This window comes from Rutilus rutilus, assembly GCF_951802725.1.
Source record: "Rutilus rutilus genome assembly, chromosome: 5".
NCBI classification, from domain to species: Eukaryota; Metazoa; Chordata; class Actinopteri; order Cypriniformes; family Leuciscidae; genus Rutilus; species Rutilus rutilus.
Genome location: NC_140213.1, coordinates 7,721,066 through 8,269,421, shown reverse-complemented (window position 1 = coordinate 8,269,421; position 548,356 = coordinate 7,721,066). Strand labels below are relative to the sequence as shown.

At 38.0% G+C, this 548,356-nt stretch overlaps 1 protein-coding gene and 3 long non-coding RNA genes across 6 annotated transcripts; 2 read left to right on the top strand and 2 right to left on the bottom strand.

The window, feature by feature from the left end:
• Positions 1 to 72,425: 72,425 nt before the first annotated feature.
• cntn5 (contactin 5) lies at positions 72,426 to 384,727 on the bottom strand. Of its 3 annotated transcripts, XM_084408899.1 has the most exons (25): positions 384,415 to 384,440; positions 316,486 to 316,516; positions 291,068 to 291,186; positions 220,136 to 220,339; positions 201,369 to 201,492; positions 200,474 to 200,649; positions 182,672 to 182,767; positions 171,998 to 172,201; positions 157,537 to 157,639; positions 151,670 to 151,851; positions 145,121 to 145,257; positions 143,742 to 143,871; positions 133,544 to 133,688; positions 119,640 to 119,767; positions 118,041 to 118,216; positions 111,395 to 111,515; positions 107,060 to 107,218; positions 98,233 to 98,382; positions 95,682 to 95,752; positions 84,366 to 84,600; positions 80,042 to 80,151; positions 77,944 to 78,130; positions 74,736 to 74,848; positions 74,484 to 74,652; positions 72,433 to 73,405 (listed from the first exon to the last, which is right to left on the bottom strand). In XM_084408899.1, the coding sequence occupies exons 3-25, from the start codon at positions 291,120 to 291,122 to the stop codon at positions 73,302 to 73,304; spliced, it is 3,279 nt and encodes a 1,092-aa protein (XP_084265025.1). In that variant the 5' UTR covers positions 291,123 to 291,186; positions 316,486 to 316,516; positions 384,415 to 384,440; the 3' UTR covers positions 72,433 to 73,301. The 3 variants fall into 3 exon arrangements, with proteins under 3 accessions (XP_084265023.1, XP_084265025.1, XP_084265024.1); XM_084408897.1 differs by lacking the exon at positions 316,486 to 316,516 and having other exon boundaries at positions 72,426 to 73,405; positions 384,415 to 384,627; XM_084408898.1 differs by lacking the exon at positions 316,486 to 316,516 and having other exon boundaries at positions 111,395 to 111,512; positions 384,415 to 384,727.
• Positions 384,728 to 452,869: 68,142 nt separating this feature from the next.
• On the top strand, positions 452,870 to 454,351 carry LOC311291074. Its single transcript, XR_014627505.1, has 2 exons — positions 452,870 to 453,014; positions 453,098 to 454,351. It is a non-coding gene; the product is annotated as an uncharacterized lncRNA (long non-coding RNA).
• A 5,747-nt stretch (positions 454,352 to 460,098) lies between these two features.
• LOC311290893 lies at positions 460,099 to 461,626 on the top strand. The gene is made up of 2 exons (XR_014627468.1): positions 460,099 to 460,289; positions 460,373 to 461,626. It is a non-coding gene; the product is annotated as an uncharacterized lncRNA (long non-coding RNA).
• Positions 461,627 to 501,118: 39,492 nt separating this feature from the next.
• Positions 501,119 to 502,445, bottom strand: LOC311290410. The gene is made up of 3 exons (XR_014627375.1): positions 501,874 to 502,445; positions 501,663 to 501,739; positions 501,119 to 501,216 (listed from the first exon to the last, which is right to left on the bottom strand). It is a non-coding gene; the product is annotated as an uncharacterized lncRNA (long non-coding RNA).
• Between the last annotated feature and the right edge of the window lie 45,911 nt (positions 502,446 to 548,356).

The window sequence follows — 548,356 nt, the reverse complement described above, 5'->3', positions numbered from 1 at the left end:
ATTTTAGACGAATATGCTTGCACTCTTTCACTGACTAGATATATTTTAAATAATGTAGGCCACTTTGTACTGGTAACATAAGAAATTTGGCATTATCAGAACCCACAAATACCCCCCCCCCATGGCATTATTATACATTATATTCAACTTTATATATAGTAGTTTAATGTAGTACTGACACTAAAACTCTAAGAAACTTGATTTTTTTCTCACACAGAAATTTGCATTTTGAGTGAATTATACACAATATTGTCTCTATCCACAATACATATTGATGCATTTTTGTATTGCGATAATTTGTGACACAATATATTGTTACACCCCTAACGTTTAGCATGTGCAGGATTGAGGATGCATTAGTCAATTTGGTATAGTAGCCTATGGGAAATAAATAGACTGTACACACATTTGCTAATTTAGTTGTCATAGCACAAAACTAAGTATAAATGAAAATTTAGTTGAATAATTTATAACTGTTGACAAACAAAGCAGAATCCCAGAAAAAAAAAAAAATTATCTGAAAGGTTATTCTATAACTCATATAAAGGCATAAACAATTATTTCACTCAATTAATAAATAGCGATGTCTGAAATGTACATCTAACTCATGAAATTATTCAATAATAATCTCATGAATGAAAAATAAAGTATTACAATAAGGAGTATTAATAGGAACACCATGTCACTCAGGCTTTACCTTTTTATGGTAAAATAAAGATAATATGTCCACAAATAAAAACTAAAAAACTAAACATTAATGTGTCCACAAATCCATTATTAACAAACAGACACAAAAACCTTTGATAATCAACATTATACAAAGACACAGATCACTATTTTCTAGAGACACAAAAGAAAAGGCCGTTTACACAGTTTTTAACTAAAAATGGAAAATTTGTATGCTTTTGGCTGTTCGCTTTGATAACAGTGTAACACAAAAAATTCAAAGGAAAAACTTTTCCGTTTTTAGTACATCATTGCGGTGTAAATGTACCCTCAATCTCAAAAACGTTGATATTCAGATGAAATGACAAAATTAAAGACACCATGAAATCAAAATGGGCAAATAAATGATTGTATTTATAAGGAACTTTTCTCTTTCTCCGCCATTTACAGAAATTTCCTGATTTCTGTGTTTTAACTGTTATGATAGGGGGCGCTATGACACAACTTCTGAAAGATTACTAAATCTCCTGATCAAAAGACATGTGAAGAAGAAGCAGAAACGAGGGACACTTAACGACTAGCTGAAACATTCCAATACTGAACTGAACACACTTATGGCTAGTTCACACTACAGGATTTTAAGCCTGATTTAAGCCCAATTTGCCAGTTATGGCTAGTTCACACTACAGGATTTTAAGCCCGTTTTAAGCCCGATTTGCAAGTTAACGAGCTCGCCGACAGGTTGGGCTGTAATCGCGTGCAAATCTGCGGGTGATCCGCGCTCGCCAATCTTTAAGTGTGAAATACTTCAAAACGCATCAAAAACGCTCACTGACACATCGCCGACGCCTGACAAATATCTAGCATGCCAAATATCTGGAGCTGTCGGCCGACTCGATAGCCTGTGGTGTCACGTGTCGCGACAAGCAACAGCCAATGATCAGCTTGTTATGACATTACAAAAGCCTTTTGTATTTGTAACCATCGTTGCCAAACCACAACAGGCAGCTGCTTTTTCATTATAATGTTTTACTCACCTCCAACTCTCTCTGACAGACAATCCCTGCTGCCCGCGTGTGCTTATCCATCCTTTCACCCATATTCGTTTTTTTTGGGGTTCTAAACAGATCATTGCGCAAACAAAATATATATATATATATATATATATATATATATATTTTTTTTTTGTTGTTTTAGTTTTTTTTTTTGCCAATTTTGTCCCGCCGTCCATTTTCAAATAGACAATGCGCCATTTGTAACCCCCTGTTGCAGATCATTTACGTAGTGTCACATAGTGTGAACACCACAACGACTTCAAGACTCCAGAGCAAGTCATGTAGTCTAAACAGCACAGCGATCTGCCGACGTTTAAAGTTGTGTAGTGTGAACTAGGCATTACAGACTGTTTCCAACGACTGGAGCAGATTGTAACACTGACTGTGAACACAGTCTGAACGCAACGGTCTTTGACTCGACACGTTTGGGCATGATCAGCCTTAAGTATCAAATTACATTCATAATCGGCCTTACAGTCGTCAAGTGTGTCCCCCGCTTAAGAACGCGAACATCAGCATATAGGCTACATCATGAATGAAACCAGCATAGATCTGCCTAATGTTGAATGAAATGTCGACCCAGGACTCAATCTACTCCATCTATGGTGTGATTATCAGTCTGGATTTGTTAGTTTATTTATTTATTTATTTATTTATTTTTTAAAGCAGAGGCTCTGTTCTTTCTTTTTTTGAGGTACTATACGGTTATCCGGACCACACCTGACCACACGTAACCACAACCGCTCTTGGTTGGTCTTAACCCCAGTGACGGGTAGGTTTAGGGGCGGGGTTGGGGTAGGTCATCACATGTGGTCCGGATAACTGTATAGTACCTGATCAAAAATGCTGTAGGGGAAAGAGTTAATTGCATAGTAAAAAAAAAAAAAAAGACCTGAAAATGCACAACTGAACATATTCGACTCATTTAATCCTCAGAGAGAGATGGAGAAACATATCAGAAAGATGGCTTTGACAATAGCTTGTACAGCCTGAAGGGCCATACACCAGTGTACATCTATCTGTGTGTGACATCAGTAAGGCTGCTGGATGTCTGATGACCTCCAGCGTTTCTCAAGGTCTGAAGAAATGGGCCAGACATATGTGGCTACAATAAACCAAACCCTTAAACAACTCCCTCACCACCTTTAACCCAGATGTAAAACTGCCAAATTCACATAAATATCAACCAAGGAAATAAAACAACCGAAATGAACTATAAAGTAACAGAAATCACATTTAGGCCTATATATCAGTCTCATGTCATATGGGCAGGTTTCTTTCTTGTATTCCCCTTTTCTATTCCAAACAGGCAACTGTAATTATACTCTCTGATAGATCGTGCCAGAACTAATGAGAGTTGGGAGAGAGTGAATTCTGAATTAATACCTTACTAAATGAAAGTAATGAGACTTCAGCCTAATTGGAGCCGGTAGAATTGGCCAAAAATACAGGGCACGCTGGAACGATAATGATGTCAAATTCCAAATGAGCATTCAGTCGACGCAAAGCAGGAGGAAGAATTTAAAACACTTTAGCCATCTCATTTGCATACGCCATGCTACATTTTCCATTACCCCAAAACTGAAAGACACAGCAGCAAACAAAACAATTGTGCAACATAATAGACAGCCTATAAAGAGGCGTTCACACTGACAACCATTTGTAGCGAGACTAAAGGTCATCTATTTTCAATTAGATTTGGTGATTTAAGTTGACAAGACTATAGCGCAACAGTGACCACCTGCTTTTTCAGTGATGTTTTGCTGTTTTTTTTTTTCCACATTTATTTTCTTCATTTCAAAACATTTTTCAATAAGAGTTCTAAGCCATTAATCAAAATATTACAAACTGTTGTTTCAAGCAAAAGGTCATTTCGCATAGGCTATGTACAACACTTTATTCTTCAGACGCATCTATTTTTTCTTAACGATCTATCTTGTTAATGTTTCTACATTATTGCATCACAATTCTTCTAAAGAGAAAATAAATGGGATTTTTGTTACATATTTCTTACGCAAAACTCAAATCGTAGAGCAACACTTGGTGTGCAGGCTGTAAATTCCCACACATGGCATTTTCAGAAATTCAGTATTCAACCAATTCAATTTGATTCAGCAAAAGTCAGTTCTGGTGACAGGGAGAATTGGAGACCAGAGACCTCCTCACAGCCTGAGACTCAGAAATGCTCCTATGATGGGATAATGACTGAGAGATTGCTCTGTGAATGTGGGGCTTAATGTAATTGTGTTGCCTAGAGGAGAATTCAGTGGGGAAAAAAAAGTTTTTTTTGTACGCAATCGTACAATAGCAGGCTGCGTGAGGCTAGGCTAATTGCAGTGTAGCACGGCCGCCTGTGGTGTCTTTCAAAGCAGTTTTCTTTAATTAGGATGATACCAAGCGAGAAAACAGCTACTGTATAGTCTAATACACACTCAATCAAACCTTACGACCACACTGCGATAGCACTGACATCACACTAACTGTACTCCCACATTATGCATCAAATCCCACCCACTTAAACACACGCAGGCAAAAATGGAGCACCAGTGCAGTCAGTAATGTCTATGTCTGGTAGTTGCACACACAATAGACATCAATACGCATGCAACCTCATTGATTAGCTTCCCTGCGCGGGTTCGTTATTTGCAAGCTCCTGATTAGATTTCAGCTGACGTCAATGAATTATTTAGCATCTTGGCTGAGGTGTGTGTTTGGAGGCCTTGGCTTCACCAGCCACGGGAGTCTCCCGTGTGAACACACTAATAGGGTGTCCCAGGAGTCCTGTTTGACTCATCATTGTAATGAGCGGTGAAATTATGAATCAGTCAAGACACTTTGCTACAGATTTAACTGCTCAATGAGAGCGTGAAGAATCAGATTGGGGGAATATCAGGGGCCAGATTTAATATGGCAAATTAGCATGAAAGCGCAGTTTTAAAAAAAAGCGCAGATGGGAGTGGAAAGCTCTGCGCGTGATCTACTGACGATGAACACAGACGCAATGACCAACACAATCTACCAAGAGCAGCGCAAATTAGCATCTAGTTTAAGACATGTTTTTTGGGGGGCATATATGGCACAAATACCAGTAAATTGACTAGTGCAAACCGTAGTAAATCACATTGCATGATTCATTTAAATACTCTCCTCCCATAAATTTTGCGTCTGAAAGGGAAACTCCTACAAATGCATATCCAATAAAGTCAGCCGCAAAAATATGTCTATGCCTTTTCAGTGCTAGTTTTTCACTGCGTGTCTTTGGTAAATACTGACAGTATAGTTTTTTTAACACCAAAAGAGGGTTTGACTTTGTACTGCCGCAAGCTGTTAGTAAACCTGGCCCTTAAAGTTAACGTTTCTTGAAACTGCTTTGGAAGTTGGAACAATTATGTTGTGAAAAGTGGCAAACAAATAACTACTGTATAGGACTTTGAAGAATCTGGTTATGGGTGAGGGACATAGAGGCATGGTGAAGTATTAGTGATGTTCAGTCACCAGACCAAATGGAATTCAGTTACAGACAGAGACGTTTCTGTCTTTACTCAATTTTTAAACATTTTAACCTTTATTTGATTTAAAAAAAATAATAATCATATCATATCATATAGACCTCACAATTTGTAATTTATCTTGAATACAGATCGTAATATAAACTTGCCCAATCATTCCACTTAAACCAGTGGTTTCTGAATCGTCAGAATCTTTTGAAAGAAGAATGATTTAATTTGGTCAATGTAACATTTCATGAAGGAATACAAAGGACATGAGATCAATGCTAACATTATTATGGCTTACTTTGTACAATCTTTCCTCAATGTACCAATATTTATGCCCATGTCTTGTTTCAATGTTGTTTATGATGCTGCATGCTAGGGCTGGATGATTAATCGAAAAGTAATCGAAACCGTAATTCAGAGCCTATAACTGTTACAGTGAAATACCATATGGTACGTATCCTGTTGTGACATTGTTGGTCCCGGTTTGCGGGCAGTTGTAATGATGTATGCTAAATAAAGAGGCATATGGACTCCTGGGCTCCTGGTTGTTTATTACGTACAGCAAACATGGTGTCAGAAGTGAACACTAGATCCTGAACATGGCTTTAAACAGCATTCCTGCCCCTGAGGGCATGCGGATGTCAGGGGACATATCCAAAAATTGGGACAATTTCAGAGCGGAATTCAAGGACTATGAACTAGCTACAGGGCTTATCGAGAAGCCCAAAAAGGTGAGAGTGGCCGCGCTGCGGCGATTAATGGGTAATGAATGTCGGCATATCTACAGTCATAATATTGTGTTGAGCGAGGAACAAACGAAGGAGCCGAAAGCCATACTGGATGTGTTGGGGGACTACTTTAAGCCTACGAAAAATGTGATCTACGAAAGGTATATGTTCGGTTGTTGCAAGCAAGAGGTGGACGAGCCTATAGACAGTTTTCTCACGAGGCTGCGGGAACGAGCATCAACCTGTGAATACAGGGAGCTCAAAGATTTAATGATTCGTGATAGACTTGTCTTGGGCATTGACAATGAGAACACTAGGCGGCGCTTGTTGCGTGAACGTCAGCTGACTTTGTCACAGTCTGTCGAAATATGCCGACTGGCAGAAGCGACGGAACAACGTGTAAAATCTATCGACAACACAGTCAGTGACACAGTGAATATGGCACAAGCACAAAGGCTGAAACGTAGGGATGGTGAAGTGATTAACGAGCAAATGCTCAGAACGGTGAACTGCAAGTGTTGTGGGGGTGGTCACAAGAAAGGCAGAGATCAGTGTCCCGCATATGGAAAGACTTGTCGATCATGTGGTGTATTGAATCATTTCGCTAAGGTTTGTAGAGCCCGTCAGAGAGCCGACAGGTCAGACAGAGTGAATGTAATGATGGATGATGGTCAGGATGAGCAAGGGCCCTACAGCGAGGGTCGACTGTTTGCGGCTGAGGAATGCATTGACACAGTAAAGTCCCCAGGTCCAAGATGGTTCGTTAACCTGATGCTTAATAAAAGAAAGCAGGCCTGTCAGCTAGATACGGGAGCAACTTGTAACGTTATGAGCCGTATAACCAAAGAGAAACTGGATCCAGAAAGCCCCCTGCATCCGAGCACAACAAGACTCAAATTGTATTCTGGTGCCACAATGCTTTCCCTGGGGCGATTTCACACAGAATGCACTGTAAAGAGCGCCAAACACAAGCTAGTTTTTTAAGTGGTCGAAGCCGATCAAGAGCCATTACTCTTGGGTGACACATGTGAGCGGCTGGCACTCATGAAATTTACCATCCCAGAAGAGCTTCATAGACTGATTGCATACTCCGACATACCTCTCACAAAGCAACAGTTAACTGACAATTTCAAAGACGTGTTTAATGACCCAGTCGAGTCAGTCCCAGGAGAGGTCCGCTTTGTGCTCGACAGCAGCGTGTCGCCTGTGCAATGCGAACCACGGAACGTGCCAGTGGCCTTGAAAGCCAGAGTAAAAGAACAGCTGGATAAGTACATGAGAGACGGACACATCACAAATGTCACGGAACCCACACCATGGATCAGTAACATGGTAGTCATAGCCAAGCCAGACAAAGTAAGAATATGCATAGACCCAAAACACCTTAATCAAGCACTGCAAAGATCGCACTACCACATGCCAACACTGGAAGACGTTCTGTATAAGCTACCCAAAGCATGTCTGTTCACGCTGGTGGACGTTCGCGATGCCTTTCTACACTGCAAACTGGATAATGAAAGCAGGTTAATGACAACTTTCTGGACACCATGCGGGCAGATGAGATGGTGTAAACTGACCTTCGGCGTCTCCATAGCACAAGAAATCTATCAGCGTAAACAACACGAGCTGTTGATGGGACTCCGAGGCATGGGGCCCATAGCAGATGACATACTGGTTGTTGGCTGCGGTGACTCGGACGCAGAGGCCGAGTTAGATCACGACAGAAATCTCCGTTCTCCGTTCTCAGAGGCCGAGTTAGATCACGACAGAAATCTCCGTTCTCTGATGGAGCGATGCAGAGCTGTGAAACTCCGGCTGAGCAAAAAAAGGTGCAATTCAAACTCAAAGCGGTACATTTTCATGGGCACATACTATCAGCGGAAGGATTACGAATTGACCCAGAAAAGACGAAAGCAGTCCTGGCAATGAAGACACCGCAGGATGTAAAAGCAGTTCAGCGTTTCAGTGGATTTGTGACTTATCTGTCCAAGTTTCTCCCACGGCTTTCAGAGGTATGCGAGCCGCTTCGCAGGCTTCTGGACAAAGAAGTAGCGTGGCATTGGCTCCCTAAACACGACGAGGCGGTTCAAGAAATAAAACGTATGATTACGAACATGCCCGTTTTGAAATATTTTGACATAAACAAGGACAACCTGTCATGACAAATCACTGGAAGCAATAGCAGGTGAACAAGTGTTTATTAGGACTCAACACTCAATACAATGAATATCACTCAAAGTCAATGAGGAAGATCCTTCTCAGGTTGAACTCGCGAAGACGCTTCTCTGGCCACAGGGCTGACGGAATACTCAGGGGGAATGACGCTCAGGCTCGGTCACACAGGGACTTCGATGGTCTGGTGCTCGGTGCTCGGTGCTCGGTGATCGGTGCTCGGGTGCGGTGAAACAACAGGAAAACATCCACGGCAGAAGACGATAACAACCCGGAAGACGGCACGAACAACACGAGGGACTGCAAGCAACGGATGGACACTGGAATGGAGAGATGAGTGAGTATATGTAGAGAATGGTAATGGGAAACAGCTGAGGAGGGGAAATGAGATGATTGCAGACAGCTGGAGCACTGAACAAACACGCGAGCGGGACAACGCCCACTCACGCAAACTCACAGACATGTAAACAAACAGTGACACGCGACACAGAGGAAACAATGAATTATCAACCGTGACACAACCTGTGGCTTTCGCCTCTCGGGCGCTTACGAGAACTGAACAAAATTATGCCCAAATTGAGAAGGAATGCTTGAGTATTGTGTTCGCATGTCAGAGGTTCCATCACTACCTGTACGGCAGAGAGACAATAACTGCTGAAACCGACCATAAACCCCTCGTGACAATTTTTAAGAAGCCACTTTTGAGTGCTCCCAAACGCCTCCAAAGTATGTTGTTACAGCTTCAAAACTACAACCTCAATGTGGTGTACAAGCCTGGTCCAGAGATGTATATAAGTGATACGCTGAGCAGGGCAGCGCTCGACAAACATGCGTCCAACGAGCCCGGACCACAACAACATACTGTGAGTACCATGGACAGCACAGAGGCCGTGCTCTCTTTCATAGACCAAGCCCTACACCTCAACGTGACAGACGTCAGTCTCCGCCAAATCGTAACTGAGACCGGAGCTGACAACGCATTGCAAGAGCTGGCAAAGATCGTGTTAGCTGGCTGGCCTGAGCTTAAAGAAAACGTGTCACTCTCGGTGCGCGAGTATTGGCCATTCAGAGATGAACTGAACATTCAGAATGGTGTGCTTTATAGAGGTCAGTGTGCCATTATACCAAAGGTATTGAGAGCAGCAATGATCAATCGCATTCACGCCACTCATATTGGAGGAGAAGCCTGTTACAGACAGGCGAGGGAAACGCTGTTCTGGCCCAACATGAGAGGAGAGATAAATGATTATGTGGCTAACTGTCCTGCGTGTAATGAGTATGCGTACAATCAGCAAAAGGAAACAATGATGTCCCATGAAATCCCTGTGCGCCCCTGGCAAATGGTTAGTATGGACTTGTATGTGTACGGTGGCAGAGAATTTCTGATCATAGTGGACCACTACTCAGATTACTGGGAAATTGATCAGTTGGCAGATCTGACGGTGGACACAGTCATTACACGCTGCAAAGTGCAGTTTGCGCGTTACGGCCAGCCAGATCAAGTGATCACTGACAACGGGCTGCAATTCGCTTGTGAACAGTTCCGAAAATTTGCGGCCCAGTGGGGGTTCATACATGTTACATCCTCACCCCAGCACCCATAATCTAACGGAAAGGCCGAATCTGCAGTGAAGATTGTTAAATCACTCTGTAAGAAGGCAAAACTCGACGGAACAGATCCATGGCTAGCAGTGCTACACTGGCGAAACACGCCCACGGAGGGATTGGACAGCAGTCCGGCACAGCAACTCATGTCACGCAGACTTAGGACGGGACTTCCCATGACAAACAGCTTGCTTTACCCCAAGGTGGTCGAAGGAGTTCCGGAGAAACTCAGGTGGCAACGGCGGATGGCAAAATACCATTACGATGCGAGAGCGAGAGACCTCCCAGAGCTTAATGTCGGCGAACACATCAGAATGAAACCACTGCCTGGAGACCGCACGGGACGGTGGCGGAGAGGCCAGTGTCTGGGGAAAGTGAATCCGCGGTCTTATGTGGTGGATGTGGATGGCACATTATACAGGCGCAACCGTGTGGATTTGCGTAGGGCTGAGCGCTCCGCCCAGTTTAATCACCAAGAGGCAGGGATGAAGGAGAGCAGTCAGGGCTCGGTGGCCAGCGACGGTGAAACAGCAGTCAGAGAGGGCGACAAATCGGACAGCACAGAATGTGTGCCAGAGCAAGTTCAAGAACGGAGGCTGTCAGTGCCTAACAGACCTACCCAGCTTGAAACCCAGATCATTACGCGCAGCGGCCGTCAGTCGCGTCCACCACAGAGACTGAACTTGTGAATTTTCCTTAGTGGCGTATACAGACTAACGCATCAGTTCAGTTTTGGAAATGCACAGCAAGTTGTTCTAGTAAACTTTGAGTTCATATTCGGGGTTGGGATTGTTAATAAATGGAGGGGTTCTAAGGGAAGTGCGACAACACTAAAGAAAGGGAGATGTTACAGTGAAATACCATATATGATATGTATCCTGTTGTGACGTTGTTGGTACCGGTTTGCGGGCAGTTGTAATGAGGCATATGGACTCTGCTCCTGGTTGTTTATTATGTACAGCAAACAATAACTGACGTAATTTTACCAAGTCGGTTATTTCGTTTTTTTAATCCTATTAATATTTCCGCCCACTGTGTGTTAATGCACTTTCCCCTTAAAACATATTACCGCGTGTGTAGTCACGTGACTCCGCCACATCCAGTCTGCGACATTGAAGCAACATGGAGGAGAACTCAAACGCAGAGTCAACTCAGCAACAGCCGCTTGTACCAAAGAAGCACGCAGTGTCCGTCGTTTGGACACATTTTGGCTTCAATAAAGACGACACAGAACAAACTCAAGTCAAATGCAAACACTGCAGAAAAACTGTTATAGCGACCAAAGGTAATACCACCAATCTGTTTCAACACTTGGAGCACAATCACATTACCGAATATGAACCGTGCAAACAGTGCATTTGATTCAATTGTTTGAAATATTTAATAAATAAGCATTAACAGCTATCTCTGTGTTTCCTTATTTTAGAATCTCAAAGATAGGATTATGCACTCTTTCATTAGAAAAAATAACCGTGAACATATTGCCAGTGACATATGAGAAAGATTTTTTTTTTTTAATAATCGTTCAATAATCGTAATCGAGGTAACTTGTTCGATTAATTGGGATTATGATTTTAGCCAAAATCGTCCAGCCCTACTGCATGCATTATTGTTTGTATTGTAATGTTGCATTTCTGGCAAAAAACAAAACAAATGGCAAAAAAGAAAGAAAGAAAAAAAAACAGCCAGACACAGTGAATTGCTGCTTACATGTTTCCCCCTGATACTGGAAAATACATGCCTTCATCCAGCTGAATGACACAAAGCCATTTATGGTCAACTCTGGGAAATCATTGGAAACTGGGGTACTAGACCTGTTTAGATGAACTCTTTGTGATAAATGATACATTACAAATCACTTATGTTTACTGCTGTTGATAAAATCTAAAGCAATATTTTTTATTTTATTCTACTACTAAAGCCTTGTGATAAAGGTCTATTCTGTGTAAATTTGCAGCCTTCAGCAGAATTGACTCTTATAATGTCTGTGGTGTGGATTATGATGAGCTAGGATATGATTGAGAAGAGGATGATTGATTTCAGAGGATGCAGTTCATGGAGATACAACTGGGAATGTCACACACAGCCAACTTACTAACTATGTTGTTATAGTACTCTGTTATGGGAGAATACTGTGCAGTGCTCATCAATTGTTTATGGATGTTTTTTTTATAAACCAGGCCAGATAGTAATGGCCAGGCATAACATTAGTCCTTATACTATACTGTAAAATCCTACAGTTGTTCTGACTAACACGTTTTAGTTAACTTTATTTAATGTCTTAATTGTAAAAAAAAAGAAAAGTTTTTGAGGCGGATCAATTCTTAATAGACTTTTCACTCATTTCTTCCACTTCTGCAGTTATCTTTCTAGTTGCATTCACTCGTTTCCCAAAGTCATCTTGAATGTTGAATTGTCAATACAACTGAAATATTTGAGAACATCACATACGCTGACTTCATAAATTGATGTTGATTTTCCTAAAATGTTTTTGTTTGAACTCGCCATTATGGTGATTAGTGTTCCCTTTGGTTGGGCACTTGGAACTTCATTTATATTATTGTAATTCTCTTCCTATTGATGCAGCAATGCAACAAGAATTCACAGTTATTTTGTTTTCAAAGAAGTAAAATGTGACCTAACCTCTAACTAAATCATTAACTAGTCTTTTTTTCATATCGAATAATGATCTTTTACAATTTTATGGCTAACACTTATGTCATAAACAACTTGTGAAACTTTGGTTTCACTTTATTTGATGGTCCTTTTAATACATTCTGTTGACTGTAAGTAACGTTGCACTTACATGTCAACTTACTCTCATTAGAGTGTTAGTAGAGTATTAGAGGGTTAGAATAAGATGACATGTAGTTGCAAAGTTACTTATAGTCAGTAGAATGTCTGTTGGAGGACCATCACGAGTTAGCAGATGCAGACAGTCTACTAATACTCTAATGAGAGTTAGTTGACATGTAGTTGCAGAATTACTTATAGTCAACATAGTGGTCAAAAGGGATCCTCAAAATAAATTGTTACCGAAACTTTTTATTGGGTTGATATAAGCCCTCTATATTTGTGACAATATCTTGCAATTTACCATGCTTGCGAGTCACACAGACTTCAACATTCAGAATGCAAAACACAACAATGGTAGCTATACTAGGACAAAATTATCAAGTAGGCCTACTCTCTACAGTACTTTCTAGTTATTAGAACTCTCCTATACTAACTAAGCATCTGTCAGTACAACATACTATTTGTTTTACTTGTTTACTTGTTACTTATTTTACTACGTTTTTTAAGTGTTCCAAATGTGCCGTCCACGGTACATTGCATATTTTTGCACGATAACTTTGCGACATACAACATTTGCGAAATGTCACATATCTTTGGAAAGCTGAGACTCTTGTGATTCGTCATTTTAATATACACTTAACACAGCAGGTGCAATCATAGTTTTTGTCAGACCATCAACAACCAAATAATCTACTGCAAATATGAAGGAAGTCACCTATAAAGCCTCCTGTTAGTCCACTGGTCCATAACATTACAACAAAAATGGTTTAGTTACACTGTAAAGGGTCCAGACAATCCAATTCAGTGAAATATTTAGTCAATAACACAATTATATATGAATGTAGTAGTAGCATTTCAAGTTAGCCGAAGTGCTAGCGCAAAGTTTTATGGTGCTCTGTCCGTCGTGCGTTAAGTGTTCATACATGGCATATGTGACTCTTGGAGAGATGTTTTTGGATGGGGAGACATCACTCTCGACAAGTGTTTTATTATATTATATAACATATTTTACTTTGTATACTGAGGTATGCGTTTGTGTTTTAAGATTTTCGTGCTAACTTCTGTTGTGTTTTTGCTGCACGAGTGTATGTGTGTTTGGTGTTAGGCGCTCATGCACAGGTGTAAATGTATGTTTGTGTCCGTGTGTGTGTTTATGCACGGGTTTTTATATGTGTGTGTGTGTTCATGCATGGGTTTGTGTATGTGTGTGTATGTGTGTGTGCTCACGCACTGGTGTATATATGCATGGTTGTTCGTGTGCATGCATTTCTGTTTACGTGCGTGTGAGCATGTATAAAATAGTAGAATGCATAAAAGATGTAAATGTTTTGTAAATTATTTCTTTCTTTGTTTTTTTTTATATTGCAGACAATCATCTGACATTGAACTGGATGAAGACTGGGAGTTAGTCAGCAGAAAGCCATATACTGAGGGACATGATGACAGCACCTCATCAAGAGAGGAGCCACATCCGTCACCTTCCCAGAGAGGTTCAATAACCAAAGAAAAACATAATCATAAAATTTGTAAATAGTTTGATATATATATATATATATATATATATATATATATATATATATATATATATATATATATATATATATATATATACACTCCAAATAGTTCAAGAACAGCATGCAATTTATTTTGGGTATGCCTTTTTAAAGTCTAACTAATTAGATTTTACAGTGTAGTGGTCGGACACTGAACGGTTAAAACTGTAAAGAAAACTATATGCAAATTAGTGCCCACAATGTCGCTTTAGTTGTAGCACATTGTTCTTTGAGCGCTGCACAAATACATGTACATGTACGTCAAAGGCCCTGATGATTAACAAACAAACAACTCATGGGCGGAACTCGACAATCCCTGCAGATTTGTTGTAACGTTGCGTGATCACACAGCTAGGATGTATTGTCTCAGTGCCTGACATTGACTGCGATGCATTTTCTTCCACAGTTTGACGTTTCAGGTAATTTCATAATTTCCGCCGCTTGGCTCGTCTGCAGGCGGCAGCCTGTGGAGCTCTCAGCCTGTCACAGATTCCCTCTCCTCATGATTAATGACCTTAATTGAGATTCATTTCTTATCAATTAGAGTGTGGCATTTACTGCCGGACAAGTCCCCCTCCCGCATTTATTTGTGTCTTGACACAAAGCAAGGTCTTTTTACCCCCAGAAACAGAGTCTATTGTTGGTGACACCCTTGCCCACGTGTTAGCAAAAAGGTTAGGCCTGATGACTTTTTCATGAGACAAAGTGGTAAGCACAGAGATAAAGAGAGAACAATGGGTTAGGGTGGGCAGACAGAGCGGGAGGACGACAGACAAGGAAGTGAGAGGGAATATAATTGGAAAAGAGAAGAGGAAGAGAAGATATTTAAAAGAGGAGGAGTTCATGGGTGAATTCAGTGTCTTTGAAAACCTAGTGAACTGCCTTGCTGTCTGATGCATATAGCTAACAAAAATATGTTCTAAGAATGTTTTGCTAATGTTCCCATTAAATTATAAAAAAAAATATTTTGAATGTTCTCTGAACATTTAAAATGTCCCGTTTTTTTTAAACGTTTTTTTCTTGGTAATGCAAACGTTCCCATAATAATGTTTGTAAAATGATAATGTGGAAATTTTGCAAAAATGTCACAATGTTCAGAGAACATTCAAAACTAACAATTATAACTATTAAAAAATCTTTAGATGAAACTACATAAAAAAATAAAAAAAAAATTCCATGAATGATGTATAAATGTTTTTGTTCTAAGGTTTTGAGAACATTATTAAAAGACCAGGGCTGCGTTTCCCGATAACGTTGTCTCTTAGCGCGCTACGAAGACTCTTAAGGTATAACTTAACTGAAGGTATACCATTTCTAGGCGTGTTCCCCGAACCATACCTTAGGAAGCTGCTTAAGATATACCCAGAGCCATAGAGAGAAAGAGTTGCGACACTCTTTGATGTCGCCGCTATGGCTGTCACGTGGTTCATGTAAGCCCCAGTAGTTCTAAAACATACGCTGGCTGTCATGCTCTTCTATGGGACAGACAGCAGCGATTGCATTATTGAACGGTAAATATAAAATAAAACACACACCCAAGTACTTTTTCAGCTGTTATTGCATTATTGCATTTTGTTAATGTCAGTTTTGCATTTGGAGATAAGTTTTAGGCTATATTTTTGGAGGGAAAAGCTAGTGTTCATGTTCGCATGGGTAGTAGCACTGGCTTTAGCGGCTCTAACTTAACTTTTCCATATCATTCATCTGATGATGGACGTCTCATGATATTTATTTTAGCACAACTGGGCTGTATTAGGCTATTGATTCCCGTGATTTTGCTTATAAATTTTGATTCAGCCATTAGCCTACCTTCGTGATCACGCAAAGAGGTCTGCCGTGGCGGTCCGTTCAGAGTTCGCTTAAATATTTTTTATTAAACAATGACAGACAACAAAAATGTGTGCTTGTGTGGGTGTGTGTGAACAAGAAAAACAAAAACCAGGGGCAGGTGATCCATGAAACAGACAGGACTGGTGATCCCATAACAATCCTAGAGGTCCAGCATTGTTCTCACAAGCCGCTTCACTCAAGACAATAAAACATAATGAAAAGTTAGTATATCCCAAAAAATTTAATCAAATAAAAGTTGCTATAAAGGTGGTAGTGATTCATTACCGAACTCTTACTGTCACAGCTGACGAAGTCGCACTAGCTAGCAGGCAGTGCTTGAAAATTGGTTGAAACAACCAACATAAAATATAAATAATTACGCTGTGCATATACAAATGAAGACCAGTATAAGCATCGCAAAGGGCCTCTGATACAACATAGACAGTTGACAAATCAAAAGAGGTCGATATTTCAGCAACTTAACTCTAGAACAACTCGACGCGCAGCAATGTTAGTGAATGGTGTCCAACGCCAAAATGACGGTGTTTAGAACTATTCCGCTCTTCAAATCCCGGAAGTAGGCGGTTAAAAGCACCGCCATTATTTACAACGGAGGTCTATGGGAGTGTCGCAACTCTTTCTCTCTATGGCTCTGAATATACCTTCTTACGTGCGACGTTACCCGGTGCTGTCCGTGGCGATGGTGCTGAATTGGTTGATATCGATGGCTCAAGAATCAGTTATTCTCTCGTGCAGGGGCTGCTTCACTGCGTTATGTGAGAAAGCGGTGTACTTTATAAAAGAAGCACTTCAGAAATAGTTGAAATTGCATTTATTAGGACTCATGGGATATTATAAAACATAATCCAAACTATAATAGCCTAGCCTACATATTTTAAAATTGTGTCATATATTGCTGCCATAATGACCATTTCAAATTTTTACGTGCTTTCTTCTCTTTCCCATTTTTGTTCGCTGAGGTGGAGCTGCGATGAAATATTGTTCTTGTAAATACTTTGCAGCATTTCAGTAATAAGTGTACATCTTACGTACAGTGCTCGGCAGTGATCTAAAAGATTTTGAATCTCTTCTTGTAAACTCAGATATGTGGATTCAGACGGCAATTAAATTCCCACACGACCTGTTTGTCAAAAAACAGTAGGTAATTTGGCGAGGGATTTTTATGCAGGTTGGCTGAGAAAAAACACTGACATCATGGATTCGGACGGCAATAAAATCACCGACTTACCCCTGTAAATGTTTAAAATACCGTACGAGCCCATGAGAAACAATTAGCGTCCGAATAGGACTTAACTGACTGTAGCCTATGCTTTCACTGGCCTTTGAAAGCGCTCTGCGGACGGCGCCGTCTTTTAGAACAGCTATTCGCTGTATCGCTGCCATAGTTTGAGCAAACTCCCCACCACAATCATTCCCTTTAAGTAGACTATTAAGCCTTTAATGGTTTGCCAGCTGATGTACCTTTGGATAATATAATAAAAAATCTAACAACAATCAGTGTAGTGGCAATTTTATTCTTTGCATGAAAACACTTGAATTAGCCTAATTGAACACTGTCTCGGTGTATTAAAACTTCAGAATTATATTCGTATAGACCTGCAACAGTGATAAGGTAAAGCTAAGAGTGGTCCAGACCAACCTTCCGAACGTATGACTTACAGAAGGTATACTTAACTAAGGACGTTTTAAACATGTATTAACGATAAGGTACAGCTTAATGTGTAACTTAAGAACGACGTAGCGTTTAGAAGGTTTCGGGAAACGCAGCCCAGAGAACTTCTGTTAATGTTACTGGAAGAATGCTTGTTCATAACTTTGAGAGAACTTTGCCAGAATGCTACCCAACATTATGAGAACATTCCCTGTTAGCATCCTATATAGGCAGCTTCCTTCTAAGGGTATGTTTACATGACAACAATGTACAACAACGTTGTCAAAACAACGTTGTTCACCTGGATCCGCGAAAATGACTAAAACCGCTGAATTATTCATGCCAGGCCAGTAGCTGGTGATGTCACTTTGTAAAGAAACACTACGCGTGTTCAGACGTCAACGTTTTCACATGTGCATTTTTGTAACTTGCACTTTGAAACCTGTTTACATTTTCAGCCAGGCCCCCAAAATGCCATTGTCATGTAAATGAACGGCCAAAACGCATAAAATGTTTCCCATTTTTAGTTGAAAACGGAGTCGTGTAAATGCCCCCTAAGGCAGGGCTTCTAGACCTGGGGTTTGTGAGGGAACTGCAGGGGGATTGTGACTTATATATGAAGAGTTCAGATGCAAAAGCCTCTAAGTGCCATCTGAAATTTTCTTCTAGAATGATCATTTTCATCAAGCTCGTATATTTAAGTTCAGTAATTTCACTTAAATAGCAATGAAAATTACCTATTAATTGTCATTTAAGTGAAATTATTTTTTTTAAAGTGTACATGTAATCCTGTCTTAGAATTAGACCAATGATTTTCTTATAAGGCAGGATAATGTTACTACTTCTGGAAAACACTGTATCGGAGGTGTAGCTCTGAAGCCTTAAAATGTCGGTGGCTCACAAGGTTTTTGGTACTGAGTTAATGGTTTTATTGCTTTTCACTTTGAAAGAGCGGCCAGTGAAATACATTATATGCTGCTTGCCTTCCTTTCAACAGTAAACTTTCTCAGTCTGATCTATCACCTAAAAGGACATTAAGAAGAGAGGAAATTACTCTAAGACTACTTTCTTCCTTGCTCTCTTTTCCCCATTGGCTTTTAAAGCAAATGCATTGTTCTCTACGCAAAGCTTCCCAGGCTATAAAGATTGCAATTAGATGCCTTTAGATGCTGCTCAAGTAGAGGTTTGCCTATAAGTATATACTTTTTTTATATACCTTTCGATGACTCACATGGAGGGGCTTGTCTGGTTAGGGCCCCCAGAGCAAATCTGAGGCTGGGATGATAAATAGCTAAGTTCCCCTTTCACATGATTTGTGAGTCTGTGTAGCATGTCTGCACATGCATTTTTGTTCCACTTTTAAGTGGCGAGCAGTCGTGGGGTTTTCTCCTCCTCCGCTCGCTCTTCCTCAGCCCGATAAATGGCTTCACTGCACCCAGCCATGCCACCCGGGTAATGTCTCCTCTGCGGGCAGGCATTTGAGCACATTAGAAATCATTACATAGAAATCCAGTGTTACGTTGCAGTGCAGACACACAATAGAGGCTTTTAGGATGAAAAAACAAGGAAAATTAGATTTTATATTAGGGTATTTGATATTAATTTCAAAGTGGTGTGGATTTTACACTCTCTGGAGAGAAGACATTTTAAGCTTGCCATGCTGAGACATTTATGCTACTTATAATGCTAATGCTTGTTAATCACCGCTTGCTTATGAACCTCTAGGGGGCAATGTTTCCTCTTTTCAACTGACTTTCACAGACGCTGTGAAAAGACCTTTGCAACATAAGCTCAGGTTTTCTTGCTACATTCCTTCGAAGTCAAAAAGGCCATCTAGATATTTCCAATTATCAGAGAGCAAACAGATTTCAGATTTTTAATATCCTTCTGACCAATACCGAATCTCTGCATAATCACACTTTAAATAATGGAGGTATCTGAGACATGTTCATCTATTCAAATGCAAACAAATCTCTCTTTTGAAACTGTCCTTTCACCCTTCAATATAGGCAATATGAGCAAAATATGCAATAGATTCAAAAGCTCCTGAGATTAGAGATATTAAGCCACATCAAGGTAGATAGCCTAGATTGAATATTCACAATATACAGGTATTTGCAATTATTTTGCTGGAAATATAATTTTTTTATTTTATAAATTTTGTGAATGCAATAGCTTATTTCAGTTTTTTAAATGCGCATCAATAGAAAATACATGACAATGGTTTTATTAAATTGTATTTATATATGCGAAAAATGTTAACACAGAAATAGACCAATTGCCAAAATAGCAATCCTTATAGAAAACGAACAGAAATGAAAACGGCTAAACATACAATATACAATACAACAACGTTATATTTAGTTTGACCTCCTGAGGTGGATAATCAATTTCTGAAGGTTAACTCTGCAAAGCCTGATTGCATACATATATCGCTCGCCGTGAGTGTCACGTCATATCCGTAAATAGCGAAAAATTGCTCCGTTGTCATGACACCCCACCGGCTACTTTGGCACTGTCCCAAATGGCACACTTCTGCCCTGTCCAAATAGCCACACTTGCGGTCTTTGCACTTGACCACTTGTCTACCTGCATAATGCATTTCCTCTATTTGGAAAGTATACTGCAAGAGGACACATCGCCCCCTAGAGGTTTCTATACTGCAAGTGTGTATAGAACTTCTGATTACCCGATGGGACACATTTGTAGTCTTGCAAAAAATGCAAGTGTTTAAAGAGCTTTTATTTATTTTATTTTCAATACTTTGCATTTTTAAATAAACTTCTAAATGTCTGTTCAGTAGTTGCTATGTAACAGAGGACACAATTTAAAAATCGTGGTGCATCTATTTAAGTGATAAAAAAACAGTTGCAATTGTTTTACAAAATACATATACCCTACTCATCTTTGCACCAATAAAATGAGCAACACTTTGTTTTACTACCAAATTATAAGTATCTAATTCATTTAAATTACAGTGGAAGGTTTTCCTCGACATCTCACGATTTCGGGGCATGTGAGTTCCCGAACATAATGCATGATGACGTTTAATGACTAGAGAAACCCCGACACGCTTCTGCAAAGGGACGGATGGCCTGACGAAACATTGTGTCGTCGTAGGAGAGGAATGTGGACAAACGTTGACCCAACTAAAATTTCGGACCCACTGCTTCTCGTTAAAGCCCGCCACAATATGCTCCCACCAGTCCTGAGATCTCTCACACACAATAACTGGAGCATATGCACAGGCTGCAGTGATGGCACTTTTCGTCCTCCTCCGCCTCATAATCATGGTGATATTTGGCGAACTTTGCATATATCGCAGAGCTAGCATCAATCATATTTTGCGTTTGTCCATCTGTGCAAGATAATTTAACCCTTTAAGTCTGCGCGATGTTTCAGATAGTATGGCAATCTGAATCGAATATGGGTCACAATTGAAAGAACGTGTAAACGGACAGTAAAAAAAAAAAAAAAAACAGATATAGACAACAAATCCGAATTGGGCATCAAGACCTGCAGTGTAAACGAGGCCTTAGAGGAAGACCGTGAGTATTTAGGGTGCCATTTGGAGGGGGCATGTTCGGTTCACCTAGTTTTGTTGTGGCCACGAGATATGTTATATTATTAACGTCATATTATTAACATATTAACGTCCTCCTAGCTACAAACTGAACACAATGAACAATGAGGAAGTCCAAACACAAACAGAAACGTGACACTCACAGAGTTCATTGTAAAAAGTTTCTATTGTGAAGGGTCATTTCATTATCTATTGTTGTAGCGCTGTGCTGGAATTATTTTCAAAAGTAAATTATGTGTCTATCAATGGGAATAGCTACATTAACAATTTCAGATCGTTTCCAAATAATCTGGTTATATTTATTAAGCCTAGTACTAAATGACAATGTTTTATGAGCAGTAGGTAATTTTATTCAGAGGCCCAAACTAAGCAATTTGATGCATTTGGTGCAGGCCAAAAATAAAATGAAATTCTGATAGCTTGCAATGTAAATTTTAATGAGATCAATATAACAGTAAAGCAGACTACTTACCAGTTGTTACTCTATATCTCCCAATGACGTGTGTTTTAAAGATTATATTTAAATGCTTAGTTTGATCAAAGCTCTGTAGTTTTTATTGTGGGGGACAAAATAAATAATGCAGTACAAAACGATGATTGAGAGATGAACAAATAAATATTTCTCAAAAGCCTGATGTATCATATTTGATACTCGCAGTTTAACATGGTATTTGTAAAAAGTATTAAGTAAACTCCTGAAGTCAACCTAAGTTGCTTAAATCCAGTAAGTGTTCATCTTGAAATTTTTGATTTTAATATTTCAATATCAATATTTCTTAAAGTTGAAGTCTAAAGTCTAAATGTTGACTGATTTAGAACTGTACTAAATGGTCTTTTACTTGCTAAAAAAAAATATGAACTATCAATCAGAAGACAAATGGCATGTCATAGATTGTGTACAACATCTTTCAGCAAAGTTTTAATCATGCTGATAATTTAGAGGCCTCAGAAATGTGCATATCAAATATGATATAGTAGGCTTAGGGTTAAGCAGCTTATTTACAGATCGTTTGCTGAATAATAATAAAAAAAAACTTTTTAACAGGCCCTATTTTGAACCCCATTCATGGAAAGTGCCCTCTAAATATATTTTTTACTGTATTTTACTTGCATTTCAGAGCAAATCAAATAAATATGGATATTGATGTAAGACTGAAAAATATCGACCCCAATACCACCCATTGACAACAGCAGATGCTGCATTTCAAATGTCCTTCCTTCTATTTCTTTTCTCCTCCATCTGGAGATCCGTTGAGATCTGGACCCTCCGCTGTGCCGCGGGCTCAGGGTGTTACAGCTTCACTCCAACATCCCTTAGCGCCTGTTACACCACACAAATGTTGTGTTTAAGCCATTTAGCAGCCTAAGTAGCTGCCTTGATCTGACTTTCAAAGCGAGCATCTGAATTCTTGAATCGCTCTTCCTCCTCACTTTCTTGATTTTCATCCCGTTTTAAATTCAGTGTGATTGATTTTTTTTTTTTTTTGAGAGATGGGAAAGTTTGCTGAAGACACCATGCAGTTATAATTTCATATTCTACACCCGAAACATGTTTACTGGGTGAGCTACATCGATGTTCGTAGTTCAAAGCCATCTTGACCTCATAGTCTGCGCTCTGATGTTGACTGGTCGAGGCTTTATATTTAATAGTGTATAATCTAGAGAAAAGAGCAGCATGTAGCACCAGGCAGCTATTTCTTCACATGCAGTCAGATGTAAGGCAAGATTTGAAAGGCACAGAAGTTATTATGCCTTGCTATGTTTTTGTAAGAATTATCATTACTAATGTAACAGAGGCTAGTACAGGGTGAACATCTTCCCCTGGCATCAAGAGGCGCGCCAATGACTGATTTATGCATATTTTCCACATCACAGATGTCAATGTCACTGACCATATCAAATATTAAAGCTGATGTGTGTAACTTCTGTTTGTTAAAATACTTTCTGCTATTGCAAAGACAGCAATAAATAAGCCATTTTGACTTCCCTAAAAAGTGTGGCGTTATAGAAAAAAAATATATATATATATTGTTTTTCACAGCAGGTGTGTACGCATGTGAGTTTGTTCTTAAAGGGATGGTTCGGAGTAAAATCAACCTAGGGTCCTTTGCACCATGACCTCAAGCCAAACACCCCCCCAGACGCTTTTTTTCCCTTGGTTGAACATTATTTAATTTAGAACTTATTTAGAGATATCAGCCGGATGGCTTAGTGCAGGCGCTAACGTATCCAAGGATGTATCTCGTAAATTACCCCACTGATAATGTCCAAAATGGTACTAAACTTATACAGTAGTACAAATAGGTTCTGTACTCATAAAACGAGGCATTGGAAAGTTTGTAAGTACATCAGGAGTTTATTTAAATAACACTTGCCTGACGGCTCATGCTACTGCTAATCCGGACGTCGACGGCACTTCAGTGGTTTGGGAAAAGCATGTAAAAGTCCTGGCAGAAAGTGATGCATAAGGATAGTGTAACGACACCCAGTTCCAGGAATGCACTAGTATTTTGTTGGTAGTACCAGTTTGCAACTATTATGAAAATTGTATCCAGGTTGTGAGATCCAGACGATCACCGGGCGCTCGGCGCTCATGTACCCCGCCTGGAACAGTCTTTCCTCGGCTAGTCGTTCTGACATTTGCCGCTGACTCTGGCGTCTCTGTAGTGGTTAAACATGAGATATAATTCGTCTTGTGTAGATCTAACGGGCGATTTTTGGTCTCGTGAATCTATAATTTGTTCCCTGGCCAATCGTTTTGGCTGAGGGGAAGTTTCATAACTTTATAAGGTATTTAACTTTACCGTTGTATGGTTAGAGAGCGCTGACTTTGTATGTTTGACTGAATTGTTTGCTTTATTTGTATAGCTTCTTGGTACCATTTACTTATACTTTTATAATAGCTAATATTGATTAAACTGAAATTTAACAAAAAGAGACTGGGTTGAGTTTTGTAATTTTAAATTAATTCAACGAAGATGATCTGTATAATGTTGTTTACTGCAACATCTGTTGTTTAGTACAAATGCACATATTGCCTGGACCATATTAAAATGTTTAATATTTTTATATTATATTTAAACGAAAAGAGGCAGGATTGTTTTATATTTCGTTTTGTTAGGCAAACGTTTTATGCAGTGAATATAATCAATACGCGTTGCCTGAACCACATTTGTGTGGCTATAATGTTTAAGATTTCTTTAAATGAAAACGAAAAGAGTTAGTATGGTGTTTTATAACATATTTTGTTGCCTTAAAATATACATACAAAGATAACCGGAGTAGCAGAGCGAGCTGAGTGACGCGCACTGTTCTGTACTTGGAATAACCGGACTCGCGTCCTTTACCCATATATGGATTGGCCAGAAGGTGGGCGGGGTTAGGGTTTTCCAAGATGGCGCCGCCCATACCCCCCATAAACGGCTTCAAAACCGTTCTTCAGAAAGTCTATGGGTGACGTCACAGACGCTTTGTCCATATTTTTTACAGTCTATGCAAAAAACTCAAAAAGGCATTGATTATGAAAATTAAATGTGACCTAAAAATGTAAGACTGCACAATCTATTGTTGATGTACATATATATATCCCTCACCAACTTAAGTATTGCATCTACTCTAACAGAATCCATACCCTGTTTTACTTGGAAATGCATATCGGCTGTGACAAATACTGTATAGAGTTGTATATGATTGCATATAAAGAAGACCTTGACAACACTGACACTGCTAAATGTTTTTACATTATCTCATATCTCTTTCTTTGCGGTCACACACTCAATTTAATGTAAATCTCTCAGCCTACAAGTAAGAAAAAAAAATTAAGAGAGTTTGGCTATTCAGAGCTGTAATTGATGAGGAGTTTGCCTCAGCTCAGGTGTGAGATGAATTTTTTTCTTCTCTTTAATGGAGCTCTAGCGTGCCCTTACTGACGCATTAGTATTCAGATGATGGCTCTATTGCCGGGGCTGAGGAGGGGACCTTGATAAGATAGAAATGGCATTAAGAGTTTTCATCAGCGGCAGAATTACACAAGGCGCCTTTAGCCCCTTCCCCTCGCTCCCCGTAGGCCACTTTCTTGGAATTCTGAAGCGTTGAGGCTTCTGCAAACTTTTTTAATCATGACTTTTCCTCATGGTCAGATTTATAAGTCATTAGTTTACTGTCCTGTCTAGCACCCTGTCAGTAAAGTGTTTTTAATCTCAAGCACACTGAGGTGAGATGGAGAAATTAAACCCTCAGTGGCGACATCGCGCAAACAGTTCCTGAGAATAAATGAAAGATATTCTGATGTCACAGACCCCTTGCTGATAGTGCATGCTGTCTGCGTTGTTTTAGCACTTGATTTACTAAAGGAATAATGCAAATCAGGTAGTGTCCTGGGTTAGGGTTAGGTTAAACACTCCCACTAAAGTTGCCATGTCTGTAAAAATTGTAATCATCTTTTTGAAATAAAAATCTGTTTACGTCAAAAATATATAGTACCTCACGCACCCAAATCTGTAACAGCCGTGTCGACTAAACATACAATGTTAACCATTATAAGAAAATATTTTTGTGAACCTTTTTTGTTGTTGTTATTGACTGATTAATTGGAGGTGTGTTCTTCAATTCTTTTCAGCTGTTGGTTATCTCTATTGTCTACTTTTTTTTTTTTTTATGCATCATGCCCGAGCAAGGTCTTTTGACTGAAACATTTGCGTATTAAAGCTATTAAGTGATTCAGCAAGTTCGAGTGCTGTACAAGGTTTGTTCATTACAGGTTTTTGTACTGAAAAACAACATGCAAATGTACCGTTTTGCAAATTTCGCCCCTCAGAGTAAGTGACAGTCCACAAGCAGAATGAGAAAACTTCAAGGTGAAAAAATTATCTACTTCCTGTCATGTGTTAAAGCTTCACTACAGTATGTAACTTTTGGCCCTCTAGCAGTTAAAAAATAAAACTGAATGCATCTTGCCGAAGAACATTATTTGGACAAATAAATAACATTTTTTATTTTATTTCGATAGTCTATTTTAGACATTCTGCTAACTATAATTAACTTTTCAACTACATGTTGCAACTCATTAATTTGCGACAACTAACTCTTATTAGAATATTAGTAGGTTGTTAGGTTATGGGGTTTATAGAATAAGTTGCCATGTACTTGGTCAGTATAATGTGCAGACGTTCTACTAACATTCTGGTCCCACTTTATATTAAGTGGCTTTAAGTACTATGTACTTGCGTCTACAAATAAGTACAATGTACTTATTGTATTCATGTTGTTTTGTAAAACACATTGCTGCTATTGAGGTGTGACACAGGTAAGGTTAGAGACAGGTGTGGTGGTATGGGTAGGTTTAAGGGTGGGTTAAGGTGTAAAGGAAGGGTCAACAGTGTAATTACAAATGTAATTACATAAATTAATTACAGCTGTAATTACATGTCGGTATTTTTAAAATATAAGTACAATGTAAAAACATGCATGTACACAATAAGTCCATTGTTTCAAATTATTAATTTCAATGTTAGTACATAGTAGTTAAAGCCACTTAATATAAAGTGGGACCAATATTCTAAAGATTGGTAGTTGACATGTAGTTGCAAAAATACTTATAGTTAGTAGAATGTATAAAGTTGACTATCAAAATAAAGTGTTACCATGGTTTCTTTGTTTTTACAAAAGGTGATTCCCCAGAGGTTTGGCATTTTGAATAGTCTATGGTTAATTTTTCCCATTCAATGTGTAGTCAGACCTACTTTTCTCTGTGTATGGAAATGGCATGAAGCACTGGCGAACAGCACATGTTTGCAATTTCCTGCAAAATCTATCCTGCCAGCTCTAAAATGTAAGTTAATATTAAGTTTCTCAAAGTGTATTTTTGTAAAGACAAGGTTTGAAAAATTTTTTTTGCACTCTTCCATTAATACAATTTTGATACATGTTGTAGCTTTAGTGTAGCTTTTTCTTTTGCCACATTGTTCATTTGTTTGGTTAAAATGCATATTTCAACGCAAGGTTATATATAGGAACAAAAAATGGGGTAATGTTTTGCATTACAAGAACCCTAAATAAGTGCTCTTGAATATATTCAAATATTTAAGTGTTTCAAAAACATTGCTCTTTCTAAAGTTGTAAATGTGACATTTGCCTTTTCATTGAGCTTAACCTCAAGTTTTCCATATACATCATCTCATAATGATTTAACAACCCATTTAACACACACATTCAATTGAAGTGGTATGTTTGGAAAAAGAAACCTAATGGTTAGACTGAGGGGCCACTTAAATGACACCGGTTTCAACTAAAAACGGAATACTTTATGCGTTTTGGCCGTTCATTTACACGACAATGGCGTTCTGGTGGCCTGAAAATGCAAACTTTTGAAAATGACGCCCTTATCATCTCCGTGTAAACTATAAAAACGCAAATCTGTGAAATTTGTCTTACGTGCTTAATCTATAGTTTAGTGTCTTTTTTTTGCAAATGAAAGAATATAGATATTAACAGTAAGAAACATACAGGGGCATACAGACATCATTAAAAGTGGTTATAAGAATTACACAAATCAACACAATAGAACATTTTGTCATCATGAAAAATTAAAGGTTCCTTACAACAGACTCAAGGAAAGTAAAAAGTGACTTTATATCAGAGGAGAACATTCTAAACTTGGGATTACAGTGAATGTTTCTGGCTTTGTGAAGATGAAATTTACCTAGAAGACAAAGTGATAATACAGTATTATTAATATTAACATCCTTAGAATGAAAATCAGAAAAAAGAAAGAAAAAAAAGATTAGGCCCTATGTCATTTGTGTCTATAGGCATGTGCTTTCGGCTCAAGTGCACTCTAGCAAAAGAATGCGTCTTTCTTTACAAAGTGACATCGCCAACTACTTGTCTGGTATGCATAATACAGTGTTAATACTTAATAGTCGTTTTCGCAAATCCGTGTGAACGGGGATCGTTCTGATAATGTTGCCATCTGTACAAAGAAAAAGAAAATAAAATTGCATGTTGTCTTGACAGATGGAGTCTTTGTTAGCTTACCAAATTTGAATATACTGAAAGTGAATAACAGACAGCTTTTCTTTCATCACACTGGACAAAAAAATTATTAATTGCTTCTGTTTTCAAAAAGCAAAAATTACCCTTATCAAATGGGTACAGGCTATACTTGGCACTTACAACAGACTTGGAAGTATTTGCTGTGAGTGAACTCATTCTACAGACGCCAAAAGTACCAGCAGATGATACAAAACAATAAAAACAACAAAACCAGTCTTTGTCCACTATTAATAGTACCAAGTACTGACTCAACCCAGTTGTTGTCTAACTGACCATGACCATTTGCACAAAACCGCAGCACATGTGTGAGTATTGCGCTCATAGAACAGTTCAATAAACAAGTTATTATTGAGTAAATGCACAATTTTGACAGGTGCTTTGCGTATTTTGTTTCACCAACAAAATTAGTTCCTAGATAGCCACAGCAGAACGAACGATTCCCTTGTGAAATTATTTTGATAAAAAGTACTTGGCATAAAAGTAAGGCAAAGTGTACTTCTTTTTCAGAAGGGATATTGCCCTCAGAGCAACACAACCATGCTGTTTTGTTGCTGAATGATTCATTGGCTGCTGAATCGCATAATCTCTTGAGTAGAATGAGTCATTACTTTGCAGCCCCTAAAAATGTATGTTCTATATAGTATGAATGTGTGTAGCATGAATGAAATTTGGACGTACTACATTTGCCATGTTGTCATTATCATGTGACCTACCAGCGCCAGTTGCGTCGCTTCACTGTCATTCATAAATTCTCTCCTGTGGCCTCATGGGATAGTAAAGTGTCCATTATATGCACACTTCAGAATCTCACTGCAAGTATTAATTAATCTGGGTACTTTTTGCTTAAGGCGAGACACGGCAGGCAAAAACATTGTTTTTTTTTTACTGGTCACTTTTGAGATTTTTGGATATTTGTCTTCAATAACATGACTTCTTTCTGACTTGTGGTGAAAAAAAGTCCAAAATACACATTTAGGTCTTTATTTTATTACTTAAGGCGAGACACTACAGGTGAATAGGGTAAAAATTTTAACTAGCAGATACTGTATCACCATGAAACTTTCCCAGTTGATTACCTACATTAAGATGAGAAAAAAAGAAAGATTTTCGACATGTTTTTTGAAATAAAATGTTATATAAATCAGGCTAGGAATAATATATTTACAAATCCCTCTGTAAATGTCTTCATAATATAACTAGGTACAAGACTGGAAAGTTTGGTGTATATAGGTGCTACTGAAGTGGAGATTTCAGACTTGGAGAATGAGAGAAAGGTCATTTTGAGAAAACGGGCTTTGAAGATTTATCATCAGCCAATGAGATAGCGTCTTGACGTAGAACGAACGTAGAGTTTTGTTTTGCTCTGCTCTCTGGCTGCGCTATCACGTTCGTTCTACGTCACGACGCTTCCTACACTACGTCCTGCGTCATACGCCAGCATCCATCTCCGTGAACGCGCGTCGACCGCTACCGGAAGCCAGTTATTTTCATTTATAAAGTTTTAAATATGTATATTTTTACGACAAAACCGCATGGATTACCCTCAGAAGGCCTTCGTTTATCCCCCTGGAGCCGGATGGATTACTTTTGTTAAGGATGCATGCACATTTTGGGACTTGGAGTAGGTGGACCCCATAGCTTCACACTATAACCACTGAAAGATCTAAGACATTTTCTAAAATAACTAAAAATGTGTTCGTCTGAAAAAAGATTGACATATGCATCTCGAACGGCTTGAGGGTGAGTAAATCATGGGTTAAATATCATTTTTGGCCGAACTATCCCTTTAATCTTTTAGTACTGTGAATTTGGGCATACTACTCTTATCTCATAGTGTTTTTTGACTATGTAGTAGGGAAGTACACAAAGTCAGTGAATCAGTTGAATGAATGATTTAATGACTCGCTCTGAAAGTCTGGTACTACTGGTAGGGTTAGAAATCGAAAATCGATTCCATTTCTGGAATCGGATACTTAAGGTTAGGAATCGGACACTTATCGATTTCAAACCATTTTCAAGCACAGTTGAGAAAGGAAACGCGTCTAACAAACAGTATATTGGATCCTGCGTAAGGTCTTAAAGTGAGAGCAGCCTAATAAACCTGATGCAGTCTCATTAACGTTAATCAAAGAACAAGAGAAAAATAATCACTTACTGATCTTCACTGGATAACTTTTGTAACTTTAAGGATTAATCTATATTCTATTTATAAAGAGAAATCTATGCAGTGTTATATTATATTACAATTTCTGCACCTGAACGTTGTTCAGTTTTACATTTGTGCTATTGCTAATTTGTTTATTTGTTCTTATTTTACTACTGTTTACTTGTCTTTAATAATGTTTGAAATTTGTATTTGTTAGTCCAGTTGCTTTTGTTGTGGTATTTTTATTAAAACCATAGGAAAATGTTAGGGTTATTTAGGCTGCTGTTTTTTTGTAGGCTGCTGATTTTTGTTCATGCACAAAAGTTTTGCCAAAAGAGACAGAATAAATATTCAATTCAATTCAATTCAATTCAATTCAATTCAATTCAATTCAATTCAATTCAAATTTATTTATATAGCGCTTTTCACAATACATATTGTTTCAAAGCAGCTTTACAGAAGCAAGTGCATTTCAGAAATGTACATAGAAAAATACAGTTAGTTAATCATGTATTAATTTAGGGCATAAACATATTGCCAGCGTCGAGTCGCCTCTTCACAGGCGTCGAGTCGTCTCTTCACAGGCTTCGAGTCGTCTCTTCACAGGCTTCGAATCGTCTCTTCACAGGCGTCGAGTCGTCTCTTCACAGGCGTCGAGTCGTCTCTTCACAGGCGTCGAGTCGTCTCTTCACAGGCGTCGAGTCGTCTCTTCACAGGCGTCGAGTCGTCTCTTCACAGGCTTCGAGTCGTCTCTTCACAGGCGTCGAGTCGTCTCTTCACAGGCGTCGAGTCGTCTCTTCACAGGCGTCGAGTCGTCTCTTCACAGGCGTCGAGTCGTCTCTTCACAGGCGTCGAGTCGTCTCTTCACAGGCGTCGAGTCGTCTCTTCACAGGCTTCGAGTCGTCTCTTCACAGGTGTCGAGTCGTCTCTTCACAGGCGTCGAGTCGTCTCTTCACAGGCGTCGAGTCGTCTCTTCACAGGCGTCGAGTCGTCTCTTCACAGGCGTCGAGTCGTCTCTTCACAGGCGTCGAGTCGTCTCTTCACAGGCTTCGAGTCGTCTCTTCACAGGCTTCGAGTCGTCTCTTCACAGGCTTCGAGTCGTCTCTTCACAGGCGTCGAGTCGTCTCTTCACAGGCTTCGAGTCGTCTCTGCACGGGTGTTGGGGCATCTGTAGTTTCCATGGGAGGCTGGATACAAACTGGAGCTGACGATCTGTATTTACCTCGGGATAACAACAGAAAAGCAGATGGGAAAAAATTAGCGTAGCTGCTGTTCATAATATTAATGCATTTAATCTGATTCAACTGTAGTATAAAAGGTAAGTATTATGTGAATGCTTGGCTAAAGAGATGCGTCTTTAATCTAGTTTTAAACTGGGACAGCGAGTCTGAGCCTCGAACAATATCAGGAAGGCCATTCCAGAGTTTAGGAGCTAAATGTGAAAACGCCCTCCCTCCTTTAGTGGACTTAGATATCCTAGGAATGACCAGAAGCCTTGAAATATGTTTGATATACATGTTTGACTAAATGTTTTTACATTACTGGAATCACTGAACATTCTGAAAGTTCTTTGTTCCTCCAAAGCTGTGGTTTGGATTAAAAGATTAACTTTATTGTAATTGCATTGATTTATTTGCCAAGCTTTCTAACTGGTTTTAAATGCTAGGCTAAACAGGAAAGGAGTGCTAAATACCTCACGCTGCGCCATACGAAAAGCGCAAGTGTGGATTAGGGCTGCACGATATTGGAAAAAAATTACATTGCGATATTTTTTTTGGCAACGATATATATCGCGATATTGCGAGCCATCAATCCAGGCTAAAGTCAATAATTACCATTCCATGTTATTAATAATTTCACTATAAGCAAGCTTCATTAGAAGTAACAAAAAGGCCACTTAATATTTTATTCCAGAAACATATTTCTCTCAGAATTCGGTGAACGTTGTACACAGGACCTAACATTCTTCAGGTTCTAGGACCCGAAAAATTGTTTTCTGTGCTGATTCAGTGACGCGTTCATGTAAACGGCACAACCAGCAAAAGTAATGATTAATATGTAAAATATTACAATGAGACATTTTAATTGTTTATTAATAAAAAAAGTTTTCTGTTGACAATACTGACTCGCGATCTTCGCAGCAGTGATCGGGAGAAATGCACTTTTCATACAGATTTTTTTATTTAATGGTTCTGTTTAAAAGGAGATATTTCTGTACATAATAGTTATATTTCTAAATGTTTTACTATTATTATTATTATTTTTAGGTGTGTGAGGCGAGTAGGCTACCTTTTTATGCTTAGTTTCGGTTCATGGATGATAGCTTAATCTCCAGTTCAGGCGCTGGCTGCTATATTTAATTTTTATTTATTAGGCTAAATCCAGGAAATTGTATAATGAAATACTGATTAAAATGAAGATACAATTAATACAAAACGAAATTCGTTTTAAAGAAAGGCTTTGTGATTTCTGTTTGAGGTCTCTGTTAAAGTTTTAAAGCAGTCTTTTAGTGCGGCTTTCATAACGGTCTCGTCCGTAATGTCACGTAACATTGTTTTTTCCTCATAAACGCGAACACGAAAAAAAAACGACTTTTTTTAAAAAAGACAACCATCCACAACTTTATAATACTTCAGCAAAGTAGCCTACCTCTTTTTGGTCAACATCCTCATTTTTGTAGACGAAATAGGCTAGTAGTAGTCCTAAATAGCTGATTTTGACTTTTTTGCGGCGGATCCTCTTCGTCGCGCATTTAGCTATAGGATTGCCAGTGAATGTTGGCTCTGAGCGGTGAGCGCGGCACAGCGAACCAATCACTGTGCAGGCACGCGGAACGCGTATGTCACCCCAGCAAAAAGCCATACAACAAACTCGTGTTTACTGTGTGCTACCCTGGTGCTACCGTTCTCTTACACTATGGTACTAACGTTACCCTTCACATCGCATGTTCCGGCGATGTGACTATCGCTCATTCGCACATCGCGATGTCGATGTTAAAACAGAATATCGTTCAGCCCTAGTGTGGATTATGTTTGTCACTTTGCCATTAAAAGTCCCTTAGCCATTTCACTGGCCATTTATCTTCAAAACGATATGTCCTCAGAGACCTAGTAAAGACCTCAGTAGGGGATGCACCACATGGAGAGCAGTTTGAAGTAGTCATTGGACACTCAAGTCCACAGAGTGCATATGGTTGTTTTCTGACACAGAGCTTTTCATGGAGGGCCAAACCAGATTGATTATGGTGTTAGTAACTAAATTGCAGACACCCCCACCTAATGTTCTTTACATCAATCAATTGACGCCATAGTAAACTCTGACTTAACTGCTTTCAGTGTTCTTCAGAGATATAGTACTATCATTCTTTGGACATGTATGAAAGTAAATCACATGCATTTGTCATTTTATATTTTCTCTCTCTTTCTCAACTCTAGTTGAGCACCCGTTGGTTGTATGCAACCAGACCTAGAAGTGACGACAAGATGACTGTGTATCAAGGTCAGGGGTCTCATTTATAAAACTGTGCGTAGGAACCTTACTAAAAGTGTACGTGCGCCCGAAAGCCAAAAATGGCGTACACAAAAAAATATTCAGACTTATAAAACCGGTCGTACGCCAGAACCTGTGCAGAATTCACTTTAGAAATCCCAGACAGCGGAAGATTGTGCGCACATGCGTCTCCACCCCGAAATAACCATATATGGAGCTTACAACGCCTAGTTTTACTATGCAGATCCTCATCTGCATATCATTTGCATATGATTATTCATCCACGTGAGAACGTTTAACGGTACAAGACACATTACATTAATAAAAATCAAGTAGTTGCCTATATCTTGCCTTGTTTTTGAATACATAAATCAAATAGTGTAAAAAAACATTTCAGAGAAAGTTTTTCTCAATCTTTTCCACTGGCCGAATTGTATTTTTAATTGATTTATATTTTTAATGGAAACAGATAGGCCTTTGGCATTATTTGCACGAAATTATTTGCACATTATTTGCATTATTTGCTCAGACAATCTGGTATTATCATGATAAGCAATTATCTCTGTGGTTAAAACATTAAAACAGCACGCCACAGGAAAAGTGTTCAAAAACAATCGCATCCACAACAAATATTTCTATTGATTGAATATAATTTTTTTTTTGTAACTTCTTAGTAATGATTTCATGTTTAAGTGTTAAACTCCATTAATTTGAATGGCATATTTAATCTAAATGTTTATATCAGAAGTAAAACATAGTTTAAATCATTATTTTATTTATTTAAACTGTTATTTGCGTCAGTTTCACTAAACGGCCCAACGCGCTCGCTGGCGTGGACATTTAAGAAGGGATGGATATTTGCTTCAAGTGATAGGCTTGGTGAGTGAAATTATATTTTGTATCATCTTTCTGTATGTCTTTAGATTTTCTGTCTAAAAGTGACCAAAAAGACATTTAACTCCAGCTCACCATCGGTGTCACCAAACTGCTCCATCTCCAAAACGTTTGTACGCATGGGTAAGAGTTTGCGTGCAGGTGCGCAAATTTTTCCGTCAAGTTTGTTTTTATAAATCACAACTTATGCGTCGGAAGTGGCGTACGCCTCTTTCAGGGCCTGTTTTGTGCGTACGCAACGGTTATAAATGAGGCCCCAGGTGTTTAACAGAGGGACAGAAAACTTAGCTAAGGCCTTTATTTATTATTGACATGAGAAGTCACACTAGACAAAGGCAGTGGCTCAAAAGGGCAAATAAAGATTTATGCAAATGCAAAGTCATTGTAGCTCATCGTCTGCTGCAGTTCAAACAGAATGATACTGTCTTTAAAGGGTTAGTTCACCCAAAAATGAAAATTCTGTCAGTAATTACTCACCCTCATGTTGTTCCAACCATGTAAGTCTTTCGTTCATCTTCGGAACACAAATTAAGATATTTTTGATGAAATCTGACAGAATTTTGACTCCTCCATAGGCTTCCAGTGTGACCGAAACTCACCGGCCCAGAATAGTTATTAAAACATCGTTAAAATAGTCCAAGTAACTACAGTGGCACTACATTAAGTTTATCATGCGACGAGAATACTTTTTGTGCGCAAAAACAAACAAAAATAACGACTTTATTCCACTTTTCATTTCCTTCTCTCTGGGCCTCGTAGTGTGTTTGCGCTGCGCGTCTGTGTTGCACGTCATCACGCAACACACACATGACCGGCGTCGGCCAATAGTGAGCCTACGTGGTGACGTGTAACACAGACGCGCTGCGCAAAAACACTACGCAAACCAACTAGACATCCAGAGAGAAGGAAATGAATAGTGGAATAAAGTCGTTATTTTTGTTTGTTTTTGCGCACAAAAAGTATTCTCGTCGCTTGATATACTTAAGATTGAGCCACTGGAGTCACTTGGACTATTTTAACGATCTCTTTAATAACTTTTCTGGGCCAGCAAGTTTCGGTCACACTGGAAGCCGATGGAGGAGTGAAACATGGCTCAGATTTCATCAAAAATATCTTAATTTGTGTTCCGAAGATGAACGAAGGTCTTACGCGGTTGGAACAACATGAGGGTGAGTAATTACTGACAGAATTTTAATTTTTGGGTGAACTAACCCTTTAAGAACATCCACACGCAGGTCTGCATGAAAACATGCTGGGTCTTGACCCAAAATGGAGTTGCAGCTTTGTTTTGATAAGGTCACAGACAGAATACTATAAAAAACTAAAACAAATTAATACATGTATTAAATGTTCAAATTGATTATCATAAGTGTGTGTGTGTGTGTGTGTATTAAGGTGAATATGTTTTTTATTATTTTTTATTAAGAATGTTCTCTTTGAAGAGTCCTGAGTAGACAACCTCAAGGCGTCCACATTGCTTTATTGGACACGTCAGGTGATTCGCTCAGCGGGTTATGATAGCTTCATCGATAAGCTCATATCTGATTGGCCAAAGAGTGTGACAAAATCATATGTGAATAAAAAGCCTGCCAGGAAAGTTTCAAAATACAAAGACGATTCACACAATACGATTTGCAAAAGCAAATGTATTTGAGATATTAAACCATTCAAAACATTGTCTGAACTTATTTGTGAAGTGTTTTGCATTTGAAAGTCAGTTCAGTTCAATTCACATTTATTTATTTAGCGCTTTTCACTATACATATCGTTTCAAAGGAGCTTTACTGAAAATTAATGTCTACATTACAATTTATAGTAGTATGTTCTCAGAGGTGACTGTGTCCAAGTATTATCTGACTCTATATGTCAGAAATGTACAGTTCTATGATAAAACAAATCATGCAGTTACCTAACATCATGTATTTATTTAAGCAGAAACAATGATCTCACTAAAGCAGTTATTACAAGTTCTGATCCTAATGATTACAATATAGTAAATTTGGCAAAGGTGCATGTTGATTCAGAGTTTGCGTTCACAGAAATTTATTTTGTGAATGTATTTTATGCATGCGAGTTAGCTTTTGTGAATGTGAATTTCTTAAGGGATGCTTGCAATTTATGTTGTGCATGTATTCATTTAAATACTTCTCAGACTCCAAAAAAAGAAAAGAAAAGCATATTGTCTTGAAAATAGTCTTGCAAACATGATTAAAGGTTGTGTGTTAATCAAACAAGTAATATGGCTAATAGTAATACTAATACAATGTTTGGCATACTGTTTGTTTCATAATGCAAAAGCAGTTGGGAACCACTGGTCTAGGTTTGATTAATGTGGACTACTGTAAGAGTGCTTTCATTCTTGCGATCTACTATAGTTTACTAATGTTTTGCGAAGTTACAAACCAAACCGTGCCGCAAAAGCATAATGTGTTAACAGTTTACACATTACACACGTTTACAAAAGTGCCAGTATGAAAGCACCTTAATTGGTAAAAAAAAAAAACTGAACCGAACCACTACTGATCTTGCCAAAGTTGCCTGATTTCATGGTATCCACAGCAGACTGGCCCAAGTGCTATGTGTTAGGTTTAGTTGTAAAACCAAACAAGATAAAAACATGAATAAAACAGTGAAGTTGGCACCTTCTGGGTGAAGGATGGAATCAATAAGCCCCATATAGCACTCCGTTTTCATGAAACAAGTTGCTAATTTGTTGCCATATATTTTCAATATGATCAATTCACAGAAGCTGCACTTCTAAACAGATTGGTTTACCACATTTGTCTTTGCACTTTGAATAAGTTAGCATGTTTTACACTGTTGTTACCCCAGTTGTGATAGTCTCAGTTATGCTAATGGCCGCAACTTATCACTGACAATAATGCGGCTGATCTTTGCCAAGGCTTGTAAAACCTCTTGGCTGATGTTGCTGAATGTTGCTGAATGTTGAGCCCATGAAAGCATTACTGAATGCAGCTGCCCAATTTCACAATATATCCTCTTGTCCGTTATCTCTGCTGACAGCTTTACGCTGACAATTACGTCAAATGTGTTTAGAAACCTTTATCACTGCTGCTACAGAAAAATCAGTTACTCTACCACACAGAAACCTCAAAAGTTTTCGTTTCCCACAGAAATTTGTTTTTAGAATAACAAAGCCTTCCCCAGAGACTCGGCTCGCCACCGTACGCCGAACAATTCAACTCACAAGCTTTACAAATTTCAAAGAGAGATGTGCTGTGTTGTTGTACTAAAGATGAATGTTTGCCTTGCCTTTTGCTGATACTTCCTCTGCCTCCTATTTATGGAGACATTTATTCATCCATTTCTCTGAAATCTTTTTTTGGCTTTTATTTTAAAATATATAATAAAAATCTGTTGATGGTGGAACCATACATTTCCTTTGCTTTCTACAAACATTGTGCATCTCCTAAAAAGGAAGAATTTCAGTATAACATGCTTTCTTAGGGAGAAACACAAAAACATGTCCATGCCACATTTCATCCCAAAATCAAAATAAAGAAATTGAAAAATAAAGAAAATTGAAAATTGCCAAACACCCTTCCACCCCCCACATTGTCATTAATGTAGTATAGAATGTTCTATTAGTATAAATCAGTAAAACATTAATATAGAATATAGGCTTTTAGAGAATGTTCTTAAAGGGGTAATTCACCGCTGGCAAAATGCTTAAAAAAAAACTTTGCTCCCAGTGATTTCGTGAAATTCCATTTAAAAAAAAAAAAAAAAAAAAAAACAGTGATAAGGGTACCTGACTAGAGAAACCAAGGCCAATGGCTATTGTCTTCCCAGAAACGAGTTAGCATTTAAAGTGTAAGTTGCAGGTTAACCACCACAGCCAATTAATGTGTAAATTAAAGTGCTCTATATATATATATATTTAATTATTTCTGTCTTAAAATGCGTTAAAATAACATTTATTGGGGTTTCTTCAAAGGTAGCGTGTTTTTTCAGTTACTGGGTGATGACGTCACAAGAGGAACTCGCAACCCATACTCTGCTAGATTCTTACTGTATTATGGCTATTTGGAGAACGACTGAGGATGTGGGAAACCATCAAATTCTTTATGGACCACAGCTCTACAATTTTTAACCGGTCAGGCGTGAGAGAGGGGAGCCATGGCACTCAAAGAGTTATTAATGCTTGGTGTGAGGAGAATTAGTGGAGGGCTGGCCAGGTATCCTGGTGAGTAACGTTAGCTACGTTAGAGCTAGTCTAGCCTGGTGCAAACTTAACCCGGATAATATAACGGAACAAGCAAGTCTTTTCAAAATATTGCCGTCATGTAGAATAGCAAGGAGGGACAACGACTGAAGACATTATATACTTACAGTAAGTCAGTCCAAATCAGAGCTGTAACGTTAGAGATGCACACACTGCACAGGCATCAATCGCTAGTCTCATCGACGCCTCAAACGTCATGTAATACCCTTCCTCAATCCACGCGTTATCAATTTCTCACGATTTAATTAGCGATGTTTATTGTCAGAAAAGAAAAAGAGAGATCGATGTCCCCATCACTGTGTTTGTGTGGGCTATGCCACCCAGTTGAATCAGCAGTGGAGAGTGTGTGCTGCCGTGAGGTGAACGCGTTTTGGAGTTTAGTGGAACAGCTCGACCTGCGACCGGCTGATCTGACGTGCCTGAACCCGTTTGTTTTGCGAATAGCGTATTCTCATTTCAGGCAGGATCACGGTCCCCTTGAAGTCAGCACACACGAGTATGTTTACAATGGAGTTATTTTATCCATAATTTTGTTTATCAAATAAAACATACAACCAACTTTTCTGAAGTTATGTAAGGCGAATATAGCTGCTAGCGTACGGTAACTCTACTAGTGAGTTCCTCTTATGACGTCACGCCCCATCTAGTGGAAGGGAGCGGGAGCGGTTAAAACCACTGTTAAAAGTACCAACTTTTCATATTATATCAGCATTTTGGTATAAAAAACAATGGTGGGCGGTTTTTATCTTTATGTTTAATAAACACATTGCATTACTTCGTGAAAATTTTTACCTGAATTTAACCTGCAACTTACACTTTAAGCACTTCTGGTTCCATCGTCCTGAAGTCAGTGGTTCTTTTCAATGGGTTTTTGGTTAAATGCTTGAAATATGGTCTGTGGGTAACACAAGCTCAATAATTTTTCAGGTTTTATTCCACAGTATAAAATACATCAGTTATACCCTCTTGTGATCTTTTTAGGGTGTGTTCACACTTGTAGTAAAAAAAATTAAATAAAATTAGTCCTGGTCCGATTAGCATTCACATTGGAATTTTATCACCAAACCTAAAGGCATAGGGATCCTTATTGGTCGGCTTTTATTACGTAAATTTCGTGACAGAACTTGCCTACATATGATGGTATTTTGACCAGCTGAGAACTAGTTCTGATGCCTGTACCGAACTGTGATGGGCAGAACATCCTTTATCCTTTTTAAGGTCGCATCTTGTGACACCATTTTTGTTTCGTTTACATGTCTTTGGTCTGTGTTGCATTCAAATTTCATTTGAACCGCACCAGAGGTTGATTGGTGCACACTTCTGACTTCTGCCGACTGTTTTTAAACTTCAAAATTCATAAAAATTGTGTTCATTTTTAAAGATTATCATGATGAACAAATGGTGCAAGAATCAAACTTTTGTTGATCATAGACCTGATTTTATCCAATAAGCAAAAGGAAAAATACTACTGCGTTTTTGCCGAGGGAACCAGGGTGAAGCTAACATGCAACACTCACAACTCGTCATATATTGACACTGTGTCAATTTCATCACATTTTAACCCACAAGGGTACCCCTTTAGCATAATTTTTTGATGTGCAGGGTACTCCCTTGCCTTTTTGTGTCAGATCAAGACACATTTAGAAATGATTTTATAAATGTTTATACTTTAATAGATATATTGGAGCACCTAGCCTCACTTCTACCCTAAACCTTTCCAATTCTCAACAATATAAAATACTTAACAGGCAAATAAAAGAACAGTCACAAGTTTTATTGCAAAAAATTGACCAAAAAACAATATAAAAGCATTAAAAACAACTCGTGGTGCATTCCAAGTCTTCTGAAGCCATATCATATCTTTATATAAAGAACAAAGTAATTCAAAGATGTAATAGCTGAAAATGATCCCGCCTCATGAACACGCACACACACATACAAAGCATTCAAAAGATACATTCGAACTTTAGCATGATGCAATCGGTCACAAGATGAGAGCCAATGCCATTTTACAATCTAAGGTTGGCTACACACTTGAGAATTTTAACCGACTTTTTGTCCAAAAACTCAATTGTGCTTGTCATTACGATTATTTTTTTACTTCAGGGGAGCCAGCTGACGATGTAGATTTTTCTCCATTTGGTTTTCTTCTCGAGTCACATTTGATCTTGCTGGTCTCTGTGAAATCGTTCCTACAATCAACAAGTGTGTGGTCTCACGGTCTGGCTGAATCATCTAGTAAATAAATAATAAGTGTGCCGGACATCATGATGTATGTCAGGGATCCACCAGATCTGCACACTCCGCCCATTCGTTCACTCTCTCCGGAATACTGATTCATCATCACCTCGTCATTCACTCCCTTTATATACAACCCTTCACCTTCTGTTCAGTGTCTGGTCTTGTTTTTACATGCACAAGACTCACAACCTGTTACTTACCTGATCTACCAACCTGAGATACTCATCCTCATTCTTCATTCCGATCTGCCATCTGCCTTCTCCGTTGATCATTTTCATCATCCGTTCTCCTCTCTGGTTTCCATTCCACCTGCAAAGACATTCAAATTACTATTCAGCTAAGTTCTATCTTCATCTCAAGTTTGCATGACCTACTCACCATTACATCTGCTGGTTCCGTGCTTCTGTTCTCAATAAACATTGTTTTATTTACTTACCTGTTTGAGTCTTCACTAAACCTGACAATGTATTGGCTTTAAATAATAAAGGTTTATTTTTAAGTATATTAGTGACTGTAGGCCTACCATAATTCTACGGTATATGTGTACATGTACATAGCCACTGTAGGCCTACCATAATTCTACGGTGTATATATATATATTATTAACAATGTTAACAAATAATAAACCGTTACAAATTTACAAACATTAACATTATCATTATAACCAACGCAACATAATGCCTTAAAATGCAAAAGTAAGCCTACAAAGATCCTTTAGAACCCTCTCTGTTAACTATAATGTAGTTTATGTAACAATTAGGGTTGGGCATCGTTTTGATTGTAACAATTCTGATTCCAATTCAGATTCTTCCTTTTGATTCCGGTTCTTATCGATTACGATTCTTTGAGTGGTGGAGTTGGAACGGGTCACATGCTTATTTCACAGATAAAAGTAAAATTGTATTTTGATTCAATGGTTATTTAAAATTTTAACGGGCTTTTTCAGCCACACTTTAGAGCGCTAATGTGTGTTAACATGAATATTTGCAAGCCTCCAAGCACAAATGTCACACTTTAAATCCTACCTGTTTCCTTTCACCATCCACTTATTTAGCTGCTGTCGCATCCCTTGACATGCCATCTCCTTTTCCCTCTTTCTTTTTCCATTTTTAGCCCCCGACAGCTTTTTTGCTTTATCCATCTTTTTGACAACAGCTCACTACTCGGACCTGCTCGCTTCTCTAGCCTGTTAGTCCTCTAAAATATTATATAATTTTTATATGATTTAGAAACGCACAACAGCAGCCACATTATTTTTTACCATCGCTTTGGCGCCCCCATGGTGCTCCGCCCCTAAGCGTCGCATATAGCGCATACCCACTTTTTGCGCCACTGCCCCAAACAGAGGCGTTCATACCGCTCGCCGTTGTACTATTCTTTGAAATGACATGGTGCAACCCGCAGTAATTGTCCTCAGTCTAAACCATTAGGAAGCAGTGGTGAGAAGGAAGGGTACTCAACTTGTACCTTTGCAGGACTCTTTTATTAGAAGGGAAGTTGTTTTCTTGTGTGTCTATTTTTTGCGCATTAAAATATTTTTTTATGTATGTAAAATTCATTATAACGACATTTGTGGTAATACAAAGCTTAAACCTATGTTTTGTATTTACTCTTGTTACATATAAGGTACCAAAATGCAATCCCTGATTCGTATTATAGTCCTTTTTAAGCTGTTCATCTCTGGGATTCCGGGATGCCAATATTTCTTTTACGTATAAACTAAGTTATCAGTCAATTTGGAGGACATACGTTACACATTTTGTTTTTAGTACACTTCACCAAACCCACACTGAATCAAAGAATTGTGTAAAACCCAGGAAACCTTGAGATTATAACTTGTGACAAAATATACGTATATGAGAACATATACAGACGTACCTGCTCGACCAGAGTTGCCTCAAAGTTGTGCGTCTTTGGAAGCAGAGCCTCCTGCAAAGTTAATAGTACTAAAATACTGTGCACACCGCCAAGCAAAATGGGGTCTCACGCATGATCAGCCACACCGTGATGACGTCATTTTTGATGCGCTCACATTCACGCTCATGTGGACGCGGTGAGTATAAACCAGGATTTAGGGTACCTTTGTGTACCTTTCAGAACGCCCCTACTTTTTGGCACCCCCATTACTTCTGCATCTATCCCTGTCTTGGCTGCAGCGAGGACATCTTGAAGGTAAGGATGCAAAAATGTGCAATCTGTATTTTTCACAAAAGCCCTAAAGCTGTCAATCTGGCCATTTTGCATTGTCCAATGGACTTTTGCTGACAAAAATAAATAAATAAAAGGCATTTCTCTGTCCAGGTAACCCAGAGAAAGAGTAATTGTTCATTTGCATATACTACTGACATTGTAACAATGCAAAATGGGTTGAAAGTCAGTAACTTACTCTTTAATTGTCGTAGTCCAACTTTTACAAAAAACGAAATATGCTTTATTTTAACTTTGAGGTGAATACCTTAAAAAAAAAAGTTCTAAACAACTTTCATAAGATTCAGCCAAAGCCATAGTTCCAGCAACTGAGTGAAATCTACCATTAAAACATCCCATTCTGGAGGGTGCTGAAGATACACCAAGTCAGTCGGACGGGGATAACTTACCTTTCATCCACCCTACACACCCTTCTCTCACTCAGCGGACCTCCAGTACAGTCAGCACTTTGAGCCCCTTGCTGAGCTGTAGTTCAGAGAGACAGAGAGAGACAGACTCCACTGCCACAAACCACATACTGTGAGCAAACCTAGGAGAGAAAGCCAGCTAAGCTTGCGCTTTCAGAGGTGCTGGTAAAGAGTGCTGACGCGCTGCTGCTCATTAATTGAGTTTGCACTGTGATGTATAAGACATGGCAGCGTGTTTCAGCAGGGGCTTAACGCTGAACACACAGGGCTTCTGAACTGAGTTGGTTAAGGATGGAGACAGAGGCTTGTGAATGGTGTTATGCAGTGGTATTCACTTTAAGGTCATTAGGTTTGTTCGGTTCTTCAAAGAGGGTTGCTAACAGGGCAGGCATGAGATAAGCTAAGGTGTGAGATAAGCTAAGCACTTGGATTTCAAACTCAAGCTTTTTCGAGTTTAAAATGAATGTAAAACCTTTTTCAAAGAGATTAAAGACATAGATGACATAGCCTTCATTTATGTCAATTTACACAATTTCTCTTCTATTTATTAATTATAATGTTACTTGTTTTCATTTTTGTGCTACTAGTGACACCAATTGGAGTTGGAAAAATTAGAAACTGTTTCCACATTTCAAACACTGCCTAGTACTGGTCAAAATAACATGGTCACACCTAGTGGCATTGCCAGACCCTTTTTACCAATTAAATCCCACTGTACCCCAGTAAAATATTACTGATAAATACTTTGTCATTGGAGGAGATTGCTATACTGTGTACTGACCCGAAGATCCCCAACACAATATTTCAGCAATCAAGTCGTACGTTTTCGATTAGCTGTTTAGAAACAAAACTAGACAGATTTGCGAATAAATCACTCTTTTGATCTAATCAGTCAAACGGCAAACATGGTTTGAATTTTTTTGCTATTCAGTTGATTCATTCAGACAGTATAATCACACACTGAATCGTTTGGTTTTCTCACATCAAAAATCGGGGGATCTGATGGAGGCCTGTACCCCAGTACTTATGAAATGCTAGAAATGCCCCTGGTCCCTCCCAAGACTCACACACTGGTTTAGCCAGTATGTTTTTAATGGTATGTGGCATATTTGGGCTCAAGATTCAGTGTGCTAACAGATGATTTCTCAAGGTATTATGGACCTTACATTATAAACATTGTCACTCAAACAAACATATTGCAATTCTGTTTGGTGCCACTAATGATGCCAAAACTACACATTTCACCTTTAACTTCAACACTTCAGCATTAGCAGAACCAAACAGATTTGCCAAAATAATGGGTAACCCTTTATAATACTGTTCAGTTATAAGTCATGTATAAGTTATTAGTTAATAATGAACTAATCATTTAGAAAAAATGACTATACGTTCATAAATGATTAATAAGTGTTAACTTTAACACGATTTTAAGTCCTTAGCATATCTAAAAACAAATCATTAGTAGATGGTACACAAGTTATTAGTTGATTATATTATGAATCACTTATAAATCACTGAAATATCTGTCAAATTGTTTAAGTATCTAACATATTTTATATCTTACAAGTCTAATGATGCTTTCTGCAGTGAAAATAGTCTCAAGTAAAAACAAGTAAAAGAACATCTGTTTATAAACTATGTGACACGCATATATATCAAGACCCAATTTTCCCAGTTATCACTTGTGTGGCTTAACCTAATTTAATTATTTTTAGGGAGTCATTGGGAGCAATTATCTAATATTGCTCAGTTTTTGCTTAATTAACCCAATTCCATTTGGGCTTCTGTGAAAATGAAAGAGCTGGAAATAACTTTTTGTTAATTGCCTTATGATTGTTTTTTTTTTTTTCCAAAACCAAACAACATTGTGATAATCATTTAACAATTATCTAGCGTGATGCACAGGTTACGGTACAACAGTGGCTCAGATAAGGTCAATCTCAAATGCCAAGATTAACAGCAACACTTATAAAATATTAAATTATGGCACTAGTCTTTTCAACAAAAAACGGTAATTAACCCCGACTGCACAGTTTGAAAGATAACAGGTCAACACTGAAAACCATTTTATTGGAGTAAAATCATACTTAACAGAATTGCTGGCTTCAGTTCTTTTGGTGAAACTTGAAGTCTTTGTCTGCAGTGACATGCTGTGCTGTAGTTAGTGCTAAAGCAAGTATCACTATTAGCTACTACTGCACATACTTATCTTAATATTTTCAAATCGATGATATTTGCAGCTAGTTGTAAAAAGTAAGTTATTGTAATTAATAAGTCACAGATATTACAATGCATAAAGTTAAGTCTTGTATGATTATATAATTGTCATTTACTGGCCATTTTACAGTTATTTACCTTAAAGTCGGCATGAAACAAGTTGCAATTGTCTTTTCTTCCCTATTGTGACTATTCCCTATCAAATATCCGAGTGAAACGGCTTCTCGCACTAGAAAAAAAATGTAGGACGGGACTTTATTTTGTCCATTGGAAATTGATTGGATAGTTGGATCGTTGTGGTTTGCTACAGGTTGTCCCACCCTCATGCCAGTAAACGCATCATCAGAGAAGAGAAGATATGTCACAGCAAGAGGGAGGGGAAGTTTTGATTAAAGATTACGACGGCACATACTGTAAGTTCAAAAAATAAAATAAAATAAATAAATTGGGCATGGATAAATAATGTATAATAAATACTGAAATATTCCTTATAAAAAACAAGATTTGTTCATTTGGATTTCATGGTGACTTTAGAAACTACAGGAAGGATTAACAGTGTAGCATCCTGCACTGTTTGTGGTATTGACAAATCATGTGATCTGTTGAGGAGAAGTATGCTGTTTTCAAAGTTAGCACCCACATAGAAACCAGGGCAACCGCTCATATCATTCTAGCATTGTGTTAGTGAGTTGTCATAGACGATCACATTTTCTTCATGAAATGTAAAAATAGCTCTAAATATAATCAAGCTTATTAGCACCATCAAAATGAAACCCAATTAAAAATTCTCTTCACAACACATTTCTCAATGCTTGTCTTAACATGATGTTACTGCAAGTAAAAGCTTATTTCCTTATAAAATAATGAGGGTCCTTGAATTGTTTTTAATGTCAGCGGAGGCCTCTTCTACTACATGGCAGAATACACATCATCACATTGTTCATCTACGTTAACTGTTTCATACAAGTGTGAGCTGTTGTCTGGTCCTCCACTGGCGGGAGCTTTGATGGTAATTTGCCATTGGGCAAAACAAGAGAACCACTGTATCGACCGATTACTACTTTAGTCATGTAAACAAGACTGTCAATGCCATGCCGCCATTGAAATCTCTAAATCCATGCTTTGAGCCGTAAACCATGGGGCCTGGAGCAGAAAGCCAGAGCAGATGATACAGAGAAAGGCTTTGACTGGAGACTTGTAGGGCATGTTTCTGCCTGAATATCTAAAGTCTGACTTTTGTTTGCCAATGCTAAACCCAGATTAGGGGCTGCAATTGGCTAGCCTCCATGTTAGCCTTTCAAGAAACCCTCAAAATAACAATTTATCTCTTGGGCTGCGAAGACCTTCTTCTGAACCAGATGATGTGGTTTCTGCTTGAAAAAAGAGAAATTACTAACAGCTTCAAGCTTGGTTTACCATGCCTTTGTGAGGGGCAATGAAGGCCAATTGGATGAGCTTTTTAATCCCCAGAATTGGATCATAAATCAATCTCCTTATGACATAGAAAAGCAGACAATATTATAGATAAATCTAGGGATTATTTTATTATCATACAGATGAAACTTTGCATAGAGTTTGTTTCACAGTAAACTCTTGAGAATCCATGGAAATATGAAGGCAGTAATATAAAATATAATGGCTAATAATACCTGGCTAATATGCTGTTAGTCCTTGTGCGCTGCCAAAACAGTGCTGACTCGCCAAGGCATGGACTCTACAGGACCCCTAAAGTTGTCCTGTGGTATCTGGCACCAAGACGTTAGCAGCAGATCCTTGAAGTCTTGTAGGTTGTGAGGTGGAGCCACCGTGGATCGAACTTGTTGGTCCAACACATCCCACAGATGCTCAATTGGATTGAGATTCTGAGAATTTGGAGGCCAAAGCAACACCTTGAACTGTTCATCATGTTTCTCAAACCATTCCTGAACAATGTGTGCAGTGTGGCAGGGTGCATTATCTTGCTGAAAGAGGCCACTTCCACCAGGGAACACCATTGTCATGAAAGGGTGCATCACGTGTTGCATCACGTGTTTGGGTTTACAGCACGCTGAGGCAGCTTTTGTGGACTGTTCATGTTCCCATTGCGGCAATATGACTGTCTCGCTGTTGAGATCGAGACTCGCCTTTGTCCGCGAAGGTGGAGTCCCCATTACCACGCCCCACCCCAGGGTGCCGTGTGGGATGGGTGATCGGAGAACAGTGGAGTTTCCGCCCGGTAACCATTCCCTGTGGGCTCCTCACTCCTCCATCACACTGATACCGTTGGAGCCCCCCCGTTGAGATCACTGGTCCCTCTGTAATGGACCGACCAGATGTTTCACTCGGGGTTCCCCCAGGGGACAGGATGCCGATCGCAACATCGGAGGGTGTGCTGACCTTTGGAGATGATGACTCGGCTGCGTTATCCCCTTCGGGGAGTGTAACGTTGCCCGAGCCAGATCCTCAGTTGTCAGCTATGCTCAAATGGGCCGCAGAGGCTGTCGGGCTCAAGTGGAACCCTCCACCGTGTCCCGCTCAGTTTCGGTTGGATGATTGGTTTCTCGGGACAGGCCGCGCTGGTTCTCAGCCCGCCGCCCCACTACCTTTCTTTCCCGAGGTGCATGGAGAGCTTACTAGGGCGTGGATGGCACCTTTTACTGCCAGAAGCTGCCTGCAGAGCTCTTCCCCCCTTACTACTCTTGACGGAGGAGAGGTGAAGGGCTACGAGGCTATCCCTCCAGTGGAGCGGTCTGTCGCGGCACACCTGTGTCCAGAGGCCGCTGCATCCTGGATGGGGGTTCCTCGTTCCCCCTCTCAGGCCTGTGAGCGCTCGTCTGTTCTTACGTATAGAGCGTACAGAGCCTGTGGGCAAGCCACCTCCTCTTTGCATGCTTTGGCGTTGCTCAGGTCTACCAGGCCAAAGCACTCATGGACAGGCACGAGGGTAGCCTAGACCGTGTGCTTTCCAGTGAGCTCCGCACCGCAACCGACTTTGCTCTCCAGAGCACGAGCGTTTCAGCCTGTGCAATCGGCCTAGCGATGTCCACCCTGGTGGTCCAGGAGCGCCATCGTTGGCTCAACCTGGTGGATTTAACGGATGCGGACAAGGTTCGGTTCCTGGACTCCACGATCTGCTCTTACACGATCACGTTCAAGAGCAGGGAAGTGGTTCCACTGAAACTTTTTCAGAGGCTCCTGGGGCATATGGCAGCCGCAGTAACGGCGCTCGGCTTGCTTCATATGAGACCGCTTCAGCACTGGCTTCGCGACCGAGTCCCAAGGTGGCCCAAGAAGACCCCCGAAGTTGCTCGATCGGTGCCATGCTTTCTTTCCTGCAAGATGGGTTGGAGCGAGGGCTGTCTCCTTCCACCCTCAAAGTGTATGTTGCCTCTATTGCCGCACATCACAATGCAGTGGATGGGAGATCCGTGGGAAAGCACAACCTGATCGTCAGGTTCCTGAGGTGGGCGAGGAGACTGAATCCGTCTCGCGCCCCCTCTATACCCTCTTGGGACTAATCTCTGGTGCTAACTGCACTGCAGAGACCTCCCTTTGAGTCGCTGCAGGCAGCTGAGTTAAAAGTCCTGTCTTTAAAAAGAGTTATTCTGCTTGCTTTGGCCTCCATCAAGAGGGTAGGGGACCTGCACGCATTTTCGGTCAACGAATCGTGCCTGGAATTCGGGCCGTCTAACTCTTACGTTGTCCTGAGACCCCGGCCTGGATATGTGCCCAAGGTTCCCACCACTCCCTTTCGGGACCAGGTGGTGATCCTGCAAGCGCTGCCCCCGGAGGAGGCAGACCCAGCCCTGGCTTTTCTCTGTCCCGTCCGTTCCTTGCGGTTATGTGGACAGAACGCAAAGCCTCAGGACCTCAGATCAGCTTTTCATCTGTTACGGAGGCCAGGAGAAGTGAAAGGCTGTCTCCAAGCTGAGGTTAGCCCACTGGATAGTGGATGTCATCATTTTGACGTGTGAATCCCAGGGTGTACCTTGTCCCCCGGGACTGCGAGCTCACTTCACTCGGAGTGTATCCGCTTCCTGGGCGTTGGTGCAACGTGCCTCGCTTACAGATGTTTGTAGAGCTGCAGGCTGGGCGACACCTAACACGTTCGCTAGATTCTATAGCCTACGCGTTGAGCCGGTTGTTTCTCGTGTGCTCTCTTCACATAGAAGCCAGTTAACACCGTAAGCCTGCTCTGTGTCTGTGTCGGCTTGCTGCGCCATTCCCCTCCTATGGACTGGATACGTCCGCCATTCTGCTCCAGTTGAGTTCCCCTTCGGCCGAACCCTGTTGAGCTCCTTCATACCCCTTGCGGCATTGGACGTGGCAGAGCGTACAATGCTAGGCCAACCACTCGTATGCACTGGTGGAACTTGTGCTAGGCTGGGTCCATATGTTGTGATCCCTATGGCGATCCCATATGTGTATCAGGGAATACACATCCCCTTCTTCAGGGAACGAGGGTTGCATACGCAACCAAGACGTTTCCCAGTAGAACATTACCCAGAGCATCACACTCCCTCCACTGGCTTGTCATCCTACAGTGCATCCTGGTGCCATCACTTGTAAATGGTGGCTGTCCACGTGATATAAGTGAAAACTGGAATCATCGGATCAGGCAACCTTTTTCCACTGCCATTTTGTCGAGTTATGATGGTTTCATGCCCATTGTAGGCACTTTTGATCGTGGCAGGCCCGGATTGGCCATCGGGAACACCGGGAGAATTCCCGGTGGCCTGGCGACTAATTTGGCCTGCTGCCAGCCAGCGTTTTTTTTTTATTTTTTTTATTTTTTATTATTATTATTATTATTTTATACTACTACCTTTACCAGTGATCATTTTCAAATTTGTCATTCAATAAAATTATTATTATAAAATAAAATCATGAATCTGTTAGTCTTGACTGGCAAGGCTACGATTCCACTTAAAGCCTCAGCCAAACGGTTAAACAGAAAATGCGACACCCGATGATGGAGAGAAAACGGCCAGGTGGAGCAGAGAGGTAAAGGACAACGAAAAAGAAAGCACTCAGAGAACAAGCATCAAAATGTTGCAAAATGAATGACCTGTTCAGGGCTTCAAGTGCAGGTCAGTTTCATCTAATACTGTACTTTTTTACTTTAACTTAGTATTGAAATGCTAGCAAATGTAAGCGGTAGCGCTCCTATTACTATCGTCACTCAAAATACTGTATGCTAAAGGAGATAATATTACACTAATATTATTTAGTGTAAAGTTACATTAGTAATTTAGCAGACAAATATTAACATTTATGTGGTACTGGGAGCAGGGAGACAGGAGTGATAGTGCAGACATCAATAAAAAATAATACAATAACATTTTATTAGACAATTTAGAAAATTATGTCTGCCCATTTGTGAGGTTTAAAACTTTTTTCCTTTCCTTTTTTTTATTTTATCAAATGAAGGTGGAGACAGTCAACCTAGCACTAGCTGTGGTGCAATGATCACACATTCAGACAGGGAGTGAGATGACATGTAGAAGCAAAATAAGACTTTTTTTTTTTTTTTACATATTGTATGAAATATAGTGTTGCTAAATGTTGGATATTTAAGTAATTTTAAGATGAAAACAACAACATTTTGTCATATATATAATACTTTGATGCGGAATAGCCTTAGTTGCCCTTGTGCTTCAATGAACCTTGGCCGCCCAACACAGGTTGCAGGTTTGTGGTTTGTCCCTCGTCAGACCTCTGTTGGTAAATTCTCAGCACTTCTGACCAGCAGCAACCCACAAGCCTTGCTATTTCAGAGACACTGTCTTGCAGCTGATCTTTATTCCTGCTCATTTCTCCTGCATCCAACATATTAATTACCATCTAATCTACCCAGACCATAATATGTGGGCCTGTTAGGAGATAAACAACAATATTTGCATCACCTGTAACTGGTCATAATGTTTTGGCTCATCAATGTACAGTCGCATATCCTTTAAGCAGCAATATCTAAATGAATTCTAAATACGTAGAATAGGAGGATGAAGAAAATGAGATTGAAATTCAACAAAAATAACTGAAACCCTTCTTTCCCATGGCTGGTGAAATAATACAGTCTGCCTCATCTACAAGGGATTTCACATGCTGGGATGTTTGTTGAATGGGGTCCAGATTTCACCTGCTGTTAATTCATTATTTATGATACGTTTTTAATGTCTTGGCATTTGCTTTGTGTTGGAATCTTCAACATCTTAATCCCCTGTGTTCTTTTTATTTCTCAGTTCTGCACATTTCCATATTCACATCTCTTCTTTTCTCACTGCTGTCTTGTCTCATGTGCAAAGATGATGCCAGAGTCTTGATTTGTATCTATGGAACCTCTAGCCAGTGGTGCTGGTCAACATGAATGCCATCTCGTGCTATTGTCCATGTCATTGAATAAAACTACAGCATCGTATCAGATTAGTTAATTGTGCTTATCTGCATTGTGTGGATTATTTTCCGAATTTGACAGACCAAGAGAGCCTTCCAAATGAAAACTGCAAATTAAATCAAAATTGAGATGTGTCAGTCACTGTGAGGTAATCTACATAGGATATAATTGAATATAAAAAGTCTACACACTCCTGTGCAGGTTTTTGTGATGTAAAAATGAAATAAAGTTAAATCATATCAGAAATTTTGCACATGCAATTTAAAAAATGACAAGTTTTGCAATGCCACTGAAAACCAAAGTGACACATTTCAGAAAAAAGAAAGAAAAAAAGATACAAATAAAAACTTAACATAACTGCATAAGTGTCCGCACCCTTTTATAATGTGTCTGTGTTCAGAATTAACTAATCATCAAGCTCAGGTGAAATATTACACACCAGTCTTCACCTGAAGTTACTGATTAGTCTCTGACATCTTGGTTGCATGCTTCTACAAGAGTCATTGGCAACAAAGAGCATCAGTGGCATTGCCTAGGTTGTAATTTTTACAATAACTAAAGGTGCAAAAGTTCTGATATGATTTATCATTGTTTCAGTTTGTATATCACAACTTCTTTAACAGGTGTGTAGACTTTTTATAAGCACTGTATAATGTTAATAGTCAATAGTCTAGATAATATAAAGTTGAAAAAAGTAACCTTAAGTAGATATGCACATTTAAAAATTATCTTCTTGGAAAAAGGAACACAAGTATTGATGACTCATCTCGTACTCAGGGCTGTTTAAAAATGTTTGTCCAATCAAATGCTCTCTAGAATGAGAATTATGGTTCCGGACTGAGACTTCTGACTATAGTCTATTGGCTATTTAAAAGAAAGAGATGAGCTTATCTAATATCCTTCCCAAAGTTCTTGTTTAAATAGCAAGAAAGAAAATCACAATTGTCTAGCAATTTTATGTGTCTTTTAAAGATTTTTTGTGCAAAATATACTGCAACTGCACCATATAATTTTACAGTCCAAACAATGGAAATTGCAACCTTCTGAAATATCCTGTGTGAAGCTGCTCTATCTAATATTACTGCAGTAATCAAAGTCTCAGTCAGGGATCTTTGCCTATTAACATTGTAATTTTATGTAAATGTGGTCAGTATCATTACATAGAGAGTTTTCAGTTTATTAATGAGATTATTTTCTGCACTTCTGATCTTTTATTAGTAGCAAAGAAAGTTCAAGAAAGATAAGACGTTAAAAATAACATACAATATTACTGATTCCAGGAGGGTAATTCAGGAAACATAAAGAATCTATAATAATATATCCAATATCTTTCCCTCACACACAACTAATATCCGGCGGCAATCTTCTGAGGCCAATTTTCACTCCTTTAGAGGATGTTTGTATTTTCCAGCTCCCATTAAATGTAACCACAAAACTCTAAATGACTGAGAGGAAGCATTTTTATTTTTTTTGCATGGGTGAGGTGTGAATGCAAAAATGCAAAAACTGTGTGTATGCTTCTGAATGCGTCAGTGACTGTTTACCCATTACTTTTTTCCTTTTAGAGATGTTGAATGTCTCGAACAAAGCAAAGAGAAAAAAATCAAGTCTCACTTCAACGTTTAATCAAATCAAAGGCGTTCGCACTCTAGCATGAAAACAAATGTAATGCTGAAAACCTGTATACTTTCTTTTGTGAGGTAAAAAACAAAACAAAACCCAGACATTTTTCAAAATATCTTTTGTGTTTCACAGAAGAAAGTAAGTCACAAAGGTCTGGATGACATTGTCACAAATGGGTTGCAGTAATGCTCGCACGATGAGGAAGAATATAACTTTTTAATAACTTTAATAATATCCAACACTGAACACTCAGAAGAACACAGGGAAAAATAAATGAATAACAACCATGTAAAACATCGACAACACTGAACAATGCAAAGTGAAAGTGAGGGCCTAAATAAACACAGAGTAATCAATTGAACTAAGAATGTGTGAAACTAATGAGTAGCGATGGAAACTAACTAGCAAACAGAACTCGGGCAAACCGGAACAGGGAACAGAATGAAAACAAAACCAAAACACAAAATAACATACTTCTGGCATAACACCCTCCTCCTGGACTCCCAGCAAAGGCATGTCTTTGCGCTGTAACTGACTAACCAAGTCCAACAGAGAAGGGAGTATGGGGGCTTTGGAAGAGGATGTGGAGCTGGAGAGGGCTGTGACCAAGACGGGTCTGGCAGATGGAAACACCACGGCGGAGATGAAGGAGGGAGGAGCTGATGGAGGGAGGATACAGATGATGACCCGGAGCACAGCCAGAATGAACGAACCCATGCTGGTAGAAGCCAGGGTGGAGTCAGAATTCCAACCACCAGCGGTGGAGCTAGGAGAGCTGGAGCTGATGAGACACAGAGACTGGGCGAGACCGTAGGTCCTGGAGGCCAAGACGGAGCCGTGGAGCCAGGGTGCCGGAGGACTGAAGAGCAGCCGGTGGGGCCGAGGAGCCTGAGGGAAGGTGGAGCTCGACAGAGCCGTAGGCAAAGGAAGAGCGTTGACTGACAAAGGCAGAGCCGGACGAATGAGGGAGCCCGGTGTAGCCATAAGGACAATGGTCCCAAGGTTGAGCCGACGGGCCAAGGTGGATTAATGGCCTCCCCGGCTGAGACTGAGAGCGGGGATCCACATGCCAAAGCAGAGCTATAGAATGGAAGACCCGAGGTGCATCCTTGCAGCAGAGTGGAGGAGGGGCCGAAAGATTTTCTTGCTTAGGTAGAGGAGGTGGGAGAGGGAGGCTTGGTGGTACCATGGAGACGAAGGAGACTTAAAGCTAGGCAGGACTTAAAGCTAGGTACAGCTCACCCTCAGCGGCGGGAGTGTGAATGCGACTTCCCTCCATGCCCTCGTACTCCATGAGCACACCCACTGGGATTGACGATGTTGCCAGTTCACGCACCTGGTCAGACTATTCGTCAGACTATGCTCTGTGACATGGTGGAACCTGGCATTTCGTCCGTGAAGGGTTATGGGAAGCGGCTGGCTGGATCCTGGGTCCAGAGTGGGGCTGGCGACGATGAACGTCAATCCACAATTCATTTAGACTTTTGGCAACAAGCGTTGATTCCTTCAGACTGTTGAAAGTCATCTAGTGCATTCTAAGTCTCAGTACTTTTTTGGCATAATTCCTCAGAACATTTTTCAGAAGTTTTCATCAATCAGTCTGTTTTCAGCCAGCAGGAACAGGCCATGTTCCTTCCAAGCTCACACAGCATTAAATCTGAATTAGATTTCCTTTAGTTTGCCTTTGGAGTTGATTCACATTCACACCAGGTGATAAACCTCTACACTCCCTCATTTAACTGACTACATTTGCTAACCACACACATTTGCCCTAAAGTAACAGGTTACATGCACTCACATGCACTTTAACCAGAAGAGAAAATCTGTGCTTTAGTGAGTGCTGGAGCCATTAGGGACAGAGATGATTCCGAAAGAAAGACTGTCCACAGCAGTCCATGTTAAATGTACTGAGCAGACATAGTGGTAACACATCTTGGTAACACTTTATTTTACAGTGTCCTTGTTACATGTACTTGCCATCGTAATAACAGTAAATTATGCATAATTACATGCAAGTAACTCTCAACCAAACCCTAATCCTACCTTAACTCTATAGTAAGTACATGTTGTTAATTAATATTACTCAGTACTTAAATATTTAATTACACTGTAACAATGACACCTTAAAATAAAGTCTAACCAAAGTCTTTCATTCAAAGTTGCTTCATTTGATATGTTCATTTGGTCCAAGGAGAGAACAAGCATTTTCTGTTTCAGTTTTGCAGGAGAAGATTGTGATGTTTATTTTATCATTGTCTAACTAAGGGAGGCCAGTAATGGTAATTTCCATAAGCAAAACTCATTTAAAACTCACTAATAATAATAATAATTATTATTATTAATTTTATTATTATTATTATTATTATTATAATTCAGTTATAAAAACAAAAGTTTGGTAAAATTAATGTTTTTTGAAAAAAGTATTTTATGCTCACCAAGGCTGCATTTATTTAAGCAAAAATACAATAAAAAGAAAAATACAATAAAAACAGTAATATTGTGAAATATTATTCTATTTTAATATAGTTTAAAATATTCTATTTTAATATAGTTTAAAATATTCTATTTTTAATATATTTTAAAATGCAGTTTATTCCTGTAATGGCAAAGCTGAATTTTCAGCATCATTACTTGTCACATGTCTTCAGTGTCACATGATCCTTCAGAAATCTTTCTGATGTGTATTTGAAAATTCAGCTTTGCAACCACAGGAATAAATTAGATAGATAGATAGATAGATAGATAGATAGATAGATAGATAGATAGATAGATAGATAGATAGATAGATAGATAGATAGATAGATAGATAGATAGATAGACCAATGTAAGATAAAATAAGCTTTTAGTTTACAGAGACATTGTATAAAGCTACAGTATGGCCTCTGTGAGAAATTGCCCAGTTATCCCCAACCTATTCAATAAAAAGTACTTCTACAACAATTAAACAACATGCACACATGGGAGCGCATGCACATGTAACACATTAAACACTATGACCTCTTACACACAGATACACAAAATGACTTTTTTTTTCTTTTTTCAAATGGCCTGTTGAGCAGATAAAGTCATTCATCACATCCGGATAGAGACAAGCTTCAACTTGAAGGCACTGTGGAGACAGACAGGACTCGGATTGATAGCACAAAATAATTTCCAGGTTCTTTTCAGGCTCACTCTAGTGTGAAACTAGCACTAAGCCCTGCGACCTGACCCAGAGCAGTGCAAAGAGGCAAGAAACAAAACACAACAAAACAGTTCCCTTTCGTGGTCACTACGAGTTACGTCAGTGACGACGAATGGGGTTTCACTTAGAAAGCCTCTCACCTTCGAGTATACAAAATGAGCCAATGGCAAGAAAATGCCATGCTTCTGCGGAATTTGCATAGCGTAAGTCCACCCCACCTCGTGGGTATATAAGGAAGTACGCTGGCAACATGCAGATATGTTTTCTTCACTCCTACAAGCCATTCTGAATCATCTTCACTCTACGAGACGAGCGGCTCTTCAGTGTGTTGGTGTGACGGCGCGTTCCAGCGAGATCGCTTTGCTTGCTGCTGATCTGTGCAGTGATCTGCCGACAGTGTGTGTGTTTCTCCCTGGGTGCTTCAGCACTCTGCTAAGCTTTTTCCTCTCTCTAAAAGAGCTGCACGCGGCACGTCTTTTTCAAGACGGCTCGCCCTTGTATTTACTGGATGTGGGCGCGTGATTCATCTGCCTAACGGTCACGAGCGCTGTTTCGCGTGTTGGGCTTAATCACGCTCGGCAGCGCTCGTGGATGAGTCATGTTTTCATTGTGGGAACATGACCATTGCGATGTTTATAAATCGAGACTCAATGATCTCCGTGTGAGAGTCCCCTATGCCACACCCCAATCTATCTCTTCCTCGAGAGGGGATATTTTGGCTGGTGGCCAGGGTGATCTGAGGGTTATGGTGTGGCATAATTCCGACGAGCTTTCCTCGGGCCACGCCCCCCTCCACATCGCAAACCGTGGGGCTTCCGTGTGTGCCTGGTTCCTCTCGGGGACCCAGTGTTTTTTTATTAGGGGCTCCAGCAGATGGTGTCATGTCACTCACAGCATCATAAGACGGGCTTGATTCCTCTGGAAATGATGATTCGACTGCGTTGCCTCCCTTGGGAGTGTCAGCGTTAGTCGAGTCAGATCCAGAGCTGATGGCCATGCTTTCCCGGGCAGCTGAAAGCATAGGTTGGAGTGGCGCCGCCCTCCCCCCGAGCGCTGTAGGCTTGATGATTGGTTCCTGGGCACGTGTTGCTCTACAGCACTCGCCCCCAGTGCCTTTCTCCCGGACGTGCATCAGGACGCCTTCGGCTCGCGAGAGTCCCTGTGACGTAGGCCGCCTTCGCTGCACTCGATCGCGTGGCGATCATGGGCTGTATGTTCTCTGTCACTATCGCGGCACAGGCATGCAGTGCTGTGTGTCGCCTTCGAGGCAGTGCTGACCCGGGAGTTCTGTCAGACCAAGCCACTGTGGAACGCTGTCCCATTGCGACCTCTTTTATTCCCTGACCGAGGGCGCGCTCGGCACGGATGCTCTGGCGCACAGCTGGCCGCAGGGTCTCCGCAAGAATGCGTTTCCCCCAGTGAACCTTCTTGCAACAGACCCTGTGCAAGATCAGGGAGGACGAGGAGCAGGTCATTTTGGTTGCCCCTTATTGGCACAACCGGACCTGGTTCTCCAAACTAGTACTCCTCGCGACAGCACCTCCCTGGCCAATTCCTCTGAGGAAGGACCTCCTTTCTCAGAGATGGGGCACCCTATGGTAACCTCGTCCCGATCTTGGAACCTCCACGTGTGGCTCCGGGACGAGGCAGGTTTGAGTACCCTACCACCAGCGGTCACCACTGCCCAATCAGTGTTGTGCTTTCCTTCCTGCAAGAAGGGTTGGAGCGAAGGCTGTCTCCCTCCACCCTGAAAGTGTATGTTGCCACTATTGCCGCACATCACGATGCAGTTGAAGGTAAGTCTCTGGGAAAGCACGACCTGATCATCAGGTTCCTGAGAGGAGCGAGGAGACTGAATCCTCCTCGCCCTCCTCTCGTTCCCTCTTGGGACCTCTCAGTGGTGCTAACTGCCCTGCAGAGTGCTCCCTTTGAGCCTCTGCAATCAGTGGAGCTTAAGTTCCTGTCAATGATGACAGCGCTCCTGGTTGCAGTGGCCTCCATTAAGAGGGTAGGGGACCTGCAGGCATTTTCGGTTGACGAAGCGTGCCTGGAATTCGGGCCGGCCTACTCTCACGCCTCGCTAACAGACATCTGCAGAGTTGCAGGCTGGGCGACACCTAACACATTCGCGAGATTCCACAATCTCCGAGTGGAGCCAGTTTCTTCTCATGTACTCGCTTCAACCAGCCGGTACTAGATTCTGCTCAGGTGTCTTCGCTTGCTCGCCATTCCTCTCCACGGACGGGATATGTGCGATTATTCTCCTCAGGTGAGCCTCCCCGCAGGCCCTGAGTTCCTCCAGCGCTGTTGAGTTATGCCACCGGCAGCTTTCGCGCTTGGTTAGGTGCCTCCATGTGCATGGCTCCCCCTCTGGGCAACCCCCACATGTGTATTTCCACTGTAAGCCTCTCTGAGCATGTGTCTTTCCCTCTGCAAGCCACCTTGCCACCCCTGGGGTTGAAATATTCCACCTGAGGCTGGACACCCCAGTGATACTCCATGTGCAGCCCCTCCGGGTCATATGTGTATTCTTAAGTCCCCCCCTTCGGGCTGGCACTGATTGCATATTTCCACTGAGATATGCTTCCCAGTGTACCTTGGTATTCCTGTGTTAAGTAGGAGTCCTTCGTCCGTGCTAGTCTCACGACAGGGATCTCAGACTTACGCAGGGCACTGGAAGACAGTCGAGGTGGCGTGATTAGACTGGGAACCCCATTCGTCGTCACTGATGTAACTCGTAGTGACCACGAAAGGGAACGTCTCGGTTACGTACAGTGGGTACGGAAAGTATTCAGACCCCCTTAAATTTTTCACTCTTTGTTACTGTATATTGCAGCCATTTGCTAAAATCATTTAAGTTCATTTTTTTTCCTCATTATTGTACACACAGCACCCCATATTGACAGAAAAACACAGAATTGTTGACATTTTTGCACATTTATTAAAAAAGAAAAACTGAAATATCACATGGTCCTAAGTATTCAGACCCTTTGCTCAGTATTTAGTAGAAGCACCCTTTTGATCTAATACAGCCATGAGTCTTTTTGGGAAAGATGCAACAAGTTTTTCACACCTGGATTTGGGCATCCTCTGCCATTCCTCCTTGCAGATCCTCTCCAGTTCTGTCAGGTTGGATGGTAAACGTTGGTTGGACAGCCATTTGCAGGTCTCTCCAGAGATGCTCAATTGGGTTTAAGTCAGGGCTCTGGCTGGGCCATTCAAGAACAGTCACGGTGTTGTTGTGAAGCCACTCCTTCATTATTTTAGCTGTGTGCTTAGGGTCATTGTCTTGTTGGAAGGTGAACCTTCGGCCCAGTCTGAGGTCCAGAGCACTCTGGAGAAGGTTTTCGTCCAGGATATCCCTGTACTTGGCCACATTCATCTTTCCCTCGATTGCAACCAGTCGTCCTGTCCCTGCAGCTGAAAAACACCCCCACAGCATGATGCTGCCACCACCATGCTTTACTGTTGAGACTGTATTGGACAGGTGATGAGCAGTGCCTGGTTTTCTCCACACATACCGCTTAGAATTAAGGCCAAAAAGTTATATCTTGGTCTCATCAGACCAGAGAATCTTATTTATCACCATCTTGGAGTCCTTCAGGTGTGCTTTCATGTGTCTTGCACTGAGGAGAGGCTTCCGTCGGGCCACTCTGCCATAAAGCCCCGACTGGTGGATAGCTGCAGTGATGGTTGACTTACTACAACTTTCTCCCATCTCCCGACTGCATCTCTGGAGCTCAGCCACAGTGATCTTTGGGTTCTTCTTTACCTCTCTCACCAAGGCCCTTCTCCCCCGATAGCTCAGTTTGGCCGGACGGCCAGCTCTAGGAAGGGTTCTGGTCGTCCCAAACGTCTTCCATTTAAGGATTATGGAGGCCACTGTGCTCTTAGGAACCTTAAGTGCAGCAGAATTTTTTTTGTAACCTTGGCCAGATCTGTGCCTTGCCACAATTCTGTCTCTGAGCTCTTCAGGCAGTTCCTTTGACCTCATGATTCTCATTTGCTCTGACATGCACTGTGAGCTGTAAGGTCTTATATAGATAGGTGTGTGGCTTTCCTAATCAAGTCCAATCAGTATAATCAAACACAGCTGGACTCAAATGAAGGTGTAGAACTAGAGCTGCACGATAAATCGCATGAGATTGTTATGCGCATCTCGTCAGTAAAGCCGGTTCCTTGATTAGTAGTAAATCGCCATCACCTGCTTTCAGATGGAGCGGCATTTACTACAAAGAGCCGTAGTTAACTGACAAGCTGAGCCATATCGCATTAATTATCGCTGGTGATACGTCCGCGATATTAATGCGATATGGCTCAGCTTGTCAGTTAACTACGGCTCTTTGTAGTAAATGCCGCTCCATCTGAAAGCAGGTGATGGCGATTTACTACTAATCAAGGAACCGGCTTTACTGACGAGATGCGCATAACAATCTCATGCGATTTATCGTGCAGCCCTATGTAGAACCATCTCAAGGATGATCAGAAGAAATGGACAGCACCTGAGTTAAATATATGAGTGTCACAGCAAAGGGTCTGAATACTTAGGACCATGTGATATTTCAATTTTTTTATTTTTTATAAATGTGCAAAAATGTCAACAATTCTGTGTTTTTCTGTCAATGTGGGGTGCTGTGTGTACAATAATGAGAAAAAAAAAGAACTTAAATGATTTTAGCAAATGGCTGCAATATAACAAAGAGTGAAAAATTTAAGGGGGTCTGAATACTTTCCGTACCCACTGTATGTAACCCTCGTTCCCTGAGTAGGGAACGGAGACGTTACGTCTCCCTGCCACTTCAGTCGGAGTTCAGTCTCGGCTCCTCAGCGAAGAAACATATCTGCATGTTGCCAGCGTACTTCCTTAATAAACCCACGAGGTGGGGTGGACTTACGCTATGCAAATTCCGCAGACCCATGGCATTTTCTTGCCATTGGCTCGTTTTGTATACTCGAAGGTGAGAGGCTTTCTTAGCGAAACCCCATTCGTCATCACTGACGTAACGTCTCCGTTCCCTACTCAGGGAACGAGGGTTACATATGTAACCGAGACGATTTCTAGCCTGCTGTAGTTCACAAACACAGATTTCTTATCAAGGAACCTAACGAAGACACCACGCTCTGTTCCAAAATCTAGTGAGCTTTCTATCTAGACAACATGTTCCATACGGTTGATAGAAACATTATGCTGCCTTTTAAGATACATTCTTTTGGTTTCACTTTATTTTGATGGTCCCTATAACACATTCTGTTGACTATAAGTATAGTTGCACCTACATGTCTACTAACTCGTGTTAGTAAAGTATTAGTAGACTGGTAGGGTTAGAATAAGTTGACGTACTTGAAAAGTTACTTATAGTCAGTAGAAAGACTGTTGTGGGAGCATCACAATAAAGAGATGGCAGATATTAAGCATACAGTCTACTAATTCTCTATTGAGAGTTTTCAAAGAATACTCAGTTACTTAGAGTCAACAGAATGTTCAAAAGGGACCATCAAAATAAAGTGTTATCATTTTTTTCCCCCATATAAGACAATCTCAGAATGCACTGTGACAGGCTTAGGGATCTGTGTGTGTGTGTGTGTGTGTGTGTGTGTGTGTGTGTGTTGTTCATTTTAGTATAAGAATTAAAAAAAAAACCTTTTAGGCAATATTTGTGTGCCACGTATCTTTTATATCACGATTTTAGCTTGACATGCTAACACCAAAATCAATTGTTGGTCATGTCTCTCCTGCTCATCACATAAGTAGCTCTACTTTAGTTAAAGTTGCCTGTTGACGGTTCCAAATTAGTCAATTTTGAGGTTTCATTTCACTTAGGATGCTTCCTTAAAAGGCAGCTATGTGTGCAGTAGAAAAAATTATTTTGGTTTTGAAACAGAGCTCGACTCAATCAAATAAATGAATTAATAATGCATTTCAGGTGTTAATACTGATTCCTCCTTAGGCAGTAGAGAAATTATTTATTATCAAGGAAGATATTTTATCAGGGATATAGAATGGACCATTGTGAAATCCTGCATGCTGCTCCTTTATAGCCCTATAAATATCCCTGAACTTTCAACGTATACGACAAAGATTTCAACATTGTGAAAACCTTCAATTCCGCAGCCTCATTAGCAGCAGCCTGCTGGACGATCTCCAATCAAAGTCAGGTTAGATCTATGCAGCATAATGCCTGTAATCCATCCAATTTGTTCTGGAGCGTAACAGGAGAAAGAATGCATGGAGGATACCACCGAGTGGCGGGAGCTGCCGCACATCGTTTACAACTGGCTTTCATATTGTCCTGATGCTGATAAGGAGCTTAAACTGTCTCCATCGCCACCCCAGAGGATCACTTAAATCAGACAACACGAGCACACAAAGACTAGACTGTGTCTGTCTTCACTTTAGAGAAAACAATGATGATGTAAAACGAAAAAGAGATGTACTGCAAAGCCTCGTGCACATTCTGAAGCCATAGGGGATAGTTGTTCGCTTCTTCTTCATCGTCTTCCAGAGATCACAGAAAATACACTTTCCGCCTCCCCCCCAAATCATTCTAGAAACTCACAAATGGTGAATTAATGAAGCTGGTATCTGCGGGCAAAAAAAAGGTTCAATCTCCCTATCTTTCTAAGTTTAACAAGAGAATGCAGAAAAGGCCTGACAAAAGTGCAAATTCAAAATGACCTTGAAAAAGGGTAGCATGCCTTAAATGTGATGGTGTTAAAATACTCTAAGGAACACAAACATTTTGCGAGCGTATGCAAAGTTTCTCAGGAGGAACGCAAAAGCATTCAAATATAATTTCAATGATTACCTGTCTTTAGGGTCTCTGTAAATTCCAACTCGATCTCACGGCAATTCGTATATATGAGGTGGCTTGTTCGTACGAATTCATACGTCCTCACTCGTACGAATTCATACGTTTTTTGCTAAATCGTACATATTTTACGAGTTGCCCAATTCGTATAAATTCGTACGAATGACCTACCCATCACTGGGGTTTAGATCGTACGAATTAGCCTCCTCATACTCACTCGTATGAATTCGTATGAATTGGTCGTGAGATAGCGTTGGTAAATTCCTAGAAGAGAGAGACTGTAAATTCAAATGCATATAGCTTTTTAAAGCAATTTTTTATACTACACTCTAAAAAACGTTGGGTTATTTTGTGTACCCAATAACTGGGTTAAAAATATTAATATTATATTACTAGTATAATATACTAGTATTGGGTAAAACTAGTTACCTAATTTATTGGGTTAAAATAACCCAACGATAGGTCGGTGCTATATCAACCCACCATTGGGTTAGCTGTTGGGTCGTTTTTAACCCAACTTTTTTTATGTGAGTAGTATATAAATTATGCTGATAGACATGGTCTAAATGTTTTAATCTACTTCGATTCTGCACAAGAGCATTTTGTTCTGTGGAATAACATTAACATTAGTCACTTATTTTTGGACAGGGCTTTTGAGAAAATCACTCAACCTAGCACAAACACATAAGAATGTTAATGTCGTCCCATTCGCCAAGAATGCAGAAACAGGCCAGTGGAGTCTCCTGAACTCTAGACTGCATTAAAAAGACTTTATCAAGCCATCCAAGAAGGACTAATGGAGATGCTTCCAGAAAGTTGCTATTCGCACAAAGAATGGCAGAACAGAACTTTAGCACCAGGCAGATGGGCACATGTTATTTGGCGCCTGAAATCGCTCCCTAAAACCCAGCAGACATTACACACGTTAAATTGTTCCCATGTATTTACATATTCAGTGTGGACTTCCCTGCTGATAATTCTCATTAGAAGGGTCTAATTCAAATATAAATCTTTCATGACAAAGACAGATTGGACATGTTACCCCATGTGGATTTTAAAGGGGATTTATTAAGCTAAACTTTGCTTATTACATTCAAGACATAATGGTGAACAGCTGGAATGATGACCAAATACCTGAAAATATCGGCAACTTGTTGTTTGACTATTACAATGGCTGTGTCTTAACTAACTCACTGTTTACCTACGCTGACTTTTTTTCAGCACAAACGACATCTTCACTAATGGAATCTCATGTATAAGTGATCTGAGATACTCTTCATTAGCAATTTTGTTAACAATCACTCACATGTGCCATATGAAACATTAGCATTTAACTAATGGAAAATTAGTGTGTATTCTTGCCAGAGAAAATAATATTGCTCAGAGAACAAAGATGTTTATTGGAAAAATCTTTATGTAATCAAAAATAATAGAAATAGCCTATACCTATACAATTGCTGATACAGTAAACGTTTAGAGCTTTAAAATGGAATGCAGCGCTTATAATTTCATACTGGAAGATTTTGTATAGAATTTGAGCTTGAAATTTTGGTAACTTCAAATATGAACACTCATATGATACTTTGATACTCTTGAGATACCTTCTGAAACATTAGAGAGATGAGGTCTTTTTATAAGGAAATTGTCTAAAAAAACATTTCAGTATTCTCTTTTGCATGCATATGCACAAAAATACATATCACTCAAAAGTATTGTTTGATTGAAATGTTTCCTAATGATACTTGTAAGTATTGAATTTTATGCAAATGTTATGCCATATATAGGCAAACATTTACATGCAATTCATGTCAATCTAGATTTTTTTTTTTTTTTATGGTACTTTCATGATCTTTAGGACCAATATATATATAATTCTTTTTTTTTTTTTTGTTGTTGTATCATGGTATCACCATGGTATTCTGTGTAGTATATTGAAGTTCATGTGAATATGGAGTATGGTCAGTACCATAGAATTACCATCGCTGTAACATAGTACTTTTTAGTAAGGGACATCTTCAATGAAATTGTGTGTAGCCTACTATGCAAATATATGTGCATTTAATATGTGATCTGTGTTGTTTTGCCCAAAAAGATGAATCTTATAATATAGAAGGTGCCATACCTCTGTGGTTCCCCTAAGAAAGGTAGCTTGGTAGGTAGAGAGCCTTCTAGGTTTTGAGACACATTATGTCATGTGTTTGAGCATCAGTACACTGCTAATGCAGTAAGCACATCATTCAACATCTCCCTACCTCTCTAAAGCTCACAGGCCTGGCCACCTGCTGCCCTGCCTGATGACTGGATAATTAGATTGCTTTGCATCAGTGCCTCTTTTCTCCCGTAAAACGCATCAGTATTATCCAAACCCCATGCTGACCGAGGATTGGAGCACAGCGGATGCCCGCTCATGGAAGGAGGTCACAAACAGAAAAGTCACTGTAGTTGCCTGAAAAAAAAAAAAAAAAAAACTTGATTGCCATACCCTGATTGAATTTGCATATTCAAATGGAAGATTAATTCACAGCACAAGCACTGCACCATCCTCTGCCTGCAATTAGCTTGTTGCTCAAATTCTCTAGTTTGATTTACAGAAACCTCATCAGAAGAGACACATTTCTGTTGACATTATTTTGGAACTTGAGTTGCAAATATTATAGTTGTCAACAGGAAATTAAAATTGAGCCCATTTTCTTTGCTAATAGAGGTTTGTAGGTTTTTTAAGTAATGCGCATAAATGTGCATAAATATGCACAAAGTACAGAAGTTCTCATACCTGCACTGGTTGTGAGCAGTATGTTAGCGTATGTTAGTTAGTGGCTTGCCTTAGCAAATTTTAGTCAGATTGGCCTAATTCTGTTCAATCAATACAGTGAAGCCCCACTCTAAATACTCTCTCATTAAATTTGACATTTCAATCAGAATAACATCACATGGTTTGAGAGTAATGTTTCATGTTGACTAACAATACCTCAGTAGTAACCCTGTTGTATGTACCACCTGAGCTTTTAAATGATACAATCACTGGACATACCAATTAATTACCAACAATTAGTTAACGCTAAACGAGAAATATTGAAAGTTCAATTACATTAGAGGCACAATTTAAATTAGATTCCATAAAGTTGTTCAGTAGGAGTGAGGTCACTGAATAACACACATTTACATTTACTTTTCATTGAGACTTAACACTATTAATGAAGCATTCAATTGAAACCATTAGTTGCTTAAAGAAAAAGTTCACCCCCAAAATAATGAGAAATTAATATTAAATGCATTATTATATTTTGTTGTTCAGTTTAGAAGTGTTGAATTCTCTCGTATTTGCATGCCATACTACTTCCATCTTCATCATCATCATCACACAGTCAGATGTATTTAGTTATAAGTTGTAGAAGCCAAATGCTTCAGCTGACAATTGGACAAGGAAAATGTCAAGCAAGTAAACCACCTATCCAGTGGGTCGAGCACCAACCCTCATGCACACAAAACATTAACATTAAATAATAATATAACAATAATATTTATTCCCTTTTAAACCACTAGATAAAAAAAAAAAAGATAAAAAAAATCAGCTCAGCACTTTTTTACTTTTGATGATGCACGTGAATGTCTATAAAATCAATGTCTATATTTGATGTCAATGTATATAAAGGTCTTGTTGATGATTTTCAGTTTTGTTCAAGGTAAAGCAACAGTTTTTCAATAACGGAAGAATATGTAAAAATATGTTAATTGGGGTAAAAATTGCACAATAATTAACACGATAATAAACAGCTGGCTGACTTTTCCATTTGTTGATATGAAATGGTTAGATTCAGATGGTAAATATCATATATCAAATTGGGTCTTACACCTTAGAGATAATCACCATATTTATAATGAAACCATCACATTTAAACATATTATGTTTATCATATTATATAATAAAATACTAAATTTATTTGTCACTATACTGTAAAGCTTTATTAAATTATTATGGGATCTCATTCAATGCTTTTCTAATCTTTACTTTTTAAATAATTTTGTTTCTGTATTTTTAAAATAAACATTTTAATGATATTTAATTAAAAAAAAAAAAATCTTTTATTTATCAAAATAAACCGAAAATAGTGCTAAAGTGATTGTAAAGTGACAAGTATTAACTTAGACATTATTAAAAACATTATTTTAGCTTAAGTATTTTTCCCCATGCTGGTGAGCCTTTTACCCCGTGTGTGGGGTAAAAGGTCATCCTTGCCACCTCAAACATTTATAAGCTTTTTCACCAAACAAACCACTTTTAGGATTTATTTTCACACAAAATCTGTTGCTCCATCAATGTTCAACAAAAAACATGTATATATTTTTTCTGCAGTCATACACTGGGAGTGGTGAAAAGCAGGTTTTTCTTAGGGTGTACCTTTAGCCCCATTGTACCCTAAATATGGCGTCTATAAAAAGTTGTGTTTGGTGGTTAGTTTGTGAATAAAAGTATGTTTTAATCTAGGCTACTTTTATGTTATTTCTAGCGATAAATTACTACTGTAGTAATTAAATGCTCGTTAGTTATCTCCAACGCTCAATTTGATCAATAAATCAATTTTGTGAGGTACCTTCATGCACACGCATTGCATGCAAAATCACAGAACCTGATTTCACCAAGTACAACATGCTCCTAGATCAACATCTTTGTTGATCCTGGAACAACATTCCAATCAACCTATCAAATTTGAAGGACAAGTTTACAGTTTATGTCAAGTTTAGGCTTACAACCAGTGTTAGGTGCTTCCACATCAGTGTTATTCACTGATCATTTCCCTCTGATTTTAGGGATAAGTTATGGGTAGGGATAGGTTTAAGGAAGGGATATGGTTATGATTACATTTCCGGACAGGAATGTTGTTCCAGGATCAACAAAATATGTTGACTCTGGAACACGTCTAACTCGGCAAAATCCGGATGTGCTGTCATTGGCTGATAAGGCAGTGAGACAACAAGTCAGCTGTCTAAGCTTTCCTGCACATACAGTATGAGGCCTTTAGACTCGTCACACCAGGTATTAATTGACACCAAACGGCATTGATTGTTGAGTCATGAGTCACGTGATGCATCAAGTTTGAATATACTTGGCGGCATATTATTCAAGATACTGTATATGGTGAAAGGGATTGATGAATTCACTTTTGTCTGTTCCTTACATAAAGTTATTGTACAACTTCTGATGGTTTGTAATATAAGGCATGGGTTGTTTTTGCAGTGATTTTTTTTGTGTGTGTGTCCTTTTAGAGCTTGGCAGTATAAATCACCATTCCTTCCATTGTATGGAAAAAAGCAGCTTGGACATTCTGAAAAGCATCTCCTCTTGTGTTCAGAAACATGAGAGAATGTTGATAAGACGTTATAAAGGTACCTTTGGTAAAAAAGGCCAAATTTAAGAAGACTTTTATTCCAACTGCTATTGGTATTTTAAATGGGATCTTAAGATGAATCTCATGTTCTTTAAAAGAATTGTGTAGGTTTTGAAAGTTGATGCTATGTGTTGTTGTATTGTTTGTTGAGCCTTTGTCTAAAGACACTTTTCTACCCCTGTGGGGATAGACAACAAAGTTTTGAATTGAACTGAATAATGAATTTTCAAAAACCATTTGAGCACCCCAAAGTCCATCCCAACACACAAAAAGCATTGAAAACCTCCTGACTGTTAAAAGCTCTTTGAGAGCATTAGTCCCATTCATATAACATCTGCTTCAGATGCCAGGCACTGATGAGTGGCTGAAGAGCATCCCGCCATGGCTTAGCTCGACTTTCCTCTCACTCCCAGACTATCCATGCTTCACATGCCTGCTGGGAGAGTGTGTTCTAATTGCTGACACCACATCTCTGGGCTCTCGGAAGCATGCGGCCCTCTTTGCGGGGTAGATAATCCATTACCATAAATCAGATGCACTGACATAGACAGGTGTTGCATGAATAATTAAAGGTTGCCACATTAGCGTCCATGTAGAAGCACCCGGTGTTGTTCAGCAAGAGATAAAAACACTGCAAAATTCATGGTTCAAAACAGGCCCACTCACAAACACGGATAAATCACGTTTATGCATAGAAATATCCAAATTAGCAGCTAATGCATGCATAAATGGCATTGTTCTGTCTTGCGTTGACCGGTTGGATTGCATCGTGTGTATGTATAGTGGCACTTTTTGAGCTCTTTACTATTTATAGGTGGTGCTGTTTTGCACCTTAATTTCACCTTTGGGATCAGTAAAGCCTGTCATGCGATATGGGTATGAGGACATGTCCCGCAGGCTTCATCCAGCATTTTTTCTCTAATTAAAGGAGAGTGGAACATCACAAGGGCAAGTAAATTATGGCAGAATTATTCCTTCAAGTTGATCTTTGGAAAATGCATTATGACAGACAACCCCAAGAGATGAACATGTTTTAGAAGCTTCAAGAAAAAAACAGGCAGGACCTGAAGACAATCCGCACTGATTCGGCAACCTCCAGGGATCCCAGCGGTGACATTGTTGAACCCTTCTCAATGTGCCAGGAATCCAATAAGATTCAATGCGTGGGGCGCATGAGAGGGACCACCAAGTGCTCCACAACGCTGAATGATCAGAAAACAAATCAGTGTTTTTTTTTTTTGTTAGAATGAAGCAGTTGGGTATCAAATAATTTGAGAGCATAATAAAACAGAAGCTCAACCAATTTTCTGAATAGACGACGGTTTAAGCTTTCAGCAAACTGTTTATGTTCTTGTGCAAATGAAGCGTTCACTGCTCCGAGGTCACTTCACTCAATTTGTTTGTTTGGAAAATCCTGCAACCTCAGTCACACTTGTGTTATGCAGGGGTTTCTAGCATATTATACTTGTGTAACAGCCAAACTCTGAGTAGTACTGATTTGGTCCACAATGACTGATGGATAAATGTCACAGTTCAAATCCTGTGATGTTTCAATTTGTACAGTATACTTGTTCCGGTGCCGTTTGCAGTGCCCTTTGGACTGAGAATACACATTTTTATTTGGAATCTCACTTCAGGAGGTTAAATAACCCATCAAGATATTGAAGGGCACTACAGGCCAATTGCCTGTTTTATACCTGGCATTTACATGTATTTTGTATTCAGATTGTCTCTGAATATTCCTTAGATGGGTCAACCCTTGTGAAAAAGAAGTGTGCTTATCTGTAATGAGTGTGCACTTGTAGTATAAAACTGTATTTGCAGATAACAATATTATTGAAATAAAAGGCCAATTAAAGGGATAGTTCACCCCAAAATGAAAATGCTGTCATCATTTACCTACCCTCAAGTTGCTCCAAACCTGTATGAATTTCTTTCTTCTGCTGAACACAAAATAATACATTTTGAAGAATCTCCATAACCAAACAGTTGATGGGCCCCGTTGACTTCCATAGTATTTTTATTTTCCATCAACTGTTTGGTTACCCATATTCATCATAATACTAAGAGTCTCAAAATTCAGTTCGCACTGCATGCTACTTCCGTAATAAGTACTTTATACTAAAGTTGACTTTTTCACAAATAATACTTTCATTCCAAAGCATTTCCATTGTTACAGGATAGAGAGTTGATCATATTTAAAAGCAAAATGCAAGACAGCACTTGTTACATCAGAGGTTGTGTGAACTCTATATTCTCTCATTTACAGAACTCTAAAAACATTAATGAATAATTCAAACTGCTCCCGTCATTTTGGCATCTAGTCTATTGTGTTTCCCTGCTATAGAAACATTCAGTAAAATATGCTAATAGAAAATGTTGAAAAAATTCAGTTTTAAAGTTCCTCCATGAAAACAGACTAGGAAAGAGTGAGGGAGTATTTGGGGGTGAGATTCCACTGGGCGCCCAGTGGAATAATTCATGGGATATCGATCATTAACTCGGGTGACCAGATCGAAAGAGCGTGGCGTCTTGTCTCTTCTTAGCATTTAAAGAGCAGAATAAAAATAAAGAGCCAAGAACCCGCAACACAGCACTTGGTGACTAAAAGAGAAGTTCTGGTGATATTAATGTCACCTTAAAAATGGCAAATGGTACAATATTCCAAAAACAGATCATGATGGAAAATCTGTAGTACATATTACTAGTCAGAATCTATCCCCGTTTCAGTGATCGCATCCAGGGTACATTTAGATCTTACTTGAATGTGGTCAAGTGCTTATTGTGATCCAATTACTACAGCAGGTGTGAAGAGGCCCCTTGAGTCACTTATCTAAACACTTAACATTGAATCCTGGGAGGACAGAATCATTCTTAAGCAAAATAATCCTGTCGAAACTCAATTTCTGTGCCCAACAAACTTTGTTGATACAGCGAATCGATCATAATCAATTCAACCGGCACCTTCTCCCAGAAACACACACACCAGAAGCCTTTTAAAAATATACATCACATTTATTTCAACTGTTACAGATCAGCCTTTTTCTTTGTCTACAGAAGTGTTTGGGCGCTAGAAGTTGAGTCCAAACCCTTTATCTCTGGTTCGTCCGTCAGTCCCCCTGTTGCCCAGCAACCTTGCTAGTTCTCAAAACCCACCAAACGTAACAAAAATGAAAACAGAAGGTCAAAAACTTGGACGCAGCCGACCGAAACACACCACTGTTCCACATTTTCTGTTTCTCTAAAGGTAACACAATGTACAAAAAGCAAGTCTGGAAATAGTAAGATTTTCAGCACTATAAAAATGTTTTTGTTTTTTTCTTCGTTGTCTCCACACTCTCCACTTGTGAATAAGAAAACAATGCACTTATTTCTACTGAGCTTACTCTGCATTTGCTTGTCAGGCAGCCAAAGGGTCAAATGGATGCAGTAATGTAACAAGGGAAGCCACAGTGGCACAGAGCAGTGGGCGGCCTCAGTGACTGTTGAGAGCTGTTCTGGGCGGCAGTCCCTAACAAAAAAAAAAAAGTCCCTTACAGCTTCGTGGAGATTTTAAACAAAATGTCTCCGCACTTTGTACAGCACAATACTACAATGATATCCCCAACAAAGATCTGAAAAGGAAACAAATACGCCCAGAAAACAAAAACAAAAAATATAGAGTTGGAATTGGTGTCATTTCTTGATCCTTGGAAAAGAAGCTCTTCCCTTTGGCTGGCCCTTAGGTCCTGATGATGGTACAGGCCAAAGCAGGCAGTCTGTGTGGAGGAGGGAGAGCCCATCCCCTTCACACAGAGGTGGTTGGGAGTGGTCGTTCGGTGGAAGGCGGAAGGAAGGTTTAAAGGAACAGTACATGACTTAGTAGCCTCACAAGGGAAAAGAAGGCACCATTAATGACAGGAAAAGAGCAGTCCATGCCAAGCCTGGAGCAAGATTACGACCAGAGAGCTGCCCGCTCTTTGCACGCACTCCTGGAAGTGAAATAAAAAAGAGGGAAATTAGATATGTATAATTTATAATGCTGGGTTGTTTCAACCCAACTTTGGGTCAAATATGGACAAACCCAGCCACTGGGATCATTTTTTTAATTACATTTTTAACCCAATGTTTGGGTTGGTCCTTATTTGACCAACTGAAAAGTTGAAGTAAAAAGAAAACCAGCTTACACTAAGAGTAAAATTTGCACTAGCTGTGCGTAAGTTACAACTTAGCCTAGTTTTGATGTAAATGGGCACTAAGATAGAACTTGCGCACTACTAAATATTTTTGCGTTACACCATTAAACTTAGTTGAAGCGTAACTCTATGTATAAACTAAATATTTACAGAAGACTCCGATCAGGAGTAACGGTTGGAATAAAATAGCAGACTGCATCAATAAGCTCTTCTTTTACCTGACAGACTTCAATTATTTAGACATAATTGATAATGCTGACATTTACACTCGCTTACATTTTAAGAGAGAGAACATTATGTATTCACATAATGTTAGCTGCGCATGAACACAAAACCGTCCTACAGCACGCCGCTGTGTGCATCTGTCCCATCGGTCCGTGTTGTGCATGTCAAATAAAATCTGTCGTAATCAATAAATGTGTTTTTTTTGTATCGTTACTTATTCATCCTTGAAATTAATTTGGCTGCTTTTGGATCATCGAGGCTAAACGTCATATTATGCGACTACACATAACTTTATTGAGAGTTTACGACCTGCCAGCTATGTTCTGCCTTACGAACAAATGGTGCAACGGAATAAAGTTAGAGTTAGTTACAAACTAGCTAGTAGTTACTAAGCCTCTAGTGTGGACTTTACGTTCCAATTTAAGAAAGAACTTATGAACAGCTGGTACAACCCTACCAGGGCATGCAAATATTCCAAAGCTTTATAGTGCCGATATCTAGATGGAGGAAAACTTATTTGGCTGTGTAGGTGTGCGTGGGGAAGTTAATTAAAGAGGAATTAAGCGAAATCAGTTGAGCCTACTGCCATCTGTACACATGCTCAAATCTGAAAAACCACAATGGGAATGTGACCCGAGCTATTGCTTACCTGAGGAGGTGAGCACTCTGACCTGAGCGCTGGCGGCTCCTTCACCTCCTTCACTGACTGCGCGCACCTCGATGATGTATGTTCCCCCCTCGGGTAGCGTCAGGACAACGGCTGAATTTGGCGTCCTCATGACTTGGCTGTGACCCCGTCCCTCCTGACGCAATAATACCTGCATTGAAGAAAAACAACCTTCAAATACGTGCAGTGGCATTGAGTTTCACTTTAGATTCACAGTATTTGTGCGATACCAACCTTGTACCCAATGACTTCTGACTCATTGTCCCTTGCTTTCACTGGATCCCAGGATAGAGAAACATTGTTCCCCTCTTGAATCCACATCAAGTTGCCTGGGGGTAGACTTGGGGCTGAAAAGAGAGAGAGATAACAAAAGAGTAAGATAAAAAGCTCATTTAAAAAATGAAGGTCTGAAATGAGCAATGATCACATATTAATTGGAATATACAAATGATAATCCTCCTCGCAGGGTCCATTTCTATTCATACATCCTTCTAGACAGCACTATGTTGATAAAGTGTGCGAACCCGTTTCAAGTTTCAAAACCCAGAAACGAGTTAGCATTTTAGCACTTCCCGTTCCATCATCCTGAAATCAATAGGTTTTTGGTTAGATGCCTGAAATAAGGTCTGTGGTTAACAAAAGCTCTAGATATTTTCGTTTTATTTTACAACATAAAATACATCAGTAATACCACCTTATGATTTAATAAAAGCATTTACTTGTCTTGAAAAAGGCCGTTGCTATAAAGTGGCTAAATAGGACTAAAGAGGACATTGGTCAACTCAGTAGTCCGCTTTCACAGCCTCTATATGTGTTTATAATTATGCTCTTGCAAACTATTCCAACGTTTCTAATGTTTTAAATAAATTAAAATGTGTGGTGGCGTTTAAATCATGCATGTTTGTTAATAGCCTCAATTTAGCTTCTTACTTCTGGCTAGGGCTGGGCGATTTAAATCGTGAGATTGTTATGCGCATCTCGTCAGTAAAGCCGGTTCCTTGATTAGTAGTAAATCGCCATCACCTGCTTTCAGATGGAGCGGCATTTACTACAAAGAGCCGTAGTTAACTGACAAGCTGAGCCATATCGCATTAATAATCGCTGGCGATACGTCCGCGATTTTAATGCGATATGGCTCAGCTTGTATATACACTCACCTAAAGGATTATTAGGAACACCTGTTCAATTTCTCATTAATGCAATTATCTAATCAACCAATCACATGGCAGTTGCTTCAATGCATTTAGGGGTGTGGTCCTGGTCAAGACAATCTCCTGAACTCCAAACTGAATGTCAGAATGGGAAAGAAAGGTGATTTAAGCTATTTTGAGCGTGGCATGGTTGTTGGTGCCAGACGGGCCGGTCTGAGTATTTCACAATCTGCTCAGTTACTGGGATTTTCCCGCACAACCATTTCTAGGGTTTACAAAGAATGGTGTGAAAAGGGAAAAACATCCAGTATGCGGCAGTCCTGTGGGCGAAAATGCCTTGTTGATGCTAGAGGTCAGAGGAGAATGGGCCGACTGATTCAAGCTGATAGAAGAGCAACTTTGACTGAAATAACCACTCGTTACAACCGAGGTATGCAGCAAAGCATTTGTGAAGCCACAACACGCACAACCTTGAGGCGGATGGGCTACAACAGCAGAAGACCCCACCGGGTACCACTCATCTCCACTACAAATAGGAAAAAGAGGCTACAATTTGCACGAGCTCACCAAAATTGGACAGTTGAAGACTGGAAAAATGTTGCCTGGTCTGATGAGTCTCGATTTCTGTTGAGACATTCAGATGGTAGAGTCAGAATTTGGCGTAAACAGAATGAGAACATGGATCCATCATGCCTTGTTACCACTGTGCAGGCTGGTGGTGGTGGTGTAATGGTGTGGGGGATGTTTTCTTGGCACACTTTAGGTCCCTTAGTGCCAATTGGGCATCGTTTAAATGCCACGGCCTACCTGAGCATTGTTTCTGACCATGTCCATCCCTTTATGACCACCATGTACCCATCCTCTGATGGCTACTTCCAGCAGGATAATGCACCATGTCACAAAGCTCGAATCATTTCAAATTGGTTTCTTGAACATGACAATGAGTTTACTGTACTAAAATGGCCCCCACAGTCACCAGATCTCAACCCAATAGAGCATCTTTGGGATGTGGTGGAACGGGAGCTTCGTTCCCTGGATGTGCATCCCACAAATCTCCATCAACTGCAAGATGCTATCCTATCAATATGGGCCAACATTTCTAAAGAATGCCTTCAGCTCCTTGTTGAATCAATGCCACGTAGAATTAAGGCAGTTCTGAAGGCGAAAGGGTGTCAAACACAGTATTAGTATGGTGTTCCTAATAATCCTTTAGGTGAGTGTATATATATATAGCCATGGCTTGACATTAACTTTTTTGCTCACCAGCCATTGTGGCTAGTGGTTTTCCAAAGTTACTAGCCACTCCGCATTTTCACTGGCCACAATTTTGACATCTAGACCATGGGGAAAAACAGCCATAAAGAAGTTTTTTGGATTATCTCTCAATTTGGCTGCAGGTATATTAGGCTGCTGTCACTTTAAGACCTGACACACGGATCCATTATACTGTTACACATACATTTTCTTCATTTCAAACAGAACATACTTTGTTTACGTGAATACTCGCCAAGAACGGCATTTTGACATTATTTTGTTTTTATTTGCCTGTTTAAGTGCAATAAGCAGGGGGAAAAAACTTCAATTTAGCACTGAGAGGCGACTTTATGTGCGCACTTTGGGTATGAGCACAAAATCTGTGAGAATGAGTAAAATTATGCGCAATCATGTCGAAATTCAAGTTCTGTAACCAACAATATTTATCTAGAGCAAATGAAATGAATGAGTGAGGGGAGGAGAGTTTGTGTGCCAACTCCATAACTCGCTGTCAGAGAGATGAGAAAGCACAGCTGGTATCGTGTATCTGCGGAAAATGAGTATTGGAAGCATTTCAGATATTTCAGTATCGATATGTATTGAATAATCTTTATTTTTGGACATAAATCATAAATATAATACGATTTGATAGAGAGAATCCTTTCAGACCCTCATTACTGTGTGCCTAGGTTTAGTAAGGCACACTTAAAATAAGGTAACTCTTAAAATATCACAAAATTTTACATTATATTTTATAGGTTAGTTCTGTAAAATGTCCTGTTGTTGTGCAATTCTTTACATACTACATGCTATTTATGAATTATTCATGATATTTGTAAATAAATAAAAAATATATATTTAAATTATGTATAAAAAAATACTTCACAGTTACTTCACAGAAAATGCAGCTGGCAGGAATACAAAGTGTACATTCCTAGCTTGCATTTTAATTTATAAACAATCTTATTTGTCATTAAGCATTTTATTCATTGTAAAGTTTATTATGCTCACATAGGTATTGCTTGGAAAGGACTCACCATTTTTCTTAGTGTTGATCTTGATGGCTGAGCTGGCTGGTCCTTGGCCAACGCTGTTGAATCCCTTCACAGAGACCAGATACTGTGTGTTTCCCTCCAGCCCCGACAGTAGCATGGTCGTCTCATTCCCCGCAGTCCTCTTTTTCTTACCCGTCTCCTCCTGCTCAATGTCTTTCCAGAAGCTCACCTGTTCCCAAAAAGGCAATTTGCCATTCATTCATTCAAGATTTTTTGAAGTGATAAAGAAAATGAGACTGAGTTGCCTCAATAAATGAGAGAATGAGAGTCGCCAATTTTATGTAATATTGTGTCGTTTGATTTAAATAACTGTCATACATTTTGCATGAATAGCATAATAGGCAAGCATGTGCTATCTCCCGGCGATAAAATACGATAATCTTTCTCAACTGTGTAATTTCACTGCATAGAATCATTTCCTTCATTCAGAAGGCACAACTGTTGTCTGTTGAGAAGACAATGATGAAGAAAAGTTAAGGGTGAATGATCATGTATGTGGCTCTGTTCCAAAACCTAGTGAGCTGCCAACAAATCGTTGCTGTCGGGGCAGAAACCTTGTATCTCCATATTTCGTGATTTTTCATAAATCATTACTATTGGTCACCTTTTACTGCACATCTGTCTGTGTATGTGCCCAGCAAGCAATAGCCTCCATTTCACCGTCTAGGTTAACTATAGACCTGATATAGTCCAGCTATGAGTAACCCACTTCTAGCCAAAATAACATTGAACATTGGTTACATGTAGTTTTTGACAACATTGCGTACGTGATGGAATATCATACATCTCGCAAGCTAAGTAAACAGTGATTACAAGGTGTTTGGTTTCATTTCTTCACTGATTTCATTTCTTTTGTTATCTAATTGATGACTAGTCTATTCTTGGGCTTTGGTTTAAACGTCTATTCAATTTTCAGTGACAGCCCAAATTTTGCCTTGTTTTAGCCTAGACGTCTGGGCTGTGTTTGGACGGCTATCTTTTAAACACAAAATTGCTTGCTGGGAATATTTAACAAATTAAATGTATTAAAAAGGAGCTTGTGACTAAACCTTGTAACTCCATTGGATCTTCAAACTGTCGGTCAAACCTCATAACTCCACCCCGCCTCTATTGTGAATGAAGTGCCATACACACGTTGGATAGTCTCTGCATGTTTGCAATGCAAGGGTAAATAAAGAACTGGTTCTTTGAATAAGTACAACATTTTCTTTGTTATCTAGACATAGCCAATACGGTCTTAAATAGCCATGTGTAGCACTTGTCTCAGCAAAAAACGGAGAACTCACATTTAGTTTACAATAACTTTATAACGTGCAAGTTGATGAAAATGTAATAAGATGCACTTACTGCCTCAGATGTGGCCGTTCTAGTGATGGACAAAACCTGTAACTCCAGCTGAACTTGTTTTCTGGTAAAACGTTCCCAAATGTTTCCCCATTTCCTGAAAAGTAGTGGTTTTGGACATACAAGGTTTCCGCCCGACAGCAACGATATGCATCTGCCTTCTAAGACAGCATCCTAACCATCATGGAACCTCATATGTGTATGTTCTGGAACACTCTACATTGATTGCGATTTCCATAAGTGCTAAGCTAACAACATGATACTTTAATGACCATAAAAACACATGGCACACACATTTACTGTAATGAGCAACAAGGTCTGTATTTAATTAGATTGTTCTACACAGCCATTTGGGGTCAGTAAGATTTATTTCTGAAATATATTAATACTTTTAGTAAGCAAGGATGCTCAAAAGTTACAGTAAATGATTTCCAGTTCAAATAAATGCTGTTCTTTTGAACTTTCTATTCATCAAAGAATCCTAAAACTGTTTTCAACATTGAAAATAATAAGAAATGTTTCTTTAGGACTAAATCAGAATATTGGAATGATTTCTGAATGATCTTGTGACACTAAAGACTGGAGTAATGATGCTGAAAATTCAATATATATATATATATAATAAAACATTATTATTGAATAGATTTTAAAATATATTAAAATAGAAAAACCAAACTATGTTTTGGCACAAAACCATTTATTCATTCATCTCTCTTTCTCTCTCTTTCTCTCTAACCTCGTAGCCTTGGGGTCTTCCAGGACCAGGAATGGGCGGCTTCCACGTCACTTTAATTTCGGAGGATGAGATGGCGAACGCCTGCACTTCTGAAGGAGGCTCCCTGGGTTCTGCATTTAAAACCAGTACACTTCAGATTCCTCAGCAAATAACACATAATGAATCACTCGATACGCTATCTGCTTCACAAAGTCACATTTCATCAGTATCTCTTATGTGTTAAGAACAGTCAGAGCGAAGAGTTTAAGCGGATGTAAATGGTAAGTTGTGAAGCCCTGTGATCGTGAGGGAGAATCCTGCTGTGAGACTGAGAGGTGACAGAGACACAGAACATCCATCATATTAGCAGAAGTCACGGGAAACAGCGCTTGCATGGTTACCGTTAAAACAGCCTGACGAAGTGTGATTTTTTTAAAGGTCAAACACATTCTCAAAAGTTAATTTTAGGTCATAAAGCCACAACTGAAATTAAGTAAATTAAAGGGATAGTTCCAAATTCTCTCATTATTTGCTCAATGTCAAGTCCAACTTCAAAAAGGGTGCAAAAGCATCATAAAAATCCCCCCAATTCCACAGACAAGGTTTATGTCAGGCTTTGTCACAGCAGTCTTATGGAGAATGAGGACCCAGATGCAGAATGACCAAGGGATTGGATATTATTGACAAGGCACAATAGGGATGGTTAGGTGTGAGGATGATTCAAACAGTAGGACAGGGCAGTCAACAGGAGATAGGGAAGACTGATGAGATCCGACCCGGTTAAAGCTAGGCAGGAGAACCGAGGAGATGGAGTAGCACCAGATAATGACAACACTGGAAATCAGGCAGTAGTTTGAGAAAGAGGCTAAAAACTTTGAGCAAAACAGAAATAAACTGACTCAGCACAGCAACTAGAGAAAAGAAGTGTCATTGTTGCATAATTAACAATTACAGTGTAATTATATATTTAGGTACTGAGTAATATTAAGCAACTACATGTACTTACTATAGGGTTAGGGTAGGATTTGGATTTGGTTGAGGGTTAGTTACATGTAATTATGCATAATTTACTGTTATTACTATGGTAAGTACATGTAACATATGTACAACAAATTAAATTAAATGTATTAAGGACACCAAGGACACTGTAAAATAAAGTGTTACTGGAAAATACTAGGAATAAATAACTGGAACTACAAAAAGAGAAAAAAACACATCAAAATAGAAACCAAAAATAAGCCTTGAGAAACCTAGGGCAAAAGACTGGAACTAGACTACAGCAAACTCAAAAGAATAAAATGCAAAACCTAGAACTGGCAGGGAACACTGTCTAAAAAGATTAGTAGCCAAGCAACATCTCACACACTACATACACACACAACAAACCAGCAAAGACATGAAGGAAAGGAGCACAATATAAAGGGATCAGAGCACACAAGGATCAGGTGAACACAATTAGTGAAACAAGGACCAGACAAGGACTAAACAAGGGGGCGTGGTAATGGGAAACAAGGAGGCGGTACAAGAGGAGCAAATGGCCAACACAAACAAAGACAAAGCCATGTGCTCAGGCACAAGACAAACAAAGAAACATTGAACAGAGACAAGACTGTCAGGGCAGAACCCTGACAGTTTAAGCCTAGTCTCAGACTAAAATGCATGTTTGAGCTGTTTCAACTGAATGCAACTTGCACTGGCATATCTTAAAATATGTCAGTGCCATTGTTTTATCTCAAGATGCAAGGAATGTTTAAACACATAAACATTTCTAAGGAATGTTTATATAAGCTACTTAAATGTCCTATTTAAACTAAGGCCTGATCCTGGCTTAATCTAAGATCAGTCTGTGAAACCAGGACTCATGGAGCATTTTCTAAGTCTTCTGAGGCCCCATCCACACTACTGCGTTTTAGGCCCTGTTTACACGAGAACGCTCGCGGGTGAAAACGTAAAAATATTTGATCAGATGTGCCTTTCATTTAGACGGCGACGGCGTTTTTGGGGCTTAAAAACGCAAAAAAGTGAAACCACCCTCCAGAGTGGAAATCTTAAAAACGCTCCACCGTTGCGTTCCCGTCTAAAGGGTAAAAACGCAAAAGTCTACTAGGGAGAGAAGTAGAAGGAAGGTTGTACGCAGGCGCGCGGACTTGGTGTTGCTGTGTGGTAGTGTTTCACATTGCCACCTAGCCGCCTGGAGTGCATACTACATCGAATTTCACACACTTTTGCGTCACCAAATGCACGCAGATTTCCCCCCCATAACGCTTGTCTAAACGCAGAATAAAAAGTGATAACGCAACGCCACTTTTGCGTTTTCTCTTCAGATCGTTTCCGTGTAAACATAGCCTTAGAAACGTAGAACTAAAACGAATACGATCTCCGTCCACACCAGCGTTTTAGCTGCGTATTAGAATTGATCTCCGTCCACATTAAAACGACTAAAGCGCGGATCACGTGACCATTCACCAACACTGGGCATGCGCACACGCGAATTGTCACAGATCGCTTGAATAATAGCAGAATTGACTTGCACAACAGCTGCTAGCAAGGACATCAAAGTCAGTAACGCTTGTAATTCGTTATCCATGTTGCAGTCATTACGTAGTCCAGGCTGTTTTTGTATGTTTTCTTCCGGGGACGGGTCACGTGATGGATGGCTGACGAATCAGGGAAGGATACGCCATGACTGATGACACCCAATCATAGAGCCGAGCGTGAGCCTCTGCGTCATCGTTTCTAAAGTCCTTCGTTTTGACCCGTCTTCACTAAAACGCCCTCCGGAGATTCAAAACGCAAAACGGGGTCGGCAGCGTTTCTAAACTTCTCCGTTTTAGGTCTTCGTTTTTGCCGTTTTAGTCTGGACGGGAGGTGCAAACGTAGCAAAAGGTCTCCGTTTCTAAACGAAAACGCAGTAGTGTGGATGGGGCCTGAAACTCTTGATATCCCCTCTAGCACTTCTTGACCAATTTGAATTATTCTTTTGAATCAGATCTCTTCAATGAATCAGTTGATCCCGTTCATCTTGACTCATCTGGTTCTCAAGTTCAACTCCAGTTGAAATGGTTGACCAGCTTAAAAAAAAAAAGTCTTACTTTTATGATCTTTGTTGGAGCTTGAAAGCTGGTCACCATTTGTACTTTCATTTTATGAAAAAGTGCAGCGTGAACACACTTTAATATATCTTTTTGTGTGCTTCAGTGTACCAAATGTGCACTTGTAGTTTACTTCAAATCTTAAAAGTATATAAAAAACTGTAACATACAATAAGGTTTCATTTGTTAACATTAATGTACTAACTAACTAACATGAACTAACCATTAGCAATACATTTGTTACTGTACTTGTTAATCTTTGTTAATGTTAGTTATTGTTCGTTCATGTTACTTCATAGTGCATTAACTAATGTTAACAAATACAACTTTTGATTTTAATAATGTATTAGTAAATGTTGAAATTAACCTCAACAAACATTAATAAATGCTGTAGAAGTGCAGTTCGTTCTTAGTTCATGTTAACTAATTTTAACTAATGAACTTTATTGTAAAGTGTTACCAAAAAGATACTTGCAGATAATATAATATTAATTAAATAAAAGGCACTTTAATTAATGTTTTTTAACACAGTTAAGTACACTTTTAGTGTAAAAGTGCTCTTTGTAAAAATGTCAAATGAAAGGTTTTGCTTTAAAGTACATTTTAAATCATTGCTTTAATCTTTTGTCATGCTTGATTATCATTTTAACAGCTTTCAAGTATGTTATTTGATATTACATTTAAAGTTAATATATTTTAAATGTAGTAAATTGCAACTCCATTAAAAAATTTGCAGTTTCAAATATATTAAAATATTTCAAAGACAACATCAATAATTATGAAATTGTATATAGAGATGTACTTAAGTCCTACTTGACTGGGTCAGAAAAGCACTGTAAACCAATTGCATTTAGTATATATATTTAAACTATAATGCAATTCCATTTTAATAGTAAGTAACATGCAAACAAGTGTCCAAAAACATTACATTCAGTTTGCACGTAAGTATATTCTTTTAAAATGTATTCTTTAATACTTATTTTAAAAAGTATAATAAAGTATACTTTTTCACAAGGGTATAATTTCTGCTCTTATTGTGTGTACTGTATTTTGGATTACGGTGGTAGCCTGTGCCTCAAAATTTGGACGCAATATCGAACTGTACATCCGTCCACAGCCCTGGATTAGCCGTCGTGTGATGTACTTCAAAGTTCAAGAAACTCGGCCTGTACTGTTGAGCCGCACATTACTGAAGTTATATAAGACAGCAATAAATCCCATCAATCGGAGCCCTGCACACATCTGACCCTCACCTCCTTCTGCAGAGAACACAGTAACCACCCCGCTGAAGGGCCCGTCTCCTTTGTTGTTATACACCCCCACGCGCACCTCAAACGGGGTGAGAGGGGGGAAGGTCTCGTCTCTGTATTTATAGGTGGTGGAGTCTGCTGAGGTCACCATTTTCTCTTTCCATCCACGCGTGCCGTTGGCCCGGAACGCAACAATGTAGCCGAAACCTTCTCCGTTTTGGAATTCTTCTGAGACAGGCTGAGGACAAAAAAAAAAGAAAAAAAGAAACATTCATATGAGCCCTGGAATATATATATATATTTATTTTTTTTACAGGGTGATAATGTTGAAAAATTACATTTTTTGCACTCATTCTGAAAATATCGCTCAAAGAGTTTGCTTAGGTAAAAAAAATTATCTGCAATAGGATCGGAAATTGGAAGAGCATCCTAATAATACACAGCCAGCTGAGCTCTGTGAAATGAGGGGAAGGTAAACAGTTGTGCAGCAGGTAATTTATGAAGACTTTTGGCTGGGAATTATCAGTCCTGAAGATGTACAGTAGTATGGCTAATTATCCAGCACAATTTACTTCCTGTGTAATGTGTAAAAAATGGCTTCTTCCAGGTCAGCTTAGATGCTGACATCTTTGGTAAGTTTTACATCATTTTCTTAGCTCTGCAGGTGGTAGTTAAAAATAAGCAAAATTCAAGTTTAAAATTCAGTCATGTTATGTACCCAATGAACTGAATGTTAAATGCCTGTTATCTTAAAGAGTCAACATAAAATCAAAATTGAGCCTATATCTACAATCTTAAAAGCACGGTTCACCCAAAAAATTCTGTTATTTTCTCATCGTTCCTAATTCATATGACTTTCATTCATTTTAGAAACATAAATGTAGATATTTTAATGAAAATTGACACCTCAAAAAGTTAATAAAGAGAAGAAGTAATCCATATGAATTGAGCAGCTTAAGTTTTCTGAAGAAACACAATCGCTTTATGTGATGAACATATTTAAAGGTGCAGTAAGTGATTAATAAGAATCATTGTTAAACATTGTTGATATTTGAAATCAACCCAAACAAACACACCCCTCTCTTCATTGCTCCACCCCCAAAATACACAAACACGCAGTGCAAGAGTGGGTGTCTCTTTATCATAGTAGAAGTGAAGCAAAATAAAGCTTTAAGTGAAGAGGACGAATGAACAAGGAAAAACAAAAAATGTACACAGTACACAAGAGTATATACAAGCAAGAGTTCATTGCTAGTTGCCAGCAACACACGCAAAACCAATGTTACTCACGTATGGAGCAGAAACAACACAACCTCAGCGTCTGTTTTCAGGCCTTCCCGCTTAGGTCTCTCCAGCGCTGGAAAGCTTTTCTAATATTAATGCAGTTCCTAAAGCTCTTGCTTGATCATGACCCTTTTTTCCAGTGATATTCCACTGACCATTTCTCTTTTGTAATGTTTCTCAGCCATCTCTCTTTTGTACAGTCTTTCTTCAAATCTCCCTCTTGCTCACTCTCTCTCCTCCCCCATCATGAGTGGACACGCCCCCTACTGCTGATTGGCTACTAGTTTGTTGTGGTGCTCGGCCCGATACACTTTCAACAACGTTTTTCAGAAATGGCTTACTGCACCTTTAATTTAAGCATTTATTCATAACATTGATCAATGCACATATATGGAGCTCATCAAACTTGGTAAAAGGATAAACCATACTTGCTTGACGCAAAAGAACAAACCTATTTGGTTCTCAAACATCAAGTTTGAGCTTTAATAACTTTTTAAACCGTCATAGTTTTGAGTGAACTTTCAATGGAAGGGTTTCTCATGTTTCAATAAAATATCACTTGTCCCAAAGAAATTTCTTCTACTTGTGTTTCATGAATGAACTAAATAGACTATGGGCCTATTTTAACGATCTAAGCACATGGTCTAAAGTGCACTTAGGGCGTGTCCGAATCCACTTTTGCTAGTTTAACGATGGGAAAAATGGTCGGCGCGCCAGGCACATGGTATAAAAGGGGTTGTCCCTATTCTCTTAATGAGTAATGGGAGTGTTTTGGGCGTAACGTGCAATAAACCAATCAGAGTCTCATCTCTCATTCCCTTTAAATGCCAGTTGCGCTCGCGCCATGGCAGATTCGCTATTTACATGACGGAATTTGATAGTGGAAAGACTGAACGCGTCTCTAGAGCGCAAATGGAACTGCTTGTGCGCGAGGTAAAAGTGCGCAAGCAGACCATCTGCGGGACAAGCCGGATTCCACTATATCTTTATGCACACAATAATAATCTTTTCAATATTTGGCATGTTTGTGTGCTGCTGTGCATCCCTGTGTGTTTAATAAGCAGAGTGTACGTGCGTTGTGCACCCGCCTATAGGCGCACATTACTAACGCGCTCATTAAATTAAAAAAAATATCGCGCCATTGACTTTAGACCAGGTTTCAGTTGGTCAATGGCGCAGTCTATTTCTGTTGCCTCAAAATAGCAACGCGCCAACAATGCGCCTGAACACACCTCGTTTTCAGACCAGCACGCCCATGGGCTCACAAATGGGCGCAAATGCATTTGTTATTTAAACAACGTGGAGCAGGACGTGAAAATGATAACTGCGTCAGGCTGAAACTAGCAAAAAACACTTGCGTCGCGCCTGGCACTGCATTGCGTCGGGTGTAAGATAGGGCCCCATATATACATAGCTATACATTTCTTGCCCCTAGATTGTAAATTTGTGTTCACCACAAGTCCATATTCATTTCATACACTGTTTTTAAAAAATAAAATCCAGATTAGGCTTAAGATAATTATTATTCATAGCTAGTTCAGTTAATTATATATTATTGGATATGTTCCCTTTGAAAGAGGCTAACAACTCACCTTTTATGTGACGGTTTACAACACAGGCTAATTTTACAACCTGATCAATGTTTAGCTGAGCAAAAAAGCAAGGTAACACTTTAAAATACGGATCCTTCGTTAATGAATAACTACACAGGAACAAATGAGTAACACAATGTTAACAATCTAGTAACTACAGTTAACTAACAAGTAACTCTGATTAACGAATTAGTAAGTAATAGCACACAGATTTAAGTGGTAGTTCACTATTAACTAATCAATAACTACTATTTTTTAATACTTCCCAGAGAACTACTGAATTTTTTACAGATTTAAGTGGTAGTTCACTAATAACTAATCAATAACTACAATTTTTTAATACTTCCCAGAGAAATAATGAAAAAAATTCACAATTCATGCAAAACTTAATAACTAATGCAGGAAAAATTACTAGCACTAGATTAACATTACTGCTAGATACTGTACACTAATTATCAATATGTAATAGCGTAGCAGACTTATGATTTGGGAAAGCTGTCAATAATTAGCCTATGCACTGCTGTCTTTTAGAGAACTATTCATAAACTAAATAATTTTTAAGAATTGTTTTTATAAATGCACTTGTCTGGAACACTTACCCTGTGGCCGATTTTCCGGCATTCCTCTGGACTGGCTTTGAATAACTAGACTCATCATGGTGAGTACTGGAACATACTGAGTCATCAGCCATCCAAATACCAGTTATTTTATTATTTAACCTACCTCTCAAAATTGTTTTTATGTATGTCTCTTTGTTCATATATATATATATATATATATATATATATATATATATATATATATATATATATAAATATGTGTGTGTATATATATCCTGTGAATGATTAGATGATTCTACCCTTTCGGGTTGGCTCTTCATTAGTAACTACAGCATGGAATCATGATAACTAGTAATGACTCAAGTGTTAATGCATACTTTTATAGGACTTACAAATTATTTGGATCCGTATTCTAAAGTGAAGATCATGTTAACTAACTAGTAATGACTCAAGTGTTACTACATACCTCTATAGGAACTACTAATTATTTGGATCCGTATTCTAAAGTGAAGATCATGTTAACTAACTAGTAATGACTCAAGTGTTACTACATACCCCTATTTGGATCCGTATTCTAAAGTGAAGATCATGTTAACTAACTAGTAATGACTCAAGTGTTACTACATACCTCTATAGGAACTACTAATTATTTGGATCCGTATTCTAAAGTGAAGATCATGTTAACTAACTAGTAATGACTCAAGTGTTACTACATACCTCTATAGGAACTACTAATTATTTGGATCCGTATTCTAAAGTGAAGATCATGTTAACTAACTAGTAATGACTCAAGTGTTACTACATACCCCTATTTGGATCCGTATTCTAAAGTGAAGATCATGTTAACTAACTAGTAATGACTCAAGTGTCTCAAATGACTCAAGCTATAATAAAATAACTGGTATTTGGATGGCTGATGACTCAGTATGTTCCAGTACTCACCATGATGAGTCTAGTTATTCAAAGCCAGTCCAGAGGAATGCCGGAAAATCGGCCACAGGGTAAGTGTTCCAGACAAGTGCATTTATAAAAACAATTCTTAAAAATTATTTAGTTCTCTAAAAGACAGCAGTGCATAAGCTAATTATTGACAGCTTTCCCAAATCATAAGTCTGCTACGCTATTACATATTTATAATTAGTGTACAGTATCTAGCAGTAATGTTAATCTAGTGCTAGTAATTTGTCCTGCATTAGTCATTAATTAGTTTTGCATGAATTGTGAATTTTTTTCATTATTTCTCTGGGAAGTATTGAAAAATAGTAGTTATTGATTAGTTATTAGTGAACTACCACTTAAATCTGTAAAAAAATTCAGTAGTTCTCTGTGAAGTATTAAAAAATAGTAGTTATTGATTAGTTAATAGTGAACTACCACTTAAATCTGTGTGCTATTACTTACTAATTCGTTAATCAGAGTTACTTGTTAGTTAACTGTAGTTACTAGATTGTTAATATTGTGTTACTCATTTGTTCCTGTGTAGTTATTCATTAACGAAGGATCCGTATTTTGAAGTGTTACCAAAAGCAATTTTTTCACCAAACAGCTTCAAAAACACACAGAAGCTTTAAATATGCATCCAATAAATAGTTTAAATTTCCATATTTTTCCAGTTAAATTACATCTTTTGTTATGTCTGTTCCGAAAAAGAAGCAACACTAAATGGCGCAGAATTACATCAAAATGTCAGAGAGTCCCAAATGAATCCTGGAGATTTTCAGTTGTAATGAAACAGATCACTTGTGAATGTCAAGCGCTTGATGATGAGCCTGAACACATCAATTAAAGATGCGCTAATCCAACATATTCAAGACCCGGCACACAGCGAGAGCTCACCATTATTCTGTGAACCATATCAATGTCTTTTCAATGGGCTTGGTTCAGGCTCTTGAGTAAATAAACTGTGCGGGTGACGACATTTTGCCAATAACGAGTCAAATATCAATTAATGCAGAGCAATGGATGTAAATCCGGAAATCACCTGTGATATTGAATGGTTTCTTCAATAGTATTTCACATATAACACCATCACCAACAAGCTTTTTACCATTATTCAACAATGTTTTTATGTACAATAAAAGTAGTCCACACAACCATTCTAAAGTCACACGGCAACATAATGTGAGGAAAAGACTGAAATTTAAGTTGCTCTTGGCCAAAAATCTTCCCCCTCCACTACAACTCTAAAGTTTTGAATTTGAATTATACATATTGGAAATAGAGTTCAGGATTCTCTAGAAATAAAGTCAGAATTGTTGGATATAACAAGCAACTGCGAGGGTGAGAAAAAAATGAATTTTGAGACAAAGTAGCAATAACCTTTTTTTTTTTTTTTTTTTTGTCAGAAACAAGCTTCCATATAAAAATGAATTCTTCAAGATTGCACTTACACACAGTGGGCATTACTAACATGTCATAAAGACTGAAAGCATGAAAGCACTTTCCCTGAAATTACTTTTATTTTCTAGCTGACCTTTTGCTCATTGCGTTGAGTATTCGCAATGTGGTTTCGCATTCTGTTATCTATGCTAAAACACCCGAATTATTCTTGTTCTGGAAGGTTGTTTACAGTCTGCTGGTCACACGAGTTGATTTTGCCTGTCCAGCTGCTGACAATTTCCTCGCTGCTTTTTTCAAAACAGATTTGACACTTGCTTGATGTTTTTCTAAGGACGAGATATCAGAGTCTGTCTGCGACACCTGCTAGGCATTTAATAGAATGGAATGCAATCTATTAAGGGAGATAGAAATTTAATTAAAATGTAAGCCGGCGGAATTAAATCTTGGGCAATTTTAATAATTGACAAACACCTGTACTCTCCTCTCTTTTTGGCAGCGAATCTGTCCGTCATGCCAAATTTTGACTGATTTCCAGCCGCTTCTGAAATTATCACATCCCTTGGCGGCACCTAAAATAAGATGCAGACGGATGATGGGAGAAAAAAGGCTGTACCTTCAAATTGAATACTTAAGCACACGCTTTTAGTGCTATGACTGTAATTAACTCACTCTACTGTTTCTAGGAATTGAATTAACAACCCTTGAACCAACATTATTAGTGCTGGCTGAGCTTTTCTGCATGGGGCGACCAATAAAAAAAGGAAAAATCAGTTCTGCTACAAAATGAAGTGGAACGTGCATCTAAAAAGGCTGTTGGAAGGAGTGGCACCCATGGTGAAAATGAAATCTGCTGGCGGTCTGATATCGGCACGCTTGGCGTGCTGCGGCAGGCGTCGGATAGGAAGTAGGGCAACTGTAATGGTCCAGTCCATTGCTCCTGGTGCCCATAATACTTTTTCTCTCTCTGCAGACACTAATGAGTGGACGGGGCGAGCTGTTTAGTCATTCATCCTGTTTAATAAGCAGTGCTCGGCCCAGCCGCTGTCTTCCACAACCACCCAGAGATGATTGGAGAGGCAGCACAGAAGCCGGTTCACGTGCCACGAATGCCAAAGCAGCACAGCATCTTCTCAAATACACTAATATCGATTGGAGATGCAGAGCCAATTCAGTGGCTCTAAAGTGGTTAATCGGGACGCAGATAAACAGGGTGGAGCTAATACGGCTATATGGGACAGTGCCAGAGAGGACGGCACAGACGTATACAATGAGGAGGAGGCTATGTACACACAATCTGTTTTCTGGGATTGACAATAGTATTAACGAACTCTTCTTGACTTGTTCTGCATATAGGTCATTTCACGACTGCTTCCATGCAGGAATAATCAAAGTCAAGCCTTTTCTGTTCTCCCAGTAGTCGAGAAAAACATCTGTAACAATAGCAACGGTGACTAACGGTGACATTCTAACCTAACTTACTCTCAAAATGCGGGTGTATCCTGAAAATTTAAATCAGTTTTATAAAATGCAGATCATCATATTTTTATGTGCGTACAGTTTTATAGCAGAGTAATCTGAGACAATAATAAATCTCATATGTCGCGGTGAGAAGTCTGATTCAATTTAGGGAGTTGTTTTGCAAATAAATAATTCACACATTTTTTTAACCCATTTTTATATTTAGTTAATTGCTGCTGTTCGTCACTATGTTAAGAATATAAAAGAATGCTTTCTAGTTGCATTTATTGTAATGTTGTGGTCAATTTAAATCATTTACTCTACTGTGTTTTTGTGCCAGAGAAACTAATTGACTATTTTAACAACTCTGAAGGTAGCGTGCCAAGCCACCTGCTACTCAAAATTAAAAGCCCAAAACCTAAAAGTCAGATAGCAATTATGTCATGTTTTTTGTCATATAGGATATATGTAGGGTTGGGTACTGCAACCGGTACCTAAGTAACCTAACCGAATCAAAACGCAGATTTCAGTGCCACTTAAATGCCTCAGCTGTCTGTTGAAATATTTGCCCTCCGGTTCTCCGAAACGGACGTAAGAAGCATCATCACCACATGTGATCGCTAGTTAACCTTTTGAAGCGTACAATCGTTCACACTAGTGTGCTTAGAATGTTCAGATCGCGTGATCATCAAATTTGCATTCGCGCGTTGGCTAGCGCTGAGCCAGAGACAGACGCTCTCAGCACTGTCATATTATATCACAAACTATTCAGTGTTTTCAACCACATATGGTTTATTTTAGGTTTCAGACATTTGAATACACATAAGTACTAGCAAAACAACATGTATAGCTTGTAAAATACACACTGATGTCTATGGAAGCGGCAATAACAATCCTTTCAATTATAAATTGATGATGTGTTTAGATATGTTCTTCTCACACTTCACCAGCCACTTACTTTAATGTATTTCGGGAGAAGTGGATGAATTGACGTGTTTTAGGCCTAAATCTGATACAATTCTCTGAACTGCAGTGCGTACTAACATGGCGCCCATTGTGCATTATAGATCAACTAACATGGCCAATTCTATTCCGCAGCTCACTGTCACAGAACGTGTCACAGATTAATAATGTAAAACTACAGATGAGTCTTCATGCGTGTGTCCGTTTAAAGACAACTGAGATTGTGACATGGCTTACAGCAGGGATCATGTTCGTACAGTCTGACAAGCAACAGTCGTAAAGGGCTATTATAAATCGTACAGTATGCACCCGGCTTTAATTTCTCTTTCAAACCATAGAGCTTTTATTTTGGCGGAAAAACCGCAGAAAGACCTTAAGGCTTTCCTTTTATTGACAATAGATTTAAAAATGATTCTCATTACAATTTTGGGAAGATGATTGGCACATGTTCAAATGCATGTTATATAACCCACCCAAACTCACAGCACTTAGATAGAGTTCATGTGCAGGAACATTTACAACAAACCGAGCCACTCCGAGATACTGAACACACAGGATCATGAACTGCCTGCTTTTAATAAAATACATTGCAGCCTTTGCGATTTTATAACTGCATTATGCCATATTGTGTTCTCACAACCTTGCATTGTTTTCGACCAATAAACGTAAATTTGAAAATTGAACTGAACTGGCAAGTAACATTTACTCGCCAACGCACATTTTTACTTGCATTGGGTGCTTGGCGAGTGTTAATGTCGGAACGTGTGGTCATTTTGAAAAGCAATAACAGCTTGTCAACAGGCATAGGGTTTTAACCACTAATGAGGGAATAAGCAACGGTTAATGTAAAGGGCCTGTGCTAGGAAAGGTTAAATTCCAGGTATGGGAGACAGACCTGAGAACTGAAGTATTACTAATTTCATAAAGCTGCTCAGTCACCATTATGTCCTTGAGTAAGGCACTTGGGTTCTGGGGGGGCAATCCAATTAATGCGCTGCAAATCGTTTTGGTTTAAAAGCGTCTGCTAAATGATATGTAATTTAATATGATGTACTATGTGCCTCAAAATAGCACCTGAAGCCCCTGTCAAGATACCTGTTAATATGCTGCTTAATATGATACAGCACTAAAGAATTAATGCTCGAGAATTCTCCTGTGCATTTAAAATAGTCCCCCTGTAAAGCAAACATTAAATTTAAAATGTGTTTAGAGCTCTAAGTAACGTTTCTAGTGTATAGACATATTTTGCATGTTGTGAACTTGGTGGAGGCATATAATTGAACTGCATGTCATCGCCGAAGCAAAATTAAAACTACAATTATTCTGTAGTTACAGTAATAACTTTCTCAAGGGGTTATAAACTCAGGAAGTCATCATGGTAAACATATTCCATTGCATTTGGAATGAGCCTTATCATCTTTAATTTCTCACTAAGGTACAGTTCTCCTACTATGAAAGTTATTTGCCTGGTGACAGTTGGGGCCTGAGTATTTAATAACTGCAAGAATAATCGTCAGTTCAGAGTACATCTGTTCCACAATTCCCCAGTTAATCTCACTTTTAAATGGCCTCATTTGGAAGCCTTTTTTTTATTTTTAAAACATGTTTATGCGCAAAATACTCCCAGCAGTGCACAGAACCAAAGGTGACACTCCATGCTAGTATCCTCTTTACATGGTACGTATAACTGACTGAATGTTGTAAAATCTCAGACAACAAACAGATGTTCCAAAAACATCAGTTTCAGGGGAATAGCGTTTTGAATATTCAAGGTTAATGATCCTTTTAATCTCCCTTGTGTGTCTAAACTTAACATTATTAATCCACATGGCAACGACATCAACTGTAAAGCTTCCAAAAGGACAAAACATCATATTCAACAGTATATTCATATGATTTTTTGCGCTATATTCCATGTCTTCTGAATCCATTGGATATGCTGTAGCTTTTCAATATCATCCTCCATTCCTCATATTGGAAAATGACTGGCGTGTCATATTAGGTTACGACACATGCGAGATCCGATGGTGTTTTTGGTGTCAATGACGTCAAATCTGGAATGTGTCAAACGCATGGATGTGTCATTTTCAATTTGCACCTGCATGACTGAAGCGCGAATCCAAAAGTTTGGCAGTTGGGAAGATTATCAGTGAATAATTCTACAAGTTACAGACAACTTCATATCAATATCATCATTCACTTACTTGCTAATCCCTTGAAAAAATAGTAGTACACTTTAGCCTACCGTTTTTTAACATTAAAATAATTTACTTAAATGCAAACTGAATTTAATGTTTTCGGGCACTTAATGGCATGTTATTTACATTTACATTTAAATTTACATTAAAGGATAAAACTATAACATACTGTATATATTGCTGTATTTCAAGAGCTGCTAACACAAAATGCTTAAAGGGGTGAATTTCTTTCTTCTGTTGAACACAAACGAAGATATTTTAAAGAATGTTGGTAACCAGACAGTTGGCCATTGCCTTCCATAGTATTTTTTTTTCCTACTGTGGAAGTGTCAATGGCTACCATCAACTGTTTACATTCTTTAAAATATCTTCTTTGTGTTCAACAGAAGAAAGAAACTCATTCAGGTTTGGAAAAACATCAATTCATCAATTGGCCAAAACAAATGACAAATGATGCCAACATGAACAGGCTGTGTGATGTGCCCTCCATCTACAAACCAACACAAATATGCATAAATAGATATGGATTTACAAATACTCAGTTTTACTATTCAGTTTATGTCATGTTAATGCTTTGAAGAAAAGTACAGTAAAGCTTGCAAAGAATTAAACATGTCTAGCAGAACTGGACTAAACCTGCACCACTTCTCAATCCTTTCCCCCCCCAGCAGCATTGCCACAAAGCATATAATTTCATTTAGAATCAAGTTATTCATCTGTTCTTATAGGGGACTGTAAGTGTAGCAATCCTTCAACAGGCAATTGCAATGGTGGCAATTATGGCCGGATATAATTACCAACGCTCAAGTCAATTAGCTGCGTGAATCTATTTGGCCAGGAACTGCAAGTCTTTTATGCCATATTCATTAGCATAGCAATAGTTCACAGTAGGGAGTCCATTGTGCATGCTGAGTGCAAACCTACCTCCCAGGATATGACCAGCTCATGCCTGCGGCCGTTCCCACCTCTCACGTTGGCAGGGGCTACTGACGGAACTGCAGATACAGAAATACTGCAATGTAATAATGCAATTAGTTTTTACTTTCTATTAGCTAAAAGGTGTAAAAATGTGAGTGAATCATTGCATGACTGCTACTGATTAATTAAGGCTTGGCTGCTTTGACACATAAGGAAGATTCACTTAATAGGTGTGACTCTCAAAACAACAACCATTAAGCCAAGAAACAGTGTAGCACTCACAAAACACATATAACAGCTTGATTCACATGAACAAACAAAAGGATAAATAAAGAGGGGGAAAAACAGAGCAGGAATAGTTATATTTATTTTTATGTATTTCTCATTTACTCTCATGTAAACGGATACATAATTCTACAGGTGTTCCTTTGTAGGACAACATATTAGACAACATAGGCACATTGGAAAAACACACCTAGGGGCAGATTTACTAAACAAGGCAAATTAGCATGAGAGCGCAATTCCAAAACAGCGCCGATGGGAGTGGAAAGTGAATTAAAGTAAATACAACACGTAAATTAAAGAACACAGATGCAGTCAGATCTTGCTCATAATGACCAACGCAATCTACCAGTTAGCGTCTGGTCTAAGACGTTCTTTTTTTGGGCGGTAAATAATGGCGCAAACACCAGTACATTGACGAGCGCAAACCTTAGTAAATCACCTTGCGAGATTCATTTAAGTACTCCTCCCATACATTTTTTGTCTGAAAGGGAAACTTTTTTGATTTAGTAAAATTGCTTGGTAGCTCACCTGGTACAGTAGTGCACGATGTGGAGGACAGTCCCGTGAAAAGTGAGTCACAATACATAGGCTCAAACACTTGTAGAAGCGAGGTAAAATTAGATGGTTGCTTCAGCAAATGCCTTTTTATTTCACTTTCACTTTTGTTAACACTATCGTTTAGGTTCAGGGTAGGATTTAGTTACTTTCTTGGTACTAACTTAATTACTAACTTGGTACGTTTCATTAACCTTTCGGCGCCACTCACCAGACATTTCATTTCCGAACTGCCGCAATACGTACAACAACCAGCGTAATAAAACGTTGCCAGATTCACGTTCATCTGTTTTGGACAAAATTCGACACTTTTTTTTAGCACAACTCATTGGACATTTCACTTTGAAAGTGTCACAAAATGCGCAAGAAGCAACATAATATCAATTTACAGAAATGTTGTCACAGGCACTTTATTTGGAGCCTAGATTGAAATAATTTAGATAATTTGAATAATCTTTACATGGCCCTTTTTTCCATACAACAACAACTCAAAGTTTAGGTCAGACCCAGTGTTGCCAAGTCCACGGTTTTCCTGTGGAATTGGGCTACTTTTCAGTTGTTCCCACGGGTAAAAAAAATTCTCGGGTTTATTTCAACCCTCGTACATACGATTTCGCCACTCCAACAGCCCCAGCGCTAACCTGGATGCCAGCCGAACTTAGCCCCGCCCACAACATTTGAGGTCGGGAAGTTCGGTCTGGACTTGATCCGTTGTGGAGCAACTATGCTCGAACCAGAGCTGTTCGGACCAATCAAATTGTCAGGGCGGGCTTTATACGATGATGGACAGATGATCAACAGTAACGTAATCATCCACGTCACCAAAGAGCGCTTGGGTTGCGATAAGATTTGTTTGCTGTATTGTCGAGTTCTAATCCTAAACGGAGAACTTGTTTGTATATGCATTCACCTTTACTATTTCTCTCAAAAATGATGATCGTGCTGGTAAGTACTCCGTGTATCCTTAAATTCTTTTTACAACACCGGCAAAGATCGTTTACACTCATCTTCTTCTTCTACTTCTTCTAGCGTATGTGCAGTTGAGTCACTTATTCCGTTGCTCTGATTGGTTGTAGGTCTATCCAATTGAGAGTAGAGGCATTTTCTTTCCTGGTTCTGTTGAAACTGTTATTGTATGGAAAAGTGCTACATGAAGATTCTTCAAAATTCTTGTTTTAGGCTTAGCATATGGGTTTGGGATGACATAAGTGAGAGTAAATAATGACAGAACTATTCCTTTAAGAAAAAAACAGTGCAATAATTCAACTGGCTTTAAACAATACAAAAAAATTGCATCATGTTTGTATATTGGGATTTTTTTTTTTTTGCTGCGTAATCGAACAGGCCTGCTGAATGTTTTTGAACCAAAGAATGTTGAAGAGAGGGTTTTGTTCTCCGTAAATAGAGAATTCTGCAGCCTCTTTGCCTGAGGGCACAAGTGACTTTCTGCTTCAGCTCAAACACAAAAACTTGTTTAAATTCATGTAAGCGGCTTATTTTCCACTTCTCCTCCAATTAAAATAGAACCAGGGTCACCCTGTATATTCAGACGGGTGACGGCAGTCGTAAAAATGTGTCACAACAAGCAGCTACACGATCCCTCGAGTGGAGGATAAACGAGGCTTGAGAGAAAACTGTTTGTTTATTTAGATTTCTGTTCTGTTGGAGGACATTTAGCTTAGTGACATTCACGGGTGAGTGAACCAATGACAAATACCTGCTTCCTTAGTGCGGACCGCTCTGGATGGGGCGCTCGGGTCGCCTGTGCCGATGCCGTTCGTGGCCACCACCCGAAACTCGTACTCCACCCAGGGGTTGAGCTCCACTGCCATGGCGGACTCCATGCTTCCTGTCACTGGGTCTGGATCTGAGTAGAGCAAAGCGGAGAGGCACCAAAACACGTGAGGAGTCAATACAGCTTAAAACACAAGCATCTACTGTGACTAAATCCTTGTAGACTGTAGGCTTTTCAAAGCAGTATGGACTGATAGATACAGTATGCACATACAAAGTGTGAAATACATGTGACAGTGCAATAATTTCACCACAATTAAGCAGTGATTAAGTGATTTTGGGGTGAAAGTTCCTTGAGTTTTCTCAACAGTTTTCAGTGAGATGAACTAAAATACTTGTACCATGTTAACCATGCAGAGCAACAACTCTGTTCCAAAACGTAGTAAATGCTTTGTTTTCTACTTTCTACGTACACAGCCGACTTCTACACAACAATGATGTACTAAAAAAAAAAAAAATCGTTTGCGTTTTTGGAAAGTTTTGTATGCAGACAATAATGTTGTCAAATGATCCCTGTTCACACGGATCCCCAAAAATGACTGAAAAAAAAAAACGCTGTATTCTGCTGCCAGGCCAGTAGTTGGCGATATCACTTTGTAAAGAAACACTACGCACATATAGACTGAACGCGTAATACGCATGTGCATGATTCTTGTTTTTGTAGTTTACACAGAGACAATAGCGGTATCGTTTTCAAAAACTTGCATTTTGAAACCTGTTTTCAAAAATGTGTTTTCAGGCACCCAAACCACCGTTGTCGTGTTAATGAACGGCCCAAGCTCATAAAACATTTTCCGTTTATAGATGAAAACGGTGTTGTGTAAATGCCCCCCTAAGACAGCAACCAAAATGCAGCCTTACAAGTGATTTATTTGGAACATTGTACATTAGCACATTACTAGAATATCACTGCAATGCTCTAATAAGCATAACCACACACACACACACACACACACACGTGAAAATGACTGATCCCCGTTCACATGAATCCACGAAAACGACTAAAAGCGCTTTATTATGCAAAAGACTTTATGCGCACATACGCATTCAAACATGCATGCCTAGAATACACACGTAATACACATGTGCATGTCGTCACCGTTTTCACAGATTCACGTTTTTGAAGTTTACACGGAGATGATAACGGTATCTTTTTCAAAAACTTGCACTTTGAAACCTGCATAAACTGCATAAAACGTTTTCTGCTTTCAGTTGAAAATGGTGTTGTGTAAATTAATAACTAATGTCTTTTACAATGGAAATGAATCAAAGCTGAACTTAAACTGCACAATGACTTTCTTCAAGAGCTGCTGTACAGCCAAAACAATCTTTGTTGCATTAATTTCCTGTTATCACTGTAAAGCTGCTTTGAAACTATGTGATGTAAAAAGTGCTCTATAAATAAAGGTGACATGACACACACACACACACACGCACACACACACACATTAATGGAAAGTACATTTATAAGGAATATTTCACTCCTTTTGGAACATTCTATCCATCTGTTTTCTGTGTGTCTGTCACAATGCAATGCATTCTGGGATTGCCTGCTCTAAGAACACATGTCATGCTCATTATTTAGACAGAATAAACAATTATGCTGCCTGTGTTTTGGAACAGCCTTTGCAACGGGAGAGCATCTATGACGCTTTAAATGCTGCTTGTGTAGGCAGCTCACTAAGAAGTGGAATGGAGCCAACATCTAGTTTTGTAACATCATTGATCGATTTTTGAACAACCTAACAATCAAAGCACCGAAGCATAAATCTTTACACTTCTACAACAAAGCGGAATACTTCTAATATAGAGAACAATTTCAACAGCAGAACCTGTCACAGATGCATAAACTGTCCCTCTAAACACTCAAATTTAAGATTGATGGTCATGCCCTTGTAAAAAAAAGAAGTGTGCTTAATTATATTGATTCTCCACTTGTAGTGTACTTCAAATAATGACCTGCAGATAATATAATATTATACACTCATAGTGCTCTTTGTAGTAATTCAAATTAAATGTTTTACTTCAAAGTATAAATCATTATTTAATAATATTTTGTCATGCTTAACATAAGTACACTTTGATGCATTGACTAACAAGTGTATTATTGGATATTACATTTAAAGTTAATATATTTAAAAAATTTCAATTTTTGTAATTAAAGATATATTTAAATAAGTTTAATTACAAAAGGCATGGTGTATTTTAGTTTAACAAATGCTTGTCAGTACTTTTTGGCAGTATTACATATAATTATGTACTTAACTGGATCAATACAAGCACTCTAAAGGTCAGCTAATTGCATTTGAAATGTTTCCGTCGCTTCTAGTAAAGTAAGTTTCGCTCATGATTTCGCTCGTGAAAATGATTTCACTCATGGTTTGCTCTAGTTAATACATAAGAGACAACAGACACAAGATTGTGTTTGCCCAGAGGACACTCCTCATTCTACACACCTCATTTCAGTGCAGACACACACTTGGCTGAGGACCAAACCTCGGGGCTTACTTCTGTCTACAGTTAACGGCTGTACATAACCTGTGGGACCAGAGCCATGCTCCAGGCGTGAGGTAGCGAAATGAAAAACTCCCAGATGCTCTCCGCAAAATTTCTCTCTTCCCCCCCTCCGGCTTACCCTTCCTTATCTCACTGTTTCTCTTCTTCACCCTCTCTATACTTTCTTTCCTTCAGTATTTTATTTTTTCTCTCCCTCGTTGACCACACATGCCTTGATTTACCTTGAATTCTCTGAGTTTTTCATTTTCGGTTTTCATGTGCTTTACTGGCATGTCAAAAAAAAAAAAAAAGTACATTCGTATTGCCACTGGCTCCTGGGCTTTTAAAAAAATCATTGTTGTATGAGAATCCCGACAGGTGCAAAAGAGCAACATTGGCGCGACCAATGGTGTAACTTTGGGGTGGGTCTATATGTTTGTCTAACCAATGACAGGAAACCTGTTTAAAAAAGGTTGCCTTTCTGTTTTATATCCTATTATTTACATACTGTTTTTCTACTTAAGCTATCATTCCATCCATCCATCCATCCATCTTAGTGGTTAAAAAACAACACACTAACTCTCATTAACAATGACAGTGTTTATATAATCCTTGTTGATTATATAAACGCTGGCAATGTTAATTTAACACTGGGGGTTAGTGTGTTGTTTTATTTCATTGGATGCATACAGCACGATGAGGTCATGTGACAACAGTAGCATACTACTGTTGAAATGTTTATCACTGCATAATGTCTACTTACTAATTTTGTGTACTAAACAGTGTATGTATAGTATTCTAATCTGAGTATATTTTAAAAAAGTACTTTTAGATATTAATGAAATAAAAGGCCAGCGCACTTAGAGTACACTTTCATTACTGTTTCATAACACTCTTAAAGGTACAATATGCAAGATTTTTTTTGCCGCTAGAGGGCGCTACATTCCAAACAACAACAACGGCGTAGCTTGATGACGATGTGAAGGAGCGTGGAATGATGGGAACTGTCGTTTTAAATTCCACCGTGGATGTAAATCAGTCAGACGGGAATCGAAAAATCATGTTCATGGATGAGGTAAAGTTCTATTTTTATAAATGTTGCGTTTAATGACATGCTTTTTGTGGCGAGGGGGGCGTGGTTCAGCGCGGTCTGTAACGGGAGAGAGAGAAACGAGACGAGCGGGACGCAAGTAGGTCAAGTGCAAATAACGAACACCTGTATCTTATTGCAGTGATCGGCGTGGAGAGACCGCTTATAATCCGCGCTGGAACGAGAGAGAGACTGAAGAGAAAATTGGACGCAGAGAAAGAAAACCGGTGGATCCGAGCTCTAATTTTTTGAACTGTTTTGTGCCGTCGCAGTTGCCACGGTGAATGCGCGTTGTGCACGACTTTTGTTTGTTTTGCTTTATTTTAATAAAGTACGAGTCCCAGTCACGCCGACCCATCTTCTTCCTTCCTGACTCTTGAACCTCATCACACTTTTATTTCATTAAAATGAATTAACCGCAAGAAAAGTAAGGTTTAATACTACATTGGTTATCATAGATGTTACTGTATGTCGAATTCATTGTTGTGATAACGCGGCGCAGTTTTACGTGTCCTAAACAACTGTTGTAAAAGTACATTCGAACACCAGATAAACAATGTCAATAAACTAAACACAAATCTAAAGCAATAATACTTTCCTTACATAAACATAACTATTACCGAATGCTACAGAACCAGCTGCAATCGGTAAAGAATAATTGTGTTCCATAACGACTGCACGAAACAAGCTAACGTTTGTTGCTTGATAGACGCTACAACTACAACTTCCGCATTTGTCCAGGACTCCACGCAGTACGAGCGGAAACCGAGGGTAACGCGGATATGACGCAATTGACTGGCGACTCCCAGCTCCCCCCTGCTCTAACGCCCCGTGTCCTTGGTTAAAATCGCAATTTTCTCACGATTTAAAAATAGTTGGAAAAATTTGGGATATTGTAAGTAATCAACTTAACAAAATATATAACACTGGCCTTGAGATTGTGGGATATTTTAATGCAAAAATCTTACATATTGTACCTTTAAGTAAAAAGTGGACTTTGTAAATGTCAAATAATTTAAAGTACATTTTAAACATGAAACACAAGTTTCAATAGAAATTACACAATTATAGTAGTTTACCACAAATGCTTGTCAGTAAATTTGTCAGTACACCTTAACCAAAGACAACACAAGCAATTATGAAATGACATATACAGATGTACTAAAGTCTTACTTAAGAGGGTCAAAAATGCACTTTAAAGTTCATCTTATTGGGTTTAATATAAATTTCAACATAATACATTTTAATTTAGTAATCTGAAAACATTAAAAGAATATACTTAAATGTGAACTGAATGTGAACTGAATGATTTAGTATGCTAGTCTGAAACACCACATCTGTGCACATCTGTGCAGTTGCAAAAGTCAAACTCTTCTAGTTTGTTTCATCCCCAACGGTCTTTGCTGCTCATGTTGCCTCAAATCTCTATTGGAAATGAATGACAATATTTTGAATGAACGCACCATTTGGCCTACTACTTTTCTAGGGGAAGGCACAGTAAAGAACATTAAGTGGTAACAGTGTTTAAACACTATAAAGTAAACATTTTCATCTCTACCTCTTTGTTCTAATCTGAATAGGTTCAACACAAAGCATTGTGTGCACACTACTTGTGCCTTATCTCTTTTACTCTCATCCGTGTGGAATGTTCAAACTGAAAAGAACAATTATCAAGACTACAAAAGTGCATAAAACTTAGCTATTATCCAAAGTTGACTGCTAATGTTTGAACAGATGACACAAAAAGCTGTTGTCTTTGGATAATGGCAGATAATTACAAGCGGTATTATTGTCAGGGTACCCAAAATAAAGCCTTTTAACTCCTGATAATGATGGAAAAATATAGTGAGAGTCTTATTTATCTGACAAATTACTTAAAAAAAAAAAAAAGAGCTGGATAATTGGGTGAATTTAAAAAGGCATGTCACGTACAGTATATCTCTAGATGTTATAAAATATTTTGTAGAACGATGTTGTTATTCCTGTTCGTTGTGTACATTTTTTTGGGGGGATAAATTATGAACCAATTCAAGCTGATGGGAAAGTTAGGTTATGCTTTATAACTATTAGTTTATAGTTAATTCATATATCATGAATTTAGTCTCTACATTGTTAAAGTGCCCCTATTGTGCTATTTTAAAAGTTCCTAATTTTGTTTTGAAGGTCTCCTACAACAGGTTTATAAGCAAGGTATACAGTGCTATGCATAAGTTTAGGCAACCATGCTAAAGTTGACTAAAAAGAGGAATAAAAAATCATATTTTGCAAATTTAACTTAATGCCTTATTTTAAAAAATTAGGAAAAATCCAACCTTTAAGGACACCAATTTTCTTTGTGAATGAATAATGTATCGTAAATAAATAAATGTTCTTCCTTAAAAAACAGGGTGCATAAGTTTGGGCACCACTATGTTAAATTCCCATAGAGGCAGGCAGATTTTTATTTTTAAGTATTTTTTTTTTTTTTTTTTTTAGGATACTATGCATCCTGATAAAGTTCCCTTGGCCTTTGGAATTAAAATAGCCCCACATCATCACATAGCCTTCACCATACCTAGAGATTGGCATGGAGTACTTTCCATAAGATCATCTCTCAATGCAAATCAAACTAGCTATTAGGCTAACTGAAATAAAATCATGCCAATCTCTAGGTATGGTGAAGGCTATGTGATGATGTGGGGCTATTTTAATTCCAAAGGCCAAGGGAACTTTATCAGGATGCATAGTATCCTAAAAAAAAAAAAAAAAAAAATACTTAAAAATAAAAATCTGCCTGCCTCTATGGGAATTTAACATAGTGGTGCCCAAACTTATGCACCCTGTTTTTTAAGGAAGAACATTTATTTATTTACGATACATTATTCATTCACAAAGAAAATTGGTGTCCTTAAAGGTTGGATTTTTCCTCATTTTTTAAAATAAGGCATTAAGTTAAATTTGCAAAATATGATTTTTTATTCCTCTTTTTAGTCAACTTTAGCATGGTTGCCTAAACTTATGCATAGCACTGTATATATATAAAAAAAACTTTTCTCATAATATACATTGCACATCACCAAATGTTTCAATGATTCTCAAATGACTCGTCGGATGAATCAGTCTGTCAAAATTCCTCCTTTTGCGAGGGCCAGATGATCTAGTCTGTTGTGATTGGTCTACCGCTACAGTGCTCGTCAGAAGCTAAACGCTCATTACCATAACTGAACGTCAGCTGAGGCTTCCTCAGTCCGACTCGTTCAGGCGGTTCAGAGTCGATTCTTTCTTTAGGGAGACAGTAACTTCAGCTACAGTCATGTAACCGTGACGTCTATTGAAATAAAGTGTAGCCCCTTTTAGCCATTATTTATTACTTTAGATGTTTTTTTTTGTTGTTTTTGTTTTTGTAGTAGTGATTTAGATACTGTTATATTTCTGTGATTTACCATCTATCAAGTCGACTGAACAATATTAATCATTATGTTTAATTAGTGTTGGTTTACAGCTTTGTTTGAGCAATACATTGCTAAAATTGTAGCTCAGATTCTAGTCAGAATATGAGTCTGATACTGGTCCATTGGGCTGTGATTATGGGGTGTGTTTCAACCGAACCAGGAAAGAAAATGCCTCTGCACTCAATTGGATAGACCTACAACCAATCAGAGCAACGGAGTAAGTGACGTATGTTTTTCATTCATGTTTCCGATCGACAAATGCCTTGATCGCGGTTGTCTGTTCCTCTTTTAAAATTAATGCGCTGTCGATATCTTCTATAACAGACGCGATGGCGGAATCTACACATGATGCTTCATAAACAAAGTTCGGGAGGAGCACGTTCAAAAAATCAATCCAATAAACTTGTCAACAAACAATTACCAGGTCTACCCTATCAGCATGAGAGGAAGCATATATTTATTCACTCTGTCAACTCACCTAACATTCCTTGACAGTTTTCAGCATCCCTCCACTCACTCTTGGCTTGTTCTTCCACAGCCTGGAATACGGGGGGAGTACTTTGGGTCCGGGCCGAATACCGAGCCCGGAGCCCTCTCCTCGGACACGCCAAATATGCTTTGAGCATTTTGAGAACTTTGAGCACGCCAATCTGACTTATTTGTAAGTGTGAACTCGTGAAATCTCAATTCTCCAGCGGCAGTCATCTTTGTTGTAAACAAATTCAACCCAAGCGCTCTTTGGTGACGTGGATGATTACGTTATTGTTGATCATCTGTCCATCATCGTATAAAGCCCGTCCTGACAATTTGATTGGGCATAATAGCTCCACAACGGATCAAGTCCAGACCGAACTTCCCGACCTAAATATTTTGTGGGCGGGGCTAAGTTCGGCTGGCATCCAGGCTACTAAAATTGTGTAATAAAGACAATTTGACCCCCTGTTCTAAAGTGAAAAGTAAATTCACATTAATTATTTATTTGAATGGCACTCATTGAGTGATGTTCAAGTTTATTCACTAGAATAAGCCAATAATTATGGCTAAGTTGCCAGTAATACAGTACTACTAAAGACCATTTCTGGTATGTTCATGCTTAACTACCGCATAAATAATGCCTAATATTGCTTTACTACATATATATTCAGTTAATCATTAACTACTGGTGTGGTAATGCTTAACTACCACATGATTATGGACCCTTAAAATAACTACCAAACTCACTATTTGTACACAATGTATTAACAATGTAGAGACTTCAATTTAAACTAATAGTTTATAAATGATTTATAATACTTATTATAAAGTGTTTCCAAAAAAAGGTAACCTACTACTGACCTTCAAATTAATTTGCCATTAGATTTCAGCCGGTGACATTTACAAAAGCACAACAGACATTTAATACAGCCCCACTGTGCTCTTGCCACACATCCTTACAAACAGATGGGAGGAAAAGTCAACTCCCAGAGCTTGAGTCTGCATTCAGAGACACTGTTAGCAGTCATATGCTGAACGCTTTGGAGTGAGATCTTATAGAACAAGAAATATACAAGTACTTGAGTCACTGACCATTAAAACTTAAACTTGTATATGCAACCTAATGAGCTATATCATTGTCAGTTGTAATATATAGATATACTTGTACATTACAATACCATTTGATTATGATTCGAATTGCATCACATCATTTGCATCACTTAAACACACACAGCATAAACATGTATGGAAGTGATTACCGGTTTTCACTGTTTGCCAGCCCAGAGAGACCGGGCTACGTGCCTGTACATTGTAGGTGGTGATTGGACTGTGGTTGTCAACGCCGTGGCTCCATGACAACGTTGCAGTGGTATCCGTGATCTCCTCTACAATCACCACTCCAGGAGGTCCAGGAGGGCCTGAAAGAAAGAACAAAAACCTACTGACTGACTACACTACAATAAAAGATACGTTTGACAGACTTTCCCACATTTTATGATTAGTTCTTCAAGTGTTTGACAATAGTATCTAGCCTTCTACCTCTTGATTATCCACTGATTGGCACAATATTGTTTTTTTGTTATTTAAAGAGCGCGTTCGTAATTTGCGCCTATAGGCGGGCCCACAACGTGCGTTCAATTTGTCCTGTAGATGGTCTGCTTGCGTGCGTTAATCTCACGCACGAGCTGATCCATTTCCTCGCTAGAGAAGCTTGCAAATTCCGCCGTGTAAACAGCGAATCTGCCATGGCGCGAGCGCAACTGGCGGGTTAAAGGGGTGGTATAACGCCCATTTTAACAAGATGTAAAATAAGTCTCTGATGTCCCCAGAGTGTGTATGTGAAATTTTAGCAAAAAATAACCCACAGATAATTTTGTATAGCATGTTAAAATTGTCCTTTTTTGAGGGTGAGCAAAAATGCATCATTTTGTGTGTGGGCTCTATGCAAATGAGCTGCTGCTCCCGGCACAGAGGGCGGAGCTTCAACAGCTCATTCTTAGCGAAACCATATAGAGCCTTTTGTTGCGAGGCGGGGTTTATGTAAATTTGGGGGTCTGTGATGTCACTAACCCTGGAGGAAGCTCGTGTAGTACCTACCAGTCTTTTGTTGTAGTCCTTAAAAAGTGATTTTTGTAAAAGAAAATATCTCCCTTTGCTTTGAACTTTGTTTATGCTCAAACAGCAACATTACACACTAACTAAAGTTAGAAAAGTGAAATCATAGAGAGAACAGGGACAACTGTCGTTAAAATAGCAAAAGTGGATTCAGACACGCCCTAAATGCACTTGCGCCGTGCGCTTTAGACCATGCGCTTAGATCGTTAAAATAAGGCCCTTAATAGTTAACATTCTGTAACTGAGACTATGTTTTAATCTGAATGCAGTTATATACACATCTTTTTCTCTATGTTTTGGTCTTCCGTCCACATTGAGACAGCGTTTTTTTCATAAGAGCTTTTTGAAGATGCTCTCCAAAGTGGATTAATCACCATTTTCATGTTGTAGTGTGGACTGTTAAAACGGAGGTATTCAAAACTAAAGACTTATGTTTGGACATGTGATGGATATTGTACCTATATAGATATCTATGACTCCGCTTGTTTAGTGCGCACCAAGGTTCAGATGGCAGCGTTCAATTTATTCAAATAAACTGCACTGACAGAGCAGTTCATTTTAATCAAACCAAACCTACCTAAATGTAAACGTTAGTCTCGGTGTAATTAGCATTCGCAGATTTCGAGAAACTCTGTACATGTGTACACATGTAGAATTCAAACTTCACTCAATCTCTAATCAAACGAACAAGTGAACGTGCAAAGACCATAGAAGGATTTTGTATGACAGATCTCTCTGCAAGGATTTCACGCTGATTAAAGAACCTGCTCTCGTTCCTCTTTTTGTCTATTATGGTAGTGCACCAGTCCTCTTAGGCATGGTAGAATGGTGAAATGTTTTTATTTCTGTTTTTATACGTGCTCCTGCAGCCTCCTCAGTAAATGTAATCTGTGTGAGCAGAAACCGCAACTGGCTCAAGAGGAAAGAGTTGTAACAGAGAGGCTGACAGCTGCTTCGGCCAATGAAAGTCAATGTTCTGTGCGGTTTGAAAGGGGATGTGTTAAAAGGATGGACTGAAAGGAGCCTTTGCATTCGAGGATATTAATATGCACAGTGAGACACCATGGCAGCAGTATTATGGGTTTCTGTTTCAAGTCTGGATGTAGACCACATAAGGGTTTTCTTGTCTGAGAGTAAGCAGTGCACATGTGGAAGAGAAGTGGCCAACATCATGAACACACACGTGGCTGATGGTCCGGTAGGGCAGACAATACGTTTCTTTGTAGGCCAACAGTGTTTAATGCATGGATAGGCTAATGACTGTTTGTTTACGAAGGACTCGTACACATCAAGCTGTGGGGAGAGAAGTAATATATTCCACGAAAAATGTATTCAGTAGGAAATAATGAGCGAGATTTTATTTTATGCATTATGATTTGTTTGGATAGTGAAAGCAGGTCATGCTATGATTGGTTAATATTGATATGCAACTCTGGTTACCTCAGCAGGAAAGAAAAGTATTTTTCTCAACCTTTGTCCAACACAATATTTTCAAGGCTAAAATATTTCCTTTGGTATTTCTGCTGTAATAATGACAGTGCTGTTTGTTTTCAAATAGTTTTGATATCATTTTAGTAATCAAACATATTTATTTTGTATGATTCTGCAATATTCAAGATTTTGATTCTGTATGATTTTCAATAAAAATAATAGTTAATGGAGGATTTTTTACATTTTAGCATTTTAATAAAGTTTTAATTATTTGAAGTCATCCTGTGGCCCCCTACAACCAGTTGTAAACCATATTTTACTGAAAGATCATGAAAGCTCTTCATTTTTATAATAATCAAGTGGTTTTCAGGTTTAACATCCTTTAATCCTTTAAAATCTAACCAATTATAGAGTATAGAGTAATATTATATCTTTTATATACACTCTCCAGGCACTTTATTAGTTGCATTAACAAGCAGTTGAACAGGTGTACCTATCTAATCAGCCAATCCCATAGCAGCAACTCAAGGCATTTAGGTATGTCAATCAAGACAATCTGCTGAAGTTCAAATTGAGCACCAGAATGGAGAAGTAATCTGATTTAAGTGACTTTGAATGTGGCATGGTTGTTGATGGGCTGGTTTGAGTATTTCAGAAACTGCTGATTTATTGGGATTTTCACACACAACCATCTCTAGGGTTTACAGAGAATGGTCTGAAAAAGAGAAAATATCCAGTGCAGCAGTTCTGTGGATAAAGATGCAAGAGGTCAGAGGAGAATGGTCAGACTGGTTTGAGCTGAAAGTCAACAGTAACTCAAATAAACCAATCGAGGTCTGCAGAAGAGCATCTTTGAAAGCATCTTGAAGTCGAACCTTGAAGCAGAAGAGCTACAGCAGCAGAAGACCACACAGGGTGTCACTCCTGTCAGCTAAGAACAGCAAACTGAGGCTACAATTTGCCGGGCTCACCAATATTGCTCAATAGAAGATTGGAAAAACGTTGCCTGGTGTGATAAGTCCTGATTTCTGTTGCGAAATTCAGATGGTAGGGTCAGAATTTGGTATAAACAACATAAAAGCAAAGATCCATCCTGCCTTGTATCAACGGTTCAAGCGGTGGTGGTGGTTTAATGGTGTGGGGGATATTTTCTTGCCAAATTTGGGTCCCTTAGTAGTAAATGAGCATTGTTTAAACACCACAGCCTACCTGAGTGTTGTTGCTGAACATGTCCATCTCTTTATGACTAAAGTGTACCATCTTCTGATAGCCACTTCCAACAGGATAATGTGCCATGTCACTAAGTTCAAAGCATCTCACAATTGTTTTTTGATCATAAAGTAAGTTCACTATACTCAAATGGCCTCCACAGTAAACCAAATATCAATCCCATAGAGCACCATTAGGATGTGGTGGAACAGGAGATTCACATCATGGATGCAAATCTGCAGTATCTGCGTGATGCTATCATGTCAATATGGACCAAAATCTCTGCGGAATGTTTCCAGCACCTTGTTGAATCTATGCCACAAAGAATTAAGGCAGTTCTGGAGGCAAAAGGGGGTCCAACCTGGTACTAGCAAAGTATACCTAATAAAATGGCTGGTGAGTGTGTATTATTTTCCCCCACCCATATAATCTTGATTATATGGGTGCATATGTCAATAACAGTTGTCCTTAACATCATTTTGACATGCTAATTCATTGATAGGAAATAATGAAGGGTGGGACTTTTTTATCTATACTGATTTGATTGAACTGTTTAATAGTTTATGTATATAAAAAAAGTTCTGTACAATATTCACACAACCTTGGCTCATTTAGCGAAAAAGAAAATATTTCAGAATTGTAGTATGGAATATTCCGAAAACAAACATCTGTTTCTTTTGAAAAAATGCAGAGCGATAAATCATGAATCATGCACAATAAAAATGGGAAATTTAATCAGAAAGTCAACAGGGTCAATTTGATTTCGTGTTGTTTGTAAAGATGTTGTAATCACAGTTTTTGATTATGAACTGCAATTTATACTTTGCGATTCTCCTCACCTCTTACTAGCAGCTCAGCTTCTGCAAGTACACTGTCCGCACTCGTCTGAGCACGGCAGCCATATTTCCCAGCATGCTTCAGGAGGATGCTTCTGATCATCAGGTCTGCTGTGGAGGTCTGCTAAATGGAGGGGAAAAAAATAGAAAGTACAAAGGGAAACAGAGAAGTGAGATAAAGAGAGAAATAGACCTCCATGCAGTGTTTGACACCTGAGCAATGGGCTGCTGCTAGCCGCTATTGGCCTGTGTGGATTAAGAGATTCCTGTTCGGTTTAAGAGCACGCCATTACTTTCCTCAATCTGCTCTTCTCTGGAAATGAGAAACGCCCCAGGCAAGACTGCAAATAATTCAAGGTCTATATGCAGCTCTTTAGTACTGGGGCTGATTAAAATTACAGCACATGAATCAGACAGCTGGGTGCTGCGCCACTGTCTGCCATGTACTGTCTCGATGAATATGTGTTGCCTTTGAGGAATATTCTGGATACCTCACATCAAAAATTTAATAGAAAAAAAGACACTGTAGTTATATTTGACATACAAAAAACTAGGGATGCACTAGGGAAAATTTTGGCCGATACGATAATTCTATATATTTGAAAGCCGATGACTGATATATAATCTAAATCCAAACTTTTACATTAAAAGCCATGTCCCAAGCACACAATTATAATGTTCTCATTATAATTTTATGTAGCCTATATCCTTTTCAAAGTGATTCCAATCATATTTCAAGCAATTCAAAACCATCATGGCAAACTGAAGTGTCTCAGCTGAAGGAAATAATACATTATTTATCTGCTTTAATATATTGGCCAAACTTTCTTATTGGGCCGATAATGGTAACATTAAAAATGAACATATATCGGCCGATACTAATATAGTGGCCGATATATCGTGCATCCCAACAGAAAACAAAAACTATTTTTGGTTTTGGCAGGACAAATGAGAAGTAATATATTATCACTTCAGATACTACTATAAACTAATATGGAAACAAGTTTTACTAATCAGTCGGTAATAGCAAATTTAGGTTTGAGACTGTCCCATGTTAGGTAATCAGTAGTGCCCTCATTAAGAACTAATAACTAACTATGACAAATTATAAAGAATTACCAATTAATTACTTATCACATCATTAACCTCTGTCTGAAATTTGAGCGAATGTCTTTTTTTACTCTGAACGTAGTCATAAAATGCATCCCTAAATACTCAAGTGTTACCTAGTCGCTCTTCAAGAACTAGTAGTGATTGGACCATAAGTCCATTAGACCATGAGTGACTAGATACTACTTGAGTAATTGTGATGCATTTTAAGACCACATTTTTTACCCCTTGTTACCCTACTACTCATTTGTCCTACATTACTTCCTGCATTACCTATTAATGACTGGAGTTGCAAAGTTAATTATAGTTAGTAGAATGTCTAGAGTAGATTTTTGAAATAAAGTGCAACCAAAAATGAATAAATAGTTATTTTCATAGTAAAGTTTATATTTTTTAGTTGACATCTAGGTGCAATATTATTTATAGTCAACAAAATGTCTAAAGTGCACCATCCAAATGTCTAACTAAATGCCATTATACACAACGGATGGACAGAATTTACCCCAAAATATGGGTAAATAAAATATAATTGCAAATTAAAAGCGGATTTGTGTGATTGATATTTTCCGCGAAACACTTTAAACACCGGAATTAGTACTTCTCGGTATAAAAGTCTATCATGTCTAAAAGTTTCTATGACAAAATAACATGAGATTCAAGCCTCTAAGTCTTTAAAAATTAAATAATGGGACATTAAAATGTACCATATTACTGCAAAATGCCTACTGCATTAAAAGAAAATACATATCTCTTTATTTCTGGTTCTGTCTAATGATAAAAAAAAAAAAAAGAAGCTATAGTAGACAATAACCTCCACAATCCACAAACTCTCTCTTTCTCTCTTTAACTTTTACTCTCTTTTCCATTGAAATGAAAATGTGCTATGAATATTCTAGTAAACTCTGCCTACTCTGGGTGTTTTTGCTGAACAGGCATTTCCTGGGGTTCATGAGAAAATCCTTTGGTTCAAGTGTCTCATAAAGTATTCATTAACACTAAAAAGCTAGCGACAACATGAGAACAACACGCAAAAAATAAATAATTCAGGTGACTGTCATGCAAATAGGTCTGTTAATGCACCTCGATAGTGGAATGAACATCAGTTGAGTCCCTCTATACAGCTCATTCATACGGAAGCTTATTTCCGTCACAGAATAAAAAATAATCGCACAATTCTGAGTTTACATCTCACAATTCTGACTTTTTTTTTCTCACCATTGCGAGTTTACATTGCTGTGATATAAAGTTGCAAATGCGAATTATAACGTCAAAATTACAGGATATAAAGTCGCAATTGCGTCTTATTGTCAGAATTGTGAGATATAAACTCGCAATTGCGAGAAATAAACTCCAATTCTAAGGAAAAGAACTAACTTTTTTCCTTTAGAATTGCATGTTTATTTCTCATAATTTTGACTTTATAGCACGCAATTGGGAGATAAAGTCAGAATTGCATGATATAAAGTCACAATTGCGTGTTATAAAGTCAGAATTACACGTTTATTTCTCGCAATTGTGACATTATAACACGCAATTCTGACTTTATATCTTGCAATTATGAGAAATAAAGTCAGACCTGCGAGATGTAAACTCGCAATTATGAGATAAAAAGTTGCAATTACCTTTTAAAATGTTTTCTTATGTGGCGGAAACAAGCTTCAATACATTCATGCACTTGACTAACTCTAACCTATTAAAAAAATCAATTTTATCAGCGAAGGTTGTGTGCCATTCAGAATTGAACAGAGTTTATTTTCTGTACAATTCCTGAATTTAAACAGGATCAAGATTTATCATTTGAATGTGAAAATTAGGAAGTAGAATTAAATATGAATGTCATTTGCATGTTGATTTGGATGAAAGCATCGGCTAATTTAGAGCAAAAAGGAACAATAAATGGACGATTTAATCAGCTAATTTTACATGAATTACTCACTAAACAACCCAAACACCCAGTTACTGTAGCTGCTGTGCCAATTAGAAATTAAAGCCATTGTGGGATAATCAAATATAACACCTCTAAAATGCAGGCTAACATGGCACATGTACTGTATCTTCCCACATCAGGTCACAGTGCATTTTTTTTAACAGTGACAGTTTCATGGCAGATTGGTGCTCAGTGATGCTGTGAAGGGAACCAAATGATATTGTCAACCAAAAGGAAGACTTAAATATGCCTATAATATGATACAGAGAGGACACACGATGGCTTGAACTTAATTGTGTCAGCTGGAGCTGTGGAGTGATCAGTACCTATTGGGTGTTACAAGAATGCATGCGTGAGATGAGGTGACTTCATGACTTTATGTAGTTTATGTTGTTATCCAAGCCAGACAATCAAATTGCTGAATGTTCTCAAGGAACGGTTGACTAGTTGTCCAGAATCCTATTAGTGAGTTTGACAACCCAATGAACACCATTAGAAAATATGGAGTTTGTGTTATGAAGTGTGGAAGCGACGAACCCATCTGCAGACCGTTTATTGTAGACGAAAAGGGAAAACAAAACCCACAAGGGGGCAAAACATAGACAGGACAAAGAGTGACTAAACTAGACTATGACTTGACAGATAACTAGACGATAAACAAACAGCAAATACAGAATCAGAACTTTCTTTAGACAATACTCTTGACAGGATACTCACAGAGAAGATTACAAACACAAGGTTTCACAATGTATGATGAACCGGCACAGGACAGCAAACACAGCAGGTGACACAGATGAAACAATAATGACTAAGGAGGAGAACAAGGGGGCGGGGTTAAGTAACGAGACAACACAAGCACATGGCCCAAACAAAAGGCCGTGTGCTTGCACAAAACATGGGTCTGTCATGATCCTGCCTCAAGACTAGAGAAAATCAAGGACAAGAAGGCAGAATCATGACAGTTTGCTCCAATGTTGAAAATGTTGCTGCTTAACTTTTTTGTGGAAACAGTGAAATTATACCATTTAAAAGTCTGGTTCTAAGATGTACTCCAAAAAATAAAAATCAATACTTTTATTCAGCAAGGGCACATTAAATTGATCAAAAGTGACAGTTAATCCATTTATAATGTTACAAAAGATTTCTATTACAAACAAATGCTGGTATTTTGAACTTTCTATTTATTTAGAAAAAAAAAGAAAGAAAAAAAATCTGCTTTGCCATCACAGGAATACATTTTAAAATATATAAAAAAAATGTTTATTTTATTTATTTATTTTATTTATTGTAATACAATTTTATGATATTGCTGTTTTTACTGTATTTTTGTTCAAATAAATGTGCCCTGTGAGCATGAGACTTCTTTCAAAAACATAAAAACATCTTAATTATATATATATATATATATATATATATATTTTTTTTTTTTTACATTTACTGCATTTATATAATAAATAAATAAATAAATAAATACTTACTGTATAATTGTGACCCTGGACCACAAAACCAGTCATAAGTCGCAATAGTGGCAATAGCCAAAAATACATTGTATGGGTCAAAATGATCGATTTTTATTTTATGGCAAAAATCATTAGGATATTAAGTAAAGATCATGTTCCATGAAGATATTTTGTAAATTTCATACCGTAAATATATAAAACATTTATTTTTGTGAGTGAACGCAGCACAATCGCGAACATAAATGGACAACTTTAAAGGCGATTTTCTCAATGTTTCGATTTTTTGGCACTCTCAGATTCCAGATTTTCAAATAATAGTATCTCGGTAGTAGTATGTCCTATCCTAACAAACCATACATCAATGGAAAGCTTATTTATTCAGTTTTAAGGTGATGTATAAATCTCAATTTCATAAAATTGACCCATGTGACTGGTTTTGTGGTCCAGGGTCACATTATACAAAACACAAAAATGTTGTCTATTCAAAAGTAAAAAAAAAACACATAAAAAAACATTAAAAAAAAACTTTATCAGTTGCTTCTCTCACAGATGTGGTAAAAAAAAAAAAAAAAAAAAAATTTGTACTACTAAATTCAAAGCAATCCAAAGCACAACAGACGCCTGTGCATGTGAAATCACTTCATTCGGTGATTTTGTGGTCGGCAGAAAGCCTGTTGATGCGCTGTAATCAGGGAGTTTTCTCGAGAGTGTGTGGAGCTGCTGCTCCTCTGAGACTCTGATAAACATGATGGTGTGATTCACAGCGGGTCTTTCATCATGATGACATACGGTCCTAGCTGACCTTTCACTGGATTGATTCTCACTCCAGTTAAAGCAGGATTTGGTGCAATGTGGCATCTCTAAAATAAGTAACTGAGACTCCATCTGTTCAGGAGCAACAGATTGAAGATAGAGTTATGATACTGGTTTCAAAAACCATGTTAGCAGTTAAATACTTGAAAATTCATTTTTAACTGTTTTCCTCTTTTTTGGCTAATTAATGACATTCAAAATACGAGCGTAGGGAAGCGGACAGAGAGTTTATCACCATGTTGGTGTGTCAACCAGATTGGATTATTTACAATATTATCATATTTGTAGTATTAAAAAATCATTAATTGCTAGTGATATACTATACATATTGATGATTTATGAAAAAGAGTTCACTGTTTGAATTAAATCTGATATTTTTAGCTGCCAATATCAACTAAACTAAGTTCAAATCAAAATGCTGATATTGAGAGGTGATAGAAAAAAATGTTAGTTTCAATTGAAAAAAAGCTCTAATATTTACTACTTCCAATATTAGCCAAAGGAGGTATATGCCAATAATGGACAAAATACTAATACTGACAGCTAATATACAACCAAAATATACATAAGCTAATTAGAAAAATGTCTCTTTACCTACACTTGTACAAAAACATACCTATACATACAATTTACTGCCATTTCCAGCTAAAATGACCAATAGTGGCAGTAAAACTACATCAACTTTAATTCATTTTCACACAAATTATGATTACAAGGGCAGATTATCAATTAATAAAGACTTATGTATGCGTTTTTCCTTGCACAATACTACAAAATGACCTCAAAACACTTTTACCATAGTACATGATTTGTAAACTAAACTAAAGCCTGTAGTTTCACTTGCCATCACGTTTAAATATTATCTTCTTATAAAATCAGCCAGATATATCTAAAAACATATATTTGCGTATAAATAAATAAAGCCATTATTGACCAACACGCCACTGAAATATCAGAAGAAAAAAATTTGATTTTTGCATCTTTTTAATATTAGCTGCTTTGACCAAATCGCGCCCATGCCATCAATTTACAAAATATGAATACTGACTGATACCAATAGACCACGCACCAATAATAACTGATATATTGTATAATCTTGCAACAATAACACAGTGTAAGTAATATTACTATCCACAAAACACCAAACAGGTGTTAGTCAGTCACATTCGACGTTACGTCGATACTGACGTAATGGGATCCAAGATTGGCCAACACGTCAGTATCGACATAACGTCTCAGTTCCCTCCTTCAGGGAACAAGGGTTACATCAGTAACCGAGACGGTCACCTACAGCATCAGCACAAGTACGCAGTGACACATCTGTGGTGAATCCGCTTACTGTTTGAATGTACTCAAAGTGACTGCCCTCCTGCTGGGTGTTGAGCGGTTGGGTGTTGAGCAGCCAGAGGAAGGACACGTCCAGCGAGGGGTCGTGAGTGACTTTACAGCTGAGCACCACACTCTCTCCCACCGTCACCTCCACCCGGATGGGGCTCAACTCCACCCGCATGGGCTCTGAAACATCAACGTCATTCTGTCATCAGAACAAAAGAACCATATGACACTGAAGAACATCTGCAGCTATGATAGAAACTCTGAACACAGTCACTAACACTAACACAGCTGGATCTCTACCTGTTGAGATAACATAAAAGTCTCCTGATATTAGAGTAACAATTACAGAAGAATACAATAAAGCATATTTTGTTACATTTTGGAGTTTGGAGCAGATGTTTTATACCATCTTTAATTTTCTCGTCAGAGCAAATTTTTCCAGAACATTCAGCATCTGGCTCATATTCACGATCTCAAACATATTCTCAAAAATATCATTTTAAATATCTTCAAAATCAATATTTTGATCACTCACAGCTTCTTTTCATATCCACCATCAAGTGACAGTGACACTATAATATTTGATTGCATTCAGTACTTGATCCGCAGTAAATCGCTGAGCCATTTCAAGTTTTGCTGATGATACTTCCTAATCTTTTGTTTTCTATCTGCAGTAAATATGAGTGAAACGTCACTTCATCATTGTGTACCGATCACTGCCACCTTGTGGAATAAAAGTGAATTGCACTTATTCAGTCATCAAAAGATTCATTATTGTTGTGCAGAAAAAAATTATAATTACACTTACAAACCTCGGGTCGTTAGCAACCCTACACACATTTTTGAAAAAAAAATGTTTTCTTGTTATATTGTTTATAATGAATTAATTAAATAATTCTAAGAAGGTTGATGTCTAACTTAAAAAAAAATGAATGAGGAGGAGGGTAGTGAATGACGTCCCTGGTCACTAAAGACCTGAGGTATGCGTTTTAAGGGTTAAGAGAGCGAGAATTTAAACAGAAGACAACCATAACTGCAGCGTGTGCTTAGAATAAACAGAATGATATCGTACGCTGGTGTGGACACTAATATAGTTATCGTTATAATTATCATTCTTGGTGTGAGCAGGCCCTTACACCATTTACCATGGACAATGGGACTTTTTAGTCTGCAGAATTTCGCTAATGTGATCGCACCTTATACCTTTTACATTGTCTGTTATTTTTGAGAGCGATCTACCTCAGACTCACTGAACAGCCTTATAATAGGTTATGAAATAATGATTCTGACCATGACATAACATTGTATCTTTAGGGTTTCCTTCAACAAATACTTCCATACGCCAACAGTGATAAAATCAAGACAATCTGTCCCATGCCTCCCAGTTATTATCTGTTTTCTTGGTAAAGAACAACCACCTCAATAATAGCTGTCCTAGGAGACAGTAGATGCTCTTGTGAGTAGATTCTTGAGCGAACAAAACAAACATCTTCACGCCTGATAAGCTGAACTATTCTTCCATCCGGCTCAGTCAGACGGTCTGTTTGCTCTTGTGGTTAACCATGGGCTGAGGCTAGGCTGGGGGTTGATGAGGGTCTCTTACCTTTCACCAGAAGCACGGTCGTCAACTCTGCTGATCCAAACTGGTTTTCCGCACGGCACACGTAGCTTCCCTCATCCGAGCGGCTGGAGTTAATGATGCGGAGGGTGTTGTTCCGAAGCAGCATGATCCTGTTAAAAATGGAGAATTAATTTGCCAGAGGAAATATTTACCCACGTCTTTAAGGTGAAATAAACAAATAAGCCTAAAATAAGTGTAATGGTTACAAAAACTAATCAGCATGTATCTGAAGTATATAACAATATAACATTTATTTAAAAATATCTAATGAAATATACCAAAAGTACCACTGTATTACCAAATTTTTAGCACCATTGTATTCTCTAAAATACCTCACAGTACCATGTAAATATGGTAACTATTCAGTACCATAGTAGAGAGTGGCCCCAAAATGAAATCCACACACACACACACACGATATATATATTTATATTAAATCCACTTGTTTTGTTTTTATATATTTTTTATATTTGTGCCTTAAGTATCATACTATACTTTTTTTGGGCCATTGTATATCAACAAACCAAGGTAGCCTATTACCATACATCATTGTACCATAGTACCATCATTAAGGCACTAGGCAACAATTTGAGATTTTAGTATTCTGAAGTTCTGAATGTAATTGTAAACATGTCACAAGAAAAACAAACACATATAATACATAAAGATTATAAACAAATAAAGTCTACAAAATGCTCAAGATTTTTTAAAAAGCAGACTCTTTGGCTGAACTAAAAATGAACTGATAAAACGTCATCCTACTTACACTTTATGAGCAAGTCTTGTCCTTCATTGTTATTTTAACATCTAGATTTAAAGATGGTGTTGTCAATAGAGTCATTTAAAATGTTAATTGCCTGATATTATCTGAGGATTAGTACGTTGATGGCTATCAAAAGACATTAGCCAATTAACTGTTCAAAGCAATGAAAGGGCCATTAATTATAACAATTAGATGTAAAAGTTGGTGTTGGTAAGGACAGAATGCCCTGATGATTAATATGCTTGCCCAAGTATATGGCACGTCAAACGGTCTTAATCGGAATACTGTTAATTTGAGTGGAAGTCAAGATGAGATATACTCCTAATGACATTTCATTCTTTCAGAAACCAAGAGAGAGCAAGAAGGCAAATTCAATTTAACAGAGATAACGAGAGTCTTGCTTTTATCTTATCGCTTGCTCTCATTCACTGTTCTGAGAGAAGTTTCAGAGAGCACCTCTGTGCTGCCCTCATATAATGAATTAACTACAGACAAAGAGAGAAGTCATTTCTTGTCTGGGGTCCAGGGAAACACAATGGAGAGATTTTTTTGTAAAAAAAAAAAAAAGACTAAAAAGTCTCCCTCTAAAGAAACTACTTGAGAACTTCAGCACATGAGCAACAGGGTCTCGGCTTTATTATAGCCCCCAGAAAGCCATCACCTGAAGAGTCACAAAGTGAATGATCAAAAAAAAACAAAAAAAGTTGTTATCTTTTTCCATCATCAAACTTTTACTGCAGGCCTTTTCATAAGAATCAACAACCTTTTTAACTCTTTCCCCGCTATACAGAATTTTCCGTCATTTATGAGACAAAGCTTCCCTACCATTTCCGTGTTTTCACTGTTATGCGGTAGGGGGCGCTACTACGCATCTTCTGAAAGAGTACTGAATCTCCTGATCAAAACACAGGCGAAGAAGAAGTAGAAACAAGCAATAACATATGTAAGCAGATGCATATAGTATACACAATAACGCGATCATCACCATTAAACAGCATATATATCAAAACTGCCAAATGTTACCAAACCCAGGATGAGCTATAGGACTGTGCAAGCTTTGGGGGTGTTGATGGACTCGATCAGCGTGCCTCCTTCACTTGTTCCGCCATGCTGCTCAAGCATGTTGGGCTTGTTTCCATCAGAGTGTGCATGTCTCTTTTACTCAGCATACAGCGGTGTTGTGCATTTTAACCGACTGATGTGGGAAAAGGATTCTTGAAATGCATTCTAAAAATCTGAATAATTCATAATAAATAGTGGTAACACTTTATTATAAAGTATCCTTGTTACATATGTTACATGTACTTACCATAGTAATAACAGTTAATTATGCATAATTAGATGCAACTAACCCTCAACCAAACCCTAAAACTACCTAACTCTATAGTAAGTACGTGTAGTTGCTTAATATTACTCAGTAATTAAATATATAATTACACTAATTATTCACTGCATTTTGAAGGGCCCACATTAACAATATTGTGCATGTTTGTTATCGTCATATATTCTATTACCGTATATCTGCGCATGTCTAAAATGTAAATGTCGGTGCATTGTAATTACATTAAAAGTACTTGCATTTAATTAACATCTGTAGTTACATTGTTAACTTAACCCCTAACCCCTATGTAATTCAAACCATGACCACAAAACAAACTCTAACCCCTAATCCTGACCCTAACCCTACCCTTACTCCTAAACCCAACCATACCTCAAAATCATTAGCAATAATGTGGGAATTTTCCTGAATAACATGCAGTTACACAGTAAATACAAAGTCTTGAGGGTATTTAATATTACTAAATAGTAGTTATGTAACATTCAGTTCAGTTTTAGTTTTGTTTCATTCTGTTACCTGTTCTGCTTTGCCTGAGTTATGTTTGCTAGTTAGTTTCTTTAGTGAATGATTATGTTCACCTGTGTTCCGTTTAGTTACTTTGTTAACTGTATTAATAAAGCCCTTCGTTTCCTCAGTCCTAAATCCGGTCGTTTGCATTTGTATGGTAATGTTATATGAGTTTGATTCTTGTATTCTCTTGTGTGTTTCGAAGTAAAGACTTTGTTACTGAATTTCCTGCGTCATGCAATCATTGCCTTGAACGTGACAAATCAAGGCCACCTTAAAGGTCCCATTGCATGAATTATTTTATTATTTTATAATGTTTCCTGGGGGTGCCCTTATAATGTTAGTATGTTTTTTTAGATCAAAAGTTGTTATAATTTAGAAATAAAAGGCATATTTCCTAGCCTGATTTTAGCCTCTGATTTGAACGCTCTGTTTGAAGGGGCGTGTCTGCTGTGAGACTTCAGTGTAAACGCCCACTGCTGTGATTGGCTGACATGCTTGCATATGAAATATCTAGCATTAATGTGGAACTCTCTCGAAAACTTTTACTATTACAGCTATTATACGTTTTTACTATTACAGCTATCGGGATTAACGAATCGTGAGAAGTTTTTTAAGTATTTAGATCTATTCCCATCACATAAAAGGTTGCAGTGATGAGCATTGATCGCGTGAATAAAGATCTTATCATTGCAACGCAGTTTCTGCACTCTCACTAATGATTTCACCAATGCAGACATGAAGTAAGTACAGTAAGAGCTTCCTTGTGCAGTGTAACAGCGTCATTGATTTCATAACGAGTTTTGGCAAGTGTCCAGATAAACTCGCGCTGTGTGATTGACAGCATGGGCGATTGGAAAGGGATTGTTCTTTGATTGCTTTCTATATATATATATTAATCACAGTTTAAGTAAGATTATTTTCATCTTACTAAGAGAAATGACGTGAAGTTGATCGTTTAGTCACTGGCTTGATTTACTGATGCATAAAAAGTATTGAACGACTTTGTTCAAGTTCAGACAGATAATCTTTCTCTCAATTACACATCAGAAATTCACGTAACCCACTGGTTCTTCAGAGGCTCAGATGAAGGAACTAAAAAAATACCTTTGTGTTCATTTGTACATCCAGACAATGAGCAACTGCCATGCTTCGCTCGTTTGCAAGCCAAACGTCTAGCCACTGGGGGATCATAGGCAGGCTAGGGAAACTCATATTAAGGCGAGACACTACAGGTGAATAGGGTAACATTTTTAACTACTGTAGCAGATATCACCATGAAACTTTCCCAGTTGATTACCTACATTAAGATGAGAAAAAAATGTATTACAAGTTTTCTGTAATTTAATGTTTAAATTTGCAAATTAGGCAATATCTAATTAAATATGCGCTAATTTGCATATATATATAAAAAAAAACGAAATCTGAGTATTGGATAAAGCCAGGTTAAAAAAAATTTTTTCATTGTGTTCACATATTAGATGTGGGAAAATTACAGAGGGATTTATGGATATCTACTTTTGTTATCCTGTAAATCAGAAAATACTGTCAATAGTCTTAAAAAAATGATTTTCGCCATGTTTTTTGGAATAAAATGTTATATAAATCAGGCTAGGAATAATATATTTACAAATCCCTCTGTAAATGTCTTCATAATATAACTACGTACAAGACTGGAAAGTTTGGTGCATATAGGTGCTACTGAAGTGGAGATTTCGGACTTGGAGTATGAGAGAAAAGTCATTTTGATCATGATCATGATTTTGATTTATCATCAGCCAATGAGATTGCGCATTCAGCCCTTTTACTTTCATGATTGGTTGCTGATAAAAAGGAAATGACCATATTTGGATCCGACAGGATTGTACAGGAGAGAGAGAGCTTCCTAACGGTGCTTGTGATGACAGGGAGCAGACCGCGATCGCGGAGCAGCATGTTGATTAAGAACAGCAACTTTTGTTGAATTTATGAGAAATCTACAGACGCAAACAGACAAAGTGTAATAAAATAAAGACCTAAATGTGTATTTCGGACTTTTTTTCACCACAAGTCTGAAAGAAGACAAATATCCAAAAATCTCTAAATTGATTAAAAAAAAAAAAAAAACGATGTTTTTGCCTGCTGTGTCTCGCCTTAAGGTTAAAAAACCTCATAAAGTGAAATTTTCATGCAATGGGACCTTTAATTTAAAGTGTGACCACTTCCGATAGCCAAGTGATTCGGAGAACAATAGTTTCCCCATCTATATTCTAGTATATTTTTTTCCTCTGCTTTGATTGACAGATGTGTGACAATGAATATACAAAGCAATCATATTATTAAAATTCAAAGTGTCTAGACAAAAGAGAGTCATTTTTTTCCCTATTAATTTGTCTCATGATGTTTGGCTTTCATATTTACAGCATTAAGCACTCTGATCCAGCAGACGCTGATGAGAATTGGCAGGCAGAAACTCACAAAGGCGTGACAAAGTGTAACCTGTACATGGAAAATTCATAAGGAGACATTGGCTAATAGACATTCCTTCAAGTAGGAGAAATCGAGAACACGCATTCGACAAGGACGCCAGAAAGGACACAGAGTGGAGACCGGTGGGTATAAGCATGTAAATGAGCCTTTGTGACGAAGGTATAAAAATGAAACGTCCCCTTAGAGCCACCTAAAATATATTTTAGGCCACTCAATACAAAGATCTCACTCTCCTCAGGAGAAACATCTTTTAAAAATGCAGCAAGTGAGAAACATCCGTATGCTGTACGGAAACGGCTGGATAAACACAGAGGAAAATATCACGGAACATAATCACAGGCTTGTTTACAATGGACCGATTTTCCATTTCCCTGACTATGGCTTCTTTGCCGATATTAATGAAGGATTGGCCGCGGGGTTTTGAGAGTGGCTGCCCATACTTTCGAACTAATGGGATTAATACTTTTCATTTGGAATACAAAACCCTTGAACATTAGCGGAAATCCATGTTAATTACAAACCTTCATTAACTCCACACAGCTGTCAATGTAAGATAAACGCAGGGCAGCTTCGATCCCACCCCTGCTCCTCTCACGATTGAGCTTCTCTTCATTTAGAGACGTCTTCCTTGGATACAGCTAATGTCAGAAAATCCTTTTGCTAAAGTCACCCGTGTCCAGTCAAATTCATTTCGCTCATTTCAACGACCATCTGACTGAAAATCCATTTGAACTACTGTTATAGTTGAAGTGGGAAAAGAATGTCTTCTTTATCATTCAACAATGCAGTGTGCTGGCAGAGTAATCCAAACAAGTAATACGATTCTCTCTTGAATCTTCTACGGTAAACTGTAGCTCATCCACCATTTCATTACATATCTTTTCATAACCTTGGTAGTGCTGATCTGATTATTTTAAATCTTATTACTTGTGGAGCTTCCCAAGCCAGAATCACTACTGTTTATTCTTTAAGGACTTGAAGAGACTATACACTTCAGCGCATAACTTATCGCACACAGTTTGTGCTGTAGACGTGAATGATATCTCAAACCGTGCAGCTTGTTGAGGTATGTTATTACTTTTATAAGCAACCTGACTTATTTCAGTCTAGAAGGATGAAAACAAGGGAGAAAATTGAAAGCAACTGAACTGAGCTGGACGATGACATCACTTTTTTTTTTTTTTTTTTTTTTTTTTTTTGAGCGGCTACATGTATAAATGAACTAAATTAATAACTTTTTTACAACAAAAATGAAACAGCACTGAACTTCCTTAAGCTGGACTGTGATGCTATTTTCTTCTGGAAACAAACTTTGTTGCATTATTTTCCAATTATCTCTGTCAATCTCTTTATTGTAAAAAAGCGCTATATAAATAAAGGTGACTTGACTTGACTTAAAGGTCTGTTCACGCCAACGACAATAAAGTTTCAATAATCAGTCTAATTCTATTAGAATAGGGACATTCACACCACAACTATAATGCTAATGACACAAAAGTATATCGTATGAATCACTTTCAGAAGGCTTTTTCCCAGCTGATGAGTGATCAGAATATATATAAAAAAAACGTCACTATAGTGGACGTTTTTTTTATATATAATGGAATTAGTACTATTAACTTTATTTACCCAAGTTATCTTAACAATAAGTTATTGAGTTACTTGGACACAAATCAAATATTTTGTTTTATGCTTAATTTGTTTGAGTTAATAAACTTAAATGATTTAAGGCAATCGGTTTCCTCAAACGGTTTGAGTTGAACTAACTCATCAGGTTTTACAGTGATGAGTTAGTTCAACTCAAACCGTTTGAGGAAACCGATTGCCTTAAATCATTTAAGTTTATTAACTCAAACAAATTAAGCATAAAACAAAATATTTGATTTGTGTCCAAGTAACTCAATAACTTATTGTTAAGATAACTTGGGTAAATAAAGTTAATAGTACTAATTCCATTCAGTTAATATAACTTAAATCTATGAGGTACACTGTAAACCCGAATAAGTTGGCAGAACTCCAAAATTTTTTAAGTTCTGAAATTCAAAGTTTAAGTAAGCAGAACTAGCAGATTTTTATTTTGTACTTAAACATTTCAAGTTAGGAACAATTAAAATGTATGAGTACATTAATTCATACAATTAACTTTCAAGTAATCTCAATGTGAACACTTTTATTAGTATAAACTTAGTTAGCTTTAAAAAGCTTATCTGCTAACATACTAATTTGCTAACATATTATTAATAGTAATAGTATGTTATACAGAAGCACTTGCTTTATTAGTGCAACAATATAAAGAGATTATTTGCTCTCAAATCAAGCTCATGCACCACTTGTCACCATGATGGTAACATATCCTAAAGCCAACATTAAACAGAAATTCTTCTAAATTAGCATAACAAAACATTAATCACTACTAAATCTCACACTTAACATTAATCTTACACAAAAAAAAAAACACACATTATATTACACTTAATTTTAGCATTTACTCTCCCTTTCGAGTGCCATCGGCAAAGCATGCTGGGAAATAGACATCCCAGCCGTTTCAGTTAAACTTAAGTTCGTCTAAATTAAAATAAATAATTCCATAAAACTCAAACCAATGAAACAGTTCAGTTTACTTAAAATATATCAGTTCTGTGAACTTGAAAGAAAAAGAAAGTGCTGAATACTCATAAAAGTTAATTCGACTAAACTAATTAGTTTAATTTAAGTTTGTCCTACTTAAACCAGTTAATTATTTTGAGCGTTAGGGTTTACAGTGTAATATTCAAAATGTTCATTACTCCATTAAGGTTCTATATAACATTCCTGGTTCTGTTATTTTTACAAGCCAAATAACCTTAATCTGGTACTAATTAGAAGTATTTTTTAGCTATTAGCTATTTTTTTTTTTTTAAATGAGAAGGCATCACTCAACATTTTCATTCTGTTGTTTTTATTTGGTTTTGAAAAATCAAAAAAATAAATAAAATAAATAAATAAAAAGCTGTTTAAGTTATAATTTTATGTCATGTATTGTAACCATCAAGTTAAAAGTTGCTTGATGGTTTTTACAGTTTGAATACATATTATAAATATAATACATACTGTACATATCATTATTATAAAAAAAAGAAAGATAAAAAACAGTTTTTGAATGATTCATTCATAAATATCAGTAATTATTTTTTATTTTTTTTTGACATTTTACAAGCTTAACTAATAATGTCATGCCACAAATACTGCTTCACTGCTTATGTTTTTCTAAAACATAATTATGCCAAACTGCATAATAAGGTTATCTTTTTATGAGTTTCATCCTCTTGTTTTCCCATCATTTAGTTTCAAGCAGACATTTTTCACTTCATATCGAAATAAATGTTTATTACACAAGAGGTGTATTCAACTTCTTGTATTTATGAATTGCATTTTTAATGTAGTTATGCATAAATGAATAGATTTAAACAAAAACATTGGAATAATTACAACAGTCTCTCTTTCTGTAAAAAGGCTTTCCAAAAAAGCAAAAAAGAAAGAACTATATCTGCCCTTGCTATGTCACAAAAAAGAAAATACAATAAATTGCTCGACTCTGACAAATTTGCCACAATATATATCAGATCACGCAAGCTCAAAGTCCATTCATCACCTTGTTACGTGAAGAACGGAGCATTCTTGGGCTGTTCACTTCTCCCATCTATCAGTAGTCACTGTGTATAAACAAACATCTATCACACGGCAGACAACATCATTTCAAATGTGATGTGCACCACTTTATGAACGATTCCAAACACACAGCGTCTGACAAACCACACAGCTGACCTGAAGAACACTTTGTTCTGACTCTACATCTTTTACTGCGTCATGTGGCTGCTGAAAGGGCTAACGGCATCTGAATGCTGGTTACACCATTACTTGTGAATTATTGATTTGAGAGAATGGAACTGTGGCTTGATAAGCAGCAGGAAGTGAGGAAGGGTGTCAAGGTGAGAGCTGGCTTTGTGCTGCGCGTGGACATTTTTAGCGTCGCTCTGAGGTCTGAGCCGAGGACCGTACGCACGTGCGGTTGTGCGTTATGACTGGTCTGGGGCTGTTGGGCTGGCGAAGCCATTTTGCAGGACAATTTGAAAAGAGCGCAAATCCCAGTGGCTATTTCTCAGAATAAATTGCCTGCTTTGCAACAGCACCACTGTCAGCAGAAAAGCCCGTAAATAATTGTGCAACGTCCACTTGCTCACCGAGCAAGGCCTGTGATAAATATGTGGTGAATTGGGGACTCGAGGTCTCGAATACCTGTTAGTAGAGGTGTGTTAAAAATGTATTTGTATGCGTGTAGGGCATCGGTTTTATTATTATGTAAGGTTGTATATTACTGTTTCTCGTCAAATGCTTTGCAGCTTGTTAGGTCTCTGTGACCTTGTTTTAAATGGAATGAATTGCTTAATGAAAGACAAAACAACGGATTAACCTGTAAAGCCTGATGTCTTTATTTATTTGAAATTGAACAGTTTATTTAACCTTTAGACAAAAACTTTTAAAAAGTTTGCATCTTAATTTCTTTTTGTTGAGTGCCATATTTGAATCGGGCTTACTATGGCTCATATAGTGTGATTTAAGATTATATGGAGTAAAAAAAAAAAAAAAAAAAACACACCTCGATTTTATCCAGAGGCCAAAACTGAGCCAAAAAATAAATAATTAAATAAATAAATAGATAAATAAATGCAATTAGGGGCAGTTGCTGATATTTATATGGCCAACAAAAAATGTTTAATAAAAAATACCAAAATCCTATAAGCTTCATTCCAGTAAATGTTCATCTTCAAATTTTACTAAATAAAATACATTCTTACATTTACTTTAGATTTCACAGCAAAAATACACCATAAGACCTGAAGTTGACAGTTTTACAATTATAAGAAAATGCCCTTTCCTTGCTAAAACAGTATAAGCATATCAATCAGACAAAAAAAAAGCATGCTGATCATTTCGTGGCCGTATAAACGTGTGTATCAAATATTATACTGTAGGCTTCATAGGGTTAAGATCATTTGTGAATTTGCATCTTATTATGAAAATCAGAGTGATCATGTAAAGGTTACGAATTAGCACAAAATTATGCAATGCGAATGTCAGCAGTGACTTTGAACATGCATATCCTTTAGAAAGAGAACCTGGGGAAACTATAATAGGAATATGTTAAAACACTGAAATCTCTTCAGAGACACATGCTAAATAACTGTTTCGGGTTTCATTACAGTCTTGGCAGGAGTAAATTAGCACAAGTTCGGTGCCGGAGGCACATGGCATTCAAAGCAAGCAAGGTGACAACACTCTAAAGTATGTTAAGAGATAGACTATCAAATTTAAACATAGGGTCATGGACTTAAGAGTAATAAGACACAAATTTAAAATAATAAAATGCAACTAACCATATAATGCATAGCTGAATGAAGAGTCTGTATAGGGTCATCATTTACATCATGTTTCAACCATTTTTTGTTCATACAATGAATGTCAATGGGTCTAAAACAACTTTTGACTTTGTACAGCTAAAAATTTGTGTTTAGTCATACAGGTTTGGAACGACATGAGGGTGAGTAAATGATGACAAAATGTTCATTTTTGGGTGAAGTATCCCTTTTAACATAGCAAAATAAATGTAGGATTTGTAAATATTTCTAAAGGTTTATCAACCTTTAAAAGGGAGGACGTGTTTAATATCCAGCGTTTGTTATTCTTCTGATGCATGTACAAAGTTTCCTATTCAGCTCATTTCATAAACCATCACAACACAACCAGAGACACCATGAAAATTATATTCATATTATTAATTCTTTCAAATGAATAGGCCCTTGCGTCTAGACGTGACTATGGCAGAGACTCTCTGTTATTAAACATCAGCCCTTTCACAGACTTGTAGCCGACAGCGCTCAACGGGGGCTGATAATTTCAGATCTGTCACTCATGATGAGTGACACGTCTCCTCCATCAAGAGCTTGTACACATAGGCTTGCACTCATTTTCCTCATGCTGATTTAAGATTATGCATAAATGAACCACTACAGCGGATGAGCTATCAGCCAACAGGGTGGGTCTACAATATAATGGCTAAAACAAGCTATATTTTAATTCTAATGAGGTTACATGTACAAGACCTGAACAGACGAATAAAGCAGTATGTCATAAATTAACTGACTCCGAGTGGTTACTTTTAACCCTGCAGTCTGTTCTAATGTGTGTTTTAAAATATCTCCCTTTCACGTCCACAGCATCTTATACTATAAAAATGGACAAAACACTCGAATCTCTTTAATGAGATAAGTGCCATAAAATTCAGCAAACAATTAAATACACAGAATGTAAGATGGTAAATATTTAATTGACGAGTTGTCAATTCAATGTATAACCTAGGGTATGACTTCACCACAATATTCAACACGTCGGACACAAATCGGTAACTGCAAATCTACGTCCGCTGTATTCCAGATGTTTCTGCGAAATGAAGCGAAGTTTTCGGAAGTATGTTAAAAGATAGTTTAGGTTTCGTGTTGAATCTATATAGTCAATCTCAAAGCTCTTTCCAATTTTAGATGTGTTTTTGTGTGACTAAACACCAATGCTGCCACTCAGTGTTTTTGCCACTCACTGACTTTCGCCTACTGTGATGTCACGTGCATACCCTCTATACATAGTTCCCACATGACGTCACAACATACGGGCATTTGCCGACCCGGCGCCATTTCTGTGGGCATGCTGTGGGCAGAACATTAGACGAAGAAGCTGAAACGAGTTAATTTCGGGATTAAAAAGTGAAAAGGTCATCTCCTGCTGGGTCAATGGATGTTCAAATTGTGCCGGAGGTTCAGTTAAATTTGGATTTTACAGTATACCCGTCATTAGACTTCATGAATGTGACAAGACAAAGCTTTTGTCAGAACAACGATGGAGGTTATGGCTGGCGAGGATAAACAGGAAAGAAACTCCCTCAAAACACGCAAGAATTTGTTGTTTTTTATTGCGAGTGTACACAAATATAAGTTAACACTTTGCAGTTTGAATGATGTCCTGTATGTACAAAATGATGAGGTATTAAAAACATACAAAAACAACATTGTTTCCACTGTTCGATCGCGCCTGCGACTCTCTCTCTCACTCACACACACAGACACAGACTGACGCACACACACACATTCCAGCCTTGCAATCTCAGATTATGTCCCTAAAGAACCCGCGTATAAAGTAGTTCCGCATTAACTGTTACATTAATTTGCACGCGAGTTTTATTTATTTTCATACCGTGTATATTCATATTCATGCACATATTTCCAGGCTCGGAATTGCTTACATGTGTTAAAACTCCTAGCCAATACCAGATAATGGTACACACATAGACTGTAAAAAAAGATGGACGACGCCCCTTCGCTCTCTTCCATTGATGAGAACTGAAGCCGCCAGAGTCCTGATCTGGCGCTGACATATTGGAACTTGAGTCTGCGCAGTAGCGATCTCGGGACCAGACCTGCGCAGTAGTGAGCAGGAAGTAAAGCCGCGAAATCAACGCTCCGCCCTCACTCTCGCAGTTCTGCACACTTTTAAAAAAATTGATTGCAGTACGACAAGAGGCTTGTTAAAATAAAGTAAATACAATCTCCTCAGTCCTCCGAAGATCCCGAAAAAAATGTCCGTTGGTGCTTCAGTGACTACTTCGCTCGAGAACCTGTCAATCACAGCTGTCAATCATGACGTTACACCACCGCATCACGTAACTACCTAAAAACCAACTTATTTTTGAAACAGACACTTGAACTTACATCAGCGTGATAAAAACGACAGCAAATGAAAGAAACCACCTTTGGAAAAAAGATATTTGAAGTGTAATTTTAATTGTTTAGTTGGTCTCACGTCCCGTTGAATAACATGGGGAGGCGGGGCTTATGACCTATACTAGGACCAGTCACCGGGGGGCGATCGAGACGTTTTGGCTTCACTTTTCAGGGCTTGTGCGGCACGCTTGGGTACACATGGATAATACAGTATCTGAGCCAAAGCTGCAAAATCAGTGCTCAGTTTAGCGCATACGGATCAACACCATTTATGACTGAAATTTTCGCATTGTACCTCTCTCTGTCTTGTGTTAATAGAGTGTCTTTATAATCTCTGTCACTTTGTCTCTTCATGATTTTCGTAACATTATAAATAGGAAGAAATCTTCGAAATTTGCTTGTAAAACCTTGTAAACACAGCAGCTTATGCCCTCAAAGATGGCGTCTCCGGGGAGGTCACGTGACATTAATTGGCCTGTGGGAACTATGTAGCCTATAGTAAGTTCAGAATTCGATTTTTTATTTTTTGTAAAGAATTGAAATGTCTTTATTGATACTATTGATTAATTTAATGCATCCTTGATAAATATCAGTATTAATTTCTTTAAAATAAATAAATAAGACTGATCCCAAACTTTTGATATACACGACTAATAATAAGAAATCAACACGACATCAATCACAATGCAACCTTGCATAGAAAACTAGCCTAATAGCTCTGAGAGTGCAAACAAACCTGTCATCAAATCGCACCTCAGCAGAGCTGAACCCAGCGTGAGACCGGTAATCATTGGACAAGAACATTGATTAAAGCCCCTGTGCACACAGATTCATGTAAATGTATGCGTGTTTATGGGCATATTTAATTGGAATCAATTAAAAAACACAGACCCTTAGGAGTGGACTGCCACTGCTTCATCCCAGATCCTGATAATTATCTCACTTTCATGCAAAACATGAACAGTCACAGAAATGCGCTTCAGCTGGGAATCAGACTCACCTTCGGCTGGGCTGGACTCTCCTATCGTTCTTCTTCCAAGAGATTCTGGGTTTGGGTGAGGCACGTGGCCGGCACTCCAGGGAAACGTCTTTCCCAACGGTCGCGATGAGCCGGACAGGGTTGGTGCTGAACACGGGAGCTGATGCTGTTTAAAAACACACACATATCCACTTTAAAGGATTGCCATCGACTCTTATGACTTTCTTTCTTCCATCTAACACAAAAAGATAAAAAAAAATTATAATTCTATACAACATGAGGTGTATTGACCACTTTTAGGAGGCGTTTATACGACACAGTTTTCATCTAAGATCAGAAAACTTGTTATGCTTTTTGGTCATTCAATTACGCGACAATGGCGTTTTGGGGGCTTTAAAATGCAAACTTTGAAAAATCAGGTTTCAAAGTGCAAGTTATTGTCGTGAATTTGTGAAAATGGTGACCGCATGCACATACGTATTATGTGCTTCTTTACAAAGTGACATCGCCACCTACTGGCGATTTTTTGTCATTTCCATGGATCCAAGTGAAAGGGGATCATTTTGACAACAGTGACATATGTAGGCCTACATGAAAACCGCTTACGTTTTTAGTACATTGTTGTTGTGTAAACATAAACTTATTTTGCTATTCAGTTATCATTCATTTTCATTATATTTAAAAAAAAAAAATCTGTTATGTTCCACAGAGGAAGAAATTCATAATGCTTTCAAAGAAAGATGATGTTGACTTTAATTACTTTAAGAAACCAAATAAAGCTTATAAACTACAATCTAATTTGTTCACACACTTGCTCAACAATGTAATTACGCTGGCACTGTTGAATTGCTAACTAATGACGTGCATACTTTTGTAAATATTCATATGTAACATCATTTATCTTGTCTCTTTGTACAATTCGTGGAAGCACTGAGCCAACGATAGCAGTAAGAGATGAATAAATGAGTCCCTTTTTTTAATAAAATAAAATGTCTGTTTTAAGAGACTTTTGAGACTCTAAAGGGAGATACATGTTTCTGGAATGATTATAATGATGGCACTGCTGTCATTGTGTATGATGGGTTTATAATTAGTAGCTTTATTATAATGCGTGTCGTCTACCAGAAGTAAAACATTTCCAGGCTAAACGATAAAAAATAATTCAGCCCTCGACAAGCGCATTTGAAGATAATTACTGTTAAATGTTTAATCTGTCTGCGGGGAGTTTCTCGCCAAGCTGACACAAACGAGTAGAATTAGTAGATTAGTAGATAAAAAGTGCACTTTTTCTTTTTTTTTATAAGACAAAACAAGTACAATTTTAAACACTTTAAAATAAAAAAGAAAAATACTCTCAAGCTTCTTTTTAACCTATGGACACTCCTAATTTGTGTAAAAAGAAAAGGTGCTTGAAATGTTGTAATTTGGAGTGATGTGCACATGAATGACTAAGAAACGTCATTGTTTTGTCAGGAAGTAAAACCGGACACATTATTTATTTATCTAATGACATTTCTGACATGACTTTTCTTGTTTGCGGGGGCACAACCAAGTCTGTGGAGGGGAAAAAAATAATTTCCTGCTAATTAAGCAGTTTCATTCTGAAATATGTTACTTTACGTTACATTGTGTCTTTGTAGAGTCCTGCAGTGATTATGTATTTTTGTAGGCCAACCTGGAAGTTAACATCAACTGGATCTCTCTGTAAAAAACACTTACGATTTCCCATTGGCTTTTGGATTCTTGCAGAAAATAAGCTTGTGACCAACAAAAGTTTATGATTTGTTCCTCATGATAGTCTTCACTATAAATGTTGATGACTAAACACAATCAGCAGATGTAAAAAGCTAACAACACCACAGTTGCATGTCTTTAACATAAGCAACATTAAGCTCTTTCAGTCTTTATTTAAAAAAAAAAAAAAAAAAAAAAAAAATCACACAAGTTAGAGTTGGCAACAGTGCAATTTTTAAACACTGAGGCTGTAAAGGCGGAATATTGAGTAGATGAGTTTAACCGTTCGGTGTGATGACATTTCAAAGAGGCCATATTATGCCCTTTTACAAAGTTTTGATTTTGTTTTCGGGCTCTATAGTTTTTCATGCTTGAATGTTTAAAAAACACATTATTTTTCACATATTTTACAATGTTGCAGCTCCCAGTCTGTCTGTAACGCTCTGTTTATTTCCAGTCTCTATGAAGCCCCTCCTTCTGTGCTCTGATTGGTCAGCTGGACCATTGTGCTGTGATTGGTCAACCGCTTTAATCATGTTTCGGAAATGTCACAGCGAAGAGGGAAGAGGAGGAGAAAGGAAGAAGAAAAAAAAAGGAGAAAAAATTCTCCTTCATTCAGAGGGTAAGGGTGACGTGGGCATGGCAACCTGGGCATTGCACTGGACTGATCCATGCTGAACGTCATACCTTTTTAATGCATCACAAAGCAACTGACACACACTATGCACTTCAAGGCTGATCATATAACTTCCACCTCCTCATATAATTATTAATGTTGTTATTTTATTATTATTATCAATATGAGTATATTATAATTATCACTATTTACCTCTTTCAATCTTATTATTACTACTACTATTATTATTATTATTATTGTAATATATATATTCCTTGTTTTTTTTTTTTTTGCTCTTTCCTTTTCCTCTTATTATTATTATTATTATTATTATTTGTCCTCTCCCTGATTTCCCAACCTCCCCTCACCTCTTCATTACTATTACTATCATTAATATCATTACTATCATTAATATCATTACTATCATTAATATTATTACTTATACTTTTGTTTTCATTACTATTATTACTGTTCTGATTTGTCCTTCTGTTATCTTAGTATCATTACTATCAAGTATTTATACCATTGTCATTTTTTAAGTTGCTGATGTAGTAGTAGTAGCAGTTATGTAGTAGTAGAGATTGTAGTAGTAGTTGTGGTTGTAGTTGTAGCAGTTATTGTAGTAGTAGAGATTGTAGTAGTAGTTGTGGTTGTAGTTGTAGCAGTTATTGTAGAAGTAGAGATTGTAGTAGTAGTTGTGGTTGTTGAAGTAGTAGTTGTAGTAGTAGACGTTATAGTATTTTTAGTAGTCACTCCTTACCACTGATTGATTTCTTTATATTTGTTTTATTTATATCTGTTATTTGGTTTCATATACTGACTTATACATGTTTATGTATGTATGTTTATTTGCATATATATATATATATATATATATATATATATATATATATATATTTTTTTTTTTTCATCTATCTCTTGTTCTTCAAAGTATGTACTGTGACACGTCCACCCAGTTACCTTTACATGCACAAATGCACACACGCACACACACAAACGCACGCATCTGTCAGTTCCTGACTGTATTGGTTTTGTTTTGCTTGTTTGTTTGTTTGTTTATTTGTTTTCCCTGTTTGTGATCCCAACTTATGTACGTCTTGCATATTCTAATAAAAAAAAATAAAAAAAAAATAAAAGGAAATGTCACAGCCCTTACCATAACCGCGAGTTTCAGCTTCTGAACTGTGTAACACCCGCACGTCAGTTTTGGCCCATAAATTCCAGCCCGAGTCAGATGTAGAATGTAGAAATGTAAAAGAACAAGCAGATCGACCAGAACCACCTTTGCAAGCACGACTTGCACAATGTTTCATTTTTTCAATTCATTTCAGGTGTGATGTGTGTGCAGTGCACAGAAAAACTTTGGGGTTAAACTTTTCAGGAACTGTGTTAAAAATAGGGATAGTTTACCCAAAAATGAAAATTATCCAAGGATTTACTCACTTTCAAGCCATCCTAGGTGTATATGACTTTCTCCTTTCAGACTAACTCAATCGGAGTTAAATGTCCTTGCTCTTCCAAGCTTTATAATGGCAGTGAATGGCACTCCTGAAGTCCATCAAAGTGCACCCATCCATCATAAAAGATATCCACACGGCTCCAGGGGGTTAATAAAGGCCTTCTGAAGCGAAGCATTTGGTTTTTTTTTAAGAAAAATATCCATATTTAAATCTTTATAAACTAAAATAACTAGCTTCCGGCAGACTGCCTACGCAAATCGGCTTACGCCAAAAGAGAAACTTCTGACATGGCACATGATGCATTGACCAACGTGGAAGCGCAGAGGGAGCTCGATGGTGTTTTTAGCCCCCAATGGCTCCTTCCAGGCAGCTAACCCTAACCTCAACCTTAAACCTACCCATCCCCTCGCTGCCTGGAAGGCGCCGTTGGGGGCTAAAAACACCAAACACCGCAGAGCCTACATCGCGTTAGAAGTTACTCTTTTGGCGCAAGTCGACTTGTGTAGGCCGGAAGCTAGTTATTTTAGTTTAAATTTTAAATGTGGCTATTTTTCTAACAAAAACCTATTGCTTTGCTTCAGAAGACCTTTATTAACCCCCTGGAGTCATATGGTTACTTTTATGACAGATGGATGCACTTTTTTGGACTTCAGGAGCACCATTAACTACCATTACAGAGCAAGGATATATATATTTTTTTATATAACTCTGATTGTGTTTGGCTCAAAGAAGAATGTCATATACACCTAGGATGGCCTGTGGGTGAGTAAATCATACGTTTTTGTGTGAACTATCCCTTTAACCACTGTTTCCTAAGTTCGTCTGACTTAGGAAGGCCGAAAAAAAAAAGAGTTTTGGGGTTTAAATTCAGTGAGGAAAAAACGCTGTCTCTTAGACATGATGACAACACACTTACTAATGTAACTCAACCAAGCCTCAATCTTTTTTTTTTCTTTTTCGAATGCCTTGGGTGGGAATTATTTAAATGAGGAATATAGTGACGTGTACACTCCCTTAAGAAAACTCAAGACTATAATCAAGGTGTTTCTGGGAGTTCAGGCTTACCGATATAACTTCCTTTGGAGTGGACTTTGTGCTTTGTATCTTTGTGCAAAACATTTTCATGCTCAAACAGCAATATTACACACAAATGAAAGTTAAAAATGTACTGTAAAAGAGTCTAAGTCTTCTTTAATGTCCCCAACATAGTAGTTCCATTTAGCCACTTGTTAACAACCACATTTTACAAGACAACTAAAAGTAAAAAAAAAAAAAAAAAAAACACAAGGGGGTTTTACTGATGTATTTTATGAAAATATATCGTGCTTGTGTTAAAACAGACCTTATTTAAGGCATTTAACTAAAAACCCATTCAAAAAACCCATTGACTTCAGGATAATGGAGCCGAAAGTGGTACAGTGCTAACTAATTTCTGGGTTTTGTCCAACAAATCACTTCATATCTGCAGCACTATATTCCATGCCCAATCTTAGAGACGTTCATTCCTGTAGACTGATGTTCATGTTTGAAGAGACTGCATTAGAGGCCTGAGCTTTTCAAGGACATGTACTCCAGTAGCTGGGGAGGACATTGTGTGATGGTATAGTGAGCAGAGCTAAACACATATGGGCTAAAAGTGATGATGTCTGCAGTGCTGCTGGAGCCTTCTGGGGCCTGTAGCTACATGCTGACAGGCCTCGTCAGGAGTGTTTAGTCAAAGGTTGCACCATGTTTTTTACGGGTGACATTAGAAAATATGACATTTTTAATCTCTGGAATTGCCAAAGGGCCCCACAATCCACCACCCTCCTAACATGCTGAGAGAGTCAGGATCAATGAACGACTTTTTTAAGCTTGGAGTGGGGGACGTACACGTCTTTGTGGAAACAAATATGTGTGTGCTTACTTTGTGTGTGACATACAACATTTAAGGGAGTATTAGGGCCCTATTATACACTCGGTGCAATGCGGCACCAGGCGCGACAAGTGTTTTTTGCTAGTTTCAGCCTGACGCATTTATAATTTTCACGTCCTGCGCCATGTTGTTTAAATAGCAAATGCATTTGCGCCCATTTGTGTGTCCATGGGCGTGCTGGTCTGAAAACGAGGTGTGTTCAGGAACATTGAATTGCTATTTTGAGGCAACTGACATAGACTGCGCCATTGACCAACAAAAACCTGGTCTAAAGTCAATGGCGCAGTCTATTTCAGTTGCCTCAAAATAGCAACGCGCCAACAATAATAATAATAAAAATAATAATAATAATAATAATTTGTTACATTTATATTGCGCTTTTCTGGGTCCTCAAAGCGCTTCACATTTGGAAGGGGGGAATCTCCTCAACCACCACCAATGTGCAACATCCACTTGGATGATGCGACGGCAGCCATATTGCGCTAGAACGCCCACCACACACCAGCTTGCTGGTGAACAATGCTCCTGAACACACCTCGTTTTCAGACCAGCACGCCCATGGACACAAATGCATTTGCTATTTAAACAACATGGCGCAGGACGTGAAAATGATAACTGCGTCAGGCTGAAACTAGCAAAAAACACTTGTGTCGCGCCTGTATGTGTATGATAGGGCTCTAAGATTCCCTTAAATGTAATGCATTAGCAAACGCAGTATTTTTTTTAATTAAAGGGCGCATTAGTAATATGCGCCTATATTCGAGTGCAGTCTTTTCCGCTTGCAAATTCCGCCATGTAAATAGCGAATCGGCCATGGTGTGAGCACAACTGGCTTTTAAATGGAATGGGAGATGAGACTCTGATTGGTTTATTGCACATTACGCCCACAACACCCCCATTACTCATTAAGAGAATAGGGGCAACCCTTTTAGACCATGCATCTGGCGCACCGACCATTTTTTCCCGTCGTTAAAGGGATAGTTCGCCCAAAAATGATATTTAAGCCATGATTTACTCACCCTCAAGCCGTTCGAGATGCATATGTCAATCTTTTTTCAGACGAACACATTTTCAGTTATTTTAGAAAATGTCTTAGATCTTTCAGTGGTTATAATGTGAAGCAATGGGGTCCAGCTGCTCCAAGTCGCAAAATGTGCATGCATCCTTCACAAAAGTAATCCATCCGGCTCCAGGGGGATAAACGAAGGCCTTCCGAGGGTAATCCGTGCGGTTTTGTCGTAAAAATATACATATTTAAAACTTTATAAATGAAAATAACTGGCTTCCGGTGGCGGTCGGCGCGCGTTCACGGAGATGGATGCTGGCATATGACGTATGACGTAGCGTAGGAAGCGTCGTGACGTAGAACGAACGCAGAGTTTTGTTTTGCTCTGCTCTCTGGCTGCGCTGTCACGCTCGTTATACGTCACGACGCTTCCATCTCCGTGAACGCGCGTCGACTACGACCGGAAGCCAGTTATTTTCGTTTATAAAGTTTTAAATATGTATATTTTTACGACAAAACCGCACGGATTACCCTCGGAAGGCCTTCGTTTATCCCCCTGGAGCCGGATGGATTATTTTTGTGAAGGATGCATGCTCAATTTGCGACTTGGAGCAGCTGGACCCCATTGCCTCACATTATAACCACTGAAAGATCTAAGACATTTTCTAAAATAACTGAAAATGTGTTCGTCTGAAAAAAGATTGACATATGCATCTCGAACGGCTTGAGGGTGAGTAAATCATGGCTTAAATATCATTTTTGGGCGAACTATCCCTTTAAACTAGCAAAAGAGGATTTGTCGTGCGCTTTAGACCATGCGCTTGGATCGTTAAAATAGGGCCCTTTAGTGTATGATTTTTAAGTAGGAGTTTTGACATGCGTCTCTCACTGTGAATACTAAGAGATCTTTTGTACTCAATGACCCACTGCCGGTTCACTCTGGGCCCACTCCACTGACCTCAAGGGTACGAGCAGCATGGCAACGGCACACATGCGCATATGCCGGCACCCGAGGCAGCTCAGCTCAGAATGAAGGCTGCTGTTAGCCATGTAATATGTCACTGCAATATGTGCTCACATTTATAACAGAGAATAGACTAAGTCATGGACGACAGCTCTCCCCATAGGCACTGAGTAACTGGAGGATTTGTCACAAATACATCCAAAAAAAGCATTCCTTCTGACTGTCACTTCAGAGAACTAAACAAGCACATTGCAGCTGGAGGGAAATGGACCAGTGAGGGGGAATATTCAGAGAGTCACAGTCTCTCTGAAAATGGTATGTTATGAGTCTAGCATTTAATATTGTTCATTCTTTTCTTTTACCAATTGTGCCCATGTGGCAATGATATCAGATATGTCTTTGGCAATGATCGAAATATAGTGTGTGCTTATATACATGTTTCTCCTACATTCATCGGGATTCAACAATGAATTGAACATTAATATGTTTAGATTTTTCTCCTACATTGAGTCATTAGGCTTCAACAATGAATTGAACATGAATGCTGTCAAAAATAAAAATAAAAATTCTTTGTGTTCGACTTGAATTAGAATGATGAGAGCTCCATGGACAAACAAAAGTGCATAATGAGGAACATAAATGAAAATGACCCCCAGGAAAGTGACGAAAAGACGACCACACACATCTTGGAGTGTGTGGGACAATCAAAGCTGACAAGGAGAAAATGAGGGTGTCTCCAGTAAACACGCAATCCCAGTTTGCATCTCTCCTTTGTTTCGTCCCGGCCATCCAGACACCGAGAGTGCTGGCATTTTCATAAATGACTCTAACATTTCTTGTTCTGATTACACCGACACTGACAAACAAGCTAAAACCGATCCAACATAACTTTTTTTCCTCTTCAACCCCATTCTTTTTCTCTCTTTTCATCTTGCCTGTCTTCTTCTGCCAGACTGCGAGGCTGTTTGTGACAGCTTTGTCTGTGTAGTCTTCAGTTTAGCCAATCCTTGAGGACACCTAACTCAATATCACCGGTTTCTTTCTTCCTCAAATGTGCTGCTAGCAGACTTTTCAATCCCTGAAACAGACTTTTTCAGTTCAAAGAAAGGAGCAATTGATTGCTTCCTGGCCTTGTTTTGTCTTCGATATCATTCTGCAATGACTTCAGGATTATTCATTGTGTGTGATTGAAAGCAGCCTGTCAAAAGCTGGCCTGCTCAACGCTCACAGAGAGCAAGAGAGAGACAAGCTTTACCTGTGGGGTTAAATGGCCTTTTCAACATTGTTCACCCAGACTAAATTCTCTTCATTATATCCATTACTTTTCCTGCATCTATTTTTATCTGCCTTCACCGTGTGAATTTTCATAATTAGGAGACAAGTAATAAAATAGTACAATGGTACTAGCCTTAATATCTTGAAGGTGTCAGAGTTATGTTTAGTTCTTGTGATTCTGTTTCTTGTGTTTCCTTCCTGTGTAGTTCTTGATTAACCCATGGTAGTTGCCATGTATATATAGCCCTGAGTTTCAGTTGTCCCTTGTCAGTTCACGTCTTTGTTTAATGTGTGGATTAGCGTTCACACTCCTGTGATTCTCTTGCGCGTTTGTTTATTAAAGACTGTTTATATAGATTGCCTTCTTCACGCATGTTGCTTACCACTACTATATGTGACAGAAGGAATAATCAAAAGGGATGCAAATGCATCAGGGGTGAAAAAAAGCAACGAAGACTGGAACCCCAAGGGGGTTTGAGAGTATATATATGTAACCAAGGCCTTGTTGGTGGGAAAATAGTAATAATAATAATAAACAATCATATAATTTCTCATTTTTTACTCAGTTAAATACTATGCACTTGTACTATGCACTCGACCGTCTAGTGTTTGAATTTTATATGGTTATTTGTCATCGGACATGGGAGTCTAATACTGTGGAAGCTTACAGAATAATAATAAATAAAAAAATACAGACTTTTTCTCTCACAATTCTGACTTACTTTTCCCACAATTGCGAGTTTACATCTCGCAATTCTGACTTTTTATCTCAGAATTGCCTGATATAAAGTCGCAATTGCGTATAATTTAAAGTCAGAATTGCGAGATATAATCTCACAATTGCGAGAAATCGTCAGAATTGTGAGTTTATATCTCGCAATTCTGACTTAACACGCAATTCTGACTTTATATCTCGCAATTGTGAGAAATAAAGTCAGAATTGCAAGATGTAAGATAAAAAGTCGCAATTATCTCTTAAAATGTTTTATTCTGTGGCAGAAACAAGCTTCCATATAATACCTCTCCCCCTTCGCTGCGTAATTAATGTGTAAGGGAAGCCGCGAGAGCATGATATATACAACATTCCACATGTTTTGTCAGTTAATTAAGTGCATTGCGTATTTTTTTCTTTTTGGAATTTTCAGCGTAAATACCACTCACACTAAAAATGGCATAGAATAGTGCGTAAGTACACAACTCAGTTTTAAGCTGAAATAGTGAAATGCTAGAAACAGTTATAAACAATTACCCAGTATTTTGAGCTCTGCGCTGGAGTAGATGCCTCCATACTTGTTCTCGGCGATGCACTGGTACATTCCTGAATCAGCCTGCTGTAGTCTGTGAATGATAAGCTCCCCATTCACCATTTCCACTCTGCTCTGTGGGGAGACGAGAATCGCTTTAGAACCATGTGTTCACCTGCCAGGCTACTCCTCAAAGCACACTTAATGTCAATTACACATCTGCCAAAGTGACTCCAGCATGAGACCTTTATAAGTCACTAGTGATTTGTCATTATAGTACCACTTATTGATATAATGCATTAAACAACAGTTAGTTCTGGTTCTCAAATCTGATCGAGCTGCATTGCAAGAGCTATTATAACAGTCCAAAAGCTCTGGGATATTTCACAGTTTGTATTACTTGTCTGTGTTCACAACATTCCAGATTGGAGTATGTGAGCAGTGCGGAGTGGATACAGAGCTAAGTTGTGTGATTTTGAGCAAGGACCATTTAAAAATATATATATATAATAATATTTGAGCGTTTTTGAAAACTGAAAACCGTTAATATTGTTAAATGTTATTACATTTTAAAATAACTGTTTTCTATTTTAATATATCTTAAAATGTAATTTATTCCTGTGATGGCAAAGCTGAATTTTCAGCAGCCGTAACTTCAATCTTCAGTGTCACACGATATTTCAGAAATCATTCTAATGTACCGATTTAGTGCTCAGTTATTATCAGCTTTTATTGGTGCTAAATTATTAATAATGGGTCTTATTATTAATGTTGAAAATAATTTTATTGTGGAAACTGATACATATTTTTCAGGATTCTTTGATGAATAGAAATGTTTTTTTTTATATAACATTATAAATGTCTTTACTGTCACTTTTTGTTAATGCATTCTTGTTGAATACAAAATATAATAATAAAAAAATAAAAATTACTTACCCCAAACTTTTGAATGGTAGTCTATTATGGTTTCCTCAAAAATATTAATCAGCACAACTGTTTTTAACATTGATAATAATCAGAAATGTTTCTTGAGCACCAAATCAGCATATTATAATGTTTTCTGAAAGATCATGTAACACTGAAGACTGGATCAAACACAGGAATACATTTAAATATATTCAAATAGATTTAGATTTTTTTTGATCAAATAAATGCAGTGTTGGTGAGCAGAAGACACTTCTTTCTAAAACATTAAAAAATCTTTTTCAAAACTTTTGACCAGTAGTCCATGTAAAGCAAGAGTGTATGTAAATATGTTCAAGCCTTGAGCAAAAGTTTCCATTTGAGAAACAATTGAAAAATTAAACAGTTCTCAGAGATTTCTCTTTCCTATGAGCTCTCTCGCTCTCTCTCTCTCTCTCTGTGTGTGTGTGTGTGTGTATACCTGCGTGCTGAGTGGTTCTCCGTTGCGCAGCCAGCGATACGTGGGCCTGGGCTTTCCTGTGGCTCGACACTCCCAGTGGAGCTGCTCTCCGCTGTCCAGTTGAGTGTCATTTATCATGCTGATCCACTGCGGCTGAGCTGTGCCAGGAACATGGAGAAGACGAGGAACATTTGCAAGATCAGGGCTTAACAATAAGCATTTTTTCCCCTTCAGATTTTACATGCCATGTTGAAATTTTCAACACTGATGTTTAAAAAAAAAAAGAAGAAAAAAATCAATATTAACTTGATTTTCCTGGCATGGACAATTATAGACAGTCGCCTAAGTTGGCTACATTTTATTGGCGCACGCACACCCTTTCTTGGCTCATATTATGTTGATCCTGGAACAACATTCCTGTCTGAAAATGTAGTTCTATATAAATGATAGGTGATGTTGAAGCACCTGGATGTAAAGCTAAACTTGACATAAACTGTTAACTTGTCCTTTAAATCTGACTGGTTGATTTGAATGCTGTTCCAGGATCAACAAATGTGTTGATCCAGGAACATGCTGTGTGTGATATCAAGGTCACCATACAACACAATGTGCATTTTACCGTTTTACGGCACCATTGTACCGTTTTCATGGCAACGTACCCATTTTCTGTTCCACCCGCCCTTCTCATTGAAGCTTTTCTTTTTTCTGAGCTTTTCTCTGTACTTTAGAACTAAAGAACTCTGCCTAAACAAAACATCTCTTTACCTGCTAGAAACCAATACAGATACCTCACAAAATACAATGCTCCCAGACTGCTAAAATGCAATGATTGATAATACAGTTGTGAATTGACTTTTATGTTTAATAAAAAAATAATAATAAAAAAAAACAGTCCTGACATCAAACTGTTGCTCCAACTGTTCCTACACTATAACACTTTGTTAACATAAAGCCCAGCTGCAGTTTGTAGATAGCCTGGGTCGCATTGTCCTTTTGAAAATGAATATGTATGAAAGGAACAGTGGGGAGTGTTTTCATTAGGAATGATGAGCAGCAAAGTTCTGAGAGCAGTGGACCTTTAGTACCCAGCATGCACAGGAAAGGCTTTACATTTCATCTGAGCAAAAGTTTGACCACACTTTACTCATTCCTTAACATGATTATTTTCAGTGATTTAGAATAATAATAGTCATTAAAACTATGAAACCACACACATGGAAGTATATTAATTATTTATTGAACAAATCCCTAATTCTAAGTGATTATTTTTAGAGCAAAACGTAACAATATTTTGGGTTATACTATTAACATGAATGATACTGTACCTCATATCAAGTTGCTTTTTAAAGAGATATGCATTATTACTTTTGGAAGCAATCAGACTTAAAGGTAGGGTAGGCAATTTAAATTTTAAAAGTTACATGTATTTTCTTTTGTTATTGGATTAGTTTATTAATTCTCTCCTCTTTTCTTTTTTTTATATTGTTTTGTTTGTTATTTTGGCCTTTGGGACACCCTGAAGAGATGCTCTTTATTTCACTTGTTATTCTTTAATAAATGTATTACTTTTCTGCTTAGATTTTGTGTATGTGTTTGATTATCGACCGGAGTGATTCGTTGCTGGGATTCCGTTACCACAACCCAACATTATTTATTACGCCTCTTTAGAGTTTTCTATATTCCCCTAGATAATAATTTCAAAATTCTATTATTTGTATTTAAATCCCCTCAGAATCAGGCACCACAATACCTGTCTGACTTATTGCAATCGTACACACAGTCAAGATCACTTAGATCAGGTGATTCTGAATTACTTTATGTTCCCATCAGAGTACACTCAAAAATAGAGGTGATCGTGCTTTTTCGGTTGTTGGACCTAAATTATGGAACTGTCTCCCGTCTTACATTAGAACTGCCCCAACTGCATCAATTTTTTAATTTTCTCTTAAACATATTTGTTTTCTTTGACGTTTAATATTCCTTGATTCTCTGCTTCTATGAATTTTTATCTAGAACCTTCCCCATGTTTGTAGCTGGTGATTGTTGTTTTACTGTATATATGTGATTATTGCAAGTTTTGTTTTATTTTTATTCTTTGTGCATTTTGGTCAACTTCATTTGTTTTTAAATGTGCAATATAAATAAACACTGTATAGTATTGTATGTAAAAAAAAAAAAAAAAAAAAAAAAAACACTCAGAAGACCCTATAACAGCTGCATAGCATTATGTTAAAAATACTCAGAACAATGTACAATCCAAATAGCAACATGTTAAAACCATTTAGAAGCCCCTAGCACTGGGATGTCCAAACTCGGTCCTGGAGGGTCACTGTTCTGAAGAGTTTAGCTCAATACAAGTGCCTGGACGTTTCTAGTATGCCTTGTAAGACCTTGATTAGCTGGTTCAGGTGTGTTTAATTGGGGTTAGAGCTAAACTTTGCAGGACAATGGCCCTCCAGGAGCAGTATTGGACACCCCTGTCCTCGCAGCTGCATATCAACATTCTAAAAACACTCAGAACACCCTGCAAACCAAATAGCACAATGCTAAAAAACAAACAAACCTGAGAACACCCAAGCAAACACATAATAGCATGACCCCCCCAGCATAAAATGGCAGTAGGCCTATAGTAAAACACTAGTGATTGCATTGGAACATACTAAACACCCCCAGAACACACAAGCAGCCACGTAGCAACATAAAAGCTAAAAACCTGTGACACTCTAATTTTAAGATTTATTTGGCTTAGCAATACAAAGATAATTGGAGGAAAGTAAAGAGCAATGTAATAGCATATTTTTGTAGAACAAATCAGTTAGCCTATGCAGGTCATCTCTCTGTTGAAATATCAATCTTAGTGAGGTATCTATCTGATTTGTCTACTTTACAGAGCATGTTGTGTCCTTTTCGAGAGGTTGAGCGAAAGGAAGAAAGAAAAGGTGCAGGTAACCTCTGGCAAAGACATGGGCTCCTTGAGTTACAGCTCTTGGACATGGTGATAAAACCTACTGCCTCCTTCCATCCACACCACATTTCTCACTCCAGACCCACAGCTGGGACAATAACGACAGGCCACAGCCTCGAGGAGGATGTACACCCCTGCCCGTTGACGGGTTCTGATTCGTTGCTCACCCAGGACATGCATCTGCGGCTGCTGCATGTGACATATTCACACGAGCTGCGACAGACGGCTTACCCGCTCTGAGAGAAAACCTCGCTGAAGGCAAGCCTTCAATCATATCTGTCAAGAAAAAAAGGGATTGCAGACTGAATTGGGTGTATGTAAATTGTAAGAGTAGACAAGTGTCTGGAATACAGTTTGCAGGTAAGGCAGGCAGTATCTGTGCACCTTCACCCAAGAGCATTTTGAAGTTTGATAGTGGATTGAAGTTTAGGCCAAAAAAAAAAAAAAAAAAAAAACATGCTGATTTAAATAGCAAACATTGTATACTGAAATATACTGAACTTTTGTAACTTTTTTTTCACATTCATAGTCAAAGTTTCTTGCACTTTTCTTAGAGATTTTCTAGGACTTTTCTTGCTGACCCCCACATACCAGTATTTCAGAATGTCATTCATCATGATAGACCAATTTCCTCAATAGTTAAGAGGTGTTAATGTGGGGGGTCATATGTTAATTCTATTCATGGTTATGTCATGATTTCTGAATGGCCCAATCACATTTTAGTTTCCATTAACAGTCTAGGTGGACTGGGAAGAGAGTTCTCCTTTACAAACACGAGAGAGTGACTACATAGTTGATCAAATTCTTGTATTTTGATTGATTTATATATAATATATATATATATATCGAGAAATTATTTTGCAAGTGAAAAGTGGGTGTTATATGGGCCAGACCTGAACAGTGATTGCACACATACCTTCATGAAAGACTGCTTGTACTCCCATTTTTGTGGGCCTTTGTAAAAGGGACGTTGAGGATCACTTTTCAGAGCATCTCAACACACCCAGAACCAATGCCAAAAGGAGCCTAAATTGATGCCTGATTAGCTATTTGGCTACTGGTTAGCACTATTTTACAGCCCAGGTGATGTCAGATGAAAGGAACGTTGTTTCAGAGGCAGAGCCAAGTCATTACATTTTTACAAAATTTATGAAATAATTTTTTTTTAAAGTGGAAAAAAAATCTACTAATGATTTATTCACGACAGGATCATGAACATGTATGCCAGTTAATAGGGTTAAACAGCCAAACAGACTTTTAAAATCTTAAAAGGCATACACTTGCTGACTTTCAAGTCATTCTGAACTCAACAAACTCACGCAGAGAGATGTTTCCAGGAGACATATGACAAATGAAACCAATACAGTATGTGTTCTTTTGAAAATATTTAAAAATCAATTGAAAATATCAAACATGTTTGATATCGACTGGATGCAATCATAATCTGAAGCTAAAGTCTGTGGCCATCATACACTATTTAAACAACCCAAATTCTCCAGATTCGCTTTGACTTTCTAGCATTGACTCTTCCAGACTGTAATTCCGGAATTCATATATTATGTTTATTATAAACATGTCACCTGCTGCTTTAAATGCTCAAGCTCTTTAAAGTCAGGTGGATTCTAAATGGCTGTCAATGATTTTATCGTTCCTCAACTGGAAAAATCATTCAAAGAGCCAACATTCAAGTCTTTATCATATGCTGGTCTTCAGACATGGCTAAGGTCAACCCGATCTCACAGGAAAATGTAAAAAAGTGTCCATTTTGTATGAATTTGTACAATGTAACATACATAAACATATGATTTTTAGCAAAAAGTTAGCATGAAGCTCCACCCCCAAACACCTGGCACTGGGGCATAAGCAGTTTGTATGAGATTGTACGAATTCATACAAATTTGCAAAAATCATTAGTGCAATCATAATCAGAAAGCATTAGCACATCTCTCCTAAACAAGCCACGTGATTTGAGGAATCATTCATGTCTAAAAAATCGTTCCGAAATTCTTACGATATTGTTCCTCTGCGTCGTTATCGTTATATGTGTGGTGTGGATTCGCTATTTTCATAGAATTAGAACGACTATTATAGTTATCATTTTAGTTATTGTTCTCAGTGGAAACGGGCCTTAGCAGTTCTCCTTTGAACTACTTTAAGATTCACGAAGAGTGGCAGAACTGTTCATCACACACTGGCTACTGAACTACTGACAACGGGGAGAACACAATAAAAGTATATTTGGACATTGTTGTGACGGATAAGACAAACAGCTGTTGTTTTGTCAAGCTTTGTTCATCCAGACCGTGTGATGAATCATAGATCCCAGTGACAGTCATAAACCTCTTAAAACCAGGTTTTCATAAAATCACTAGGACACTGCATTCATCTTGTGGCCCGCTGATACACTTACTTTTATGACATAACGCACTTCATCTAAGTCACAAACCTTATTGAACGGATAAGGAGAGAGGAGTCTGGGAAAGATGAATGGAGGTCCCAGATCCCCGTATTAGGCCCCTATCAAAGCTACAGTGGGTTAAGGGAAATATGGAAGTCAAGAAATATAGCATTTTCATCTACACAAGCAAAAATAATGATAAAATAGCCTCTGAAATTTAATTGGACAAAAGTCTTCTGAGGACAGGGCCATCTTGTCCTTGCAAAGCTTGACAAAAATGTAAGCTGGCCAACTTTGCTTAAATTTATACCTTCTGTCATAAAGGCCAGTCAGAATTATGAGAGAGAGAGAGAGAGAGAGAGAGAGAGAGAGAGAGAGAGAGCATGCCAAGTGGAATAATTTATGAAGGAACCTAATCAGAGAAGGACCCAACGGATTCTGTTCCCACACTACTTCGGCACATTACTTCAAAACCTTTTTGACAAATAACTCACATTTTGTAACTCGCATACATTTTCTGAAGACAATGCGAGTAGTGCTTATCCACACAAAACTAGGCTGCTCTGGACAGCTGCGAGATCATAGCTAAAGGGTTCTGGGATGTGGACAGAAGTTACAATAGAAGTAACACCCTCAAGTCTCTATCATTTTCTGGTCTCTAGATATGGCTAAGGTCCAACCCAATCTCATGGCAAAATGTAACTATGTAACAAAGTGGTGATTTCACATGAATTTGTACGATGCAAATTATACAAAAACATCAAAATAAAAAATAAAATAAAGAGTTAGCATGAAGGTCCACCCCTAAACATACCCGGCACTGGGGCGTAAGCAAATTAGCCAACAATTCGACAAAAGGTAAAATAGTTACGCATTCCCATGAGATTGTGTTATTAAGGTCCATCCTTCAACATAAGTCCTTCCAGTTTTTCATTAGTCCAATCACAACCAGAAAGCATTAGCACATCTCTCCTAAACAAGCCAGATGATTTGAGGTAACTTTCATAACGGTAGGACAAACTCACCTCGGCTTTCACCACCATCCCCTTCTTGCTCATTTAAATATATTCATTTAGCAGACGCTTTTACAAATGAGCAGTACAACAAAGTGCTCATTCTCTTTGTCTTATTATATATAATGCAATAAACCATACAGAACTTTTAATGATCTCCTTGCATTGTTTTTCAGAAGAAGAGCTGTACTCACTGTAGACCTGGAGATGTCCTCTGAAGGCGGTGCCTCCTCTGGTGTTCTCAGCTTTACATTCATAACTCCCAGAATCCTCTAGCTGGATGTTGGGAATCTCGAGAACAGCCTGTGATTTGCGCAGACGGGCTTTTTTGGGGATGTTCCCACTCATCTTTCTCCAGGTGATAGTGGGGACAGGACTGAGAACATAAAAAATAGTAAAAATATTTAGAGAATTTTTTTTTTTTTTTAATGAAATATAGTGTAACAGTGGAAGCCTTTTTTGTGGCATTGTTTCTGGAAGTGTTTGTAGAATTAGTTTCTCTACTAAAAAAAAAAAAAAAGCCAATAGATCTAAGCCTCTAAGCCAATAAGCGCCAAAGAGTTCTAAGGTTTAAGATGAATCACAACATTATAACCTTTGATTTAAAGTTAAAAAAAAATCAGAAAAAAAAAGGTATAATTTACAACCTGATCTCACCAGAAAATGACTACGTTACAAGGTGGCGATTTCACATGAATTTGTACCAAAATGTATGATTATTAGAAAAAAGTAAGCATGAAGGTCCACTCCTGACCCCACCACTGAACATACCCATCACTGGGCATAAGTGGATTGTACAAAAACGTATGAATGAGATTGCACGCATTTATATGAATTAGCCAACAAATCACCGAAACGTAAAATAGTTACGAATTGCCATGAGATTGTGTTGGTTTAAAGTCTTTTATGAGCGATTGAATCCCATGAAGCATTGCAAATGACGTAATTAAATCAAAAAGTATAAAACTATATATTTTTTAATTGATCATGATAAGTATTAAAATAGTATAATTTACATTGTAGAATAGCAAGAATGATTTGATTCATTTACAGCACTTCATGGTAGTGGTCATCACTGCTGAGTCTCAGTGAATTCCAATATATTGGCAAGGTTTGTAAGGTAATAGCAACATTTCTGATTGGTTGATGAGCTCTTCAGGAAGTAGAGCATTTCCTTGGCTTTTACACAACAAAAAAAAAAAAGAAAAAAAAGTTGAAATCTCTGTGGCATTTAAAGAAGCATAAATCATCACTTGAGCTAACGGAATCCAACTCTTGCTTTCCAATCTATCTGGCAATGCTATAGCAGTGCAAAAAGAATATACTTCATCTTAAAAAAAAAGCACTTTCTAAAAGCAATTCTTTTATCTCTGCCCAAAACGTGCATCTGCGCTAATTTGTAAAGCTGATAACACGGTCTTTTTGAAAGTACGAACAGGACAATCTGATATGGCAGCACTCTGTAAGTGGCTGTGTACTGGGTAACACAATAAACGTCTAGATAGCTGTGCAGATAAGCAGTATTTGTACACTGCCATCCATCCCTATTTGCGGCTGCAGCGGGCGTGTGATATGACCTCCTATGTGCGCCGCCCGTGCGTAGATAACCCGCTCTATCAGACACCATCAGCACTGCTACATAGTGACAGCTCCATTTCACAGCTTTCCAACGACCGAAATGTGACGCCGAGGAAAACCCCAGCGTCGCCATCAATCATCCGCAGGCCCAATGATAAAAACATCACATTTCTGAGTCCTTCTGTCCCACTACATCCGCTTAAATTCTACAAGGACATTTATCCACACAGGATGAAGTTTCTGACCTGTCAGTTTAAATCATGATGGGGCTATGATAAAATTTGCAGGGTTGTGTAAGTTTTAGAACAAACATTTTGTCTGCCGTGATTTAATCTTAAAGTGTCACATTAGAGATCAAGTGCATTGGTAGGTGTGGATAATATTTGTATGATCAAAGCACATCACATCAAACAGTAATAATTGAGAAATGTACAAATAAACATTCCTCGAAAGCCTGATGTATCATATTTGTAACTCACATTAACAGTATTAATCATGTAGTAAATCTAGGCAAGTGTTCATCGTGAAATATCACTTACATTATAAAAATCAGTAAAGATTTCACAGCAAAAAGATACCCGCACCTCGACCTGAAGGGGGATGTTTTTAGAATTATACTAAAAGGCTTTTTACTAGTTAAAAATGTATAAACTATCAATCAGACGACAGAAGGCATGTAAAAGGTTGTGTATAATTTAGAGGCCTTAGAAATTTGTGTATCAAAAATGATACAGTATGCTTTATATGGTTAATAATTATTATCTTCACAATGTAGTATGGCCTTAAAGGAGAACTCCGGTCAATTTTAACATTGAGCTCATTTTTTTGTACATTTGGAGTGCTGTCAATACAGAGAACAACGACAAAAATCGGTGTTGCCTACACCGAGTTATTCTATTTTTAAAATTTGCACCCTATTGACTTCAATGGGGCAAGTAGTAAGCCTGCTTTTTAGCCTCTTAACATCCTTTAAGTGTATCATAGTAATCGATTGTCGAGTTCACGCGCATAGGTTTAGTACCTATGATCAACGCGCGTGAACTCGACAATTGATTACTATGGCCTTCCACCGAAAACAGGATGTAAACAAAGGTATGAGCGCTGGCTGAATTAACTTCATTTTTATTAATATCTCTAACATCTACTGCAGTCAGATACACCCGTGTTCACTCGGAAGGAATCACTCACATTTTCTGTGCACTTGTAATGACACTTAAAGGATGTTAAGAGGCTAAAAAGCAGGCTTACTACTTGCCCCATTGAAGTCAATAGGGTGCAAATTTTAAAAATAGAATAACTCGGTGTAGGCAACACCGATTTTTGTCGTTGTTCTCTGTATTGACAGCACTCCAAATGTACAAAAAAATGAGCTCAATGTTAAAATTGACCGGAGTTCTCCTTTAAGTGCCTATTCTACTTTAATATAATTAAAATGTTACAAATATTTTTCTTTAACGTCACTTTTGATCACTTTAATGTATCCTTGCTGACCGGAAGTATACATTTCTTCATAAAACTTACTGACCCCAATGGTAGTGTATACAGAAATCTAACCTTAAAATAAATTCAATAATCATCCTCTAAAACGTACCACAGTTACACTCCAATAAATTACTAGGTGTAAAACATTAAATTATATTACTAATCATATTTTTTGTCTAACCCTGAAAATGTTCGAGAGCAAATCATTTGAATAGAAAATTTCACAACAAAATACCTGACCATTATTTCTTAAGTGGTGTGAGAACTATCCAGAAAGGTTATACCTTCAACAAAATGCCAGCATGCATGAAAGCGGCCTCTCTTGTAGCCCCGGTAACATTTTCGGCAACAGACCCATTCACCATTATAAGCTGGCAGTTTGCCTTTGAAAGTGTACGGTACAATGCAGCCTCTGAAAAGCATCCCTGCAGACATTTCGGGCTGACCGCCCGCGCTATTGACAATATACGTTCTAGCCTTTTCCCTGCACACAATGCCAAGCCCTTAGTCGCCCGACTGCTTGGTTGTCACACATACTGAGTGACATGTTTAGGTCATTATAAAGAATGCCATTTTCTTTCATTTTCTTTCATTTTCATGCACTGATAAATATTTTATTTGTGGGTAAGGCGGACGATGCCTAAAGTTCACTGGAGGATTCGCTATCAGCCCTAAATGAGCTGCGAACGAAGGGAAAGGCCATTGGTGAGATCTCATTGATTCCTTCATTCGCTGAGCAGCGAGTTAAGAGTCTGTAAAGTTTAATTGAACTAAGAGAGAGAAGCCAACAGGAATACATAGATTAATGTCTACGTTTAAGTAATGACTTATTATTCTAATGCGGATAATTAATTGTAAACGACATTTCCTCACAAAGGGGTCCTTGAAGGCACTGTAAACAATTACTGGGCCCTTAGAGCAGTTTGGCTTAGAAGGTGTTTGCGCTTGACAGGCTTTACATTTGAATTATTCATTGCAAATAACAAACACAAACAGAATTACAGCACGATGACACTGGATTATGTATTTAAAATGCAGAAATGCATTCCCTTTATGCAAAGCGCCATATCAGTTCTGTTAAGCTACAATCTGAGGATCCCAAAGGAAGTTCTACAGAATGTAATCTGACAATGATGAATAAAAATAAAGCAGAAGATAAACACACAACTAAAATGAATGAAATATGTTTTAAACGTGCTAATGAAACATTTATCTTGATATAATAATTTATTTTTCTGGTGCTCTTCGTGTGTCAGTCAAAAATTACAGATTTTTTTTCAATGAAATGAGTGTAATATATTTTAGTTCAATAATGTTTTTTATTAAATATTTTATATTTTTAGGGGATTTTATGGTACTAAATGAAATGTACGCTGTATTTATAATACTATATTCACTTTTTGAGCATAGAGCTTAAACTAAATTATTCAAGATTTACCACAGTTTAAGAGCACAGACTTAAGTTTGATCTCTTTTCAAAGACGACACTTGGCAAATTATTGCTGAAGTGAAAACAGTTTAAAAAAGTGAACTTTTTTACAGAAAAAGTTACAGAATTTGAATATGAAATATATATTTTCAAAAAAACACGTTTTACTCTAAAACTACAAGAAATTCAAAACCCTAAACCTAAACAAGTTGTGTTCCAAATTTGAGGTTGATATCTCAAAAAATGAGCTTTCAGTAAGATTCTGTTTGGCTGCAGTACCAAAAGTTTTCACTAGATGAAATTCGTCTCCCATTCATTTCCAATGCGGTCATTTTTGACCGTGAGGAACACAAGTGTGACTGTTTTTTTCAGGACCATTTAACCTTTTCAATGCCCATGATTTGTTTTGTGTGTGTTCACATAGCAAGTGCCAAAACTTGAGCCAACTCGAAACAAGTTTCGTACCATTCTGATGAAGTAATAAATTCTAAAAAAAACAAAACGTAACATTTTCAGTCAAAAATGACGAATAGCACCAGTCAAAATAGACCAGTAAATAATTTGGGAAGAGACTAAAGTGACACATCAAGACACGAAAACATCAAAACCCTATTGTTTTATCATTTTAAATCTGAAGAAACTGACTTCCTTATGTGAAATGTTTTGCTTGATAAGTATGCCTAGTACTATATTTTTTTTCAAATGAATAACTCTTGGGTTGATATGTTGCTGGCTTGATCTATCTCTACAGTACAGTATCCCAATATCTGTTTTATTTTATTATTTAATTGCAGGCAAAAAGAACATTTAGGTTAGCATGCCTTCATATAGTCCTCATATATTTACTTTTAACTAAAAACAAACCCTGAGTTATGCCAGATATTTTTGCTCAAAAAAAAAAAAAAAAGGCCACAGCAAGGTACATTTTAAACATGTATGGGAAAAGCCTCCTCGGTCCATCATTTAGAGGCAATGTGCTGCGCTGAATGAATGTCAGAGTGCTTTTCTGCCTTCCGGCTGTGGGCCGGTACTAGCCACTTTCATTTCTCACTGTGCTATATCCTTGACCATATGGGAACATAACAGATATTAAAAGCATCCTCCAAACAATGGCATGTACAGACTCTCAAATCGCTCTCCTCCCTCATGACCCCTGGCCCTCACCTTCAGCCGCCCGTTCAACTATTACGAGAATATACAGCTCCCAGGGGCCGAAGCCTGGCGCCGTTTCTACACCAATCACAGTGAAATTGCCACTATATCAGTTATGGTGCAGAGTTCAATACTTGTGGAGAGCTCATTTAACAGCAAAGCGGAGTTAGGAATAAAAATAGCTATCCTCCTGGTCCCATCTCTTCTCTGGAGGATGCATTCTGCTCTCTACTATGAAAAGAAAGTGGTTTGACTGGTTAAATTGGTTGTAATTATGATTATTAATGATTCCAACAGCAAAAGAGGTGTTTCAAAGGAGCGACGGTGAATGTTCTGTCTTTGAGCAGTAGAAAGGCACCTTCAGGTGGTGCAATGGGAAGAGGTATGGGTGAGGGTGGGGGATTATGCCAGCGTACTTACTTCCCAAGGGCAAAGCACTCCAGCCTCACTGTGACACCTTTGGCTGCCAGCACCGTCTGGGGAAAATGCGCTTCAATTTTGGGCTCATACTCCCCCATCACACCTAAAAAACAAAAAAAGAAGACACACATATGTAAATCTATTTAGACTACACCATATATGATGGGAGCTAAGCATTCAAGTGTACGCCTTTAGAAGTCTCAATGCACATAATTATACGGCACACTACAAAAAGTGTGCATTTTTATGCCGATGGAAAATTGCATACTTTTGTTATAAACCCCAATGGGAAAACTCTAACATTCCAAGTTCAGGGTGTATCAGTCATGACGGAAGCTAATTGGCATTCATTATCTGGAATTCATTGTCAGTGTTTAATCAAAAATTTAGCTTGTAGACATTTTGTTTACTGCTGACGAAGAATAGCAATAAAGTTTGCCAGAAAAGATGACTCATTTAGCTGGTTCATTAGTGGCAGTGATTCTCTGTGGCAGCATAATGTTTTGAATACACCTGTTTGTGTTTGCATGTAAGCATTAGCATCTAGCTAAAATCATTACCTTAAAATTCAATAACCTATACAGCTGATATAAACAATTCTAGCCATCTTGCTAACTTACGTCAGACTTTCACTGCATCTAAATATGCCTACTTCCTTGCTAAGTAGTATGTGAAAAAGAGTAGTAGGCCTATCCTGAATACCAACAACTGGGTGCTTTTACACCTGGCTAAGTGCAAATAGAGTCTATTTACACTAACTCTACTCACCATTGTCTTATTGAGCCAGACAAAATTACAAAAGAAACCCATCTGATAACTAGAGCAGTGGTGTGAAGAGTAAGGCCACTTTAGACATTCTACTAACTATAAGTAACTTTTGCAACTGCATGTCAACTAACTCTCATTAGAGTATTAGTAGACTGTTAGGGTTCAGGTTAGTCGAATAAGTTGCCATCTACTAGCAAAGTTACTTATAGTCAGTAGAATGTCTGCTGGGGGACCATCAAAATAAATTGTTAGAAGACATACATCAGAAAGTCTACTAGTACTCTAATTACTCATAGTTGACACGTAGTAGCAAAGTTACTCAGCAGAATGTCTAAAGTGGACTAACAAAATAAAGTGTTAGCAAGTGATCTAATACTGCAATCGGTTAGCTCTGCTACATCTGCTTCTATGGGGCAGCACACCTCTAAATATCTCAGTTTGTAGGTGTTGGATCAGCACATTACTCACACCTTTTGCCCCTCTCACATGAAATTCCACCTTGGCATCTTCCCGGCTGCTTTTTGGAAGCCCAACTCATTAATTAAAGCTTGTGACAGAAAGCTTGCGCTTCCTGTGCACTGGGCTCATGTTTTATTTTTTTCTTTCGGTTCATGTAGGTGCTTTGTAGATTTAGCAGAGGCCTGAGGTACTATTATATGATGGATTACATCGCTCATGTGGACTCTATCGCCTGAAATATCCAAAGCAGCTGCTCTAGAACATTGACCTCACAATCAATAGTGCAACAGCCCAAGACATGTTATAAATGTGACAATTGCACATACACCAGCACCAAAAGGTTCTTGGACACTTTAGCCAGACTTATATGGATGTCTTTGCATTAGTTTACAATTATATAAAATCAAGTGTAATAATATAATATAATATAATATAATATAATATAATATAATATAATATAATATAATATAATATAATATAATATAATATAATTGTAACTGTTGTGTTCCTGTTTAGTCTTATTAGGCACATCTTTTGTTTTCCCACCACTTATACGTTGCCATGTCTACCATCATTAGTTCATCTTCATCACCTTTGTCTTGTCAATCACCTTAATCTGTGTCACCTGGTTTATGTTCATCAGTGTCTGTATTTAGTTCCCTCTGTTCAGTCAGTCTTTGTCTGTTCTTATCTATGTAACATAGTTCCTGGAGATCTCGGACGGGGTAAGCTGGGCAGATGATGTCCAAAAGACTGTGTTTTGGTACGGGTTGGATGATCATCTGCACCAGCAAGCTCCAGCAGCAGCGATCCCAGGGATGTTCGTTATCTGGATTACATGATTTTGTTGAGTGGCTCAGCCTACACTGTGGGTGAGGCTGATTTTTTAACATCGCTGCCCAACCACCATCACCAGCCACCATCACCACCCGTCCTGAATCTCATTCTGCCGAGACCGCTCGTCCAGTGTCTCCTGTTCCTGTCCTCGTCCAGAGTCTGGATGAGAAGGACTTAATTTACCTTTTTGCTGAGCCTGCACATCACGTCTTGCCCGCCGAGCCGGCGCATCACGTCAGTCCCGCTGAGCCTGCACTTCACGTCAGTCCTGCCGAGCCTGCTCATGACATAATGCCCGCCGAGCCAGAGACTGTACACGTATTGCCCGCCGAACCAGAGATTGTAAGCGTAATGCCCGCCGAGCCAGAAACTGTAAATGTCATGCCCGCCGAGCCTGAGACAGTTGATGTCATGCCCACTGAGCCCTCTTCACCGATGGTCCAGCCCAGAGCCTTTTTCACCGCTGGTCCCGTCCAGCCCAGAGCCCTCTTCACCGCTGGTCCCGTCCAGTCCAGTCCCGCCCAGCCCAGAGCCCTTTTTCGCCGCTGGTCCCGTCCAGCCCAGAGACTTTTTCACCACTAGTCCCGTCCAGCCCAGAGCCCGTCTTGACACCAGAGCCCGAATCCCCTCCCTATCCCACCTCCTCCCATCTACCACTTCTCTACCCTTCCTCCACCACTGCCAGTCAGCCCCTCTGCTCCTCCTACAACCTTTGGGGAGGCAGAGTCTCCGTGGGTAGGCCTGTAGCCCACTCCATCAGGGTCGGTGGATCCCCGGTCTCTGCCTCCGACCTCCGTGACCAGAACTCCGCCTCAGCCCAACAGTCCATTAACGTCCCCTTGGCTCTTACCTCCTTCAGCTCCACCGTGGCCCATCAGTGCACCAGTTCCGCCAGGCTCCCTCGTCCCTCCGGATCCACCTTGGTCGCTCGTCCACCTTCCCTCACCTCTGGACTGCACTCCTGTCTTTACTGTGCCCTTCTGTGTCCCTGCCTGCACCTCAGTCGCCTGAGCCGGCGGCCCCGCCATGTCCCGCTGGATCTTCAGCGTCACCTGGGCTCGTCGGCTCTCCGGCTCCACCCTGGTCTCCTCTCCCACCTGCTCCACACCCGTCAGTTGGCCCCCTGGTGTCGTCATCCCTACCTCCACCATGGCTCCTCCCTCTGTCTGCTCCGCCCTGGCCACCTGCACTGCCTGCTCCGCCCTGGTCCCTTTTGCCCTCTGTCTGCCCTCACCTACTCTTTATCCTCCTAAGTTCCCTCTCTCTGCAGTTGGTCCCTCCATGGCGTGAGGACGTGCCTACCGGGAGGGGGAGTACTATAACCATTGTTCCTGTTTAGTCTTATTAGTAACATGTCTTTTGTTTTCCTGCCACTTATCCTTTGCCATGTCTACCATCATCAGTTCATCTTCATCACCTGTGTCTTGTCAATCACCTTCATCTGTGTCACCTGGTTTGTTCAGTGTCTGTATTTAGTTCCCTCTATTCAGTCAGTCTTTGTCCATTCTCGTCTATGTAACATTGTTACCAGTGTGTATCCTGCCTATTTGTATCGCTTGAGTTTGTAAGTAAACACTTTGTATTGAAGCCTTCTGCCTTCCTCTTCTTCTGCCTGCACACACTCTGACTATATATACTTTTTTTTTTCCTGGGAAAAAAGATCCCAATAACCTCACATGCATCTTCTAAATTTGATATTTAAGTTCAGTTTTCATTTTCCTTTAGGGTCTGCAACTCAGTAAAGTATGTTTTAAGCATCCTGATATATATTTTTAAGGGCCACTGTAAATGTTAAAAGAAACTCATACACGATTCATAACTATTGACATACAAGGGCTACGATCATGCAAATGTGCAGCAGAAATAATGCATTCTAAACCCTATAAAGTGTATTTTATCATATTTGATATGATAAAAAGGGTCTCTAAATTATCGACATGATCAAAACTGCTGAAAAACCTGTTGTACACTATTTTATATGACTTCTGCCCATTGCTTGATAGGTCATACTTTTTTTTTTTTTTTTTAAGCAAGTGTAAGCTCGCGCTCGATTGGCCCAAAACTGGTATCCGACCAGCGCGGAAGGTCTTTACGTGTTACTGTCCTTTTCTCGAGGCAAAGTATATTTTTTATTAAATGTAATACATTTGAATATGTATTCTCTCGTTATTTCATCTGACTCCATAAATGAAAAGGTTTTAATGATATCTGTGGATCATTAATTGTGAGCGAATGTTTGACTGTTCCTTTTAACTCTTTAATGAAAATAATGTCAAAGTCAGTTAGAATAATCAAATGTAACAATTTATTATGTCAGGTAAATGTATCATGCCAATTTTCATAATCAATTCAAAGATAATCGATACAAAACATCAAATGCTCTGGAATAAAAAGAAAAGATGCATCCTAACATTAAGAAATACATGAGGCTGAGAGGTCTCACTCTCATCCTCACGGGCTAATCTGAAGTACAGAAAGGCCCCGAATTCCCTGCTGCATTTCATTATATAGACAAACCTTTCACATGGAAACATGTACTAACAAAAGAAATTTGCATTCAGAGGTTGCACCTTTTGGGGGTGTGTGACCATTTGTCAGGAGATCACCTTTCTTTGTCTCTCAGTTATCTTTAAACTCTTAAAAAAACCTTATTACCTCTTGTTTTACTTATTTGGAAATGAGACATTTGTACCAGTCGCACTGTGACATTTTAAATGATACCAAACATGAAAAATACTCTGTAGTAATCATTCACATTAAACTATACATTGTCTTGGGTGAATTCAGGTGATCATCTGAGCATGAGAGAGAGGGGGTGAGGGAAGCGGGAAAGAGATGTAGATTAAGATGACTCGGAGGTGAGACTCGATGGTGCACGAGGGTTAGTTCAAATGGTAATTTCCATAGAGGTCCTTTGTCCTCGCGGGGTCTGGGTGCTCTTCAACCAGACTGTCCGGCATTTCCTAATTTCTCAATTCTTACACAAGTAAAAGGCCGTTTAGTATAATTCTAAAAACACATCCTTTCTGGTCATGGTGTATGTGTCTTTACAGTGAAAGTAAATGTGAGAATACGTTTATATTGTTTCAAGATGAACACTAATTGGACTGAAAAAACAACAACCTTATCCATACTAGGGATGGGAACGACACGGGATTTGGGAAATCGACTGTCGAGGCCCATGTGTCGACTTTTTGTCGGATTGTCGGCCTTTTTTTTCTTTCTTTTTTAAAGAGCAGCAGCAATGCGGAGGGTGGAAAATATTCTACATCAGGGTCCGAAATTAACACCCGCCAAGCGCCAAATGCGGGTAGATTTTCTGTTTGGCGAGTAAATCTCAACAGGCTATCCGCCACACTGGCGGGTGAATGTTCATAACAAAATATGAAATTTTAAGCGCGCACGCACGAGCAGAGAGAGAGAGCGAGTCCCGGCCGCGCGCGCGCGCACTCACCATTCAGAGCGGTCAAGCTTCCCCGTACTTTTTGACAAGCGTCCTTGACAGGGCGGCCAGAGCTTCTTTGCAGCTCAAGTCGGCGGCGGTGTGTACGTACCTACAGTTAACGCTCTTTCTGTTGACGGCGCTGAGGAAAAAGCTCCCGCCGCCCATTTGTGTCCTCCTGCGCACCCATCAAAGCCGTGCAGAACGTCTTCAGCACTCGCGGATCGTGCATATTTCCGCTGCTGCTTCTGTTTACACACCATGGTCGTTCTTTTCTCGAGAAAAGGAGTTTTCTCATAGCGTTTGCAACGCAATACTCGTTCCCTTATCTCTCAGGGAACCGAGGTTAAAGTAACCGAGGAAATGTAATAAATTAAAAGCCAAAAAAAAAAAAAATGCAATTTGGAAATCCCACAAGCCCCGCCCCCTCGACATGTCGACACTCTATTTTTTTTGTCGAGTGGAGCATGTGTCGAATGTCGGTTGTTTTGTCGAGAAAAAGTCCCATCCCTAATCCATACATGATTTTTTTTTAGAATGTTAAATTGTGAGTACCAAATATGATACATAAGGCTTTTGAGGAACGTTTATTTGTTCATCTCTCAATCCCCATTGTATTGAATTATATATTTTGTCTCTCACATTAAAAACTACAGAGCATTGGTCATAAAACTAAGCATTTAAATATCATCTTGCAAAGACATATTATTGGGAGATATAGTTTTGACAACTGATATTTATTTTATGTAAGGAGTCTACTATACTGTTATAGAGATCTCATTGATTTACATGATTACAACATTGTGTATTTTTCGGCATATACATATCAGCAACGGTACCAAAAATATTTAGCAAATAATAACAATATTTTGCTCAGTTTGGACCTCTGAATGTTTTTTTGTTCTCCTCAAGTATGAGCTCCACATTCTCCTGTATCATATATGAGCCAAAGCCTGATGTATCAAATATTGATATGATATATCAAATATTGTCAAAAGGTTCAATAATAAAATAGATACATTTAAAAGATAGATTGTTCACACTATTATTTTATATGTCAGGCTTTACATGGTTAAAGGATAAGTATGATTCAGAATGCATTAATAAATTCCATCTACTGTACAACAGTAAACAGACTGCTGGATTTACAATTCAGCACAACAAAGCTCGAGAGATCACAGCAAACAGGTATGGCAAACCCAGTAGCTGCCAGTGACACAGAGAGGGAATTCTCCACAGTAGCTCGCATGACAAGCTGCTAAACTAAATTATTTTGCAAGTACACTACAGAGGCCGCTGGGAAACGGGGCGAGAGAATTTGTCCTCAAAACAGAGCACCACGCTGGAGTCTAATTGATGTGCAGAATTCGGTGGAACGTAGAGGAATCTTGAATAGCTGCGTTTCACTTCTGCAGTTATAGCCAGAGGGCATAGATCCTTTGTTTATTCATGCGGATGTTGTGAGGGCTCATCTATATCCATTTGCTGAGAGATATGTCAGCTGGCATTGAGTAAGTCTGCAATTACGAAGGGAAACACTCCCATTCAGAGGCCTAATTATCATTATCAGTCTTATTAAATGGGAAACTGGTGTATGAATGTTGCATAAGAAAGTATTTCTTTCCTATTTGCACTTTGAAGAATATAACAAATATTGCAATTGTGCCATAATCTTGAACATGTCTCGACCACCTTCAGTGGAAGCCAAAGATTATATTTAAAAAAGGATCCTTCCGCTATATAATAAAAACTGCAACAGTTGAGTCCCTGAAGTGTCCAACAATCAACAAATTTATACTCACATTATTTATACAAAAATGGCATAGAATGCATAAATACACAAATTGGGACACACCTGTTGCAAACCTGAATTTATCAGAATTTTTGAATGAATTGGTTGAATGAATGAGAGTCTTTCAAATATCCCCATGACTAATGCACAGACTGAAAAAGATTTAAGCAATAGCGAAGGCAGCTTTTGAATGATCATCCATGGAGAAAGATGCTTTTTGCCCGCAGAATGCTGTGGGCACGGCATCTACGAGGCCATCAGGGACCAACTGCTGAAACTAACCAGCCAAACTCTGACCCCTTGCCTACAGCTGTAATCTATACAGCACATTTATAGCCTATTTTATGATAGCAGTGCGTTTTTTCCCCAGACAACTTTTCAATTTCAATCTCAATCTCCTTACTTGTTACACATTTATGATTCCAAAGCAATCCCATGTGTATAATGAATTTGCAACATTTCACTGGTTTATGCTGTAATGCATTTTCTGCGTATCCTATTTAGCGTCTAGAAGGGCTGAAATTGATAGGAATGAATTCTAGGCCAGCTGTGCCGAAACAAACACACGAGACCTTTTCTGTGTTGTGTTGCCTATTTTCAAATCACAATTTAATCAATTTATTAACATGGAATGAGGTAGTTTTGTGCAATGCAATTTTCCCTTTCTTTTGTTGTGCCATAGAGAACAATCACCTGATGAAAGTCTGGGCATCCATCAGATATCCAAGCTTTTACATACAACTGCTAATGAAAAAATCCATTATCCCAATGCTGGGCTTGACATCTATTTTCTAATGACTAAACCAAATCAAAAGTGCATTTTGAAAGCAGAATGAGAGAGAAAACCTACATGGTAGTGTAAAAACTGTTATAGGGATAGTTTGCCAAAAATTTTACATTTTCATAATTTACTTACTCAAAACAAAATAACAAATCAGAAAACACAACGACAAGTCAGACAAAACAGAAAAGGTAGTTATGTGGCGAATGGAATACTGACTGCTGGTTGGATAAGACATGCAGAAAGTACAGCGGACTGTGGCAGAAGAAGGTCGATTCGCATGTGCATGTGTAAATATTCGAGCTGTCTATTTAACCGGCTAATTTAGTGCGATTATTATGAAAAACCCCCAGAAAAAAACCCTTTTTCATATTAAAATCTTCCTACCACTATCTGGTGTGTTCAGACAAAATTATAAAAGAACTCGATCTGGTAAAGTGGGAGATGTTCTAATAGTGTTTATGTTTGTTTTTTTGCAAAATCAGTGAAATACTCGATAATGTCAGCTCGCAGCCTCGCACATAATTAAAAAAAAGATATTATTGTAGACGATACAGCTAATATTTAGACATGCACACGCGAATCGACCTTCTTCTGCCGCAGTCTGCTGTACTTTCTGCATGTCTTGATTGACAGATGTCTCGTCCAATCAGTGATCAGTATTCCATTCGCTATATATACCTACCTTTTCGTTTTGTCTGACTTGTCGTCGTGTTTTCTGACTTGTTAATTTGTTTTCAGATTTGTCGTTGTGTTTTCTGATTTGTTATTTTGTTTTCGGAATTGTTATTGTGTTTTCTAACTTGTTCATTTGTTTTTAGTCTTTCCATTGCGTTTATACATTTGTTGTATTGTTTTCAGAATTGTGTTTTGTTTTGCACTTCTCAAATTGGCTAATTTTATGATGCGTTTATGTATTTTTGACAGCCCCTGGCCACCATTTGCTTTTATCTTATGGAAAAGAGCAGTGTGAACATTCTGATAAACTTTTATGTTCCACAAACGAAAGAAATAATTTGGGTTTGCAACAACATGAGAGTGAGCAAATGATGGCCAAAAGTTATTTTTTGGTGAACAACTCCTTAAAGATAGAAAGAATTAGATAGTCTGTTGGGAAAACACAATAGACTGTCAAGGTCCTTGTAATCCGAAACTAAAGAAAGCCTACCATTCAATTGTCAGAATCTTTAATGTGTGATCATGCACTCAGTGCATCATCACATAATCATTTCACTTCAGATTAAAATCACAATTATGAGATGTGTCATGTTACGATTCATTCTGTAGTCCACAGTGCACCTATTGAAGCATTTATATACAGGCGTAGCACATGTCCACTCAGTGTCTGAACACATCACTGAGGCATAACTCACAAGGCCTTTTTAAAAAGGTATTCCTAAAGGGCCAATACATGTTTACCGTCACATCATGATGTGAACTGAAATGGCATTCTAAGGGAAATGCCTGTCATGAAAGGTCATACTGATTTCTTGCTTAATCTGGCTAGAGCTTCTAGAAAATGTATATTTTGTACTGGTAAATGATCTAATGCTGGGGTTTTCTAAATCCAATTTGAGCAGCAGAAGTGTCAAGACTGAGATCTTTCAAATCAGCTCCAAATGTGGTTTGAATCGGATTTGAAATAAATCTGATTTCATGTTTTTTTGCTTTCCAGACTTTCAAAACCCCTTTTGGATCAAATCTGGGCATGCAAAAAAATCAGATTTTTGCTTGCAGTCTAAACATAGCCTAAGTGCAACATCTGTGACTTGTGACTATACTATGCCTCATTTGCATAGAAAAGAGATGTGTTTGAAAAGAATGACACCGGCTTTATTTAAATATGACTGCCACAGTGCTACACCAGTCACTCTTCTGATCGCTCAATCACATCATGTGGGGTTATTTACAAGAGTGACAACTGAATTCTACAACTAAATCAACTCATGGAAAATATCAGTTAGTGACAACACCATTTCTATAAAATCCTCAGAATATGTAACTAAACAACTAAGATGTTTGTGTTACCCTCAGTTGGACACTGACAGCTTGTCTGAGGTGCTAGAGAAATCACAGAAACAGAGGTACTTGTCTTGACTCATTCACAAAAAAAACTAGCATAAAGGACTATATTTGTTAAATGCACATTATTGTATTATTATGTCTTATTACATGGCTTGGTTGAATTCTAATGTAGAATGCGGGCTGCTAAGTATAACACACCGTTGCTGTGGACGCAGGATTCTAACCATAGAGACGGAACGGACTATTTTCTTTAGTGGAAGCAATACAATCGTTTTTAAATCAATAAACTCCTTTTTAAATCATTATTTTGTGTCAAATTATTGATTGATTTGGTAGGCAGCCATGTAATAAGCGGGATAATGTAGAGCGAGGCGGTTGTTTAAAGCGAATACAACCCCTTCAGGCTGATTCAAGTCCTGATCAGCCTGTCGGGGTTGTATTCGCTATAACAACCGCCTCGCTCTACATTATCCCTTACATATCTACTTTATATAATAACAATTTCAAATAGAGGGTACAAGCATAAACAAAACTAAACAATCTTTCTTACTCATAGCCAAAAATTCAGTCTACAGTCTTCATTGTCACAAGATCCTTCAGAAATCATTCTAATATGCGGAACTTTTGATCAATTGAATTCATCCTTGATTGAAAGTACTGATTTCTTTTATTTCTTTCCCCCCAAAAATAAAATAAAAATTCTTACTGACTCCAAACTTTTGAACTGCTTGAAGTCAAAAAGGTTGAGATCCACTGACACACTACACATGGTAGTCATATTTGAAGAGAAGATGTGACTCTCATTTTGTGATAAGAAAAGCATGAACACAGTGATACTATTAGAGAATAAGACATCAACGCTATCAGTATGCATTTTGTATGACCCTTAGTGACATTTAAAATCTTATTTGAAACACTGACCCAAAATACGTAGCTCAGTAATTGAAGTCACTGCACTTTTGCTCTTCGAATCCAAGGACACAGATATGTTCTCTCCTATAAATTAATGACAATGATGAAGGCCTCAGAAATGCTTGACCCTCTACTTAAAAATGCTGCCCCTTTAAGATCCAAGGCCAAGCGGGAAGGACGAGTAATCCCAGCATCATTGAGTGTTTTGTGAGCGCCCAGGCTCTGTGAGAGTTATTGTTCCTTCTGAGTCACATCTATTAAGGTGCGATTCATCACGTAAGTACAGAAGGCCTCCGCTGCCTTTGCTGTTTCTCCAAGAGAGAGCGGGTGGGGAAGATGCATGACTTGCCCTGAAGGTGTAGTCGAGCGCAGATGTAGTTGGGCAGCTTTGATTAAGAGTGTCTTAGCCAAGGGAAGGACATAGGTGAATCGCTTCACCTGCGCATTCCGGCACGGAGCGTCTCGTGCAGTTAATTATCGCCCTGTCTCAGCAGAGAGCACAAATCGTGGGCCGTGGATTGGTGAGCTTTAAGAGAACTAGGAGAACGGTTGAGAGCGCGGCAGTTCGAGCTTGGCCGGGGGTGTCAAAATCATTTTCAGGCTTTTAGGCGCAGTCGTTTAGCTGCCGAGCACGTGATGCTTCCCACACAACGCCTGCCAAACGAACGCTGCGTACGTCAGCCGTTGAATGAATAAAGATTGCCATCATGCGTGCTTGTGTTACGGGTGACTAACCTCTCACTGAACCGGCTCTCGTTCCACACAGCCTTCTGCGGCACCCTGACTGTACGGTAATTTTCAAATGCAGCTGCCACAAAGCAATTCATCCTGACTCTACCACCTGTGGCTCTGAGACGTCCCTCGAGCCTTTTCTTTTCCTCTCTAGCCTTCAGCTACCCGTCTCTGCTCTTTTCTTTAACTTCCGAGCGCGACCGGAGAACGCGACGCTACTTGCATTTGCAATCTGTGCTAACGAGGGGCGCAAATCCAATTTAGTATGCTAATGCGCTTAGATGCGCTATACCCCCGAGGAGCGTTTCTCAACAACAAGGTTATGCCGAAGGGGACGTGGTGCCCTCACAAAGGACAGGCAACATTAAACATCGTAGGCAAAAACAAGCTTTCAGGGCACTGTAGTCCTTTTAGCCCGGCTGTTCTGGGATTGCGTTCCAGGACGGCTGACATTGACGTGTACCAGCGGCAGGTGATGCGTGCGTGTCTGTGAGTTACGGAAAAATGCCTGAAGAGACAGCCGGGTGTTTAGCTCCCTCGCTTGGCCCACGGGAATCTGCTATTAAAGAAACTACGACCCATTCTGGAAGAGGACCATTGATTCGTCTAATTTTATGCTGGAAAATGATTTCCCCGATGGCCAGTTTCACCAAAGCGCATTGTCTGTGGAAAAAAAAAATGCTCTAAAGCAAAAGATGAAGCATCTCATGCTCTCTGTTTAATGCGGATGTTTGGAATTCATGACACTTTCGGTTTGGCCCTAAAGGCCTCTCGTGCGATGAGAATGAAGAAGAGAGAATGAGGCATATAAACTACATATATAAGTCAGACGTCTCATTAAATCGGCTTCACATGGCATAAAAGCATTAATGTAGACAACTGACCCGCTTGTCACACAGCTGAAAAACTGCCACATTTCCTTTCAAGCCTGATTTGCAGGCACATTCATTATTTGTAGCCTTCTGAGATATTGATGGACTTTTTCCTGGGTTGTGATCCAGAGCTTAAAAAAAATCTAACAAGTCCAGCTGTCATGTACCTCAGCACATTTAGCATCTTTACTATGCTGCCTGTCGGTACACTGAAAATCATTTGGTGTAGAATTTGCTTTGAAACAATTTTCATAAATTTCACAAATAATTACAAAGAAAAGTCACGTAACACGTAAGGGATAATGTAGAGTGAGGCGGTTGTTATAGTGAATACAACCCCGACAGGCTGATCAAGACCCCGACGCGAAGCGGAGGGGATATGTATATATGTGTGTGTGTGTGTATATATCCCGCTTATTACATGGCTACCTACAAAATAAATCAATAATTTGACACAAAATATTGATTTAAAAAGGAGTTTATTGATTTAAAAACGATTGTATTGCTTCCGCTAAAGAAAATAGTCCCTTCCGTCTCTACGGTTAGAATCCTGCGTCCATAGCAACGCTCTGTTTTTCATGGCAACGGTGTGTGATACTTAGCAGCTGTCTGTTATCAAGAAATAACAGACCGCATTCTACATTAGAATTCAACCAAGCCATGTAATAAACTGAATTAACATGTTGAAGTAGAAAGTACATAAACAGTAACTTTTTCATCTAAATTTGGCTTTAAAGGCACACTATGTAATTTTTCGCCGCTAGAGGTCGCTTATTCAAAACAAAGGCATAGCTTGATGACGTCGTGATTTCGGCTCAAGAGCAGTGGAGCTTTTATTATGCCACAGCGACCTCTTCCGCTTCTTCCGGTCATATATGTGGAGTTACAGTTTAGATTTGAGTGTGTTGAAAGTTATGTTATAATGCTACTCTGTGCGTTTGCTACTATGCGGCTACTATGAGACACTTGTTACACACTGCAGTAAGCTAGATCGAGGTATGGTAAAACATTGTACTCGCTGTAAATCTACAGGATAAAACCAAAATTCGAGGGTAACATGGGTATGATGTCATTGATAGGTGACGCACAGAAACGGTCTGTGTCCTGGTTAAAATTGCTTATTTCTCCAGATTTAAACATTCTTGGAAACATTTGGGATAATGTAAATATACTGAATAACATTGTTCTAGTGGTTTTGGGATATTTTAATCCAAAAATCTTACATAGTGTGTGCCTTTAATTGAAGTTATTTAAATAAAGTCAAAAGTAATTAAGTTAAAATATATTTATGGACTTTTAGCCAGCACATTGCTGTGTAGTTGCAACAGTGTAGTAGGCGGTTATAATCAAAACAACCCAGCTCAAGTTTCTCTGATAGTCTGTACTTGGGTCCCACCTTCAACATAAGTCCATGGGTTTTATCGCCTATTTTATTATGCACCATGCCAAAACCATACACCTGATCGCTTAGAAAAGTAACAGCACATCTCACCTAAATACATCGCTGGGTTACTTGTCAAAGGTAAAATGTGTATGTTATAATATATAGTGCTATCTCACAAAATGTATAAAACATTCTGACATTTTTATTTATATCGCCCCATGTACCATCTGAAGCTGTATAGTCATTTTTTTTTTTCAAGGCATGTGCTAAAATGGTAAAATAGTGTCTCAATTTAATTTATTAGCAAAGAGACTTCATGTCATGGTATTGATTCATCAACTTAGTTCACCTAGAGAGATGCTTGGCATCCAGCCGAGTTCTGCTGTGCAGGTGAAGGGGGTTTAGGGAGCAGGGATGTATGTGTGTGTGTGTGTGTGAAGCGCGTGTAATATCTCACCATCTGTTTTGAGAGTCAGGGGCGTTGGTGGGCTCAGGACCCTGGCGTTGGTCACAGTGTTCTTTACTTGGCACACATAGCTGCCCACATCCGAGGGCTGCACCTTGGAGATATACAGATTTCCCATTTCTTGCGAGATGAATCGCCGGCTGTCCTCTGCAACGAACGAGGGGAGCTCATTGAACACCCAGCTGTAGATGATCTCTGTTGGGGCAAGAAGGAGAGCAAGCAGATGAGCTGCAAGAACAACGCACATGTCCCTAAGGAAATCCCTGTCTAAATCTGCATTGTAGAGCGCTGACCTTGTCAGAGCGAGGGCTCATAGGAGAAGGGAGTCAGGGAGCTGGATGTGTAGGTGATATGGATTAATTAAGTGCTCTCTACTACAGGGTTCAAGGCAATCATAACTTGCATGTTAAATGCACAGAGAAACGTTTTTGTGTTTGCATAATATACCGAACTGCATTGGAATGAGGGAAGTAACCCTGTGTCCAGACTCGGCCCCACACAATAAAGCGGAAAACACATCTCTTCCATGCTAAACTTTTAACCTGACCAGAAGTGTTAGTGGTACTCAAGTCTCTTATTTGATAAAAAAATACAGTAAATATTGTGAAATATTACAATTTAAAAGAAGCATTTTCTATATTTATATATAATTTAAATTAATTTATTCCTTTGATGGCAAAGCTGAATTTACAACAGCCATTACTCCACTCTTTAGTATGATCTATCATTCTAAAATACAAATGCATAAAAAAAAATCATATAAGTTTTATTTATATGTATATATATATATATATATGTATATGTATTAGGGCTGTCAATCGATTAAAATTTTTTATCTAATTAATTACATACTCTGTGATTAATTAATCTAAATTAATCGCATACATATTTTTTGCTGTGAAAGTGTTAAATATTTCAATTCAAATGAATCAATGAATAATCAGCATTAGTGACATTAAAGTTCAAAAACTCTTTTATCATTATTAAATAAAAGGTTTGAAGATGACGTTGACTGCTAGAGTTGGTATCACGGGACGTGCTAGGTCGTACATCGGATTAACGTTAACTCCTGGATGCTTTGCATTGATGTGGTACGTTCGAGTGGACGAACTCCGGTGATATGCAAATTCCTTGCTGCAGACATTGCAGACGACTTTATTTTTATCAACACTTCCATCAGTGAGGTGTTGCATTCACTTGTTGCAATTGCATCACTTCCATCCAATCAATGATCCAGGCAGCGCCAGCGCGTTCTCGTCTCCTTCCTTCATGTTACAGTCGAATGGTGGCTAGAACGGCTCCAAGTTCAAAGGTCAATACGGAATGGATTAATCTGCGTTATTTTGACAGCCCTAGTATGTGTATATATCTATATGTATATGTGTGTGTGTGTGTGTGTGTGTGTATGTATATATATATATTAGTATATTACCTAGTTGACATAATGAATTAAAAAAGTATTGAAGTTGTGCCCACATGCTATGTCAACCCTGTTACCACCATAATTTTAAAAGTTAAAATTTAAAAGTACTTAAAGCTGCAGTCCGAAGTTTTTCCTCTTTGTCACCATCTCTGTACGAAATCTGCAATTGCAGTAATTCGCGGAATTATCAACTTTACGTGCGTTGTGCCTCGGCACAGCGCGGATGAATCCAATGTTTTGAGGAGAATGTGCTGCTGTCAATCACCGCGCTGGTGGTGTGGATACTGTCATTCGCAATCACAGATTCTACTTTTTGGAAGTATGACCAAGATAAGAATTTTCACCGGAAAATGTCGTCTGAACAAGTAAGTAACATCCACTTTTGTTCTGACCAACTAACGTTAAGGGTAAAAAAGCATTGCAGTAAATCGCGCCATTTAAATCTAACGATCGCTTATCATATCATGTCAAACCGTGCAAATTATACTTTGTTCTCAAATTGTTAATGCTAACAACATCGGCATTGCGTAGTACATGAATAATCATGTACTAATACCTGAATTGATAATTACTTTACTATGAACTAATGATGAGTTAAGACATGTACTAAAAAATGAGGAACTAACCTTAACTACGACATGAGTCATATGAATTCCTGCATGAATATACCATCTTAACTACACGTTAGTACATGCTTGTTAATTAATGTATTAGTTAACATTTCGGGTTTAAACTAAATCAAACATGTTCCAGATCAGAAGAAAGATGTACTAAAAGGGCACAATGTAAAACTGTTCATAAATTTGACACCAGCAACTGTCACAAACATCAGTGAATGACACTAGATGTCTTGCAATGTTTACATTTAACCTTACTCATTGAACACACAATGATGCATTCATCATTAAAAATGCTGTTTTAAGTGATTCCACTGCTGCCATCAAGAGTGAAATACCTACACTAACATGCAGATGCAATTTTCAAAATTAAAATCAGTGTTAGCACAGATGATGGTTATTTATGTGGTTATTTTATGGATTGGTTTACTGTCTTTATATCATAATGCAGTCGGATGTTAGTCAGTTAGGGTTCTTGCTCTTCTTTTGGGACACTAAATGTGTCCATTTTCTAGAGAAAGTTTGATTTAGTTTACCCCGAAATGTTAATTAATACATTAATTAACAAGCATGTACTAACGTGTAGTTAAGATGGTATATTCATGCAGGAATTCATATGACTCATGTCGTAGTTAAGGTTAGTTCCTCATTAGTACATGTCTTAACTCATCATTAGTTCATAGTAAAGTAATTATTAATTCAGGTATTAGTACATGATAATTCATGTACTATTATTGTAAAGTGTTAGTGTTACCACTACATTTAATGCCCTTCCGATATTTGTCCTTGTTTTCGCATGGGCCGTTGCAGTCTCTTCAAAAGTCCGAAGTCTTTTGCGTTTTACACTGGTGATTGTCGTTTGAACCTTTCTGGATCCGCCATCAAATTGATAAGTTTAATCATATCAAGTGCTGTGAGAAAAGGCTATAAATCTCCAGCATTCTCACACTCATTGCCTACTAGCCGAGACTCCTTCTTTATGTGTACAGATGTGACGTAATGACGCAAAGACATGGTTGAATTTCCCGCGGAAATCCACCAGTACCACTGGAATTAAAAACATTATTACAAGCTTACCAACGAGCTAAGGCAAGCAGATAGTGTTGAACACTGGCTGGTTATGTACTTGCTCACAAATTTATTTTGGATAATTTTTAACCCAAAAAAGCTACTGTCTGCAGCTTTAACTATTCCATAAATAAAAATAATAATAAATGCTATCATATCGACGCTAATATCATAATCCACAAAGCAAACTCTTTATCGTATTATTTTGTTATGACTGTCAGTAGGGGATGATTTAAAAACGTCAACTTTCCATGATTTTGTATGAATAACTGATTATTGAAAAGAGTTTTTATTTTATTTATTTAAATAAAAAATTCAACATATAATTTTCTTTTTAGGTAGCACTTTGTGGTTTCAAAGACTGCAACACTAAAAGGAAAAAGCCTAAAGTCCCTGCTTTCTTTTCCATTACATTACATCACTTGAAGGTGACACCTACATGTCTCCGTATCCAATCACTATATTAAAGATTATTGTTCTGAAGTTGGGAAACAAAAGTCAAGACACGCAATCATTGCGTTTTCGTGATCAATCATTACTGTCACTTCCGAGTACTCGGGCACATTTCTTATTCCGCACAGATATGCAGGGGAATGAAGTATTCTTTATCATGTCATATTGAGCTAGAATCCAAATGACAAAAGACAGGCTGTCAACAGAACAAAATTATGTGTGTTTTTCTGTAACTCTGAAGCAGTCATATTATGCCATATAAATCCAGGAGATATGAGAGAGCGGATTACTTCTCTGATCTCATGCTGTTTGCCTTATGTCGACTATATCGCAGTCACACAGACTTTCTCGCAGAGGAAAAGGAAAAAAAAGAAAGAAAGAGACAAACTTCCTCATGGTCCAAATGAATTTCCCCAAGACCAATTTATTCACCAAATAATTAAAGAATGAATTTCATAGACCATTGATTTCTTTTGCATAGTAAATACAGGTGCCGTGCTCCCGCTGATTAATCACTGAAGGATTGCCACTCTTTATAGTGATTCCAGTTCAATTTTTCATACACAAGGGCTAATGTCACCTGAGTAAACAATGAATATTATCTCATAAATAAAATTCAAAAGGACTCTCATGAAAGGCGTCCTCATAAAGCGTCAAACAATATAAATCACGTTATTTCTAGCTGACGGCATCAGTGCCTGAGGCTTCTGATACTGTTTTTTGAGCTCATGTCCTAGGTTTACACAACTGGGGAAAGATGAAGTTATTGTCAAAGAGTCACTGAACTGGAATAGAATGAAAGTTCACGATGCCTATGATCAGAAGTACAGCAGTGCTCTATTTCTGAAATATGCAGTATGGTTACATGCTCTACTGAGTTGGTCACCTATACTTTTGCTGCAAAGTCATAATGGAATGATAGTAAGTAAGCTTTAGTTCACCTAATAATGAAAATTCTCTCATCATTTACTCAGCCTCATGCCATCCCTATGACTTTCTTTCTTTAGATAAACACATTGGTATAATAATCAATCCATATAATGCAAGTAAATGAGTGCCGCTCGGTTGACGCTTGAAAAAGCACACACAGTGATTGTGATGGTAATCCATACAACCCCAGTGGATGAATCAATGTCTTCTAAAGCGCTCATATGATAGTAGACCGGAAGCATTGAAAGAAGTATTGAAAGAGTTTATTTTTCTTACACACAGTTATTGTTTGACATTGATTTGTCCACTGGGGCCATATGGATTACCGGCTTGATCGCTATGTGTGGTCTTGCAAGCTGCAACCATTCGCATGCATTATTTGGACTCACAAGCCCTGTTTACACCTGATATTAAGATTTTGGTCGACCGGATCACTTGTGTACAATGCTAAATACAGGTGTATATGGGGTCTAAAACATTTTGAGCTTATCCACTTTCAACCCTCCAGTGGTAGACAAAAACGCATTTGACAGGATTGTTCTCACCATTCCTGATTTCTAACACGCGCTCACCGTGCAAATGTAAATGTATCTCCCTCGTCTACTTATGATCCGATCAACCAAAACGCAGGTGTAAACAGGGCCACAGAGATGGATTATTTTCCTAAACAAATCTTTATTTGTGTTTATCTGAAGAAAATAAGTCAAATCTCTGGGATGCCATGAGTGTGAGTACATGATGAGAGAATTGTCATATTTGGGTGAACTTTCCCTTTAAGCTTCGACTTTCCAAGGGTGTGACAATTAAAGAATCATTGAGAATGTGTACTCGCATTGATCATAAATAATTAAAAGTGCAATAGGTGATTCCTACAGAAACACTTTTTGTTATGCTGGTTGAAAGTCTCCTTATATCCTGAAAGCAATCACTATGTTAAGTGGTCTAAATGTAATTTATGTTACAACAAGTGGCAAGTATCTACATTTCAGGTTTAACAGTACAGTTCTATGTAACACTGAATTTGCCCTATGCTGATTATTCAGTTAGATTCGACTGTATTGCCACTATGTCCTGAAATCACACATGGATAAAGCTGAAATACAGTGCATTCTTTCCTTTATGTCAACAGGTCAACTTCAGAAATGGAGTCATTTCACCGGTGAATGACACATGATGTAATTCAAAGTTAGCATTTCCAAGATCACCTATTGCACCTTTAAGGTTTCATTGTCAATGTTGACTATAAAATTCACTTTGTGAACATACTGTTAGTGTATTGAAGAACAATGATGAAGCTTACCAGAAAATTCCATTAATTTTTGCCTGTTTTTGAGGCAACAGGCATGCAACAAAACTACATTTCCCATCAGTCTTTTTTCCACTTACACAGATAAAGCAGTTACACACATAATGAGCTTCATTTGCACTTCTTTTTGTTTTTACTAGCAGTACAAATGCTTGCTGTCTTTGTCAGAATGCGAAAAAGTAATTGCTCAGTGTGTTTATTTTATGTAGATACATATCACATCATTATATGCTTTCCGATACTGTTCGAAATTCCCAGAAGAACTTGAAAGCGGCATTACATTGAGCAAAGATATGAGTATACAGTCAATTTTATTTTTAGTGTAACGTCAGCACTCCACGCATTCATCAAGGTCAGGAACCAACAACGCCTCCTCTACACTTTGAGTGGTAAAGTAAAAGCGATCATATTGTGAGTAATATCCTGTTTACATCTCAGTGATCTCAAATTATTTTCAATTACTTTCAGTTTTAATGTCATCTACCCATATTAATGTGGATGAAACCTCCTACGAGCAATTCAGACAAATGAAAGACAAATTAACCTCAAAGCCGTCCTACGAGTCCTAAAATAAATTCCCTGCAGTTCTTCCCATTTCACACATATCATATTCAAAGAACTGTTAATCATCCAAGCAAACATTTAATAGTTCCAGGTTATTACCACATGATGTTCTCACAGGTCTTACAGTCTTATGTTGTGGTCTTGCAGAGACAATTATAATATATTATATAGCAGTGAACATATGGACATATTTCTTACACTAATTTTTGTTTACTATTCGATAATATGGAAAATAATAATAAAGTTATCAAAATGCAAATGGGTGTATGGAGATTATGCAGTGGACAAAAAATGATAAGCAAGTAAAAAAGTTAAAATAAATCAGACAAATAAAGCTGGCTGCTTTAGCTCACTGTAAGCTCAAATCTTACACTAGTTTGTTTATTTATGTAAATGCTAGTTTTATAAAGAAATTCATATATATGCACAATTTACATTTACACAACTAATGTCAAGCATTTAAGTAGGACCCTTCAGTTCAGAGGAACATCTATTCAGTCCAAACTTTTGATCACAGTATATAACATTTACATTAGCAATAGCAAGCAATTTATTGTGAGCTATGAATGATTGCTTATTATGTTGATTTCATCAGATTCCTAAATCCCAGTGCCGCTCAGAAGGTTTGCAGTTCTATGCCTAATGGAAAATTATTATTGACATTTAAAGACAAATCATTCTGTGACCTGGTAGCCATTGAATGATGTTAATTTTCTTCATATCAGCTTTCTGTGCTAGCCAAACAATTACAGGAAATCGATAGACTAAAAACAGCCTTGTCTCATATAAATTGGTTGCTCGGTTTCTTTTTTCTTTCCTTGAGTTTGCAAATGGTATAATGCTATGGCTCCGGCTCTATATGCACTCTTGAAGGGCATGAAATCATTGACCTATGTATATATTGTAGCAGTAAAAAGTTTGGACATACTGGACTGAAATTATATTAGCTTTAAAAAGGCTTAATACATACTAATTTGACTAAAATTATATATATATATATATATATATATATATATATATATATATATATATATATATATAAATTATTCAAAATAAATTACAATTAAATATAAATAAATACATATAAATACATACATATATATATAATTTTATTCAGCTAGAATGCATCACATTAACCAAAAGTGACAGTAGCTAAAAGACCTTTAAATTATTACAAAAAAATTACATTTCAAATAAATTCTGTTCTCTTTAACTTTCTGTTCATGAAAGAATCTGCGATGTATCAGTGTATAACATGTATCAGTTGATTTATTGGATGGATGTCTGTCAGTCTGTCTGTCTATCTATCTATCTATATATATTCATTTAAAATCGCTCACACACAATCTGGTCCCTTTTAATCCCTGTAAGTAAAGCTGTCTGATGTAACTTCAAATGTGTTTGGCAACTGGACTATCGCATCTTGCCAAACCACGTTGGACCGTGTCCAGATGTACGATTGCAAACAGACAGAGGTCATTACTGCACCATACAGGCATGAGCATGACCATTACTGTATACAGCACGATAAGGAGCCGAGAGAGAGAGCTTTAGCGGTATTAGCGCAGGTGTAAATTCACCAAACACTCCACTCTGAGCGAAATAAATCCCGGCCTGTGCTGACACAGATTCGGCTTAGTCCTTATCAGCTCCAACCCCTTTCCTTATTGGATAGAATACGTTTGGTGGATATCATCTGCAGTTCTGTTTCACTTAGTTCAGCCCGGCTCTACTTAGCATGTGCCACCAGATAATCATAAGCCATTCTTTTATAACTCTGCAACTCTCAAATGTAAAGTGTGATTGATTTTGTGAAGGAACACTTTTGATGCATCCGTCCAAACACAGTACCACAATGCTGTTTGTTCTATTCAGGACAGTAACAGTGAATAACATCAAGCGACTTTGCCAGACCGATTTGTATCATAACTGACCGGGCTTCCTGTTCCATATCGGTCCTTTTGTGTCAACCTATCCGTCTCTAACTGGTCGATGTAGTGTTTCCAGACAAGCATCAGCATCAAGGCTCAAATTTACCGGATCATTAGAAATGAAAAGAAATCGCACTCAGACAATTATTTCACGCAGACACAGGCAGCATGGGGGAGCGTTTTAGTGGCCTGTCTCAATGCTATCTCGCTGCTCAGTTGTCCTCTAATGGAAAAAGAGGATGAGATCTCTGTTTCCCTGCCTCTTTTATGAAATGGTTATGAAAAGTCATATTTTATGGTCTTTTTATAGTGCAGTTTCCACTATAATTTCCACTATAATTTATTTCAAGTTGTATTTGTATTGTATAAAATATATTTTTTGAAGCTGTAAATAAACAAAGATTATTTGAGTATGTTTTACAAGAAAAAAACAATTTCTGGTTACACTTTATTTCATACAGTCTTTCTACTTCAAAATGCAAGTTTAATTACTTGTTACTTGCGGTTTCTTTATTCATGAAATTTACTAGCAATTTCTGAGAAATTGTTTCAAAGTAAATCCTTCAGTGCATGAAAAAAAAAAAAAAAAAAAAAAAAAAAACGCATCCAGATTTAAACCAAGCAAAGATTTCCATTTATGGGTGAAATAGCTCCTTTAAAACCGGTCTGCTTTGTTGAGAATTGGGCAGACAGGAAGAGAGGAAGCTGGATGAGGTTACTCTGAGTCTCTCTGAACTCTAAATGTTCTAAAAATGGCCATCTCACCGCAAGCCTTTCATCTGATAGTGCTAGTTCAACTGCCCTGTCTGTATCATTCTCTTCCCATTCTCTTTGTCTTCCTGCATTCAAATTCATTTAACATGCAATTACAGGGACTGGAACAAGACAAACAAAGATTGAAAAAAGATTGAAGAGAGAAAGGCCCTGTTTACTCCTGGTATTAAGATGCGTTTTGGTTGATTGGATCACAAGTAGACGAGGGAGACACATACCCGTTTACACCTGTCAGAATCTATTGTCCACTTTCAACCATTTCTGTCCTGGTTTCTTCGAGGGGAGGGTCTATGAGCAGGGAAATCTATGGGTTTTTCAGATCTTTGATCTAATGGACAAAATAAGCTCATGCGATTTACAAATGAACACGCCCGGGGATGATGGAAAAACATACGGAGAGCAGCAGCTCTAATAGCTGTAAGACCACGGCGAGTGTGTGATAGAAATCAGGAATGGTGAGAGAACATTGTGCTTGGTATGTTTTTCATCTTCCAAACAAACTTGGGTCTCCAGCCAACAAAGTTTAAATCCCCTCATAATTTTTACGCATTCCACTTGCAATCCGATCGACCAAATGCGCATCTTAATACCAGGTGTAAACAGGGCCAAAGATGAGATTAACCTATTGAAAAGACTAGTTTAGATCGGCAAGAGTCCAGGGTGGTTTATGCTGGCCTAGCTTGAACTTAACTCATAACATGTATTTTGTCTTTCCACTGTGTATGCTGTGGAGCAGGATTTTGGACCAATAAGATTTCATTGAACAGCACAATGCAACAAACGCAGAAGCCAAGTGAATGACATGATGTCTTGTTGTGGATTTTTATAAATTTGTAAACTTTATGTGCCATGTCGATGCATTAACACATAACAGGCTTTCCATGTAACAAAATGCTGTATATTATTTTTCCTATCAACTTCCTAACAGAACTGCCTTAGTTCACCCAAAAATGGAAATTCTGTCACTGATTACTCGTTCTAAATCTCCATATTTAGAACACAAGTGAAGATATTTTGAATGAAATCTGAGAGATTTCTGTCCCTCCATTGAAAGTCCACGCAACTACCACTTTGACGCTTGAAAATGTTCATAAAGAGATCGTAGAACTAATCCATATGAAGCGAGTGGTTTAGTCTAAATAGTAAAAAATTTCTGAAGAGACCCGATTGCTTTATATGACAAACAGAATGAATTTAGGCTTTTATTCACATATGAACATTCATCAACGCTCATCAGTTATGGTAAATGGAAGCTCAAGCATGCTTGCTTGACGTGCAAGAACCAATGAAGTTCATTCTCGTGTGTTACGCAGCACGTTTAAGCTTCTCGCACGTCAAGCAAGTATGGTTGAGCTTCGGTTTATGTTCTCTCCAATGTTACAGAGCTGAGCTGTGAAATATGGCAGAACAAATCTACTACTGGCACAGAAGATAAATCTATATGACTTGTAATATCCACCTTATAAGATTCGTGTATATAATATTGTTTTTCATAGGCAGCCAGAATAAAAAAAACAAAAAAACAAAAAACTCATGCTGGTGACCTTTATGTTGCTCTTTTCAGCAGGGAGGGGGACAGAACAAAAAGAGAGTACCCACCTGGTGAATGAGGAGGGGGGGCACACATTAGCACAACCCCCTGGCCTTCCCTCACCGAAACAGCTCCTCTAGTCCGGCCGCTGAACGCCCCAAGATCTGCAAACACACACACACACACACATGCAGGCATGGTTTTAGCCAGTGACAGAGTGACACACGGTGGCACAGAGGCAGCTGTTAACCTCCAGATTAAGGGTCAGAGATTGCATATGAGTGCCTGAATATCGGATACGTGCTCGCGGCTCGGCTAGATTTAGTATCTGTCACCTGAGGTGTGACCTCTGTGTGAGCTTTCACTTTAACCTGCTCTAACGCCCAAAACCTGCCGCTTAAATCTCACTTCCCGTTTCCCTCAGGACACGATGACCAAGTGGTAATTAAAACAGGTAACCTTGCTTGAAGCCTTCAATCTTGTGAGTACTTTTAAAATACCAAAGAGACATGGCAAATCATTTTAGTTCACAAAAAGCCGAGAATTGTGGGCAATCATTACCGTTTCAAGCCATGTCTGAGGACAGACGTCGGATGGTATTTTTAAAATGCAATTTTGAGTTTGAATGTAGAGGTGAAGGTTTCCACATGTAGCAGCGCTCTGGACAGGTGGAGCTACTACAGTTAATCTGTTGAAACAAATTGCATTTGCATAAATTACCATAATTAATCTGCCATCTCTCAGCACAACACCATGCCATTGGCTGACTGCCCTTTGCAGAGAGAATAGGTGTGGGGGATGTAGTGCTATCAGAGCATCGCAAAGTAATTACACATTTTGATGTTAAGAACAACATAATCATTGTTCAGATGTTGCTCTAAATCTCAGTTAAATTACCTTAAGTACCCAGCTTACACAAATATGTTCTGAGAACGTTTTGTTAACATTTCCATTAATTTAATATTATTTCTGAATGTGCTCTAAACATTCGAAAGGTTCAGACTGAAACAAGTAACGTTTAAATAAATGTTAGATGAACAATGCATAAATGAATAGTTCAGCCATGAAAGTCAATTCGGATTGGTTCACCAAACGTAATGTTCCCAGCCAATCGATTTCACATATCCATTAACGTCCCTACATAACCCCGTCGCATAAAACGAATGCACTATCGCTGCGCGCTATGCTACTTCTTTTCCTAGCCCTCCACCTTCCCAGCACCACCTGCTTAGATCTGCTTGGGAGGGTTTTCTCAAACCTCAAAACTCTCATACTGGCAACCAGCGTGAGTGTCGAGTCAAGTCTGAACTTTAAACAAACAGTCTATTAGTGTTACTAAAATAACGTTCATAACGTTAAGAGGAACGATAGCCAATGTTAGTCAAAGTTCTGAGAACGTTCCCTGTTAGCTATGTATCAGCTTTGTTTCAGATATTTCTCCTAAAATTAAAATAAATATGAATACAGACGGCATAGCTTATCATTTGTAGTGGTCGACCGATATATCGCCAAGGCCGATATATCGGCCGATATTTGGCATTTGTGAAATATCGGCATCGGCCGATAAGCTTTTCTGATTGGCCGATGTGTTGGAAGCGGGACTTTTATTTTGACGGGCGGCGTTGAGAACACCAGCGCCAGAAGAGAACGGCAACGGCAGCTCCTCAGATCACACAGCGCTCACTCACATTCTCCTTCTTCATTAATTTATGATCTCTGTCAATCATATCTAATACTTTGTTAGACAGAACTGGTAAACAAAGAAAGTAAATGGTATGCGAAGTAAGTAAAGCGTTTGCTTTTATATTATTTGTAACAGAAAAGGCAAACAATCAGGCGAGAAACTTTAAATCCTTCATTTTAAAATATGCTGATATATAACCAGTTGCCAACTGTGTCATATTCATATCGTTTTCACTGTGCTGTATGTAAAATTAGCGTTACCTTGTCTTCATTTGAAAAAATATGATTACCAGCACGAAATTACCAGATTACTGAGTGCCCTGTTACAGTGTTACCTTCTTTTTATTCACATATTCATATATTTCTAAACAATTACTTTGTGAAAAATACTGTAATAGGATTGCAGATTCAAGAAGTTGCCATCTAAAATATAAAAGCATGTTTCTTTTAAAGATTTGTTTTCTAATTTATTTCTAATTTATTACATACTGATTAAAATAAATATATATATATATATATATATATATAAATATCGGCTTTATATCGGCCATCGGCCACCCTGCTCTTTAATATATCGGCATCGGCCATCAAAAAAACAATATCGGTCGACCACTAATCATTTGGTCTCAAAAGATACTGATGCGCAATATTTGAGTTTATTTTTAGATCTTTCACTTTGGATTGCACTTTGTTTTTTTGGACAAGCACAGTTTGAGACATTGTTGAGATCTCTTCTGAAATTCTGAAACTAGATGAGAAATGTGAAAAAACTGGGTCTTTTATCTGGAGAAAGTCTCCATTTAATCTCAAAGCCATCTAGTAGAAAGTATTGGGACATTAAAGAGATCTCACTTCTATTTGTTTCTTTCTTATGTGAAAAATGTTGTACTTCAGAGGCAAAAATAATAAAGTGCGTCTTTTAGGGTACAGTCAGAGCATCAACTATACCAGCCTATATGTACGCTTCAATGGAAACAAGATTCATTTATAAGCACATAGTTCAGAGAACTTATGAAAAAAATAATAATCTTCCTTAGCTTCAGATTTACATACAGTACGAGCATTCAATGACACATTTTCAGCCTCTGGGCTCTTAGGTCTGCTGAAATTCAACTCTTAATTTTTAGATTGCACTGTTTTAAAGGTCATTTTGGCTCAGTTTGAGCTTGCACATATGAACTTCCACTTCTCAAGGCTCTCAGTAACAAGGTGCAAATGGAACATTAGCAGCATTTACGAAGGTCAGCAAATCAATAAGTGTCCCAGTTAAGCATTGCTGTGCTGACATATCAACAAATATAATGGCACAACCAGAGTCTGACTGGAATGACACTTCATTTGCCTTAAAAGCCACATTCGTGCAAGTAATAACTAAATAATAACAACATTTGTTTTGCAGGCTCTTGAGAACAAAAGCAAGTGATAAGCAGCTTTTTCTAATTGAAACAAGCTAGATTCCAGTGAAGAGGAGATCTAAAGAGAACAACAATTGATGTACACTACTGCACATTCAATACAATCAGAGAAAATGTATTACAATTTAAAGTTGTATTAAATGCAATTAGTTGAACTCAAAAGCACTTTTTTGCCCCAAATAAGTAGAACTTAAGTACATATTCATGTGTATTTAAACTCTTTTTCACATAAAAACAGGTCAGTTTTGATCCTATGTTGACAGGCAAAAGTAATCTTCCCCATTTTGTCCATGAGAACCAACTTACAGTAGATAATACTGAGATCTCGTTTGTTTTGTGTTGAAGGGAGTGGATTGGAATCCACTGCTGCTTCAATGTATATGTAATGAGTGATTATAATCAAGGTATTAATCAATATTTTTCGTTCTAAATATCAAATGAGTTGAATAACTTCTCTGGAGATTTTACTTTGTTATAGAAGTTACCAGTGTGATTACTGAAATGTTCTTTTCATGTATTCTTTAATGTCAGTATTTGATATCTGAATGCAGTAACAGTGCTTTCTCATTTAACCCGGCTTCAAGAAATAAAATAGGGAAATGTTTTGTGTTTGAGAAAGGTCTTCAACATGTTAAAACACATAGGGGTCGTTGAAGCCAATAGTTTAAGGGACCATTTCTCAGTTAAAGCCTTACTTTCCAGTTAGACTAAAATGTAGCTCTTCTTGAGAAAGAACGCATTATCTTGATGTTTTGAGATGAGACTCCTGTTTATAGTTAGAGCCTGGCCAAATCCAACCTTGGAAAAGCTATGTGTCGGTGTGTGTGTGTTAGTCTTCTTGCTTACAGGTTAAGGAACCACTGGCATTGTTGGAGATTGACTGAGTTGTTGTTCAATACATGCTGGCACCCAGCAACCCAAATATGCGACCTGGAAGGTCACGACGTGCCTAACTTCAGGGTCCGAGTGTCAGCTGCATAATCTATGGAGATATGCTTTAGTTTATCTGTATATGTGTGGAAAATGAATATGTTTATGAATTTCTTAGCCAATCAGAATCATTCAACCTGTAAGCAATGACGTAGCTTAGACCTTGGAAATGGTATAACTGCTGTGATCTTTGTAACTGTAAGCGGGGCGGCCTACGAACTCCTGTGTGAGTCTTGAAGCTGACTTCTGCTGATGAAACTGCAAACTATCTTCAGTAAAACTTTTCTTCAATTTTTCAAACATCTGGTCCTTGGGTCCTAAACTGTTAACCCCTAACAGTGTCCTTTCTAAGAGCAGTGGCAAATTTGGCTAAGAATGGCTGCTCATTTATTTCTCCATTTTAGTTTATGCACTATGTGAAAGAGTTCCAGCAGGCTTAGACATGAGGGTAATTAATCTTTTTTTTTCTTTTTTTTCTCTCTCTCTCGATCTCTCATTGTGGGTTGAGACAGAACAGAAGACATAAGCTTGTGGGACAGGAGGCAAGATGTTTCATCGGCCCCGGTCGTGGGTGGTGTTGATTAGCCCCTTTCAGCCTGAAATGAGGCGGTTTTAGATTTACAGAGCAGCAGTGTCAGACGCTGGTGGCCCGTACGGAACTACAAAGCGAGGTTGGTTTCTGCATACCAAACAACATCATTTACACAAACATGAAACAACATTCACAACCTTCTCGTCTACCCTTTACTAGTCAGCTCTGAAAAGAAAAGTTATAGTGAACATTTGAGTATAAAGGTGGGGAAAGTGCCAAACGCTGCAGGTCTGTCCTCACCGAAGGCCTTAAAATGGGTTAACAATACTGTTTTTGACACAACAGTGCGGTAAATCACTTTCACTGAACAATAGCTGACCTTTGCCCCTGTCTGTTATAACATCTGACAGACCGCTACATTCTCTGGTGGAACGTCTGATTTGAAAAGCGCAACCTTGACATGTGCCCTGACTTAATATATAGATGTGTACAGCATTGCAGAATGAAGCTCACAGTTCGACAAGAAACACATTGACAATGAGAGAGTGAAAGAAATGCATTGATGGAAAGAAAAGATTTATTTCACAAATATTGTAACAAATACTACACCATATAAGTGCTTTACATGGCAGACATAGCAAAGTGGACAAGGTGTCAAATGAAGGTCATTATTTCAAAATAAAAGTCCAACTGAAACTGCTGATTTCACGACCAAGATTTTTCCCGTGGGCAGATGATAAAATGGACAAATAACCTTAGATAGTAAAACATTTGGAAATTGTTAGAAGCCCAGTGTTCTTCAACAAAAGGCAGCCGATCAAAAGGTCACTAATTTTTCCACCCACGGAATATGCAAAAAAGGGGACGAGGCCAGGCTGAGCTGCGCTAGAGAAGATGAAGAGTGTTGTCACCAGCTACGTTTACATGGACACCTTTTGGTTCAATCGGAATGAAATCAATACGAACACGGTGTTTACATGAACGATAAAGTAATCGGGTTAATGTGCAAGTTTATATGTCACAAGTTTCAAATCGGAATAGATTTTTTGACATGCGCACACTGCACAAATATACAGAGTTTCCCGCTGTTCGCGCATAACTATTCTCCTATATTGGTTCTTTATTTGTTTTAAACAGCAGACGTAATATTAATCCGTCTCTGGCCATGATTTACATTAATTAACATTACATGTAATTGCACTGTTGACCCTTCTTTTACCCCCTAACCCACCCTTAAACCTACACACTACCACCAAACATGTCCCTAACATTACTCATATTACACCTCAATAGCAGCATTTTGCAATATAATATGAACAACAGTACCTAACATTTTTATTTTTTGACATAAGTACACAGTAGTTAAACTGGGACCAAAAACTAACAACTGCTCAGTCTTCTGAATTTCTGCCCGAATAAGAAACTTAAATGTTTGAAGACATTGTGTTTGAATCTAATTTGATTTAATTTTCAGTCTTTAAATATTAAATTAACATTTGATCCCATTCATTTTCCCCTAGATTTAAATTTTACTGTGTATGATTCAACCATGCATGTTATTTCATGTAATTTATTCATTTCCAGATTGAAGTTTCTTGTGTGAAGTATGAAAAAAAGAGAAAAATAAATGATTTAACAATGCTGCTAACACATATACTGGCTCAGAAATTATTGTGAAGCTTCTGCATTAATTTTTATTCATCATTACAATGTGTAACCATGACAATTGACATCAATAGACATGCACAGACATGCATAATCACAGACATTCAACACTGTGCCAGCATCGCAAGGAAGCGCAGCATACTTTGTTGAATGCAAGCTGGATTTCCCTTTCAGTCTGATTTAGCCATTCAAGGCGAACAGCTTGTGTTTGGCCACTGTGTTCCATCACTTGGTCACATAGCGTCTTTGGACATTAACTCATAGTCTGCCAATCTTTTGATTGGCCAAAACACTTTTGCTTTCTGTTTTCATCTGTGCACAGTCAGATGCTCCTGCGTAAATATAGCAGTCAACCTGCAGAAGATAATCTTGTCAACCGTTCAACTGCCACAACGGCAGCACAAGTCACCAATCAATGGAGGCTTGTTCCCATCACGGAATAAAACAATATAATTCCGATTTTTAACTGACAGTTCTTTCTTTTTTTTTTTCTTTTTTTTCTTTTGAGTTTATATTTTGGACTTTATAACTTGCAATTACGAGTTCCCAAATTTGACTTTATCAGAATTGTGAGATATCAACTCAAAATACTTTATTTCTCGCAATTCCAAGTTTGTAACCCACAATTAATATATATATATATATATATACTGTATATATATATATATATATATATATATATATATATATATATATATAATTTTTTTTGTATATATATATATTTTTTTCATAATCACAAGTTTATATCTCGCAGTTCTGATTTTAGTCCTCTGAATTGCATGTTTATAACTTACAATTCGGACTTTTCCCCTCACAATTGTGAGTTGATATCTCACAATTATGATACAAAATGTAAGTACTATTATAAACTTGCAATTGTGAGAAATAAAGTCAGAACTGCAAGATAAAAACTCACTATTGCGAGAAATTTTTTCGAATTTGAGAAAAAAAAGTCGCAATTACCTTTTTGAGTTTCCGTATCAATCAAATTATCAATCCCTAACTGCAAAAATATCTAAACTAAATAAATAAATTAACTTTTCTGTTCTCACAAACTAAACTGTATAGTTATGTGCAAAAGAAACGCAATAGCAAAGTAAAATAAAAACACATCTAAAATATGAACATGGCATAATGTTCAAATGAGGGCACATCTATATATAATATAGCTTATTCATGTTATTTGAAACTACAAGACTTCACTGTAAAAAAAAAAAGAAAAAAGAAAAAAAAAAGATGTAGGATTTACTTGGAAACAATTTTCACTAAAAAAATAGCTAGTTAATTGCTAGCAAACAAATAAAAAGTAGAAAGACTGAATTAGTATTTTCTTGTGAAATGTACTCAATCAAAAAAAAAAAAAAAAAACATTATCATGGTTAAGTCATTCAATTCAGCACTAGGGCTGGGTAAAAAATATTGATTTCTCGATTTTAATCGATTCTCATTTTTACCAACCGATATCGATTCTTAAATCCCAATAATCGATTAGTCATCCTGTTCTCAGTTGACGAATGAATGGAACATTGTAGCGCGCATCCCATCCAATAAATCGCAATAATCTTTGTTCTTTGTTACTTTTGATATGAAACAAAGTTTCAGATTTCAAATTACGTCCATTTTCTTACGAAATTCAACAACATATACCGTTTTGGCGCTGTGGCGTGAGATCGCTCTGGCGCAGCTCAGCTCAAGAGCAGCAGCAGCGCGGAGCCAAGCGGCAACATTCTAATCTGAAAAATGAAGCCTACCCGGAAGTGCGAAAAACTGCAATACATTGAAAATCCGCTAGGGGCAGGTCCCAAAAGGGAGCAAATGTCCATAGACCCCATGTTAAAATGTCTGTTTTCACAGCATAAATTCATGTTTTTACAGGTTGGTCCCATGGACTTTTATTGTATTTTTCGATAGGTTCTGAGTGCCTGACAACTGTGAGCGGGGTGAATTTTTTTCTAACTCGTTAGTAGTATTAGATCGTATTTAGATATAAAATGTATGACAAATAAGGGCGTGGTTAACTTTGATTGACAGCTTGATTGACAGCTGATAACGAGCATAGGCTGCCGAGTAGAATTCCTGAAATTTGACATCTCGGCCATGATCTGACAACACATCATACCACCTCTGTATCCTTTCTGAACATTTGTATTGAAATATCATACATAAAATGGGTTGCTCTGCTATAAACTGCACTACCCAGCTGGATGTCAACCAATCTGGCTTCAAGAAAGGGCATTCAACTGAGACTGCATTACTGTCGGTCACAGAAGCCCTATGGATTGCAAAAGCTGCTTCCAAATCTTCACTCCTCATTCTCCTGGATCTGTCTGCTGCCTTCGACACAGTGAACCATCAGATCCTTATGTCCAGCCTCTCATCACTGGGCATCACAGGAACTTCACTCGACTGGTTTGAGTCCTATCTCACAGGTAGGTCCTTCAAGGTCGCATGGAGAGGCGAGGTATCCAGAGCACATCAACTGACCACAGGGGTTCCCCAGGGTTCAGTTCTTGGTCCCCTCCTCTTCTCCATCTACACTACATCACTGGGACACATCATACAGGCACATGGTTTTTCCTACCACTGCTATGCTGATGACACACAACTCTTCCTCTCATTTCAACCAGATGATCCCACAGTAGCTGCACGGGTCTCAAGCTGTCTGGCAGACATCTCCACATGGATGAAGGAACATCACCTGCAGCTCAATCTGGCAAAGACTGAGCTTCTCGTCCTCCCTGCCAATCCATCTCTACAGCACGACTTCACCATCCAGCTTGATTCATCATCAATCCCCCCATCAAGGTCGGTCAGAAATCTGGGAGTAACGTTTGAAGACCAGCTGACCTTCACAGATCACATTTCAAAGACAGCTCGATCATGCAGGTTTGCGCTGCACAACATCAGGAAGATCAGGCCTTTCCTAACTGAGCACGCAACACAACTCCTCATCCAGGCCCTGGTCATTTCTAGGCTTGACTACTGCAATGCTCTTCTGGCCGGACTTCCAGCATGTGCAACCAAACCTCTACAGATGATCCAGAATGCTGCAGCTCGTCTTGTCTTCAACGAGCCCAAGAGGGCCCACGTCACCCCTCTGTTAATCTCTCTGCACTGGCTACCTATCGCTGCTCGCATCAAGTTCAAGGCATTGACGCTTGCTTACAGATCTATCACAGGCTCAGCTCCCTCCTACTTTCACTCACTCCTACGAGCCTACATCCCTACCAGACACCTACGATCGATCAACGAGCGACGTCTCGTGGTTCCATCACAGAAAGCCACAAAATCACTTTCCAGAACATTCTCATTCACAGTTCCATGCTGGTGGAACACTCTCCCCACCCTCATCCGGAATGCAGAATCCCGACCAACATTCAAAAAACAGCTGAAAACCCATCTCTTCCGTGAGCACTTAACTTCATAAAATAAAATAAAAAAAAAAACTTTCCCTTTAAAACCTCACTTATCGTGCTTATGCTACTCTGAATAATGCCTGAACTTCGTATTTTGAGCACTTCTTGCGTTGTTGTTGTTTTTTGCCTCTTCATGATGACTTCATTAATTTTAGTCCTAATTTGTAAGTCGCTTTGGATAAAAGCGTCGGCTAAATGACTAAATGTAAATGTAAATGTACCCGACACTGTAGGTGTGACAGTTTGAGGGTTTTGAGTTCTGTTTTGGAATCTTTTTCAGTGTTTTCAGTTTTTGTGATTCATTTCCCCGTCTTTGTGATTTTGGTTTTGTCCTGTTAGTTTTTCCCTGTCTGTTTGATTAGAAATTCCCATCACCTGTGTTCTGTTAATTATCCCATTAGACCCAGTTCATTTAAGCCCTGTGTTTTCCCTCAGTGTTTGTTGGTCGTCGTCATTTCATGGTTGTGTGTTTTTAAGTCCTGGAGTTTCTTTTCCCTTGTTCCTGTATGTTCATAGAAGTTAAGTTTGTAAATAAATTACCTAAACCGCAGTTCCTGTGTCCTCATCCTCGGCTCCCTACACAAACCTGACAGTAGGAGGACTTCGCTCCATTTTTTTCCGGTAAGTGACATTCCACTACTAAGGCCGCAAAATTTTAAAATACTACTGTTAGTATGCTGTATGTTTGACTGAATCGTTTACTTTATTTCTTGACTTGTATAGCTTCTTATACCTTTTAAAAACTGAAATTTAACAAAAAGAGACAGGGTTGCGTCATTTTATTTTATATAGCCTATGTAAGAATATTTTAAAATATATAAATTTACATTATTTATTATTGTTATTATAATAATATACCACTGCTTGGCTGAAGAGGCGGGTCCACCGGCCGGCTCAGTCTCACACAAAGCCCTTTTACCCATATATGGATTGGCCAGAAGGTGGGCGGGGTTAGGATTTCCCAAGATTTTCCATACCCCCCATAAACGGCCTCAAAACCGTTCTTCAGAAAGTCTATGGGTGACGTCACAGACGCTTTGTCCATATTTTTTACAGTCTATGCACGGAGTTCACGTGATCTTCTCTTCCGCCTTAATAATTACCAGTTACCGCGCGAGATAAACATGAATGAGCATCTGAAAGTGTGTTAAAAGGTAGAGTACAACTTATCAAAATCCGTATCATGTCACATGGAATCGCTCAATCAGTGTTTCAACCGTGGAAAGACGTCAGTAAAACAGCTTTTGAACAATGTCATGTAACATCACATTTACCTCAGAAAAAACATATCCGTGAACAAACACTTTAGTCAGCTAGAAAAATTAACTCTAGAGAGGAGCATTTTGCTAAATATATGCACCATATTACATATTCATTGTAATTTTTAATGTTCTTCAATATTTAATGCATGTTTAAATAAATCTGGCAAGTTTTTATGACAGCCACCATTTAAATGTTTATATTTCATAACTTAATTAAATAAATAAGTGTAATTTAAGTGTTTGTATACAAATCAGTTAATTTTTACCTTCAATAATAGTAGGCTAATGAAGCCTATAGGCTACAACTGACTCCCATAGTTTACAGCATTAGTTAGATTTGTTTTCATTGTGAAAATGTGCCATGTATTGTACCTGATATCCAAAATAATCAATATTGAATCGAATCGAAATTGAATCGAATTGTGAAATTTGTGTCAATACCCAGCCCTATTCAGCTCTAGCACTAATTTTCATTGAGTCGAGATTCATATCAATGATTTTAGAATCTATCAGCCAATTAATTAGTTGTCGGCTAGATTTTCAACCTTAGTTGTCGATATCAAAATCCATTATCGGTTGAACTCCATTCTATTCAAAAAAAAAAAAAAAAAAACGCAAGCATTTGGTGCAAAAAGACAAGACACCTCTCTGGGACTGTAGAAAGACAGAAAGAAAGTTTAAGAGAGAGCAATTCAATAGTGTATGTCTTATTTATGTGAAGCGGGCGGCTGACAGGCCGTGCTGTTGGAATGCAGAATACGTCTGTTGGTTCTCCCCGGCGCCATGGCAGGAAAGAAGGATCGGTATGAGCTGTGTAATATATGGCCTTGGAAAAGTGATCTCTTCCAACAAACTGTCACCAGAGAACTGGGATGGAGAGGCTGGGAATCCCATTGTAACAGAGCAGATTATTGATTTATCAGGCGCTGTCACTGCCACCTTCTTGTTCTCCATATCAGCGTGTTATCCCTTCCCCTCGTCAATTTACTCTAGACATGAATTATAACTAATCAATGCTCTCCACTGTAGTCTAAATGGGAAAATAGATTTTCTTTTGTTGTTCCTACATGGTCAAAGGAAAAGATGTGACAAATGACATATCTTTAGACATCTAGGGTCAAGAAACATGAGAGTGGGGCGACACATGTGATTTTTTTTTTTCTCTCGTTTGTATTTCTTTCTTTGCTCGCAAATGTAACGGGTGGTAAATTATGAGGGCAGCCGGTACTGCTAAAATTGGCATCATTTACAGGAAACCTACGCAATGGATTCTCGTGATGAGCGTCATAAAAAAAAAGGGCCACATAAAGATAATGGACCCCTTTGATAGAAGTTGGGATAGAACAGATAAAAATCTGTTGACTGGGTTTCTTTCTTCTTTTCCATCTCGTATTTTCCTGACCCTTCATCTTGCATGGTAAAATGAGACCTTTGTAGGGAAAAATCGATATTCATCTGTTCTCAACTATAAGGGAGGATGGGAGATAAGATAAGAATCTGCAAGAACCGATGCACTCATTTCAATAATTGTGTGGCAGTCTAAGACAATACATGACCTTTTTAAGGGGTATTTAAGCTTCATGCATCTTTATTGATCGGACTGCCATTCGATTGGGTGTGTAATTTTTACACAAGGCAACATAAAGTCTAGTATTCACGTGCGATATGGAAATATAAAAACTGGGTAACACTTTATTTTAATGGTCCCCTTTGAACATTCTTTTGACTGTAAGTAACTCTCACTGAAGTATTAGTAGGCTGCTAAATATCTGCTAACTGTTTATTGTGATGATCCTCAAACAGACATTCTACTGACTATAAGTAACTTTGCAACTACATGTCAACTAACTCTCATTAGAGTTTTAGTAAACTGTCTGCTAAATATCTGCTAACTCTTTATTGTGATGGTCCTCAAACAGACATACTATAAGTAACATTGCAAGTATGTGGTAATGAACATACACTGTTTTGTTATTGTGAATAATTCTAGAAACTTTATTATATGAATGGTTTCAATTTTTAGAACAGATGCTGTTTATCAAATAACACTAAATGCCAAAAATGTTATACAAACATTTGTTTACACATACACCTTTTCACATTTGTATTTGGATTGAAACATAACAGCCTTGCAAAAAAAAATCTAGATGTTGGTTGAAAATGTTCTGATTCTTTATGATTGTTCTGTATACTTGTCTTCTTTAGTACTTAAACAATTGTATATTGTTTAATGAGTTCTTTTTGTTATTCAACAAAAAAAAAAGAAGTTATTAATTAATTAATTAATTATTTTTATAACGTAACTCAATATTGTAATAATGTATGTACTGTATACTGTGATTAAAGCTTCAGCAAAGTCTAGTGTATCTTGGACGATATGTACACTTGGGATTTCCATGACCAAATAGGTATAACCTCAGTAAAAGTACATACAGTTTAAATCTGGCCATATTACCGTACCAGACTCAGAATAAGTAAATGGTTAGGGTTAGAATTTTTGTGATTTTTTTTTTGTTTGTTATATAAATAAACTCAAGGTCCCATTCTATTCTATTATCTGTTCCATTCCATATATATTTATGAAGAGCATTCTCTCCATTTACTGTCCTGAGCACTCCCCTTTTCCTCTTTATCCAACTTACCAATTTGCAGTCCATTAGTGATTCAAAACTAATCCATCAGTGATTCATTTTCCGTCAGAAATGTCAAAACATGCGCAACTGTGCCACACACAGTGAATCATTTAATGAATGGGACTGAATGTATTTTTAGGTAAAGTTAACAGCAGTGATTAGGTTTACAGGAAATGTTCAAGTTCATTTCTGCTCAGAGGACAAGTTACTCAAGTCAACTAAAATCAAAACAAATGACATCATCACATGTTAATAAATTTATGGACATGAAATTTTCAATTTCATTCAGCCTGTCTGCAATTTTTGTTGAGACCAATATGAAAATCGGACTGCATTTTTATGTACTGTTGTACATTTGAACAGGATGCTCTAAAATAAATTCTAAAAATAAGGTATCTAGAATTATTCACAGACCAGACAAAATACTTAAAATCAATAATGATTTTTAATCAGCCCTTCTCTTAAAAATGGTTTAAATATGAGGTTTATTTATAAAACTTTTCTGGTAAAAACTTTATTTGAAGATGTAGTACTGTACATATTAATACATGCTGGCAAATAACACTTTATGCTGTAAGTCATCTGTTAAAATTATTATTTTAATGTTTACCCCAACATCTGAACGTGATTTCAGCTGAGAGGGACCCGACCACCAACCTAAGTGGAACATAATTTCATTTCAGATGCTGGCTCCCCTAAGAAATATAAATGCACCCCCGGACCAAGTAGAGTGTCCTAGTGCCGTGCCTGATAGTGCTGATCATTTTCTTTGTTGTTTGTTGGTTTTCGGTGTGTGTTTCAGTACTTTATGAACATTTTCAGTACATTTTAATAATACTGTGATAATATCGATAACCGCAATCATTTTGATCACTCTAATCGTGAAATAACATTTTCATACATTTTCATCTCTGGTCAGTTGTATCATAATCAAATATAACTTTGTCCCAAATGGCTTTGTGTTCTTGCAATTTTGTGGGCTTTGAGGCTACCCCGTCAGGTCTACAGGTCTGCGATACCTAGTGTGATCCAATTGTGAAGGGTGCTCCGGAGCTACTGTGGCGCCAGGGCCTTTAAATAGAAAGCACAGGCCTAACTCCCTCAAATTTAGACTCTTTCTAGTTCAAGAGAATCCAGTTCCTGATGGCCCTGCTTTCTGTGGTCAAACAGAGTGGAGCTCTGAACAGACCCGCCCTATGTACATATCCACAGGCTTACTCTTTCAAGCCATGATACCTAAGTCACATTCTTCCACTTTGGAGGGGTCTGCTGAGAGAAGGCTGGATCTCAGAAGGGAGTGAGATCAGAGACACTCCCTCTGCCTGCAGCCTTCAAAGCGTGGTCTGATAACTAACTTGAACCAGGGAGTTCTGCTTCTCAAAACAAAGAGACAGAAAAAAAGGCCCAACAGGGAATGCTTTGGGGGTACAACTGTGAGAGGAATACAGACTAGTGTTTTTCTGTCTTTCTCTCCCTCTTTCTTTAATAAAAATACATTTCTGAATCTCCAGGGGAGATGTGGATACTCTGTGCACACCAACCGGTTTCCCTGGCAAGAGTTGTGAGAGGTCTCTTACCAAGAGAGGGCTGTGACATCCATGGTCAGGCTCAAAGACAAGGCTCCTCTCCAAACGGCCCAGTTGACCATCTCTGGGAAACTCATGCCTGGCTTCCAATCCAATCAAAGACAGCAAACAAAACGATCCGAGCTAAATGTTCCCCTACCGCTGGCTGGCCAATAAAGCTGTTTGCATTTCATGAACTGAGACCTCAACCGGTGCACTCCACACAGGGAATCATTTCCTTTAATCATTTTGAAATTGCACAGCAGTAGCTGCCAGCAGAAATCAGCTCTTGCGGCTTTTAAGTGCACTTCAGATTGCTCTGTTCTTAAATGTCTAAGAGAAAGTCTAAAAGATTCAGAGTGAATCCTGATATGGGGTGTGTTTCCCAAATAAGGACGCAATATGCTACTTAACTACAATGGTATGACGCATTGCTGGAGAAACTAACTAGCTAACATGGCTGTTTTCCGAAAGTGTAGGAACTTTGTCGCACATCCGTCATTCGTACCACATTGGTTAGAACCCTTGACGTCATGCAGCCGGTGAGTGATGACTTTTGCTAATTTATTGATTCAACCCAGATAATTGCTGTAAATAATGAGCACAATATCAGAGGAATACTTGAATCATTTTGATCTCTGTTGTTTTTCTTCACTTCCAGATGGTTCATGTGTACTGCTTATATTACTTTTTAAGTCTACATGTCATACTAAGAAGAAATTATGCTTCTAACAACAGATCAAATATGATTTCGGGAAACACCAAATCGTTTAGCTATGTTAATATTGACAGAACTTTAAACTGTAGTTAACTAACAATGCTTTTGGGAAATGCACTCCATTACTTTTGGCAGTACTGAGACTATCTGATAACAAAGTAAATACAAACTTTTAACAAACTACATACAAACTGATAACTGACTATAATATCGCTATACATGAAAAACAAATCTTTTTAATACTCAACAAAGAGTGAGAAAATCAGCTTAGTCATCATGAATAAAAGTGACTTGTTTGCATTTTCTTAGTGTTACTATGCATGATTCATCAGTTATTCCAAAATATGCCTTTTTATTTTTGACGATCCAATCAATTCTCATTGAAGAAAATCAAGTCACACCCTACATTTTTCTCATTGAATGTACTGTTTCACTCGCTAATACATAAGCGAGTGGAAGTAAAATAGATTGTGAACAGCGTTTCACGTTGGCTTTGGTGGCAAGGTGCAATAAAGGTTAATTCATTTTATCGTAACCTCATTGCGCATGGACGCAGCACCATGACAGACTCATGAGATCGCCCCCTGCCAATAAGAGTGAAAGATCCTTGGGTGTCCAACAGGGTGATGAATGGTGGCCATTTGTTATGTTGAGGCCTGGGAAAAGCTCTGCATCCCAATGTCTGCTGCCAGGAGCTTTCCTTTGTCTCTCCGACAGGCCTTCAGAATGGGCACACAATGAGTGGAGCAAGGTTATAGCCAAGCGACGGACAAGGACGACAGAAAAAAAACAAAACAAAAAAACAAAACGAACAGAACAGTGTGTTCATGTGAGCTGGCAGCTAATATGGAGACTCTAAGAAAAGACCGGATGACTTTAGGATCTTGTTTGCAGTGTTCTTTTTGATGGAAAGAGAGCAGAAAATGCAAGGCGGAATCCATTCTTCATGTAGGAGAGAGAACAGGAGCGAACACCTCTTCAATGTTACTGTTTGTGAAGCGAAAAACAGGCTTCCTAACCACAACTATAATACATTTACTGCCCGTAAGAATGTTACATCACACATACACTAAGTGTTCGTTTTTCTACAAAAAAACACCATGGGCAGTGAATAGTGAAGTACACAATCCCATCGGGTACGCCAATAAGGCTATTATGGCCATCGCTCGTGGGGAAACTGTAAGCAAAACTAACAATGTGTTTTCCAGCAAGCAATTGCGCCTCTAGCTCCACACTTCATGCTTCCGTGGCTTGTGATGATATTTTGGAGGGAAGCCAAGGGATTACTAGGGAAAGAAATGCGTTTTTTGCTCTTGTTTCATGAAGCAAAGCGTTAAGGGCACTTTCCCATGTAATGGAGACAACTTTGGGGCTACATTTTAAGGGAAGGAGCAAAACATCATGGGAATACCTTTAACTGCATTTACTTTTAATCAGTAACATTAGAAGGAAGCAATCTTAGGGTGGGCATTTGGGTATGCCGGTTGGGCATAATATCGATATGAAATATAGAAATACAAATAAACTTTTCACTCTAATGCCTAATGTTTCCACAACGCTGCTTTGTACTTTGATGGTTAAGAATTGAGTTACAGTACATCTTTGTACGGGAAACGCACACCAGATCAATGCTGAATCAAATAGATGGAAAGAGTTGGCTCTATTAAAATCAGCCCAAATAATTATAGTTAACTAAAACTAGAACCATAAAAAACCCCATAAATAATTTGCAATTACTTGAATCAAAGTTAACAGAAACTAAATATAATATCAAATATCAAATACAATTATTTTCAAAATGTACATTTTAGCTAGTTGCCAAAGCAACATCTAATTTTCATTTGACATGATGTACTAAAAAGTCTAACACTGCAATAAAAATTCATAAAATTCATATGAAAAAGAAAAACACAACAAAATGATTAAAACTTTAAATAAAATTAAAATGAAAACATAAAAAAAAAAAAGATTAATATCAATAAAAACTATAAAAGTACCTCCATGCTAAAATAACACTGAATACCAGCATTTAAATGTATTCAATTACTCACAGGCAAACTGCAGGAGGGCATCTCGACTCAGGACGATGCCAATGCTGTTTTCAACTCTGCACTGGTATCTTCCAAAATCAATAGCCTCACTCGCATTGTGTATTATTAAGTTCCCATCAATCAAACTGTAGCGGAAATCTGCTTCAGCGTCCACATTTGTTCCGTTGATCAGCCAACTGCAAAAGCAATGACTTAATTAGAAAAACAGAATCAATTATTAGATTCTGAGGGATAAACAAATAAATAAAGATTTATACACTGAGGTAACTAATTCATGACCACTATGCAGAAAATGCTTCTACTTTCGCACTTTTACTGATTGTGTAATGTATGCAACATTTTCCTCGAAAAATGATATGTATATTTGGGACTCTTTCTGTTGATGGAATATAGACATCACATTATAGCTGAAGGAGGAGCTGATCAGGTAGCATACAACCTGATGTGTCTTTATATCTTAGGCATGAATATCGATCTAAATTACGACCCAGCACTTCAGAGTCTGAGAACTCAGTAAAGAGTGGAGCATACAACCTCACTAACACCTGTATTTATTTATTTATGCATAGGCCTATAGACTTTCAGCAAACCTTCCAGGCGGTAAACAGATACATTGATGAATTGCTGTCCGTTTCCTAAAGGTTAGAACTTCTGTGAGACTGTAGCACATGCTTGGAGAGTACTGAGTAATATGATGACTCTAGCACATTATATCAATTCTGACTAGGAATCCACATGAGGAAAGTCCAATATTTGCATCATTAGCATTAGTCTAACAGAAATGCCACTTAGACAGGATAATAAGGATTCACAGTAAAGCTCCAGAGAAATTAAATGTCATTTATTATCCATTTAATAAAACCTTATCCATGATAATGAAATTAGTAAACCGTACCTGTAGGTCGGAACAGGGTTTCCTCTGGCTTCACAATTCATTATCACTTTCTTATCATCTGAATCCAGGGAGAAGATTGCATCATCTGGCTCTTGAATGAACACTGGACCAAACTCCTCGCTCTCTGGGGTAAGATGGAAGAAGAAAGGCAAAAATGCAGTTTTATTGCATGCATAAACAAAATTAATCCAACATAATAATAATATTAATACATGACCTGTATGACACACATCATTTTTTTTCCAAAATCTTTATTTTATTTTAAGTCTCATAAGCAATTTTTTTTTATTGTGTTCGATCAAGCACAATAAGACACACAAGAGAAGTCAATTCAGTATTGTCATACAGCGCACCAGTACCGAATTGAGTTCTCTTTTGAGTCTTATTGCACTTGAATGGTTTGAAAGCACTTGAATGACTGATTGGCTGATCATAGGATAGGCCTACATGTGGACCATCTTCGGTCGGCCACTCTCTCTTGCTTCGCGGAGCTGGGGAGCGGAACCCAGAACCCAGAACCCAGAACATACATAATACAAGGACAAAATATGCGAGTAGTCTGTGGGCTCAAACCCTGCAAGGTTTTGCTCTACTGTTTCCTTGAGAAAGACACTTCTGCTACCTTCAAGTCCTCCTGGGAAGTTCCAACTTATGAGTTCGGAAATCTTATCAACTCAATATAAAATCGCAGCTGTATAATCATAACTTGCTGGGCAAGTTCATATTTCTTTCTTTTTATCTTCCCGACAAAGACTAGCCAGTACAACAACAACAACAACAACAACAAAAAAAGAAAGAAAAAAAAAAAGAAAAGAAAAAAAAGTGAGTATTTAAGGGTGTAAATGATGCTTTAATCTATGTGTTTTATTATGATTGGGCTACCACAGAGAATGATGGGAAACGTAGTCTTGTCACACAAGCCTGCTGTCTCATAAACCAGCTAAATGAGTCACATATTTGGCAAACTTTATTGCTATTCCTCAACAAAAAAATGTATAAAAATGCATACAAACTAAAATATGCCATCAACACTCTTACAATAATAAATCAATTTGCTTACGCCATGGATTTTTAATTGACATGCCCTGAATTGAAGAAAATAAAAACCATGCTTCCCTATGGAAATAATGCCATAGTGTTGATGTGTACTACATACAGTATTTACACGACAACCATGTAGGGTAATGAATTTGGAAATGTAGTCTATATATAGGCTATGTATGTCGGACACAAAATGATGTTTTAACAATGCAAAAGAGTTTTAGCTCATTCTACCAGTTGGATCTACACGGCAGACGGTCCACATTAGAAATCCTGTTAACCGTCTCATATATTCAGCCCCCAGGGTGAACTCGATAACATATCTCAGTAGAATAACTGAGAGTCCTTCCAATTAGTAACACTCAGGAGATCTGCTCCGTCAGTGCTCAGTGAGTTTATGCTGAACACTGGGACCAATATTAAATCTCAAATTGTATAACAAACAAATGGGACATGTACAATGCATGCTTTGATATAGTATATGCTTTGCTTGGATATTTATTATGCTAATACCATTTTTTTTTAAATATAAATATATGTTCCATGGTAAAAACTTTTTTTGGGGGGGGTTTGCATGTTCTGCATTAGTACGATTTTTTTCATGCCAATACCATGTTTTTTGGACATACAGTATACCATGCTAATACAATATTTTTGGACATGAACAATTAAACATTTTTGGGGTGTGTGTGTGTGTTTGTTTGCTTGTTTGTTTGAGTATGTGTCAAACCAATGCTATCTCACGACCAATTCGTACAAATTCTTATGATTTGTCTAAACCCCAGTGATGGGTATGTGTAGGGGCAGGGTCAGGGGTAGGTCAATCATACGAATTCGAATTAGGCAACTCGTAATATATGTACGTTTTAGCAAAAAACGGTTTGGTCGTATAAGGAGCGTAGTGAGTTCGTATGAATTCATACGAATTAGCCACCTCATAAAATAGTTTTGGTCATACTGATACTTTTTTAAAAAAGTATCATGCTAATACATGCACTAACTAATGTTGGTTTGGACATGTACTATTTTTTTTTTTTTTTTTTTTTTTTTTACATGAACCATATTAACAATTGTTTTTTGGACATATACCATACCATGTTTCTTACACATATCTTGGCTGTACCATATTTTTTGCACACATCATCATCACAAGACTATGTTTTTGGGACATTTACCAATACTGAGGTTTGCTAGGTCTGTGGTATTGTTCTAAGTAACATGTAAATGCTAAGCTACATGCATATGAATATCATTCAGTATCATGGTATATAACATAGTATCATGGTAGTACAATCAGTGTACCACAGTACCGCCACAGTACTTTTTTTGTAAGGATAAAGCTGTTCATGAAATTATCAGGGCTGCATGAACGGCTCTCCGCCCCCTGTTCAACATCCACTATGCAATGGTTAAATCTGGCAAATGTTTTTGAGCAGGAACAGAATTAGACAACAGAGATAGAGAAGAGATAAAGGACCTGTGGGCACAGAGTTCACACATAACCTAGTCATTTGCAGTGGCTTGGGAGTGAGCGATCTAAGCTCTGGCTCTATTATTTATGCTCTGTGCTGCATGCATAATAAATCCCAGTGTGTACAGGCTGCAACATCGCCACTGTCTCGAGCTGCTCTCTGCCCAGGTGTCAGCACACCAGCCTCATAGCTGCGGTTTGTGTAGCCAGGCGCTTTACACAACCGTTGAAGGTCTCCAGTACAACCTGCATCATTGCCAGGACAAAAAACACATTTCTTATACATCATAGTCTGTTGGCATATTGACCAGAAAAAGTGTCACATCCCCACAAGAGAGAAGATATCAGATCCGAAGGGAGGGAATACATTTGCTATGAGCTAGCATTGAATTCAGTGCAAACAACATACAATACAGGTAAAAGGCCAAGTGACTTTAATCAAGTAAATATATTATTTAATATAGCTGAATCAACTTAAATACATTAATTAATATATACCACCAGAACTACATTATATGAACTAAGTTAGGTAGAAATAACTATTAAAGTAACAAATTCCAGGTTACCATTTTTTTGCAATGTGTTGTGTGGTGTTTGTCATGCTGTTGCTATAGTTGCTAGGGTGTTCTGGGTTGTTTCTAAGTGGTTACGAACTGGCCCAGGTGAAACAAATCCATCCCCAAGTCTCTATGATAGTCTCTGCACCAGAGTCCTGCACGGGTCCGATTTTGTAAATCCGTACCCGCATTACGACCCACGAAAGCCGCATCCGACCCATTTTCCGACAGCAGCACTAATTAAAATCCGCTCCCGACCCGACCCGCTTAAAATAGAACCGACCACCCGACCCGCAACCGAAATAAAATCAGTTTAGACTATCACATTATAGACACACTTACAAAAATGTTTATTGCCAGGTCATACAGAAGTTATTACACGACCATTAACACAAGGACAACTTCAGCCGAAGCCGTCAAAGGGCCAGTACATGAAGAACATGGCTAACGTTACCACAAAACTTACCAATCGAACGGACGCGGCTACAACACTATATCTGCCAGACTGCCACGCAATTTCGTCTAGCCTACATCTGACAATTTTGGGTTCAAACACGCCCTGCTCACCACACATACTTAACAGTGTTAAAAATAGAAAAATACTGTTCGATAGAACGGCTTGGTTTGTTACCACAGTTATCTGCGTACTTCCTCAGCGATGAAGTTCCACATTTGCGGCTATCCAACACGAAAATGCATGCAGCAAAGCCTTTCACAATATTGTTTTCTTCAGATAACTCCAAATTTCTTGATGACGTATTGTCGACAACTTTACCATGTCCACTAGCTATTCTTTTCTTCAACTCCATCTCGACTACTGCAAGCAGATCGCGCGCGCGGTTATGATGATTTTTTTTTAAGTGATCGTAGGTATTGAGAATGAGGAGATGTCGTCACGCCACAGCGCCCCCGCCCTCAGAGACCGCGTCATCCTCCCCTTTCCGCCATTTTGGGAGGATACCCGCCAGAGGAGGTTGTCGCACTATTTTAGAATGCCTGGAAAACACTGCTGTGTAAAAAACTGCTCCAGTGTCTCACACGATCGTCATGGAAACCGTATGAACCATGTGTTACAGTTTTTTCATATTTTAAAATTTAAGTAAAAAAAAAAAAAAAAAAAATTGTTTGGCATTGGTAGTAAGTTTCTCCCTGTAAGGACCCTTCTCTTTTGCCGCATTCTTCTCCATTTCTTCTTAATTTTCTCGTAATTTCTATTATAATTCCTCGAGCCGTCTTTCCTGCTCCGTCTCTGTATTGCTCTTGCACTGTTGCCCCTGGCAACCGATAGCGTATCCTCCCAAAATGGTGGACGGGCTCAATTCGTCACGTGACAGCAAGCTACCTATGAGCAGAGAATGTCTAATATGGCGAGAAGTTTCACTCTCACTACATTTCCGGCTTCTGAACTGGTTGCAGTTCCACTCTGATTCCATATGAGGGCGCTCACAGGACGAGTGCAGAATGAATGGAGGTCAATGGCGGTATACCCCTCAAAATCCACTTTTCTCAGGATATAATTTTTTGTCTAGTAATTTGAATGTTGTATTCGAAAGGAGATGCAAAGAAATTACACATTGCTGGGTGTTAGATTTTTTAGAGTCACTTATTTGCTTTAAAAAAGTCTTTCAAAATGTCAATTACGTCAGAATGCTGACGTCATTAGCAGAATGCTAGCGTGTTATGGGCAACAACAACTCAACCTGTAAGAAATCAAAACGACATAAGTACTCATTCATTCAACTTTCGACCTAAAACCCATGTTGAACTTGCAAAATCTACAATCACATCTGAGATTTCTCAACGGCAATCGGGTGAAAGAGACTAATTTAGCCGTCTAGCCCCATTGACTCCCATTCATTTTGCACTCATGGCGAGCGCCCCCAGTGGAACTCTGGTGGTACTACAACCAAAATTCGGTACAAAAGGGCTTAATAGGGAGTGGACAGGCTCTCCGTAGACGGGCTCTGCTATGAGTATGTCCTCATTCTCAATAGAGACTCCTGGGAGGGCGTGGGCACAAATAAACTGATGTGGATTTTAAATAGTTTTTTATCAACTTGAAATACAGGCATATTTTTGTAGATGTGTTCCTAAAATAATGCATAAATTTTGTTGTGTGGTGTGGCTAAAAATATGCATATATTTTTTACGTTTGCACGTGATTGTTTTAAACCCGTGTTTAGACCCGTGTTTACCCCGTGTCTGACCCGACCCGCACCCGTATCCGAGATTAATTGGATATTTTTCACCCATTTGAGCAAAATTTGCGGGTACCCGAACCCGTGCAGGACTCTGCTCTGTACTCAATTAAAGCACTAAATTATAGGTGCTTTATAGGCATCTATGACTCCATGAAGAATAGACGGTGGGCAGAGGGTCCGTATCTGCTTTACTTTTCGAAATGTGGAGGGAGAACCTGGATTTGTAAAGTTGGGACGGTTGTTTTATTCTCAACGATATGAAAAGTGTTGCCACTCCCATTTATTGCACATTTTCCCTCGAAATCATATTCATAATCATATTCCACAGATCGTCTGAAAACACGAAATCTCCCCTCGGCCCACCGTCTAGAACCTTTAACATTCATGGAACCTTTCCATTGCACAATAGTCTATATAGTGGAAAATATTCAGATTATTACAATGTTACAATGTTCACACTAAGAAAATGATGGTTCTTTTATGAACTGTTCACTAAAAAACTGAACTGAAATCAAAAATGTAGGTAGGTTTTACTTTTTTAAACAATTTTCACTCAGAAATTGCCAGTAAATGTCACAAGTAATTATAAAGAAACTGCAAGCAACTGAACTAAATCTGACATTTTGAAGTTTTAGAAAGACTGAAATAGTATTTTCTTGTAAAACGCTCTCCAGTAATGTTTGTTATAATCTGACTTAGAAAAGTAAGACTAGTTTCTTTCTTTATAAATTGTTTTCTTTCTTACTATTTTTCAAAGTCTGATCGCTTAGAAAGTAACACACCTATCGATTTCAGACATGATTTTATGTATTGTGTCCACGGCACATAAATGATGCCTCAGTTATGATGTCTTCAGTTACACACACACACGCACACACACGGGTGTTGATATAAAATTATACAAGAGTTATATTACAGTGTACAGGACACACAATTTTTTTGGGTAAAAAGTTTTTTTTTTTTTTGGAAGTATGCTGTATATTATATGTATTTGAACACAAATAAACCGGAGAAGACGAGAATGAAAGTTGTGTGAGTGATTATTTCTATTAAAAATAACGATCGTTACAGATGAATTATTTTGCACTCCTGGCATAAATTAAGAAATTAATGTCACTGCAAACCACTTAAATCATAAACAGTGGTCAAATATCGAAGCTGGAGTCGTAAATCTTTCTTATAATGCTGAGTTTGTCTAGATCAAGTAAGAGTGTGATGTTTTAAAGAGTAATGAATTTTGAACAACGTTAATTTGGGATCACCAGTGATCCCTGACGGGCAAGGGGTTAAAAACATCCAACATGTAAGTGACTTTAAACAATACAATATGATTTCACATCTACCTTCAAAACGAACCCTAAAAATTGTGAGAGAAGAGACCCTCATTTAGTCCATGCTGCTAAGTGCAAAACTGAATTCGACCAATTTGGTAGTCAGCTGTGTTTTCAGTGCATCTGTGCAGACAACAATAGAGTGTCTTTATATAAAGCAGTACTTGATTCACTAACACTCGGTCCTCTGGTTGCCTCTCGGCTGACTGTGGGCCTTTGAGATTAAAGAGCGCTCCCCCGCACAAACACTCCCACTCGGCCCATATGTTCCCTGGCTCGCTTCCGTCTCCTCAACACCTCTAGTCACCAGTCATTCTCTGTGAATTATTTACAGATCTGTGTAGCTTGGACAAGCTTTGTGTAATTGGGGATCATTCTCTGACAGAGAAACACAAATGTCTCAGTCACCACAGTAATAAGGGATTTTTGCATGCATACAATGTGACATGTTTTTGTAGCTAGATGAAGTTCATTCAAAAGTTTGGTATATGTATGTTTTTTTTTAATGATTTTGAAATAAGTCAAGTTAAAAAGGAGTTATATTTCTATTCACATGAGGAATGTGTCACAACACACAGTGCATCACACTCTGCTACATTGCCACAGACCAATCAGACTCCCTATCATGACCCCTGTCCACCACCAAAAGTGTCCGAACTGGACCTTGGAGCAGTGGAAGAAGGTCGGCTGGTTCGATGAGTCCTGTTTTCTTTTACATCTCATGGATGTATGAGTGCGCTGTTTTACTGGGGAAGTGATGGCACCAGGATGCACTGTGGGATGACGACAAGGGGAAACACTGGGTACGGTCATTCATGTGGATGTACATTTTACACGTGCCAACTACCTAAACATTGTTACAGATCAGGTACATCCCTTCAGTGGTCTTCCCTGGTGGAAGTGGCCTCTTTCAGCAAGATAATGTACCCTGCCACGGTTTAAGGAACATGATGAAGAGTTCAAGGTGTTGCCCTGACCTCCAAATTCTCCAGATCTCAATCCAATTAAGCATCTGTGGGATGTGCTGTACCAACAAGTTCGATCCATGGTGGCTCCACCTCACAACCTACAGGACTTAAAGAGCCTTACTTACTTACTTACAGAGCCTTGCATGGTCAAGCGCCCTCTTACATCCAGGATCTATTACATGCACACACCCCTGGTCGGTCTCTAAGGTCTTCAGACCAAGACCTTTTAACTATTACCAGAATACATCTTAAGACAGAGGTGACTGTGCTTTCTGTGTTGTGGCTCCAAGGCTCTGGAACTCTCTCCCTTTAGCACTGAGAACTATGGTTTCTGTGGAATCTTTTGAAAAACACTTGAAGACACATCTTTTTGGACAAGCTTTTAATTAACAATATGGTTTAGCGTTTTATTAAATTTTGATGGTAGTTGATGGTATTTGTACAGTTGTTATTTTATTTGTTTTGTTTTGATTTGATGTTTTACTGTAAAGCACTTTGTGACCCTTCCTTGTCTGTGAAAGGTGCTATATAAATAAACTTTACTATTAATATTGAAGGATCTGCTGCTAATGCCAGATACTATACACTTATAGGGGACTTGTAAAGTCCATGCCTCTGAGGGTTGGAACTGTTTTGGAAGCACTCAGAGGACAACAACCTCCCATCACCGATTACTGGTAGAACATACACAAAGCGACATATAAATGTCATGTTTTGGGATGTTATGTGGTTATATCAGTATTTGCAATTCTAGCAAAATATTGTACCTCACTGCTGCATTACCACCTCACCATCTGTGTTCATATATATCTTGCCCTTTCTCTGACGATACAAGCCAACACCCAGCACAATGAATTCAGTCTCTCTGTGTATGTGCCAGCCCTCAGGCACAATGCTTTTTACTGCTACACAATGCTTTTTACTGCTAGTGTAACTACATTTCATAACTGCTTCAGACATTTAACAATCGCAGGAAACTTTAAAGACATTTGGTGATCCAATTACAAGGTTACAATTACAAGAAGATAAATCTTTCCTTCAGATCACAAAAGCAGTTGACCTGGTAAACGCTCAGACTACATTGGCTTTGTCATGACAATCAGCATGTGAGTTGTTTGTGAATCAACATTCATGTCTGATCCACTGATTCCTGATGTTTTGAATCCGTGTCAATACATTTATGGGTTACACTTTATTTTACAGAACAAGTACTTACAGTACTTACCCAAGGAAGTACTGGTAATATACGGCAACTACATGGGTAAAGGTTAGGTTTAGGGTTACTCAAAAAAATGAACAAGGAAGGTTGTGCACTTGACATAATATATTTATATTCAGTTTACTTATAATAATTGTGTTTGGTGAGTTTAAATGTTTTTTTTCTATTAAGGTCCACGTAATTATGTCTCAACTTAACTCTACAAAATCCTAACGCGTTGTCTAAACACAAACCATTTATGTTAAGTAAAAAATTCTTACATCCAGAGGGTGGCAGTATAGTGCGACGCCAACTGCCATTTTGCCCTAACTTAATTTGATTGTGTTCAATCTGCTTAAATATATATAAAATTTAAGTTTACTTAATCCGTTTGTGTTGGATTACATGAATGATTTGTGTTGCATTAACTGAAACTGGATGGTGCTTGTTAGTTCCCAGCATGCTTTGTAAATGGTTGAATTAAGAGAGAATAAATGTTAAAATTAAGTTGTTATTTTATGTTTTTTTGAGAAAATAAGAAAAGGGGAAGACTTGATAGTGTGTAATTGTGTTTAATGGTCAATTACATTGGAATTATTAGAACCATTTAAATTACAGTGTGTTACCATTGTGGAGAAGAGTGGAGCATTTTGTTTGGCTGTGGACTGATTTTGTTACTTACAACTGCTTTGGTTGAAAGAGCATGTAAATCTTAGCATTTAAGATGATAACACGTGCTACTGCTAGCAAATAGCTAGCTGTAATCTATCAATTTAATAATGTGTCACAAAAATAAATTAAATATTAATGGATACACCTGAAACACCTGAATCATGTCAGGAAGCCTTTAAAAATTCTCTTTGAGACTACTTAAATTGGGTCGCTTAAAATGACTTAATTCCATGATGTTGAAGTTACATGAACAAATTATGTTAGTTTAACGTAACCCAGTTATGTGGAACCTGTTGACATAAAAAAAATAATTAAAGCCAACATATAATTTTTTTGAGTGTTTATAATTGTAACGGAGGACAGCTAGTAGACGTTGTGCGAGTAAACCTCACTCCTCTGATCTAGCGACAGACGCTAGAGGCTGCAGTATTTAGCCTCCTTGTTAGAGCGCCTAACTCTCACACCAGAGACCCGGGTTCGAGGCCCGCACAGAGCGGGGCGAGTAGGACCCGGGTGGAGGGGTTACATTGGTGCCGTGACCCGGATGGGAGTGAGGTTTAGGGGGGTGAGTGTAACGGAGGCCAGCTAGTAGACGCTATGCGAGTAAACCTCACTCCTCTGATCTCAACAGACAGTAGAGGCTACAGTCTTTAGCCTCCTTGTTAGAGCGCCTGACTCTCACGCCGGAGACCGGGGTTCAAGGCCCGCACAGAGCGGGGCGAGTAGGACCTGTGTGGAGGGGTTACATAACCCAGTTATTGTAATTGCAATAATAAGTTCATAGTATTTACATGTGCAACATGACTATAAAATAAAGTGCAACCCATTTATGCCTCATCTGTATGTCTATGTAAACATTCAGTATATTTACAGCTCAGATGAAGTGTCTGTGCAGTGTAAAACAGCTCCACTAAATTTAACTACATCTCTTACGGTCAGTGTCATGTACTCTGGTCAGTCGTATTGAATAATTATCATAAACATATAAAAAGAAATAAAAAGCCATTTACAGTCTATTTTACCTAATTCAACTTAAAGGGATACTCCACTTTTTTCGGAAATATGCTCATTTTACATCTCCCCCAGAGTTAAACAGTTGAGTTTTACCGTTTTAGAATCCATTCAGCCGAACTCCGGGTCTGACGGTACCACTTTTAGCATAGCTTAGCACAGATCATTGATTCTGATGAGTCCAGTAGCATTTCTTTCAAAATGACCAAAGAGTTTCAATATTTTTCCTATTTAAAACTTGACTCTTCTGTAGTTAAACCGTGTACTAAGATCGACGGAAAATGAAAAGTTGCGATTTTCTAAGCCTATATGACTAGGAACTACTCTCATTCCGGCGTAATAATCAAGGAACTGTGCGGCTGTTCCATGAGTGCAGCAGGCGTAATGATATGACGCAGCGCCTGAAAATAGGTCTAATAGGTTAGACAAACTTAGTCCCGGTCACGTTGGAAGAAGTTACCGGGCTGGGGACTATTTTCAGGCGCTGCGTCATATCATTACGCCTGCTGCACTCATGGTACAGCCACATAGTTCCTTGATTATTACGCTGGAATGAGAGTAGTTCCTAGCCATATAGGCTTAGAAAATCACAACTTTTCATTTTCCGTCGATCTTAGTACACGGTTTAACTACAGAAGAGTCAAGTTTTAAATAGGAAAAATATTGAAACTCTTTGGTCATTTTGAAAGAAATGCTACTGGACTCATCAGAATCAATGATCTGTGCTAAGCTATGCTAAAAGTGGTACCGTCAGACCCGGAGTTCGGCTGAATGGATTCTAAAACGGTAAAACTCAACTGTTTAACTCTGGGGGAGTTGTAAAATGAGCTTATTTCCGAAAAAAGTGGAGTATCCCTTTAAACGTTAAGTTTAGTTGCTGCCTCACTTTTTAAAGTATAATCAAATTGGCTGTAGAAGTCAATTCAACTCTTTTTTTAAAATCCTGTATAACTTTAAACCGATAAAAGCAATGGAAAACATGTTGCCATGACTTATTGATCATATCATTATTTACAGTATATCATATTATAATACCATTGGGCACATTGATATATACAATAATACAGAAATTCATTCATGTACTTCAAATAATACCACAATACTACCATGTCTAAAAAAAAACTTTTTTGTTACTAGCGCAACTCCACAATCTAACAGACATACAGGCCTTTAACCTAGTTTTGGAAGCTGAGACAGCATGATATTTCTCACAATTTAGAAATTATCAAGTGGCTGGAAAAGGCCTTTGTTCCTTGGGAAGAGAGGAAACAGTAATCTGCGCAGTCTCCTGTCAGCAGACTGGGTCTCCAGTGGGAAATAAAACACTCTTTGGAAATACACATTAATCAGAGGTATGGCAGAGCTGGAGGACAGGACTGGTGATCTCTCTCCTGAAATGTTTTGGAAAAATGATGAAGTAATTTGTTGTTGGAAAAAAGCATCAAATAACTTCCTACTGTAGTTTCACCCCTCAAAGTTAACAGACTCGTTCTTTAACAATAAAAATACAGTCATCATTTAAAGAGGCCATGTAATCCCCTTTTACAAAGTCATGATTTTGTTTTTATGGTGTATTAGAATAGCTTTTCATGCTTGAATGTTTTAAAAAAAACACATTATTTTGCACATATTTTACATTATTGCAGCACCTCTCTTCCCACTCTGTCTGTAACTTGCTTTCCTTCTGAAAAGCTCAATGTGCCCTGATTGGTCAAATGGACCAGTGTGTTGTGATTGGTCAACCGAGTGGAGCGTGTTTCAGAAACGTGCCCTTACCATAATCACAAGTCTCAGAAAAAAAAAAAAACAATGTAAAAAAAAAAAAACACAAGAGGTCTTCTTTAATCAACATCATGCCATTCCAAACCTGTATGACCTTAAAAAAAAAAAAAAAAAAAAAAAAAACATGGCTTCAGAACACTTGTAATATATCTTATGTAGTCGTATGGTTCCCTAGTTCCAGTTTGATTGCTACATTTTTCCTTTTCTTTTCCACAGAAGAAAGAACATCATACAGATTTGGCACAATGATGACTGAGCATTAATTTTTGGTTGAACTATTTATTTAAAACAAATAGGCATGGAAGACTTTTCTTTCTATTAATCAAAAATTAGTGTGTTTGGGAGGGGACAAGACCATAGGATGCAGGAAACCATTGTAGTTTAACTTTCTTATCTTTCACTTCTGGCTGTGTGACACAGAGATGACCAACCATCAAAAGCATCCTTTCAAATTAAACAAAATCCTCAATAACAAGGGCCATTTCTTCAAGCGAGAAAAACCTCGCCAGAGGCGTCAGATTTCCTGCCTAGTGAATGCCTTTGAGAGTTTAATCAACCGTTCGTTCTCTCACTATTAAACAGGGAGTGCTCATGGCAGTACACAATTTCACAGATAGGCTATGACATGTTTGAGTGCACATCATGGAGCCTTTGTATATGTCTAGCAATTATAGTAAAGTGCCTCGGTCTACTCTCTTCTATTGTACAGCTCGGTTTGAGCAGGTACAGACTGTTCAGGTATCACCTCAAACAAGGTCTCTCCACTGGCCCACAGTGTAATTATAATGAGCAAACTGTGGTGTGTTATCTTAGAACAGAAAGAAAACCAAGTCCTGACAGTTTATGCGAGGACAGTAACAGGGGTTTAGCAAATAAGCACTTCGAACACAACGGCGATGGGCAGAGCTGTACCAAAGAACCCAATGTTCATACCAACGTGAATGTCAGATAGAGTTATGGAGAGTGATTTCATGCCTAAATGGCTTGACAGTTCTGACAAAACAGCAGGTTTGGTTCACCATCATGTCAACTGTATTTGAGCTAAATGTTGTGTTGATAGCTCAATACAATCAAACATTATGGCGTTTGGAATCATGGTAGCCAACAAAAAGTCCAAAAACTTCTTTAAACAAGTGTTTTACTGGACATAAGAAATAACTGCATGTATAAATGCTACGATTAACCAGAAACAAAAATCGTATATTACATAAAATAAGTAAAAGGAAGTACAATTCTGGTGGATGAGCAATGATCCTCCCTTTGGCATATTGTAAATGCAAGACCTGTCAATTAGAGCAATCAGTGCAATCCAATCATGCCCTAACTGTAAAAAAGTGGCTGATTGTTCGCTACACACCATCCCTACTCACCATACCTGAGATTAATTCTTAAATGCACCAATTAATCCAATGAGTGTGTTGAGTAAGTTTTTCAAACAATTTAGGGCCAGATTACTGCATATGCATTCGTAGGAGTTTTCCTTTCAGACGCAACATTTATGGGAGGAGTATATTTAAATGAATCATGCATTATTTTATTCACGCCATTATTTACGGCCCCAAAAAAAGCATTTTGTAAACCAGACGCTAATCTACGCTTCTCTTGGTAGATTGTGTTGGTTATGTAAATGATCCAGCTGCGTATGAGTTATAGAATTTGCAAGTTGTCAGTGGATCACGCGCAGAACTTTACACTCCCATTGGTGTTTTTTGGAATTGAGCTCTCACACTAATTTGCCCTGTGTGTTGGTTACTTCAGAATCGTTTTGACTAATTCAGTAAGTAGTTGACTCACTTTTACCAATTCAATAAGTTACTCATGTTTACACAAAAATAATTTTGACTAACTCAAAATCCAATGCTCCAATGCTAACTCAAGCGCTAAACACCCTTATGCATCGCTTTCTGCCAGGACTTTTACGTGCTTTTCCCAAACCACTGAAGTGACGTCGACATCCGGGTTAGCAGTAGCATGAGCCGTCAGGCAAGTGTTATTTAAATAAACTCCTGATGTACTTACAAACTTTCCAATGCCTCGTTTTATGAGTACAGAACCTATTTGTACTACTGTATAAGTTTGGTACCATTCTGGGCATTATTAGAGGGGTAATTTACGAGATACATCCTTGGATCCGTTAGCGCCTGCACTAAGCCATTCGGCTGATATCTCTAAATAAGCTCTAACTTTAATAATGTTCGACCAAGGGAAAAAAAGGCTTCTGGGGGGTGTTTGGCTCAATGTCATGGTCAGAGCCGGACAGTAACGGAGTACATTTACTTGAGTACAGTACTTAAGTACAATTTTGAGGGATCTGTACTTTACTCGAGTATCATTTTTGGGGAGTACTCATGACTTTACTCAAGTACATTTGAGAGGCAAATATTGTACTCTTTACTCCACTACATAACTGTGAGTACCCGTTACTTCTAAAAAAAAAAAAAAAGGAAAAAAAGAAACATCTCGTAAACCCTCAATTTGTTGTTTCCCTCTCAAATGTGATTGGATTGTGCAGGCGCCACTGATTGGGACAGCCTATCAGCAATCACCTTCAGCTTTCCGCCAAAGTCAACTCCATGGTCAGATTTAGATAAGAGACGAAACCATGGACGAAACAATGGATGAAGACGCAGCAGGTCCATCCCGGGAGCGATATTTTTTTTCCCAGGATGGTAGGGGAAGACTCATGAATATTCATTAGGGAAGTCATCCCTGATTGGTCTTAACCCAGTGACGGGTAGGTTTAGGGGCGGGGTTAGGGAGGTCATAAGACCCCCAGTGACGGGTAGGTTTAGGGGTGGGGTTAGGAGTAGGTAATCAGACCAATCAGGGATGACTTCCCTAATGAATATTCATGAGTCTTCTCTTACCATCCTGGGAAAAAAAATATCGCATCCCAGGAATGTGCCAACCCGTGGCCCCACCTCGCCAGACTATTTCAATTTTCTGAACAAGTTAATGATAGTTTTTGCTTCAAGTGTTTGCTGTGTTTACCAATGTAAGCACTGTGGCAGTAGTAATGCAATATTTAGAAAATGTACTCTTGTACTCTTGATACTCAAGTACTTTTAAAAACAAGTACTTTAGTACTTTTACTTAAGTAGACATCTGACTGTAGTACTTTTACTTGTACTTGAGTAAAATTTAGCAAGGGGTATCTGTACTTTTACTCAAGTAATGTAGCTGTGTACTCTGTCCGCCTCTGGTCATGGTGCAAAGGACCCTAGGTTGATTTTACTCCGAACCATCCCTTTAACTCAAGAACCACTTGATCGAATCAAAGAGAGATTTGTTGATTCGAGAACTGTTTTCAGTGATTTAAGAGCTAAAGTTCAAGAACTGCTTTGCCCAATTCAGTGAGTGAATTTTTAACCGATCTTTTTAAGTTGATAAGTCAAGACTTGCTTTTATCGATTCAGTCAATGAAGAGTTGTTGGCTCTGGAATCACTTCGACTGATTCAATGAGTTATTTTTGAGAAAATTATCTGACTGCCAACTTCTCAATTCTATTCATGCAAATTTGCAATCAGATTTGCAAACCCACTTGACTGAATAATCACAATTTATCATTATCACAAGCCATTTATGCATTTTTCAACAGTGTTATATTCTGCTGTCTGGGCTCACAAATGTAGTGCAGGGGTCTAATAAAAAACATCTAAAGCACAATGTATGTCTACTTTTTTTTCTATACAAGAAAAAATTACACATACAGGTATATTCAGTCATATACTGTAGGCTGTTATTTATTCTTCACGCCATACATGAGAAAATAAAAGTGTTTTAGATGTAGGAAGGAATAATTACTGCTGCCCACACACTTTCATATGCTTTCATAATATTCATCTCTAAAACTTTTGTGAGGTCGCTTTTGTATCAGCTGCGAGATCACACTGAGCTGTGTATCAGCAACTGCAAATTTACGCAGTGAACAAAAGTTGTGAGTTTTAAATAGTACCAGCTGAGAGGTACTGTAGATTATGTGAAGAGGACGTTGTATCTATCTATCTGCGGTGCTGTGCAGCTTGTCTAAGGCAGCTTGTAGTCTCAGTATGGGGTGACGGTGAGTGTTTTATGATTTAGCAGCTTGATAATGTCAGAGAAATCAGTCATCTGAGAGGCACTCTGTGATCCGTCAGCCTCACCGGGAAAACAGCAGCCCTATGTACCCCCCATGAGCTTTTCAGCACTACAATTCAACGACAACCTGAAGAGTGCAGGTTACACGGAGAGGAGACATCTCGCTGACAATTGCTGCATCCTCACAGTGTGCAAAGGAAGTGGCGCATACCTCATTTATGTGACGGCTCTGTTCCGGCTCCCCCATTGTCTCCTGGGTGACCCCTAAACCATTGGAGTGTGGTGATCCGGAGAAGATGGCGGTACTGACTGCATCATCTCGAATGAGACAGTTCCTGTGACCCCGATCTGACCCAATCAGACTTCTTCATCTGTTCCTACTGAACCACGAACGCACTCTTAAACACTTCTCTGTAGCCAAGGACAACACAAACTCAATAACGTCTTCTTGTTTGGTGACAGTGGTACAACCGTTCATGTACTGTATGTTGCTGTGCTGTACGTTGAATGCACCCCTTTTTGTTCCAGTCTATCATGTATTTTAAATATTCCCCTTTCTAAACAACATGAAACCAACACAGACTGTGGTCGCTTTACTCATCTGTCAGACAGTCTCGTCCTGTCTAAGTGGGCAAAATAAGTTGCAAATTGGACTTCGGGTCAGAACTCTGGCCATGTGAGAATAGCTAATGATCAGCTTTAACCAACCACAAACCATGTAAAACTAGCCAGCCTAGCAAGCACCTTAATATGGTTTTAGCTGAATTTCCCGCAGCGGTTAATGTGTTCAGTGCCAACAAATATCCTTCAAATAACCCAAAATATTTATTTTAATTGGCGGATCTTTTTGATTTGTAAAGGTCTCTTTCATAACACAGCTTTCTCGTTCTCTTGTGAATATATATTTCTCCCAGTGACAACAGCATCCATCAGTTGTCAGGCTGACAGAAGGCTGGGAGTTTGGGAAGTGTTGAGATGTTTCAATGATCACTGTTCAATTTCCGTCTGGCCAGGGTCTCCGTCAACTCTAACTGAACAGAGACATGATTCATTGATGAGATGTCTAGGTCACTTTCAATGTTAAACAAGACTCCAAAACACAGCCCTTGTCTGTTAGGCTCTGACAACTCAAATCAGGTCCAAAATGCCTTGCTGGTTAGTGATGGTCTGGGACAGGTCTAGCTGTTGTACAAGCTAAACCCAGCTGGTAAAGCTGGTTGACCAAGGTAGTCTTGCAGGTGTCGACATTAGCATCCAAAAACACAACATATTGTGTTGACTAGCAATGGTTTTTACTACAAGAATAATGACTGTTAAGTGTCATCAGAGCTCAATTGGTCAAGCACATTTACCTGTCAAGTTAAAGAGGACCTATTATGCTTTTTACATTTTCAACTTTTCTTTAGTGTGTAATGTTGCTGTTTGAGCATGAACTCTGCAAAGTTACAAAAGGACAAGGTCCACTCCAAAGGGAGCAATTCTTTAAATCAGTAAGCCTGAACTCCCAGAAATGCCTAGATGGTAGTCTTGAGTTTTCCTCCAGGAACATACATGTCACGATAACATGGAGAGGGCAAGGAAGGTAGGCAGAGGTGTGGAACTAAGTGCAGGCATATTTAATAATAAAAGCAAAACAAGAACAGGGAATACAAAAGGCAGGAGAACAAGAAAACAAGAAACCACATGAATACTGAAATATGAGAAACAACTGTAAACTAGATAACAAGACTTAGGTGCAAATGAGGAGGGAGTAATGTGGGGAACCAAAATGACTACAAACTAGAAACAGGAAATAAACCAAATTCAATCTGAAAAGTCCAAATGAGAGACAATACAGTCACAATATTCTGCATTTAAATAATAATCACAACAAAGACATACGCAAAAAAAGGGGCGAGGCTTGATTGAGTTGCGTTAATAGTGTGTTGAAGCTTGTGGTTAGGGTGAGGGGCGCGACATTTCCGAAACGCATTCAAAGTGGTTGACCAATCACAACCAACTGATCCAGCCGACCGATTCAGAGCACATAGCGCTTTTTATAAAGATAGGAAATAAAAGTTACGGACAGACTGGGAAGAGAGGTGCTGCAACAATGTAACATATGTGAAAAATGTGTTTTTTGAACATTCAAGCATGAAAACCTATTCTAGCAGACTCTTAAAAAAAATTACAAATAAAATAAAAGGACATAACATGGCCTCTTTAAGTCTGGCCTTTTAGATTGAAACGTGGTCCAAAGCGCTAAACAGAAAAGGCATATTCAAGTCATTGCCCAACTCCTATTAGTATTTGAACCACTCTCTATGAGGTCAAACTTCTAAAGTCAGTAAGAAGTAAAAGCAGAACTCATTCGCCCCAGTGTGACGAGAACACAGATCAGAGAGAGTGAGTTTGTAAGTGCTCAGCGTGAGAGTGGGTGAATTGGCATGGGATTGTGTGATTCAGCCTCATTCGCACCTTCACTCCTGTAGTCCTCCTGTGAGCTGAGGGCTGAGTATCTGTATCTGGAGAACGGAGGCCAGTCTTGGCTAGGCGATCCCACTCCGTAGTTGTTCCTTAACCTCATCCTGGAGCTCACTGAGGATGATGATGAACTGTCTGCCTTCATCCTCAGCACCGCAGCGTATGAGATGGGTCTCGCGGCAACGGCTCTAGCAAAATCTGAAAATAAAACGGAGAGAGCTGTTACGCCTAACAATTTTGATTCATAATGCCAGGCTCTAAGATAGATTTGCACGGATCACTATTAGTACTGCTCATGTTCAGAGTTACGGATTTGAACAAACCCCCAAACCTTCATACAATGATGTGTGTGTGAATGCAATCAGACTTACAGAACATTAGTAACTTATCTAGTTGCTAATCGTACAAAACAAACTGCAGTCAAGGACAATTGAAATTACCAGGCATTTTAAAATATTGACATTGTTTTATTGCTTTTCTATGGAAGCTTGTTTCTGCCACAGAATACAACATTTTAAAATATATTTGCGACTTTTTATCTCACAACTGCGAGATATAAAGTCAGAATTGTGTGATATAAATTCGCAATTGCATGTTATAAAGTCAGAATTGTGAGATATAAACTCGCAATTCTGAGGAAAAAAGCCAGTCTTTTTTTTCTTAGAATTGGACTGTATTTTTGTGTTTATATATCACATATAAAACTGTGGACTGTGTTTATATCTCAATAATTCTGACTTTAAAACACGCAATTGTGACTTTATATCACGCAATTGTGACTTTATATCACGCAATTCTGACTTTATAACTCTCAATTGCGACCATATCACGCAATTCTGAGATAAAAAGTCAGAATTGCAAGATGTAACTTAGCTTCCATACTTTTTTCGAGTACACTACCTTTCAAAAGTTTATGGTTGTTAAGATTTTTCAATGTTTTTGAAAGTCTCTAATGCTCACCAAGGCTGTATTTATTTGATGAAAAAAAAAAAAAAAAAAAAATTACCGAAAAATATAAAAAATTGAATTCTACAATTATTTATTTCTGTGATGGGAAAGCTGTATTTTCACAGCCATTACTCCAGTCTTCAGTGTCACATTTAATGCATCCTTGGTGTATAAAAGTATAAAAAAAATCATACTGACACTGAACTTTTGAATCATAATACACTGTTTGGAGGATAAAAAATAATAAAATCTCATTGTGACACACAAGGCAAAAGTAAGGCTGACAGTTTGACACCTTGTTTTCCTGTTGTAGGTTTTTTTTCTCATCATGAGAAAATTAGAGTTGCAAAATATTGTCATGAAAATGTTGCCACGTTCTATTGCAAATGCCACTCACACAGAGATAAATTAATTTAGATAGCAAATCCTTGATTATTATTCACCCAGAGGAAACACAGAGCTAATTATATTTATGTTATATCATGTCAATCATTGCTGTGGATTTACAATTGCTACAAATTATTCTAAATTGCCCATTTGTGTTTAAAACGGTGCCAAAAGAGGAAGGACTTATTGAATATCTTAATTAAAGAGTCATTATACACCTGCTGAAATCTCCCTTTTCTGCTATTGGCAATTAGAACTTCAACAAAGTGACTAAGCTCCAGCGCATCAAGCCGTCTGACTAAACTCACAGATGCGATGCTCACTAATGAGGACAACCCAACAAATGACAACTTAAATGCTTCATTCTTCCCGTGGCACGGAATCGTTTATAGAACGTCTCGCCCGGAGAGAGGGTAAGTAACCTCTAGAAATTAAAGCCGCCCCAAAACGTAAATCTGTATTTGTGTAGAGAGGCACTCGAGGAAAAAGTGAGCTGACATTTATGAGGTCCTAATTAAAGACAGCCCTTTTAATACTTGCTAAATGTGACATTTGCTGTCCAGTGCCTTCAGAATATAGCTTCAAAATAGAGACTGTTTTGACTGCCAAGGAGAATAAGAAATACACCCAGGGCTCCTTTGCGCCCATAGAAAAAAAAAAAATGTTGTCTCAAATGTGCATGCATTCTCATTCATTCTCAAAAAAAAAAGAAAAAAAAAAAGTTGCTCTCAGCTTTCAGATGCTTAAAGAAGAGAGAGAGAAAACTGATCCAAAAATGGAAGACAGGTGTCTAGACAGCTGCCTACACAGAAATCAACAGAAAAGTGTACATCTAAAATAAATATAGGCAGTTACTGAATTTGATGGATAGAAAGATGAATAGATGGATGGCTGGGTGAATGCTTGATGGACAGATGAGCTGGAACGCAGAGGCAAATTGTGTTAAAAAGAGATGGGTGCAGGAGAGGGAGGAGTAGAGGAATCCAGACAGGCAGATCCAGCTCTTTATATCCATAAGAAAGAGGATATTACTATGTTGGGAACTTTAAATCGGGATAATGTCAAATGTACGTGATTAAACATTCATGGGATACTTTTGAAAACTTCAACAGAAGCCGCTTGCATGTAGCATTGTGTAAGACATTCAGTTTTATTGTTTATGAGGTGGTTTATGGATTTTGAACATTTTAAGTTCTACTTAAATTTAGTCTTTGAAGTCAAAGACATTTTTAAATATGGGGAGACTTTGCCTTGTCAGGTTCTGAGCAAAACAAACTGCCTTGGGATGACTAAGAAGAGAGCAAAAAAAATAAAAAAAAATTTGAAAAAAATTGGGATTTGAACGAACTAAGCTCGTACAGCAAGCTTACGGCAGAAAACTGTGGCACAGTCACTCCTGTTGTGAGGACTGAGTGGATGTGGAAGAATATGCATGCGTTCCCATTACAATTTTACGCAAACCTTTTGCAATATTTTCTCAATGTCAATAAAAAACTATTGCGAAATGACAGCGTTTCCATTAACCAATTGTCACAGGTGGTTGCAGGAAGGCAGAATATGAAGATTAAGTTCCAGCATGAAGTTACTAAAGAAGATACAATGAATAACCAAACAGGCAGGGCAAAACACACTAAAGCAACGTACACTCACCTAAAGGATTATTAGGAACACCATACTAATACTGTGTTTGGCCCCCTTTCGCCTTCAGAACGTCTCAGGTTACAAATGTAACCTTTGTTCCCTGAGAACAGGGAACGAGACAATACGTCATCGACGTTATGGGGAATCGCCTCAGCGTGACCAATGACTGAAGTAGCTGTGGAAACCCGCCAATCGCATTGGCCCGCGTCAGCCGTGACGTGACGCCCTGGCGTGCCCAGGAAGTATAAATAGAGCGCCCAGAGAACATGTCATCCTCTTCGTCTGAAGGGACTGAGCAAGCAGAACCGAAAGCATGGCAGGGAGACGTATTGTCTCGTTCCCTGTTCTCAGGGAACAAAGGTTACATTTGTAACCTTTCGAAGGGAACCTCGACATTACGTCATCGACGTTATGGGGAACACTGTACCCACGCCGCCATGCTAAGGGGATGCCTGACCACTACAATAACCCAGGTAACAGCCCCTACTGCTTACACGTCAGGCTAACAGTAGCACTTCTCCCTAGGGCCAACGCCGAGCTTTAGCTCAAGGCCTGGATACCGCATCAGGGATTCCTTAAAGGGAGTACAGCCCTGAGCCAGGGCTCTGCCAACAACCTGTATGTATGTGGAAGCTTCAGCAGTACGACTCTCATATAGAGAGGAAGCCTAGCACATATATCAGCAATACAATAAGTATATGGAGGCCTCAGCAGTACGACTGTCATAGGGAGAGGAAGCCTAACACATATACCAGCAATAACAAGCCCGCCTAGGCTCAATAAGTATATGGAGGCCTCAACAATACGACCCTCATATGGAGAGGAAGCCTATTACATATACTGACAAAAGCTAGCTAGCTATTTGCATGAAGGCCTCAGCAGGATGACTCTAAAGTAGAGGAAGCCTAACACATATACTAACAATAACTAGCCCGCCTAAGCTCAATAAGTATATGGAGGCCTCAGCAATATGACCCTCATGTGGAGAGGAAGCCTACTACATATACTGACAAAAACTATCTTGCTATTTGCATGAAGGCCTCAGCAGAATAACTCTGAAACTAGAGGAAGCCTGATACATGCATTATGTATATGGAGGCCTCAGCAATACGACTCTCAAATGGAGAGGAAGCCAAACACATATATCATCAATAGCTAGCCCGCCTAGGCTATTTGCATGAAGGCCTCTGCAGGATGACTCTGAAAGTAGAGGAAGCCTGAAACATGCAATAAGTATATGGAGGCCTCAGCAGTACGACTCTCATATGGAGAGGAAGCCTGCTACATATACTGTTAAAAGCTAGCTTATTATAAGCAATGTTTAAATTAATGCCATATATTTCTTTCTTTCCTTTTTTTTTTTTTTTTTAAACCGCTCTAGAAGAATGAAGGCCAGATAAAGAGACATACAACTATACACCAAGCCTGCTGCAGACCATCAGATTAATAGAACATCATCATAGGTCCACTGGGCCTGATGTTACTTTAAATTGGGGAAAGAGGGAAGGCGGGCGTACAAGAGAGGGAAAAAGGTCTATCTACCCCTTCCAGGGTGATCCTCCTCACGCCTAGCCCGGAAGTCCTCTCTCCTTACTCCCCGCCTTCTCCTCCTGGACTCGCGCCGACTCATAGCCTTCCTCCGGGTAAGAGGAGGGGCACGAGTGGCGACCGAGTCCCGCTGGTCCAGCCTACGCTCCTCGAAGCGAGACGGACCAGGGGCGTCTGGGTGTGGACCTGGACTGGAGCAGTATGCACGACCTATATGCTGCCGAGCGCGCCTCTCTAAACTTTCCGACCACCGGTGGAGGTCCCAAAAAGCCGGAGGTTTCCGGTGGAGGTCCCAAAAAGCTCAGAGGGCGAAACCGGGGCATCGAGGAGAAAAGTCCCCTCTTTCTCCCCGATGCCAGCCAGGTTCACCCACAGGTGCCTCTCCGTGACCACCATGGCAGCCATCGAACGACCGATGGCCGCCGCTGTCTGCTTAGTGGCCCAGAGAGCCAGGTCTGTGGTGCGACGCAGCTCGGCCACCGCATCAGGGGATAAGCCTTGACCCTGGTCCAGGTCCTTCAGCAGGTCAGCCTGGTACGCCTGCAACACAGCCATCGTGTGCAGTGTACCACAGGCCTGACCTGCCGCCGCGTACGCCCTGCCATTCAAACGGGATGTGGTCTGAAGGGGTTTGGATGGCAGGGTAGGAGTCCTTAGCGTTGATGCCCCCTCACCCGCCAAATAGTTGGCGAAGGAATCCTCAATAGGAGGCATCGACGGGTAACCATGCTCCTGCATCGCCTCCATGTTTGCATAACTCAAACGCTGGAAGCGATGGATGCGCGAGGAGTATGGTTTCTTCCATGCCTTCACGACCTGAGAATGGAGGTCGGGAAGGAATGGAAGGCTCCCTGGAATTGATGGGATGTGGCCAGAGAGGAAGCGCTCGTCAAGCCTTCCACGCGCAGCTTCCTCTCTTACGCGTTGCCAGGGCAACTCGAGCCTGGCAGTGGCATGCTCCATCACCTCCATCAATTCCTCGTACGCGGGGCAGGAGGGCTGGGCAGGCTCAAGCATCTCAGCATCCTCGCCCGCCTCGCGCTCCTACTGCTCGCCCTGGCTTGACGCCAGAAGAGCACTGCCTGCTGGCCTAGAAGATGCCGAAGATGCATCATCATCGGCCAGCAGCTCGTCCTCGTCCCGCGCTGACGATTGAGAGAGATTCACTCCTCTCTCAAACTCGTCAGCGAGGTCTCTTTGTGATCCCCACGATCTGAGTCTTCTCTTGGCCTCAGCGCGAGAGGGGCCCGATCCGCGGGGCAAAGCAGACTGTCCCTCTCCCCTCGAGAAGAGGGACAGACGAGAACGAAGCGTCCTCAAGGGAAGACGCTCGCAGTGTACGCACTCCGCCCCCTCGAGAGCAGAGCGTGCGTGCTCTTCACCCAGACACCAAACACAAAGGTCGTGTGAATCACCAGGTGCGAGACACCTCTCGCACGGGTAAACGCACTTCCTATATGTTTTCTTAGCAGATTTCTCCATAATAACCAACTTACAGCACTCAGTAAATCAGTCCCTGAAGACGAAAAGAGGATGACATGTTCTCTGGGCGCTCTATTTATACTTCCTGGGCACGCCAGGGCGTCACGTCACGGCTGACGCGGGCCAATGCGATTGGCGGGTTTCCACAGGTACTTCAGTCATTGGTCACGCTGAGGCGATTCCCCATAACGTCGATGACGTATTGTCGAGGTTCCCTTCGAAAGGGAACTGCCTTAATTCTACGTGGCATTGATTCAACAAGGTGCTGAAAGCATTCTTTAGAAATGTTGGCCCATATTGATAGGATAGCATCTTGCAGTTGATGGAGATTTGTGGGATGCACATCCAGGGCATGAAGCTCCCGTTCCACCACATCCCAAAGATGCTCTATTGGGTTGAGATCTGGTGACTGTGGGGGCCATTTTAGTACAGTGAACTCATTATCATGTTCAAGAAACCAATTTGAAATGATTCGAGCTTTGTGACATGGTGCATTATCCTGCTGGAAGTAGCCATCAGAGGATGGGTACATGGTGGTCATAAAGGGATGGACATGGTCAGAAACAATGCTCAGGTAGGCCGTGGCATTTAAACAATGCCCAATTGGCACTAAGGGGCCTAAAGTGTGCAAAGAAAACATCCCCCACACCATTACACCACCACCACCAGCCTGCACAGTGGTAACAAGGCATGATGGATCCATGTTCTCATTCTGTTTACGCCAAATTCTGACTCTACCATCTGAATGTCTCAACAGAAATCGAGACTCATCAGACCAGGCAACATTTTTCCAGTCTTCAACTGTCCAATTTTGGTGAGCTCGTGCAAATTGTAGCCTCTTTTTCCTATTTGTAGTGGAGATGAGTGTTACCCGGTTGGGTCTTCTGCTGTTGTAGCCCATCCGCCTCAAGGTTGTGCGTGTTGTGGCTTCACAAATGCTTTGCTGCATACCTCGGTTGTAACGAGTGGTAATTTCAGTCAAAGTTGCTCTTCTATCAGCTTGAATCAGTCGGCCCATTCTCCTCTGACCTCTAGCATCAACAAGGCATTTTCGCCCACAGGACTGCCGCATACTGGATGTTTTTCCCTTTTCACACCATTCTTTGTAAACCCTAGAAATGGTTGTGCGTGAAAATCCCAGTAACTGAGCAGATTGTGAAATACTCAGACCGGCCCGTCTGGCACCAACAACCATGCCACGCTCAAAATTGCTTAAATCACCTTTCTTTCCCATTCTGACATTCAGTTTGGAGTTCAGGAGATTGTCTTGACCAGGACCACACCCCTAAATGCATTGAAGCAACTGCCATGTGATTAGTTGATTAGATAATTGCATTAATGAGAAATTGAACAGGTGTTCCTAATAATCATTTAGGTGAGTGTAGAAACAACAGAGAATGAATGTGAGGGACCAATTTATATAGCAAACACAAACGAAGATGATTAATAGAACACAGCTGACACAAATGAACTAATAATGAGGAGTGGGAAAACTGAACAAAGGAGTATGAGGATGATGTGAATGAAAACAAACTAAAAGTCTATCATAATGAAACTAAACTGAATATAAAGGTGACACCAATGTTAAGCGACTAAAACGTAATTTTTTCCTCTTGCGATAAGTCATTCCAAAAATCGTGGCAACGGATGTTGGTAGGTTTACATATATCCCAGCCGCACATGCCATTATTTTTAATCGAAGGAGATGTAGGCGTGTTATCCAAGCATTAATGGCAAGGAAAGCCCCTTATACTTGGGAGCGCCACATATGAGGTGTTAGGTGTTTCTCCCTCATATCTGCTTCAAGGTCTTGATAAATTGTGGCATTTCTTTGTTGTTTAGATTCCCCTATTCCTGCAATTCTTTTATCTTTTATGAGTTTAATAAAGAACTCTGTCTCGTCTTCTGGCCAAACATACCGCATCATCTTTAAAGAATGATTGACTTTTACATACGCCAGGTGAACTGTAAATGCGGAAAAAAACTGTTTCCATTGCAGTTTTGCTAAATATTCCTTTTTGACTGAAAAAACACCTCATGCAAGCATAAAAAAGTTTTTGCCATATATGGGAGTTTTTGCGAAATTGACATGTTTCTATTGGGCATATTTTTAATTCGCAGGTTAATGGAAATGCGGCTACTATATTAAACTGCTATAAGGGAAGCCTTATTCAGACGGGACTAGCTTTCTTGGTGGACATTAGATAAATTTTTGTTTCACAGACATTATTTGCGATTTGAATCCCGTCCAAATCTGCCAAGTCTGTTTTTCTCACAGACCTTCTGTAAAAAAATCCAGAGCAAATTGCCTACTGTTTTTCGGCTTAACCCTAACGCTTCTTCTTGTGTGAATTTCTACCTAGGCAAGGCAAGGCAAGGCAAGGCAAGGCAAGGCAAGGCAAGGCAAGGCAAGGCAAGGCAAGGCAAGGCAAGGCAAGGCAAGGCAAGGCAAGGCAAGGCAAGTTTATTTATATAGCACATTTCATACACAATGGCAATTCAAAGTGCTTTACATAGAAGAAATAAAAATAATAAAAATAAATGAGAATAAGCTGATATTATCCTAATGATCTGAGTGATCTGATGGGTTTATATTCATTGAGCATATCTGCAATGTATTGAGGTCCTAGGCCATTGAATGAATTATATACCAGTAATAATACTTTAAAATCAATCCTAAATCTAACTGGGAGCCAGTGTAAAGACCTGAGGACTGGTGTGATATGTTCATATTTTCTGGTTCTGCTCAGAATCCTGGTGGCAGCATTCTGTATGAGCTGCAACTGTCTTATGGTCTTTTTGGGAAGGCCAGTGGGGAGTCCATTACAATAATCCACCCTGCTGGTCTTGTCTGGAAACAAAGCATCTAATTCTTGCAATATTTTTCAGATGATAGTATGCTGATTTAGTTATTGCTTTGACATGACTCCTGAAACAAAGGTCTGACTCTAGTGTCACACCAAGATTCCTGACTTGATTTTTAGTTGTTTGACCCCTAGAGTGAAGGTATGTGTTCACCTTGAGAACTTCATCTTTGTTTCCAAACGCAATGACTTCAGTTTTGTCTTTTGTTTAACTGAAGAAAGTTTTGACACATCCAACTGTTGACTTCGTCAATGCATTGGCACAGGGAGTCAACGGGGCTGTAATCGTTAGGCGAAAGGGCTAAGTAGATCTGTGTGTCGTCTGCATAGCTGTGGTAAGCAATTTGGTTCTTTTCATTATTTGGCTCATTGGGAGCATATACAGGTTGAACAGGAGTGGTGCAAGAATTGAGCCTTGAGGGACTCCGCATGTCATGGATGTCCACTCAGACTTATGGTCTCCTATACTCACATTATAACCTCTCCCATCTAAGTATGACCTGAACCATTTTAGGACTATCCCAGAAAGCCCCACCCAGTTTTCCAGCCTGTCAAGAAGTATGTTATGATCGACAGTGTCAAATGCAGCACTGAGGTCGAGTAGTACCAGCACTGATAATTTTCCTGAATCAGTATTTAAGCGAATATCGTTTATTATCTTTATGAGCGCTGTCTCTGTGCTGTGGTGCGGTCGGAAACCAGATTGAAAATTGTCAAAGTATCCATTCGAGCTTAAGAATTTGTTCAGCTGATTAAAGACAACTTTTTCAATGATCTTGCCTATGAAAGGAAGATTTGAGATCGGTCTATAGTTGCTTAATATGGTCTTATCCAGACTGCTCTTTTTCAGGAGGGGCTTGACAACTGCAGTTTTCAGGGAGTTTGGAAAACTCCCAGAGAGAAGTGAGGCATTTACCAATTCTAGAAGATCTGCTTCTAAACTGTTTAACACACTTTTGAAAAAAGATGTGGGAAGTGTGTCAAGGGCGCATGTTGATGTTTTAAGGTGCTGTACGGTTTCTTCCAAAATTTTGCCATCAATTTCTTTGAAATCAGACATAGTAACTACTTTCTCAGGTGGTCTGATCTGTCTGACCCCAGTGCAACTCAAGGATGTGCTGATCACCTTTCTGATATTATTGATTTTCTCAGAGAAGAAAGAAGCAAACTCATTGCACTTGTTGTCTGAGAGCATTTCACTGGGAATCTGGCTTGGGGGGTTTGTCAGTCTCTCTACAGTAGCAAAACGAGTGCGTGTGTTGTTTAAATTACTGTTTATAATATTTGAGAAGAAAGTCTGTCTAGCTTTGCCCAGTTCCATATTGAAAGCATGAAGGCTGTCTTTGTAGATGTTATAATGGACTACAAGTTTTGTCTTCCGCCACATGCGCTCTACTTTTCTGCATTGTCTTTTCATATTTTGCACTGCTGTTGAGTTTCTCCAAGGTGCTTTTTGTCTGCCACTCTTCTTCCTGACTTTAACAGGAGCAATATCATCAATTACATTTTTAACTTTTGAGTTAAAAGAATCAAGGAGAAAATCAACAGAGTCTGCAGATATGCTTGGTGTTAAGGATATAGCCTTCATAAATAGTACACTAGTGTTCTCATTTAAGCATCTCTTCTTGACAGACACAGATCTAGCTTCAGTAGCAGGAGAGATCAATATATCAAAGAAAATACAGAAATGATCAGACAGTGCTACATCCTTAATAACAATCGATGAAATGTTTAGACCCTACCTATAAGTAAATCTAGAGTGTGTCCATGATTGTGTGTGGGTCCATGTACATGCTGAGTCAGATCAAAAGTTTTTAAAACAGTTTTGATTTCTTTTGCCATATTGTTTTCTGCACTATCTATGTGAATGTTAAAATCTCCAGCAATGGCAAAACAGTCAAACTCTGAGGTAATTGTTGATAACAGTTCTGTAAAGTCCTCAGCAAAGGCTGGAGAGTATTTTACCTGAACTATCGTTTCAGGTAAAACAAACGAAAGTTCAGTACCTACAGTACCTGAACTATCGTTTGCGCACCAATCTTCCACATGCTGTACCTTTCAGTATGAATGGTTTCTGACAAAAAATAAAATAAATAAATAAAGGAGAACCAAATCACAGAAACTGCTAAGACTGGTCATGTTAACATCAATGTCAGGTAAGATTTCTCTGCTCAGTGCTCACTTCCATGGGTTTATTATAAGCAGCCACTTCCATAAAATCATGTGAAGTTTATAATAAAAAAAAAAGTAAAAAAAAGACCACTAAATATTTCATTAAAACACATGGGATGCGATATTATAAGTGGAATAACTCCGGGCCATTGAATTATTAGAAAATAATGCACACCCAGCGTGTAACGCTTTGTGTCGTGGCCACATTACCACCTCAGGTGAGCATTTATTTTTTAAATTACTGGCCTGTAATCAATTATTTCTTACATAACCAAGAAAAACGTTTTAAAAACATTTTTCTGCACATTTTGAACATTCAGATATAACGGTGCCCAATCCGGTTCCTGAAGGTCTACCTTCCTGCCAAGTTCATTTCCAATCCTAATCAAACAAACCTAAACCAGGGCTGCATTTCCCCAAAGCAGTGTAAGCATTGTTGCCACAATGGCCTCAGCGATCAGCTTGGCTCATGATGCTTTTGAGAAATACAGCCCAGAAAATGAAGACCTTCAGGGACTGCAGACAGGTGCTGTGGAGCAAGGTTGGAACTGAACTCTGCAGGAGTTCCAAGCGATCAGAACCTGAGGTCTCACAGATCATGTTTATCAAGGTTTGTGTACCCTACAGAGTCAGTTTTACTCTTATTGTTAGTTGTTTTTGTGTTTAAAGAACATCTATCCTACATTCTCCTTGCAACATCACTATAAAGGTTCAAGTTTCTAAAGACTAAATAGGTAGAGCTGACAACACACACTTGTATCTTAGAACATCTTCGATACGCATTGGCATTGATTCTTGAGTCTCTGGAACTCCCAAAGGATATTCCTTTATTTGGTGTTTTGAGGATGGTTGTTGAGGGTGCAGTCTAATATGTTGGTCCAAAATCTTCTATAGGTGTTGAACTGGGTGAGATCTGGTGACTGCAAATGCCATAGCCTATGATTCACCTCATTTTCTTACTCATCAAATCATTCAATGACCCCCTTATGCCCTATGAATGAAGGCATTGTTTATTCCCACCAGGATTAAAATGTTTCATCATAGGATAAAGGTGATCACAACAGCTGTGCATTGATTTGCAGTGACCCTTCACTTTAAGGGGACAAGTAGACCCAAACCATGCCAGCAAATTGCCCTCCACAACATACTGTAACAGAGCCACCGGACCTCCAGAATTAAGCTTAATTTGTCACCCATGTGTCACCATTTGTCAAAAAGCTAAAAAAATAAAAAAATAAATTCTATATCTATAGCATTAATTGTATTTATCGTGCAACTTATATGCAAAAAAATGTTTTACACGCATTTGATACGCAGTTTTCGTGTGCATATGATACGCACTTTATGGCGTGTAATACACACATACTCCACACCACTAATCCTACCCAAGGGGTTTACAGTGCGTATCATATGCACGTTTAAAAAAAAAAAAAATATATATATATATAAATTGCACGATAAATACAATTCGTGCTATAGATTTTCATGATCTCGTGTAAAACCATAGAGCTGGATACCATTTTCACAATAGATTTAAATAAACAAGAACACACTGAGAAACACACAGAGGAGTTGAGGAGACATAAAGAGATCTAAATGACTTAAATATATTTATATTATAGACACTTTTATCCAAAGTGACTTTCAAAAGAGAAACATCACAAGCAAAAACTGGCTTTGTGAATTCAGCAATATTGAGAGTCTTTATAAACTGGGTTTATAAACTTTTTTAAGTAAGACTGTCAACTGATAAAATATGAATCCAAATTAATCAATTGAAAAACATCAGAGTATCATAATTAATGGGATTGGTAATGTTTTTGTTTTTTGAAAAAGAGGTCAGAGATCACAGATTCTATCCAACCTAAAAGATTGTAGTATCCATTTCAACCGCTAGCTGTCAATATTACATACTGCAAAAAAACATTTACTCTAATTTTCAGGTTTTCCAAGATCATATTAACCCTCTTTCTTAAATGAAAAAGATAGTTGTTGAAGTAATAAATTAAAACAAGATATACAGTATGATGCCATTGTTTCTTGCTGCATCAAGATAAAGAACTTTAAACTGCTTCAAGACCCCAGCATTGTGTATTCCACAGAGCTCCATCCATCCTGTTTTTGAAAACACGCGTTCAATGCGAACAGCCCCTTAAACAAGCAAAAACATGCTTTTCATTAAGGTGATATTTCTAGCTTAAAATTCTTGTTTACTGGTCAAGGGGTATGCTTAATTGTAATATTTTAACACATTGTGCCCTATCTGGCACCCAGCGCAATTGACTTTGTACACAGACGCATGTATCATTCCTATTTTGCACCCGACGCACATCGGTAAATTAGGGAATGAACTTGCGCTCCCGGGGGCGGTTCAGCGAAAAGAGGAGGCGTGTTCCGGCGCAAACGTTCCCTGGTGCTATTTTGCAGTTTCAGAAAACAATTCCGCCACAGACCAGGACAAACCTAGTCTAAAGTCAGTGGCACGTTTTCAGAGGCACGTTCAGATGCTATTTTAAGGGCGCATGCTTGGCCATAATGTAGCGTGTGCACAACGTGCATACACTTTGCTTCTCTCATCTACATTCCCATTTTTGCAAACCATACATTATTACAAGGAAAAATATTCCACACGAGGGAAATCATTGTGGTGTCCATGAAGATATGAAAAAATCTCTGTGTTTTACGGCCCTGACAAGAACGTCGGTCTCCTCGGCTGTGAACCGCTCCTGGCGTGCGCCTGGCAAATCCGCCGTTATAATAGCAATCCGCCAAGGAACAAGCGCGCCTGCTTTTAAAGGGAATGTGAGATGATGCTCTGATTGGTTTATTTCACGTTACGCCCAAACCACACCTATGAGTAATGTAGCTACTTCAGACCAACCCATTTTAGATTTGCCCACAAAGTTACTTACGTTTTGCATTTGATACTTGCGTTTCAGATCGTTAAAATAGGGCCCAAAGTTTTTTTAGAATACTAAATTAACTAAACTGACAGCCCTAATTTTGACATCTAAAAAAGTACACAGCAGTTTTATATCCAAAGCTCACCCCGGAAATAACATTGCCGAAAGCCTGGAAACTGCAGGGATGAAAACCAGTCAAGTTGTAACTGACATAACTGTGTTGACACAGACAGACGTTCATTGGCACAGACATCTGATACATCAAAGAGGCGTAAATCAAGATGATATTTCAAAAAAATTTGAAGGTAGTCATGTGTCTTTTCCCTTACCAAGTAAAGTGAAACTAAAAAGACTAAAAAAGAGAGAGAATAACATAATAAATTTACTTGTGATTGATTTCATATTTAGTTTATTCAATACATTTATAAATTTAAAGGTTTTTGCTGAAATCATTCAGTTTAAAACCTAATGAATCACATTTTATACAATATTTCGATTTTTTTCAAAGACCTCTAAACTATCAACATGATACAAAACTGCTCAAAAAAAAAAAAAAAAAACTGTTGTACACAATCTACTACATGCCTTCTGTCGTCTGACTGATAGTTTGTACTTTTTTAGCAAGTAAAAAGCCTTATAGTATAATTCTAAAAATGTCCCCCTTCAGCATGTGGTGCATGTTTCATTTTGCTGTGAAATCTTTACTGATTTTCATAAAGTAAACATAAGAATAACATTCATTTTGTAAGTGATATTTTAAGATAAACACTTGCTGGACCAATGCAATTTAGATTTACTTAATTATTAATTCTGTTAATGTGAGTATCAAATATCATACATCAGGCTTTTGAGGAATGTTTATTTGCACATCTCCCATCATTGTATTGCATAGCATTATATGTTTTGCGATTTATATGTTATAAGAATCTTTCAGGTTAGGGTCAATTTACAGGGTTTGTTTTTCTACAGGGTTAATACATGTGGTTAGAGGTTTAGATCATAACCAGATTATCTCAGGAACATAAATATATCGCTGCCTTACAAACACTGCATGACATCTGGCCTTCTGACATCTGAGGAGCGAATGTGGGAAATCTAGAATGACTGCCACTTCTTCAGACACTTGCACCTCCTTTTCACAACTACTGGTGAATTACATTTCCCTTCTAAGGTGTCAAGGATACATGACAGTCTTGATGATTGTTGACAGCTTTTCTAGATGGGTGAAAGCTGTTCCTGCTGAGGCTACAACAGTCAGTCACTCAGCAAAAGCTCTTCTCAAAGATTACATCCCATTGCCAGTCAGTTCAGACATGTTTACATCGAACTTTATTGGCAATTTGACTACTACTACTTTTCAGACCACAAATTGATGAAATCGATAAACAAAGACAGAAAGTAATGCATAACCACAAGAAATGTCCAACAAAAGTCTCCTACAAGAAAAGTATGCACATACTGGAATAAAAAAACGGAAGGTTTTCATGGTGTTTCGTCTAGATGAAAAACCCAGCATAACTCAGTATGAATTTCATGTTGCTCCAGGCTAGTTTATGCTGGTATAGTGCCCAACTCATCACATATTGACGCTTGGTCAGAAACCCTCTCTTTAACGCACAGGTACCCCTTTCACATCGTTTTTTTGAAGTGCAGGGTATGCCATTGCTTTCAGTTGTTTGCCTTATGTGTCAGATCAATACACATTTAATTATTTGCATTTGTAATAGAATCAATTATTTACTTTCATATTTTGGAACACAATATAATCCCACTCCACTAACCCCACTCCTACCCTAAACCTACCCATTTCTCAACAATATAAAACACAAACACGGGCAAATAAAAGTATAGTCACACAGGTATTGCAAAAACTGACCAAAAAAACAGTATAAAAGTATTACAAATAACTTGTTGCATTCCAAGTCTTCTGAAGGCATGATATCTTTATGCGAAAAACAGAGTGGAACTTAATGTTTTAATAGTAGAAACGACCCCGCTCCACGAACGCACGCAGTCATTTCTCATTCAAAAGATACACTGAAAATCAGACCGCAACATACTGGCAAAATTTCATCATGACGATAAAATTCCAGTGCCCATCCTGTCTGTGTATGATGCCAAAGGTTTGTCAATGAAAGCAATGGAGTACCCTGCACGTCGAAAAAATTAGGGTTCCTGACCAAGCATCAGTTGGTGACGAGTTGGGAGTGAGGACGTGTTGGTCTTGCTGGTGGACCAGCATTATAATGCTGTTTTCAGCTAGTGCTGGTGACCAGCAAACCAGCACCCACCATCCCTCGCTGGTCCCATTAAGCATATTTCAGCAGGGTTAGCTGAATTACTACTGGTAAAGTTTCATTAACTTAAGAATATATGTAAGTGAATTAACAAAAATAAAAGCAAAAAAAAAATCTGCTTCTAAACCCTTCTCTCTCTCTCTCTCTCTCTCTCTCTCTATATATAAATATTATACAAATAAATATTGTATTAATATTATATTTATAATATATTATATTTATGTTAAAACTAAATTATGCATTTGGACAGATTTTTGGTTGAATAAATATAATACAGATGTTTTCCATGTTTTTCTTATCTTTTTAATTAAGCTTTGAACATGTGTAAACGAGTGTAATTAATGAAGTAAATGATACATTAATTAAATTTGATTAACTGGTTACAAGCGATCTTTCTGTTTATGTCTGAATCCTCATTGATTGCTAATTCTGATAAGCGGTTTCCTTTCAGTCTTTAATCTAGTATTGGTTGATTAATTTGTTTGCTTATATAACTATAACTGTTTTACAGACTAGTAAATTCTCTCTCTTCACTCTCTTGAGAGACTCCCTTTGATTTTCCTGTGGAAAATGTATTTGCAGTCGCATTAAAGGATAAATAGTTTGGGGAAGTTACAGAGAGACGCTGTGCCTCCATAGCTGGAATTTATGATATACTCAGATGAATATGCATGGATGATTCAAGTTCAATTTGAAGATTCAAGATATCCTTGAGATTGTTAAAAACATAATTTGAAAAACAAACAAACAAACAAACAAAACATTTCTGATACTCTCCTATTAATAGCAATACATGTGTGACAAGTGATATGTTTCTTACTGCAAAAGTAATCCATCTATATGTCTACTGTATAGGGTCATATCATAAAATATCCAAATAACCCCTTATCTTTTGCAATAAAACCGTTCTATGTATTATGAAAACAAACTGTAGCTCTCAGAACTTAAATATTCCTCACCAGTCCAACAAGATCTAAGGAAACTTAGCTGTTAATTGTGAATTCTTTCTGATGTAATATACACACAAAAAAAAAAAAAAAAAAAAACAACTTCACCTTTAACTGGCTATTTAAATGGATAGTTTCACACAAGAATGGAAATTCTGTCATAATTTACTCACCCTCATGTCATTCCAAACTCATAAGACTTTAAATATGTTGTTAAATCCTTTTAAAAGATGAATAAAACCACAACACGAGAGCACAACACAAAGTGATAAAAATGCTCTTGTGAAGTAAAACGATGACTAAGTTATTAAATTATGATAATTAAATAATGACTAATTATATTATGATTTTTGTATATTGGTGCAAGTATCACTATAGGTTCACAGCAAGGGGAAATGATATAGCTTCATTATCATGTTCATACTTTACTCTTTTTTTTTTTTCAGTTGTTGTTCTTCTATTTTATATATTTGCCCCTTTTGTTGTGCAACATTTTAATAATGAAGCCTACAGGTAAAGTGTGCAATTTCTGAAACATAAAACGTAGACTCTGTCCCAAATGGCTCACTTCATATGCACTTACGGCCTGGTGGACTTACAATGGTCAACATATGTGTTCAGAAGGTGGTCGATGAAGCGAGCTCCGAATCTCAACCCTACAATCAAAGCGGCATTACGTCGTGAAAGTGTGGACTCAAAGACTGCAATGTGTTTAGGGTGCGATTTGGGACAGGGCCATAAAAATGCAAAACTGCCAAAAAGAGAGAATTAACCTATGGATTACCTACAGTTTCTGCAACATAAATTACATAAACCACCTTTCAATATATTTGTATATTCATGTTTGGCCTCATTCAACTCAGTGCATTGATTCTCAGCAGTGAGTAACCAGATGTAAATCATTGCCATCTACAAAAAAAGTTATTACTGTAGAAATGATCACCATTCAAGAACAAAGCAGAAATTAGTAGTAGACTGTCTGCTTAATATCTGCTAACACTTTATTTTGATGGTCCCCCAACTACTCTACTAACCCTAACAGTCCACTAATACTCTAATGAGAGTTTGTTTGCATAGTTGCAAATTAATGAGAGTTATTTGACATTAAGTTACAAAGTTACTTATAATTAGTAGCAGGGCTCTGAACCAGTTCAAGGAACAAAAGCAACGAAACGAACAGAATTTTAACTGGAACAAAACGAAATCGAAAGCAAGTTAATCGCTCTGAACATTAACGCTTACTTGAAATTACCATGAACCGGATAATTTTTCATTTTGTTTATTTTATTTTTTTTGCCAGTCAACCAATCATGAATTCCAATAGTACAGCCTATGCAAATGTGACGTTGACACATCCATGTGAAATGCCTGCACTCAGTTGTCAAGGTATGCTAAGACATTAGCTTTTGAATCACAGGAGTTTTTCATAGATATGTCACCAAATGTTAAAGCATTAGACTACAATTAAGTGAAAATGAATGGCAGGTAATATCCAGTGTGGAGTGATTTGAAACCAGTGAAAATTGCTAGTGAACCGCTACTATGCAGGGATAAAACTGTGTTTTTTTTAAATAATTGAACACCATGTTGTCAGTGTATTGTGGCTTTGTATTATGGTCAGACACTTGCATGTGTTGGTCAGGGTTCGAATTATGATTTCATCTTTGTGGGGGTCTCTTAAAAAAAAGAAAGAAAAAAAAAGAAGTAGCCTATGAGCAGGCGCGGTGTAGCTTACTAATGTAAATAAATAAAAATGTTTAATAAAAAAGCGTTGCTAACACAGTTCAATTTAAATAGTACATTTGGTTTAATTTGTCATTTAATGAGGTCTAATATATGTTGTTAATGGTGAATAAATACATAGATCCGACAGTGTCAAGTGTGTATTTAAGTGGTCCAGTGGCAGAACTTTTGCCAAGCGTGTCAGAGGTTCCAACGCTATCTCACGACCAATTCGTACGAATTCGTACGAATGATAAAAAGTTGGCTAATTCATACTAATTCGTACGACCTCACTCGTACGAATTTGTACGATTTGTCTAAACCCACGTGATGGGTAGGTTTAGGGGCGGGGTCAGGGGTAGGTCATTCGTATGAATTCATACGAATTGGCCAATTCGTAAAATATGTACGATTTTGCAAAAATGAATTCGTACGAATAAGCCACCTCGTAGAATTTGTACGTTTTCCCGTGAGATCGGGCTCGAGGTTCTGGGTTCTTGTCCGCACTCATATAGTTTTTTTTTTTTCAGTTTTTTTTATCAAAACCGATTATGTTTATCAGTGGTTGTATATCAGGCAGGGACACGTTTGTGTGCATTTTGTTTTGTAATTTCACCGGAACGAATAGAGAGTCTCCACAACGGATTGAAGCACGCGTCCGAGTGAAGACCGTGCGCGAGCCACAAGAGAACACAGTATCCGCGACACTGATCGCAGGGGCAACGAGCACTTTGATCACTTGATTTCAAAAACAAAACATTTCAGCGCTAGATCGCCTCTTATTTAACAAACGAACTAAATGAATGCTCTGCTAGTTAACTGAAGATGTTTTATTTATTTGTATTGGTATATTAGTGCCGCGAGATTTTTCAAAAGTGGTGGGGAAAATATCGACCTTAGCAAAAAGCGGTGGGGACATGTCCCACCCGCAAATTACGCCTATGTTAAAAGAACACTTGCCTGATGGGTTATGCTACTGCTAGATCGGACGTTGACGTCACTTCTGTGAGTTGAGAAAAGTCAGTAAAAGTCCTGGCAGAAAGCGAAGCATAAGGATGTAGTGTGATGACGATCCGAGACCCCGCGAGATCCATGTGTTTGGCATCTTGTCCTATCTTTTAACTGACGCTACAGTAGTCTGAAGGAAAAAGTGCTTTATTTGTAATTTAAAATAATGGTGCTGATGATTTTTAGAGACCCCCACAGGTGTATGATTTTACTGCTTTCATGGGAGCTCATCCTCTCTCTATGGGAGCTCAGCTAGCTTCCACTGGCACACGTAATTCGAAGCATGGTGTTGGTATATTATTAACATTTTACCAAAATCAAGCTCAAATGAAGCTACAAGGTTTTTCACCAGCGAATGTCGGAAGTTTGTGTTTTCACATTACGAGTGCATCGCATTACGTTTTCATCAACTTACAGGTTACAAAGTTTATTGTAGCTATGTGGCCGCTCAGTTTTTCCTGTCGTTTAAAACATTTGTTATAAAAGATGAAGTGCAAGGCATAGGCTGTATTGTTTTCGGAACGTTAATGTTACAGAAGAAACACATCAACAGAAACGTTGATCCTGCTCGGAGTGAACCGATTGTTTTTTTTAGTTTTTTCTCTCTCTCTCGGTTTTTAAACCCTGCAGGGGTTCATGATTAGTAGAATGTCTAAAGTGGACTATCGAAATAAAGTGCAACCTGAAATCTCTTCAAACAATCACCTCACTTTTAATTGCATTAATTTTGATTTACTGTACATCTGTTATTATACTTTACTTTAATTAAACAGCACTGTGAAGATACAACATCAACTATGTTTAAAACGTGCATTGATTAACGCTTAATTAGCTGTGAATGCAACTATAACTCACAGTCAATTATGCATCAAATATGTTTTGTTTATATAACGGGTGGATATTCTAAGCATTTGCACACCACAAAACACAGTTCACAGTTGAAAGATGAAAGACTTCTGTCTGTCGACGTACATAAAGTCCACCTGTTGTTGGTGACAGTTTCAGACTGCATAAAAAAAAAGAAAGAAAGAAAACAACAGAAATGAGTATGATGCAACCACACAGACTGTCAAGCCTTCAAAGATGCTGGTGTTTGGGGATTTAAACGGACAGAAAAAAAAAAAGTCTGCAAAAGAATGAATAAAGAAATGCAAAAAGCTCCTTGCTGAATTAAGTCCTCTGTTCTTAGTCTGTGCATTCAGCCAAAAGTGAACGTTTAGACGAGGTCATGTAGTTTGCTCAAGAATTACAACTATAGCTAAACCAAATTATTCTTCCAGTGCTATGTTCTTTTGGTGCAATTAAAATGAATGGGGACTGGAGCTTTAAAGCTTCAAAAATAAAATAAAAAAGCACCATAAAAATGTATAAAGTGGTCAAAAAGTCCCCTGCACTATGTTCTTATAAAATATATAAAGTTCTACAATAATGTTTCATGAAAGAAAGTCATACAGGTTTGAAGTGAAATTAATCTGAATAACTGATGACAGAATTTTGATTCTCGGAGCTTTTTATTATTTTAAGTTTATTCACCGATCGTAGAACATGGTGCAGAATTGCTGAAACTTGCTTATTAAAGAATGAAATGATGGCCATTCAGAGACAATAGGTTTTTTTTTTATTTTTTTTTTATGTTTTCCATTTAAGCTATTAACTTTAAATATCCATAAGGTTTTCTCCTATGCTCCACCACTGTTCTTTTCCCAAAGGATATAAAATGCTTCTTCACTAACCATAGTGTGCTGGCTTTGAAAAGCCTGACTGCTCTCTACGGCTTTCTCATTTCATATCACGCCTTTGGAGATATAAATTTCAGACACAGAATGGAGTGACTTTAATGTATGCCAGCCACGTTGAATTTAATAATGCAAATGCGTTTATGGGGGTTGAAAGGACAAGACGCATTAGTCAACGTCACATGGTGAAAAAGATACTCTACGATTTAATTATGACTTTTTGGTCCCATTTATGAAATAGACAGAGGCAAAGCTGTTCACTGGGCATCTGAGGGCTTACAGTGGGGCTTGCAATGAAAAATGCAGTCCATTGTGAGGAAAAAAAAATATCTTTTTTTTCTTTTTGGGGGGGGGGGGGAGGAGTTCTGCTGCTGCAGCTGACAAGTGCAAACACTTGTCGAAATTCGGCTTTATCCTACAGGCAATAACCCCTGACAACCCTATCCAACACCTGACTAGGGCCAAAGCAAACATAAATTGAGGCTGCACTGCAGCCGAGTTACAGCGTGGCTACAGATATAGTTGCAGAGTCTCTTTACATTTGAAAAACTATTTCTACTCAATATACTGTAATGGAAAGTAATGGGAAAGAAAAACACCATGCCTATTAAAAATAATTAGGCTACAGCTACATTTCTCTTTTATGATATTTTTTTTGTAACCTGTGCTCATGATTGGGAACATAAGACCTGATGGTTAATTAAATCAACCAGCTCAAATGAGTCATACTAACTGTGTTCTGATCAAATTTTGATTAACAGAAAATTCGCAAAAATCACTTCATTAAGCCCTCGTCAAGCGATCCCAATGCACTAAATAGCAAATCAAACATCTAAAAGTATCTTTATTTGTGCGTTTTCAGAGAGGAGTACGTTTTCTTTTTCCGTCGTTTTTCTCTGCTCGCTTCTCGCGCTTCCCCTCAGAACAAGTTTGGCATCGTTGTAAAGCGTAGAATTCCAACTTTGTGAATATTCATAGTGAATTCTCGATGGCATGAACCTGAACCAATGAAATGTGATTTTCAAACTCATGCTGATGTAAACAAAACGATCTTACTCGCGCTAACTGACTGACAGATCCCGATATACACATATTACAAAAACACAGAATTACAGTATTTCTAAATAATTGTCTTGGCGAGTATTCACGGAAACATTATCTGTTATGTCTTCAGAAAACGTTTGGTGAACTGTTGGGGAAAATCATTTGATTTGTACCATTATATTACATCCGTGCTGTAAGTCTGAAAATATAGGTTGTCTGTTAAATAAAATGTTAAAACAAATAAATAAATGTTAATCAAACAATTGTGGTAAAAAGTTGAATATATTTTTTTTTCCCATAGAAATTTGGTTTTGACTTGGTGTGTGTGTGTGTGTGTGTGCCAAATTTGGTGGTATTACCAGGGATTTTAAGGTAATCCCACACACACACCAAGTCAAAAATAAGTCATGTAAATATATATTTTCCTTCTTTTTTTCTTTTAATTTTGGGTGTCATTTACTCATGCTTAAAGAGGGTTTGATCGACTCCATCCCGTTTCCACTCAGCCAGCCGTCCGTGGGCCGCAGTGTGCCAAATTAATTAAAAAAACATAAGCAGGTGAGACGTTGGTGGGAGCTCAAGTACAGGGACATGATTAGCCATAGTAGGCGAGATTAATGAAGACCTTCTGAGAGAGATTATATTGACTGAGCCTGATTATACTGGAGACCGTTTATTCAGTGGCGTATCATTATGAATAGAGGAATCCATATATCATATGCAAACCCCCCTCACAAGGCTGATATCTCACTAAAGCCAGCCTTTGTCCTGAGCTTCAAAGCATGCAGATGAATTCATAACCTGCCCGGATACGAAATTAAAATGTATCAAATGTGGTCTATCTATCTATCCAAAGGGCAGTTCAGTCATTTATATATATATATTTTTTTAAATACATCTTTGGAAGATCTTTTCATTGCTCAATGCAACTTCATAATTACAATAGTTGTCAAGCTCCGACAGAGCAACCAAAATCCAGAAACCGAATAATCTATTTCATTTTTACAAGGTGTTCTGTGAATCATTTACTTTGAAACTAGAAATGATTAAGCTCAGATCGATTCTAGTAGATTCTTACTTCACCCTTAATCAACATAACCAAATCAATCACTTAAGCGAAAGATCCATGTTGGCACTTCATGCTTTGACAAAGCAGTTTTGGGAGGCTTATGCAGCTGCATATGGTGGCCAAATGTCATCTCCAATCTTTGGCTTTCTGTACACTGCTCATTCACAGCCAACCCTGGTGTGCTTAGCATGCTAATATTTCATTCTTGTCTTGACTAAAAAATGGATGCACAATAAACTCTGTGACTTTTTTGCCCTTGGTGGAAATGATTTCATACATCACTTAAACCACTCCACACATCCATATTCCATCTAGCCTGCATTTAATATTTAAACCACAATATAGAGCGAATGAGTGGTGCTCCGATGTTTACTGCATGGGTTTGAAATGATGAGTACTTTTAGCCCCATTGACAATCTGACAGAAAATTGACATGTGGTTGGATGAGGAACAAAACACGGCAGATTGTATTTCTTCAATAAGATGTGAAAACCAGGCAGCAATGCGCATTTCAACCATGTTTTGCTGCCTCAATTTCACATGCAAAGATGTTCAAATAAAATGCAAGGAACGTTATCTAGCGCACGTCGATGTAATTGCTAAAACCAATTTAAATGAGATAAAAAGATTGGTTTGGATGTGCAGCAACAGACGGCTGCCTCTGTCTTTGTGCACAGATGCTTTCCCTTCTTTTAGACTAATTTCTCACAACAATTTAAGCTTTGATCACAAACACAAGTTATTATACTCAGAAACTTCCACACCGCATTCACCCACGCAAGCAAAGCAAACACTAACCCTCCTCCTCTCAGGCGATTAATGTGTGTGAACATGTGCTAACATGCAACAGTGACCTTTTGCAGGGTGAACTCATTTGTATTTATAGTTATTTGTTATTTCCACAATTTGTATACAGCTGGATACTCAAACTTACAATATCAAGGTATTGACAACATTGAATAAAAACCAACTGTTATATTTTATGTTTCAGTGTCTTTCCAAATATACAAAAACGTTAACAATATAGATTTTTTTTAAATGAAATATTCTAGGTTCAAGTTAAGCTAAATCAACAGCATGTGTGGCATATTGCAACAACTAATGATAATAATTTCCACTTCTTTGGGGGAGTGTTAACAGGATTTCAGTGTGGAAAAAATCACTCACTACCTTTTCTGTGTAAAGTTACAGTATAACACATTATATTTTGAATTATATTCTAAATATATTGTTGCCATGACAGCGTGATGGCATAACCCCTTCAACATCTGCTTAATTTATGTTTTAAACAGCTTAAAAGCAAATAGCATGCTTTTACAAAACAACTGATGTAAGTGCTTTTATAAACTGATAAGCTTCACCTCTCTACATTTAAATCCTCCATTCACTTCCTTTGTTAGTTCCTCACTATAACCTAAAAAGTGATACTTTTTATGTGGTATTTTTCCCTCCCAGCAAATGCTGTCAGTTGAGCTTAACTTGTATAACGGAACCTGGGATATTTATTTGAGCTGTAAAAAAAAAAAAAAAAAAAACTTTAAAGTTGTAAATAAAACAGATTGGTGTACATTTTACACACACAAAAAATAACGAATAAATAAATAAATTGGACTGAGAAAACTTTGGTGTCCTTGCCATCCTTTATTCATTTAGTTTCCACCAGGAAGAGTTTTTAAGACCTACTCCCTTCCTAAGTCAGTTTCTACAACTTTGTATAATTTGAACTATAATGGCAGTAATGCATTGAAGTTGGCAGAAATCACAATGATTAATTATACAACAAAAGGATCGACACCCTTCCCTAACGTTCTGCCAAACACTTATGTCTAGATCTCACACTGACATTTCAGATTTCAGGGTGTAATATAGACCTTAGCTGGAAAACTGCCAAACGAGCGTGAAGAGAAGGTGAGAATGTGGTTATCTATAATTATTGTTAAAGTATTAGTACTTTATAGTCCCCGGGCAACAATCAATAGATTGAAAACCTACTCAGTGCCTTATGCCGTAGGGCAGACTCTCCACAATAGCACAGATTCATAGATTCTCGGTCTCCAGGGGCTGAATGGGCCGAGTGTGTATGTGTGAAATGATTTCCTATGGACACACACTCATTAAAATCTAACGCAAACATGCATCCAGCTCCAAGAAGGATTTGACATTTAATTTGGACCTTTCCATATTAATAATGTAGCATGAAATTGTTGATGTTTGACTGATGGCAGGGAAATCGAAACCAATTCAGTGATCTAATAAAGCCAGCTGGCCGAAGCTTCCTTTCTAAAATTACCCACAAGGACCCAGGGTTACGTGCGATTATCCCAAACCGCAGCGATGATGAAGCCACGCGTGGAGAGGACCTGACAGTCAGTCTTGTTGTCTCAATGGCCTGCTTTAAAAGACCTCTGAAGGGAAGGCTTGAGTTGACAGATACAGTATGCCTCATTTTGACAAGAAGTGACTGTAGATGAAAAGAGTCTATTGCGATATCCATACATAGATACTGCATTAAAGGGATAGCTCACCCAAAAATCTAAATCTTGTCATATTTTACTCACCCTCAAGTTGTTTCAAATTTGTATGAATTTCTTTCTTCTGCTGAACACAGAATATATTTTGAATAATGTGGGTAACCAAACAGTTGAAGGTAGCCATTGATGTCCATGTTTTTTTTTTTTGTTTTTTTTTATAAACTGCAATATATTCACATTATGTGTTTTCAATAAAGATATAATTATTTAAATTTGGGTTTTCAATAAACAAATAAACTTTAAGTGATTTTTAAGTGACATGTACAGTAGTTTAGTGTAGTTGTTTCTCTCTCTCTCTCACACACACACACACACACACACACACACACACACAAAATAGTTCTTACAACTATAGGCTGCACAATGTTGTGGCATTTTCATCAGTTCGTCTATTTTTACTGTGACTGAAGAGATGCTGACTGTTCCAAGATGGTGTGTCTGAATCTGCAAAACATTGTATCTACACACTAAAAACTCCTGGGTTAAAAATAACCCATAATGGGTTATTTTCGACCCAACTCATGGGTTAAAAAGGGACCAACTAATTTATGGGTTATTTCAACCCAGAAAATTGGGTTATTCTTTTTGACCCAAATTCTGGGTTAAATACCTGACCCAAATGTTGGGTTTATTGCTGGCCATAAACTGAGAAAGTGCGCGTCCGGTGTGCGATTCCTCGAGTTGTCCTAGATGTTGTCGCGATAGCCGCGGCTACATGCCAACCACAGAATTACCACGGCTAACGCTAGTCTCAACGTAGCAACTAAGCCATGGTAATTTTTTTAGCAAATGGTGCTAAACTAGCAACGGGGACATGGACACAGAAAAGTTTACGTTACAACAACACTGAAAATACTCTCTTACCTTGAATATTGATGAAGTTGCACCGAAGAAGCACAGCCAAAAACGGATCGAGCACAAAGTGACGGTTATTTCAAACGACTGTTGTGAGAAAATTCCGGGAGAGAGAGAGAGAGAGAGAGAGAGAGAGAGAGAGAGAGAGAGAGAGAGAGAGAGAGAGAGAGAGAGAGAGAGAGAGAGAGAGAGAGAGAGAGAGAGAGAGAGAGAGAGAGAGAGAGAGACAACCCTATAACCCAGAACATGGGTTACTCTTTGAAAAATAACCCAGAAACCCAAACAACCCAGGAGTTGGGTCAACATATTAGCCCAGTAACCCAGAAAATGGTTACTGAAAAAATAACCCATGCTTTTAACCCAACACAAATAACCCAGAAAATGGGTTGAATAAATAACCCAGGAGTTTTTAGTGTGTACATACATATATATATATATCTATGCTCTTTTGTGTGTAGAACCTCTTTCTTAAGCCAGATATTCAGGATATGCTGTGGCCAAATCTCCATAGTTAATTTAAAAACATCAAATTAGAACTAGAAACGATGGTGTGGGCCATTTCTGAGGAGTTATTGGAAGTAATTGGTTGACAAAATTATTCAATGACTCTGTCCTTTGTTTTGATACTAATGAATCAGTGTATAATTCATTCAATAAATCAAATAGTATATATATATATATACACTTGATTACACAAATCAAGTGATCATTGTGCACTTTTGTAAAGAGTATTTCTTTATTTTATATATTTCCAAGTTATGAATTATGAAACATTTTGTGTTGAACAGGGGGAAATCTCAAATTGTGGGTAGATAGATAACAGATTTTTCTAAATCCATTTGGTTAAAAATAATGTGTGAGAGCAAGTGTTTCATACTTCTTTTTTTTTATTTTCTTTTTTTTATTCTTTTGTTGCAAATTAACCAAACAGTAGCTTATACAAGGTAAGAAATCAATGACACACATACAGAAGAGTGAAAAACAAACAAACAAAGAGAGAGAAAACAGATATAGATATAGATATAGATATAGATATAGATATAGATATAGATATAGATATAGATAGAGGCAATTTGCAACAATCAAAGTATAGTAATAGAGTAAACATACTACTAATAATAAGAATAATAGTAGTGGTAGTAGTAGTGGTAGTAGTAACAATAATAATATTCATGATAAAAATATGATTAGCATTAATAATTTATAATAATAGTATTAGTAATAATAATAATAATAATACATTTAGATCAGTCAATAAAATGATTGTAGATATACACTATTCACGTTTCATACTTCTGATTTAATGCTACCTTGAAATAGTCAAAAATACACCAAAGTGGCAACTAATAAAAGGTCGTCAGTCCATAGGACAGGACTGAATTACATTTGCTTTAAGTGACCTCTACGGTAATCCAGTTACATTCTGATTACAAGTGTCATTTTACATGCATATGGTGAAAGACACGGTGTGACTTTAGGGGTCCATATTAAGCTAATCCAAAATGCGTGATTGACAGTCTAATTCATTTCAGCATTAGCATAGCCGTGTAGGAATTAGCCTCCAATTACCACACTCAGTTAAGTGCCAGAAACTGATGAATGTGGGAGCTGTATCTGGCAAGTCATTCATACTCTCCTCGCATGTCCCAAGCTCAGGAAATATCAGGGTGAAATTTGAATTATGATCTAATAAAGTCATATTAGGATATTATTTTATGCATTACAGACAGTAATGAATTGTAATTTCCCATGCAACTAAAAGGCAAGCAGTCCCCTTCAATAAGAAGAATGATCATTTTACTTAATGTAAGATTACAAAAATAAATAAAAAAATGGCATAATTTAATGACCTCAGCAAATGACACAGACTAAACTTCAAACAGACACAGCAGAGAAAATACATCACTGTTGCATCAAGCTAAATCAGTGTGACTTTCGTCCAAAACAAGCACTATGATATAACTATAAAGTATAAAGTAACTAAAATATAAAAAATAAAGTTGGCAAACCTTAAGACAAAAGCCAAGACAAATGTGGCTCTTGCAAAACTTTTATTATGAAACAATGCTAGAGTATGACCAAAACCTGAAAAGTCAATGACACAAATGTCAACACTGTACTTTGCACTACGAAAACCTAGCAGGCAAAAACCAAAATGTGTTATATTATTAGTCTTATGCTGAACAAGGCTGCACTTTTCATCAATTCAATTTGTCCTTGCTGAATTCAATTTATTAATATTTTATTAAACCTTTGAATGGTAGTGTAACAGTTTCCGCAGAAATTTGAAGCAAATTTGAATGTTTTTAACATTGATAAAAATAAGAAATGTTTCCTGATCACCAAATAAGCATATTAGAAAGAGTTCTGAAGGATCATGTGACACTGAAGATGGGAGTAATTCAGCTTTGCCATCACAGGAATTTTTAAATATATTCAAACAGAAAAACAGAAAAAAGTATTTTAAATGGTAATTGCACAAAAATACTGTTTTTAATGGATTTTCAATAAAATAAATCCAGCCTTGGTGAGCACAAGAGACTTCTTACAAAAACATTAATCATTTCAAACTTTTGACCAATAGTGCATATATTGTATATGGATATGGTTTAGGTATGTATGATGCTTATTAATTGTAAAGCACATTTATCAGCATTAAGATTAGGATAGGAACAAATGTATGTGCATGTGCTCCTTGTCAGAACACATAAGAACACTCATACATGGGTTGTAATAATCATAACCTATTAAAGGCACAATATGTAAGATTTTGGGGTTAAAATATCCAAAACCACTAGAACAGTGTTCTATATTTTGTTGATTTGTGTACTTACATTATCCCATATGTTTCTAAGAATGTTTAAATCCATGGAAATAAGCAGTTTTAACCAGGACATGGACCGTGTCCGTGCGTCGCCTATCAATGACATCATACCGGCGTTACCCTCGATTTCCGTGGAATTTCCATGGAAACACCAAAGACGCTTTAATATATTATGTGTTTTATTAGACAGGTGAGCAACTGTTTGGATACATTCATTGACAGAAAAGTTATAATTGTTATACAGCTCAACACAGTTTTTGTTTAAATCTCGTTTTCTTGATTTACCGCGAGTGCCATGTTTTACCATGCCTAATATCAATCTAGCTCACTGCAGCGTGCAACAAGTGTTTCATATAGTAGCTGCCGAGCGAATGCACAGAGTAGCATTATAACAACTTTCAACACACTCAAATGTATCCAATATGATAAAACAGCGCTGCGTTACTCCACATTCGCATGATCGGAAGAAGAGGAAGCGGTCTTCGGCATAATAAAAGCTCCACTGCTCTCGAGCCGTGCGTCGCACTTGTCTCGCGTTCCGCTCCAACGGCTTTCGTAACGTTAATAAATCTTTAATACATTACCAGTCACCAGTCAACCTGTCGTATTCTCCACCGACTGTAGAGGTGAAGACAACAACTCCCACGATTCCCCAAAATCAAGGCGTCATCATGCTATGCCTTCGTTTTGAATAAGCGACCTCTAGCGGCGAAACATTACATATTGTGCCTTTAACATTAGAACTGTATCAAGAATTGCTGGACAGCAGTGGGTTACTGAAAGCAACACTGACTTCTTGTACACTCAGCGCAGTACGTAATGAGCTAGGTCAAAGTTTATAAAGCAGAGAGTCAGAACAAAAGCGGGTCCTAACAGGTATTGAGTGTTTGACGTTTGTAGACAGCTGGGCTATTATAGCGAAATGCTGACGCAGGTCTGGCTCCTCTGCGGAGACCTCTCTATCAGGCTCTTAAGAGTTCCTTTTATTAGAGCCACGGTCACTGACTGATGCTATCAGAGCCGGAGGACACACTACAGCAAGAGAGGGGGAGTCAGACAGATGTACTCCATCTGAGATAGCCAGACCCTGGGTGAATGGGCCACTGCAGGGGCAACAACAGGTTGGGTGCATTTCTAGAACGGTTAGCCAAACATGCTGGAGTGTGTTCTGCTTCACTGTTGAATAAATATAGATAAGAATGACTAACAACATCATTTAAACACTTAACAACATTCCTAGTGACCAATCACTGACCTGTGATTTTAGGGGTAAAGGGAGAGTAACACTGTGATTGGTTGTTAGAAATGTTTATTGTTGAGTAGTTTGTTTGTTTGTTTATTTATTTATATAGCATCTTACAGGCTACACACTAGTTCCAAAGTGCTGTACACTACAATAGAAAGCTACGGTGATGCATTGCTGCCACATAATGCACATACATTACGACATAATTGAGTGGAAAATATATGTATGTGGCAGCAATGCGTCACCGTAGAAAGCAAAAGAACAACAAGACAAAACATAAAAACATCCATGTACTAATGTACTAAAATGCCAAAGAGAACAAATAAGATTTTATGTGGCCCTTAAAAACATTAAGGGTTAAGGAAGATCTAACATCCAATGGCTGATTATTCCACAATCTTGGACCAGCGACAGAGAAAGCACGATCACCCTTTAATTTGAGACCCTTTAGTATTACACCTGGACGGAAGGGCTTAATAAGCTCAGCTAAGTATTATGGCGCCATGCTGTGAAGTGCTTCAAAAACATATATCAGAATCTTATACATATCCTAAAATGTACTGGTAGCCATCCTAAAAAGGATAACAATGGAGTATCATGATCCATTTTCCCAGCATTCATTAACAACCTTGCAGCAGCATTTTGTACTAGCTGCAAGCGAGCAACATATGTTTGGCAGGTCCCAACATAAAGAGCACTACAATAATCTAGACGGGAAAAAATATAAGCATGGACAACTCTTTCTGTCACGTTTTGATGTGTTGAGTTCTGTTCTGTGATCTTGTTTTCCCCTGTCCTTGTGATTTTGGTTTTATCCTGTTAGTTTTTCCCTGTCTGTTTAATTAGAAATTCTCATCACCAGTGTCTTGTTAATTATCTCGTTAGCCCCAGTACATTTAAACCCTTTGTTTTCCCTCAGTGTTTGTGTGGTTGTGTGTACTGAAATCCTGGAGTTTTTCCTTTGTTCCTGGAAGCTTAGTTTGTAAATAAATCAACTACATTGAAGTTCCTGTGTCCTCGTCTTCAGCATCCTGCAACAACCCTGACAGAACGACCAACCATTTAAAAACCAAAAGTGAGCAAGGTGAGGAAGAAAAAGAAGAAAAAGGTGACCCACATGGAAACACCTATCCTCTTTCAATATGAGCACTCACTTGAGGAATATGCGGGGCTTTACCTGGATCTTTATGATGATGTGACATGGGATGAAGAGGAACTTAAACAGAGTTTTTGGGGTGGATTGAAAGATCCGCTTGCCCAGATACTTCTGGTAAAAGATCTCGATCTGACTTTCCTGGAGTTCGTTGATCACACGCTATGGGTGTGTGGATCCAACTTCGTGGTGGAAGATCTTCCACTCCAGCCAGTTCCGAGTCCAGTATGTCCTGAGCCCGTCGCCTGTCCGCCAGAGCCAGAGACCATCGCCTGCCCACCAGAGCCTGAGCCCGTCGCCTGTTCGCCAGAGCCAGGCTTTGAGCAAGATCCAGGGCCTGACGCCTACACAGCCTACCCAGAGCCATCATTCGCTGCAACGCTCTCGTAAACGGAGGAGGAAGAAGACTTCCTGCATTCCCCAAATTCTGTAGACCACCCCTGAGCAGTCTGCTCTTCATGTCTGTTATGTTGAGGTTGAAGAGGCTACCCTTTCCCTGTATGTTGCTGCTATTATGTGTGTCTGGGCCGCACATGCATCCCTGTCGGCTACCTCAGCTCCATCCTCTCTTGAGCCACATGTTTCCACCCTCAGTCCAGCCGAGCCTGCACTTCACGCCAGTCCAGCCGAACCTGAGACTGAGAGCGTCATGCCCGCCGAGCCTGAGACTGAGCACGCTGCACTTGAATCTGCTCATGAAGACACAGTGCTGATTGTAGTGTCTACGGCTATTCTGTGTGTGTGGGCAACACACACATCGATTACGGCCCATGAGTCCAGCCCCGAGTTTCCTGATATGCTGGTCCCGTCCAGCCCCGAGTTCTCAATCCGCTGGTCCTGCCCAGCCCAGAGTCCTCTTCGCTTCTGTCACGTTTTGATGTGTTGAGTTCTCTTCTGTGATCTTGTTTTCCCGTCTTTGTGATTTTTGGTTTTATCCTGTTAGTTTTTCCCTGTCTGTTTAATTAGAAATTCCCATCACCTGTGTCTTGTTAATTATCTCGTTAGCCCCAGTACATTTAAACCCTGTGTTTTCCCTCAGTGTTTTTTTTGGTCGTTGTCCATGTATGGTTGTGTGTACTGAAGTCCTGGAGTTTTTCCTTTGTTCCTGTATGTTTCTGGAAGCTTACAAACTTCAGTGTAGTTGATTTATTTACAAACTGTGTCCTCGTCTTCAGCATCTTGCAACAACCCTGACACTTTCCAGGTCACTGGCCTACAGAATTGGTTTCCATTTGACTATTGCCCTTAAATAAAATCCATTACGAACCACCGTCTTTATCTGTCGTTCAAATATGATAGATGAGTCAAAAATGACTGGAAAGTTCTTTACTTGCCCCTTCCATGGGCCTAAGTTATTGTTTATTGGCTACAAGTTGTGCGACCAAAAATAATACGTCTGTTTTGTTTTCAACAAGGTTTTCAAACAACCACAGCTTTACTTCCTCCAGACACTTAAGGAGTATGGCATTGAGGGTCTCAACTGCAAGTAGACTTGAGTGTCATCTGCAGACAGATGGTAAGAAATACCATACTTCTTAAAAATCATTCCCAAAGGGAGCATGAAAACAGGACGGGACCCTTGTAGGACCCCACAGGTAATAGGTGCAATGTAAATTTCAGCATTTACTAATACATGATTAAAATCAAAGTTGTATCTGTTAATATTATGAATGGTCCTGAGCTGACATGAACAATGAACAATTGTATTTTTATTACCATTAACAAAGTTTAATAGTGTAACAAATGTATAGCTCATTCATTAACCAACGTTAACTAATGGAACTTTACTGTAAAGTGTTTTTATTAATATTTATTATATATTATATGTCATTCATTTTAAATAATAGTGAATATTTATTTAACACAAATAGTTTACAATGCAATCCATTATTGCTTTTACATTACACTAATGATATATATTTTTTTGTCATTACAGTAGTGATATTTGGTAACACTGTCCTTGTTACTGAAGGTACATATACTTACTAAATTATGCATAATTGCAAGCAACTAATCCTAAACCTAACCCTAATTCTAAAATAAGTACATGTTGTTAATTAATATTACTTATTTGTGTAATTACACCGTAATCTTAAAATAATGTGTAACCTGATATTTGTATGCATAAATGTGTTTAATTGTCCCTAAACTGAAATGTATCAATACAAACAAACCTTCATGGTCCTAAAAAAAAAAGCTTAATTTTCGGAATTTTCTTCCTTTTGATTTTGGGATGAGTTGTGCTTGAAAGGTTTTGGTGAGAGTCACCTTAGACGCTTGTGAAAATAATGTTAAATGTTATACTTGCATTGAAAGGTTGAGATTTAGTGGGCAGACTCTTCAAAGCATATACCCACACACTTGATTGTCCTTGTCAAGTGTAGCAATAGTGAAATCATAAAAATGGAAGGCAGGGGACTAATGGTGTGATTGAAAGTGATGTGGAAAGAGAAAAGAACAGATGTGAGAAAGAGGGAGAGAGACTGAAAGAAAGAGAGTGCATGCCAAGCCCAGTGAAACAAACAATCAGTGCTGTCAGTTTAAACAACTATCCTTCCATGCAACAGCCTGGCCGGATCAAAAATCAATGGGCAAAAAATGGACTCAGCAAAAACAAATTAACTGTATCAGCCATTCAGACACTCTTTGTAAACTTGATAAAACAACTCAAATCCTTTGAGAAAACAGCAAATACACACATAAAGATGAAGTCAGCACCTCATGGCTAACAATATGAACACATACACATACACACATACTCAACCCAGGCTCAATGAAAAACATGCTTATGGTGACATTTCTGCAAACATTTTAGGTTACACTTTATTTTGATAGTCCACTTTATACATTCTAACTATAAGTAACTTTTCAACTACATGTCATCTAACTCTCATTAGAGTATTGCAGAGGTGTGGACTCGAGTCATGTGACTTGGACTCGAGTCAGACTCGAGTCATGAATTTGATGACTTCAGACTCGACTCGACAAAATGTACAAAGACTTGCAACTCGACTTGGACTTTAACATCAATGACTCGTGACTTCACTTGGACTTGCACCTTTTGACTCGAGAAGACTTGCTACTTCCCACGAAAACTGGGGGAAAAAATGTCCACATGGCCGCGCCGCTCTCAGTTTATCTGCATCTGTGAAAAAAATGTGCACCAGCTGTATGCATGCAGCGAGCGCGCGCGCTGCCTGCAGGACATCCAATCACTGTAGTCCCACGTTGTTTTGATTCGACAGCATCGCCCGTTTCACACAAACTCCGTTTGCAGTGCGTATGCGCCAGCGGTGCGTATTTTTTTCCGTACCCATGTTAACAGGTTAGAGCTTTCACACTGCACACGGTTGCAGTCCGTCAATCCGTTCCAGGTGCGGAGCGTATACAGCAGTGCCGCGATCGTTTCCGCACCGAGTCTATTTCTGCTGTGCTGCACATGTGCTGCACGCGCTGAATTAAAGTGACAGCGCATGTTTCGTGGTCAAAATGAACACAGATTGACCTAAAAATTTAGTAATTTCACCATAAACGCGATTAATTAAATAAAATGTAGTAATCTCACCATAAATGTATTTAATTAAATACTATTTTCACTTTAAGACCAGGGTAAAGCAAGGAAAACTACAATTTACCTCAACAAGGCGACATAATGAACGACACTCGTCTCATTCGTGGAGGTGGAAAAACATGTTCCTTGTGACATGCGAGATTTATTGTATTAATTTAAATATAAAATAAAAGACATGAGAGTCGGCTGTTTTTTTATACAAGTAGCCTACATGGTTAAATATTTGACCACTTGCTTTAGGAACTTAATATAAGTAGAAGTAATGCATTGAATAGGCCTACGTTGTTTAAATTGTGTTTAAACGTGCATACGTCTATTAAAGAGTGTATGTGTACAAAGAGAATCGCAATGCTGAGACGTTAAGACCGGGGTAGCCTAAATCAAGGGAAAATACATATTTCAACAAGGCAACATAACACTCGTCTCATTCGTGGAGGTGGAAAAACAAGTTCTTTGTGACATGCGAGATTTATTGTATAAAGATTTAAATTATGCAAAAGAAAGAGTATGAGTCTGCTGTTTTTGTCAATTTTAAGTTTTAATTTAAAATGTAGGCTATGCGATTTTAATATAAGTACATGGTTAAATATTTTACCACTTGCTTGAGCAACTTAATATATAATTATATAAGAGTAATGCATTAAATAATACGTTGTTTAAATTGTATTTAAACGTGAATACGTCTATTAAAGAGTGTATACGTGTGTACAAAGAGAATCGCAATGCTGACAATTTTTTTTAAAAATAAAACATGCTAATAACTTCTGGATTTGAAATACAAATAGTGAGTATGTATTTGTGGTACAGCCGCGGATCACGCACTGCAAACGCAGCATATGTGAAAGCACTATTGCGCGTGCTGGTCTTGCACCGCATATGCACTGCAACACGCATTCCAATTATATTATCAGGTTGGTCCAGTTTTTCAGAAGTGATAATTTTGAGGAGTGAGGATTTTATTGATGACATGTTTAAAAAGGTTTAGGCTAAAACGACCCATGTCTATTTGAAAGTTAAACTGTTTTGCAATATGAGGTTAATACAATACAGGACTGAAGCTGCATGCTGTGCATTGTTCTAGTGCAATATGCTGTTGAAATACAAGCATTTTTTGTGAAAATTAAATTTTCTGTTTTTTACTGTATTTGATTAATGTCATTGTATAAAAAGAGGTTTAAATAAATACAAATCTTACAGACGTACATGATTTGTATAAATTTTATTTCTGTGGTAAGAGGACTTGAAATGACTCGAAACTAAAATGGTAGGACTTTGGACTCGACTTGAGACTTGTTGGCTTTGACTTTTGACTCGACTCGGGACTTGCCTCATCTTTGACTCGACTTGACTCGGGACTCGAGGGCAAAGACTTGAGACTTACTTGTGACTTGCATAACAATGACTTTGTCCCACCTCTGGAGTATTGTGCAAATTGTGTTTTTCGTTTACAGACAACAACGTTGTCAAAATGACGCCCGTTCACACGGATCCACGGAAATTGCAAGTAGTTGGTGATGTCACTTTGTAAAGAAACACTTTGTGCCTATAGAGTGAACAGATAATTCGCATACACATTACATCCCCATTTTCACAACTTGCAGTTTGAAAGCCGTTTTCAAAAGTTCGCGTTTTCAGGCCCCCAAAATGCCATTGTCGTTTAAATGAACATCCATAACACATTAAGATTTTTAGTTGAAAACGATGTTGTGTAAAAGGCCCCTTAAGGCTCCGATACACTCACGGCGAAGTTCTTTTTCATTCTTCGTTTTGGGGTAAAACGAAGTTCGAAATTACACGACCAGCGATTTACTGTTATCGAACATCTGACGTTTAGATGACTATGTAAATATGTGCTGCACGCTTTCCTCTCAATAACAATATAAACACAAAAAAATGAGAAAACAGCATGCCTAAAAAATAAATTTAAAAAAGTGCTCTGCAATTCGGCTCTCCAGTAAAGTCACGTCACCTTTATATAGCACTTAATACAATAGATTGCTTAAAATCAAGCACCTTTACCGTATGACGTATATCAATTATAAAAAAAAAAACAGTGTCAGTGTCTCTTTTCTTCAGTTTCTACTATAAAGCAGCTCTCCAGTGTGTTCATATTTTCACTCGCGCACGTCTGACCTCGACGGACTGAACAGGAGAAATGAAGCGGAAAAGATTTTCACGTGAAAGGAGGAGGAGCCTACATATTGCGTAATCGCCACAGACCAATGGAAGTAAAAATGTGTTTTCCCGCCATGGCAAAGGTGTTTCAATCTCCCGAAACGAACTCCAAACAAACTTCGTTTTGGCCTGGGGGTGGGGGGTACTGGGCTATAAGTCAGATTCATTCCAAACACATTTTTAGAGGGAATTGAATCCCTCAGCTTGATATCAGTTTCGTTGTGCTCCTTGTGCAAAAGGTGGTTATGCCCTGATGGTTTTGAATAATCAACATCAAGGCATTTTACACAACATTATCTCTGCCTTAGCAGATCCCGCTCTGTGTTGTTTGTTCACATTCGCACGGCAATTTTTACAGCCAGAGTGGAGCGTGTTTGTTTGTTCACATGCCGGGCGCGGAAACGTGAAGTCTAGCTCAGGTTGAGTAAACCCCATCTCCGATAAAATCAAGCCTGCGTGATATTATATCAGAGAGGCTGTTTGCAAACTACTTTAAAGTTGTTTCTCCCAGGACAAGTCAAAAACAATTTAACGTGATCTTAGCATGGATTTATGTTGGAAAAACCATGCAGACCTGGTTTGTCTTCCCATTCATAAGTTGGCCTAAACTGCATTATTTCTTAATTAAGTTTCAGCGTCTGTTATTAGTTATCAGTTAATAATACAGGGATCAGCAAGACTAGGACCAAGATTCTTCTCATTTCTATTTTTATTTTTATATTAGACATTTACCGGGCCAAAGTCTTTTATGTTCATTAATACATTATATAATTAGCTCATTATAATAATTAGTAATTATTTTTAGTATAATGCCTAAAAAACCTTTTAGTCTTCAGAACTCCTTCAGAAATCCTTCTAACGAGCACAGATATCCATTATAATTGGTGCTCAATTACTAATAATTTATTATTATTATTATTATTATTATTAATGCTGAAAACTTTATTTTTTTCAGGATACTTTGATGAATAGAAAGTTCCAAAAGGACAGCATTTATTTAAAATAGAAATATTTTGTAACATTATAAATGTCTTACTAAAGTAATTCATACTGGAACATCACATGTACCGATTCCATTTTAAACTTACTTCCTGAAATCCAAATTGCATCCTCTTTGCTACTTCAGTTCACATTTAATTTAAATTCTAGAACTAAACTGGTATTAAATGGGCTTCTTAAATGAATTCTGAATATAGCGCACACCCTGGCTGGCACATCCCACTGCTCAGCGGGGTTGTTCTCAAGTTCTTTGCTTTTGAGGGTTTGCTGGAGGCCTCATGTATTTTTTTCACCAACTGTGGTGAGAGAACAGAGAACTGTGATAAATGCTGAGAACATTCATTACTGATGATAAAAAACAACAAATTTGCTCAAGTATCTTTATCAAAGTAGTACTTTTCCCAAAAGAGACAGAAAGAGCTAGAGAGAAAGTGTAAAGAGAAAGAAAGAGGGGCTTATTTAATTAAAAGGTGCAAAATTTTGCAAGTGGATGTTACTGTTTTATGTCATAATAACAGCTTGTGACTTGCTAATTACACTTTATGACTGAATTTAGTATTTGCATTTAGTATAACACTATTATATTTATTTGCACCAATTGCTTTGTTTGAAGGGAAATGCGAACGGACATACCAAAGTAAAATACTTAATTTAATTCATGGTCAAAGAAAGAACAATCCCCAAACAGTCTACGTGCAATCACGTGAATTCGTATTCCTGTGTGAAGTGTACATGTACATTTTGTATGTTTGGATAGACACTAAAACATATTATTCACAACTGAAATTACCCAACATTTGTAAATTAGACTAATAAATGTAAAGCAATGCATTCTTCCTGTATGCAGAGTATAACTAAATCTTCAATGCTGAACACGTATGAAATATAAGTGAAACACGTTTTACTCTGTGTGTTAATGCCTACAAATACTAATTAGTGTTCTCATAGTTAACTACAATTTTGTTAAATGTGATAAAACTGATATAAAATCGAATTATTAGATGAAAAACTATTACAATTGCTAACTTAAAACTAAAATAAAAATAAATTAAAACTATTTAGAATAAAAAATTACAAGAGCACACAATATTCATAGCTAATATCTAAAAATATTAATAAAAAAGTATAAAAAATTCAATGAAACTAATAAGATCACACTGGTTATAAGAATTTACAGTTTTGAGCTAAAACAAATTGTCAGCTGTACTTTTGTATGTCAGAAAGCATGAAATGTCTGTGAACTGTTGAAAGACTTAAAGGGCAGCTCTTCAAAGGTTACTTGGTTTCAATGACATGTATGAGGGAAATGTTTTACACTTATCTTGTTTTTGCCTAATACTAAATATTATGAAGTACTTTTTTTTCCCTCTATGGTTTCTTAAAGGAATGACATTATAAATATATAAATAAACAGTGTTATTATTTATGCAGTTACAGTGGACATTGTTAATGCATGAGCAGGAATCTGTCCATCTAGATCAGTAGTTCCATCAAAATGATGATTTAAACTTTATATCCCAAATAAGTTTTTTTTTTTTTTTTTGCATGGAATAATTCACATAAGCAGTTCAACAAAAATACTATGAAACCCTATGGAATGATGATACTTCAGAAGATATGTCATGTTTAATGTATAGTTATGTGGTCCAAGATTTTGGACCAATGATATTTCAGTTGAAGCAGGTTTGGTTGAAACTCAGTCACTTCTAATTTCTAACTAAGTACACAACACAACCTCATCTCTTTTTTTAGTCTGTGAATTGATTACCATTAAGCCATTAAAGATGACCAAAGACAGCATGCAGGTGACAAAGATAACTTTGAGGGTAACAGAAAGCACTTTGTGAGAGGCTTCAACATTAGAACCTGAAATGCCAAACTTACAGAGCTATTTGTGCAATCCTTAACACTCCATTTGCTTCAATAGAGCTGTCAGACGCAATTTTCTGGAAGACATTAGGAACACGATTGTCAATGGATTCCCTAAGACAAACAGAGATTACTCAGGTATCCTCCTTTAGTGTCAGACAAAAGACACTTATGTACACACACACGTTGTTTTCATGTTTTATGGGGACTTTCCACAGACATAATGATTTTTATACTGTACAGACTATATTATATCCCTTTACACTAAACCTACCCATCACAGAAAACCTTCTGCATTTTTACATTTTCAAAAAACATCACTTAGTATTATTTATATTAGGCTGTTTTCCTCATGGGGACTAAAATAAATCCCCAAAAGGACAAGGATTTCGGATATAGCCATCTTTGTGGGGACATTTGGTCCCCATAATGTAGGGTTTATCAGGCCACACACACACAAATATGTTTTTTTATGGGAACTCTTCATAGGCTTAATGATTTTTATACTGTACAAATATATAAATTATATATATATATATATATATATATATATATATATATATATATATATATATATATATATATATATATACACACACACAAAAAAAGGACACTTCCTGTAAACCATATTTACATTGTAATACTTGTGGCATTATTCACATTTGTGTCATCATTCAAGAAGAACTGTGTGCAACACACAAATTCACAATAATATTATGTTCAGCCTTGGTAAAACTGAGCAACATCATGAAAATTCCAGTACAAAAGAAACAGATGTGTTTTTTTTTTTAGTTCATTAGAAACAATGCCATCGCAACTTGATTCATTTTGTCTACATTTTTTTCTTCTTCTATTATACATTTTGAATCTACTTCGCAACATTGGCTAATTTTGAGAGGGGTTCAAATAAGCAATTTCAGAGCAAATACAGCATTGAGATACAAGCAAATTATTATTAAAATATTGTCAAAAGTCAGAAAATATATGGAGATGTAGTGATTTTGGTTTTATTGCACAGCCCTATGTGTAAATACATTTACACATGCTACCATATTATTTTCTGTTTTGACAGTACTGTAAATAAAACGTGTGTCAAGATGTGTTATACAGCCATATTTTTAATGGCTTTTAATAGTTTTAAAAATGGAACAAAATCCACGGTTAAACACGGCTAAATAGAGGTTGAAGAACTATGTCATCACCCTGGACTGAATCTAGAACTGAGAGGCTCATCTTCACAGTTTCAGAATATTAGTGAGGCTTAACGTGGATTTTAATGAGCGTTTAGAGATTAATCCTCATGAGTAAGCTTCATAATCTACAGCAGTCTCACTACATCGCATTTTTTTTTTGTTTTTTTATTTTTTATTTTTTTTTCAACCTGATAATCTTTATATCATTCCACATATTAACCCACACACATGCAGCGCCGACAAGGTGTAGAAATTCAGCTGGCAATGTGCAAACCTCAGTGGAATAATTACTATATTTTCAGCTTGAGAGAACTGTAGGACTTAAAGCTTCATCAGTAATGGTCCCACGCAGTGGCACTGAACAGTAAAACATGCTTGTCTGGGTTTCCTTCACATAACTGTATTAAAACCTTTTGCCTGCCAGCCAAAGAGTGATAATCAAAGGCACTGGTAATGCAGTCACTTAAAATACTTAAAGGAACACGCCGACTTTTTGGGACTTTAGCTTATTCACCGTATCCCCCAGAGCTAGATAAGTCCATACATACCAGTTTCATCTCCGTGCGTGCTGTAACTCTGTCTGACGCACCCACCGCTAGCCTAGCTTAGCACAAAGACTGGAGGTAAACGGCTCCAGCTAGCATACTGCCTAGAGCCCTGCACGGGGCAAAACATCCAGCCCTAACCGAGACCTGGCCCGTGGTGTTCAAGCCGTAATCCGGCCCCAGCCCGAAAACGTCTGCAATTTTTCAGCCCGAACCCGACCCGAGACCAACATCAATATCAATTTGAGCTCTCTCTGACGCGCACTCTCTGATACGCGCTGTCTCTGCTAGACGCACACACATACACACACGCTACTAGGTAAAATTTGATTATAGGCCTCAAACATAACTACCACCACCGACAATTATGCCCACAAATATTAATACAGACTGTCCATTACAGAGAAGCATAAGCATGCAGTAGAGAATATTATATAGCCAAATGTGATCCAGTAGTAAATAAAGATTTACGGCCTACCTTTTTTTGATGTCAAGTAACTTTACTGAAGAACAACGTTTCAAAGAACTCTTCGCCAACTGGCTAACGTTAAATAATAATACAAATATAATAAAGAAAAAAAAAATCTGTTGAACTGAGTAGGCTCATTCACTGTTTACTCGCGATCGTTGTGAAGAAAAAGAATAGCATCCACTGTTGAAGGCTTCAGGCTCGGTAATCAAATCAAAACTCTTTCAAAATGCAGCTTTTCCTGAAGTATTGGGAACTTTTAGTAACTCCTTATGCTCCAACTTCTCCCAGATGCTCTGCATGGTCAACTGTCACCTAATGCATTGCACTCGCGTGATCGCATATTGCGTTGCATATTTATAATATTATCAATATAACAATATTTCATACAGTAGACTGCGCTCTGCACGTATATTATGGGCACGATGAAAGGAGAAAAGCTCAATGAGCCCGAGTCCGACCAAAGCCCAATCTGTAAAAAAATTTAAATAATAAAAAATGTACCCGACTGCTCCCAATAAGTGACAAACTAATGCCAACATTTTCCTATTTACATGTTGTGATTTGTATAGTCACAGCGTGTACAAATAACATGGTCACATATTCTCTCAGAAGGCGAAGCACTGCTACTTGTAATAAAAGTAAAAGTTTTCGAGAGAGTTCCACATGTAATGCTAGATATTTCATATGCAAGCATGTCAGCCAATCACAGCAGTGGGCGTTTACACTGAAGTCTCACAGCAGACACGCCCCTTCAAACAGAGCGTTCAAATCAGAGGCTAAAATCAGGCTAGGAAATATGCCTTTTATTTCTAAATTATAACAACTTTTGATCTAAAAAACATACTAACATTATAAGAGCACCCCAAGAAAACATTCTAAAATAATAAAATAATCCATGCAATGGGACCTTTAAAAAAAAGACACAAGGACAAGAACCGCATAGCGAATCAAGTAACAATGATACAATACAATTTTTATTAAATCACAACCTTGCACAGCTAATACTAAATATTAAAACCTACTGTAGTAACACTTCTAAATTATTAACCCTTTTTAACACCACCAGCAGATTATTTCTGAATTGCATTTTTAAAAGTTATGGAAGTTTAAATTGACTGTAAATCAAATATACTGTACCAAACATTTTTTAATTTACATTTAAACATTTAAATAATTTAAACTACCATTTCCATGGTAACACAACGTCCAATGTCAAAATGGTGAATTTCATTCGTAAGCTTTCGAATGACACTTAATTTATGATGATTACTAAAATATGTGATACGGAGAAAAAAAAAAAGGCAATAAAAAAAGAGCGTCAAGTGTACCGCTGGCGGGACAGTGACAGTTAAGGAAGTGCTTATGCATCTTTAGAAATGCATTGTTCCTCTTTGGGCTAGAAAATACTCCAGGACAGTCTTTGTGAATTCAATGCATTTTAAAAAAATATATAAAATCAAGTAAATATGCAATTCTGTGCAGCAAAATATCATTTGGTTTCATATTGCTTAGATTTCACTGATGTGATTTAGTTTTAGAAGATTACTTTTGATTTGGTCAAACCTGTCTGAGTTGATAATATATTGTGATTGAATCTGACCGTTACTGCTCATTGGTCAGTAAATGTTGCTATTTAAAGCATAAGGGCTGATGGAAGCATGTAAATGATGGTCATTTTGAATCAACACATGTATTAGCTCTATTTAATGTTATTGATATTGCTTTGTGGCCAACAGGTGCTTCATTTGACATCACCATTACGATGATTAGTGTTCATGCTTGTGAAGCTGGACGATTCTATATCAGTTTTCTCTTTGCAGATGCAACTACTTTGCAGTACAACAGACTTTTTCCACTCTCACTGAAACAACTTGGTTAACATTTTTGACTAATAACAGCTTGTTTCCAACCAATACAGAAAGTCCTCACATTAATACAATTGTAACTTATATTACCATTGTGAGAGATTGCAGATTATAGATTTGTCAGGGCAACAATTTGAAACAGAATTATTGAAGAACAGAAAAAGAATGCCATACCACAAGTTATTTTTTTAGCCCCTAATTGTGATCCCCTGTTGTGTTTGTTTGAACACTTGTTTGAGAAACAGACAGAGATTTAAGTTGTTATTTCCCAAAAACTGAACTATTGACTCGAGAACTGCTGTGACCGGATCATTGAGTCTGTTCTTGCCAAGACTTGGAATATAGTCTGTGAGTCATAAGGACTATCTCTATGATATTTTTATGGTGATTTTGTGTCCATTTTTATTTTATTTTTATCTATAAAATATCTCTTCATTTTAAATTACACTGAAAAGAGGGATCTTTAGGAGAGGTAAACACATAGTTCGTTCAATAGCTTTTTAACACCAGTAAGAGACTCTTAAGTACTGTGTGGGTAGAGTTTTTTAAAATGTAATGAGCAAAATGAGTGGTTTCAATCATACTTTGGTTGGTGATCAGAAAAAATTATTTTGATTACTAATTACAGCTTGTAGAGTCAGCTAGTGTTTGTACTTGATTTCAGCTTGGAATAAATTAGCAGTGCAATCATTGTCTAATGGAAAACAAATACACTAATCCTTCTCGAGATGCGATTTCAATTAATGCTTTGTAAAAAAAATAATATCATTTCTTGAAAATTGCTGAATTTTCGAGCAAGAGTTAAACATTTTCTAGTGCTATACGTTATAATGTAGACAAAAAAAAAGAAAGAAGCTAAGTTACACTTTATTTTGATGCTCCACTTTAGACATTCTACTAAATATAAGTAACTTCAATAAGCAACTACATGTCAACTAGCTCTCATTCAGTGGTAGACAGTAAAAAAAAGTATTTTTACTGTTACTGTAGTACATTTTTCAAGTATTTGTACTTTATCTGAGTATTTTCATTTGGAAACTTTTACTTCACTACATCCCAGAGCATTATATCGTAGTTTTTACACTACTACATTTCATAAAAATATGCCATTCCTCATTATTTTGAGCTGAACAAATCGTCAACCACTCCGAGATGTGATAGCGGTGTCCGATTCGTGAACGGGCTGAATTTTTCAATGTACTAACAAAGTTACCTATAGTCAATAGAATGTCTGATGGGGGAGCATCAAAATAAACTGTTAGCAGATATCAAGCAGACAGTCTACTAATAATCTAATGACTGATAGTTGACGTGGTTGCAGAGTTACGTTTAGTTAGTAGAATGTTTAAAGTGGACTATCGAAATAGTGTTATCAAAAACTGTTCAACAAACAACAGCTATAGCAGTAAATAGAGCATACATGCTAATTCTAATTGGCTGAAAGGTGTTATATATATTTCTTTCCACAATATTACTGTTTGTACTCTATTTTTGATTTAAAAAAAATGCAGCCTTGGTAAGCATAAGAGATTTCTGGCAAAAACTTTTGAATGGTATAGTGTACATACTATACTGAACCTATAAAGTATAAAACAAGTTTAAAGGGTTCTTTCCATACGAAAGCCGATAAAAGTTAGTCAGCAAAGAAACAACGGCTGTAAAAATCTATTGAGTTTTTGAGAAGTCATTAACATTCAAAATATGCCTTTATGGCAACACTTCAGTAAGCTTTAAGTCAGTGGCAGTGTGACCTTTTTGTGCAACATTTACTGTGGTCTGCAGGCCGCCTGTGCATGCATTTATTTTCCGGTGTGTAAGCACATAGCTGAGAGTAATGGCTGTTAAGTGTGGCTCTCTGGTGGACCATCAGCATGAAGTGCCGGTTTATTCTTAATGCAGGTGTCCACATAGAGCCATTATGTATCGGTCCCTGACTCAGCTGCAGTCCAGCAGCAGTCGACAGTTCATTCTGATGCAAAATAACGGATGTGTAATTCATCCTGAGATGCTTCAGCATGTTGAACATTTTGTAGAAAACAAAAATAACATCCGGAGCCATTGCCCGGTATGACAATAACAATGCTATACCGACATATGCTGTTTTTCAATACTCAATGCTGTATTTCAGCTACACTGTAAACAATTATGATCAATAAGTTATGACAATATATCTTTTTACATTGCTTTAACTAATCAGAATAAGTTAAGCAATTTTCAACTTTTTCTATTCAACCCATTCAATATTCAACTATTTTTTTAAAGTCAGTTTAAAGAAATTTAAGTTGAAATGACTTAAACATCCAAGTTGATTGTACCTAAAAATTTAAGGCAGTGACTTTTATGTCATAAAATCAGCTTTAAAATAAAATATGACAGTGGCATATACTTTGTAAATGTAAATTTACCATTGTAAATGTTGCCTACCTTAAAATTCTATTTTAAGTTAAGTAAAATTATAATTAAAAAAATAAATAAAAAAACAGCTGGAAATAAACTTGTATAATAGTATTAATACAATTGTAATAAATAAATAAATAAATAAATAAATAAATAAATAAATAAAGTGAACCATCACAAATCATTCCATTCTACAGCACAAAAAGAGGCATGCACAGATTCATAAAATCTAGAATATCTCGGGCATACTATTTTCAACATACTATGATGGATATATCCTTTCTTATTTTGAATATTATTTAGGATGGATAGAATTTAAACTTAGACTTCCTCAGCCACCAAGTGTGAGCAGCCCATCAGTATCACACATTTACAGCAGTACACCCACCCGTTTCAAAGGATGTTTCCGTATCACTGGGAAGCAGAGCAGTTTTAATACGCTGTAGTATTAAAAATAACACTATATTACGTCAACATATTTGACTCGTGAATAACCAAGAACAGTTGTAAACGTTTGTTTCACAGTACACGTATCAAACATTTCCTTACACCCACACAGAGATTATAAGTATTGATGAAATGTGTTAATGGGAATAAGCTCTGTGTTGTGCTTGTTCAGTGGTGTAAAGTATTTGAGTAAATGTAATTAGTTACTGCACTTAAGTTTTTTTTTTTTTTTTTTTTTTTCTTAAAGGTATAGCGGAGGATTTTCTTTTTCCGGGTGGATCATCAAGACTATTGGTCCTCCTAATTGTCAATCATTCTGGTGATATGTTTACGTAAGGCCGTCGTACGTGCTTGCAAGTAAGCATGTATGAGCGATGCCGACAGCAAATTGTAAACAGAGCATGCACGAGGAGAACTGGGCTTGTGCATGCTCTCTCGCACACGTTTAATAGGCGTTCTCTCTCGGGAGCAGGTAGAGTCAACACTCGCATGTGCAAGTGGAGAGGGCGGTTCTTTTCTAAAATTCGGAAAAATCCTCCACTATACCTTTAAGTATCAAAGATATAAGCAATATATCAAAGATATTTTATTTTCTATTTGACTGGTTTTGAATAAGTACGTGTACTCTTTACTCCAGTACATTTGTAATGTGTAATGCAACAACATTTTGCATGACAACTTTTTATGCAGCAGTTTATTTCTGCTACAAAAGAAGTGCTATTGCCATCTACAGGGCATTGAAGGTACTATATCTTATGAGTTTTGCCCTTACTCACTCAAACTTTTCAACAAGGCTACTTTACACAAATGTGAGTGCATTAGCTGGTACAGTAGTTGCTGAATCGCAGGTGTTTCATTTATGAGATGAGGACCGGTGATGAGGCCGAAACCAGCATGTCCAGTGCAAGTACGTAAGCATTGACTTTTTAGAATTTAATTATAGTCAACATTGATTTAGTTATATCTAAGCTTTTTTGAAGGACATTGGATTACTTGTGCCCTTTTTCAGCACTTGTTTGAAGACGTTTAAGAGGCTGGTGTGTCGATTGCAAAATTGAGGTGTTCAGTTTTATTTTGACTTTAAAAATAAGCATGCGATTGATTGCTCTCATCACAAATCAACTGTTTCTAGATTTTGACTGGCATGTCTCTTAGGTGTTGAGAACTAGTACATCTAAGCCTACATTCAAAAGGAGTTTAAAAAAGTACTGTTAAAATCAGATAGGCCTACTCTAAGACTTATTCAAGTGGTATTGAAATTGGTGACTTGAAACTTGTAATGGAGTCATTTTCACTGTAAGGTATCTGAACTTAAGTATTGTATTCATGTACTCTTTACACATTTGTGCTTGTTGCAAGTTTTTCCCCTGTTGAAAACTCACAACATTGTTAGCAATGTTAGCACTAAAGCTAACATCTGAGGCAGATTCTGGCATTTGTTGTTTGGGCAGAAGTCCAAGTTCAGGATTTCATCATGCAAAGCACCACGGATGTGTTACATTCCAATGTTGGGGAAGCTACTTTAGTTTTCCCAGCCACAAACTATTTTAAAGCACGCTGCCTTCACATCATGTCAGAATGACTGTATTTCAGAGATAAACATGCATGAATGGCACAACAATGTAATTACCAAAGGAAAATTCTGCATTTTCTTTCAGACTTTCCAAGTTGAGGGTGTGTCGATTAAAAAATCATGGCGGAAACAAATTGGTCATAATTAAGTTTTAATTGTGTATGTATACTGCACAATTATCTTGTACCTCTTTTATGTACTGCTGATGAAGAATAGTAATAAAACTTGCCAGATAATACTACTCATTTACCTGGTTAATGAGGCATCAGAATTGCGCAACAAAAATGCATTTCCCATTATTCTCTTTGGCAGAATGAGAATGACTGAATACACAGAAAAAGCATCAATTACACACCTAATGCACATTATTTTTTGTACTTGCTCTAAAAAGCACCCGTCTTTAAAACTAAACGAAAAAGATCGGGGGGGAAAAAAGTGTGTTTTTACCCCAATCAAGTAATTTTTATTTATATAGCGCTTTATACAATAGAAACCGTTTCAAAGCAGCTTCAAAAGTAATAAAGAGGAATATAACAGTTGCAATGTTGAAAAATTCATCAATTTTTAAACGATTCAACATTTATGAAACGTCAATTTTAGCTGTAAAGCAGCTTCACATAAAACAGTGTAAATTCAGATAATTTAGTTCGACGTTGATATAATTCTGTTCAATAACAGTGCCATTGTTGCAAAGTTCACTACTTCAGCTACAGCTCTGTAGAAGGCAATAGTGTCATTATTCAGCTCAATTTAGTTCAGAGTAGATTTAATTCAGTGTCAATGTTGTGTGGTGAAATGGAGTTACTTATTTGGGTTCGTTGCTGTCTTAATGACCACACCCTCAAGGTAACCACTTGTTATGGACTTCTAGTCAGGGGAGCATACAGTGGGGAGAACAAGTATTTGATACACTGCCGATTTTACAGGTTTTCCCACTTACAAAGCATGTAGAGGTCTGTAATTTGTATCATAGGTACTCTTCAACTGTGAGTGACGGAATCTAAAACAAAATTTCAGAAAATCACATTGTATGATTTTTAAGTAATTAATTAGCATTAATAATTATCTTTTGTGTTATCAATTCTGTTTAACAAGTCTAATTTGTCCTAACTTTGATTTGGTTTTGTTGTAATTGGAATAACCTTGCTTTTGTTTTCCTCGCATTGATTATTTATATTTATTTTGTTGGTTCTATTCTGTTGGATGTTGTATTTCTCCAGTGTTTGTTTTCGTGGGCATTTCATGTTAATTCTTCTGTTTTCTTGGGGCTTATGCATTTCATTTTTGGCCATATAATACAGAAAAGCCAAGTGTAAGTAAATGTTTATTTCTCTCTTCTTTTCATTTCTCAGGAGCTGGGGGCCTGGAGAAGGCAGGCTAGCTGTCCCTGTGTGGTAGAAGCTCTCTTTTCACCAAAGTGAATTTCTTTGGAGTGTGTGAGTGTGGTTTGGCACACATGTGGGTATTTATTATTGCGGGTATTATTGAAGCCCTGAGTCTAGCCTGCTTCTCTATTGGTAAGCCCCAGCTCTGTTGTAGATTTGAAAATCATGCTTTCCCCCGTTATGGTTGAATCACGAAAGCTACACCAATTCCTTTGCCAAGATATCTCTTATTTATTATTTGTATACATGTATCAGACAGAGAGAACCAGGCATAGCAGAATAAGGCTATAGGTGAGGAGATCTTCATTCCAGATTTCTCTGTTCCCCATTTCTCTATTCCCTCACAGTCAGTGCAGTAAGATTGAGCTTATATACACCACTGAGGGACTTTACAAATTCCTTGCAAGGTAGCAAAACATGTTGCTTATGTTTAAAAATGAAACGTATACCTCATGCTTACACATGGTACAATCCACTATCCCTCAGTGTACACATTCGTGGTGCAGTTGCATCAGTTGAAACATTAATTTCATTCATTCATGAAGAACATGCCAACTGAAGCATCATCATTAGTGGAACATCTTTACTCAGTGAATGTGTTACATTGCACACATACCTCTAAGCAAAATATAGCTCATCCCAGATCTTTGCTCAGCACACATGTACAAACATACTCTGACTCATAAAATACATTATGAAAATTAATAAAGAAAAATAATGTTTTACTTGTTTTTTTTTTATTTTTTTGTTTTTTTTATAAATATATGTTTCAAAGTAGCTTGTTGCTGGTTGTCATTACTGATTATTGTATGATTACTATATTGAATTAGAAAAGTTATATTTTCAATAACGATCTACAATTTTTATAATTGAAGAATATCCATGTCTCTTGGTCATTTTGTGAGAGATTGAACTTGTGTGTGTTCTTTGATCTTTCCCAGGTAGTTAACTCTTTCCCCGCCAGCGTTTTAATAAAAAAGTTGCTAGCCACCGCCAGCGTTTTTGATCATTTTCTCAATTTTCATGGCCCCCATTTTATTATAGCTTCATGCATTCTTTTTTTTTTTTTTTAACGTTTTTGTCAAAAGACTACATTCAGATCGGATTCAGAATGATGATCAAAACATTGATTGAGTAGATCAAGTCTATCAACACGCCTAATGCTTGCACAGTCCTATAGCTCGTCCTGGGTCGACAATTCATTCAATAACATCAGGCAGTTTTGATTTATATGCTGTTGAATGTTAATGATTGCGTTTTTTACATATGCATATGATTACCTATGAGATGGCTTGTTCCTGGATTCTTTGCACGTGTTTTGCTCAGGAGATTCAGTACTCTTTCAGAAGATGCGTGATAGCGCCCCCTAGCATATAACAGTGAAAATACGGAAGACTGAAAAATTCCGTCAATGGCAGGGAAGTGTTTTCTCGCAAATGACGGAAATTGTTCAATGGCGGGGGAAGCGTTAATGTCATTACCTGGCATTATGGCATAGTCATTACCTTTGGAATTAGCAGAACAATTTTAAAGTTTGATTAGAAAATTTCCTCCAAAAAACACTCTTGCCAAGTTCACCATTTATAACACAAATTCAATTCAGTAGCTCTACAGAAGGCAACAGTGTCATTATTCAGCTCAATTTAGTTTAGAGTATATTTTATTCAGTTCAATAACAGTGTTGATGTTGCAAAGTTCAATTATGAATGTTTATGTGTTCAGCAACCAAAGTCGCCTGAAAGTACATCATATAATAATTACAACGTTTAAGCTTTTTAGTAGGAACGTCCCAAGTGGATTTGAAATAGGCAGTAGTGAACCTACAGTCAAGCCAAAGTAGTATGCTACACTACAAATACTATAGGTTTAGAGTTGTAAAGTGGGTAACACACATGCTTACATCATATCCAGACTTGTTGTGTTCATGGAGACACAAGCTTGAGTTCTGTCCTGTTTCATATATCCCACTCCACCTCTCTCTCTGACCTTCTGTCTTTTCATTACAGGCAAGAAGCCCATAAAAGAAAAAAAAAAGAAAAAGAAACGTATCTATGTCTGGGAACTATGAGTGAGGAATCATTAAATAAGTGTTTTAAGGGTTAACTAACCGAATGAAAAGATTCACTACAATAAATGTTTGCCACATGCGAGAAATGACATGCTAGGACAGTGTGCTTGATATTCTCACTCAGTTGCAGTGTTTAATGTGACCAAACAACGTAATGTAGCATTTGTCACGCTACGCCGCAGCTTGAAGTGTATCAACCTGCAAATGGTCCAGAACATGGCAGCACATCAGGCCTTTAACCATCTAAAAATAACCCACCTCACACTTATCTTTCGACGAGAATAAGCTAGAGTACAGAAGCTGTAAAGAACATTTAACATTTTATTTTTCATGAGCTTGCAAAAGAACCTTCAGCTGTTTATTGAAGGCTGTAATGTTCTCCGAAGTTTGGCAGCTCATTCCAACTCAGAGGAACTGAGAAAGCGAAGCCGCTGGAGAGTGACTTTTTGACACCGTCAGGCACCACTCGCCCACTGACCGTAGAGGACAGAAGAGAACACAGACCTGTGGGAGGGTGATGATTCAGTGGCAGTCCTGAAACTCCAAAATCCTGAAATGGATGCAGGCAACTATAGCAGTGAGACCAAGAGGGGTAATGTGGGCCCTTTTTAATGTCCATGGTAGTCTCATCAACTTGCACCTATTATAAACCTGGTAACACTTTATTTTAATGTTCCCTTTTGAACATTTCAACTTTACAAACTACATGTCAACTTACTCTCATTGGAGTATTAGTAGACTGTCTACTTTCTGCTAACTCTTTATTGTGATGATCCTCCAACAGACATTCTACATTAAGTAACTTTGCGACAACATGTCAACTTATTCTAACCCTAACCCTACCAGTCTACTAATAATAAGTAACACTCTAATGAGAGTTAATTGACATGTATGTGCGACGCTACTTATAGTCAACAGAATGTGTTAAAGGGACCATGAGAATAAAGTGAAACCAACCCAATTATATCAAGTGATAATATTAAAAGTTAATTTTAAGAGCTGTAGAACACAGACATTTTAAAAGTTTAATGTCCATCTCAATGGACATCAGGTCAAAAGATATCAGCAGGAACCTTATAACTTAGTTGTGTGCCAGGTTCTGAAATTTGTGCAAGAATTTCAAAGCTATAAATTCTAATGTTAATGTTTTATGAACATTGTTTATTAATTATTAATATCATTTTATGCCTTCAATGTTGGGACCATAAACTGTCATTTATTTTTATTATTTTTAGTGAAAAACGGCAACAGTGAATGTGAAATGAGTGAATACACAGCAACACACACACTCTCTCTCTCTCTCTCTCTCACACACACACACACTGATGCCTCGATCCTATATGCACAATTATATATTTATCAAAACTAGCAAGTACACATAAACACCCACACACATACTGTACATACTCCGATTCACCCACTGCAACCAACAAAACGAATCAAACAAGTTTAAGACTTCATCTTACTGTTTTTTTTTCTGCATTCTTATTACATTACTGCTGTCCATGTAAACATAGTCAATGAGTAATCGAATTATTGACCTTATTCTGAATAAGACAATATTCTGATTAATGTTCCTTTCATGTACCCGTTTTACATGTTATAGCACATAGATTGTCCAACGCATTCTCGTCATATACTGACGCTTTTGACATTTCGTCTACATCGAACGCACATGGCACCCTTTAATATGACACGCACAGAGCTTTGTTCGGTTATGGGTAGGTTTAGGTCTGGGGTAGGGTTAGGGTTAGACCGCTAGGAGGCGCCTTCTGGCCCATATCTACCTGCGTCTCATATTGACGCTAAAGGGTGCCATGTGTGTTCGATGTAGACGAAATGTCAAAAGCGTCAGTATATGACGCCTTGGGTCATGCCACGCTGTCCGACGTTCCCTCCTTATCAACATAATGTTCGTCTTCGTTATGGTTCCATTTACAGTTTTGGGTGTTTAATTTTTTATTTTACGACAGCTTCAAGTGCAGTTAATTATTTGTCATAGACGTGCAAATAGACCAGGGCGGATACTAATTCTGAAGCCATGCTCTCTTGTTTGCCGTGAAACGGTTGACCACTGTATGTGTCCTGTCGCAAAATGCGGCGAAAACTCCAATGCGACTTTAATAGTATGATTAAGGTGTGTACATGTCTATAATGCACTTCGAAAATATGACTAAAATAGGAATACTCGACATGTCTTAATTCGATTTGTTTACTTCTAGTATGACTTTAGCCGGATTAAGGTAATCAGAAATCCCTGTTTACATGGTAGTTTCTTAATCAGATTATTGTTTTAATCGACTTAATATCAGAATATTGTTGTCCATGTAAACGTACTGATTGTTCTTTTCAAAATCTTCAACGATATTTCACATACTGCGTACAGCTGTAGTTCATATGTATGGTTAAAATATGATGATTTTTATGTTGATTCAGTTGTGGTGTCCATTGTAGAGGACATGTAAAATACTTTGTTTGAGAAAAAAATTGTTTGAGATTATTTAGTTTTTTTAGATGAAAGATATAGTATGTTTTGCATGTTAGCTTGCTTATTATTGCTCAAGAATATGATCTATTGAAGTCCACAGAATTGAAAAATAATTTTTTTTTTAAGTTTTTTTTTTTTTTAAACACGCATGTTTGCGATGCTGTTTTCCAGTCATGAGGTACTTTATCCAATGATTAGCTGTATAGTGTAACAAAATGCTAAATCACAATGTATTGCCTTATTGTATTGCACACGCTTTACAACCATGTGAAATGAATTAATAAATATATCTCTGAAATTTACTATACATTAATTAGGGATGGGCTATACATTCAAATGTCATGGATAATAACTTAAAATTGGATAAAAACAAACTCAAACGAATAATAGATGATATAGTCATTCCCAGTTCGGTAACACTTTATGTCATTACATACCAAAAAATAACATAATTTATTAAACATTTATGAAACGCATATTCATGTTTTGTTAATCATTAACTAATCAATTGTAAATGACTTATATCTGAATCTACAAAACATACATAAAATAATTAACATATCACTTAATCATTTATGAACGCATAGTGATGTTTCGTAAATAATTAGTTAATAATTTACTAATAACTTCTAGATGACTTGTAATGGAATGTAAATACATAAAATGTTAGTATATCACTTGCTAATCATTTATGAATGTTTTGTAAATGATTAGTTCATCGTTAACTAACCACTTATAAATGACTTACAACTGAACATTATTATAAAGTGTTGCCGAGCCCATGCACATGTATTTTAAGTTACATGTATTAACTTAATCATGAAGAATGAGTGATTATATATGCTTTTCTGTGTGTTGTATATGGGTTTTCAGTGGCTTTCAAAAAGTAGCTGGGACAAAATTGCAATTTGGCAAAAATTGTTGGAAACCTACAGCCTGTTCCACACACAAAATATGCCTATGTTCTCTACTAAAGAACTTCTCATTTTATTTATAATTTACTTAAATAATTTAATTTACTCACTTACTTGTTAATTAATATATATTTTAAAAAAATATTGTGATAAAAACAAATTTTATAAATGAAACAGGGTGTATTTCAATTCAATTTAAAATTGCTTTATTGGCATAACTGTACATAATACAGTATTGCCAAAGCTTGGAATACATATAATAATTATAAAGATATCAAAATAATAAAATAGTATAACATAACTTAAATTTAAATGTGCAAATTAAATTAATTGTACAAATTAACAGTGTAACAAATTAAAATATGTGTGAACATTTTATACCACAGTGTTTTAACATATACACACACACACATTACTGAGGGTCATTGTGGTGGACAGCAGGGAAACACAATGAGGTCAGACACACACTTTCACCTGCTGTCTCTCAGGCTGTGGCACGCACACACACACACACACACACACACACACACACACACACACACTTTAACCAGCTCTTTCTGTGTCTGCCGGTCTCGATGGCTAGGCTGTGGTCACTCAGCCTGTACTTGCTCAGGATCACACACACGCACGCTCTCTCTCTCTCTCTCTCTCTCTCTCTCTCTCTCTCTCTCTCTCTCTCTCTCTCTCTCTCTCTCTCTCTCTCTCTCTCTCTCTCTCTCTCTCTCACTTCCGGTGTGATTGTTGGGAGTGAACGGAGCGTGGTGAGGGTGAGTGTGTTTGTAGCTGTGTGCTAGGAACTTTTTTTCTATCTTCTATCTTTTTGTGTGTGTGTGTTTGTCTTGTGTGTTGAATCGTTTGGCTGTTCGTATTTAGGGGAGGTTGCGTCTGCAACCAGCGTTGAGCTGGGAAGCATGACGAGTCGAGACGCAATGAGTTATGAAAATCTAACCCGCCGTCATGGAGTGAAAGTAGATTCTAAAATTAGTGTGGAACAGTGTTGTTTGGCAGTGGGGGAGATTGTAGGACATGATAATGTCGTCTCGGCATCGCGTATGAACAGTGCAATCGTTATTTTTTTTAAGTCAATTGAAAAGGCAAACGAGGTTGTACAAAGTGGTGTGGTGTTGAATGGTTCATTAGTACCTGTTTTGCCTTTGAGTAGTCCGTCTAAAAAAGTAATACTGTCCAATGTACCTCCGTTTATCAAAGACGAAGTACTGATGCAAGAATTATCTCGTTATGGAAAGTTGGTCTCCCCTATTAGAAAAATCCCTTTAGGGTGTAAGTCACCGCTGGTTAAACATCTAGTCTCGTTTAGAAGACAAGTTTTCATGGTGCTGAAAAACGGCACTGACGAGATTGATTTGATTTTTAAATTTAAAATTGAAGTGTTTTAGTTGTAATAAAATCGGACATCTTGTTCGAGAGTGCCCGAATAGAACCGAGAGTGCGGGTGCGAGCACAAGCTCGGAACAAGTAGTTTCTGCGGTTTCTTCTGCGGAGAGCGCGGGTGACGCGGAGAGCGCCGGTACGACCGCAGAAGTCACTGAAGAAGAGTCGGGTTTAGTTGTAGCTGATGGAATCGAGTCTAGCACAACAGAGAATGTTGCTAAACCGTGTAAAAGTGACACCTCTCAACTGTCTGATGAACAGTTTGAGCAATCTGAAAACATTTGTGTAGCAGACAATGAGGAAATGGATGTTGAAGGCAATGTGGTTGATTTTGAGACAGAAGTGGGATCTGTCTTCAAAATCCCAGTTAAAAGAAAGAAAAAAAGCTGTGGAAAGGTTTTTAAACAAGTAAGGAGAGATGATGGTGGTAGTGAGAATGTGGGTTCTGACAGTGATGGGAATTCCTCTGATTCAAATTTGTCTCAGTGTTCTAACTTGTCTTTTACTTCTCAAAGCGAAAACTTGAGTTGTTTGTATAAAGCTGAAGACATTAGCAGATTTCTGCAAGAAACAAAGGGAATGAAAGGTGTACTAGTCGAAGATTTTTTTCCTGATTTTAAACAATTTACAAATGATGTGAGGTTTTTAACAAAAGAAGGAGCTTTTCAAGATGTAGAGGTTTATCGTCTCAGGAAAATTGTGAACAAACTTAAAAAAAAAATCAAGGATGATGAATTTGCCAATGGGTAAAAAATGACAAATTTTAAAATTGGCACTCTAAACTTAAATGGTGCCAGAGATAGTCATAAAAGAATGATGCTTTTTGAGTTTATCAGACAAAAACAGATTGATATTGTGTTCCTGCAGGAGACGCATAGTGATTCTAAAAATGAGATAGATTGGAGAAAAGAATGGGATGGGCAGATTGTTTTAAGTCACAAATCCTCTATTAGTGGGGGGGTTGCTGTTCTATTCTCAAAAAACTTTTTACCTTTATCTTGTGAAGTAGATGAAATAATTGAAGGTCGGTTTTTAAAAATTGAAGCTAAATTTGAGAAAACGATTATGGTACTTATGAATTTATATTTACCTAATAAAGGATCAGAAAGAGTTCTTTTCCTTAAAAAAGTAGATGTTGTTTTGAAAGGGTTAAAGCCTGAAGAGTTGTTATTTATAGGCGGAGATTTTAATTGTACTGTCAATGCGCTTGATAGAAATCATATAGAACCAAGTATTGCTTCTCAGAAATCTTTAATACAACTTATAGAAACACATGATTTATGTGATATATGGAGAAGTATGAATCAAGGTGTCAGACAGTATACTTGGGCTCATAGTACTGAACACTTAATCTCTTTAGCACGACTTGACAGAATTTATAGTACTCAGCACCAACGCAATTCTTTTAAATTTTGTAAAATTATTCCAGTGGGGTTTTCCGATCATAACTTAGTTCTGTGCAGTGTTTTTATTAAGTGTGTTAAGTGCAAAAGTGCATATTGGATTTTTAATAATTCATTGTTAAGTGATAACAATTTTATAGAAAGTTTTAGTTTTTTTTGGGAAAGTATTAAACAGCAAAAACTTTGTTATGCTTCTTTGCAACAATGGTGGGATTGTAGTAAAATCCTTATAAAAGATTTCTGTCAAAAGTACACTCTTAATGTTACTCGGGACATAGTTCAGTCAATGGAAAATTTAGAAACGGAAATTGGGGCTTTACAGGATGTAATAACGTCCAAAAATTATAGTAAAAATCATATTGATGAATTGAAAAAGAAAAAAGCAGTGTTGGCAGACCTGTTGGGAATAAGAGCACAAGGAGCTCTAGTTCGTTCGCGTTTTGAAACTGTGTCTCAAATGGATGCTCCTTCAAAATTCTTTTTTAATTTGGAAATGAAAAAAGGTCAGAGTAAAATAATGCATTCTTTACGGTCAGCTACAGGGCAAGAATTGACTGAGCCTGCTGATATAAGAAGCTGTGTGGTTAGTTTTTATTCTGACCTTTATAAATCTGAACTGGTGGAGTGGGATGCAGATGCTGATTATTTCTTGGATGGACTGACAAAGGTGGATGAGGAGTCCAACAATGATCTACAGCAGACTTTGTCATTGCAAGAGATGCATTCTGCCATGATGACCATGGAAAATGGTAAATCTCCAGGAATTGATGGGCTAACTGTCGAGTTTTATAAAGCTCTATGGCCCATCATGGGAGAGGATTTGCTGGCAGTTTTTAATGACAGTCTGAAAAGAGGAGTATTGCCTCTAAGCTGCAGAAGAGCAGTCATTACGCTGTTGCCTAAGAAAGGCGATCTTCAGTGCATCAGCAATTGGCGCCCAGTTTCACTTTTATGTTCAGAGTACAAAATTTTGTCTAAAGTGTTGGCTTTAAGACTTAGTAAAGTTTTAAGCCAATTGATTCATTCTGACCAGTCTTATTGCATTCCTAACAGGTCCATCTTTGATAATATTGCTTTAATTAGAGATGTTTTGGATGTTTCTAAATTATTTGGAATTAATTGTGGCTTGATTTCTCTCGATCAAGAGAAAGCTTTTGACAGAGTTGAACATCTGTTTTTATGGAATACTTTGGAAGCTTTTGGTTTTAGTTCTTCTTTTATATCAATGATTAAGACTATGTATTGTAACGTTGAGAGTGTCCTTAAGATTAATGGTGGTTTGAGTGCTCCATTTAAAGTTCAGAGAGGAGTTAGGCAAGGATGTGCAATGTCTGGAATGTTATATACCTTAGCTATTGAACCTTTACTTCAAAAGTTAAGAGATCATTTAGAAGGTCTAGTTTTTCCCAATTGTTATAATCCTTTATATTTGTCTGCTTATGCTGATGATGTTATTGTTTTTGTAAATGGAAAAGATGATGTAGATAAGATGGGGAAAATTGTTGATGATTTTAAATGTATTTCTTCTGCTAAGGTCAATTGGGGGAAAAGCGAAGCTCTATTAGTGGGGAATTGGAGTGGAGTTCCTCCCACTTTACCTGGAGGTTTACGTTGGAAAAGAGGAGGGTTAAAATATCTTGGTGTTTATCTGGGGAATGAGAGTTTCGTAAAAAAAAAACTGGGAAGGGTTATTTGAGAAAATCAAAGGACGATTCGAAAAATGGAAATGGCTACTCCCCCAGGTATCGTATAGGGGGCGTATTCTTGTTATTAATAATCTTGTGGCATCATCTTTGTGGCATAAATTTGCTTGTGTGGACCCTCCAAATACGCTTCTTGCGGACATTCAAAGAGAACTGGTGAACTTTTTTTGGGACAATTATCATTGGACTACTCAAAGCATTTTGTATTTGCCTAAGGAGGATGGAGGGCAAGGACTAGTAAACCTCGTAAGCAGAAGAGCCACTTACCGTCTCCAATTCATACAGAAGATTTTAATGGGACCTTATACACTTGCATGGAGACCACTGGCATTAAGCATCTTGAGGAGAGTGGGCAATATGGACATGGATTTAACATTGTTTTTAATGGATTATAGAAAATTGAATTTAACTGGAATTCCTGTTTTCTATCAAGGTTTGTTTAAAGTGTGGGGTCTTTTTCAAAATCGGTGGATGGAACCGGCAATTTCTCTTCATTGGTTGTTGGAAGAGCCGCTTATTTTTGGAGCTCGGTTTGATGTTTCTGGGCCTGATTTTCCTGGATTAACTGATTTGTTATGGAGTAAAAGGATCTTTAAGTTAAAATATATTATTAATGTATCAGGATATGACCTGAAAAGACCTGAACAAATTGTTACCCTTTTAGGGGTTCGATCAGTACGGTTTGCTAAGAAGTATCTTGATAAACTAAATATGGTTTTAACTGATGAAGAGAAGACTCTTTTAGAGGAGTTTGGTGCGGGGACTTTAGTTCCTGATAACAAAGATCTTTTTCCAGATATTGAAATTCTTCCCACTATTGATGGGGATGTTTTTAATTGCTCTCTGTTATGTACTAAAATGAATGAATATATTGATTTTTGTACAGTGGAAGGAAAAACTTTGTATAAATGTATTGTAAAAGTTATTAATCAACACAATTTAAGTTTGAAAACAGATACAGTATGGAGGAAAAAGTTAGGAATTAACAATGAAACTAAACCTGTATGGAGAGCAATTTACAAACCACCATTAACAAAAAAACTTGGTGACCTACAATGGCGAATTTTACATGGAGCTATAGCTGTGAATGCATTTGTATCCACTATAAACCCCACTGTAAGCGACAAATGTCCTTTTTGTTTGGAGAGGGAAACCATATTTCATTGTTTTATGGATTGTAATCGGCTTGATCCTCTTTTTGAGCTGTTAAAAGTTCTTTTTGATTATTTTAATATTTGCTTTACAAAGAAAGATTTTATTCTTGGTTTTGGTTATAGTTCTAAACAAAAGTTAAAATGTCATGTTATTAATTTTATGGTGGGACAAGCCAAATATGCTATTTATATTACTAGAAGAAATAAGATAGAAGAAAAGTCAGGACAAGATGTTGTTTTTGTTTTTAGAAATATGGTAAAAGCAAGAATTCTTATTGATTTTAATTTTCATAGATTAATGAGTACGATAAGTGTTTTTGAAATTCAGTGGTGTTGTAGCATTTTATGCTCAGTTGTTGATGGACAAATTGTTTTTGTAAGAGAATTGATGTAATTTATTTAATTGTTGAATGGTTAAAGGATAATTGTTTTTAATAAAGTGATTGTAAAATTTCAATTTCTCTCTCTCTCTCTCTCTCTCTCTCTCTCTCTCTCTCTCTCTCTCTCTCTCTCTCTCTCTCTCTCTCTCTCTCTCTCTCTCTCTCTCTCTCTCTCTCTCTCTCTCTCTCTCTCTCTCTCTCTCTCTCTCTCACACACTCACACACACACTCACTCACTCACTCACTCAGCCTGTACTTGCTCAGGATCTCACACACACGCACTCTCTCTGATCCCAATGTTCCAGATATGTATTTTTAGACTGTTTGATAATTTGGTTTATTTTGTTTGTGTGAGAAGCAGTGCTGGTCTGAGACTGGTTAGTGTTAGTAGAGTTAGTCAGGTTAGTGAGTCTCAGAACCAGCTGACTGAGGGGACTTTTTCCAGGGAGAATTTTGCAGAATTCTGTGTGTAGGGCTTCTGTTGGATGTCTGTCCCATCTAGTGTAGCTCTGATCACTGAGTGGACCCCAAACCTCACTTCCATGCAGCGCAATGGGTTGAATTACACCATCAAAGATTTTACACCAGATTGGAATTGGTAATTAAATTTTTTGGAATTTCTTCTTAATGGTGTATAGAGCTCTTCGGCTTTATATTTGAGAGCATTCACTGCCATACTGAAACTCCCCGATGCAGTGATGATCAGGCTGAGGTAAGTGTACTGCATCGTGTGCTCTAGGCCGGTGCATCCTAGACTGAACTGATATCTGTGTTCCTGACATCTGGGCTTTTTCTGAAAGACCATAATGTTTGTCTTTGTGAGCTTGACTGCCAGGGCCCAGTTCTGGCAGTAGTTCTCCAACAGGTCCAGGTGCTGCTGTAGTCCCTGTTGTCACCAGGTCATCTGCATACAGCAAGAGCTTGATGCTTCTGTCCTGTAGAGTGAGTTCAGGGCCCGCAGACTGTTCCAACTGCACCGCTAGTTCATTAATGTAGATGTTGAACAGCGTTGGACTCAGGCCACAGGCCACACTCCTCTTTTCTGGGTGAAGAATTCTGTGTGTTTGTTGCCAATTCGTATTGCACATTTGTTGTTCAAATACATTGATTTTATACTGTCATAAACTTTACCCCCTACACCACTTTGTAAAAGTTTGTAATATAATCCAGTGTGCCAAATAGAATCAAATGCTTTTTTGAAATCGACAAAGCATGCAAATATTTTTCTGTTTTTGGTCTGTTTTACGTGTTTATTGATTAGGGTATGAAGGGTGTAAATGTGGTCGGTAGTTCTGTGCTTTGGAATGAAGCCAATCTGACTCGAGCTCAGGACATTGCGTTCGTTAAGGAAGCTTACAATTCTATTGTTTAAAATACTGCTAAATAACTGCTCACACAAATGCCTCTGAAATTATAAGGGTCCAACTTATTTCCACTCTTATGAATTGGGGTAATAAGTCCAATGTTGAATAATTTGAGCACCGCCGTCTGCAGCTCAGGTGTACTGTATTTTTAGTGTATTTTTTCCCTTTCTTTTTCAATTCACTTCTATGTGCTGCTTTTTTTAAATATGTAATTGATTTCATTTGTAGCCGAATTAACACCATCTTTAGTTGTTTAGAATTTCTGATTAATAAATGTATTTATTAGATTTTTTAGTTCTTCAGAACTGAGGGCATGGTCAAATTTGTCTGGAGCACATCTGTATCTTTGCTGGACCTGATCCATTTGGCAGGTTTCCAGTCTGGTTTGTTCTGGTGTGTGATGTGTTTTGATATAGATGTTAGTTTGGTTATGGTCAGAAAGCAGAGTTTGCTGTTTGACAGTGAATGCATTGAAGGAGGATGGGTCCATGTCAGTGATGGCATAGTCAACTACACTAGCTCCAAGACCTGAACAGAAGTATTTGCTATTTGTTAACTATAAAGGGAACATAATTACATTTAATTCTATGCATATAGTTAGTGCTATATTAGCATATAGACAAACTTATGGATAAAGCCTTGTTCAAATCCAGTTTTATTCAAAAATATGAATAAATTTGTATTTGTCCACTAGGGTCGCGAGCAGGGACCCTAATCAAAAGGTATTGTCGCGGCGAACGGCCCTTCTCGTCAGCGGTCAGGCGGAACGAATTATCACTCACCTGTGTGCACTCGAGCAGAAAAAGACATTTCCGCATTTCCGATTCAATGTGTTAGCTAGAACCGGCAACAACGCCAGTGCAGCGCGAGAAAGGAAAGCGGCATTCTCATCATACTTTCCTGAAGCTGTGCGGAATCTGGTACCAATTCAAAAGACTGAGCAGACAGCCGGTAAGATCGCCACGTTAATCAGACTTTGTTGCGAGTGTCACTTGTTGATTGTTGCACGCTGATGAGGCGTTGAGGTGCGGGCGGGAGAAGACACTTGTGTTTGTGCGCTGTAGTATCTGTGTGCTGTAAATATCTGGACTGCAAAAAGTGAAGACAAATAAAAAAGGACAAAGATGCAACAGAGGCCTGGTTATTGAGTGAAACCCAGTTTAATGTTCATGATTGGTGCCTCCCTATCAAATGAGGGTTAAGCACAGCCAAGAAGAAAAACACTTGACAGGTATAATGGTGTTGTTAATCCCCATTTTTCATCATTTTAAATTATTCAGTTACATACTTGTATTTATAATGTGATAGTTACAAAATGCCACTGCCCATCCAAATAGCTTCAATGTAGCCACTATTTATGTCTAGCTGATAGTGTATAGCTATGGGTTTCTCTCTCTCTCTCTCTCTCTCTCAGTAGCTACATACACTCTAGTTGAACTACTAAAAATTTTGAGTAGCTTCTAGCTTGACAAGCTACAATATAGCTTTCCGGACAGGCAAGGTGTTGGGGAAGCTACAGTGAAATTGTAGCTTGTTACTAAAAAAGCTACACTATTTTGACAAGCTGAGCTACTGTCACACACTAACATTGCTACCTTTAGCTAGTTACTATAAGGCTGTTGTGTTTGTCCCTGACATGTGGAGGATAAATATCTACCTGCTAGAAACTAGAATAGCCACAAAGACTGTTGGGCAACAATTCAGGTCATGGAGAGACCAAATTACTTATTTGCCTTGGAGTAAAGAGATTGTGAAGTATTGTCATGCATTTTGCACATACCTCAGATTGCCAGAGGCAGAGTGGGAAAAAAAAATGTCCCGGCAAAGGATTATCAGTCCAATTTTACTCCACAGTCAGGCTCAATTCATATGTTTACCCCTCAGAAAATAGCAGTTACAATTGCAGGTCACGTGTGGATGCAGAAATTACCTGTGGGGAAACCAAAATGCCATTCTAAATGGCCCAGACGGGCGGAGGGAGTCAGCTCGCTTGATTTCCTTGCAGGGAGAAATCTTTCACTTCTTAAATATCACACAGTAAGAATCCTGCCATTGGGAATCACACCCTAAACATAGAATCACCCTGAGATGACTCAAAATAGTGCTAGTTTAGCAAAAACAAAGTAAAAGTGAAAATGGACAGATGTTTCACCTTCGGCACTGTGTAGTGCCTGAGGTTCGTAATATAAGTAGCACAACCTCCGAAAAGTTATCATGCAGGTCTCACATTTGACAGGCACCTCTAACACCAGCATTCGCAGGTTGGCATCTCTCTTAGCAGGGCTTTTTCTCTTTCCCTTATTCAACCCTCACCCCATCTCTGTGTCTCTCCAAACTCCAATCGACATTTTCATTTTGAAGCACACCAGGAGTCTCAGATGGTATCACTTCGTAGTGAGTGTTCCTGTGCCCGCTCGCTTTGTTCCCACCAGCATTAGTGTTTTTATTCAGCGACAGACATGGCCCGGGGGAAGACGGTCACCTGCTGAACCTTTCACTGAGATTAAGCGCTAAGGGGAGTTTGATACTGGAGCTAAAAAGATCTGACAAACCAGAATAATATAAACTCTGTACATCATAGACATCAATGCAAGTTATGTCCCTTTGCAATTGGAATAAATAAATTGTTAAACACAAAGTATCACACTATTATCGTCACAGGTGTCATAAGCTCTGTTTAAAAAACTAGCAGAATTTAAGAATTGTCCCGACAATGAAATTTGTCCATATTTGGTGAAAATATTCATCTAGAATGGCGAACAAACTGAGACTGTCGATAATGACTCGTTTCATTAGAAAAACGTGATAACATTTCTGCAACATGATGTTACATCGCTTCTTGCAAACTTTCAAAGCGAAATGACGAGTGAGTGGCGTTAAATGCACATGGAATTTTATTCAAAACGTGAATCTGACATTTGTTGTACGTATTGCGGCCACTCGGCAATGAAATGTCATGTCAGTGGTGATAAAGGGTTAATGCTCTATCTTGTTTGAAATAATGTACCACCTCTGTAAACCCAGCCCTAAACCTAACCAAAACTGTTAACAATGGTAAATGTGAGATTAAAATAACTTTGCTGAAACAACCATGGCATTTTTTCATGCTTCCATGAAACTCTTTTATCATGTTTTATGGGACTTGTACCCGTGATCATAAGTGCAATGCCGTATCAGGTGAGCTACCGAGCAAGTTTACTACATCAGAAAAGCCATATATATGGGACAATACATTATGTGATCTAAGCATCAAAATGTATTAGTTTGCAGAATGGTATGGTATGAAATTAAATACAGGCTGTTCCCGTTTTACTGCCACAAGTGTTCAGGTCAGCTGGAAACTGGTGCTATGTATATTCATTTAATTTTATGTTAAATTAGCAGACATATCAGTGAGCTCATGACTCAATATATTTCTACCTAGTACTGACTGAGCCCCGGAGCTTTCAATAAGCGTAAAACTGTAGATCACTATTTTTGGAGTTTACACCAGAAAAAAAAGGATGTTTTATTAGAGAAGTCAAGGACAACTTTGCAACAGGTAGGATTCAGTTTACGACTCTACCACTGATCTATATAAATGACTGGATTGCTCATGACATCATAAAAAGTGAAGCCACCGTGCTGCCATATTGGTATTCCCTCACATTATATTGAATAGGAAATCATCTGATTTTAATTCAGCGTTTTTATATCTGTCTCGTATATACAGTACTGTGCAAAAGTCTTAGGCATATTAATACCCCATGTTAATAGAACATCTCTTATATCAAGTCATTAGCTTAGCAACATTTTAACAGTAGGGTGACAAAATCTACTGTCAGTGTATTTTTCCACACATTGTGTTCCTCATGTAAAGCTCATGGGGGTACTGACTGATAGCAGATTTTGACAGCTGACATGTTGCTAAACCAATGACTCCACATTGTGGAGTTGCTGCCTATGGCCCCGATCACACCTGACGTGTTTTTTGCAGTGAAAGGCGCCTTTTTTCAATTGATTTCCTATGGCAGTGAGCGTTCTGCGCGCTGTTTATGCGCCTGCTGCGCCTCGCATTTTTGCAGTTGAAAAAAAAAGCAACTCCGAGAGGAAAAAGCGTCCGACGTGCGATCGTGCGTTAGGTGTGATCGGGGCCTATGTAGAGTGTTCCGAATCAATCACTTATGAGGTTCCAATTCAGTTAGTATGTTGCCTAGAAGGCAGTTACCTATGTGGGCAGTAGACTGTGAGGCTATAATATTTGCTCAAGCATGAGAACAATTATTTATTATTTGAAATAAAAAATAATAAAAGAAATGCTGTTCTATGTCATGAATGACTTTTTTGAAATGTGCAACACTGATTAAATGACATGAAGAAAATCTGTGGGATTTCATGTGTGTGTGTGTGTGTGTGTTTGTGCAATTTGTTCTTTGCTCAGATGTTATATGGGTTTGTGTGATATAAACTGTGTGACCAGGCTCCACAAACACTTAGTGCAATTCAGACTTTCAGTTTTAAATGAACATGTATTATTATATAATAGTGATGATTATTTCAGATGTTCAACTGCACTGCACTGCAAAAAAAAGAAAGAAAAAAGAAAAGAAAAAACTCTTTGAACTGAGGTCCAGCCTTTCATAAAGCCCTGTGCGCAAAGGCATTCATTAAATAGTCTGTTTTAAGAATTCTTTAAATTGTTTAATGAGGTTTAAAAGTTTATCTTAAATACATTTATAATGAAATGTATCACCTGAAAAATTCCACAGACCCTGCACCGGGTCCGAAAATCTTTGTTATAATGTTTGCACGTCCTTTTTATAGGCTTCCCTATATGGTATCACCCAATATGGTATCTTATGGTATCATTTGAAAGCTTAGAATCAAAATTTTACAAAGAATACCATCACTTTTGTTTTTATGATAAGTTAAGTATAAACAATTCTCATACTGCAGTCACCAGAAATCAAAACTGCAGTATGTATTGCATGTAAATTATTGCGTGTTGCATTATACAGTATATGTAAGGGATAATGTAGAGTGAGGCGGTTGTTATAGCGAATACAACCCCGAAAGGCTGATGACGACCGCGAAGCGGAGTTTATTGATTTAAAAACGATTGTATTGCTTTCGCTAAAGAAAATAGTCCATTCCGTCTCTACGGTTAGAATCCTGCGTCCATAGCAACGCTCTGTTTTTCATGGCAACAGTGAGCTATACTTAGCAGCGGTCTGTTATCAAGAAATAACAGACCGCATTCTACATTAGAATTCAACCAAGCCATGTAATAAATATATATATATATTCAGCAGTGGCGTGTGAATGTAGTCACTTCTACTAGACACTATGGCGGGTTGAATTTTATATATAATATAGCCTATACATTTTTCAATTGTAGTCCTTTAAAAAGGCATCTGAAATAATAAATTAAGTACAATGTAATGTTGTCCAAAATATAAATGTTTCGATACTGAAATAACTTACATGCTTCCAAAGCTCATTTTATATATTTACTTCCCCTCCCTCTTGCAGCGACATCTCTTCTCCTCTGATTTTCACTCACATGAGATGGACCAATCGCAAACCACAACAATTCAACGATCCAATATTCCCGATGGACAAATTCAAGACCTAAATTTTTTTCTTGTTTGAGAAGCTGTTTACTTCAGATAACCGCCACAATAGGGAAGAAAAGACTATCAAAGCTTCCATTTCATGACAAATCTAAGTAACTGATATTTCAGACACAATATCCTAAAAAACTAGGTATTCTGTTATTTTTTGCCCCACCATGTTGATCTGTATAGAAAACACAGACAAGCAGAGTGACTCCAACGGTGAAATGTCTCGGTTCTCTAATCAGTATTACTGGAAAGTTGCTCGACCGATCAGGGGTGCGTTTCCCGTACAACGACGTAACTCGCTGGTTCACTACCATAGTACGATGCATCGTTGAAGAAATCAACTAGCTAGTCACGACTGTTTCCCGAAACCGTATTGTCGCAAATTGGTTGTTTAACCACGTTGGTTAAATGATGTAATGCAGGTGGTGGGGTAATACATTTCTTTAATGAATCTGTTTGAGATCGAATTAATGCTAAATGGTTTGCTATAAATTACGAACATGGCATCTGAGGACTATTTCTCATTTTTCTCAGTTATTTTGCTTTATTTCCAGATTCAATCATAGTCTCGTTCTTATGTGGTAGAGCACGTTCGCACATGCGCACTCTTCAAAAACGGTGCTTTAAATCTCTTGACAAACTAAAAGATGTAAATGACATTTGTATGTATTCTAAATAAAAGATACAGATTGTAATGAATGTCAGCTTTCTTATTTTGCTTAAGATAAGGATTTATTAAGTCCACATGTCATGCAAACAAGAAACTATGCTTCTAACCACAGGTCGAGAGCTGTCGTTCCAACTACACAACTTTGCGATGCTGTTTGCGAATGTTAGTTGGAACGATGGTTTCGGGAAACACTGACTCGTTGAACTATGCTGATAACGACGGAACTTGCGACCATAGTTGGCTAACGATGCTTTCGGGAAACACACCCCTGATTAGTGGAACAGAATTAAAGAGTGAAACAAGTATAAAGTCGTTTAGCAATAAATAAGTCAATAATTTAACAAGTTTAATTAGACAACAGTATTGCTTGGGTAGCCACACAACTTTTATTATTGTTATTCTACTTTCTGCTCTTTAGAATTCCTTTTATCATTTTTCAGAACAGAAGCCGTCTCTACAAAGTGGTCCTTCAAAAGACGGCATGTGAAACATGAGCATGCTAATAGGAATATTTCAGCTCTCAACCAAGCTTGTTTGCCGTAGCTTGGTATTGTTAAAACATCTGTTCAATAATTGGACACCCAGGGCTCCTCTATATGATAAAGACGCACAACATTACACATTCAAGACTACATTTTAGACATCAATTATGCTATCTGATGTTTACTTAACCAAGCCATTACCATGCTAACAGTTCAAGACAATACCTCAACGGCGTTATGAGAGCTGCAGATAATGTGAATACGAAGGCAGTCGAACACTAACAAGCCCTGAATAACCATACCAGAAAAAAATACCAGAAAGTGTTTCACGGCAGCTCTTGTCAATGTTTCTGAGAGAAAGAGAGACAGGCAAGAGGAGGCTGTTTTCAGAAAAGGCAGTTTCTTATCTTGATATAATCACACCGCCACACTCATACCTGCTAGGCCACTGATAACTGACAGCAGGAGAAGTGGTTTCCATGGTGACCCCATACTTGTTCTGGAGGGTCCCTTCAGTGAGATTGTTAGTAGATCTGTTTCTTCATTAAAGCAGTGCCTATGAAAACAGAGAGGACAACAGAGAGGAACAAAGTGAATGTGTGAGTAAGAGTGAAAGAAAGAGGTAAGTTAGTTTAACTGAAATTGCTGCTGCTCTATAAATCAGTCCTGAGAGCTCAACCTGATGGTTCGTGAAGTATCAGGTATCGGCTCTGGAGAAAACCCAGCTGAAACACAGCAATAACAAACAGAACCCTCACTAAACTGCCATGGTATTAAAATACACCATGAAAAGTTCTCAGAACACCGTAAAGTTAAATTTCACAAAAACAGATATCACAGCAAAAATCAACAGAAATGAACAATAATCATAAAAATAAATTATTATTTTTTTGGAGCCTTTTTTCTTTGTCTTAATTGTAAAAATCTAGTAATCTGTACTATTCACAAACTATGCATTGTTTACTCAGAAAACCCAAGTTAAGATTAATTGATTGAGGCGGGTCAATTTTTAATAGACTTTTCACTCATTTCCTCCACTTCTGCTGTTATCTTTCTCTAGTTGCATTCACTCATTTCAGGTCTTCTTGAATGTTGAATTATCAACATCACATAAGCTGACTGCATAAATGAATGTTGATTTTCCTAAAATCTTTTTGTTTGATCTCACCATTATGGTGATTAGTGTTCCCTTTGGTTGGGCACTTGAAACTTCATTTATATTATTGTAATTCTCTTCCTATTGATGCAGCAATACAACAAGAAATCCCAGTTATTGGTTTCAAAGGAAGGGAATTAATAAATAGGTTTCTTTTAAAAGGTGGTCTAACTTCTAACAAAAGCATTAGCTAGCCTATTTTTCATGTTGAACAATGATCTTTTAAAATTGTACTGCGATCACATAAACACCATGTGAAACTTTTAATCGGGTTGCTATCATCCTGCTATACTTGTGACAATATCTTGCAACACTGACCATGCTTGAGTCACAGACTTCAACATTCAGCATGCAAAACATCAAGCATCGCGTTAGTTCGCATCAGCCAAGTTCGCATCAGCTGATAGCCAGCTGTTCATGACGTGTTCCAATCCAGTGTCGACATCTATCACAGCGGCACATAAACTCCCATTCCTTCGGCATTTCCTCCATAGCATCGCTGCTCGCATTAAACTCCCTCCTCCAACCCCAACTCCACCCAACCGAACCTTTAATCATTCTGTCTTTTTGTTTTTTTCTTGTACAGTCATTCATTGCAAGCTTTTATCATGTATTTGTATTTTCACAACTCATGTAATTGAGATTTGTAATATGTATGCATTTACTGGTACTGTTCAGTACCCTAGGGGGGTTTGACTTGCTGCTCTCCCCGCTCTGTCCAGGCGTAGCAGCATGGACAGGCGTAGGAGTTTTGCCCAAAACAGAACCATACCGCCAACACTAACTGTATGCTATAATTGTAATACATTTATATACTTGGCAAAGTGGTCCTGACTGAAATAACAATTGTAACAACAATGGTAGCTATACTAAGCCAAAAGTAAATCAAAAGTAAATTATAAAGTACTCTCTACAGTTATTCAGTTACTAGAACTATCCAGTAAGTGAACTATATTAACTAAGCATCAATCAGCACAACATACTAGGGGTGGAACGGAGCGCAGTTTATCCGTGATCCGTACGGAGCAGGCCCCACGGTTCGGCACGCATGAGATTCGCGGATTAACTGCTAAATGTAACCATCATAGAGTGAAAGTTTATAATTTGGACGTGTTTTGTCTTGCCAATTTTTACACATTCAAACCATTTTAAAGGCAGAAAAAGAGGTGAAAATCATGACTCACGCATTATCTGTGCGCTAGTTTTTGATATAGTATTGAAGAACTTCAAGTGAGCTTTAAGTAATAAATGAAAAGCAAAGTCCCCCCCCCCAAATATATTTATTAATATTTTTTGCTGATCCGGAAAAAAATGATCCGACCCGTGGCTCAAAAAATGTAAATGATCCGAATCGTGAATTTTGTGATCCGTTCCACCACAACATACTATTCCTATTTCACCTTTCATTTTTTTTAATGCAATCGGTTTCATGCTTTAAGTAAGTCTAACTAATTAGATTTCACAGTGTATTATGAACATCTGTTTCCATTTGTTTTAGTGAATTTTAAGTCAATATTGTGATAAAATGTTCATGTCCATTTAATTTCTGCAATTTTCTGCATGACTTAATTGAGATCATTCCATTTTGATGGATGATCAAAAATACTATCAGCATCAAAAATCCATATAAGCTGACAAATATTTTAAGTGCCATAGAAATATTACTATGATACTTTTATATCCAAATGCCATATCAGTTCACTCTGACCCCAGCTCAACCATGAAAGTGCCACAGTACTTTTTTAATAAAGTGAAAACTAGAGATTTACACTCCTTCTCTTTAATCAACACTCACATTTGAGCAGAGAGAGAGAGAGAGAGAGAGAGAGAGAGAGAGAGAGAGAGAGAGAGAGAGAGAGAGAGAGAGAGAGAGAGAGAGAGAGAGAGATGTGGTGGTGTACGAGTATGCATTAGTCTCCATGATCAAAGCACAGATGAGAATGTTGCTTTAGGCAAGATAGAGCAGCCAGATGCCTGAAAAACAGACACACCGTCCTCTAACCACATCAAACACACACACACACACACACACACACACACACACACACACACACACACACACACACACGTACGGTCAGACATCTTAAGGTCGAGCAGCTGCCCATATCACAACAAACACACACACACATGCTACAGCAGGTTTATTTAATAACCTTTTTGCATTAGAAAAACAACAAAAACAAATATTAATTTTTGAGACTGGATGCAATTAATGGAGTCCTGTGGAGAGCCTGAGGAAAGACAGGACCAGCTCTCACAGTCTCTCTCTCAGTCCTCTATCCATCCATTACTAATAACACCTGCCTGCGCCTCACCTCAGTGCACACGCACACACATACACGTGCAGACTGACCGAGACTGAGTAGCGTAAACCAACAATTCTCATTATTTATATTCATGGCGCCGTGGCCTGCCAATCAAAAACAATATCAATGAGACCGTTCTGCAGGAGTGCCTGTAAAAAAATGTGTCCATATGCCCAACCTTTTGGAAGCCACCACATGGCGTGCTTTCGGTTTGTCAGCTATTTCTCTATGTGAAACTGTTTTTCATTGTTTGGATTTTTCCTTTGACAAGGTCACATTACACATTACAGGAATAGTTCAGTGCAAAAAAAGAAGAAATAAAAGAAAAGAAAACTCTGTCATCATTTACTCACACACTCATGTCATTCCGATTCCGAGCATGTGCACAGTTTTGTCACGTGTTGTTGCGTGAACGCAGCGACAGATTTCATGAATCAGTTCGATTCACAAGCTCTTGATTCGAATCAGTTCCAATTCGTTTGGATTTCATGTATACAGTACACACATTTTTCCAATGTTGGACTCAGAGCAGGTCTATGCTAATATGGCAGTGTCCGTCAACAGTTGTGGGAGGGGCTTGTGCAAAAGTACGTTCTGTGTCCCTGAGACCCTTACGAAAAAGAAGTTTATTCAAGTGTGCTATTAGTATACATCTTTTAAACAAAAAAATAAGAAATTATACTTTCAGTCTACTTTGTATTTACTTCTCAGAAATATACTTCAAATTGCACCTAAGTGTACTTGACTTATACCGACAGAAAAGTCTAATGGCCTATACTTGTTGATCGAGTTGATCAAGTATTCTTGGCTTGTACTTTTGTTTACTATTTTGATTGAGTAGCTTATTAAATGCTTTTTAAAAAAAAACATAATATTACACACTGTCTTATAAACTAACATGTTCATGTTTATATAGTAACAAGATTTCGAGTAGAGTAAATAAAATAAGCATGGAACTGAACCTGATCTTGTACAGCAATAATAATAATGAGTTTATTCAAGTGTTCTAGTGTACTTCTTTTCAACTAAAAATAAGAAAGTATACTTTCAGTCTACATTTTACATACTTCTCAAAAATATACTTTAAGTACTTCTCAGAAATATACTTAAAATTACACTTAAGTGTACTTGACTTATACTGATGGAAAAGTCCAAGTATATTTGGCCTATACTTAAAAGTATAATTAAGTATTCAAAGTATACTTTGCTTGTAGTTGTGTTAACTCTTTTGATCAAGTAGCCTATTAAATATAAATAATATTGATAAAAAAAATATCATATATATATATATATATATATATATATATTATTTTTGATTATATTTTTGATTATTTGATTCTTTTTGAATATTATTTTTTGAAAATATTAATTAAAATATTGATATAAAACAGATATGTTTCTAATTATGTGTATCTGAATTTTTGTTTAGGCTAGTCCACTGGTAGTGTATAGGAATTTACTTTAATTCTACTTTACTCATTGACTGAATTTTCCAGCTATCCACGTTTTCACTGTTATACCGTAGGGGGCGCTATGACATCTTGTAGTACAGAATCTCCGGATCAAAACACAGGAGAAGAAGCTGAAACAAGTGATAGAAGATTATTATTTTTTTTTTTATTATTTTTTTTATTCCACTTCAAACAAACATAGTCAATGTACAGTCAGAACTGCAATATATACAAAAAAAAAAAAAAAAAACCAGACAGCCAGGCTAAACATTATATACAAATATTTAAATTGGTTTCTTATTGTGGGAATGAAAGATAGTCTTGATATATATTTGCATTTCTTTTTCAAGAACCAAAAACAAAGGTAGGGTTTTATTTTTTTATTTTTAGAACTTACATTTATGTATATGGAATTTAGCTAAATTTAAAATTAAATGTATAATATAGTACTCTTTCCTTTTATTTGAGGGAATATTATTAAAACCAAATATAACATTTTCTAAAACAAGTGATAGAAGATTGCTATCAAAAATCAAAACTGCTTAATGTTTCCAAATGAAATGAAGCGTAACACATGAAGAGAAAACGACTGTGAAGCTGTGGGGGTGTTGGACTCGATCTACTCCATCTGTGTTTTGATCATCGTTCTGAATCTGATCAAGGTGTAGTCTTTGACAAAAATGAGATTTTCTCAACTTTCTTGTTTAAAATGTTGCCTTTCTTTATGAAACTTACCAACATTCAAGTGATAAAAAAGGATGCATGAAGCTAATAAAATGTTTTTAAAATTAAAGTACAGTTAAAGGTATTTTTCAAGTATAAAAAATAACATTTGAACATAGGGGTATAGGCCTACGGCAAGTGCAAAAATAATATACAAATAGTAAACTATAAGTATAATGTTAAGTTCACTTAAAGAAAACTTGTAGTATAAAACTACTAAACTAATAGTTTACTGAGAGTACACTCAAATAAAACTTGCAAGTATACTTGCAGTATAAAAATACTTAACTAGTAGTTTACTGAGAGTATACTTCAAAGTGTACTTTCATAAACAAAAAAATTGCTACAAGTATTAAAATAGTAAACTTCTAGTATACCCATAAGTTCACTTGCAGTACAAATGAGAAACGTAATTATGAACTAGTTGTGCACTTAAAGTTTACTACTGTTACACTTATAGTACACTTAAACATACTTTTATATACTAAAAGTGGGCCAATTTAGTCCCAAGCGGTATTAAAATAGTACTTACAAGTTTACTACTAGTACATATTCACATTAGTATACTTACTGAATAATGTATACTTAAAAATATACTTGAACATTACATAAAATGAACTTGAAGTATACTTCTTTTTCGTAAGGGAAGTACGGTCCCACATATGGGATTTAGAATGAACAGTGACGTGACACAACTGCCAGATTCAAACTGTGCTTTTAGTGATGGACGCGCTCAGCACTGTCATATATCACAACTATTTGCAGTGTTTTCAAACACATAATGTTTAATTTAGGTTTCAGACTTTTAAATACACATAAGCACTAGTAAAACAATACATTTGGAGTTCGTAAAATACACACTGATGTCTATGGAAGCAGCAATAACAATCTATTCAAATATAATTTGCCTACATGTGTTATTCATATCAGATACACATAGTTTAAGTACTATAAAGTTTACTCTATTCTTCTCCCAGTTCACCGACCACTTTCTTACATGTATTTCGGGAGAAACTCATGAATTTTCACACTGTAAATACGATTTCCAGGACTCTCTGAACTGCGGCGCAAACAAGCATGGCGCCACCCATCTAACGTTGTAGATTAAGATCAAGATTATTTATAAAGGTTTTTAAAGGGCTGGTATAATGCCCTTTTCACAAGATGTAAAATAAGTCTCTGATGTCCCCAGAGTATGTATGTGAAGTTTTAGCTCAAAATACCCCACAGATATTTTTATATAGCATGTTAAAATTGTCACTTTTTGAGGGTGTGCAAAAATGCACCGTTTTGTGTCTGTTCCTTTAAATGCAAATGAGCTGCTGCTCCCAGCACAGAGGGCGGAGCTTCACCAGCTTGTGTCCTTTTACCTCACACAGACATGTACTGAAAATTTCAAAAACCTTTAGCCTTTTATGTTCAAACCGGAGTCAGGCAATGATGGAGAGACTCAAGAAGAAGTGACAACATGTAGACAACATTTCTGAATGGTTAGTTGATGCATTTGTGTAGCTTATGTGTAGTTATCTTCTAGCCATTGGTTAGCATATTATGTCATGATAATCTATAAATCGCATTCCCTGGGGTGGGGTTTATATAAATTGTAGGGTTTGTGATGTCACTAATCGGGGAAAAAGCTTTTGTAGTCCCAACCAGCCGTTTGTTGTAGTCTTTAAAAAGCAATTTCTTTAAAAGGAAATATCTCCCTTTGCTTTGAACTTTGAGCGCCGTGACTTTGCAGATGTTGTTTATGCTCAAACAGCAACATTACACACTAACTAAAGAAAAGTGAAATCATAATCAACCACCCCTTTAAACGACAAAGCACACTCCCTTACACGTATTTGAGAATCGGAATATCAGATAGTTGTTGACATGGTAAGCAAGTTGTGAATATTTTGAATAAAAAAGGATTAAAACATTAAGGGGGAACGTTCTAAAATAACGGTCACCTTGAAAAAACTCACTCTGGGGGGTCAGTTAGAATATTTTAAACTTGCGCGTGAAAGGGTTAAGACATTATTGCTGAAAATCTGAGATGGTCCTCACTGCAGAACACGGAATCCAGGGGGAGGAGTTGGATCCAGATCCAACTCCTCCCACCTTACATATACCTAAACCCAGAGCCATAGAGAGAAAGAGTTGCGACACTCTTTGATGTCGCCGCTATGGCTGTCACGTGGTTCATGTAAGCCCCAATAGTTCCAAAACATACGCTGGCTGTCATGTTCTTCTATGGGACAGACAGCAGCGATTGCATTATTGAACGGTAAATATAAAATAAAACACACCCCAAGTACTTTTTCAGCTGTTATTGCATTTTGTTAATGTCAGTTTTGCATTTGGAGACAAGTTTTAGGCTATATTTTTGGAGGGAAAAGCTAGTGTTCATGTTCGCATGGGTAGTAGCACTGGCTTTAGCGGCTCTAACTTAACTTTTCCATATCATTCATCTGATGATGGACGTCTCATGATATTTATTTTAGCACAACTGGGCTGTATTAGGCTATTGATTCCCGTGATTTTGCTTATAAATTTTGATCCAGCCATTAGCCTACCTTCGTGATCACGCAAAGAGGTCTGCCGTGGCGGTCCGTTCAGAGTTCGCTTAAGCTAGCTCACTTCTTCTGATGAAAGTGGCCACCCCAGGACCACAACGTGAAACATTATCATGTTAAGACTAAGAATATTATTTTAATATTAAGCCATACACATTATCAAAACTATAACAGATTAAAAACGAATTTAAGCATTGCTGATACAAATGAAGGTTTTCAAATAAACTATTTTTATTAAACAATGACAGACAACAAAAATGTGTGCTTGTGTGAACAAGAAAAGCAAAAACCAGGGGCAGGTGATCCATGAAACAGACAGGACTGGTGATGGCCATAACAATCCTAGAGGTCCAGCATTGTTCTCACAAGCCACCTCACTCAAGAGTCAAGACAATAAAACATAATGAAAAGTTAGTATATCCCAAAAAATTAAATTAAATAAAAGTTGCTATAAAGGTGGCAGCGATTCATTACCGAACTCTTAACTGACGAAGTCGCGCTAGCTAACTAGCTATGTTAGCAGGCAGTGCTTGAAAATTGGTTGAAACAACTAACATAAAATATAAATAATTACGCTGTGCATGTACAAATGAAGACCAGTATAAGCATCGCAAAGGGCCTCTGATACAAAATAGACAGTTGACAATTCAAAAGAGGTCGATATTTCAACAACTTAACTCTGGAACAACTCGACGCGCAGCAATGTAAGTGAATGGGGTCCAACGCCAAAATGACAGTGTTTGGAACTATTCCGCTCTTCATATCCCGGAAGTAGGCGGTTAAAAGCGCCGCCATTATTTACAACGGAGGTCTATGGGAGTGTCGCAACTCTTTCTCTCTATGGCTCTGCCTAAACCTACCCATCTTCTCCACCCCCTGATCCCTAAACCCACCCCTAAACCTACCAATCTCCACCCCTTAGATCTGGATCCAACTCTGCTCCCTGGATCTCGTGTACTGCAGTGAGGTGCTACTGGAAAATTGTGCCTTTCACCCTAATTAATTTGGCGTGTTCAAAGGTTAAAAAGGGTTATTTGATTCAGACTTTCCAGTAAATCAATTCCAATTCACAAAACTGTTCTGAATAATTCATTCATAAATCTGGCTCTCTCATTGAGTCACACAGCACAGATTTGGTACAACATGAGTGTCAGGAAATGATGACTTAATATTGAATCATGCAATTAATCATTTTCTATTGATAAAAAAAAATTAAAAATAATAATAATTCTGCAAGTTTAGAAATTACAGCTCACTATACTGTTAGTGTCATTAAAGCAGGAACCAGGGCTGCGTTTCCTAAAAGCATTGTAGCCAAAGTAGAACCATTACCACCAATGGTCTCTATGATTAGCTCATGATGCTTTTGAGAAACGCAGCCCAGAATTGCAAAAATTGTAGGGCTGGGTTGACGATATTGATTTATTGATTTGAATCGATCTTCAGTTTGATGAACCGATATCGGTTCTTAAATTCCAAGAATCAGTCTTTAAGTCTATGCTGTTTTTAGTTGATACGTAAACAAAACTTCCTTGCGAGTAATTTAAATGGCTGTATACAACTGTTTTTATTTGAGTGATGATTATATAAAAATAAATAGCAATTTAATTTGTGTTGGTAATCTTAATGTAAAATCTTAATGTTTCCACTGGCAGCATTTCCTGCATATAGTTTACAGCATTAGTTGAGAGCTTGTTTTAAGAATTGTTTCAAGAATGTCAGCTTGATCATAGCCCTGTCATTGATGGAAATTTCCGTCATTTATGAGAAAACGCTTCCCTGCCATGGACGAAAATTTCCTGCTTTCCGTGTTTTCACTGTTATACGCTAGGGGGGGCGCTATGACATCTTCTGAAAGAGTACTGAATCTCTTAATCAAAAGACATGTTAAGAAGAAGCAGAAACTAGTGATAGCATAATAAGCATAAGCATAGGTAAAATAACACGATTATCAACATTAAACAAATCAAAACTGCCTATGTCACTGAATGAAATGTCGACCCAGGACGAGCTACAGGACTGTGCAAGCATTAGGGGTGTTGATAGACTTGATCTACTCCATCTATGTTTTGATCATCGTTCTGAATCCCATCTAGACGTAGTATTTGACAAAAATGCGATTTTCTTAGCTTTTTGCTCAAAATGTTGCTTTTTTAAGAAACTTTGATTTTGAAGTGTTGATAAAAAAAGAATGCATTAAACATTTTTTTTTTTAAAGCAGAGGCTCTGTTCTTTCTTTTGATGTATTGCATGTTTAGATATTGAAACAGTAAAATATTTTGGAGACCATGCATTTTGTGAAATTGATCAATCTATCTTTCTGAAAAAAAAAGAAAAAAAAAACCCTAGCGAAGGAAGGAGTTAAGAAAAATGTACATGTACTATACATGATATCCAAATGAATCAGAGCTGAATCGAATCAAGAGCTTGTGAATTGAATTGATTCATGAAATATGTTGCTGCGTTCACGCCATGTCGTAATTAACATATTTACATATTTACTACTACTTATTATAATTATGATGCTCTATTTGGAGCTGTTCATGCCTTTGGAATCAGAATCATGAGTTTCTATGGCAACACTATAAAAGCCAGAAAGATCTGCAGTGGTCAGATGGTACAGCGATCACGTGGTACAAGTCAGAAAATTACGAGTTTACAAGTTGTAATTATGAGTCATATTAGGATATGAATGCTTTTTACAAGCCAGAATCTCGTAATTACAGTTATTTCGAAATAGCATGAACGCACATTGTGTCAATGCCCTAAAATTTTTCCAAACAGTTAGTCAGCCCCAAACTCACGAAATTGGTTGAATCAAAGTTGCTGTATTAGTCAAGGAAAGGACTGCATTATTATGAAGAAATGCATGCAATGCACATCATTTGTGTTTAACTTCCAGCCAAAATATAAATCTAGCAAATATATATAAATATATTGTGAAATATACCATTAACATGATGGAATAATTTTACATAAAGTATGATATAAGATTCTGATTTCGAGCAGGACAGTCTCAGGTCACCATCCACTTTCATTGTATGAAAAAGAGCAGCACGAACATGCTAAACATCTCCCTTTGTGTTCCACTGAAGAAAATCATGTAGGTTTTGAACGACATGAGCATGAATAGATGATGACAGAATTTTCATTGCAGCTCATGTATTCTTTTAATAATTAAAATGTGCTTTCATTTGATAAGCAGCAGCAGCGCTGTATAGTGCATTGTAAACTTAAATAAAACCCTTATCCCCCAAGTTTTATAGCACTGCATGCTTGACAAAATGCTTCCATTCAGTAGCATTCCATTCCATTGGAGTGACTCCTTTAGTAGAAAGGATGCTGTCTGTGTGTGTGTGTGTGTGCGTGTGTGATAAACTCCTGTGGGAGTGGTACTCTTGCGTATATTTAGTAATGTAGGCTTGCGTCAGGCCTGTCTAAAGTTCATTGCACTTGGCTGCTCCACATCAGGCTGTGTGCAGTGAGCCCTCTCATAGAAAATTCTCTGTCTTTCTCTCCCTCCTACTAACAAGAAAAAACAGGAGGAACATAACTCCAATTTCAGCCTAGATCAGTCATAATGCTGAGGGGAAAAATCACACGTTTACAGAAAGGAAGACGTCCTGTGGCAATTATGTCAGCTTGTATTTCCCTCTTTTAATAAAGGTGTAACAGTGCTTCTCATCATTATCTATCTCTCTCTCTCTCTCTCTCTCTCTCTCTCTCTCTCTCTCTCTCTCTCTCTCTCTCTCTCTCTCTCTCTCTCTCTCTCTCTCTCTCTCTCTCTCTCTCTCTCTCTCTCTCTCTCTCTCTCTCTCTCTCTCTCTCTCTCTCTCTATTCCAGAATATGACCAATCTCATACCAACTTTTGATTTAAATACATTTCCAGCAATCAACACATGCAGTACTACATCCATGATAATATATGACACATTTAGTCTTTATCATTGAACACACCTTTAGATGCATTTAGAGACAATCAATCAATTTCAGATGAAATCTGCAAATATTACAATGCATTTTAACTTTAATTACAATTAGTTATGAAAATATATAATGCATTATACTGTAACTTACATTATGAATACATTTAAAATGCATTATACATAAAGTGTTTAAGTAAAGTGTTACAGCTAATTCTATATATTGATTTCCAAGCTAAATAATTTATAAGTTAAAAACATTTAGTAAATATTATTATGTAAGGACTGACCCACATTTTGATGTGCAACATAACAAAATACATCTTTTTTTTATAGTATCCTTTATTGTAAAAAATGTATGGTTTTCGATCAAATCAAGAGAGTTCTGAACTTAAAACTCCAAGTGTCTCTGACTATGAGACCACTAGTATTCAGATCACACGCAAGATGTCTTTGACGGCGTAATTCCACTGATGATGAAATAGCAGTAGCAAGAGGGATGATATTAAGAGAGCTGCACTACCTCGCTTTGAAGTGAACGTTGACAATAATAATGTAAGGCCAACATCTCTGATGTAGTGCATGCTCTCTTACAGTGCATTTCCGTACCAGCGAGATAAAACGGTGTCCAGCTCTTGCTAATTGTTTAAAAGGCAGTACTGTTATCTTTATGAGAGCAGAAACAAAAGAAAGTGGAGATAATTAAAAAAAGCGCTCGTTTGTCACGAGGAGGATCAGATGGCTCTCTTTAAATTCCTCATTAATTAAAAGAGGCAGATGAAGTGTAATGTCACCCAGGGGACGGGGATTAGAGCGGCTTTGGGCCATGACGACTCCACCACAGTGACCTCAGCAGGACAGAGAGGCTGCTGGAGACTAAACGGCCTTTGCAGAGAAACAATACTGTTATGCATTTAATCTAGAAGTGGAGATATCTTAGTTAACTCTGTCTTGCTTAGCCAGACCTTCAGACTGACACCGGAAGGCCTGGACTCCATAGAAGCTTTCACTGGCTAAGGACCACCCAAGAGACCGTCTGATGTAAAGCAACCGATCGCAGTTTGTTTTGTTCAGTGTCATTTTCAGGGGTGTGAAAATGTAAAGTCGATGTCTCTAACAGAACGACATGTAAAAGAAACAAAGTCTATGCAGTGAACTTCACGTCCTTCACATACTTTTGAAAATCCAGCATTTAGTTGATCATGATAAGTGCACGTTTTCACAGCTGTAAACATGACGGCTTTCTTTTTCCATGGGGGGTTTGGAATCACGACGGCTTTGTTTCCAGGCGGGTTAAAGAATGCGACACACGTCTCCCGAAAATACTTATAATTACACAATAAACAAGATAAGGGCTTCTTTTAATTAAAAAAAGCCAAATGCCAGAGCTTAACGAGGGAATTCACTAAGATTGATTTGTGCCCGCTAATTTGCATAAGATGTCTGCTTTGATTTAATATAATCTTTAATCTTTAAAATGAAATAAAAAAAGCCCCCCCCAAAAGAAAAGCAGATTAAAATGCAGATGAAAAATATATAAATAAATAAACTGATCAATAACTTTTGAATGTGATTTGCGATAGATACCTGAACCAGCTCATGAATTACTCTGTAAATCCAGAGTTTTCGCGAGAGCACAAGTTGAATTTGCTCAGCGAGTTTACTCTGGCGTCGAGTAATGATGCTCATTAAATATGCCCTTGTATCCGAGCTGCACCAATCACATCGGGTTATCTGATATAGGCGGGCCAGAGGCGAGCTAAACAGATGACGACAGCGCTGTGACGTCGAAGTCATTAGTAAACATTGCAAGATGGCTATGGATGAACACCAGTTGTTTGAAACGGCTTTGACCGCTACAATGAACGAGTTAGACTTGGCTTTTTATCTAAAAGAGGAAAAGAAGACGCCGCTCGAATCATTCCTTTGCAAGAAGGGCGTTTTTGCTGTTTTGCCGACCGGATACGGCAAGAGTCTAATCTACCAGTTAGCTCCGCTGGTAGCTAAGCGTATGGGGCTTGTTGTGATTGGTCGTAGTGTTATCCAATTGCGTGCAGTGAGATTTTCAAATGCATGCTTGGTGCCGCCCCTCGAGCTGGCCGATTTTCATTAGTCGATGCCAGACCATTAATCTTTCAGATTTAGGTCTGGATTTCCAGGCTACTCATGAATTGCAAGCAGCGACAGATCTTTTCTTCCATATCGAGACCTACATTAGAAAGTGACGGATTATTGAAAAAGAAAAAAAAAAAAAGTAGGGAGGAGACTTGGAACTATGCATCGATTGTTGATTGGATGTTGAGATGTGGGCGTAGCACTCAAAAGTGGAGGCAGAGCTTTAAGCGGATTAAATGATTGGAGAAGTCCTGCATACATCACTAGAGGGAAGTCTGCTGTTTTCACCGGAAGATCCAGTAATAACATTTTACACATATGCATGAATGAATTGTTGAAAATAAGATCTACAGTATAACATGCATTTAAAAATAGTAAACTTTCATTTCATGCCAACTTTAAAATGCCAAAAATTGTACTTGAATACTGTGTGCCTGTGTGTGTATATATATATATATATATATATATACACAGTTATAACTCTTCTCCATTACTGATAGAGAAACGGCTTTTTTAAATACAATTTGTTTACCGCCTGCTTTCTGGTTATCTAAGATCATTTGTGCCAAGAAATGAACTATCCAACTGGTGCAACTTTGCCCTTCTTCTGTGCCCATGCAGCATGGGCGTCTACATCTTCCTAATCTCAGCTTCCGATGTCATTCAGTAATGACTAATGCTGATCTACTGTTCTGCATTTTCCGAGAAGCTTTTGTTTGAGGTCTGTAGGAGGAGAAGAAATCGAAAGTCGAGGGAGGATGGTGAGAAAAGTAATTGCAATGGTATGCGTGTCATATAATCTTAAATGGACAGCACTATCTCGTTTTGCCAAAGAAATGATCCATACGGGAAGTCATAAGTTGAAAGAAGTAACTAGAAACAAGCAGAGGCTGATTTGTGTTAAAATAACTGCTAGTGTGAAGCTCTGGGAAAGGAATAAGTTATCTCTGAATAGAAAAAAAAGAAAGCTGAAACTGATTCCAGCCTGCAGGAATACTGTTACATCAAGAGCTGACACTGCCAGTAGGGAATTATTACTGTTCGTTCTTAATTCAGGATGCAGAGCCAGGAAGAGACAGGGCCATATGTTCCAATCATCCGTAAAAAAAAAAATCTTTGCATTCACCTACCTGTGTTGAATTTTTCTTCAGGATACTGTACACTCACACAGTGGTTTTCGCTCCTGGTCCTTAGGATCCACAGAAATGCATATTTTGTATGTCACTCTTATCTGACACACTCTGTTCAGTTCATGCAGCTCTTTCATATCGAACTGATGATCTGAATCAAGTGTTTCCAGACAGAATGTGCAGTTCTATGAGTCCCCGGGACCAGGAGTGACAACCACAACACTAACAGAAAGCTCCTCCTGAAAAAAACTGCCCCAGTGCTGATACAAATGGATAGGGAAGGCTGCTTCATTGAGTATAGGCTGCCTTGCTCTGTGACACTTCCGCAACATTGCATTCACACAACATGTGTTCTATTGTTCACAAACAGCAAGAGCAGAGAATTATGAGATGTTTAAATGTGTTTTTTTTTTTTTTTTCAGAGGTGTTTTGAAGAAAAGAAAGTTCAAAAGAACAGCATAATATTTGAAATATATATATTTAGATTTTTTATATTTTATAATTATTATATATATTTTTTTTTTGTAACATTATGAATGTCTTTCCTATCACTTTTTTTATCATTTATTCCATCCTTGCTTTTTCATTGCATAAATAACAGCAGAAGTGTGATTTATCAGCTTAACACATGCAACAAACACTGGGCTAAATATAAAGCTTTTACCTAGTGGCAGATACATTTGAGTGGAGGAGAGTCTTACACCCAGCTTTTGATTTCAGCAACAAAAGACAAGGTTTTCTTCTCACTTTGAAAATGTATAAAAGCCTTTTCATTATGATATCCTAACTTTGAATGAGTTACATTTGGAGTTGTTTTTGTCCTGCTGTGCACGTCCCACCAGTTGAGAACCAGTGGTCTAGAAAGCTGTTGTTTCGGTTGGGCAGTTAAATGACTCCAAGAACTGGCATCCCAAAGAGCTCAAGCAAGTCAACTAGAGTCCAAGAAATAATCCATATACTGTAAAAACACAAGCCAAACAGCAACCACTTCCTGTCTGCTCAATATTTGTCTGAGTCCATTCGACCGGTGTGTGGAGATCCCCCGCCAAAACTCCCGTGACTGCAGAAGAGTTCGGTAGCTTGATGATGGGAACCCGCTGATAGTCAATCAGGAACAGGCGAGCCCTGATTATAATCACAGGCTACATGCTCGCTTAATATAGCGCTTCACACCTCTCCAGCCCATTAACATTTCCGTCAGTGATATTCGAGAGGATTCTGGAATGAGCGCAGACGAGAGAATTGATGCTTTAATTAGACGCATTCTGAGCCCTGTGTGGTCGCTTATAATTCCCAATGCTGGATTACAGGCACTGAGCCGCAGTTCCCAGATTAGAAAGAAGAGACAAGTTCAGGCAGGAGGTGTCATACATGTGAACTTGTAAACGTAAAACACTGGCATAATCGTCTTTACACTATATATTTATATTTTTATAGCATCTTCATGAATACACAACCTGAACACAAACATTGTGTCTAAGCATACATTCATCTGTTTTGTTTTTATAATTATGAAATATTATATTATACTCCTACTTTTCTCCAAACAATATATACACACACTAATGCTGGATTACGATGATGTATATTGTTTGGAGAAAAGTAGTATAATATAATATTTCATAATTATAAAAACAAAACAGATGAATGTATGCTTAGACACAATGTTGTCTTGGTAGCTGATTGCATAATCAAATTATACCAAAGTATATAATAGCCAAAACTTTTAATAAATCAGCTCACATAGGGTTGGGAATGTGTAGAATGGTGCATTTAGTATGTTGTACAAAATGCAGAGAATGCAAAGTATTCCAAGATCCTTTTCTTTTAATATTCATGTAATTTTCGATTTTTGGTGGGCAGTGATTTACAGTGTTTTTCATAAGCATATATATATATATATATATATATATATATATATATATATATATATATAACTACATCGAGAAATTCGAAAATGTCTTCTTCCAAACTGAAGTCCTAAGGGTTTAACTGAGCAATGCTGCGTGAAATGAGAATATTAAAATATTATACACAGGCAGATTCTATTTGAAGCCAGAACATTTGCTGTTTTGCTCTTTCAAATTTTATTTTATTCTAATTAATTATTTATTTATTTATTTATTTATTTATTTATTTATTTATTTATTTATTTATTTATTTATTTATTTATTTATTTAATTAATTTTTATGGCAGCAATATGATATGTTAATAATAACACTACATTACTACTACTACTACTATAATAATAATAATAGTACACACAGTTCAAATCACAATATTGGTTTATTTTTTGGCCAAATCATCCAGCCCAATTGGGTACTGTTGGAACAGTTGTCTTTTTTCTGAACATTACAAATTAAGAAAAAAATAATAAAAAAATAGATGACATTTCCATAGAAACACATGTTAAAAATACAATAAGAACATTTTCTGAGAATAATTGTTTCCAAACAAAATGTGCGTGTGTTACTTTCACTTTTGTGGAACCTTTACAATAAAGGTTGAACCAGAGGTTCAGCATCGGTAACGCTGTTCCAGACCATTTGGTGACGGTGGTCCATTTATTAATATTTGATATCTTGGGGAGTGAGAAGACGGGGCCTGTATAAAAAAGAGGTATTGAATCAGTATGAGAAAAGACCAGAACTTATATCACTGACCTGACTGATATTCCACTTATTTCATCTTTAGCAAAGAATCCACTGTAGTACCTCACACCACAAAAACCTTGCACATACCAAACCATTGAACCAATTGCCAATTCAGCATGGCATTAAGAATCAGCATATTAGGCCACATTCATTCATTTCACTTGAGTCAGTCTGCAGTATTCAAGGCGGAAGGGCTTTTACTGTTGTCATAAAGGCTCTTGAGTACAGTACCGGCAAATATTCGATCTCCTCCCTGGTTAAAGCCCCCTCCAGCGAGCACGGCCCACTCTGTGTTATCTGAGCTGCCAATATTGATATTTTTCTAATAGTCAAGGTAAGCTCTCCGCTCAGGACTCCTGCTGGAGAGTGGGGATTTGAATGACGTGTATTGATGCTTGCTAATGGAAGGGCCTATACAGCCTGCCACCGTAATGGGAGATACAGGATGATGTTATGTTATCAAACAATATAGAATTCAATGAGAACCTGTTCATTACAGGAATGAAGGGAAGTGCACAGTGATTAGAAAACAACAGAACATACAATTCCCTTTGATTGTGGAAGGGAAGACTGATGTACAGCTTCTAAAAGGTTGTTAGGTGGAAACTCGGGAAACATGATTAAACCAATTTAGATTGTATCTTAATTAAAATGTTAAACCAAATTAATTCCCTGCTGGTGCTTTTAAACAGGTTCGACTATTTCGAATTGCTTGTTTTTTCTTTTGAAAAATGGCCGCTTTCAGTGCCTTATTTGATTGCAATTGAAAGTATTCAGTTTTTTCACAAGGCAACACACCAACTATATTTTGGCGGGAACATGGTCATGATCAGTTATTGGCTGCATTATGAAAACATCCAGTCTTTAGTTTCTGCATTAAGCGTTTCATAATGTGATGCTGTTTTAGCATTGATGTCTATGGAAGCTTGTTTCTGCCAAAAAAAATGTAAAAAAGTGAAAAAAATCTCAAAAACCTTATTTCTCAAAATTACAAATTGATATCTCACAATTGCAACTTTGTTTCATGTCATTGAAACTTCATAGCTCAAAATATGACTTTAAATCTTGCAATGTGCCCTTATTTTCTCATAATTGTGAGCATTTCTTGTAAAATGCCTTTATTTAAAATTTGAAACTTTATTTCACAATTAGCTTACTTATTTTTATATTTTACTCTGGTAAAGGCATAAGCAGGCTTCCATAAATAGCAGATTTATTAATAATAAATAATTTAATATTTTTGTTCGGGTCCATCAGTGTTATATTTTTTAGATAGTATTATAGTTTTTATGAATGATTTGAATTTATTTTTTTTATATATATTAAAATAAAACTATATGGTTTTTATTCATTTTTAGCTTGAGTTATTTTAGAACATGAAGTTAAACTGAAATTAAAGTAAGAAATGTTGAAATGTAGCTAAAAAAAGTTGCTTATTTTATTTTATTTCAGTTAATGTGTATTTTAATGCATATATTATTAAATATAGGCTACCATTTAAAACCTTTTTGGGTTGAATTTCCAGTCCCAAATAATTGTGATACAGTACAAGTAACTAAAATAAAAGTACTCAAAATTACCCGCCCATAATGACAGGTGACACACAAATCAGTGTGAAAAGAGACTCAAACCAAACTAAGAACAGACAACACCTTTTAAAGTTCAGGACACAATCATATGTTGTTGTTGCTGTTTTTTTCACACTGTTTATGACCCTGCTCCACATTGTCAGCTGCGCAAAGACACATCACGCATTAACAGGAGCTGGTACCACATGGAACGTGTCCTGTGCCACCGGACGTGGTGGTCGCGTAACTTATCATCTTGACTTATGTGGAGCACGGGTGTGGCTGCCCAGTCCCTGCTCATTATCACCATTAACAACAAGCTGTCATCCCGCGTCCTGGGATGCTGCTGACACAGTTTGCGTTTAGGAACTCTCTGTCGTATGCATTATGCATTTGCTCCCGAGCCCCAAGGTGTGTGGCATATCACACTGTCTCTTGATTAAGGACACTGGCTGCCATTTGTCATCTGCTTAAATGTACATATAACTAGTACAAATAGGGTAATGATTTTGGAGCAGACCTCCATTTCTGAATCACAGATTCGCTTTAAGATTCATCATGGCCAAATGTTTACTAATTGATTGAAGCTTTAAATGTCCAGCACTAACCCGCAAATGACTTGCCGTAGATCACCAGATTTACACTTTCTAATGATGCATTCAAGTCATGTTGGAAAGATCATATTTACGAGTTGGGCCGTCGCTAGCTCAGCAAAATAGCGGGGCGATTTAATTAAACTTAACTTAACCTATGTAGTTGCCTTATATTACTCAGTACTGTCTTAGGTAAGAATGCTGTAAGTACACGCCAAGAGCACATAACGTAAAATAAAGTGCAACCAATCCTATTAAAGCCAAAATGTTTATTTAGTCAATATCCAAGGCATTTTTAAATAGAATGTAGCACCTTATTTAAACTTTGCCTATACTGTTGTATACATTCAATGCATCTAGATAGTCAGCTTGGAGTTTTGGGTGTCCCCATTGCATCAGCATCTGACACACCGTCAAGTTCCATTGAAAGCAATTAATTATTTTAGCATTCATATTGTGCCTGGACTTGCAAGTGGAATTATATCTCTTTAAATTACTACTTGTTTTTTGTTTTGAACTTTAGGAGTTTAATAACACACACAACATCCTGTGTATTGTCTGACTGCCTGCACACTGCTGATTCTGAAAATTGTGATCTGAATTTATTGTGGTTTCACTAATTAAACATAGCAGACATGGTTTATTTTGTACAATAATTCATATTTTGAACAAAAAACTTGATCAAACAGCCTAAGTACCTCTTGGCTTACATTTACGCATATATATATCAAGGACATTTTCACCATGTTACATCAGAGTGTGAAGTAAAAACAGTGATTTCCTGTTTTTATGCTGTTTAGTTTACTTACATTATTTATTTCCAAAATTCATAATAAGCTTTCCATTAGAGTAATCTTGGAAAGTATGTATCTAAAAGAGAATTGTTTATAAGTTTTTATTTATTTTATTTTTTAGAAAGAATGGAAGTTATTACTAACAGTGTTGTAAATAATTACATGTTGACGCCTTTTCCTTGTTTTTATTTTTTATTTTTATGTTTTTCTGGCCTGTCTTGTCTGTCAAATGCTATAAATACACCACTGCATACTTGTTTTCTCATTCTGTCCAGCATTTAATTGGAAAAAAAAACATTGGGCCTTGCATGGAAGATAAGTGGACGATATTTGGTCCATTATCGCAGAAGAAAATTACTGTTCAATTTAAATGCATATATCTGCCAAAAGTTTATTTACAATAGTTATGGTCTAAAAGCCCACTTTTAATTTAATGTTTTATGTAAACATTCAACTGAAGCCTCAGTCAAGACTTTCAAACTCATATGGAAAGCACTCATGTTGTGTGAGAATACATGTATGGTCTCCAACATTTAATCGTTCAGACACAAGCAATATAGATGCCTGCCTGTCTCATTGCTATGTTATGTGTCCTCAATTACAAAGCTTCTGGAACAAAATTTTCCATACGGACATACGTTTTGAACCAGATCCTATATTAATTATATTTGGAGTTTCTGAAGAGTTTTGGAGACTTACACTGGTACAACAACAGTTTGTTTCATATGGGTTAATCTCTGCTAAACATTTTCTTTTGTTTTGGAAGAAAAATGAAGTTCCGACTCTTAAAATATGGCTGACAGAGTTGACTGGTACGCTACATTTAGAAAGAATTAGGTATACCTTTAAAGACAAGTTCCCTTTCGAGGGAACTCGTGCTCTGTCGAAGACAACACTTTGGGGAACGCCTCCAGTGTTATAGCGTCTGAAGCACGTGTGGAACTAGTCCATTCTCGATTGGTGTTGCATCATGACTTCACAAGTGACTGTGTACACGGAAGCTACAAAGGGACACCGGCACACAACAGTGTTGGCTTCGAGTATTCGGTGTGACTTGTCAGTCTTATTTGGTGTTGTTTGTCTTACTGTGAAAAAGTATTCCTTATCAAAAGAGTGAAAGTATGGCGAGTGAGAGGCAATATAGGCAGTGTTCCAGATATATCACGGAGGGAGACACACACACACACACTCACTTTGTGTTATGTGCCTCGGAGCGGAGCATGCACGGACAACGCTCGAGGGTGCTGTCTGTGTGAAGTGTGAGCTGCTGCTGCTCAGAATGCTCCGATCGCACCTTGCCTTGTTCGATGAGACAGGCCAGGCTCACACTCCCTGTGGTCCGGGGCGTTTACAATCATGGGGATCACAAATGGAGCTGGCTGATGAGTAGGGTTGTGCCGATAGACGATATCATCGTCCATCGTGATGGCTGACCGACATCACGATGGAGAGCCACCATCGTGATGCCACGCCCCCCACCCTGTCAACCCAGCCCAGTCTCACGGCACTTCGTGAAAAGCTCGCGAGCCACACCTGGCTCTTTGGTAAAAATTCATGTGGCTCGTAAGGTCTCACCCTTTACCAACAAACGATCGTTAAAAAAAATTAAGACGCATCAACAGAGATGATCTCTCTGCAGAAAAAGCAGCCAATTACAATTCCCTTGTTGTACAGCCTACTGAAGTTAATGAAAAGTTGATGATAATAATATTCAAGTTGTACCGGCAAAAGTGTGTGTTCAGTGCTGTCCGCGAGTGTCACGAGTCACCACAGCAATCAACTAACCGCTTACGTTTCTGTGGTAACCTACAGCTCCTGCACTGGGATTCAAGCTGGCGAAAACCATTTTAGAACAGCAGCGAAAATGTAAAAGTAGGCTATATAAACTTTAATATATCCTTTTATTGAAACGGGTGCTTTGCTGTGCAAAGAGACATTTCGAAACATTTCACCCGCTGGCCGCTGGTACTTTCACTTTTGCCGCAGAGACCCTTTATTTTCTATAAATGTGTTGTATTTTTGATAATCCGCGCATATTTCAGTTGACGATTCTGTTTAAAGTTATTAATAACAAAACATGAATGAATGAGAAAGAAAAGAGCAGGATTTGCTTTATATTGAAAATAAATATTAAAAGCCTGATAAGTCGTGAAAGAGAACTGAATTCTACTGACAGGATGCTGTGCGCACGCTCCGAACGCAACGCGGACAAGCAGCCTTTGTCTTCGGCCAAATAAACATCGTCAACTGCCAATTTAGGGGACATCGCCCAACCCTACTGATGAGTTTGAGACGGTCTCGGCCCTTTCTCAGCTCTCAGCTGCCAGCTCCGTTGTTTCCATTCAGCGATTGGAAGCCCGCTCTGTGGATTCTTCCACCCAAGATGAGAACCCGATGCTAGAATTATCTGGCTCTGAGGAGGTAGATGTTCTAAGCATCGAGGCAGGAGAATTAGAGGACTTGCCACCTCATTCCCCTGCTTTTGAGGAGTTGCTGGAGGTTGTGACTAGAGCAGTGGCCAAATTAAATATTGATTGGCCAACAGAAAAGCAGGAAGCGAAAAAGAAATGTAAACTTGATGAGCGCTTCCTGCAGGCTTGGTCACAGCCTTCACTTCAGAGTCTGCTTTTCTGTCCCGATCTAAACAAAGAGGTGTCGCAATTGTGGAAAAGGCCGTTCTCATTGAGTTTATCGAGCCCGGAGCAACCCCACCCATCAGCCGCCAGCTCCTCACACCTGCAGCAGCAGAAGAAGAGTGTTGCCTCTTGAGTCCCCTCATACCAGGACAGGCACTAGTCAGTGTGGCACAGTGGGTATTTCCAAACTGGACTAGTTCCACTCGTGCTTCAGACGCTATCACGCTGAAGGCGTTCCCCAAAGTGTCGTCTTCGACGCAGCGTCTCGTTCCCTTCTCAGGCAACAAGCGTTACAGTCGTAACCTGAGACGATTTTTTTATTTGAAAAAGTTCGGTCCCCTTTTAGTTCTTTTCTGCAAGCTTGTGATTAATATGTTTATCATGCCATTATTCCCCGCTTTTACCACTGGTTAGCACTTTTGGGTTGAGTTTTTGGATGGATGCTTTTTGTTTGGCAAGTTGTTTTTTTCCGAATTAATTTATAAAAACTTTCAGTCCAATTATTACTACCTTTGTCAAATTTTTGTTCATGCAAATTAGTTAGGGTGTAAATTTTATTTGTTTGCATTTATACAAAAAAAAAGTGTAGTTACAAATGATCTTCTATTGAAATTCCAAATAAAAACCAATGTTTTGTTAAAAATGGAACATCAGACCTCATTAAACGCTCATCCACATATCTCATAAATTCTAGCATCAACCTGTTATTTTAACAGCAAGCCTACAGTCATCACCAACGTCATAGTTCATTAAAACAAAGCCAGCAATTAAGAACAGTGTGATTATTACCTAAAAGCTTTGAAACAATGCCAAACCACCTGTTAATTGCCACCTCTGCAGCTGTGGGCAATAATCACAAAGCTAATTATTAGGAAAAACACAGTAGATGAGATGGCGGATATGAAGATAATCATTACATTTATGTCTATTGTTAGTGCTACAGGAACCCTATACTTCACAATCAATTGTATTTGAATTTCACAAACAAAGATGGTGCATAAAATGTATAAACTTGTATTACTTTGAGTGACTCAGTACATTTTATTTTAAATAAAATAATAACAAAATATGTTCATATTTTTCATCAAATTTATCATTCACTTAATTTTCAGCTCTTTCCCCTATTTGCCAGCTCCATTATAATATGTAACACCCATTTGTCATAATCCAATCAAATCCCAATGGATTAAATCAGGTCTTGTCCCACATTTTTTCTTCACTGAATATAAGAATATTCACTCAAAAATATGTCAGATTACAGAAGTAAAATGGGTTGTGAACTACATTCAAAGTTGATTCTATTGGTGTTTTACCCCCATACAAACATGACCCGCTTTCTTATAATAATTTGTATAATAATTCTGTAAATCTTAGTAAATCTTTTAGTTGCATTCATTTATTTTGTGTTTTTAAAAATCAAGATAAAATGAAAAAAGCTTCACTGTTTGTTCAGGTTTAGCATAGTGACTCAGTTCAGCAGTGGGGGGGAATCGAATAGTTTTTTTTTCTTTTTTTTCTCCCCCTCCATTTTGAGAACAGAAATGTTTTCAGATTGGATGTCAGGTTAACTTTCACACAGGCTGATCAAAGAGATTAACGCTCACACGTCTGTCAAAGTGAGATTAGATTTCCCTCCGCTCTGTGCAAAATCTGCCAGGAACTGGATAAGGGATGCAATCTTCATAGGTTCATCCACACTGTTTGGCAAGTCTCAATTCCGATATCAGAGATATGGAAGCCAGGAGAGTGATATTACTTGTTAGTCAAGGACAGACGCTTTTCCCTTAGGATATTATCTACTGCACACTTCAGATCTGAAGAGGATGTTACATCTCTAAAAATCAAATGTATGCCACTGACATCACACTACTCAGCTCAGAAAAATGCTTGTGACTGAATCATACTAGTGGGAATCGTGACTTTGTGTTCATTAAAAAAAGGAGGAGATTAAATATACTGAAACCCACAAATTCCTGGATGTAAACAGATTTCATTAGACTCTAAACATCAAACAAATCTGTTGTGGATGTAAAAAAAAAAATCCCCCCCCAAAAAATCAATGCAGCATCATATAGCTTCTCACACAGTCCCAACTAGTGGTGCTTGCTTACATATAAACATCACTATTATCATTGCTCATTCTTAGGGATTTGAATAAACCCTTAACTTTCAGTATTAAACACTGTTTGTGCTATATGAATGTTACCTCAAATTATAAGGCTTGTTTGGAAGATATGGGTTATTACCTTTCTAAATGGCTGGATGTCTGATTTTCGCCTGGCAGAGAATAAAAACAGAAAAAAAAAAGAAAAGAAAAAAACCCAGAATATAAAGTTAGACACTGGTCGAGATTTGTGGTCCCACACACTCCATTTTGAATCTCTGGTCATTGAATGACCTCAGATTTGCATTGTGGAGCCGCATTAGCTACTAGATTTCCTCTATATTTACCTATATCTAAACTAGATGGAATCATATGCTGTGCTCAAAATCGCCCCCTATACCCTTTACATTCACTATACCCTACATTACTCCACTAATATAGTCCACTTGAAGGAATGAATGAAAATGAGTGAGTGAATTCGGACAATGAGTGCTCCGGAAGGGCTGCCGCTTTTGCATAGTGTGTGCTTGCGGTTTAATAATTAATAGAAACGTAGCAAACTGGCAGCTCCAGTAGTGATGAAAATATTTATCCTGAACTCTGCTATGGAAACTAGCACATATAAACAATAATTAAACAATTTAATAATCAATTAAAGGAATGTATACCTGTATGATATTATGCTGGACCAGCGCGTTTTGGAAAATGGAATGGATGATGGATTCAGCTGCGGCGCCATCTCCTGGCGTGACGTTGGAATTCATTCAGCGCGACTCTCACAGTGCATTATGGGTATTCTCTAGCCGTTGAGCGTACATCAGTTGTACACTCGTTATGCATCAATATGATGTTAAGTGGCAGATCAGTGGGCTTGCTGCAGCTGGATATCTAAGTAAGAGACGTCCAACTAGGGTATATCGCTTTGTGTTGTTAGCCACTGTACATATCCTTACAAGTACAATTTTGGCTGTATTATTTGTGTCCCTTTCAGAAATTGCTCTTGAGAAATGTACACATTCCCCACTTAGGTAAGAAATCAGGGCCTCAAGCTGCCCAAAATGTAAATCCAGGCTCATTGGAAAAACATATGTGCCTTCATTGGTGCAAAATTATATTACGTTGCTTCTTGCACGATTTGCTTTCAAAGTGAAATGTCTAGTGAGTGGTGCTCAAAGCGTATTCATTTTTTTTTCGAAAACGATGAACGTGAATCTGGAAATGTTTTTATTACGTTGGCAGATTTGAAAATGAAATCCTTTGAGTGGAGTTAAAAGGTTTATGCTCTATCCAGTTATGAAAATAACGTACCACCTACATTAAAGGTGCTCTAAGCGATGTCACACGTTTTTTAGACCAAAACATTTTTTGTCACGTACAGCAAACATCTCCTCACTATCCGCTATCTGCCTGTCCCCTGAACACACTGTAAAAAAACGCAGTCTCTGTAGACACCCCAGGCTCCACAAACGGCAACAAAAACAAACTGGGCCAACCTGCACCACGAAACATAACAAACTGTTCCAGCCAATAACCGACAAGAAGGATTTGGGGTGGGGTTTGGGGGGTTAGTGCGCGGATGAGGAGGAGGGAGGGTCTAGCTAGCCTCCGTTTTGTTTGACAATACTTTAAACGTCAACAAGAAGTGACGTCACCCAACATCACTTAGAGCTCCTTTAAACCCTACCTTAAACCTAAGCAACAGCAAAAGCAAACGTGAGATAAAAACACATTTGCTGAAGCAACCATGCCATTTAGCCATGCCAAGTCTTTGAGCTCTTTTTTTTTTGAGCTGTATTTCACTGGAATTGTACCTGATTGCTCCACATTGTAAGTGCAATTCTGTACCAGGTGAGCTACCAAGCAAGGTTACCATAGCCGCTTTTCCACTGTCAGGCCAAACCATTCTCGTCGCTAAACCATTTTATTCCGTGACGTTATAAATGTAGTCATTGCCTTGGTAATGCAAGAGTTTACAGACGGTATGAGATGTAAATAGCGACATGGAGGATGATCAGTTATTTCTTTACTTTTCATTATTATCTTGTGTTTACTCAGCTTAAATAGCACCAATCTTGAGTAGCAATGTCACTGCATGAATTCTACCAGCACAATTCAGCAAGTTTAATCAACTGTGATGAGAATTCTGGGCTGTGAACGGTTTGTAATCGTGCAGTGCTGACCAAGCTCAAGTGGAAATTTATCTGGAACTGTTTCTTACCATTCGTAGAAACGTTTGGCCTGAAGGTGGAAAGGCGGTTTATCTCTCAATAGCCATACATATGGAGCTGGTTATGTGATGAAAATGTCAAAATGTCATTGTTTACAAATCATATACTATGGTAAATTATTATTATTTTTTTTTATTATTTTTTTTGGAGATAATACAATATTGTGAATGAAACCACGTGATATTCATCAATAATCTGCCATGGTAAAAAGGAATGTGTGAAAAGGGGGGGGGGGGAGTCATTATTCATTTCACATGTTCATTTCAGCTGAAAACTGCAGTATGTATAGGTACGTTTTTGGGAGTTTTGCAGACAGGGGGTGACAGCAGTACAGACTCAGCCCAGCTGCAAATCAGGCTTAAAATCAGCATCAAGTAATCCAGCCATTAAAAACCGCATAGCAACACCTTGGCAACCACCCACAAAACCATTCACATTTACAATCTAGTCTATCAACAATCTCTTTATAAATTGTAAACCTCAGCTTCTGACAAGGCTTAAACATAATCAAATCATCTGCATCGTCACTGGTGTAACTGTGTATCAGATATACCCTAGTGAAAAATAAATATACTAAAATGTAGTTGAAATAAATTTATTTTATGCTAAGTATACTACAAATACATTTACATATGTATGTACTTAATGTAAATACCCTGCAATTGTACTTTTGGTATACTAAATTGGTATACTTAAAGTCTGCTAAATATTGTTGTACTTAATATACTTAAGTATCTCTTTAGTTGGACATCAGCACTATTTCTGGATAACTAAAATATATTTGATAGTGCTTAAGTGGAACTATTTCAAGTATACTTTATGTACACTTTAAATATCTTTCTGATATTATAGTGATCATACTATCCTAATAGTGACATTAAAACCCATTTTAAGCTTAATATTAATACATGTGCATTGTGCAATAAAGAAGTGCTTCACAAAGATCAATTCTTTATATCATCAAGTCTCAAGCGATATTTCAGTGTTAATGGATATGTAGTATACTTAGTATAAAATAAATGTATTTTAAATAAAAGTTTTTTTTTTTTTTCACTAGGGTAGTGGTGCTATAAGGGTTGTATTCCAGGTGTCAGTGCTGCTTTTGTGTGAATCTTACATGAATTACCATGTCAAAGGGTAAATCCAGCAGTAACTTGCAGCATGCTTAATCCCGCAAAGCCTTTATGTTATGCCGCCAGATGTTAGCTGCTTTCAACCGGCTCTTAGTTAAAACCCCCTTCAAATGTCTAGCGGTAGAAACACGGCTTAGAGGAACAACTCTGAATACTTCCAATTATTTCCAGCCACAGCATCAAAGTGTAAAGCAAACACCTGTGTGGAAAGGGTCTGTGGTATTTCCCCTCTAACTGTCAAGCTGCTGTTTGAGAATGCTATAGGCATTGACTGAAGCGCTCAATATTCTATTGGGATCTCTTATTCTGAGAACGCACAGGACAAGATGACAATGGGTGGGCTGTATCGAAACGTTTTCAGAGCAATACTTTGACCAAGCATGGCCTGTTCAAACACTTCAATACATTTTACTACCCTTATTGGCTCTGAAAGCAGAAACTCTGTCTTCACAGGAAGCAGCATGTCTGAATTCAATGATCGTCTATTTCAAAAATCACTTACGTCCCTGCTATAGTACGTGAAAAAACAGTATGTGAAAAGAACAGTATGTTAAAATTCACAGTATGCATAAAAAGGTAAGTTAAAAGAACCCAGATTACTTACTGTATTTGTAAATAGCAGTGAAGCAACGCAACTGATGCTGATAGGTCACATGACAATGACAACTGGGCCATGCAATATGCCAAAATATCAAAGACCCTAACCACACATATTTATATACATACAAAGCTGGTCCACTAATTTGAATGGATGAGTGACAATCCAAGAGTGTATACAATCCAACAGCACTGGGCCTTTCCGTTATTTGTATCATTCCACTTGTCTATGTTTGTGAAGCTCCCGACCAGTATGTGAGCAGTGCAGAGTGAAAGTTTTCTCTCGCTTCTGGATCATTCGGAGCAGGGTGAAAGCCATGTCACATTGACATTGGGAACGCACTGGAATTTAGAAAGCACAACTCAACCTACCTGTCTGAAAATCTGTCAGAGGTTTTCTTCTAGGATTTTTTTTTTTTAATTTTAGGGGGACTAAGAACATGAGCTGATGTGTCTCAGTGGAATATGTCTTGCCTTAATAGACTAGATCACAAGAGATCACGAGTTTAAATATTGCTGAGCATTTTTAACTAATTAGCATCTGTAAAAGTGTCATATCTGGCTGCATTGTATTATGTGATATCAATGGAAGAGAGAGCATTTGGATGAGAGAAAGAAAAATCTCTTGAAAATTGCTGCCCTATATATGTCAGCTATGAGTGAAACCTCCACTGCCTAGAGAAAGAAAGGTGATATATATATATGCATATGTGTGTGTGTGTGTGTTTACATTTATTGTTTGGTAGGGTAAGAATCAGGATAGGTTTATCTTTATTTTTTTAAGCAAATGGGATAGTGCAGGTCCGCAGTCATGAGATCTCCTGATATTACCAGACTTTCACACAATGGCATTAAAACCAACATTTTGAATGATCAAGGTCCTGTGACTCGTTGCTTTATTGGCAGGGTTGATGTAAACAGTATAAAGCATTGTTATAAAGCATTGAGTCATTTCCTGATCTCTAATAAATAGATCTGAACCAAACCAAAACCCACAGCCTTGGCTTGGTGGCAAACATGCTTTGGTTTGGTTGTATAATCCAGCCAATTTTTATCTGAAACTTAACTATTGCATAAAAGCCTGATATTTAGTACAACACAACTGCAAATGTGATATTGTTCAAATATCACCATAATGTGAGTGACAAAGTCTTATAATTAGACCTTGAATGTCTTTGACCAAATTTTGTTGGCTAACATGAAATTATTCACCAAAGCTTCTGAATCAAATGATAGGCTTTTAAGCTCTCTAAAATGATTTGTGCTAAATAAACAGAGGAAGAAAATACAGGAAGTCATGAAGCTCAGATTACACTCAATACAGCTAATCAATCCCCTCGGTAGGGTTGCACCAGCTGTTCGTAAGTTCGTACATAAATTGGAACATAAAGTCAATACTAGAGGATTAGTAACTACTACTGTAGCTAGTTTGTAACTAACTCTCTAATTAGTTTGGTCACACCATTTGTTCTTAAGGCTGAACGTAGTTGTAACCTCTCTGTAAAGGAATTCACAGTTGTATAATATAACGTTTACTGTACTGTCAATTATCAAATAGCAGCCTTCAAAATTACAGACCTTCTGGTCTTACAATCCTCATCCCTCCAGGATAGCAAAGCCATCCAGGCCAAGTTTTCTCAAATTGGCCTGCTGTTCTTTGTCACAACTCTGATTGAACTTAAAAATACACCTACTCCATCATTATGATATTACACCAAACGTAGTCATTTTGGAGCAGATGTCTCTTAGAACTGATGATGTTATGTCCAGCAATCAATGCAGTGAGTAATTTCTTTTGATCACTTATTCCATTAACAGCTGTTCTCCAGATCCACACAATGGAAACCTTTAAACCTTTTTAAACGTGGGTATCAAATACCACAATCTTAATTCCAAAAGCCTAAAATGACACATGCATCACACTCCACAGCTTATAATACAATTCAGCTCCAACCTGAAAGAGGCAGACTTCCTGTATAGGTTCTTCACACTAGCCAAGCGAGTGGGTATGTTTATTTCACTGATGCAAAACAACACATTCCTTAATATAATCTCCTCAATCTTCTCAACTGCATTTTGTTTGAAACAATAGGGCATTGTGTTTGTATGCTATGTGGCCGTTTCAAAGAAGCTAATTGGAACAAGGTCATCCATAACACCTGGAGAAACCTATCCTTTAGCATTCCCATTTGTCTAAATGGCAGTTCCTCAGCTGGTGCAAGACCCCCCATAAGTACGCAATCTGGATGCCGCCATGTTTGATTCATGAACATGAACAATCAGAAATGTTGTAACATCTCAGATCACTCTGGCTGCATCCGAAACCACATACTTCCCTTCTAAATAGTAGTTGAAAATCAGTGTGTGAAAAGAGTAGTATAAGATTCTGAAGTGCGGATCTGATGTATACACTTTATTATCCCGTGTGTTAGGTCACATGACAATAAAAACATGATGGATATAGTATGTCCAGATTATATTCATACTTGTGCTGTTGCATTTGTCACTGTGTTTCTTACTCACCTCCCACTGGTCATTTAATGTGCTGCACTGTTTATGCAGTTCAGTTTACTTTCAGTTTCTTTCAGTGAACGCAATCAAGATGAGTGTGCATGCAGTTGACTTTCATAAATTGATTTCATTGTTTAAGCCTTGGACATATATATCCGTAAGTGTGATATATATATATATGTTGAAAAGGAACTATGTACAAAATCAAACTGTAATGTTAAATTGGATATGTGTATGCAAATCTGAATATAATATTCAAAAAAAAATATTTTCTTGTTTGTAATTTTACAACAATTTGAGAAGAGCAATCACCAGAAAAGTCACTAAAGTTATGAAGACTGCTTTCTGGAGTTAATTTCTCAAGTTGTATGCTATAGGTTTCTCAAGTTGTACGCTACCTTTGCTCAAGCTATGCAATTGGATAGAACAGAAAAACACAACTACACACATTCATACTGTATATGCCACATACTTTTTTAACGATCACAAAGTAATTACTTAGCGATGTCAGACAAAGCCTCTGTATTTGTTTGCCTCTGTGGTAGATGCCTTAACTACACTATTCACGAGCAAAATACATCTCTCGAAAGTGCTGTGCCTGTGTATTCTGACAAATATTTTTCCGCTTGCAACATTTATATCACCAGCTAAGCAAATGCTATTGAGATTAATGTGGTAATGCTAACATACAATATAGCTTTCTCCATGTATTATATACCTAACTTTGTGCTTTGCTGAGGTTTCCTTTTTTTATGGTTTTGTCTTTTCTATGCATAACCTCTTTGTTGTCACTTAACATTGCTGTATGGCTAGCACTTTGTTTTCTGAAATGCGGTGTTTTCCGAACTGCTTCATTTCTGTTAATGTTGTACTATGGGTTAATGGTGTTGGTTTGTCAGCTTTTGTTTCCTCCGCTAATGCTGTCATGTTTAGCACCCCAGGGCCACCATAATATGCAAATGTGCAATTCATTTGAACATATTTTGCCCAGCCATCAAAGTAAGCCACTAGAACAAGCCTTGCATTTTATTATACAGTACTGTCTGATTGATGATCCTCGATAAAAAGTGAAAAGTTGTCTTCCAGACACTCTGTGGAGATGTGAGTGGCTTGCACTTGTCTTTAGGGTAATGGGCAATTTCTTTTCTACAGTGCGTTAGCTCCTGCTCCTCTGCAGTCTATTAATCCGTCTGCTGTGAATGCAATAAAAGTGGGGTTGTACAATGCAAATAAATCGGGAAGGGAAGCGTCCCACTGCAGTAACCAATGTCAGTAATGAAAGCAATAGTTCTTATAAAAATGGAAGTTCTGTCAGTGTTTTAATGTCATTATTATTGTAGGCCCTTTTCACATTTCCCAAGTCACAGTTGGGTAAACTATAGTGGTGAATGGAAACTACAACAAATATAATTGTGTATAAACAAATAAAAAAAAAAAAAATACATGATAGCATTTTTATAATTCTACAAAAGAGGAAAAAATATATATCAAGAGATTGATTACAGTGGTCAGAACAGAGAAAGATGTCAAAATTGCCATCAATCCTTCACCCACGCATGTCCAGGTTTTGCCGAGTTTCTGGCTCAACATATTGTGTATTAAAATTCAAATTAAAGGTTACACTTTATTTTACAGTGTCCTTGTTACACATGTTGCATGTACTTACCATAGTAATAACAGTAATTTATGCATAATTATATGCAATTAACCCTCAACCAAATCCTAATCCTACCCTAACCCTATAAGTACATGTAGTTAATTAATATTACTTAGTACTTAAATATATAATTACACTGAAACAATGACACCTTAAAATAAAGTGTGAGGTGTCATTGTTACAGTGTAATTATATATTTAAGTACTGAGCAACTACATGTACTTACTATAGGGTTAGGGTAGGATTAGGATTTGGTTGAGGGTTAATTGCATGTAATTATGCATAATTTACTGTTATTTCTATGGTAAGTACATGTAACATATGTAACAAGGACACTGTAAAATAAAGTGTCACCAAATTAAATAATAAGTACAAAAAATAAATAAATAAATAAGAATAATAAACGGTATATACAGATTTGGAAGGCCATAAGGGACATAATTAAAAATTTGAAATGATCTGTCCCTAAGATATAAAGTTAACGAATTTCGTAACCGCATTAGTCCAGTTGTGTCGCTGTCACTCTCTCTCTTAAATTTTTCCCCTCCACTGAAGGAAATTTACGTCATTTGTGAGAAAATGCTTCCCTGCCATTGGCGGAAATTTCCATCCTTCCGTGTTTTCATTGTTATACGCTATACATTATACGCAGCTTCTGAAAGAGTACTGAATCTCCTAATCAAAACAGGCGAAGAAGAAGCAGAAACAAACAATATCATAAGTAAGCAGATGCATACGTAATATAACGCAACCATCAATATTAAACAGCATATAAATCAAAACTGTCTAATGTTACTGAATGAAATGTTGACCCAGGACGAGCTGTATGACGAGTTTACTCGTCATTCTGAATCCATTACAAATGCTAGATTAAACAGTTTGGTTTCACTTTATTTTGATGGTCCCTTTAACACATTCTGTTGACTATAAGTAACATTGCACCTACATGTCCACTAATTCTCATTAGAGTATAAATAGAGTATTAGTAGACTGGTAAGGTTAGGGTTAGAATAAGTTGAGATGTAGTCGCAACGTTACTTATAGTCAGTGGTATGTCTGTTGGAGGATCATCACAAGAAAGAGTTAGCAGACTTTAAGCAGAGTGTCTACTAATACTCTAATGACTGCTGGTTGACATGTAGTTGTAAAGTTACTTATAGTCAACAGAGTGTTCATAAGGGACCATCAAAATAAAGTGTTACCAAAAGTTTGTTTGTTTAAAAGCAGAGGATCTGTTCATTCTGGGGGCCGTGAAACTTTTGTTGAAAATGATCAAAAACGCTGGCGGTGGTCAGCAACTTTGTTCAAAAAATGCTGGTGGGGAAAGTGTTAACATACATTTATTTGTTTCTCTTATACACTCACACACACACATACTCTGCTCACATCAGTCAGTTTTATGTAAAAGTCAGCTTTCTTTGGTCAGCCACATTCATGGTCGTCTCTAATGGGCTGCTCGACCTCAGCGTAGTGACGGCTGAAGGTAATATGGCTTGTCCATCATCATCCTCCCCACTTACTGTGTTCCTGTCCTGCTGGCTCCATCAGTGCAGGGTTTAATAGCAGGCCACATGGGGCTCTGCCAGGATAAACAAAGCCTTTTCCTCTCAGCCAGACTCCTTCAACAAGTCGCCCACATCCCACGCTCGCCTCTCATTCCTCTGCGCAAACTTGCTGTCTCTCTCTCTCTGCTTTGTCACTTTTCACCCCCTCCGCTTGCTTGATTGTGCTGATGACCTCAATCAAAAGACAATTACCTAGGCGAGGGAAGGAGACAATTATCTCCCATCAATGCGAGATTGACCACACCTGAATGGAGATGGCCACCTTTTATTCCTGCGCGGAGGCAAAAGAACAAGCAAACTCTGAGAGAGGGAGAGACCGGGTGATGAGGGGGAGGCGAGCGTGAAATTCGTACCTGCAATGCTATCTGTCCTTAAACTAAGGTGGAATATTAAAAAGCGGTGGCAGAGATTGCCTTTTCGGCATGTGGGTGCAAATGAGGAAAGCTGGGCTAGGTGCTAGCTTCAGAAATGAAATGGAGCTTTTATCAAACAGCCACGAAAAGGAAATTGATGAAAAATGGAGCAAAACGATCACAACCTTACCGATAAGGTCAGCTTAGACGAGAACAAATTTGTTGTTTTTTTCTTCTTTTTTTGATCTGCTTTCTCTTTCAATTTCTAACTTGAATCCCCATTTACATTATGTTTTAATACATTTCACAATGTATCAGTAATTTAATTAGATTGATGTTTTTTCCATTTATTATAGCTATTTTTAATTAAATTGTTATCTAAACTTTGTCTGTCTTAACACACACACACACACACACACACACATATATATACACACACAATAAAAAAAAAACATAAAAAAAAAATATATATATATATATATATGCCTGAAGTAAGATGTTTTAGATATTTGTAAGGTTTATACATCAGTAACACCCCCACCAGTGAATTTTTAAAAGCTTTTTAAAGTGTCTTGAAAAAGGGGGTTGCTAAATGGGACGGTTGTCTGGGACATTATCAGCCGAACAGGTAAAATAATCTACTCACTAGCCCACTTTCACAGCCTCATTTATTTTTATAATCGTGCACTTGCAAAATATTCAAACTATTCAAACTTTCCTACTTGTAATTTTTAAATAAATACAGAAAGAGCTTCACCAGAAGCTTAATATCGGTGACGTTGAAGACGAACAATTTTTGGAATTGTATTTAGGCATAACAAATCATAAAAGTTTTTATCTTAATAAAACATGTAAGAATTCCAAACATTTGTTGGTCAGAAAACTTATATTCTTCAATAATCCAAAAGCCAATGAAAAAATTCGATTGGCTTTTTGTCAAGGAAACCCAGGTGATGCTAACTACCTTGCTGTCATCCATGCCTCATTCTAATGGCACTCACAATTGCTAAATTCGGAACCACATGCCAGCATACTACCCTTGCTTCAGTATTTCTGCCATATAATGATATAAAATATTAAGTAGTGTGCTAGTACACGCCAAAGTCCCTTTCGGCCAAGTCATTTCACTTGGCGGCCATCTATTAAACTCCTCTTTGGCAGCTATTTCAGTCATGCAAGTGCACCTCCGATCTCTTTGAATGGGGAAACGTCAAATTCTCCAAAGCGGTTCACTAAGCTTATTATTTCATATTTAAAATCACCAATGAAATTTGACAACTGTTTTTGAAATTTTATTTCTAAACGCTCAAATCATGACACAAAAAATAATTTTCCAGGCTGAACTAGCCAATGCACATGCACAGTCCTAAGTACGCATCTCAGAACACTGACTGTTTCTATAGCAAACAGAGCTTCTAACGGCAGCTGCAGTGACACAATGACTTTATCAATTGCCGATTGGCTCTTTTACTTAGAAGGAGGGACTTATTCCACCATATTGCTCGTTGCACTTTCACCCATTCATAGTAATACGAGTGCACCGTCTATGTATATCTAAAGTCTTTGGTACCCGCTTCCAAATTAAACACCGGTCTTCCAATACTTCACTGGTGATAGTCTTTCGAGTCACCGAGTCTTTTCACGTAGTGTAATAGCGCAGCGCGTCTGTGTTGCACGTCACCACGTAGGCTCACTATTGGGCGACGCTGGTCATGTGTGTGATACGTGGTGACGTGCAACACAGACGCGCTACGCTTAAACACTACGTGAAAAGACTCGAGGCCCAGAGAGAAGGAAATGAAAAGTGGAATAAAGTCGTTATTTTTTGTTTGTTTTTGCGCACAAAAAGTATTCTCGTCGCTTTATAAACTTAAGATTGAGCCACTGGAGTCACTTGGACTATAACAATGTCTTTAATACATTTTCTGGGCCAGCAAGTTATAGTGTCCATAAGCCTGTGAAGGAGTGATCCAGCACTCAGATTTCATCAAAAATATCTTAATTTGTGTTCCGAAGATGAACGAAAGTCTTACGGGGTTGGAACAACATGAGGGTGAGTAATTACTGACAGAATTTTCATTTTTGGGTGAACTAACCCTTTAAAGGAGGGTAAAAGGAGAAGGCAGATGGGAAATTTAAGGGTACACATAACACACATATCTGACAATGACATCTATAAATAGTGAAGAAGATGGGAAACGTTGCCCTGTGTATCCCTGAATGATGTCTGCCATGTGACATGTATTCACAGGAATCTAGCAGTAGTTTCTATCTGCAGATCATAATGTTGCTGTTAAGAAATACAGCATACAGGGTATAGGGTATGTTTATGAAATGTTATCTAAAACTTTGGTAAGGTTTAATGAGTTATTCAGTCAAATTAAAGTTAATGAAATGTGCAAACACTCGCTTTTATTATCTAACTGCCTTCAAATAAGATACACAACTTTCACAGATGCTTCCCCCCCCCCCAGAGTTGAATGAATATATAAAGTTCACAATGACATAAGTGACTTTCCTCCTTACTCCCTTAAAAATCCAGCACATCACTCTCTCTGCCCACACCAGTCGCCATAAACGAAAATGAACAAAGACTTTAAGTATAATAATGATTTTTCATTGGTAAAAATAATAAGTCGCAACAGCACATAACTGTAAATTTAGACAAACCTCAATAAGCACCTCGAAATCCCATCTCTTACTGGATGAGATCTATGGATAAAGAAGATTAAAGCATTTTGGAGAGGATCGATACAGGCTCCATTGCCAGGAGTGATAGAACGGCACAGTAATTTCCCGCATAAGAGGGTAATGGAAAAACAGGGTAGGTGTGGGGGTGAAGGATAGATATCAGCCGCTCTGGGTGTGGTGTAGTTATGATCACTGTAGGAAGGAGTGATGTTGGTGGAGGATGGAGCACTGCCTTCATTTGGATCCCATTCCTGGTGTGATATTACAGTCTATGGCGTTGTGACATGATCAACTGATCATGATCAAGTGATAATGACAGCCATTTGTATCTTAATTTTAAATATTTTTTCAGGTATCTGCTTAAAGGATCAACAAGTCTTTATTCAGACTAGATATGGGTGAATATCTAAATGATAAATTATCAGTTTATATTATTTTAAATTATAATAAAAAATATAATACAAATTACATTTTGAACAAATTGATTTTTTTCCAGTGTGACAAATTAGATTTTGCATATAAATACATCGTTAAGTACATTTGTAAAACAATTTGTAAATTTATTTTAAAAGAAATTAAGAAAATTAACATTTTTTATTTTCAATATATCTTGAAAACTGTGTCAAGATTATTCTCATTACATCAGTGAGAATGAGAACATTTTACAGTAATGATTATTTAATACTCATGAAAATAGTCACAATTCCCAAAATCTTGTTCCTAAAACAAGATTAATTTTCCTTCCTTCCTTGCTTCCTTCCTTCCTTCATATAATGACCCAAATATATATTGTACGCCTTGTTCACACTGCAGCTAAATACGGTTGTCACTCCTCTTGTGTTCTGCACTCCCCTTTTTTTCTGTATATATGATAATTTACAGGAGTGACAACTGCATTCTACAACTGAATTTACTCATGAAATATTGCAGTATGTGACCCTGGATCACAAAACCAGTCATAAGTAGCACGGGTATATTTGTGGCAATAGCCAACAATACATTGCACGGGTCAAAATTATAGTTTTTTTCTTTTATGACAAAAATCATTAGGATATTAAGTAAAGATCATATTCCATGAAGACATTTTGTAAATTTCCTACCGTAAATATATAAAACATTTATTTTTGTGAGTGAACGCAGCACAATCGTGAACATAAAAGTACAACTTTAAAGGCAATTTTCTCAATGTTTCAATTTTTTTGCACCCTCAGATTCCAGATTTTCAAATCGTTGTATCTCAGCCAAATATGGTCATATCCTAACAAACCATCAATGGAAAGCTTATTTAATCAGCTTTCAGATGATGTATATATCTCAATTTCAAATAATTGACCCCTGTGACTGGTTTTGTGGTCCAGGGTCAGATATATCAAAAGAAAGAATGGAGCCTCTTCTTTGTATATTTAAAAAAAAAAAAAAAAAAATGTTTAAGCAACACTTAAAAGTGGGTAAGTTTCATAAATAAAATAAACACTTTGATCAAAAAGCTTGTTGAATTATTTTTTTTTTTTTCATGCATAAGCAATGCTTTTATCGCTGATTTTTGTTTATTTGTTGCCTGTGTTTTGATCCGGAGAATCTGTACTCTTTCAGAAGTTGCGTAATAGCGCCCCCTCTACCATATTACAATGAAAAAGGGAAAGTCGGAAAATTCCATTGACATATTGAATCGTTGTCTCATAAATGATGGGAAATTCCATCAATGGCGGTTAAAGAGTGAACCCTAATTGGTTAAAAATGGGGTGCATCATTCATCTACAGGAGTGAGAAACTGCTATGGTTCCACTATGTCAGGAAGAAATCACTACTCATGCATACATTGGCACATCTTGAGGGGATTCACTCCTGTAAATAAAAGAGGTTGACTCTCAAAACTCTGCAGTGCATGTGTAAATAACTATACAAACTTGTTTTGCAACAAACACTACATCTCTTTCCCTGTAGACCTCCCTCATAACCCAAAAACAGTATGAACTCAACTGTTATGACTAATGTCGCCCACTGTAAGCATACAATGACATAACACAGGAGATAAAAAGCAATCCTTGGGGCCACACATGTATCATTTGGCCCAAAGTGGCTTGATATCTAATCTTTAAACACACTGCTTCCCGTTATGGAACACCTAGTAAAATTCCCTAATGAGGAGCTTGGTTGCAAACATCTGCCATTAAAATCCCAAGTGAAAAAAGTAGACTCTTTTTCTTGACACGTTTTTATGAAATCACTGTGGATGCTTTTGGAGTCGAGTAACTCCTTGAGGTAGAGGAGCTACTGTGTCCAATGGTAAACACCATTAAACTAGCTTTCACAAGAGAACTTTTCAATTGCAAAACTATATAATAAATTATAGCTAAATGCAGCACATACAGGGGTGTGTGTGTTTGTGTTTTAACTTTCCCACTGCTTTCAACTGTGTTGCTGTTGTGGTTTAATTACTGAAAAGCAATCTGCAAAGTTATACTGTGACGTATGTATAGTATGTATAGCCTACATTCATACATTTATATTTGTTTATATGGCCTTCGATTCACACATTGTTTAGAGGGGAAATATTGGGCAAGACGTGGAGTAACTAAGGTTTCTTTTTTTCAATAACATACAGGAAAAAAGATTAGGCTTTTTATCCAATTAAAGAAAAAAATTAATAAATCAAAGACATCAATTGTTGTAATTTGCGTCAGCACTAATTAATATTAATAACTGGAATAAGCAATCCCTCTGCCAAGTAATTTAGTTAACTGGCCTAACCGAGGGTTTGTGGTTACCAGACAGCATTGCAATTTGTCTCATTAATATATATTCCACTTCAAAAGTGCCTTATCGAACGCAATTCAGAGTCAATGCCAAAACTTCCAATATCGCAAAACCATTCAAGGAAAATAAGTCAAAAGTAATTTGTACAGCACATGCATGAAGTAATCAGGGCTTCATTTACCTTAAATGTTTCAATGGCGGTTCAGTGTGGTGGCAGTAAACCAGAGGAAATGTCTTTGCTGTCAACCAGCAGCCAAAAATAGACACAATTAAGTAGAAGCAGACGAAGGATGACTTGAGAATTTCCTTCCCCTTTGATGACAACCTAATGACTTCTACTTATCATCAGAGGAAGGAGCGGGAGATCGCAGTGTCGCACTTGCTAGAACCAGCGACATGCGGCCTAGGTGTCACACCAGCAGATTCATTAGTGTTAAACATCATTATCGGGGATGACGTTTGTCTGCGGGCTTTTGGCCATTCATCACTGTTCTTAATTTCATCATCATCATCATTACAGCAATTATATTCCATAACCATTGCAATTACCATCTATAGCCAAGCTATCAATATAAGGCACACTGGAAACGCCATGGCTGGCCTGGCTGATTACTGGCTGATCCGGTAAAAAGCCTGTGCCTTCAAAATAAGGCTGACTTTGTGACCCGCACATATTGATGTTTTTATTTTCAAACCTTCCAAAGCCATTTCGAGCCGCTGAACATAGGTGGGCCCTGAAAATAGAAGTGTGTGAGGTGAATTCAGAGAGAATCTTTCAGGATTGAACCGCTCTGGTCTCTCGAGAGAAGCTGTGCGAGTGTGCGGCTGAGGAAAATGGCTGGATTCAGACGGAATGAAAGGAAAACATGCTTTGGTCTTCTGTTGAATGTGCCAGCTCACTTACACCCAGTGGAGAACTCTGGGAAATGGGTGTATGCAAACATTCACCTGAAAATAGCAGAACAACAACTAGCCTTTATCTCCTGGGTGCACATTGCTTCTTAATAGCATTTCATTGATTTCACATGTGGTTACAGTCCAAGCTGTAAAAAAAAAAAAAAAAAAAATGCATAGTGCAATGGCAAATGTTTAGTTTTATTTGCTTGCAATATTGTGAAATGCACTTCTTGGTCAAAATGTGTCTTAAGACAATAGAAACCGTAATATGTGTTAAAATATCCAATCTGTGCATCGCAATCTACCAGTTGGCGTCTGGTTTAAGACATGCTTTTTTTGGGTGGTAAATAATGGCGCAAACACCAGTAAATTGACGAGCGCAACCCTTAGTAATCTACTTTGCATGATTCATTTAAATACTCTCCTCCCATAAATGTTGTGTCTGAAAGGGAAACACCTACAAATGTATATGCAATAAGGTTAGCCGCAAATATAACCCTGTCCACGCCTTTTCAGCGCTAATTTTTCACGGCGTGTCTTTAGTAAATCCTGACTGTAGTTTTTTAACGGCAAAAGAGGGTTAGTAAATCTGGCCCTATATAATTAAATAAATAAATTGATTATCTTCCTTATATGGTATTGTGATATTAAAGTTTCTTCTTGGATAATTTTACTATACAGATCTGACACTGAATCGCATTCGACAAGGCACTTTTGAAGTGGAATATTAAATGAGCCAAACTGCTGCTCGGGTGCTGCGCTAATCACTCCGCCCAAGTAGCAGTGCTTCGCCTTCTGAGAAAATAGTTCCCAGTATTTATACGTTTAAAAAATGGCTGTGTCTCATATGACCTTGTTATTTGTACACACTGTGACTATACAAATCACAACATGTAAATAGGAAAATGTCTGCGTTATTTTGTCACTTATTGGGATTAGTATGCTAGCTGTAGCCATTTACATCCAGTCTTTGTGCTAAGCTAGGCTAGCGGTGGGTGCGTCAAACAGACTTACAGCACGCACGGAGATGAAAAAGGTATGCATGGACTTATCTAACTCTGGGGGATACGGTGAATAAGCTAAAGTCCCAAAAAGTCGAAGTGTTCCTTTAAAAAGTAAAAAACATGTGACAGGAACTGAGGAGAAAGTTCAATATTCTGGAGAGGGCGCCCTCTGGCTGTTAGGAGGGGGGGATATTAATCAAACAATAATACTGACAAGAAAAAGTGAACACTAGCCACTGCTCTTCATTTATTCTGTAATAACTACATAATAATATAACTATATAATAAATATAATAAATAATCAATATTAATAAATATTAGCCTAATAAATAATAATTACTTGACATAATGTTTACTTAATTGAGAAATACTTCAAATTGTAACTTAATATGACCATTGCAATTTATATATGAATTATTTAATTTATTAGGTTTAAAGGGTTTGTTCATCTAAAAATAAATTCAGATCATTTACTCACCCTCATACCGTTCCAACCCAAAAAGACTTTCATTTATCTTCGGAACACAAATTAAGATATTTTTAGTCCAAAATTTTCAGAAGAGACTCGACCGCTTAGTTGATATGGTGAATTTAGGCTTTTATTCACCTATAAACATTGATAAATCTGTTCATCATATAACGTGATCGTGTCTCTTCAGAAATTCTTTACTAATCCGCTCAACATGGATTAGTTTTACAATCTCTTTAAGAACTTTTTGAAGCGTCAGAGTGTTAGTTGCGTAGACTTGTCAATGGAGGGACAGAAAGCTCTCAGTTGTTTTTTAATTTGTGTTCCGTAGATGAATGAAAGTCTTACGGGTTTGAAACAACATGAGGGTGAGTAAATGGTGACATTTTTGGGTGAACTAACCCTTTAATATCATTTCATTACTTATAATATTTTATTTATGAACTTCATACATAAATCATTACAGCCTTTTGCTGTGGTATGGTGGTATGGTTTATAGGTGCAGTGAAGCTGGCGCATTTTCTCCGGTGCATTGAGCCGTGGCATTCATGCGGGTGATGTGAGTTTAAATCAATTTTGCAATATTTCCAGATTCCATTCCTTCCTCTTCTCTCCACTATCCTATCAATAAAAATGGCCAAAGAGGCCATAAATAAATAAACACAGTTGCTGTTTTTATTAGATCACATACACAACTCACATAAAAAAACTTCTGAATGTGTGTAATTTCATTCATGTTTTAATCCATAAGTACAAATAAGAGATCGATGCACTTTGCATCAAACTGGAATTAACTTCAACGGACCCAATAACTATTTGGACACTTAAGTCACACTGTGATTTACAAGTCACACGTGTAAATGTCATTGCATTAAATCAAAGTATGAAAGCACATGGTTTGATAATCCAATGATACATGCGTTGTGTCTTAATTCATTTCTGAAAACACTGTATCTCGAGGTTAACAATGGAGCAGGATTGTGTTAAGAGTATGATGTTTTTAGTGAATAAATGCTTCTATTCCATCCAATTGCTCTCTGACTGAACAGTTAAACATGGCTGTCAGAGCATTTCTGTTATTCTTTATTTCTATACAAATGTAGAAATAACTGCAGACCATCAGTTCCCTATGGCTGAACATGTTTTTAATTATGTTCAAATCTGATGCAATCTTCACGCATCATCTGTCTGAAGCAGACGAGTGTGATCGGAAAGCTTCTTTCAGTGACACAGAATCTGTGGAGTTTAAGCACACGATTGATCTCTCTCGGGATGATTCGACACTCACGGGTGAGAATTACATGGATTGGGAGATAAGACAAACTGCCGCACAACACATTAGCAATGCCAAAGGCAATATGTGAAAGCAGATTACAACACAGCAACCAGTGCCACAGTGAATAAAACTTATGATACCTTACGACATGACAGAATGACAAGAGTAATGAAACGACAATATTTATCTTGAAAAGAGATTACAATGCTTATATATATATATATATATATATATATATATATATACTGTATATGCACTATAAATATATATTTAATAGTAATATATTAAGCTTTTACCTTGAAAGAAATATCTCTTTTGACAATAATAATAAGATATAGACTTGCATATTCACATATTTGAGGTGCAAATAAAATATTGCCATGCTTTTTACTTGGTTATACCACATTATATATTTAGAGTTATTAAATGTATTTTTTTATAATCATACAGTTTTTTCTACTAGTCATTAATTAATTAATTAATTAATTAATTAATTAATTAATTCATTCATTCATTCATTCATTCATTCATTCATTCATTCATTCATTCATTCATTCATTCATTCATTCATTCACTCACTCATTCACTCACTCAGTCTACTTTGTAATATCCACAAAGTAATCCACATGAAGACAAACAGGCAAACATAACCATATGTAAACAAACCGAAAAAAAGAGAACTGAAAACACAGGACGAATTGTACGTTTACACGACAACGATTTGCTTTGGAGAACGATCCCCATTCACATGGTTCCGCGAAAACGATTAAAACCCCTGTATTCTACTGCCAGGCCATTAGATGGCGATGAAACACTATCGATTGAACACGTTATACGCATGTGCATGACGTCGTCATCTTCAGAGATTTGCTTTTTTTTTGTTTACACGGAGACCGTTTTCAAAAACTTGCACTTTGAAACCCGTTTCATTGTCATGCAAACAAAAGGCCAAAACGCATAAAAAGTTTTACGTTTTTAGTTGAAACGGTAGCGTGTAAACAGGCCCTTAAAAACAATGACAAACGAGGTGATAATGACAACACACCTGATCGTAATGATGAAATCAAATCAGTGACTATGACGACAAACAGACAGGGAAATAGAAGTCCAAACGGTGACACAAACCAAGGAGAAGTTAAGCCTGGTTCACACGGCAGGATAATTAGGCCGATTTTAGCCCCGATTCACCCCTTCCGACAATTTTAAGGATGCTCCGATTATCGTAAAATAATCTGATCAGATATGCCTGCCGTGTGTGGTGTGTTAAGACTGCTCTCGTCTGCTCGGAAGGACGCCGGGACCGCTCCGATCTCAAATCGGGGATTTCCAACATGTTGGATTTATTTGGCCCGATTTCTCCTCGTGTGTGGTGTCCCCCGGGGACAAACGAGCACGCAGCCTGTGGACTGTGGCGTGTAGCCAATCAAAAAGCGAGGTGACGAGGCGGGGAGGAAGCACTGGGAAACAAAATCAAAATAGCCGGCAGCATGGCGCACCAGAAAGTCCAGTGGACGTCGGAGATCATCGCCTTTTCTTTCGATAACGTTTTTTTTTCGGTTAAAAACAAACTACAAACTATCGCCGCTGCATCCTCTTCGTCCGCCATGATTGTTTACTCTGAAGTCACGTTTGATCTCGAGGGATTTTGCGAGATTTCCCGTCTGACCTGGGAATGCTCGGGAGTCAAATCGGTTCGTGTGTGACGTGTTGATTTTGCCGTGTGGCTGCGCACCACACACTGTACGACCAAAACCGTTAGACCCGTGATTTTTTTATCGCCGTGTGTGGGGTCTCTCAGGTTTGGAAAATGGGCCGACAATTTTTAAATCGTCCCGTGTGAACCAGGCTTTAGTGGGGACAAGTCAAAACAACCAAACAAAAAAGGACTGAGAAAATAATTATAAAAATTATAGTTGTTGATATATATTTCGAACAAATTTGAAATTATTCAAAATTATTATCTGAATTATCTTTTTTTTTTTCTTACATAAATTTAAATGATCACAGACGGAGCTCAATTTGTTAAGTCATTCTGTAAATTGTAAAGAGATTTTAATTTACATTTGCAGAAATCTCATACAAGGTTGGTGCCAGATCCCCGCAGCTTTTCTCTAATGCGGTTAGTACTTATTTTCCAAAATATCTCATACATGAAAAATGAGGGCTGGAGAAAGTGGCATCCTGCCATGACAGGTGACACTATCCGTGCAGTTTGGTGCTCTAAGCTACCCATAATTCTCTGTGTTTTCTCAGGACTTTGAGAGCAAAGCCCACACCAGGTGAAAGCTACTGGCACCCCAGAGAAGAGAAATCGTCAGATTTATCAATAAGCCCAGCGTAAACCCCAACCCAGGAATTACTGTTGACTCTCCTCCAAGAATTCATTTACGTTTCACCCTTTTGAACCACTGACCCATTTCCTGCAGTTTTGGAACGACAGAGGATGAGCGGTCTCCATGGTGCCCCAGATTTGATTGTCTGCATCCAATTCGTTCCATTCTTTCCCAATGTATTGGATTGATGTTGTTCTATAGGACTGAAGAGCTTCAAAGACGAGTCAAACAGACAGTTTTTGGTCTACCTCGATGACTCCAAACGGTTCAGGGAGAAATCAAATAAATAATAAACCATGACATTCCTGAAACTGTATCCTGGCTCCAGCATGAACTTTATCCTGTGGCCAGAAATCTATAAAGTGAGTACAGGGTGGATTTGAGTGCTTGCGGACACATTATGCTGTTTCATCATGAGGTAACCCAACTCTGCCTGTGGCCATGTCTGAGTGAAAGAGGTTGTACTTCCATTAGATAAAAATCTACTAGGACTCTCCCAGGTCAGAAAACGTAAACTAAAAGCCTCCGTCTCTTTTTAGTAAACAGTCTGACAGATTATGACACTGGCTACCTCGCTATGAAACGGATGAATTTAAAATCTCAAAAACTGTTTAGAGTAACAGCTGTGATTTCACTGTTTATGATTTCTCCTCTTACAAGCTTTTAGTATTAGACTCAGACGGCGCACCCACGGATCGCCCACAGTCCGTCCACTGGCCATCTGACGCGTACTGCACACAAAACTGGCAAGCGCTGGCAGAAAATCGGCAGTTCTAATCTGATTGGCTGGCTTTACGCAATTCCCAAGAGTTGGCACTGGTTCGCCTGGAAACTAAGTTTTGTTTACAAGGTAACGGGTTGATACAATGAGTGCTTTTGATGAAGGATTATTGGATTTGCCAAAGTTTGGTTACTGGCATCAGGTCCTTGAAAGGTACTCATGAGTTTTGTTTGAGGCACTTGGTAGCAAGAAAACTAGATATGTGTACACTTCCCCTAGTTTTACAGAAGAGTGAGTGATATTTTCATATATCCATAATATATATTCATAATGAATTTTTTTTTTTTTTTTGAATTATGATTATTTCTTAGAAAAAAATGCTTCATTGCTTTTAATAATTGAAATGTTTTATATACAAATCAAGCTCACATAAAAGTAAATGATATAATAGAGAGGATCCTTTTAAAACTCTTGTGATATTTGTAAATAAATAAATAAATATAAATGTATTTATTTCAAATTACATTTTTAATTATTTTTATTTTTATTTTTTTGTATTCAAGGTGTATGGCAATTATCTTCTTACTTCTTGCTTGATGTTTATGCCATAACTAAACGTAAAATATTTGTTTTCCACACCAGTCTATTTTTATTCATTTATTTATTAATTTGTATCGTTTTTAGTTTTATGGCATATTATAAAACCACTGTGTGACGTCTGAATCCACAGGCCAGAATTCTGAACCTCCCTGGCTAAGAGTCCCGTGTCGTTTATGATTATTGATTGCAGCAATGGAGACGAGGATCAACTCTTCAGCCATAGCAAATGCCTTGACTATTGATTCCAGTTCAAGTTGACAGAAAAATGATGAAATCCACCAGGGCTATAGACCTCCTTTGACAGGGTACTTATAAAACTGATTTAAAATTACAGATTCGTTTACTGTAGTCCGGCACTATATTACCCTTTATACAGCTCTGAGAACAACCGCAACCATTTTTCAACAATTAAAACTTCCCGAACACCACAGTAAGAAGCAAACAACACACTTGCAAGTTCAAAAGTTCATACAAAGTAATGAAGTTAAACAGGTGCAGCTTTCAGCAACAAAAACATTCACTCTTGACCTAATTATAGAAATAGAGGTAAAATAGGTATGCCGAAAGTATATTAGAAGGATTTACAGTGTTTATATCTTTTGCATTGTGATTGGCATGATTAATTGGACATGTTGTTCTTAAACTTCTATTTGAATTCCATTTAACAGTGTCAGATTGTGATGAGAAATCAAATAAATGCATAAACATTGGGAACCTGAAAGTCCATATAATTGCTTTCACAAGACTTTAATTAAAAATGACAAAGAAAGCTGGAGAATAATACAGCTCTCATTTTTGTTATGTCTGACACACCAATGGAATAATTATAATACAATTATTTGAACCGTAACATTGATATTGTTAAAGAAAAGCACAAAATCTCTCTCTGTCTACTTTGGCGCACACCGCACTCTCATTCCATCATTTACTCACAAAAGCCATGAAATAGTTGTATGTGATTTGTGCATAACAGCCACAAATCCTTTTTGTTGTATTTTTTTTAATCTGTGTGTACTATTGTCTGTGCACGACATGCAGGTCTCTGCAGGATTCTGCTAATTTGGCATCACACTGTGCTGCAACGCTGGAGGTAAAAAAAAAAAAAAAAAAAAAACCAACACATTATAAGGGAGAAAAGCTGCCATGCAAACACTAGGCTACAATTAACATGTTGTCTCAAGACACAGCGGCACACATCTTTTGATTGCAAAATTAAGAATCTAACTGTACTCTACATTCTGCAAATGTGATCTTGGACCACAAAACCAGTCACAAGAGTCAATTATTTGAAATTGAGATATATATAGATCATTAAATAAGCTTTCCACTGATGTATGGTTTGTTAGGATATGACCATATTTGGCCGAGATACAACGATTTGAAAATCTGGAATCTGAGGGTGCAAAAAAATCGAAACATTGAGAAAATCGCCTTTAAAGTTGTCCCTTTATGTTCGCGATTTTGCTGCGTTCACTCACAAAAATAAATGTTTTATATATTTATGGTAGGAAATTTACAAAATATCTTCATGGAACATGATCTTTACTTAAAGGGATAGTTCACTTTGAAATTAATTTTTGATATGTTTTAGCTTACCTCAAGGGCATCCAAGATGCAGGTGTCTTTGTTTCCGCAGTAGTTTCAATTTTGATATTTTTAGGTCAAACCGTTCTTGTCTGTCAGTCATATAATGCATGTCGATGGTCACTGGCTCAAAACACAAGCACAGAGTCCAAATTAAAACAATCCCCCATCGTCCAAATGAAACAATTCCCCATCGTAAGTACACATTGATGGCCTAAGACACGAAACGAGCGGTTTGTGTGAGAAAACGAACAGTATTTATATCGTTGTTATCTCTTGAAAACAGCACACGTCCAAATGATCTGACGGTGCGGGCGGGTATAGATATATACATAGATGTCGCCTTGGCTACTGCAGTTCATTGGAACGAAACCGTAGCCTAGCGACATCTAGTGTATACATCTATACCCGCTCGCGGGCAGGTATAGATGTATACACTAGATGTCGCCTTCGCTACTGCAGTTCATTGGAACGAAACCGTAGCCAAGGCGACATCTATGTATATATCTATACCCGCCCGCGCCGTCAGATCATTTGGACGTGTGCTGTTTTCAAGAGATAACAACGATATAAATACTGTTCGTTTTCTCACACAAACCGCTCGTTTCGTGTCTTAGGCCATCAATGTGTACTTACGATGGGGAATTGTTTAATTTGGACGATGGGGAATTGTTTTAATTTGGACTTTGTGCATGCTCTTTGAAACAGTGACCATAGACCTGCATGAAATGACTGACAGACAAGAACGGTTTGACCTAAAAATATCCAAATTGAAACTACTGCGGAAACAAAGACACCTACATCTTGGATGCCCTTGAGGTAAGCTAAAACATATAAAAATTTATTTTCAAAGTGAACTATCCCTTTAATATCTTAATGTAATCGATAAAATCGATCATTTTGACCCATACAATGTATTGTTGGCTATTGCCACGAACATACCCGTGCTACTTATGACTGGTTTTGTGATCCAGGGTCTCAAATGTGCTGCCTGAATAAAAGGACTTAGTTGTGGATACAATTATCATTTCAAAAATCTTGACCCTTTTGATGATGAATAGCGCTGACAATATCAACTGGATATATACTTGTGTATAAAATGCCACAGTGCACTGAAAAGACATTATCTCAATTTGCATAAAATCTGTTCCAAGTATGCGCGATTAGAATCAGTGTTCACCCACATCATAGTGCATTTAAAGTAGAATGCCAAAAGTACTTGGATGATACTGTATACTACAGGAAAAGAAAGTTCAACATGCTTACTTCAGCAATAAAAATGTTTTAAAGTAGTGAGGTTGTGGTCTGAACTCAATGTGATTTGTTTACTGTGAAAAATTGCCAAGACAATACATCTATCTATTGTATTGTCTTGGCTGGATGAAGCCAAAAGTTAAAAAAAAAAAAAAAAGAAAAGGAAAAAAAAGGACTCTAATGAGTTGGTACTTAAATGGGTAGTTCACCAAAATATGAACATTTATTCATCATTTAATCCACCTCATGTTATTCCAACGCATTCTCATCCTAGGGAGTCATATACTGACGCTTTTGACATTTCGTCTACATCGAAAGCACATGGCACCCTTTAGCGTCAATATGACACGCACAGAGCTTTGTTCGGTTATGGGTAGGTTTAGGTCTGGGGTAGGGTTAGGGTTAGACCGCTAGGAGGCGCCTTCTGGCCCATATCTATCTGCGTCTCATATTGACGCTAAAGGGTGCCATGTGCGTTCGATGTAGATGAAATGTCAAAAGCGTCAGTATATGGCGCCTTGGGATGAGATCGGGCTGGTTATTCCATGACTTTCTTTCTAAAGGAAGAAGAAAAAAATAATAAAAAAAGTCCATAAAATGAAATTCAATGGGATCTGAAACAATATCTTTTTTTTTTTTTTTTTTTTTAAGAAGCAAAATCATACAGGTTTTAAAATTCTTGTAGCTTAAACAGCAGTACATGACACAAGAAATGCCAATGTTATTGGTTTGATTCCCAGGGAATACATGAACTGCAAACATGTAATGCAATGTAAATTGATCTGAATTAATGAATAAAAGTGTATGGTAAATGCATTCATTTAAATGTTAGAATGGCATGAGGCAGAGTAAACGATGGAAGGAATTGGGTGAACTATCAAAAAGACTGAGTTTTAAATGCAAAAGTAGAATGCTGTTGAAAACACCAATTCCAGCTTGTCCATCTTTGTATTACAGGCATTTCTCGTTTATTGCCTTAAGATGGATCAGGATGCAAACTGCATCCATCTTAATGGATGACACAGAGGAAACTACTTCTTGTGACTTGCATAAACACATTTGGTACACTTTGAAATATTAACTTGTGAAAGCGAAACGAACCAAGAAGAAAATGCTTCATTGCAACAAATTAAGTTCCTTTTTTCAGAACAAAGCAAACAATCTACAGGTCTAAAAATGCCTTAAAAGATTAAAAACCCTTGCCGATATCCGATACACAAAAAAATAAAAAAATAAAAAAATAATAATACTAAGTACCGAATTGGCACATCATATTTTGGGAATACTTATACAATAAAATACACTGATAAAGTATTTGCAATAATGCATTGATAGTTGTTAGTAAGGTAAAAAATTTATATATTTATCTTCTCCTTGCTGGACCAGGTATTTCTACCTTTATTTATCTCCCTCGTTTACCTCAGAGTAATAGATAGATGATGGAAAGAGGAAGAACAAGAGTGCTGTTAACCTCTCCAATCCTCTCTCATCTTCAGACAGCCACACACTTACCCATTCAACAGCAGCAAATCTGCCGCCAGATTTTCAACACCTTTCCTGGGAGACTATTTCACTGGTTATATAAGTTTAATTTCTGATCACTTCAGAGACGTGCCTTCATCAAACGCCGACTGAAATGGAAAGCAAGCGTTTATGTGCATTTCAAACGGAGCTTCAGGAGTGTAATTAAAAAAAAAAAACAGTGTATGGAAATAAGCACTCTACCTCTATCTTAAAATGACCCCATGTGAAGCACGTTCTCACTGAAGGGCTCTTCTAAAGATGGAGGGGGAGACGGCCCTGATCCATCTCAGACCTTTTTACCTGTGATGAGCGACTAAATGAGGTTAGTTGTGATCAGTTGTTACAATCAAGCTCCGTGGACCTTCTCCTCTACATGGAGATGGTGGCTCTTAGCATCAATGATTTATGCGAGTTATGATTAGGGTCGCGGCAGTGTGGCTTGTCGCTCACCTTAAGTGTGACCCGTGTGGGCAGTTCTCTGCGATTTCATTCATCAATTTCAATCATGTCTATTGGACCGGGCTGGAAGATTATTTAAGCCAAAGAACACTTCAAACGAGCGCTGTACTCCACTAACTTTAATGTGTGAAGGAATAACACTTTACTCATCCTGACAGGGATTATCTCCTGAGGTTTTCCATGATTCACTAAGGAATACAGATGAAATAGCAGTGCATTTGAAAGGCCATGGTGTTTAATTAATCAGGTTTGCGTAAGCATTATTGAAGAAGTGTGATGGTGTTATTCATAACTGAGAGAAAATTGCTCTTAATGTATCAGCCTGAAAGATCTGTCATGCATAAATTTAGTTTCTAGGTTTAAAAAAGCATTGATGTGCTTTATTTGGCATTCATCTGAAGTGGTTTTAAAGATGAAATGATTTGGTGGTTTGTTGCAATCTGAATTGAATGTTGTGACAAAACCTTTTTTTTATTATTTTTATTATGTTGTCTTCACTGGCTACACACAAAAACAAACTGAAAAAGATGATCAGTTATCAGTAAGAATCAGTCCAATGAATCCTTCACTGAATGAACTCACATGATTCCACACTCAATAGAAAGTAATGGAATAATGCAAACATCATTTGGAGTAAAACAGGAACTTTGATTTTATTATACAATTAAAATAACACACAGATAACTGATGGTTGCAATTCATTAGCTAAAGTGCCGTTTGATTGTGTGTTTTGTATGTATTTTCGTGAATCAGTTCCAACATGCCTTGACTAGATTTATCAATATTCATAACTAGATTTGCACTTTAATGTACTTCTTCTATTAAGGCGAGACACGGCAGGCAATTTTTTTTTTTTTTTTTTTTTTTGTCAATTTTGAGATTGTTGGATATTTGTCTTCAATAACATGTCTTCTTTCAGACTTGTGGTGGAAAAAAAAGTCCGAAATACACATTTAGGTCTTTATTTTATTACACTTTGTCTGTTTGCGTCTGCAGATTTCTCATAAATTCAACAAAAGTTGGCATTCTTAATCAACATACTGCTCCGCGATCTCTGCTGTCACCCTGTCATCACATGCACTGGATAGCTCTCTCTCTCTTGTGTACAATCCTGTCGGATCCAAATATGGTAATTTCCTTTTTATCAGCAACCAATCGTGAAAGTAAAAGGGCTGAATGCGCAATCTCATTGGCTGATGATAAAGCCCGTTTTCTCAAAATGACTTTTCTCTCATACTCCAAGTCCGAAATCTCCACTTCAGAAGCACCTATATACACCAAACTTTCCAGTCTTGTACCTAGTTATATTATGAAGACATTTACATTTTTTTGGATTTGTAAATATATTATTTCTGTAGATACATATATCTTTTTTTAAGGCTATTGACAGTATTTTCTGATTTACAGGATAACAAAAGTATCCATAAATCCCTCTGTAATTTTTTTTTTTCCCATCTAATATGTGAACACAATAAAAAATATAATTTTTAACCTGGCTTTATCCAATACTCAGATTTCGTTTTTTAAAATATATTCAAATGAGCACATATTTAATTAGATATTGCCTAATTTGCATATTTAAACATTAAATTACAGAAAACTTTTAATAATTTTTTTTATCATCTTAATGTAGGTAATCAACTGGGAAAGTTTCATGGTGATATCTGCTAGTTAAAAAATTTACCCTATTCACCTGTAGTGTCTCGCCTTAAACTTATTTCAGTCTACCCATAATGACTGGTTAAAGGGGTCATGACGTGAGAAATCAAATTTGCCTTGATCTTTGTACCATTAAAACATCCTGCAAGTTTCATAGCTTGAAACATCCTTCACATTATTAACAAAGCATTTATTTAATCAAGCTCCAAAAACGGCTCGTTTGGATATTGTAGGATTTGTGGCATCAGACGGGAAAATGCATTTGCATATGCCTGTCTCCAGAGCAAGACTTTGACAAATAGTTTTACATCATCGCACCACAGGCCCCGCCCACTGGCATTCAGTCGCTTAATGGCTGACATTTGATGTTAGTTTGATGTTAGCCAATCATAACAGTGGCCATTTATCGTCAAGCCTTAAAGGAGCATTTTAGATAGTGTCAGAATGAGGGTTTTCCATACTTGTATGTGTGTGCAAAAAAACTTTATTATCATTATAAGTGAACCTCAAGGAACATATTAAAATAATAATAAAAAAGATTATAACGTCATGACCCCTTTAACTGCCATTTTTTCCATCTACATAAACATGCACTTCAGTACCTGCCAGGTCTGGCGTTTATTTATGCTTAAATTATTGAGCAGAAGTAACCAGGCCGACTGCACTTGTCAATACAGAAGAAGCTCACTCAATATTATCACCATCATTCATGTAGGTGTCTATGTGAGTTCCACCATCTGTAGTAATTACCTTAATGTCTCACTTTATGTTCATAGATAGGGAGGAACAGGTTTGTGTTGATTTAATTCACTGATAGACAGTTCATAATAAACTATTAAAGAGGCCACATACAATAGTGTGATTAAATAAGATCTAGACTTGAGGCATCAACAACAAATTACGTGGTGGCAAAGACTGCAGTATTATGCATTTCAAAATATGACTTGATAAATCAAAAATCATAGTACATGTAATATCTGTAAATTGAGGCTCTGCATGTCATAGCGGATGAGCATCAGACTTTTTCTATGTGATTAATAACCCATCATGACATTTCCAATGCAATTCCGCCAACCGAATGCATTTTCTTATTAGACAGATCACTCTCAAGATGATGTGTATTTCATTTTGTTCTTGTCCAAAACAGTCCATGTGTTTTGTTTTTTATTAGTCAATGTTCTGCCATATTGAACCATATATCTAGCAACGAGATTGAAAAAATTCAACGAATTGTCTACTGATTAATTTAACGCTACACACAACGTGGTCAGGTGGGCTGGGACAACACAATATGAGCTAAACATTTGAATCAGTTGTTCTCCAGTCTCAAGCTTTCTGGCCAAGTTTTGCTAAAGATAAAAATATGGATATCAAATCAGTATTTCAGTATTTCATGAACAATGGCTCAAGAAAATTCAGCCCGCCTATTCACACATCTCTCCTCGTTTCACTCCTCATGTCCTTGCGAGATGTCAAATGATTTTATGATCTTCTTTTTAATGAAATACAAAAAAGACAATGTGCCACTTTCAAACTCCAAGTAAAAGTTTAAAACGATTGTTTTTTTGTGAAGAACACAAGAATAAAAATGATCATCTTTGACTTGCCTCTGAGAACCCCTGCGGAATGCACATGGAAGTTGCAAAACATCAAATAAAGAGTTAAATAAATATAAAAGTGGATGAATGACATCTCAATGGACATTTCATCCTCCCAGCATTCAGTCATCATAGACGAGCACTGGGACGTTCCAGCAAACGCTGACATTTCTGGGGCGACTGGATAAGTGACACCTGCAGTGAGGGGCGGCGCACGTGTTTGGTCAGTAAAGGGATTACTGGGATGTCCTTTAAGGGAACTAAGAATCTCATAAACACAAAGCCAAACACAAAAGTGTTTATTGAAAGCTCAAGGATTTTAAGGTCAGTCAATTTCAGGGTTTTCTCCCTTCTGTCTCTTTCTCCTGCTTCTCAAGCACAGGTAGCCTTTTTTGTTGTTGTTAGTCCATTTCTTGTGTCAAAAAGAAGCTGCTGTGTGATTTATCATATTTTCTGTGTTCATTAAATGAATGCTAAAACTAAATCATACATTTACACCAAACGAAAATGCATTGTTCATGTAAAAAACACGATTTATTATTATTTTGCCCTTTGTTCATGCACATGAATTAAGAATCAACAGAAAAGTACAGGCCAGTACAGATGCATTTAAAGCAGGGGTGGGCAAACTACGTCCCGCGGGCCACATACAAGTTAGGCTGTTTAATCCGGCCCGTCAAGTATTTAAAAAATTGTCTTAAAGGGATAGTTCGCCCAAAAATGATGGAGATGGATGCTGGCGTATGACGTAGGACGTAGCATAGGAAGCGCCGTGACGTAGAACGAACGTGCCAGCGCAGCCAGAGAGCAGAGCAAAACAAAACTCTACGTTCGTTCTACGTCACGACGCTTCCTACGCTACGTCCTACGTCATACGCCAGCATCCGTCTCCGTGAACGCGCGTCGACCGCTACCGGAAGCCAGTTATTTTCGTTTATAAAGTTTTAAATATGTATATTTTTTACGACAAAACCGCACGGATTACCCTCAGAAGGCCTTCGTTTATCCCCCTGGAGCCGGATGGATTACTTTTGTGAAGGATGCATGCACATTTTGGGACTTGAAGGAGGTGGACCCCATAGCTTCACATTATAACCACTGAAAGATCTAAGACATTTTCTAAAATAACAGAAAATTTGTTCGTCTGAAAAAAGATTGACATATGCATCTCGAACGGCTTGAGGGTGAGTAAATCATGGGTTAAATATAATTTTTGGGCGAACTATCCCTTTAAGATTGCATTCATTTTGCCTTTTCTTGCAATACTTTGCGTTATATATATATATATATATTGCGTTGTATACAATAAATGTAAAAAAGGAAAAATGACATAAAATCAGATCATCATTCATTCAGCGCTGTTGTGGCTGCGGTGTGTCACGTAACAATCAATGACGCGTCACCATGGAAACCAAACAGACAGCGACTTAAGCGCATAGACTTGTTGCACGTTAATGTTTTTTCCTTTTTTGGAAACTCACAGAGAAAAGTTTTTTTGGTTAGTAGTTTTTCCTTTGATTTGTCTGCTATTTAGTTTCTTTGCTCCTCTGGATTTGTGGATGTAACTTATCCTGACTGATTCCGTTTACCGACCTTTATCGCCCGGCTTTCGACTAACGTTACGCTCCCCTGTCTGCCATGTACAGAACCCGGTTTTGTTCATTAAATGTTCTGATCTGCCTTTGCTTTTTATGTTTTATTTTATTATACTTAAAATAAATTTGTATATTCGTTTATTTCGTTTTTTTCCACAAATGTATGACTTTTGGAAGTGCAAATTGATTGCCATATCCAGTTTTAATAAAGTTGAATTATCGTAACCTTCTGTCATTTTTACTCTTCTAAGTGTACACTTGCAGGTGTTTTGTTTCTAATGTATTGTTAGGCCCATTAAATAATAATAAGGATAAACAATATTTAAAACGTATAGGCTATAATTATCTAACATCTGATTCTGACTAATTAAAAATTAACCTCAAAACATAGCATGCTAAATGGGGGATATCTTGCATAAAAAAATGTATTGTCAGAATGTCGTCTCTCAGTTGTTGAATTTCGCGCAGACGTTGCCACAACGTAAATGTGTTTGCTCAGCCCGATTTCATGAAAGTGCGAATACCACGAATTGTATTTGTAGTGCTTATGATACGCAGTTTTCGCGTGCATATGATACGCACTTTATGGCGTGTAATAGGCACGCACTCCGCACCCCTAATCCTAACCAAGGGGTTTACAGTGCGTAGCATATGCACGCAAAAAAAACATTTTTTGCCGTATAAATGGCACGAGAAATAAAATTTGTGGTATAGATACGCACTTTCATGAGATCGTGTTTCATAATCTGCTACTGGGCCGGCCCTCTGTCAAATTTTAAAACCCAGTGTGGCCCTTGAGCCAAAAAGTTTGCCCACCCCTGATTTAAAGTCTCTTTCTCTCTCTCTCTCATACACACATGTAATTTAACTTGATTCTGCTAAAATTACAACTATAAAAAGCTGTTTTTTTTTCTTTTCGTTTGGCCTAGCACCATTATCTGATTTGCATATACCTTTACTAAACCAGGTGCTAAAACGATGCAAATGGAGTTTGAAAATTCATTCTTAGTGAGTTTCCGCCCTCTGAGAGTGTTTGGAGAGATGCTGTTCTCTGGGGAAAGAAATGGCTGAGTTTTAACAGTTACAGCAGAAACCCGAATACCCAGCCTTGAAACTCTCAGGCTTCTCCAGTAACAATACCTTTGTGTGCAGTTTTAAACACTACATTTGGAATCAGAACAGCCTCTAATGACTATAGGAGGAAAGAAACATACAGCGTTTGGTGAAATCCCAGCAGAAGCTGACTAATTTGCACACAATCAAGAACCTACTAAAATTGGCTTGTTTTCATTGCGAAAAATGACTTGCAACACACATAAATGGCACCATTGTCATCTGTCAATATGGTAGACTATACTGAGGATAGGAAGTTGTGTCTGGGAGTAATCGATGTCTGGATGTGAAAGTCAATCCATGCATTTTCAGATTGTGGCACGACAAATGAATATTAATTGAAATGATTTGTTGATCCGATCAGTTGTAAGGACAAAATGACCACAATCAAAGTGACAAGCTTTAGAAAACAGACTCAAAGTAAAGAGCCACTCTGACAGCATTCAGAGCAGATGTTTCTATGTGTCTGTTCATTATTACTGACGGCTCCATTTATAATACAGGGTTTCTATGCTCAAGTGTTAATCTTGCATTGCCGTGATCATGCTGGACTTTGTGCTCCAACGACTTCCTTTCATATGCATGCAAATGTGGGAGACAGAAACCAGTATGAATGTTCAAGTTTAGTGCACTGTGACTTCATATGACATGAAGATGTTTGACCAATAGAGAACCTAACTGTACGTTCACACCGCCGCCGGCGAGAGCGGCAAAATTCGCTCTCGCCGCCCTGCCAACGACGCCGGAGAAAGATTCGGGGACGCTCTGATGCTCTGACGTAGTTCGAAGTAGACCAATGTTTACAGGATTGCGTTCTCTGGAATCCTCTCAGGCGGAGGACTTCTACTTTCTGATTGGTTGCCGCTAGTTGCCGCCGAACCGCGTCATAGCTTATTACCATAAAGTTGACTTGATTTCAACTCTTCTCGCCGCTCTCGCCGTCCAAGACCTCGCCGGAGCTCGCCGCCGGCTCTCATTGAAAATGAATGGCTTCCGGCCACTTTGACGCTCTCGCCGCCGGCGGTGTGAACGCACAGTAAATGTCAGTTTGACAGTTTGACCTCTTGGCTGATTAGAATGAACCAAAGAAACTTCAGAGCTGCAGGTTAGATGAAATATTTTGCCATTTTGAATTTATTATTATTTGTGTATTATTTAAACAGAAGCCAGAGTGTCACATCATATCATGTTTGTTGCACTGTCAGTGAATTCAAATGTTTGGTAACACTTAAGTTTAGGGTCCAGTTCTCACTATTTACTAGTTGCTTATTAGCATGCATATTGCCAGGATATTGGCTGTTATTAGTACTTATTAATGCCTTATTCTGCATGACCATATTCTACATCCCTTAATCCCACCAAATACCTAAACTTAACAACTACCTTACTAACTATTAATAAGAAATAATTAGGAGTTTATTGAGGCAAAAGTTGTAGTTAATAGTTTGTTAAAAGTGAGAATTGGACCCTAAACTAAAGTGTGACCAAAATTTTGTTAGTTCAAATTCAAGTGTGACCACAGCTTAAGGGCAGTATTGAAAGAAAGTATATAGTCCCACAAAGATGGCAATATAGGACATCCTTGTCCCAGGAGGAACACAGCTTATAAATAATACTAAGTGATGTTTTTTGAAAATCTAAAAATGCAGAAAGTTTTCGGTGATGGGTAGGGTTAGGGTTAGGGTTAGGGTTAGGGTTAGGGGATCAAATAAAATAAACCATCTGTGTGTGTGTATACATGTTTTTCTATCCCGGTGGGGACTTCCCACACAGACTCATGGATACTCGTGTCCAGGGGCGGCGCTTGGGCTGGGCTAAAGCCTGTTTTATGCTTCTGCGTCGAACTGCCGCCGTAGCTACGTCGTAGGCTGTGTGTAGCGCGCGTACCCTACGGCGTACCCTGACGTGCACCTCTCCAAAAATGTAACAACGCGTCAATTCTACGCCGACACAAGCGCTGTGATTGGTCTGCCAGAACCCCTCCCTCGGGGTTTCACACGCTCCCTAGGTACGCGTCAACGCGGACAACGACACAGAAGTATAAATTAAAACCAACACGTTGCCTACGGCGTATAGGCTCCGGCGTAGGTCCGACGCAGAAGTATAATGAGGCCTTAAGGGGGTTTAAGCCCCGAATGTTTTTAGTAAAGCGCAGAATATTTTGTTACCTTGTCTTTCTCATAGAGCAAAACAATTAATCAGAAAAACAAATGTGAATAAGATTACAGCAGCCACGATTACCTAATCATGAAAAGTGCATATTACAGTTTTATTGATATTTTCCCCTTTGCATTAAAGGTACTTACGACGTGCTTTTGCAGCGTTGAGCATTGTAGCCAATCACAGACATGTCTGTTGAACGAATCGGCCAATCAGAGGCGTTTAAATGAGTTGCTGTGCTGAAGATGGTTGTTGTTTGTTTTTTTTTTATGTAAAAATGCAGCCATTTTTCTGTGATGGGTAGGTTTAGGGGTAGGGTTAGTGTAAGGGGATAGAATATACAGTTTGTACAGTATAAAAACCATAACGTCTATGGAGAGTCCCAACAAAGCTATTGAACCAGACATGGTTGTGATGTGTGATTATTTAATTCACTGGATTATCAAAAAATATGCATGGTTATATTAAGTTATATATAGCCATGGCTATTTTTGATAATCCAGTGAACTAAATAATCAAATGAGATGAAGTACCTTTCACTTGTAGAATATTTTTATTGTAAATATTCATGAGATTATTCATAACAAATGCTTAAGAAGTCTGGCATCAGTGCAGCAAACCTATATACAATATAGGCTCATAACGCTCTAGGCAAAAAACTGCGTAATAAAAAAAATAAATGAACGCATGAGTCACAATCAAAGATGTGTGACCACACATCACTCTGTATGAATGCAGCAGGTTGTGATGTTGCTTGGCAACCATAACCTATAGTTACAGATTGTAAAAACTGGACACGAGTGGAATAACACAACAGGTCAAACTTAAAAATCGCTGTCAGTAATAATCAGTTATGCTGTCTATGCTGGCAGCACCGTCTGTCACACAGTTTGCAGAGTGGATTACTATATCATCACTTTACTCTGCTCTGAAAAGAAAAGAGGGAAACACAGCTAGTCTTATTTCATCATTATTATTTGTGATCAACACAACAGATTTGCCTCTTTATTTTAAAACTTTATTCCTTTGCTTTCAATTAATGTCTAGTTATCTAAAATGTGCAATCTGCTAAATTACATTCTTTAAGTGTGATGTGAACCAATCAAATACTGTAGACATTACTGAAACTATAGTTCCCAGCATGCTTTTAATGGGGGAGAATAAATGTTGAAATTAAGTATTATGTAATGTGTTTTTGAGCAAGATGAGAAAAGAGGGGAGATTTGATAGTGTTTAAAATTCAATTATGATGGGATTTTAGAACTTGTTTTAATTACACTGAGTTATCTTGGTGGTGAAAAGTGGAGCTTTTGCCAAAGCGGAGGATTGGGAAATACAAGAGCTGCACGATTCTGGATGAATTAAGAATCACGATTTTTTGGTTTCAAACAGAGATCACGATTCTCCCATAACTCTGAACAGACCACTAAACAAGAGGTTCTGACAAATGTTAATTGCTGCAGTCTATTTAAAATGTTTAATGAATCTGAATTAATTATTTTAAAAAAATGGTTTGAATGAATGATTCAATGACTCATTTATAAGTACTTTATTGTTTCATTACTGGATGAATCAGCATTCTTTGAACAAATCTGTTGAGTAAATGATTCAATGCCAAATACATTTTTTTACAGTCACTTGTCGCCACCTGGTGGTGTAATGATGTAATCAATACATTGACTCACTCCATTTTGAATAGATTTGAATGCTCCGGTGTGATTTTCTCAAATGTATAATTGACGGGCGAATCGTTGTCATTTAGGAATGAGATCGCAATCTTTTAACTGTTAATCGTGCAGCTGTAGTAAATACAGAGAATGTTTTGCTGCTTTACTGAAGCAGCATTTCATTACTTAGCATTTAACATGCAAATAATATGTGTAAACATTGCTCCCTAACAATCCTGTCAGGGAACCGTATACGTTTAAATTGAGATTACTTAATTGGGTCACTTAAAATTAACTTCATTCCCTGATGTTGAAGATGTTTGTTTAAGTTATTTGAACCAACACGATTAGATTGTGTATATCCAACACACTTTTTTTCAGTATGGTACCGCAGTAGTACTTTATGTAAGAGTATCAAAACTTTGTCTTGGTCACAAAGGAACAGTGAAATACCAATTTCACAGTCAAAAACCTGATGGATTCCTTTCAATCATACGACATGGGAAAGCGGTAAAGCAGACAAAAAAGTTGAATGCGGTTTGCTGAAAAGTAAACCATTCAAAACACCCACTTCAACTGTCCAATTAGACTCAAAGACTTCTTTTCCTACTATTTAGAGAATATTTTGGGAAACGAAACCCTCCAACTTCTCCAGGTAGATTCAGTCGTTAACATCCTAAGCTTCATTACCTCTAACTCTTAAAACATAAATCCAGAAATCAAAGCCAATCCACCCACATTCACGTTCAATCGATGCAAAAAGCAGCAGGCTCCATTGCCAAGTTCAGCGGGCCGCCTGGAACAACAGTTTCACGTCTGGAACGAGAGTGCTTCAGCTCAAGTCAAGTTCGGAATGGAGTTTTAATGGCACAGTGATCAGGCATTTCGAGAAAATGAGCGTTGTCTTCCGGCAAAAGACAGCTCAATTAACACATCCACTCAAAACGACACAGTAGATCCAGACGAAGAAGAAAAAAACACCCACGCATGTTCCGCACACCCACTGCCGCCCCTCCTCCAGAGTCAAAGAAAGTGACACGGATACTTGTGTACATTACTCAACTTTTGTGTTTGACTCTGGTGACTAAAGAGGTGTTTTTTTTTTTGTTTTTTTTTATCAACCTAAACCAGGATTATCTGTTTGCCCTGTTTATCCAGGGAGGGGAGTAATATAGTAGGGAGCTATATATTTATTGACTCATCTGACTTTCTTTCCTATGATGTTTGAATATTCTTATTATTTGATTTTGTTTGAGGGATTGATGAGATGTGTGATGTATGTTGGCTGGTGGGAGGATTTTTTGTGTGAATGGTGGTGTTGTTGGTGTGGATGGGTATTGGGTGGACTTTTTTGTTGTTATTACTGTTGATTATGTGTCTTGAAGGGCCCTATTTATAAGCTGGTATGGCTTCTGAGGAGTCCTTTTTTACAGAATTGTATATATATATATATATATATTTTTTTTTTTTCAAATCTGTAAATGTGAACTTGTTGTGTTCTGGGAAATAAAATGAAAAATGAAAAAAAAATGAAATGAAATGTTACTGAAACCAGTTGGAAACCATTTAAAAAAAAAAAAAATTTTAAGTATGGTAAATACTGGTAAACTGTACCAACGATCACATTTAAAGAATTTTTTTTTTCTTTTTTTTTTTGGCATACCATAAAAATAACCTGTTGCCCATCTGAATTATATAACAATAAGGCTATCCATCTCATAGTGAAACCATGTAGCCAACCGAAATGTCATTAAAAGTCAAAGTGAAATCTTATTGTAGTTTTGAAATCTGGGTACAGTCTTACATTTTAAAATCACGTATGGGGGACGTTTGGTCCCGTCAGCGAGGTACACAAAAATGAATGTATTTTTTTTTATATACTTTATTATTTTATATACAAACTTGCAGAGTTTATATCTCACAATTCAGCTTTATGAATTTAAGAATTATGAGATATATCGCAATTGTGAGTTATAAAGTCTGAATAGCGAGATATAAACTCGCAATTGTAAGATAAAAAAAAAAGTCAGAATTGTGAGATAAAAAGTTGTGATTTCATTTTTTTGTGTTTTTATTTCATGGCAGAAACAAGCTTCCAAAATATAATATATATATATATATATTTTTTTTTAATAATTATTATACATTATTACAGTGATATAAACATTTTCAAGGGATATAATGTATGGATTTATTTATATTTATTTGCATACATTATATATATGGGAGTTAATTAGTGAGTAAAGGTGCCAGCACCTCTGTCTAGTTAATATATAATCTGCAATGACAATAGTGCAGCAATTATTGTTAGTTCCTTTAAAAGTGACAGAGAGTTAGCAGATATATCTTGCTAGACATGGAGGGAAATATAATAAGACAGAAAGAAAAAAAATATTGAAAGGAGAAAAAAAAAGCATCATCTCCAAAACGCGTAGTAACCTTCATAAAAAGGTTTAAATTAAGGAAATACAATTTTTTTTTTCTTCCTAAGATCAATAAAGTATCTGCAGGGTACATCAGTCATGTCGTGGAGGTTCTCGGTTTAATCTAAGCATAAACACTAATTAATATGCAGGACTAATGAGTGTGATAGATGAATTGTAATGATATGAGCTGAGCTGAGAAATGATCTTAATTAAGCAAGATCTAACAAGGAAATCAGAAGGACAAGCATCCTTTAGCAACTCTTTCACATCTGCATGTATCTCTTCATCAAATTCTGTTTTAAACTCAATTCTTAAAAGGATTTTTCACCAAAACCGAAAATTCCCTCATTATTTATTTTGTTGCAAAATAAACTTGTATTACTTTTTCTTTTCCATGCAACACAAAAGGAGAAGTTCAACGGAATATACATGCACTTTTCCACAAAGAATGAATATGTGATAGAGGAGCTGTCATATGACTGTATATTCCAAGTTTTCTAAAACAGACATAAAGAAGAAAATACACCAGTGCATTTTTAGCTTTACATCCAAAATCTGCAATTAAGAGCAGAGATTACGTAATTTGAAGTGACACATTACTTTTAAATTTACAATAAAATATCTGAGTTATCTTTGTGTGTGCTGTAGTTCTTGACTAAATTTCGAATTTGCATTTCCTTCAGCATGAGGCTTATTCATTTCACTTTTGGTGTGAAAGGGCCTTTACATTTCCCCCCAAAAATGTAATTTAATAAAACCAAACAACAACAACAAGCCAGCCCAGATAAGACACATTTTCAAAAAGTAGCAATACATAGAACAATAAACACCAATCTGAATTTATCAGAACTGCTGCAGGGTGTGCAATATATCAATTTAAAACATTTAGGAATATTTATATGCATACTTAATGCCTCTGGTTCCTTATAATTCAAAGTATTTTTTAATGCAGCTAATGAGAATTTTTTTTTTTTAAATACCCTTTTTAAAAAGATTCTGCTCATGAGAGAGACATTCAATTGTTAACTGATTACAGCATCTGTGCTATGTTTGCGGATATGTGCAAACAGTAGATTTCCCCCTGCTATTTAGGTTCATTGGCACTACATACACATTCAAGTATATATATATATATATACTGTATATGTATATATATATATATATATTCAGCAGGAAAATACCACTCATTTAGCTGGTTAATGAAGAAAAAGGCTTGTGCAACAAAACTACATTTCCCATCAATCCATTTGGCAGTACGAAAATGATAAAATACAAAAAGCACTTCATTTTGTTACATTAGCACCTAAAATGCCTATTTTCATTGTTGGAAAGTGGGAAAAGAGAATGCAATTGCCTAGTGCGTTAAGTTTGATCTGAACAAAATCACTTGAAAGAAAGTCATGTTGAATAACTGGAACTTTTAGACAGGATCTTCCTAAAAAGAACTGAAAACAGTGTATATTTGTGTATATATTTGGAACTGATTCTGAGGGCAACCAACAGTATCAACCATTGAGATCAAAATGTGCATTTTCATGTTACATTTATCCCTGATCTCACACAGGCACACATATGAGAATGCAGATGCCTGTCTACAAATGCAAGGACAAGGAGAGAGACAAATCCATATTCATCTGCTGTGTGAACTGGAAGTTATCTCTGCACACAAAGATTCGGAAATATCACCGCTATCTGCTCCTTTGTGCCCCAGGTTGCCTTCATGATAGCACTGACACCATCAGATTAAAGTCAAACCCTGTCAAATATTCCTATGGAATCTAACAGCTGAGGGATGGAAATTAGGTGAGATCCTAGTGTGGATATCAACCGTGGATTTTCAGAGACATTTCTATAACTGGGCTTTTAAATGCTTGGGTGCATTTTATGGGAGAATCTTAAAGCCTGTCAAGAATTTGTCCTATGGTCATATTTCACCACCAGATATGATTCCTGGACATGTTTTGTGAGATTTAAGCTTGAATATGCAAATAGAATTTGAAGAGTCTGTAAATGTGTCTTTACAATCTAGTAAATTTTAATCTTGCTTTGTACTGCAAATAAATACCTAGGCTATTTATTACATTGTTTATACAATGATTATGTCTTTTTGAATAATCATGACTTTTTAATATGTTTCCCTGCTTAGGCATGAAACACTGGGCCAATAACAAGTCAAAGTTGTCGGGCAACAAATGAGGTACCATGCGCTGTCTGGCTAAAAATAAAAACCCTATTGGTATGCCTGAAAAAACTGAGACTGCGCTACAATTATTTAAAGAGCCTGATCGTATGATATGACTTTTAATCAGGCTAGTCTCATATGATTCATCAGTGGCTTTCATACACATTCAGTACACGTGAAAGCAACTTTCTGAAGAGAGTGAAGCAGTAAAGGCTGACAGGGAGAAGACCCGCTACTTTATGACATACAATAAACGTGAAGGGGGGAGATGAACAGATGGTCTCATAATGTGTCTGTGTCTGCAGTCACACAAGTCAAGGTTAAACACAGTCTGAACGCATCTGGATAGAGGCACAGAAAATGCATTCACACCTAGTTTGAATAAAACTTTATGCTGTTATATGCAACAGCCTATAAATGTATCATAAATATAAATGAGTCATATGCTAAAATCCTACACTTCTTTTTAAGTGATGGATGGATGGATGGATGGAACTCTGCGGACATTAAAGGAAGTCATTTAAAGTCATCTTGAATTGACTCGCAACCTATTTCACATCCATAATGTTGCATATAAACCAAGTGAAACAAGACATTGAATGAGTAATGCATATGAGTAATATAGGACAGCACTTCATTTTATACACTGGAATATTGATTTGATACTGGCCATTCAGAATGTCAGAATGGAACCAGACCAATGTCATGCCTTTCAGTTATGTCCATTCTTAGTTTCCTTTTCATGGACTTTTAGTTTAAGTTTTAGTTTTGTCACGTTTTCAGAAGATAGAAAGTCATACAGGTTACAGTACATGCTGTCACAATTTTTATTTTTGTGCGGGATATCCCTTTAATAGGGTCAAGTTTTGAGTTCATGTTGGCTGTATATAAAAAAAATGACCAATATTTTGGTGTGAATCCGATAACAATTTGGTGAGTAATGATTCACAATGCATCTTTTCCTCCAATTATTTTATTAATAATAATTACTATATTGATATGCACAATACAGTTTTGTTATTTTATCTTTGTTATTAAAAATAAGATCAAAGATGTGACAATAACAAACAGTAGAGCAAATACAGTATAAGAAACACAGTGCTTTACATGTATTTACATCTATTTAACAGAATCATTCAAGGAAGAAATAATCACTGCATAGTCTGTAATTTATTATTTACAAATATGATTATTATCAGCTCAGCCTGTTTACCTGTCTTCTGGATTATTATTAAAACATTGTATTGGAAATGATCTTCTTCTTCTTCGTCTGCCTTCCTGCAACCCACCGTGACAGTATAATAGGTCTATTTGATTCAATTTTTTTATCGATTCTTTTGTATTTATGCATCAATGCAGACTCAAAGTTCAAATCTGTGTATACGCACATTTTATAAATGAGGCCCATAAACTGTTATTGGTCACCATCTGTTTAACAAACCAATAGCACAAAGGCAAGCAAGCATAAGTGCACCTTAATTATTTTTTTCCCTAGTTGTTACAAAGTTTGAAAGGTTAAAGTAAACATGCAAATAAAAATTTGAAGCCATTATAATCTTTTAAAACATAAATTATTGTTGTTGTTTAACCATTTTTCTCAGAATCATTCAAAGGACCAGAAAACGTCCATGATTACACCTGCTGGAGTAGATGTAAGGTCCCATGATTCCCAAAAATCACTAACTTCAATTATGTATTTAAACACAACAACCACAGGAGAAAAAAAAAATGATTACTTTGGTGATTGTGGTCGGCAAACACATTAAATGCTTACTTTTACAAACACACACGCACCAAAACCTCTGATTATATGCTTAAGTGGAATCCTTAATTTTTCTTTCAGTAGCTTCCTCTCTGAATTTGCTGTTGTGTCCAGCATCGTTAATCCGTCTAAATGATCCATCTCGCGTTTCGAGAGAGCCTTCATCAGTCCAGTCAATTAAGATCTGGCCGTGACAACCATCTAATCGCTTTGCAAAACTAACAATGCTGCTATGATCAGTCGAAAGCAGAATTAGAAGAAAGCCTGTCTCTTCATAAAGACAGTGCGATGCTTTGACATGGCCACATGAGAATGTGAGGATTTCATTGTCACACTCTGTGACTTTCTGATCTCCTCTAATCCCGAGGCAACACGGGCGAGCGAGAGTGCGACAAATACCCGCCTCGCTATACGAGGTTAAAGAAGCCACATGGCATCCACTTGAATCGGTGCATGCTCTAACAGTGTTATTTTTGTGCTCGTGTGGCAGCAAAAAGCATTATTTTGTTTTCTGTGCCCTCCGGTAGAAGACGAATGTTCCATCTAGGCCTGTCGTGATTATTTGAGATAACGTGATCATTGAAGCTTGTGAGTGGGGAGTGGTTGTCAGGGCTTTACTATGTAGTTGCTAAGAGGTATTTATAGTGTTGTAACGTGGTTGCTAGGATGTTCAGGGTGGCTGCCAGGGACTCAAGTCTCTTTTTTTTAACCCCATTCTCATGTGCTGGTGTTAACATTTCTGCAAATTGGTTGTTTCTTGCAATGAAATGTCGGTAAAAGCACGTTCGGTTTTCTTCAAAACCAATAAATGTGAATCTGATGTTTTATTGCGTTGTTTGTTGAACATATTGTGGCAATTTGGAAATAGATGTCCAGTGACTGGAATTAAGGGTAATGCTAAACCACTAAACTAAACTGGCGCTAGTGTTCATTTAAACAGGAAGCTGCATCGAATTGTACATAGATACGTTTTTGGTGTTTTGCAGAAATAAAGGGGCACATTTTCCCAATGTATTCCCAATATTCTGGCCTGCGGATATGGCTCTGGCCCTTCTTCTAGTGTAAAGGCCCGTTCACACCAAGGACGATAACTATAAAGATAAAATTTAAGATAAAAATGATTCTAAATATAGAAGAATAGCAAAGCCCACACCACAACTACAACGATAATGGCACAGAGACACAATATCATCACTGTAAAAAAAATAAAATACATCCCCAAGTCAAAATTTTCTAGTGACTGGTCACATCTACATTTTTCAATTAGTCTGACGTATTAGTTCTAATTGAGCCAATGTTAACAGACTATTGCAACAAGAATTGCACTTGGGCCAATTTAAAAAAATTTATGTTACCAGTCACTAGAAAATTTTGACTTGGAGAGGTTAGAATTTTTTTACAGTGATGGGAATCCCTTTCAGAACAAATTTTCCCAGCTGATGAACGATAAAAACATTGACAGCCAATCAGAATCCATCCTGCTTCAAAGAGCTTGAACACTTACAGCGACAGACGACAAAACTGCAGCGTGTGTTTAGAATAAACACAACAATATGGTTTGGGCGCTAATATAGTTATCGTTATCTTTATATTTATCGTTCTTGGTGTGAACGGGCCTTAGGTCTAAAAGATGTTTTCCACCCATTTTTTATGAACATAATGTCTGATCTTTTAGAAGTAGAAGTAGTCACACACCTCTTAACAAGCTGCATGAATTAAGGTATCATTGACGTTTATAGCGTATCCATAATGGTGCAAGTAATATCCTGAAATGATTAGATTATTAGTAATTATTAGTAATACAAATTATTATAACATTTTAATGAAATTAAAAATAATAAAACAGAATTAAATCATTAATAGCCATTATTGACATGACAATTATATTTCATACTCCTGACAGTCCTAGATGTTCATGATAAGAACATCACAGGTGTCCGAATGTCCGGAGCACAACACACCAGCTTATCATTACGCACCTGTCCTCACAACAGAGCAAAAAAACATGTGGCAGTTACTATCAGTCCAGCCAGGGGCAATCAGAAATGGGCAAAAGCCACTATCCTGCTGGAAACCTCTCTTGAAAATGCAGCTGGAATGTTTCTGGCATCTGTCACGTTCACAAAGCCGCAGGGAGCCCGTGAAGCTGACGTACAGAGGTTCTGCTTTTGTGGTCCCAACAACAGCTGCACTCAGCCTGGGCTTTGGGACCTCTGTTGGCCCCTGCGGAGCAGAAGACAGAGAAGGATGCCTCGGCCAATCGCTGATGTAAGGATGTGAGAGAAGTTTTTTTTTTTTTTTTTAAGATGCAAAGTAACCCTCTGAGGTGTTCATTTAGTGAGGGATTCTAATTAGTGTGTCACCGTAATGCACCATTTGGAGATAGTGTGATGGTTTTAAATCTGACCTGAAAGTCACTGTTCTCTCTGAAATAAGAGAGCAGAAAAGATAAATATTCCAAATCAATATCTCTTCCATACCGGTGCTTAAAGTCCCCCTGCGGTGAAAATCAAGGTTTTCGTGTTGTTTATATGTATAAGTGGTGTTTTTTTTAAATGCTTTAAGACAAACCATGTGCAAATTCAGAAGTCAAAACCATTGCTGAGTATTTTCTCCTTAAAACTGTCTCAAAAACGCGGTTTGAGATCGCTGGTGTTTTTGACGTCACAAACTACCTTGTAACCAATCACGTCAACCTGTGATCATCAACGAGTGGATCTCTGAGCAGGTGTGAGTGAGTGGAGGCGGGGCTAATTTGCATATTCATAGAACCACGTACTGAATGAGGCAAGTGTGTAATAGAGTTACATTCAAGCTATTTTCCAAAATACTGAATTGTGTGTTTAAAAAATTGCTAGTCATTTGCATCGTTAAACTTTTTGATAGACACGTCCACATCCTGTCACCAACACGGTCACTTGTGTTGCCAGCAATCAACTATAAAAAATAATTGACTTTATCCTATAAATCACTGTTGGCTCTTTAGCTAATTGTCTTTGCGTATGTAAACTTTCTGTCAAAAGATTACACACTTCATGCTTTAAATTAATACAGGACAATTAAGTCAAAGTGTTTTTTTTTTATTTGTAGCATTTCTCCATGTTGTTCCAAAGAAGCTTTATGGCTTAAAGATTCCAGTGAGAAAGTAAAAGGCAAAATATGGCAATACAAATAAAAACTCCTTCAGTTTAAGTATTGCAGAGGAAAAACCTTTTAACCAATTAAACTAGGTTGTACAAGAAGCACACAACTAAACAGAAGGGCATGCAGCCATGCTCCAAAAATTGTAACTCCAAATGAAATAAGCAGTAGGTAAAACAGCTTATTACTGAACAAAAAGCAAACATTTGTTTTTTGCAAGCCTGATTATGGAACTTTAAAGGAGCTAGACAAAAATGTCTAATGATCTGATTCTTATTGTATGCATCATCTTGTACTGCAGGTTGAATGTCCAATTCCACAAAAATGTTAACCATGAAAAAAAAAAATATATATATATATATATATCAAGAAGAGGAACAAAAGTCTATGATATGCATTTAAGGTCTACCATTTCCTATATTAAAGAGCTATACTGGTTTAAATAATTGATTCAGCACATAAGATGTGCACCAGTACTAAAACAACTTTTTTGGGCTCATATTTCAAAAGAGATAAAAAGACTGTTTACTGTATGTTCACTTTGCTATTTCCAAAAAGACAAGGAAATGTATGAGAAATATATAGGCCTACACTCATTTTTTCGTAGCATAAATGCTATTTGAATCACATTGAGTCACATTTATAAAGTGACTGCACTTCAGTGAAAATGTCATTTCTGGAAATGTGTCACTGCCATTGTTTTGTCTCAAGATGCACACTGTGTTTTTCTCTTTCATTCTAAGGCATGTTCAAGGGGGGTGGCAGGGAGGGGGGGGGGAGGGGGGGAGGGGGGGTCTAAACTGATAATTTCTTACTGACTGAGCTTTGTCTGCAGGGGTTTAAGATTTTACACAAAAATGGTTCATTATACTGGTAATTAGTATTTTCCTTGAGTTAGATTTCACCTTTTCATTGCAAATTTCTCATCCGTAAGGCTGGAATTTCTCTGTTTCAGCTAATGCAACTCAGAGCTCACTGGCATGATCGAATGGCCGTGAAAATCCCCAAACAGACTAGATAAGCAAAATTACTTCCCAGACAGGCTTGATCTATTATGTATCTGGACTGAACATTTTGTAGGGCATTTTGTGCTTCGATTGAGACTGCTCTTCTTGTTCAAACAGAAGAAAAGATGGCTGGTGCAAATACAGCTGGTCCTGTAAGAGATGCTTAAAAACCGACACTTAGATTAAACGTCATCTTTCAGCAAGACCAGCTTAGACCAGCATGGCCTTTCTGGAGGTTGAATCAGGAAAATCTTGTTGGATCCCAATTCAAATACGAATCTCATGCAATTGACAATTATGGTGCAAAAGATCTAAAAAAAAAAGTTCTAAAAATTGCTGAAGACTCTTCAAGAACCGTCCAAAGGATCACATATGAACAAACCTGGTTGAAAAAACAGATCATAAGGTGGTCACGCTTGTTAGTGGAACATGGTAGCTAGTTGTTACGGGACCAAGATGGTCTAGTTGCTCAGCCAAAACAGCCTGGACCAGATCATTACAAGTTTGGACCAGCTAGAACCCATCTGTGGGTGTTTTTTTTTTTTTTAACAAGAACAAAATGTACTTTGAGAAAAGTTAAGTGCAACATTTTTAATTCAGTAAAATTAGATTCCAAACACATATTTATGAAGTTCCAGAAATGCTGCGAGAGGCCAAAACCGTATAATGGTCTGGAATTCTGAAAAACAATTTTTTGTCAGTTTGAACACATTTGTTCCAAACAATGCAAATGTTCCAACTATTAACCCAAATGCATATGACAGGAATAACTTGAATCCCAATGTAAGGCCTGTTTTCTGGGACACAAGTGTGTGTGTGTGCAACACGCACACAGTCTGAGGAAATTTATTTCCATTGTTCCATATCTCAGGAGAAAATGTATGTACTTTTGTATTCCAGTTCTGGCTTTGACAAAACTGCTATTTACCTACAAATAGAGCTATTAGCCCATTGCGTGCTGTTGTGAGCGTCTGCTTTGAAGAAACGGCTCCTTCAATCAGTCAATTCCGTGTGAGACCTACCAAATTATCAAGAGATTGCAGAGCCTTTAAGTCATTATGGTAAAAAGCTGTCATCATTAATTCCAAAAATATCTTCAATTCTTTCTCCATGAGAAGAGAGCTTTTGATCCATTTTGAGCCAGTACAACATTTCCGCATTAAAACCTTCGACAGGCCCACCCGTAACTACCACTTTGTTTGTTAACAATAGTTAATTAATTAAGTATAATGAAGTATTTTATTAACTTTTTACAGCATTTATAAATACACTATTGTTCATTATTAATTCATGTTTGTTTATAACACATGAACTAATGTTCAGTTATACAACTTGAAAATTAAAATTCTGTCATCATTTACAAAGATTCTTTCTTCTGTTGACCACAAAATATGATATTTTGAAGAATGTTGGTAACCAGACAGTTTACGGTAGCATTGACTTCCATTGTATATATTTTTTTCCTGCTATGGAAGTCAATGGCTACCATCAACTGTCTGGTTACCAACATTCTTCAAAATATCTTCATTTATTTGAGTTGAACTAAAAAGTTTCTTTTTATCATTAATTAATACTAAAACATTTTTGTTAATTGAAATAAATCTGAAAATAAAATAAAATAAATTATTAATTTAAAAACTTTAAATGAAAATTGGAAATGTTGCATTGGCAACTAAATGAAATAATAAGCTGAATAAGCTGAAACACCAAAATTACTGGAAATAAATAAATAACTAAAACTGATATAAAAATAAACTTAATTCAAATAAAACTAATACAAATGACAAGAGCACATAACAAAATTACTAAAAGTTAAAATAAAATGAAAATGAAAACTGGCCATATAGAAATAAAAGCAAAATATTAAAATATTAATAAAACTAGTGTATAAATAGTTCTAAAATAACTAAAAAGATGACAGAATTTTCCTTTGTGGGTGAACTATCCTTTTATTGTTATCAATAACTATAATATAATACTTTTGAAACACAGTTTGTTTTATATTGGTAAATTATTAGTCAACATGAAATAAAAATGGACATGCTATTTGGATATAGATATATATGGATAAATGTATACTACTATAAATAACACTGATCCAATGAATTCCTGATGCATAAATGTAAGTCTTGTCCTACATTTCACTGAAATATCTCACATTATGGAAGTAAAATGGGTTGCGATCAGTGTTTCACATTGACTTGATGTGAAGTCTAAAACAGCAGGCATAAATATACACTTTCCCAACATCAGTGTCTTTGTCTTGCCTCACATCTCGCTGACAGAGATCCAGCCCTGCCCCACCTCACAGCCTGCTATTTGACTTCCTTCAGCACCAGAAAGCCTCTCATTACTGTCCCTCCTGCTTTTAGATCCGCACCTGCCACGCGCTTGTTAGACCGGTCAAAAATAACAAATCAAAGCCAGAGACTCTTTAACACAGCCTGTCCAGATAAGGTCGCTCCACTGTCACATGAAATCAAAAGAGAGTGAGAGAAAGTAGAAGAGCCCTTTCACAGCCTGAGGGTTCAACTGCACCATTATCATCTCTGACATTGCATTCATGTGACAGCAAAGCACCGGGGTCCTATTCCAAACATCGTACCAACGTTACGCATAGAGTTGAAGTTAGCAGTCGTGTTTTGGAGAGAACATTGGACAAAATTAGTTCAAGCTGTTCCATTTTTCAGCTTTGGTGATATTTATTGCATATTGCAAATCGCAAATCGCATCATTTCAACCAATTAGCATTGTAGCTGAGTAGATCAAAAAATAAAACAGTGGAATTAGCAGTTAAAAAGACATGTTTTCTACTGCTTTTCAGTAAATTAACAAATGATGGAGTATTTCATAGTTTTTGACAACTTGTACCAATTAAACAAAAAGGACAACACTTTATTTTGATAGTACACTTTAGACGATCTACTAACTAACCTTGCAACTACATGTCTACATGTCCCACTTTATATTAGGTGTCTTTAGTTACTTTGTACTAGCATTTAAATCCATCATTTCATACAATGCACTAATTGTGTACATACATGTTGTTAGAACTTTTATTTTAATGTATAACTACACTCTCTATAACTACACATCTCACCCCTAAACCTGTCCCTAACCTTACCCGTATCCCACCTCAATAGCAGCAAAAGTGGTTTGCAATACAAAATAAATGTATTTTATTTGTAAACTTATTATATTATATTGACTTAATACTTATTAAGTCAACTTATTTTACAAACCCAGTCTACTAATACTTTAACGAGAGTTAGTTGACATTAAGTTGCAAAGTTACTTGTTGTCAGTAGAATGTCTTAAAGTATTGAAATAAATTGTAACCAACAAAAGTAATAAACACCAATAATAACCAACATATATGTTATAATAACCATAAAGAGTTATGATGTAAATTAATTGCTTGCTGAATTATTGTTTTGAATAGAAACATGTACTGACTCAGCAATGGATCAACCTTTTGCGAATAATCAAAAAGATAGCGGAAAAGGTGTTCACATTTGATTTATTTCTTAATTTTTTATCTATACACTGTACATATACATAATATAAACATCATCTTATTAACATCACATCTTATTAACATCTCATCTCACTGTTGCTTATTAGCATGCATATTACTAGGATATTGGCTGTTTATTAGTAAAGCACATATTAATGCCTTATCCTGCATGATCATATTATACATCCCAATACCTAAACTTAACAACTACCTTACTAATAAGGATAGTATTAATAGTTAGTTAATAGTGAGAATTGGACTAATCTAAAGTGTGGCCACTAATATTTTACATGCATTAAACCATGTTTTAACGACTGGCTCCTTTGGATGAATCGCTTTGTTGTATTACATTTGTAAGCCACTAGTATAAAAGCATCTTCTAAGTGAATAAAATTAGTAAATACAAATGCATCTATCCAGCTATCTAGCGATCCATGTGTTTTCCAAAATTGTGCAAATATAATTTTAATGACAGTATACTATATTGAGAAACTGTTTTTAGTTTTTTTTTTTGCCAAAAGTTACATTAAGTTAGAACCATAGCCTTGTGGAAAGCGCACACCGAAGAAAAACAAGCTTAAGTTGATGCCTTAAATCTTTAAGTACAAGCAGTTTGGATATTTAAGTCATTTCAAGTTAAATTACATTAAACTGACTTTAAAAAATAAGGTGAATCTTGTATAACATAAATAAAAGTTGAAAATTGCTTCACTTATGTTAGTTAAAGCAATGTAAAAATATACAGTGGCACAATAATGCTTTGGGGTGACTATAGTTTGAGTCCTGGACCTTTCCCAATCCCATTCTCCAGACTTTTCCTGTATTTCCGCAACCTGTCCTATCAGTGTTGTTGAAGAAAAACATTAGGCCCACCGTTAGGGTTTCCTATCCAGTAGTGATACATTCTTTTCTTCGATAGCGATCTCTTTAGTCTCTCATTGAAAGTGTCTCTAAGCTCTCTTATCTCTCCGCCCTCCAGACACTTCTCGTCAGCTCACTCTCCTAAATCTACACCTAATCTCAGATTTATCCGGAATCCAAAATTTGCTCCCATTCCAGGTGTTCACGCAAAGCTTTGTGCTTTCCTTTAAAACAGGGCTGCGGTGTTAAGCTAAACTGTTTACGATGGAACAGATGACTACCTCTCTGCTGTAACATACCCCGTGCTGACATCTCCCAGTATGACCAGTTAAGAATAATTAAAACTGATTAGACTTCAATGCCTCCGTAAACAAAGGGATTCAATTAAGTCTGCATCTGCTGAGGTTGAAGAGTTTCACTTTAAATGCAAAACAAGGGAGCCACGTTCATATCGCATTTTGCAAATGTGCTTTTAATATTTTATTGGAACTAAATGACTTGGGCCAACAGTCAAATAGCTAGACCTCTGCGTTATTACTCAGAGTCACTTTAAGGTGCCGCCAAGCAGGGAATAATTTGAAATCACACTGAGAGTATTCATTTACCCATCGTGGCATGATCTGGAGTGCAAGACTGACCCAATATAGTCAAAACGGATGGAATCTAGATCTTGATTCAATTTGTGAGCTTTTATCCATCTTTTCCGAGGTCTGATTGAGTGTCTTTGTTTGGGATCAACTGAATTTTCCTGTCCTTCGTGACATTGCTTCACTGAAGAGAGATACAATTAAATCTGAAGTATCTTGTGAATATATTTTCTACGTGTTTGTCCTGGCGTTGTAACCCTGCACAGGCTACTGCCTGAGGCTATTTGTGAATGATATGCGTAATGGGAACATGGTAACCTGAATGCCATCACGGAAAGGGTAAAATTGGGTGAATCAATCAAGTTAGGTGTGACACATTTGCTCAAATGCAATACAGAACTGAGAACTGTGAATTCCCTGCATTGAAGTAAATAGTAGGAGCGTATACTAGTAGGGTGTCGTTCTAGTAAAAAAAAAGAATACCATATTTGCCTTCTTAGTGCACAATTATGGTGCATGATTCATCTGCATGCTACTCCAAATGCAAATGCAAATGCAAAACTTTCAAAACAACGTGAAAAAGCTTAGTGTTCCCATTCAACCCAAAGGTCGCGACCTGGATGTTGACAACTTTGATTCATGGAAACATTTTTTGAGCCAACCTATATATATATATATGCATATATATCATTGGTGAAACCTACTGTGCTACAGTACACAGTTACTTTTCAAAGGCCATAAATCAAGATTTGGGCTTTTTCGTCGGCATTGTAGTGTAGTTCCATCATCTACCAGCAGTGGTTAACTGCCAATCAGAAAAGCATTGCACTCTAAAAAATTTCTAACCCTCCCAAATCAAAAATTTCAAGTGACCGATAACATCTAAATTTTTCAATTGGCCCAAGTGAAATTCTTGTTGCAATAGTCTGTTAACATTGGCTCAATGAGAAATAATACGTCAGACTAATTGAAAAATTTAGATGTTATCGGTCACTTGACATTTTTGACTTGGGGATGTATTTTTTTTTTACAGTGTGACCTCATGTTTGGATAATGTTCTGATTCTGAATCCTTCTTTTAAACCTTCTGGTATGCCACACTCACTTTTCACAATCCAATCAATTCTTGACAAATATTTGTCTCATTGGATATCCTGTTTCACTCAAATTGCATCAGATTATAGAGTAAAATGTGATGTGAACCGGTTTCAGCTTGATTTTATTTTAGGTAATACATTGTGCATTGTTACACTGACACAACATGTTGGTGTTGGTTGATATTTAAATATATGATAAATAATGCAAGAAAGCATTGGAGCTGATTTGAAAAGCTTACATATTTTCAGTTAAAAATTCTGATTACAACTTTATAGTGTTCAGAACATCAAACAGAAATGAGCATTAATCAACAAGGCCAAAAAAGCATCCTCTATGGGATTTTCAATACAATAAGCCAAGATATGCTGGAGCAATGAGACTCTGAGACTGCAGATGTACCAGTCTGAGCAAAATATCATTAGGTCAGAGAGTGAACCGCACTCTGGGCAAGCAACCAGGTTCACCTCCCCTCTGTGGCATCTTCTGCCCAGAAATAACTGTTAGCGACAGAAGATGGAGTGACTCTTCAATGCAGTTTCCCATGTGAATGGTTAGAGAGGTTAGTTTAGACCTTAAAGTGCCGTGCCTCTTACACTTAGAGCTTGCAGTTCAGATGTTTGTTTAAAAGTTAGCCTACTTTCCAGGCAAGTCAAATATCCTCTTTGTTCTATACTTTACAGCATTACTCTAAACTAGTCATATAGAATGTACTCTCTGGGAGCATTGGGAGCTTCCTTCTGGTTCAGAGCACTTAATTATATCTGTTGACTATGTTCATATCTTTGTTAAATCTCTGCCGATGTTATGGATGCTTTAATAAATTTCTCTTTTTTTTTTCTTTCTGTTTTTTCAAAGTAAAAATACATTCTCTCAAAGTTTGTCTTGTGGAACTCAACCAATTATTACATATCAAAACCACAATTAACTGATTTCTAAACATTTTTGACTTGAGCTGTAATCGAGACTTGAAAATTCTGCCATCATTTACTCACCCTCAAGTTGTTTCAAACTTGTATACCCTTTCTGGTAACAATTTATAACAACTGCCTGCTATTAATCATTAGTTAAGCATTAGTAAATGGTTAATTCATCATTTATAAAGCATTAATAGACAGTAATAAGCAGTTTATAAATACAGCTATAAATGCTTTATTATTGATTTATAAGCATAAATAAATGCTTTTAATAAATGCTTTATTAATATGTATTTCTACTGTAATTCATGGTTAATTCAGGTAGTTATAAAGCATTTAGTAGTGGTCAGTTAACTATTTTTGTGAGCTCATCTAAAGTGAGGACTATTTATGCCTCGCAAAGCATTTACATAGAAAAATAATAATCATAATAATATAAATTATAATAGGGGTGCACTTTTTTTCACTTAAGCAGCTGCCTCCCAAATGTCTGTGCATGACTTTGATTCTGAGTCAAGGTCTGAAAACTTCCTTTTTTATATAGTGATCATCTTCAAAACGAAACAAGCCAGACAAAAGGAAGCAAAAAACCTGAAAAGCTACTGTACAAAAATAAACACACTTGCAGTATCTTGACAAGGTCAAGATGTCTACAAATACAGGCAAACAGCACATGTAGATTATTAGGCCACACCATAAACCACATTGCTCAAAGGACACAATAAAAGACCTCATGAAACTGTAAGACAACAATGATTTTAGTATTTGTGTGTGTGTGTGTGCGTGTGTGTGTGTGTGTGTGTGTGTGTGTGTGTGTGTGTGTGTGTGCGCGTGTGTGTGTGTGTGTGATATTGATTAAAAAAATAAGATTCAGAGTTGTTTTGAGGATTTCTCATCTGATCCTTCACCAAGGCGTGCAGACCTACCAAAATCAGATGAGGGAATGAACTTGTAATTATTTTTGAAATAAGGTCAGATGACACAGATCTGATACAGATTTGTGTCAAGAACACAGAGTGACATTTCTGGTGTAGAGGCCCGTGGTCATTATGAGAAAAGAGTTGACGTGTCTGAATGACAGGCTGTCTAATTATTTGTTTGGGATTTTGTATCTCTGAGCTACTGTCTGCTGACTGTTGAAGCTCCAGATCAGTGGCAGGTGGGATGTATAATTATCTCAGTCTCCAGAATGTTTTATATGCCAAGCATTTGTATACGTCCAAGATGAGTCATCACTATATTTGTTCCATTTTCCAGGAAAACAACAACTGTACATTTTAATTATGTACATCTGATAAAAGTTTACATTTAGGAGTACACTCGCAAATATTATGCCAACACAATAAGAGATTTTCTAGGGAAAATCTTTTTTTTGTGACCAAAATTGACCAAACCCTATTGCAACACTGACATACTTAAAAGGATAGTTCTCTCAAAAATGAAAATTTGCTGTTAATTTACTCAGCCTTAGGCCATCCAAGTTTTTAGCTGAAACCGTCGTCCTTGGTGATTCAATGGCTACTGTTACTTAAAAGCATATACAAGCAAATTTAATAACCGTGGCTCCTAGGTCTTATGAAGCAAAACCATCGGTCTGTGTAAGAAACTGAACATTATTTCCAACATTGTTACCTGTAATCCACAGCCTCGACAAACGGTCCTGAGCGTGTTCACAGCAGTCTGGAGCGCGAGCTTCCTGTCGCAAAGTAATTTTTTCTTAAAGTCCCCATGAAATCAAAATAGAAGATAGCACAGATCGGCGCATACCAGAAAACGTATCGGACCCATTTGAATTCTGCACGGAATGCTGTGGATTACAGGTAATAATGTTGTAAACAATGCTCAGTTTATTGCACAGACCGATCGTCTCGCTTCATAAGACCTCAATGTATTCTCAGGAGCCACTGGTTTTAATTTTGATTTGCCTGTTTTGTTGTTTTTTTACTCTCAAAGTGATAGTTGCCATTGATTTGCATTATATGAAACACAAAGGACCACGGTTTCAGCTAAACATTTCTTTACTGTTCTACTGAAGAAAAAAGACACCTACATCTTGGATGGCCTGAGCAACAAATTTGAGAATCTCAGTTCTCTCATATTGTACATACTGAAATATATCACCAGCAGCACTACTGCAAAACTGTGAATACATAAACCTTTTAAATTACATATAACCTAGATGATTTCTCAAATGCATAAGCATATATTAAATGATTTACAGAATCAGAATGTGCATCTATTGTGGGGATTATAAACAACAGCATAAGAAACTGCCTGGAACATGCATTTTAAGATCTGTACTTAAGACACAAGCTGCGAGAAATCCTGCAGACATTCTTGTCCATTTTAATTTTATTAGTGCGTATCTCAGTCAGTGAAAAGCACTCCAGGTCCTATTATCTTATCTCAGGAAAACGCTGCTGGTTTACCCTATGTACGTTGACACAGTTTCTTCAAGCCTCGAGGTGCATCTGTCACTTTCAATTAACCCAGACCCCTGGACCACTGGTTCATGTCAATAACCTTTAGGTAGGATGAGCGCTATGGCTAAAAGCTTATGTCATGTAACCAGTATATGATTAATTTTATATCACGGTAACAGTATATGCCATAGTACAGTCACAATATTGTACTGTTGACACTAAAACCAAGACAACTTTAAAACTAATATTTAAAAATGGACAATTTGAATTCCTAATACCAATCTTGATACCACAAAAAAAAAAAAAAAACTATTTAATTATTATATTATATACATTATTAATGATAATTTACTAACAGATTATAAGTTCCGGAAAAAATAATATTATAAGTGTATTCAAAATAATAATACATTAATGTTTGAATTATGATATATTTCAAAATAGCAAAGGTAGACTTGGGGTCTCTCCGACCCAAAACAGAACAAGGGTGTTAAGTAAACAGAGCAAAGACATAAATTAATAACAGTTAACAGCTTTTTTTTTGCCAATTACATTTAATAAATATTGATGATTTAATAGAGAGTGGCAGGTCTGTTCCATCTGTTTATATTCACCAAAGACAAAGCTTACCAAGATGGGCATTTTGACAAAGAAGTGCTTATGAACGTTTGTCACGCAAAGATGCATCATCGCAAGGTACAAGAGCTATCCACAGAGAAAGAACCCACATACACAACTGAGCAATGAAAAGCTGCAGGGTAAAGAACTTAGGCTACTACCAAATTTGTGCCAAATTATGAGCGCTTTTGACAAAGCTAGTTCTGAGTAACACTTGACCACGCATACATTGTTTTCTATGTTACTGTTACACAAAACCATTACGTTTTATATAAGAATTGGTTAAATAAAATTTAAATTTTAGATGGAGACATCAGACCCTGTCAAACTGTGATGAAAATTAAAATCTAAATTAAACTGCTGTGTGAATTTTAAAGCATATACAGTGAGCTGATATTACATTAATAAACTTACTTTAATAGACTTTGTCTATAGGGATACGTTCAAAATTACTTTTTTAAATATTGTATAGCTTACAATATAGCCTATCACCACAGGCGTCATTCACGGAGGGAACATGTCTTCACTACTCTTTGTCATGGTCGATTTGGTTTCGGACACTTTTTGAAATAGCTCACGGCAGGGATGATTCTAATACAGGAGCGTGTCCAATTGTTGAACTGGAGTTTTCATTTTGTTAGTAGGTATTAAAATGAGAGGCTATCCGTCTCTTAAATTTGTCATTTTTAACGTTTTTAATCCCTACTCATGATAATGTACATCCACTGACAATTTTAGTTTATTAAAACAAAAGCATTATATTAAGGCGGATTAGATCCAGAATCCCTTGTGTTACCACACAACCAATGAATCATCATGATATCCTCAAGCTGATAGATACACTAACTTACAAAATCCCCAAAATAAAATGTATCATAAATATAATTGGAGCACTTGAATATCTGAAAACTGAGTTTTATGTAGAAATAAGCCGCTCGGTGTGCAACTGAAATAGTTTAGTCATAATAATAATACACTGTAAAAAGTGGTAACCTGCAATGGTGACTTAACCCTTAAAAATTTATTTTGTTTGTATGAATTAATGTATTTAGGTTGGTTCAGCAATATTTTTGACTTGAATTAAACCAGTTAATTTAGATGTTATATTTTTAAAGTCCTTTAAGAGTTACAGTAGTGGCTGAAATGGAAATTTGACATAGTTGTGATTGGAGTCATCAAACATCAAATTGTGCAGACATCACTTTTTGGCCAGGCTGTCATACAAATAAATTATGAACACATGCAAAAACAAGAGAGAACCAATGCAATATTAATAACTGATTATGTTGTAGTCAAGTATGCCTTTTCCTGTGAGCTTTTTGTTTTATTATGCTTAATATTTTTCATAGTAAAATATAACCTGTAGCCCTAATTTGTCTTCATTGCCAAATCATTTTGTCAGATAATATCTTAACCAAGTTTAGTGTTTTGTTCTTCCCTCATATTTAAAATAGTTAAAAAATGTAAATATTTCCCTTATATTTTGATAGTTTAATCAAACTAGTAGGGTCATTAAAAACAAATATCCGCTCTGGGGTGTGTTTCCAAAAAGCATCGTTAGCCAAATTTGGTCGCAAAAGTTCCGTCGTTATCAGCATAGTTCGACGAGTCTGTGTTTCCCGAAACCATTGTTCTAACGAACATTCGCAAACAGCATCGCAAAGTTGTGTAGTTGGAACGACAGCTCTCGACCTGTGGTTAGAAGCATAGTTTCTTGTTTGCATGACATGTGGACTAAATAAATCCTTATCTTGAGCAAAATAAGCAAGCTGACATTCAGTGCAACCTGCGTCTTTTATTTAGAATACATACAAATGTCATTTACATCTTTTAGTTTGTCAAGAGATTTAAAGCACCGTTTTTGAAGAGTGCGCATGTGCGAACGTGCTCTACCACGTAAGAACAAGCCTATGATTGAATCTGGAAATAAAGCAAAATAACTGAGAAAAATGAGAAATAGTCCTCAGATGCCATGTCTGTAATTTATAGCAAGACATCTAGCATTAATTCGATCTCAACAGATTCATTAAAAAGTAGTTATTACTCCACCACCTGCGTGACATCATTAACCAACGTGGTTGAACGACCAATTTGCGACACTATGGTTTCTGGAAACAATCATGACTAGCTACTTAATTTCTTCAACGATGCATCGTACTATGGTTAAACAGCGAGTTACGTCGTTGTACGGGAAACGCACCCCTGGACATCACTTTTGGCCACTACTGTATTACAGACCTGGGCTGGGTTTCCCGATAACGTTGTCTCTTAGTTCGCTACGAAGACTCTAAAGGTATAACTTAACTGAAGGTATACCATTTCTAGGCGTGTTCCCCGAACCATAGGAAGCTGCTTAAGATATACCTTCTTACGTGCGACGTTACCCGGTGCTGTCCGTGGCGATGGTGCTGAATTGGTTGTATATTGATGGCTCGAGAATCAATTATTCTCTCTTGCAGGGGCTGTTTATGTGAGAAAGTGGTGTTCTTTTTAAAAGAAGCACTTCAGAAATAGTTTAAATTGCATTTATTAGGACTAATGGCATATTGTAAAAAAAATATCCAAATTATAATAGCCTATAATAGCCTAGCCTACATATTTTTTAATTGTATCATATATTGCTGCCATAATAACCATTTCAAATTTGCACGTGCTTTCTTCTCTTTCCCATTTTGTTCGCTGAGGTGGAGCTGCGATGAAATATTGTTCTTGTAAATACTTTCCAGCATTTCAGTAATAAAAGTGTACATCTAACGTACGGTGCTCGGCAGTGATCAAAAAGGATTTGAACAGTGGATTTTGAATCTCTTCTTGTAAACTCAGAGATGTGGATTCAGACGGCAATTAAATTACCACACGACCTGTTTGTCAAAAAACAGTAGGTAATTTGGACAGGGATTTTTACGCGGGTTGGGTGAGAAAAAAACACTGATATTATGGATTCGGACGGCACTAAAATCACCGACTCACCCCTGGAAATGTTTAAAATACCAGACGAGCCCATGAGAAACAATATTAGCGTCCTGATAGGACTTAACTGACTGTAGCATATGCTTTCACTGGCCTTTAAAAGTGCTCTTTTATTAAATGAATAATATAATAATAATAATAATATAATTAAAATTCTAACAACAATCAGTGTGATTGACAATTTTATTCTTTGCATGAAAACACTTGAATTAGCCTAATTGAACACTGTCTGGGTGTATTAAAACTTCAGAATTATTTTCATATAGACCTGCAACAGTTATAAGGTAAAGCTAAGAGTGGTCCAGACCAACCTTCCGAACGTATGACTTACAGAAGGTATACTTAACTAAGAACGTTTTAAACACGTATTAACGATAAGGTACAGCTTAAGGTGCAACTTAAGAACGACGTAGCGCTAAGAAGGTTTCGGGAAACCCAGCCCTGATCTAATTTCACATATTATTACTTCATTTAATAAAAAAGTATAGCCAAAATAATATTCATGAGCTATAAATTCTCATGTAATCATGACATCACAACTAACACACACACTGTTTTTTATGTTTTATGAGGACTTTCCATAGACGTAATGATTTTAATACTGTACAAACTGTATATTCTATCCCCTTACACTAAACCGACCCCTAAACCTACCCACCACAGAAAACTTCCTGCATTTTTACATTTTCAAAAAAACTCATTCTGTATGATTTATAAGCTTGTTTCCTCATGGGGACCTCAATTTAGGTCCCCACGGTTACACGAGTCCCCATGAGTCAGTGTGCATTCAGTTCAAAGTCCCCACCGGGATAGAAAAACAAAGACACACACTCACACACACACACACACACACACACACACACTTCCAAACTCCATCATCACTGTCCCTACCACATTTTAATATGAAGAGCTCCCATGCGCACCACTCAACCTAAAAGCTACCAAGACAGAAACCCTCACAGAGATACAGGGTAAAATTACTCAAATAACATTTTAGAGTAATTTACATCAAAGTGCACAGCGTTCTGAACCCCAGAGGAGATGGACAAATCTGACCTCACACTTAGAGCAAAAAAACATACTGCTTTAGTGCACTCAATTACAGTAGCATGCATCCAGTGTGATGTGTGTGTGTGTGCTTATGTGTCAAAGAGAGTGAACTTGGGCAAGCAAAGTACTGTATTCCTTATTGCAGTATATGCCAAAGGGGCATAAAACAAAGCAAAAACACATAGTACTCCACTGAATCTATTTACAGATATTTCACAGTTAAAACTCATGTTTTTATTTGCAGTCATCCAGTAAACCTTCTTTAGCTTATTAATATGCAATCAACTGTGCCTGTTTGTTACCGAATTGCAGTGGTGTTTTTTGTGTTTTTTTTGGCTGGCATACACATAAGTAAGATGGATGTGGGTGTTAACACAACAGCGCAATTAGTAACAGGCATTAGCTGCATCAGCCTTAAGAATGCTAAAAAAACTGCTCAAACTCTTTATTTCTCCTTTTTACTCCTGACACTTCATAAATCCTAACACATTCACAGCGCAAACACATTTCCGTTAAGCAATATCAGATGATCAAGGGAGCTGTGGTACTGTAATCAATGTCACGCTGATATTCAGTACAACAACCTGATTGCAAATGTCCTATTTATTTTATGAAACAGTTCAATAAATAAACAAATAAACAAGAAGTTTACCCATGTCAACTCACGTTTCAGACCAAATCTGACCATTTCTTACTGTTCAAAAGATTTTATTCTCAAATATGCATTACACTGTTCAAAAGTGACAGTGAAGACTTTTACATTGCTACTATTCATGAAGTATCAGTTTACAAAAAAAAAAAAAAAAAAAAAAAATCCAAATAATTTCTGGAGCAGCAAATCAACATATTAGAATGATTTCTGAGGGATCATTTCTGGAGTAATTCAGCTTTGTAATTACAAGAATATATTATTTAAAATATATAAAAAATAGAAAACAGTTATTTTAAATTGTAATAATATTTTACTGTATTTTTTTTTTCTCGGGGAACGCAAAACTTTTGTGAGCGAAAGCAAAAACATTGGAATATATTTTATCCTCCCATCTGGTATTTTATGTCCCTGTAGGGGCTCTGTAGTTTGGAACGTTATTTATTTGCAAGTACAATTGTTACAATTATACTTTAACTTAAACTTTTGGTACTGTATTTGTTGTACTGAATTTAATTGATGACTTTAATAAAAAATAAAAAAAGAATCAATGTGTCTGAATTCTCCGCTGTGTTGAGAAGATTTGTAACATTAATTTTCTATGCAATTTATTTATTCTTTTTTTTCTTCTTTTTTTATGAAATATGCCTTGGACATTTATTCTTTCTTTTTGGAGAGTCATCCAGTAAAAGACAATTTCAAAGATGAGCAAAGTTTTAAGAAGTGTAAAATTGCATTTAGGTAAAAAATGTAAATATTGATCCAAGAAGTAAAACGCAGCTTCTTCAAAACAGCGTTCTTCAGAGAGGTAATGCATTTCCATTTGATTCTTATTTCCCATGCTTATAATAACAGGGTCTGTGTCATTATGGCACACACCACATCTTCAATGTTTTTCACTTTTAACTGACTATGGAAGAAACAACAGAAACCCAGACATAAAGTTTTGGAAGACTCCACATGATTGGGTCGTGTGAGCAAGTATGTGTCTGCTGTGTTAAGTCTCCTGAATGAAGGTCTGACCCAGTTGGAGAGTGTCTGAGGCGTTGCTAAGTAACTACTCAAACGGGTCATGCACAGGAGCTGTGGTGAACACCGCATGCGGCCACACCGGAGTGTTTTTAACACCATGACACAATACTCCATGTTTGTCCGCTTCCTTTTCTGTTTATTCTCTATAATGCAAGCATTTGGCCCTGATATACAGGTGTGAATCTTCTTTTTTGAGGCATGCACCATTTCACTGTAAACTCTCCTGTGTACTTAAACTCTCACATTTATATTTACTAATCTATATTTACTAGGCCTGTCATGATTATTGAATAGTTGTCTGATTGTGGTCAGAAAAAAAAGCTTTTTTTAATTTTTTTTCTTTCTTGGAATTCCAAATAAATTACCAAATCAAATCAATTAAATCAAGTAAAAATCAACAAGACTCTTCTTTTTCAGTGTAGCCCACACTTTCCACACATAACTCGATTTTGACCTGTTTAGTCATCATTTTGGAGCATCCCTGTCTGTCACTGTAGTGAGGCCAATAGGCAATGACATCTGACCTTTAGTTGTAGTATGGATCACATCTTCCAAACTGGCATAGGATAATGAAACAAAATGCCTGACTTCCACATCTATGACTTATATTCTTCATCTCTGCCTTCACCCTCACTGCTTCTATCCTCTTTGATCCTCAACGTCTTCCTTGCTTACAACCTTATTTTATGATCACTTTCATCAATACTTTCTGGAAAAGGAAAAGCTTGTCCTCTCTGTCTTCTATACAACTTGCTAACATCAACCTAAAACACAGGCAAAAAGATAAAATTAGATAAAACCTAAAACACAGGCAAAAAGATAAAAATCTTCGTCATGCATAAATGACAAAGTCCTATTGTTCAGTACTGGCATGTATGCCTGCCAGTACTGAACAATAGGACTTTGTCATTTATGCATGACGAAGATTTTTTGGGTCTTTGAGTTATTCTTTTTTTTTACAAAATTTGTATTAACAATGACCAGAAACTTTAGAAAGCAAATATGTTTGTACAATATATATATATGTATATGTCTAGTCTAAAATAAACTCACTATGGTGCCTTGACAGCATGTGATACTGTAACATGTGATTAGCATGTGCTAATGTCTCCTTCACTTCCTTGTTAAAAAAAAATGACAATTACATGGCAAATACATGTTAATTTGATTGCCTGAAGGGAATAATGCATCTAAATATGAAGTTCTATATGAAATGACAAAAATGTAATAAAAAAAAAAAATATATATATATATATATATATTGCTTGAACAATATTATTGTATTTTAAATGCAATTTTATAATAGTCATATATAAATGACGATGAGGTTTAAATTCACATTTTGCCAAAATTTGGAAAAAAAAAAAGCACTGTTGTAAAGATAGACAAAAGTATTTCTTCATAAGAAATGAAGTTTGGTTTTAATAAGACAGCATTATATTATATTATATTATATTATATTATATTATATTATATTATATTATATTATATTATATTATATTATATTATATTATATTATATTATTTGGGTCTGTTTTATTATGTATTTTTATTATTATTAAACTACATATTCCAAGTAAAAATAAATAAATAAATAAATAATGTATTAGGCTTACACTGTAAGGGACATCATCAAAACCAAATTAAATTATTAAATCACTATTTTTTCTTTCATTTAAACAACTTATGCAACAGTTTTGTCTAAAAACAACAACATAAAAAAACTAGCTACAAAGCACTCCCTGTTACTTATCTTGTTACCTATCTAACATAAACGTATACCATCCATTTACACTCAGAGCATGCTTGCCAAACAGCTGCAATTATTTCATTGTTTTCAACTGAAATATTGAAAACAACATTATTTTAATTGCAAATCTTTTTTTCATTTTTTTTTTTTTTCAAGTTCATTGCATAATTCTTTTGAGGCTAAATATTTACTCACATTTTCTGAGCCTTGCTAATATTTGATTCATATCCTCTAATAAAACTTAGTGGACAAAACACAAATAAAAGCACAGCATGCCATTTAATTTCATTAATTGCACACTGCTGCAATGCTTAGAAGATAAAACAGACAATGAATGGAGACAGAAACGGATATTAATATCTTCTAATGCAAAGAGCAGCTGTATTATGGGTATGCAAACATAACATCTCTAATATAATAACCACCAGACTCTGAAACTGCACGCAGACGCTATTTCTCTTCTCAGATCTCCAGTCTTGGCTGGCCCTGATGTGGATTCTGCGGGTACTAAAATCAAAGTACCCAATGAATGCAAGACGCCTTTTACGTTCCTACTGTGTGCGCAAAGGAGAATCTAATCAACTTGCTACCCACAAAACAGCAGGGTGCTCCAATTTCATATTTACTCGCAAAGCTAAAACAACCTCATTAAAGTGTTACACACTAATTTAACTGCGAGACAAAAGAAAAATGAATGTACAAGGGAGACACATCTTTATGGATCTAATATTTTCCAGGGAAATCGGATGACTGCTGGAGGCCATCGGGATCGAAAACATGTAATTTAGTTTAAGAAACCATTTTGTGTTGTGGAAAAATGTCAGCATTAACCGCAGTTAATGTAAATGTTATCTGAATCGATATGCAAGAGACTTGGTTGATATCTGCTGCTCAAAATGTTAACCGCTGGTGAGATGGTCAGCTCTGTCACAAGTCACAAGTTTATACTTAAAGTTCTCATGCAAATTCTAAACTGCATCATGTAAAAAGACTCAATTGAGTAGGCCTAGATTTGTCTCAAGCTTATGGGTTGCTATGCAATTTCGGAAATGTATTCTTGAGAATCAAAGATAATTTATTTTTACACTGTAAAGTATAACATTGTGCAGTTCTAACCACAATTATGAACTAGAGCACTTGATCTGCCCCTTAAAGTGAGCTAGTTGGTTCAGTCATTCAGAATCATATTCTAATATATCCAGTTAAATTAGAGGTTATTTTAGGTTACCTGACAAAACCATTTTACAGTGTACTGATCGACCAGTTTTTTTTTTTTTTTTGGTTGTTTTTTTGTTCACCAGCTAACAAGCATGTGAACAAAGATTAAAAAAAAAAGTCCAACAAAGTATACATCAAAAAAGTAAAGAAAATATCACACAAGTTCAACAACGACTGGAATCGTCTTCATTTTGAAAGCAAGACACGAGAGCAAACACTGCATGAAAGTGTTTCAGCAAGAAGCGGAGAGCTTACATCAAAGTAAAGTTCAGTATAAAAACTTTCCAAAGCTTGCTCATGGGACATTTCCGTGACATATTTTCAGTCCGAGGATAACTTTGAAAAGAGGAAAGACATCGCAGGGCCGAAAGCAAAGAGTGGAAATGTTCAGAATCGCACTATTGTTTCTGTGATAACCAACATTCTTCTTGAGGGGCAATAAATGCTTCCAAAATGAATCGTCTTGACAGACAGTGGCACTGTTAAAACTGGACAACTGTTCAAATCAATCACAGCTTATCTATTCCCCCAAGAGTGAACAAATCACTAATGAGGTCAATACCATCATTCATCTGAATTATCAACGCATTGAAAGCAGAGTAGCAATGCAACAAAACTGTTGCAAAGAAAGAAAGTAACTCAGTTGAAAAGTTTTTTCAACACAGCCTTGCATGCAAACACATTTGTGAACTTACTCAGGGTTCCCCACCCCTTTTGACCAATGATGTCCATGACTTATATCATAGAAAATGCTAGTATAACTAGAAATATATATATATATTCTGTAAATAATAATAATAATAATCATTTCAATGACTTCTCATGGTCTGCAAATCACAATTTGATATAATAAATATATATTTTCTTGGTAACACTTTACAATAAGGTTCATTTGTTGACATTAGTTTACCTTAGTTAACATGAACTAAGAATGAACAATACTTCTTCAGCATTTATTAATCTTAATTTCAACATTAAAATCAAAGGTTGTATTTGTTAACATTAGTTAATGCACTGCAAACTAACATGAACAAACAATGAACAGCTGTATTTGTATTAACTAATATTAACAAAGATTAATACCACTGTAACAAATGTATTGTTCACTGTTACAGTAGTTCATGTTAGTATTAACTAATGTTAACCAATGAACCTTGTTGTAAAGTGTTACCATTTTCTTTTTCAGGTTTTCCACTACTGTTGAAACCTAGGTGAATATCTTAACATCTAGCTGAACATCTATGCATGTTCACAATGCAGGCATTCCACCATTTCTGATCGTTTAAGTGCCAACTGCACATTTGTTCCAATACATCGATGCAGTATGATATAAACCAGCACTTGCGGTGTTTATGTGTGCGTCGTTACCGTGCAACTTGCTTCAGGTGGGACACACGAAACTCTCGGCGCAGCTGTAATTGCAGTGATAAGCAGCATGTTCAGCAGAAATCACACCGACTTACTCTGGATTTTGCAAGAAGAGAAACAGCTCACTCCTCCTTCCTCTTCTCCCGTCTGTAAAGTGATGTTGCTCACGGAGTGTCAAATAGTGACAGGTTTTCTTGAACAAAGCCAAACATGGATAGAAAAAGAACCCCAGACGCTTCAATCCCGCAAGCTTGCTGTATCTCTACAGGACGCGCCGTTGCGCGCGGTAGCGCATCCTTCAAATGTGTGCGAGGCGCGCGATCTTTTCCACCTCTCCGGCTGTGGTCCAAAACCTCACCTACGATTCCTCCTCAGACGCCCCTCTCTCTATCTCTCTCTCTCTCTCCCTCCCTCCCTTACGACTGAAGCGATGTGAAACAGAGAGAGAGGATGCGCAGTGGCTGGCGGAGTGTCTCAGTTCTTGCACGGCGCGTGCTGGAGTCTCGAGCTGCGAGTGTGTTTGGAGCATCTCGCGCGTCTCAGCCTCGTCCTGGGAAGAAAAAAAAACTGCGCGAAACGTCAAGCGCGCATAACCTGTATCACAACAGACCGTTTAGTGTTTTAGAATACATTTATAAAGAATGTTTTTCGATTTTAAAATTTTGAAACGCAGTTATAGGAAAAATAACTTTGATATTCCCAGTCGTAATTAACTCAGTCATAAACAGTATTAAATGCTCAACAGTACTGTGGTATTGAAACTAAACCGTTGAAACCTAAATCGCGTGTACTATATAAATCCCCCTGGGAAAAATTACAACAGCTTAAACCAGATACAACCAGCTTAAACCGTGGTTAGCTTAATGGTTTAAGATGGTCTTCTGGCCAAGCACCCAAAACCACCAGCCAACAAAGCCAGCTAAGATAGCAAAGCAGTTTATTTTAAACAGGATATATATATATATATAGTTTTTGTAGCCTATATAATTGTGAAAGTTCTTGATTTTTATTTCTATACATGCATAATTAAAAATAATTTGATAAAGGCCATGTTATACATTTCCTTATAATACCTTGTATGGAATACTAAATCCAGTACACTCATTGGAAAGAACAGTGGCTAGTATAAATACTGTATAGCCTGAGTATAAATAGCCTACATAGCAGTGTATGTGAATATTTCATACTTCTTGATATCAATTTCCATTAGAAATAGTACTGAATAGTATATATATACACACAGTTCATGATGATATAAACTTTTTAAACTTTGAAATAGTATTAAATACTATTCACTTACTACCTGAATGAACAGTTGAATGTGTAAATATTTAGCCTAAGTATTCTTAATTTTACAATCAGAGTTTTACAGAGTTTTTTTATACAAAATGTATCACATTCTTATGGTTAAAAAATCACATGGCAAATGTAATATTAACAAGACATATTGCACATCTTTGCTGATATAGATGTCCTATTTACTATTTAAAACTTGAATGTCACCTCATATTAAACTCATATTAAATATTTGACATAAATGAGGCCTGAATAGTAAGATGTTGATGTTATAACATATCTGGAATGAGAGATTATGCATAATCCCAGTTCATATGCTGGTTTTATTTACAATCAACAGTGTTGTGAAAGTATGTCAGTCTTAAAAAAAAAAAGAAAAGACTTGCTTGACATCTTCTCTATCCTAGGCTGGCTAAAAGAAAAGAAAAAAATTGTGTCATCTTACTCCCTGACTCTTGTTTCTAGACCTCTCATTTTGCATTAAATCAGCATGTTATGTTTATTCATCTCTGTCAAGTCTATCTCTTTTCTCTTGTCAGGCACAGTCTACCCCTCCGCAATGACACTGAATAAGTCACAGACGCGGGCCTTGAGGGTTTTATCTGTGCATCAGGATGTTTTTCCCTCCGCTCGAGAAACGCAATCATGCTCTAATTAAAACACCATTAATAGAGCAACAAAAATGTAAACACACACTCTGAGATCCAGCTCTCCGGAGTAACCTTCACTCCTCGTGTTTAGCAGTAACAGCACTGCATTAATCCACCTAAATCAAATTGCACAATCAGACACTTTCATCATTTTAAGAGAGGGACCGGTATGATCTTCATGCCAAATTAAACCCAACACAGACAGACGCAGAGAGAAAGAGTGGCGCTGTTTGCCACCGGCTCCCTGTTGACAGCGTCAGTGTAGATTTTCTTTAAGACCGGATCATAAAGCTTTGAGCACAATCCTCTAACATATCCCAGAATTATTAAACAAGCATCAGCAAAGGCTGACGTTTACACGAATCCCTCATTAAGAATGGCCGCATCACCAATAAAAATGTCACGTTTTGCAACTACAGATCCGAAAGCTTAAAAGCAGATCCATAATCTCATTTCCATAAAGCTTTCTGTTGTAATTTGGAGGCTTGTTCATTTATTAAGCACATTGATCTCTGTTGTCAAGACGTCTCGTCTTTGAAATCAGTTTGAAATATTGAATATGCTTGCGTGTTCTTAAAAGCATCGGTCTAAAACTCTGGGTTCAGACAGATTAAGACAAACGTCTGTTGTTTCTGTGGCAAACATTTGACTGCATGCATTATTGCTTTTGTAGGATGTTGCACATCACTGGCTCTTTATCATGACTTGTTCTGAATGAGAAGGATGTGCAAAATGCTCAGCTCTTCTGAGCGGCAGGATCAATGTTTGGCCTCTGGGGGAGCTGTTATCCTTGTATTGATACAAGTGATTCTGAGGTTGGGCTGCACGTTTCACCTCCCTGCAACTCACACGGCTAATTTGTATATATTGGATTCTTGTGTACAGTGTTTTATAACACTAATGAACAAACTGATGCACTGAAAGGGAACTAACTCCAAAATAATAATGTTTCAAGGGACAGAGCTGTTTGTTCATCAGTTTTTTGAGGCGATGCATATTTAGAGGCCTCAAGCAGAAGAAGAAAATGCTTGCTTAAAAATAACATCTCTCATCCTCCTAGGCTCTGCCAGTAACTGTCTGAGAAGTCGGAGTCTCTGTTTCCACCATTAATTAAACAGAAGCCTCTGCTCTGCTCTGCTCTCGGCCCTGTGTGCATTAGCTCCATTTCACAGTGGCTGCATTTGTTCACACTTATTCACCAAAGTTCATTCCTCTAAATAACAGTTCCAGCTTACTCGCTCTTTGAAGATGCACCCTTTCGTTTGACAGGTTTCTTCCTACTCTGTCTGCGTTCAAACACTGTACAATTTGCTCTCTTTTTTTCTCCCCCAAAGGTTTCTATGGCTTATCAATAGACAGTCATTTCAGATCCTCCCTTTGGTTTACCTGACATTTGAAATGCATGAATTTAGGTTAAAAAGAGAATGTTTTTGGTTTATTTGCTGCTTTTTGAATCTTCTCAATACAGATAATGAGCTCAGATCAATCAATTTTGTAATTTGAGGTATCATGTTTTTTTTTTTGTTTTTTTTTATAGCATTTTTCCTCAAAATTAACAACATGAACTGATTTTTTTTTTTCATTCATGTTTTTGGAGGGGGCATTAGTGTCAGTCCACCGTGATCAAAGGAAAGACAAGTAATTCTTTAAATATGTTTGTCTAGTGTTTTTATTCAGTATACAAGAGACCCAGGTTCAAAACATAATTTTACCATTTTTTATTTATTTTGTAATAGACATGGACTTGAAAGCCAACGTTCACCATGCGATTTCATTGCATGAAAAAGAGAAGAGGGAGCTTTGACATTTTGATAATAGCTCCTTTTGTGTTCTTCTGGGAAAAATTCACATTAGTATAGAGCAACACAAGAGTGGGGATTATGGCGGCATTTACAATGTCACTGGACTGACCAAAATTAAATATGGCTGTTGTTGGTCCAAAGAACTATGTTCAAATTAAACAATGCTCTTATGTTTGTGCATTAAAACTAAAACAGCTGTGTTGACCGAATTAGAAAAAGTCATTTCTCAAATGTACACAACTCACTTAAGTTAAATGAACGAAATGCAGTTGTGTTACTTCTGCTGTACCGCAGACAGGTGGAGCTATATTTGCACATGCGCAAATATTTAAAAGCACGTCGGTTCAACGCTCATCCTCCATTTTGTGGGAATCAAATCATGCAACGGATGATGCAATCAACATTTTGTTTTAATCTGGACAAATTAGAATTAGTAAATTAGAATTGTCAATCGCGGATAATCGTATGTTTTTGTTGTTGTTTTTTTCAAGTTGCTGTATTCCTCAAGTGGTTCTGACCTTGTTGTTAGTGGTTTTTGATCTTTTAAAGCAACACCAAAGATTCTTTTGTACCTTAAAATAATGTTTCCAAAATCGCTTCAGTGGTTCATCGACTCGTAACAGGCAGGGTGAACGGCACTTCTGCATTCGCTTTGCGGCCCTTTATCGCCTATAACCGCACTATGTAAGTTTGCCAGATCGGGTAGCGGATCTGTAGTTTGAAAGATACATAAGAAACTACAAATTTGACTTGCTTTACAGCAAGCGTTACAATGTCATTATTTTGTTTTTCTTCGTTTCTGATGCCGCAATACATCATACTTTCATAAAATCATGCAACATACTCTACCTTGTTTGTGAACATCGTTATTTCCAAAGCCGGTGCTGGATAAACAAATAGCGTGCATGCGATGGTAGGCTGCGGTAGGCTGAATTATTTACGACAGCGGCAATGGACAATTCTACTTCCAACTTGTAGGGGGACCGAAGAGGGAAAGTGGTGTTGCTTTTAAAGGGACTGTGTGTAGGAATTTCTCCCATCTAGTGGTGAAATTGTATTTTGCATTCAAACGAATAATGCTCTCCAGCGCCTCACTTTTTCAAATGCGCGTTGCATCTACGGTAGCCGTTATGTACTAAAAAGCTATGACAGGATGTCTTATAATAGCACTTTGAGTTTTTCTTGGGTGAACAGGTTTGTTATTTAAAACAAACTGAAACTTGAAACAACGAATAAAAGAATGTTACAGTATGAATTACTGACTGTGAAAAACATTAACTATGGTAATTAGTAGTAATGCCTTCTTTACTCGTTATATTTTTTGAAGTACGTGCATTGTTAGATATCATCATCATCAGAGCCTTCTCTAACGTTACTTGCTCTGCTATTCATCAAAGAGCCTGTTTAACTTTTAACTATAAATGTTCTACTGTCTATATAATAAAGTACACAACCAAGCAATGAAAAAAAAGCTTGTAATTAAGACCGTAACATTGACTTACTTGTCGAGAAGAAAGCAGGCAACTTCAGGGTCTCTTTTGAAAGCTTTCTCCTGCATTAGCTATCCCGACATTAACCCTTGATTTTGTAATCTCCGGTCACGTTTCCTTTCACGGTCTATTTTGGACTTTTTCGACGACGAGGACTCATCCTGTGACTCAGCATATGTATGAATGAACAGTGTATAAATAACCGTGCAGTGCATCCTTTTAAACTTGCCGGGGCAGTGACAAGCGCCTCTCACTGCTCTGCTCCTCCGCTTCTGCTGGCTTCAGTCACGTGACGCTGGTTCTGAACGAAAACGCGTTGTGGAAACGCGTTGGCCTAGTACTTTTTGTCCCTCTCTGCTATTATAGTTTTTCAAGATGGCGGAACTACATGGAAGCCTACGTGGACCTACCCGTCCCATGTATATAAAGATAATAAATTCTTTGTTTACGAGGATTAGTCTGATCATTGGCATAGGTATTTGTACACCATTGAGGGCATATTTATTAATAAAAAATATTGATTTTAGATAATAAAATACCTAAAAAGCTACACATAGTCCCTTTAACTTTCTGAACTTTGATAATATTTAAATCCACCCATACAAAAAATGACAAATTACCTTATTTGTATTATTGTTATCCATGTTGTGCCCCAATAAAGCAGTTTTATCAAGTTTTAGTATCAATTTTAATAACTGCCTTAATGTTGAGCATGTTTATTTAATGTTAAATAATAACTCTGAAACTTTTGAAGCACCGAATGACACATAGTCCTATGGCAATAAGCACATTTGACACTGACTTGAATAAGATGGCATCTAGGTAAGCTTGTTAGGTTATCCAACATAATTTTACTACAGTTTACTAGTTGGCGACCAAGAACTTTTTTATATTATTATTCTTTGATGACTCACATCTTCATTTTTGTCGTACAGAAGATTGTGGCTCTTCTCACACATCCAGAACTAAGCTTTTAAAACACTTCAGGTTGGTACATGGACACAGACACTCATATCCATGTGCATTTCCTTACTGCCCATGCACTTTTAAAACATGCAATGCATTGTGAGACAAATTTATCAGCAACCAACCTGATTTGTCCTTTTTGATAATTTCTGAACCCAGCTCCTCAAAATTTTCAAAAAGACAGGAGGAACAACGGCACAGTAGATCATAAGCATCCTATCAGTTATGGATCTGGTATGTTCTGCTAAATTCATCATCATTTTAAATCTGACAATAATTCAATAGATTCAAAGAATAGGTCACCCAAAGATGAAAATTCAGTCATTATTTACTCAGCTTCATGTCACTGAATCTTTAGTTTTTCTGAACTAAAAAGATGAATTATGGCCAGTTTGTCCTGTTCATTTCTGTCTATGCAATAAAAGTAAATGGTCAGTTCCTGTTCTGAAGCTTCAAAAGTCACATGGAATTGTTTGATGCTATTGAACCTTACCATCGAGCGTCATTGTAATGACAGAAATGAGCAGGACAAACTGGTCAAAATTCTATTTCCTAGGAAGAAAAAAAGACTTTGGGAGTTTGAATGACATAAGTATGGAAGCTTGTTTCCGCCACTGAATAAAACATTTTAAAAGATAATTGCGACTTTTTATCTCACAATTGCGAGTTTACATCTCGCAATTCTGACTTTATTTCTCAGAATTGTGAGATATAAAGTCAGATTTGCGTGAAGTCGCAATTGCGTGTTATAAAGTCAGAATTGTGAGACATAAAGTCAGAATTGCGTGAAATAAAGTCGCAATTGCGTCTTATAAAGTCAGAATTCTGACTTTTTTTCTCGCAATTGCGACTTTATATCACGCAATTCTGACTTTATAACACATAATTGCGAGTTTATATCTCGCAATTCTGACATCTTTTCTCAGAATTGTGAGATATAAACTCACAATTGTGAGATATAAAGTCCAATTCTAAGGGGGAAAAAAAGACGGACTTTCTTTTTCTTTTTCAGAATAGTTTATATCTCACAATTCTGACTTTATAACACGCAATTGCGACTTTATTTCACGCAATTCTGACTTTATATCTCGCAATTCTGACTTTATAACACGCAATTGCGACTTTATTTCACGCAATTCTGACTTTATATCTCGCAATTCTGAGAAATAAAGTCAGAATTGCGAGATGTAAACTCGCAATTGTGAGATAAAAAGTCGCAATTATCTCTTAAAATGTTTTATTCTGTGGCGGAAACAAGCTTCCATACATAAGGGTCGGTAAAAAATGACTGAATTTTTGGGTGAAGTATGCCTTGAATAGGGATGGGTATCGTTAAGGTTTTAATGGTATTACTACCCTTACCGATACTGATTATCGATCCGGTACTTTAACGGTATTCTTATTGGTTCTTTTTTTTATATATATATATATATATATATATATATATATATATATATATTAAACAAAAAACAATAGATAAACAAAAGATAAACAAAGATACACATTATATAGGCCTACACAGTGCTTTACACAGTGCTTTACACAGTGCTTTAATTTCAGAAAAGTCTACTAACATTACTTTTCAGGTATGGTCTAAAAAGAAATCTAATAAAGTAATCAAATGTAAAATAACACTGAATAGTTTATCATAGATAGTCCCCGTGAACCGGAAGTTGCAAATGACTTTTCTCCAGTGTTGTGACGTATTTCCAAGTGAAACAGAATATTGAACAGAGGGCAGGGTTTTACTTTAGCGCTCCTCCTCTCCATCTCTGGTCATAGCAGATTAACGGTTTGAGGGGAGTGGTTTAGCGTTTTCAACCCAAGTCGTCAAACTGACGTCATCAGAAAAAGAACACCATTCCAGATCGTAAGTATTTTTTCAGATTTTGATTAAAGATTACCAAGGCAAACTATTGTTTTTATTTGTATTAACTTGCACGGATTAATTCTTCACCACAAGACTAGTAATATGCGCTAACAAAGTAAATAGGGTCAATTTTGATTTCATGTCGACTTTAAAGCTGAAGTTATTCATTCAAGAGCTGTGAGTGATTTTCTCTTTGCCTTTTGTTGTAATGGCGCAATCGTCAGCATGTTTGTTAGACTGCTTCCCCTTCAAGACCGAGTGCAGATCTAATAGGCTACTGATGCACCATATTTTCTCCCAACTTTCCATAACTACGTCCATTTATGGCATAAATTGTGTTTAAGTGAATCTCCAAGCCGGTCATTTTGACATATTTTGTGATCGTTTAAACGAGCACATGAAGCCCAAAGTATAATTTGCTTGTCTCGTTCCGGTCTGTTTCGGAGCATGCACCGCCTTGGGAACAGCATCTCTTGCACAGATTTTTGTGCTTTTAATAGCTCTTTTTATTATTAAATGCATCCCGCAATTTAGCAACAGTAGCTAGACTGCATTTTACAACAATCACCGATCGTGCTGATTCTGTTGTTAAGTTTGAGTTTTAGGAAGAAATGACAGTGTACTGCTGCGAAGGGAAGGACGTTGAGCTAGACAGAATGCAGCTATAGTTTTTAATGGTTTTACCTCAATATATTATTTTTATAATCTTTGGAAGCCGAAATCTAAAATAAAATCAGACTAATATCACAGATCTAAAGTGTAACCAGGCTACGTGTGAATGTTTAGTTCTGGCTTCCGTCATCACTCATTAAGCAGGGCTGTCCTGTTGTGCGGAAATGCATCACAGACAAATGGTTTAATATTACTATACATAGAAATGGCTGGCGAGATTCAGCCCCGGGGCCCGTTTAATACCGGGTTTTGGTACCCATCCCTAACCTTGAAGCTTAGGAATGTTAATATACATGATTCATTCCGTTTTAATTTCAGATCTTGTCCGTAGCTTTACCCTATTTCTCAGCAGCATCAGATTTGAACAGCTCTGACATCCAAAATTATGTAGCAAAGCTTTTGGTTTAGAACCTCTTATTAGTTTTCTTGTACGGGTTCTCTGAATTTTGAGGCCCTCACAGATGCCGATAATGGCTCTTGTAGAAATATCAGTGTTAAAAAAGCATTTGTGTTAATTCTTCTGAACACTGCTTATTTGTCTCATTGTTCAGAATGACACCACTGGAAAAAGGACGTGAATGCATCCTGAAAGCACTTGCCGTTTACTTGGACTAGGGCCCCTTAAACCTTGTGAAGGAGTGCATGGTAAATTATTTCGATTTTTAAAAATGATTGTATGTTTCTCTAAAGCCAACTCCCCCTTTCACCCCGATCTGTTGTTAACTGTTTCTTTTTGTATTTGACTTTTTTAGGATGTTGAACATGATGAATCAACACCACCCTAGGAATCTATGTGGTCAGACATGAAGGGGCAGAGGCTACAGATCTTTACAAAGATGTTGTCATCATGATTTAAGGCATCTAAATACAGGAAAACCTGAACAATGTGCAAATGCTCTTTGATGCTTGGTCTTCTTCGCCTGAAAAATAAACTCCTGTAATCTGAGGTCAGGACCATTTCTGCTTTTTCCATAATGTTGCACTGTTGGCTGTTACAAAGGGTTCCCACGGGTCCTTGAAATCCTTGAAAGTTTGTGAATTAAATTTTTATTTTTTTTCAAGGCCCTGGAAAGATTTTGAAAATAAACATATATAGATACAGTTCCTTGAAAGTGCTTGAATATATGTTGAGCAATACGTTTTCTGGAAAAAATCCATATTCACTCCGGTCCGCTAATGTGTTATTTCGCCAACACTTCATGGCCTATATACTAGCTTGCTTGATTTACGTTAGTAACGCGCATTTACACGTTACGTTAAGTGTTTCCCGCGTGAGGTACTTTGTGTTGTACGTCGCCATGACGTTCACGCACGTACAAAACTACGATGGTACCTCAACGTTTGTCCATTGAATTTGAGGGTATTGGACCTGGAAAGCACTTGAAATGTCCTTGAATTTGAAGCTAACCAAGGTGTGGGAACCCTGGTTATAGTACATTTGTTTCAATATCAACCATGTTACATTCCTTTAAATAATGTTTTAATAATGTTTTTAACAACTGATAAATTGTTGGCTGCTTTTTTTGCAGAACACATTTATAAGTATTTGATAAATTTTTTATTATTTATTATTTAATTAACAATGTTTTTTTCTTGAAAAGTGAAGGCAGTCTTTACAGAGAAAATATTTTGTACATGTTCATGTTGGAAATGTTTGTAAAAAAGAAAAAGTGAATGTATTCACTGAATAAGCTCATAATGAAACTGGATTATTTGTTTTGGTTGAAGGTAAAAATATTAATTTTAGGATAATTGAACTTAATTAACTTTATTGTTTTGGACTAAATTAAGACTGTTAACCTTATTCAACTAAATGGCATTGGATTAACCTTATGTAATTAACTTAAGTTTATTGCAATAAATAATGTTACGTAAATGCAACCCAGTTACGTGGACTAGAGATGCGCGGATGGGCTATTATTTCATCCGCAACCGCATCACAAAAATCATCATCCGTCCGCCATCCAGCCGCACCAACGTTTTTGACCAATTTTCAAAATCGCACCCGCCCGCCATCCGTTGATTTGTGTATACATATATTTTTCATTTGATTGGTTCAACCGCCCGCCACCCGCCCGAATTTAATTAAAATATTATTTTTCGTCACGTCATCCGCCCAATCCGCGGTTTATCCGCGGAGTCCGCGGCTGTAACCGCCAACCGCGCATCTCTAACGTGGACCCTGTTGACATAAAAAAGTTAATTAAAGCCAACATATAATTTTTCTGAGTGACGTCGGTCAGTGCCACTGTCCTGCAGAGTTTAGCTCCAACCCTGATTTTATTTTATTTGTTTAAGATCTCATCTGCCTGTAGCCTTAGGCTGCATCCGAAAAGGTAGAAGGCTGCATTCCAAGGTAGGCATCAAGGCGCGTACGAATCCAATGTTATCTTCACTTCCTGTCTCCTGAGATACCTTCATCTGATCAATTTTTGAAGGCAGCATAGATGTATGCTTCACTGCCTTTGATATCCCACAATCCTATACTTTCCATTCGAGGAGAACTGCGATATGACCGAAAACGGCACTTTCGCTCTCACGATTAAAGTGGCAGGGGATCAAGCCACTGAAATTACATTTTCTTTTGAAAGTTGCATGATAAATCCACTTTAAATGCATTTGTAAGTTTAATATTTAGTTATCGTAACATTAAAAGTTCTTTCATTAAATCATCTGGCTGGTTTCGACCATCATAATGGTGAATGATGAAATGTTAGTACACTCAAGTAAATTTTAGGGTGTGTTCACACTTTGCATGCACCAAACAAGCGGACAGAGACCAAAGGTGGGTCTCTTTCCACTGCCAAATGAACTCTGGTACAGTTCGACTGTAATATGAATGCAACATGGACCTATTAAATGTATATTCTGCTATGTTTAGTTTTTGTTACATTTTCACTCTGTTTGCTCTGTTCCTGTTTGCCTGAATTCCTAATTAGTTTCCCTGTTTTTTATTTAGTATCCATAGTTCCTAGTTCCATGCACCTCTGTTCAGTTTCTCTTTGGCTACGTTTACCCTGGTAGCCTTAGTGCTCAATTCCAAATTATTGCTCAGATCCGAGCCCTCGTGTTTTGCTAATATATAGGGCTGTCACTGTAATACTTGTGAGCTCTTGACACATCACTGTCCTTCATTGACTACCTTTCGCAACTGTCTTGATAACTTCGGGTGTGTAAAATATTTGAAGTGACTCCCATGAGTGCAGAATTGTGACAAATGTTGCTTTAGAGTGACGTAAAAGTCACATGAATTCCAATTTGACTGTTCAGACTGTGGTCACATTGCAAAACATCCGATCAGATTTAGGACCACACCACATATGGAAGTGGCACAAATTTGAAAAGATCAGATTTCATGTGGTTTGTTCCGTTCACACTTTCATTAGAAAAACGTATCTGAGTCACATGTGAGCAAAAAAAGAAAAGAAAAGGATTTGGGTCACATTTGCCTACAATCTGAATGTAGCCTTAGATTAAGTTCCCTATGTATTTAAGGCCTGTGTCTGGATAAGTATTGTAAGACATGTTTCAGAAATGATATACTGTCATGTGAAAAAGAAAGGACACCCTTTAGAATTTTATGGTTTACATATCAGAACATAATAAAAATCATCTGGTTGTTAGCAGGACTTAAAATTAGGCAAAATACAACCTCAGATGAACAATAAAAAACGACATATTACACTGTGTCATTATTTATTTAACAAAAATAAAGCCAAAATGGAAAAGCCATGGGTGAAAAACTAAGTACACCCTATGATCCAATTGCTTGTAGAGACACTTTTAGCAGCAATAAGACGAAGGAATTGTTTTCTGTATGACAGTGTCAGTCTCTCACATTGTTCTGGAGGAATTTTGGCCCACTCTTCTTTATAACATTGCTTTAGTTCAGTTCTGTTTATGCACAGCTCTCTTAAGATCCCACCGCAACATTTCAGTCGTGTTGAGGTCTGGACTTTGACTGGGTCAGTGCAACACCCTTTTCAGCCATTCTGTTGTATATGTGCTGGTGTTCTTGGGATCATTGTACTGTTGCATGACCTAATATTGGCAAAGCTTTAGCTGTTGGACAGATGGCCTCACATTTGACTCTAGACTACTTTGGTATACAGAGGAGTTCACGATTGACTCAATGACTGCAAGAGGTCCAGTGGCTGCAAAACAAGCCAAAAATCATCAACCCTCCACCAGAGTGATGAACAGTTGGTATGAGGTGTTTGTGCTGATATGCTGTGTTTGTTTTTTGGCAAACGTGGCACTGTGCATTATAGCCAAACACCTCCACTTTGGTCTTGTCTATCCAGAGGACATTGTTCCAGAAGTCTTATGGTTTATTCAGATGCAACTTTGCAAACCCAAGCAATGCTTCTGTTTCTTTTAAGAGAGAAAAGGCTTTCTCATGGCAACCCTTCCAAACTTGCCATACTTGTCCCATCTTTTTGTGATTGTACTGCCATATACTTCAATATTTACATGTTAACTGAGGCCTGTAGAGTCTGAGGTGAAGTTATTGGGTGTTGTAGTAAAATTGTTTGGAAATGGCCGTATAACCCTTCTCAGATTGATGGCAGCAACAATTGCTTCTCTAAGATCATTGCTGATGTCTTTCCTCCTTGGCATTGTGTTAACACACACCTAAAGGCCCCAGACCAGCAAACTGCCAAAACTTCTGCTTTTATAGAGGTGGTCACTCTTGCTGATGATCAATTAATCAAAGGCATTTGATTAGCAGTGCCTGACTGCTACTTACCCTCTTCATTCCTATAGAAGCAGTAAGGGTGTACTTTGATTGTCACCCATGGCTTTTCCATTTTGGCCTAGTTTTTGTTAAATAAATAATGAAACAGTGCAATATGTCATGTGTTGTTGTTCATCTGAGGTGGTCTTTACCTAATTTTAAGACCTGCCAAGGACCAGATGATTTTTTTATTATGTCCTGATACATAAAACCACATAATTCAATAGGTGTCTTTTCTTTTTCACATGACTATATCCCTTCTGAAATGGTCTTATAAGCTTTGACAGCATATATCAACATCCAAAGTAATTTGATTCACGTCTTTATGGCATTACATGTAGGATTCTATGAAATAGAATGACTATTTTGTCACTTTGGATACAAGTGTTTACTAAATGACAACTTACTTACTTATGTATACCATCACTTTGCATCAAATCACAGGTAAAATATTTAGACCCCTGGAGATTCTGTTTAATTAAGCATTCGAACAAAAAATCAATGCATAGGATCATGAATTGCTCTATCAGAGATCCATCTTTAAATCCAATCATCTGTTTTATGAAAATCATTCACTGTGACTCGCTCTATAAACTCACTATTCACAGCACTATGAACCTCATCAATTGCTTCTCGGAATATTGCTAAAATAAATTTCCATGGTCATCTTTGTCTAGTGCGGTAAAATAGCAGGAGGCAATTAAATACTCACTCAAGGGGGTAATGCATCTCTCCTGTTTAGACAGAGCGATCCTTTACCTCGGTCTCATGTAATTAGCAACATATCACAATCTCTTAAGGTTTTCCCTTGCGCTGAGTTCCACTTACTTTCTCATCAGCTCTTTCAGACATTCGAGACGAGATGTAATCAAGGCTCTCATCCACCACTGCTACCTGATTTTAACATCACAAAATGACTTTTCCAAGAACGAGTGTTAACAGGCCTTGTGAGAATAGGCTGTTGGACTTCAAGCAGGTATGTAAGTACAAGTGGGCCGAATGGCACTCAATATGACACATCACTTAATGGAATAGGTCACCCAAAAAGGAAAAATGGTCATTTGCCCATCCTCGTGTCGTTTCAAATCTTTTCTTTGAAAAAATAAAAAAATAAAATGTTATTACTTTCTTTAAGTCGTCTTACAATGTGCATTAAACGTGAATTGCAATGGTCTTTTTACATCCCACTATTGTGGCGTACAGTATATCCGAGTATATCAGCCTGTCATTGTCACAAAATAAATCCATGCAGAGTGATACCAGGGTGATTTAGTGATAACAACCAGCCAGTACATTATCCTTAATATAATGTGCGCTAATATTTCTTTCACTGGCATTAAAAAGTAAATAGGGTCAATTTACATTAACAAAACATGACATCTTGATGACAAGTTTCATAGAAATGTAGTGTTTTCTTCTTTCTACTGAAACTCATGCTTCATATTATGATCACGTTCCGCCACTAGGTATGTTTGGATACAGTCTGGTGGCGGTGTGAGAAGCAGACCCCTCCTTTTCCTCCTGTGATATGAAAACCATGTGGCTCCTCACCTCTAAATTGTCACAAAAAGCACTGACATCTGTGGCTTACAGATGGCTTGTGATGATGTTGCGGATTACTGACTCACTGCTCTGCTATGAAAGGGAACCGAAAGGAGAATTTCTGTCTGAATGAGCAGAGGTCCTTCCAGGGAAAGACAGATGTTAATTTATCTCCATTACCCACTCAGGGCAAGCCATCTGAGGTACACTGCTCTGCAATTGACTGTGTCGCTGCTGCATGTATCGGTCTACAGGCGCTGAGGACTATCTCACTGAGCCATTCAACCACATCACCTCCCATCCTGATCTCACGGGAAAATGTAACTATGTAATGAGGTGCCGATTTCGTATGAATTTGTATGATGCGAATCATTCAAAAACATATGATTATTAGAAAAGAAGGTCCACCCTTAATCCCACCACTAAACATACCCATCACCGTGGCGTAAGAAGATCGTACGAAAATATACGAACGAGTTTTATACGTTTTATTCATTCATATGTATTAGCCACCAATTCTGACGTCACTTTAATCAGATGATTGCAGAGGTAATTGTTGTCTCAGTTTCAGAATGAAATGGATTTCAGAGTATCTCAGGCATGTCCCGTTTGCTTTAATGACAGCAGCACTTAAGCTGCATGACCCTGTCCTCCAACATGATTTGAGAATGATCCACAGAGCATCTTGAGATTCTGTATATTTCATTTCCTAGAAATTGCGCAGAAACCACATTTATATCTGATGCTTCTTTGTTTACCATTTTTTCAAAATCCTAAAACTTTAATTCCAGGTTTTTCCAATTGTTTGCCACAAAGTTCAAAACATGGTTGCATTTAAAGTTCAGGATGCAATTACCGGCTACACACAGATCAATGTTAAAAGCCAATGTTAAAAATCTGAAATAATTACACTTTTAACAGCAGAAAACACTGCAGATCTCTATTTACGCTAGTGTATAGCATTGAATTTAGCCAGAGCCTTTAACAATGAATACAAAAGATAAAAATAAAATGTAACTTTGTGGCAGCATTAGCATTAGACAATAACACTCCACATTACAGCTATAGTACCAGATAGAGTATAATATAAAATAAATAGAGGAAAGAAAAGTATTCACCTTAAACATAACAATAAAACGTTTGTGCAGTTTGCTATTATTGCAAATGTAGTATAAAACACACTTTAGGATTACAGGGGCAGATAATTGATCTAAGCGATGTTGGGTGACGTCACTTCTTGTTGACGTTCAAAGTATTGTCAAACAAAACGGAGGTTTGTTCCCGACAAAACCCTCCCTCCTACTCATCCTGTCCCCTCCCCCTCCCTTCCGTGCTTTTCCGGTGTCAATTCTGGACTTCGCGCATTCCTTCTCCTTTTCCCTCTTCTTTGCTATTTGTTCATCGAAACGTTGTCTCTTTGGTCGTGTGTCGTCCATATCAAAATTCAAGAGAATATAATTCTAACGTTAGTCGTTGTCGTTGTCTAGGACATCTCTCCTCTAGCTAACTTCCCTCTTCATGCTTATTTCTCCTCCACTCCCTACACCCTCCTTCATGTGCACGCGCACTAACCCCCCCACCCCCACCCCCACCCCCAAATCATTCTTGTCGGTAATTGGCTGGAACACTGTTTGTTATGTTTCGTGGTGCAGGTTGGCCCAGTTTGTTTTTGTTGCCGTTTGTGGAGCCTGGGCTCTCTACAGAGGCCGCGTTTTTTTACAGTGTGTTCATGGGACTGGCAGCTAGCGGATAGTGAGGAGATGTTTGCTGTATGTGACAAAAAATGTTTCAGCCTAAAAAACGCGTGACATCGCTTAGAGCACCTTTAATAAAGACTTTTTTTTGGATGGTTTCTTCCACAATAATAGGTCATGACCTCAAAACTGGTGTGTATGTGTGTGAAAACAGTTTTGTAAACTAATACATTTAATATTTGCTTCACATAACCAGATCCATAGACCTAGTATGGCTTTTCTAACATTATGACCCATACAGCAACGTAGTGTCGGCCCAGATCCGGCCCACGTCTGGTACTGGTACTGGTACTGGTGGAATCCACGTGTACCAGATGTGAACCGGATCTGGGCCGACACTATGTTGTTGTTTGGGGAACTTGCTCAGTAGCCTACCTGGAAGAGAATTGCACTTGCGATGCGGCACACATGGGTATTCTGAAACACGAGTCACTATAAAAGAGCTCAAAGACTCAAGCTAAAATAGCATGGTTGCTTTAGCAAATGTATTTTTTATCTAACGTTTGCTTTTTCTCACACTGTCGGCTAGGTTCAGGATAGGGTTTAGTGTAGGTGGTATGTTATTTTCAAACACGATTGAGCCTTAACATTTTAATGCTACTCACCAGACATGTAATTTCCAAACAGATGCAAAATGTACAACCAACATGATGAAAAGTTGCCAGATTCACGTTCATCTGTTATACTTACATCTGATAAAACTGAACATTATTTTAGAGCCGTTCAATTGACATTTAACTTTTTGCAAATTTTACTAGAAGCAATGTAATATTTTTACAAAATGACCTGAAATTGCAGACCCTGGTGTCAATGAATATTTTTAGATCTTTGCTCAGTGAGCTGTTAAAGGAAGAAACAATTTGTAAATGTTTTAAATTGTTTTGATGATATGTTTTGATGATATGTTTGATGATTGTGATATGATGATATGAAATATTTTTTGATAATGTTGTGCTGCTCTTCTTGGTCAGGTTACTTCTGTAAAAGAGATTATTATTATCAGAAAGTTTTATCTGGTTAAATGAAGGGAAATAAAAATATATATTTGTGTATACATGTCACCACAGGTATGTTTTTCAAATCAGCCTTGGTTGAATAATATAATATAATATAATATAATATAATATAATATAATATAATATAATATAATATAATATAATATAATATAATATAATATAATATAATATAATATAACCTTTAAATATAATTCATAGCAAATAGCAAATAAGTAAATACAATAAATAAATACAAATAAGAAAAATGTTCAGAGCGGCAATTCTATGTGCAATTACTGTAAAGAGGATTATCCTTATTGACTTTCAAGCCCATATGAATTGCACTGACATTCAGCTAATGAGCGTTAGTGTAAGTCAGAGAGAGATGGAGTGAGAGGCCTTCCGAGGAAAAATGTCTGACGGCATGTTATCACATTCCCCACAGGCTCAACAGAGACGTGGGACCAATCATTTCCCATCACCTGACAATGTTGCACTTGATAAGTGAGGCTGTATCCAGATTGGCGGGAGGGAGAGGTGAGGGATTGTGTTGTGTGTGTTTGAATGCGGTAGAGGCTGTAGCCTATGGTGGAGCCCAGAAGATATTTTTCCTCTAAACCACAGATTGTGTCAGCAGAAGGAATGGCTTGATCCGCCAGAAGCATTGTATGTTGCCGTCTGACCCCACTCTTCCACATTATGGATCTGTGATCGTTTGCATGGAAAGTTACACTTTATTTGAAGGTGTCATTGTTACAGTGTTTTATATACACTGCCATTCAAAAGTTTTGAATCGGTAAGATCTCTAATGCTTTTAAAAGAAGTCTCTTCTACTCACCAAGGTTGCATTTATTTGATCAAATAATAATAATAATAATAATAATAATAAATATTATGGCAATATATTTTAATTTCAGATAAATGCTGTTCTTTTGAACTTTATATTCTTCAAAGAATCCTGAAATAAAAATGTAAATAACTGTTTTCAACATTGATGATAATAAGAAATGCTTCTTGAGCATCAAATCATCATATTAGAATGATTTCTGAATGATGCTGAAAATTCAGCTTTGATCACATAATTAAATTACACTTTACTATACATTCACATAGAGAACAGCTGTTTTAAACTGTAATAATATGTCACAATATTACTCTTTTTTTTTTTTTTTTTTTTTTTTTTTATCAAATAAATGCTTGGTGAGCAAGACCAAGTCTTTGAAAGACTTCTTAAAAAACATTCAAAATCTTACCGATCCAAAACTTTTGACTGATAGTGTATTTAAGTACTGAGTAAAATTAATTAACTACATGTGCTTAATATAAGGTTAGGGTAGGATTAGGATTTAATTGTGCATAATGTACTGTTATTACTATGATAAGTACATGTAACAAGTAACAAGGACACTGTTAAATAAAGTGTAACCGAGTATTCCGGAATATTTTTCCGAAGGTTTTCCGGAAGACACTTTAAACACATGAATGAACTGCAACAGAAATATTCACACAGGACAATAACATGTACACAGGCCTTTGCAAATGTATGTGGGTAAATACATTCTTTTGTTTGTATAAGTGTGCATGCTTGTCAGAGAACATCTACATTCCAGCGCATTCGCGTTTGATCGTGCCATTTTCCTTGCTTTGTTCGGCAGGCTTGTGTGGGTGTACGTATAAAAGGCCACTCATGCATTTACAAACGTATATCTAACTGATTTCTTACCCAGCCTCTTTACAGTACGCAGGCTTCTGCAGACTCACAGCAAGGTTTTAGTGCAGATGGTGAGGTGCATTATCATGCCAGGGAAATGCGAGCAATTGCTCTTTATTGCAGAGCAGATGCTGACTGCATGGAAGTGGTATATTGCTAACGGAATGGTAGATTGCCTCTTTTCATTGATGACAGAAGAAACATCTGCGGGACAGGGTATTTATGCAGGCGAGACGTGATATAAAATCACTCTGCCAGAGATAAGAGATTAAGGGCCTATTTGAAGCACGAACAGACGACAACAAAGTCTAATTACAGTTTGGATTAATCTGAGATTTCAAAAGAACGAGTGTAAATCCACTAATTTGAAGGGAAACCAAAGGCGAAGTGACGTGATCAGCAAGGCTCTGCATCAAAGCAGGTGTGACCTCTGTCGTTCATCCATAACTCAGGCTGCGTTTATCTTTTAATAGCGGCTTTTGACCTATTGATCTGAGAGACACATGTAGTGAATCCCCTCAATCAATGAGTCTGGCTGTAATATCGAGTTTTAAAAAAAGGATACTGCTTTTTAAGGTATTGCTCACTCAAAAAATGAAACAATGGTGTCATTATGTCACCTTCAACCCATATGCCTTTCTGTCTTAAAAAGGACTTTCTGTCTTATCCTGGCAATTCAAGGGGATTTATCATGAAAATCTGACTTGTTCTGTGTTTAAGTGCTAATCGGGTCCCCGGTAGTTACAACTTTGTTTTGGAAAGTCTTTCTCTGCAAGCATGTCAAAAAATGAGCCGATCAGATTTCAGATCTTATTATAATATTGCCGCTCCTTAATCTGCACGTTAACACCCACGGTGCCGCCATTTGGTTATCTCAGCGACAACCGTGTAACCAGTTCTAACGCAATGGCAAACGTTTGAGCAAAGCATGCCATCTCTTACTCAGGCTTCAACCTTGTGGTATTTTGACCAAAAAAGTTCACAGCTGTCTTATAAAGACCTCAGGGAACTGTGTCAACTTGTGTAAAAGTTAAACATGCAAGTCGATCAAATGAATCAATGTAACTCCACAACAACTACATAAATGTATCCACTAACCATTCAGAAATGTACAGGTGCTTCTAAAAGTTGAAACCTCTTCCTGAGTCTCTCTGTAAGGCTTCACTCCACCAATGGTTATTTCTGAGAGTATTTTGAGCTGAAATTTCACAGACACATTCTGGGGATACCATAGATTTATATTACATCTTGTGAAAAGGGGCACACAATGTCACATTTAAATGAGCATTTATTGAAAGTGCATGTGCACTGGGGTTATAAAGTTCCAAAATGCCAACAAATCTATATAAATATAGACCTTCTCTTACATCAGGTTAATGTGGAGTCAAAATTAAAAAGTAAGTCATCATGCAGTAGGTTGATTTATTTTAATTTTTTTGCATATTTTCATTTTATAATTACATATTTGTAATGATGGAGTTGTAATTTAGTACATTTAAAAGAAATTGTAGCATTGAATAATACACTGCAGTTAAAATTATAATTAAGTACTTTACATGTGCTTTAGTATGTACAGAATATTATTAAAACAGAATGATTTAAAATATACTTAATTGGCATTACAAAGTGCATTTTTCAAATGTGAAACAAAGTTATGAAATTCCCTTTAAGTACACGAAATTTGCCTTTCATTATCATTAATATTATGACATATAAAAACAGTTGTTAAAGGGGTGGTATAATGCCCTTTTCACAAGATGTCAAATACATTTCTGATGTCCCCAGAGAGTGTGTGTGAAGTTTTAGCTCAAAATACCCCACAGATATTTTTATATAGCATGTTAAAGTTGTCACCCTTTTTGAGGGTTAGCAAAAACGCACCGTTTTGTGTCTGGCCCTTTAAATGCAAATTAGCTGCTGTTCCCGACACAGAGGACGGGGTTTCAAGAGCTTGTGTGTATTAGCCAGGGGGCTAATGTTTCATAAAAAACTGAAGCTTCCCTGGGCGCCGCCATTGATTAGCGGACCCCCACCTGCTGTTAGCATTCCATTGACTCCCATTCATTTTGGCGTCACTTTGACAGCGAATAACTTTACATCTGAGGCGTTTAAAGACTCCATTTGTCCATTATTTATTTCTAAAGAAACACGAAAATTTATAAAAGGCTCCATTACCTAGTATCTTACGTTATGGCCACGTAGAAGCAGTTTTTGTAAAAATAGGCTAACGATTGCGTCATAACCACACGACTCTCTGTCGCACAGTAGAGAAATTACCGTATAATCAGGAGGAGAAGCTTGCGGGCAATCGGGGGGACATGGAGGCAAAATTACAAAATTATTAATCAGAATACTTAGCAAAAGTTGCTCCTGCTCCTAGCTCATGGACACCTCCTACTCACACTCTCCGTCTCTGCAAGTTTCGGAAGGGAATGATTCAGATTACTCTTGGCACAGCTACTAGAAGACAGACGGGTTGCTCACGTCACATCTACGTCGTCAAGCTCAGTTTGAGTCTGCGCAGTACGGTCAGCCATCAGGAAGTGAGTGCCTCTAATTGACTTCACTTTTTTCCGTTGAATCCAATGGGGTCGCTGTGTCCATTTCTTTTACTGTCTATGGTATTAGCATCTCCGATTACCTCAGGCAGACACACACTAAAATGACAGAAACTGTTTCTGCCTTTTATGTTTAAACGCAGTCAGACAAAGATGGAGAGACTCGAGAAGAAGTGACAACACGTAGAATGCAACAGGACGCCTCTGAATGGTTAGTTGATGAATTTATGTTGCTGATGTGGAGTTAACTATCTTCAATTAGCATATTCTGTCATGATAATCTATAAATCGCTCGTATAGGAACTGTTGTGAGATGCACACAGAGTGACTTTCTATTGCATGTGAAAAGACGGATGCTACAGTTTGAGCTGACTCACAACAACTCTCCTCTTCTCAACATGGACTGCGTGTTCCCGGGGGCGGGGTTTATGTAAATTTTAGGGTTGGTGATGTCACTAACCCGTGAGGAATGTCGTGTAGTCCCTACCAGCCATTTGTTGTAGTCCTTAAAAAATGATTTCTTTAAAAGCAAATATCTCCCTTTGCTTTGAACTTTGCAGATGTTGTTTATGCTCAAACAGCAACATTACACACTAACTAAAGTTGACAAGCTGAGCCATATCGCATTAATAATCGCTGGCGATACGTCCGCGATTTTAATGCAATATGGCTCAGCTTGTCAGTTAACTACGGCTCTTTGTAGTAAATGCCGCTCCATCTGAAAGCAGGTGATGGCGATTTACTACTAATCAAGGAACCGGCTTTACTGACGAGATGCGCATAACAATCTCACGATTTAAATCGCCCAGCCCTAATTTAAATGTTACTTTTTTTTTTCTCTTGTTCAATATTCATCACATTGTGTTTCAAAAGTAATTGCATTATCCAAGTGCATGCACTTTCCATTAAATGCAGCTATTAAGATGCAGGAAACAAGCTAATATATGGTCATTTTTACTTATGCTACTAAATATAGGCCTTACACTAATTTGGTGATGCTTTGCAAAATTTGATTCAGGGCTGCAGGGACAGAGATGTAAGGATGAAGAGAGAAAGAAAGACATGGACTATTATATTATCCCATCATAGGATCCCATCACCCTCTTGTCTTGCTCTCCATTGAGCAATCAGTGCTGTTAACAGACGGCTCTGCTGCATGTTCAGTTTATCTAGGGGAACATTAGTCCATTCACCCCACACTGCACATCCAATGATTGCAGTCTATTATTTGGAGTGAGATTGCATTTTATCATTTAGTTAGTCAGCTCTGGCACAAAAAGACTAATGCACTTGAATATGCAAAATCGTTTTGAGCCACATTCTGATGTGCTTTGATTACTGATCATTTGTACAAGCGAAAAGAGGCAAGGGCACAGGTATACTATAAAGTATAAAGTTTAATATTTATTGAATATAATTGTCTCCAAAAACAAAAAGCATAATTACTTCACAACAAGTGATCTTAACCACTTCATGAATGTGAACTAACTGCAAGTAGACTTGGCACTTTATTTTACGGTGTCATTGTTACAGTGTAATTATATATTTAAGTACTGAGTAATATTAATTAAGTGCATGCACTTACTATAGAGTTAGGGTAGGATTAGGGTTTGGTTGAGGGTTAGTTGCATGTAATTATGCATAATTAACTGTTAATACTATTGTAAGTACATGTAACATATGTAACAAGGACACTGTGAAATAAAATGTCACCATGTATTTTTAGTGTCCAACTAAAAAAATTAAATAAAAAAGTACATTTGCATTACTAAATTCGCATTCATAAACTAATAGTCTACAATGGCGAGAACTAATTAAATATACGTACAAGGTTGTCCATAGCACATTAAGGTATACAATTATTTGCACAAAACTTCAGGCACATTTTTGATGTGAAACTGGACTTTTGGGAAATCACTGCTGATGTGCTGGATAAAGCAATATCCTGCAGAGTGGGACAACTGACACAGCAATATAAGTGAAGAATCTTCAAGTGCTGAGGGACTCGTGTGTCTCCACCCACTGATGGATGTCGTGACCGGATGACACCCACTGTGACCCCATCAGTTCTCTCCCACCCCATCCCACCCTCAGCTGCCACTCTATCACGAGCAGACCCCTCCATTTGTCGCCTGAGCTTTTTGAGTCCAAATGCTGCGATCAGCTGCTGTCCTTGGTGCTGATACTGTCAGACTGAAATCGAGAATAACAATTGTAATCGCTAGTGCATAATCACATCCATCCAGCATGGAATGTCAGCAGACGAATATCATTAGTATCATGTCACAACAAATCATCTTCTTTCAACACCAAGGGAACAGGATATAAATACGAAAGGTCATTGACTGTAATTGGAAATGTCTCCTATCGGAGATCAGATCCCTACTTCTCTAGGTGGAGAGACCACACTGTAAGGGCAGACTCAAGAAGTGAGTACTGCAATTAAACATTCTTCTGCACAGTCTGATTGGCGAGGGGAACTTAAACTATGTCTCAACTCAAAAGTAAGTGTAGGGGATCAGGTTTTCATGACTACTGTTTTTTTACTAGCCAACTACGAATGGTCATTAAAAAAAAAAGGTTTTGGTTGCACTTTATTTTACAGTACGTACACTTGCATGTACTTACAGTGTACTTACCTAAGAAAGTACTGGGTAATATAAGATAACTACATGGGTTAAGGTTAATACCTAGTTAGTACCCAGCTAGTATGTACATGGGGAACACGACTGTAAAACAAAGTTCCATAAAATCGTCTGTTTCGTTTTGTTGGCGACATTAGGTTAATTTCAGCGTTCTTGCTTGCTGTAAATCATCTCAGACCATCTCATATGTCTGCATTGCCAGAAATGTTTGCTTATAATGTGCTGTATGTGAACACACAGGTCTTCACTTGTATGCATTTGGCCATTACAAGCTATTATACAATGCTGACATGCAATGCACATGCATTGACATGAGTTAGGCTGGGACACAGTATGTGAACAAGAATTTTCCTACTGCTGCTGCCCTATAGAACAAGTTGTAACAGTGCCATGACCTGTACAAGGTTTTAGTCCTAGTGTGTTCCCTGGGTGTAATAAAAGATGAGGCAGTAAGTAGAGTAAGAAAGATGACAACATGGTGTGCTTTGTGTTCCAACTCTTCCCTGAGAGACCATCCTTGTTGAGAAACTTTGGTTTGCTGCTCAATTGTAAGTAATGTTTGATTGTAACCATTAATAGTCTACTCTAAACAGCTTTGACTTTGATAGTTGTTTGTATATGTGAAATGTAGTTCTGACGCAATGGTTATTATACCTTGAGGTTGTCATTCACATAACTGTTTATGAGTGGGTTTCTCTGAATGTTTGTATTTTCTTTTGTAGAAATGCTATGGGCCTGTTTACACCTGGTCACTTCATGCATTTTCTGTGATCGGATAGCTATCCGATCGTGAAAAGACCAGGTGTAAATGCCCTCCAAAATGCATTCAAGACGGATTTAAATCCGATCGCTCAATCCACATCAGGAGGTGGTCTGCATGGGCCGCATTTTAGACGAAACTGGACAAGTCTAAATGCATCTGGTTGTTGAAACCACATATGTCAATTTTACTCCTCCCAACAAAGCAAAAAAATAATCATGTCAGAGCGTGTTATAGGCTATATGACGTTATTGCCAGATATGATGGCGCTACTGCAACATGCATCGCCGCAAATGAGCAGCTGAGTATCTCTTCATCAAGCCAACGTGCAAACTACAGCAAATAAAACTGAAAGTAAGTCGCAGACGCTCAACACACAATCACCATCATTGAAAGTAAAGAAACTAAATGATCTTACCAGTGCTATTGCCCCTATTGCAGTCTTTGATTTTGAAATGAGCTTATGATCAATAAAAGGCAGCTCATATCTTTTGCTTTTGGTGATGTGAACTCCAATAAATCATATAGCACAGGAATTGAAGATTGAAGATCGGATCGCATCCGTTTTGCGAAAACACATTTATGTGACAAAGTGTAAATGGTATCATTTTGATAAATCAGATAGCTATCTGATCAGTAAAAATGCATTAAGTGACCAGGTGTAAACAGGGCCTATGGGAATAATGTGGAGGTGCTACTGTATCACTGAAGAAGAGACTGATGTGCCAGGGCATATGGGACATTTAATACATTATGTGTCTGGACTTTTAAGTACAAGCATTCTTTCCCCTGACAAGACTTTCTGTGATGTATCTAATTCATGGGTTATTGTTTTTCTTTTGTTTTTGTTTGTTTGATCATTGTTTGTAATGATATAGTAATAAGAAGGTCTGTTATATGTTAATCATATATGGTGTAAATGGAAATAAATGTCTGAGGAATCAAGACATTGATCAGTGTGGACCTTGCATATGTAATTTTTTTCATATAAACAACAAACAGGTTTGGGAAAAATGCTTTATTGGTGTAGCTGAGTATCCCTCCTTCATATGTTTATATATCTTTTTTTTTTTTTGAGAGAGAGAGAGAGACAGATAATTAAAGTGCATATGAAGTGATTAACAAATATACTGTGCCGACTAGTGGCAAAACTAACTGCAACTACTAGAAGGAGAATACATTTTCCCTAGACAAACAAAAGGAAGGCGAAATGACACAGGGCAGACTTCAATCTGGGAGATTTTTTTATTTTTTTATTTTTGTCTGGAAATGTTTTGGAAAGACACCCTCTGACATATAATCACTGCTTTGATTATATCTAGCTTACAGGGTAGACTGGGTATTAGTCTTCAAATAATTTACTTTAGAGTTGATTCCTTTTTCCCATGTGATTTGACACATTTGAACATTTGAGGATAAAGAATCTACTTGGAGACACCATGCAGTCCTAGATGAGTGACTTTAATCAATAGTGTCTCGGGAGTGAAGGTAAAGGCAGATTACAGTCTCCAACAACTTCAGCTAGGTGTGGTGGCTGAACCGAGCTTCTTCTTCAACTTATAATGTTGACACGTCGATCCATCCATTCCCTTGTGATCCAACCCATTTGTCTTGGTATAATCCATTACTGTTCAGACAGTGCTGACAATACCTGAGCTCCATCTGCCTTTCCAGATCTTTGGAGCCCTTCCAGCTCAGCCAAAAGACTCAGGACAGGCACTCTAAAACATATTTACCTCCCTACTACTTCTCTAAATGTATCATGATTGATTCATACTGGATTATTCTTGTGTCATGGCACATCTGAAAGGCCCTAAAATGAGACCTGTACATCCCTCCACAGCTGCAACTCGATCACAAGTGATAAACGAGACACATGCCAAGGGACGTGTGACAAGTATTGTGGAAAGGATCTGAGTGGGGATGGAAGTGCGAGAAAGAAACCTAATTTCTTTTCAAAGTGTGTTTTCCCTCTTGTCTTGCGGAGCTGGAATGAATGGCTCGGTCAGTCACTCCAGGTAGTGTTTGTGAGAGCTCAAGGCAACACAGAAATTGGTTTCTTACCTGGTGCTGGCGAGCTGTGAATTGAGAGAGCAAGGAGTCTTCCCTGCGGAGAGCAAAACTGTGACCCGTACTGACCTGTTTTTTTTTATTCCATTTTCCTACAGACGAATTAAACAAACAAATGCATGTTTGGTTCATAGGAAGCAGTTTCAAACTGTGCCCAGTTAATGGCAAAGTGCCCAGGGTTTTGTCTCGGCTCCATCAGACTGCTGTATTGATTTCCGCAGATGACTTCATCCAGGGATCAACAGTAGCTGGTGTCTTAGAGTGCTCTTTCACTGTACCCAGTGCCGTCGTAATGTTGATCAATAATAAAAAATGATATGCACTTAGTCTGATGTTGTGCAATGCAACAATTAGACAGCACAATCCCTATTACCAGATGCTCTGAATCTCTGAAATGCAAACATAAACAAGTGTTCCTAAATGGCTCGCCTGTCTTTTCTGATTGCATTGAGAATAAGTGGAAACTATACTCATGAATTTTTTGTTAATCATTTATGAACATGTCAAGAGTTTGAGTCCTTTGATGAAAAAGTGGCAACACTGCTAGAACACCCTCACTGATCATGCAACTAATGAATATTTAATGCAAACTGAAATGTATGGCAAAAGAAAATAGAAGATTATATCAAAACAGCAATCATTGCAACCTTTTTGTCAGCTAAACACCTATGATCCGAATCAGAGACTGTCAAACTTTAATAAGTCTCATGCCCCCAGAGGGGTGTAACTATACTGATGGATGTCCTAACACTTCAACTGGCAGAAACATGTTTTTTTCATGTCAATTAATGGAGCAAGTATACATTTTTTAACACATTTTTGAAGACAGCATTTTAAATGCAAGTATAAGGAGCAACTTAAAATGAGGCTCAGGGACCCCTAGAGGTCTGCAAGGAGATGATTCAGGGTCCACTGAAAATGTGAGGGGAAAAAAGGCTGCCAATATTATCTAAATATATTTAAAATAATAATTTTTAACACATTTACCAGGGATGGACAGTTCTGGTCCTGGATGGCCACTGTCCTGTAGAGTTTAGCTTCACCCCTAATAAAACACAACTGCCTGTAATTATCACGTAATTCTGAAGCTAGATTTTTCTGATATATTTGAATAGGGCTGGTGCTAAACTCAGCAGAACAGGAATTGTCCATCTCCGCTTTATTTTATTACTTTATGATTATTTTATTCTATTGACAACCAAAGTGTGATATGTTTCATTGCACTGCTATGCCAGTTACCCTTCAATAGAAGCAAAAGTAATTAAGGAAAAGTAATGAATATTTAGTTTTACAAAGATTTTTGCTTCTTGCCCATGTGTTTTGTCCATGAAACTTTAATGATTATTCAATTTTGTTTTCTGTACAAAGACTAGACTTCCTTTATGGGCTCATTTATTCGAACACCTTCCTTTATTCCTAACTACTTAGTGATGACCGAGAGCCCAGGTCTGTGTGGGTTTGTGTGTATTGGACACCTGTGGTGGTCGCAGAATTAACGCAATGGGGGACTCATAGTTTTTCCTAGTTTAACAGACTTTTCTCACATGTCAGTGATGTGACTCCATTAAATTAATTAATTGTGCTTTGAGCAGCATCCTAGTCAGCTGCCTGAATCCTCTGTTAAAAATTAGTCTGTTAAACTAGGAAAAATTCAGAGGCCCCCCATTGCGCTAATTCTGCGACCACCACTGGTGTCTATGTTCAAATAAATACACACACAATACAGTATATATGGTATGGGCTATATAAGATTATGCATATGCATATATAACAGCTGTGAATTTCTCTGACCTTCAAGCGATGACAATAGAACAAGCATTCATTGTAGTAGTGCTACATTTATTGGGGTAAAAAAAAATAAAAAAAATAACATAATAATTATAATAATAATAATTATTATAAAAAAAAAAAAAACTGTCCCTATTTAAAATTAAAAACTTAATACTGTCTCAGTCTCTTATTGAGACAATAGACAGAATAGTGATGACAAATTTGGGAAAATCACTTAACATTTTGTTTAAAAATTGTGTTATATTTGATTAATCCCAAAATTTAATTGAATTTTTCATTAACATTTCTATTACAGTCTCACAAACATTCTGCAGTTTCATCATAAGTCCCCAGGTTGGGAAACCCTAATCTACACATTTAAAACTGGCACATGTTCAAGTACACATACACATATGCACCCATGATACCTCCTCCCTTTCCGTTCTTTTCATCATAGCATCATAGCACCCCACTCAGGATGCTTTATTACTGGCAGTTTACACATAGTTCGAAATGGGGCACGGTTCACATGAAAAAATGAGCAATGTGAAAGCTGTCATTGCAGCCCTAGGAGCGCACCGGTGTACCAAACCCAATACTACCTGTAGGAGGTGGTCTGAGTTTGGTTGTACTGTCTGGAACTTTGATATGATTTGCATGAAGGTGAAAGCAACTCGGACTCGTGTGCTCACTTGTTCAGGCGATTTAGCCGTTAAACAAAACGCATGACAGTGTTGATGATGTACCTTGAATACGAGCAGAAGTGAGCATACAGGGTAATCGTGCAGAGTGAGTGCAATCAGTGTGGCAAACAAATGGCTCTCAATCCGCTGCCTCCTCAAAAGGGTCCGTTTGCAAGCAGCAGAAAGCTTCCTTTATGTGACGCAAATACAGTAAACCCATTTTTTGTTCACACTGCTGTGCATATTAGCACCAAATTAATAAAAAAACACAATATATTGACCTGCGTTCTGTATTCTATGACCTGTATTCTATCATGCACCATGCACGTTTATGATGACATAAGACCAGGGTTTGATCGAATGAAGTGAGCTGACTTGACGGGGACAGGGCCGGGGACAATCACAGTCGGACCGCATCAAATGTGCCCAGTGTGAAAGCCCCCTCAGTAATCTTTGATAAGATGAAGTAACCTGCTGTTCTATCTGCACCAGTCTTCTATCCCAAGGCATGCAATCTCTAGTTCCACCAGAGATCCCCATTAAGCAATCCGCACTTGGATCTGACAGCTGTTCACATGTTCCCCACTGCCCCCAGCAGGGGCTTCTTTCAGCGCCCACCTTAATTTCATATCCTCTCTTGCTTTGAACCCATTCTTGATCATGGCAGGATTGTTACAAAAGACAAATACAGGATTTGAAGAGCCTCCTGTTGCGCTTCAGCCCAATATTTATTAACAAAAATGGAACAAAATCAAATGATTGAAAAACAGATTTCAGCATTTTCACAAGTTCACACTTAAACAGATAGAGTAAAAGAGTATGTGTATTTGGCATGCTGTCCGGGGAAGGGCTCCGAGCTTGGAATGTGGCCCAAACCCGGAGTACTCCCCCCATATCCCTGGCTGGGATAGGAACTAGCCGAGAGTGAGGAGTCAGGGTGGTAGTGTGGTGGAGGGATGACTATAAATTAATAATACATATTATGAATATTTATTGTTATTATTATTGTTTTTTTTTTAATTAAAATAAGAAATATATTGTAATACTGCTGTACTACAAAACTGTCCCCCACCCAATAATTAGAAATGGACAAATTACAATATTTGAATAACAATATTTGAAATTATTGCACTGCTCTGCTGCACTCCATTACGCTGCACTCTGTATGTTGTTAGGATGACAAAAAGGTTTAAAAGTTATATTTTTAGTCTGGTCTGCCTCAGTGGTATAACAGAGCAGAAGCAGGGTGCAAATTCCAGCACAAATATAGTGTTTAACATTGAAAGATAGTGAGGTAAGATGTAAATAGCAAAACATTTAATACGTCAACTGTTTTGCTATAGAAATGTTAAACGACTGACAGTAGACTTTTTTCTCAAATATGGCCATTTTGAATTGAAAATATGCATTTACATGATTCATGTAATCCCTAACTGAGTGTGACAATACAGGAAACATTTTACGTTTTCGACATATTAGGCATACAAATAAAAGTACATGTGTGCAAATTTTAATTCAAATTAATACAAATATTATTTGCAAATATTTCAGAATTATTACTTTAAACATCCAGATTATATTATTATTATTATTATTATATTATATTATATTAACTATTGTTTTTAATAGAAATAGTAAATTTTCGCTTAAATTATATGAATAATCGCTTACATTTTGTGCTGTTTCTTACACAAAGCCATTGTATGGCTTCAGCAAACATTGAATATATTGGAAAAGTCATATGAGCTACTTTTATGATAGTTTTTTGTATCTTGGCATAACACCATCCCCTTTTGTTGTATGAAAAAAGGCAGAAAAGGAAAAAATCTCCTTTTGCATTTCACAGAAGAAACAAAGCAATACAGGTTTATTTTGGGATAAAATGTTCCTGTAACTCTTTGTAGTGAACAGCAGACATGATGGCACCACAGGTTCCCACTTCACAACATGAGTCTTTTTGTCCCACTGTGATTACGAAGACAGAAGGATGTGATTGTAAGACTTTATCAGGCAATACTTCCTCCAACCACTAGGGGTCACACGCCTGCCATGACCAGTGCAGGAGGTCTTTTGCCTGCAATCCTCCTCCCAGTTGCCAGGGGGAAACCAATGGCAAGAACTCTCAGTTGTACTTAGCAATCATTGTTGGGGATACTCACCTGTGTAGGGCCCTATTTAAGTTTGCCTTTTGTCATGCTTTTTTGTTCAGTCTTGAGCCTACCTACCTGTGTATCCCGTGAGTTTATTGTAAGTCATTGTGCTTGTTTTGTTTTCCTTTTTTGTGACCATTGGAAGCTTTGCACCTCTAGTTTATTTGTTTGTACTTTGTTTTTTGATCATTCTAAAAGTAAAAGCTCCTCGGAGTTTATGCTGCTCATCTCCTTGAGATTTTTATTACTCCTCTGCACTTGGGTCTCAAAATCCTCAACCTTGAGTTAGCTCACTCAGGAAGAACACCAGCTCTGTGTCCAGGAGACCGGGGTTGTAATCCTGCTAAAGACAACATTCCAGGTCTTAGTCTATAGTCCCTGCTTCTATATCATTACAGCAAGACTAAACCAAGAAATGGACCCGGCGGAGAGTCATGATCCTTCATCAAATGTGGATATAGAATATTATCTGAGCTCACCAATCAAGCTACCGCAATTCAACATCATGAACGGATGCTCACAGAGATTCTTCAGCATTTGAACTTTCTAGCTTTGCCTCAAAATCCTCCGTCCCAGGATGTTCCTGAGTTACCCACACCATCTCCGGTACCTCCCATCTTTCCCCAACCTCAACCAATTCCGGCAGTTCCTCTTCTCGAGCCCAGGCTTCCACCTCCTGAGAGATACGATGGAAATACCAGGGGCTATCGAGGCTTTATCACTCAATGCTTTCTAGCCTTCCAACTTCAACCCAGTAGTTTTCTTACAGACAGCAGTCGAGTGGCTTATATAATCACCTTACTGACTGGAAGAGCTTTGGAATGGGCTACAGCTCTCTTGGAACATTGTTCACCATTCACTTCTAACTCTGAACAATTCTTAGCAGAGATGGGAGGAGGGTATTCCTTCATCCAGGAGGAGGAGTCGGAAATGACCAACTATTGAGTTCCGTACCCTGGCAGCGGAGAGTGGCTGGAATGAACAGGCTCTTCAAGCAGCATTTCATCAGGCTCTTGCACCTGAGCTCAAAGATGAATTGGCCTTCCGAGATCCTGCGCCTAACTTAGATTCTCTGATTGATGCCGCCATCCGAGTGGATAACCGAATTAGGGATAGGAGGTCTGAAAAACAACAAGACCGATTCACAGCCCAAAGCAACGTGTTGCCAGTTCAACCTGCTTTCCAAACTCTTTGCACAGAGGAACCCATGCAGCTTCAGAAGAATAGCTTATCACAATCTGAACGGGACAAATGTATGCGTGAGCGGCGCTGTGATGGCATGGTGTGAACGACCATGGACTGCCCAGGGTCACCAAATCAGTTCTGGCTAGAACACAGTAGGAACAAAGAAGAAAATCTTTATACACATTGACTTAAAACTACAAAAATGGACAGGAAACTGTAAGGAGCATGTCCTAAATCTCTCCTTATTCATCCAGGGAACTGTGTACACACAGTAGAAACTGCACCTGGAATAGCAGCCAATGTAATCTCACCCACTAACACAGAAATGGACATCTGGGTGATACCTCAACCAATTTTCATCAAGTTTGGACTCTACGAGTTCAGAACACTGCCACAAGCACTTTGAGAAAGGTTTGGAAAGGGAATAAAGGATTTCCAAGGTTCTAAAGACACTGTTTCATTTAACTGTGTATTTTGGGACAATTCATCAAGCTCCACAGAGTGGAAAGGTGGGACGTGATGGGCGGACACTTGGAATGCAACGACCCAATCACACCACTACAGTAGGAAGGCGGGAATTAGTAATCCCCTCCCCAACTGGAAGGAATAAAAGCTTTCCCAAGCGAACACACCTTTGTTCTGAGTTTCTGACCTGACGAGGGAAGGAACAACAGCACAACCAAGGTTTTACTCTTACAAGTAAACCTTCACCCGCACGGATCTTCAAGCAGTTCAATTGCTTCTGCTGAGGACTTCGGCTCCAGCAGTCAAGGTACAAGGTACAAGGTAGTTTATTTGTCATTACAATAACAAGTTATGTAACGAAATGCTTAGATCCCACCCCCACCCAACATTGTCATACAATAATAAAATTTGAAAAACCTATCTAGAATAAAAACATCCTATCACATCCACATGAATAAATAAATAAATATACTAACAGTAAATACAATAATAATAAATTATATAAAAGACAGTCTATATCAGTTGCAGTGTATTACGAGTTATATAGCCTAACGGCCAGGGGGAAGAAGCTATCCCTGAACCTGTTGGTCTTGGTCTGGATGCTTCTGAGCCTCCTGCCCGATGGCAGCTTGCTGAACAATCGATGGCCCGGGTGACTAGGATCAGAAATTATCCTTTTTGTTCTCCTCCTGCACCTCTCGTTATGAAGATCCTGCATGGATGGCAGGTCAGTCCCTGTTATGCGCTCTGCTGTTTTAATAACCCTCTGTAGTGCCTTACGGTCATGAGAGGTACAGCTGCCGTGCCATGCTGTGACACATCCGGTGAGGATACTCTCAATAGTACATCTGTAAAAATTGGTCAGTATTCTTGCGTCCATGCCGAATCTCCTCAACCGTCGGAGGAAAAAGAGCCGTTTCCTGGCCTCCTTAACCACCTTATTAGAGTGGATGGACCAGGTCAGGTCATCGCTAATGTTAACCCCAAGGAACTTTATGTTGTTGACTCTCTCCACTACAGACTCATTGATGAAAATGGGAGCATGTTCTCCTCGCCGCTTCCTCCTGAAGTCCACAATTATCTCCTTTGTCTTACTGACGTTGAGTTGTAGATTATTCTCCTGACACCAAAGAGACAGTGAATGTATCTCATCTCTGTAGGCCGACTCGTCGTCATCAGAGATCAGGCCTATCACAGTGGTGTCATCTGCATACTTAACGATGGTGTTGGAGGAGTGTGTAGCTACACAGTCATGGGTAAAAAGAGAGTACAGGAGGGGACTCAGCACGCAGCCCTGGGGGGAGCCAGTGCTGAGGGTAAGTGAGGTAGAGGTTATGTTGCCCATCCGTACCACCTGAGGTCTGCCCGTCAGAAAGTCTAAGATCCATCCACACAGGGCGGTGTCAAGACCCAGTTCCCGGAGCTTCACCGCAAGCTTAAGAGGCACAATGGTATTAAATGCTGCACTGTAATCAATAAACAGCATTCTCACATACGCGTTCTTTTTATCTAGATGAGAGAGAGCAGAGTGAAGTGACAGAGAGATGGCATCCTCTGTAGATCTATTAGGTCTATAAGCAAACTGGTACGGGTCCAGAGTCGCAGGCATAGAGTCAATAATGTAAGCTTTGATTAACTGCTCGAAGCACTTCACGATGGTCGACGTTAGTGCTACAGGGCGGTAATCATTCAAGCCAAGTACCTTGGACTTTTTAGGAACAGGGACAATGATAGATTTTTTAAAGCAGATGGGGACCACTGACTGGAGTAGTGAAAGATTGAATATGTCATTAAATACATCAGCCAGTTGGTCAGCACATACTTTGAGAGCGCGGCCAGGAATATTGTCCGGTCCAGCAGCTTTACGAATGTTAATCCTTTAAGTTGTTTACATACATCTGCCCTGTTTACTTGGAGGGGGCACCCACCCTGTTCCCATTCAGTGACCGTGCCGTCAATGTTGGTTTCAAACCGTGAGAAAAAGGTGTTGAGTTCCTCTGGGAGAGAGGATGACACCTCCACCACACTATCTGAGTTCCCTTTATAGTCCGTAATGGCTCTCAGACCACTCCACATGTTTCTGGTGTTTGAGCCCTGATAGAAAGATTCTATTTTTGTTCTGTATTGTTTTTTTGCACTCTTAATGGCCTTCCTTAAATTGCGTTGTGATTCCCTTGTCAATGCCTGATCTGCATGACAATCTTGCCTTTGTAACCTCTAGCCTGCAAGGGATCCTGCGGATCGACCACCGCCTGACCTACAGTTCTCCGGATTACACAAGGACCAGCAGCGAACCTCCAGCACTCAGTGCAGCTCTGCAACTGTTGGAAAGCGATCCAGTCTAGCCCCACTGTGAGCGGCAAGATACCAGTGGAAGACGTAGCCCATCGCCGGACTGATCACCCGACCACGTGGAACATAAGCTAACCAGACCTCTTCCCAAAGGCCATGGCATAAGGTTGCTGCTATATGAGATTGCTTTTTGTGTAGAAACTGAATCTACGGTCAGCGTTTACAGATAGATACATTAGACATGTTATCTGTATTTAGAGTAAATGCTTATCCAGAAAGACCACAATTGACTCCTCCATAGACTTCTAATTACCCATTCATTGCTTCGTCCAATCCGTTGCTCATCTACTTGGCATTCATTTTGTTAACGTCCATTTGTGTAGTTGTTTGTAGTATTGATTCAATTTTCTTAGTAGTTTAGTCATTTTTCCTTAGTAGTTTAGTCATTTTCCTTAGTAGTATTCAGTGAGTGTGATATTTTACTTGTACATATTTTTGTTAATAAATTCATTTTTATTGCAAACTGTGTCATTCTTGTGTTGATAATCAGAGGCTCTACAAGCTTGCCAGAATCTCACTAAATCCTTCAGATTGATCAGATGATGAACTTCTTATAATTTATATAATTCTAATTATTTCAACAATCTTCCATGATTGTTCTTTATTGTCAAGGTGAAATTCCTTGGCTGGTGCCCCGTAATATAGGAAGGAATCATCTGACACTCTCACACTCGCCTTAGGTGACGTGTGACCAAAAACTCAATATTAATATTAATACTAAATATTATTATTAATATTTAAGACCATAAATAACTACACTCTTGTTTTGCCATGATACTTTGTTACATTATACTAAGTATAAATTAATTTCCAATTGTGCCTAAGGTCTTGATAATGGTACATACACACTCACATAAACACAAGTATACATGCACGGCCATATGTTGGACAGACTCATTCCTGCAATCCTGTCTAAGATCTGTTCCAGCTCAGGAGAGATTGATTAATACTGCTCATAAATCCACAAAGTGCTGACTGCAGATCCCCACAGCTGCCGCCAGAAACACGTGCCTTCCGCGCTCATCATCAAGACGCGTGTTTGGGAAAAGTTAATGAATATGTCGTTAGGAAGCGCCTGTGATTGATGCAAGTGTAACAGACACACTAGGGTGTGCTGCTTTTAGTTTGCTCTGATGAGTCTGTCCTGGTCCTCACCAGCTCAGAAACTTGGCTGAGTCAATATGCTAATTAGGAAATTTCCATCAGGCTTTTTAAGTGAATGTGACATATTAAAAAATGCACAACAAGAGCTTGTTTTGAATTCAGCACTAAATGAAAGACAAGCTATTACACACACACACACACACACACACACACACACACACACACACACACACACACACACACACACACATTCTTGTACATCAATCGTTATGAGGACATTCATTGACACAATGCAATCTCTAGCCGCTTACCCTAACCTTACCCATCACAACTAAGTGCCTAACCCGAACCCTTACCCTAAACCGACCCTTAACCTCATTATGACCTTATCCCTAAAACCAAGTCTTGACCCTCAAACAGGCCTTTAAAGGCTCTCAGAAAGTGAGGACTGGCAAAAATGTCCTCACTTTACTCTCTTTGTCCTCACTCCAATGGTCTAAAACTCAAACTGGTCCTCACAAAGATAGTTGTACAAGTACACACACACACACACACACACACACACACACACACACACACACACACACACACACACACACACACACACAACACACACAGACACACACACACAGCAAACCCATGTGAGAACCATTGAATTGTTGAAAATTAATTCACACCCATGGTGTAATTCAACAGCCTGCCATTCATTATTCCTTACATAACTTCTTTTGTGTTTCACAAAAAAAAAAAAAAAAAGTTTGGAGTGACATAAGGGTGGGTAAACGATGAGAGAACTGACCTGATTAGACTAGATAAAATATATATATATAAAACAAACTCACACATACCATGTGAATTTATGTTGTAAACAGACCTGAGAACATGGCTGTTTAATCTCTCTGAAGAGATTCATGTCTCCTAATGAAGGTTGAGTATTTGTGAACCTCAGTGAGCAACAGCTGTTCAAGCAGCGACCAGATTAACTTGTTCTCTGACTACTGATGGTTTCCATTAGAAATCTAGACGACTGTGACTTTGTCATCAGTCTTTATTAGTTTTGGTTGCTGATTTTCCCCCATGACTCTGAAGAGAAGTCTGTTGATGTTCTGACACGGTTGGTGTCATCAGCCAGGATGGGAGATTAATCAAACTGCAAACATTTGTAGTTCCCTCTGAACACATCGGATTAGTTCTAGTAACTCAAACATTCTTACGTTATATTATTTTTTTCTGTCCAAATAAATCTTCTGTAAAATTCAATGATTAGCCCACTTGCCAAGCATTGGGGAAAATATCCTTTAACAACAAAAACCCTGCTCAGAAACAAGCTTAAATCTACTGATCAGAACAAAGGTTCCCTTTCAGTCGTTCACGTTCAATGTAGTCGACGTCGACTGAATGGGATCACGCTAGGGAGCCTGTCATCTTCGAGTACTATTGAACGAGCCAATGCAATTGGCATGCGTGATTCGCATAACACACTCCACCCCCACGGCGCGGGTATAAATATGGAAGTGGATGCACGCACTAGTTGCTTTTTGCTTCGGAGCCGATCGTTTTTGATGTCTCTGAAGAGTACTGTTGTATACAACGAGTGAGTGTGTTGGTGTTCTTCTAGGAAGACTTTCCCAGTTGCTGTGGGTTCTACAGCGCGAGTGCAGCGGTGATCGTGAGCTTTGAGCTCTCAACTGCTGTTTTAACAGCATAAAATATCTGTGTTTGTTGACGGCTGGTTAGAGGGCGGAAAAATGAGTGCTTCACTGTTTCAGTTCACTATTCAGTGTTGCCGTGGTCATTCCCCTGTGTGCTCCAGCACTTGTGATGGGTCCCATTTCCTGAAAGAGCAAGACGGGTGCGCTTGCGTCTTTTTCAAGATGCCATTCCACCCGTGCGTTTCTGGATGTGATCGTTCCCTGTCCTCCCAAATGGACGGTCACAATAGTTCTATCACGTGTCTGTAGAATGTATATGTATACATATGTATATATATATATATATATATATATATATATATGTACATATATGTATAATATATATGTGTATATAATGTATTTGTATATATGCAGCATGTTGAATCAGCTTTTGTGGATAGTTTGTGTTCTCATTGCGAGGATATGACTATCGCGGTGTTGAGATCGAGACTCGCCTTCATGCGTGAAGGTGGAGTCCCCATTACCACGCCCGCTATGGCGCTGTGTGGGATGGGTGATCATAGGATCATAGTGAGGCTTCCCCACCCGATAACCAATCCCTGTGGGCCCCTCATTCCTCTATCACATCGCAGCCGGTGGAGCCCCCCGTTGAGCGCGCTGGTCCCTCTGTAATGAACTGACCAGCCGTTTCATTCGGGGCTTCTCCAGAGGACAGGATGCCGATCGCAGCATCAGAGGGTGAGCTGACCTCTGGAAATGATGACTCGGCTGCGTTATGCCCGAGCCAGATCCAGAAACATCAGCTATGCTGAATCGGGCCACTGAGGCTGTCGGGTTCGAGTGGAATCCTCCACCGTGTCCCGTGCCTTTCCTTCCTGAAGTGCATGGAGAGCTTACCAGGTTGTGACGGCAGCTTTCTCTGCCAGAAACTGCCCGAATAAGCTTTTCCCCCCTCACTACCCTTGACGGAGGAGCGGTGAAGGGTTGCGAGGCTGTCCCTCCAATAGAGCGATCTGGCGCGACACAGGTGTACCTGTGTCCGGCGGCCGCTGCTTTTTGGACAGGGCCCCTCGTCTCCCCCTAAAGCCTGTGAGTTCTCGCCCGTTCTGACGGGCAGAGCTTACATCATGATGCAGTGGATACAAATCCGTCGGAAATGCGACTTGATCGTCAGGTTCCTGAAGGGAGCAAGGACACTGAATAATCGCCTTGCGTCCCCTCTTTACCCTCTTGGGACTTATCTCTGGTGCTTCTGCACTGCAGAGACCTCCCTTGAGCCCTACAGGCAGTGAGTTAAAAATTCTGTTTTTAAAGAAACAGTTCTCCTGCTTGTTTGTTCTCTATCTAGAGGGTAGGGACTTGCCCACATTTTCGGTCAACGGCCTGGAGTTCGGGCCGGCTAATTCTCATACACCTGAGACCCCGGCCTGAATATGTGCCCAAGGTTCCTACCTCTCCTACGGGACCAGGTGGTGAGCCTGCAAGCGCTGCCCCGGAGGAGGCAGATCCAGCCCTGGCTTTTTCTCTGTCCGTCCAGTCTAGTGCGGTTATACGTGATCAGAATGCAAAGCCTAGACCATAGACCAGCTCTGTCTGTTACGGAAACCAGCAGAAGGGAAGGCTGTTTCCATGCAGAGGTTGGCCCACTACATGTGGTTGCCTTCATCTTGGTGCGTGCCCACCTGGGCGGTGAGCTCCTCCTAAGTAAGGGTATTGCTCCCTCCTAGGTGTTGACACAGAGTGCCTCACTGAACAGATGTTAAATAGAGTTGGGGGCTGGGTGACACCTACAGTATACACGTTCGCTAGAGAACCGTTGCATCCCATGGGCTCCCTTCACATGAAGCCAGTTTCACTGAAAGCACTGTTCGAAGTGTCGGCTTGCTGCGCCATTCCCCTCCTATGGACTGGATAAGTGCGCAATTCTTGTTCCAGTGAGTTCCCTTTATTGTCCGAACCCTGTCGAGTTCCTCCATACCCTTCAGCAATGGACGTGGCGGAACGTCTGAAGCCAGGCCTATCACTCGTATGCACTGGTGGAACCTGTGTTAGGCTGGGTCCTTATGTTGTGATCCATACGGCGATCCCATATGTATATTCTTCCACGGTACGGCTCCCTGTCACTGTTCGGGAGGCTTTCGTCCAGGTACTAGAAGGTGGCAGCTCTAGTGGCGCTTTCCATAGTAGATCCCATTCAGTCGACATTGACTATGTCGAACCTGAATGACTGAAAGGAAACGTCTCGGTTGCGTATGCAACCATCGTTCCCTGAAGGAGGGAATGGAGACGTAGTCCCTTAGCCACTATAGCTGGACCACCGCTGACTCAGAGTTACTCTCGGCTCCTCAGCAAAAAGCAACTAGTTCGTGCATCCACTTCCGTATTTATACCCGCGCCGCAGGGGCGGAGTGTGTGATGCGAATCATGCACGCCAATTGCATTGGCTCGTTCAATAGTACTTGAAGATGACAGGCTCCCTAGCGTGATCCCATTCAGTCGACGTCGACTACGTCTCCGTTCCCTCCTTCAGGGAATGAGGGTTGCAACTTTGTATATGTTTTGGATGGTCATTTACACGACAACAGCGTTTTGGCGGCCTGAAAATAAAAACTTTTGAAACCATCTTTCAAAGTGCTAGTTTTTAAAATCTATACTGTTATCGTCTCCATGTAAACTTCAAAAATGCAAATTTGTGAAAATGGTGATGTCATACGCATGCATATTATGCATTCAGTCTATAGGCATGTAGTGTTTATTTACCAAGTGACATCACCAACTACTGGCCTGGCATGCATAGTACAGCATTTATTTGTCCTTTTTGCAGATCCGGGTAAACGGTCATCAATTTGATAATGGTGCCGTCCGTACCCGAAAAGTACAAAGGAAAAACTTTTACGTTTTTAGTACATCGTTGTCATGCAGACATACCCTAAATATACATTCACACTTTATCTTGCTTCCCTTTGACTTGTAGTTACTTAGTATTTATATTTTCTTTGTCTTTTGTGAACCGATACTTTTTTTTTCAGGTTCTCATAACTTCACTAGTTTCTGTGTTTTTGTTTTTTTATCTTTATGGTTTGGGTTATTTTGTTATTTCTGTATGTAAGTTGATTTGACCAGTGTGATTTGGGCCGTAGTGGCCGTGTGGTGTAATTATCTAGCAGCGTGTAGTGTCCATCTAATCGTCACCCATTGAGAATTTTGGGGTCCTCAATGCCGACGAGGTAGGACGGGTTATCCGTGCACCAACTGATTGGGTCAACCATCATATTTGTGTCTAATGTGATTGTGTTGCTTTGTATTTGTACTGCACCCACTAATTTCTCTTTTTGTCTCTTTTGGTTCGAGTCAAGGCTGAGTGCGCCGAGGGGGAGGCTAGTCACCTGGGTGAAACACATTCGCTGTGAGTTTGGAGCACCAGGGTTTGCGCACCTCTTCCTATTTTGTTTGCCGTGCACACATAAGTGGTTGAGAGCACGATTTATTACAGCTAGTTTGCCACCCCTAAGGTAAGCTTTAGTCTTGCAGTTTCTATTTTCTTTTTGTTATTAATTCTTTTTTTTTTTTTTTTTTTTTTTTTTTTTGGTGGGAACGGTACAGTATTTTGCTTTGATTTGATGTGATTCAGTGTTTGAATCGAGCGGTCTGGAAGAATGTTCTTTTAACATTGTGATACTCCTAATATTGTTATAATAAACTTACCAGTATTTATACTATGATTAAATGATGCCAGTGAAATATTCTTCCTTTTAAATAAAAGTATTCATTTGTTTATCGGATGACACGACTCTGTCTTTTCTCTGCACCACCGTGCACTGTGTTCCTTTCATATTTCCTTGGGTGCAATTCCCAAGGTGGCGTAGTCAGTACAATCTGGGTTTAATCATATCGAAAATACCGCTCTGGTCACACACAGGAAGACAGCAGCTCTGTTCCAAAACCTAGTGAGCTACCTTGGCATCTTCATTGGAAACTGCCTTCTAAGTCAGTGTGACCGATAGTAATGGGTTCTTCCTGCATTTGGTTGGGGAGTTCTCATTGATTGCCATATCAGAGGTTGTATAAACTGGTTGGTCATACAGAATGGCGTCATGAGCACCACCCTTTTTTTTTTCTTTTTTTTTCTGCATTACATTTTGTCACGAGCCAGGTATGTTGAGTGTTGTTGGTTAGTTGTTGGTGGCATGATGGAACTAATTTCAGTTTATTTTTAGAGTGGCACATTGAATGAATTTAGTACCTGGCTGAGGCTGCCTTCTGCATGTAAGTGTAAGTCGTTCGCTATGTGTTTGTCACTCAAGTACTTGCCCGTATTCTGGAGGTTTCTTTGTATTTTTATATTCAGAGGTTTGGGTCTGACAAATTAGTCCACGGCTGGCATAGGTGTTTTATAAAGGTGTTTATCAATTTTATAAAGTGTTATTGTGACAGCTCTGTGTATGACCTAAGACTGTTTTGTTGCAGGAGCTGAGTGCCCAAGGGGATGGACTTCTGGTGGTGGTCTTCATGGGTGCTGTGTTTCATATTTTGCCTTTGTGTGTGTGTGGGTGTGTGTGTGGGTGCACTGTTGCTGTGGATGCCTTATTGTACCTAACTTGGCTTGATACCCTGCTGTTAAGCCTCAGCTCCTCCATTATGAGACCCAATGAGATGTCCCTGACTATTCCAGTTGCTCTTTTTATATTTAGAATTTGTCGTGTTTAATAATTGTTTATTGGTGCCTTTTCAGAACTTTTATCTTTACAAAAAAACTTTTATTTTTATCTACGTCCCCTGCCTATTACCAGTGATTTAACCTGTGTTTCCTAAGATCTGTTTAGTAAAAAGTCCCTGGGGTGAATTCCAGGGTGGTGTAGGAGCTATTCAATATTTAAGTCCTCTGTGCTTTGCCACATTAGCATCCAACCTGAAATGAAACCTTGTAAATGAATGATTCAAAACTTTATGGGCAGCAATTCCATGTGCCCTACAAATTCATATCCAGCCAATGTGGGGCCCATATGGGTATGAAATGGGCTGAAAAATGGGCCCCATGTAGGATTGTCCACGGGTTACATAATGGCCCCATGTTAATTGCCCAGATTAATTTCATGTAGGATTGCACTTGGTACTAGGTGGGACCTAAGTGGGCAACATGCACAAGACCCATCTTGGTCCCAGCTTTACACACAGTAGCTTGATGGTAACATGCTGCTAAGCTAACTTGAACTGAACTGAATATAAGGAATGGAACAATGATCAAACAAAAATAATCAATGACTACTTTAATTGTCGAATAAAGGTGTCTGTGCAAAACATCAATCACATCACTTTACAAGAAAATCCCTCAAATTAAATGTTTAACAGGTAGGGTGAGAGGTAGATGTAGGAGAGGGCTTTAGTGATAGGGACAAGTAATGTCTCAGTAAGGTGGCATCCATTCATGATTTTAATAAATGATAATAATGATTCGTTACATTTCTGTAGTGCTTTTCTCAGCACTAAAAATGCTTTACATACGAAGGGGGGGAATCTCCTCAATCACCACCAATGTGCAGCATCCACCTGGATGATGCAACGGCAACCATATTGCGCTAGAACGCCCACTATACACCAGCTTATTATTAGGAGGCCATGATGATGAACAGAGGCCAATGTGCAAATTTGACCAGGATGCCGGGGTTACACCCCTACTCTTTATCGAAGGACATTTTAATGAGCACAGAGAGTCAGGACCTCGGTTTAACATCTCATCTGAAGGATGGTGCTTTGTTTGATCACTATATCATAACTATACTGGGGCATTAGAACCCACAAAGACTATAGGGTGAGCAACCCCTGCTGGCCAGATGTCCTGTCAAGGCAGGGGCTTAAGCCCAGGGAATGGAGACTCTACCCCGAGACGGTGGAGTAGATATGGGACCACCCACAGTCCCTGAGACGGTGGAGTTGATATGAGGCCACCCACTGTCCGCTGTGGCTCTGCCTCATGCACCCAGCTCCTCTGGGGCTGGATGCCATTGTACAGATGTGGCCGAGTGATCGCTCTGCTCCCAGGAGTTCTACCTTTTAGCAATTACGTCCCTCAAAAGAGTCAGGAACCTCCAACCTCTTTCTATTTCTCCTCCTTGCTTAGAGTTTGCTCCCGGGAGTATGAAAGCTGTCCTTCTTCCTAGACCAGGCTACGTGCCTAAAGTACACTCTAATGTGGCGCAGTCTACCGTCCTACAGGCCTTTCATCCTCCACCACACGTATCGGTGGAACAGGAGAAGCTTCATTTGCTCTGCCCCATTCGGGCGTTGGAGATTTATGTTGAAAAGTCTACTCATTGGAGGAAGTCAGACCAACTGTTAGTGTGCTTTGGGTCACCCAGGAAGGGATTCCCAGCCTCTATATCTCTCTGGCCTACCAGGTGCGAAATATGCCTTCACCTCTGGCCATAAGGGCTCACTCCACTAGAAGAATGGTGTCTTCTAAGGCCCTTCACTCTGGGGTTTCCCTGCAAGAAATATGTAATGCTGCAGGCTTCGCTAACCCACATATATGTTTATGAGATTTTATATTTTGCACCTTCCTTCTGAGCCGGGTGCGCAGTGCTCTCATCCTAGCTGAGCCTAGACAGACACTAGGTCAGGCAATGGCTTAGTGGGTATTCATTCCCCAAAGTGTCGTCATACAACGCAGCGCGAGTCTTGGGTTACGACTGTAACCCTTGTGCCCTTAGAAGGAAATTAGACGCTGCGTCTCCTTGCCACACCTCTGCATGCCTTAGAGCGACTTGCTACGATCTGTTAGAAGCTACTCTCTTTTGTGTGTCGGCGTCCTTTTATAACTTCCGCATTCCGTGGGCACGTTCTACATTATGACGCAGTGCCAATCAAGATTGGACTAGTGTTACACATACTTCAGACGCTTACACGGTGAGGGCGTTCCCAAAAGTGTCCTCATACAATGCAGCGTCTTGTTCCCTTTTCAGGTGTTTTCCCAGGAGGTTTTCCATCCAGGTACTAACCAGGCTCAACCCTGCTTAGCTTCAGTGAGTAACCAGTCTTGGGCTACAGGGTGATAGCTGCTGAATATGAATATAATCACATACACTGAATATTAGGGGTGTAACGATTCGTTTTAACAACGATTCGATTCGTATCGCGATTCGTGGTTGTCCAGTCCCTCCAGGATTTCGCGATGTTGCGATCGCAACTATTAACGCAACTTCAACAAATCCCTGTGAATTCAGTGCGACTTGCAATTTTGACCAATCACCGCAATTTTTCTGCAACTTTGACCAATCATCGCGGTCTCCAGCAAAGCGTCGTCCACTTTCCTCACGCAGCGGCTCACTTTCCTCACACAACGGGCGACTCACTCTCCTCACACAACGGGCGACTCACTTTCCTCACGCAGCGACTCACTCTCCTCACACAACGAGCGACTCACTTTCCTCACACAGCGAGCGACTCACTTTCCTCAGCTGGCGACTCACTCATGTAAGCTACATTGACCTAATATTATAATAAAATCTCTACCCTTATAAAATCCTGTGGTGGTGCAATATCTAACTACTTCAGTAAAGTGTTTATTTTTTGTGTTGTAAAAGTCATTTATTCTGAACCAATAATCTTAAATTGATTCTCATTGCATTTTTTTAAAAACATTTATAAAGGTAATTTCCCCCTAACTGTCATCTTTCATGTCAAATTCTACCAATTTTGTCTTTTACCAATCAAATTGACTAGTATCAACAAAAAATATTTTTTTTCCCACTGCAGAGAAAACAGAATCTGCATCAGAGGTGGCATTTATAAAAATGTGAATATGCAAAACAAGAATAAAACACGTTGTTTGGCCACTTTAAAATAAACACCTGTAAACTTGTGTGGATTTTATAAATTATCTTTAAAATAGAATATTCTAAAAAAGTGACATTTCCATTTTGGCTGATTCACATTGGTATCAAAATAGATAAAACACATTTTCAAAGTTACATACAACATTATGTTTTGCAGCTAGGCGAGCATAATGTGTGTTACAAAGTGAGAACATTTGTCTCTGAAGTAAAGGCTGGACTACAATAGAGCAGATGGTGAACAGTGTTTTCTGTGGTACATGGTAAGTGCCTTTGGGGTGGACTGGACTTTGGGCTTTTTCACTTTGTAAACCTATAACATGCACAAAAAAAGATATATAACACAATAAAGGAAAGGGGAAAAGCCAAAAAGCACTTTAAAGGGATACTTTAATTTTAAGGATTAAGCTTAGTATTAGTAGAAAACCTGTAGTATTTTCAAATTACCGTGCTTCCCTCCCTCATATCCCCCTGAGACGAGAGATTTATGTATTTTTTTTTTCTGTAAAAAATCCTTCGATGACGCAAAAATCGTCATTTTGTGTCATCGGAGGATTTTTTGGCCAGAGGCTAAACACTACAGCCAGTAGAAGGTGCTAGATCCGCATGTTTTCAACCCGCCCATAGAGGGTGGGATCTCACTCACAGAATGTACAAATAGTGTCAGCCATCTTTTTTTGGAAGCTAAGCTAACAGGTTCTTATTCTGTGGAGAAAGCTTAGTAGGGGTTACCATCCTCTTTTTCCCAGACATGTCTGGCCGTCGAGATCGTCCAAAATGTCCGGGATTTGGCTTTTGTTTTCTGCAGTCGCCATTCATTGTTTACATGCACACCTTTTGTTTCAGTCTAACTGAATTCATTTTGATTGGTGAATCTGAATGTAGCGTTTACATGAACGCTAAACAAGTGATGGGTCAATGTGCGTTTTAACATTGCTAAGAAAATTCCTGCTCATCGTTCTCCCACGGCCCTCAGTCCCGTCCTGCTCGCCACAGTAAACATAATGAATGGTGACTGTAGAATGCAAAAGCCGAATCCCGGACATTTTTGGCGATCTCGAAATCCTGTGCAGACTCGTCACAGAGACTCACTAGTAGATGGCCTTGTTGTTTACTGCGCTCTCTTACTGGTAGTAGGGTGTGGCTTGGGAGTGGCCTCATAGGGCAGCGAAGCAAGTGCATTCTGGGAGTTGTCTTTCATCCACATAAGCCAAAAATAAATTTTCTGGCTTTTCTCAGTCTAGAAGGCTCCAAATTCAAACATAATTTCACATTTCTACTACGTAAATGACCCATTTTAAATACACATTCATCTTTACAGAGGTGAAGTATCCCTTTAAAGGGATACTCCACTTTAAAATGAATATTCTGTCATCATATACTCACCCTCATGTTGTTTCAATCCTTTATGAATTTCTTTCTTCTGCTGAACAGAAAGGAAGATATTTAGAAGAATGTCAGTAACCAGACAGTTTCTGGTCTCATTGACTTACATAGTATATATTTTTTTCCTACTATGGAAGTCAATGAGACCAGAAACTGTCTGGTTACTGACATTCTTCTAAATATCTTCCTTTCTGTTCAGCAGAAGAAAGAAATTCATAAAGGATTGAAACAACATGAGGGTGAGTAAATGATGACAGAATTTTCATTTTAAAGTGGAGTATCCCTTTAAGTAAAAATCTATCTATCTATGCCGTTTTAACTCATAAAAACAAATGCCGAAGAACATCACAACTTTCATCGCAACTTTTTAGAAAAGTGGCCGCAACAATCACAAAAAAGGCCTGCCAAATCCTGGAGGGACTGGTTGTCGATACGATTCAAGGACAATATTGGTTCATTTAGAACGATCCGATCCGAAACGATTCAGTGACTTGAAATCGATTCAGTGACGTTTTAGCCAACAATTATTGTAAGGGAATCAGGTATCAATTAATTATGGATATAAACAAACAAGTAAACAACAATTAATGTCAAATGCATGCACATTTTATTTGAATAAAGTAGGACTGCACGATTATGACAAAAATCATAATTCCCCATGGTCATCAAGCCGCGACCCACCTTTTTAGGAATTATGTAGGCCTATTATAATACATTTGTTTACACAAAAATTGTTGACACACAAGTTATGTCCCCCTTTACTTAACATACAAAAAAAATTTGTAAGAATATGACAAATACTGATAAACAGTAGGCACTGCGAGGTTAAGCTATTAAATAGCAGTCCCACAATCTTGGTATGAGCCACCACAGTAAAAATATACAAAATAACCAGTAAGTGGCATTTTGTTATGGAAACAACAACAATTAGGCGACCATGGTGATACACAATACTTAGAAGAACTGGTAAAGAAACATGGAAACTGCTCCTGATAAATAGCAACACACATGACGTACCAATAACGTAATTTATTGGTATTTTACTTTTATTTCTTAACTTACTAATTTACGACGTTGCATGCTCGTATTTCTTTTGCGCTTTAGTGAAGTGATACAGCGCAATTAAAGAGTGCACGCTACGAGCACAGTATAACGATGACAGGACATGAAATTTCGTTTTTCTGAGGTGACAAGTTATGAAAATAATGATAGAATAATAGCCGCGTTTCCACTGTCGGGCCAGGGCCGGGCCGTGCTAGTGCGTGCCAGGGCCAGTCGCGTTTCCACTGTCACTTCCGGGGCTTGATCGGGGCTTACTCGGGGCCAACGGCCAGGATTTCTGGCCCGTCGAATACCTTGGGCCAAAGCGGGCCAGCTCGGGCTAGAGGAGTGGTTACCAACAGAGGAGGAGTTTACCGTTGGGAGACGGCAGCGCCGGATGATTCTGTCAGCATTTAAGACTTAAAAATAAAATAATTTAAATCGCGTTCATGTTTGAATGCCTTCTGTTTGTGATGCAAAAGACTATGCGCACTAGCCGTTACCATAGTAAACATAGTAAACGCTTGAAGATACACATAGTAAAAAAAAAAAACATAGCGAATGCTTGAAGAAATCAGACCAATCTTAAAGGCTATCACAGTCATGTTTTTATTTGATCTGTCATAGCCTACGTCTCGTCTCTTTAAACCGGACTATCAAAAAATAAAGTAACTTTTTTTTTCGGGAGCTTCCTCTGTTTCTCTGACTGAAAATATCTGTATGGGAGTCGAGAGAGTGCTAAAGCTCCTCAGGTCGTATGGCATATATTTGTAGAAATTATCATTTTTTCTAAATGTGATGTAAATATGTCCTGTAACTAAGTTACCAGATAAAGAAACAGACGCGACTGAAAAAGTAAGTGTGCATGTCCTCTTTCTTTTGTGAAATAGACCTAACGGTAATTTATTTCTGAGTGACTAATGTGCAATTTTTACATAAATTAATTCATTATGATCAATGTATCACTTTTTATTGTAAACCTGTGGTAAAACATCGATGCTTGGGTTTTAAATATTCAAGTAGCTGCTAAACAAACAAACAAAAAAAAGCTAGCAAACGGCCGCTTTTATCGTGTTTGTTTTCAACGCTGTTTCCAGTGATATCTGATTAGTTTTCTGATAAAACTTCCATTTGTTGGTGAAATGATGGGTTAGTGTGACGTTGTCCCAGAGAGGCGTGTTACGGGCGTGTTTTAGTGAAGCGCTGTGGAGCTTCTGGCCCGACAGTGGAAACGCATGCCCGGTGCTATTGGCCCGAGGCTATTAGCCCGGCACGGCCCGTTTAAAGCCCTGGCCCGGCCCTGGCCCGACAGTGGAAACGCGGCTATTGACACGGACATATAGCCTGACAACATCATCTGACCGCAGATACTGAATCTGGACAACACGGTTTTTTTCCTAATTTAAAACGTAACGACGTTGCATGCTTGTAGTTTATTTTGTGCTTTATATATAGTGAAGCGATATAGGCCTACAGCACGCTCCGCCGCATTTGCGTGTGCAATTGAAGAGTGCGCACTACTGCATTATAGCGGCTGAGAGGACAGGAAAGTCCGTTTTTCTGAGGTGAGAGACTTCGCGCTGCTTGTTGTCTTTGCGCTGCTGCTGGCGCGTCACGCATGGCGACGACGTCACAGATAGGCAGACTGAATATCGCGGGAGTAATATCGCGAGCAGGCGGGTGCGCCGTGAGCGCTGAGCGAGCAGGTACAAGTCGAAAAAGATGGATAAAGCAAAAAAGCTGTCGGGACTAAAAATAGAAAAAGAAAGAGGGAGAAGGAGATGGCATGTCAATTGATGTGCCAGCAGCTAAATAAGTGGATGGTCAAAGGCAACAGGATTTAAAGTGTGAAGTCCACGCATGTAGGCTAGGAGATTCCCGGTGGGCCGACGTGCTTTTTGGGCCGATACATCTAATAGACTATTTTTTTTGTCTTTGTCTTAACGGCCCATAAAACCCGTACATCGGCGGCCCATTCGTTTTGTTTTGTTTTGCTTAATTGGCGGCGCTGGGTTAGTGCCGTTGTAATGCATTGGTCAAAAAAAAAAAAAAAAAGGTTTTTTTTTTTTTTGACATTTTTCATTAAACACGTAGATCAGCGGCCCATTGGTTCTTTTCTTGATTGACACTGGGCTGGCCCAATCACATCTTCAATGTGAAGTATAGAAATTAGTACAAAACTAATTATGAAAGTTTACTTTTATTTTACATTTGTTTTACAATATATGGCTACTACTATCATGGGATTAATATTATAACTATTATTATGTAGTAGTCTAATGTAGACAGACACTGTTACTAAAAAAGGAGGGGCCAAAATTGTTGCTGCATACCCCTCTGACACTGGGTAGTTGCGCCCCTGACTGTATATGGTTTATTTTGGTAGCATGAACAATTGGCTGTTTTGCTCGCTTCATCCACAATCTTCTGGGATTGTTCTCTTATTGAAGGATACATGTGATGCTGACAATTTTTGCCAGAATTAAGTATCTTGTAAGGACAGCTGTTTGGCACTAGAGATGGGAATTGATAAGATTCAATATCAATGCCACTGACGATTCTGCTTATCGATCCGATTCTTTAACAATTCTCTTATCGATTCTTGATAGCACTGTGTGGAAAAATGTAGTCATATGCTTTTCAAAAAAACAAGTGGCTTTATTTATTTTAAAGCTTGAGTAAGCAAACTGTACTTTTTATGTAATTTATGTAATAAATAGAACCTTATTTCAAAGTGTTACTGATTAGTTATTCACCGATTCAGACGTCTCCTGAGTTCACTGTTGGAAAGATCAGTTGTTTTAACCATTCATTAAAATTAATCGGTTCAAAGGAGTCATTAGTTCGCGAATTGGACGTGTCATGCGCACTGTGTGATTATCACAGCAGTTAGGACATGGACATCCAAGATTTGTGTCAACACAGAAAACATTTCATCACTGGATAGTTTTTTTCGTTTAATTAAAGTGTTGTTTCATGTCAGCTGAATGTCCGGAATGCTTTTCATAGAAGATAAGGCAACTTATTTAGCACAATTCACACCCAGCGGTAATTCAGGAAAAACAAAATCTCAGAATGCTCCACATGAAACTTTGGTCTTCCGACCTTTTACCACCGTGTCGATTTATTTTGATTACTATGTGCGAGGGAGAGAGAGCAAGACAGCGCTTAGTTTGGAGACGGTGAAGTCTTTTTTTTACACTTTCGTCTGGCTCTGAAGAGAGAGAGTGCGCACAGTTAAACATGCGCCCTGCCACAAGCGCAGCAGTTCGTCTACATATAAGACTTTGGCGGGACAAAAATTCACTTTGGCGGGCGCTAAAACAAGTTCAATGCAGGAAAAACGCTGTTATTGCAAACGGCATAATTTGTCTCGTTTAGTAAAACAAAGCCAAGCTTTAGATCGCCTCTTCCTCACCATGATTACCTCCTCTGCTCAAATCACTTTGACGTCATGACGCACAGATGTGTAGGATGCCGTGCTATGGTGGCGATAAAGGACAAAAGGGTTGTGAGTTCACGGTCTATGGCTGGGACTTGGAGCAGGAGCATCGTTAACGTCGAGGGCATACAATATCGATTGTTCATAAAACTTAGAACCGGTTCTCGAGTGGAACCGGTTTTCAATTCCCATCCCTATTTGGCACAGGGGAGTCCCTGTGATGCCTTAAAATGCTGTCTATAAAGGCAGCTCACTAGATTTTGGAACGGAGCCAATACGACACAGTGCTTTCTTGATACAGCTTGTTCCTATTTAGATGTTTAATTGAGCTTCTGAGAGCAAGACAACGTAAGATGTGGGCATGTGGTGTTACCCTCTCATTAGAAATCATTTACAATCGCTTAGCTATGGTTTTAGCTAGATATGCACTTTAGATTTTATACTCTATTGACTCTGAAAGCCATCATGGGGAAATAGAAATGTTTGATCATCCTCCAGTTTGTCTTGAATTTCTAATGTTCAAAAAGAAATGAAGAGTACAGAAAGCAGTTTTGACAATACCACTACTGACCCAGTTAGAGCTAAATGGACCACAGTGTTTGAGATCTACAGAAATAATACCTACTCTACTCACTCACTCAACAAATTGGGTCCTGATCATTTGATAAAAATCTCAATTCAAAAAAGCAATTAAAAGAATAGTTCAGCCCATGAAAACATTGTCAATATTTATGTTGTTCTAAATGTGTATGACTTTATTTCTTTCTTGAAACTTTCTTAGAAAAAAATTTAAATGAGACTGTATCTTGTTCTTTTAGCATTCATGCATTTGGCAGACACTTTTTTCCAAAGCGATGTACTTTGAATTCAAGGTATATATTTTATCAGTTTAAGGATTCCCTGGGAATCAAACCCGTGACCTTGGCATTGTTAGTGCCATGCTCTAATGTTAGAATACAGGAATGCTTTTCCATGTAATAAAAATGAACACAACTGAAGCTTTCAAGCTCTTTAGTGGTTTCAAACTTTCATTTGAGAATGAATCAATATTTTGAGTTGGAATTTGATTTAGTTAAATTAAGTTTTTTATTTTGTTTGATTTTTTTTTTTTTATGAATCAGAATGACTCATTTAACGGGCACAGTTGCTAACACTGTAGGCGAAGAACATTTTCTATCATTTGACTTGACAAGACTTGGAATATAGCAAGAAAGGTTCGTCATCTGGCTGTGTTTATATATGTTTTGTCAGAGTTAAGCCAAAATGCCGCACAATATGCGGTTACATCATTAATGTACGACCATCAAAACCTGATTAATATCATCGAGATGTGCTTCAATAAAGACGTGAGCGGTCCGGATTTCAGCACTATGCCTCCCACTTCCCTGACGGCCATACCTGTGTGGTTGCGCCGTGTGCCATGTGCCCTAGCTTGGAGGAGACGGCGTAGGAAGAGAGGAAAACGGGGTAGTCTAGCCGATAACTATATCTGTCATCCAAACTGGTAAATTAATTCTTCCGGGGTGCCTTCGTGCCGACATCGGACTGTGGCTTCTATCTTCCGCTGCGTTCTTTGGAAATACTGTATCAATGGATTGTCCATCTGTCTGCGGACACAGTAGCTGCGTTTCCACTGTCGGGCCAAAAGTGGGCGTGCTAGGGGCCAGTCGTGTTTCCACTGTCACTTCCGGGGCTTGACCGGACCTCGTCGGGGCTACCTCGGGGCCAACGGCCAGGGTTTTCTGGCCCGCTGAATACCTTGGTCCAAAGCGGGCCAGCTCGGGCTAGAGGAGTGGTTACGAACAGAGGCAAAGTTTACCTGAGCCGGGAGACGGCAGCGCTGGATGATTCCATATACCAGCTAACATCAGCATTAAAGACTTTTAAAATAATTTACCTCAAACTCACTTTCATGTTTCAGTCTTCTGTTTGTGATTTGATGTGGATTCTGATCACCGTATGAGGTAGAAATATTTATATTTGATGTAAAAGACTCTTTATACCGGACTATCATAAAATTAAGCAACTTTTTTTTTGGGGGGAGCTTCCTCTGTTTCTCTGACTGAAAATATAAGCTCATCAGGTCGTATTTTTGGTGGCATATTTGTATGTGATGTAAATATGTCCTGTAACTACCAAATAAACAGAAGTGACTGAATATGTAAGTCTGTCCTCTTTCTTCTTTGAAATAGACCTAATGGTAAGCCACTTTATTTCTGTTTGGCTAATGTGCAATTTTGACACAAATTAATTCATTATGATCAGTGTATCACTTTTTATTGTAAACCTGTGGTAAAACATTGATTGAGTTTTAAATATTCAAGTAAACAAAACAAAAAAATGCCAGCAAACAGTCGCTTTTATCATGTTAGTTTTGCGATCATGCTGTTTCCAGTGATTTCTTTCTGATTCGTTTTCTGATAAAACTTCCATTTGTTGGTGAAATGGTTGGTTTGTATGACGTTGTGTGGCATCTATTTTTAAGAACAGCTTTTGTTGTCGGACACTTGAAACAGACTGATACATAAGTTTTGAAGTTCAACTCGTTTTATTGGACCAGATAAGTAGTAGCAGTGGTGTATCAGCCACCAAAATCTAACCTATCAAGATTTGTTATTACTCCTAAATATGACATGCCTTTAATTGTTGGTGATTTTAATATTCATGTTTGCTGTAATTCTACTATTTTAGCTAAAGATTTTGCTAATCTCATTGATGCATGTGATCTTGTTCAATGGGTTAAGGCAGTGGTTCCAGTCCTCGTGACCCACTGCAGATCATCAGCTCATAGGAGAGACTCCATGAACTGAACTGAGTGTGTCAGATAAGAGAGACATACAACATGTGCAGAGCAGTGGGTCACGAGGACTGGAATTGGGAACCACTGGGTTAACCCTCTGGGCTTCTTCGGTCAAAAATGACCGAAAATGTATACATTTTTTATTTTAATTTTTTTTTGCTTCATCGGAATGGGATGACACTTGGTGACTTTTGTTGTATTAGCTATGTGAACACACAAAAAAATCATGGACATGATTCGGATATGTTAAAGGGTCGTAAAATAAAATACACACTTGTCACACTTAGCTTCCTCCCGGTCAAAAATGACCGACATAGGAAATGAATGGGAAATACGAAAACTCAGAGAAACTTTTGGTGGTACAAACTACAAATCAGCCACTGTGCAGAAAAAAAGTGCACAGCAATGAAGGGGTGACACTCTAAAACATCAAGAGTGCAAATAAGACACCCTCCCCCCCCCACACACACACACACAGAGAAATTAACTGGTAAGACTGAAACAGCAAATTTTGCTCCAAACTATATAAAAATTATATACTCATAATAACTCCAAAACTATAGCAAGGAGAGTCAAAAGGTAGGTATCATTTGAAAGAACTCTTTTTACATTTTTTGAAAATATAAATTACATTACATTTGGACATTGTCCTGCAGAGAAACTGCGGATAAAAGACAATATATATATATATATATATATATATATATATATATATATATATATATATATATAATTTTTATTATGATTTTGCATATCTTTCTTATTTGTCATGGAATAACTCAGGAAGGAAATAAGGTAGGAGGAAAATTCTTTTTTAGTGAAGTCCCCCTACATGTTAGCTGCATCTGGATAAAAAAATAAATAAAAAATTGGACAAAGGAATCAAAAGTTACAGCATTTGTAAAAGAGATAGCCTTTTTGTACAGTCTTTGACACCCCCTCATGGGCATTTTTTTCTCTATGAAGAATATCTTGTCATAAAAGCAATAGATTATGTTAATTTTGGGCTCATTTTAATTGTAATAATATGCTGTAAAAAATGAAGTGCCATTTTCAATGATCTGTGAATGTTTCATGAGCTGTATGATGTTTTTGACACATTGCAGTACATTATTTTATAGATTATGAAAAAAAGAAATTCTATTTATCAGCAAATAACTCAGCAATACTTACGAGTTTTTCAAAGTGGATACATTCACTGTAAAGTTCAGACTCTAAGCTTTCAAATGACATCAACTTTGTGTTAATCAAGGCAAGATTTTTGAAAAATATGGTAATGAATATTTTCGCAGCTAGGTGGCGCCTGCTGGCGGTACACTCGGTTTTAGAGGGATTACTCAGCACTCTTTAGGAGTTAATAAATGTAATTAGATGCATTACAAATATATAATTGATATATAATTTGTGCTGTTCCATTCAGTGGTTGCTTAGTAATATTTTTTTTTTTTTTCCGAATGGGAATAAAAATAAATAAATAAATAAAAAAGCTATAGGCAGCCTATAGGCGGTTATAGGACATGACACATATTTATACATTTTAAAGCCACTAGATGGCGCTCTTCTCACTTGAATTGTTTTTTTTTTGTTTTTTTGAGGCCTGCAGTATTTTGATGTGAAATGTTGCATTTATTGAAAAAAAATAATAATAAAAAAAAAATATATATATATATATATTAATTCTAATGGAAAAAAAATAGCTCATAAAAATTATATAATTAATTCAAAGTATCATAAAAAACTCTAAAAATTCTAAATAATAATCAGAAAATATTATAGAACAAAAATATATTTGATTGGTTATCCTGGGAAAAAATAAAGTTAAATTTTAAGGCTTCGTCCGTTTTTGACCGGGAGGAAGCTAAGTGTGACCCATTTACGAAGAAGCCCAGAGGGTTAAGGAACCAACACATATCCATGGTCACACTTTAGACCTGGTTCTATCTCATGGTCTATCCAGTTTAAATATTCAAATTGAGGAGTTAAGTTTTTCTGACCAACTGTCATGTTTATTATTGACCTTCCATGCTGCACTGTCAAAACTAGGAAACCTGTAAATAATAACGTTATAAATAAACGGCGTTACTAACGGCGTTATTTTTTTCAGTAACGAGTAATCAAACTAATTACTGCTTCCTCCATAACAATGCCGTTACCGTTACTGTCAATAAAAATGCGGCGTTACTATAATTGAGCTCACTGAAGCGGTTTTCATCCGAGTAGGCTCTCTCTCAGCCATATGAGCTGCAAAGTTTTTTTTCTCTGGTGTGTGTGTTTATGAGGCGCCGGACTGGACAAAAGCGAGGCGAATGCCGCGAGCGCGCTCGACAGTGCGCGAGAGAGACCGAGTGTGTCCGAGAACGCGCTCGACAGTGAGCGAGAGAGAACGAGTGTGTCCGAGAACGCGCTCGACAGTGCCCGAATGTGTCCGAGCATAAATACTTTATTTATAAATAAATTGCACATTTCAGCATTAGAATAATATATGTAGCATATCGGTATCCTATCATATGCAATGTTTTAATTAGTTTATATAACATAAACTCCCAAATAACCTGCAGGGAATGCGTGCGGCAAACATGACTATAAAATTTGGCTAAAATAAATAACCTCTGATGATGACGTTCTCTGTAGGTTATAAAAATAAACCCTCAAAAGATTATATTATTATTTATGTTGATGCATTGTTCAGTATTAATATTTAATTGTCTCTCACATTGTCCCACAGCAACATTAAAATAGTGTAGATTAGTGTACAATGTTTTATAATAATAAGATGTTCTATTTAGTGTCCATTTCATTCATTCATAATTTCTTACATTTAATTTTAATTTTTAATTTTTTTAAGTAACGCAATAGTTACTTTCCCTGGTTACTTTTGTAATGATGTAATTCAGTTACTAACGCAGTTACTTTTTGTGAGAAGTAACTAGTAACTATAACTAATTACTTTTTTTAAGTAACTTACCCAACACTGGAGTTAGTTAATAAAACTTGTGCACAATATTGATTTGGTTTCTGATTCTCTGCTTGCAACAAAGTCCCTTTTACGATCTTGATCTTGTTACATGCTCTAAGTGCTGTACATGCTAAGAAATAATTATCTTTCGGTGGCCATGAAAGATATGCTTTTCTTAGGATAAATGAATAATCAAAGAGTTCGTTGGAACTGATTAATTGATTGTAATATTAATTTAGCTTACCTCAAAGTTAATCCAATTAACTGACCCAAATATTAATAATTAATCATAATTGGTAATTATGGATTATTATTAATATTTCCCCTTTGAGCTAATTTGTTACATTTGTCTGACTTATTAAAAGAAAATAAGCCAACAAGATGTCTCAGGTCTACAAAAAAAAACTGCTCTCTGTCTCAGCCTAGATCACGTTTAAAGGCAAGAGGTGATCGTGCATTTGCAATAGTGGGGCCTATGGAACAGTCTCCCCTTATCTGTGAAAACGTCAAATTCTGTTTGAGTTTAAATCTAAATTGAAATCTTTTTTTTTTTTTCTTTAGCTTTTTAAACTTTGTATGTTAAATTTGCTGATTTTATTTTGTATTGTTTCCTGTTATTTTTTGTTTGTTTCCTTTCATTGTTTTATCTTATTTGTACAGCATATGGTTCAACTGCTGTTGTGTTTATCGGTGCTTAATAAATACAAATACATTACTTTTACAGTGGGAACATACAGATGTCATCATCGAATGAGCCAACAACAATAAAGTCTGCTGTGAGTAATAAATATGTTTGTTTTAAACGTATACAAACCCGTGTCAAAGTAGAACACATTGTGGGATAATAACATATTGGTGATGTCAAAGTGATTTCAACCAAGTTTGGGCATGTCCCTGGATTAACAAACTTGTAGCTTCTGGAACAACCTTCTTTTCGACCAATCAGATATTAGGGTTGGGGTTGGGATTAAGTATGTTTGATGGGATGATTGTTCCAGGACTAACAAAATATCTTATTTTAGGAACACGTCCTACCATGCTAAATTCAGGTCACAATCTTTATCAGGATTATTCATTCATTTTACTGCAATGAGTTCAAAGATGAAAGAAAAAAAATCACTCTGTTCAAAAACCTAGTGAGTTGCATACCAGCACAGCATTTTGAAAATTATTATTACGCTGGCATGCAGATGAAGCAACAGAAAAGTTGATTAAAAATGTAATTCATTCAAAAAAAAAAAAAAATCAATAAAGTATTTGATTCTAACTAAAATATAGTAATTATTAGTCTTATATGTAACACTTTAAAATACGGTCTTATTTGTTGAAATTAGTTAATGCATTAAGTAACATGAACTAACAATGAAGAATATATGTTTATATTATTTATTAACCTTTGTTAATATTAACAGATACAACTTTCAATCTTTAGTAAATGCTGAGATTAACAATACACATTAATAAATGCTGTAGAAATAGTTTATTGCTAGTTCATGTTAACTAATGTAGTTAACTAATGTTAACAAATGAAAAGAGCTCCTATTTTATGTTTGATGATATGAAATAAAACAAATATACTGACTTTATAGCCCATCTTTGTCTGTTTAAAACCATTTTAATCTGATTTAATAATGTAATAGCTTTGTAGAAGCAGTAGATAGCAACACAGGTTTTGAAACAGAGCAAATGACCCACTGACTCATGATTCCATGCTTCTCTTTGTTCATGTGTTAATTTAGTGATTCAGTTAGTCATTCATATTTGTCTCTGTAGCCTTAATACAGCACAAGTAACAATGAGCCAGAATATATCCAGAGTGGAATGATTGTAAAACAGATCCACACAGTCTCTGTTCTCATAACTACTGGCCAGAAAGATGCAATTGCACAGAAAAAAATGCAGTTTCATATAATAAAAGCCGTCACCACAGCACTAAAAAATAGAATGTTATTTAATTATGAAATACAGCGCTTTACATTTTCTTTTTTTAACAAAAGAACCAAAAAACACAAGGAGTAGAAACAGAGAAAACAAGAATAAAGGACACCAACAAAACAGCCATGTAGGACACGACCAGGAGACCATGAAGCCAGTTTACGTGGATGGCTAGGTAAGCTTTTAGCAGTGTTCATCGCCAACTTGCGCTCCATGGCTAACCTGCTCTGGCCCAGGTTATGCTCTAGGTAGGAGATATCAAACCAAAATTGGACCAATCAGCTGTGAGCAAAGTGACACATTTCTGACACAATAAAGTCACTGGCTGCGTACGAAAACGCATACTTCCCTACTACATAGTAGGGGAAAAGCAGTAGGCGAGCGAAAAAGTATGTACAAATCCTTAGTATTCATAAAAGAGTAGGCGAGAATTACCTGGGTGACGTACTAATTCTCGCAAGATTCGGACGTGCGCACACTTATAGTGCATTCGAATATGCCTTACCTACTATATAGTAGGAGAAAACAGTACATGAAAGGAGTAGTACATTCGAAACATGAGTATTCACAAAAGAGTAGGCGAGAAGTTCCCGGATGATCTACTGCTTCCGCCCAGATTTTCGAGTGCTCATCCGATGGATACTTTTCTATCCCAGGAGATGATACGTCATAATCGAACATCGCGGAGATCAGCGACGTGGGTGTTTTCAAATGTGAGTAAACACGGTTCCTTGTGTTAAAATCGCATGTGTTGAACTACTGTTGAGAAAACTGTTGAATGTGTAAAGATGTTAGACAGTATAGTATAGTTGTGACTTTGCTGTAAAAACACGTTTTAGGGGAGCTCCAGTAAGCACACATTTACGTCTCCAAAGTGGATTTACATAAACCATATACATCTTTTCAACTATAAAGTGTTAGTTTCTTTCGTTCATGATTTTTTCTGTTTTTTTCTAAATAAAAATCAGTAAATTTACTCTCGTTTTTTTTTTTTTTTTTTGTCTATTTAAATTCTATTTACAAACTCACCACACACAATAATGGTCAATAACTGTAATTTGTTGAAAGCTTATCTTTTTCTGAAAAAGATGACACCTTGCACATGAAGATAGCACATTGTTTTAGAATTTTACAGTAAAAAAATATAATTATGTGAAAAACACCTATTTTAGCTTCAGGTTCTAAAGGGTTAAAGACGCTCATTTTAAATGTCTATTTACATATGACAGGAACATCTTCTAAAAAGTATTGCAGATGAGCACATCACAACATGAAATAGACATCTGAGTCATGAATGTGTGCTATTATGTAGGATAATTCACTGTTGTCAACACTGCTTACATTAGATAAATGATCTTTAAGGAAGGTAAATAAACAAATCTAATAAGTAAATAAACATAAGTTCTATATTTTATTTGTCCATTTGTACTGTTGATAAATTGAGGAACATTTATGTTGGATAAAAAGTGAGTTAACACATCAGCAACAACCTCAACATGTTAATGTAGTGTTGAGCACATAAATCACTGAGGTAACGTGAATCTTGTCTGGATGTTACAGGGTCAGATGAACACGTGTGTTTATCCGGTGGAGAGTGGCTGAAGAAAATCTTTGAGTGAGTATACTACAGAAATGAATAACAAAATCTATTTAAATATTAAGTTTAAGTTTATTTTAATTATTTTAATTTCAAACAGAGCTATTACAACACTTTTCTGATTCTTGATTTCTGAATGGTATTTTAGAGATCTTACTAAAATATAAAGTAAGATTATTTTGTTACTTCTAATACAATCAAATTACATTGTGCTGTTAAAATGTCTGCTTTTAGATTATATTTGTGTATTTTCGTAGGATCTGAAATGTCAGCAGACTGGTGTGAGCACTGAGGATGGAGAGCCCAGAGCTGAATCCTGGAAACGGTGCCATGGATGAGACCCTCCATCACTCCACTGGCCCTTATTGCCTCAGATTGTGAAGCACAGCGCAGCACACAACAACCTCAGGCACAAAGGCACGGCTCACCTCTAGCGGTCAGCTGCTTCATCAGAATAAAGCCACAGAATGGGAACCGCTGTGTTGAGATGGCAGTAGGATGTGGGGTTCACCGCCTGTAAATACATGATTGTAGTTTGAATAAAGTTTCATGTGGTGTTGACTTGTATATGCATTTGTTTATTTGTTACTTTTATTTGTTCTTTTACTAATATATTCATATTTTTTATTGTTATCAGTAAATAAAATATAATTATTTAATGCATTAATGCATTGCTTGACTGAAAATTGTAATGGTTTCACTGCATTTATCTATATTGTATTCATGCATAGCTAATGTCATATGACAAAACAAATGACATGTTGCTTGTTTTATTAAATTATATAATTTTCAGTAAAACAAAGGTAATATAATTAAGTTCTGGCCAGCATTTATCATTACTATTGTGTGTAAATTTTGGGGTGGGCTAGCAATACAATTTGTTCTGGTGTAATATAAATTTTTAAGGAGTGATACTTACATTTTTCGAGTATAAAATCAACAGTTTTCTCCAAAGGCGAGATCTTCGAGGAGCTGCCCGTCTCCTTTGTGCAGACATTACAAACATTACAAATGCTTTGGAAAACCATTCTAGGTAGGGCTGTCGAGTTACTGGTGTTGTGAGGTGTTAGTGCACCTGTCGCTCATATCATTTTTTTATTGCCAAACTTAGTTACATACAAGATCAGGGAAATATACCATGGTTGTATATTTAAAAATGAACAGTCATAAAGACAAAAAAAAAATCCAATAACAAATATAATGGGTTTGCATAAATCATAATATGATATTTTATACACAGGAAAAAAGAACAATGCCAAGGTTAAATATCTTTAAATAATTCATCATAATACATAAAAAAAAAAATGTTGTTTGTTGTTGTTATTTGTTATTTATAAGCCTGAGGGATGAAACGAGAGGTAAATTCAACAAGAAAAGGAGTGAAACAAAGGAGATTTAAGCCACTTTTGGTTGTGGGTGAAAAATTGTAGATAAAATAAAGAAATTAACAACATATTCAAGAGATGACGATTTGGGGTTTTCGTAATACAAATAATATCCATTAAGGATGAAACTGGGTCACATTAGTAGTGTTTAAAATACAAGAACTTAATCAACCCTAAATGTATTCACAAAATAAATGGGCTGCTGTTTCTTCAACAAGACACAAAATGAGCAAATTTCGTCAATATCAAGATATTTACAGATGAATTAAACCTGCCGCTCATATCTTTTAAGTTGTTGCGCTTGTGATAACGTAGTAGGTCACATGAAAACGTTAACATGGCGGATGATGTACGGATCGCATTAATACTTAAAGAGATCTGGCTATAAAGTTCCTACTCTTTTAGCGCTCATTAAGTACTTATTGAAATTAAGTATCAGTGAGTATGCGGTGTCGAACGCAGCGCCACTCTCTCAGTTACTCTTGCTCCAAATTAAAGGTCACTACGTAGTCATATATTTTTAAATACAAAATTGTCTGGCTTTTAGCGATGATTATTTATTATAATTATTTTATATGATTTTTTATATGATTTATATAATATTACCCCTAATTCATTACACATGAGCAATTTCAGTTTAACAATTTTTATTAAACATGTAGTTTAATGAACAATTATATACAGATAATATGTAATAAAAATAAGATTTGGAATCGTAGATTAAGCTTTAAAAATGACTACAGGTGAGCTTACAGATCCAAGTTTTTGAATACCCATGTACTGTATATGATAAACTATATAAACTAGATTGACAACTTTACTTACATATAGCAAGATATTTTCTTCTTGCTGTGCAAATTCATTTATCTACTGTAGGTCATATTCTTCAATCTCAGGAGAGGGAAAGGAATCTTGCTGATTCTCTTGTGAGAAGTGAATTGCAGTTTCTCTATGTTTCAAGGCATGTGTTTGGCTGTTCACTACTGATGTCACACTTTCATGTGCTTGTGCTCCATGAATTCAGGATTAAAGCCTGTTTTGACAGAGAAAGATAATCAGCGTCATGGTACCAACAAAGCCTGATTAAATTGGTTTGGTTATGTCAACTTGAAACTAATCCTGTAACCCTGAGATTGTTCAAATACCATCATGGCATATGCCCCTGACAAAGAACATGGGAAAACACTGGGATTAAGGGTTCCTTTACACGACAACGATATGCTGAAAACGGAGAAGATTTTCCTTTGAGTTTTCCGCGTACAGACGTCACTAAAGACGAGTGTACAGACGAGTGTAAGTTTTACACTCATTGTTAAAACGATCCCCATTCACATGGATTCGCGAAAACGACCAAAAACTCTGTATTCTACTGCTAGGCCGTTGGCAATGAAACACTATAAGTTCGCGAGGAGCACGTTCAGATAATTAACACAAGTGGAGAGCACTCAGCAATCAATGGTAAGAGGTGTATATACATTCAGCAGTCTCACCTCATTCCATTGACAGTTTTGCAGCATCCCTCCACCACCCCTTCTCCACGCTTCTAGTCCTAAGCACTTACATAGGGGGGAGTACTCTGGGTTCGGGCCGAACTCCGAACTCGGAGCCCTCCCCCCGGACAGCACGCCAAATACGCATTAAACTTTACCCCCTCAAATTATATGTAAGTGTGAACTCGTGAAAGACTGAACACGTAATATGCATCTTCAGAGATTCACGTTTTTCAAAACTTTGTGTTTTCAGACACCCAAAACGCCGTTGTTGTGTAAGCGAACGGCAAAAACGGATAAAAAGTTTTACGTTTTTAGTTGAAAATGGTGTCGTGTAAACAGCCCCTTAAATACACAAGATAACAAGGGGCTAACAAGGGACAGGTGAAGGTCATTAGTAGTCATAGAAACAAACACGGGTTACTATGGCAACAAACTAGTCACTGGGAACAAAAAATGCAGCAATGGAAACAAAAGAAACAGGAACAAATCACAGGAGGTGAAACACTAGGCGTGTTCGACTTAAAGCAGTGCTGCACTGAACGATTGGTATATGACATCAAAGTATCGCGAGTGATTAGAGAGCAGATGAAGCCTTATGCTTTTGAATCGCTCTTGCGGTTCTTTGATTGCATACACCGATCACTCTGCGCAGTGCTGCATCAAGTTGAAACACACCTAGTGGAACAAGTGGAGCAGAAAAGTCACTTCAAAATAAAAGTCCTATAACACAAAACCGGGGAAACAAGACAGGAATGTAACACAAATGTAAAATTGTATGTAAAGCCATGCATGGTAAATACTCAGAAATGTCACTCTCATTAAGAGGCGATCATTTCCCACAGTTGTTATAGCAACCCCACCACCACAAGGGAATAAATAGCATCAAAACAGATTCACTATCATAAAGGCTGAGCGGTAATCCATGTGGCATATGATATATCTCACTGCCCCTTGACAGTATGCGTCACAGAACAGCAGTAACCAGCTATATCTCACTCAATGTCCTGTGAAGGAAGCGTTTGTGATATAGACCAAATTACAGCCATACTTCGGTGTAGAAAGTCTCATAGACCATAATCATCACATTGTGTGCGCACCAGTGTGCAATCATCTCGCTATAAGTTTAATTACATGGTAGCGTGGAGGGGGCCGTCAGTCCGGTTCAGTTCAGCCAAGCCCTGACATGACTGAGGGTGACTTTGAGAAGATTGCCCAGCACAGCATGGCCTCATGCAAAATAAACAGTCAAAACCTGACATGAACTATGTATCTGAGAGTTTCCTCATAACTTCAGCCTTCCCGCATGAATGTACGGATGTAAAGTGATGGGAAATAATTACAGACACCACTGCTGAACGTCTCACAGCATGGGTGATGGGAATTAAACGTGAAGGAGATGGAACAATCAGTCAATTTACTCTAATTTTCTTGCAAAGACACTTCCAGGTGTTCTCTATATAACCTTTAAATAAAACATTTTAAATTAAGAACTTCAATGATAGCTAAATAAACCCAGTGGCCACAGCAGAACCTTGTTCAAAATGAAGACATTACAATCATACAATCTGGAATTGTACGTTACTCTAATGCTCATAAAATCATGAATGATTTTTCAAAAGGTGTGTTTGTTGGGGAAAGGTGCTGTCTGATAAAATAGGTGAAAAAAGTTCCATAGAGCGTGCACAGAAGCCGTTCAAACAAAACGCTTTTGCATTCAAAAACACCAAGACCAGAATGCAGGTGCCTCACGGTGCGCTTTTAAAAATGTCTTTTAACTTGTTTTAACGCAATGCATGAAACATTGAAAGAAAAACAGGGACACACATCACAGTAGTCAAAAATATCATGCTGCATAAAATAAAAATAAAACTACAACCAGCAAACAAAATCACAGACGGACACAAGAATACACTCTTGTGTACTCTTTCACTTAAATATAAATTACATTAAAGTATATTTTAATTTATCATATATGTATGTCAGCACATTTGGCAGTTCACTTGGCACAAGACAAAGAAGATTAAGACGAAGGTACACATGATCCAATACAAAGTGATTTTAATATTACAACAAACACAGGAACAGACATAAGTTTTAACAGTGCGTGTGCGTGAAACATGCGGTAAACACACAAGCATCAACCGACAACCAAAGACTGAAAACAGAGAAACTAAATACACAGAGATAATGAAATGATAACGAACAGGTGTGATGATTAGATGAGTGTCCATGACAAGTGATGACTGGCGGGAAAAGCAAACAAAGGAACACGTGTCTGATGAAAACAAATTGAAAGTCTGTGAAAACAATCTTACTGAACATAACTGTGACATCACTTTACCATATTTCAAAGACAACAGAAACATTTATGAAATTACATATCAATTATTTACTCAGTCCTCTAAGAGGGTCATAAGCTCTCTTAAGTTCATCTAATTGCATTTAATATCAATTTAAATGATATATTTTAATTTAATTGTAAATTAAACAGTAAATTCACAATTAAGTGTATTATTTTAAAGTATATTTTTCTGTAATAAGTCTACTATTTTTAAAAGTATTCAAAAGTATAAAAAGTATGCTTTTTCACAAGGGTATCTAATAGGGAATATATCAGAGACTTGGACCAGTAAACAATCGACAAGCAATGCCTTGGCAAACATCTAGCATACTAGCGGTGAGTTTTGCAAGGTAAAGTAGCCTACCACTCACATTTGCTTTGGAAAAATGTTCAAATCTATGTTTTCATTCCATCTTTCACTTTTCCTCTTTTTCCTCACTCACTTCCTCTGTGTCACACTACAGCATGGGTTTCTTTATGGGGCTCAAAGGGAATTATTCACAGTCTCCTCAGGGCTTTGACAAGGTCGCCCGCTGCACCCCCCACACTCGCACACACTCCTGGCTTCTGCTCTGAACCATAATTGATTAGGTTAAGCAGCAAGAGAGAGAAGGTCAACTCTACAGCATCTGAGCTGAACAGGAACTCATGCACAGACAGAGACACAGACAAGCTCATGCTATCTGTGAGCCCCAGACACCACCCAGGGCCAGGCTCACAGGTATGTCCAGGTATGTCTTGAGTAGCTTATATTTCTGGGAAAAAAATCTGTCCAGCTTATTTGTTTCTGCCACCGTATATAGTACCCAATGGAGCAAAAAAAAAAAAAAAAAAAAAAAAACATCAAGCTTTGCAAGCAGCATACCCAACAAATCCCATAGCTTCAGGCAACTCTGTTCCCCACCAGACCACTCGCATACTCTAGTCTGGAACAATGAGCCTATCGATTGTTTTTAAATTTAAACAAACTTTTTTTGTGAATGCATTATAATCACTGACACTGTGTACACTGAATACAGTTTGCAGATACCTGTTCTATTTCTGACATACTCCACACAATTGAGCTACTCCCGACAACAGGACTGTAACAAGTTAGCTCAAAGGGGAAATATTAATAATAACTCATAATTATCGATTATGATTCATTATTAATATTTGGGTCAGTTAATTGGATTAACTTGAGGTAGCTAAATTAATATTACAATCAATTAATCAGTTCCAACGAACTCCTTTGATTATTCATTTATTCTAAGAAAAGTGTATCTTTCATGGAAAAATTATAATTTCTTAGCCTGTACAGTGCTTAAAGCATGTAACAAGATCAAGATCGTAAAATGGACTTTGTTGCAAGCAGAGAATCAGAACCAAATACATATTGTGCAAAAGTTGTATTAACTAAATCACAAACATAACTAAACATACATATGTGGCAGGAAGGGCGTTTCTGTTTTCATCATTGAGATTGATGGCCATTCTAGCCTATCATTGGTGCCCTTGGGCTTTAAAACAGCAACGCATCTGCCATTCATCAGGCGTTACGTTTTGACTCGTTGCGTCATTAACGCGCTCCGTCGCTGCTGCTGGGAACCCGGATGCGATCACCTGAGGCGGTAAGATGAATGTGCTGCTAGTTGTTTTTAGCTCACGAAATGTATTCAGTTTAAGGAGTGCGTTCTTTTAATGTATCTTTTAGAGACACCGCTTTGCTTGGAGAGCGTGTGCTATTGTCTTCCGTGACATGAGATTGTTATTGTTTGCATGCATTGGATGCGTGTGCTGGATATGGACACTGGAAAAGGTAGGGAGAGTTTGATACCCTCGCTAATCGTGCTCTGTATAAAATGTGTGTTTTGATGTGTTAGTCTGTAGTTAAAAACGTGTTTTAATCCATATCCTCAGTTATAAAAACCTGAGTTTCCCTCCAGAGAAAGCTACGCTTAAATTGTCCTCGACGATCGGTATGTATATTCATTGTACGTGCATGCATTAAGTTAGAGAACTTATCTAGTAGAGTAACAGTCTATGTTGTTTATAGGGCCCTGGTTATAGACCCGTAAAGAGCTATAACTGCATTCCAGTCGGGGTGCTCCGTGTTCCTTCACGGCTGCAGTGCTGTCCTGTTTCGAACCTGTTTCGAACCTGTTTCAATCCTGTTCACAACAATCAACCGATTCAACTACAACTCGGAATTGCGGCTGATTGTTTATTTTGATTTGTTTTTTTCGTAGCTGGTTGCCTAACCGATATTAACTATCAGGACTCTCATCCATTTGATTCCTTTGTTTCTTTTCACTTGTATTTGATTTTGTTTCTAAAGATTGAATTGTTTATTTTCTTATTATTTTCTGGAATAGTTTCTTTCTTTATCTTGCTTTATTTTCTGCCAAATTGTTCAACAAACTGAAGTTTTGTTCCTTTATTGATATCTTTGTATATTTGGCCGCCATTGACATTGAGGTTTAGCCAATTGTTTATTTATTATATCTGGTCTCTTTTGGGCATTAATAATCTTCCCAGCCATCAAGGTTATTTTCCATATTCGATTTATTTTCATAGCTGATCACATTCATATTGGTTTATTTTTCATATTTGTTTATTTTCATATTCTATTATTTTTCATATTTGATTTATTTATTGTATCTCTTGTGTGTTGTCAGGGCCTGAGCACCAGGGGCAGAGGATTCCTATTGGGTGATGGTATCTTCCTCACAGTGTGCAGTGTTTGGTATTTACACCTGTGTGAGTGCGTGTGTGAGTGTGTGCGCACAGTGAATTGCAGTGGTCCTGCATCTGCGGGTGGCTTGCTACGACCCTCTGCCTCTGCGCTTTTCGTTCCTGCCTTGACCGGGTCCTAACCCTATAAGGGTTGCCCAAATTTGAACAGTGCCTTATATCCTTTATGCTCTTTTTTAAAAAATTGTTAATAAAATATATTTTTGTATGATGACCTATGCCTCTGACTCTATTTGGTGATACGAACCTGTGTATGCCTTTAGTTGGGGCTTATTCTAATTCTTTGGGCAAATTTCCCAGAGTGGCGTAGTCGGTGTGCAAATGGTATCATCTTGTTAATTATAATTCTTTGAGAAACCCCTCTTACTGCCCTCGTGTTACACGCCACATTTTGGCGTATAGTCGGCAGGATCACCACAAATTTGAGTCAGAGACATGGGTGTTTTTCAAATTTTTGTTGTTTTGTGTTGTGGGTTGTTTTTTTGAAACAGGACAGCAGTGCATTGTGCCGAGTTGTTCCATTTGGTGGCTTCTTCCTTGCAGTGGTAAGTCTCTTCAAAAAAAAAAAAAAAAAAATTTTTTGTATCAAAATGGAAGAAGAATTACAAGAATTGAGAGACTTGGTAGCCCAGTTGAGAGCTGATAACGTAAGGTTGCAGCAGGCACAGGCACCAGTTGCTTTGCCTGGTCCTGATGCGGCCTTGCCTGGTACCTCTTCTGCTCCGCCTGTGGCGCCTCAACCACTTGGTGCTGTTGCACCTGAACGATTTGTTTTTGTACCGCGAGATCGACGCTGCCCCAAATTTAATGGCAAATCTGGTTTGGATATTGACGAATGGGTTGAGGAGGCAAGGGCGTGCATGAGGGTACGTCATATGTCAAATGCAGATCAAGCTTTCTTCCTTTTTGACCACTTGGAGGGAGAAGCAAGAGAAGAGATCAGGTATCGTCCTGATCTTGAACGCGGAGATCCTGACAGGATTATTAAGGCGCTGCGTGATCTTTATGGGTGTTCCCAGTCGTATGTAGCATTACAAGAGGCTTTTTTCTCAAGGAAGCAACAGGAGAGTGAGACTCTGCTAGAATTTTCTCTCGCGCTCATGGGCCTTTTGGAAAGGGTTAAGAACCGGGCGCCGCATGTTATACAAAATGCAGAAAATTTATTGCGAGATCAATTTGTCGAGCACGTCGCTGATAGCACCCTTAGGCGAGAGCTGAAGCAGCTGGTTCGTCGCCAGCCTACTGCTACTTTATTGGAGGTTCGAGGTGAAGCAATTAGGTGGGTTCAGGAGGGGATGCCTGGAGGGTCGAGAGGGCGTAGCCAGTCGGTCCCACTAGCATATGGTATTCAATATGAGGTACGTGGTGGGGCACCTGTTGAAACTGCTGGGCCGCCCCAGCAGTCAGAGTTTGCTGAGTTGAGGGAAATGCTGCGACAACAACAGCAGCAGTTAAATCACCTTACTCAAACCTTTGCCCGTTTCCAACCATCACATGTGCGTGGTCACTCCCCTCGTTCTGGTCCAGTCATATGTAGGCGGTGTCAAAGACCGGGCCACTTTGCTCGTGAGTGTGATGGGCAACGAAATTTCCCAAGTCCCTCCCAGCCGGTGGCAGGTCTCCCTGCAGCTGAGAATGGACGGCTACGTTCCTCCCGGCCATCGGAAAACTAGCTCCCACCAGGTCTCAGAGTCATCACCTGGGTGGGGAAGTAATTGACTCAAGTAAGATAGGCGTACGTAGTTCAGTTCCCCATTTAATCTCCTCTTGTCCGCATGTGGCTGCTCTTATGGGGGGTGTTTCAGTGCCCTGCTTAGTGGATACTGGCTCTATGGTAACAACAATCACTGAAAGTTGCTTTCAACAACATTTTGAACCGTGGGGTCAGGATCGTCTTCAAAGTTGTCAGTGGCTACAGCTTCGAGCAGCCAATGGGCTTACTATCCCGTACATGGGATATTTAGAGCTAGATGTAGAGATTTGTGGTAGGCTTGTCGTTGGTTGTGGCGTCTTGGTTGTTCGGGATCCTCCTGGAGGCATGAGCGTGGATGTCCCTGGGGTACTGGGGATGAACATTCTTGGCCGATGTTATAAGGAGCTTTTCGGGCAGCATGGCACCTCCCTCTTTGACCTACCGGTAGTGACACAATTATCAAGTGTCTCGAGCGCACTGCAATACTGCCAGCAAGTAAGTGCTAGAGAGTGCTTAGATCCAGTAGGGTGTGTACGGGTGCGCGGACGTGGGGTGTGTCGCATACCAGGTGGCACAATTAAGCTAGTGGCTGCAACCTGTTCCGCCCAATATTTTGGTAGTATTGTTTTATTCGAGCCCCCTGAGTCAGGCCTCCCAGCTGGACTTTTGGCATCACCTGCTTTGGTAAGGGTAATTCGGGGAACTGTCTATGTGCCGGTAGTGAACGTCGGTACAGTGGATGTGACCCTTCGCCCTACTACGGTGGTGGGTAACCTTAGGGAGGTTTATGTAGTCAGTTTGCCAACAGGAGTTGTTGAAGTAAAGCCAGTCATTGCCTCTGTTCAGTCCCAAAGTGCGCAGGGGAGTCCCTCCTTGTCCCAGCAGATGGAGTCTCTTGACTTATCGGTTCTGTCAGAATCAGAACAGACTCAGGTTAGAGCTTTGGTGCAGAAATATGAGACTGTATTTTCAGGTCATGAGAGCGATCTTGGTTGTACTCGCCTCATCTCCCATGACATTCCTTTATTGGATAATGTCCCAGTGCGCCAACGATACCGACGGATACCCCCTTCTGAATATGAGGTGGTAAAAACTCATATCCATCAGTTGTTGGAGGCTGGAATAGTTCGTGAAAGTTGTAGCCCTTATGCATCGCCGATTGTGCTAGTCAAAAAGAAGGACGGTAGTCTGCGCATGTGCGTAGACTACCGTCACCTGAATGCCAAGACTAGGAGGGATGCGTTTCCCCTTCCCCGTATTGAGGAATCTTTGGATTCACTGGGGGGCGCTCGCTGGTTCTCTACACTAGATCTGGCCAGTGGGTATCTACAGGTTCCTGTTTCCGAGCCAGATAAATCCAAGACGGCGTTCTGTACGCCGTTTGGATTATTTGAATGGAACCGTATGCCTTTTGGACTCTGCAACGCTCCAAGTACGTTCCAGAGGTTAATGGAGAGACTATTTGGTGATCAGCGGTGTCAGTCCCTACTCCTATATCTTGATGATGTTGTTGTTTTTTCCTCCTCCGTAGCTCAGCATCTAGAGAGATTGGAGATGGTCTTGAGTCGGTTGGAGAGGGAAGGACTCAAGGTAAAGCTGGAGAAGTGCGCTTTCTTCAGGCCAGAAGTCAAGTTCTTGGGGCATGTTATATCGGCGCAAGGGGTGGCAACAGATCCAGGTAAAATCGAGGCTGTTGCAAGTTGGCGTTGCCCTGAGACTGTCTCCGAGTTACGAACATTCCTTGGCTTTGCTAGCTACTATCGGCGCTTTGTGGAGGGGTTTGCCAAATTGGCAGCCCCTCTACATAAACTAGTTGCTGAGGTGCTGGGAGGTAAGCCGGGCAAACGGCGAGGGCAGAGTTTGATTCCAGTTTGGACCGAGCACTGTCAGACAGCATTTGAGGCCCTAAAATTAAGGTTAACATCCGCCCCAGTACTGGCCTACGCAGATTTTTCCAAACCCTTTGTTCTAGAAGTAGACGCTAGTCATGGGGGGCTTGGGGCAGTTTTGTCCCAAGAATTTGAAGGGAGAACCCGACCCATCGCATATGCCAGTCGTAGCCTACGGCCCACTGAGCGTAATATGAACAACTACAGCTCAATGAAACTAGAGTTTGTAGCGCTCAAGTGGGCCATGGTCGAAAAATTTAGGGAATATCTTTTAGGGAACAAGTGTATCGTGTTCACTGATAATAATCCCTTAAGTCATTTAGCTACAGCAAAGCTCGGAGCTACGGAGCAGCGTTGGGCTGCAGAGTTAGCTGCTTTTGATTTTGAGGTAAGATATAGGTCAGGAAGGAGCAATGGTAACGCAGACGCTCTCTCTCGCCAGAACCCAGTAGTTCAAGGTCAGCTTGGGGATATGGCTGTAGGCGTTGCTGTACCTCAGTTGTTACAGCAGGCCATTGGCATAGGACGAGCAGCACAGGCAGACGTGAGGACAGTGAGTGCGTTGCCAGGCTATTCTGCCCCAGACCTGCGATCTATGCAAGAGGCCGATTCCGTTATTGGGCCGGTAATAAAGTTCTGGGAGCAGGGCCGGCGTCCAGGAGCGGAGAAGCGGCATCAGTTGATTAAACCATGTTTGACTCTTCTCCAGCAATGGAATCGACTAGAGGTAAGGGAAGGAGTATTGCATCGGAAAATACTTCGCCCTGACGGAGGTGAAGAATGTTACCAATTAGTGTTGCCTGAGGTTTTGAGAGAAGAGGTTTTGATGCAGCTCCACCAACAACATGGGCATCAAGGGGTGGAGCGCACCAGTGAGTTGATTCGGCAGCGGTGCTATTGGCCAAATATGTTGGCCGATATTACCCTTTGGTGTCAAGAATGTGAACGCTGTCAGCTCGCTAAAGATAACCAGCCAGTAGCACGGGCGTTTATGGGCCATTTACTAGCTTCAAAGCCTAATGAAGTCCTTGCGATTGACTTCACGGTGCTGGAACCTTCACATTCTGGACAGGAAAACATATTAGTGATGACTGATGTGTTTAGTAAATTTTCTATGGCGGTGCCTACACGAGACCAAAGAGCTGAGACCGTAGCCCAAGTTTTGGTTGAAGAATGGTTCTACAAATTTGGTGTTCCGGGCAGAATTCATTCAGACCAGGGCCGGAATTTTGAATCGGCTTTGATCCGGCAGCTTTGCGAGCTTTACCAGATAAAGAAATCTCGTACAACTCCTTATCACCCGGCCGGTAATGGGCAATGCGAGCGTTTCAATCGCACTTTGTACAACTTGCTGCGAACATTGCCAGGGTCCAGGAAGAGGGACTGGGTGTCTTGTCTGTCACAAGTTATATTCTGCTATAACACCACCCCCCATCAAGTGACAGGAGAGTCTCCACACTATCTAATGTTTGGTCAAGAACCTCAGTTGCCGATAGACTTTTTGCTGGGTAGAGTGCCTGAACCGGTTGCCGGAAACGTACACAGCTGGGTCATAGAACATCGTAGACGGTTGCAAGTCGCCTTCGAGGGAGCACGTGAGCGACTGAAAGCTGCGGCAGACCGTCGCAAGATGCAGCATGACAAACATGTGCGGGATCTACCTTTGTCAGAGGGTCAGTTAGTTTACTTAAGAGATCATGCTGTGCGGGGTCGCCACAAAATCCAGGACTTGTGGAGTTCAGTGACCTATCAGGTGGTTCGGTCCCCCGAGGAGGGAGGTGCCGTGTATGCTATTGCGCCAGTTTCAGATTTGGGCAAGGTACGCCGAGTACATCGTTCCCAACTGAAGGCTTGTGTCCGGAAGGACGTTCCGCCTGTTAATCAGACTACTGGTGCCATAGAAGCTCGAGACGACCCCCAGGAGTACGAAGGGGCAGACGATGGCGATTTGATGGTGTTAGTGCCAGAGACTCCTCAGCTTATTCAGGGGACAGGACACTGGGGTGTTGGGCGCCCAGTACAGCTTGAGGTGCAGGGAGAGCTAGGGCCGACAGACCTACCTACTGGTGGTGCAGCTTCGATGGAGTCAGAGGAACGGGGTGTAGAACCTATAGTGAGAGAAAGTGAAACTCCACCCAGTTCTCATAATGCGAGGGTGGTCTCCCCTCGGCGCTCTAGTCGAGCAGGAGCCGGTCAGCATTCGAATGTGCATCGTCTTCCTCGGGCTGCGGGAGAGGTAAGGAACAGAGTAGCTGGTGATTCCGAGATTGTAACCAACAGTATTTCAGCTTTGTTTAGGCCTTGGAGTTAGTAAAACAGAGAGGTGTCCTTGTAAACTACCTTTTAGTTCATCGCCGGGGCGTCGATGCAGAATGGTGGGGTAGATGTGGCAGGAAGGGCGTTTCTGTTTTCATCATTGAGATTGATGGCCATTCTAGCCTATCATTGGTGCCCTTGGGCTTTAAAACAGCAACGCATCTGCCATTCATCAGGCGTTACGTTTTGACTCGTTGCGTCATTAACGCGCTCCGTCGCTGCTGCTGGGAACCCGGATGCGATCACCTGAGGCGGTAAGATGAATGTGCTGCTAGTTGTTTTTAGCTCACGAAATGTATTCAGTTTAAGGAGTGCGTTCTTTTAATGTATCTTTTAGAGACACCGCTTTGCTTGGAGAGCGTGTGCTATTGTCTTCCGTGACATGAGATTGTTATTGTTTGCATGCATTGGATGCGTGTGCTGGATATGGACACTGGAAAAGGTAGGGAGAGTTTGATACCCTCGCTAATCGTGCTCTGTATAAAATGTGTGTTTTGATGTGTTAGTCTGTAGTTAAAAACGTGTTTTAATCCATATCCTCAGTTATAAAAACCTGAGTTTCCCTCCAGAGAAAGCTACGCTTAAATTGTCCTCGACGATCGGTATGTATATTCATTGTACGTGCATGCATTAAGTTAGAGAACTTATCTAGTAGAGTAACAGTCTATGTTGTTTATAGGGCCCTGGTTATAGACCCGTAAAGAGCTATAACTGCATTCCAGTCGGGGTGCTCCGTGTTCCTTCACGGCTGCAGTGCTGTCCTGTTTCGAACCTGTTTCGAACCTGTTTCAATCCTGTTCACAACAATCAACCGATTCAACTACAACTCGGAATTGCGGCTGATTGTTTATTTTGATTTGTTTTTTTCGTAGCTGGTTGCCTAACCGATATTAACTATCAGGACTCTCATCCATTTGATTCCTTTGTTTCTTTTCACTTGTATTTGATTTTGTTTCTAAAGATTGAATTGTTTATTTTCTTATTATTTTCTGGAATAGTTTCTTTCTTTATCTTGCTTTATTTTCTGCCAAATTGTTCAACAAACTGAAGTTTTGTTCCTTTATTGATATCTTTGTATATTTGGCCGCCATTGACATTGAGGTTTAGCCAATTGTTTATTTATTATATCTGGTCTCTTTTGGGCATTAATAATCTTCCCAGCCATCAAGGTTATTTTCCATATTCGATTTATTTTCATAGCTGATCACATTCATATTGGTTTATTTTTCATATTTGTTTATTTTCATATTCTATTATTTTTCATATTTGATTTATTTATTGTATCTCTTGTGTGTTGTCAGGGCCTGAGCACCAGGGGCAGAGGATTCCTATTGGGTGATGGTATCTTCCTCACAGTGTGCAGTGTTTGGTATTTACACCTGTGTGAGTGCGTGTGTGAGTGTGTGCGCACAGTGAATTGCAGTGGTCCTGCATCTGCGGGTGGCTTGCTACGACCCTCTGCCTCTGCGCTTTTCGTTCCTGCCTTGACCGGGTCCTAACCCTATAAGGGTTGCCCAAATTTGAACAGTGCCTTATATCCTTTATGCTCTTTTTTAAAAAATTGTTAATAAAATATATTTTTGTATGATGACCTATGCCTCTGACTCTATTTGGTGATACGAACCTGTGTATGCCTTTAGTTGGGGCTTATTCTAATTCTTTGGGCAAATTTCCCAGAGTGGCGTAGTCGGTGTGCAAATGGTATCATCTTGTTCATTATAATTCTTTGAGAAACCCCTCTTACTGCCCTCGTGTTACACGCCACACATACATACACACATACATACATACATGCATAGGTAAAATGGTGAGTGATATGGAACCGGCATGGTTATTTCGACGCTGTCCAATCAACCTGAATAAGCTGTAGTGGAGGCCAGAAGAAGAGAGAGAGTGACTGTGGATTTGCATGTGCAGCTGGATTGGTTTCTGATGAAGAAACTGAGAAAGATTCTTATAATACTAATATGTTGCGCAGCTATCGGCATATCATGTACACAATCATTTCGATTTTCAAAGTAGGCTACCAATTTATAGAGACCAAACATGGTATCGGTGAGGTTACATTGACCGTTGGTTCTATAATAAAATACATAGTATCAAAGAGATAATAGTATCAAAAGATAATAGTATTAAAAGACACAACACAAGACAGTAAATCATTCACAAAATGATTTACTGGAATTAAACATTAGACAATACCCAGATAGCAAATAGTAATTGAAACGATGTTAAATCAACATCCCGCTGTCAACGATAAAGTAATTGAATCAACGTCGAACTCTGATGTTGATTCTTCATCATGTTGCACCCTCTATTATCATTGAAACAACGTTTAAATCATACCTAGAGATCAACAGAATTTCAATGGTATTTCGATTACAATGGATATTGAAACAATGTTGAAATCCCAGCATATCAACAAAACTTCAATGGTGTTTTAGTATACAGATTTATTCTGAAGGTCTGTAATTTTAATATAATATTAAAAACATTATTAGGCTATAATCCTGCTTTATCGACAGCCAGGATGGGCTAGCAAAATATAGAAAATAGAAACTATACCTTTAGGCTATAACCTAGACTAGCACAAATGACACCCCACGCATTCTTTAAAAATTAAACAATCATTTTTATTGTATTTCATTTTTTTTTTTTTTTTTTTTTACGTGCTAACTCCTGCTGCGTCTGTCTTCCAGCTCCTCCTGCTCGGTCTGGGGCGTAGCGCAGCCACTTCTGTACAGCTTGAGCGAATTAAGTCATAGGTGTTTGCCGTTGTAAGACGTTGAGTCAAGGCATCTGGAATACAAGTAAAAGTATGCTGTGATTTAGTCAATGATTTGTTCAATCAAGCTGTCGTCAAGGATCGGGAGCAGAACATGGCACGAACAAGTAGCCTACACATAGGAATAAATCTCACCGCAAAAACAGGCTAATAATAATAGGTTATGTCTTTAAAATTAAAGAGGGATTTAATTGTTTGTATATGAAGTATGTGGGGCTAAGCCCCCCCCTTGACGCCAGGCCTGGTAGTCAAGCGCTGTAATAACAGTGCGCGCAGGGCGCGCGCGCTTCCCTGCGCTTAGAAAAGGTGCAGATCATCAAAAATCGTGATATCGCATAAGCACTAGTATAAACCGACTGTTATCATTTCTGAAAACAAACACAATGGAGTTACAAAACTGTATCGCACGCATATTGCAGCCCTGCTTGAGGATTATATTTTGGATTTGTATTACGACGAGATGGTCTAATCGGCATTTCCAGTTAACGTTACAACTCGAGACAGTTCTGCATTGAATAAAGTAAAGGTAACTTACATGTCTTCTGTGTAATTCTGGCCCACCGCGGTCACTTCTGTGGGTAGCGCTAGGTAGAGCAGTAGCCTATGCCAGCGTTGGTTTCTGCCGGTGTTCTCCGGCGGTCAGAACAGAAGAAATAGCGGTGCTGTGTTAATAGATGACACTATGCAATGGGTACAGCAGACATGTATTTTGAGCTAGCTATCACAAAAATAGACGGGACTCGGAGGTTTTGCTAACTTTATAACCTAGAAGAGAACCGCGAAGTACTTTTGGCAGATTTTGACACATTGGTAAAACAAAACAAAAATGTCAGTGACAGCAGCACTGCGTCGGTTACTACACTAACCATCATGTTAACGATCAACCTAACAGTATTTGATTTGGTACAATTCATTCATATCGAACATTAAGCAAGCTTACCTGTACGCTTGTGCCAAGGTCCAGAAATGAGCTGTGTCCGGTGCAGTAGGCCTACGTTGGTGTTGATCTTCCGGTCAACCAAAAATCGATGGATTTTCAATCATATTTCCCGGTCAACTATATATCGATGCATTTTCAATCATATTTCCCGGTCAACTATATGCCGATGATTCTTCAACAACAGCGTCGTTTCCCGGTCAACTATAAATCAATGACTTTTCAACACATTCAGCGATCGCCCGGTAAACCAAATATCAATGCTTAATCAATCATAAAGATAACTATATAGATCAATGTTGTTTCAATATTGTTGCCATCAACATTAATAACATCAGGTTTTCATCGATATGGTAATGGTGATTCAACATTTATTTTGCATTGAAATTTCAATATCAACCATAATGATGATTCAGATGGAAAAACAATGTTTATTCAATGTTGGCTTGCTGTCTGGGTAGTGAGTGATTCAAGCCATGTTTTATTTCCAATGTATCAGCTTCTGCCATCAGGGAGACGGTATAGACAGGGTTCGAATTATGATTTCATCTTTGTGGGGGTCTCTTAAAAAAAAAAAAAAAAAAGAAAGTAGCCTATGAGCAGATTTATAGCTTAATAATGTAATATAAAAATATTAAAATTTGTAAATATAATACAAATTTAATAAAAAAAAAAGCGTTGGTAACACAATTCAATTTAAATAGTACATTTGGTTTAATTTGTCGTTTGATGAGGTCTAAGATGTTGTGAGTTGTAAAATTTTCACGTGAGTAAATTAATAGATCCGACGAGTTGAAGTGTGTACTAAAGTGGTCCAGTGGTAGAACTTTTGCCAAGCGTGTCAGAGGTTCTGGGTTCGAATCCGTACTCATATATATATTTTTTTCTTTTTATCAAATCCGATTATGTTTATCAGTGGTTGTATATCAGGCAGAGACAGACACGTTTGTGTGCATTTTGTTTTGTAATTTCACTGGAACGAATAGGGAGTCTCCACAACGGATTGAAGCGAGTGAAGACTGTGCGCGAGCCACAAACAAACACAGTATCCGCGCCACTGATCGCAGCGGCAACGAGCACTTTGATCACTTGATTTAAGCATAAGGATGTAGTGTGATGACGATCCGAGACCCCGCGAGATCCATGTGTTTGGCATCTTGTCCTATCTTTTAAGTCACGCTACAGTAGTCCGAAGGAAAAAGTGCTTTATTTGTAATTGAAAATAATGGTGCTGATGATTTTTAGAGACCCCCACAGGTGTATGATTTTACTGCTTTCATGGGAGCTCATCCTCTCTCTATGGGAGCTCAGCTCCCACTGGCTCCCACGTAATTCGAACCCTGGGTATAGAGTCCCACTGTGTAAGAGTAACCGTTACAAAAAAAATTTATTCCTGTATCTATTAATATGTTAAATAGCAAGATGTAGTAATGTAGTGTTTTTTTTTTGTTTTGTTTTTTGATTATTTGACTAGTATTCTTTTTGGTTTGTGTGTGTATGTATATGTTGTGTTCTAATGCAGCTTTGAGTCCAAGACACATTTCCTGAAAAAGGAACTGGACAATAAAGTATACTAACTAACTAACTAAAATGTTCTGGAATGCATGTTAATTTCATGTTAATCAGTTCATCGATAAATGAATGCAGGAGAGTCTGTTCTAATATCTGTAGGTCTTGTGGCAGAGGCCCCTGTTCACATTGCTAAGCGTCATAAAACCAACTTATCTGATCGTGGTCATGGTAACATAAGACCTTCTTGCCCTGTTTGGGGGGATGGGGCCACAGATCCCAGAGTGAGTTCTAAATATCATTTGTTAAACTATAACAAATACTTGTGTCTGACTTGTCTCAGTCGTTACAGGACAATTGGAAGAGTAAAGGAACGTTCACTTTTATGTATCCAGTTTTAACAGCATGCTTGTGTCTGTACAGCGGATGTTTTTTTTTTAATGGTGCCCCAAATCGTGTCGGAGGATTATATGTTTGTTTGGAGCATTTGACTGCAGATTGTTTTGTGAACAATGCTCAGTGTAATGATCAGTTCGCAAATAAACTTTTGTAGAAAGATTAAGCAGCCAACTGTATTGGATCTGCAGCTACATCACAAACTGTAAGTAAACAATTTCATAATGCTTTGTCTGTAAAATACAGTTTTATATGGATAATGTTTTCAAACAATTACTCATGTTCAAGAGCGAGAGGGGCGTTGATACTTTTTCTATGCAATGACGTTAGACAATCATACTTCATACAGTAACAGTGGCTTTTTAATGACAAGCCTTAAAAGAGCCAGAGGGTCACAATAGAGCATTGCAGTGATTATTCATTTTTAAGGCCAACCCGGAAGTTAGCATCACCCTGGTTCCCTCGACAAAAACCCAATAGGATCTTTCCATTTCCATTCCTTTTGGATTATTGCAGAAAATAAGCTTTGTGACCAACACATGTTTATGATTCTTACATGTTTTGTTGATTTGTCAATTTTTTCATGAATTTTTTAAGCATAAATTCAACTGGCAGAAATAAAAAGCTTAACACAGGCTATAAATGAACTACACCATGGTGGCAAGACTTAAACATCACCACTATTAAGCTTCTGAGAACTCTTCAAGTCTCTATTTAAAAACATTTTCCCTGAACATTAGAGTTTGCAAGAGCGGGATTATAAACACAATAAGGCTGTGAAAGCGAACTAGTGAGTAGATGAGTTTACCTGTTCAGCATGATGATGTCCTCGACAACCTTTGTAGTCCCATTCAGCCACTTATTAGCAATTGCCTTTTTCAAGACAAATAAAAGTAAAAAAAAAAAAAAAAAAAAAATCACAAGAGAGTATAATACTGATGTATTTTATATCATATGATAAAATGTGAAAATATATTGAGCTTGGGTTAACTGCAGACCATATTTCAGGCATTTAACCAAAGATTCGTTCAAAAAACCCATTGATTTTGAGACAATGCACCAGGGGGGCTAAAATGCCAGCTCATTCCCGGGTTTTAGCCAACAAAAATACTGCAGCACTCTATAAGGGTTAAAAATAATATTTTTTGTCAACATATGGCTACTAATTTGATGTATATAAAAAAAATCTCTGTCAAAATTAATATGATTTTTTTTTTTTACATCTTTCATGAATATTTTCTCAAAAACAAGTTTTCATGACAGCCAACATTTAAATAAGTACATTTCCCCAAAACGGTATGGAATAGAAACATAATAATAATCTTATTAGAAAGAATTGTTTGCTTAGCATAATCAGTGTTGATTCAGTGCTTTGAAGAACATCTACACATTTACAGTCTCAATGAGAAACCCTCATTAAGTGTTCAATTTATTATTGCTTGAAGTATTTGCAAGTCTTCAGAATTCCAAACAGCTTGGCATGAGTCGTTTGAGCTGCACAGTTGCCTGGGAGCAAGCTTGACTTCATTAGCAGGCCAAAGCAAATTGAACATGAAGGACAAGAAACAGCGAGAGGGAGGAAAGCTAAACCGAGTGCAATGAATTCTGGGAGAGGAGCAGGGTGCCGCCACTGAGGAAATCACAGAAGCAGTGAAGTGAATCCATATTATTTTGCTGTGCTGCTTGAAATATCAGATGGGTGACAAGGCTCATAGGATGGGATCTGTAAACTCACTCGACCCGGGCATTACTTCCTGAATGAAACATGATTTGTTTTCTTGATAGCCAAAGGAAAATGGGTGACACACTTCCCACGTCCCATTGTCACATGTCAGTGCACATTTGGACTTTCAGTTTGTGTTTTAATTGGTTCCTGCTCCTGCCACTCCTTTGTTTCTATGGGTACTATCATTGAGTTAATTTGTCCCAGCTGAGTATGATTAATTATCTCGTTTTTGTTTGCTATATAAGATGCACCCTTTCTTTCAGTTTTTGTCTGGTCTCTGTTGTGTTTACCCTGCCTGTCAGCTTGTTCCAGAGTACTATTAGTAAAGTTTGTATTGATAATTGGAGTCTTCAGTCAGTTCCTGAAGAAACCACAGTGTGACAGAAGATTGGACCACCCAAATGGTTGAACGGGTAATGTTTATCTCTGTGGCTCAGGAGAGCCACAACCTGTTAGAATTTTTCAACTTATCAGTTTGCCATTACCAGCTCCCTTGAAAATGACACCCTGAGGACCCTGTTCAAGATTGGGCCAACTTTCCACCAGCCCATTGACCTCCCAGACACCACAGGGCTGGACTAGAGGGAAATCTTATTTTGGTGTCTGGAGAGCGTTGGGTCCCGGTCTGGAACCAAGCCCATCTTAGAGTCCATTCCAAAGTCTCGTCCCAAGATGGCTGCCGTTCCCGAGTCTTGTCCCAAGATGGCTGCTGCCTCGCCAGAGCCCTCTGCCAAGATGGCCACCACCGTGCCTGAGTCTCCTGTCCCCGTCTTTGTCCAGAGGAAGTGGATTTAATAGACTTCAACACCGAAATGCCCTGTCTTCGTCATGTTTTAGCTGTCTGCCTGGAACTATCTGTCAGTCCCAAATTCCCACCCAGCCTCCCTCTCCCACCTCTCATTTCCTCATCCCTGCCTTCGCTGCTTCTTGTCAGCCCCTCAGCTCACCCTCATTCCACCATCAGTGATGTGGGGTCGCCGCAGGTCTGCCAGTCTCTAGCTCCAAGGTCGGTGGATCCGCAGTCTCCACCACTGTGACCAGGACTCCACTTTGGCCTGTCGTTCCATTAGCTCCACCTTGGCTCCCTCATCTCCACTGTGGCTCATCAGTCCACCAGCTCCGTTGGGCTCCTCGTCCATCTGGCTACGCCTTGTTTGATCGTCGACCTGCCCTCACCTCAGGACTACACCTCATCCCTCTGGCTTTGCATGTTTTATGGCGTGAGGACGCGCCTCCCGGGAGGGTGGGGAAATGTCACGTGTCAGTGCATGTTTGGACTTTCAGTTTGTGTTTTGATTGGTTCCTGTTTTTCTTTGTTCTTTTCCTGCTACTCCTTTGTTTCTATGGTACTATCATTGAGTTAAATTGGCCCAGCTTTGTATGATTATCTCGTTTCTGTTTATTATAAGATGCACCCTTTCTTTCAGTCTTTGTCCGATCTCTGTTGCGTTATGTGTGTTTCCCCTGCCTGTCCGCTTGTTCCAGAGTACTATTAAAGTTTGAGTTTGTATCGATAATCGGAGTCTTCAGTTTGTTCCTGAGGAAACCACGATGTGACAATGAACAGCTAAATAACTTTTACGCATATTTCTTCTCTTTGTCTTAAAAGAATTGAAGTTGCATATATAATTATGACTCTTACTGTTTAAGTATTTTAATTTATCCCAGATTTAGATGGTAACATTTATTTTTAAAGTTATTGTCAGGAGTATGCTTTGTTCTGTTTCAGTTTGGTTCTCCCTGTGTTCTTGATCCTTGTTTGTTTCTGTTGTTACCAATTACCTTCACCTGTTGTTCCTTGAGTTACCTCATTACTTCCTGTGTATTTAAGACCTTAGTTTCCTCAGTTCTTTATTTTGAATATGATGTCATTGCGTTGCTGTCTTGCCACCAGCCAATTGCTGATCATGGATTTCAAGTATCAATATATCTGCCTTTTCCACTGAACACAAGAATGTGCAATAACCTCAGACAACTTATTGCAGATATTTTAATCAAATCTGTAAATTTGTTGAAGAATAATAGAAACTCAAATACGCAGTAAATAAATGACAAGTAAACCAATTTATTAATCAAACAAACTGAGAAACTAGGTCAAAACAGACGAACAAAGAAAACAGATGACAACCAGCTGAAAGTCTATAAACATTACACACACGTATATGTATGTACTGTAGGAATGAATCAACAGCGGTGTCAAAAGTATTCACATTCATTACTCAGAAGTATAGATACTAGAGTTTAAAAAGACTTCTGTAGAAGTTGAAGTATCAACTCAAGCTTTTTACTCAAGTAAAAGTACTTGTTTCAAAACTACTTAAAGTATAAAAGTAATATAAGGAAAAAAATGCAATTCTCTCTCTCTCTGACACGTTTTGCCCCGATTTCTGCCTCGCTTACCGCATCTAGGTTTCTTCGGAGGAGTTTTGTTGCTTCGCACAACCAAATGTGACTACAGCCTCTCACAAGTTACAAAGAAAACACAACATCAATCAGTTTAGCAATGTGTATTCAGGAGGCGGGACTCAGATCTAAACCGTTTGTGTAATTGGCCAATTTTTATTTTTTATTTTTTTAACGACGGCAAGCCGGAATGAAAACAAGCCTAAATTAAATAGGAGTAACGAGGCTATTTTTAAAATGTAAGGAGTAGAAAGTACAGATAATTGCGTGAAAATGTAAGGAGTAGAAGTAAAAAGTCGTCTGAAAAATAATTAGCCTACTCCAGTAAAGTATATACCCCAAATTTCTACTTAAGTAAGGTAACGAAGTATTTGTACTTCGTTACTTGACACCTCTGTGAATCAATGATTACATTAAAGTTGTTTGACTAATTAAACTATTCTATTATGTGATTGTGCTGAATTTCTTTTAAATACAATGTAGCAAATTCCTGTCATTCTGATTCAAATCCTGAGTTTTGGTCAGTTTATACAGTTTGTATGAGTGACATAATGCATAACTCAAGAAGGCATACAATTTATCTATTGTCATGTTTTTCTCCTTATGATGTAGCAATTTTAAGTTTGTGAATTTGTTTTCAGTTTATTTCAGGCACTTTTATTGCCACAGGACACTATCAGATGTAATTTAGCTCTGAAAATAACAGTGATGGGACTGGTATCGCACCTGCCCTTTTGAAGAGGATGCGATTCCTGGTGCCTCTCTGTCCAAGAGGTAAATCATATCTGCTTGCAATGTTGGAATGAAATTCAGTTCAATTCTCATTTGCACTGTGTTTGTCTGACAATCAATATCACAAATTGTTTTATACCAACCTGGTTTAAACAGAATTACCAATCAAACTAAATAAGAGTAAAATCCCAGAGGTTACATGAAAATGACCAAATGCCATTTGTTCCCACATAAACTGATTTCTTACAGCTTTAATCAATAAACACTCTGGATTGAACCACTTGACTTTTTTTGCAAAAATGGCTGCCCAGCAAAGCAAAAAGGAAATGACAGGTAGTATGTCACAACCATCAATGTGAGCAAAACAAATGGATATTGATTGAAACACTTGCTTCTGCACATTTTTCTCCAGCTTTTAATACTTGTCCAGTTGATAAAGATTTTTGTCAAGGTCAACGTTGCAAAGGGTCATGAAACTCATATGGTAGAGATGGATCAAAGGAATAGTTAAAATGATTAAATCCTGTCATTATTTACTGATTGGTGCACTAATGGAGAAAACTGGAAACCATTAAGCAGGGATTTTCCATTCAACCGCTCATAGTGACACTGTTGTCAGGATCCAAAAGAACAAAAAATGCTACATTCCAAATCTTCTTAAGTCAATGTATAGCTTTGTGTGATGGACAAGCTGAACTTTAAGTCATCATTTGCTAAACATTCTTCATAGTAGAGTGCAACAGTCAAGTTCTGGAAGTAAAAAAAATGAACAATAACTTATAATAACCATTACAGACAAATACTGTGAGCTACGAGGTTGTTAATCAATGGTATATGCTTTTGATGAAGCCACCAGTCCACTTTATTTGACCTTATTTTTTTAAATAATTGCTTAACTGCAGTAATTCTGTTGGAAAAAAATACATTACCCATGATTCAGCAGAGAAAACTCTTCTCACAAAAATCTTTTGTGTGATGCCCTGCGAATTACGTGATCAAGTCAGCTTCCTATGCTCTCAAACTATGTATATATAAATCACATTTTAAACATAGGCTACTTATTTGTTTAACTTTTGATTTGGTACAAAATTTGTATTCTGTTGTTTGGATGTGTGATTTTATATATTGTACAGCACTTTGGTCAGAAGTCATCCATTTTAAAATATAAGCGACTTATATTGCAATATATTGCAATAAATGAAAATGTTATTGTTTCTATAGTTAACATATTTAAATCAGTACATTTTTACACATTTTTTATTTGGTTATGCCATTTGCAATGCTTTGTGGGATTGTAGTTCGTTCCCTCATTAAAGCTGTTATGTACACATTATTGTACCTTTGTGTTTACTTTTTTTTTTCATATCAAAGTTTGTAAAGTTGTGATTCACCTCGTAGCTGGTTGGTTTAGTTCATGGCTTATAACTCTCTAACAGAGACTTTAAAATCCTTGGGGGGAAAATGTACAGTATAGGAAAAATACTTCCGGAACCAAGACTGCTGAAAAGTGAATGGGCATTATTGCACTCCATATAACTATTGTTAGCATCTGAAGGGTCTAATGGCATGTCGGTAAGGTGAAAAAACGTACAGAGGAATATTTAATGAGATGAAAAAAACCTGTTCATGTGAGGAAAGAGACCTAGTTATCTCCCAACCCTCGATGACACAGAGGCAGTCATAGATGGCAAAAATGAGTCTCGTCACAGAGCTAAATTGAGGCTGATTCCATACTTTGATGAGACCACAGTGAGGTCAGCTTCCACGTGTGTGAGAATGTCCACCGGTGTTTGAGAAAATGGAGTCAGGAGAGTGCGGTTGCATTGCTGCAGGGTCATATCCAGGGAGAGTGTGGCGTAATGTGCGTTTGAAAATGCTGACAAGCTATGTGAGGTACTTCGCTGGACACACAGGGAGAGAGAGAAATGGAGGGATGGTTCAATCACAAGGGCCCCAGAGCAGAGATGTAATGAATCCACAGTGCTGGAGGAGAGAATGACCATTGATGCCTCAGCTGCAGAAGATGTGTGCGGCGGCATCTCATTTTGGCACTGTCTCTCAGGGTACACCATTTACACAGTGTCCCACTCATTTTTTTTTTTTTAAGTTCCCAAAGGGGTAGATGGAGGCAAAGATAATAACAAATTTTAGTGTGTTTTGTGGTGTTGTGGCTGAAATAATTTCTTGTGATGTCCTTGACCTGGTAGTCGGGGTGGTAAATTTGACCCAAAGCACCTGACAGTAACACTGAAATCGACAGATTTATTTGTCTACTATGCTGTTTTTCTCCACCAGTGGCCTCTGATATGATGGCCTTTAAACCATTTCAATCAGGCCTGTTTATCTTGTAATGTTGTGTAATAGGGAATGATGCCCATTTTACCTGAAATGAACCTTTATAGTTGATGGAATCACCAAAGAACAGATGGATGCTTTATAACTAAGTTCATATAAAGGTGATGCTTGTCATTTTACATTAAAATATCTATTTCTATCTATTCTATCCCAGATAATGTGCAGAGACAACTAGAAGTAGACTTCTCTGTGGCACTTTCAAAACATTACTTTGTTTGAGCGCCACAATAGTAACTTTTGTCCCAATGGCATGAGTCTGGGGCAGAACTACCTGTAATAAGCTGTCTATCTGGGAATACAGTGCAGCAGCAGTGTTTTGACACTAGCTCAAATAAAGGGAATATATTTTAATAACTGATCATGAATATGATCGCGTATCGCATACAGGTTAAATAACCCGAAAAGGGAATACTTTTGCCAATGTATCTGTATAGAGGGATAATTAAATACAACGGATTATAATCAATTATCAATACAGGTAGGCACAAATTGATCAATTGTATATATCAATAATTAATCACAACAAATTATAATCAACCGTTAATATACCAATAGTCTAGAATAGGTCAATTCTCAGGATAACCCTTAATGGAATTAATCTGTTATCGAATAATCTGTTCGTCCAGCGAACAGATTGCACGATCTTTTATCAACTCTCAAGAAAAGTTATACTTTTATAGACTCTCACGAAAAGACTATTTTTCTGGCCATGAAAAATAACTTTCCTGTTCTATAAAAATACTAATTAAAGTATCAACAAATGTAAAGCTTGTATCTTAGATCAAACATTTAAGGGACTTCGCAATGTGAGCAACAGCAGAGACAATCAAGCATATAATGGATTTAATAAATGAAACTACAAAAACATGCAACTACAGTTACACCAGAAATATATACACAGAATAATAGCAGTGAATAAACGAAAGAGGAAGAATAAGAAAGAGAGAGAATGAGAGAGAGAGATCACAGAATGATCACAGAATGGCAAAATCCCAGACAGTTAACCTTTGAGAGACAACAAGAATCAAATCGCCCTAAGCGCGGCAAACCATCTTAAACGCATTGAAAGCTCGTTAAAACTAATACTTGCATATAGTTCTCTTTGTGTGGCTGAGGGAAGAAGGCGTGTGTGTGCCGGTCCTTTGGAGCTTAGCGCGTTCTCTCGTTCTTCCGGAGCGAGCGGAGTCGCGGGAAGATTTAAAGGTTCACTCGAACGTAAAGTTGCCAGAATTCAGGCTAAGTTAATTTCACTCGCAGGTAGAAATGAACAAAGGAGAATACGAAAAACAAAGACAAAAGACTAAAGACTAACTGAAGACAAACTAAAAAGAAAACAAACTAAAAAGAAAACAAGGGGAAACTGAAGAGAATAACTGAAGATGAATAACTGAAGTGCGGAGAAACTGAATGTCCCGTCCTCTTAAGGAAATCCTCGTTCACGCCTCCTTTTGCGTGAATGGCAAATCACCTTCAGAGATTTTCGAGCAGGAAGAGTTTCTTTGTCCTGTCGGGACGGTTCATCTGCATAAGTTATGACGGCGTTTAGAATTCGTCATTTCTACTCCAGAAAGATGGTACACATAGACTAATACATTTTACTGTAATCTCATATGTTTAGCTCAGTCAGACCGAGACGGTTAACGAGATACCAAGAACGGCATGTAAAGAAGGTGGAAATACAAAGTTACATTCGTATGCATGAATATGAGCGCTTAGAGTTCACTCCTACAACTAGAAAATCATAAACTAAGCTAATATGAACTGGGAAACACACAGGAGTATATCGTATACATTTGACAGGCTTATATTCTAAGTTTAATGTTCAAAGTTCGTGTATGTATGTGCGTGAATGTGCGGAGAGTTCGTAATCTCTCTCCCTGGGTCAGGGAAGTGATTCCAATCTCTTTGAAGCTGGCCACAGTGACTCGTGAGGAATGTCTGTTGTTCTGGGGACACTCAGCGGGCCCATAAAATGTGTCAGAGGGGCAATTTGGCCTAGACTTTCTGGTGTTAAGCCATGATTTGCATCTGACGAGTCAGGAGGTTGAAAGCTTTAGGAATCTTCGCAAAGAATGTGTTCAGAAGGAAAGAATGAAAGAATCATGATTCTTGTCCATACGCTACAACTCTCTCCATAGAAAAAGTGATGTTTTGCGATAACTTACAAAGAGCCCCAAGATTGTTGAAGTGTTAGATTGTATATGCTTCACTGTGAAACCTAACCGTCAAATTTACTAAATGAAACAAGTTAATTTTATGTGTTTAATTTGTGTTTACCATTGTGATGAAGAGTAGAGCCTGTGGTTAAATTGAGGATTGGCCAAACATTAAAGGACAATTCCGGTATTTAACACTTTGAGTCTATTTTGTAGTTTGTTTTGGATGAACAAGAGTGGTGGACAAAGAAATTTTGACAATGGTTCCTGTCTCGACTTTTTTACTATTTTAGAATTGCCCATGACTGCTTTAGAATGGGAGTCTATAGCCATGCACAAACATGCCCTTAAAACAACCGTTAACGTTCGTTTTCAAAACTGTGCAACTCACCGAGTGGTTAGTGGTGTTCGTTGATGTTCCAAAACAAGTAGCGTAGCGAAATACAGTTTCTGTCGTGTTTTATTTGGCATTTTGTAAAATCCCATTGATTTCCGTTGGAGGACTCATTGCTCGTTGATATTACTGCGCTACCGGAAACGGAAAGGGGGCTGTTTACATTTGATTGTAGTCTTTTAGGTCTTTTCGCTCGGTTCTCTGTCTCTCAGAAGGCTAGCGTGAGCAGAGCAACGGAAGTTGCGGAAGAGCGGAAGTTTATACGCGGTTGTGAGGTATCTGAAAAAATAGTTCCACTATAGAAAAATAAACGTATTGAAATCATACATTGCGCCGATATATTTGTTTTTAATCATCAACGAACACCACTAACCACTCGGTGAGTTGAACAGTTTTGAAAACGAACGTTAAGAGTTGTTTTAAGGACATGTTTGTACATGGCCATAGACTCCCATTCTAAAGCGGTCATGGGCAATTCTAAAATAGTCAAAAAGTCAAGACAGGAACCATTGTCAAAATTTCTTTGTCCACCACTCTTGTTCATCCAAAACCAACTACAAAATAGACTCCAAAGTGTTAAATACCGGAATTGTCCTTTAAGATTAAATGTTTCTTTACATTAAAAGCAATGACTGTGCACACTTTTTCGTTCGTACATGCAGCTGTGTTTGTGCTAATTTAAAGATTCAGGTTTTAGAGGTTTTATGCAATTTAACTGAGTTGGAACAATATATGGTGGCCCTGTACTGCACAACACAACAAAATTTAAACAGCAACATAAGTTAACAACACAACAGAATCAAGCCACAACAGAACGGGAACAAGCAACAATATTCTGTAATGAAACTCTAGATGGAGCGGGCTGATACGTCCTTGACCCAATCCTCTAATATGCACAGAGTGAATTACTAAGCATTTAGCAGCTAGTGAATATGCAATTTATGTTTATACAGCAGCAGCAGAAAGTAGACAATAGCCGCTTTCCAACCAAGTAGTTCTAGGAACTTAGTTCTAGGAAGTGTCCACTTCTAAACAGTTCTAAGAACTACTCTCCCCCAAACTCGGTTTTGCTGTTTGCGTTCGCACTGGCCAAGTGGCCATAGGAACTGGTAGGAGGGGTAAGGGAGTGACGCAAGCACGGTGACTTTTATTTTGACGGCGCGACGGACCTTTATTTTGGCGGCACTGAGAACGCCAGAGCAAACAATGCTCGCATTCTCTGTGTTTATTAGTTAGCGATCTGTCTAACAGTACTGTTTAATATCTTATTAGATAGAACTGTTATAGAAAGTAGACAGTATATGAAAAAAAGTTATTAGCCTATGCAGTGTGGTTGATGTCCAGTGTTGCTAGCTGGGCAGATAAACATAATCATGTTTGGCTTGGTCCCCTCAAAGTTGCGTTGGATTTTCTCTTCAGCATAAAGGTTTAGAGACCCATCTATCACTGTTTTCCATGTTTGTATAGTTAGTTTCTGGAGTAAATATATAGGCTATAATCTGTGTGTTTACATATAGCTGTTTTAAAAATGGCGGGTGCTGGTGTTCCGCGTGCGTTCGGTCAATCAGCGTACACTAACGTCACAGATAGTTCCTATAGTGCTGGTTTAGACCCTACTCTGAAGTAGGACCTAAATTAGTTCCTACAAATGGAGTTCCTAGAACTAAAATCGTTCCTAGTTCCTGCGGTGCGAACACGCCGACATCCGGGTACTTTAGCCAATAGTTCTAGGAACTGTGAAAAGGTTCCTCCGGTCGGAAAGCGGCTAATGTAGTTGTTGTGAGGATACAGTAACAAAACATTGCTTGTATGTGAACTCATTAAAGTGAAATAAGTATTTGCAAATATTTTCACATATCCATTTCACATATTTCACTACAGCAATTCTATTCTTTTTGTACAGCTGCAGCACGCATAGCAGATGTGGTGAAGTAAGGACACTGAGTCACTCGTTTGGCTAATGAGTCGATAACAATGTTAACATTATCATATCAGTGTGCAAACGAAATGTATTCACCTTATTCACAATACAGAAGTGAGCAGCTGCATTCTTGGCAGAATAAGTTTGTGGGAATATATATATATCTCAACTACAGGATGAACAGCGATTTATGCTAATGTTGTATACTTTTATTGTCAGCATAGATTATTCACTGCTGTTACATTGAAGAATGATAATTAATCGCGTTCTACTTACCGAAAGCATGACAAGGCAGCATTTCTAATCTCAACAAACCTCATAAATTTGATCTGCAAATCCTCCAAAAATGCCTTTATTGATCTTTTTCAAAGGGCGATGTTTCATTAACATGCTGAAAACCAAGATGTGTTAAAGGTGCAGGAAGTGCATCGGGCAGAGCACCACAACAAACTTGTAGCCGATCAGCAGTAGGGGAGTCCACTCATGATAGGGGAGGAGAGAGAGTGAGCAAGAGGGAGATTTGAAAAAAAGACTGTTGAAAGAGAGATGGCTGAGAGACATTACTAAAAGAGAAAAGGTCAATAGCCGCGTTTCCATTACCCTTCAAATTGCGCAAATTGAAATTGCGAATTGAAAATACGCTCAATGGAAACACGTCAATTTCGCAAAAACTCCCATTTATCGCAAAAAAGTTTTTGCGCTCGCATGAGGAGGTTTTTCAGGCAATTCGAAAAAGGAATATTTCGCAAAACTGCAATGGAAACAGTTTTTGCGCATTTACAGTCACCTGACTTAGAAGGCGCGGTGTGTTTGGACAGAATACGAGACAGAGTTCTTTATTAAATTCATATAAGACAAAAGAATGACAGAAATACTGGATTCTAAACCTCAAGGAAATGCCACAATCAAGACCTCGGAGCAGAAATGAGTGAGAAAAACCCAGAAACATCTCATATGTGCCGCTCACAGTATAAGGTTCTTTTCTTGCCATTAATGCTTGGATAACACGCCTACGTTTCCTTCCATTAATAATAATAACGTCTAGTGCGGTACGTGGCTGTGATATATATATATAAACTTACCAACGTCCGTTGCCATGATTTTTGTAATGACTTATCGCGAGAGAAAAAAATGACGTTTTAGTCGCATAACATCGGTTAATGGAAACGCTGTCATTTCGCAATAGTTTTTTGTCGATATTTAGAAAAAAATCTCAAAAGTTTTGCGCAAATCTTTAATGGAAACGCGCCTAATGACACTGGAAAAAGAAGGGTTCTGATCAGGCAAGAGCTTTAGAACCCTCGTTAATATTAGAAAAGCTTTAATACAAACATGTATACACAAATATAAATGCATTTAGACCACGGAACTTAGTGTTTGGTATCAGGATGTGAAGAGACTTTCAACCAGCACAACAGAAAGACATTTCTGGAACAAATCACCTAATCTGCCTTTAATGTTTCTTGCAAAACATGTTTGTGCTTGCAATGCAATACAATTGTAACACTGAGTGGCTGTAATGAAGCACATGGCTTTATCTTTAATAAAAATAATAAAAAAAAACACGGAGATAATCTAGGAAAAAAAACTCACTACCTCTATACTGTAACATAAACAATACTGAACAAAGAACTGAGAAAAACGAATGGGTTAAATGAGTGAGCTAAAAAAGAGTGAGCTAAAAAAAAAAAAACAAACAAAAAAAAAACTATTGGCAGGTAAATGGGAACAAAGGAAACAGGTAGAAGAACTAGAACCAGAGCCATAGAGAGAAAGAGTTGCGACACTCCCATAGACCTCCGTTGTAAAAAATGGCGGCGCTTTTAACCGCCTACTTCCGGACTTGAAGATCGGAATAGTTCCAAACACTGTCATTTGGGCGTTGGACACCATTTACTAACATTGCTGCGCGTCGAGTTGTTCCAGAGTTAAGTTGCTGAAATATCAACCTCTTTTGAATTGTCAGCTGTCTATATTGTATCAGAGGCCCTTTGCGATGCTTATACTGGTCTTCATTTGTATATGCACAGCGTAATTATTTATATTTTATGTTGATTGTTTCAACCAATTTTCAAGCACTGCCTGCTAGCTAGTGCGACTTCGTCAGCTGTGACAGTAAGAGTTCGGTAATGAATCGCTACCACCTTTATAGCAACTTTTATTTTATTTAATTTTTTGGGATATACTAACTTTCATTGTTTTATTGTCTTGAGTGAAGCGGCTTGTGAGAACAATGCTGGACCTCTAGGATTGTTATGGCCATCACCAGTCCTGTCTGTTTCATGGATCACCTGCCCCTGGTTTTTGTTTTTCTTGTTCACACACACTCACACAAGCACACATTTTTGTTGTCTGTCATTGTTTAATAAAAAAGATTTACTCTGAACGGACCGCCACGGCAGACCTCTTTGCGCAACACAGTCTCACCCCCAAACGTCACATACTGACGCGTCTTGACCAAACGGCAATATACGACGAAAAGGGTACCCCTAAAACGTCCGTATGTGACTATTCGGGTTATGGGTAGGTTTAGGTATGCGTTAGGGTACCGCTAAGAGGCGCTGCTGGTGCGCTTATGTCTTCGTCTCATATGGACGTTTTAGGGGTACCCTTTTCGTCGTATATTGCCGTTTGGTCAAGACGCGTCAGTATGTGACGTTTTGGGGTGAGACCGGGCTGCTTTGCGTGATGCTAATGGCTGAATTAAAATTTATAAGCAAAATCACGGGAATCAATACAGCCCAGTTGTGCTAAAATAAATATCATGAGACGTCCATCATCAGATGAATGATATGGAAAAGTTCAGTTAGAGCCGCTAAAGCCAGTGCTACTACCCATGCGAACATGAACACTAAGCTTTTCCCTCCAAATATATAGCCTAAAACTTATCTCCAAATGCAAAATTGACATTAACAAAATGCAATAACAGCTGAAAAAGTACTTGGGTGTGTGTTTTATTTTATATTTACCGTTCAATAATGCAATCGCTGCTGTCTGTCCCATAGAAGAACATGACAGCCAGCGTATGTTTTGGAACTATTGGGGCTTACATGAACCACGTGACAGCCATAGCGGCGACATCAAAGAGTGTCGCAACTCTTTCTCTCTATGGCTCTGACTAGAACTAAACCAAAACAGAGCAAACAAGTGACAGCAATGAAATCTTATGTCGTAAAGTTTCTATACACATTAAGAATACATTTGTGCTCTATATACATTAAGAATAAGATGTGCAGCTGAAAGACTGCACATCTTATGGTGTAACGCTTCTATCACAGCAAGAATTACTGTAGTTAGTTCTCGTATGCAATGAGTAGACCTGCACTATTGATAAACCTTAATGATTTTAAGGCTTATTTGCAATGCAATTAATACAAATATATTTTAATGTGTTAAAGAATGTGTTGGGATTAAGGGAAAAAAAGAAAGAAATGGGAGAATAAGCTGTCTGTTTGTCAAGATGAAACAGTTGCAGGATGGTGCATTCAAAGTTGAAACAAAGGCTATGGCAGTTCAGAGTCATGCTCTCCTCTTCATTCATTCATTGCTCCAATGTCACATGCCATTACCACTAATGCCGTAAATGATAAGCCTTCTGCATTCTGAGCCACCGTGTTCATGATAACATTAATGAATGTTAATATAGGATGTCACATTGTGAGCTTGCAATATCAATCAGCAGAATGGAGTGTTTTACAGCGCCTAAATGATTGGAAGTGTATACTCTGGTATACACTCAGACAACTGTGAATTTCAACATCCAAGATAAGTGAATGTCTTAATTGACAAAAGTAGCCCCCGAACTGACCCATAAGTACCTCCCAAACCAGGAGAGGTGGACCAAGAAAGCGGAGAATGCCTTCACTGACCTGAAGCATGCCGTCTTTTGCGAACCCATCCTGCAAGCTCCAAACTCCAAACCTGCAAGCTCCGTAGGGATTGGAGCCGTGCTGTCCCAGTTGCAGGATGGAATGGAGCACCCGGTCAGGTATGTTCGTTTTTACCAATGTTTTTTTGTTGTTGTTTTTTTTTGGACGCTACATTATTACTGTTGAATTGTTTTCACAGAGCCGTTTCTCGCCATGTAAAGGATGCTTTAAAGCTAGAATTTGGGCTTTCGTACTAGAGGTAATGGTTTAACAAAATCCAATTTTTAAATAGCTTTTACTGTACCAAGCTTTTTTAAATTACACTTTAAATTTGCATAGCTATAAATGACTTTATGACTGATTTCAAAAGCAATAGTTGAAGGGTTTATTAAAAAAAAAATGGATACAACAGTATAAAAAAAAAAAGAAAATTGGATTTCATTAGACCATTACTTCTAGTATAAAGTCCTTAGCTTTAATGCACCCTCTATACAGGCAAGAAAGGGGCGGGAGTATTTCCATTTTCCGTTGAGTTGTGGTTTGTTTCCGTTGTTTTCTGGCTTTTCCATTTGGTTGTGGCGATTAGGTTGTGTTATAACTTGTTTACGTTGATTTGTGGCTTTTGAGTCCACAGTGTTGTTAACTTATATTTGCTTTTTTTAATTTTTGTTATGTTGTGCACTACTGTGCCACCTTAAGTTCTACCAGAAAGACTCGGGAGAATAGATATAGTAACAAGCATACATTTATTAGTGATCCAGCAGCAATATGTACAATAAGTATTTGGCGTAGGCCCCATCCGTAACTCGCGATCTGAGGGTACGGATTCAGCATTTCCTGCCTGAAGATGAAGGCAGCGGCGCAGCCGACCCCCAGTGAGAAATTGGAAGGGACCATCCTGGTGGTGGTGGGGAGGTTGGAGGGGAAGGGACCATCCTGCGGTGATGGAGGAACCATCTTGGTGGTGGTGGGGTGGATGGTGGTGAGTGGAAGCGTTCAGCATCTGCGAACTCAGACAAGTGTAAGTACAGGTCCTTTATACTTCTAGTATTAGATCATGATTGGATAGATGAGAAGGTAATAAGTGACGCAACAATTGAGTCTTCCCGGCAGAACTTACGCTAAAGCTTCCATTTTCAGCAATTTTTTTAAGTGGATTTATAGTTTAATTTTATATTAAGAAATAAGTTACACACAGTAACTTATAATAAGTTATACACAGCTAATGTTGTATTTTATACTTGTAGTCAATGACATGCAGTAGAGTAGGCCTATACACTGTACAAAAATATTTTTTGGAGTTGTAAAGAAGATTATTGGAGTATATTTTGTACAAGAAAATACCATTTTAGTCTTTCTACTTGAAAATGTCACTGTTAATTAAATGTGTTACTTGCATTTCATAGTAACTATTTGTGATATTTACAAGCAATTTCGGAGTGAAGATTGTTCCATAATAAATTCTACACCATTTTTTTTTTCAGCATATTTCTTTGTTTCATATTGTACCATGTATTGTATATTTTTTGTTGATAACATCATTCACAATAACTGTTCCTCTATTAATTACCTGACTTTTTTCAAGTTTCAAAACTTTTTTTGACATCACAGCTAAAAATAGTAGCAATGACTTAATTTAAAGAAACTCTCTTTCAAAGTCCTACAGTTACAGACATGTTGCATCCAAGTTAAAGCAGCCATCTGTTTAGACACTACTTTTAAGCAAGTCAAAAGACGAAGGCACCAGGACCAACACCTGTTTACTGTGAAACCAGTTTATTTAAAAATAACCTGTCAATTTCTGTTTCCTGCCTACCTGCTGTGCCATCTCACAATTTCACCCCACTCCACCTCCTGCAATTCTCACTCTGTCCTGTATGTGTATTCATCTGCATCAGCACCAGCATCCTCCAGTCCTGGAAATCAGCATTAGATAAGCGCATCAACAAGACACAAATTGTTTTTCATAAAATCCCTGATGCAGTAAAACTGCAATAAAGTTGTACAGCCCTTTGAAGGAGGTCATTACAATTTGACAGAATGATAAATTCCTTCACAAAAATGCCGCTGCAAACGTAAAATACAACCATTAAATTATTAAAACCATTTGCTACAGGGATGCTAGGTGCTAATCAGTGTGACAGTCATTAACCAAGACATGATCAATCATCTTATCACCTTAAGCAAGAAGGACTTAATTTGTGTCTTACAAGACAAGTGATAGGCTACTTAATTTCAAGGGCTTATAGACAGAGAAGTAAATAAAAAAAATTAAACCATAAAAGGAAAAATGTGACGTGCAAATGTGAACGGTGACCCCAACAGTCTAGCCTTCATCAGTTCTACTAACAAGACTAAATACCTCAGTCATTAACACGTGATTATGAAAGATGCAACAACGCTAATGAAAATAAATTAACAAGCAAATAAAATTAGTGGCCGATAATGACAAGAGGACTCTTGAGTGAATGTAGTCTATGAGCCATGGCCTGGGTAATGACTCTGAGCAGATCGTACATGTAGTTGCGGTCCCTAGAATGTCTTATTTTATTGTTTCAAACAGCTAGTTTTTTTGTCTTTCTTTTCTTTTTCTGAGGGGACTGTTTGCACATGTACATGTTGCACATTGGCCACAAAATGTATTTAGACAATACCAAAATCCTAAAATTATTTATTTATTTTTGTATTTTTATTTATTTGTCATTCACCCATATCAATGAATATTTTACTTTAAAGGTGTGCTTGTGCCATCTTTCCTCAAAATAAATGCCACTAGGTTTAATATTTTTGCATTTAACTCACAAATTTTCACAAAAATGTTCATGGCCCCAGAATATTTTGTTGTATTCACGCTTGTTTCAGCTTCTTTTTCGTCTGTGTTTTTGATTGAAGATTCTGTACTCTTTCAGATGTGTCATAGCGCCCCCCTACTGAATAACAGTGAAAACACAGAAAGACAGAAAATTCTGTCAATGGCTGGGAGGCGTTGTCTCATAAATGACAGAGATTTTATTTCCGTCAATGGAATGGAAATAATTAATTAATTCAGTGACACTACTGTAAGTGGCTACATACCGTTTGGGGCCACTGATGATATGTGCATGCATTAGTTCTTGTAGAGTTGTATTTGTTGTGGTGAAGTGTGGACTTCCAGCCATTGTGAATTGGCTCAGTGCACATGGACACAGTGATGAATGAGAGATATGCATTGTAGGAGGCTATAAATCAATATCTCCTCCTCTCCCTTTCTCTTTCTCTGTCTTGTTCGAGGAGCGCAGTGAGATGAAAATCTCACGGCTAAACAGACACCCTCACCCAAGACAACCTACACTTCCTGTTTCCACTCTCTTTTAGTCTAACATACTCCAGTACAGCACCATATTTTCCAGTGGCATGTGATGAACCTCTCTGCTTTAGTTTTTTTTTTTTTTTTTTTTTTTGTGCAAAATAAAATAATAAAAGCCATTTGCAAGGTTTCAACAATCAATATGAATTAAATAAATATTATGTAGGCTACGTCTACTCAAAGTGATCACTAAAAAGCTCCTCACTCATGTGAATATTTAAAGGGTTAGTTCACCCAAAAATGAAAATTCTGTCAGTAATTACTCACCCTCATGTTGTTCCAACCCCGTAAGACCTTCGTTCATCTTCGGAACACAAATTAAGATATTTTTGATGAAATCTGAGAGCTGGCTCACTTCTCCATAGGCTTCTAAGACACTATAACTTGCTGGCCCAGAAAATGTATTAAAGACATCGTTAATATAGTCCAAGTGTCTCCAGTGGCTCAATCTTAAGTTTATAAAGCGACGAGAATACTTTTTGTGCGCAAAAACAAACAAAAATAACGACTTTATTCCACTTTTAATTTCCTTCTCTCTGGGCCTCGAGTCTTTTCACGTAGTGTTTAAGCATAGCGCGTCTGTGTTGCACGTCACCACGTATCACACACATGACCAGCGTCGCCCAATAGTGAGCCTACGTGGTGACGTGCAGCACAGACGCACTACGCTTAAACACTACCTTATAGTGTCCATAAGCCTGTGGAGGAGTGATCCAGCACTCAGATTTCATCAAAAATATCTTAATTTGTGTTCCGAAGATGAACGAAGGTCTTACGGGGTTGGAACAACATGAGGGTGAGTATTACTGACAGAATTTTCATTTTTGGGTGAACTAACTCTTTAAGGAATTTCAGCCATGACAACTCTCGGAGTGGATACATTTCAACAGCATTTATTGGCAAGGAGCATGGAATATACATAGGCTTGATTATATATATATATATGATTACATGAATTTGGAAGTACTTCTGATTGGCTCGTGCTGCAGCGTTGAAAGACCCAATCGGTGTAGAGTTTCAAGCTTGAACTTTGTATTTTCCTCACAGACAGCAAGTCTTAAATCAGCACATCACAGATTTTGTTTTCCAAGTTTATTTCCATTCAGACATGATCGAAAATTATGATGTCCAAGTGTTGAGATGTTTACTTTGCAATTAGTTCCCACATTTCCACCGGTTTGTCCATGTAGGCAAATATGCAGAGCAGTTGCAAACCTTACAAAATAATCAGCCAAACACTATGACATGGAGGCACTGGCTTTTTTATTTTTTTATACATCTCAAGGGACACATCTCTAACATGCAGTGACTATAACCAATTTGAAAATGCATTACAGCTGCCATCAGGGGGTGAATACCGACAGTCACATCTGGAGGATTCAGACGGTAAAAAAGAGGCTTTAGACTTGATCTGCATATTTTACGCTCTTCAAGAAAACAAACCACTCAAATGAACCTAATCCACTTCTAAATACATCAGTTAGGCAGCATGAATGATTCATTTAATGTTTTGAACCTCATTTCTTCCCACTGTGTTGTCTCTTGACCTGCTAGCTGAAAGCTGAGCTCCCACTTTGTCTAGGTCTCCATTTTCAGAGAGAATATTGGCATTTTAAATGTACTGATTATACAGGAGGTGTGTGTACGGCAGCTGTGAGCAGCAGATATTTTTGGAAATTATGACCAGGATGCTCAGAATCCTGTAATTTGACACATAACATCAAGACCTCAAGTCTAAATCTGGGAGTTTTGACCTGTTGCCTCCCACAGCTGTTCAGTGTGTCTGCTGTGCCTCTGAAAAATACACATTCACTCTCACAGTGATATTATATTAAAATACTGATCTTTACAAAAAGACCATTATATTTCAAATTAACTGAGACTAGCAGAAATTCTGGTTTCACTCAACTGATATAGACATCAGTTAATTGACAAGTATGCATACACGTGAATCCACTTCACATGATAAAGGAAAGATTTCAGCTTTATATGGTAAATAATAACAATAATAATAATCAACCTAAAAATATAATGTAACTGTAAACTATTCATCACACATATAGTATCATTATTACTAATCAAAGTGTCTGTTGTGTTGAGAAGATATTACTTTGATGTTTTGGTATTCTCTGTATCTTTAACATTACACACATAAAACACAGTGATATGCAAGGCATATTTTATTTTTGTATAAAAATAGCTTAAGACATATATATATTCGGCTCTATTTTACAAATGAAAAAATCTAATTTGGGATAACAGGATCACACAGTTTCAACTATAATTTGTTCATTTATTCAGAATGAACTATTATAAATTGTTATATATAAAAAAAAAATATGACATGCATTTATACAATTATATCTGTATGCATTTATGCATATATATTATGTAAAGTTGATTTGTAAAATATTAAAGACAAAATGGTTGCCGACCCCTGATGTACGCAAATATTAATCTGTATTATAAATGGATTATAAACTATTTGTTCATATGAAAACCTCTGAAAACATAACTATGATCCTTTGAGCTCCTTTAATGTTCACAAGCTTTCAAAAGAACCATATAACAAGGACGTATTTATGAATGATCCCCTATGGAGCAGAAATCTATGCCTCTCAGTGCCTTTGTTTCAGTCTGATCTGATCTCTGCCCACTGATTTGCAGGTTAAATCCCCTGCGGCTGGGCTGCAGTCAGCTTGAAAAGTGTCCTAAGTGCTGCCACATGCTTCTCTGGTCAGCGGCCCTAATTTATCTTGACAGCATGTACAAGCTCAGACTGAACCTTTGATAAAGTCCACACAACCCAAGGAGCAACTTTAATTGAAGGAGATGACATGCTCACTTTCCACTGCCTTGTCACTCGGTAGCGTAATCGAGGCCATTTATCAAAAACTGTTTACATGGATAAACTCTCACCTGGACAGAGAGAGCTGCAGAGTTGTGATTATGTCTCCTGATATGTCTCGGAGCTAAACTACATTCGACTCCTTGTGGAGTTTCTGGCACATCGGCTTGTTGGATAAGGAATGTCTCCCGTTTGTATGAGAAGCACTGAAAAGATTGTGAAAAAATCTAACTTTTACTGCAACAGCAGATCGTTAAGCGCCTTTATACATGGAAGCAAAAACAGGTGCATTTTAGTAACTGAAAGGCCTAATTATCTGTTTTTATTACCATGTGCAAATAGAAGATAGCATGAAGATTGCAGAGAAAGGATTGTTTCTTTCAAAGCTGTAGTCACGTGTTTGTCTGATTGTAGCTATTATGAGTGCAGTTTGCTGTTCAAATTTGATTTCTCATCACCTGCAGAGCAGGGGCGGCTTGTCAGCTATGCATTAGTCCCATCAGGAGAGGCCTTATCACAGTGCCTTAGGCATTCTGGAAAAAAGGTGATATGACAGCCTGTGGGACCCATACAATGTGGTGTGGAAAATCATCTGTGTGACATCCCTGGGGGGGCCTGTATTTACAACGCCTGCTGGGCAGAAACAAATTGCAAACTTTTTTTCTTAAGGTTCCCAACAGACTTTACTGCCATGCCAGCGATGCTGGAGAAAATTAAATGGGTACAGAGGAACGCTGAGTATCTTCAATGCCGCAGGTGCTAACAAAACCGCACAGGTGGTGTGGACACCTGGATTACAACGCTCGCTCTCCTCGAAGCTGAAGTAGGAAGAGGCGTATGAGTAGGCATGTAATCACAGTCATGATGTGAAAGCTCTGTGGCAACTGGTGAGACTTGCAGACTTGGTGCATATTGACCTACCTCCAATTGCGTTCCACTACAAAGGATGATGAACTATCTTCTGACCTCAAAACGAAGGAAGTCGTTCACTTTGATGTCTACTGATCTTTTTTCTCTTTGTTCTTTGCCTTAGGGTTCTGCGTTGTGCTGGGTATTTCACCCTAAAATAAGGCAACTGTTTGAACTGAAAATGACGGGTGAAAACATGCCAAACTCGTAGAAATGTGATCTTCAGAATCAAGTTGGTTCACATGCTTTTGAAAACTCCATATACCAAAATTATAATCTTTGGGTCTCTGCAGGAGTGCTTACTATGATATAATATCCTATTTTAGTTAGTTGTCTGCATGTTGGTTGCACCACATGACTTTGATTTGACACACAAAGTTTTCAAATATAATTTCCGATTTCTCCCCTTCCGACAATCCTAGGTAATGTCCCGATTATCTTGATGGTTCTACAGATTATTTTATCAGATTTTCCCTTGGTGTGAGGTGTGTTAAGAGTGACTGAATCTGCTCGGAAGAACGTCGGAGCCGCCCCGATCGCGAATCGTAAATATTCAACATGTTGAATATTTACGATCAGAAATCCTGATGTGTGGGGGGAACCCAGAGGACAAACGCACGCACGCTCTGGAGATTATTACGTGAAATGAAACAATATCCAATCAGAAAGCAAGCTGAGAGAAGACGGAAGCATAACAAACGCAGTCATGGCGCAGGCGCAGCACAACGTTAAATGGATTTCGACAGCAGAGATGGATCAGCTTGTCGATTTGTGGCAACAGCACGAGTGTTTATACAACGTGTCATGTAAAACATACCACAATAGACTTGACAAGGAGAAGAGTTGGTCAGAATTAGCTTCTGCAATGGATGTACCAGGTAGCCAAATAGCAACAAAATAGATTTGTGTGTGTGTACTGGTTTAACACACATTATGAGGACCCATATTTATTCAAATGTAAAAATGCAGAAAGTTTTCTGTGTTAGGTAGGTTAGGGAAAGGAGCTAGAAATTTAATTAGCTCAGTATAAAAACCAGTACGCCTAATATAGGATGTCCACATAAGTATAGGTGTACCAGTACACATGATGTGTGTGTGTGTGAACAGTTGTAACCAAAGAAATACTATAGGCAGATTTTTTTTTTTTTTTTTTTTTTTTGATAAGATTACTCTGGTTGAAAATCTGTTTGTGAGTGATGTGCTGTCTTTGTCACATCAATGGCACACCACACACTATAGGAGCAAAACAGTTAAATCTAGGATTTTTTGTCCTCATGTTTGTGGTCTCTCACAGTTTGAAAATCTTATAATATTTTAAAAATCTTTTAGTGTGTGCCCAGCATAAGAGACATACAGGTGAACAACATGAAACAGTTAATGTTTTGAGGAGAGCAATGACACATTTATTTTCTAAAATCGAAATAAAACCTCAATATTGCAATAAATCAGTCTCAGTTAAGCTCAAGTGTTACAAAAGGGCATAAGTAAACCAAAATATTTCAAAAAGGTCTCTGATAAATAAAATAATGTTAAGTAAAATTAAATTGTCAAAGTCTACTTGCACTGGACATGCTGGTTTTGGCCTCATCACCGGTCTTCATCTCATAAATAAAGCACCTGTAATTCAGTAACTACCAGCTAATACACTACACCCGCATTTGTGTAAAGTAGCCTTGTTGACAAGTTTGGGTGAGTAAGGGCAAAACACACAACCTTCAATGCCCTGTAGCAGGCAATAGCACTTATTTTGTAGCAGATATTAACTGCTGCAGAACAGTTTAGGTCCCATCCAAAATGTAATGTTTAATAACATTACTCATTACAAATGTATTGGAGTAAAGAGTACATATACTTATTCAAAAATGTAGTCAAGAGAGTAAAAGTTGCTAATATCTTTGATACTCAGATACAAGGGAGCTAAAAAAAGATACTCAAGTACAGTAACTGATTACATTTACTCAAACACCACTGATAATGATATCAGGACAATTGAATCACCATGATATTTTTATATATATATATTCCACAAAGAAAATATAAACCTGCATTTTACTGGCACAGTGGGAAATTTTACATGACATACAAAAAATATAAAACATAGCTTAAAACAAAATGGGATGCACCACTCATATTGCAAACGTGAACTGTGAAAACTGGTAAAAGGAATTTTCCTCACAGACAGCAACAGTCTTAAATCAGCACGTCAGACATCAAAAATCTATATTCTCCTTGATATAACTCAGACATGAGTGTCAATTCATAAGAACCCTCATCAATTAATCCGTAGCGACTGCAGTCTGTCATCCGAGAGGATGTATGCTAGAATGCACTCCCAAAGGTGCTTGAGTAACCTCTCTCAACCTTTTCAAAGGACTAAATAAGTCATCGGCAGACCCAGCATGAAAATGAAGGTAAATTAAGTTTTGGGACAAGGGTACACTGCAGATTTCATTAGAATCCCAGAGGTAACCCGATACACCTGTTCCTGCCGCACAACAGGAGATGTCGGCAACATGACCACAAGATTAATCAAGATTGACAAGCAGTGTCTTGGCCAAGGTGATGATTTCTCGGGCAGCAAAGCCCTGACATGCCTAATCTATACTGAGCCAATGAGATTTATGACAGGGAATCCTTGGATAAGGCAGCATCGAGCTGAGCAAAAGTGAGATCATTAAGTTTCACACTGAATCCCTGGCAAATGTACAATCATGTGATTGGACCAGTGTAAGGGGAATGTTTTATTAACAGTAGTGAACAAAACCACAGGAGACATGAATCATGAGGTTTTCATATGATTGGAATACCAACTTTGCTCCCATGTAGTCATAATATTGTGTTATTCATCTTCAAGAAATAGATAACCCCAAAATATACATTTATTTACATTTACATAAATGTATTATCATTATTTACTCACCTTCATGTCATTAATTCTATTTTAGAAGAAGATTTCAAGACTCAAGACTCAAGACAAAAGAAAATTTGTTTTTAAAAGATTTCAGTACAGCATTGAAAATCAATCACCATGAAATCAAAACGTCTCCGGCTACTATCGTAACCTTGGCTCCCTGAGAGGCGGTAACTCAACATTACGTCAGCTGTGACGTATATGGGAACTGTATTAAATCCCGCCGTGAGAGCAGTGAAGATAAGCACTGAACGGGGTCAACCACACCAAGACAGCAAGACAGTTCTAGCCAATAGCCGTGTCACTAAGAGTACTCGAATCTGATAGGCGGAACTAGACCAATGAGACATCTGCTCCGACCCTAATAAAATTTGCATATCTTAACGCAATGAACGCAAAGGCTGCACTGAATAGGGCAGACACAACACAATAAGCACTCAAGCATGAGAGTTAAACACAGAGTCAACGGCGTTTGCAGTGACAACTGCATAATCATTATTAACCATAACACAGAGTTAGCAGCCATGGTAACTACTGCATAGCTGGTTATAACAGTTTACAACACATGAGTAAAACTCAACTCACCAAAAGTACTTGTGACGCTACAGAGGGTACATCCAGCATGTAAAACCTGGCGAATGTGTTCTGAGAAGACCAGCCAGCAGCAAGACATAAATCCTGTATAGACATACCTCTAGACCAGGCCCATGAGGAAGCAATTGCCCTCGTAGAATGAGCTCTGATGTTAAGGGGACAAACTTCCCCCTGGCATTCGTAAGCCAAAGCAATAGCGTCCACAATCCAGTGAGAAAGTCTCTGTTTTGAAACAGCACGTCCCTTATTACATCCACCAAAGCACACAAACAGCTGGTCCGACTGACGAAAGGCGGCCGAGAGATCCACATACATCCACAAAGCCCTAACAGGGCAAACAGCGCTCTGAGCGTCAACGTCACGCGAGGCTGGTGGCTCAGCAGATAAGGCGGGCAGGGAAACAACCTGTGCTCTAAACGGTGTATTGAGTGACTTCGGAATGTAGTCTGGTCTCGGCCGGAGAGTGACATTGCAGTCGCCAGGTCCGAAACAGATGCAATTATCGTTCACCAAGGACGCGTGTAAGTCTCCAATGTCTCCGAGGCGAGAGCAAGAAGCAAGGCCGTCTTCAGGGAAAGCTCCTTATCCGCAATCGAATCTAGGGGCTCGAACAGTGGTAGAGATAGAGCCCTCAAAACTAGAGCTAGATCCCACGGCGGCACGGAGGGCGGCCGTGAAGGACACAATCTCCTCGCTCCCCTAAGAAATCTGATTACCAGAGCGTCCTTACCGATCAATTGTCCGTCAACCAGGCAACGAAAAGCAGCAATAGCGGCCACATACACCTTCAGCGTGGATGGCAAACGCCCGCAATCCATTCTGTGCTGTAGAAAGCGCAAAACATCCGACACGGAACAGGTCCCCGGGTCAATACCGATGTCCTGGCACCATTTTGTGAAAACTCCCCACTTCAGAGTGTAGAGGCACCTGGTAGAAGGCAAACAGATTCACTTCCGCCCTCCCGAATCGATCCCAAATCATTTGAACTGATCCGGGGTGAAGCCTCCACTCTCATTGAGGAATCCCATTCCTCGAAAGCATGTCTGCTCCACGGTTCAGGATACCGGGGATGTGCGCCGCTCTTATGGAGAGAAAGTGTCGGTCCGCCCACAACAGGAGACTCGCTGCCTGTTTGAACAGAGCTCTGGAGCGCACGCCGCCCTGACAATTTATGTACGAGACCACAGACGTGTTGTCGTTTCGAATCAGTATATGTTGCCGCTCCAATTTTGACTGAAAGGCTTGCAGGGCTAAGGACACCACTTCAAATTCCAAACGGCTCTGGTAATCAGATTTCTTCTCTGTGACTCCGACCACAGGCCTGAGGCAGGTATGCCCAGGCACACTGCTCCCCAGCCTGAAGTTGACACGTCCGTCAAGACCACGATGTGCTGCGTCACTATACCCAAAGGAACTCCTGGGCTGAACATTTCCGGGCTGTTCCACGGTCTCAGATTGCTGACGCAACTGTGAGTGACCGTAATACGCTTGTGGCCTGAAGACCACGCCCTCGGCGGAACTCGAGTTTTCAGCCAAAACTGAGCCATCAGTCCCAGAAGCCTCTGAAATTCCCTCAGTGAAACAGATCTGCCCGATCTGAAATGGCGCAGAGTTGATGAGATTGCCTCTCTGCACTCTTGAGAGAGGTGGGCTCGCATCGCCATCGAGTCCAAACATACTCCCAGATATGTTATAGTCCAACTCAATAAAAACACGCTCTTCTGCATATTCACACGCTGTCCCAGCGTATCCAGATGGCGAAGCAGTGTTTCCACGTGACTGATTAGCACATCTCTTGAGTGGGCTAAAATCAACCAATCGTCCAGATAATTCAGGATGCGCATTCCACTCGATCTGAGGGGAGAAAGCGCTGCGTCCACACACTTTGAATAGGTGCGGGGGGCCAGGGCCAGGCCGAACGGAAGCACTGAATACTGATAAGCCGTGCCTTCGAAAGCAAATCTCAGGAAGCGCCTGTGGCGCGTCGCTATTTGAATATGAAAGTACGCGTCCTTTAGATCCACTGAGGCGAACCAGTCTCCGGGACGTATCTGTGCCAGGATCTGTTTCAGTGTTGTCATTCTGAACGTGCGCTTGTGAAGTGCTCGGTTGATGGGTCTCAGGTCCAGAATCGGACGGAGTCCTCCATCCTTCTTTGGCACCACGAAGTAGCGGCTGTAGAATCCGGTCTCCTGCTCGCTCTGAGGTACACACTCTATTGCTCCTTTCTCGAGCAGACTGAGAACTTCCTGTCTCAGAACGGGAACGTTTTGGGGCAAAGTCAGTGACGGGACCACGCCATTGAAGCAGGGAGGTCTGCGTTTGACCTGGAGAGAATATCCGTGCTGAATTATTCCCAGTATCCACAGTGAAATGCCCAGGATAGCCCTCCACGCGTCCAGGAAGTGACACAGCGGACGCGTTAGCTCTACGGCCACCGTAGCCACTGATGGCGTGTTTTGACTGGAGCCCCGTCCCCGCAAGGCTAGAAGCACTGGTGGGAGGGCGGCTCGCGGTGGGCATTGTGTGGTGTTGGCACTCTCGCGCCCTCGCGAGGCCATTATAATCATGGGTTGTGGCTCTGCGCTGCTCTGAGGCAGGGCGAGTGACACAGTGTTGGGTGCAAGAGGAAGAAAAAGCTCTTTTTGTGAATGGATACATGTTTTTATTGTAGAACTCACACAAACAGCATTTAAACACACATAGTAACCGTCGCCCGTAGGAACATGGGGGACATGATGCATTAGAACATGGCGCTTGGTGGCGGGGCCTCCAGCACGCTCTCTCTTCCTCATGATCACTCCGTCAGGAAGATGGCTTGGTAGCCGTGGATAGCGCGCTGACTCTCTCGTGGCGCGGGCTCCTTCTCTGACCCTGACGTTTCCTCCCAGGCCCTGACCACTGCTTGTTTCGGCCGAAACGAGCGTCTGGTTCATGGCGAGGCGCCACGGCGGGCTGTCTAGCTGGTCCTTGACCCTGGCGAGGTGCCGAAGAAGAGCGGGACCTCGCAGATGACTGAAGTGAGCGACGGGGCATCACGTGTCTAATCACCTTGGCGCCCTTTTGCGTCTCGGAAAAACACTCCGTGACCGACTCCACGGCGTCACCAAAGAGGCCGGAGGGAGTGACTGGAGCGTTTAAGAGTGTCTTGTGGTCCGCGTCCTTCAGGTCAGCTAGGGTTAGCCATAGGTGCCTGTTGAGGACGACTATGAACCCCATGGAACGGCCGATGGCTTGTGCAGAGCGCTTAGTAGCCATCAGCGCGAGTAGCCCTGCTTTTCCCTGATGACGTCCGCATCAGCTGCGCCGCCGTCCAGGGATTGTAGCAGTTTTACCTGGAACACCTGCAGTATTGCCATGGCGTGAAGAGCAGAAGCTGCCTCCCCCGCAGATGCATAGGCCTTGTCCGCCTAGTGGGCTCTGAAACAGTACGGCTTGGAAGGCAGGCTGCGGTCCGAACCCAATGCAGAGTTAGATGGGCACAGGTGCGCGGCAACGGTCTCCTCGACGGGGGGCATGCGCACATACCCGTGGGCTTCCGCCCCCATCCGAACATGGCCGGCGTGGCAGAGTGGGTGCGCGCCGATTGGGGTGCAGCCCACGACTTCACCACGTGCTCATGCACGTTTGGAAAGAACGGGGTTCTTCTCCTCGATGCGGCCTGGCGGCAGCTTGACTGTACGAACCACGAGTCCAACTTACTTTTCACAGGCTCGTCCGGGGCGTTCCAAGCGAGGCCAGCTCCGTGACGGCCTTGCTGAGGACCCTGACGAGCTCCTACTGGAGGTCTGCAGGGCCCTCTTGGTCGGGGCGGTCCGACTGAGACGCCCAGTCCTTTTCCAGCTCCGAAGGAAACAAAGCTATCGTCCGCGAAGCTGACAGCGTCAAACTCGTCTTCGGGCGGGTCGGCCTCATCCTCACTGTTGCCCGAGCCACTTCTCTTCTGGCTCTGAGGGCACGCACTAGCAGCTCGGCGCAGTGGGCGCACGTGTCGTCCGTGAGTGCCGCCTCGGCGTGGGCGAGGCCCAGGCAGGTGACACAGAACTGGTGAAGGTTGGGCGGGTCAATGGGACCCCCACATATCTGGCATGTAGCAGCCATCGGATGCGGAGAGGAAAAACAGGGGGTGAGTAGTCCTCTATTGCAACTTCCACGATGACTAAGATAGGACTTCTAGCGTGAAGAAAGAGATTCTGACGTAATTGTCGAGCCCATGCAATTTATACTGCCCGCGAACCTGTCAGTATTTGCATGCTTAGAGAAGGGAGGAGTTCCCATATACTGTATGTCAAAGCTGACGTAATGTTGAGTTACCACCTTGAAAGGGAACTGCCAATTCTCTCTCTCTCTCTCTTTTTTCTTTTTTAAATTCATGTGCCCTCATAATCTTCCTAATGGACAAAATAAAATACTGCCCAACAATTGTTCTTCTTCAAGAAGCTTTTTCGCTTGGATATATGTCACAATTGAGAAGAAAAAAATTATCAAAACTTCTGTTTCTTGCCGACTTAAGAATGTTGGTACTTGTAGTTAGTTGTGAAGGCAAAAAAAGAAAAGAAAAAAAAAGTTTTGCACACATCAACTACATAAATTCAGAATAGCTCAGGCGAAATCTCTATTGTAATGAATTCCAGGAGGGTCTAAACTATGAATAACAGGTATTAACATTTCAGAGCACTGCTGAAAATGGAGAGATGGGCTATGAAACCTTCAGAGCGTTTTTCTGAGACCTGCCACTTCTAAACATTCCTCTGCTCACAATTTGAGCTGAAAGCACCTTTGTGCAAAGAAAGAGTGATGGGTTGACTTTAAAACTCTGCACTGCCGGACCAAACCTGGGGAGCTAACAGCATTTCAGCACTAAACAAACTACAAAGTATGTACTCACAAGAATAAACAAGGATGACAGGTATACCCTGCACACAAAAACTCATATAAGCAAAGAATTCTGATTAAATAATTACAGTTATGTTTAGGATGAAATACAATCTTAATGCATGCTGTGCAGCATTCACTATGCTGAAAACTATTTTTGTAAAAAAAATATGTAAAGCAGCACACATAGTGTATTTATAAATGTTTTAACCACTGTTATCATGGCCTCACTATATGTTAAATTTAACAATGGATGTTCAAAGTTTTTTTTGTGTATTTTTTTTTTAATCAAGATGATGTTGAAAATAACTGCTGATTTTACTTCTAGATCATACAGGAAATGTTGCATGGCATTATGGGGTATTCTCTTGAAGGTCATCTGGGTATTTAAAGCATAAAGAAAATCCGCATTGCAAGTATACTGCATTTTGCAGAAAGAATTGCAATTTTTTTTTAAACATTAACATGAAATAAAACAATAAAATGCTAGAAATTATCTCACCTGATGTGAGATTTTAATATTATAGCATGTTTGGAATGGAATGCTACTTTACTAATTAATGAATAAATGATTAAGTAAATTAAATGTATTAAAATTAATAAGTGAAACTGAGCATTACATTAACATTTCAAACATGAAGTATTGTTGTCACATTATTAATAATTCAAGAAATAAACATTACTATTCATGCTTTTATATACATTTATTTATTTATTAATTTATGTATCTATCTATCTATCTATCTATCTATCTATCTATCTATCTATCTATCTATCTATCTATCTATCTATCTATTATTTTAGGTTGACAAGTTGCCATAGTCTTTTCTTCCCCATTGTCAAGTATACTCCCTATTGTATACAGCTTTTCGAATAAGAAACAAATGCAGGACTTGATTTTGTCCATTGGGAATTGATTGGATCGTTGTGGTTTGCTATTGATGTGATGTCATGTGAGTGACAGGTTATTCCGCCCTCGCGCCAGTAAACACATCATCAGAGAAGAGGACAGATGGGATTGGTTGTATTTTGATTAAAGATTATGAGTACAATTATGCAATGTTCCATAAAAATTTTTTTATTTCATGGTGACTTTGAATATGTGAGGCAAAAAATGCAATTTTAGATTGCGCACATGGGCGGCGCACATCATTGGGTTTGCAAATGGATCTGACAGGGGATCCTGAGACTGATGAGGCACTTTCTCAGGATTCCTCTGCCAGTTCTGATGTTCTCCCTCCTCGTGGAGAACCCGATGCTTGAGCTGTCAGCTTCTGAGGAAGTGGATGTGCTCAGCATTGAAGGCGGGGATTTTTGAGATGACATGCCACTCCATGTCCCCACATATGAGGAGCTGGTCGAGGTTGTCTCTTGTGCCGTGGACCGTTTGAATATTAGTTAGCCAAGTGATAGGCATCATCTTCCACCCGAGGCATCATCCCATAACCATTTTCTCTTGCCCCCACAATCTTACTGTAGTCCAAAACTGGGGGATTGGACAAACAAGGTGTTTGGCTTGTTCCACGTTGTGTAAATCATGAAAAAATGGTAGATCCTGGCGATGAGGTTGCTTTCTGTGCTGCAGGAAGCGCAAACAAAAAACAAGTTGGACGAGCACAACGAGTTGTGTAAATCGTGGAACAAGCCACATACCTCGTTTGTCCAACCCCCCAGTTCGTCCCCTTGGAATTATAAGGTTCTATCTGACATTTTTGTCAAAATTTAGTTATTCACATATTCTTATTCTGTGACCACTTCTTTACATTATGTGATGTTGTTTTTTAAGTTGTGTACATTTTGGAACTTTTTATTTAGAAAATAAAAAGGTTCTTTCTACACAGTCGAATGGAATGCAAAAACTTTAAAGCTCAATATCTCAAAACTGCTCAGAACGCAGATAGAACCTTATAATTCCAAGGGGACGAGTTTTAGACTATAAGATTGTGGGGGCGAGAGAAAATGGTTATGGGATGATGTCTCGGGTGGAAGTGCCATAGGTGAGTTATCTTTCCCCCGACATTGCATCATCCCTAAAGACCCCGGTGCTACCCACCAAACCCTGCTGAGATACATCTTCATTGGTGGGCAGGGCTTATAGGGCTGCGGGTCGGATCTGCTTACCAGGCCGACCTTCTTAAAGACATTAATGAGGGCGAGGGACCTCATAATGGTGCCCTCTGCCTGTGAAAGCAGGTCCTTCCTGATGGGTATTACTCATGGAGGGCCATCCAGGAGATGGCTCAATATTCTACCCTTGGCCAGAGCTACGGAAACTGTGGGTCTGGCTCTTGATGGGGAACAGTACCTAGAAGCTGGCCTGTCAGCAGGAGTAATCGAGACCATACTCAGCTCTAGAGCTCCCTCCACAAGGAAATTGTACGGCCTAAAATGGAATGTGTTCACCATTTGGTGTAGAGAGCATTGTGTGGACCCAGTTAACTGCCCGGTGGCTTCAGTGCTGGAGTTCCTCCAGGATCGCTTCTTGGCTGGTCTTACCTCGTCCACACTCAAGGTGTACGTGGCTGCCATTGCGACTTTCCACACTCCTCTGGGTGATGGCCCTTTGGGAAGACATCAGCTGGTCGTACGTTTCCTCTGTGGGGCTTGGACCTGCGACTCGGACAAGAGTTCCCACATGGGACCTGGCAGTGGTTCTCGAAGGGCTGGTTGAGGCCACCTTCGAACCTTTAGAGTCGGCTGAGGCCAAGAACTTTTCACTCAAGTTAGCTTTTCTCTTAGCAATCACTTCTCTTAATACAAAAACTGTTCATTTCTGACTCTAGTGCACAGTATTCACACTGCAGACATAGCAAGAGAAAGTATGTTATTCTAAACATAGCTATGTAACGCTGATGTAAGGATCCTGTCATTCCTATTGCATTATGTACTGTAGCCTACCTTGATGAATTGCAGACCAGGAAAATTAATTACCAAAATATGTGTGCTAAGAGTCTATAATTATACTGACACATATTAAATGAGGCACAGACAAAAGAAAATAAACCATGGGCCTGAAAAATCGTAAACACGCTAAGCGTGACAGTCTTAGAAATGATAGATAAAAATGATGTACGCTGTTGTAAACTGCTCTCTCATGTCTGTAAGTCTCAAACGCCGCCCCTCACAGGGATCAATATGAGGAAGGAACCACAGGGAACAAATGAAATAGAGAGCAGCGGGAGAGAGGCTTCAGTTGCCGCAGTGATCGATACATGTATCAGTGGCTCTGAATTGCAGGCCGACATCAAAGGGAAGGCTCTGTGGGGCGCTCCTTGTCATGGCAAACGCAAGCGCTGAAGTTCAATCCCCTGCAAGCCGGGAGAGCGTATGAGAAACAGCAGTCCTGCCTCTTGTCTTCAGAAATGATGCTGTGTATGTGAGCTTTGCTTCATTTGATGAAGTGTTCTCGCATTTCTTTGTATCTCTGTACGTGCCCTTGCAAGTGGAGCAGTAGGATATTGCAGAGACAAGGGCAAGTTTTGTGAGTTGCCTCATACTTTATTTGTCTCAGATCTGCGGAAATCTCAAATCTTACTGCTCTCTGTTTGTCATCGAAATCAATACCGGAGAATAGCGCAAACTGCTTTAGACAGACAATAAAAAAACAAATGAGACAAAATATGACTGTATCGTATAGCATACACATTAATTCACTAGTAATTCTGTCATTATCCAATGCAAATGAAGTCAAAATTATATATATAATTTGATATGGCAAATTACACATGGATGTGAACACAGGCTAAACACAATTGGTCTTGTAGTGTGTTTCTGATATAGATAAGACAAAAAAAAAAAAAAAAACACTAATTTGTTACAGCCAAAATTATTAGATTTTCTCAAATGATGTTCATGGTTATATATATTTTCGGATTTTTTTTATTTTTTATTTTTATTTATTTATTTATTTGTATATATAAAATGGGCGGCAGTGGCTCAGTGGTTCATGTACACTCTAAAAACTCCTGGGTCAAAAATAATCCATAATGGGTTATTTTTGACCCAACTCCTGGGTTAAAAAGGGACCAACTAATGTATGGGTTATCTCAACTCAGAAAATTGGGTTATGCTTTTTGACCCAAATTCTGGGTAAAATACCTGACCCAAATGTTGGGTTTAAAAAACCCAACATCTGGGTAGAAATAACCCAAAAATTAGTTGATCCTTTTTTAACCCAGGAGTTGGGTCAAAAATAACCTAACTTAACCTCACTATCCCAGTATGCCTTATTTCAGAAAATAAAACTTTGTTTTACATTATATTACACACTTCAAGCACTTTTACATTTTTATTGCATTAAATTAAAATCCATATGAAAAAACACACACTTGGACATGTTTATTTTCCTATTTATTTTAGGTCACACTGTAATAACAATATTAGAAATAAAAAATAGAAAAATAAACAATTCTCAGAAGAGCCTCAGGAATTTAAGCCTGGGGCCAACTTTGGGGACAAGATTTTTGATAGTGTCCTCATCAAAGAGAAGAAATGCCTCCTCATCTATGTCTTCATCTGAAAGACAGAAAACAAGACAACATGAGTATTGTTAATAAGTTGAGACAATTGTGAACCACTCACCAGACACTCTTTCATTATCAAGCTAACAAATAATCACTTTTAAGGGAATGCAGTGGCTTTTTTTTTTTTTTTTTTTTTTTGCCCAAATTGCTAGTTAACTAATGTGGTTCTTTTGCAGCATTAACGTTACCCATTTTGTGTGAATGACATCTTTTCTTTCATTAAAAAGTGTAATGACATTAATGCAAAGGTGAATATCTTGCCCATTCTTATGCATAACAGCTTAAAGACAAGGCACAATAATCTTTTAGGGTTGTGTATACCCCACTGGCGAAGAATTTGTGACTTTCACAAAATCTTGCACTGACACATTTAAGTCTTATTAAAAAAAATGTAGGTATAGAGAGATGATATAAGGGCAACAAGAGTAAAATGCTCACCTCTAAAATTCTCTGTCAGCTCAGACAGCTGCCACTCAGTTAGCTTATCAGCGACAAAACTGTCCATTCAAGATGACCTGGAGAAAACATAGCAATATAGAGGTTAGCAACAATTTGAAGACTTGACCCGCTTCTTTAACTCTCACTACTTCAGCCAGTAGAGCACTGTATAATATGATAAGCACGGCGCAGCTGGATAACATAACTCAACTATTGTGTTGCCTCGTCGCTCTGTAGCCGCGGCTATGGGGCTCGCACACCGGACGAGAAGCGCCGCGTCGCGTCTCTAGGACAACTCGAGGTATCGCTCACCGGACGTGCAGTCTCTCAAGGGGCTCACACACCGGACGCGAAGCGCAGTGCCGCGTCTTTAAAATTCGAACACATTATTCTCTATGAGTGTACAGACACCGGCGGCGCCATCCGGCGTCTGTCCGCGACACCCAGCAACGGCTCAGGACCTTGTTCAAAATCGCGTCCGGTGTGTGATAACGTTACCTCGAGTTGTCCTAGATGTTGTCGTGATAGCCGCGGCTACATGCCAACCACAGAATTACCACGGCTAACGCTAGTCTCAACGTATTTTTATTTTTTTTTAGCAAATGGTGATAAACTAGCAACAGGGACATGGACACAGAAAAGTTTACATTACATCAACACTGAAAATACTCTCTTACCTTGAATATAGATGAAGTTGCACCGATGAAGCACAGGCCAAAACGGATCGAGCGCGAAAGCGACGGTTATTTCAAACGACTGTTGTGAGAAAATTCCAGAACAACTGCGGGCGGGCGGGCGAGAGAGAGAGAGAGAGAGAGAGAGAGAGAGAGAGAGAGAGAGAGAGAGAGAGAGAGAGAAAGCCAACCCTATAACCCAGAACATGGGTTACTCTTTGAAAAATAACCCAGAAACCCAAACAACCCATGAATTGGGTCAAAATATTAGCCCTATAACCCAGAAAATGGTTACTCTCTGAAAAAAATAACCCATAATTTTAACCCAACACAAATAACCCAGAAAATGGGTTGAAGAAATAACCCCGGAGTTTTTAGAGTGTAGGTTGTCTACAAACCGGAAGGTCGGTGGTTCAATCCCCGGTTCCACCTGACCAAGTGTCGAGGTGTTCATGAGCAAGACACCTAACCCCAGCTGCTCCTGACGAACTGGATGGCGCACCGTCGGTGTATGAGTGAGTGAATGTGAGGCTATATGTAAAGTTCTTTGGTGGCCATAGGTCTGTGAAAGCGCTATATAAATGCAGTCCATTTACCGTAAAAGTAAATGAATGCAAAATCTTTCATTTTTAGGTGAATAATTCCTTTTAATACCAGCATACAGTACAGTAGTAGGCTTGTAAAAATCAATACAAGCATTTAATGAAGGCAATAGTTCACACACACACACACACACACACACACACACACACACACACACACACACACACACACACACACACGCACACACGCAATGTACAGTATTAAAAAATAACAGTAAATTGCTAACCATAGGGAAAAATCACCAGTCTGTCTCAGCATGATGTATTTTATTAAACAATAAATTCAAAGCCATAATGAACCTTTACTTTAAAGCTCTGAATGTCTCAGTCCAACAAAGGTACCTTCTTGTACTGTTTATGTTAGCAATTATCTCGGTCTGGAAGCCACACTCTGTAAGCCAGTGTCTGCCCTCCTGATAGCACTTACTCAAAGCAGAATCAGAGAACACATTTAAATGCATTTGGGTTTAATCAGGTTGCAAAGTATATGCAAATTATGTTGCTGATGGTGTTTTTTTTTTTTTTTTTATAGTAGCAAATATAAATTATATTGTCATGTATTTGCCATAAAACTACATTTTTAAGGAATACTTCCCCCCAAAAATAAAACTGTCATCATTTACTTAGTGCTTCCCAGAATGGCAGATATATTGGATCAATTATTGTTTGATTTCTTCAAAATGTGCAAAATAAGGCGATTTGTCACCTGATATTAGAGTAACAAGAAGAATAAAATAAAGCATATTTTGTTACGTTTTGGAGCTTGGAAGGTTTCAGTTTGAGCAGATATTTTATCCCATCATCACTGTCCTTATCAGAGCTCATTTCCCAGTACATTCAGCATCTGGCTCATATTCACGATCTCAAACTTATTCTCAAAACTATCATTTTAAACATCTTCAAAATCAATATTTTGATCACTGACAGCTTCTTTACCATATCCACCATCAAGTGACATATTTGATTGCGTTCAGTACTTGCTCCACAGTAAATCGCTGAGCCATTTCAAGTTTTGCTGATGATACTTCCCATTCTTTTGTTTTCTGTCTGCGGTAACTATGAGTGAAACGTCACTTCATCGTTGTGTATCAGACATTGTCACCTTGTGGACACACTGTTGTAAACCTTGGGGCGTTAGCGACCCTATACAATTTTTACAAAAATTAATGGGAAAACAGGCATTCTTTAATAATTGGGTAACACTTTAGAATACTGTATCTTACTTACTGCATAACTAATAAGGAATTATTGAAGAACTAGTAGGTAATTCTTCATTAACTACTTCTTCACTACTGTTAACTACTAAGGAAGATGTGTTAACTAATCAGTATGTAATATAATTTTATGATTGTGTTAAGTAACAGTTAGTTAATCAATACCTAATGAATTATATACCTCCTGAAGAACTACTACTAATTATCTATTAATTAAGGTTCAAGAAAAATAACTATGAAGTAACTACTAATGAACAGTCATACACAGTAGGCTAGTCACTACAATAATCCGTTTTTTTTTAACAGTGTAGTGGTGGATGAAGTACACAAATCAAGTGCTTGAGTAAAAGTACAGATACCCCAGTTCCCTATATTTTCACTTTAGAATACTGTTTCAGGTTATACGTAGCCTAATTCCTGGATAATTATTTGATAATTTTTTATTAATTACTAATAAGTTCCCTATATTTTCACTTTAGAATACTGTTTCAGGTTCTAAGTAATTCCTGAAGAATTATCTAATAATTCTTTATTAATTACTAATAAGTTTCCTATATTTTCAGTTCCCCTCAGTCGTTGCCTCAAACCCAAACACATGAATTTACTCAATGGCATTCTGCTGAGGAAAACAGACACACACAGTACTATATATAAAAGATAAAAACTAATCTGAGGTTAGTTTTGTGTGACTGTTCATTAGTTACTTCTTCTTGAACCTTAATTAGTAGATAATTAGTATTAGTTCTTCAGGAGGTATGACAGAATTCATTAGTTATTGATTAACTAACTGTTACTTAACACAATCATAAAATTATATTACATACTGATTAGTTAACACATCTTCCTTAGTAGTTAACAGTAGTGAAGAAGTAGTTAATGAATAATTACCTACTAGTTCTTCAATAATTCCTTATTAGTTATGCAGTAAGATACAATATTCTAAAGTGTTACCAATAATTGTATTATATTTTTTATTACTATTATATTTGTTTAATGAATTGATTGAGGAATTGGTTGATGTCTAACTTTACAAAAATGAATGAAGAGGAGGGTAGTAAATGACTAAAGGTCACTAAAGACCCGAGGTATGCGTTTACAGCTTAAAAGTAAGTGTAACCACAAACTATAGTAATGGTATTAAATATTAGTTACATATTGTAACGCAGCTGATAAAAGCAGGCGAAGACGAGGATCTAAACGCAGGGTGATTTAATAAAGTAACACAAAACAGAGAACACAGAACTCGAAGAACAAAGGAACACAACCTTGGGAATCACAGAGAGAGGCAACCATTACACGTACAACAACTGACAAAGTAACAAGTGAAACACAAGGGCTATAAATACACAGGGACAAACAAGCTAAGCTAGATAACAAGGGGATTACAACTGTAATCATTTTACAGTCCATTTTGTAAAGAAAATAGAAACATAGATCAAATATAGAAACAATAGCTATGGAGATGCCCACCTAAAACAAATTATCCAACGCAGGTCAAATTCCTAACAACATTGTTGCACCCTTGAAGTGAAAGAGGATGCTTCATGAAGGGTCGTTCTTCATGAAAGTGAGCAACTCAACCTCCCATTAGGATTTTAATCAACGGATTCATGAGATGGTCACTTCAAGAAAGTAAAAGGTGTATTTGACTGCATGTAGCTTTGCAAATACCAATTGGTGTCTGACTTGGGTAGAAAAGACACAGTTATTTTAAAACTGTCCAGACTCACAGATAATGTGCGTTTCACATTTATTTTGGCACCTTCAGTTATGTTAATGCAAGTTTGTGTTTTTATATTGTCATGTTTATCAAAATATGTTAACAAACAGACAATGTCTGCAATAAAGAAAGCAACCACTGTGTGAGCGTTACTACGTGAAGCAGAAAGTGTCCAACTTGATGGAAGTGCTCCAACATATCACCAAATCCATTATATCAGATATTTGGCTTTTTATTATTACTATTATTATTATTATTATTATTATTATTGTCCGATAAGTTTCAGAAGCAAGTTTTTAATATGTTTTTTTAGTTTTTTTTTGTGAAGTACAATATGTCGATGCTTCTCAGGTTCTTGTCGATGTGTTTTGTGATTTGTGATGTCTTTTGTGATGTTTTTTATGAAGCAACTCTGCACTGTGCCCAAGCAGAATTTCCCCTTGGGGACAATAAAGTTAACCTACCTACCTACCTAAACCTACACATACCACCAAACTTGTCACTGTCACTAACCCTACCCATCTCCCACCTCAATAGGGGCTTTCGCACCTGAGGAACCTTTTAATAGGAACTCCTTTTTGGAGGAACTAATTTAGCTCCTACTTCAGAGTCGGGTCTACACCAGCACTATAGGAAATATCCGTGACATTAGTGTACACTGATTGGCTGAACGTATGCGAAACACCAGCACCTGTCATTGTGTTTGTGTAAACACACAGATTATAGCCTATATATTTACTCCACAAACTAACTCTACGAACATGGAAAACAGTGATAGATGGGCCTCGTAACCTTTATGCTAAGGAGAAAATCCAATGCAACTTTGAGGAGACCAAGCAAAACATGATTATGCATTTGTGCTCAGCTAGCAACACTGGACATCAACCACACGGCATACGCTAACTTTTTAAATTTCTGTCTACTTTCTATGTATAATAGTTCTATCTAATAACATATTGGACAGGACTGTTAGACACATCGTAACCTAATGAACACGGAGAATGCGAGTGCTGTGTGGCTCTGTCTGGCGTTCTCAGCGCCATCAAAATAAAGGTCTGCTGCATCGTCATAATAATAATGCATGGCTTATATCACTTCAGAGTTCTACTGGCGGTGCGAATGCAACCAGAAAACGTTCCTATGGGAACCTTTAGTTCTCGGGGAACTATCCTGGTGGCTAGTTCCTAGAACTATCCGGTGTGAAAGCCTAATAGCAGCACAAATGTTTTGCAATACAACATCAGCACAATAAGAACATTGTACTTAATACTTTTTTATGCAGCGTTAACAGCGCTGGTTTTTTTTAGATGGCGGAACACAGTAAATTACATTGATGAGTGCTTCCTGTCCATCTCTTGTTGAGCCTATCATACAACGCCCCATTTGGAACTGTCATAAAACTCAGTTTTATAGTGAAGCGTCTTTGAATAATTCATTTGTCAACAATATATGCATGGAAATGCACATGCACCCTCATAACTTATTTAAATGGTAGCATCCATCAGCCACTTCCTGACGAGAGAGAGAGAGAGAGAGAGAGAGAGAGAGAGAGAGAGAGAGAGAGAGAGAGAGAGAGAGAGAGAGAGAAAGAAAGAAAGAAAAGGTCTACTAAAATGCCAATTACAAAAAAAAAGTAACATCTTATCTAATATTATAGAATAGGTGGAAAACAGTCAACAGTTAACTGATGACTGAAATCTAAATGTCTCATTATCACTTTAGTTTCTATAATGTTTTTTTGTTTGTTTTTTACAGTTGGATTAATACAAGTTTGAGTTGAAATGCAAATTACATGCCATCAATAGCAATTCACATCTGTTTTGCTTTTATACCAATTGTGAACCATATTGAAATTCATGCAAACTGTACCCAAGATCATCTTTTTACCTCCAATTTAAACAAAGGAACTAAACCAAGAGTGTGAAAGCTCCCTTTAAACATGCCAATGATTTCAGCAAATGCTATGGACGACAACAAAACCTCCTTGATAACTACTTCTCCCTCAAGGCGCATTTCTCCCTTCACCCTCCATGATTACGCTATTCTCACACATCCCTGATTTACAGCAGCGCTCCTTTCTGTCAACCTGCTGCTGCAGCTACACCCAAATCACAGAGTCTGATTTACTGGTGCACCTGCAAAGACACTGCAAGAACATAATGCTTTTAGGAGTGAAAAAAAAAGGGTCCAGACTAAAATTGCATTTGCAAAGACATTCCATTTCCACTAACAACATTATAATAGGTTGTTGTGAAGAATTTGCTAGATGCTGCTGCTATTGAAGTGGTCAAGTGCTGCCTTAAAAGTGCCTGGAAGCTCATGCCTTTGGGTTGGGCATTCGAAATTGCGACATGTCACACATTCATAATACAGAGCCAAAACAAAACAATTATATTGTGAACACTAAACCCAAATAACTATATCTGAATTCAAATTATGAAAATGAATCATTTCTATCAGTTGTTTACATGGTAATCACAAGTATATAAAGCAAAATGTGAAAGTTGAGTTATTAACTTTATACCTTTCACTTCAGACTTGATTTCTATATGTAGGTTATGGTCGATGAGAAGAGGCTTGGTAGGCCAAATTTTAATTGCCATATTTTATTTATTTTTTTACTTCACAAGTGAAGTCACACAGTCCGTGACAGATCGATTGTTAACACGACTGGTCCATGTGGTAATTATGGCCAGGAAATCCAAAGTATGGGATCATTTGGTAACAATTTACAACATGAATAATCATTTACTAATAGGCCTACCTGATTTAATACTTCAACATGAACTTGTGATTAGTGAAGATATGAACTAATCATGAACAAATGAAGATCCATCCTTAACTACGACTGAAGTCATATGGATTTATGCATGAATAACAGCAGCCTTAACAAAAGTTTTTTTTTTTTTTTTTTTACATAGGCCTTTACATAGGCTATTTGATAGTTCTAGGGGTAAACTAAATCAATCAGGCTCCATAAGAATACAAACATGTCGTTTTAATACAGTCATAATTTAAACTTTAATATATAACCTGCTCTGAGCAGCTTTGTGACTTAATTGAAATGGAACATGATTATTTAGTCATTAATTGCATAGATCAGTTTAATCAAACGAGGAAAATAGACTAATAACTACCACTAATACATTTTATTTGATCTCAACCGTTTACTGATTTTTATTGTTCACTTATGTTTAGTCATAGATACTTTTCTATCCCGGTACTACAGTATGTAGGGTTTGTTTCTGGTGGGACACTCATTAGTTATGCACTCTAGGTGCTCCCTTTGCACGTTAGTTTTGGCTGCGTTTCAATCAGCTCCCTAGCTTGTGAATCAGTATATTGTGTTCACGAATTCAGGCACTGGTAAGAACAGTAAAGTATGCTGGCTCACTACACATTGGGACACTGATGCCTCTATTTCCGGCAACGTGACAACGTCCTCATTGTACAACATCACTACTGGTATTTATGAATGACTGAACGACTGTAGAGCTTATTTCTTTCTGACATTACTTGTAATGTTATTTTAAAGTACATTATGATAAATACTTTGCTTGTTACATATACGTGCAACATTTCAGCTGTAAATAAATTATAAATGTTAGGTAGATTTTGTTCATTACCTTTCTAGCGGTGTATGTTTATGCTGAAATATTATGAAATAATGGTTTGTATTTAAAAAAAATTGCATTAAGAAGTTAGCCTGTTTCCCCATGCTTCCTTGCGCGCAGCGCGATTTTATTCACACTGCAAGGCAGCCTGGACACCATGGACCAGATTTTCCCCTCAAAAAGGGAACCAATCACAGAACGGGGAAGGAGCAGCAAGACGATGATGACGTCTATGCGACACACCTGTTTTATATTTTGATATATTTAATGTGTGTGTAATTTGGTCACATCACATGCTTCTCTGTTTGTTCACCTAAATTTCGCTACGAGTATCATTCCATGCATAATTTAAGCGACCCGATCCAGCTAGACGAGGGTGCATGTCCAATCTCAGATTTGGATACTTGGATCAGCAAAGGCCAGATTAATTTACCAAGCTCGCTCAGGCTTCGTTTCATCTGCGTTTCATTATGTTGCTTGTGCTAACAAAGCAAGGTTGCCATCATTAAGGCAGATCTTCTTGTCAGACGATTATGCCATTTCTGAGACGTTTATCTGGCAATCAGTTGTCTTAATTTTATAGCTAAGGTCGCGCACATTCCAGGCCACAGCAATGCCATAGCTACGCACTTTAGTTTTTGGCCCTTTAGCCAACCCAGGTCCATCACCCTGCCCTCCCCTAACAGAGGAATGTTAAATTAGATGATCTGCTCAATCCAGCTAAACCGTACTTCACGAAGGCGCAGCGGCTCCCTCCACCTTAAAAGCTAATACTTCTGCTTGGTCTCCACTTATAACGTTTTGCTTTTCTTTCAAGATTCCTCTATTTCCCATCCTGATCATGGCCGGTGGTTCCTTCCTCGTCTACAATTACGGAAATTGTAATTCAATTCGTAGATTGCTCACAGGTATTCAATTTTACGCAAAGTTATCAATCCTAATTTCCCAAGTCTTTTCACTGCAAACTTTTGTTTTCTTATTACTCAAAGGCATAGCTAAATCTTCTAGCATCTCCAGATAAACGCTGCCTATTACCTTGCCTCTTTTGCAAAGATTAATCATTTCCGTCCGCAACGGCCTCTTTTCCACTTATATTAACATTCTACTAGAAGCAGTGTTCTTATCTGCATTTTACGGTTTCATGCGTCCAGGGGAATTCACCTCGGAAACTAATACATTTGATTCTGCCCGTGGTATTTCCTTTTCCGATCTACGCTTTTCATCTAATTTCTTTCTTAAGCACTCCAAGAATGACACTCAAGGCTCCGGCGTCACCCTAACACTTTCAAAAATCAATAACAATTTTTGACCCTTCACATTTATGATAAAATTTCTTAAAATTCGCCCTAGAACTTCAAATAACGCCCCTCTATTAATTTTACCTAACGGAGGCCTCGACTCTGTGGTCGATAATGGCCGTGTGGACTAATGCGGCCTGCTCTGTGTGGTCCAATGAGGCCCGTCTATGTATGGCCCTAGGTGGATTGGCTCTGTGTGGTCCATCGTGGCCTCGTCTCTGTGGTCAATCATGGCCGTGTGGCCCAATGAGGCCTTGTCTCTGTGTGGTCCAATGAGGCCTTGTCTCTGTGTGGTCCAATGAGGCCTTGTCTCTGTGTGGCCCTCGGTGGCCAGTTCTGTGTGGTCCAATTAGGCCTTGTCTCTGTGCGGTTCTTAGGAGTGGAACTGGTAAGATTGTAAAAGTCCCTCGAAATTTTATGTAAGTCGTTTGGATAAAAGCGCTGCTAAATGCATTAATAAAAAAATAAAAAAATAAAAAATTAAAATTATATATATATATTAATGCTTTGTTACATCATTCTATCTCCCGAGTCTTTCTGGTAGAACCACATTTATGTTTCACTATGTAGTAGAATTCAACCAATCAGATGACGACCTCAATTTTGTGTGCCTTGTGTATCCGACGTTCAGCCAATGGCTTTTGTTCAGTAAACAGTTTTTGTGAAGAAATAGCTCATCACTTAACGTCCACGTGAACCGGAAGTTGCAAAGGACTTTTCTCCAGTGTTGTGACATATTTCCAAGTGAAACAGAATATAGAACAGAGGGCAGGGTTTTACTTTAGCGCTCCTCCTCTCCATCTCTGCTCATAGCAGATTAACGGTTTGAGGGGAGTGGTTTAGCGTTTTCAACCCAAGCCGTCAAACTGACGTCATCAGAAAAGGAACGCCATTCCAGGCTGGAAGTAACTTTTCAGATTTTGATTAAAGATTACCACGGCAAACAAATTTTGTATTGACTTTATTTCTGAGTGTTATGCAAGCAGTTGTATGATAAAATAGCAGTTGTATGATGTATATTACAATGTTATGATGAACTATATGCCTTTGTTCAAAGCATTTCTGATGATTGTTAGAAGGCAGCTGCCTGACTCTGAGATGCAAACGGGAACATGGTTTGTGTAACATTAGCAACATATTATTAGCTGTTTGATAACATATTCAAGCAAAATGCTAATCTTATTAATTACCCTTATGTGTCCGACGTTGTTAAGAGCGATACCATTGTGCAGCATTTACCTCAGTAAGTTGGGCGAGTGAGCTGGTATGAGTGGAGGGCGGGGCTAATTAGCATATTCATGGATTCACGTATACTAAATGAAGCAAGGGTGTAGAGATGCATTCAAGCTATTTTAAGGCATGAAGAAATATGTAATTTTGGTGATCAAATATGAGTTTTAAAGGACAAAATGATTGACTACAGGGGGACTTTAAAGGGTTAGTTCACCCCAAAATTAAAATACTGTCATTAATTACTCACCCTCATGTCATTCCAAACCTTATTGTCGTGTCGTTTCAAGATATGTTTGATGAAATCTGAGAGCTTTCTGTCCCTCCATTGACAGCAACATCATTGCAACTTCCAAGGCCCAGAAAGGTGGTAAAAACATTGTTAAAATAGTCCATGTAACTACAGTGGTTCAACCTTAATATTATGAAGTGACAAGAATACTTTTTGTCCCCAAAATAACAACATTATTCAACAATCTCTTCCTTTCCACGTCATTCTCCTACGCTGTTGACGTAGTGTAAACAGTGCAGCGCTTCTGGGTTCTACGTCAGAACGTCGGCTCACTATTGGCCAACGCTGGTCATGTGTGTGATGCTGGCCCATAATGAGCCGATGTTCTGGCGTAGAACCCAGAAGCGTCTGGGTTGTCACCATAATGTCACCATCACAGCAAAGCTCAGCCAGTCCTCTAGCCCCGCCTCTGCTGGATGCCTGCAGCCCTTCGCCATCCCCGGTGCCTCTTTGTAGCAACGTGAAGTCTAAGGTCATGCTACCACCAGCCTCGCCTGAGTGAGGGGATCCTTTGGCTCAGCCTCCAGCCTCTGATTATTTCGCTCTACCTCGGCCCGTCGACCTGTCTGCTCTGCCTTGGCTCCTCCCACCCTCGGCTCCACCAGAGACCCTCAGCCTTGCAGCTCCACCAGGCTCCCTCATCCCTCCCTCATCACCCTGCCTGCACTGGGGACTAACGAGCTATCCGCGGCACTACGTCTCTCCACCTCTGGTGCAGCAAAGGATACATGCCAGTTGTTTTCAATCCTGGTCATGGGGACCCACAGCACTGCACATTTTGTGTGTCTCTCTTATCTGACACACTCAGTTCAGTTCATGGAGCTCTTTTCTTGCGATGATCTGGATCAGGTGTGTTAAAGAAGGAAGACATAAAAAATGCGAGTGCTGCGGAACATTGTTAACAGTCAAATTTTTCTTAAACGCAATTTTCTTTATAGCCTCCTCATTTTCGAAGAATTTGAATTTCTGGAAAGAAATGAAAGTGTAAAGACCACTACATCTTAAAACAAGCTCTTTAGAAATACACAACGCTTTAAAAATGTGATGCAGATTGTTGCAATTGTCTTTAGAAAAAATAAAGCTGTTTCTAAGAAAATATTTTATGCCTTATTATTTATTTTTTTAACAAATTGCAACATTCTTACAATCTTCACTGCTCCTCCTTTTATGCTTCTGCTCCTCTGTGAGAGATACGAGACCGGTGCGTCGCATCATTAATCATGCCACCATCCTGCTCGCCACATCTTAGTATGTTCCTACATTTGTATACGTATTGTGAAGGAATCATTTTTCAGGTTTTGGACAAAGCCAAAAATGGGCACTCATCCAACATTTCATGGTGGGGCCAATGTAGGCACAATATGGGCTTGAGGTATGCATGGTTTCCATGTCGGCCCTATCTGAATTAGCCCACACCAAAATTGAACACATGGACAAACCCATGTAGGGCTCATACCTCATGCCCATACCTAAAATCCATGTAGAGCCCATACATCATGCCTACATTGTCCCCACCATGAAATGTTGGCTGCACAGTGATCCAACTGATGCAAGCGACTATACCAGTGGGAGAGTAGACAGCTAAACTACAGTTTAATGCAGTAGCCAAAGCTCCTAAAAACCAACATTACAGCTTCCTCCAAAGATTCAATCGATGTCAGTGTGAATAGTTTCAACAACTTGACCTTTATAGAAACAGCTAGACATAGCAAATCTGAACCTCAAGAATGTCATTTTTAACCTGTAACACTGTGATGGCAGAGCCACAAATATAGCTGTTAAATTTGGATATGATAATGTGTTCTGGCAGACTCAAGAAATCACAACAACTCAAAAAGACATAGAGAATGGAGTCTATTTCCATTCAAAATTGATTCTAAATTATTTAAATAACATTGCAATACAAAAATGTTTGAGAAAACGTACGTCCATTTTGAATTTGTTTTAAAGATGTTCTTTGTGCTAACATTGTTCACTAGCATGGCTGAGCTGTGCCTGCTAAATATATCCTGGGTTATTTCCTGGCACATGAGAATGCAATTTGCATTTTATAATTACCTTTGTTTTGTCTTGTCATTCTATTTCAAATTATTATATGCACAATCTTTTAGTTTGTGAATTGAAAGGCCAGCAAGTCTTTTACAATTAGCAAGGCTAGGCTGTGGAATAAACAAACAAGCAACATATGATATGACAGTATGAGTAAACCCAAATTAACATTAAAGTAGTTTTTTTCAACTGGATACACATTATAACATACACAAGTCAACTGCAAATGCTAATTTGCTACAACCATATAGTTTGTCAAAAACTGGTAATACACAATTGTTGCTTCCACACAATTTGCAGATGTGGTGTACTTTTCAACACACTCTCAGTTCTCTGCATATGTCTTATTATAAACAGAGTATGTTCTGTTGCATCTGTATATATATGCAAAAGCATGTTTCATATTTCGGTAACACTTTATTTTAAGGTGACGTAGTTACACGTGTACTTACTCTAGAGATAAATTATGCATAATTACAAGTAACTCTAGTGCATGTAGTTAATTAATATTACTCTGTACTTATTTGAGTAAGTACAATGTAACTACCTTCAAATAAAGTGTAACCCATATTTCTTCAACTGTGGACATTTTGCCCCTGATTGGTTGATGGACTGACTACAAAATAATGAAACTTAAAATACTGTTTTCATTCTCTCTTATTTATCCCTTGATCAATTTAATGTATCTACCATATATATATATATATATATATATAGGACAAGAATAAAAATATAAGCACAAAAGACATTTGAAAAGTAGCAAAAATAAATTATGAGAGCATGGAAGTTTTTCCCTCTGTGTTTAAGTTTTTCAGAATGTGATATTTGGTAATGACATTTGTATTTGTATATATAATTGGGGAAACTGGTATATGGAACTGTGATATGTGTTCATCCACCTGAAAAATACTGTAATATTCAGTGTTGCTGACATTTTCTTTGTTATTTTTACCTCTGATCAATTACTGATTAATTGCATAGCTTTTGCTCAAAATCTTATCAGTATATGACATTTCATTTTACGGAAAAGAAACACAATATTCACATTCACATTCACATCCTAATAGGCCAGTGTGGTTCCTTTCATGATCAGTTTATTGATGTCTCTGCTTCAACCTTTCCCCTTTTAAGTATCTGTGCCAAATGAAATCAAACAAACCAGCGTTTCCTGTATTAAGCCCTGTACCAATTATGGGACTTGATCAATAACAGCCTCCCTCTAGATACCACTCAGACAAAAGGCCGGAAAACCTTCTGTGGCCACTCTAGGAGGAGTGCTCTCCATAGTGAAACCCTAATGAGATACATTGCTATGACATCTAAATCAATATCCATGTTAAATATAAATATGTACATAGTTTGGTAGCTCATGCTTGCTGGAGTCTGGTGGAAAACAGCAAATAAATCAATGACTCTGCCCGTAATGTAATGTAACACCCCTCTTTCCCCCGTTTGCTCAGGGATCTAAGAGTAATGCAGCCCAAATGAAAATTCTTTAAAAGAGAATTCATATCTGATATCAAAATATAGTTTTTGATAAAGGAAATACATTTGTATCTACATAAGGAAATGCACATCTGATATAGATCATTTCCACTTATGAGTCAATATACAGGCACTTTTGTATTTTTTTACTACCTTCTTTTAGGTCATGTCACAGTCATGTTCTGTTTAGTTTCATTGCCATGTTCCTTTTCATTTTCATTATCGCCATTTGCCTGAGTTCTAGTTCTTTATACGTTGTCATGGTTTCTAATTAGTTCTCACCTGTTCCCTGTTCTGTTAATGATCTTTCCCTGCCATCTGTTCCTTCTGTTCATTGTCTCATGTTAAAAGTTTGGTAGTTGTGTTCTCGTCTTTGTTTTTTAAATTCTGTCGCACATCGTTTTCGGATTAAGCTACAGCTCACCTTTACAAAATGTGAGACCTAAATAAGATTATAACAGCAAATGGATTTATAATAATCGATACTACTGTGCGTATGCTCCAGGGTTATTATAGTTTTGCATTTTTCATTAGTTTTGATTTTTATTTCGTTTTGACTTTTTGTTTTCAAATTCAAATTCAAATTCATAATTTAAAACTAATTTTAGTTTTAATTAGTTTTTAAAGTGGGTTTGCTAAATCCGTGTATCATTCGTTCAGTCGTTTTTTTATTTAATATTGAAAGTAGAAAAATGAGAAAACAGTTCCTTTTTCGATTTTCATTTTTTCCAAAACAACGAAAAACAAGAATTCAGCTTGAGTTTTCGTTTTTCGTTCTGATGTAGAAAAATGTATAAACAGCTGGAATATTCGAATTTTACACGTGGGTGGGAATGAAACGCCCCTTTCATTTGATTTGTCAGCCGAAGATCAAACTGTCCCGTCATCAGTTCTTCCTCAGTTCTGCACTGCAGAATAAGAGTCCTCGCGTTGTGATTCTTAACGCGTTTATTGCAACTACATTTCATCTTTTTTTTTCATCAAATAACCAGACTAACATGGCTCGACACAACCCGTACTGGGAAAAACACTAGACAGGGCTTTCTTCTGTGTAGACCAGGAGTTCTCAAGTGCCAGGGGTTTGCTATTTTCCTATTTCCGAACTGTAAAGTCACGTTTTTTTTTTTTTTTTTTTTCATGAACCACGCTGTGTTTTATTCTTAAGTGACTATATAATGCATTTTACTTAAAATAATCTAAATGTTGACTTTGAAAAGTAGGTGCGTCAGAAGGCTATTCACTCTATTTTGGTTCATTTTTGGTGTGCGCCAGAAAGATGTTCAAGGAGACTGAGACGCGCTAAAGCAGCGCATCATATTGTTTTCTTTATTTTCCAAAGGCATGACATTTTGTAGTCATTTTGAATGTACACAAATAAAAATATAAATGTTACTGTTTCGAATGACAGAGTATTAAACGACAGAATATTATTATTTCCCCTGCTGAGCAACAAATCCAAGTGATGTCGCCGGCGCATCGCTCGCTCACACAGCATCTCTAGGCTATTATCAGTTCACTTCTGGCATGGCTAACATCGCAGCCTGTTCATTATTAAAATAAAACACAGTCAACCAAACATATAAAAAGTTATTCTGCTTAATTGAATTGGTCTGTTGTACAATATAAAGGCTGTGCCGCACAGTAGGCTACTTGCTGTTATTCCAAACTCATTTCCCTTGCTGTGAAGATGCTGATTTAGCCTATACGTGTATTGGGACTCGACTTAAGTATAAAGCCTTCTTTACATTACTAGTTAGCATCCAAATGTTACATTGCAAATATGGAAACTTTGGACCGAATGAGAGATGCGCGAAACCAACGTCGGTACAGTTTCAGTTTCGATTCAAATAAATTCGTTTAGGCTTGGCGTTTAAAATTGGCTAAATGTTGTTTATAATAAAGGACAAAATAGGCTATTTTTATAAGCTATTAGGCTATATTTTTATTATACTTGGCTACTTATTTTTCATTCTTGTTGTTTTCTGAATAGGCCTACCATTCATTTAAGGATTTGACATCTAGGCTACAGTAAGGGGAAGTAAAATACGCATAGACATAGCCTATATGTTATTAATAGTGTTTATAATGTTAATGTTGCATTTTATTTACCGATCTTTTACACTATTTCTGAATAGGCTAATAATAAAATGCGTTTGTTTCCCTCTCAACATGACCCGGTGCGCTGCGTACAAGCGCACATCTTTGAGATATAAATTAATAAATTTTAATAAAACACAAGGCCTACATCATAAAACTCAGAAGAGTGTGTATTTCAATATCTCTGTTGTTCTCTGTTCTCCGGTTGTTAGATAGTCAGTCTGAATGTCATGCGTTTACGTTAATATAGAAATATTATATTGTCAATGCATTATTCTTTTCTTTTTGTATTAGTGTTAAAAATATTAAATTTACAACTAATTATATTGATTTATATCTTCATTTATTATTTAAAAAAAAAAATACTGGGCGAGGGCGACCATGTAGGCTAACAGCCGTCATTTAGGCATACCCAGCTGATGCAAAGCGTAGGTGAATTTATATCTACACAGAAGAAAGCCCTGTCTAGTGTTTTTCCCAGTACGGGTTGTGTCGAGCCATGTTAGTCTGGTTATTTGATGGGAAAAAAAGATGAAATGTAGTTGCAAAAAACGTGTTAGGAATCACAACGCGAGGACTTTTATTCTGCAGTGCAGAACTGAGGAAGAACTGATGACGGGACAGTTTGATCTTCGGCTGACAAATCAAAGGAAATGGGCGTTTCATTCCCACCCACGTGTAAAATTCGAATATTCCAGCAGTTTATACATTTTTCTACCTCAGAACGAAAAACGAAAAATCAAGCTGAATTCTTGTTTTTCGTTTTTTTGGAAAAAATGAAAATCGAAAAAGGAACTGTTTTCTCATTTTTCTACTTTCAATATTAAATAAAAAAACGACTGAACGAATGATACACGGATTTTGCTAGTTTAGTTTAGTTTTTATTTTTTGAAAATGCTTAGTTTTAGTTTAGTTTTTATTAGTTTTAGTGTTAGTTTTAGTCTTTTTTTGTAATTTGGGTTATTTGTCAGGGGCAAGATTCAAAAAGGTCAGAAAAAGTATTGTGTAATAATAACTCAACAAAAACATCATACAATTTTAGAAAATATTTATTCAACAATAACACCAGTACATAAAATGTACATATGGGCACAAATATGTATGTAAACAGACTCCGCAGTAAGTGCAAAATGTGTAACGTTAAGTGACTGTGCCAAGAAAAAAACTAAATAAGGTTAGCCAACAGACTAAAGAAGACATACATGAACCGCATGTATATTCAACCCATTTTTGAGCCACACAAGACTTTTCTGTCAGATTGTAAAAAAAAATGAATCACAGCTTATATAGTGTTTTGACATCGACAACCACAACCAAAAAGTGCATTTTACCTCAAACTTGCGACTAGTTAACTTTCTAAAGAAGGCGCAATCGCTTCTCGAGTCGATATTAACACACTGACAAAATTATATTCAGAATTTAAAATATTTTTATACCACTTTTTAATGTGTGATTGTGTAAAGGTGTTCACGAGATAGAGATACCAACCTTTCGCGAACTTGCTTTCAACGTCGAACAAACACTCGTTCTCATGGAGACGCGGTGTGCACGGAGGGGAGGGGCTGTGTGTGTGTGTGTGTGTGTGTGTGTGTGTGTGTGTGTGTGTGTGTGTGTGTGTGTGTGTGTGTGCGTGAGCATGTGAGTCTGAGAGACGGAGGGAGAGCAAGGAAAGGAAATGCAGCTGAAGGAATACGCTGCGTGTTTTAAATAGCGTTAAAAAATGAAAGACCTGTCACCTTGACAAAGACGAAAACTAAGGACATACTCTATCATTTTATTTTAGTTAGTTTGGCCAAACACACATTACAGTTTTAGTTAGTTATCGTTTTTTGGTAATGCCTCGTTTTTATTTTTATTTCAGTTAACGACAATGTTTTTTCTCACCTAGTTTTCGTTTTTTCGTTCGTTTTCGTTAACGATTATAACCTTGGTATGCTCCTGCTGGAACAGGGGGATTGCTTCCTCAAAGGTCGTTAAGGGACTTCCTAGATCTGGCACGCCTAACTCATTACCCTGACTGCTCACTTTTGGTATTCTTCACCAGCCTCAGTGAGTAGTCGAAGGCACGCCTTTCCATGGATGGTCCTTGAGGAAGCTTTGCCGAATATGCGGAGTGGGTCCTGGTAAGATGTGAGTGCCCCTTTACCATCTGCCACACTTTTGAGGACAACGCCAGCCCCACTCCAGACCCAGAGCCCAGTCAGCCTTCAGCCATCCCCGCTGCGGAACAGCTAGAGCCCATTGCAGACTCTGAGCCCGAGACCACCACAAAGCAAGAGCCGATCACTGGAGGCTACTTTTGTCCCAGAGCCAGAGCCCAACGCAGAGTCTGTCCAGATGTGTGAGCCGGCATTAGTGTCTATCGTTGAGGGCATATTAGTGGAGTTCGTCTGAATAGATTGGAGCACTGTCCACTCTCCAGTCAGTGAAATGAGCTGGGTTACTGGGTTAATTATTTTATGAGCTGGATGAGGAAATATTTTTGGTCTACAGTCTCTGCTGGTTCCGTCCAGTTCCAAGTCCTCTTTGTCATCACTGGTTTATCACCAGAAAGTACTGCAGTGCATAGTGAATGCAGCAGGAAAGATCGTCTGTGCCACACTACCTTCCCTCAATGACATTTACAATACCTGTTTAACCCGAAAAACACTCAGCATAGTGGGTGATCCCACCTACCCCTCACACGGCTTCTTTAGTCTTCTGCCATCTAAGAGGAGGTTTCGGAGCCTGCAGGCCCGAACTACCAAACTGAAGAACAGCTTAATCCACCAGGCTGTACTTGAACTTGAACTTGAACTTAAGCCCCGTCCCAAGTCATCTCAGTCATCTCTGTTTACGCCCAGTTCCAAGTCATCTTCGTCACTGCTGGTTAAGCCCAGCCCCAGGTCTTCTTTTTGCCACTGGTTTCGTCCAGCATCAAGTCTCCTTTGTTGTCTAGCACCAAGTCTCCTTCGTCATCCAGCACCAAGTTTCTTTCATCAACATTGCCTCTGCACAGCTCCAAGTCTCCTTCATCACGAATGATCCCGCCAAGCCTGCCAGTTCCTCGACCTCGCCTCCACAGTCTCCCTTCAGCACCCACGCTCCTCCTTCTGTGGTTCCAACCAGATGCTCTGATCCACCTGGGGCTTCCTTGTCATCAGCTCCGCCTTGGCCTGTGGATCCCTCAGCTCCACCTCACGCCTCCAAAACTCCACTACGGCCCTCCAATCCATCAGCTCCACCTTGGCTCAATGCTCTCTCGGCTTCACCATAGTCTGTGTTCCCTCAGGCTCCACAGGGCTCCCTCGTCCCTCTGGCTTCACCTTGGTCAATTGTCGCTCTGGCTCCGCCAATTCCTCCATATTCCTCAATCTCACCGGCTCCACTCTGGTCTGCCAAGCCTTTGTCTCCACCAAACGTGCGTCTGCAGCTCCACCTTGGCTCTGATGACTTCCAAGTCATCAGCTGCATCTCGACTCTCCACCCTCTGGCTTTGATAGACTCCTACTTCTCTCATATTCCTGTCTGCTAAGCAGGGCCGTCGCTAGTGGGGTGAAAGGTGATGACAATTATAGGTCGCTGCCCAGGGGGCCCCACAAAATCCAGCAGTTATACTATATAGGCCCCTGTTGTATGAATAATTCTAATATTTATATTAGTTGCATGCCTGAGATTTAAATGAAAACCACAAAAACATGCATTTTGGTTCAATATTTTTTTTTCCAAATATCTGCTTCTCTTACCTCCCTAAAAATGGTTTAGTCTGATCTAAAGTATTTATTAATTATTCAGTCAGTGACAAACATCAGATGGACCCAATAAAGTCCCACCCCAGCTTGTGAACAGAACTAATCAGAGTTGAGGCGGCAGTGCCTGAAGTTAACGATGAAGTTGGTGGAAGAGCAGGAGACTGACTGACTGAAAATTTCGGGGAAAATAAAACATAAATCAGTGTACCAGAAATGCCATGAACAGAAGGAGAGGGAGGCCAGGAAAGTTGTTGTATCCCAGTCGATCAATACGTTCTTAAAGACAGGTTGCATTGTTATTTCGTTTGGAATGAGAAAACTACCGTCTACAGCCTGCCGGGTACTGTCACTCTTCATTATCGCTGCGCACCACAATCGACCGAATGATTAGTGGTCAAAATTTCTCTTTTTACACTATTGTATAGAGTTAAAAAATTTACACGAGTCACGACGCATTGCATTATGCACCTGACCTGCCGGCTGATGATGTATTTATTACATCAAGAAAACACGAATACAACACACTGCACTTGGATGAATACATTTATTAGATTTATTTAATAATATTTCCAGTTCCATATTATCTTTATTAAAAAACAAGACAATCATTATTTCTTTATTTCTTTATTTTATTTTTTGACTGCATTCTTGTCAATTTCTAAATGTTTACTTTTTGATTTATGAATTATAACAGACTGGTGAAAAAAAGAAAAATAGTTTTTATTATTATTCAACAATTTCTTGCTTTTTGTTAGTTTTTATTAGTTGTAATTTTTATATAAACATTTAACTTTTAAAATAAAGGTTTTACAACAACTTCACCATCTTCTGTTATATGTGGGCCTCCATGCTCATCTATTTACAGTATATGATATTGGTGGAGGGTGGTGGGGGCCCACATCAATATTTTTTCAGGGGGCCCCAAATCCTCTAACTACGGCCCTGCTGCCAAGCCCACGTCTCCACCTTGGCCTTCCAGGCCTTCAGCGTCACCCTGGGTCTACGTCTCCTCTGCTCTGCCTGAGTCCCACACATCTCCACCTGGCTCTAGTCTGGTTCCTCCCACCATCAATTCTACAATGGACCTTGGCTCTGGGTCATCCTCTGGCTCCTCCCATCTCTGATGTAGCTCCTCCCACCTTCATCTCCTCCCAGGTTCTTCTGCACCTGTTCTCTGTTCCATTAATGATCTTCCCCTGTGTATTTAAATTTTCTGTTTCTTCTGTTCATTGTCTCAAGTTAAAGTTTTGGTAGTTGTGTTCACGTCTGTGTTTATTAAAGTAATTCTTAATTGTTCATTCTTCGTCATGCATCGTCTTTGGATTTAGCTACACCTTACTGTTACAGGTGACATTAAAACTCCAAATCTTGGAATAAAAAAAAAAAATATATATATATATATCATCATAATTTATTTGTGATACTTTTTAAATGCATTTTATGTATGTATACTTTGTTTTTTATCCTTGATAAAAATACATAAACAAATATTATTTAAAATTTGTATTATGTTTAAAAATATGATATTCTGGAAAAATAATCATAAATAATTTTAATATTTACTGTGTGGAAATTATTTATATACATACTTATGACTGTCCCTCCATTGTGGTGTCATTTCCAGTACAGCCAACACCTTCCCCTTAATAGAGTTTTACTTGCATATTGTTAAGTGTACTTGGTTACTAAGAAGGCAACATTGTTTTCAAATATATTATTCCAAAAATATATATATTTTTTTAATTCTACCACAGAATGAATGGTGATTTGAAATGTGGTACAAATGTAAATTTACTTGTATCATGACCAGTATTTAGGTGGAATGGTATTTTCCATTTGTTTTTTTTTTATCACCCATATGCATACCATCTACAATATCATGTCACCATGTGGTTTAATTAACCAGAATGGGACAGTTTAGGCTCATAATTGTCTTTGAAATTATTCAAAGCAACTTGCATCATAATTAAAAGCAAAGTGTGTCATCATCAAACTGTAACAAACTCTAAAAGTATGAAGTTATTCAGCTTCAGCCTGAACTTGCGAAAATCATAATATCACTCTGACTGCATTGTTATCTCTGTTATTGTTATAGCCATATATAGATTGTACAGATACCCCACTGTCCATCACATACAGACCGACTTGAGGTGAGTCCAGGATCAATACTGCAGGCGATGAGGATAAGGAGCCCTTAACAGCCTTAATATGATTGAATCCATACTGCAGTACTTTCCATACAGCACCAATAGTGAATTTAGCTGTTCTTGCTCTGCAAACTGATTGTTGTATTGATTGTGAATATCTAAATGTCCCATCTGTGTTGATCCTCTGCCTCTTGAGATGGATATTAATGAGGCACTCCAGATATCTCATGCATCATCACAATCCAGGTTGCCACTGACTGGTGCAAGTGAAGCTAGATATTTTGCACTTCATAAATGCTGATACTTGCAGAGGATTCTTGCTGCATCTACCATTATTATTCATTATCCCAGCTAACAAACATTTGTTTTAACAATGTTCTGCTAACATTGCCATTAAGTTATGAAAACGTAATTTCTGAATGATCTCTGAGCATTCAAAACATCCAGTTTTTAAATGTTTTAAAAGCATTTTGTCTTGGTTATTCAGACATTAATTGAACATTCTATTTTATGTTGCAAACATTCGGGAAACATTACCTTTGAGTGTTCTCTGAACATTTTGAAACAAAAGAAAGAAAAAAGACAAAAAAAAAGTTAGACAAACATCCAGCTAAAAAAAATTAAATAAAAAAAAAAACATTCCATGAACAATGTATAAATAATGTGTTTATGTTAACGGTTTGAGAACATTCACCAGATAACTTCTATTAACCTTACTGGAGGTAGTATAATTTGAGATTGGCCGAGCGATGTCTAATTTTTTTTTCTTTTTTTTTTGGAGTGTTAGGCCTTCTTGATTCAGCATAGAAATATGATTTTCAAGGAAAAGTGAACATTAGAGAAGAAATAGCCTACTTTACACTATATTCATAAAATCAATCACTGTTTTGTTGTGTATGAATGATATTGAGATGTGATGTAAGATATGTGGAGGAGGTTTGATTCTTCCACATTTAGACATACAATGCCAAACAACACCTCAGATTCGGGCAATGATCAGCTCACAGCATGGAGGTGTGTGACTACACCATTAAGAGCTACTGCGTGGGATGACCTGGCACCACGCATGACTGTTATGCTCCTCATTAAGAAAACATTGTATTATATTTGTATAAAATTATTTTAGGGGAAAAATCCATTGGTTTTCACACATCAAAAAAAAAAAAAAAAAAAAATATATATATATATATATATATATATATTTTTTTTTTTTTGTGTTCCCTGGAAAAATGCTTATGACAAGCAAAAAATAAATTACAATGTCATTTTAATTTATTGTGTGCTGCCATATAAAAAACAACAACAAAAAAAAACAGCTGAATTTGCATATGCAGTACAACCCAATTAAAATACATGTTTCTTGAAAATCTGGATGAAACCAGGAAAATTTGCTTAGAAAATTGTGATATTTCCCCATCCTGCAACTGCATCCACATTGTGATACAAATGAAAATATTGTCCTTTTTCAGAAAAAAAATGGTCGTTGGGAAAGGTGAATACAATCTCTTCCAGCTGTGGCTCGGACCACTTTAAATTAAGGTAACCTCTGGTCTCGCTCTCCTGCCTTTAACTATTGGTATACACAGGGTTTTTTCACCTCTCCGTGGCCTAATCAGAATGAAAGAAATTGCATCTTGGAAGCACAGAACAATATGGACCAAGTTCACAAAACTACTACAAAACTACAGCCATTTTTAAGTATTTGAAGTTAAATGTAGCTTGAAATTGCAAAGCACTTTTTCAGTGGGAACAAGTGTTTGTCCACAGGCAACCATAAAAAGTGCCATTCCAACACATTTGGTTGCTTTAACCCAAAATGTTATGGATTTTAACATAGCTGTGAGATCATAGCAAATAAACTAGATAAAAAAAAAGAAAAGAAGTTTATAGACAAACTTTAAGTTGGCTTGAAAAATCCTAGCCCAAAAGTTTGAAGTTGGTTTAAAGCTACAATATGCAAGAATGTTTTGCCTCTAGAGGGCGCTACATTCCAAACAACAACAACGGCGTAGCTTGATGACGATGTGAAGGAGCGTGGAATGATGGGAACTGTCGTTTTAAACTCCACCGTGGATGTAAATCAGTCAGACGGGAATCGAAAAATCATGTTCATGGATGAGGCTAAGTTCTTTTTTTATAATGACATGCTTTTTGTGGCGAGGGGGGCGTGGTTCAGCGCGGTCTGTAATGGGAGAGAGAAGAGACGAGCAAGTAGGTCAAGTGCAAATGACGAACACCTGTGTCTTATTGCAGTGATCGGCGTGGAGAGACCGTTTATAAGCCGCACGCTGGAACGAGAGAGAGACTGAAGAGAAAATTGGACGCAGAGAAAGAAAATCGGTGGATCCGAGCTCTCATTTTTTAACTGTTTTGTGCCGTCGCGGTTGCCACGGTGGTATACAAGACTTTTGTTTGTTTTGCTTTATTTTAATAAAGTACGAGTCCCAGTCACGCCGACCCCTGTCTTCTTCCTTCCTGACTCTTGAACCTCATCACACTTTTATTTCATTAAAATGAATTAACCTCAAGAAAAGTAAGGTTTAATACTAAATTGGTTATCATAGATGTTACTGTATATGTCGAATTCATTGTTGTGATAACGCGGCGCAGTTTTACGTGTTCTAAACAATTGTTGTAAAAGTACATTCGAACATACCCACATCATTTGCCAAAATACTGATTAATCTTTATGTATAACACATGCTATATTTATTTACATGGCCATAAACACCAGACGTGATAAACAATGTCAATAAACTAAACACAAATCTAAAGCAATATATACATAAACATAACTATTACCGAATGCTACATTTGGAAAATATAAAATTAAGCATGCTTTGTCGACAGAACCAGCTGCAATCGGTAAAGAATAATTGTGTTCCATAATGACTGCACGAAACAAGCTAACGTTTGTTGCTTGATAGACGCTACAACTACAACTTCCGCATTTGTCCAGGACTCCACGCAGTACGAGCGGAAACCGAGGGTAACGCGGATATGACGCAATTGACTGGCGACTCCCAGCTCCCCCCTGCTCTAACGCCCCGTTTCCTTGGTCTATCCATCCATCCATCCATCTTCTACCGCTTATCCGGGGCCGGGTCGCGGGGGCAGCAGTCTAAGCAGGGATGCCCAGACTTCCCTCTCCCTAGACACTTCCTCCAGCTCTTCCGGGGGGACACCGAGGCGTTCCCAGGCCAGCCGGGAGACATAGTCTCTCCAGCGTGTCCTAGGTCTTCCCCGGGGTCTCCTCCCGGTGGGACATGCCCGGAACGCCTTCCCGGGAAGGCGTCCAGGAGGCATCCGGAAAAGATGCCCGAGCCACCTCAACTGTTTCCTTGGTGAAAATCGCAATTTTCTCACGATTTAAAAATAGTTGGAAACATGTGGGATATTGTAAGTAATCAACTTAACAAAATATATAACACTGGCCTGAGATTATGGGATATTTTAATGCAAAATTCTTGCATATTGTACCTTTAAAAGCTTGAAGTTTGAAGGTTTTCAGTTTGAAATAGTCAAAGTTTTAGTTTAGAAGTTTTAGAAGCTATCTACGGTAGCTAAGCATAGATAGATAGATCAGATCTTTACTCCATTTTAAACTGGTTGGATTTATGGGTTTCACTTTATTGTGATGGTCCCTTTAACTCATTCTGTGACTAAGTAACGCTGCACCTACATGTCAACTAACTCTCATTAGAGTGTTACTGGAGTGTTAGTTTACTGTAGGGTTAGAATAAGTGGACATGCAGTTGCATGTAGAATGTCTGTTGGAGGATCATCACAATAAAGAGTTAGCAGATATTAAGTAGACGGTCTACAAATACTTGAATGAGAGTTAGTTGATAAGTAGTTGCAAAATTACTTATAGTCAACTGAATGTTCAAAAGGGACCATCAAAAGTGTTACTGATTTATGCCTATGCCTATACCGATTTATAAAGTCCCCATGAAATTCTGAAGTTTTGTGGATTTTATATGTTGGCCTCATGACCTGTTTACACCAAAGATGATAACTATAACGAGAATGATAAAGTTATAAAAATTGCTCTAAATTTAAAAGAATAGCAGAGTCCACACCACAACTACAACGATAACAGTACAGAGAAACGATTTCGTTGGAATCACTTTCACAACCATTTTATTTATTTATTTTTGCAGCTGATGAATGATAAAAACACTGACAGCCAATCAGAATTCATCCTGTTTTTAGAGCTTGTGTATTCAAAGCGGCAGACAACAAAACTGCAGAGAACGATATTGTCCGATGGTGTGGACGCTAATATAGTTATAGTTATAGTTGTCTTTATAGGTATACAGTAGTTCTTGATGTGAACATGCCTTTAATCTATATTATTGAGGGCTAAAGTGTCAGTTCCATCCCTTTTTGTACATAATCTCACTGGTTATTACTTTGCTGTGGGACTTTTTAGATGAAGCATTAAAAAAGGCCGCTGGAGAGGTGTGGTACTCCACGACAGGAAGTCAATAGGAAGCCATTAGCACTCTGAGGGAAGCTACTGTATAAGGACATTATGGTGATGCCATTTCACATCCTTTCCTGTCACTTCCTGATTATTTGTACACCTTCTACCTCTAAAAGCAAAGATCACTTACAGTAAAAAGCTTTTTACACTATTCCTTTCTATTTAAAGCTGAATTTCTGATGCTGCATGCAATCATACGTTTCATTTATACACTTACATTTATGCATTTGGCAGACGCTTTTATCCAAAGCGACTTACATTGCATTTCAAGGTACACATTTACATTCTTATCAATTCTTGCTTTCCCTGGGAATTTGAACCCATGACATTCACGTTGCAAGCGCCAACGCTCTACTGTTTGAGCTACAGGAAAAATACTTCAATAATTAACTAAAGGCCTTAATTCTGGCATTTCAGGCAAAGCTATTTAGCCATTATCAAAGTCTGTGGAGTGTAATTTCAAGATACATCTTTCAATATTTCATGCATCTTATCAAACAATACAGTGTTTCGAGAACACTAGACAGTGTTCTAGTACACATACTGTACTTTTTTTTTTTTACATTCAGACATACAATAAAGCATTAATCTAAAAAAAATCATATATATATATGTTTCATTTGTTATCATTATAACTAACATTAGTTAACATGACCTAACAATGAAAAATATTTCTAAAGCAGTCATTTAATTAACATTTAGTAATACGTTGTTAAAATTAAAAAGATGTATCTGTTAATATTATTTAATGGACCTGAGCTAAAATGAACAGATGTATTTTTATTAACTAATGTTAACAAAGATTACAGTTTTTCTCCATTGGTTTGGCTCATTTCTTGAAACAGAAATGACATTCTCAAAACAACATGGACAAACCTCCAAACCACTTGGCAATTGTTCACAACAGAATTGAATTTCTCATTCATTTCATCAAATTGCAAATGTCTAAGTACATGTCTCAATGTCTCGGTACATCTTTGCAAATGATTAAGTACAGGTAGCCTACATTTAGCACAATTTCCAAGTGAATAGATCTTATTGATCTAAACTGATTGTTGATTCTCAGTCTAATTGTTGTTCGCTCCAAAACAGCGTCATTTCATTGTATAAGTCATCACATGCACAATAGTCTGTTCAATTGTCAAAATTAGTCAAGAACATAATACCATGAATACCATATATGTGTATATATAATATAACATATACTATTACAGTTTTTCTCAGTCGCTTTGGTGCATTTCTCACATCACTATTTACATTTGCACAACAGTTAGTTCAACCTCCTCAACATTTAGTCATTTGTGCACATCATAGTAGCAGTTTCTCATTCCTTCCAGCAAATTACAAATGCTTTTGGACATGCATCAATTGCTTTCATACAACTCTCTGCTGTTTTATAACATTATCATTTGCTTATGTCATGTCAGTCAAAATTAACTATACTTGTGAATGCTGAATAGTCATTACATACAAAACTGTTGAACTAGTTGTCAAAATCTGTCAAGCAAATTTTACACTTTTTTTTTTTTTCTGAAAGTGTCTCCTAAATTTAACAATTTCTCTCAGGTGAATCTCAGCTTTCACTGATAAGGAACGTCTGGATGTGCATAAATGATTACAGTACTATGTATGTTGTATGTTCAGTTCCAATATGTACTGCAATATTGTTTACAGTTGTGCACAGCTCTACTCAAAGGGAGTTTATGTTTGTTGTAAATAAGGGTGTATTTTTTCTTTTGCACAGTGCTGTGAACAAATTAGAATTGCAAGGAGCATATGCAGTAAAATGTGAAACATACATATTCAGTGTCTTGTACTCAGTTACCTCACTAAATACAGTGATGTGTAACTTTACTGTATTTTTCAGATGGCTGTGCAAATAGTATGTAGTGCTGTCTTGAGCATTTTTTAGGTAGTGTCACCAAGATCTGACTTTTTTTTGCATTGGAAAACATTTAGAGAGTAAACTGTCATAATGAAAACATGACAAAGCCATTTGACTATCTTGTTCATAAACAATGGTGTCAGGACTTTTCATCTTGATGACACTGACACTTTCATTGACATGAATACTTGCTTTTGAGGAATGAGCTATCCATTTTGAGCAAGTGACACGCTTTTGCAGGTTATCAACTAGGTTTTGCAGTTTGTACTAATTGTTTTGAGAACTGCATTAACTGTTGTGCAAATGTAAATAGTGATGTGAGAAATGCACCAAAGCGACTGAGAAAAACTGTATTGGCCACCAGGCCATGGTGGATGTCCCAGGCCAGCGAGGGGGCAATATGTGTGCTGCCATATCTGAGAATGGTGTGGCCACTCACATCCCCAGTCTTGGCCCATACAATACACAGAAGCTCCTCATCTTCTTGGACCGCCGATTTGATCCCTGAAAGTGAGAGAGGTCTCGTAGGGCCTCACCTACCACAATATGTCATTGTATGGGACAATGTGAATTTCCACCGTGGCCCACTCATCAGGGCCTGGTTCACTATTCATCCAAGGATGGTCATGGTGTTACACTCCTTTCCTCAATCCTATTGAGGAGTATTTCTCCGCTTGGAGGTAGAGTGTATGAGCATTGGGCTCAAGATCAGAGGTCCCTGCTCCATGCAATGGACGCTGCGTGTGAGGATATTACAGCAGATCAGTGTAGGGGATGGTTGCGACATGCACGCCGTTTCTTCCCTCGTTGCATCGCAAGGGAGAATGTACGCTGTGATGTGGACGAGAATCTGTGGCCAGACAGACAGCAGCGTGTGGATGGCCAGGAGGGTGAGGACGGTGGCCAGGAGGGTGAGAGTGAGGACAGCGACCAGTGAAGAACTGTTAGTTGTGAAACTTTAGGCTGCATATAATTTTCATTGTTTTTTGTTTGTGTGTTTATATTAGAGTATATTATGCTGTATACATTTTCGTTTTACTCTGATGTATGGAAGTTACTTTATGTGTGTGAACGATAATGGTTACAGTTTCCTTGGCAGTATGAGTGCAATGTGTGATGTCAAACCTTGGAGGCTACTCTTACCCTAAAATCCTATTTCTTTTTTTTTTTTCTTTTTTTTATACACAATTGTATTCTGTTAGCTAGACAAAAAACAGTACAGTAACCATTCTCAATGAAGGATGGGTTAAGACTGAAAGGTGGACATGAGGGATATTTCAATGGTCCTCTGCCATAGTGACAAAACATCTAAACATTTTGACTTGCAGTGCTTACACAATGCCAAAGGGACGAAGCATTTTGGGGGCACTGACTGTTTTGACACATGAGTGAACTGGTTTGGGAGAGGTATGAGCTTTTGCAGGTGAACCATGGTGTTGTGCCGAACTATCCACATTATTTTGGCAAAAGCACCAAGAGTGTTGAGAACGTCCGGTCTGTTTCAGGAAATGAGCCAAAGCAATTGAGAAGGATCTTTGCCATTTTCGTGGCACTGACTCTTTATATGGGAAAGGAATTTAGTTTTGAAGCATGAGTGAACAGTTTTGGGAGAGATATGAGCTTTTGCAAGTGAGCTATAGTGTTGTGCTGAACTGTAAGACTGTTTTGCCAAATGATCTTAGAGTTTTGAGAATGTAATTTCTGTTTCAAGAAATGAGCCAAACCAATGGAGAAAAACTGTAATAAATACTGTTGGTTAATACATTAACTAACAATAACTAATAGAACCTTGTTGTAAAGTTAGAAATGCACATTTAGAAATGCGTTCAATAGGTTGATATGTTATGTATTAATGTCCATTCAAACATACAAAATGTACACACACACACCTTCTGTACAATTTCATTAAAATAGTAATTAGTGAAATACACAATATGCAGTGTGTATTGCATTTAAAAAAAAAAAGTAGTAAATAGATTTTTAGGTTTTACAAAATCAAAAAATCAAATAAGTTGTGATGTTGTCAGTGTTGGGTTTCTGTTGTGTTTCTGTTTAGTTAGTTTTTTTTTTCATTAGGACTTGTCTTTCCATCATTATCAGTTCAGTTAATCACCTGTGTCTAGTTAATTATCTGTTCCACCTGTGTTTCTGTAAGGAGGGGGGAGGGGGGACAATCGTACTCGGGCCCGGTTCATGGCAACCGTGCCTAGTGTGAGTACACCCTATGTCCTTGTCCGTTCTCGTCTATGGTTAGTCATAGTCATAGTCAGAGTTGTAGTCACAGTTACGTCGTGTTTGGTGTATGTAAACCTTCTGCCTGTATATGCCTATCAAAATGAGTTAGTAAAATGTATGTATTGGAGCCATTGGCCTCTTTGTCTTCTTCAACCTACACCACACCCTGACAGATGTTACCACCACAAGTGATTTTCCACAAATTTGATGTTATGTCGCTTAAACATACATGGCAATAGCAACATCAAAGCCATAAAAGAATAATCGTTTATTTTGTGCACATTTGAAACAGAGACCATACTCCAGCAAAACACAAGAGACTATCATGACAGCATGCAAATTACATTTCAAACCACTGTTTCTTTCCCATCTGACAGGGAAGAAATCTGAGTTAGAAACAGGCAATAATTCATCCATCCCAAAGGACTGGAATCGCATTGGTCGTGCATCGGAAATGTTGAAGTAATCCATACAAATATCATTTATAGAGATAAGGTATGCACATGAAAGGCTTTTGGGACCACAGAGGAGATGAAGGGAAATGATATGCCCTCTAAGATATCTTATTTTTGCACAGTAACTTACTGTGTGCTGTGATTAACCATAGTGAAAATCTGTTAAAGATTATACCTTAATAACAAAGCCCATATAGGGGATTTAAGGTATTTGCAATTCATTGTTAGTTTTTACATTTGTACTGGTAAGATGGGCCTCTTTTGTGGGTGATACATGTGCTTATATGTCATGTATATGTATACAAAGAATCTACACAAGAGAAACAGTTAGTGCAAAAAAAGAAAAAAGCCTAAGGAGATTTGAAGCTATTGTATCTGGCCACAAAAGTATAACTATAAGGCTGTGCTTAGATTCAAGAGTCGAGGTTTCAGACATTCAAGGTCTTTTTTTTTTGTAGAAGAGATGTGAATTGCAGCACATTTGAAAGAAAGAACATTTTAGATGATTTCTTGGCTTTTTCAGATATGTATGTGGCATGCAGTATCAATAAGTATTTTTATTCTTTAGTGCTATATTTCTTATATAATTGATTTCTGTCAAAGTGTGAACATTATCTAGTCTTAAACATGACGCTAAGAGTTAGCCTGGCTAAAGTCAGACCTCTTCTCATTGAGACGTGGTCTGGGAACCACATGTTCATTTTCTCGTATTTGAGGCGTGGTTTACGAATGCCCAGAGCCGTTTATTGGGCGCTACGAATGTCTATCAAATGCGCCTGTACGTAGCTCATAGCCAATCGTTTCAATTATACCAGATGACATATGTAGAGCGACAGAAATTCGACGAGGAAGAAGACGAAATAAACTTGCGTTCTAAACTACTTAGAACACTATCTAAGGCTGCATCGAAAGGTAACTTCGCGTCTGATGCCATGTTGGATCCATAGATATAAACAAACTGCTTCGGTGTGTCGCATAGACGTCGTCATCGTCTTGCTGCTCCCTCCCCGTTCTGTGATTGGTTCCCTTTTTGAGGGGGAAATCTGGTCCATGGTGTCCAGGCTGCCTAGCAGCGTGAATAAAATCGCGCTGCGCTCAAGGCAGCAGGGGGAAACCCAGGCTATCTAAGAGTGAGTTTAGGTATATAATTTGAATAAAATTCTTTATAAAGCATACAGTATAAAGCATTACGCTACAGTAAACACTGTTACAGCCTCACGTGGCTTGTTTTTATGTTAGATAGATAGATAGATAGATAGATAGATAGATAGATAGATAGATAGATAGATAGATACGTAGATAGATGCACAAACCTTATCAATATAAAAAAAAACATACTGAAGCTGTTGCCATTTAAAGTTTGCATGAAGTCAGTCAAGTAAAATAAGTTAAAACTTTCATAAAATTACAATTTAACTGTATTCGACATATTACAGCACACTGTTAGCTAACACGTTAGCTTGAATTGCAGATTAATAATAAGCTAGGGTTTTTTTCAGTTTTTTCTATAGTGTAAATAGTGTTAGATGCTATTTATACTTAATGCAATTAGTGGCAGATACTATTTGCACCTCTATTTATTGTGAAACAGTATGCAATGACATATGCATTGTATAACATTATATTTATTACAATTATAAATGGATTCTGCCTTATTGGGACATTACTACTGTCCTTATCCCTAAGCCCTCCCCTACACCGACGCCTAACCCTACCATATTGAACCTGCTGATCAGTAAAGCTGTTCTTGAAGGTCCATGAAGGGAGCCATGGGGTGTGTCTCAATCAGCTCCCTAGCTCCAGAGCTCATGAATCAGTATATCGAGTACATGAATCCGGGTACTGGTAAAGACCATTGTTCACTACACATCGAGACAGTGATTACTCAATTTCCAGCGACATGATACGTACAATGTAAATGTACAACATTGTTGAATGTCACCACTGGTATTAATCAACAACAGGCAAAACCTATATCTTTCTTATATCATTTTTTAGGTGTTTAAACAAATTGGTCTGCTACATATCCTTACAAAATTTCAGCCGAAGGATAATTAAAAAGGTTAGATTGGTTCACTACATGTATAGCAATATGTGTTTATACGATAAAAAAAAAAGTTTGACTTTTCAAATCTTCTGTTGCGTGTCATTATATTTATTGAGTTTGCTCATCTATTTTATATTTCGCACTTCAGAAATGTGACGTGATTTCCAGTCAGGGAGCATAGTAAGCATTGTGCAATTTTTCAGGGAACGTTCCAGTACACTGGAAGGATTTTGTGACTGAGTAAGCCCTTATAACTGCAGACTCCCTGATGGAGTTAGTCTAGTCTTTGCCAACAACATTGGCTATATATTTGCTTAGTGCAAACAGACACTCTGATAAAGGCAATATACAAATTGATTTATGTTTTGAACTATAGCTATGTTTCCATCCACCTAAAAAACGCTAGATGGAATAAAAAAAATAATAATAATAATAAAAAAAAAAACGCTAGATGGAAATCTGCTTTCAAAAGCAAGTTTCGAAGTGATTCATTATATATGAAAAAAGACCAACAGTGGCTTTTCCTACCATAGCAACTTCTATTTTCCTGAAAATAAGGCAATGTTCATAATAATAATAAAAAGATAAAAAAAAAAAAAAAACCTTTATGACAGCACACTCAAATTCAAACTTTTACTGATGGACTGTCTAAGAATCAGCCCGTGGTTTGATGCCTTTACAGACTCTGTAAATCAGCATGATAGGAATCAATAGTAAAGACTACCACCTGCTCAGAGGAGTAAGTTTGAGTGTGTGTACATGAAGAGACAGTGAGCAGGAGGAAGATAAGACAGAATTACAACAATAAGAAAAGGTATATTTGTGACTAGTGATGTATGTGACAGCCATATGTGTTTTAAAACCAATATTTCAAGAAGGAAATGTTAAGCTTCAATCACAAAAATAATAAGGTCCTGAAGTGAATCCTTCCTTGAATCATTATTTGCTCAGACTGCCAAATGCTAAGACAATATCACACAAAATTGAATATGAAAAAAAAAAAAAAAAGAGCTTTGTAGAGCTGGACGGCACTCACTGAATAAGTTTGATGAGGTCATGCAAAATGGAAGAAACAATAAATTATTTGAGTTCAAGATGAACACTGCAGATTAATAAATAATGTTATTGCAATCCAAGTTTTTTCCCCCCTGTTGACCTTTGTTGTTTATTGCTCTAACTTAAAATAAAAAATAAAAATATGTTCTGTAATTTCAATTGTACTCCTTCAAATATTGTCCAATATTAGGGGTGTAAAAATATATCGTGTCACAATATATCGCAATACAAAACTGCAACAATATGTATCATGGATGGTGACTATGTATTGTGTATAGTTCACCCAAAATAAAAAATGATGTTTTCAGAGTTTTAGTGTCAGTAATACATTAAACCACTATATATAATGTTGAATATAAAGTATAATAATGAAATTGGGCAATATTTGTGGCTCCTGATAATGCCAAATGTTACCAGTAAAAAGTGGCCAACATTATTTTAAATTTACTGTATCTAGTCAGTGAAAGAGTGCAAGCATATTTGTCTAAAATAATTCTGTATTTTCAGCTTCAGAATCATTCATATTTTTATTCTGGAGTCACCATTGTCCTGTGCATTGGGTTACCAGCACCAAGTCAAAACCTATTCAATTCCACCCCAATGTAAAATCAAATTTAGCATTTTAAACAACTGTAAAAAAAAAAAAAAAAAAAAAAAAGTTAACCTTTTACCATATGTCTTGGAGTATCGCAATAATATCGTATCGTGAGTTCAGTATCGTGATATGTATCGAATCGTGACATGAGGGTATCGTTACACCCCTATCCAATATGATTAAAACATGTTAATATTGTCTTCGGCTTTTTTATTATTATTGTGATATTCAGTTTTAAACAAATCTGCTCAATGCAACAACCATCCAATCAGAATTAAGTATTCTAGAGAGCCATATAATAATGTGCATTTTTATGTAATAGCTAATATCTTTTAAAATCGATATGTAATATATTTATGTAATAACTATGTAATAACTAATGAATAACATTTTACATAGTTTTTATTTTTAGTTTATATTTTCTGTTTAATTTAGTAATTTTAGTTATTTTAGTACATCAAGCATTAGTTATTTTAGTACATCAATCTTAAATGAACTAAATTGCAACTAGCTATATCTTATTTCACATTTATTTTATTTCAAGTATTTTATTTTAATTTTTTTTAATGGTTACATTTATAGTTGAACTACTTCTGTTCCATCCTAAGGACAGCACCCGAGAGTCAAGATAAAACTTTTACTGTTAGCAACTGAGGTAATCTCAAATATTTCAACATAAAAACACAGACACACTATTTGTGTTTAAATAATACATATTGACATTAATAGGCTTGATGCTGTGGGCTGTACGTGCTGAAGTCTAGTCTCGACTCTCTTCTCGTGTTATCTAGGGAGTCCTCTACAGACCAATGCCACTCTCAAGAGCATGTGAAGAGCAGATGCCGCCCACAGCATGTATAATGACCCCCATCAAAGTCATCAATAACCGTAATGGCCAAACAGACAGTTACGTTACATTTACCAGAATGAAGAATGAGGCTTTTGTGGCCCTGGACAGCCTTTTACACACTCAGTTTAACTTCCTGTTTATGTCTGCTCTTGTGGCCAGAACTGCATTTCCTTAGAAGTGCCTTAGACACTGTGAATATAGTCACTTGTAGGATTCGCCACTGATAGGCAGCTTGCAGACTGATTATGAGCAAATATGTGCACTTAATTATATTTTAATATCAAATTGAAAGTTTTATATAATTATAAGTACCCTCGTAGAGACTGTCTGTCGCAGTAGCACCCTCACAGTGTCAGTCAAGGTAGCGATAATAGTAGATATATTTAACATTCAGTGTGATAGGTGCTGCCAGAGGTTAATTGTAATGAAAGGCTTTTATAACATAAAGCTAATCCATCACATACATTTCATAATTGCACATCAGACCTCATTAGTCAACTTCTTTATGTATCGTTAAAGGTTTCCAAGGAAACTGTACTAAGCTTCACACAAGACAAATAACAAGTTCCTAGCCAAGAATTTCTGAAAGACTTTTACATTTTTTATTATGTAAAAATGTTTGTGATATTTTCTATTTTCCACCCTCTAAACCTAACACTCACACAAACTGTCTCCATTTTTTGAATATTCATTAAAATATTATTCCTCTCTCCGGCTTCTGCTCATTTGGTAGATGATTTTAGATTTTACTAGGTAACACATTATTTTGATGGTCCACTTTAGACGTTATACTAACTATAAGTAACTTTGCAACTACATGTCAACACATTAGAGTATTAGTAGAATGTCTGTTTAATATCTGCTAACACTTTATTTTGATGTTCCCCAACAGACATACTGACTATAAGTAACTTTGCAAGTATGTCAACTTATTCTACTAACCCTAACCAAAACAGTCAACTATTACTCTAATGAGAGTTAGTTGACACATAGTTGCAAAGTTACATATAGTTAGTAGAATATCTAAAGTGGCCTGTCGGAACCGTATAACCATTTTTCCCCAATTGAATATGGTTTGCCAGATTTTTTTTTTCTTTTTTTTTCTTTTTTCTCAAAATATAGCTATAGGCAAATACACACAGTTTGTTTGTTTATTTGTTATAAATAAATAATTTCAACTGCCTGATTTTCTATTTTATTACAAAATGTTAACTGTATTATTGCCCAGCTCTAATCTGCTAAATGTGATTATACGGCATGAGAATATTAATGATGAAGAGTCACACAGATACTGGGCTATACTCCACAGTGGTATGACCTGAACCAGTCTAAACTAGTCAGAATATAAACACTTATTATAGGTGTACCGTAGTGATTCAGGATAAGACAAAAACACTTAATTGTTATATACATTTAGTACATTTTTAACACAAAAAAGTTACGGACTGCAGCTTTAATAATAGGATATAAACATTAACAATGATAATCTGTAAAGCTGTTTTGAAATACGGCGTATTGTAAAAAGCGCTATAAAAAAGTATTCAAACCTGCCCCATTAAAATAAATCTTTTTGGATTTTTAGGGGCAGATTTACTAAACAGGGCAAATTAGAGTGAGAGCACAATCCCAAAAAAGCAGCGGTGGGAGTGTAAAGTTCTGTGCGTGATCTACTGACGATGCGCAAATTAAAGAACACAGACACACCCGGATCATTTCCACAATGACCAACGCAATCTACTAAGAGCAGTGCAAATTAGCATCTGGTTTAAGACATGCTTTTTTGGGCGTTAAATAACGCAAACAACAGTAAATTGATGAGCGGAAACCTTGGCAAATCACCTTGCGTGATTAATTTAAATACTCTTCTCCCATAAATGTTGTCTGAAAGGGAAACTCCTACAAATGCATGCAATAAGGTCAGCCACAAAAATAACTGTCTACGTCTTTTCAGCGTTAATTTTTCACTGCATGGTTTTAGTAAATCCTGACAGTAGTTTTTTAACGCCAAAAGAGGGTTCGTGCTGGAGCATGCTGTTGGTAATTCTGTCCCATAGTGTTAAAATATTTATTAATATTATTATTATTTGTTCATTCTTTTTCATTCATATATTTATGTATTCATTTATTATCATCATTGTTGTATTTTTGTTTGTTTTACTGAGAAGTCTTGCCAGATTATTTTGTCCTAGTACAGCTATAGGCCAATCGATACACACACACACACTGAACTTTCCTTGGATCAAGCTGTGCTATAAGTAAGTTCTCTTAGAAGTTGATTAATGAACACGTCACCTGCTTAACCTCATTTGAAAGGTGCACTTTGGACAGCAGTTTTGACCCTCTGCCCTCTTTGAACAGCCTGGGAGTTTTTGCGTGTATGTGGGCCCATATGTCCACAGCATCTATCTATCTATCTCTCTGTATCTGCACGTGTGTGTAATTGTGAAGGGGTCATTCAGATGTGGGAGCAGGTGAGCAGCTCGTGGGCCGACAGCAGGGCCTCTGGAGGAGTCGTGTGAGATCGGTCTTAACTCTGCCTGCTCAGGGTGATGGATGTATCCAGACTCAACTCTCACACCAACATCCACACCTGCTGCCCCGGCACTGCTTATTGGGCCCATGAATCAATTTAATGAGAGATGGAAAGGTTCAGGACTTCAATAAACACCCAGTTGAATCCCGTCCAATACATGTCCCATAAACTGAGTTTGGGCGCAGACACAACTGGGGCAAATTAGATCACTCCCTTTTTTTGTCAACAGAGCGCTGTCGCTCATTCTGTTGTTGTCTTGCACTCTGGGCCAAATGGCATGTAGTGTTTATGTCAGCATACTGTCACAATTAAATGTTTTTTCTTTCTTTCTCGTTTTTAATGGCTTTGCACAAAAAGGTTTTTGCTAAATATTCTTGTGCTTAGCACACACTGCTGGCCAAAAGTTTGGAATAATTACGATTTCTTAATGTTTTTGTAAGAAGTCTCTTCTGTTCAGCAAGGCTGCGTTTATTTAATAAAAATACAGTAAAAACAGTACCATTGTGAAATATTATTGCAATTTAAAATAACCGTTTTCTATTTTTAGATATTTAAAATGTAAATGTTAAAAACAGTTTTTGCTGCTTAATATATATATATATATATATTTGTATAAACCATGATACACTACTGTTCGAGGTAAGTAAGATTAAAAACTAAACAAAATGTTACAAAATATTACATTTCAAATAAATTATGTTCTTGTGAACTTTCTATTTAATGAAAATCCTAGGGAAAAAAGTATTGTGGTTTCCATAAATAATATTAGACTTCTAAAACTGTTTTCAACTTTGATAATAATAATAATAATTAATAATTGAGCACCAATAATAATTGATAATAACTGACCTCCAAATCAGCATATTAGACTGATTTCTAAAGGATCATGTGACACTGAAGACTGGAGTAATGGCTGCTGATTTATTTAAGTTACATTTTAAAATGTATTACAATAGATTTTTTTTTATTATTATTGTAATAATATCCAACAATATTATTGTTTTCACTGTATTATTGATCAAATAAATGCAGCCTTGGTGAACATAAGTGACTCCTTTCAAAAACATTTTACATACCCCAAACTCTTGACCAGTTCTGTACAGTTTCCTGAATGCTTTTTATGGATTTTGAAAGATTTTGCATTATTTATTTGCATGGCCTTCCTTTGCATGGCATGTGATTTTAAATACCTGTCCTGGTAATTGCTACTTAAGTGATACAGACATTGTTGAAAGCATCTGGGTTAAGGCCCGTTCAAACCAAGAACGATAACTATAAAAATAACAGCGGACGATATCATTTTGTTTATTCTAAGCGCGTGCTTGTCTGTCACTTTAAATGCTCGTTACAGCAGGATGGATTCTGATTGGCTGTCAATGTTTTTATCATTAATCAGCTGGATAAAATCATTCTGAAAGTGATTTCTGATTAAAACAAGGGAATTCATTTTTCATTTTTAATTCGTGGCCACTGTAAATATATTTTTTTGTTTCTCCTATTTTAAATTCTTGTTTCTCCGTAATGTCTAATTTAACGTAATGTTAAAACACAGCGACTACTCTCTACTAGGTTACTAGCGACTAGCTAATTGAACATTAAAGGATGCAAATACAAACATAAAAGTGGGGCCTTAAAGAGAAAAGAGAGGGTGGAGAAGTTAGTCGAGTAAGAGAGGGAAGTTTTGTCAGCTAATATTAAGAGTCTTTGGATGAGAACAACAATGCAGCTGACAGCTTGATGAGGTGCCAGGAGTCGAGGAGTGAAGAAACAGTCGCAGAAGAGCCAAAAGCTGGATATTTGGTGGGAAATATGTCATCGGGTTACCCAACAGATCAAAGAAACTATCCAGACACACTAACAGATGGGCAAGTAAAGCATTTTATTGTGTCGCAAGGTTCATGCAACCCCCCCGGTCCATTTCCTCGAGATCCATTGCAAGGAGACAGGTGCAACGAGTTTTTACTCCACCACAACAAAAGCTGGTATTCAGCTACCGAGATCTTGGCTGTGTTACTCGTCTAAGCTTGACGCTGCATATTGTGAACCATGCTGGTTATTTGCAGACCGCAGTCACGAAAGCTACAACATGGCATGGACACAAGGAATAAGAACGTGGCATACCCTATCAAATAAAATTTCCAAGCATGAAGGCACAAAGTGCATGTAGCAGCTTGCAGTGTTTATGATCATTGGTGTCTCCATGGCACTATCGACGAGGCGTCAGAACAGTTAATTTTTGAAGGCAGGTTCTAGACCGGATCATTAATGTCACTTTAACTATGGCATCAAACAACCTTGCATTTCGGGGACACTTCGAAGACACTGAAAGTGTCAACAAAGGTAATTTTCTCTCCATCATCGACCTACTGTCCAAGTATGATCCATATTTGAAGGAGCTGCTCAGTCACCCTGCTGGTACCGTTAAGTATCTCAGCCCAGAAATCCAAAATTAACTGATTGGTATACTCTCTGAGTCTGTCCAGAAAGAAATTATCAGTGAAATTAAGGGCGTGGCGTTTTTTTCTCAGTGACCATGGATACGACTGAAGATGTATCTAAAGTGGATCAGATGAGTCAAATCTTTCGGTATCTAACCATAGAGAGAGATAGCCTGCAATGACTGTGAAAATCAACCAGTCTTTTCTGGGATTCCAGCAAATGCCTGACTCGTCCGCTGGCACAATAGCCAATAAAATGATACGTTCGGTTGAGGAAAAAGATCTCTACTTCAAAATGCCATGGCCAAGGATTTGATGGGGCTACGAACATGAGTGGCATATACACGGATGTTCAGGCAAGGATACAGGAGAGATAACCAAATGCCACAAATGTACACTGTGCTGGCCATAACTTAAATCTGGTCCTCAATGATTCAGTTTTTTACGTATATATATATATTTTTTTTTGTGCACAGTATAAAAAGGTGGAATGTATTGGTTGAGATTACTGAAAAACCCACTCCGGCTGTCACGCTGAAAAAACTGTCCGCTACTAGGTGGGCATTGCGCAATGATGCTGTGTCTGCAATCAGATATGTTGACGTGTTGAAGGCCCTGACCAAAATTTTACTTACCACCCTTACGGAAAAAGAAGTTTATTCAAGTGTGCTATTAGAATACTTATTTTAAACTTATTCTAAAAATAACTCTTATTTTAAAAATAAGAAAGTATACTTTCAGTCTACTTTTAATGTACTTCTCAGAAATATACTTCAAAGTCCACTTAAGTATACTTGACTTATACTGACAGAAAAGTCTAAGTATATTTAGACTTGTTGATCGAGATATACTTAAAAGTATAATTAAGTATTCTAAGTGTTCTTGGCTTGTACTTGCGTTTACTATTTTGATTGAGTAGCTTATTAATTTTTTTTTTTTTTTTTTTTACATAATATTACACACTGTCTTATAAACTAACATGTTCAAGTTTATATAGTAACAAGCTTTCGGGTGGAATATCTTATAGAGTAAATAAAATAAGCATGGAACTGAACCCGATCTTGTATACACAGCGATAATAATTCCTTTACGAAAAATACATTTATTCAAATGTTCTAGTATACTTATTTTCAACTGAAAAGAAGAACACATACTTTCAGTCTACATTTTATATACTTCTCAGAAATATACTTAATTACACTTAAGTGTTCTTGACTTATACTGAGAGAAAAGTCCAAGAATATTTGGCCTGTACTTGTACTCAATCTTTCGATCGAGATATACTTAACTTTAATTATTCAAAGTATACTTGGCTTGTAGTTGTGTTAACTCTTTTGATCGAGTAGCCTATTAAATATACTTTTTTTTTTTTTTTCATATACAGTCTTATGAAACTTACATTGTTTGAAAATATTGATTTATTAAAATATTGATATAAAACAGATATGTTTCTAATTCTGCATATCAGAATTTTTGGGTAGGCTAGTCCACTGGTGGTGCACATAGGAATTTACTTTAATTCTACTTTACTCTTTCCCCACCATTGACTGAATTTTCCAGCTATCCATGTTTTCACTGTTTTACGGTAGGGGGCGCTATGACACATCTTCTAGTACAGAATCTCCGGATCAAATCACAGGAGAACAAGAAGCTGAAACAAGTGATAGAACAGTTGCTCACTCAAATGTAAAATAATGTGATCATTCATCAAACATTAAACAGCTTGCAAATGAAATGAAGCGTAACACATGAAGAGAAAACGACTGTGAAGCTTTGGGGGTGTTGGACTCGATCTACTCCATCTGTGTTTTGATCATCGTTCTGAATCTGATCAAGGTGTAGTCTTTGACAAAAATGTGATTTTCTCATCATTTTTGTTTAAAATGTTGCCTTTCTTTATGAAACTTACCAACATTTAAGTGTTGAATAAAAAAGGATGCATGAAGCTAATAAAATGTTTTTAAAATTAAAGTACAGTTAAAGGTATTTTTCAAGTATAAAAAATAACATTTTAACATAGTAGTATAGGCCTACTGCAAGTGCAAAAATAATATATAAATAGTAAACTATAAGTATAATGTTAAGTTCACTTAAAGAAAACTTGTAGTATAAAACTACTAAACTAATAGTTTACTGAGAGTACACTCAAATAAAACTTGCAAGTATACTTGCAGTATAAAACTACTAAACTAGTAGTTTACTGAGAGTACACTAATAGAACAAATATATAAATGTAAACTATAAGTATGATGTTAAGTTCACTTAAAGAAAACTTGTAGTATAAAACTACTGAACTAGTAGTTTACTGAGAGTATACTTCAAAGTTGTGTTAAACTACTAGTATACCCATAAGTTCACTTGCAGTACAAATGAGAAACGTAATTATGAACTAGTTGTGCACTTAAAGTTTACTATTGTTACACTTATACTACACTTAAACATATACTTTTATATACTAAAAGTGGGCCAATTTAGTCCCAAGCGGTATTAAAATAGTACACTTACAAGTTTACTACTAGTACATATTGACATTAGTATACTTACTGAATAATTTATACTTAAAAATATACTTGAACTTAAGTGTACATCATAAAATGAACTTGAAGTATACTTCTTTTTCGTAAGGGCAGTAAAAAGACAGATGAGTGCAACGAGTCCATGGCTTTGATAAAGCTGATGGAAAGATTTTACTTAGTTTTTATTATACTTCTTCAATGTGAAGTCTTGGAACAGATCAATGTCATTTAAAAAATGCTACAGGCGAAGGATGCTGATCTTATTAAAGCTACAGAATTACTTGACACTGCCATCGCGGAGTTGACAAGGTTCAGGGAAAATTTAGTGTTGCGTTATGTTACGTTAGGCAAGTGCTCAGCTGCTGGCACGTTGATCGAAAATGAAGCGGTCTAACCCCTCTGGTGCACAGGGATGAAAACAGAGAAAGGAAGAAGATAAAAAGAAAGCCCAGAGGTAAGTCTTCTCATGTCAGCCATTAATGTGTCAAACAAAATACATTTACTTAGTATTGTGCATCACCTAATATTGAACGTTCCATTGCTGTCACTAAGCTATCACTAGCTAGCTAGTTACTTTGCTAGTTTGCTACGTATTACTAGCAAACGTAACTTCACTGATAACCTACATGGATGAAAATGTCAAAAGACCAGTATCTGGATAATATATGAGTTGTAATATATTAAGAATGATTCTTATGTTTATCGTTATCTAGTTGTCTTCCTTGGTGTGAATGGGCCTTTAGAATGTAAATGTAAAAACAGAAGCAAAAGTTCTGTCAGCTCAGCAGCTCAAATTGTGTCAACATCAGCTTTACCCAGTGCCAGAAAAACATATTATTTATACAGCACACTTTGACATCTCTGTCAACTCTTTTGTTCAGATATTTCTTCACTCCATACTTTTGTGGTTTTGAATCAATCTAAACTGCCAGTCATGATGTCATTCTCCCATACCAGGCTGGGTCAAAGTAGAGTTGATGCCTAAGGCTATACTATTATACAAAATCTGTAATAGAACTGTGTCTTTATATTGTGATGCCACTTTTATACCTTACTTGTTACCCGTGCTGGGCACTAATATAATGTTATTTATAATGTAAACAATGGGCCATCAACTAGCATTAGATACTATTTACACTATGTGTAACTAGCAACAAAAATTATTTCTTTGTACTAAGTGCAAATAACATTAAATTAAATTAATTAAATTATATGAACACTAAGTGAATAATGCAAATAGTGGCAGATACTATTTGCACCTCGGTGTGTTGTAGTACACATTGTATTTATTAAAATCATTACTAAAAAGGGATTCTGCCTTATTATGACATTACTTGTTCCTGCCTCTAAAGCCCTCATCTCCTACCCGATAAACACTTTTATCCTACTATTAATTCCTGTTTGGAGCTTTATTTACACTTTTCATATATTTTCTATATAATGTATGTACAAATCAATATAAATCATTTCCACACAAATATTGATTTCACGTTTCTATTGTTTTCACTTTTAATTTATATTATAATAGTTTCCAATTTAACTGTATTAAATTCCAATTAACTTGAAGTATACTTCTTTTTCGTAAGGGTAATCGGGAGATCCCTAATATATACATATATATATATATATATATATATATATATATATATATATATATATATATATTAGGGATGTCCCGATTACCCTTACGAAAAAGAAGTATACTTCAAGTTAATTTTATGAAGTATACTTAAATAATGTTCAAGTATATTTTAAGTATACTTTATGTAGTAAGTATACTAATATCAATGTGTACTTGTAGTAAACTTGTAAGTGTACTATTAAGTGTACTATAAGTGTAAGAGTAGTACACTACTTAGTTTCCTATTTTAATACAAGTAGAACATTTTTTAGTTGATGAAAGTACACACTTAAGTGTACTCTCAGTAAACTACTAGTTTAGTAATTTATACTGCAAGTATACTTGTAAGTTTTCTTAAAGTGAACATAACATTATACTTATAGTTTACTATTTATATATATATATAACTTTTTTTTTTTGCACTTGCACTTGCACTTGCAGTATACTACTATGTTCAAATGTTGATATTATTTTTTATACTTGAAAAATACCTTTAACTGTACTTTAATTTTAAAAAACATTGTATTCGCTTCAGGCATTCTTTTTTATCAACACTTGAATGTCGGTACGCTTCATTTCATTTGGTATTAAGCAGTTTTGATTTACACGCTGTTTAATGTTTGATGATCACGTTATTTTACATTTGCGTGAGCAATCTTCTATCACTTGTTTCAGCTTCTTCTCCTGTGTTTTGATCCGGAGAGTTTGTACTAGAAGATGTGTCATAGCGCCCCCTACCGTATAACAGTGAAAACTTGGATAGCTGGAAAATTCAGTCAATGGTGGGGAAAGTAGAATTAGAGTAAATTCCTATACACTACCAGTGGACTAGCCTACACAAAAATGCAGATACGCAGAATTAGAAACATATCTGTTTTATATCAATATTCAAATCAATATTTTCAAAAAATGTAAGATTCATAAGACTGTATATGAAAAACTACGAAAAAAAAAAAAAAATATATATATATATACGGTATATATATTTAATAGGCTACTTGATCAAAAGAGTTAACACAACTACAAGCCAAGTACACTTGAATACTTAATTATACTTTTAAGTATATCTCGATCAAAAGATTGAGTACAAGTACAGGCCAAATATACTTGGACTTTTCTCTCAGTATAAGTCAAGTACACTTAAGTGTAATTTTAAGTATATTTCTGAGAAGTACATAAAGTATATTTTTGAGAAGTATATAAAATGTAGACTGAAAGTACACTTTCTTATTTTTAGATTAAAAGAAGTAAACTAATAGAACACTTGAATGAACTTCTTTTTTGTATGGGTACCCATGAATTTACATGACTTTTCTAATCATCTGTGATTACAAGGTTTTTAAAATATTTGTTTTAAACACAAAAAACAATTTCTACCCAATAAAATATTAGAATGATTCTTAATTAAAAATGTCAGTGGTTAAAGTCCACCCAAAAATGAAACTTCTGTAATCATTTCTCACCCTCATGTCATTCCAAATTTTGAAGAAAGTTCATAACAAACAGTTTCAGTTCCCATTGACTTTCTCTGTAATTTTTTTTTCTCCATACAATGGAAGTCAATAGGAACTGAAGCGGTTACCAACAATCATCAAAATATCTTCTTTTGTGTTCCACAGAAGAAAGAAAGTCATTCAGGTTTGGAATGACATGCGGTAAGCAGCATGATTTCAGCTTACATCCTGATTTTTAGTTGTTTCATCTTCTTTTAAACCTTTTTAAGCCATCTTACGGCTCCATTGGAAGCGGGCTTTGGCCCCCACAGTGGGTCCAGACCCGCTCGTTAAGAGCTAGTGCACTAGAAGCTGCGGTCTTTAGCTT

Excerpts from the sequence above, each read along its gene's own strand:
- cntn5 (XM_084408897.1), bottom strand. The coding sequence starts at position 291,122 with ATGGGGTCACCATGGAAACCACTTCTCCTGCTGTCAGTTATCAGTGGC. Across the intron at positions 220,340-291,067 it reads AGTTATCAGTGGCCTAGCAG|ATTTTGCTAGAGCCGTTGCC; the intron begins GTATGAGTGTGG and ends TTTTATTTTCAG. Across the intron at positions 200,650-201,368 it reads AACCCTGTTCCGACCTACAG|TTGGCTGATCAACGGAACAA; the intron begins GTACGGTTTACT and ends TTGCTTTTGCAG.